The sequence below is a fragment of the Falco biarmicus genome, chromosome 14 (assembly GCF_023638135.1).
Source record: "Falco biarmicus isolate bFalBia1 chromosome 14, bFalBia1.pri, whole genome shotgun sequence".
Taxonomy (NCBI): Eukaryota; Metazoa; Chordata; class Aves; order Falconiformes; family Falconidae; genus Falco; species Falco biarmicus.
The window spans coordinates 18,922,955-19,498,764 of NC_079301.1; the positions used below are offsets into that span (position 1 = coordinate 18,922,955).

At 42.8% G+C, this 575,810-nt stretch overlaps 11 protein-coding genes and 2 long non-coding RNA genes across 39 annotated transcripts; 7 read left to right on the forward strand and 6 right to left on the reverse strand.

Annotated features, from left to right (window-relative positions):
* The first annotated feature begins 244 nt into the window (after nt 1–244).
* On the forward strand, nt 245–69,480 carry GAB3 (GRB2 associated binding protein 3). Of its 6 annotated transcripts, none has more exons than XM_056359563.1 (11): nt 245–667; nt 46,779–47,082; nt 53,917–53,988; nt 54,226–54,439; nt 54,889–55,367; nt 57,902–57,957; nt 59,096–59,351; nt 60,521–60,602; nt 62,320–62,422; nt 63,675–63,788; nt 64,789–69,480. In XM_056359563.1, exons 1-11 carry the CDS (start codon nt 596–598, stop codon nt 64,903–64,905), a joined length of 1,869 nt encoding a protein of 622 aa, XP_056215538.1. In that variant the 5' UTR covers nt 245–595; the 3' UTR covers nt 64,906–69,480. The 6 variants fall into 6 exon arrangements, with proteins under 6 accessions (XP_056215538.1, XP_056215540.1, XP_056215534.1 ...); XM_056359559.1 differs by lacking the exon at nt 245–667 and adding an exon at nt 16,058–19,638; XM_056359560.1 differs by lacking the exon at nt 245–667 and adding an exon at nt 16,058–19,638 and having other exon boundaries at nt 57,905–57,957.
* Nucleotides 69,481–90,823: 21,343 nt separating this feature from the next.
* LOC130158624 (phosphatidylinositol-binding clathrin assembly protein-like) lies at nt 90,824–124,827 on the forward strand. Of its 7 annotated transcripts, none has more exons than XM_056359400.1 (22): nt 90,826–91,306; nt 99,298–99,440; nt 102,180–102,255; nt 103,094–103,196; nt 103,383–103,476; nt 103,579–103,690; nt 104,774–104,880; nt 105,494–105,535; nt 109,941–110,026; nt 111,067–111,190; nt 113,070–113,206; nt 113,506–113,609; nt 114,473–114,619; nt 115,083–115,142; nt 115,236–115,346; nt 116,251–116,367; nt 116,492–116,522; nt 117,010–117,130; nt 119,224–119,280; nt 119,613–119,720; nt 120,310–120,364; nt 120,563–124,827. In XM_056359400.1, the coding sequence occupies exons 1-21, from the start codon at nt 91,177–91,179 to the stop codon at nt 120,322–120,324; spliced, it is 2,025 nt and encodes a 674-aa protein (XP_056215375.1). In that variant the 5' UTR covers nt 90,826–91,176; the 3' UTR covers nt 120,325–120,364; nt 120,563–124,827. The 7 variants fall into 7 exon arrangements, with proteins under 7 accessions (XP_056215380.1, XP_056215375.1, XP_056215376.1 ...); XM_056359401.1 differs by having other exon boundaries at nt 120,566–124,827; XM_056359399.1 differs by having other exon boundaries at nt 120,310–124,827.
* Nucleotides 124,828–125,588: 761 nt separating this feature from the next.
* On the forward strand, nt 125,589–136,402 carry VBP1 (VHL binding protein 1). The gene is made up of 6 exons (XM_056359598.1): nt 125,589–125,744; nt 130,451–130,575; nt 131,664–131,730; nt 132,202–132,300; nt 134,050–134,188; nt 135,181–136,402. Exons 1-6 carry the CDS (start codon nt 125,652–125,654, stop codon nt 135,249–135,251), a joined length of 594 nt encoding a protein of 197 aa, XP_056215573.1. The 5' UTR covers nt 125,589–125,651; the 3' UTR covers nt 135,252–136,402.
* Nucleotides 136,403–137,529: 1,127 nt separating this feature from the next.
* Nucleotides 137,530–146,405, reverse strand: RAB39B (RAB39B, member RAS oncogene family). 12 transcript variants are annotated; one of them, XR_008825457.1, is made up of 5 exons: nt 145,483–146,404; nt 141,095–141,315; nt 140,366–140,449; nt 140,137–140,231; nt 137,530–138,799 (listed from the first exon to the last, which is right to left on the reverse strand). XR_008825457.1 is itself a non-coding variant. In XM_056359597.1 (4 exons), the coding sequence occupies exons 1-3, from the start codon at nt 145,695–145,697 to the stop codon at nt 140,370–140,372; spliced, it is 516 nt and encodes a 171-aa protein (XP_056215572.1). In that variant the 5' UTR covers nt 145,698–146,405; the 3' UTR covers nt 137,530–138,799; nt 140,366–140,369. The 12 variants fall into 12 exon arrangements, 3 of the variants coding, with proteins under 3 accessions (XP_056215572.1, XP_056215571.1, XP_056215570.1); XR_008825456.1 differs by having other exon boundaries at nt 137,530–139,745; XR_008825452.1 differs by having other exon boundaries at nt 137,530–137,628; nt 137,978–138,028; nt 138,333–141,315; nt 145,483–146,401.
* Nucleotides 146,406–146,947: 542 nt separating this feature from the next.
* LOC130158689 (uncharacterized) lies at nt 146,948–156,148 on the forward strand. 2 transcript variants are annotated; one of them, XR_008825448.1, is made up of 3 exons: nt 146,948–148,615; nt 152,861–153,772; nt 155,070–156,148. It is a non-coding gene; the product is annotated as an uncharacterized LOC130158689 (long non-coding RNA). The 2 variants fall into 2 exon arrangements; XR_008825447.1 differs by lacking the exon at nt 155,070–156,148 and having other exon boundaries at nt 152,861–153,908.
* A 409-nt stretch (nt 156,149–156,557) lies between these two features.
* LOC130158686 (synaptotagmin-like protein 2) lies at nt 156,558–181,135 on the reverse strand. 2 transcript variants are annotated; one of them, XM_056359566.1, is made up of 16 exons: nt 181,002–181,135; nt 178,582–178,733; nt 173,707–173,800; nt 172,073–172,166; nt 171,812–171,905; nt 170,092–171,213; nt 168,659–168,757; nt 166,546–166,637; nt 165,982–166,083; nt 163,915–164,084; nt 162,997–163,099; nt 162,208–162,369; nt 161,404–161,482; nt 160,718–160,817; nt 159,560–159,765; nt 156,558–157,965 (listed from the first exon to the last, which is right to left on the reverse strand). In XM_056359566.1, exons 1-16 carry the CDS (start codon nt 181,100–181,102, stop codon nt 157,820–157,822), a joined length of 2,916 nt encoding a protein of 971 aa, XP_056215541.1. In that variant the 5' UTR covers nt 181,103–181,135; the 3' UTR covers nt 156,558–157,819. The 2 variants fall into 2 exon arrangements, with proteins under 2 accessions (XP_056215541.1, XP_056215542.1); XM_056359567.1 differs by lacking the exons at nt 178,582–178,733; nt 181,002–181,135 and having other exon boundaries at nt 172,073–172,186; nt 173,707–173,724.
* A 307-nt stretch (nt 181,136–181,442) lies between these two features.
* Nucleotides 181,443–241,652, reverse strand: PSMD10 (proteasome 26S subunit, non-ATPase 10). 3 transcript variants are annotated; one of them, XR_008825446.1, is made up of 6 exons: nt 241,502–241,652; nt 241,272–241,370; nt 240,099–240,245; nt 239,825–239,991; nt 238,949–239,077; nt 238,658–238,795 (listed from the first exon to the last, which is right to left on the reverse strand). XR_008825446.1 is itself a non-coding variant. In XM_056359570.1 (5 exons), exons 1-5 carry the CDS (start codon nt 241,613–241,615, stop codon nt 181,571–181,573), a joined length of 537 nt encoding a protein of 178 aa, XP_056215545.1. In that variant the 5' UTR covers nt 241,616–241,652; the 3' UTR covers nt 181,443–181,570. The 3 variants fall into 3 exon arrangements, 2 of the variants coding, with proteins under 2 accessions (XP_056215545.1, XP_056215544.1); XM_056359570.1 differs by lacking the exons at nt 238,658–238,795; nt 238,949–239,077 and adding an exon at nt 181,443–181,580; XM_056359569.1 differs by lacking the exon at nt 238,949–239,077 and having other exon boundaries at nt 238,441–238,795.
* Nucleotides 211,715–235,485, forward strand: VSIG1 (V-set and immunoglobulin domain containing 1). The gene is made up of 7 exons (XM_056359568.1): nt 211,715–212,320; nt 215,671–215,831; nt 228,459–228,657; nt 230,151–230,306; nt 231,003–231,122; nt 232,148–232,274; nt 233,755–235,485. The coding sequence occupies exons 1-7, from the start codon at nt 212,272–212,274 to the stop codon at nt 233,936–233,938; spliced, it is 996 nt and encodes a 331-aa protein (XP_056215543.1). The 5' UTR covers nt 211,715–212,271; the 3' UTR covers nt 233,939–235,485.
* Nucleotides 241,653–241,803: 151 nt separating the features above from the next.
* Nucleotides 241,804–254,639, forward strand: ATG4A (autophagy related 4A cysteine peptidase). Its single transcript, XM_056359747.1, has 13 exons — nt 241,804–241,902; nt 243,474–243,584; nt 244,768–244,839; nt 245,201–245,299; nt 246,531–246,632; nt 247,158–247,230; nt 248,572–248,651; nt 249,662–249,849; nt 249,960–250,038; nt 250,927–251,072; nt 251,650–251,706; nt 252,857–252,968; nt 253,345–254,639. The coding sequence occupies exons 1-13, from the start codon at nt 241,893–241,895 to the stop codon at nt 253,407–253,409; spliced, it is 1,194 nt and encodes a 397-aa protein (XP_056215722.1). The 5' UTR covers nt 241,804–241,892; the 3' UTR covers nt 253,410–254,639.
* Nucleotides 254,640–256,083: 1,444 nt separating this feature from the next.
* Nucleotides 256,084–395,826, reverse strand: COL4A6 (collagen type IV alpha 6 chain). Its single transcript, XM_056359746.1, has 45 exons — nt 395,218–395,826; nt 395,089–395,137; nt 344,304–344,387; nt 307,620–307,754; nt 305,476–305,520; nt 299,614–299,730; nt 297,034–297,102; nt 295,526–295,561; nt 295,034–295,096; nt 294,531–294,566; nt 294,350–294,391; nt 293,393–293,485; nt 292,300–292,353; nt 290,834–290,893; nt 289,863–289,907; nt 288,585–288,638; nt 287,229–287,298; nt 286,376–286,486; nt 285,420–285,569; nt 283,740–283,844; nt 282,923–283,083; nt 281,721–281,900; nt 280,944–281,127; nt 275,663–275,734; nt 275,150–275,257; nt 273,776–273,997; nt 273,377–273,538; nt 271,230–271,400; nt 270,392–270,535; nt 269,994–270,119; nt 269,524–269,705; nt 269,194–269,257; nt 268,593–268,667; nt 268,079–268,186; nt 267,203–267,310; nt 266,706–266,777; nt 265,310–265,435; nt 264,827–264,943; nt 263,820–263,981; nt 262,778–262,876; nt 262,348–262,494; nt 260,512–260,628; nt 258,782–258,973; nt 258,264–258,550; nt 256,084–257,493 (listed from the first exon to the last, which is right to left on the reverse strand). The coding sequence occupies exons 1-45, from the start codon at nt 395,262–395,264 to the stop codon at nt 257,233–257,235; spliced, it is 5,112 nt and encodes a 1,703-aa protein (XP_056215721.1). The 5' UTR covers nt 395,265–395,826; the 3' UTR covers nt 256,084–257,232.
* A 195-nt stretch (nt 395,827–396,021) lies between these two features.
* Nucleotides 396,022–482,177, forward strand: COL4A5 (collagen type IV alpha 5 chain). Its single transcript, XM_056360123.1, has 51 exons — nt 396,022–396,234; nt 421,578–421,637; nt 432,940–433,029; nt 434,302–434,346; nt 435,115–435,159; nt 435,266–435,328; nt 436,178–436,231; nt 436,949–436,975; nt 438,258–438,338; nt 439,384–439,446; nt 440,025–440,060; nt 440,159–440,200; nt 440,306–440,398; nt 442,586–442,639; nt 442,747–442,803; nt 444,971–445,015; nt 445,110–445,163; nt 445,341–445,382; nt 445,842–445,974; nt 446,772–446,945; nt 448,144–448,227; nt 449,488–449,580; nt 450,157–450,227; nt 450,429–450,620; nt 451,073–451,241; nt 451,910–452,002; nt 452,093–452,197; nt 452,748–452,845; nt 453,113–453,263; nt 453,902–454,015; nt 458,211–458,378; nt 459,268–459,357; nt 460,182–460,331; nt 461,657–461,755; nt 462,729–462,818; nt 463,551–463,690; nt 464,613–464,739; nt 466,006–466,086; nt 466,675–466,773; nt 467,342–467,392; nt 468,204–468,389; nt 474,925–475,058; nt 475,457–475,529; nt 475,674–475,745; nt 476,118–476,246; nt 476,514–476,612; nt 477,939–478,151; nt 478,488–478,665; nt 479,245–479,359; nt 479,677–479,849; nt 481,237–482,177. The coding sequence occupies exons 1-51, from the start codon at nt 396,145–396,147 to the stop codon at nt 481,316–481,318; spliced, it is 5,067 nt and encodes a 1,688-aa protein (XP_056216098.1). The 5' UTR covers nt 396,022–396,144; the 3' UTR covers nt 481,319–482,177.
* Nucleotides 482,178–487,226: 5,049 nt separating this feature from the next.
* On the reverse strand, nt 487,227–510,732 carry IRS4 (insulin receptor substrate 4). The gene is given in 3 exon segments (XM_056360124.1): nt 487,227–489,700; nt 507,055–510,247; nt 510,249–510,732. Coding segments are annotated over 3 exon segments (3,513 nt in total). The 5' UTR covers nt 510,564–510,732; the 3' UTR covers nt 487,227–489,695.
* A 13,489-nt stretch (nt 510,733–524,221) lies between these two features.
* Nucleotides 524,222–536,347, reverse strand: LOC130158982 (uncharacterized). Its single transcript, XR_008825576.1, has 4 exons — nt 536,271–536,347; nt 528,227–528,318; nt 526,552–527,427; nt 524,222–525,398 (listed from the first exon to the last, which is right to left on the reverse strand). It is a non-coding gene; the product is annotated as an uncharacterized LOC130158982 (long non-coding RNA).
* Nucleotides 536,348–575,810: the final 39,463 nt, after the last annotated feature.

The window sequence follows — 575,810 nt, forward strand, 5'->3', positions numbered from 1 at the left end:
AGTGAAGAAGTTGGGACATAGCGGACCGGGCAGACGGTGGAGGCTGGGACGGGCACCCCAGCAGCGTGCAGGGCCGGGCGGGCGCCCCGCCGGCCGTGCCCCCCCCAGCCAGGCCGAAGCCCCCCTGCCGTCCCCCCAGCCCCCCCGGGACACTGCGCTGCGGCGGGGCCACGGCCCCGCTGCTCTCGGCATCCCCGCGGCGCCGGGCTCCCCCCGGGGCGCGGAGCGGGGCTCCCCGGGGCGATGCGGCGGCCCCGCCGGGAGCCGGTGCCGGTGCCGGTGCCGATGCCGGTGCCGGTGGGTGTCGCAGCCGCCGGCTGCGTGGCGGCGAGCCCCGGCCGCCCATCACGTGCTCGGTGTGTTGCATTGTGTTTGCGGCGGAGGGAGGGCTGGCCGTGTCAGTGATCAATGTCATGACTTCCTCCTCGGGCTGGAGCAGTATCAGAGCACAGCTGAAGGAAGCTGATTACTGCTGGTTTCAAATTGGCTGGGAACAATACACACACACGCGCGCGCGGAGCCGCACCCCCCCGCACCCCCGCACCCGCAGCCCGCACCCTGGCTCCCGCGCCGCCGCTCCGCGCCGGGGGGGAAGATGAGCTCGGGGGACGTCGTTTGCACTGGATGGCTCATTAAATCACCCCCCGAGAAGAAGCTCAAGAGATACGTAAGTGCAGAGGCTCTGCTGATATTTTTTTCCTCGCTAAAGGGATTTTGGCATGTGCTCGGTGTCTCGCTCCTCCTTTGAAATGTCTCGGCTTCGCCTTGGACCAAAACAAAAAGGTTTACAAGTCCATGCGCTTATGGAGTATTTTAGTTTTCACCGATATTCTTGTGCCCTTTGGAATTAACCTTTCCCGGCTCGTAAGATTATAATACTTCTGTTGTTATGCAATATATCTTAGGTTAAAAACCACATTTCGGTTTCAGTTAATGTTGCTGTAACTAACAGAATTGTTGTAACCGGATTTCAGATGTCACTTTTCCAGGGAAGGGCAAGAACCTGAAAAAAACCCTAATACTTTAGATTCTGAGGCTCTGCTTTGTTAAGATGCTCCGTAATTTCTATGACACTTGCTACAGGCAACATCTGCAATAGTTTTATTGACCAATTTAATATGCCAGATGCGGTTGCTAGCAGAAAGCTTTACTTTTTGTCTGTGATAAAAGAGGTGCTGGAAGATGCCGTGCTGTAAAGTTGCTGATAGCTGAAAGGTGAAGGGGGTGGTGAGAAGCAGCGAGCAGTGCATGCATGGAGAGCTGCAACTGCATTATGTGTAAAGGGGCCCCCTTGTTTCGTTCTGTATCTGCCTGTTTTTCTGAAAAGAAAAAAACAAAAAGGGAAAAAAAAAAAGGGTGTGTGTTGCAAACATAGGAAACTGTATCATTGCAGGGCTGCGCGGAAGGCTCTCCGGGTAGAAATAAATGACCCTTAAAAAATTGCTTGGGACAGCATTACAAACGTAAGCCCATCGTGGGCCATTTTGCATACTTATTTGTGATGGTTCTTCATCAGGAATGTTGTTACTGTTGTTACACTTTTGGAATCGGTAATACCCGTTTGAGTCATGCGCTTCTAACCTAACTTACCCCAGAGCACTGCACTGTACTAGAAGGATGCCACCATATGTGTCTGTCACACTCCTGAGCCACATACATAGCTTACATCATTTGTCATATTCCCTTCTGTTTATCAGCATTTTTTCTGGGCTGCTGATGTTAGCTTTTTCTAGTAATATGAGGAATAACTGTCTTGTGAAGAATGTGGCAGATAGCATTTGGCAGTGTATTGTTTGTTTGCACTGAAAACTAGGAGAAAGGATAATTTACTGACGATAGAATTTACTTTTAACTTCTTCTAAGCCAGAGTTTCTTCTTTTGGATTGCAGTATTGCATTGAAATGGCTGAGTATTTGCTTTGTTCGGTTAGCATTTTCCAATTCTAAAATAACCACTGTGATGTGTCCCAAGGGAGCTGCAAATAAAATGTGGATATCTAATTTTTGTTATATTTTGTAACGACCGTACTAATAGCACTGTATAGGAGGCACTAGACAGTGTCAGAGCCACTGATTCACCCAGCTGGTATCATTAGTTACTCTGTCAGTGAAGCTATTTTTGATTACTCAATATTCATAAAAGGGCAAAGTAGAGAAAACAGAATGTGATAAAGCTGGGATTTGAAAGCTCCCATTATACAGTCAAGATAATAGTCACAACAGGGGCTCTGATCAGCTCACAAGGCTAGTTGCAGTCTGCTCTGCTCAGATTTTGCACTACAAAACCTAGGGAAATTGGGTCTATGTTATTCTTCAAACATCACCCGCCAGATTAGCCAGGTCTCTGCAGATTAGGCTTTGTTTTCTGGTTAGGAGGATAAACTACTCCTTTGTCCATAATAAAGCAGAAAGAAATCTGCTGCAAGTACAGCAAAGATTAATGTCCTTTCTTGTATGACTGGTTACAAAGTGGATGTTACAAACCAAATGGAAATTGTCTCTTACCCACTGTAAACCAATTTTTTTGCATTTTTTATGTAGTTTCCTCAGCATGGTAGCTTGTGCGCCTTGCACTGGGGTGGTAGATAGGCTGAACAACAGTGACTGCTTAAAAACAACACAAGCTTTAAAACAATGACTGTTTAAACTGACTTCAGTAGGTGTCAAGTGTCAACCGCTTACAGGAGAATGGTGTTGGCTCTGGGTCTGAACTGACAACAGACATAAATCCCTAAGCTTTACGCCACTTGTGTTCAGCTGGCAAAACCCATGGTCCGAGCTGCAGCTTCCAGGGAGCTTCACGTGCGGGCTTGGTCTGCTGTTCCTTGGGACCTCTCTGCACACTGGAGTGACTCAGTTGCTCTCACGGGGTTGTCTCCCAGTTTACATTTTCCTGAGTTCAGCATCCGGCCTTTGTAAGGTCTGGCCTGAGGGTCTCTTGTTTTACACACAGCTAAATTCTTAATCCTCAATCTATTACAATCACTGAGAAAATAATTCCAGTGGCATCTGTATTTAAGAGACCAGACAAAGCAATGAATTCAGGTTGTGAGAGTGGGAAATGCAGATAGTCCCACCGAAGCCACTGAGAATATGTATAGTGTTTGTAAAATTAAACAAATACATCTTTGTGAGATTAGATCCTAAAGACCAAAGTATACCTTCATTTATGCTTCTTCTCTGATGAAAGCAACAAGGTTTTCTGTGCGTAAACAAGTCAGAATTTGGCTCTAGGTAAGCAGAACGTTAGTTGTGAAACTTTGAAAAGCAAAAAGCAGGTGTTAAGAGTCTGTATTTTTCCTGTAATATCTTACAAAGCTGATGCTCTTAGTAGCACTATTCTTAGAAGTGTCTTATCATTCCCTAACAAAGGCTGCTCTCTTTACATGTGCAGGAAACGAACATGAGATTAATTACCCAAGTGTAACTTTCTGTAAAAACAGAGAGCTTAATGCTAAATGCAGAGAATTCATTAGAAAGCACAGGGAGCTTCACTTCAGCAGGCAAATACTCTAATAGTGGTTTAATAGCATGTACAATGCTTTTCCCTCTCTCTGATACTTGAACCATGAATCTACCGCGTCAGCTTGTCTAAAGAGGCAGTTGTGCAAGGAGTCTCCTGGGAGAGCATTTGGTGTGTGTTGCAGTTCTTTGTCCCCTAAGTGTGACCTGAAAGCTGTGCTGCTCTCATTTCCCCCCTTGGTTCTAGCTTTTCTCACCAGTCAGGGCTGTGTGGGCCTGAGGGGTGCCAGGAAACCCCCAAAGCTCCAGGGGAGCTGGCTATGGGGCAAGGGCAAGAGAGGAAGAAGCTGCGACCAACACCTAGGAAGTGGTGGTGGTGGAGGTGAAGTCCATCATGCTCTAGACCAAAAATACTAAGTTGTGGGCACAGCTTGACACTCAGTCCCGTGGAAGGAAAGGTTTTCCCAGGAGGAAAACCTGGCCCCACTGGGGATTTTGAGTATTGATATTAGTGGATCGTGAGTACCAGCCTCTGTAGGAAATTAGATGTCATGGGAGAATCTGCTTCAGGTTTGATGGGTTTCGCAGTGCCTTATACTAGTGCTGAATACATCCAACCAGGGAGTTAGATGAGGCATTCGAAAAAAAAAGTTTGTTTGTTAAAAAAAAATGAAAAAAATCAGAAGGCTCAGGGTGGTGTTGTTCTTGTATCCCGATTCTGTAATGTCAGCCTTGAATAGCAGGCTTTTTGAAACTTTTCATATGGAAATATATCTGCTCACTAACTGGTAATATTTTTCTGTTTATTGGAGGGGGGGGGGAGGAGAATGGTTTCATGGCCTAGCAAGCAAAAAAATTACTACAGCCAGTGCAAAATGTCACTGTGAGGGGGGGAAAAGACATGGAAGAAGGCACAGAGGATGTCTAATGAAATAAGAGACTTGTGCCATTGAAAAGACACATTGTTCATGTGCTGCTAAGGAGAGAGAGATGGGGATTTTTAACAGGCAGCTAATTTCAACCTGTCTTCAAATCACTGTTCTGTAGTTTTTCACACCTGTGGGGAGGAGCAGTGGCGGTGCTCTGGTGAATGCCATGCCAGCATTTACTTACTGTTAGTGTTAAATTACGTGGTTTGCAATAGTAAAGGGCTATATACAGATGCTCGCTTGTTGTGAGTCAGTGCAGCTCCATTTAAGTCAATGCTGCACAGCTGTACCCCAGCTGAAGAGCTATTCTTAATCTTCAGTACTATACAAATTGATGAGGAAAGACCACTTGCTCAAAAAAAAAAGCCAAGTTTCCCACTATGAGTGACTGGTTTCTTCAAACATTATTGAAAATCAAAATTCCTTGTCAGCATCTCTATAACAAGAGTCCAAAATGGACCCTGTGTTAGGAAAATTAGGCTTGCACCTCTTAGCACACTTCTTGGAGTTTCTGGTCTGGGAAGACAAATAGAGGTGTAAATTAAGGTACCAGATGCAAAAAGCTAGTAAGGCAGTGTCCGTTCCTGCTGTCTTTGTGTGAGGGGCAGTAAGTGCTGTCAGAAGGGCACAGCAGCAAGTAGCAGCAGATGGACGTCTCTGACTGTTGGGGGGATCTGCCAGAGCTCGCCCACAGCACACCATTGCTAGGGTTTTACAAGATAAGAGAATCTAGACGACTTCTCCATTTTTAGCTGAAGTTCTGGTATTTATCAGGGGAGCAAACGGGAAGTTACTGGCCACTAAGAAGAAAAAGTAAAGAACTATGGAAGAGTTTGCTCAAGTAATAGGAACAAGAGTTCCACAGCCCTGCTAAGGGTGGGTACGACGCAGAGCATCTGCTCTCTGATCTAGCGCTGGCCTAGCGTCAGCAGAGGACACTGCCACCCTCGCCTAAAAGAAATCCCCAACTGTTGTGTGAGGTCAAGTACTACTTCTGCTGGTTTGGGATTTGGGGGAAGTTTCAGAAAAATGACTGTCAAAGAGAAATATGAACCTAATTTTTGCCCATAAGCCTTTTTATTTCCAAACCTTTCCTACAAAGCCTCACCTCTTGAACCCTGTCCCCTCTAAATATAAAGTTACAGCCACCTTTCATTTCCTGCTGTAATTAACATCCCAAACTCTCATTGAAATAACTGAGGTTTTTTTAACCAATTTGTGCAGGTTTTGTAACGCTAGCTTATAGGCTGCGTGGGAATAGGAGTCCCATGTGATGGAGGAAGTTGACAGGGTCTTTTAGCTGGTTATAGTTGTAGGTTTTGTACTTATGTTTTTCCTGCTGTTATTTAATTGTAAAATTCACCATATCTTCTGTCTGGTTTGCATATTAAGGAAGAACCCAATTTTGAGAGAATGAAGGCTCTCATACAGAAGCTCCTGTGCTGCAGACTACGTGTTCCCATCTCTGTGCAATCCTGAACAAATTGATCTCACTGGTAAAATAACAGCAGAATATTTATTTTAGGGAGGAGTTTCCATCATTGGAGTTAAAAATTTGTAATTAGCTAAGTGCAAATCAGACCATTTTCCACCACTTAACCTTGTTTTGGTAGGTTAAGTGTGATGTTTATTGTAGACCATGTTCATCGATTTTAACCATGTTTTGGTAGTTTACATGCAATGTTTAATGAGATAGGCTGACTTCTAAGAAAAAAATAATTCCTAAAAACCACTGCTGTTCTTGGCAATTTGTGTATCAGAATGTTAAGCAGAATAATTTCCCTTGGACTATTTATTTGGGTGGAGCCATAATAGCCCTGAAGCCTCAGCTTAATCTTTGACTACATGTTTTCAGTGCACAAGAATGTCCAGCTATTGGTTTCTATTCAAAACAGACCCGCAAGTTATCAGGTCTTTGCATTCAAAAACAGAGACTTAAAAAAAACCATGCTAGTTTGAAATAGAGAAGGAAATGTTAACTGGAGTGGTAATTAAACTAGTGATGCAACAAAACATGTCTTAGAGGAAAAAGCATTACAAGTAGTGCTTTGGTGAACTCTTTGTTATAGCATGAAAACTGTAAAATGGATAAATACTTTGCTTCTACCAATAATGCATTAAAATGCTATGAATATGTATTAAGGCTAATTCGATAGGTTTTTAGGGAAAGGGACAAGTTTACTCCTATAATGTTACTCAGTAGAAAAACAGTCATTTTATTTCTTGTCCTTTTCATTTGAGTTGGAAATGAACTAGTAATGTGGTAAGACAAAGAAAAAATGGCATCTTTGAAATTAAATTTGCATGTCAAAACTTTATATCCAACCAGATAAAACAGATTTTCTTCTCTCACATTTAGTTGTTGAATAAAATGCAATACTTCAACTTTGGGGTTTTTTTCTGCTTTACAATAATATCCTCAACTCATTTCAGTTTATATTGCATCAGGAAAAAAAAACACAAAACCAAACCAACAAGCATATGCTATGCAAAACTCGGTTTTAAAATCTGCTGCAACTTGGTATTTGTTAAAAATAAACCAAAACTGATGTCTAGTCTTCATGGCAGAATAATACTCCCTTTCTGAGGCTAACTCATTTGTAGCTTTGTATTTGTTAGAATGAGACAACTGTTCTTAGAGATTTTGTTATTCCCTTCCCTTCTGATGCCAGAAACCCCACCTGACCTCTGCAGTCACAACTGCCTTGTAGCTTTCCACACAAGCCTTGAACAGCACATTTCGGTTATTCAATGTCCTTTCCCATACAGAGAGGCAGTAAAATATCATCATTAGTATGAATTTAAAATTACTTAAATGAAGGTGTTAATTTAAATGGAACTTGGATTGTCCTCTGAAAGTTTTTGACTCATTTTTGACAATGCTTTTTAAAAGACATTGGTTTCTGTAAGTTCTGTTAGTGACAAATATTATTGACCCAGGGACTGTGGGTTATATGTATTCATATTTCTGTTGGACAGAATAATAGCCATAGCAAGACCCTTTCTCTATTTGCAACTGTTGTAATCTCAGCAGAGTGCATAGTTTGCAAACAATCTGGTTTTACATGCCAGACTTGCAAACTCTTTGTAGAAGTTCAAGGATTTTACAGTTGTGAAGCCATTTTTTCAAGCTGACATGAACTGGTCGTGCCAAGGAGAAGCTAATAGTTCAGAACAAGCATGTACTATGTTTTACTTGCAGACTTTACAAACTGTGCGGTGAAGCCACTGAGTTTACAGAAGTATTGAGTTTGTAAACACTGGGAAAGCTGAACGTGTATAAAGCTGCACTTCCAAGATCTGTTGCCAGTTCCACAGAAAAGCCACCAGCATTCAAAGGTGACTGTGTGCTGATTAAATCACTATGAGATGAGAAAAAGCATCTGAAGAGATACCAGCTGAGTTTACCGTAGCAATGAAGAAACAGTTTCATGAGAAGTCATACACTGCTTCATGAAGTGCTCACTGCTATTCCAGCTACTACATCTGTATTATTTACTAATATTTGTAGTGGAAGCTTTGCAAGCTTAAGAAGTTTTATTTTTGATAAGTTCACCATCCTAAGAAAATTCTTGAGTTCTCACCGAGGTCTTAGGTTTAAAAATAAGAAACACTTAAGTAGCTCAGGGAATTGCTTTTTTAGGGTTCTTAAGCACTTTGCTCCCACTGAAATAGGATTTGCAAAATGTTTTCACTGGATACTCCTCTGACTCTAGGGCTGTTTTTGCAGGTCTTTACTGGCTAAATTTCCCTGTAAAACAGTGGGATTTGGACCATCAGCTGAAAATGAGGCTGTTACTCCAACTCTCCAACTTCACTTTGTGCTTTTTCAAATGTTCCTTTTCGACAGCTAACTAAGCGTCATATCACCCTTGAGCTATGGCTTATAAAATAATGGTGAAGTGTTTCTGAAAAGTGAGGGGAAAACACCAGATGAATCCCGTCATTATTTCAGGATCTTCCCCAAACTCCAGCTTTTCCTCTGTGCTGAGCCTGAGAAATAACTCAAGCTGAAATATCATTGAAACAAACAAACAAAAAGGTTAGGGCACAGTCTGATTGGCATAGGAAGAACAGGCTTCATGACTGTGACACTGCTTTGGTTCCCCTGCATTGGGTTTGCAGACTGGAAACCTAATAATACTGGCTTGTAAAGGGAAAAATAGAAGCATTTATTGAAGTGTTACTAGACTGCAATGCTTTAACAGTTTTCTTACAAGAAATATGTTCTTTTTTTTTTCCTTTTCTTTTCTTTTTTTTAATTCACAACTGAAAGTACTGTTGCTATGTTACTGTAATGGTGTGTAGGCTGCTAAATAAATAGAGGGAGTTTAGTCCATGCCAGAAATAGAAAGCCAGGTCAGAGGTGACATTTGGGACATGTTGAGAAAAAAGAGAATATATAATTATTTCTTTCCTTCCTATCATTCTCTTCAGTCTCATTAACCCCAGACTACTCAGGAGGAAATTACAACAGAATTTCTGGACACGTAGAGTACTAAAAATTGAGTAATTTACTCTCACTAAAATGAGAGTACTAAATTCTGGAGTCACACTAAGTCTTTTGGTTTTGTTTTTTGCAAGGTCAAATTTGCAAGGGAAACTGCTACAACTGTGGCACCTCACACACTTGTGCATTATAGCTTCTTTGAGATATCGAAGGACATTAGGAACTGCTGAAAATTCACTTTGCAAAGGTGTGCTTAGGAGGGAAAATCTGTCAGGGAGAACAAGCTTTGAGAAAACGTGCTCCTGTGAAGCCAGAAACAGGAAATTTGAGTCCATTGTCCTTTTTGGGATAGTCTGGCAGGTTACCAAGGATCAGAGAGACAAAAATGTGCTTAGGTTCTTATGCGAGTAGCCCTAGGTACCTGCTTGCAACTTCAGCTGCCTAAACTTCTTTGTAAACCTGGCTTGTGAACGTGCATGAGTGCCGTGTTGGTACAGCACAGTCATTTTTACCCTTCCTCTGCCGCCTGCATATGCACCTCAGGTACAGACCTTAGTACAATGAGCTCTCATTTAAGCTCCAGCAGCTGATTCAGTAAATGGTGGGAACTGCAAGTTGCTAATGTGAAAACTAAAGCCCAGTCGTCCTTCTGTGCCAGTCGGATCAGAAGCAGCCCTTATACCAGAAGTGAGCATTGCAGCCTTGTCACATGCAGACAGCGGCCTCTGACTTTATCTCAAAAATGTTATTGCAGATGCTGGATGCTCTGGGCTGTGTTTGCTAGCCACAAAGCACCCCAGCCCTCTCCCAGCCCCTTGCAGGCATCGCTGCAGGCATGCACAGCACCCGATGCTCTGGTCCTGCCTTGCCCTTGGCCCCACTGCTCCTGCCTGAGCATCAGCAGCCCTGGGCCCACAGCAGGGCAGCTGTGAGCGGTCAGACCATCCTGCCAGCAGGAGGTGGGACACTGAAAGGCACACCCAGCTTGCTCATGTGTGAGTTAATTTAGCAGATTCGTAATTAATCTGGAATATTTTATATTTAAATATATATGTTTACTTATAAATTAATTATTAAAGTGACACAATATGAGGCATCTGATTTCTTTGTGAGTTAGGGAAGAAGACCACAACCATAACCTAAACCAGTTCAGTGGGTGCAAGCCATTAGAGATTTTTTTGTGTTACTCTTGTAGCGCCACAAATCTGTTACTTTCCTACAAAGAAACAATGTAAATGTGCCCCCTACCCAAGATACCTTTGGATCTGAGGCATTCCAGAAAATCCCACATTTGCCATAAAGATTATAGAGGAGCGTTAAATTACAGGGTACAACAGAGCCAATGGTGCCAAGTACAGTTATTCTTGTTCCTAATTTGCAGGGTTTTTTTTTAAATTTTTTTTTTTATGTGTTAACGCTCCTTGAATGGGGGTTGGACTTTCAATGGCTAGGAGTATTTCCTAGCATGATGGACAGGAATAGCTGGTTTAATATGAAACTTTCGTAATTTTCAGCCCCAAGCCAACTCCCAATGCCTTAGACCATTTGACATATCTGCAGCATGTCTGAGGTTCTGTGTCAGAAAATGAATGTGTAGTTTAGGATCCATCAGAGCTGTTTATTTACTGACATTAGGAGTTTGCTGCTGCTGCTGCTGCTGCAATTAGAGACATTTCTTGTTTTCTAGCACAACCTGTATTCAGCCTCAGACTGAAGGAGAGTGTTAGAGGCTTTGTTGTCCCCTGTGGAGCTCAAACCCTTGTTTGGGCTCTGACAAATCCTTTACCCTTGCCAGAAACTGCATTTATCTCAGACCCTAAAGAGCAATTATTATGATTTATCCGTCTTTGGAGTGCATAAGATTTTACCAGGCATTTTCTACACAGAAATCTCCAGCCAGGAGAAGTCCAACCTACAGCCTGTCCTTTCCAGGGCTCTGTTGCCTGTGCTCAGCAGATTGCCCAGTTTAACCATCTGCAGCAGCATTGCTAAATGGAAAGGGGGATGCATTATACGTTCTGCAGTTCTGTTACGTTATCCTCCTAAAGGACCTATTTGTCCTTCATTATATTTCCAGGTCCTTTGTGCTTGAAATGATCTTTTAAACTTTATAAGTAAACTTCGTTTGCTGGCTGGTAAATTAAAGCTGTTTACCCATTAGGGTATTCCAAGTGGGCTGCAATGACGTTTGCTTGTATTCTTCATTGGGGCAAACAGCTAAATTGTTAAAACTGATTGAAATTACATCAGGGCAGAAGATGGCAGACATGGCCAGGTTTCAGATAGGCTATAGTTAGCTAGGTGAAGATTAAGTTATCTTTACACTGCTCCTTTAAATCCCTAAGGACTCCCCTCACTGTGGCACTTACCTTGTTGAGGGTTCAGAGGTGCTTTAGTCAAACTTGCCATTCCAGAATGGGTGACCCGAGTTTGGGAGGTGAAGAGCCAGAGTGAAGCAGTAGCTGTGCAGTCCTTTCCAGAATATAGTGACAGAGAGAAATAGTCACAGAGATGCACACAGTGATATGTCTCAGGAACATTTCCAAGCAAATGATCTGCCTGTAGTTTAGTAACCTGAGCTATGTGAAGATTTCAGCAGTGGTGGCCCTAATTCTCATATGCTCAGAACCTACTGTGCACCCACAGGCAAGTTTCAGTTTGACTCATTCCTCGGGTTTACTGGATTTGGAAATGGAACTGGGATCTCTATATGAGCATTTTGTTGTAGATTTTAGTTCAGAGATTGCGCTTTTTTAAAAAGAAAGCAACTGTTTTGTTGTGCCATCTATGCATAGGAATAAAAGATAAGGAGCAGAGGAAAGCACTCAGATACAAGACCTCGTACAATTAATGGTCATAAGGCCTAGGATGATTTTGTTGCAGGGGAGATGGTCACTTCTGACTTGCACCTAGGCTTGCTGCAGTCCAGGTACCTGCTCTGAGTAGAAACATGGTCATGCAGAATCACTCCAGATCTAGTTCATGGTGCCAGTTTAGGGCAGGATCTTCATGGTTCCTTGCTGGAACTGACAAGAAAAGGCATATGGCCCTATACAGCAACATCAGCAAGTAAGTGTGGTGATGTAGCACAGCTGATTCTATACCATCAAGCAGGAAGCTTTTCCCTTCCAAAATAAAATGCATTCATAATGGACAGAAAGGCCAAGTCAACATCGGGTTTAATAGGCTGCTGGAATTGGGCAGGTGGGCTGTCAAACTCGAAAGTTAGATCTGAAGCTTTCATTTGCATTTATGAGTTTACACAAATCTGCTTGGAAAATACCACTTTGTCATCTCCAAAAAGGTTTCAGATATAAAGGACTCAGACTCATCAGAAAAAAAATGTCCTGAAATAGAAATGGCACCTCATGTTCTTTAGCAATATAGGATCTTAAGGAGAATACAGGAGCCAAAAAAATGCAGCCTCAAATTCTGACCCATTATGACCATATTTATGGGGAACATTTAAATAATCTGAACTGTTTTCCCTACATTACTACTAATGACTGTACCTTATGACTGGTGATATCTCATCTTCATTAAACACTGAACTTGAATATTAGAGTTGGGCTTGAGGCTTTTCTTTTTAGCTTTTGTATCAATTGGCCAGATGCAGATCAAGCACAGAGCCATCGCCCGCAGCAACAAGGGAATGGGGAAAAAAAAGCTGATAGGAGGATTTTGCCTCCCAGTGGAAAGCCACAGATCTGCCATTTTCAGAGCTCCTGGTAACTGGTGTAACTGGGAGAGGTGGCATGTGGTATGGGAACTGCAGCATTTACCAGCTTGTCATTGGAAACTGAAGACGATGAATGGATAAGAATGATAAAATGCACAATTTCACTTTATTTTGTGTAACATCTTTCACACAAAACTTTCCACTCAGAGCGATAACAGCCAGATAGAATTATGGTGAAAAATAAAAGCAGAGTTGCAGAGAAATTATGACTTCTTAAAAAGAGTAAACTGTCACTGAAAAATCTCACTTTCTATTTGAGAGATAAAATCTCTGCATGGTGCAGCCATTTTTGCTTCTTCTGGCATAAGATTTGCGTGACTCACAGGCAGCAGCATGTTGAGGACCTAGAAATACATAATACAAGAGCAGATGCTGGATGCTGGCCGCTGGCTGGGGAATTCCCATACCATCTTTGAAATGATGATCCTGTTTGATGGGGCAACACACAGAGCACGAGGCAAGTGCGCATGATGTTGCTCCCCTAGGTGAGGTTATTAATTTGAAGGGTGAGAGACAGTGTGAAGGCTGCTAAACACCTACTATTGTAGCAGTCAATCCCAGCTGGTGAGGATGAGTGATGTAATGGATCAAGCAGGAGGAGAAAGTTTTCAAATGGGAGGGTGTAAAATTTGAAAGGCTGCACGTAGGAATGAAGAGTAGCAGTCCTAATTCGAGTACGCAGGCAGCTCAGCAGATGGCCCAGCAGATGAGTTGCTATGCACCATGGTATGTGTGAGAACAGGGGAGTAATGGTGAGGCTCCACGCAGAAACGTAGCCCTGCCCTTTGCACAGTATGCGGTAAGATCAGATGCCATCTTCTGTACCCCAACTGGGCCTTCCGCCCCCCATCAGGGCACTTTGTTGGCTTGCACACTGAGCTTTCCACAACAGTATTTCATACTGCTGTTCTGCATTACAGCAATTTCCTCCCCGGTGCTTTGCCTTCCACCTCCAAACAGAGCAAGAGCCATGCCCAGAAGTGCAGGTCCTTGCCAGTCGCACTAACAGTGACGTTACATTGCTAACTTCTCCTCCTGCCTTGGGCTGCAGCTCTCAGGCTGAGCTGGCATGTCTCTCAGGGTGGAAAATATCCCACTTTGGGCCATAGAACAGTCTCACTGGGATGTTTTGGGGTTATTTCCTACAACTCCAGTTCCTCCAGCAGTGAAGCACAGTGGCTGGAGAGAATTCATCTGCATCCTATGTGACTTCCACCTTCTCTAATTGCAGCTCTTTGGGAATTTTAGAGGAAAAGTTCAGAAAATCTCTAAAACTCCATTCTTTGTTTAAGAACTGACCAGTTTGCATCCGACTTTCTCCAGCGGATCTGTTTTCGCTGCTTACTGTTTGTGAGACTTTGGGGCTCCGTTTGCAAATCATCTATGCACTTATAGCTAGATCCTGCAAAAAGCATCTTTGCCACGAATAGCAGCCATTGCCACCTCACAGTCACATTGCACTGCCACTCAACATAACAGTGTTAGGAGCTTTGTTTGTTCTAGTGGTTTTCTAACAAACCTCTGCTAATCCAGAGCAATGTATTCATATGGGAAATTCCAATAATCCGTGTTTTGTGATACAGCAAAAATCTGTCTCACTAACCAGTTTACGTGTAACATTGATGAAATGAGTACCACTACGTTGTTTCAAGAAGCTCCATTTCCAACGCAATCTAAGGAAAATGACATAGGTGTATAATGATGCATGAAATAAAATCACTATAATTCTGATAAACATCTCAGATGCTCTTGGGATGTGTGATATCTTTTTCCTTTACCTTGAACTGCTTCTGAAGCAACGTAAGCTAAACTGGGACCAATGTTCTTTTTTCCAGTACCAGTGTGTTCCCGTGGCATCCTTATGCCAGCAGATCCACAGCAGCTCAGCTACGCTAGTAAAACTGTGGACAAGCCCTTAGATTCAAGCAGCAAAGACATGAGCAGTGGTAATCCCTGCTTTCCCACATGCTATCCTGTCAGATTCCATTTACCATCTTGCAGTCTTAAGAGCACAGTTCAGGTTTTGTGTCTCCTTCACCCTTAGTATATTTACTTGAATTGCAAAAAGAGATTCTTTAATCCCTGCTGGTTTTGTTGTGGTCCCCTGGAGCCAGCACCAAGACTACCGAACGCACCGAGCTCATCCAAGGGTAAATTCTCATTTCCGTTGTGGGTTGGCTAGTCTTTGGGATGGCAGTAATTCTGTGAGCCCCCAGTGAAGGTTATTTGGACCACGTGGTGAACTAGGATACATGGTTGAGGATATTTCACTATTGGACTTTTAAAGTGTGTTTAGCAAGGAGAATGTTCTGATCTTCCATAATTAAATTCTGCGTGTCCAGCAGCCAAACAACAACAAAAAATCCAGGTCTATATTCACTGTAAAATAAAACTCTCTGGAGTGTCCCTCAGCATAAGGAATACGAGTCAAAGTGGAAGGTTTTATGTTAGTAAAGGAAAAATTAAACATCATCATCTGTCTTTTTGTAAAGAAGCAGAAGGATGTTAAAAACTTATGTTATGCTGGCTCACATTTTTTCTACATAAATGAATTTTTGAGGCATCATACATGGTTACAGTAAAACAGTTAAATAGGAAATAGTGAAATCCACTATGATTTCTACATAACTTTTTATTTCATAACATATTTGTGCAATAGAGTAGTCAGAATGCAATAATCAAACTATGTTTTTTCCATGCTTGAACATTAGTGGCCATCTGGAAAATTACACGCTACCTGTATTCAGTGAATTGGCTGAGCAAGGGTGTTACCTGCAAGGAAAATAAAATTAGTTTTATGTGTTTGGGTAAGTTAGCTTTTTCCAGGAAGAAACATAAAGAGAACCAAACAAATTTGTCACCATTCCTCTTTGGAAATGGGGTCAGTTGGCACCAGGGTGCTAGCGCTGCCCACGGACCCAGGCCGCAGCCACCTGACTTGTTGGGGGACTGTCCTCACACAGGAGTCATGACAACAGTCCTGATGTGTTTCTGGTAAAGTCACTGGAGGAGCCTCCAGAGCAACAAAGAAAAATGCCAAAGTGTCAGAAAAAAACTTAACCTTTTGTAGGAAGATCCTGTAGGAAGCATTGACCACTTCTGGCAAGGACTCTGCCATTGCTAATATCCTTTCTGCCTGCAGCACCTACTATTGTAGCATGGCAATTTATTTGAAAAACTTTGGCTGAAACGGCTAGTTATCACTCTGCTCGTGCAGGGTGTTGCCTCTTCTCTTCCTGGTAAAAACACTGAGCTGCAGACAGGGTCTGTTCTGGGAATGGGCTACAGGCGCTCTCCTTAGTCAGCAAATACCAGAGCCCCGGGGCAGGGAGCCCATAACAGGGAACGGGGGGGGGGGGGGGGGGGGGGGGGGGGGGGGGCAGGGACACACACATCCAGTGCCCGTTGGTAATCCAGTTATTAAAGATAAGTGTTGACTTGATGAACTTCTGACCAAAACCTGTTATGTCAGAGGGGGACTCTTCTAATACTCAGCTCCTAAGGTTGAGGTATAACTGTGATAGGGCTGGGGACATCTCACCTGAGTGGAAAGAAGAGCTGAGTTATCCAGACAGTCATCTAACTACACGAGGTCTTGGCAGCTTTGACCTGTTCTTTTGAAACTCATGTCTGTCTATGCTATATATTTGGCTTACTATTATTCCTGGATTTGCTTAGCTTTTTGGTGAAAATGTCATTAATTACTGATTTATTTCAGTGGAATAAGAAGGAGTCCAACTGTGTATGCATAGTGTATTTAGGGGTTTCAATGCTTAGCTTATAATTGCTCTTCCCTGAATAAGATGCTGTTGGGAAAATTCTTAGTTTCACAGTGTCAAGCCATTAATTAATCAAGGACCAAACCAGAAGCACAGCACTGTGGAGAAGATTCTTAGGTATCGAAAGTCACTGATAGTAAAGCTCTGTGGAAGCAGTGCCTGGCTGCGGTTGGGGAACTTGTCTCCCAGTTACACATTCCCCTGGCTGCGAATCCAATGCTGCTACTTTTTCCCTGTGCAAAGACGAGGCACAGCCACTGGATGAGTCATGGATCTGTGCTCAGCTGTGTCTGACACATGGAACTCTGGAGCAGGACAGAGGTAGCAGCTTTGTAGTGTGGGACTGCAAGGCACACACACATAAAAAAAAAGTCTTACACTCAGTGCAGCCCAAACCTTGAAGGTCTCTTTAGAGGCCTTTGGCTGTGCTGCTTTTGACTCTACCCAGCCAGCCCCACCTCTCCCATATTCTTCCTTCTGGTGTTTTTAATGGCTAACCCTCATCATCCATACAGGTGCTTCCCTGACCTCTTTGGGTGGCTGTGACCTGTGCTAGCCCACCTAAAAGCAAAGTAGCCACAGGCACTGGGAGTGGCAAACAAACAGAAGGATCTCTCATTGCTGTTTCTCTTCCTTGAACTGCAGGTTGTTTAATCACATGTTGCAAAACAGATTGTGGAGTGGGGTCGTTTTGCCTTTCAGCAGGGCTGTGGTGCTGGAACTGTAGAGGAGCAGAGCTGCTTGTCTCAGAAGGTGTTTCTAACACAGAGCATGTGACATCTATCACATAACACCATGACAAAACCGTGCTTCTAACACAGAGCTCAAGCAATTTGTGAAGTGAAATTAGTCAGAGGTATATGTAATGCTCTTTGATTTAAATGTGGATTAGAAAGTATGTACAGTAACAGTCCATTTCTAAAGACATTGATTCTTTACAGCAAAAGAATGAAAGTGAAAATATCCTGAAGAACAATAAAACAAAGAGTACTGTAGTTCGGCTCTGAAAAAATACCAAAGTTTTGCATTGGGTGCAAGAAGCGCTATGGGGAAGGTGCATGGGATTATTTTAGTGCTTCATTCATCTTCTGTTGTATGTTATGGGTCTGATTTGCACCTGATTTTGCACTCAAGAAAATCCTGAGTTCCTCTTTTAGCTGTCAAATAGGAATGAACATAGAATCAGCCATGGAGAAGGAGTCTTAGATTAAGCAAATGTGAGGTCCTAATCTAGCTCTCTTTCAAGGCAGTTAGATTATTCTGCTTGATTTTTAGTAAGGATTGAAATAAACTATAATGGAGAGGAGACTCAGGTTACAGGGGCAAAATTAGCATTCAGAGAGATGGAAAAAGATGTCCTATGGCATATTTAAAATACCAGCAGGATAGTCTTCTACTGGATTTATTGAAAGATGAGTACCCAAATATCCCCAAATTCCTAGATAGGCTTAAAACTGTCTTCATTTTTTTCAGTAAATCATTGTGTAAATTATGTATATTGTAACTTCATGACAGTAGCAGTGTAATAATATTAGTAACTACTGTCATTCTCAACTTTTGTTAAGTAATAAGAAAGTCACAGAATAAAATATAAACATATGTGATGGGCTTAAAAAAATAAATTCAAACAATCAGTAAGACCAGAAGCTCTGTAAGTGCCAAATTATTGTTGCAGAAGTATTCTTTTTATCTATGGGTCATGATTTCCAAGAAATGAGTGAAAAATGTAAACACTTCCAAGCATTTGTCCCTTTGGGCACAGAGTGTATTAAACAACAACAACAAAAAATACTTCATGGACAGAAAAGAATTGTTGGCCAGAGCATTTTAGTCAGATGCCAACAACGCCTGACTTGATGAACAAGCAAGAGAAAAACTTGGAAATGTTTTTATCACCTGATTCATGGAAATTCTCCATTCACCTGAGTTTTAAAATGAAGCCTCCTTCAAGTTCAAGGAAACAAACTGGAAATGTTTTTCTGTAGTAGAATTCAAAGCAGGAGGTGGTTGTGGTAATTACTGGCAAGCAAATAGTAAATACTCTCAGAGGTGAAAACCACAGAGCTGGAAATCATGCCTCTGCTAAGCTGGGTCAGATTCCATGCTTGATTACACTGCATGAATAAATTCTTGAAAATTATTATTTCAGAAGTGAAAGAATAATCTGAATTCTTACTTTTGCAAAGCGGGGCAGAAATATGTGGAAGAGCATGGCATCATTAGTTTGCTGCATTATTGGTTTAGAGGTGCCCTTTTGAGTCATACAGGTACAAATATCCCATTGCTCCCAGGCTAATTGTAAGATTTCTAAGATCATACAAGTTATTTAAGCATCTAAATCCATTTTGTTTCCTGTGTCAGCTCTTTGTTGTTGGTTTGATCCCACAATAAAAAGTCAATCAGTATATTAAGTATAGGCTGAGAATCCATGCTGATGGGGTGAATGAAAATTGGCAGCACCCAAGTCTTTTGTTGATCTGAACATTAAATAACGGCATTAGGACTGTTTCATCTAGAACAAGAATCACATTGGTATCCCATAAAAATCACTACGGTTGCTCTTTCTCTTTCAAATCTCTCTAAACCCAGCTGAGCAAATATTGTAACTTTTGGAGCTGCCGGCTGGCAATAGCAATGCTTTGTGTTTCACCTCAAGTCTTCATCAGTCCAACTTCTGCTCTGCACACAGCTATGGCTGTGCCACAGGAAGGATCAAAATCAGAGCAAAATTCTTCGAGTTGTATCTGGTATAGACCAAGACCATCAGAAACCACAAATTTCAGGCAGTGTAAAGTGCAAGACCAGAAAGTGGCCAAGGCATTTCTGTCTGTTGCAATCCTTCAAATTTCCCCAACCAAATACAGTTTGCTGGGCAAGGGGTTGTGTTGTAAAAATCTCCTTTGTCTTCTTTGGAAGCTTTTTCAGTTTTCCTCCACATCTTACAGTCAATCCATCAGCTCTCTGGAAAGACTAGTTTTCAGCCTACTTCCATGGTCTGAGACCTTACATTGTATTGCTTATCTTTATCGTGCACAGTATGCATGGTTTTTGTATGTGTCTGATTATTCTTGTAACCTGCTGAAATCAGAAAAGGAATTTTTCCCCTTGTTTCACTAAGGCCAGGATGCCATTCATCGTCTTCCTGTGTGATACTGTTTTCTCTGTTTATTGTCTTCCCTCTAAAACAAAGTCTTTAGGAACAGAAGAGGCACTTCCCTTGGCATACCCCTGGGAAACAGCTCCCTGGTATTTTGTGATGGCTTCTAACAAAAACATCAAGGTACAGCATCACTGTATGATTCTTCCTTGGCTTTGTAACCTATTAAAAAAAAAAAATCTACTTAGGAAAGGCTTTTCTATCTGCAGAAGGATTAGATCAATCATTATACTTTCTCATGGGTTCATGCGTATGTTCGTCTTTTCCCGTATCTCTCAGCCTGTCTTTTAAAAGCCTCCTAAAAACATCAGCACCACATTCATGTGCCCTTGAACGGCCCACACCTATGCTACAGCCACGCTTACTCTTTGGCTCAAAAACATCCATAAACTTATATTTTAGAATCCACTTACTTCTGGCCTATTTAGCAATGTGTGCTTTTGTAACACAAATCTTTGTCCTGACCAGGGGGTGTTTTACCTCCCAATTGGCTTCATTTGAATCTAGCAGTTAGAGTTAACATTTTAGTAACTGCATCAGCAACACAAAACCCGGTTGGGTTACTGACTGTGCCATACATGTTACTTTTTACACTGCATCCTAACGAGTCACATTTACAAACTGCTTCTCTGAAAAACATGGTAAGAAAGAGTCATAAGTGAAGGAGAAGAGTAGGAGTAATTCCGCATTCAGATCTAAATTTGTTTCAAGTGTGGGATGAAGCTTAAAATAAGAAAAGATAATAGTTGGGGTTCTGTTGTTTCTTTCCACCTTTTTGAAAAGTCATTTTTGATCATACTCTTTACCTCTTTAAAAATGTAAACTCAAGTGATGGACCTTTGCTAAAGTGTTTCATGAGTTAAAATTAACCTTGAAAGTTGGCAGGAGGTGTTACTTGCTTGGCATTTATTTCTACTAATGTTTTTCATATCTGACCAGAAATAGGTAGCATGCAAATGTCTCTCTGTGGTTTAAACAAATAAGCCATGAAGTCTAAAAAAGGAAAGCAGTTACTGCTTTCTGTGTACAACTACTGCTTTCAGATGTCTTTTTTGTAGCTGCTAATGCTTGTGACTATGGCCCCATTTTTACTCAAAAAATATTCTGTGTTGTTCGGGTAGGAGGGATCAGAGGAAGGGATTTTACTAGTTTGGTTTTCTCCTGTGAGGGAACGCAGGCAGTATCCCTCCCTGGAATTCAGCTAGGACCTGGGGGGGTGGCATGACGATGAACCGTGTCTTTCCCTACAGAATGTGAAAGTTTTGTTAATCAAAATGTTAGTTAATCTACAGTAGAAAGCTGTAAAAGTTCCAGACGCGGTGCCCATCCCCAGATGCCCCTGACAATACCCATGGTTTTACACACATCCTCTCAATGCGCTGTTCTCTGCACTGCTGTGTGTAACACCCAGACACCAAGGGCAACACCTTAAAAGAAAAACTGTCCTCTCATTCAGGGCCACCCTTTTGGGGTATCATTTGCAAGAATTATTTCAGCCTTTGCAGGACAGAATTTCTCTCCTCCTTGCAACTCTGGCTTCAAGTCTGTAGGCAGCATTTTGCATTGGTATGTTTTAATGAAAGCCAGAAGAAAACAATAACTTCATTATGTTTTGCGTTTTCCTCTTTAGTGTATTAGTTTATTTTTGTCAACTTTGAGCTTTTGGATTTAATTTAGCTTAGATCATTTTTAGTTAAGATGAGGCACATGGCTTTAGTGAGCTGTGAGCTCTCACCAAGTTAGCTTTGCTGCTCCTGTTAGACATTTTCTTGGTCCTCGCTCTGCTGGAAGGTTTGATGCTTCCAGACTGGTGTTTTACTCTCATGGTTTATTAGTGAATATTAGTGAATATCTACTGTATTTTGATCTATTTTATTTACTGATACATACTTCATAGACCTCTAGTTTAGCAAAATTGGGTTTATAGAGAATAAGTAAAAGAGAAACACAACTGAAGGATCAATGACCATTGTCTTTGTTTAAAGTATATATTATCCTCTATATTCAGAATTGTTAGGCATTCTTTGCACTTCTACAGGTCGCCAGAGATTGGGCCAGTCATTTGTATAATTAAGAGTTAAGCATTCTAAAGTTCAAAGCACTTTGTTCTTCATTTGTGATTAATCCGGTTTCTCACATTGCACTTCAGCCTTCAGTTTACATACTTGGAAAGTGTTTGGTTGCTGAGCTGCCTTTCTTTATAGTATTGTAAAAAAATCAAAAATCTAAATGTGACTTTTTTTAGAGAGGGAGAAAAGTTGGAGAAACCCATTGTGCTGAAGCAGCAACACAATGCAATCTTGCATATGCAAATGTATTTTGGTTAAAGTTTTTCAGTCACAAGGTAATTAATCCAACTGCATTCTGGCATCTTCTAGAAGAGCCTACCCCTTCCAACTCGAAGTTTCTACTTACTGACACAGCCGATACTGAACTGACTGCTGCTGCTGGCATAGGAAGACTGAAAGTGTAAAGGAGATCTAGAGCTTGAAAAAATCTTTCTCGTAACTTAAGAAAATAATAGTAAGAAACTCTATAAAGAGCCGGCTGAAACATATGGATTGTGAATGAACAGAAGAAGAAAGATCAGTTCACAACATTCATACAGTCCATTAGCCTCAAGTGGATGTACAAAGCCTATCTGAGCTTATCCTGGTTGGGGGCTCCCTAATTTCAAGGGAGCCATGCAGAGCCCACCCCTCAGCTAGCATCTTCTATGAAAGGGGTGAGCACCTAACCGCACCTGTGCTGAGCTTGTTTGCTGGAGCATCTTATAGATAGCTGGGAAATATACTGCCTTGTTGTCCAGACCTAAATTCCGTTTCATCAGTATAGGTAAAAAATGAGTGTGTGATTCAGAGTTTGGCTTCAGCTGACCCATGGGTTGAGTTCTTGCTGTTTGTTGTTGTAATTTCTATAGTTACACTGGAAGCACTCTGGGCATTTAGGTATTTTGGCTGCCGAAACTCAGAAATAACTAGTTGGAATAAAAGTGTTAATAGTCTGATGGCTGTGTGTGAGTCATAGACACAGTGGCCTTTGAGACAAAAGAGAGATTGCTCCGAGTACAGCAGTGGAGAAAGCCCTTCCTCTGTGCAGCCTTACATGCTCAGTGCAGGTCAAACTTAAACTTCCTTACTCAGAGCACAAACAGCTCTTCTATTTATACAGTCCGAGCTCCCGTATCCCAAGATCCCTGTGTCACAGAATCATAGAATCGCAGAACCATTTAGGCTGGAGAGGACCTTTAAGATGATCCAACTGTTAACCTAACGCTGCCAAGTCCACCATTAAATCATGTCCCTAAATACCACATCTACACATCTTTTGAATACCTCCAGGAATGGTGACTCAGCCACTTCCACAGAAATATTTAAGGGATCGTTGCGAGGCTTGCAGAAGCAAAGCCTGCCTGGCTCTCACTGCTGAACCCCAGGGAGACTTCTTCCCGGGCAGCTCCTGGACAGGGAGAGGTTAATTGTGCCTGCTGGTTTTGCATGGCTCACTTGCAAATCAAAATTAATGTACATCCAACGTTCAACACCCAAGAAGATTTACACGTACCTCTCATGCACACGTTTACTTATGGTACTTACTTGTCCCTCCATGGCGCATGGCTTTTGCATTAGAAGAGGAAGTGTCCTCTCAGTTTCATACTATACACAATGTGTATGTTTCAAATTTATACTGTGAAATGGCATTTTTCAGAAAGAAAACCTTCACTGTCTTTGAACTGAGAAGATGTTAGATAGAAGCACATCACTTAGTTGGAGTCAAGACTCTCACTTCATCTTGCCAGGCACTGCTCAGACTTCGGGCAGCGAAAATGGCAGGGAAAACTTGGACCGTAGGCCCCAAAAATGCAGGCTCAATTCCTTTAAGTATTTTACTTTAAATGAGGTTAAGGATTATTCCTGAGCTTGCTGTGAAGCGTGTGCGTGAGTACATTCTTGAACGGGGATCTAAACTTGAAGGGCAAATGATTTGGTTGTAAATTATTTGGCTTTTTTTGGTACCCTCGGGAAACAGCCTGCAACAGCAGAGTTTCTGTCAGGTTGAATTTTGGAGGTTAAATACCGCACTTTATCCTTTTGGACTAGAGAGCCTGGGTCTTTCCTAATTGTGCTAACCATGCTGAAGTCTCAGGATCAAAGTGCTCTAAGGTGTTCCGTTTGCTCTGTGCTCTAACAGCCCTTATCTCACATCACTTTTTGTGGGATTCAGTTAGCAAAACCAGTGACTGTGAACTTCACACTTCTGCTTACAGCTCCTGCCACGATCATTGCTCTGTAGACAGAGCAGATCATGTTGAGTTTCATTGTCAGTGTGAAGACACAATACCAGGGGCTGTGGCATTACAGCGGCACGGCTTCCTGCTCTGCGGGCAAGCCTGGAACTAGGTCAAACAACAAAAGCAAGTTCTAGTTGAAGTATAAGAAGACACATATCTTCAGGAATGGGGCAGGGGGCTCTCAGCCCTGTCACCAACCTGCAGGCCATTTTTTGCAAAGAATTCCAGGAACTTCATGAGAATGCACATAGAAATTCAGGATAATCTAATCTTTTTGCTGACATGAAATTTGTCTGTTACCATGAAAGCATCTTGATGCAGAAGGACTGCACAGTGCCATGGTGTGGGATACCTGTCTAGGTTTGTGTCAGAGGCCCAAGAGCTCTGGACGGAAAAATAAACAAACCCTGGGGTGCTTTGTGATGAGGAGCAAAACCATGCAGAAAAAGGACTGAAGCCTTAAGCGAGTCTCTGTGTTTTTCTGTTATAGCAGAGAAACAGCCTGAGTCTACAGGGAGCTTAGCTGCAGTGTTTTGCATCTTTTTTTGGTGGTGTTTATTTTAGGGATTTGTTGTTGGTTGTGGTACGGTAAGACTGCTTTCACACCTACACACTGAATTATGGTATGCCTAGATAGACACCTTCATTGCTGGCCTGCTTTACACTTGCTCACTGAAGTGTGAACTGTTACATATATACCATGGCCTGGTCTTTTTAATGCTAAAGCGATATCAGGCATATTTGCATATTTGTTCTTAAAAAAAATTTCTAGGTATGTCCGAATTGTAACTGTAGTCACTAGCTTAGAGTCTGCTAACAGTGAGAGCAGGGGGAAAACCCATGTGCATGAGAAGCTCAAAAGAATCTGTTAACATGCTTTATTCTCATGATCTTTGTGGAGTTGTATGGTGGCTTTCTTACTGTACAGCAAGCAAAATCGTTTGGTTGAATTGTTGGAATGAAGGAGCAGTGAGAAAGATTCGGATATCTTTTAAACCGTGGGTGAGCAGATGCTCCATGCTGTGATGGTCCAGCACTGCGTTTTTGATGCATGTGATTGAGGGTAGAAAAAAAGCATTGCATGCAACACCATTGATTGTATGCTACAAGTTTTTTTTCAATCTGGGAGTGCTAGTAGTTTTATTTTTAATTTCAACAGAGTACTAATAGTTTTGTTTTTAATTTCAGTGGCTCCCCTTATGATACTTCTCCAAACTAGTCTGATCACCTTGAGGAAGTTTTCCTATATAGAGCATTAATTCACACAGAGCAGTGATATCACTGATTTTTATAATAATTTAAATGACAAGGTAGAAATCTTTGAATTAAATTATAATTTCTTAATCTCATTTTTTTCCACAGATGCTTTTTCATTTATGTCCTTGAAATACACTTTTACTAGTTGCTATGTAATGAATTACCACTAAATGGCGTTTTTAGAATAAAAGTGACACTTATTTTTGCTAACGGGGATACTGTATATCCATCCATAAATATCTAGGCATTTGTGTAGCTTAATATACAATTACTCATGTTCTTTATGTTAAAATTTTTCAGTTAAAGAGATACCATTCTGGAAAGCTTTCTTTCCCCAGCAGGGATTATTTTATGTGATTTGAAACAAGCTGCATTTGAATGGAACTGGAATTCAGTAAAAATGCACAAAAACATTTTTAAAGTTTTTTAAAAGATTTAGAATTAATAAATTATGTGAAATTACCTACATATAAACTACGTGGGTTTTTCTGTTAAATTTTTGACCCTATTTTGATTGCAGTTCTTTTTTAAAAAAAAACATATTCAAACACAAAATTCCAGTTTCTTTGGCAGTACCTGTTTAGAAAGCAGTAAGTGAGATTTAATTAGAAGTCAGAACTTTAATACAAACTGATAAATTGCACAGTCCAGTACCAATTCCTTTGGCTGTTTGAGAACTGCTGTGCACTGAAGCTCAAAGGTGTGATGGTACCCTTCTTACCATATTATACAATTTTAAAACTGTATATTTTATACATTATTATAATGTATAATGTATAAATCATATATATATATAATTTAAATATATAGACCATATTATAAATCACGTATGCTGATACATATCAATAACACGCCTGGATTCCCTTGAAGCTGAAAACCTGTGAAGAGTGTCTGTGCATAGAAGTGTTAAGTATGTTGAACTTGGGTGTTATTTACAGCAGAAATGTGACTTGGCTTTGGGACAGCTTTGCTTTTGCTGGGCAGGAAGAGCTGAATCGTTTATTTCTTAGCCACTATGAAACACACTCACGATCAGAAACAGCACAGACAGAACCACCAGCTGCAGAGGTGGAGAAAGCTGTTGTCCTGGTCCTGTCCGAGCAGGGCAAGCTGATACCAGCAGCAAATACCTGCTGATAGCCAAGCAGGGAGGAGGCAGGGCTTGTAGCTGGGCTGGCCTGGACACCCCCTGAGTATCCCCCAGTGCCAGGGGATCGCCAGCTGGCACTGCTTGAAGTTTGGTGTCCAGAAGAGTACAAAATTACCTTTTTCAGCCAAGGGTCCTGCCCACCAGGTGATACATGTTCAGTTGTTCAAAGCGGTGTTAGTAAAGGCCAAGATCATTCCTACTCCAAATTTTAAGTCAGAAGCAGCCAGTCTGTGGGTGAGTCACACAGGAATACACCAGCACACATGACTTCTATGTAGTGACTTTGCCTACTGGTGAGTAAAATACAAGAAACAATTAAAAGCTTGCTTTGAAAAGTCTTTGTTTGAAGTACGTTTCCTTAATTCTTTGGGAGCTCCCAACAGATCTGCCGAATGGCAAGGGACCATCTAGGTTGGGTCTTAGCTTGCCTTTACCAGCAGTGGCACCGTGTGTCAGAGCTGGTGTGTGGAAGGACAGTAATGACAGCTCAAGTGCCAAACCATCATGTAAAAGCTTTATCTAGGGCTTAAGATGGAGCCTGTCCCGGTTGCGCAGGCTGGCGCTTATTTACCTGGGAGCAACTGGAACCATTGCAAGTGCCATTACAAATTCCAGTGTACTAGCTGTGATTGTAAACTCCTTGGATCAAAACCCATCTTTTTGGGGGTTTAATATTTTTGTCTAGTGCAACAGAGTCATCGATGAAGGCCATCAAGGAGTATTACAACATCGTGTCTGCATCTAACCCTTTTTTGGATTCCCAGGGATGCACAGGTTTGTCAGACTGTAGGTATTATCTTCTTTCATGGTTGGCAAGAGTGCAATCCAGTGCCTTTCTCCAGGTGTCCTCCCACCCCAGCCAGTGCCAGAGCTATCAGCTTAGCAAAGGTGATGCGGCTTCTTCTGTCTTCAGCCACTTGTGCTGAAAACATCTGACCTGGCAATGTCACTTTTAAAGGCTGCTAAAGTCAGCTAAAGATGTAACGAAAAAGATACAGAAGACTGTTAAAGATGCAGGGAAAGCAGAGCAGTCCTCCCTCACCTCAGCCTCAGCGTCTGCCCAGCATCACTGACTGTGGTGGCTGCAGAGGCAGAGGAAAGCTGGAGGAGGAGGAGGAGGGGGAAGCTTACACAACTATTACTTGCTCTCATCATCCCAAAGGACCAATTTTCAGACCATTACCTACTTTCCCACACATGCAGACACACACACTTCACTGATCTGGAGAGGACTTATAAGTTAGCATCTGAGAAATAATTATCAGTATGCAGACACCATTTGCTTTAGGGGTTGCTAGTTGTTCTCCAGGAATGGCTAATGCCGAAACCCAGAAGCAGCCTGGGCCCAGTTGTCCTACTGGAGAAAATGTATGGTGCTATCAGCTTATTTTTCTCTAAGGCACATGTGGTGTCTCTGGGATCTTTTAAATCTGTCTTCGGATTAGTCACAGAGCAGAGGCTTTCTCCGTTCTTAGGCCAGCCCGACAGACACAGCTATCTAGCGAGCCAGACTAGCCCTCTCCAGCACAATCGCAGGAAGTTATTCCAAGCCTCAGACAAATCCCATTTCTATCTCTGGAAGAGTAAAAGGTCAAAAAACACCAGGCTGTAGCTCTGCCAGCAATAGCAGCCCCAGCGGTTGCAGCATCGTGGCGGGGCTGTGCGGAGTGGAGCACAGGCGCAGGGCTGCCTCCCGCCATGGCTCTGCCCTCCTGCAGACATGGTGGCTCCTGCCCACGCGTCTCCAGGAGGAGGTGGAGGTGCATGCGGCTCAGAAAGGCCTTCACAGGCCACGTCATTCCACAGGCAACCCTGGGAGAGGGGCAAAGGAAAGCGTAACTACCAGGTTACCAAAGCAGACTTTCCCTGCGAGTCAGCGGAGCCCTCTGGTCCCGGCTACCGTATTACTGTTGGCATCCAGCCACATCCCCATCCTCTCCCAGCCATAGGCAGCTTAATTAGCACAAGTCTTGATTAGCTCTTGCCCTCTGCTTGCAGTGTACTAGCAAAACAGGAGCCTTCAAGGGCTCTCTGCAGTTCTTTAGCAGCAACCAGGTGCCTCCAAGGGCCAGCTCTCCGAGCTGCCCTGGCCTGGCCATGCCTGCCACGCAGTGCTTTGGACGCTTTGCTGTTGCAGTGGCAGTGCCTGCAATCAAAGCAGGGACATGAGGCATTCCCTTTCATCATTCCTCGCTGTTCTCTTAGGATTTCAGTAATGGCCTCTTCCCTCCTGTTGCTTTGCTGACTTTTCTGTTTGGCTATAGCAAAGAAGATACCTCATAACAACGCATACAATGGCCAGCCCACGGCCTGATGATTCAGAGCGTGATGGGGCTACTCCACCCACAGTAAAAACTTCGGTGTGATTTGGAGAAACCCTTGCCTGAGGTGCTGGGAGGACTGCCATACCAGCCATGCCTCCCTCATCCCAGGGCAGGGGTTTGCTTTCAGCACTCTGCCAGTTGTGGTGACGTGAAACACTGCAGATGGAGCTGCTCCTCACCGAGGTTTTTCCTGCTGAGCTGAAAAGTCCAGTCCTTTGCATGATCTCTGCAGTTCGTTTTTTATTTGTCCTTCCTTCAGCTTTCCTGCTCCTCCCATTACTGCCCTTCCAATTTTCTTGCCCATTTGGGGGTCCCCTACTCTCTCTTTGTAGCTCTCACTTTACTTCATGTTGCTCTACTTTTGCTTTGCTCCTAGGACATAAACACCCTTGAAATGACTCCTGTTTAAACACAGCCTTCATCCCTCCTCCCATCACTACCTACAAGCACCAACAGGACTGTGATACCCACATGCTGTCACTCCTAAATTAACCAGGCAGGAATCTAAATGGCAGAACCAGGGGGGGCAAAACATTGCCTGCCAAAACAGAAGTGCATTTGAGACCTTTTAATAAAAGAGACCTAGAGCTCCTGTATGCATGTGCAGGACTACAGAGAACAGCACTTAGAAAGAGCGGTGGCTAAGGGCTGCATTGGTGCCGATACAGGTGTCAGCTGCGCTGTCCCCGCTGCTGGGGCACCTGCTGGCACCCAGGTACCTCGGCTGCCTTGGAAATATGTTTGAGTCACTTGCTGAAAAACCTTGCAGCCCTATTCCCCACCAGTGCCAGACAGCTTACTCTCCTCCAGGAATCTGTATTCTTTGTAAATAGGGCTGAACTGACCCACACGGCTCCCAACCGCCACATTTCAACTGAGGGCAGCAACAGGGAAAGTCCTATTTGTTTTTCTCTAATAGACTGAACACTGTGGGTTCAGCCCAGAGCCAAGGATGTTTCATACAGTTTCTTTGTTGTAAATCTGTCTGCCTCCACACCCTCCCTAAGACAAATGCTCTGAGCAGCAGTTTCTTTGCCAGTGCGAAGGCACTGACTGTCAAGGATCTTCACTCTTTGAAGCAAGCTGAAAGCGAATCGTTGGGCACAAACCTTCAGTTATTTAACCGTTCTGCAGCTAGGGCATCGCTGCTGGGAGGACAAGGACAATTCGGTGTTGACTGCAGTGGGAGTGCAGTGCCCTCGGCACAGGCAGGAGGGCCCTGTGGATTAACTCTGCTCACACATTCAGCTGATCAGGGAATGGTTATAGCTGTGGTTTATAGTGTATATAGTTTTTATGTGCCTGCTTTGTGGTTTGAGTAGATCTCAGTGTATAAGGCTGTCATGGCATTTCTCTTTCTCTGTCTTCACAGATCTATCCCATGGGATTAGAAACAATAAGACCCACTTAAAAACTGAAAATGAGATTACATGATTTCAAAAATCAGCAAAGGAACTCCAAGTCAGCCTGAATTTCACTTCAGCTCCTGTTCTGCAGTTCAGGTTGACAGCGTCATGTTAGCATTAGCATTAGCCACGCTTACATTCACTTCCTTCTGAAGCATATGCAAGCACTGCAGACTACGTAGTGGCCTGTATGCTTCCAGTTTTGAGGATTTATAAAGTTTGCGCTGGGTGAGCTATGGTTTTCAGACCAATTGACAAACTCTTGCTGCCAGAGGAAAGCAGAACACAGACTTTTCATGATCATTACCAGGGTCAACAAGGGGCCCTTCACCCTGACACAGCACGTGGCCTCACCAGCTGGTTGGAGTTGCATCATCCTGGGGAGCCCTGCAGCCTCACCAGGGCTAGAGCCAGATGTGCTTCAGGTGTTCCAGATGTGCCTCAGATGCTCCCTCCATTTCAGGGTGCAGGGGGAGCAAATGTACAGATATTTACCCCAGGGCAGAAGGTGTGTAGGTGACTGTTGCACAGGGCTGGTGGCACTGCCCTGCTGTGTGCAGGGGGCTGTGACGGCATCGTCACTCACAGGCACTGAGGTGAGGTGGGGTAACAGGGAGGAAAGGGGATGGCCAAGGAGCTAGTGGAGCTCGTCATATTCCCCACTTTCTTACAGCCTTGACATAGGAGAAGGCAGCTGGATGGAGGCGTGACAGGCCCCGCCAGCCTCGTGCTTGTGGGACACAGCAGCCTGGGTCTGAAGGATCCCTCATTTCTTTAGCTGCAGGCACCAGAAGGGCGCGGGGAGGCACCTTTCCCTGCAGCAGCATCCCATTTACCTCTGGGGAGCATGATGCCATGGGTTTCTCCAGTGCCAGTTCATTCAGCACCAGCAGCAGGGGGGATGGGACTTCCCCACACAGCAGCAGTCTGGTCTCGATGCCTTCTCCTCCTCCCCAGTCCTTGATGCCTCCAGGGAGCCCTGGTGGTCCCGCCCTGACTGGGGTGTGCAGTGGGGAGGCAGCCAGCAGCCCCACGCAGAAAATGATGCAGTCACAGACTGCATCCATGTCCTTACTGCTCCTTGGTGACCTCATTTTCTGGGTGTAGCTCAGAGTGCAAAAAACACAAAAAAAAGGGGATAGGGAAGGGAGGAGAAGAGATAGAGAAGAAGTTGCAGAAAAGCAGAAATAAATGCTGTAGTTTTGAAAATGACTGTGGAAAAACCCAGCTGGCTCATTGTCCTCACTTTTGTAACAGTAACATTGATCCTATTTCACCATCCCACAAGCACATACTCTTCTGATAGTTTTACAGTTTTAGAAAGATTAAGATCCGGATAAGCTGCACAACGCCACTGCCTTCAACTGCGTTTACCAGTTTACATTTACTAAGAATCTGGCTTTTGGTGTTTCGTAGATTAGTGTGCTGACAGTTTGAAAAATGATAGAAAGGGAGCTATTACCCTTCTCCCACATTGCTCATATTTAAGATATTGCTGAGCACATTAATTGCACGTTGTTCCCAATAGATCAAGCTGAACTTTCATTTCTGAAATCTGTTTTTACTCCCAAACTGTTTCACTATTTGTGGAGTTTGGCAGAGAGTTTGACTCCTGCTGTACTTGCAAAAAATCTGCATTAGAACATACTGACAACTGGCTGAACATAACCCCAAAGAGAAGGCACCTGCTCAGGAAAGCTGGCCCATCCTTTTGCAAGCTGCAGCTGCACAGAGGAACCGGCACATTTTGGCCGTGCCTGAGGAGCCAGACAGTGTGTGGGGACAGGCTTACCAGTTCCCTCCAGCCTGGGCTGCTCTGGGGCAAGCCCCACCACTTGCATCTGTCATGACGCAGATATCACAGAAGTGTCACCATGCCATCAGTCACCCCACAGCGATGAACCACTCTGGCTGTGAAATCCGTGGGGTTCTGCAGAAATGAGCTCTTTCTTCCTCTCTTTCTCTCCATCCCATCTGGTGAGCCCTCACTGCCCTCCCTGGCACCCAGCAGCCCTCCCACGATTTTACATGCGTGGGACCTGGCCCTTCATGGCACAGGGAGGACCGTCTGGTGAGGAGCGGCCCCGCTCCTGCCCTTCCCATTCCCCGTGGCCGGCGTGGGGAAGTTTAGATATTGCACTGGCACAGGGTCAGGGTGGGCAGCAGGGAGGCCGATGTGGATGCACAGCCAGGCAGGGCAGTGCAGTGCATCACACCTTGTTGTAATGCTGCATCGAACTTGGGCTTTGTACACCACAGAGACAGCAGGACACTACCCAGTACTAGATTAGGCACATTCCTGAGCAACACCCATCTGCTGCCCACAGGCCAGCAAGTAGGAAGCTCATTTGGGGCATCCTGAACCTGCTGCCTGGGTTGTGCACTGCTATAGCCACCTGAAAACCCAAGCTGTCCAGGCAAAGCTGGCGTTTGGCAAGTCCAGGGGATTTCCTAGGAAATAAATCATGGTGCACAGTTGTTTTTAGTGCTGCTGTGATCAGAGTACGAGCCTGTAAATATGAGGACATACCAGAATTTGGAGTGTTAATGATAAAGTGTGCAATGTGCCAAATGTAATTGTTTTCCTTTTGCAGCCTGTTATATTCAGATGTTGAGGAAATGATTTAATATTTCTGAATATGTTGTGATTTCATCGTTTGATTCAGCAAGGGAAGTTTGAGAAGGCATGCAAATTAAGATAAACATTAAATATGCTGTTAGTACTTTATTTGCCATGCTAAGTTTTTTCTTATAGCAGTGCTCTACAGGGTATGACAGCCCAGGGCACATAGATGTCTTCACGTCCAGACAGAAGTTGCAGCAGTAACAGGGGCCTGAAAAAACTTAACCAGTATGTGACTTGCAATTGGAAGGACCAGTCTCAGGAGGTGAGAATAGAAAGGGCTGAGGATGAGTGATACAGCTGAAGACCCAGGCGCAGTCTTGAGGCCACTGGGTTCGTGCCCTGGTGCTCATTCCCAGCTCTGTCAGAGCGCTGAGCTCCACGGGCTGGTGTGAAGTAGGCAGAGAACAAAACAATACACTGAGAAAAAAAGCGCAGGTCTGCAGAATTTCACAGGCAGCATTGCCTTCACACAGCAGAGCGGTGAAATGCGCAATTATCTCCTAAGCATGGGAAGTTTACATGATGAATGTTTGGATACATGAGCTGACTTTAACCAGCTGACTTTGTGAAATGCACCTAAAACGTGAAGGAAAGCGGAGCTCGCACGGTGTTATTTCTTCAAACCTTTAGCCCTAAACCCCCTGTTTTCTTGGATGAGACGCGGGGCACAATGGCAACAAAAAACAATTCTGAAAATTCAAGAGAGAATTCTTAAGCAAACAAAAGAAGACCTGGCACAGGGAGCATTGTTTATAGTTTTCGTAACATTTATGTATTTTAAAATAAAAAATGACAGGCAGTGGATGCTGTATATTATGACCCATATGAGTGATGACCACTTTTCCACAAACTAAGGAGAATGAAAAAATAATTCAAAAAATGTTTAAAAAACAGCTCAGCCTCCTGTGAAGTGTAAAGCACAGATTAATTTAGGACAGCTTTTAAAGAAGAAAACCCAGTTTTGGAAACGTAATACTGCCTAGCAGAATACTTAAGGGTAAAGCAACACAATTTAGTTGATGAGAAGACAAGCTGAAAACAGCAGAACTGCAATCAAAATAGATTTTAAAATTCCTTAGTGTAGCTCATTTTCTAATATTGTACTTTGAAATGAGAAAATGGATGCAAAACCAGCTATTGAGCTCTTCCAGCCTCCTTCAGTGTTGTTGAGGTTTAGCTCAACCCCCTCGAGGGGTAGCATGGGGCACCCAATATACACCCCCCCAAAACACATTGGTGCTTGTGTACATGCAATATAGGAACAGACTTCACCCAACACATTTCACCATGTGTTTTGATTTGTGTCTTACCCACACTCTTTAATGCAATTATGATATTTACTAAATAGGTCTTACAAATAAATTCTAGTTTATAATCTGGTTTGTTTTCTGTAAATATTCAGTGGGGGAATCTGGCCAGTGATGTCTGGCTTAGGCTGAGCATCTGAATCACACAGCACTGTTTCCAGTTTGAGAGTAGAGAGACCCAATTTCTTGAATCACAGTTCTGTGACAAATACAGACCTTTCCAAATTCCAGCTTATTTCATAAGCCTGCCTAGCCCCCAGACAGAGTCTTTAACCATGCCTGAAGCCACCAGTAGGTGTTTGCTCTCTGGCTGGAGAAAATGCAGTGTTGAGGGCAGCCTGTGCGTAAGCCACAAAACCCAGGCTAGACCCATGAAGGGAGAGTTAATCTTCTGATGTGGCTGACAGAAAAGCTCCTCGTCAGTCCAGAGGCAGATTTGCTTTATTCAGATAATTTCTTCATACCGTGTTTCCATTTTTGGGAATTGCATTTCTCAGATCTTCCTGTCAAAAGGAGGACCTGGCCCCCTCAGAGCATATGGGAGCTTTGCCATTTGCATCAGTGGAGTTTAAATGTCACCGCAAAGGCCGGGAGGTTCCCATGGGACTGATTTCAAGCCAATCTGTAGATCCCAGTGGAGATCTTCAGAGCCTGTATAGCTAGGAGCATGCAGTGAAATCCATGCCCCCCTCCACATGTCTAAATCCAGAGGTCATCTGGATGCTAGATAGTGGTTGTTACAGTAGTGGACCTATTTCTTTTTTCTTTCTATGTTTGTACGTATGTCCAGAAAGAATGGTTCTTATTTCGAGCAAATGTGACCTGCTTTCTAAGACAAGTTCTCCCACACACATGCGCCTCCTCCCTGTTTTTCTGCTTGCCTCCTGCACACTTCCTTTCTCTGGGCAATTTTAGGAGTGAAATGCAGTGCAGAGGTCAAAGACTTTGCGGCGTGTAGCTGTGAATTCAATAAGAACGTAAAAAAAAACTGTCCAGATTTGGATGTGGAGAATACATCTGATTACTCCTGTGCGCCCGAGCTGGGAGATCAGCTGAGCTGCTGAGCAAAACCCTGAAGGCGGGTTCATTTCCCTACACCGAACCACATTGTTATGATCAGGCAGAAGTGTTACAGCGTAAACATCTGTGGCTTTTATTCTGATCCTGCTGCTACTCTGGTTTGCTTCATTACATCTGACAGCGTGTTGTTGAAGGGTTTAGTTTAAAAAAAAAAAAAAAGCCCGCGGTGTTGTGGTCCCTTACTAAAAGAGTCCTTTTGCCCCGTTTCCTGTTTATGTCGGAGCCGTCACATCATGTGAGCACAGACAGTTGTAGATAGGCTGCGTGACTGTTGCTGACCTCACACCACATGTTCAGTTAACAAGGTGAAACAGCAAAATTTGTTCTGTTTGTGTAAAGAATACTGAGAAAACTGCCAGTTCCAAGTAAAATAGGAGAGGGACTCCCGATAGCCCGAGGCAGGGGGCAATCTCCAGGCAGTTCTTTCTGGTCTTTAACTGCTTTGCACATCTGTATTTATGTCATGCTTGTGAGTTACAAGAAAGGGGATTAGCCCCAACTCCATTTCTTTCCTTAGTGAAGCAGTTTTGGAGTCCTTCCATAAAAGCTATTAGTTTAGCAAATTTGCTCAAGATTTTTCCAAACTTCAGTCCCTTTGGTATATATGTTTTCCTATACTTGCTTCCAAAAATGACTGAAAATTCCTGTGACTTAGCTAGCTTCAGTTATCCACCAGATGATTATGCCCAGCATTTGTATTTCAGAACTGTTGTTCTTTGAACAGTCTGGGAGCAACCTAATTTTGATTAAGATCCCAAGGATCTGTGCAGAGCCTTCTAAAAAACCTTTACGATTATGCAAGACACTTGGATTAAAGCCATTCTAAGAAACTGAAATTTACCTCTATTCAAGGTTATATCTTACTACTATTATGATATTAAATAATTTATTTTGAACAAGTCGGAGAGATCTTAAGGTTTTCCAGGCCATTTTACAGAAGTAGTTTCCATTTAACAGTAGGAATCCCTATTGTGCCGCGTGAGGTTTCAGTGGTACTTTTCCCACTAACAGAAAACAAAGTTATGTTCTTCAATCCAGGAAGGCCTGTATCAGTGTCTTGGTTCCTCCTTTCTCCCTGTTTTCAACTTGTTTCTGTCAAAAGCCCAATCCTGCATCCTGAAAATCAGAATTTTATTTTCTAACTAAACCAGGGGAGTGGCACCAAGCCAGACCGGCGGTTTTCTGTCTGTTGACCTCTGCTACCTTGAACAGGTCAATAAGGATTTCAGATGGAAAATTTGCACCATAAACTGGTTGAAGCCAAACACACAGGTGTGAGTGCGTACCTGTGGGTGTACAGGTAAGCATCCCTATTATCAGGAACACAGAGGCAGGTGTATCCCTGTGACAGGTGAACAAATCACAGCATATGTGGTATGTAATGACCATGTACCAGTTGGCAAGTGCTTTAGCATTTAAAGGTGAAAAAAAAACACTCTAGAAATTTAAGCTGCGTTCAGGATGATAATAATGTCATTTTAGATACTACACATAAACATGCTGTGAGGGAATATGGAACTAAAACTCTTGGCTAGCTGATGAGGCTGTAAACATCCTCATGTAAAGAGTCCTGCCTGTAAGTCTTCACTGTCAGGGATCTTAAATGCCTGCAAAAATGTAGCAGCAGTCAGAAGGTGTCATTTGGGGGGCAGCTTAAAAGAATTAATGTTTCACTGTGCCTGCCCTCAGGAAGGAGAAAATGTGCCAGAGGAGAGGAGGGTGTGGGAGGAGACCCTTGAATGGCTTTAATCACTTAAGCCCTGTCTTCTGCTGCTGGGACCTCTGCTCTGAGCTGTGACCTACTTTACATCTTCATTAAAAGTGAAAAAACAGACAAAATGAAACAGAAAGGAGAGTATAAGGATGCTCATGATGTGAATCATGTCCACCCCTGGCTACCCCAGCAGTTCAGTACCTCCCACCTGGCATCACGGATGCTTGGGCTGCAGCATGCGGGGATCCAGGGGGACGGGGTCCACCTGCCTGCCCAGGGCAGGGGCAAGGCCAGCTGGCCAAAATCAGCTTCCCTCCAGCCAGGACTTTGGCTCACCCATCACAGCATCATTTTGAGGAGGGCTGGTGGCCTGTGGAAGCGCTGGCACGCCAGGCGGTGGGTGGCCAACCCCGTGCTGAGGCTGTACCAAGAGCCTTGTGGCTACCTGGGCTCTGCCGCACCTGGAGGCTTCCCGAGCTTGCGTGGATCTCACACCGCAGCTGGCTTTCTTTTCTTCAGCTTGATTTTTCATCAGTTGTCCAGATCCCTTCGGGTGCTGCTTTATAACGACACTGAGTCACAAAAATTTCAGTTGCTTCCTGAAAACATGTGAGATTGTCTTTACCGTCTTGTTAGTCCCAATGAAACATGGCCAAGCACAGGGTGGGAGTTACTTTATGTTTTTATTAATACCAACTGTGTCTTTTTAGTGGCGCCCTGCAGATGCTGTCGAGATTGCTGGCTGGCTCTGGTCTGTTGGTGCTCCTTGAGAAACCCCACTTGGCCACCAGCCTCTCCCTGGGAGGTACAAGCCTCCAGGACACGGCTGGGTTTCTGCCCTGTGGTGGCAGTTAGCTGTAATTTCATAATGACTGATCCTTAAGCTTTCTATAAATGAGCTCAAAGGGGCCTGCACGTATTGCAGGGCAGCTGTTAACAAGAAAAACTCCAAGCTTTCAGCACCACTGCTGTCAAAATAGGAGGAAGAATAGAGAAGTCATGCCCTGGGCTGATGGGGGGGGAGGGTAGCTTATTTACTTCATGCTTGTCTCAAGATTTCACTGTTAAATGAATCCACTGAAATAGGATTGCCATCCTGCCACCCTTTCTTGGGTGTTTTGTTGCATGGATTTCACAGGTAAGGCTTTATCGGCCCGGAGGCATTTCCATAGGTGGGGGACAGGAGGGAGCAGCGAGCTGGGGGAAGCCTTGGCCGGGATGGTTCGATCCTGCCCCAGGGCAGGGCAGGCAGGCAGCGCTCTGAAGCCATTTGACACATGGCAGTCCCCCCAAGCAACGTGGGAGCCATGGTGTTTTTCTGGTGTGGCAGGGTTTGTTGTAGCTGGGATCAAAGCCGGTGAATTCTTCCCCATAGGAAGATCTTGTGGGATGAGATGCCCTGTCAGCATCTTCCCCTGCAAAGCTCAGGGACCCGTCTGGGTGGCATGACCACAGCGGCAGCATTTCTTTTCTGCTGGAGAGCCCCTCGAGACCCACCTGGCAGGAGGCATGGGGACAGCAAGGACAGAGAGGACAGCAGTGCTGTTCCCCTTCAGCCAGCAGCGTCATGTCAAGCAATTCCTACTTGCATGAGCAGCATGGGGATGCTCTGTCACATTGCCAGTGTCCTCAGACGAAACCTTTAATCATAATGTTTGTGAGCAGCACAGTTCCCGTTTCTTTACTGCTCTTATCAAAGGACAGGGGACATGAGTGAAATGACATTTCTTCATCCAAGCATCTGCCTCCTTCCTCCTGCCCCAAAATGCAGTGGTGTTATTATTAATTTTACTGATAGAACTTGTTTTCTTATCTTCCATAAGGTTTTTAAGAACTTAGAACTCCCAGGTTTTTGGGTCACTATGACTTTGACCCTTCATGCCCAAATGAACCCATTAGCTTCACAAAGAATCTGCATGTTTATTAAAAAGGAGTGACTCATTCTGTTGCAGATGTTTGTATATGTAAAGCACCATAAATATTATGGATTATGATGTAGACCAGGCAACAGGAATGTGTGTAGGTTAGCAGGCAACGTATGACTCTAGGACTTTTTCTCCTTTTCATAGTGCGTGTGATTTTTTCTTCACAAACCACAGGTTTCTTTTTTTGAGAAACAGAAACAAAGGAAACCTCTCTGCTACAGGACGTCTTCTTAGATGCTTTATTACAAAGCTTTCATCACACTTACATCGCAGGAAATTTTTTGGTTAGTGTTTTTAGTCAATTAATGTATCTGTATCACCTTGAAAGGAAGACGGTATTTCCCCTTCTACTATGCACCCATTGCATCTCCTCTGAGGAAGACTCACGCTGGCTTTCCTGAAACAAGGTTTATTTAGAGTCATAATGAAGCTACCACAATCAGAAAGACGAGTGACTCAATAAAGGATTCGCGACTTAGCAGATGGAAATAGTGTTGGGCTGTAGTCCGTCCTGAACTCATTGTATGATGGTCCTTTGTACAGGATGAGCCAGACCCTTTGTGCTAGTCTTGTATTGGAAGTTATTTTGTGTGGGAACACTGGTTAGCTCAGAGCTTTTTCCCACCATAGCTGAGCTCTAACCTTGAGAAAACAGAGCTGTAGTGGGCATGAACAGGCAGCAGAGGGGAGAGCTCATGCCTTTCCAGTACCCATGGGAATGCACCTCAGCTTCCGGGCACCCAAGCAAAGGGAGAAAAAAACTCCTGCAGAAAACTTCTCCTTCTGTTCTCTAGGTTAAATAGAAATACACACCTGTGGAGGCAGAGGAAGGTCCTAAGGGAGGAGTATTCCTCTCTGAATTTGAGTATTTATTGTTTTTTCTTTCCCAGCCATAAAGCATGAGTTTCAGCCTCTCTGTGCTGAAGAAGTTTGTGAGATGTGAGTAGAAAATAAGGGAAACCAGACAGCAAGGGAGAAAAAAATCTAACAGAAGCGTTAAACCAGTGGGTGATGGGCAATGAGCTCAGCTGCTCCCAGAGCGCTGCATGGAGACACACTGGAAGGGACAAGCAGGCAGCCTCATTAGGGAGAGATTTATTATGCAGAGCTGATGGGAGCTGCAGACCGACAGCCACAACTGAAATAGCAAAACCATAACTCCAGCTGGGGGACAGACTGGGTGGTTTAAGAGGTCTTTCTCATCTCAGATTTCTGCAAGGGAGTTAATCGAGTGCTATTACTGAGCAACGCAGGCTACCAAGCAGAAGGGGTGAGCCCTTCTGCAGGGGTCTCGTGGGCTGAGAAGTGTGAGCTGTGCAGGGCTGGCTCTTTTCTCTTGAAAGAGTGGCACAAATAGCACCCAACAATGTCCTCAGCTCTTTGAACGCAAGAACGCAAGGGAGCTGGTCCTGACGCCTTCTCTCTTGCAGCAACCTTACTCTGCAGTCCCAACACCTCCTGCTCCGTGCAGGCAGGGGAAACTCTTAACTTACATAGTCATAATGGGCTTAGGCATCAGCTGCTTGAAAACCTGTCTACATATGAATTTTAACTTCCTCTTTTAAGTCATTTATAGGAAATGCTATAAAGTTCCGCCTAATTTTTTTGCCCAAGAATATGTTTTTAAATTGTTCTTTAAAAAAAAATACAAGCTTTTAAAACTTGTGTCTCAAGTGCTGGCACTCCTGTAGGACTATTATCCTGCAGATCTGCTAGTCTTCTTGCCCCGAGGATGCCTTGCGGCTCAGGGTGGCAGAACCGCAGTGAGTAGCAGGAGGAGCACTGTGCACACAGGCACTCCCAGTCCTCGGCCAGACCCTTCTCTGGTGGGACTTGCTGCTTTCTCATTCCAAGGGAGTTTGCAGGGTCAGAGCAATCCCAAATAGTCAAACCTTTCACGGTCCTCCCCATCACTGAGCGCTCAAACTCTTCTTTCAGCGCCACAGCTCCCCGCAGCAGGCTGGGGCTGAGCACATGTCCTTTGCCCAGGAACCAGTACTCATCCGCTGTTCGTCCTGCTTCCCCATGCCATCCCCTTTGCTGCGTTCTGTAAAATGAAGATTATCCTCATGGGGGAGTCATGAGCATTAATTTAGCTGGTAAAGAATTTCAAGTTTGTTGGCTATTCCGCATTTTGTTATTAAAACCAGAAAAAAACAACCCCCCCCAGACAAATTATATTTTAGGCCAGTTTACCTCATTTAGCTTGTGTGTGCTCTAATTAATGATTTAGATCTCAGATACTGGATAGTTTGTACATAGAAAAGAGAATGGTGGTCCTCAGACAGAAGACAAGTGATGAAGGTCCTTGGCTAAACCTTCCCAGCGCAGGCGCTCAGCTCTCATTCTGGCCTTGTTTACCAGCTAGCTGGTTTTCCAGCACATAATAGGTTTGCTTGTGGCCTGTTTTATCTGACATTGCCATGGCGGAGCAAACATTCCCATGTAATAGCAGCCCTTTTTAAACCTCACACCACTTACGCAGCAGAAGCAGAGACATCAGATCGTGGAAGCAGTGATTGCTTTCTTAGAAACCCTGCTGAAATGGAAACACAGCTATTCCTTTTCCCTTGAGAAGCGGCTCTGGAATTCCCAAAGTGAAAAATTCAGGAGTGAGACGAAAACACTGATAGCTTGTGTTGCACAAAGCAACATGCTGGCATCCGACCAACACTGCTGCAAATTCTTTCTTCCTTTTGGCACTGAACTATTCCACTTACGAAGGGCAGATGAAAATTGTTCTAGATTTATGTTGGCTTTTGTTTGATTGTAGTTGTGCTTTTCTGATAAAGCCTTCTCTCTAATGCCAATAAAGCTTTGGAGGACATGTAAACATATCATCATCGTATCATGCCTTCATCAAAAAGGAACACATTTCAAGAGGCCCCCAAATAAATGTAGTATTTCTTCTGGATGCATAGATCCTTTCCATAGTGTGAGTAAGGAGCCTAGGCTGAATCCCAGGAATTGGTTCCTATTTAAGTATATAGGTTACTTCATCTCAACCATGGGAGTGCAATCTTTCACCCTTAAATAGATCCAAATTCTCTCATAAATTTGGCAGTGTGTGCAGCTCCAGACTAAATATTGTCAGATATTATTGGCTCTGATCAGCTGAAATAAATCCCTCCTCACCACAGCTCCACCGCCCTGGCCCTGCTGGCTCCTCAGCTGCCCCCACCAGCCTCAAGCTGCTGCAGGGGCTCGAAGATGCTCTCTAGCCTGACACCGGCACCCTGCAGCAAACGCAGGAACTGGTCCTCTGGGCAAAGGCTCGCAGTGGTAGCGACTGTGCCGTACAAACCACGAGGAGGAAGGTATTGCAGCAGTACAAGGGTGCAGGGTGAGCATGCACACAGTGCCACCCGGGACTGGAGGGAGCGGGGAGCAGAGCTCCTTGCTCTACCACAGGGTACTGGCACAGCGCATCCTTCCCCAGCAAGGGGTCTGTGAGCTGTGGGGACCCCCATCCAGCCCCGGGCAGGCGCCCAGCACCTTTCATCGTGGTGCTGGCATAGGTGCAGCTTCTGGGTTGGGTGAGGGATGGGGAAGGGGAGGAAGGCACATGCTGTACCATACAGCGTCCTGGTCTGTGGGCGAAGGTCACACTGCAAAGACAGAAAACCGGGGATGGTGGGAAGAACCAGAAGAGGGGAAGGAAGAGGCAGCCTTGTGACTGGTAAATGGAAAACGAAAACTACCTAGAGCATATCACTATGTAAAACCCCACCATGCCCTGCCATGGGGCTGGGGTGGGCACTGGAGAGGGGCTGCTGTGCGGCGTGCCTGCCTGCCTCGCAGGGCAGGGCTGGGGGGTGCCAGGCACCCTCTGTGCCCCTGGCCCAGGGCTGAGGAGCCCTGGCCCCAGCTCCAGCAGAGTGGACTGCATAGTACTTGAGCTGCCGGGGTCCCTGTGAGCTACAAGCTGCTGCTGACATCTTGTCTGGCCAAGGCCTGCCACAGCTGGGCTCCCAGCGACTCCAGCGTACTGCGTCCCCTTCCTCTGGGGAGAAGAGACACATAGCTCGTTGCAGGCAAATGGCAGGAAAATGAAGAGAGGATATTTGACTCTGGGAGATAAAAGCCTCATGCTGAAAGGTGTGCCAAAACCCCCTGCTTTGCCTACACTGTAGAGCAGGGTGAGTCCTTTTTATTGGTGATGGCAAACCTGCCTTCGTCGGTTTGCAGGCAAGCTGCAAGTGTCTCAGAAGCTTAGCACATCGTACACTCAGCATTGTAGGATAAGCAAAAATGGTTTGGAGCACATTTTGTGAGTAAAGGCACGCATTGATGAAAGTTTCAGAATGGAAATGAGCCACTGGGGGGAGACAGTGATGGGACTGGATGTGTCAGATGGGAGCAGAGGTGCAAAAGATTGTCTTCAACCCCACTCGCCGGTAGCTATGTTGGTAGCCAATGCCACTTCCCAGAGAGTGGAGGGGAAAAAAAGCCCAGAGAGCTGAGGTGCAACTGCACTCTGTGTATGTGTGTGTGTCGATGCTGTTTGATGGTACAACAAAGCTGATGTTAAGAGCAAGCACCCAGGGGTGAGCTGGTCCCATTCCCCTCCCACCCTCCTACCCCCTTCCTGGTGCTTGGCCCAGGCAAGGCTGGGTGCTGGGGTGCCTGGCTTGCAGCACTCTCCATTTCCCAGCGTGGGATGAGGTGGTTTCTGCTGGGTTTGCTCCCATGAGAGAACTCCCTTTGGTGGCAGGCAAGGAGCAGCCCTGGCACAGGGCAGTGGGCAAGCTTGTTGGGTGGTGCTGGCGAACTGCCCATCACCCTCGGCCACTGCCACCCTGCCGTGGCACCTGCACTGATTTCAAGAGGGGTTGAGTGCTTAAGCATCTTTAAAGACCTGCGCCTGCAAGTGCTGATTCACCCACGCTGCTGACTCAGGCTGTGCCTATATAAAGGCTGTCATCCCTCGGCGCCTCTGCCTGCCCTCAGCTCCAGGTCCAACAGCCAGCCGGTGGCACAGGCAGGGTATTTGCTCTGGTTCCTGTAGCTCACAGTGAGATACCACCATCGGTTTCAGAGCACATTAATGTTTGGGGCAATGTACAGCAGCAGCCAAGGGCTGTTAGCTTGTCCAAGCCTATGGTATCACCAAAGGGCAGTTCTTCGGTTCCTCTCCACCTCCCACCTTCTTGTGTGTTTCCTACAGCTCATGTGTTACCCTCACTTGAAAAAAACTACTCACTTTTCAGCCGTACAGGGAGCTGGCTGGCTGCATGGGCCCCGCTGCCAGCCTGGGGAAGGGAAGGCGAGGGTGGCCATGTGGGAGATGGAGAGGGCATGCCCCCTATTCCCCAGGGCAGTGCAGATCTGGGCAGCTATCTGGCATTATTTCCCCTCAGCTCCGTTGTCACGGCTGCCCAGCTATGACAGCCAGTGTTTTCTCACACAGCCTCAGCCCTGCTCTCCTCTCCCATCATAGGGCGCACTGACTGGGCACCTCTCCATCTCTTGCACCACCAGCCAGACAATAAGCCTGATCAAATTGTGTAGCTGCAGGTACAAAACCAAACCCAGCGGAGCCACAGCCACTCACACCATGCCAGAGCCAGCCCTCGCCTCCAAACGGAGGGACCGCGAGCCTTTCCACGAAGCACAGCTGCAGCTTGCTCCTTCCTCTCACCAGCTGCCCGGGTTGCACTGAAACTACAGACCCATTTAGACTCGTGAAAATTAAAATGCTAAGGAAATGAGGGCAGCTACTGGACCGTCCTACCTAACAGTGTTGGACTGGCCACTGGCAGGTAGCCCGGAGCTAGCCCCAGCCCTGGGGCTGAGCTCCCACCTCCCCATAGCTAGTGGGTGCCAGCTAGGCAGGGTGTCCCCAGCTGCTCCCCCATCCCCTCCCGTCTCCTCCCATCCCTCCTCAGCTTGCTCATCTGCAGGTGATTTCCATCTGATTTCCATCCAGTTTCCATCAGAAGGAGACAGGTGTATTCAAGCTGCAGGGCTGGCAGTCTTGGGGAAGGAGTAAGAAGTGGTTTTGCAGTTTGGGGGGGGAGATGGGAGATTTAATGCCCAAGCAGCCTGTGTCTCTGGGAGGCAGAGGAACACGTCTTGTTTAGCTTACACTTCCTGAAGCATTTCCTTTTTGTTGTTTAGGGGTGTGAGGGGACCTTTCTGTTCTGATGCATCTGCAGGGTGTGCATTAATCCAGTATGGCACTTGGGTTGCAGGTGGTGGAGATGTGGACTCTTTCCGGGACTATACATGCCAGATACCTGCTGGGCTGTATTCTGCTGCTGGAGCTTGCTAGTTAGGAAGGTGTTTTCTCCATTAAATATTTTTTCTTTGTTCCTGTTTCCTTTGGTGGGGGTGGGATGGGGTTTTTTTTCCAGGCTGCCACAAAATTAGACTTGTCTTAAATACCTCAGTAACCTATTATCTCTAGCTATTTTCAACTGAGACCAAATCGCTTTTGAGCCGCAACAAGTCATGAGGGCAAGAGTTAATTTTCTTTGTGCAATACACTTTGCATCTCACCTCTGCTCCCTGTTTATTCCTGATGTGACCACTCCTCCCTGCAAACCTCTCCTTTACATAGGCTGGTGGATGCTTGTTCAGCCTTGCAAGAGCTCCCTCTGTGATAGCTCATTCTCCAGTCCCTGTGTGTTGTTTTTGAAGGATCTTTTGCTTTCAAAATAGATTAAGGTACTGCCAAACTGAACAGACTTACTTCTAGATAAGTCTTTGGAAGAGTATTGACAGGCTGTGAAAAGCTTGCTGCACTGCAAGGAAGACTTTTTTCAGTAAAAAAAAAGAAAAAGCCTTTTCTTGACAAATGATTGTTGCTATTTTTTGTTGATCATTTTAACTATCACCATGCCAATGGGAGCTCAGTGTCAGCAAAATCTGTAGTACCTGTATTGATCCTAAGCTGTAGCCAGTAAGGACTCTTGCATCTTAGTGAAAACATCCTGAACTCAAGTTATTTTGCCTTAAGGCCGAATGGTTGGCTGTCGTCAAACCAACAGACAGGTCCACTCTTTGCAAAATTACCTGAGTTTTGACTAGAACACAAGCTATCACCCAGATTGACATCCTTGTGACAAGTAAGTTTGCAAAGAGCATTTGAATAAGGCTCAAGTAGGGAGGTTGTGGTTCAGATGTTTCTTTAACGAGATTTTAACTCTTACAAAGGCAACTAAAGCAGCCAGTGGCTGCAGGGTTATTGCAGGCACCTGGGCAGCTCCTGCACCTTGGTGGGCTGCCAGCTGAGCGGGGGCAGCTGCAGCTTTGGCTTCAGCTGCTCCCTGGCAGCCACCTGGACCTTGATGGCTTAGGCATGACTTTATCCAACAGTTTTTGTGGAGTTACATAAAGGGGAAGGTCCTAATGTCTTATTTCTTGTGGAACAGAGCTTGGGGTGGATTTCTTCTAGCCCTCAGAGCAGGCACATTTGTGATAGCTGTAATCAACACAGAGGCACTTGTGTTGTAGGTGAACAAAAACAGCTGCTGGAAAAGAGAAAATACGTTATTTTGCTCCTAGAAACTTGCATATAGCTTTTTAAAGTGTAGTCCTATGAGGACTTCATTTAAGCCTGTATGGGACCCATACCTTCAGTCAAGAGGGTCTAAAGACATCAGTGCTTACCAGGTTTGATTAGGGATGACTTCACTTGAAGCAGTACCTGTCTAAACAGGTGCCCTTCTGTAAGCTTTGTAAGTTTTCTGTTTAATTTTTTAGCACTACAATTCCCTTAAGTCCCCAGAGTAACTCCCCTTTGTTCTGGGCTTGAGGGAAGCTGCACAGGTCATCTGAAGCCCTTGGCTTTGCTGGGCAAAAGATATTTGTTGCCAGATATTAGCTTATGTACTGCAACACAGGGTGCAGTCCTAGATGTTTTCATTTCGCAAGGAAAAATGTGTTATAATCTCCCAGCAGATGAGGCGGTGCAGTATCAGATTGTTTGGGTCACAGCATGCTGGGAGGCTGAGGGGGAGAGGAGGGGAGAGGGCTTGCTCTTCTCAACCTCAAAAGGGACAACCCTCTGCCTTTTTTCCTATTGCAAATGCAAGCTGATAGCAAGCACTTCAAATCAAAGTCACGATTTGGCTGGCTTACCAAAACAACTGTAAAACCGAAAAGAAAATAAGTGTGTGTGGACTGATTGATGTACGATGTGGTTGGTGCTAAAAGGGCCCTGTCTGTGCCATTTGCAGGCATGGCGGAAGCGCTGGTTCGTGCTGCGCAGAGGCCGCATGAGCGGGAACCCAGATGTGCTGGAGTACTACAGGAACAACCACTCCAAAAAGCCCATTCGGATCATCGACCTCAACGAGTGCGAAGTGCTGAAGCACTCGGGACCCAACTTCATCAAGAAGGAATTTCAGAACAACTTTGTCTTCATTGTGAGAACCACCTACCGCACCTTCTACCTGGTAGCCAAAACCGAGGAGGAGATGCAGATCTGGGTGCACAACATCAGCCAGATCTGTAACTTTGGACATCTAGAAGATGGTACAGGTAGGATCATGCTCATGCTTGTCTTGGGGGTTGGGAGAATGACCAGTGTCTGGGCTCCTCCACCGCAGCAGCCAGGGTGAGAGGAAGCAGGGACCTTGCTGGCTGCTTGGGCTGAGCGGGTGGTGTGGCACTTTGTTTCCTTTAGCTCCACACAGCACTGGGATGCTGCTAAACCCTGATTTGAAAGTTGTCAGGGATCTCGCTGCTGGGTAGGAATGTTTGCTGGCTGCTTGGTCTCACTTTGATGAAACAATTCCTGTTAGAACAAACAGCATGTCCTTAACAAGACAAGGTACTGTTTATGTGAAAAGCTGACTGAGTGTTATCTTCTGGGGCCATTTTTTTCAGTGCATGTCCCCTATTTATTTAGTTTGGCTTAATGTAAGACACCTGTTCCAGGGAAGTGTCATGCAAAACTCACATTTTCTCAGGCTTTGCTGGATGTGGAATGTGCACAGGCTTGGGTGTATATACATCTACATAAATCACTGGCAAAACTGGGCTGTCTTAGTCCATTAATGAGAAGAAAAATAAAAAAAAGGCAGAGGATAGGGAAGTGTTAGAAGCGTGTGTCTAGACTTAAGAGATGGTCCTGCCAGTGAAACATAAGGTCAGCCTGTTTTGCAAGGACCTACACTTGTATATATTCAGTAGGGTGAATTTCTTGGAAAGCTTCCAAGAATTAACCACTCCAAGATGGATGTAGCCAGTAATTAAAGTCGGGACCTGTATCATCATTAACTTACCTTTCAAATGAGACAATCAGGCTCAGATAACAGCAATCTGTCTTTCCCTTGACATTTCCAAGGGGCAGATACAGCAGCAATTTGAGACCTTTGTTGGAAGTGAGTCAGAACAAAGTCCTTCTCTGTGATAAAAGGCAGTGCAAGATCAGAAAAAGGGTGGTGATGGAGGGACCTGATGCCAAGCGCAGTAATGTGTTTGGGGGTATCACAGTATGGCCAGGCAGATTACCCTGCCATGGTTCCTGTGCTGCTGCGCTCAGGCTGCTACTGGTGTCTGCAACCACCACGTAGTCATACTGGTACCTTGTAACTTGAAACAAAAGGCTACAGTGAGATGTTTTATTTTGATCTCTCCTGGTTCCTCGTCTTCTTTAATCTTCCCTTCTGTAGTTTATTTTGAGGGGAAATGGGAGTGGAAAGAGCACTGCAGTGGTCCTGTTACAAATGTGATGTCTGCTTTTTTTCTGCATTTACTTAAGAAACCACCAGGAAAACATGCTGACATATTTTTATGTGCCAGTACAAACTGCCCATGAATGCAACTTGTGAACTAGAACTGGCAGCTTTGGGGGATCGGGGTCAATAACCCTTTGGCACTTGAATGTGATTAGGGATGTTCAGTAACCCTCTTCCTACCCATCTCCCCTTGTTGACACTGAGATGTTGCTCTAGCGTTGCTCCTGGTGCAGTGTTATTTTAGGTATAATTTTACCAATTACTCTGAAATGAAGGTAACTCTTTCCATGCAAAACAGAAACGAGGAAATTTATTTTTTGTTCTCTCAGGTGTGTATACAGACTTCTCCTAGCACTGTGTTGAGGATGTGCGTAGGGAGATGTGATCAGTGGCAGAGGAGCCAAGGCAGCAACTGTCCCAGGATAGGTGCATTGATACTGGGAAATATCTGTTCTGTTACACTGGTAACACAGTGTTGCTTGTGAGACTTACACATGGGCAGCATTCAGAGTGTTACACAGTGGTGTTTCTCTCCCAGCAAAGATTGCTGGTGCAGACACTGACGGATGAGAAGTGACAGCTCTTGCTGCAGCAGTTGGGAAAGCTGACATCCCAGCTTTCCACTCCGTTCAAGGCGGATATTGTCCCTCAAGAAGTTCAGCAGTGCAGAGCATTTGCCTTGGTTCCGATAAAGTCTGGCACCTGAACGTAGCGCCCTCATCACAGATGGCGTGAGCTAAGCTTCCAGACATGCACTTACTGTATCTCTAATGGCTAATAGCTCAGAAGATCTTCTATTTATCCCGCAGTTTGTGGCAGTGAGGTCAGCTCTGGGATGTATTCTTGTCAGGCTGCAGGGCATGTTCAGTTCCTCTGATTTAAATCTGCACAGTTCCACAGGTTGCACATCACGCTTCAAACAGTTGCTAATTGCTTCAGCTTTTTGGAAGCACCTAAATCCCCCAAGAGCCTGTAGGTTTAAACAAATTACCCTTAAAAATTAACATAAGAAGAGGAAAGCTCTGTTAAATGCCACATGCTTTTTTAACTTAAATGTTACAGTGTTAAAAAAATAATAGTCCCTGAAATGAATCATCAAAGGAAAGACACATCAATTGCAGGAAATTTTAATAAGCTGTTCTGTGTATTAAAATTAATCTCAAAGCCAATATTATATTGTGAAATCACTCACTCTTAATCCTTGCATCTCTGAAAATTTGCTGTGACTTTGAGGCCAAAACCAAATCTGCTGCTTTCTCCACTGAATGCCCAGAAAGTGCAGCCACAGGCTTACGCAGTGACTCAGCTTTAAATACCGTCCCATCGTTCCCAGTTAGTCCCTTCCAGTGGCAAAGAAGCTGTGTGAACAGCCAGGTCCTGGTCATCAGAGGCCTCCAGTCTGACACATCAGCAGCCAGGTGCAGAGCGAAGTGAGCAAACCGTGGCTGGCCCTGCGAGGACAGCTTTTAAGTCAACAAGAGAGGGGATGGCTGAGAGACGGAGGCGACATGCAAGCTCCAGGCAGATGTCAGGAAGCACCTGGCAGGGTGGCTGTCGGGAAGGGATGCCAGCAGCAATCAGCATGCTGCAGCGCTCACTGCCACAAGGAACTGTGCCGCCGCCTGCGCTGAAAATGATGGGGGAGCTGGCACCTTCAGGGGAGTCAGCTGGAGGAGAGAGGAAGAGGCCTCCCTCCCTGTTTTCCGACCATTTCTATGTAAAATCTTGTTTCTACCTCTTCCCAATAGAGCGGTCGTTCCCCAACTGCATGGGACCCGTGGCCACACAGGGAATCAAGAGGACGCCTCAGCCAAGTGGCTGGGCAGGGGCAGGATGAAATGAGGTGGCTGTGGGACATCATGGGCACACTTTAGCCCATATGCAAGCTGAAACCATGATTGTCACAATGCAATATAGCAGCTTTTCATTGGAGAAACTGCTGTGAAAGTTGTTTAGCCTTTTTCATTAGGAAACCTTACTTTAAAGATTGTAGCTGTGCATTGAATATTCCCTTGGCAGGGAGCTCCTCAGCCCAAGAGGGACCTTTTGTCTTGGGTGACGTCTTCACTTCTTCCATAGCCTCTGGGTACTGTTCCACATCCTGGTTGAACACCTTGCTCCTCCTGGGTGCAGCCCTTACCTGAAGGTCCCTGCTGATCTCCCTCTCTTCCCTGTTGCTCTACTCTCTCCCACAGCGCTCAGGGCCACAGTGGAGCCTGATGTCCCTGGGAGGCCCCCTCACTGGTGCCTTCCCTGCACAGTGCATGGATCAGGATGTTGGCAGGGGCACCCTAAGTGGCAGTTACCCTTGGGTTCTTCTTGGCTGCTGGCAGTTGGATTAGAGCATTTCTGTTCCTCCACCTCTCCTCACCTCTGGTGTTCACACCCATCCTTGCCCATTGCTGGGACCTTCTTCCTTTCTGCCTGCACCTCTGATAGTTTCTTTGCCTCCTTAAATGTCTCTCTGTTGTTGTGGGCTTTCTTCTTTTGCCAGTGTGCACAGACTGTGCCATGGCATGGGGGTAGTTCGATTCCCCAGCACTTTGCTGCAGCCACACTGGGGAGCATCTCCCCCAGCCAGGGCAGTGTGCTGGGAGCAAAGGGGAGCTGGGATCACCGCACTGAGGGGTTACCTGGAGTGTCTGTGCTCTCCTTGCAGAGGCACTTTCTCCCGAGCATCTTCATTTCATTTCCCCCTCTGTTCCCATACAAAGTGGGGCAGGCAGCATCCCAGCAGCTTGCTCATGGCAGCACCTGGCCCTTGCACAGGAGTTCAGGGGAGGTGTGACAGTTCCTCCCAGCCCATGCTGGAGGCCAGGTGCTGGGGCTACTCCCTCCCCACTCCCCTCTCAGCGGGAGGAAATCCCTTCTCACTGCACAGCCTCAAGGCTGCTCTTTAATGCCAGGCTCTGGCCCCTGGCCAGGAGGGGTGTGTGGCATTTTTGCCTTCTTAGTATGGCCATGCAGCCTGGTCAGGGGTTGCTGTGAGCAGGACCCCCCTATTCTACTGTGTTCCCGCAGTGCTGTTGTACTGTAACAATTTTTGGGGAGTGGGCTGGGGTCTAGCAAGAGGGAGAAGCCTTCTGTTTCTCCAAGCAATGGCCCTGCATTGATGGGGAAAGTCACGGCGGCCACAGTGACTTTCCCCATCAATGCAGGGCAGAGATTTTTTGGGGGGTTAGTACTCGCCAAAGCAGTTACTTTGGCAGCCGAAGCTTCCCTCTGTCTCTCTGGCAAAGGGGGGGGCAGGCACCAAACCTATTCTCTGCCTTCTCACTGTTGAAAGTGGCCATGCATAATTTATTGTACCCAGCTGCTGTCATGGTACAGCTGTAATGCACACTGATTCAGTTACCAGCAGAGCTGGCAGGGACAGGGACAGTCTGCATGTCCCTGAGCCCCTGAAGGTTAGAAAAGGGCAGGTCTGCACTGTTCCTATACCTCCCTCCTGCTAACAACAGTTGCCATGTGGTCTGCAGCTCGCAGCCTTTCCTGATGGGATAATCCATGGCTAAACCCTGTGAGTACCAGATGGAGTTCAGGCCTGTTCGTTCTCTGTGTTAATAATCCAGAATGTCATTAATTTCTTGTCTTATGCACTGTGGCAGTTTGTAGTTGTGTTTTTGTTGTTGTTGTTTTTTTAAAAAAATAATTTGGTCAGATGGTGACATGAACATGCTTTTCTGAGATCCCTATTGAGTTGGCCCAGTACATATTTGATCATCTTCAGCTTCCAAGACAGCTCTCAGGGTCCCTGCTCTGAAAGCAGAGTTACCGTCTGAGCCAGCACAATGAACGAGAGAGAAGTGATTTTTCAGATGGGAAGAAAGCAGCCTTAAAGCTCTGCTTTGCAAATGTGAAACCCTGTAAAAGCCATTCCTTCCAGATGTTCACTGCTGAAATCCTGCTGCTCTAAGTACCTGCTCAAAATGAAACGAATGCTTTGCTTAAGCTTGAATTTAAGTATGTGCTGAAGTGCTTTGCTGACCTGGAGCCCACCACTGCACCAGACCCTCAAAGCTAATGGGAGGAAGCAGTGGTGGGTCAGTACTGGTAGATGGGAAGGAAAGAGGCAGCTCCCTCCCCAGTTATAAAGGGATGAGGTGTGGGGTAGTGCAGGGAGAGAAGATCAGTTCTGCTGACTGAGATCAGAAGCCCACTGCGACTGATGGGGAAGTCTGGATCTCTACGGGATTTTGTTTGTGTTTAGTGACGTTGCTAACCACCCAAGTCTTGGCAGCCCTCACCATCCTTCCTGACCTGCTTGCACATATACCTAGCACCCCCCAGGGCTGAGCAGTGACTACAACAACCCAGCACAGTGCCAAGGCTTGTTGCTGCGTTGAGCTGAGGACTAGGTATGACCTGTCAGAAGATCTCAGGACCTCACCACGCAGTGCAGGATCTGGCCTACAGCACGCGCACAGATGGTCAGGGGCTGGTTCCCAGCATTTCCAGCAAATTCTGGATATCAGCATTCAAGAAATCTGCCTTCTTGCTCCATTTTGAAGGTGTGTTTATGCTTGGTCTGGTTTTACCAGCAGTAGCTGCTTTCTTGTGTTTGTTTTTGCTGTGGGTTTTTTTCTTTTGAAGAAGGGGTTTGCAGTTTTGAATCAGGCTGTGTTTGCACTTTGGCCAGAGAGATGGGTATCCCACTGCTGAGCCTCACAGGTGTCAGGGACAGCTGGGGCACCCAGCGAGCAGCCTGGTCCTTGTACAGCCCCGGTAAGGGAGCTGCCACACAGCAACCTGAAACTTCATTAGAAAAATCATATTCTCTCATTGATGGCATATGCTCCTGGTGCCACTGTTAGAGCTTGCTGCCAGCAGATGCCTTTGGGGAGCTGCTCTGCAAAGACATCCTTCCCACCCCACAGCTGCCCATGGGGATAGGTCTGACTTGGGCTGAGGACTCTATTTTTGAGTTGAAATGCCCCGAAAGCTGAGCCAGAGGCGGTGCTTAGCCTTAAGTGTGGCTAAGCCATCGCTCATCCATCCCTCCTGCCCTGCATCCCCAGCTCTCTAGCAGGGATGGAGCCTGGGAGGGCAACAGAACCAGACTTGCCTCTGCTGCTGGGCACGGGATCAGATGGGCGTGAGTGCCACGCTGGCAGGGAAGGGTGGCCGTGGTGGCTGGAGGTGGACCTGGAGTCAAGCAGGTGGCTAACTCTGTGCAGTCTGGGCCAGCCCTGCTGCCTGCAGCCCAGACCTGCTCCTCACCCCACCACCACCCTTGTCTGCGCTGGGGAGTATTGGGAAGGAGGGAGCAGGGAAGGGGGCACTGAGTACAGGCTCCACTGTGCCTTTTGGCCTCCAGAAAAGTAGTATCCCTTTTCTCAGCAGAGCCAACAAGTCTCCAGCTGGGCGATAACAGCTACACCACAGCTCTCATGGTGCCCAGCCTAGAGAGGCATAAGGAGTTTGCAGATAAATTCAGAGGTGCAACAAATCCAGCTGCTCCATGAGCTGCAAAGCTCTGGTTTGTCCACTGACATCTAGAAAGTGGGGAGAAATCAATCCCTTTCCTTGTTGCCATTAATTTGAAGTGTTAGAGATTAATAATTAATTATTTACGTTAGATCCTAAACAATACTTGATAAAACAGACCGCTCTGCCTCGGTACTTTCCTCAGCAGAGGCTGTCTTCATCACTGTCTGCAGGAGAGATGCTGCAGCCCTGCAGGAGCGGGGAACCCCAAAGCAAGGTGGGTCTGCACCTCCTGCAGCTCCTCGATTTGGCAGCTGGCTTACCCAGCCCAGACAGGGGGATCAGCTGCAAAACCAGCATCCCCTCTCCCCAGAATCAGTGTTTGCCTTGACCCATTGCTGCTCTGGGGTAGAACATCCCTGGTGCAAAGGCAAGCTGGTGGTGGCCAGGAGAGGCAGTGGGCCAGGGTGAGTCAGAGCCATCCCTCAGCCAGGGCCATCCGTTCCAATTGCAGGTTCAGTGGAGAGCCTGTCTCACACGACCTCGTCCCCACAGCCATCACCGGCTGCCTCCACCCATGCCTCCCGCATTGCTGATCCCTCCTCGGTCGACCATGCTGCTGCTGACGCGTCTGCTGCGGAAGAGACCCCCAGCGAGTCAGAGTCGGTCTTCCTCCCTGACTACCTCTTCCTCTCCAACTGCGAGTCGGGCAAGCTCAGCCACAACAGGTAGGTCTGGGATCTGTCAGATGCATCAGGCTGCAGCCACCCTCTGCCTGCCCAGTGATGGCCTAGGAAACTGGAGTAAACTGGTCCTTGAGCCCTGCCACTCAGGGTAGGCTCTCGAGCACAACAGGGACCAGCAGCCTAATCCAATTTACACAGGGTTTTTCATAGCATAGATTAGCAGTCGAGCATGTTGGCCCGGTCTCCTTCCAGGGTGGGTGGCTGGGGACCTCACATACAGCCCCCCTCCAGATGCCCTTTCTGCCTGCTGCTGCCCAAGGTGCTCCACAGAGTGCCTCAGCCCAGCTCAGGGGGACCTTCCACAGCCATAGGGAAGGAACAGATTTTGTGCCGAGCTGTGGGGTGGGTTTGGGTTTTTTTTTGCTGTGTGTTTGCTTGGTTGCAACCAGGAGAAAAGGAAGGCGTAGGTCCTGACCTCTGTCTCTCTGCAGGTGTGACAGCTGGTCGAATTCAGACAGATCTCTGGAGCAAACCTCATCGGATGATGTTTTTGTCGACTCCTTGCAGTCCCAGCCCTCCTTGTACCTTGTACAGCCATCCAGCGCTGGCACTGTGCACCAGGATGGGGCCCCACTGGCAAATCCCAGCACTGTGTCCAGGAACATAGACATTAGTGGGCCACCCAGTGACTTTTCCTCCTCTTCTCCACTGTTGGGGACACCGCTGACACCAACCTTTCAGATTGACAAGAGCCAAAACGCACTGCCCTACGGTGTAACCCAGCTGGACGTCCTGTCCAACACCCCCCCACCACGGCCACCCAAGCCAACCCACTTCTCAGACAGGAGAGGGGACGAGGTGGGTGGTGGAGCCCTCCAGAATGGGCACGCAGGGATCTGCCGGGCTCAGGTTGCTCTGGTGCCCAGGAGGATCTCCTTGTCCAGCTTGGACAACGTGAGGAACTGGAAAGGTGAGTGTATTTCCAAGAGCCAACAAAGCAGTACTGGTGTGAGGGATGGAGCTGCCCATGAGTGCAGAGTAGGCTCCCACCTCCCGTTGTGCCTTCCTGTCCTCCCCCCCTGCAAAATCATACACCACCCAAAGCAACCTGAAGTGCTTGTTTCAAATTAGTTAGCAGGCAGGATTCAGACCTGTCCCTCACATTCAGCTCCTGCTCTGTAAAACCCCCTCAGTGTGTACACACGGGCAGCGATCTGGTTGTGATCTCTTCAGGGTGACGACTTGCTAGTTTTCCATGTCCCCTCCCTCTCCACAAAAGAAAGCAGCAGAGAAATCAAAATGAAAAGCCAACCACTGAATCAGACCATGCCAAACTCTCTATTTATGCAGGTCCAAATGTGGGCTTGCACGTGGGAAATGCCTTTGTAGCTGCGCTGCTTCGCCGCATCCAGTCCTTTCTGTAACAGCAGCCTGACTTTGCAGCTTAGAGTAAAGAACGGGAAGCCAGGGAGACACTGGGGATGGGATGTAATCCAGGTTGAACCAGGGACTCTGTGAGTCCTTGAGCAAATCCCACTCTGTCCTTGCAGGGTAGCCTGAAAACCCACTGCGGAGCCAGGCTGTGCTGCAAAGCAAGCTCTGCTCTGAGCTGAGCTGATTTTTCCACTTGTTCTTGAAACATCGTCATCACAAACAGAAATAACAGTCAAAAACCAGTACATGCAGTATGGGAAAGTTTTATTTTGTGGAGCCACAGAACAGAGGGAGGCAGCTGGAATACCTGGCTGGAAATCATCAAGTATTTTGCAGTGATGTGTCATTTTTGATGGAGACAACGTAGGTTTCTAAGGACAAGTGACCTTTAGACTCTTGTAGTTTGAATGACCAACTGGTGTTTGGGGCTGTTAGATCTTGTTCTTAAAGCTCAGAAGTGAAAGCAAGGAGACCTCTGTCCAGCCTGTTTATCAGTGTACAAACAATTCTTGGAAGGTTTGTGGAGAAACACCCATCAATGGAATTGGTATTCTTAATTATCAGTTCCATTTGGTTGCTCCCTGAAAGGTGCTGCTCTTGCTTCTGCACATGTGCCGCTCTAATGCTGCCAGCCCACTTGAGACAGTTAATGTTCTTCCAACCCAATTTATGCCAAAATGTTTTTAAGAGGATTAAGTGGCCAAATGTCATGTTCTGCTACCGTGCTGCAAGGTTATCTCTGCCTGACAGGGGGCAGCAATGAATTAATTAGTGCTGCTATTTTTTCTTACCCTAAGTGCAGCTGAAACTATTTGAAAGGTTAAACTCTGTATTAAAATGTGTTTAACAAGACCAGAAAAGGAAACACAGAGAAAGCACCTGTCCTTCACCAGCTCCCAGAGTGAGCCCACTCGAGTTATTTACTTTATTATTTGCCCATGGCAACATGTAAAAGCTGAACAGATTTAATTAACCCAGTGCAAAGGCAGCGTACGCTGGTGGCGGCGCCACGAAGGGGAACAAGCTGTACATGTGTAAGGCACCTATATCCTGGCACCTGCCACAGCATTGTGCCTGAATGTCTCTTTACCAAAGTAAAAAATAAACATAGCTGCCCCAGGATAGTGGCTGCACCTATCTGAATGTGTATCCACACTAATAGTATCACTTTGTTCTTGTTTAGCACTTTTCCTTTTATGCTGATACCACTGCAAAGACCCTCAGTTGCAGCACAGTATTGACATCTCCACCGTGAGAGCAGGGGCTGGATTAACATGGTTGCAGGGTTTTAGGGTATTCCCACAGAAAAGCCATTTTCTGCACAGAAAATAATTTTCCAGAAAAGGAGGGTAGCTGTAAACATCATCCCAACTGAATGCTGGATTTCAGGTTTTTTGCCTTTTTCTTCAAAAGTAAAATTGACCTACACCAAGACAAAGGTCAGGCTGCACAAGGGGACGCTGTGACCGGTGACCTTTTCTCTGGCTGTTTGTTCTCCATCAGCTTCAGCCACTTGCACCACAGCAGCATTTCTGGGTGACAGAAGAATATTTCTCCTGCCGTTAAGTTCCCCCATGCACCCTCTCGACAATAACATGTACTTCCCTGGCACCTTACATACAGGGCTCCTAATAACTTTCCAAGCAATAATGAATTAAGATTTCCTACAGTCCATTTTCATGTAATTTCCCCAGTTTGACAGATGGGAAAACAGAGTGGGATTAGAGCAGGAGCTGGGTTTAAATTTTTGCTTGGTTGCTTGCTCTCCACACCACACCAGTCTTTCTCAGCAACTGCTTGTGCTACAGGAAGCGTAAGTTACAGCTGGATTGTACATGAACGTGTTTCTTGGTTTCATCAAACTTAAAATAGATGCAATAGCTCTTGAAATGCTGCTGAGTTGGTTCTGGTCTAAAGTGTCATTGGATTTCCTCATTTAGGATAAATACTAGGAGCTACGGAATCTTTATAAAGCTCTAGTTATTTTAGAGCCATATGCTTTACTCCAGAATGATCTCCGTAAGGTTGCACTGCCTTATCACATTTTTAATCACTTTTTTTATCTTGCAGCAGACATGGAAGGCAGTTCCTTAAGAAGTCGGGATAAGAGGCTTAGCTTGAATTTGGTAAGTACTCTGCTTGCATAAATTTTAAAGACTGGCACATTATGAACTTCAGAAAGTGAATCATTTCACATCCTGATATTCAGTCTTTTCTGTATTCAGCAGAAGAATTAAAAAAATGGACACAGTTGGCATTGGGCAACTTCTGCACTGCTGCTTCACAGCCACCAGAAGCCTTTGAGGGAAGGAGAGGCCACAACACTGAGCACCCTGGTTTTAGAACAGACTAATCCAGGTCTGTTGTGAAAAAGGGTGCTGGTAGCCTCAAGAATTAAACTGTTAACCAAGAGCACCTGAGAAAACTGCTTATCTCTTGAAAGAAAGGGTCTAAAGGAGCCTATCACTTCATGATCCTGAGGGATATCTTCTCTTTAGGATGTAGGAAAGTCCTCTGCTCTCAAAGTTCCTGTGATTCAGGGCTCTGTCACACCAAAGCCTCCTGATTCAGCCTTTGGCAGACGTGGCTGTATGTAGCACCATCACACAGCCGGTCTTCTGCCTGGCACTGGGTATTGTCCTCTGTGTAGGAGCTCCTTTGCTGCTTGTAAGTAAGCTCTGCTGGTGGGCAACTTAGATTTTTCTCCCCTTTGAACGCTTGTAAGGTTTAAGGTTTGTAATCAAGCTCTCTCACCACACAGCCAGCACTAACTTCACAAAATGAACGTCTAGTGTTTATTCCCAGCTATCAGGAGTAACTTGTAGGTCTGCGTGTCTGCTTTCTCAGCTTCCACATTTGCAAAAATCTAGTTCATCAGATGTTCTCCTTTCGTATGCCTTTTTGTACGAAGGAGCCTCCTTCATTTTATAGGTCAGAATTACTGCTGGGAGAGGCAAGTGCAGCCTCACTGAAGTTGGAGGATTTAACCTACTTAAGTCATCAATAAGTTTGGTTCTAGTTTCCGGCAATGACTTGCAAAGCTCAGAAGTGGACATCTCCAAAGCTGGAGTGTGCATCTGAACTCATGTGTTTGTCTCGTGTCTTTCCAGCTTCTGCCTCTCTGAAAGGTCACGTCGGGACTCTCCTGGCCTGGGGCTCAGCTCAGATCTGTTGCCAGCTCACAGCACCTCCTGGCTTGCAGGGGGTTAGCTATTCATTTATCAACCCATTTCTCTGTTTTTTTCCCCTCCTTTGCTTCTGAAGCCCTGTCGGTTCTCCCCGCTCTACTCGACCGCTTCAGACAGCACGGAGGACAGCTATGTGCCCATGCGCCCCAGCACCTCTCCCTCCGCGCCTGGCTCCGACTGTTCACCCGACGGCTACATCCCCATGAGCCCCGGCTCAGCCACGTTTACCTTCCCTGTCGTCAGCACTGAAAAACTCACCAGCCCATTACCTGAGCTTCCCTCGGACCTGGAGCCCCCTCCAGTGAACCGAGACCTCAAGCCTCGTAGGAAATGTAAGCCCAGACCTTAGGTGCAATTGGCAGCCAGGGGGTTCTGATAGTGGGGACATGGGTGACCTCCTTTGACAGTGTCCTCGGCACATTTTAAAGTGCTTCGTGTTCTAGAAGAGGGATTGAATGGCTGTGTAAGTGGCTTATAGTACTGTAACATATGAGGCGTCCGCAGGGTCATTTGTGAGCCGAGGAGGAGCATGCATATGCCCACTTGCACAGGCTGGGTGGCTGCGTTAGCACGGTGCCTGGCTTCAGATCCCCTCTGACTGCAAATGACCAAATGGATGTATCCTTGGAGAGACAGCAGACTAAATCCTGCAGCTCTGAAGTACGTGTACTGCTGTCTCACCAGCTCCCTGACCTTCCAGGAACAGGACATCCAAACATTCAAATACTCAAACTTGATGTGTGGGCTGTTGGTTAAACCTCTGTTGGGTAGGCGCAGCTGTCTTGGTTTAATTAGGAATTTCCTGCAGATGCTTTTACTGATGGTAATTTTCCACTCCTGCTTTTCATGGCATCTCCAAAATCCGGGTTGCACTTCCAGAGGGATATACTGGGGACAAAATTCAGCTTTGCAGTGGAGAAATTGCCTAAACCTAGCCTACATTAAAGCTCTTTGGGCTGCAGAGCCACAAGGCTGCTCAGAAAATGGTTCAAGAAATGCTACTAGAAAGTGGGGACAGAAATTTAGACCATTGCCAGGAAGCAAAGCAAGTTCAGGTCATTTCTTAGAAGGTTTTGAGAATGGAGTGGGAAATGTACATCAGCTGGTGAGAGGAATGATCTTCATGTCCACGTGTAGGAGCTTTTTGTTTAGAGGAGATCCCAAACCCTGTTTTGACCTGTAAGGCTGAACTGGCCTCTCCTCTCGAAAGCAGCGTATGCAGAGCAGATTTAAGGCAAGCACGTGGATCTCGTGGAGCATTTGCTCTCCTTATGTCGATTGTATTTATTCTGTTATTTTAGGGTAAATGGGGAACTTTGCTTTCCAGTGCTGACTGAAATGGTCATTTGTTACTGATTTCTGTCTTGGTTATATCAGTTATGTTCTGTGAAATACTCTGTTAGTTTCTTGCTGTTAATATAGAACTGCATTTCTCTAAACAGTCTGTACTTTTGATTAGCTCTGCTACTGGAAATGTAGTTTCTTTTGTATCTACTTGCAGCGCGGCCACCCCCTCTGGACTTGAGGAACCTCTCCACAATCCGGGAGCATGCTGCCGTGACCAGGATGTGGACTGTGCCTTAGTAAGTCAACAAGAAACCTGCCATTCCAATCTTCTAAGCATTAACATTGTGGAATGGAGTTAAAAATAACTTATCACATCCCACAAGAAACAGTTTCCTGGCAAAGTCCACAAACAAAAATTCCCCAGGGCTCCTTCCAGCATCCCTCAGGCTCTGGCTGTCTCTGAAAAGCCAGGCTCCCTTTCACAACAGGCAGCTCCAGTGTGTTCAGCATCACGCAGTGATGCTCAGTCTGTTTTGAAGATTCCTTTTGAAAAGGTGGGAGCTGGTCTGCACTCTGGTGTGGCTGCTGAGATGGTTAAAAGCTTCGCATGCCTTATTTATTTTTTCCAAGGTGATAGAGCCATTTTTGTTCCCGAAAATTAACATAGCAAAAGAGAACCAGGTAAGATAAAGACCTGCCTGACTTGTAGCCTCAGTGTAGACTTCTGCATACTGCAATTCTGCCACACTGCAATTCAGACTTGATCTGTTGGCGTGACCTTTTGTCACTGGAAATTAGTTGTGGGGTAAACACAAGTGCTTTTCGTCCCAAAGCCCAGGTAGTATGAACAGATGATACTGTGGGGCTCCAAGGGCAGCAAAGGACTTATCTTCAGGGAGCTCCTGAGCAGGGGAGGACTGCAGCCTGCTGGCTGGGGGGATCTTGGCACTGCGGGGAAGAGCTGACAGGAGAGCCAGCTGTGCTGAAGTGTCTGTGCAAACGCCGAGAATTCCCACCAACCTCCTCTGCATGCCCCAAACACTCCGGAAAATGGGGTTTTTTGCTAGGATTAGTGCCAGACAGGGCGCTTGCACTCCCCTACCTCAGGTAGTCATTTGGAGGGCAAAAGGGACACGAGCCAGGCATTTTCCCAGTTGCAGACCCCTCCCTCAGCCATGCAGTGCAAAGCCGGTTAAGCCCTTTGGCACTGCCTGCCGCATGCTGCCTGTTAGGGAAACCCAGTAGCCTGCCTTCCAAGCATCCCTGCCAGAGTGCTGTGGTTAATTAGTGCTGACACAGTGCAGAGTCCTGAAGGATAACGAGCTCGGAGGGAGTTTGCACGTTTTACATTAACAAAACTAAAAAAGAAGTATGGCCGGAACTAATAAAGCAAAAGGAATTATACTGTTCATGCTGCACAAAGTGGCCATCTAATTTCCTAATAACTAACCCCATTGTGCTAGCCCGCAATAATTTACTCACGATATACCTCTGACAGTTATGTTAGTGGAAGACATTTCCTTGTACAAGGGCTGAGTCACAGCCAGCCCCATAGCTCAGGCAGCACGTGTTTACGCTGCGTTCAAAGCCAGACAAGTTCCTCTGCATGCACCTCCAGTGGCTGATTAACTCACATCGACCTCCAAAATGTAGATACCCACGCAACTCAGTAGCTGCCCCTTTGGCACATATTACCCAAATGAATGATATCCATCTCTGTGCCCCTTGTTGGAGAATTCCTCCAATGTTTTATGCTTTCTGTCAAACCAGAGATGGCAAACTTTCATAAATCCCAGTTAAAAAAAAAAAAACAACACACAAAAGCCAACAGAACCACTCATAAGCAATATAGCATACTTTTTCTAGAACTAAGGAGTGGGTTTGGACATCCTCTCCATAAAGTCTGCAGCGTTAGTGTGAGTTTATTCACCATATGGACTGTGTCAGGCTTTGGCTTCATTTCAGAGCATCTGTAAGATGCTTCCTTAACCTCTCCTGTGTTTTTCTTCATAGCAATCGAATGAGCTTTATCTCACCAGAAAGAGACGGTATTAATTCAGCAAGAATATTTGCCAATTCAGTTTCCGGAGAAGAGGAAGAAAGTTACATTCATATGGTAATCTTCATTTTCACACAGCCATCCTTTGCTTTATTCTGCTCTGTCACATTGATGGAGAATGCAGAAGTTTGTTTTCTAAGAAAAAATGTTGAGGAGGTTTGTCCTTTGCCTTCTGTTTTTTTTTTAAAAATGATGAAACGTTTTTAAACCAAAGACACTGGGGCCAATTTACGGAGAGATAAGGGAAGCCCTTCTTCTGCTCTGCAGAACTCAGCTGTTCACCCACGAATGTTGCTGAGCAGTTCCAAGAGATCACAGGGATCAGCCATATTTACATGAGAACTCATTAAGGCAAAGGAAAATTAAATCTTTTCACCTTTTAAAAGTGTGCCCCTGCAAAATCTCCTAGGAAATGACAGAAAGCCGTTAGTGCACTTCCTAAAGAAACACACCAAATATTGTGCAGAAACAGAACTCCCATTAAAGTCTCTTATTGCTTCTGCTTTGGCTGGTGGCACTAACCCCACTTCCCATCCCATGAAAGAAGAACATCTGGCTTTGTGGCTTCCTTTTCTTCATTCACTCTTTAGCCATATCTTGCAAGAGACCAGAATCTCAGTTTCCTTTGAATTTTAGGTGGAAATGGATCTCAAATCCCTTAATCTGAGCCAATGTCTGCAGATTTGGCTCCATAGCCAGCGCCCAGTGGCAACGGCTATAGAAATATATTGCAAAACTGACGACAATTCCCATGAACCATAGTCTCAAATTTTAACCCACACCTCTACTAGATCAAAATCTGCTCAGCAGGGCAGTTCCAGCTGCAGCTACTCCCCATTTGATTCTTCTAGTCAAATAAAACCTCCCATACATTTGTGGTTATCCGTGATTTTTCTGAAATTAATTTTCAGTTGCTAGATTTGAACAGAATTATCACCATTTCTTCAAACGCGTAGTATGCTGATGGTTAAGAGGGCACCCCTGTGAATCTGAGCCTTCCGAGGGCTTGGGTTGAGAAGCTGGGCGTAAGTCCTCCTTGATAACATGGAATGAAAATCAGTCTGGTTTGCTTGTTTTGCTATAATTACCAGGAGAAAAAGACGCTCCCCGTTTCTTTATGCCATCCTGCAATTATTCGGTGCTATCCTGTGGTCAGTCAACAGATGTACCCTTGGCATAAAAAATGACATGGGTGCTGACCCTCCTCCCTTGTGTTCTGCCAGCCGAGTCTCCAACCTGCGGTTGTGGTCCTGCTTCCTTTTAGCATCATGTTTTAAGAGCATTAAAAGTTTCTTTTCTTTCCCGACAGGAACACAGACAGGCAACATCTCCATACAGTGGTGCTTTTCCATGGACAAGGAAATCTAACCTTGATTACTTAGCATTGGATTTTAATTCTGCTTCCCCATCCCCTGTACAGAAGGTATGAGTCATCTGAAAACCCCCACAGCCTCCTATCTTTCTGTCCGTTGGGAGGAAAACAGGACTGAGGGTCACACTCTGCTAGGTGCCCGAAGCATCGTAGTGAAGCCAGTCGTGTTGCCAGCTGACTGCATTTGTGGCAGGCCCAAGATTAATATAATAAAAGCACTATTAGGGTGATGGCCAAGTGTCCTTAGCGTGACTCATAGGGATGCCATTAACGCGAGCTCGGCAGAGGGCACGAGACTGCGCTGGGATGTGCAGCCACGAGGGCTCGTGGGCAAGTTTGTTGGTGCTTACAGGGTCTCTGCCTGCTCTTCCATTTTCATCAAGTCTCCACAAAACCTTTCCTGCTAGTTTTTCCCCAATTCTCTTTGCAATAACAAGTTTACAGCCCATGATAAATTCACGGGGTAAAACTGTACCATCTCTTGTAACACAGCAAAATGTGCATCTTTATTCTCACATCACCAAAAGCATTTCAATTTCCTTAGCAATGCTCAGAAAATAGATTCCTTGCTCCAAAGAGTTTATGACCTGCCTAGGTGGTGGGTAGGTACCACTGCAAAGCGACAAACTGTTGGTGGTTTGGGCCATTTTGTCTCCTGTGTGTAGTTTCCCGCATCAGCTAGTACTCCTGCATGCAAAAGACTCAAGACTCCTAAGCTTTCTTATTTAAACCCTCCTTGTAGTTAAAATGCAGTTAGGTCATCCCTGCAGCAGGATCACTCAGATGAGAAGAGAATGATTATCTGGAAATAGCCAGAACAGCACGTTTTCCCCACTCACTGTGCTGGACTGAGTGACAGGGTGACAGATGGATAATTATAGCTAAAGCAGGCTGTAAAGCAATGCTTTTGTCAGCTGATGACACTGTGAGCTTCAAGGTGAAGCAATCAAGGAACAAGGGAAAGGGAAAACAGAAAGTCAAGCCAAGTTTCACTAGCATCCCTTTTCAACCCTAAAATTAATACATCGTTTTTTTCCTTTCTCTCATGCAGAAACCTTTTCTCTCAGAGGAGCAGAGAGTGGACTATGTCCAGGTGGATGAACAGAAGACTCAAGCTTTACAGAACACTAAGCAGGAATGGACAGATGAGAGACAATCAAAAGTCTAAAGGAAGAAGCTTTGGGATCTGGAGGATATATATATATTTTTTTTTGCACTGGAACCACAATGTTAATGAAGCAGCTATCACAGTAGAGTTCAAAGGCAGAGAGTTGTAAGTGGCTTACAGTCCGTAGAGGAATGGCCTTTTTAATGGAAACCTTTGATTTCAGCTGGAAATAGTATGTTGAATGAGTGAGTGGTTCACTGATGATTAAAGTAATGCATTACCCTTTTTACTGCCCTTACCAGTAAGCTACATGGTACCATTTTTTGGCATGATTCTGCGACGAGTCATACATTTAACGTTAACAAATCCACTACAAGTTGCATTAATCTAGTTAGTCCTGCCTTCTCCTGTGTTGCATAATTCCTAGTTGCTAAAGCTATTTTTTTATATTCCTACAAATACTGCGGGTGCTCAGAGTGCTTTTATGGCAGCGAGCATCTGACAGGTATTGGTGACTAATCAACTAAGGGCTAAAATACTGAAACAATAAAAAGAACTTTTTAAATACTTAGTGCTTAAGCGAAGAGGATTTTGGAAAATATTTTTCCCCTGGGTTTAAAAGTCTGACTCTGAGCTGATGCTGTCAGAAAACTCCAAACAGCACTACGTACTGAGGGGACTGGAATGCTGGTCTTTGACCCTCTGGGCGACGGTCATTGTGTTAAGCTTCTTCCCTCCGTTGTGGCTCATACTTGTCGCCTTTCTGTCTGATGTTTTCTCCCCTGTCTTGAGGAGCGTCGTCGCACAGCGCAGCGCAGCACAGCTGCTCCTCTAGCAGGAGGCTGCAGGCACACAGCTCTTGGCTGGCCAAAAAATAGAAAGGGAAGCTGTGAGCCTGTTTCGGCAAGTCTTGGGAGAACTGGCGAAGGATCAAGAATGCTTTCATCTGAACTGCAGAAGAAATGCCATTGGAACTGCTGGTAGCAGTCGTCAAACTGATTGTTTCACTAGACCCACCCCCCCAAAAAAAAAAGAGAATTAGGAAGTGCAGTGTGCTCTGAGAGAGGCGAGCAGGCCTGCCAAAATAAAACAACAATGAGCTTATGCGGCATGAGGACCTCTGTGTTCAGGAAGCTTATCTACCTTGGGACTTGTTGCAGGCACTATCTCAGGATCGCATATGTGTATAGTTTATAACATATTTAACTTGAAAAGCTTGGCCGCAATCTTTATTTTAAGGTGGCACACAGCCACTTGAATGGTGGAAGTATGCAGTACCGCTGAGCGACCCACACTGGATTTGATCCTGGCAGGCTTCGCTCGCATAGGTAAGTCCTGCTGGCTGTGAGAGGTCCGATCCTCTCGGCGAGGATGGGCGGAAAGCTTTCCTCTTTGACGGTGCCAAGTCACCGGCCTCCCTTCGCGTGCCTGTTGCTACCACACTGTATTACTGTAATGTGACATCCCAAAAATGCTGATTTACCAAACAGAGGTCGTAGAAATGTCACTGCAGAACCCACTGGCATTTCCAGGCTCCTACTTGCTGTCCTCTGTGCACCCACTCTGCTTCAGCCATTTGGGCACTCCGGGAGGCCGAGAGACACGGCCGAGCCACACGTCCTGCTGGAGAGGCGGCGTAGCTGACGGAAACACCATTTTCCTCCTACCTCAAGACAGCTGAAGTGCTTGCAAGCCTCACTGCTGCTTTAGCACACATACAAAGCTGGGGATCCGTGGTGACCAGGCTCTAATTAGCTTACCCTGCAAGACCGACGAGGTTCACCGGCGCCTTTATTGACTCTGGGGCAAACTGGGCACCCAGGCTTGCGGGCGTCAAGTGTCCTGGACCAGAGCTGCTTGGAAAACCGGGGTTTGTACTGCAGATAGCTGACCTGCTGTCTCCTCCTACGCTCTCCCTGCCCACCAAAGCTCTAAACCGAAAGTTGGTGTTGGTAAAAGTTTTGCAAAGAATTCAGACTTTTCCATAGAAATCCTGTCTGTCTGGTGTGAAATTTAGTTTTGTTAAAACCTACTTGTTTTGTCCTAAAACTGCTGTAGGAGAGGCCTGAGCAGCCATGCCCTGGGTGTGGTGCTGCTAAAGGGGAAGTGGGTTTGGGGAGAGGCGGTGGAGATCGGCGCCGCCACGGAGGTGTTTGAGATGTTCGAGAGACGTAAGCAAGGAAGGGCCACAGTTAGAGTCGTGTGCCTTTCTGCTCAAAAGAGCTGCCTTTCTTTCAGGGTGTACAAATAACACTTGTCACGGAAAGCTTTTGGTGTGTGCTGCAGTGCTAAAAGAGCAGCTAAGGCGCGTGTCACAGCAGGGGACAGGGAACATCCCCACGGGCAGGTGAAACTGCTGTGCTGCTGCAGATCCCAAATCGCAGGGTGACGGCACAGCGGCCTCCGAGGCGGCCTGCGATAGCGGACAGATCAGCTCGTGTTTGACCGGAGCAGTTCTTTTCATGCTGTCAGAAAATCTGAAGTAGAAAAACACCAAGTTATTGGAGACAACTGAGTCACTTGTTATTCTAGTTTATTGTAAAAATATTTAAACTTTGAGAAACCTGGTTAAGGGAGCATTCAGAAGGTTAGAAAAGAAAGAGCTCTTTTGGTATTTTTTCCCCCCCTAAAAGGACATAAACATATAGCTTGGCAGGGACTGTCCTTAGATCAGAACGGCCCCCTTTCAACTTCCATGTGTCCCCTGCTAGCCCCCACCGCTCTCTTACGTTGATCATATGCTGGTCATTGGTTTCTAACTTCCACTTTTTAACTAAAAGCTAAGTTTGGGGGTTTATTCAGATTTTTCATTTAAGGTCTGGCTTTGCTTTCGGCTCCAGGCTCTGTGATACGCATTCTTGCGTAAGCACCACACGTAAACCAGGAACAATTAAAACAAAATTAAAAAAACAGTTTTAAAGGCAGAGAGGTCCTCCCCCAAGGCTTTTATTTTTTTGTTTTAGTCAAATTCAACAATACTCGGAAGAGGGTAAGGAGGAGGGGGATCGGGGGAGGATGGCAAAGGCTGGACCTGCTGTGGCCACCCCATCATTAGGGATGCTGGCGGTCAGGGAGCTGCTGCAGCCCCTGCTGTAGCGCCCTACGGGTGCTACATAGCAGAAAGGAGTCCCTGGTTGAAGTCTGTTCTTAACTACTCATCCCTTGGCCAAAGAGGAAAGAAAACCCATGAAAGCACCTGAAAATTGAGTCAGCTTTTGACAGCATCACGTCTGACAGCGTAGCCCAGGCAAGAGCCCATGGCTGGCACTGGCTCTGGGGTCAGCCAGGAACACTGCTGGTAGTGTCTTCCTTTTGCTGGGGGTCGGTTCTGGTGTTATTTGTGTGTATTTCTTTAAAAAGTATCATGAGAGCTGATGCAGAGAGAGGCTGTGCACCTAAATGAGAGTGGGACAGCCAGTGGTTCCTTAGGAAACTCCCATCTCCTGGGAGGACGGGCATTGCCTGGCTCAGCACTTGCTGTGCCTTCTCCAGCACCACCAGTGTTCCTGGTTTAAAAGGGAGAGGAGCGCTCAAGGAGCAGCATGGTTCTCGCTTGATGGGAAAGGTCACGCTGTGGGGTTGCCAGCTGAAGCTGGGTTGCAGGACGATGTAGGACACAAACAAGCGAAATGGTTTCAGACCTGTGGTTGGTGTTGGGGTGATCAGCTGGGATCCCCCTGCGGCTGGCACGGCCGGTGAGCGGGCCAGCGTGCCGGCACCCAGGCACGGGAGGGAGGAGACCAGCGATGAGATGGAGCTCTTGTACTGAAATCTGTGGCCACTGTATAACAAAATAGCCTGCGACAAACACCTGCTTGAAATACTTCCTAAAGAATCGTAATGAAATCAATTCGATCAGTTCCTTCCTGGAGCGATTTCAGTGCTGAACTGGGAGTTACACACATTCCCAACGTCTTTATTCCGCTCGGGTTTAACAGGGCCTTATTCTGCAGTCTTGCCATGATCACGCGTTTAAGCAAGGCGTAGCAGGATGCAAAGTTTGTTTGCTTTTAGGTCTAAGCTGTTTTTTCCGTTTATAATGCCTTTATTACAGGAGGCAGCATTAAATTCTTTACTGGCAGATAGGAACACTTTACCTGAGAAAAGTCAACAGCCATTTAGCTGGAGCCAGGTGCTTTCGGCCAGCTCACTTTTGCCAGCAGTAGCGCCTGCTCGCTTCCATGTCGCTAATTACATCGTAAGTGTAGATTTTGGAGTTGCATTCACTTGAAGTGATTCAGTGGTTTAGTAATTCAAAGACCATCAGATGCTGTGATGAGAATGAAGCACAGGGCAATGCCTTTTCTTTGTTCCCGTTCCGCAAAACTTGCTCAGGTCTTAAAAAAAAAAAATAAATAAAAAAGCCACCAAAATAGCAGACTTTTGCCATGTCAAAGCCAGAATATTTTTTGTTCAAATAAAAATAAACTTTTGTCTTGTGCAAATGAAGCATTATACGTTTTTTGTATTTGTAAATCTGTGGGGAAGCATTAAACAATCATCTCTGTTACGAAGGAGTAAGTCATTGATAGAGGGAAGGGGCTCACCTTCCTGATGTTTCATTGTAACGTTTGTTGTATATATTTGCACATTAAACTGTATATCTTTTTTCTAATAAATTAATATAAAATATAACTGTGATTTTTCATTATTTTGATAAGCAAAGGTGCCTATGGGGAAAACTTCCACATTTTTCATTTAACGCTTTTTCCATTCTCAAGATACTTTTAATTTTTAATTGTAATTAATTTAATTTTAAAATTAGACTGTGACTTGGTCATATAAATTATTTAGAGGAAAATTCAGACAAATTAGCAAACAGATTTCTTACACAGGTATATCAGGAAGATTATTTGCAGGTGACTTGAGAAACAAATAACCAAATTACAACCTGGGCTCATGTCAGGATCCTCCATGGACCTGGGTAAGTTGCAGTGCCCCTGACCCTGCCCCTGACCCTGCCCCATCCCCTGCCCCAGCCCCTGCCCCAGCCCCTGGCCCTGACCCTGACCCTGACCCTGACCCTGCCCCAGCCCCTGCCCCAGCCCCTGCCCCTGCCCCTGCCCCGCTGCTGCCACTGCCGTGGCCAAGGGGCAGGAAGGGGCCGCGCTTGCTGACCGAAGACGAAGGCCACAAGCACAAATTTGTTCTGCATATGCTCTGGGCTTGGATACAAAGAGTGGTTGTTATTTAACCTGATCCTTTAATTGCTCTGTGCTGAGGAGCGTCGTGGCTGTTAATGTAATTTCCACACGCAGCGAGCTGGGGACACGGGATCCTTTCAACATGCGTGTCTCGGGATTTTGCGGATGAAAGGAGGCACTCCTTGGGAGCAGAGCTGAGCAAGCCTAGCTGCTAAGAAGCAAGGTAGTTTGGGAGCCAGTTTATTTATTGCTTCAGGCAAGTGTCACTTTTGGATCTGCGTGCTTTGTGCTGCTGGCTGGATACCGCTGCGGTGAATCGAGGGACTTGTTGCGCTTAGAGAGCAAATTGATGGAAACTTGGCTGCAGGAGCCAGCACAGGCACGGGTAATTCAGATAAGCCTGTGCCCGGGGGCTTGATACAAGGGAACTGCATGACATTTTGTGTTCAGGCTTACAGGGAGGGCAGGTCGGATAAAAGGTCAGATAAAGTCTGACTGCCGGTTTACGTTTATGGGCTGCTTCCACGTCCTCTCTCCAGCGGAGATGGGGACGGCCCTGTCGGCAGGGAGTGCTTCCCAGAAAAGTGACCTCCCTCTCCTGCACCAGCTTCCACACCCTGGGAGGGAAGCAAGCCGTGCCAAAGCCACCCATGGGCTACTTCCCAGAGCAGCAGAGCTGGTTGCCACGGAGGGTCCCAGCACCCGGAGCATCCCTGCAGGCAGGGACACGGGAGCCAACAGCCTCTGAGCTCGCGGTCAGGAGACTGGGCTCTGCCCGTAAACGGTGCTGAAACAAAGCAGCAGGAGGCTGCACAAAACTCAGGAAGCTCTCAGACGTCTCGCGCCTCTCTGCAAAATACTCTGGTGATTAGATAATAAGAGTAAGGAGAGAAAACTGATAGCAAAAAGTATGACTGTGTAAGCACTTGGTAGAGGTTAGCCCCTCTAATCGCATCCGCAGCTTCAGACCGTGTCAAACACTTCCCTGAAGCAACAAGCCTCGGAGCAGCCAGCCGGTTCCCAAACCCAGGTCATCTTCACGGGGCACGAAGCACAAGCCCTTCCAAAAAGGCAGTAATTCCCTGTTGCCCCAGTGCTTTTTGTCTCTTTAACTCCTTGGGTTAACAATTTGCTTTATTTTTTGCCAAAGTGCAATTGCTTTGGTCTTTTTTAGCCTGAGATGCTTACTAGGGCGCCGCCTTAAAAACGGGCATCCCTGCGTAATCGCGCCCACGCTGGGGGCTGTACCAACACAGGGCTGAAGGTCTTGGGCCACAGAGGTGATAGCTCATTTCTCTCCAGTAGATCTTCAAGAGCTTTGGTAAAGGCACTTGCACTTTATTTCTAATTTTTCATGTGCACTTTGAGAGGCAGTGACTGCCTCAGGGCCAGCGGCAGAGACACCTGGGTCTGCGGAGTCCTGCCCTTTTGCCAGCAGCTAATGCAGGCTGCACGCTGTGTTTTCACAGGTCTTAAGATCTGTGCTTCCCCATCAAACAGCATCTAAAGCTCCTCTTCCAGTTGTTTAGGGCAGAAGGGCTTTGCTCTATGCGTTATACATATTAAAGGAGCGCGCTGGGTGCTGGCAGCACCACAGCCAGCCCTTAAACACAAAGATTGCGCCTGGCGGAGGCTCAGCCCCTTCCCACCTGGGGAGCTGATCCCGGGCCCTGTTGTAATGCAGGAGTGAGCAGGGAGAGCCCCAACCTTTCATTCACTGTCTTGTTTTGTTCTACTTTGATAATTGATTTTCCTTTCACATCCGATTTTAGCATAAGCGCATTGTTATACAGCTCCAACACGCCCTGCTCTGACAGCTCGGGGATCGTGGCGCCAGCAAATTCAGCGCTGTGTGACAGCCTGAAAAGCCCGTGCCCTGCTGGGTGGGCTCTCATTGAGGGCTTCAAAGCTTAACGTGGTTTTGGGGTATTCTCCTTGCATGTGTTTGTGGCGACTGTTGCAGTTTGGTTTGCCTCGTCATTCAAAAATGTTCCGCACTTTGTCCGGGAGCTCAGCTACTTGCAAGTGCCTCTGACTATGCCGCTACCTACAGACACTTGGGTTTCTACTGCTACTGTTGTTTCTTAGGCTCCTTCCCCACTTGAACAGTACAGGGGAAAGACCTGCTCTGTATTTATCACCAGAAGGAAAGGAAAAAACCACAGAGCCCTGACACGCAGGCAGCAGTTCAGCTGCCCATCCCAGGGGAACATCGCTCTGCAGGCGCCTCAGCTTTCCCCGGGAAGGCACGGAGCATTTTGTAGGGTCACAGGATGATGGAAGAGGCAAAACATCAAATGAAGGCAGTGCTGGCAGGTGTCTGCCAGCGCTGGAGGAGATGCCAGAAGGCAAACACAGCTTTTGCCTTTAGGTTTCCAGATCAAAATGCAGGATGAGCTTTCAGCATGACCTTTTGTACAGCTTGAGAGAGACAGACAGTTCCTCTACAGAAAGAGATGGAGGACTGAGCAATAAAGGGATTCATAAAATCTCTGAGGTCTCGGTAACTCTTTGGTCTCTCTGGTTTGTATCAACATCACTTCTAGGAAGCAGCCAGGCTTGCCAGGCAAAGGGAGCCAAGGTTCCACACAGGGTGCTGCTGGAGCTTGGGTTCCTCCAGCACCAGGGCTGAGGGGTTTGCCCCCAGCCACGGGAGCAGGCAGCCCTCCATCATTCATGGCTTAGGGCGTGTTCTTTCAGACTACGAACTATTTATTTCAAAGCACTGAGCAAGCCTGACATACTGACGCTGGCAAATGGAGCTCCCCAAAAAGGGCCAGGGCTTCCCAGCAGAAGGTGTATCTGGCCTTGGTGTGTATGTTATACACGAAGATGCGGTGCTCAGCAGGGTAGCAGGCAGGCTGTTTACAGTTCAAAAATAAAAGATGTTGTTCTTAAAGTGTTGGGTTTTTTTTAAATAAAAAAATGGAAGATTCATCATTTCTTTGCTCTGACTTCCTCCACAGTTAGTCAGAAATCATCAGGAAATGCCACCGAAGGAAATCCGTCCTGTTCTGCCTGGTCAGCACAAGGAATGTGCGCACGCAGAGGAGGAGGGGGGCTCTGGCTCTTCCCAGGCAGAGCTGAGTGATGCAGCACAGACAGCTCAAGAGCAAACTTGTATGATGTGTAAAGTAAACGTGACAAGGAGACAACATAAAGATGCATTTCCATAATCAACACATCCAGAATCTTTGTTATTTACCTCCAGCCTCTCTGGATGGAGTTGGGAGGAAGGGATGTTTTGGTGTTATTCCATCAGATATGGTAGCTTATAGTCTTATGGATGCAAAAATAGAGACATCTAAGTGAAAGCACCATTTTTTTTCCTATTGGCAGCGTAACGTTAATCCTCCTAACAAGCTCTTGCTAACTCTGCTGACCACAGCTGTTCACTGGAAGTGCAGAGGGGGGAGCGTGCGGAGCAGCTGGTCTGTATTGGGAGGAGGTGTGGGACAGAGATGCGGAGTTTGGAGCAAAGGGAAGAGCAGCTGTATCCAGGTTTGTTACAATCCTCTAGATGAGACACTGCCCAGGAAAGGTTACGTAGACGAACAACCCAAACCTCAGTGTTACAGGCTAGCACAAAGGCTGTATCTTTTCTAGGCACAGATGTTCTTACTCAGAGCAGGTTACCTGTATTGCGTTATTCTACAGCAGTGAGCAAACCCTGCCAGGTATGGCAGTGAAGCACCGTTCGTTCGCTCTTTGCACCCCTCTTTAGCTCTCTGTGTGTCTGGCAGGAGGCAGAGGCAGGCAGGCTTGTCCTCAGGGCCTCTTCAGCATCCCAGAGAGCAGGTCCCCATGCCGCTGCAAGACAGATAAGGGAAACAACCTCTGCAGGCAGAAGAGCAGGTGTGTCCCGGCGCTGCAGGCACTGTATCCAAAGAGTCTACACACAGCAAAAGGAAATGGCTCTGAGTCACAGCTCATGTTTATGGGGGTTATTTTTCCTACGGGCGCCTTTGATCCCGCTTCCCAGGGAAGCAAGCGGCAGGTTCAAGGGGCTCAGTGGCGTAAGGAAACCCCTGAGGTCCTTCTGCTGGGGAAAGGCTCAGCAGGTCCGGCCGTGCTGTGGCATGGAGCTCGTGCCTGGCCGTGGGAACGGCTCTGTGTGCCCACCAGCTTTGGTACAGGGGCACTGGCTTTGTCTGACAAGTAAGCAAGTTGTCACTTCAGTTTGGCAGCCCTGTGCAAGCCTCTTTGGCTGCGTGGATCAGGATGAAAACACACCCAGCTGCTTGCGCCTTCTCCCTTCCGAAGCACCCAAGGGAGAGTCTCAGCCGTGTTCCTGGGGGAGGGGAACCTGCAGCCTCAGGAGGAGGCACACAAAATGGCACTCAGCTCTAAGTCTTGCCTACAAATACCGTACCTGAGCAGCAGCTGGGGTGTGCTTCCTCAGTATCCCCCATGCAAATCTGAACAACCAGAAAAGACTTAAAAATCAGGTTTCCCTGATAACTCTGACACTTGCACTGCAGCCACGCCAGGTCCTCTGCCTGGCAAACACTGATGCAAAGGCTTCACAGTGCTGCGGAGCAGCGGTCAGCGTGAGAGGGGATCAGTAACTCCAACCCAAGGTTGAGCAACCTGTTTGTCAAACAGCGATCCGGCCGCTGCCGGGGCGGTGCTCACTTCCCCTCCACGCCAGCCGGCACAGTACGAAGGGCCAAGGGCAGGGCAGGCGGTGAGAAACTCAGTGAGAAAAACTACTAGGCACAAGGCAAGACGGTGCCGGGCGAAAGTGAGCCATACCCTGCTGTGCCCAGCACCGCGCTGCTACTGCCCCAGCGAAATCAGCCCAGGAGCCTCCAGCACGTTCCATCACCTTCGCAGGAGGATGGCAGAAGCTTTAGGATGTGTACAAGGTGTCCGAAGACATCTGTAGCTGAGTGGGTGGGAGCTCAGGGGAATGCAACTTCCACATCCCAAAACATTACCTTTTATTTAGGCTTGGAAAGCATGCAAATAGCTGCCCTTCGGAAGGTCTGCACCTTCTCCCTCTCTGCTGTCAGCATCGTGTGTGCCCCGTGGCATCACCCCAAACAGGAAGGGAGGAAAAGAGAAATTTTTGGGGAAAGAAGGTGCTCGGTGTAGTGGATGGTCCCCGTAAAGATTTTCAGTTTTCCTGGAATCTGCTTTGTGCCGTGATTGTTCCTTTTTTTAATAACCATCCTCAGGAAATATCACAAGGCAGAACCAGAGGGGAGAGCCAGTGCCAAGATCTGGGGGCCACAGGTAACCTCGAAATAAATCTGATCAGTGCCTACTGATCTGATCAGAGTGTCAAGAGGATGGGGCCGGGCTCTCCCCAGTGGAGCCCAGCGACAGGACGAGAAGCAGTGGGCACAAACCGCAGCACAGGCGGTTCCAGCTGAACGGGAGGAAGGAGTTCTTCACCCCGAGGGTGGCAGAGCCCTGGGACAGGCTGCCCAGAGAGGGTCTGGGGGCTCCTGCTCTGGAGACGTTCCCAGCCCGCCTGGCCGTGACTGTGCAACCTGCTGTAGGTGACCCTGCTGTAGCAGGGGGCTGCACTGGGTGGTCTCCAGGGGTCCCTCCCAACCCTGACCGTCCTGTGATTCTGTGAATCCCTGCTGCTGCCAAGGCAGAGGAGAGGAACTGCTGCTGCTGCCTCCTTAAAGGTTGATCTTCCATCCTGACTTGTGAAACCTTGCGGGGGGAAGTGGTTGATCTCTAGCTCTTGTTTGGAGTTATTTTCATGGAAGTCTCCAGACAGATGTTATGCCTCAGTGCTGAAGAGGGCATTTTTTAGAAAAGTAAACAAAATGCTGTTGCCACAGATCACGTTGTGTGGAGGATGGTACTGAAAGTGGGTGAAGCTCGGTTGTATTCCTCTCGCTCCCTTTCTGCTCACCGCGGTGTGTGCCTGCAGCAGAGGGAAAGGAGCCCGGCAGGGACTCGTGCAGCCTATTGTGGAGCAGAGGGGAAATCCAGCCCTTAGACCCTCAAGTAAAAGCAATTCCCCTGGTTTTCTTTTCGCAAAAGGGCGTTTTTCATCAACTCATTGGTAATGAAATCGGTCCAAGTGCTGTTTTGGCTGGTGCTGAATTGACTGAAGAAGTCGCTGCCGGCGGTTGCATATTCCCGACCCCAGCAGGTCCACGAGGTCCAACCTGCTTCTGCCAACACCAAATCACCCAACTCTTGGATTCACCAAAGCAAGCCAGGATTTCTGATGTGTGCTGTTCACCGAGTTAGACATGTAGGAGAGAGCTCAAGGACAGCCAGCAAGCAGGGCTTGCCTCCTCCCCCAGGATGCTGCCCTATGCCTCGTGCTGCCAGCACCTTCCCCACCTCCTTGTTCTTCACTTCCCAACCCATCTGGCATCCCATGGGGATTCCCAACCCCAAGGGGCTGCCGATGAAATAGTATGTACTGGAACAGAACACCAAACACACCTGTATCTGTAGAAAAACTATTTGTATAGTGTGTGTGTGTGTATATATATATAGCTTGAGGACATATATATGCGTATGTATATATTCTTGAGAAGCACAAGACATCTGTCTGTCATGCTGGCGCTCGGAGGCGTGCGGGGGCCGGCAGGCAGCCATGCTGTTCCTGCGGGGAGCCCAGAGTTGCTATTTTGGTTTCTCCCTTGCTGCCCGGTGCCGGTTGTGCCGTGCCGGTGTGCACCAAAGCCGGGGAGACGGTGCAGGCAGCAGCAGCTCTCCATGCTGACAGCACGGGTGGGCTGGGGAAAGGGAGAGCAAAAGGCAGCTGTGACCACCACGGGCAGCGCAGGCTGTGACGGGGATGCTGCAAAACACACCCATCCCTGGTGACCTCTGTTTTCACGGGGGGAGAGAGAAAACAGCTTTCTGTTTTGATATTTTTATGTTACGGCTTTTGGAAACGTGCTTTCTCATGCTCTCAATATCTTGCAGGTCTGAGCCCACGTTATGGCTCCTGATGTTGGGGTTTAATGGTCCATTAAGGTGAAGCTGGCAGAAGCATCCTGCTTCCAGCCGCGTGATACAGCGCTGCCAGAATCCCCAGGGCTACAGGTGGGGCACCAAGGGCAGAATTGGCCCTGCTTTCCACATACCCTCCGTGTAGACCCATATCACTGTCTTCTTTGGAAGGCGAAGGTGAGCTGTGGGTTACACAAGCCAGCAGCCATGCCACCTGTAGTGATATTGCCTCTGGTCCCTAATCAGGTCAGTAGATGATAGTGGCCAGACCTCACCCGTTCACACGTTGCCTCTGGGATTTATTGTGCTACTGGTGATTGGGTTTGGTTTGCCAGAAGTGGGTACCAATGTCCTGGTCGTGGCTGCACTGGGATGGGAGTGGTGGCACCGGCCCTGTAGCTCCTTACCATGAGCAGCGCTCACGCTGCTGTCCCAGTGTTCAGGCATGCAGCAAGACAGAGGTGGGAGCTCTGGATGAGCTGGGAAGGCAAGGGTGGCCTCGGTACAAATATCTGCCCTCCAGTGCCTGGACCTCCTTGTGCTGGGGAGATAACAGCTGAGGCAGCCAGCACTATCTGGCTGTGCCCAGGCGCAGGGCTGGTCTGCCCTTGGGTGCAGGAGCCACAGGGTGGGAACCTGCCAACACCCAGCGGCTTCAAGGTGGGGGGGCTCTGAGCCACGCTGCAGCCGCCCGCGCCGGGGCTGCTTCCCAGCGCTAGCGGTTCTGCATGCAAGAGGCTTTGCGGTGCCTGTTTTGGTTACCGCTTGTTACCTTCTGAAGCAGGCAGACAACGCAGTTAATACCATGTTAATGCAACTCTTCTCACCCCGTGGCACATGGACGTTTGTGGTCGCAGGAGGGCTCCCCAGGCATGCCGCGGAGGGTGGTGTGCCCGGGCACCAGGCACGGCGATACCCATCGCCCCGGGAACACGGCGCCCGTTGCAGCTAATCCTGGGCTGAGCTTGGTCGCTTGCCCTGTGACCCGCCACGTTGTGTGCCAGCCCTCAACTCCCCCCGGTGCAGTGGCAGGCAGCGCCGCTGTGAAGGACGGCTCAACTGATAGTGCCCACTTATAAGCACCCACCCGCATCCGTGCGGCAGCCTCTGCAGCCCTCCCACAGCCCCTGGCCTTCTCAGCTGCCATCCCGGAGGAGAAAAGGATGCCAGTTCCTTCTCATGAATCACATGAACTTCAATTCCCACATAACCTTGCTGTGGCCGTGCCCGCACTGGCTGCTCTCAAGTGGGGTTTCACTGCTCCCCTCACTCAGGGACACTGTGGCTCTCCCAGGCATGAAGGAGGGGACTCGGGGACGTGTGACTCTTGTCATTTGGGCCAAATTGGCCAGAGCTTTCCATCACCTTCTCTGGCCCATCTTCTGCTGGCCACAGGGACGCCTGCAGATGAGGACCCCCCTTGCACAGCACTGCAGAGCCCCGTTCAATGCCTGTGAGTGCATCGCCCTCTAATAACAACCATACTGCTGTGTGAGGAACAGAAACTTCGTCCATCAGTAAGGAAGTGTGTGTGCTTGAGGATTAAATCGCACACCCGCATTCAGCAGATAAAAATGCTGCCAGAAGTGAGATGCATTAGGGGTTTTACCAGTACTCACTTTTCATTGCTGCTGATCAATTTTGTAAAGAGAAGGGGAACCCTTGCAAAAGGACTGCAGTTGTGGCATGGCGTTTAGGGTTGTAGGGATGGTGAGACCTATAGTAAGAGGTGATATTGTTGAATAGGCATGATGGTGTAGCTGGAGAAAACAGCAAGTGGCTTTTTGGCACACAAATGTCTCTGTCATTGCCTGCACACTCGTTCAGCCCATGCAACTATAATACTTCAAAATAAAACAGAGCTCAGGTGACTGAATGTAATGCAAAAGCCAATCCATAACTGGCCGTATCTAAGAGGTAAAGTAATAACGTCACAAACAGCTAATGAAAGATTTAGTTTTACCTTATCACAATGAAAGGTAAAATAAAACCACGCTTGCTGAGGGTGAGACATGTACACGGGCCCATGCTGTTACCATGTATGTGTTTCACACTTTGCAAATGTACATAAAAACCAGCCACGGGGCTTTCAGCAGCCACAGCAACCTTGTGCTGGCGTCCCTGGGAGCACGGGGTGCTGCCCTGCACCCAGCACTGCCCTAAAAAAGAAAACAGATGTGATGGAAGAAGCGTTGCGCTGTAGCCCCTTACAGAGGAGTAAACAGCTGCTCTTCCCCCTGAGCTGGCCCTGAAGCCTTGCCATCATTAGCTAATTAATTTGTTGTTGCTCTCCTTGGCTTTTCCCCAGGGCAATCAAAAGCAGGACCCGGCTTCCTGAGCCCAGGCCCGCCCGACGCCGCTATGGCCCCGCGGGGTGACACACCGAGGCTGACAGCACATGCTTCCCAGTGACCTCACCTCGTCTCCAGCATGCAGACAAGTGGCAACACCCCTCTGGTCTGCACGGCCACACACCCCAGGCAGCCACCAGCACCCCCACTGCAACAGGCACCCCAAAAAAAAACAGCCCAGGGGGAACGGTGCAGGTTGTTTGCAATTTTTTTTCCTCCCAAGCAATGGAGTGCATAGCAAAACATCACCTGCGCAGCGATGCTAGCTAGTGAAACCAGCTATTTTATTGCTGATACTTCGCACACCCATCCTGACCTCTAGGATGACGACAGCTTGTGTGAAAAGAAGGCAAGAGCCCAGAAAGGAAGGTGGCACTCCTGCTTGGCCGACTTTCTAAAAATACCATGCACGGCTGTCCACGCAGTGGGCACGGCAGCTTCACCTGTCCCTGCCGGGCTGATGGGATCAGATTTTCAACCTGTTTTCCTGTAAGGTTGCACTTCATCCGTCCCCTCCCCAGCAATTCTTGAACCTGCTGCCCACTTTTACTCTCAAAGGAGTGAAAGTCTGGAAGATATTAGAGTCTTGCAAATGTTGTGAGAACAGGTGATCAGTCTGAGAAAAGAGAGGCAACAGAATAAATTAAACCCTGGGAAAAACCTTAATGGGAGTCTGTGCCTCATTAGACACCAGAAAATCCACTCTTCAGTCAAGGTTTCTCTCTCATGTGGATTCTCTGGTGTTTAATGAAGCGTGAACTCCCATTACAGCTTTTCCTGTGGTTAGGACAGTCACAATCTGTGGCTTCTCTGATGTCTTATAACCAACAGAGTTGTGCTGCAGCCTTGGAGAACTCAGTGCATCGGTCTCCCAGCACAAACCCATATAAAGTTATTTACTAGTTTGTTTATTAGTTCGGTGGCACATGGAGCTGCTTGTTAGCATTATGCCATAAAAGCAGACGAAAGGATAAGAAGGAATGGCAGGCTGTGTACAGCAGGAGCCGCCCCATCCCACCCCACCCCATGCCATGCTATGCCACCCCGCAGCACCTGCTGCAGCAGCTCCTTCCCCCCCTGTGGCCAGCCTCTCATCTGTCCCTAGGTGTTCCCAGCCACCTCCATGAACACCCTGGTTTTGGTTAAATTCTTAGTGTTGCCAGTATCTTGACTGGGTTTATTTTAACTTGTATAAAAAAATTAGTCTTTTATGAAATAATCCATCTCCTGGATGATTTTAAATCCACTGTGTTTCAATGGCATTGACTTAGTGCTTGTGCCATTAGCAATGACAAGTAATTCAAATAAGTATTTTGTTTTCAAAACACTTGCAACTCTTTACTGTTTGCATCTACTTCCATTTCTCCCTTTCAGAATCAGCTTTTCAGAGGTTTGTGAGCACCTAGTAACACAGCGAGATGCCTGAGGGCATTTCACAAGTGCCTCAGCTGGTTGGTCCATGTCTTTTTCTATTCTTTTTTTTTTTTTCTTTGCAAGTCTAGATAAAAGGTATGTGCTGGTTTGCCCTTATTTTCTCTTTCACTGACACACTCAAAGAATTTTATATGCTTTGAGATAGAAGATTTTCTTTTATTGACTTCTGCAGCTTTGTCCTTATTTATCCATGCTTAGCCAAATGTCTCATGTTTATTGCCATTTTTTGTTTCTATGCATTTATTTGTATGAAACTGATGCCCACTGGGCTGTAATTTCCAGGACTGCTTTAAGCTGATTTTAATACAGGATTGTTTTTATTGGCAGTGTTATATGTTTTTGGAGGCTGTGTGGCTGGCTCCTTCCTCCGTTGCCATGGCACAGCCCAGTCAGCGCCCTCACCCCAATCCTTCTTCCCAAAAGCAGGTACGCTCCTCTTCCTTGTCGGGGACAGAAACATGGGGGATCCTCTTCGGTCCATAGTTTGTATAATTTTATGAGGCTGATGATTTTAGCTTTCTTGTTTCTCCAGGGTTATTGAGTCTGTGCTTAAAAAGATCAGTGTTAGAGCAGGGAATAGTTCTCCTGGTCCTGAGCAAGGGTCCTCCAAGCTTCAAATCCTACCTCTAAGCACAGCCAGAAAGCAAACAGGCACCCAAAATGCTGACATCTCTGGCCAAAATAAAAACCCTCCATCTACAGATTGTTTTAAAGCACAAATTGCATTTCTGCCCCTTTCTCTCCTGCTCTGAGGGGCAGCATGGATTGCTCTGTTCTGAAGACTGGACTTTTTCAAACTGGCAGTGCCCAGCTTGCTGCTGGTGGCCAGAAGTGGGTTTTGCATGCCACAACAAACCAGGCTCTGCTCTCCTGCTTGGAAAGGTTTTCGAAACATCACTGGTGACGGCCAGCACAGGCAAATCAGCCCCAGGCATACGGCTGCAGCACCTGCATGGCACCCATGTCCTAGCACCCCAAACAGCCTCTGGCAGAGAGGTGCCCGAAATGAATGCCAAGGTGATGAAAACAGAATGGATTAATACATGGGTCAGGTGCCAACCCAAACCCTCTGAAATGTTTGGAGCAGGGCCAGCCACGCCGTTTTCTCAGATGGTGATTATGTTTAATCAGGTGTCTGCTAAGGCTGGCAGCAACTGTCTGTATCAGAACTGCTCACGTGTACATACACACACACACACGGCTCTGGCAAATAAACAAGGCTTGTCCTGGGACAGTCCCAAAGCCAAAACAGAGTCCTGCCCTCCCCCTCGTCCTTAAACCAAGACTAATCTCCCAAACCTAACCTTTGGATCCTGAATTTGCATGGGATTCCTCACTCAGCTCCTGCTTTTCAAAACCCTTCTCATAAACCTGCCCATAAAGTAACAGACCAAACCAGAACAGGTTATGGGAATTATATTACACCAATTACGTCATATTGTACTATTTATTTTCCTTCCTCTTTCAAAAAAATACTGAATTGTAATGTCAAGCAGAGAAGTCAAAGAAAGGGGACTTTCATGAACTCTGGTTAAATGCTCAGCGGTAAGAATCAGAACAGTTTCACCAAACAGAAACCCTTTTACAGCTAAGTACTTCAGAAATAATACAGAAATCTTCCCAAATATGTCATTATTGACAGCAATACACCTGCAGGGAATATGATTAATCTAAGGGCAGCTGCTCGCAGCAGGAGCCGTGGGACTCCTGCCTTTCTGCCTCCCAGCACTTTTGCAACTGTGCCATAACTCCAGATTGTTTTTTCCTTCCCCTGCTTTCCTTTCCTCTTTCTTTTCTCCTTTCTCTATACAAAGTCAGCAACTTAAAAGTTCAAACTTCCCCAGCAGTCGGAGAGGCAGAAGTGGGAGAGGGCTGAGAGGCAAAGGGCTGGGGACACCCAACCCTGCCCCCGGCACTTGCTCCTCCACAGGAGCGGGATGGAAGGAAGGGGCAGAGGAAGTGTGACTTACCCGCATGTGACAGGAGATGAGAAAACGGACATGTGACTTTTACCAGCCATATACTGTGGAGCACGGATTTCACGTCTGCAGGGCACTTGGAAAAGGGCTTAAAGGCCCCGAGGATCGTGTCTGGTTTTGTGCATCTTGCAGGCTCCAAAACCAGCTCTGAAGCAAACCTGGTCACAGCTCAGGGCCTCTGGGTGGTCCTGGAGGAAAGGGCTCTGTCTGGGATTGATACGAATTACTCTGACAGGGCTTGTGGTGTTCACAGGCTCTTGCGCTGCAGCCCCGTGCACAGCTGGTTCTCCCTTGGGTGGGGAAGCAGGCTAGGGCAGCAGTTGCTGTGCTGGAAGAGCTCGAGCCCCTCTCAGCACTGCTTCTCCAGCCATGCAGTGTCTTCTGGTGCCAAGCTTCTCAATGGACACGCATTTAGTTTTCTGAGCATTGGCCTGATTTCTGGAAGCAGAAATCCCCCCTCCTTTATTCCAGAAACCATATCAGATATTAGACTACATAGAGAAAATGTAGAAAGAAAGTGCAGATGAAGTTCATTAAATATTTTTACTGTAGACTTTTTTATTCCTGACTTGTTCCTTATGATGCATAAGATCAGTCATAAAACCTTTTGGAAAAACAAAGAGCCTGTTTTTTGCATTAAGCACAATATATAGGCAGGCAGCTGTGGATACAATTTCTTCTAAGAGCAAATTTCCTCCAACCAACTTCTCTCTTGCCATTTTTCAGACAGATTTGTTTGCCACTCTGTATGTTTCAGAAACTTTACTCGTATCAATGAAACCTAAAGGTGAGTGGATCTGTTCTAGATTCACACAAAAATAAGCAAGCTGCAATACCAAAAAGAAGCCTTTACGGTTTACTGTCCTAGCAGACTTCTCTCTTTCCCCCATCTCTTTCATGGCTCCTCTCTGTACATTGCTTCTGTCCTTCTACACAAAACGTGACCCATGAACTCCACTCCTCACACTATCACTGGCTTATCATCTTCCTTTGCATCTTCACTTATTTTCCTTGTTTCATTATTTTTACACTACAGTTTTCTCTTAAATTATTCTTCTGAAGAGCTGCTTTTTCAGACCCATCTCCTCCTGGAATCCTCTCTGATCCTACACTAAAAACCCAACTCAGACACAACACCAAGTCTGAGTTTCAGCCAGGCATTCTCCAACGATCAGATCTTTGGGTATTTTGCAGTTATGCAAGGTTCAGATGAACTTAGCTATAGAGAATCCCAGTTCTGGAGCTAAACTTATCAACATCTACAACTCAGAGAGAGGGAAATGGAGATCTTTAAAAGAGACTGGCAGAACATGGTACCTATAAATCCATTTTGGACAACGGTGTGGGTTGATTTTTTTTTTTCTCTCATGACTCTGCTCAGGTAAGAATTAGTCATCTAGCATTGAAAGTCATTCTGGTTTTAGGCTTTTTAGATGCAGTTCATGTCTCATTTCTCTCCTAGAAACCATGGCATCCCATAGTAGCCAATTTCAACCACATCTGACAGCAGTAAAGATGCCCAGGACACTTTGCTTTGGCAAAACTCATGGAGAACAGGTAGCCAGGACTCTCAGTGCCCCTGTAGGGAGACAGGCTGGGGCAGGTCATCACCTCTTATCAGGTCAGGAAATCAGTCTCAAGCCCCTGCTGCAGCACCCAGGAAACCCAGCTCTGCCACCACCACCGCTGCTTGCAGAGTTGCATTTCCTTCCCTTGCAGGCAGCCGTGGATGCAAGGCATTTCTCAGACACTTCAGTGTCCTAAACTGTATGAGAAGCAACTTCACTTACAGCTCACACTTCTGTGGAGACACCTTCCTGCCCACCAGGAAAGAAGCTAACGACAATAGCTTGATTCTCCCAGGTTTAAACTGGGATTGAACAAATCTGATTAAATTTAGAGTTTTCAAATTTTTTAGATCACAATCACAGTATTTAAAAAAAAAATGTAGTAGTGATTTTTGTCTCACTTCTGGCAAAACAACAGCCACTGGTAAGGTAGGTTCTGCAATATTTTGGACTCGGTGCTGTTAAGCAGATGGTATTTATTGACAAACCTGCTGCTAAACTGTTTGCATTCCCAGGGCTATAGGTGCAGTCAGCCCGAAGCACGTTCACTACTCATTACTAAAATACTCATTTCCCTAGAAAACCATCTGTGTCATTCAGACACGGCAGAAGCCCAGAAACATCCCATTCCCCCCCCACCATCACCTCCCCAGCACTATTTATACACATCCACGCCTGGACTATGTTTCCTGTCTCCTTTCTGAAGCCCTCAACACCTGCTCTACAGTAAACACAGGGCAGCAAGATGAATGAGGCGTAAATTGTACATATCATTTCCATTTTTCATCCTTACAAATACGAACTGAAGTCCATAGGTGCAGGAGAGCGGCTAAGAGCAAGACTTGCTAATTGAGCAACTTAAACTGCATTGTATAATGTACTGCTTTCACATGAAGGGGATGAAGGAGAGAGAGATAGGCAAGGACCATTACAAAGAGTGGTGTGAACACGAGAACTGCCAGCTACCCGGTGTAAATGTGCTGTCGTTTTGGCTGTAAAAGAACCACAGAGGCAGTGACCAGTGGACGGGCTTGTACAGCTCCTGCCAGAAACACGCGAAACCTCAGCTCACTCTGCCGTGCTGCAGGGGTAAGGTGAGGGAGAAACCTCAGCCCTAAAAACAAAAACATCGATGCTTCCTTCTCTCCTTGGGACCAGTGATGCGTTTTGCCATTGGGGAGCTGACGGAGAGGTGGGTAAGGTATCGTTCCATCACTCCCTTGGAGCTATTTGCATACCTCTCAATTAAAATTCTATGCAACAATTTGAGTAGCTAATTGTGCATCCTTCATGGTGTCACGGCACAAGACTCATAAATACATCTTTAATTTAGGGTGAGGAATGCACCTTGCCACTCCACCCTAAGGGGTAGTACCTTCTACATTTTTGTCCTTATCTGATTCAAAAGGTGTAGAATTTCACCCAGACACCCTCTCTTTCAAAAAACCATAAAGCTATGCATGCATGGGAAATGTAGATGTGTCTCTTAAGGTGGATGATGATGGCCCAGACTGGCTTATCACTGATTTCCTCCTCTCTATACTGACAAGAATTCCTTTTCCTTCACTGACAGATTCATAAGGCATCAGATGTCTCAATAGTCTTGTATCTGCTTACATCTTGAAAAATGTGAATACCAGGTTGAGGTTGTATACGGACACAGAGGTTGCCCAGAGTAGTTGGGGAATCCCCTGTCTTGGAGCTCTCCAGTGCTGTTCTGAACAGGGACCTGAGCAGCCTGCTGCACCCTCGAGGCTAGCCCTGCTTTGAGGTCCAGCTGCACTGCATGGCCTCCAGTGGTCCTTCCCATCCTATGCCTCTATGACCATGGGCAATGTGTCCGTGGTACATTCTCTGATTTGGAATAATCCTTTCCCAGCATAATTTGTTGTCTGAAATAGGAATTACACGGATACTCTAGTTAATTAACGCAATCAAAAGAAGGCATATCTATAGAGCGCCCCACTGAGATGGCCTGCACGCCAAAAAAACCCAAACTTGCCTTTCCCACCGGCTGGCTTTCTGGCTTTACAGCCTGTGCTCAGTTTGTTGCGTTGGCCTGGGCAGACATCAGCGCTGAAAGGCACGATCTGCAGCCATCCACTCTGCACACAGGATGGCTTGAACCTGGAGCAAGTCAACGGGCTGGCTGAAGAGGGACATTTGAACTCCTATTTGGGCCTGAATAGCATGTTGGGTAAAACCAGAGCGGTAGCAATGGGAAACAATCAAGTCAGGCGCTTTTATGTGAACTTTAGGCTTTCTGAAACAGAATAAAATAAAAAGAGTCCCTGCTGGGGGTGGAGGTAGCACAGAATTGCTGCTGTGCTTCAGCGCACACCCTCAGTTATTGCAAAATAGCTTCCCTGTTTAGACAAGCCCTAAGAGATGTAGACATTTATAATGCCTATTTAATCTTTCCATCTCTCCTTTTCTTACTGTTTTGATGTTTCCTCAGGCTTTGAAGATCCAAGATCATTTTTTCCCCAGAAACTACAAGTCTCAAGGCAAAAACAAGGCAGCTAGAAATTGCCTGCTGCCAGTCAGACTAAAGAGTTTGAAACTTTTTCCGGCATAGGAAATGTTCAATATTTTAATAGCAGTGACCATGTTTTAATGCATTTATGCCCTTAGGGTTATAGAAATCCTTCATTCACAACATTACCTACCCTGGATCATAGGACTGCTAATATTTGTACAGTGCCATCCTGCTGTTCAACGGTATTGAAAGACAGACAGCTCCACTCGGGAGCCGCCCCTGCTCACCTCTTGTTCTATTTAAACCTGTATCAGGTCTGGCTGGGATGGAGTTAATTTCCCCCCTGGCAGCCCTCACAGCACTGTACTTGGTAGCTAGAAAGGTGTTAATAACACAGCAGTGTTTTGGCTGCTGCTGTGCAGTGCTCCACAGCATCAAGGCATCTCGCCAGCCTTCCCCCCTCACCCCTGGGCTGGGGTGGGCAAGATCTTGGAAGGCAGAGTGATAGAGCGGCTTGGTGGGCACGTGGTGCCCAGCCAAGGTCAACCCATCACAGTCCCTTGGCACCCAACATAAGGCCCAAGACAGCAGCAGTTTTGTGTTAAGTATGTTATAGTTGCAGTAGTTATTAAGTGGCAAGCTTCTGTGTGGATCACGGAGTCTGGTGGCTGCACTGCTTTATCTCTTTTGCTGAGCTTGGGAATGAGCTCAGCTGGGGAACCCAGCTGCCCAGGAACAGATCATGGACTGGCCAGGAGGCGGAGATTTTGGAGAACTGCCTGAGGAGGCAGCTCGTACCCAAAAGGCACAACCATATAACGAGTTATCGGAAGATAAAAGGCATTATGCTTTGTTCACTGATGGATCCTGTCATGTTGTAGGAAACCATCAGAAGTGGAAAGCTGCTGTGTGGAGGCACACACAAGTCATTGAAGCCACTGAAGTAGAAGATGAGTCAAGTCAGTTTGCAGAAGTGAAAGCCATCCAACTAGCCCAACAAAGTCCCCATGCCACTGAGTGCATGTATCACATCCCCCATCACCCACAAGCCTCTGGAAAAATACAATGGACTGTTAAAGACTATTTTTAGAGCATTGGACAATAGGGCATGGAAGCACTGGGATACAAATTCAGCAGAAGCCACTTGGCTGCTTAGCACCAGAGGATCTGCTAAGCAGTTTTCTCTGGTCCTGCTCAGAGAAAACCCCTACATACTGTGGGAGGAAATAAGGTCCCTGTAGTGCACATAGGGAGGTGGCTGGGGAAGGTGGTGTGGGTTGCTCCTCCCATGGGAAAAAGCAAACCCATTTGTGGGACTGTTCTTCCTTAAGGACCTGGGTATACTTGGTGGGTAACGTGGATGGATGGAGAGACCTGGTGTGTGCCTCAAGGAGATTTAACCTTGGGGATAAAATAATCTGTGATGTGAGTTGTTATGTTGTAGGATGTAGCAGGAACAACCTGAACCAATGAAGACTGAGTTTTTTCGAGGAACCGGGCAAGTACAATGATGACCCAAACCAAGCTGGTGTTGGTGCCCAACAATCAAATACGCTGTTTCTCCTGTCCTGAGCACTCATCTTTGACAGATGGGGCTCAAGTCACAGCCTGATCTTATGAACATCTGGAGGAGTGGCGGAAGCCCATGGAATGGAAGAAGAATATCTATCAGTTAAAGGACAGGGGGTAGTAGTTAATGAGAATGTATAAATCTCTATGTTGGGTATAAAGATGGTTTACGTATGCAGTACAAGTTTTAAGTGTTGCTAGGAAGCTGTATCAGTAGCCCTCATTCCCTGTGGTCACCCAGTTGCCGGTAAGGAATATGCTGAGACACTTAATAATGCCCTCTGTGTTGTACAAATATTATGAAAAGACAGGAAATTTTTATGTATTAGTGAAATATACAGTACTGTGGATGCAAATGTTTCCTGCTTTATTGCTTTTATACATGTAATGCAATAACAGACGGTTGGGTGTTTGGCAGTCTAGCACACATATTTATGGAGCATCTCACTTTAGGGATAATGTAAGCAATAAAGCTTTAATCAGCACCCTGAAATATGAATTGACTGTCAGAAGCTGCTAGATTTTTGTTTGTAACACTCGTACGTAACTGCCTCCTTATTACTCTCCTTACTTTTTGTGGTTTTACTTCAAAGTTGTAACCTAAAATAACTATTGCTGCATTCACAGATCTTCTATTTGTGTGAGTGTTGACACTTATATTAATGCACTGTACACGGAGAAGTTTAAAAAAATACTCTTCCATGAAATGGCATGGAAAAACTGAGCGTTCCAATCAAATAGTAGTGATGCTGTGGTTTTTTCCTCACTGTATCGGGTCTGGCTGGGATGGAGTTAATTTTCCCCCTGGCAGCCCTCACAGCCTGTGCATTGGTAGCTACAGAGGTGTTGACAACACAGCAGTGTTTTGGCTGCTGCTGAGCAGTGCTCCACAGCATCAAGGCATCTCTCCAGCCTCCCCCCTCACCCCTGGGCTGGGGTGGGCGAGATCTTGGGAGGGATCAGCCCGGACAGCGCCAGCCCAAACTGACCAAGAGGATATTCCATACCGTATGATGTCTGCTCAGACACAAAAGCTAAGAGAAAGGAGCAGGGGGAGAGCATTCCTCATTATGACATTTGTCTTCCAGAGCAACCAGTATGCCTGCCGAAGTCCTGCTTCCCGGGAAGTGGCCAGACATCACCTGCTGATGGGAAATAGAGGATCAAATCTTTTGGTTTCTTTTGCTTCCACACATGGCCTTTGCTTTTGCTTTATTAAACTGCTTTTATCTTGACCCAGGATTTTTTTCCATCTTACTTTCTCCATCCTGCTGAGGGAGTGAAAAAGCGGCTTGGTGGGCACCTGACGTCCAGCCAAGATCAACCCACTACAAAACACATTTTGTATTTTTAGCTGAGTAAAAAGCTGGTGTGAAGACAGCTGGGCTACGAGGACTGGGCAAGTTGCAGAGCCCGTCATTTCTAGGCTGTTTAACCCTGCTTGCACGATACCATTAACATGGGATTGATGGTGGTTTGAAACACTTTCCTGGTAACAGTCCAGCTGCGATGGGCCAGTGTCCATATCAGAGGAAGCAGTGTCGCACCTGGCAAAAGCTGTGCCCGCCTCCTGTTTGTTCTCTGATAAATGGCAAACAGGAGAATGCGCGTACAGTGAACCACCACTCCTCCCCGCCATTTTTGGCCGGACCCATGACCCAGTTCCTTGTCCCGTCAGCTCTTTGGTGTAACTTTGAACATAAAAGAGCCATCTCTGCCAAACCAGGTCAATGCCAGGCTGTTGCCGCTATGGTTTAATAGGTTTTCAGCTGCCTGGATGCAGGCTGTTCCCTTTTGGAGGAGCTTCACAGCCTCATGGAGGAGTGGGTACATGTGTGGCGCAGCCCAAGAAGGGTTCCATTTCGTAAGGAGAACAGGCTCAGCGAGGGAGGTTGGGCTCTTTGTATGGATGTTGCTTCTGCAAATAAAGTGAAAAGTTTTCCAAGGAGCTTTTATTCTTTCTCCACAACCTGCGAGAGCAGGAGGCTGCCTGCAGCGGGGCCCCCCTGCACCCATGCGCCTGCCGGTTGCAGGGGGCTCTGCCCACCACAGCCTGACACGGGCCCTGTTCAGATCGCGTCCTCCACTGCTCCACACAGCTCCTCCGGCCATACTTCTCCTACCACAGGAATTTTATTTTTTTCCACCAGTTTATTTTTACCACAAGTTTTTGCCTTTTTTTTTTCATGGAAATCTGCCCAAACCACTGCCGGAGGAAGGGGCTGGGGCCGTGTGGCACAGCTCTCTGCGTGGCCGCGGGGGCGTTGGCTCCCACGGGCAGCGGGGGCACCTGACGGCCCGGCGGGAGGGCAGGCGGCCGCCCCCGGCCCCCCGCCGCCTCAGGGATGTCGCCCGTGGCGGAGGGAGCCCCCGGGGCACGCGGGCGGCGCGAGCGCGGCTTTCCCGCCACAGGGCGCGCGCCCCCGGCCGGGGCCGGCAGCACGCGCCGCACGGCGCCGCCTCGACCCTCCGGAGCGGGGCGGGCGCGCGGTCACCTGACGCCGCTGCCGCCGCGGCCGCCGCCATTTTGTCTGGGAGGGTAAATGTGAAAGGGAAAGCCGAAGCGCAGGCTGCGGGAGGCGGCAGAGCGGAGCGGGGCCGGGCGCGGCCGGCAGCAGAGGGGTTCGTGGCCGCCGCCCCGCAGAGCAGCGGGCAGGGCCCCCCGCGTCGCGGCGGCGGTCGAGGGGAGCCGGCGAGGCGGAGCCCGGCGAGGACTCCCCCGGTCGCCCCCGGCGGAGCGGAGAGAGCTGCCGGCGTCCTTCCTCTGGGGAGGCTGCGCTCGGCCCCCGGCCGCGGGGAAGCCGCCGCCCCGGCCTTGCCGCCCGCCGCGGCGGGTCCGCGGGGGAAGCCGCCGCCAGGGCCGCGCCGACGATGTCGGGACAGTCGATCACCGACCGCATCACGGCGGCGCAGCACAGTGTCACCGGCTCGGCCGTCGCCAAGGCTGTCTGCAAGGCGACGACCCACGAGGTGATGGGCCCCAAGAAGAAGCACCTGGACTGTGAGTAGGACCCCGCGGGGGCCGCCTGCGGCCTGCGCCCCGCGGCGGGGGGCCGGGGCGGGCGCGCCGTGCCCCGCCGGGCAGCGGCTCGGGCAGCCGGGGCGGCCGCGCTCCCCTCCGCGGCGGAGAGGCCGGAGCCCTGCGCGGTCGCTCGCCCCGGGGAGCTGGGGCGGGGGGCGGGGGGTGCCCCGTAGAGCTGGGCGAACCGGAGCGGCGTGCTCTGCAAAACTTGTGTTACACGTGGAGGGAGCGAGCCTTGTAGCACCCTGTGCGCCCGGGAAAGGGGAATATCCCAGCCGGTGGACCCTTCCCCGCGAGAGCCGCTTAGCTCCTGCCTCTGGGTACAGCGGCGCTTGTTAATCCGCAGCTGGGGAAAGGGTGGGTTACACGGTGTGGTGGCACGGGTGTGGGTGAGGAGGTAAGTTTTTCAGCACTTTTCCGTCCTTATGTGCATCTGGTGAGCTGCAGACGTCTCAGTGTTTCTAACGCTTCCCGAAATACCGTAGATTTCTATCTTAAGGCTCTTGAAATGAGGTAAAAAGACGTGAAGTGAGGGAAAGGGAAGGGCGAAGGTGGACCAGTGCACCTCTCCAGAATGAGAGTATGTTGCCACTGATATATTTACCCTTAATATGTTACAGCTGCTTTCTGTATACCAAAACATGCAGAAAGCTATCCTTGATAAGCTACAAAAGTATCGGTGGTGTTGCTTTGCTTCCGGTTTTGGTGACTGGATAGCAGTTGAAGTTACTGTTTGAGTGCTCTAAAGTGTGCTGAGTGCTTCAAACCTTGTACGTTGTGCAGCGTACCTGCTCACCATCAGTTAAAACCGAAGTGTGTGTGTGTGTGTGTGTGTGTGTTTCCATTAGGGAGAGGAAAGAAGACACAAAGCTTTATGCTGGTTTCTTCAAAGTCAGTAGAGCAGGCTGGTAGTTCTGCAGGACTTGTTCAAGTTGATGGTGCTAAGGGGACTCTGCTGTTCAAGCTCTCAGAAGCAGCGTACTTGATTGTATTTGACGGTAGTTTGGCTCTCTGATGCCATGTCACTCATCTGTTAATACAGAGTTGTGTGAGGGCTTCTGATGTGGATGAAATAGTTAAAGCCAACCAAATAGATCTCTCATTTGTTATTGATCTGAATGAGTGGAATCCAGCTACGTAGTGAATATTGCAGCTACTGTGTTGAAAACAAAAGCCTTAAAACTGGGTAATGGAAAATTTCTTTTTTTTAAAGATACCTTTTTAAAGTTACCTTTTTTTATCTTGTCTTGTGTTCTGCCTGTGGTAGAACAACTTGGTGAGGTAACCCTTGAGTCCAGAAATGGCAACATAACAGGAAGCAGAAAGTGGTGACAGTTTGCTCAATAGTTTGAAAGCTTCTGAAGCTTAAAAGACGAAGGATGTTGTTTGACAATATCCTTAAAATAATGTCATCTGCTTTAAGTTACCATCACAAAATAAGAAAATGGAAACCTGGAAAACCTCTTGAGAATAGCATAAACTGAGATTGCCTTTTGACGATCAAATTCCTTTGAATACCTTTTCATACAAACCTGTTCAGAGCTGTCAGTCTCTTGAAGGTCCCCTGCTCTGTCAGATGAGTTCTGTGTTTTGGTGTAATTCACTTTCTCAGACTTTGGGCAAGACAAACAAAAAGCTTGTGCTGACCTGGTATCTGAAATAGAGGAATGCTTTGGTGGGGTAGGGAGAAAAAAAAAGATGTGAAATATGGTGCCACAAATATCTCTGTGAGGGGTTAAAAAAAAATCCTGATGATCATTCTCCATTGAGCATACCCAGGTGCTGCTTTTCAACCATCTGCAAGCCTTCGCGTGGCACTTCTTATTTTTTCACCTGTACGCAACAATTACTTGTATTATATGTAAGTGGGTAAGATACTAGTTTAAATACTGTAATCTCTGGAAAAATTACACAATGTATTTTCAAAGATACAGTGCAAGTACTTTCCAATTTAAGTAAATTATGAAGGAAAACATAGCTTGGATTTAATGATAGTTGTACCTTGGTTGCTACATGTGTGTGTCATTCAAAATGCTACACCATCTGGTATTACTTGTAATCGCTGCTCAAGAAACGGCTTCACCAAGAACATGTTTTTGAGAGTTGCTGTAGTTGTATTGGGGATTGTGGAGGAGTATCAGTGTGCGCATTCTATTCGGATTAATTCTTAAAACCTCCTTATTGCCAAGTTTCCTCAGCGAGAAAAGCTACAATATTGCAGTATGGGTTTTTACAGGAAGATGTTACACATGCAGTGTGTAAGCTAGTAGTTAAAAGAGTCTTGGGTTTTGTCTGGCTACTAACTTGAAGAGTGAAACACACACACCCTCCAACAAAACAAAAGAAAAAAACCAACCCACCAAAAAACCCAAAACCTAAGCAATATCAATGGGAATACTTGGGGTTTTTTTCCTTTTAAAGTAGGTCACAGTGTCCTAAATAAGTCAGCAAATCTATTTCTGTGGTATTTTGTAATATTTCAGAATAACATAAAATGTTATACAGAGGCTGATCTTTCCTTGTAGGGGAGCACCTGAAGGTCTTGTCTTTTCTTCCCCAGTGCGCGTCCTCTCACTTCCCCTCAGCCTTCTGAGTTTGGGTTGCAGTGGAGTGGGGCTAGATTATGCTTTTGGTGACACATCTCTTGGCTAACCTCTGAAAAGCCATAACAAAACCCAATAAATTAAAGCTGTAGCCAAGTTGGTGACTGGCAGAGTAGACTTGTGTGTAGACCAAAATTTAGAAAAATAGAAATGCCTGTATTAATTGCATCTTAAACTTTTTAAATGAACACTGTAATAAAGGAAAGAGCAACTCCTGTTCAACTTGTATACAGCCCCCTTGGGGGTGGTGCTGGGGAAGCAGTAAATGTTACTCATCAAAACTCCTATATGTATACAGTCTTTGGAAATCTTGTAAGAAGTGATAATTCAGGTACTGTAAAACTGTATTATGTACCAGAATTAGGCTCTGAAGTCTTTTGCTTTAGAAGAAAGTTTGGATTTCCACCAAATAATCACAAACTTTAATTTTTGCCAATAATATCACATTGTGACTGTCACAGTTTAGGGTGGTTTTTGTATCAGCCCATTCTTACTTTTGGCAGTTAAAGCTCATGACTGTCAGGTGAATATTGATGTAGTGTCGTTCTTGCAGAGATAGGTAAGTTGCAATACAGTACAAAGAAATACTCTTGAACTTTTCTACAGGCAGTAAGGTGGTTGTCTTTAATTTGAGGCTCTTTCGTAATCTGTGAAGCTTTTCAATACAGTAATTGAGGAAATTTAACTTGGAAAAAAAGTTAATGTTGGAAATTACAAGCGTGGCTTTTGCTTAAAGCTTTTTAAAAAACGTTACGGGCCATCATGTATCCTTGTTTAGTGGGGGAGTGGGACAGAGTAGCTGAATGTTTTGCTTCTGGTAAAGTAACTAAGTTTAGATTTAGCTATGATATAAATGAAACTTGAAGATTGCTATCAAATCTGCACTATAAGAGCAGGTCGACATAAAAACATTTGTATCAGGCAAGTGCTATCTTTTAATTAGGTCTTCCAGCAAGAATTGTTGCATTCCTTAGGCTACATTGAGAAAGTTTGCTGAAGTGGCTCTTCTGTTTTAGGTTTTTGTAATCTCTAGTTTATGATACAACAAGAAAATTTAATTCTTTTTTCAAGACTGTCAGGATTAAGGATAGTGGTCTTAATTCTTATATCTGTCTTAGGGCAGTTTCAGTCCTGTGACAAAATGGAAGAATTATGGGAATATTAAACAATTATGGTTGTCTTTAACTTAGGTATTTACAGTTCTCTTGAGAGAGATATTCCCGAATCAAGAAAATGATGGCTTTCTTCTTACTTGAAAGTTGAAAAGCATGTCAGTTTTTGCTGGTGTCTGGATGAGAATTTTCCAAAACTTTTTTTTTTTCCTAATATCTGTATTTATGTGTGCAGTTCTCTGAAAAGCTGTATGGTTTTATAGATGATGTGCCAGTACTTCAGATGAGCTGTGGAAGAGAAATTCTCAGTATTCTACTAGGCAGTAAGATTTCCTCAGCTTTTCCAGACTGCTTGAAAACCCCTATGATACTCTTCTGGTTTAAAGCTGTTTGTGTTTTGTGTTTGGTTTTTGGTTGTTTTTTTTTTTCTGCTTTTTCTTTCCAGTGTGATGTTAACATGTTTCTAAATTCCATTCTAGAAATAGCACCACAGTTGCACTTGAAATGATTCCTCTGGGTAATTGGCAAAATGCTTTCAGTTGTAAAGTGTTTATAGAAGTAGTACGATAAGAAAATGAACATCACTTGCCTTACACATTTTATTCCAGTTTTTGCTACCAATATCCATATTACAGTTGCCCAGCTGTCAGTCTCTCAGGTGCATATGTTCCTTTATACTTCCAGGTTTGTGGTGTTAATAGCCTTTTCCTCCTTTGCTGCCAGCTGTAACAGATCCATACGGTTGTTTCTATGTAGATATTCCTATTGCAAACTTAGAAGAATCATATTAGAGAAATGACGCTTGCTTTTTTTTTTTGTATCTCAATTGCTAGAATTGAAGTGATACTAGCTCTTTTATTACTAGCTGTAAAGTAATAATAAAAAAATTGCCTTGAGTAGCCTTATTAAAGGGTCTTTTTAAACTCATGTTTTTGCAATACACTCTTAGGGAAGTCCAGTTTTGGCCTATAAAACGCACTGAAATGGGGTTTTATTTTCTTCCACTATTCATTCTTATTTTGGTATTTTAGCAAAGCTTCGTTTGCCTAAGCATGTGTTCTTCAGTACTGGCAACTGTGGCTTATGTGTTTGTGCATTCAAGGAGATTTTGAAACCGAAGACCACAGTTGTGCTAAGTGTCCTCAATAAAAATTTTCTTCAGGGGAGCCAGTATCTGTTGTCTTCAGCACGTGTCTGAAGTGCGTGGGACTGGCAGTTCACTCCGGTCCTCTAATCTCAAGCACAGCTAGAATTAGACTGAGTAGCCCTACCTATGTGAAATATTTCGTTATGGTTGCTTTTAAAATGGTCAGGCTCACATCTTATAGAAGCAAGTAGCATAATGTGGAAAACCTTACCAGTACTTTTACAGAATTCCTGAACCTGCGCTTCTCAGTCACGCAGAACAACACTTGTGGAATGAAACAGTAATGTAATGAGCTTCTCAAATGTACCAGAGGTCTATCAACTTCCCCGCTGTTACTGTCACTTGACAAAAGACTTTTTAGTCTTGTGTATCAAAGGAGAGGGCAGTTGCTCCCTTCTGAAAGTAGGCATCTGGATAGCTTTTGTGGTAGTGAACCTTTATGATGGCATGATAATCCAAAGTAATGTTGTGTGGTTGGCTGGATTTTTTAATGTGTACGTGGCTTAAGGAGAGGTGATCAGTTACAGCTTTCGATGTAGTTGCTCACAGTAGAATTCCTGTCATGTGCCTGAGCAGCACTATAAGAACACATTTTATATCAGTCTTAGACACAAATATATGGAGGGAATCTCCCAGGTATTCAGCATCAGCTTAGGGATTACTGGAACATCTGCTGGTAGACCTTAGCTTAAGGGAAGGTGACAAGATTGAAATCTCTGTGGAGAGTGCTGGCAAAATATGAATGAATGTAGCTTGGCTGATTTGACTTGAGAGCAGGAAGGGTTTTGTTTTTAACTTGTATCTTCCTTCCCAGTTTCATCTGTTATTTAATAAACGCTCTTAATGTGCTGCTTACAACCTTCAGTGAAAAAATGTGACTTGCTCAGTGGTCATGTGAAGAAAAAGGACTTTGTGCAGAAATACTGTTTTCAGTAGGCTGTCTGTGCGGTGTTTGACCTCAGCAGATCAATGGAATTTCTTCAGCTGTTACCTAGTAGTAATGTTGTAGGTATTTCTCTATATAGAGTTTGTGGGGGTTTTGTGTTGTTTTCTTGTTTAGTTGGTTTTTATAAACAGTGAATGGGAGTTGTAACAGTTCTGTAATGTTTCTGTACTGGTTACAGACACATCAGTTACATGAGAAATACTGAGCAAGATGTAACAGCAGCGTCTTTATAATGCATGCTTATGACATTTCTAAGTAATTCTCTCGGAACACATTAAGGCAAATAAGTCTTCCTAATCCAATCAGTTTATAACAAGTTCTCATTCAGGAGGTGAGGCTCGTGGGTTAAAATTCAAGTTTTGTTAGTGTAAAAATTCTGGAATTGGGACTTCTCATTATATGAGGCAATAATTGTCTATGGGCTGTTTGGACTTCCAGAAATTTTAAAGTACTTCTTAATTTGACACAACATCTGATGATATTACGGCCATGAGTGGTGGGCAGTGTCTATCAAATGACTTGGTTTTTTTGAGAATATTTGTAAATATTGAAATATTTTAATACTACTAAACAGTAAGGTTTTGATGCATAGCTTGCTTAAAACTTATTTTCAGGGCTCTTCTTTTTGTGAAGTTATTTCAGCGTTTTTGTGTTACCAATAAGGATGAAAATTTTCATCTCAACTTGCATGTTTTGTACGTATTTGGAAATGTTTGACATCAGAATGAAATTAGTAGCTTATTAGAATTGGCATTTTATAGCTTTCTACCTTGGCGAGACACTATCTGAAACTCTACTTTGTTAAAATTACTCTGGTTATTAAATTATTCCAAACAGTGCTCCTTAACCAAAGGACTTTATATTCTTAATAAACAGGTCTATAATTAAATTACATCAGTAATATTTTATGTTCACTGGAACAGAGAGAAATTCAAAATGCAATATTTCTATGAAGCGTTTTGTCCAAAACTATCAATGTATGATCTCTAAGTCCATGTTTAAATGGCGTGCGATGATGCAGTCTGGCCTCTGTGTGCTGCTAATAAGACAAGTAAGTTGGCCGTTTCAGCGGAGCTGACAGCTTGGTGTTGAGTTGTTGCCCAGCCTCCTGAGCACCTACCCTGCTTTGAGTACTTACACAGACAAACCACATAAGCAGCAATGCTGCTCTGCAGCCAACAGGCTGCTCACAGGCTTGGCTTAAATAAGAGGCCACAAAGGAAGCTTTTCAAACTAATGTTTGTTTTACGTGCCTTGCCCAGTCCTTAAGGTGTACTTTGATCACACCCGAATCAAATTTAGCTCAGTGAGAGAATAAATGTCTCATGTGCATGTCTTGAGGGGTTTAGAATAGTCCTGGATTCAGTTCTTTGCTCTCTTCTCAGCAAGTGCCTTCACCAGAATTCCCAGGCAGGCTTTTTTCCTCATGTTATCTGCTGTGACCTATTCTGGTTTTGCACCAATACTGAGACAGAGACTTGAACTCCCAAGTTAATGTTCTACTGCTGAGTTTATAATCAGTCTTGAACACAAAGAGGTTTTTTTATATATATACTAAAGCCTGAGACCAGCTATGATCCACCGCAAAATACTCAGTATGTTGGCAATTAGGTTATTTTAGTTAAGTGCAAAAGTGTGTAGATGCAAATTATTGCTCTTAATTCTTACAGAAAAGAGGCTTGTTACAGGTTTGTAGCATCTCATTTGCTGTCATGTGTGTCTGTACTTGAGCTTAAATCAGAGTTGCAGGATACTTGCTGCCTGTTGATCTCATGAGGTATAGAAGTCTCAGCTTTTCCTTGTTTCTATGGTTTTCATTTTTTGTTGGTCTTTTTTGTTAGACTGAGTGACTTCAGGCACTGGGCATCCAGAAGGTCTACACTGGCTTCCAGACCATAACTTGGGCATAGAGTTTCTAGTGGAGCAGGTTATTTATTGATGAGATATTTGGACTCCAAAGGCATTTCAATAATTCTGTAAAGTTCACAATTGGAGTCTTTCAGTAAAATGCAAGGAATGTAAAATTGCTTAGTTATTTCTTAAAGAACTGAAGGTAATGCTTCCAGTATGAATTCTCAATGTAAAAACACAAAATAACGTGATGATCTTCTCTGAGTGTATAACTCATTGTAATACTTTGATTTTTTTTCTCTTTAATTTAGATCTAATACAGTGCACAAATGAAATGAATGTGAATATTCCACAGCTGGCGGACACACTCTTTGAGAGAACTGCAAACAGTAGCTGGGTTGTAGTGTTCAAAGCTCTAATTACAACACACCACCTCATGATGTATGGAAATGAGGTAAGACATGATTAGTTCTGTTAAAGCCTCCTTGACAGCATTTTTAAAAAGTTATCTCAATCTATGAGGCATTAGTTACGTACTTCAGTTTTTCAAAGGTCTTTGTTTTTCCTCTGCTGATGACTGTAAAGTACTTCTCCAGAGAAGAAAATACTCCTTCATTGTTTCAATACCAAAATATATCAGTGTTTGCAATTTACCTGCAGGTATCTGGGTTGGGCTGTGAGGGAATAATGAGTGACCTTTCTAGAATAAAGGCTTGAAAAACTTCTGATGGGCTTTACTTCATTAGGCTAGTACTTATCAGTAAGAGCACAGCAAAAGTCTTGTTATCACTCCATAAATGTGCAGCCAACTCATTAACAGATAAGAATACTTACTAATGGGGGGAGGAATATGGTGGCTAGAATATTTCATCTTTCAAATAATCATCTAATGGGCTAAATCTTGATATGTTGTTGCCATTAACATTCCTCCAAAACAGGTTTCTATTGCGTTTAGTTCACTTAAATTATTTCATCACTGTTCATGAAAAGCTTCCCAGGCAATAACATTGCATTAGAAATGCAGCTTCTCTTACATGGTCCTTCTCTTAAAAACTAAACTTTGTCTTGGTCAGGTGACAGTTTAGTCCTGAACTTGTGTGTAGTCATTTTCCTAATAAATGACTGTTGGCTACTGGTAACGTTGAGATGATAATTCTTAAAGGTACTGCTTCCAGCCATTAAACTGCTCTGAAAACTTAGTGTTGCCTCCTCTCTCCAAAGCTCTGTGAACTTAATTGAAATTACTTGTAAAACGTAGTGTGCTCTTTGTTAACACTTACCCAAGTTATTTATGTGCTTAAATTGTAGTTTCAACAGATAATAGGCTGAAATTAGAGGATAATATGAAGTAGAATTCACTGCTTGTTCCAAGTATAAAGCTAAACTGGATGGTGTAAGTCAGTTTGTATATTTCATTCTCTCTACCAATACAGTTCATATCTACACACTGAAACTCGCAAGAAAAAAAAAAAGACAACTGAACCATAGAAAGAAAATCAAAACCTAGAGTTGTGGGCTACCAGTCGGTATCTTTGCCCATACAGCGTTTTGTAGTGGTAGAAGAGTTGAGTTTCTATGTCTGTACCTAAACTGCTGCTCAGCTTTGAATGGGTGCATTTGAAACTTGAAAAATTTCAGGTTGCTTTGTATCTGCTGATAGAATGTGTCTGGACTACTAGTTCTGTAATCTCAGGTGCAACATGAGTGTACTTCTCACTCTTCTAATACATTAAAAGAGGCCTTTTTCTTAAACAGAAAAAATTACCAGGTGTTGAACTTCTGTTTTAAGTACAAGTAAATCTAACAAAGTCAAAATGTTGTCTGAGCAATCAGCCATCTTGCAGTTTCTTGTTTAACCTAACTGCCTGTGTCTTGTGATGAACTCCTCTCACCTGTACGTTGTGCAATGCAAGACCCCTGTATCTGGAGAGTGAGAGTTAGCCTTGGCCCTTTTAAAACAAGATTCAGAACAGTAGCTAATTTTGAAATATGTATAGACACCTTTTGAATATCACTGTTCTGTTCCTGATCGTGTTCCAACTGTTTTTCTTCTTCTGTATCTCTTTGAATGCAGTATTAAGATGTACAAAGACCAGATAAATCGACTGGAAAGCAGAATAAGAAGTTAAAACAGTGCCAGAGCTGTTGGTAGGCAAGCTGCGTGTTGTAGACTTGTGTGAACTCCGTAGCTATAGGCTGAGAACACATATGGAGTTACTGATGAGGTGGTACGTGACAAGTTGGGGAATCATTTGGGCCCCTTGAAAGGTGAAAGCACTGCTTTCAGTTTAAATAGCAATTGTGAGAAGAATTTTCTTGTTGCTGTGCTAAGCCTTCATTACAGTTCCCAAAGAGCAGGTGCTATACCGGGCCTGACTGAAAAAAATGCTGTTTTGCAGAGCACGATAGTCCAGACTGGGCAGGCAGGTGGATTTTCCACCATGAGGGGTGCTGTGGCAGCAGAAGGATTCAGACCGAAGTTTTAACAAGTCCCTTAAACCATACTGATCACAATCCTCTTTTATGGACTAAAACACATACAAAGAAACAAAAAGTCAATACATCGCAATCACAGGAGTCTGTGTGGAACAGTGGCAGAGAAACTTTTAGAACTACCTTGCTATCTGGATGTGTTTGTCTCTTACTCTTGTGTTATTTATGGAGCCAGCTATTATTTGTCAAAACTTAAATTTTATTTAGTCAGTTCACTACATTTTATATACGTATATAGTGCTGCTGCTCACCACAGTTCCAGAAGCATTATTGTTACAAATTACTTCTAAACTTTCTAACTAAGCCTGCTTCCCACTTCTACAGCACCAGTAGATCTATGCAAACCTTGGGAGCTTGGATAATGCAAGTGGTATTTTTGTGTTTTCCAGCTTGTCTGTTCTAAACTAACAAAGTTAACCTAAGCAGCTTCCTTTAGGATTGTTAATCTCTTATTCATGGACAGTGATGTCTTTTTTTTCTAGTTTAAATTTATGATTTTGCCAAATAGAATATTGGATTTCAGAGGCTTTGCTAATCAGCAGCTTCAAGTTTTGCTTTAAATTTTTCCCTTTTGACTGATTTCTGTTCTTGATAGAAGTTATTTAGAAACAGTTACACGGTAAGTGTAGTTTTCTTGTAATATGCTTAAATGTTTTGACTGTCACAACAATGATATTCTCAACTTTTTCTTCACCAACAGCGCTTTATCCAGTATCTTGCATCCCGAAACACTTTGTTCAATTTAAATAACTACCTGGACAAAAGTGCCATGCAGGGTAAGGCTCTTTCACCGAAGGAAATAACTGTACTGATTTTTTGCTTTGTGATAATGCCTGTTGTGTGCTCTAGGAGACAAATGACATTTAAGTGAAAGGGTATTGTGACTTAAATTGCACAAGACACCAAAGGGTGTCCAACCAAGAATGTAGACACAAGGAAAGTGAGATTTTGAGTTGCCTAGCTGGGTGCGGGAAATTTCTGTAACGTATGTATAATGCATACGCAGCTGTGAATTTAAAAAAGTGAATTCTTAACACTGACTGATGTTAAGATAATAAGCCTGATGAATATTAGCACAACAATCTATTCTTGCTGTTGCATTTTAGTGCATTTAGTGCATTTTAGTGTCTCAGGAGTACATATTTACTGTGAAGGTGCACGGAATGGTGGCTAGAATATGCTGTATATTGAGAACTCCCTCAAATCTTTGAGAAGTCTTTTAATTGCTTGCCAATGGTAGAGAACATTTTTTGGTCTTTATGTGGTTTTTGAGGCATTGAGATAAGTTACCAAAGCCTCCAGCATTTTATGAGGAATACATTTTTAGTCTAATTTCAAGAACATCTTAATAACAGCTGCTTGGTTCTTGTCTAATATTTTAATATGTTTATTCTAATAATTGCAATGAATGCTTTGCTGATCTCAGGTGGTTAGGAAGAAAGTGTAACATTACATCTCAAGGTGAAAAATAGTGGATCTCGTGACTTTGGAAAGTGCCTATGAAGAGCTTTTTATGCCAGTTGATACAAAATGGGCTAGTAGGAGAATAGTTCTTGAAAACAAAAGAGACTGTACCCCTTCAAAATGTCTAACTTAAGAATGCTTAACTTCTAGGCTATGATATGTCTACCTTCATTAGGCGATATAGCAGATACTTGAATGAAAAAGCACTTTCATATAGACTTGTAGCAGTTGACTTCACCAAAATGAAAAGAGGGTAAGACTGTTACTGCTTCATTTATTTGGTCTTTCATACTCTGGGGGGAGGGAAATGCCAGTTGTTCTTGACCTTATCATGGATTGCTATTCCTTTTGGCCCTGTGAAGCAACATAGTATTGCTGAAACAGAGTAGTATGTTGAGTTTTCTTCGTAACTTGTAAATGTGTCTTCTACTCTGTGTAGGATAGATGGAGTGATGAGAACCATGAATGCTGAAAAGCTGCTGAAAACCCTTCCAATCATACAGAACCAGCTTGATGCACTCCTTGATTTTGATGTAAGTACTGTAAGCTCAGTGTTAGGTAGCGCTCTCGTTTTGAGGTGCGAGTTTCATTATTCTGTTAAATACTAATTTACTTTTTCCTTGCTCTCTACACAGGCAAATCCAAATGAACTAACAAACGGTGTTATAAATGCTGCCTTTATGCTCCTCTTTAAAGATTCCATTAGACTTTTTGCAGCATACAATGAGGGGATTGTTAATCTTTTAGGTATGTGAGAATTTTTTTTGCTTTTGAACTTTTGTGAAAGATATTGAGAGAACTAAAGAATACAGACTACTTCTGACTGCAGTTTCCTAATAAATTCTCTGCTTTGTTATCATTAAATTAAGCCTGTCTTACTTTCAGTTAAGTTCACTTTAAGCCAACTAGCATAGGCTTAAACATACACTTTACCTAGAAAAATACATCTTGAGACAGAAATTGAAACGAGAGGGAGACTGGTGAGAATAAAAAAAAGATACCATAAATGTGCAGTGGATAATCTTTGCAATTGTACTGTACAAGTATTAGTGAGATACCTGGTATTTTGAGTATTTGGTTTAGTCTCTGTATGACTGACTTCTGGTTTCCCATACTTTTTATGGCTTGACTGTTCACCTTTACCTGGTACCTGAATCTACATGAGCCTAGCAGATGACATGTAGGGGTTTTTTGTGCAAGAGTGATAAGCTCTTAGCAAAGCCTTATAATGACTATTCAAGCAAATTTCTGAATGAAAACTGCTGATCAGTTTGCTCTGTTAATCCATTAGTTTTTACTCAGTGAAATATCTATAAATATATAAGGCAAGACCATAAAAAGTGAAGGATGTTGTTGATAATCCTTTTGATAGGTCAGTTCAGTATATGTACCACTTCAGTAGCTGTTCTGGTGTCTTTTGGATATTGAGCCCATTTACAAACATCAAAACGTATTGATACAGTGTCTAAAAATGTAAATATATACCAGGAATATTTTCAAATGATAAAATATGTCTCATTGCCAGCTAATAAGCTGACTTCTTGAAAAAAATCATAATAGCTAATTTAACAATTGGTGATTCATGTCTATGCTTAATAAAGCTTTGCGTTATATTCTAATATACTGAAATAGGAAAAAAAATGCTATTTTTCTTCGTCGACTTACATGAACACTTGACACCTTTTGTAGTAAATTTAAAAATCTGCATAGCTTTGAGTTACTCTTGTCTGTTCTTTCCCTGAAGCTTGTCTCAAATTAGCTTGTAGAATACCATGTCAGCTTTTTGCTGGGAGGGTGTTAATCTTACAAGAATTTTATTTGCATCCTCAGAAAGATATTTTGATATGAAGAAGAACCAGTGCAAAGAAGGCTTGGATATTTACAAAAAATTTCTAGCCAGAATGACCAAATTGTCAGAATTCCTCAAAGTAGCAGAGGTAAATAAATCTACATTTACAGAAAGGATATAATTTAGCTGTCTATACTGGTACAGTAGTCTGCATTCATAAAAACAGCATCACAAACAGGTGAATGTTTGCTTAACTTTGCTATACAAGGAAGTATTGTACAGGTTAGGTATTTTAATGATTGTATATGTTTATTAACATGAAGTGAGACTTTTGGATATCCTTTTTATTAGCCAGACAATGTAGTAAAGTTTCTGAAGTTTTGTTATAAATTTAATGAATGGTCCAAAATGTATGAACTGAATGTTACAGCCTGTTTACAGTGCTCTCCTTTACTGTAACTGCTAAAAATGGAGAAGTAGTTCCAGTAAGCAATGTGGGTGTGTTTCTAATGCTCCCAGTAAGCTTTTCTACATGAAAGTTAGGCTGAATTAAAAGCTGGGTTTGTTTTGAGATGTAATTCAACGCACTTGGGATTTCTAAGGTGTATTCCTAGTGAAACTTGTACCAGTTCAGAAAGTTATGAATATCCCTTTTTTAATATGTTAGTCTTCATGTAACATGCAGACATCACTGTTTTTTATTTGTGCTGCCACTGCATGTAGCAATTAACTTTTTTTTCTTCTTTTTTTTGTAAACCCAGCAAGTTGGAATTGATCACGGTGACATTCCAGATCTTACTCAGGTCAGTGTAAAATATCATATTGATTAACCCAATTATTTTGTTCTTGACATTTTAAATGGTTTGTGTATCATAGTAATAATTCATCTTGAGAATGTATTCTCTTCTATGTATTTATATACGGGAAATGTGTGGTGACTTTCCCACACTTTAAATGCACTCAGTACTTTGCAGTTCTTCATAAGATTTTTTGATTGTTTAAAGCAATAAAACTCACAGAAAATACTTTTCAAGAACTTCTGTTTTTTATCACAGAGGTAAGCCACGAGCATCTTGCCATGCCCTGAATAAAACTTTCCATTTCAGTGTAACTTGATGTCTTCCAACACACTTAAAGATTACAGTTAGTTCAGTCAAAATTTTTTTCTTTCCCCTGAGATCTGAATAGATTTGATGTTTCTATGTTAGCACTTAACGCTGGCTTTGATATTACTCAGTAATACAAAGGACATGCACAATACAGGATGTGCACTGGAAAATTTTAGTCTAAAAGGTGGAATGCAGGGGAACACCTTCTAGTGAGGATAAACTGAGGGGCAGAAAGGAGGTGAGAAAGAGTTTGGGCTTAAGAACAGGAAACACTGACAGTCCACAGAAGTGCGCAAAGTTGTTATTTGCAAGTTTCTTCAGTCAATAGGGATGTTGTATTTCTAACGTAGAACCAAGCCAACAGGACAGGGGTATTTGTCATTCTTTCTGTAGCACAGAGTAACCTGGTGGGTAGAATAAATGGCAGTCTGTCAGACTCGGGCAGTAAGTGAAGTGCCTTAGCGGTCTACAGTACTCAAGCTGTTTAAGTGAAGTCAGTGTGAAACATTTGAAATCTAATGTGTAAACTCTGAACAGTCACATGAGGTCTTAAATTCCCTTTATGATGTAACTTTCATGGACTAATCATGCAAAAATATATCTACTCTGAAGCCTGAATATCATCAGTGTCTTTTTAATATTTTTAATTTTTTAAAATCTAAACCATAAACTTCCATCATCAGTGTTGTTCGTTACTGCTTACAGTATGATTTCCAATTAAAATCATACATGTTTCAAAGTACAGATGTCTAATATTTGCTCCTAGGAAATTAATATTAACCCCTGTAAGAACTTCTAGGCCTTTGTGGTAGGAAAGAACTGTGACACTAATGAGCAAGGTAAGAGCAGGTAATGAGTAGTTTGAAGTTTTCTGTTGGTGTTTGATCTTAGCATCTTACTCTCTTTTGATTAGTACTGCAGTATTCAGCTGGTCTGTATTATGCTAATCAAATTATACTCAAGTCTAAAGTTATACTTCACTGGGCTTGTGTGCACTTGTCTGGTTAATTGGGTCATTATAAGACTCCTCAAAGCAGGGTTTGTTTTATTTACTGAGAGAGATTATTTAACTTCATCGTTTTGCTGCTTTCTGTATCTGAAACTTTCAGTGAGCAAAACCCTTTATATCTGCTGTTCTCACAACATGTTTTTCTCATAGCTCAGCTATTTTGTTGTAAGTGCACTTGGCTGTGAAAGGCAACTCTCTGAGCTGTGGTGGTAGGTGTCCGCACCCTGTGTATCTTGGCCATTTTGGTGCCACTGTTAAGCGTTTCGCTTCCATAGTAAATTTCATGGTGTTTAGTAAGAGTTGTATAATTGTACATCCATTTAGTGTCACATTAAAAAAATTTGCCAAAATTTCTTAATACTAGGCTTTCACAAAAATTTAATTTTCAGTGTGCTTATGTTTCTGAAATAAGTTCAGACACGGTCATGTCTTTTCTTTCTATTCTGGTTTACCATGATTGGGTGTCCTTCGTCCCCCCACCCCCATACTTTGGTTACGTTTCTGGTATATATTCTCTCTGTGCTATGCACATTTCAGAGTTTCCTTAAACCGTTCCTGACAACAATGATTTTATGTTTTTTAGGGGTTTATTATTACTGCTGCTGTATAACCATTTTTCTTCCTTGATTCTAACATTCACGCTACTGCCCCTTTTGCCAGTTCCTATTAAAAAAATATTTTACTTTGTAGGTGCCCTGTTCCACAGTGGTATTGCTTACAGTTACAGCTATAAACAGAAAGAATTTCATGAATGTAACTGGGTCATTTTCCTCTGTACGGATGTCAGTCTGTCAGATGTCTTTGGGTGGGGGAAGGGAGGCTGAGTCATAAAATAATGGGTTTTTTCAAGTCATAATGTCTATATTAGCTCAGATGTCTTTTCTGACATGAAACTGCTAAGATCTGTTCACTCAGTTTCATTCTGATGTTTTGTTGGATGTCTGCAGCACTGAGGAAGTTCAGAGAAGTCACTGGTTTGGTTTTAGGTTTTATGGTTGAGGGGGTTGTTTAGCAGGTTTTCGAAACAGTAAGTATAGAATATGCTTTTTCCATACAGTTAAGTTTTTAGAGTGGCCTTAAACAAAAAAAACCCAAACCACAAAAAAGGCCAATGAGGAAACACTTTCTGGGATTAGGGTATAGTCCTCTTCTATTAAGGTTATCTATCTAGCTGTGTCATGCAAAGCATTTTGCAAACTACTGTTCCTCCTGGAAGGTAAATGTATGGGGTTATTTTGGTGGTTTGTGGGGTTTGGTTTTTTGGTTTTGTGGGGGTTTCCCCGCCCCCCCCCCCCCCCCCCATAACTTTCCAGAAAGGTATTTCAGGATGTTCCCCCTTGGGTTTTAGCTGTCCAGTTTGAACACTGAATTTACTCATGACCAGTTGTTGAGGTAACTACACTGTCTTAGCTTACCTAGCTCTATTTATAGAAAGAAACATCAACTCAGGCTTAACTTTAAGACAAGCAGTTTTATAGGATTATTCTAATTGCTTTTCTTTGCATCTCTTGTAGCTTGAACTGGCCTCTGCTGAATGTGGGAAGCAAGAATTGTGTTCAATATTTCAGAGGGGAGCTTGCCAAAGCCTTGTGTGATTAGTATTTTTCCTCTTTCAGGAAATACTTTGGTGTAGCTTTTGGTACAGAAGGGCTAGCAAGGGCAAGCTGGTTTCTCTTCTAAACCGTACCCATCAAATCTGTTGTACCCAGTGCAAGTTCACAAGTGGTAAGAGAGGCTTAATGTCTCTGAAAGCCTGCCAGGTGAGGAGGACTGAGCTGGCAAGTAGATTAAAACTTTGGATGTCTATTCCCTTCATCTGCATCTGCAGTAGGATTTGTTTCACTTGTTTTATCGAGTATGGGCTATGTAGTCAAAAGCCACAAGAGCAGTGTGGCTAGAATAGCCAGGCAGTGAACTCTTCCAAAAGTGCCAGCCTAATTATTTTGCTCAATGGTGGTTGTTTTTATAGGGTGACTTGGAGAAATCTTGCTTCTTACTAAGACTGTGTAATCCATATGAGGTTAGAATTTATTCTGAGCTTTGAAGCTGTTCCCTTTGGTATAGAAGAAATATTTCTGTATGGATACAATTACGTGGCAGAAAGAAAACAGGTTATGATTGGCACTTATTTCTTGTTCTCTGTAGGGACCAAAGCAGCTCTGGTGTGCTTTAGTTCTGTATGTTTTACAATTGCTCTTTTCTGTTGACGGCCAGTTAAAATCTTTGTCTTGGGTGCTGAGTAATGTCATGGCTTGGCTCTCAAAAGTCTTGGTAAGCTTATGAGTATTGGTTGCCTAAAAGTCACTGAGGTTGTCAACTTTTAGCTGAGGTGTTTAGTGCCTGACTTCCTGCTAGATTTAGGTGGTGAGAAGCCTGTTTATTGGCATCTTCTTCATTGCTTTAATAACAGCTTAATGTTTCAAAACTTCTCACAGGTAATGCTTTCGGGGGGGGGCATGAGATTCACCAAAAGACAACTTCATTTGAAGTGATGTTGCTAGTTTCTAATGAGTCAGGCTACCAAAGGCTTTGGAGTAATTGAGTTGGTTTATTGTGTGGTCATGTGTTGAATAGCTACTCACTCTGCAGTGTGTTGTTGGGATCAGCTGCAATTTGATTGCATTTTTATCAAACCTAACATCCTGTTGTAGTCAAGTGTTCCTAATGCAAGCCTTTGTAAATTTTTGAAGGGAAAGTGATTGGCTTTTCATTGTTATGGGGGAAAGGGGATCACAAATGCAAAGGCTTCATTTTGGTACTTCTGTAAGTTTAAGGGAGTGCTGCTTAATCATCTGTGATGATTGGATTAATCTTAAGATAGCAAATGCTGTTGCCAAAAGCAAGAACACAGTTTGTGTACACAGAAGCAGACCTACTCTGGGGGAATCTTTACTTTATGGCTCTGGTGCCAATCCTTTTAAAGAACCACAACTGCGTAGACAGAATCAAAGTGTGCAGGATGGCAGCAAAACCCAAAAGCACAATTATTGGTGTGTGCAGTTTGGTTTTAGTAGGTGAGGAAACTAATCTGTGTACTGAACTATGACGTGTTGTCTAGAAGCGCTGTTTTATAAATACTTTTAACTTCAGGCACCCAGCAGCTTGCTTGAAGCACTGGAACAGCATTTGGCTTCTGTGGAGGGAAAGAAAACAAAAGAAGTCTCCGCTGCCAGCAGGTGAGCACCCAATGAATTATAACAATACTTATGCTTAGGATTTGTTATCTTCATACTAAGAATTTTCAGGATTCAGTCATTTGGCATTCTCCTTGAATTTTATTTTCTTCCAAACATATCTTCCTAGAAGTATAAATGAAGAGTCTAGTGAGTAATAGCTCAGTCAAATCTAGGTATGTCTGCCTGTGTCTCTGACAGACTTTTCTTATTATGCTTTATTAAACCGCTGAGATGAGACTCAGTTCTTTTTAGTTTTTTCTTGGTTGAAGTCCTTTGGCTTATAAGACTTCTGAGGTATTTGGATTTTGAAGCTTTTTCTACACAAGATAGAATGGTATTTATCTTTATTTTTTCATTTAAGATAATGGAATTTATCTTAACCTGCTTATAGAAGTTCTTCAGTCCCTTTTCAGGTGCTTTGTGCTAGCAGGAATTATGTTATTCTTTCTGTCAAGTACAGTATCTATATATGAACAGAACTTCTGACTGAAGAGTGAGGGATCTCTTTTGGTGTAGGCATTCTACCACAAAAACTTGATAAATCTTCTTAAATGTATCAGTGTAAGCTACATTCCTGAGTTGTTACCTTGCTCTTCAGATTTTTACTTTATTTGCAAGTACCTGAGGGTTCACTGCCATAGTATTCTGCAAAAAAGTATACTATGTAGAGAATAACTTCACTGCTTTGTTTACTGTTGTATGTATAATACATACAAACATGCTTTCTGTCCTCATGCTACTTGAACGGAATAGAATTCCAGTCTAGTTTATATGACCTTGAAGAAAAAAGACAATGCGTACGTTCTGCACTTTCCAGTTCATACCTACTGAAGCCTGAAGGAGTAATCCTGTATTGTTACACCGCTTATTCACCAAACTCGTCATTATTGGGGTGTCTGCTTTTCTCTGCCAGAGAGTAAGGGAAGACTGGAGTGAAGAGGGAATGATACACAACTAGATAAGGCCCTTGATGATTGAACTGAGTGATGTATACCTGATGGTTTATCTTAATGAAACTTATTAATTATTACTGTTTTTAGAGCTAGTGCCCTTTCCAGTGCTGTTTCTACACTTGCCAATACAGGAATGTCACTTAGCAGGATGGATGAGAAGGAAAAGCAGCAAGCATTGGAGGAAGAACAAGCTAGACTGCAGGCACTTAAGGTACTATGTTTTACAAGTTTGTATTCAGAGTTGGTTTTTTTTTTTTCTTTAACTAGATATAGGTGATAACCAAGATTTGGCTTAAAATAGTGTATGGTGGGGGAACTCTCATCTTGAGAGGGCAAGGCATGGTTCTGTGAGATGCACGTGTGATGGCTGCCAGTATTGGGTGACCCTTCTACCTGGAGTATGGTCTGAATGGCACGCAGCTGATACAAATAATTTATTTTCTTCCTTACAAGAGACTTTTATTTATCTCAAAGATTCACAGAATGAGTATACAACATTTCTAGGTTATGTCTCAGCAGCTGAACATACAGAATTGCTATTGTAAGACTGATTATTGGTAGGAGGGAATTATTTTTCCCCATCACGTATAGATTATGGCTTTATTGTGATTTTTCAGTCATGTTATTGATAACGAGAATGTATGCTATACTTCTGCCCATGTTTAACTGCTCTTATTTATTAAAATTAATTTGTGATTTAATTTGAAAAACTGTTTGAAATTATATGTATTTAGGTATAACTTATGGACTTTGATTTTCTTTCAAATGTATTATTTAGCGTATTCTCTGGATTCCTTAACTTTCCTTTGCTCATTGGTACTTGTTGAGTAGTCCTTGGTAACATCCCTCTCAAGGCCTGAATCCTGGCCTTTCAGGTCCTTTTAACCCCTTTATAACACTGTTTCCTGAGAACATAGTATAAAATCTTGAACGAGGCAAGGTGCTTCTCTTGCTGAAAGCTGAATCTGTGGTTCTGTCATGTCCCAGGCACATGGAAGTGGGGCAGTTGGAAATTTTTCTTGTGTTGCTTTAACATCTCTAGACCCACAAAACCAACGTAGCAACTCTGCTCATGTCATCTGGAGGCCACACTGAGAACCTTAAAACTATTTGGAGTGTGAAAGTAAAATTTGATGGTAATGCAGAGTTGAGTTTCATCTTTGGGATTATAGAGGTTTATTGAAGATTCTCTACTTTCCTGACTTGGTGTAAGGCATATTTTTTAAATCGGTGTGAAGCAGGTATTTTGCTATTAGACTAGCCTTAGCGTGCCTTGCTGCCTACTGCTGAACTGTTTCGCTTACTTTCAGCAAGCGTTGTGATGTTATTTGTTCGGGGGTTTTTGGGTGGGGTTGGCTTTTTTTTGTTTTCAGGAGTTGGATCAGATGTCTCCCTCTTTGCTGTCCCACTTCTACTGTAGTAGGACTTGTAGCTGCTGTAACTGAATAATTAAATTGGTTGATACAGATTTTCATTTGGGGGGTGGGGAAGCTTACAAGCTCATTCGGTGTTTTACTTGAGGAATGTAAGCAGTGTAAAACATACACCTGTGCTTTGACCTGTGCTGTATAAATGCAGTGGGCATATCTAGAAGTAACAAAGTATGTAAACCTAAAGTTAACAAGGTAAACTAGACTTTTCTTTTGCTAAATAGAAGCACCACCATATGGATATTGTTAGGATGCACGTTCTCAGTCTGATTTCTGAACATCTGAATTGAACTATAAAGAGATCATAACAGCAGAGGGAGATGGGTGTTCCTGAACAAAGGTCCGTTGACCTGTTTCTCTAAGTGACGATGAAAGCAGCCTAGAATATGTAGCTTGACTAGAAGTGTTTTACGTCTAAGCAGTTACAAGTAATTTGAAAAAATAATTACTGAAATCATCAAGTACCACATTGACTTTAAAAGGTTTTGTTAAAATAAATACTCTTAATTTCAATCATCTTTCTGCTTTCAGGACATTACAGAAGACTGTTTTATTTATTAAGACCATAATTAAAATTTCTTCTTGCAAAAGGGGTTTTCAGGACTGAGGGGTTAATAAATTAATTAAACTAAAATGCAAACTGTGTATCTCATCTTTCAGGAGCAGCGATTAAGAGAGATTTCTGTAGTATCAAATTCCACTTCCACATCAGCATCTCCAAGCACCTTATCAGGAAAGAGTGTGAATACCACTGTAGCTGTTGACTTCTTTGCAGTACCAGCACCCACAACAAATAGGTGAGAGAGACTTTGCTTTCTGAAGCAAGCAGAAATTACTGCATTGGCCTGTAGCTCTGCAATCAACTGCAAAGCACTGATCCTAGCTACTTCTCAAGGATTTTTCAATAATAACCTTTTGCTGTTGTGTTCACAGGAATTTTGGTATCAGTCAAGAAGTGCTTAATTACTAGTTTTGTACTACTATTATTGATGGGCTGGTAGTGAACAAGAGGAAGTGAGATTGGTATGAGTGTTCGTATAACACAAGAATACAATGCCTATTATGTATCTTCATGTTTCTCTGTTTTCTTATTCAGCATGCCCAACCTTTCTAGTGATCTTTTTGATCTTCAGCCTGCATTTGTTCCAACTGTGCAGAGTACTCCAGCTATATCAACATCAGCAAGCAGTGCTTGGGGAGGTGAGCTGATACAGTGTCTAAATGATGGGTGAATTCTTAGAATACAAGAATAAAATACAGAGTCATACTTCATTGAATCTATATCTTAAACCTTAATTACTTTGCATTCAAACACTTCTATCCTTGACAGAATATACAGTAAGTTCTCTGAAAGCTCTGGCAAACTGTTACAGAGAAGTTACTTTTGTTTAACACATAGCAGTAGTGTCAATATGCAGTAGATGGAATGAAGGAGCTATTCAATAAAGGGGACAGGTAGATGAACTGTAACTAAAAATCAAACTTTAAAAATGCTGGGAAATGTAAACTAAGCAGATGTAACTGAAAATATGCTGGACTAGTGTTTCCATTCCATTAGTAATGTTTAATATCCTTTTCATTTAAAAGGTGTTGGTGACTTCAGAGTTCTTATAACAAAGCTGCTGTTCCCTGGGCACAGCATTCTCTGTACCCTCATCCATCCTTCTAAAGAATAGTCAGGATAGGTGTCAAAGAAATGTCTTAAATGTTGAAATAAGGCCTAAGTGTTGGTATTTTAACAGGTGGAATTGATGCCCTTGTGTGCTATTTAAAAGGTAGATTCTTGAAGCCAAAAATGTAATATTTAACTTTTTTGATTGATAAATGTTCTGTCATTCTCCCCCTCCCATGCAATGGCAATATCAGAATTATTTTCCCTGAATAGAGTGAGCTGTTAGGATTTTTATCGTAACTAAGAATTTGTACCTGTAATGGGCTGCTCGCTAGGTGGAATGTTTACAGTTTGACTTTGTCTAGAGATTCTCATATTCAATCATTTCAGACTGCTTTTCTTTTCCATTATTTGTCCTTTGTATTCTTTCCTTCACTTCTGCATCTGAAAGGTCCTTTCTCGTCCTCAAATGGTTGTGTTGGTTCTCCACCTCATCTGGACATCTTTGACATGAAGCCTGTTGAAGAAGCTGTAAAATCTACCACCCCTTTCATCAATTCTACTTTTTCCTCCAAACAAACGGTGGAACTGTTTAGTGGTAAAGCAAACAAACCCCATGTAATTTCTATGCAGCTGGAGATGATAATGCTAATAAATTGGGCCATGTAATCTTTCTTGTGGTTTGGACCAAACTTCACTTTTTATTAACAAGTGAAGATGGTGCATTAATTCCAGATGTATTAAACTATATGTTTCCTTAAAGTTTTATTCCTACAGTTGAAATAACTCATTGTTTTGTTCAGTTTGTACACCCTAGACATCCTAAGACTTGCAATGCTGCTGGAATTTTTGCTGCTTTCTTTCAAACTGCAGCCTCCTTTCTATTTTGTAATGGGGAATGCAGGAGTTACTTGAGCTTTTCAAATTTGTTAAATAAATTTTAAAAGCTTCCTTTTTTATTACTTAAATTCTTATTTTTTAATGGCAGACTTAATTCTTGGGTCCCTCTTCCTTTTTCTCTTTTTAACTGATCTTATTTTCTTCTCTTTCTTTTTATGAAGATGACTTTAGTGGTCATAAACCTACATACGCTTCTCTGTATCATCCTCTGACTGTTGATGGTAATTTTCTTTTCTTTTAGTAAACATTCTGGTTTCATTGTAATAAGTTATATTGCTCCATGGGTTTAATTGCTCTAAACTTTTTTTCCCTAGGTTTTCCTCTTCATTCAGCTCCTCCAAGTACCACCTCTTCAACAATTAATGTGGACTTTGATGCTGTTTTTGGAGGAAAATCTACAGCACCAGAGTACAGGACTACAAGTGGTAAAAACTACCTTATGACTAATTTACACCCTACAGGCAACAGTTGCTTAACAATTTAGCATAATTGCTATTGCAGTTCAAAATCTAATAATGTAATACATTTGCAAGCTGATTATAGGGCTGATAAGATAACAGGCAATCAACTGAATTGTAGTTATTTACTTTAAAATTAGCTTTGACTAATCTCATATACTGTGTAATAACTGTTTCCTCTCTTTTTGGGGGAATGAACTTTGAATGTGGCCCACTGGATACCTCTTAACGGGTAAGCTTACATTATTCTGTTTTCAGTGGGTATGACTTCAGTGCTTTCTCTTGATACATATAGATACATAGAGTTCCCTCTAACTTCATTGAGTGGAGTTGTACTTAGAAAAATGCGAAACTGGTTGCATGTATTTGTTGCTTGAAGAGTAGCTGAGTTATGATCTTTCTCTTGCTTGGTGCTGTTTTGCTATGTGAATGTATTGCTGTATGTCCTTAGGAACGTATAGCAAAGGAACTCTTGTGTACATTCAGGGTGCTAGCAGTATCATGAAATTACTGCTATATTGTTTCCAAGTGCTCTTGTAACACTATCTTTAACAACCGTTCTTCAGTTTTAGGGGAGATTCATCTTAATTCAAAAATACCATCAGTCACTGCTGAAGTAAAATTAAAGATTGTACTAGATTAATAGCTACAATATAGTATTCCATAAAAAAGAAAGAGGCTAAGCTATGCTTCTGTCTGAGCCTTAAACACTTCCAGCATGTTGAAACTTTGCATATAGATACTCAAACTATTTAGCGTTCTATAAAGAAAATACCTCCCTGGCATATGGATGTGTTTTTCTATTAAATGCAATATAACTGATTTGTCAACAGTTGCTTTTATGTTCTTTGTTTAGTTTTTAACTTTCTAGATGATGTATTGCAACCCACAGTACCACCACAAAATCAAAAAGCCGCTTTAGCCAGCCAGCAAAGTGGAAAAATTTTTGCAAATGACCTTGATTCTTCACTGGCTAATCTAGTGGGAAGTAAGTGTGAAGCTTTAACTATCCCATTTGCTACTGAAAACAAAACAAGCTTCCCCCCCTGCCCCCCCCCCCCTAAATAAATTAAAAATACTTAGGGATTTTGTCGGTTTCTCCTTCCCCCCAGATCTTGGCTTTGGAGGAACTCCATCCAAAAAGTAAGTGCAAATATGTATTTATAATATTGTCACATGATTATTTGGTAGCCTCTGGCACAGTTTACCAGTACTAACATGGCAAGAGTCTCAACTCTTGAAAGTAATGAAGTACCAAGAACAGCATTGAAACAGTGAGTTTGCGGTCAGTCACCATAACACAGTCAACCTTAACTTTTGAAGTAATTCACTTCAGTTTCTCAATTGCTGTATTTTTATGAAGCACCATAAAAAAACTTGCAGTTACATAAAACTGTAGTTAATCATCATGCTGTACAGTGCTGTAATGATAGTTTACTTTTAACACAAAACAGAACCCCCAGACTTCATATTTACTGGAACAGATATAGAAGTAGTTACTGAAATCCTGAGTGTTTCTTGCAACCATAGATTTCAGCTGTGTATTAAGGCATGTTTTGATTTTCTGTTATGTTGTTGTTACTCTAGCTGTTGACTCTCTGTGAAAACTAACACCACATTTTCATTTCAGATCAGATATGCAGTGGACCCAGCCCACAGAGAAAAAACTTACTGGTGGAACAAACTGGCAAGCAAAAACAAGCACATCAACCACGTGGAACCCTACTCCCTTACCCACTATTCCACATATGGTAATTTCTGTACTACTTGAATCATGTTTCATTTTCATAAATGCTAATTCCTTGCTTGAAGTAACTTAAGCATTAGCAAAGGCTGTTTGGGACAAGACTTGGGGGCAGGGGGGAATGCGTGTAGGATCACCTCTCAAGCTGGATGAGGTAGGGGTTTTAGTGTGTGTTATTTCCCCTAACTGTAAAATTTGTCCATGAAAGACTTAAATAACCAGCCTTTCACTTGAGACATATCTCATCTCATAAGTTCTTTTTGAATTGAAGCAAATGACCCCAAACCTGAAAATTTGATGTGCATGTTTGAGATCCTCTCACATCCATACACGCACCAGAATGTGTTTCAAGGGCAAAACTGCTGTTCCTTCCAGTTTTCACTCCTTTTTCAGTTTTATCACATGAAACACTGCTACAGCTCCTGCAAGGCATCCTAATTATTAGGCCAGGCAGCACTTTGGAATTTTGAAAATGCTCAGCAGCAACTTTGTATTTTTAACACAGTATAAAATACTAAGTGGAAGTTTTATCGTTATTTAAATGAAGAATTTTCATTCCTTGGGCGGATATTTGTAGGCAACTGAGTTTTCCTATGCTTATAGAAGAGATTTTTTTTTTCAAGTATCTTCTATTCATACATATTCATACAAATATGAACCACTTCTGAAATAAAGCTGCCTTAGAGGGAAGTAGAATGTTCATGTTGGTTATACGTACATACAACTAGGGTAATTACCACATTTGCTTTGAATTTTTGGACTGCTGTCTGACTTTATTTTACAATATTTATAGTTTTGCCTGTAATGCCCATTTTCCTCATCTTATGTGAGTATGTTCATTCAGAATTACCAAAGTTGAACAGAATATTAAATTCAGTAGTGGACTCGAAACCAAAACTCAAAAATTCTGTATGAGAGGATCTCTCAGTTGTATAGCACTTTTATGTGAGATTTCTGAGACCATAAAATCTATTTATCCCCTCCTGGTGCTCTAGAACATGCTGTTGGTGCTGATGCATTTTTATTTCGGAAAGATAGAGGGCACCTTGGCACACTGATCGCTGTGGATTTGGGTTTTGTGTTTCTATTTCATGTGTTCATGTTTAATACTTTCTGGTCTAAGCCTTTTATGCCAGGTATCTGCTCACTCATTTACTTGGAATTCTGACAAACTATGATGCAAATGACTAGCTCAGTTATGAGTGTCTTTAAAATCAGTGCTCCAGTATTGAAAAGGTCTAACTGTCCTGGCTTGATCTGTGGCATTCAGGGTACTAACCCTCCAGTTCATGTGTAGTCTGCATAGTCTTTCATAGTGAAGTACTCTAATTAGCACTCCATTTTTAATATCACTAGCATTACTTAACAATGCATGGCCATATGAAGTGCATGCATCACTGTGCCTGTGAACATAACCTGATATAAGTTATTGCTGGCATAGGATGCTCCTTTTTTTTTTTTTTTCTTATTGTGATATGTTGCAGACATCAGAAGTTAGTATGTGAGCAACATTTACCTGACTAAACATATTTTGCTATTAGTTTCTTAAGCTGAATGGTCACTGGCTTGGGTTTTTTCTATGCCCTTCTCACGTGTAGTGGGAGGACAAAGGCGTATTGCATGCCATGCCATCTAAAAGCTTCTCACACCATGTTTATGCGAGCAATATACTCAAATCTGTCTAGATTTGGTAAAATTTCGATTTTTGCTTTAAGTAGTATTATTGATAGATTTCTAGGCAGGGAACCTATCTTAAATTAACAGGCATAGTTGCTGATGTTATTGCCGTTGCACTTTTTTCCTCCCATTCTAATTGTTTTAATAAATCGGTTGAGTATAATTACAGACAGTTATGGTACTGGACTTGAATCCATCCCTTGGTTAGAATTTCCAGTTTGAATACCTCCTTAAATAATTTTCTGTCCTTACTCCTTTTGCTGTGCCAGAATGGAGTACACTATCCTGGATATGTAAGTCCATTTCTTGTAAATACATTGGTTATTTAAAGCAATGAAAAATACATATTTGTCATGGTTTTATATATATATTACTAGTATGTCTGAGCTTATCTAAAATACGTGAAAATTGTCTTCATTGAAGGTACCTGCTCCTATCACATACCCATTGACCACGCCTCAAGTGCCTGTATATGGAATGGTAAGAAATGTGATTGTCTTATATTCCTGAAAAACCTAGTTGTGTCCTCTAGTGAGTTGCATGGCAGGCACTGTTGTGCTCAAATCACCCTGCAACTTACATGTACTGTTTCATAAGGTCAATAGCGTGTGAAATCTGATAGCTTTTTTACACTGCATTGGATGAGATTACTTTAAATTTAATACAGTGAGTTTTTTTAAAAGTTTTAACTTTACTACATGTGTGTGTCTATAGGCTTTTTTTCTACTAACTTAGAATGCAAAAAGTTGTGTCTTCTAGAAGTAGTTTGAATTTTATATATGTGTTTTGTGGGGGTTTTGTTTTTCTAACAGGTACCTCCTCAGGTTGGAGCTGCTCCTTTGATGGCACCTCAGTCAATGATGTATACGCAGCCGGGTTTAAGGCCAACAAATCCTTTTGCACCTGTTTCTGAAACTCAGGTGAACTGTTTTCTTTAATCTTGAGACCGTACTGAAACTTTAGTCTTGGTAAAAGCAACCAAATGCTTCCTGAAGGGCTTAGAATATATTTCTGCTTTTGAAAGTGAAGGATTCCTCAGTTAAAGGCAACAGCTTTTGCTGGCAAGGAGGCAAATTCAGATGGTGTGAGCATGCATATGTAGGAAGCAAGGAAGAAAGTAAAATTTAAATATTTAGTGGCTAACTTTTTTCTCTGTGTCAATATTAAGAAAATGGGAGTGGTGAAGACACATAGAATTTAAACTTCTTATGACATTAGCTGGATACTTGGTTTAGTCATACTGACTAGAGCAGTGGTGAAAGCTTTCTGAAGGATCAGCTGGTAAGGCAATAAAAAAGGCATGGACAAGAGCTCACTTAAGTTGAAGAAACTGTGTACTCCTGTCATCCAGATATGTTGGTCTTTATGTTCTTCAGGGATGTTTTGAAATGCCAAAGCCAATAGTCTTAACTTGCAAGTAACAAGGCAGTTGAGTAAATTCATAATTCTAAAACACTGAGAAATCATGTGTTATGTAAGTGGCATTAATATGTAATCTCTGCTTCACAGATACAGTTTATGTAGAGCCGCCAAAGCAGCAAGATGTGAGAACAACCAAATACTGGTAAAAAAAAGAAAAGACTGCATTTCAATCTTCCCATGATGTATTCCTGAGCAGGGCAACTGTTTCTTGCCTGTGTAATACAATACTATTTTGAATTGCAATGCTTTAGAGATTCTTGTTTATAATAGTCACTGCAGTGTGAAGTAATGTTTGTTCACTGATTTATTTTTTTTTTTTTTACCTTTTTTAACTGCTCAGCAGAAAACTGTATTTTGAGGTTGACTCGGAAGGTGCAAGATGGATTATGTATCATCTCCAATAATGAGAAGAGGGGTTACGTGATTGCTCTACAACCTTACTCATCAGTGGATTACCTTAGGAAGTTACCTGAGGATGTCAAAGCTATTTATTTTTTCCATAAATTTTGTGGCTGTTGTAACCAAGACACAAGACAGATGAAGTTGAGCAATAAAATTTTTATGTGCTCTAATAAATACTCTGATAGAGCAATGCTTGCATTATCATAAGGAAAATATTGTGTGAAATCAGACAGCTTTTTCAAATTAGAATAGCTTATAGTAATTTGCAAACTTTATAATGTGAGTTTGAAATGCTGTGAATCAACAAGATATATACATATTATATATATACATATATATATTAAAAAAAATAAATTGCTCCATTGGTATGTCAGTGTTACATGGCTAGTTTAAAGAGCCAGGCTCTGATACAGGCTGAAAGTCTGTGGTGGAGTAGGGGAAACAAGTGTGTTACGGAACAGCATGTGCAGCCTCCAACAGGTGTCTGTAGCTGCACTTCCATCGAGTATCTTCTCTGCAGTTAGCATTTTTCATAGCTCAAGGGAGAGTAGCTTTGGTGGCCAGTGAGTGAAGGTATCCTTAAGAACAGCAAATGGAAGCAGTTAGAAAATCATGTTGCTAACTGCGAAAGAGGCAAGAGATCCAATTACATTTTTTTTTTAATCCATGAGGTCAAAAGAAGCAAACTTTGCAATAGTGCTGACACTTGCGAACTGGCAACTATACTGAAATTATCCAGCTGTAGAGAATAGCTTGTGCTGCTTTTCTGAAATACAAACCTAGCTGTAAACCATATAAAAGTAATTATTTTTAAATGTGTAAATATGTGCAGACTTTTAGATAAACTTTTCTTTAATGCTGCAGTAATCTTTTTCATCTGTAGTAATGTCAAGGTAAAAATGCTATGTTAAGAAATCCGGACTCCTTTTGAGAGGAAAATCTTTTACATCAGCTAATTTATGAAGTACGCTATTCATGATGGGTCAGATGTATAGAGACTTCTGGCACATCTTTTGTATTTTACAATCTTCCTCCAAATCTGAAATCGGCTTTGAAAATGCCTTATCTTGTATTTTTCAGTGTCTGGTAAAACCTGATAGCATTAAAAAACAACAACTACAAATAATAAATGGAATTGGGAGCAACCTTTCTTCCAGAAGTTTTGTGGCAGAACACAGCGAAAAGCTCTCCTGTAAAATGACTTTACTAATGATAATATTAAAGCTGAATTTTCAAAAAATGAATAGTTTTCTATTGTTAAAATAAACAGACCTCCAGAGTAGCATGTCTTTTATCTTCTGGAGAGTCTGTAAGTGCAGAAATATCTCTGACTCTCACTGTAAATGCAAATAGGCCTGAGAATCTTGTCAAACTGTCCTGTAGAGAATTTCTAAAATACAGCATCTTCTTCACAGTGGGAACAAGCCTTTTTCTAAACGCTTAATTCTGCCCAAAGAGTGCAAAAGTAGTATTTCTTAACCCTATGGAAATATTTTTGCCAAGTGAAACGGCTCAAAAGAAACAAAATTAAAAATCCACCTCCCAACCTTTGGAATCTGTAACCACTAACTTCCTGGGAAATGTAACCTTGTAGAAATCTAAAACTCTTTGAGTTTCTGAATGTGTATTGATTTTGATTTTGATTTTTTTAAAAAAAGAATTTGGACCATTATATAGCAATGTGATGTTCAAGTCTGAATTACAAAGGGCTTCAAGCTTTAATCCACCTTTATTGGGTTGAACAATTGTACAATTTTAAGCCAATGAGTTATTCAGTGCCTATAGTTACCCTCCACGTGATGAGGGAATAGATGCCATTTAGAATGGGTCATTGTGTTGAGGGGACTGTTTGTTTTGGAAATAGTGAATTCCATTGATTTATTCAGCATTGAAAAGTCTTGAGTTCAAATTAGACCAGTACCTGTAGTAATAAATGTCTGGGCATTAATGACAGAGCTGAGGGCGCTACAAGCAGGCAGTTTCTGGCACTGTAAGCTGTTAGGTCTCTTTCTCATACTGAGTTGTATTAAGTAATAATCCATTATTTTAATAAAATATGCAAATAAATGCCTGGCAAACAGTATATATTTGTTAAACTTTATTGCAGAGCATTCTGAATATCTGGAGTGTACTTCGCTCAGAAATGGATTTAGTACTAGGTATAGTTTGCACTACTTCTGATTTGCTCTGGATTTTTTAATGCTGCTTTGGTATGCTTTCTTGTAGCAAAGCTGTCTGATACCAATTCATTTAGTATTAAAAAAGGAGAAACAGCCACAAAGTACATCCTAAAAACTTTATAAGCTACCTTCTTTTTAGTCTCGTTCAGAATGTTTGGTACATTGAAACACAGCTTTCAGATGGATCCTTATGAAGAAAAAAAACTGATTTACTTGCTTCTTGCTGCACGAAAGGGCACAGGGCTCCTTCTTGCCAGTCCCTTCCTTGTGCACATGTTGGAACGCATAAAATGGCAGAGTGCTGTCTTTTAAATAATGTAGTTCATACATAAGTTTTAAAAAAAACCCCACCAACAACTTGGGCTGCCGTCAGAGCTTTTATTTGCTCAGAAAACAAGTTCTCCAGAAAACCACTTTGAAGACGAAGGTTGTTGCTGAGGCTAACTGTGGTAGCTCACAAGAGCTGCAAATAGTAGTTGTGATGAGTAAAACACTGAAGAGAGATGTATATAAATGTGACTTTCCCTTTTGTTTCCTTCCAACTGGTTTGATCAGAATCCTGTTCTGAATACTTCAGAAAGCAGATAACTAAGATTTCCTCCTTGTTCGGACAAGCATGGAGTGACGACTTTAAAGTATGCTGTGCGCTTGGCATTGTTGTACTCTAGCGGGTCACTCGAGCCTAACTGTTGGGACTTGGTGCTGCTACAGGGAGGCTGTCTTTCATGGGATATACCATAAGATAACTTCTGGGGGGATTTGGAAAGGCTGATTGTGTTAGGCCTGTTGGACTTGAAAGTGTACCTCTTTTGAAATAACTGGGGTTTTCTAATGTTCTCTAGGTATAGTTTGACTTCACCTCCAAGAAGTTACTGATTTATTTTTTATTTTTTTTTTAATTTTGGACACGTACTAGAGAAATCTCAGTTCTGTGCACATAGTGGTGGGATACTTGTAGGTAAACAAATAACAAATGGACTTCTGTTTATAAAACAAAACCAAACACACACAAAGAAACCCCAATTAAAAACCCTTCTGACTACAAGACTGAATACAGGGTGTATCCCCATCTGGGTTTTTTGATGTGTGGCAGGGAGGGTGGGGTTACAATTAGAATAGTATGCACTGTGGATCGGTGCTTGTGCTTAATTTGTACATAAAAAGGAAAACTTTGTTTTGAGTAGTTTGTATTGTAAGGACAACATCTAAAGGCACTGTGTATCAGTCATTTATTTCCATTTAAAAGATTATATTTTTGAGCAATGGAAACTACGTTATCATTTATACATTACTGATAGCTAGGAATATAGAAAACCTGTTGCTATTACTCTGAAGATGTATCTGACTTGTCATTAATCTATATAAATCACTGCATCGCTACTTTTATGCAGATTCTCATGATCGTTTATTTAAAGAGATTGTAGTAGCTGGTACAGTTACAGCAGGAATTGTAACATCAGATCTTTCAGTAGATCTCAAACATGTATCCTTGTGATCGAGTTGAATACTTTACCAAATGTTTGGCTGGAATGTCATCTCGGAGCAATGACAAAATAGGTGCTGGAACAGATTTCCCTCACCCCCAGCCCCACTTTACATTATTTATTTAATAGGTCTCGTTTTGTATGTTATGTTTTTCCCCATAACAGGTTTGTGCCTTTTATTGGATATTTATTTAAAAGGAGCTACTATAATTTAGGTTGTTCAGGCATTTTTTCAGATGTATTCTTGTACAGCTCTTCCTTTACGTGAGTTCCTTCATTTTATAAGAATACAGAATGTGCGGAAAATATACTAGCCACAAACTGGAAAAAAATTTTTGAGGGTTTATGTTCTGTGAATTAATTTTTTTTTAAAAAAAAAAAAAAGCCTAAGCACAAGACTGGCTGTGTCGGTATTTTAATTGCGGAACTTCACAATTTGTTAATACACAAACTGTTTGTTTTTTAAAAACTGCTCATATCCAATTATTTGATGAAACAAGTTTTGGAAAAAAAAAATAAACTTTGGCACATGCAAGGTGTGTGCGTGTCTGTGCTCGTTCTTTAGGCGGTGCTCGGGCTTAGGGCTCCGTGTGATGCTCACGGCAACGGCTGCGGGGCTGCCGAAGCAATTACTCCGCTCCCTTGGGATTTACGCGGGGGTGCGCCTGGTTTCGGTGATCGGTGGGGCTCGGTCACCGGGCCCCAACGCCGCCGTGTCCGGCTCCCCGGGCCCGGTGGGGGGCGCGGAGGCTGCCGCCGCGCCGCCCGTGGCCGTGTAAGCCCTCCGCATCAAGGAGCGGCGGCGCGGAACGTTCTCCCCGCGGAGCCTTTACTCCCGGTAGCTGCGGCTCCTCCTCCCCGACGGGGCCGCCTCGGCCACCGCCTTTCGAACAGCTGCTTTTGGGTTTCGTGGCGGTGGTAGGTCGGGTGCCAGCGTGGGGGCAGCACCGTGGCCGCCCTTTCTCCCGCGGGCCCTGCGCCCCCCGGGGCGGCGCCGGGGACACGGCGCGTACCGCCCGGGCAGACGCTGCCGCTCAGCCTCCGCAGCGGCGCACCGCACAGAACGTACGGAGTAACGAGGCGGCGGCGGCGGGCTCGGCTTGTTCTACCCGAGCGGTGCCGGGCGCGGGGACGGCAGGCGCAGGCACACGCGTGCTATGGGGCGCAGCCGCGCCTCGCCGCAGGCAGCGGGCACCGCCTCGTGCCGGCCACCGCCCCGCCTACCGCCCTCATTCCCGCCTGCGCCTCGGCGCGTCACTCAAAGCCCGACAGCCAATGGGTGGGGCCGCGCTCGGCGCTGGCGTGATGACGTACCGCGGCGGCGTCCCGGCGAAGGCCGCGCGCGCACCATCGGTTCCCCAAGATGGCGGCGGCCACCAGCGGCGAGACGGGGTGCGGCGAGGCGGCGGCGGGCGAGAAGCGCGGCCCCCTCGGCATCCCCGAGGCGGTCTTCGTGGTGAGCGGCGGCTCCGCGCCCCGGCGGCGGGTTGGCGGGGGGGAGGGGGGAGATGGGGGCCGCGTTCCGGCGGCTGGGCCCGGCCCCTGCGAGGCGGTACCTGCGGCGGGGCCGCGGCCTGGCGAGCGGGCGGCGCCTGAGGGAGCGCGACCGGCGGGGCTGCCCCTCACGGCCCGTCCCGCTGCGGGGCCGAGTGGGAGCTGCCAGCCCGGGCCGCCCCGCCGCTCCCCCCGGCTGCCCCGCGGGCCCGGCCCGTTCTGCCGCGCTCCCCTCCGAACCGGGCGAGCGCCTCAGCGCCGGGGGCGGGCGGTGCCTCGGCCCTGAGGGATTCCATGGGGTGGATCCGCTTTGTATAGAGTCTGCCTTGGCGTTATTAAGGATTAAGGCACTTTACAGTGAGCTCAAATCCCCCTTTGAAGCGTTACCGTGCTATTTCCCTGGCCAGCTCGCACACCAGCGAGGAGCGTGTGGCGAGTGAGCCCCCGTCACCCTGCCGAGCCACGGCTCCTCCCGGTGCCTGCCTGGGTCACCTCGGGCCGAGCCACGGCTCCTCCCGGTGCCTGCCTGGGTCACCTCGGGCCGAGCCACGGCTCCTCCCGGTGCCTGCCTGCATCACCTCGGGCCGAGCCACGGCTCCTCCCGGTGCCTGCCTGCATCACCTCGGGCCGAGCCACGGCTCCTCCCGGTGCCTGCCTGCATCACCTCGGGCCGAGCCACGGCTCCTCCCGGTGCCTGCCTGCATCACCTCGGGCCGAGCCACGGCTCCTCCCGGTGCCTGCCTGCATCACCTCGGGCCGAGCCACGGCTTCTCCCGGTGCCTGCCTGCATCACCTCGGGCCGAGCCACGGCTCCTCCCGGTGCCTGCCTGCATCACCTCGGGCAGCGCCGTCCCGCGCTCCTGGCGCCCTTCCCTGCGCCTTCCTCGCGTCGGCTTGTTCTTGACTGCTGAGCGGCATCGCTCTTCGGAAGCCACCGCGGTGTCCAGCCAGGTTTCCTGACTCCTCAAAAACCGACAGATGTGTGTCTTTTGGGAAACAGGCAGAACGTCTTTATCTGACTTTAAAAAGGTCATTTACCAGGCATCTAATAATTCTGTTGACTGGTTGAAAAGAAGAATTCATCGACTTACAGAATGACATGATGTTGAAATTATCTGTTGTTCGCTTTCTGCTATAAGCTAGCTTGCCTTGATTGCTACTTTATGTTGTTTGATCAATATGTATCGATCCAAGTGGCTATACCTGCCTGCCTCGGTGTCATCTTGAAACAGCAGATATCTGCCCTGAATGCTCTTTATTGTACTGCTTTATTACTGGGATTTTCTTGGACTTTGAAGATCTGTATTTCTCAGATCTGTCTTGTTATCTTTACCAGAGCTACTTGGACCGATTAGGTGTGGTTGCTTTTATAGAAATAAATGGATTTGACTTGCATTTTGGTATGTCTAGGTGTAGTGCAGTGCTTGTATTACCTGTGTCTTACTAGGGCATAGGCCCTGAACAAAGGGGTACAGCACACTTGTTTTCAGTGCATCCAGGTCCTGCTTTTCTTTATATTCTCTAACAATTATTGTGGTCTGGCAAATCTTATTGGGATTAAAGCTGTTGCTACTGGCAGCTACCTTCTTTCCACCTCCTTATGGGAGACTAATGTAGATGCAAGCGAAAGGAAAGGGCCATGACTTCAGCTGCCCTGCAAGACCTCATGATCGTCATGATAGAGGAGAACCTGTGGTACTGTGCTGACTCCACAGTGGAGGTGACCACCCTGGCAGGGAGCAGGAGATACCCTCACAGTGTTTGTTGAGGCTGGTTATTTGTCACATCCCTCATTTTCATGCCAGTAGCTGTCAATGCAGTTCATGTTCAGTTCCACCTTGTTCCCTTCTGACACTTGTGTCTGAAGTATCTCATATGCTGTACCGTGCGACCTGGGCGAGTTCTGTTCTCGTTCTGTGCCTCTGTTCAGTTCTTTGTAATCTGGTGTCTGGATCTAAACCCCATTGCTAAAACCCTAGCTCTCGGTTTTGAGGTGCTCTAATCAAATACACATGTCTCTTCATAAGAGATCCTTGATGATGGATCTTGGAGTACTTGGATGTAGATGTTAAAATAGACCTCTTTTATTCAAAATCAGCATATGCTGATTTTAATGGTATTCTGCTCCATAAAGTGAAATTACTAGTGTCTAGAGAGTTGTTTTCACTACAGGTAGTTTCTTCAGAAAATAGGTCTCTGTTTCAAAAACATTGTGTACTGTCGTGATGATAAAGACTTGCTGATCACTTGCTTGAGACACCACACTCCCCACCTCCTCCCCATGCTATGTGGGGCAGTCTTTCAGTGAAACTTATTTTCAAAGATGTTTTCTTTGAGTGTCTTGATTCAGTAGAGGCTTTTCAAACACTTTATGGCAGATACCTTTTCTTAGGCATTGCTCTGTAGCTTCTTGTACCTCTCCAGATTGTAAGTGACATTAAGCACTAACTCGGGCTTTTACTGGAGTTTAAAACCCACTCCAAATAATACTTCCAACTCTGTTTTCTTTTGAGCCATTGTCCACATGTTTCCAGATAAAATGCCTTCCTTATTCTGCCTTCCTTGGCATGTGTGGGAGTGGGAGAACAGGGAATGCAAATCTGTCCCTTTTGTCTTGTTCTCTGCATGTGCCCATAGGTGATGATAGCTCTCCGCAGAAGCAGAGTGAGTGGCTGCAGCTCTTTTTTTGGATCATCACTCAGAAGATAAACATCAGGCCACATGAAAATGTGCTATTCTGCTGTATTTCAGGGCTTCTACAGAGTGTTCCTCTGGCTTTGCTTGAAGTTTGCAGACTGTGTTACCTTTACGGTATGCAACAATGGTGTTTTGCCAGTGAATTTTCTTCCTGAAAAGATAAAGATGAGTTTGGGCAGGTCCTTGCAGAGCCCATAAGGTCATTCTGCAGGTGAGGTGTGGTGTGACACACCATGAAGCATGGGTCCTAATGGCATTGACACCCAGCTCTGCTTCGGAGCTGTTTGGTTCGAGCTGAGAACAGTGACCGTGTCCCAGCCTTGCAGTTGGGTAAGGCAAGCCAAAAGCCCACCCAGCGGGGCTTGGAAGTTGCAGTTGGAAAACCTGGGTGGTAAATCTGAGCCCGCCTGGGGCACTATGTAGTGGTAGGAGATCACCAGTATACAGAGGGCCTGGGTTCACTTCTCAGCATCTTCGTTTCAGGAGGGGCTTGGGTTCTGTCTTGTCTCTCTGTACAAGCAGACGTTATCTGAGGAAGAGGTGGGGTGCTGGGCAGTGTGTGGGGTGAGTTGTTGCCCACCTGCTTTTTCTTTCTGTCTTGGGTGATTTACGTGAGCAGAACAGCTTCCACAAGAGGGAGTTTCATTTCAGAACATCCTCAGGCCTCACTTCTACAACAATTGCCCGAATCTAATCCTTGGGTTTTTTGCTTAGAGCTTCTCCAGGGGCTTCATCAGGAGGCAGGAATGCTGCTCATTCTGTTGTTGGGAGGTAGCTTAAGGCATTCCTCAGGCTAGTTAGTCTGACGTGTTCTCGAGTTCTGTTGTACCACCTAGGTCTTGCTGCCTGCTGAAGTCTGTTGTCGAGTCTGTATTTCTGCTGCAGACTTCCTTAATGATAAGGAAGGTGGGTGACTTCTTACCAGGTTCAGTAATTTCATGGTAAGTTTCTTTAGCCAAGGGAACTTAGGAGTCGTAATGAGGGGAACCAGCTGTATGTCTGATGTTACTTTAGTAACGTATCAGAGTCTTTTTCTGACGTGAAGCTATGGAATGGAAACGCCTGGTTGAAAAGGAGAGGCTGAAGAGGCCTATAGTAGACTTCCATCAGATTTTACAGAGCTATATAGACAAATAAGGACAGAATTACCGCAGCGGACAAGTGTGGCCCTTTTTGAATTATGCGTAGGTAAATGCTGTCAAGGACAGAACCGTGTGGTTGATCTCTGGCCCCACGTGCCTTTCAGGAGGCTGAGAACATTGCCCCCAGGCAGATGAACTGCTTCCTGGGAGTTTGCCAGAGGCACTTGTGGAGGTCAGCATCCTTGCCTGCTCAGGCCTGTCTTCTCCAGCTACTTTTCCAGTCGATGGTGGGACTGGCTGGAATTGTTTTCTAGAGGTTTCTTTGGCTTCCTGCTGACTCTAGAAGGAGCTTTGGAAGAGAAGCTGTTTACTACCATAAAGCCTGCCTGAGCAGACACTGCCGTTTCCCCCCCTCGCTTTGCCTCTTTCTCTGCTACACCATGCTTGATCAGGCCATGATTCTTTTCCTTCATCGCTCTTATGTGAAATAGTTTGCAACGTGGTTAGCCACAGGGAAGCATTATCCCTGCTTTACAGGTAGGGAAGCAAGGTTTAGCCATGGTCTGAGGAAATCCATCCCCGTTTGGTGTTACTTGACAATGGCCAGGGCTGAAAGTGCCACTAACAAGGTGCTAGCAGATATGGTTATGAAATAATCCTTGCACCTATTCTGTAGTTTCCTACCCAAAAAAGGGGGGAGGGGGAAGTGAAAAGGTGGCTAAGTAAGAAAGGAAACAAAACGATTTTGTGCTTCACTACAGAAAAAACAAAGTTTGTTTCATGTAGAAACCCCTCTAGACTTAGCAGCTGCAGTGGGATGATAGCATGTCTGTATCTAGGATTTGTGTAAAACTCTTCTAACACTGAGGGTTTCTTTCTCCCCTTAAAGGAAGATGTAGATTCTTTTATGAAACAGCCTGGAAATGAGACAGCAGATGTAGTTCTTAAGAAGTTGGATGAGCAGTATCAGAAGTATAAATTTTTGGAACTTAATCTTGCTCAAAAGAAAAGGAGGTAAGTCATAATTTTTGCAGAATTGGGAAATGTTTAGCACAGTTCTATTTTTTTAAAAATGTAAGTCTAGTGTTTTTTTTCATATCCCAAGAAGTAAAAAGTGGACATTAGGAGACCTAGTATTTGCGGTGCTTTCAGGAAAGCCCAGGGTTTTTTTCTTTCCTCTTCCTGAGAATTACATGCAAAAGGATTTACAATATTGCTGAATTGGTCCTTAGCCTTTAAAGGCCAAAACCTACTGCGATAGTCTCTTAATTTTGTTAGCCTAGTATAAATACTTTTTTTTGTCAAAAGATTACTGTATCAAGCCTGTAACTTCGGGTTTAGTAATCTCATCTGTCTTCAGTGGCTTCAGTCCTGATGTGAAGCTAGGCAAGAAGCAAAATTTTCAAAGCTTCAAGTAATGTTTTATTTAGATTAAACTTCTTTCATGGACAAATAGTCCTCGCAGTTTCTGTCTGGAGGCCGCTTTGGCAGCCGCTGCTGTCTGAGCCTGCTGGCTGCAGGGGAGGGTGGCCTGGAAGGGCCTGGGGACCTCAGCGTCCTCGCTATGGGAGGGCCTGGGGACCCCAGCGTCTGTGCTAGGCTGTCAAGGAGAAGGGGTGCCCTGGACTCTGGAGAGAGCTTGTGTTTTAACAGTGTCAAGTCTCGTAGTGCTAAACTGTTGGTCAGAATAGTTTGTGGACCTCGGAAGAAACACACTTGTTTTGTTTGACCTACAGTGGTTTTTATCTGTATTTCTACTGAGGTTTCCCTCTCCTCCAGGGAGATCAGAAATAGGCAAAAATAGACCGTTTTAGCAAACAGCTGTCTGTTACCGTGAGTATGTGTTTGTTCCAGTTTGAAAGCTGTGTGTATTGCTGCGCTTCAGAAACCCAGTGAGCCACAGAATGGGAAGAGGCAGGTGAAGCTGTAGCTGAGGTGCCTTTATATGCCATATCTTTCAAATCTGCATTTGTAAGCCTGGAAAGATGTTAAGCATTTCAAGTTTTAAAATGGAGGTTGGATTGTATAATAAAACTGATCACTTGTTTAGGAAACTTTGTGTCTCTGTAAAATAATAAATTATGACTGTTGTTAATTCACAGGCTAAAAAGTCAGATTCCTGAAATTAAACAGACATTAGAAATTTTAAAACACATGCAGAAGAAAAAGGTAAACTATTTTGAATATCTAATGAGTATAAGAAAAGCTAACTACCTTTCCACCCTAACAGAACACATTGCAAGAAATGTTTTGGAGAGCACACTTAATATGCCTTTATAAATAACAGAATTGTTTTTAAAGGTATGTAGTACTTTTTGAAAGCTAGTTCAAAAAACATTAATGTTTGGAATGCAAACTTCACTTTTAATAGCGTGTAGATTGCAGCTAAGCTTTGACCTCACCTGTATTCTTTATGGAGATTTCTGCATTGTGTGTATATATATATATCTCTCTTTTTAAAATGCGTTATTCTTGGAGCTCTAACTTTAATGTTGAAGTAAAATTACATAGAGTTCCACCAAAGTTAATAAGGTATTGATGGCAAAAAGCAGAAAAGTGTGCTCTGTACTGTAAGTTTTGTGTCTTTGACAGAAGTTTCCAGTGAAAATAGCAATTTTAAGTTTTATCATTTGTCTTAAGGATTCCACAAATCCAATGGAAACCAGATTTTTATTGGCAGATAATCTCTACTGCAAAGCTTCAGTTCCTCCTACAGATAAAGTTTGTTTGTGGTTGGGGGTAAGTAAAATGGAACTTTCTCTGAAACTGTTTAACTAACTTTAAAAGGGCTTATAAAAGACAGTGTTCGTTGCTGTCTCATCTGTACTTGTGGCTATGGGCATAACTGTTCATGTGTGCATAGCAGAGCCGTGCCCTGTCAGCAGGGCAAATCTAGCGAGACAATTTCAATGCGCTGGTGAAGGCTTCACGTTCAGTTTTATTTGGTGCCTGAACAGTAAGACTTCAGGAAACTGTGATTTTGCTGGATTGTTCTTTCCAAAAAGCATTTTCATGAATGTTTTCTTTATCACTTCTATCACTCTGTCATTCAAATTACCATCCAGCGTTGCCTGGGATAGGAGTGGGCCCAGCAAAATAACTTAGTTTGGCAAGTAGCTTCCCATCTTCTCTGTTATTTGTATTTAGCATCTTGCTTTCCCTTTTCATGCACGTTTTTAGGGAAAGATGGGATTTCTGTTACTCACAGGTACCTGCCAGCATTTAGAGTGGAATTTGTGCTAGACTGGTGGGATCTGAGCTCAAAACACAGATCCCGAAGTCCTTAAGCAGTATTAGGTTGAGATACTTTGTATCAGAAGCTTCCTTATATGTGGAGATCACCTGCTAATGTTTATTGTGAGACTTCTAAATCCGGGATGTTCCCAGATCCCTGGGTTGGCTGCCAAACAAAACTGCTTGGCTAGGACAGAAACATTGTTGACATGTGCAGCATCCGAACTCACTGGGCAGCGACTCCCAACCTCTCCCACTTCTTTCCTATCCTAAAAGGATTTGTCCGATACCTGTGGCTTGTAGGAGACTGTTTTCAGAATTCACAACCGGTGACTTTCATGGAGCATCCCAGGTTTATTTTGTAACACAGGAAGTTCATCCTATTGCTGGTTTATACAGAAAAGCTATAACGAAATGCCATGAGCGGTTTATTATATGTAGGTGTTCTTGGCCTTCTGCCTTTATCCTCCTTGTTGCTTACAGTCTGCATGTGGGGCTGTGCATATTATTATTATTGGGGAAACTATGTCTTCTAGCTATTTTAAAAGAAGAATGGCTTCTCTCTCTTGCAGCTCTGTTTAGTGCTCCTGGGAGCCTGTCTAGTTAGTGGTATGTGGCTGTGGCTCTGCTCACTGCACAGTTCTTGAGTGGCACAGAGCTTCACTGGGGCATCTTCACTCGATACTGCTCTTTTTATCTCTTCATGTGGTAGCTTCTTACTGAAATCAAGAGTTGTAGATTAAAAAACCACCATGATATAGGGTAGGGCTTTTGTACTCGGTGTATCTTTAAATACCTGTAAAACTTCTTGCTAATGACCAATGCCATTAGGCTGTGTGCCAGTGTTCCACACAGAGATCCTAAGGTTAATCTTGAACACAATAAAAATTGTTTCTAGAGTTGTGTGGCACTTGAAAGGTGCTGCTAAGAAAAGTGAAGTTTCTCGCTTTTCCAATATGTTGGAGATACTGATACCTGACAGGCTAAATGCAGTACACGGGGAGAGAAATCCCATATTGCTTAGCTATAGGAAGAGAGCTTAAGTCACTAGGGGGGTTTATTACTCGGTTACTGAGGTGGTGGGGGCCTCAGGTGGATGCTGGTGTTGCTTGTCTTCAGTCTCGTTGTCTTGGCCTGTCAGGACAGCCTTTTGTTAATGTGATAAGTTATAAACAACAGCCCGAAATGAGCCTGCTACGGCTTATTCCTTACGATGCAAGAGTAAAAGTGTTTATCGATCTTTCTTTTTCTTAGGCCAATGTGATGCTTGAATACGATATTGATGAAGCTCAGGCTCTGTTAGAGAAGAATTTGTCAACAGCCACAAGAAACCTTGATCTTCTAGAGGAAGACCTGGATTTTCTTAGAGATCAGTTCACCACTACAGAAGTCAGTATCCTTTTTTTTTAATCTGTGGGTGAAGGGGTGTGTACCAAAGGTAACGTACAGCTAATAACCCATTTCCGGAGTTGCGTTTATCTGAGGCTAGCTGCCCTTAAAATTCTGTAGCACTCCAGGAACCTGACCTTTCCCAGCAGCAGAAGGGGATACTGTGTTTCCAGTGCGGAGCTTAGGGTTGGTGTTTGATGTCACAAAGCTTGTGTTTGTCACTGGGTCCCCCAAAACCTGCTGCGGTGGTTGCACACCTGGACTGGGAGCGAGTTGGAAGTGTGGATGGGTGCTGTGGATTGATCGCCAGGGGACCATTTCAAAGCAAAGGGGACTCTTCCTTCCCCTCTAAAGCGTATGAATATTGTTCTTCAGGCTATTGCTGATCACACCCGATTGAGCCACTATTGCGGTGTTCTGCAGGCAACCCAAGGTGCTGCAGCAAGCCTGGCGCTAGCTGAGGCGTTGCTCAACTTGGGGGGGGGGGGGGGGGGTATTATCACGAACCACCTCCAGGGGTGTGGGATTTTCTTTTACACTTGCTACTTAAAAACTATTTTAATGATGAGCGTAGCCGTCAACTGAGGCATTAAGCTTAGTAAATGAAAGCACAACTACCTGTTTGTTCAGGTTGATGCTTAAGCTGCCATAGTGCTGTGGGAAGTTACGCATGCCCGAAATAGGCAAATACACCTGATAGGGGCAGGTTGACTGAAACCAGAAAAGAATGGCTGTGAGTAAAACTGAGAGTGTCTTTCTCTGTTATATCCTTTTGGAGGTTTTAGAGTAAATGGTATAAATGTTGCAGTTATTAGTGTTCCTGTGTGTTAAGGCTTTACATGAAGTCGGCTCTTTCATTAAATCGTTTCTGTATTGACTGGTAAAGTGATTGAAGTGTGGCCAACTGTATACCCTGCTTTTTCCCTTTTCTTTCTTTTTTTTTTTTCCTCCCCTTTGCTGAATGCATGAATTATTTCCTTAATTACACACCCTCAGATATGGCTAGAGTTTATAATTGGGATGTAAAGAGAAGAAACAAGCAAGACCCTTCAAAAAACAAAGCATAGTTTTGCCAATTTTAAATGTGGTTTCAATTTCCAAATACTTTTTATTTAAACACCCCCAAAGTTCATTCTTAAGGGACTGAGTTACTTTAAGCATTTCAGTTGATGGTAAAATATATAAAAACTAATGGTGAGCACCATTTTATTTATTTGTAAACTCAAAATTTAGTTTCGTGCATGCTTCATGAAATGAATTATTTGAAAAGGCACCACACAGTCCAGCAAAGGCCATTAGTATTTTGATCAGGCCAGTCTGTCGTAAGTAGGTTTCTACCTGAGCACTTGTCTGAAAAGTCGAGAGGGGCATGTATGAAATGGAGTGTGACATTTTAGCGGGTTAAGGTAACGCAGGGGTTTCCTTTTGCATCTCTGCGTACAGCAGATGAAGTCAGAAGTCGATTTGGGCTGGGAAGACATGCAGCTGTAATGTTCTAGGAAACAGAAAATACAGTGAAGTCTTGGATTTTGTTTCAGTCAGTTAATTGGCAGCACCAATCTGCAAGCATTCCTGGATATCCACTTCGGATAAACTTGTTTTTAATAATTATTGGTTAGTTAACTGCCTGTTACTGAACTCTCAGCACTTTACATACAAGAGTTTGTGACTTGTCTTCAGAGAAGCGTGGTAAATGGAGTAAACAGCACAAGCCTGGGTCAAGACCGCAGGCGATCTCGCCCTGTTCTTTTTCATACATGTGCACACGTTGCTTATTTTTGCAAATGCATTGATCAAGGACCCCAAAATGCTGATAGCCTGTAATCATGAACCCCCCTATTTATGATCCCTCAGACAAGAAGTCCAGTTCAAAAAATGTCTTAATGCTCTCAGTCTCCCAGGTGGTGAAACCTGTATTAGGTGAGGATGGCTTACTGAAGCATGACTTCTGGTGTTTACAGTTGGAATATTTTTTTGGTTCTTACCAAGCCTTGCAAGATTGTTGCCTTTTACCTCTGCAGTCTCTTTCCAAAATGAAATGCTCAGTGGTGATGTCAGTGGCTAATATTCACATTCTGTGACTGAGAATACAGGTTTCGCTGCGAAATAAATGCAAATGTTAACTGTTCAATCTTCATGTAAGAAACAATATACCTGTAAATTTTTTGTACTTTTATTTCATGATATTAAAATAGTAAAACTAAACAGTTGTGGCAAACAGCTGTTTTTGTGCATCTTTCTTGGTGGGAGAAGGTCATGAATCTGATGTTGATCTCTTGTTTCCTTCCTTTAACTGGGGGCAGGGGGGTGAAAAAATTCAGTTGAAGCAGCAAAGTGACAAGTGTAGCTGCCAAATACGGGCTTGATTGAGATGGGCAGCGTGAGTCAGCACATCCCAGCTTGTGAATACGAGCAACGGCTGTGACAGCACTGTGGCTGTAAAAGAGGGTGAGCTGCAGGAATGGGCGTAAGCCAGGTGAATCCTTAACTGCTGCTCACAGGTAAGTACCTGGGCTCGGCTCGGGCAATGCCGTTTGTTCCAGTGCTTTGGCTGCAGCAGGGAAGCGTTTACATCTCAAGCGTTACGTGACTGAACAGGTACCTGCCCGCTGCCACGCGGGGCTGAGCGTGGGGCTGCTCAGGCTGCAGGCTGCTTCTCTCCCTCTTGTTTTAAGAGCATCAGCAATGATGGGAAAGGCAGCTGCAAACGCGTCCTGATTTCTCTTGCAATTTTCTCTTCAATTTGGATTAATGAGATCCCAACAGGCTAAAGCGTGCTCCCCCTCCCCCTGGCTGGTCCTAGGGCGGCAGGCGCCTGCCTTTGTTGCGCACAATGAAATGACGAGTTAAGCATTTCTGCACCGGCAAAACAAGTGCTGCGTGCAGCTGCCAGCGACGCGACGGGGGTGCGACGGGGGTGGCAGCACTAGAGCTGGAAGCGCTCAGCAGGTTTCAAAGGTAGCTGGCTGGGGGGAAGGGGGATGGGAGGTGGCTGTGGCCATCCTAAAGCTCGTTGTGGGGTGGTGGTACAAAGTAGATTAAAAAACCCAAAGCTCATAGACAAGAAAAACTTTTCTGTGACTGACCCCGCGTTGCTCTGTCCTTTGTTGTGAAGTGGGTTTGCAGAAGCTGCTGTAGCCACTGTGACACCAGTCCTGCCTGCTGCTGCCAAAGTCCGCCCGGCAGGACCAAGGCTGGATTTGGCCGCTGCTGCAGGGAGCTGGGGTTTTGTTTTGGGCTTTTTTGTTTCATTTTAGGAGGGCCAGTGCTTCTATAGTTGCACTGAGTAGTTGGCTGGTCCCGAAGACGCAAGCAACGGGCCTTCAGAGAAAAATGTATAGTGGATACTGTTGCCAAGAGTGCCTGTTTATTGTTGAGCCAGTCCACGTTAAGACTTTCAGTTAGGGCTGCGGTATAGAAGTGGTACAGGTAGTCCACAGCTTACTGATAGAGAATGGGGAGGGGGAAAGGAAAAAAAAAAAAAAAACCACCAAAGTTTCTTTACAAGTTTTGAATTTCACATTATCACATAGTAACCATTTTGCTAAATACAAGCATATTTTCAGTCACATACAGACAGCTAAATACAGCATTATTTTCACATTTCGTTAACAGTGCATAACAGAAAGCAAGGAAAGTGTATAGTATGCTTTTATTCTGCAGGTTCTGAGCAATTTCAATCTAACATGCAGATTGTTTTTAACATGTGGTAGCGACCACAGAAAGTTAGCTTTTTCCTTTTTTTTTTTTTTTTTTTTTTGAATTTTTGTCCTAGAGTAAAAGAGCTCCTGACCTTTATCCCATGAAAGGTATCACCTTCTGATTTCTCTAAGTCCCTCTTGCACTAGAAGTCAAAGCATTAAAACCAGTTGTTAGAAAAGAATTCTTAGCATATCCTATAAGTTCTTTATCTTAGAAAAAACATTCCAAATTTTGTACAGATGAATCTACATTTCCTATATTTTAATAAGCTGTCTAGAAAATGCAAGGAATTAGAAAAAGATGTAGATAATGATTTCTCTATCATTTAATATAACCATTTATTACCTCTAAGTAGTTAGACTGCATACATTTTCTTCTATACTGTTCCTTTTTAGAACTATGACACTTGTATTTTTAAACTGAAGATTTACTCTGAATGCACTTACTGATTTAGGCTTTCTGGGAGCAGTAAAGGGGAATGTCCAACCCCCATTAAATAAGATAGTGGTTGTCTCATGAAAAGGGATCTTTCCCCTGCTGGCCAGGTTCCTGCACAAAGAATTAGAGAATTTTACTATTGCTAAAAGGCCGTTTGATCCCACTCTTAACTGCTGTGGCTGTAGCACCCTGGTTCTGCCCTCAAGGACAGCTGCTACCCTCAGCTGGGCAGCCCAAGACACACCTCATGATCAGGGGGACCCCAGAGAGCCACAGCAGCTGCCTGAGGGACTTTCCATTCAGAGAACGAAGAAACTGACCCCTCTCTACTGGTTCGTCCTTGCCTTTGGGAACACACAACTAACAGACCTGGTGCGAGCAAACCTTGCGCTCTCCACTGGTGTCAGCCCACGAGAGCCCATGGCAGCCAAGCTCCTGTGGCGCTCTCTGCATCATCTTCGCCAGCTTTGCTTACCTAGAAAGAGATTTTGTAAAGGGATATTTTTTTTTTTTTGTAAATTTTTCTTGATCTTCAGGGCTTTCAACTCAACCACAACTGAACCTGCTGGGAATTCACGGGGCTTAGCACAAGGTTTTTGAGACGGTGATAGCCTACTCAAGAGCAACCAGGGGTTAGCAGTGACAAGCTTACGGAAAGGCGCCAGACCATTGCCACCCCTCCCTTCCTCCAGGTTGCTTCCAGCACCTGCTGCTGCCCTGCAGAGCCCAGGAACCAAAAATGTTCCTAGGACACAGAAAATAAAAACGTTACTCATTTGCAAGGTTTTGGCTGTTGGGTTGGGTTTGTTGTTTGGAGTTTTTTACAGCTTTAATACGTAAACCACAGGGTTTTTTCTTTATACAGACCTGCCCCATGTGCTGCAAACAGTGAGAACAGGTTTAAAGGGAGAAACAGTCTGAACTCATGGCATAGCTTAAAAAGCTGTAACAAATATTTTACTCTTCTCTACTTAGAGGCCTGAAATCAAACACTAGATGCTTCCTGGGGTTTTTCCCTAATCCCTCCCTCCTGCCCATTAGCAGTTTGGTGTATAAAGCTTGCAACTTGAGTACAAAAAAAAATAATTCACTATAGTTCTGTTTGTTTGCTTTTAATAGGCTGAACTTCCCTGGTTTGCTACAGGAGCACAGTTACCCTGCTGCACTTCAAAAGCTTCAGTTAAAACTTAGCGGAAGCAAAGCTTCTAAGTGGTGAACGGCCTTCCCACAAAACGGCCACCTACTTACAGCTTTTGTAACACGGCTACCATCCCATGATGACCAACCTGAGATGGAACCTCTTTTGTCAAATTAAAACGTGGTGGAAAACAAATTTACTCTTGAGCTTGTCTTGTGGCTTTCCTTTCCACCTGCCCAGACACTCCTTTTGTGTGCTCCTTCTCCCCAGCGCTAGTTCTCTCCTTCCACAGATGCCAAGAAAGAAAATGACGCTTTAACAGCAGAAAGTACTGATGGAAGCTGTTGCTTTCCATGCTATGTAACTTACTTAAAAGCAAATCTCACCTTTTAGGATGTCTGATGCACCTGAGTTAAGCTTTTCAAGTTTTTTTTTTATTCTGTGGGGGTTTTTCCCCCCGCCCCTCCCTTCCATTCCTCCTCGTGCCCTGGCTGGTAAGACACCCAAAAGGTCAGCACAGTGCTGTCAGCAGGACAGAGGTGGTGGTGTGTCCCACCTGGCTGCAACACCCCAGCCTTTGAGGTGTAAAAGATGAGGACATGGTTCTCTCTACGCTCTTGATCACTGAATTCTGTTGGAAAGCCCTGAACTCAGGGTACTTTCAAGGTACTCACCTAGGCAGTAAATGCGCAAAAATGCACTGAATAATTAGTACTGGAGCAGGAGTTGCCACTTAGAATCCCAGTTCAGCGCAGCAAGGAAAGCACTACTGGGGAGGGGAATAATTTAAGTTTTAATTACCAATCAAAGAACTGCTGTTTTCCTCTTTAAATTCCACAGAATATTCTTTGCTATCGAACTAGGTTCAAGAACATAAGAAAGAAAATTCAGAAGTGTGCATACCATGTCAGTAAACTTTTCCTGTGGAGTTGGCCTCATGAGGAAACGGTATCTGTGCTGCCTTTACACCTTCCTGGAAAAAAACAGCTGACACAAAGAAAGACGTCCTCTTTCTTTCTCTCTGTCTGCCCATTTGTCACACTACTGAAGTATCCATACTGCAGCTTCAATACCCAGCATGGAGCTATGGATTTACTTAAAAGAGAACACGCACAGTGCCCTGGCATGTGCCAGCCTGTTCAGCTCTCTGTATACTCTCTCCTGTCTCCTGCAGCCCCTCATTTCTGATTCCTCTCTCCTTACAACATCTACATGCACCCTCACTCACTCTCCTTTAGGTTTGTAGCCCCCCAGTTCTGAAAGGTTATTTGGAACAGAACATTTCTTTCCAGGGTCTGTTCTGGTGTCCAAAACAACGGGGGAGGCTGTTCACAACGGGAGTATTGCTCTCCCTTCTGTCACACTGAGTTCACTTAGTAAAGTACATTTGGTTAGTAGAGTTCATCACCTGCCTCACTAGAAGAGCTCAGCACAAGCATCGCCTATCTGATTTCACCACTTCCTCTGAAGAGTGCACTACATTTGGGACAAACCCGCTCTTTACCCCTTCCCATCCCTCCTGGATTGAAATTTCCCCTCTTTTAACAAGCTCATATATATCTCGAGTCAGATCAGTGAAGGCCTTCTCCACGTTAATGGCATCCCGAGCTGAGGTCTCAATGTACTTCATACCATATGCAGCAGCCAGTTTCTCAGCCTCGTGCCTGGTGACTTGCCGCTGGGTGTCAAGGTCACACTTGTGACCTACCAAAACAAAGACGATCTGGTATGGCTGGACGTGCACCTTGGTCTCCTCTAGCCACTCATGGACGTTCTGGAAGGACCTGCGGTTTGTAATGTCAAAGAGCAGGAGTCCGCCAACCGAGTTCCTGTAGTAGGCTCTGGTGATGGACCTGGAAACGAACCAGCCACAAGAACAGTATAAGCTACAGTTGTTTGGGAAGAAGGGCAGAGCCAGTTTCATGTGGGTTTTGTTTGGTTTTGTCTTCCGATTTATTTTCTTCTTAAGCCAAACGCAGCCCTTCTGAACAGACCTCTGCTTAAGAAAGCACGTTACCACCACCCAGTCCGCCCTGCAGAACACAGGGCAGAGGAGGCCATTCAGGCAATGCCTTACCACTTTTACCTTGGGCTCTGTAGAGCTTGTAATTCAAAAAAAGACAACTGGCCTTGGCATAAAGATTTCATCCTTGGGTAACTGTCCCACTGACTGATTTAGTACAGCTCTGTTCAAAACCCCCACCACCATTTTTGGTCTCTATTTTCTGTCACGGATTTCTGTATGCCCTTTGCTGTCAATCTAGAGAGTCCTGTCCCCCACCCCACGTAAGTTCTCTGAACACCCCATCTAACCCATCGGTTTAGAAGCACTCGTACAAATTAAGAGATTTCACTTGGAAAGCAAATACCTACTCTTTGACAGACACATAAAAGAAGGAGGCTACAGACTCGGAGGGCAGACCGTGGGGCTGTAGCTCCCCCCATACACCCAGGGCCTGGGCACGGGGACATCCACCAACCCGTACACTCTCTCCCGCTACACCAACTGCTCAAAATGACATTAGAGGTAACAGGACACGGCTAGTGACACTAACCGGACAGCCAGTCTGACCTCCTGAGCAACAGCAAAAGGATACACCAGCTTCCTAGGGGAACGTGCGTTACTGGCGGTCTTGTTCCTGCCAAGTACCAACAACACCCAGCAGTAACCAAAAAGACCCCCGAACCACGGGCTGCGAAATGGAGCGCGTCTTCCACAGCTCTTCCAATGGCGCAGCCAGAAGCAGCACACGAAACTGGCTAACACAGGGCAATGATGGGGTGAAGCTGAGACCACGAGGCTGAGCTGAGCTACAGTTCAAAGAGTACTATGTATGGAAAACCCAAGAAGTGATAAAACGGGTGTTTCTGCAGTCATGGATTCGTTTTAAATCCAGAAGCAATGATCAATTTCAGTCCCTGGAGGCATTCACACTTGGGCCTGAACTTCACTTGCTGGGAACATGGAAGCACTGCTGCATTTTTACCTTGGGTTGAGTCCTTTTTTGGACATGCAAGACTGTTGTTAGGTGGTCCTGTAGTGTGTCTAATCTAGTGAAACTGTCCCAAGAAAGGACGAGCTGGAGTTTTCAAGGATTGCTGGATCAACAGACACGCAGTGATGGGTAAAAACCCTCAGCCAAAACTGAAGAAAGCCGGAGCGGAGATAGTTGCCTGTATTTGGATAATTTCTCCTCTCCCAGTTATCTGGCTGAGGGACAACAGTAGCTCTGCACATTTGGCACTGAGGGAATCAGATCTGCCTTTTGCTCCCTAGCCAGCTGCAAACAGATATCAGTGCTCTGAATTTACCCCCGCACTGTCACATGCATTTCTGCTTCTCCTTTGTGTTCCGAGCCATCAGCCCTGGCTCCTGCCAACATCAACAATGCCTCAGGTACTTCTGAAAGACATGACAGGATCGAAGTTGAATACTGCTTTGAGGTAAAACTAGGTGAAGGTCTCAGCATCTTTCCTTAAAGCCTTTTCCACAGACCTTTTCCCTTACTGATCCACAGGAAGCAAGCTACATTGCCGTCACGCTGCATGGCACTCCCCAGCTCCCTTCCAGGGCTCCTACCAACCCTCCTCCCGCCATGCTCATACATGCTCATGCAGAGCAGCATGAGGATTCGCACCTATCCTGACCAAGTTATAACATAAAGGTATTGCCTCTGTCAGGGAACTCACCCCTGCTCTGTACCCACGGTGGGGACTCTCGCGCCCAGGGTCCGTGCCTGTTTGGCTGGGTCTTTCCCTCCCAGCCGAGGGAGAGCCGGCAGCTGGATGGAAACAGCTTCTTCTGTAGGTGGAGGCACACAGTTCCAGGGACTGAGGGCTGCACATGCTTTTGCTAGCATTACACAACACTGGGTTTCAGACAAGGAAATCACAGTATCTGAGCAACCAGAGATGGGCAAAACCTGACAGATTCTGGAAGAACTGGACCCTGCTCTTCTACAGCTCCAAAGCAGCCTCAACACTGCCCCAGGCAGCGTGTTTTGGGGTCTGATCTGGCAAAACAGAACGGCACACGCTTAGCTGTAATTTAAGCCTTGACTGCACGGAAATTGCTTCTGATTTATGAAGAGGGAAGAAGCTCACAACGGGGGTCAGGAAGAACAGAAATGTAGCACAGCTGCAGAGCAGAGAATGTCAACAAGGTGTCTTCAAAATAACTACAGTGGTTTCTTCCTTGTGGGGTGGCTGTCAAAACCAGGCAAAGCAGACTGGAAATGCTCAAATGAGAGAACTCTGTGAGAAAGTGGAGCTCATTCTTATGTATTTCCTTCTTAAGAATTTCCCTATGGATGACAAAGAAGTTTTAAGGGTTCTGAAGAGCACCTGCACCATTGTGCTTCTTTCCTGTGCCCGCAAGTCTGAGAGGCTTCAGCTTACTCCAGTAATAGCTACACCTTGCCTTTTGCCAAGAAAAATAGCTTGCAGGAGAAGCCCAGGAGCTGCTGTCTTTATGGGGCACAATTTGTCACCGGGCTAACAGTGATTTGAAAGGGATAAACACAAAACAGATTTTTTTGCCGGATTTATTTCATACTTCAGAGTGCACCATAAGGGCACCTGGGTTGGCTCACTTCCCTCTAGCTTTTCACACGGGGAATTTAAGTTTGCACTTTGGCAAGGGTATTTCAAAGCTGCACGATGTGGGTTTTTCATGTCACTCACTGTTCCTGCCCTTTACACTCTTCCTGCCTTTGAATGCTGCTGCCCATCGCAGCAGCGCAGCCTGCCCTTGTGCTGAAGGTCGCCTGCTCATCATGCTTACAACCCGAGCGCCGTGCCGGGTCAACCACCAGCGCGAAGGGTAAGCAGCCTCCAGGGCCCCAAACTTCCCAATGTGTAAAAGAAAGGACACTGAAGCCATCCAACAGCTTTTGCTCTTCACAGCATGGCACCCAGGCGTGTTTTCTCCAGACCTCAGCCCTGAGACCCGAAGCTGGAAGCTGATGCAACTGCAAGCTAAAGCACCTCCTCTCTCAGCAGAATAAAGCACCAGCTCCTCACCCCGAGGGGCTGCAAGGTAGTTGGGAAAAAAACACCCTGTCACTGGCTAAGGACCGACTACTGCACATGCTGGGCCAGATGCCAACACCACAGACGCGAAGGAAGGTGGGGAGAGGGGCAGGCAAGTTCTCATGTATTCAATGAAACCAAAACATTCCTCAGGCCAGTCGTTGCAGCACAGAAGTGGCAGCTCCGTGAAGCTGTGCAGAGATGCGGAGCAAGGGAAGTGCGGAAGGATGGAAGAGCAGACAAAAGTTAAAGCCGCGTGAAAAACAGAAGCAAAGAGGAGGCCGGGAGCTGCGCATACGCTCGCACCCCATCCGAATGAGCAGCGCATCCCGGGACACCACCAGCACACTGCTTAGCTGGGGCCCAGCCTGGCCCAGCGGCTTGTACCATACATTCCCGTGGGCCTCCCATGCCGCCCTACGTTTTCCGCACCGAGCCTTGGTTACTATTGCCTGACCTCTCAGACCGTCAGTGGCTGGGCTCGGCCTGCCACCTCCAGAAGGCACCGGGCACCGCGCACAGCCACGGCCGGGGGTCTGTGCCGGCCCCTCCCCGCCCGGGGACCACCCGCAGGGGGTCACCCCGCGCACCACACCGCATGCAGCGAGCCCGAACACGCGTGTCCAGCTGCCCGGCCACTGCCCCTGGGCACCAGCGGCGAGCAGGAGCCCTCCCTGCCGAGCGGCGCCCGGTGATGCTCCCCGCTCCCCGCTGGAAACACGGCCAAGGGCCAGCGCTGCCTGCGGGCCCCGGCCCCGGCACGGCCGCCATCGGGGCTGGGCACGGGCCCCGCGCCGCGCTACGCTCCCCCGGGCGAAAGCAAAAGGAAACATGAAAAGAAGAAAGCGAAAAACGAAAAGGGGGGGGAGCACTAGGGGCAGTTTGTCTCCGCTTTGTCTGGGCCGGCCCCCGGGGGACGCCGGCCCCAGCCCCGCAGCGCCCGGCCCCGCGGGAAGGGCCGCCCCGCCCGCCCCCGCCGCCGTCCTCACCGGAACCGCTCCTGCCCGGCCGTGTCCCAGATCTGCAGCTTGATCCGCTTGCCCGGCTCGATCTCCACCAGCCTGGAGAAGAAATCCACGCCCACCGTGGGGTCGGAGATCTGGGCGAAGCGCCCCTCGGTGAAGCGGCGGATGAGGCAGGACTTGCCCACGGTGGAGTCGCCGATGACGATCAGGCGGAACTGGTAGAGCCAGATGGCCTCCATGCTGCCGCCGCCCGCCTCAGCGCCCGCCCGCCGCCGCGCCGCCCATGCCCGGCCCGCGGGCCCGGGGGCGGCCGCCGCCGCCGCGCCGCTCGCCCGCCCGCAGGGGGCGCGCCGCCCGGGAGGCCCCGCGCTAGGCCGGGACCGCGGCGCCTCGGCGGCCGGCGGCGGCCCGGGCCTGGCCCCCGCAGCCGGGAGGCAGGCGGGCCGGCCCGGCTGTCTGCGCCGCGGCCGCGCCGCTCAGGCGGGCCCCATGGCGGCCGGCGCAGGCCCCTGCCCGTCACCCCCACTGGCCCGTCACCGTCGGCGCATCCCGCCGGGCCCCGGCCCCGCCGCCGGGGTGCTGCGCGGACCGCGGGGCCGGGAGGGCGCCGGCTGCCGCCTCAAGCCCTGCCGGCGCTGGGGCCCGGCCGGGGGTCGCTCCCCCCGCCGGTGCCGCGGAGCCCGCTCTCCCCGCAGCGCAGCGCAGCGCAGCGCAGCGCCGCGGCGGCCGTTCGCTGCCGCTGCACCCGCGCCGCCCCCCCGCTGGGGCCGGGGCTGGTGCCGGGACCGGGGCCGGAGCTGGGGCCGGGGCCGGGGCCGGGCTGCGGGATGGAGGCGCGGCCGAGCGCGGGGCGCGCCGTGATGCAATGGCGGCCGCGCTCTACCGCACTGCCGGGAGGAGCCGCCACCCCCAAAACGCGGCCGCTGCGGGAGCCGTGCGGGGGCGGGGCGGGGCGGGACCGTGCGGGGCGGCGGGGGGCGGCCGGGGGGAGCCCGCGGCTGAGGGGGACGCGGGGCTGAGGGAAGCCCGTGGCTGAGGGGGAGCCGGGGCTGAGGGAGGGACATGGCACTGAGGGGAGCCCGGGGCTGAGGGGAGACGCAGGGCTGAGGGGGACGCGGGGCTGAGGGAAGCCCGTGGCTGAGCAGGACGCAGGGCTGAGCGGGAGCTGGGGCTGAGGGGGGACAGTGCTGAGGGGGATGCGGGGCCGAGGGGAGCCGGGGCTGAGGGGAGACGTGGGGCTGAGCGGAGATGCAGGGATGAGCAGGACATGGCGCCAAGGGGAGCCCGGGGCTGAAGTGAGACGCGGGGCTGAGGGGAGACGCAGGGCTGAGGGGAGACGCAGGGCTGAGAGGAGACACGGGGCTGAGGGGAGACACGGGGCTGAGGGGAGACACGGGGCTGAGGGGAGACACGGGGCTGAGGGGAGACGCAGGGCTGAGGGGAGACACGGGGCTGAGGGGAGACACGGGGCTGAGGGGGGACACGGGGCTGAGGGGAGACGCAGGGCTGAGCGGGACACGGGGCTGAGGGAGGGATATGGCACTGATGGGAGCCCAGGGCTGAGGGGAGACAGGGCCGAGCCCAGGGCCAAGGGGGAGCTGGGGGCCGGGCAGCCCCCAGAGCTACGGGGCACAGGCCAAGGCTGACCTTTCTCAGCACTTCCCCAGAGCGAGGGGTGTCAAGCAGGGTGCACAACACCTTCCCACGTTTTAAATGCGAGTCTTGTTTCTGGAGAGGTTCAGGCTCCTCACTGCTGCATCAGGGCTTCCTTCCCACTGAAACCTAACGGGGGGAGCCTGAGCGCAGCTGGAGAGCCCCTGCACCGCTGCCCTGGGCACTGGGTCACCTGTGCCCTTCGAGCCTGCCCTGGAGGGGGACAGTGGTGACAGCAAGGTATCTTACTGACAGACTCATGAATCCCAGCATAGCCACACACACACACATATGCGTGGGCGTGTATATATAGTATGTGTATATATATATATGTGATGTGTGTACAGCCTCAGAAATGAATAGTTACAGACATTAAATACCCAGCAACTTAAATACCACCAATCTTAACAAATCCATTCTCCCTCGCTCCGCTCGAGTGGGTTCTTGGCTCCACAGGGTGAAGCGCGGTGTTCAGGAACACAAGCAGCAGCAAACGTGGCACAGCTTACACACAGATACCGCGGAATGTAAATCCCGATTTTACCCGGCTGTCCCAAAGGCGGCCTGTCCCAGGCAGGTAGCACTGCGTACCACCACGGCAGTGTGAGCCGCACTCGCGTGGCTCCGTCAGATACGGCTGAGCTCGAGCAGCTGCTTGTTCTGCACTTGCCAGGGCAGAGTTGTGATCTCTGGAAGGGAAAACAAGCATGTACGTTATTAGAAACAGTGACTTAAATGTGTGTATTAAGTCAAACACAAAAAAAGAGGACTACTGATGCTTTTTCTTTTTTTAAATTTATGAAAGCATTGGTGTTTTTTTTCCTTAATAAAGACGGTTTCATTAAGAGCTCCTCCTGCATGACAGCTATTGAAACAAACACATCCACAGTGGCTGTTATTTTCATTAGATCCTCAAAAAAAGGACATTTGTATAGGTATGAGATAGTTAGCCAGCTTGCAAATTGGACTAGGACATTAGACCATTTCAAGTCTTGAGGAATAAATGTCAAGGAATTCTTTCAATATCCTTTAATATATTTATTCAAAAATAACAACCTCAAAAGATCCTATTTTAATGTACCTCAGGACAGGAAAGCAAACTGATGAAGCAGTCTGCACAGTAACAGAAACGGTGCAACAGGAAAATATTAAACCTATAAATCTGAGTTAACAGTACATTAACCAGTGACTCATTGCCGGCGATGATTTGTGGGGATCTGTCGCACTTTACCGTATGATTTCTGAGTATTCGATGCCCATTAGTTCAAGCCCACAACAAATTGTGGTTTCTCTTCACTGTTTTTCCCTCCTCCCCGTGCACTCGCCCTATTCCTTTTCTTCCACAGGTCTGGCTGTGCTCCAGCAGGCACAGGGCACTCGGCAACACACCCTGCAAGCCAGGCGTTGGTGGCATCTCCAGGAGGTATCTGAAGGCAGAGGTGCCGATGAACCTGGTGCTGGTGCACGCTGATGGCACCTCACGGCAGCAGCGCGAGCTACGGCAGTGAGTAGCTGAAGCTCCCTGATGTGCGGGGCCGTGAGGAGCTGGGGGAGCACCGAGGGGTGGGCTGATGCCCAGCAGATGCTGTCATAGCTAGAGGAGTTCCTGGAGCAGCCGGGACCTGTTTTCCCCAGCAAATAAACCTGCAGGATCCCATGATGCAGATATCATTTTCATCTTCTCTGAACACATGCATATAGATGAACACACGCTGTGTGACTAAGCAGCCACGGTATTAATTAGCAGCAACTGAGAAGGCAGGAGAAAATGAGATCCTGGGAGAGCCTTTGTTCTGGTACTGTTTTAGAAAATGGAAAATCTGGTGTCTGAAAGAAAACAAGAGACAGTAACCTAGATCTGATGCAAAAGCAGGTTTGTTGGCTGGGGATGGGACAGCAGGTGCTGGTGAGAAGCTGTGGGAGCGTGTGTTCTGATGGCAGCGCTCGGAGCAGCTTCCGCGGGCTGGTGGCAGCACCGAACTAGGGGCAACTCTTCAGTGCTCTTCCCCATGGGTCCTTTTCTCCTCACGGCTGCTAGCGCTGGAGGAGAGCTGCTGGAAAATGACCTCAGCAGAGGTGAGGGCACGGCTGAAGCCATGCGGGCACACCGGGGCTGAGCTCTTGCATCGGCTGGCAGCACCCACGGGACTCCACAGCCCGGGTCCGAGCCAGCTGCCCCGGAGGCAAAGGGGAGCTCCCCGTGCAGGCAGCACCGCCGCACAGCCAAACGCGGGTTAAAGCGCTTCCCAAGGGCCGCCTGTGCTCACCTGTGTGCGCAGCTCCTGCGCAAGGGGAAAAACATCCACGCATCAGCCACTGGAGCGGGTATTTATTTAGTACGCTCATTTTAAGGCAGGAAAGCTGGGGCAAAAAGGTGCGAGGGCTGGAGAATGACTCCCTTGCAACCCTGCGCTGCCTGTAGTCTCTATCCCAGAGCAATTCTCTTCCTTTCAGCGTTAGATGATGAAGCCCCAAGCAGATACTCAGGAGGGGCTTTTGCGAGCCCAGTCCCAACCCATTTCAGGCAGGTGGGTGCTGAGCGCCCTGTGTGTGGCTGTGCTGAGCGTGGCGCCAGCCTCAGCAGTGCCTGTGCTGGGGCAGGATGGTTTCCAGGCAGGCAGCTCCACTCGGGCAGGAGCTCTGCCGTGAGGCCCAGGGGCACTGTGGCTAGGCCACCAACAGAGGTGGCCAGGAGTCAGCCACTGCCCAACACCGGTACACAGAAGTCCTTCCCTCCAGTTTGCCGCCCAGTTGTAGTTCAGCTTTTCCCCAAAACCAGCCACTGCCCGTTACCCCGGTCACTGGCAGCTGGGGGCTGAAGCCACTTCCAAGCCCACGGCAGCCCTACGAGGAGCAGAGCGCATCAGCGCTGCACGCACCATGCAATTTTAATGCCCTTTCAGTTTCCAAGGATACAAAAAACAATCAATCGGGCACAATCCCTCGCTGTGGGGCTGGCTGCACAGGAGCTGCCCGAGACGGCCCGTGCCTGCGCCCTGGCCTGGGAAAGTGCAGCGACTGCAACACACTGGTGAACCAGAGCACCCAGCCCCACGGGCAGCCCCACAGGCTGAGGGCCACGACCCCGCAGGCTTTGTAGCCCAGCCCCACTGGCAGTGGAGCTGCACATCACTGCAGAGACAACCTGCCTCCATGCGGAGCCCTGCGAGTGTACACTACCCAAGAGGCCAGAGACCAGCTCCAGACTGAAAACAGCTACAGGCCACGCAGCAGGGTGATGGGAGTGCTGAGACTGGGGCTGGTTAACCACATAGCAAACAATTTATTAGCTAGATTCAAAAAACAACCCTGTTAAATTAGGCCTGTCCAGGAGATGTGACACAGAGACAGATTACACTGTGACAGGAACATGATTGCACCCATGATGTGCTAGCTGATGTGTGCCGCTGTCAAACCTGGGACAGAAGGAAGGTATTCAGCAAATTAATGTTTATTATTTATACGATGCCCACACTTAGGCGGGGCAGTGCAGACAAGCGTAAAGCCAAGGGCACCACATGGTGCTCAGGAACTGACAGCCCAGCTGACAGCAGGCACTGGGAGCGTAATTTAGGAGTTTGTGGCAAGGTGACAGCCTTAGAGCCTCCAACAGCAGTAGCAGGAGGGAAGCACAGGCAGGGCTGAATGCCAGGAGGCATGTGGTGAAGCTTCTGTCCCGCCTTGGCTTTTGGCTGGGCTAAAGTGCCTTGTGGTGGACTTCTGTGGCAGACTGGCAGCCTCTGTCCCCAGGAAACTTGTCTAACCTCCCTCCCCAAATGCCAGCCTGTCAGCAGAATGCTTCTAGTGAGTAAAGGTGTACCGCACACCAAGGCGGCTCCAAGGATGCTGGCTGGGGTTCCAGGGGTGGTATCCTGCAAAGGTACAACTCGTCCCCCAGTGTCACACTGGGATCAAATCAAAAGCAGCAGAGCAGACGCAGGCTCGATAAATATAGTCATGGCTGAGTGATGCTGGGTGTCCCATTAATGGTCCCCCATTAATATAGGAACACATTACCTAAATGTGCCCTATATTAGGTGTCCAGGCTCCTCCTGTACCCAAAAAAGAGAGGCAGGAGCATCCTGAGAGCTAGTTATCCCACTCAGCTTGATGGGATGAACTGTCCTCCTCCACCACTGCTCTCTCCCTTGGGTGTAGAGGAGCAAAGCACAGAGGGCCCAGCACAGAGCAGCTGCCAGACATCAGACAGCTTGAATTGCCCCATCCCCTGAGCAGGAGGCTCTGCCTCCTCTCAAGGAGCTTAACAACGCCACAGAGATGGGGCTGCAAAGCCAGCCAGGGTCTGTGCCCATGGGAGAATGTGGGAGAGATACAAACGCAGAGAAACTTCAGAAATAACCAGACAAGCCTCTTGAGTCCGTAGCAGTGCTCCAGGGCAGCGTTAGCATTTGCTTTGCAACGTGAACGGACAGGGAAGATGAAACTCTTGTTCAGTGTGATGCACACGGGTGGGTGTGCACAGAGGAGAAGCTTGTCCCTGCAAGTGGCAGAGCCACCCTCTGGTGCCGCACAGCACCCACATGATGCAGCCTCCAGCCCCAACAGCTTGCACGTGCGAGCAAGTCAGCTGGGTTTTTGAAGAGACTTAAACTATTTGCAAAACGTTTCCCTGTGACAATAAATTAAACATCAGCTCATTACTATGGGATGGCTTACTCCAGATGCAGCTCCCGGTGTCTTATTTCAGATTATGATCACATTAAAATGGTCATGTGTTGGCCGATCTAAAAAGGGGGACTCCCATCAAGAGATCATTGTATCTGCCTGAGTGTGCCTGAATCCAAGAGCAGATCCTCCACTGGGAATATCATGTCCTTATAGCTGTTCAAGTCTTCCCAGGAAGGGAACAGGATCTGCTTAGAGCAAAAGAGAAGCCATTACAATCAGGATAAATTAGTAATGGTGAGTGGGAGAGAGAGAAGAGGAAAAGAGGTTATTGTGATTTTTCCTTCTACAGAGTGGGTGTCTGAGCTACTGACATTGCCAAAACAGCCCCCCAGCTTCCCCTCTGAGCACAGAGCTCAGCCTGTTTGATTACAGCTCGAGTGCTGCTTTGGGTTGTTAACAACTAGCAGGATGGCATTACGGGTTTTAGATGCATGAAATCTGATTTCTGTTCCTGCTGGTAGCATCTCAAGTTTAGCGGCAGCACAGGCAGGTGTGCAGAGTGAGAAAAGGCAAAATATACCTGTGTTTGCTCTGCTCCACACCGCTGAACACAGGCCTTTTCATCAGAAGCTGCAACACCTGTTGAGGACTAATTGTGGGGGTCTTTAAGGTGCTGCAGGGGGTAGAACTGTGGCTCTGTGGTGCTGTATATTTTCCCTTTTATAAAATACAGGATGCCAAGGAATACACTAAACCCTGACTGCAGTCCTGGAAAAAAATGGAACAATATCCAGCAGAAATACACATGACTCCTTCTTCTCCTTCTAACACAATCTATTAAAGCAGGGCTGGTTTAGCCAGCTCGGGTCTACAATGGAGGCTGGATTGCCACAGCCCAGAGGCAAGTCCCACCATAATATGATCTTACAGCATTTTAAAAAGCAAGTATCTGCTGCTAAGAGAGCACCTATTTCAGGCTACTCACAGGGAAATGACTGTCCCAGCACGGCCCCTCTCCAGCAGGAACGCTAGCTGGAGCCCTGGGGCGTGAACCTGGTGTGACCAGCAAACCTGGCAAGCTCAGACCTTGCTCCTCATTGTGTTTTTCCACTCTTCCTAGGATGCTGCTTGCCTGCTGACATCTTCACCCAACCTCACTCAGATTTTACCACCTGACATGAGACATTTCAGCTGAGTGAATGGGAAATCAATGCAAAACCAAAAGGAGCTTGGTCTAGGGCTGCTAAACTGTAGGGTGGGCCCCTGCGGGAGCCACTTCCAGCCCTCCACCATGCCCACCCCTCTCTCAGGGGAAAGAGAACCCACACAAGCCATTAACAGTAATTTCTCCATGGACCTCCTGCCGGCTGATGCTTAGTCTTTGTGCCGCTGTGAGCTGACTCAGCACCTTCCAACCAATGTGTACAGAAGGGTGGGAGAAGCTGGCAAATGCCCCAAAAGTGGGAATGGCCATCCATCCTGGAGCTTCCCGCTCTTGCTCAAACCTCATTGCTACAAATCAGCCATCTGCTCACACCAGGCCAGGAGCTGGTACTGCAGTACCCAAACATGCCAAGTCTTGTGGCCCCACAAACTTCCCCTTGACCCTCACTGGGAGGGCTGCTCTTCATGGCAAAGCCACCAGTACAAGGAGCCTCCCAAAAAGTGCAGCCCATGGGAAAACGTGGCTGCTCCTGGCCGACCCCATGGGAAGGGACTTCTGTTTCAAGAGCTTTCCACAGGTCAGTAGAATCCTGCGCAGCAGTGATGCCGCGGAGAGCAGCACGGCTCCGGTAACACATACCTTACAGTGTCTGCAAATACGCTTTTGCACGGTGCTTTACAGTGAGCTTCTGACAACCTTTGCGACAGCGCTCAGAGGGACATCTCTTCCCAAGTATCCGTTTTAACAGTAACAGCAGATGACCAGGACACCTGAGGGGTGGAAAGCAAGCCGGTGGAAAAGAAAAAGGATTAAGCCATGAAAGATTTAAAGTCCAGAACAGCCAACTGGAACAAACCATCAAGCCTGGTACTGAATATGCTCACTTTTAGTTATCAGGAACTGAAGTGTATTTATTCAGGTTTTGATACACCAGTCTATTTGAAACATTTTTTTACTTAATTTAACAAGCCTGCAAAAATACAGCATTTCATATTTCAGCAGATCACATTAGTACATGGGTTTATTTAGCCAGCGTAATTTTCTCCTCGAATCTCCACAGTACTTCAATTTTTTTTCCCCTGTCTTGGTGAGGGATAAAGCTGAGCAAATATTTAGTAATGGATAATTAATTCAACCACTTCTTTTCCATCTCCTCTGAGACACTCATTCACTGCATGTTGATCCAGATTCAACAATTCTTTCTTTTTTGGGGTGGTTCAGCCTGGAGAGAAGGCGGCTCTGGGGAGACCTTGTAGTGGCCTTCCAGTACCTACCAGGGGCTTGTAAGGAAGATGGGGACAGGCTTTTTAGTACGGCCTGTAGCAACACAACAAGGGGTAATGGTTTTAAATTGAAAGAGGGTAGATTTAGATTAGATATTAGGAGGAAATTCTTTACCATGAGGGTGGTGAGACACTGGCCCAGGCTGCCCAGAGCAGCTGTGGATGCCCCATCCCTGGCAGTGCCCAAGGCCAGGCTGGACGGGGCTCTGGGCAACCTGGTCTGGTGGAAGGTGTCCCTGCAGGGGGGTGCAACTAGATGGGCTTTAAGGTCCCTTCCAACCCAAACCATTCTATGGTTCTATGATTTTTTTAGATAGCTTCTAAACTATTTTCAACAGTTTCTGGTACCTGTAATATGAATAGCTTCAAATGGACAAAGGCCACAGATCCTATTTGCCAGATGGAGCATAAATACCTTCTAGACTCTTGCTTTCTATTCTTTTTTTTTTTTCTTTTCTTTTTTTTTTCTTGGAAGGTTCCCGAGAAAAAGTTATATAAGTGATAAACTCAATGGAAGCACATTCATTCTCAATGCAGAGCACTCATGGGAAGCACTTGCCCAGCTCTACCGTAGATAGTGAGGTTTGCATTTTATATTAAGAGGATAGTGCCTCAGGGTCCCAGCATGGAATCTGGCATTTCACGGGCTCGCTCCGTCCCTGGGGTCACCCTGTACCCGGCAATGACTACAGTCAGCTCCCGCTGCATCACTGGTACCTGCATGCTTGTATTCAGGGAAATGAAGGGCATAAACCACATTTACTATATGCATCATCTTACCTTCTTATGGAACTTTGCTTAACCCATTCCACAATGAACTACTAAAACAGTCAGAAAACTTTCCATCCGTTTTTTCTTTTTTTTTTTTTTTTTTTTACCAGGTCCTACCCAACTCACCTTATCGTCAGCGCACACCTAAGGGCCCGAGTCTGCTACACGCAGCATCGTAAGCCACCACGTACAAAGAGGCTGTTAACCTTATGCTCACAAGCTCCCCCACTCCTCCATATGACACTGACAACAAAAGTGCCTTAACTCTTTTTGTGATCAAGTGCTTTCTGCGCAGTAAGTAAAACAGATACAGCACAGCAAACCTGCCTCCTCAGCTACGGCTGTGTTACAAATACGCATGCGGTTTGGCAGCGTAATCTTTTACTCCGATAAACTATTAAATGCCAAAGAAAGCTTCTTAAGTTAATCAGGGCTTGATTTAAATAAACAAGCCACCAAAAGATTAACAAAAATCCTTAATGGAATCTGAATGCAAACCCAGTCTGTTCACAAGTTCATAACAGCAATTGGAACCGGCCCACTGACCCCCTTTTTCTCCCCTTACTGGCACCACCAGTGAAAAAGAATTTTCTGGAACACCCAACACAACCATTTCCAGCTCCATTGACGCCAGCAGCAGTTTTGGCAACTTCGTCACAAGCACATGTGCTAATACTGCACGTCAGGGGGAGGAGGAAGAGGAGGAGGAGGCAGGATGACTTCATTCTCGTGACAGAGGGGAGTCAGCTGAACCCTCCAGGAAGAAACTTGGAGCTGCTTGCGCCGAAGCCCCGGCGTTACCGACCGCTTTCACAGCCACAGCAGGAACTGCCCCCCTGGGAAGCGCTTGGGCAGAGCGCAGCAGTCCTGAGGGCAGCTTCGCCGCAACAAGCCACCACTCCGATGAGCAGGACTCCTCGGTGTAGGTACGTTATATGTATGCATCAACGCTCACACGTTCAGTACCTAAACATGTAAGGATAGTAATTTAAAACTCCTGTCTTAGGTACAGTACTTAATTTTATCCCACAAAGGTAATAAATGACCAAACATTGGTGAACAAAATGTGCCAGGCTGGAGCCCATACAAAGTATCTGTGGGCTGACATGCTATATATATCTCAGGTCCTTCATTAGACAGTTGTTATTTAATTCTGCTGCTCTACAGACTCTTTCTCGGTGCTTTCAGTACTATGACTGGTACATATCCACGTATTATTTTTTTCCCGTTGCAGAACCATCTTCTTTCCTTATTTTTTCCCATAAAACCTGCTGATTATTTCCCAAATGCCTTCATTTCATGAAAAAGTCTTGTTATTTTAAGTGTAGATTTTTCCATTAATTTATTTACAACCATCTTTGCTAAGCTGAAAATTTACGCTGAGCTTGAGTTACATAAAATCAATACATCAAGAAGAATATCAAAATATTCACAGAGCTAAAATCTAGAGTAGTGTAGTTACAAAAAACGTTTTCTCCATGACATTTCACTTGCCCTTGGGCAAAAATGATTCATTTTGACATGACAAAATTTAACACCTCTTTTCCTTGCTTTTGTGTTACTCGAGACCATGATAAAAATAGGTACAAGGAGACTAGTTGATGAGGAAAGAAAAACATTCTATTTAATCACAATATATACATCCAAAATAGAAACTACAAAGCTGCATTTCAAAATACATTCACAATGCCACTCTGCCACGGTTAATGTGCCAGATGCAAAGTTCTTGCAAGCTACTGGCAAAAAGGAAATGCCGGCCACGGACAACTTGCTGAGAGGCCTCTGGTGAGAGGAAGACTAGAAGGGCAGCAGGGTATGCAGAGGCAGGAGACCACCCCAGGCAGCTGGAGCTCTGCAGCTACCCTTCACATTCCTTCACTCCCTACTTACTCTCCCACCGGCTCCCAACATCTCCTGTGCTCCAGTCTGATTTTGACCTTTCTTTCCTGACCCGCGGTGCCAGGCTAACGTGAGACTGTTTCCTATGTCATTATTTCATATTGAAGTGTTTTGCACGCAAGGCATTTCAAAGGTGCGATTCGGCTCGTTAGCAAGGCAACCATATCTTACATTTGGGCAAGCACTTTAGTTTATATTGCACTGAAACTGCCCTTTCACAGAGAAACTTGCCTGAGGTCACTGAGGAAGCCTGTGGGAAAGCTAGGAAAACAGCCCCTGGTTGCAAAATCTCACTAGCTGTAGGACCATCACTTCTCTCTTTCACCTTAAAGCAGAAAGAAATTAATACATTGAATTCCTCATTGTTATCCTCCTCAGGTTGCTTCATTTTCTGCTTCAAATACTCCTGTCTTTCTTTAGACTTGCCTTGGATCTCCATTTTCCTTATGTTAGAGATGTGTTATCACCAGTGTCACCAGAGTAAAGCTCTCATTCTGGGACTGTGCTGCCGGTGACTTGGAGCAATTCTACATCAAGTACAAAGTGTACCACTTGCAGGGGAATATGAATAATACCATGCTGCTGCTTTAGTACAACTACATCTCTGCACAGAAAAAAAAAATGGCACAAGAAACAGTAAAAAAAATAAAAATATCTCCTTTTCCTTCTGTCAGCGTTCCCAGAACTTAATGGAATTCAAGGATACCGAATATAAATGATTAAATAAAAAGGCAAATGAAGTTTCTTCTTAGTCAAAATCAAATATAGCATCAGTTTGGGATCTTCCATGTCCTCTGTTAGGGAATTAGTACTTAACATTTACCACCTCCAAAGTGCTGTCCGTCAGTTGCCTTATTACCCTGACACTTGCCAGCCCTGTGGATGGTCTCCATCACCTTGGTGCAGGAAGTTTCCTAATTCTAATGGACACATTCAGCCTTTCAATGGCACAAACAGTAGGTTATTTCAGTTTTTTCCTCCCTGCCAGTGAGCGCAGCGGCAGCAATCCTTCAATCCATTCATTGGCAGCCGACATCATCTCCTGCCAAAAAGCCACCTCCTCTTGTGTGGAATCCATCCAGTCCACAGAGATCCCATAACTCAAACCTGAAAAGAACAAGAGAACTACAATTTTGGAAGCTACACAAAGAGTTTCTACTCCATGCAAAAATACTCAATGGGATGTAACTGTTGCAGGCAGTGGCTTAACATAAAAGGTGCTGACTTCCCCCCAGCAAGTTGCCCCCTGAACACCTCCCGTTCTTCTGCTCATGCCCTCCATTTTACAGCAGACTTCAGAATGAAGTCAACGTAAAAGCCACAAAATGCAAGAACCCTAAACATAACCTGTCAAGGAAAATAATATCGGGCTCAAGCTCTTTCTGCATCTTTCAGAATGGTAAAGAAGGTCTAAAAGGCTTGGGTTTCCCCTTAAAAAGATTTTCTTGTGGACAAGGTGGGATATTTGTCAAAATTCTCTTACTCTGCAATTCACTTGTACAGGAATCAAACTGATAGTGGACAACGTGTGCATTAATTCCAAGTCGATTATCCAACCAAATTTTCATGTGGCAACTACTTGTCATCGAGATAAAATTTGGATCTAAATTTGGATTGCAGCTTATCTTGGGGTTGGTGTTTTTATATCTTGCTTATAGGCTTGTTCTTGTTGCCCCTTCCAACCGGATAGTTCGCAACCCTCCTGGTGACACGTTACAGATTGAAAACAGAGAACACACAAGCAAATCCAATCAGCATGGGTGCACCTGCAAGGCAGACCTTCCAGCTGCTACGAGCCTCTTCCCAATACCCTCAAGGAACAGTTATCATTTATCGCAACATTCTGAAGTCCTCCGTTTGCCTTTCATCTCTCAGAGATCTCTCTTGCTTAACAATAAATAGTTTAGAAAACTTTATAGATATCCCACCCACAAAACCACCCAGATGAAGACATTATCTGTCAAAGCCTAGGCATGGGGTACACTGAAAGCCAGGACAGGATGTTTAGAGAGGGACAAACCTCAACTCTGGACAGCTGGACAATGGGAGATGGTCCCATCTGCACTTTACAACTTGGCTGAAAAACACTGGAATTTTCCTGACTTCAAGGATGAGTAACCCCATTGAAGTAAAACACTTCCAGCTAAGCACAGGGCTAAAGTCCTTCTCTGAACAGGAACCTTATGCCATCAGCTCCCAGGGACAGTAGTCTCAGTACCGATAACCTACCAGATCAACGAGCGTAGCTCGCCCTGTTTTTCAAGCATTAATTACTCCCGCTACTGAAGCATTTGAAGGGAGGAGGTGATTGGACAGAATCACTGGGTGGTGCTGTCCCACATGGCATTCAGGTTCAGCTATGAGCACTCTTCCCTGGGAGGAGTAGCAACATATGTTGACTTTTAAGGCAGCCAGTTTTCCTGGAACAGCAGGAAAGCTCCTTGATGGACCCAAGGAGCTTCTTGAATTTTGCCAGACCTCACAACCAATGCTGGCAGAAAATGTGGGAATAGAGGGTTGCTATCATGGTACCAGGGCCCCCTCCACACAAGACACAGTGCAAGTACCCAGACTGCCACCAGTTACTGAGACTCTCCATCCTTGGTTTCTACCTGAGAGGAAAATGCTCTGCAACTTCCCATTGTATCTGGTGGCTCAGCAATACCGTAACTATTCATCCAATGGAAAGGAAATCACGCACCTGTCCCAAGGCCTAGCCTGATTCCTCCAAGGAAATGGTTGGTAAGCTTTTCATGATCCCACACAGTCAGTTCAACACAAGCATCCTTTAGATCCTCGGTATGAAAGCCATCGTACACAATGGTGTGATTGAAAACAGGGTTTGTGTCTCGTTTTATGACTCTGGTCTTCTGGTAACTCTTCTTACTGGTGTCTGGAAGCACATAGCTTTGAGAGGAGAAAAAATACAGCATGTAGTATCGAGTATCACCTGAGATTTGAATTGTTCCACAAAGTTCCTCAGTCTAAACAAGCTTCAGTTCTGAAGGAGGAATTGGATAAGAGATCTCAGTAGATCTAATGGGGAATGTTCATAATTCCTGGATGAAACTTTTTCTGGCCAAGAAAATCCATTTTAATAGCAAACATTTTCAGAAAGGAGGGTACTTGCTTAAAATCTGCTGCTTTTGGCAATGTTTTTGCAAACTGACATTTTACACTGAAAAAAGGACATTATTTTCACATATTTCTGTTTTCATAAATTTTCATTATTTAAACGACTAAGAGGGCATTTCAAAATGGTCAGTTAGGCTTCTGAACAGTGAACCTTTCTGCAGGATAACTCTGTAAGGATTCAGAAATGTACCAAAAACATGGTGAGCACTTCAAAGGGCTGAAAAAAAATCTTAAAATACTCTTAAAAGATTTTTAATGTTCTGAAAAATTTGCAGCACTGTCTCCCATATAACAGGCAAAACCGATGTTGCAGGCTGCAGAAAATGCACATACTAAATTCTGGAGAAGAGCAAAGAGGATCCAACCATCTGTATATCAGTTCTGGCAAGTCCCTAACAAATTCCCAAACTTTGCATGCAAACCCATATCAAGGCAAAATTCACAACTCCGCGTGAACACGCTGGGCTGAGGTATTCATCTCACTCAGATGTTATTGAGGCAAATCACTGAGTGAGTCACAGGCACTGATTGACCAAGAGCTTTATCACAGCAAGGGTTTTCTTAATTTGGCCACAAGTGAGTAACAAGGGCAATTTTCTCCTGCAGAGCCCAGTGCAACATGAAGGCTTTACAGCATGGCGGCACAGCTAGGTGAGTCTGAGAAGAGGGAAGAAAACCTACTGCTTTGCGGCGGCACAGCCCCAGGATCAAAGCCAACACTTACCATTTCACAAATGAGTCAACTCCAGAAGGACGCAACTGCAGCAGGTCCTTGACGTCTTTGACCCAAATGTGAACTTCGCCAGAGGGAGGATTCTTGGGACCTGCCATTTAGGAGAAGAGAAAAACTGTCACGCTAGTCTTTACAACAGCTAGCAAAATGACAGGCTTCTCCTCCAGGGACCTGAGGGAGCAGCGCCATGACTTCTCTGCGTACTCACTCCTGCTGCCCTGCACCCCTCTGCCTGGCTGCCCCAGCACCACCAGCCCCGTCACACTCGCAGCTGCAGAGAGCTCCTGACACAGTGCGCTGGTGTTGCTTTGAAACAGGGAAGGAGAAGGAACTGCCGGGCAAACCCAGCCTTGTGCCGCCCCTCAGTAAGAAGGGCTGCGTGTTGCTGCTGCTACACTGCAGCACCCTACAGTGCCCACAGTGCTCGTACCCGCTGATGAGTTTGAGGCCGCTGAGCCCTTCTTCTTTCCCCAACACTTTCCCAACAAATGCAGATGTGAACATCAGACGCAGGCTGAGGATAGTGCTACCAAGCACTGCTCGTTGTGCCTTTGTGCTGATCTCTACCATCCTGCTCTAATGACTTTACTCTTTACCCAGCCCTTAAACAGATGAGGCATCGCAAGCTGCATGTCTACATATGGGCAATACTTCTTAATGCACGGAACACATTTTACCTAGGCTTCCCGGAGGGACATACTTAATAGACAAACTCATCACTCCTCGATGATCCACACCGTTAACAGCAGAAAGGCTCTGAAACAGAAAGTTATGACTGACTAAACGAGGGATTGTGTAAATATGGCAAGGCAAACAGCTTTTGAGTTCAATGGAGGGGCACAAATGGACAAACTCTGGTTTTGCATGGCTGGGGCAGCCCATTCTCAGGGCAGCTCCTTTCTTTGTGGCTTTCTTCTCAAACTCAGTCTGTCGGAACCAAAACTTGAGGATTCAGAGCAAGGCTGCCCTTCCAGACGTGTTCAGCTGGACATAATCAAGCATCTTAGTTTTGAAAGACAAATGTCCTTTCTTTTTTGAAAAGGGATCTCAAATTAGACCTCTGAACCCAGAAGCATGCAGGAAGCTGTACAGGCTTTACAAAAAGTGGCACCCGAATATTCACCTCTCAAGGTATGTTCAACTGCATCACCTAGGACTCTGCTGCCTGTTTTTAAGGGGTGTCTTTATGTGAGCAGAGAAAGAGGCAAAATCACATCAGAGTTTTTACTGATTAGTGTCAGATCACATTTATGAAAGCATCCCTACAGATCAGTCACCAAGTAACGCCCCAGAAGGCCTGTGTTCAGAGCACTGAACAAGCCCAGGGCTTGTGGGTGTTTTATCACTCTACCCTAGGTAAAATGCAGGTTGTTCTGCTCCACTACACCCAAAGACCTCAGAGGAGTCAGGAAGGACTTCTGCCACCCCTGAAGGCTTCAAGGCTGGGCTAGGAAGCAGGATAGCAGCTGAGATACACTTACTCGGGGCTTCAGTGGGTACCAGTTGAGTTTCCTGTTGCTCCAGTCCCAGCTGGCCAAGTCTATTTCGATCTCTCCTAAGAAACTGTTACGTCCCAGCGGATCATTGTGCCAAACAGAGAGATTTAATTTTTGGATCAGCAATACCATTTTCTCTATTTTATACTAGAGGAAGAAAGAGAAGTCAGGTTGTTCACATTGTGTTTCTGTTTCTTTCACAACTGCAAATAAACTACTCAAAAGCTTGAATAAGCTCTGAGACACTCACACCCCCTCGACACACACACTAATGGACTGGCCTCACTCTGAACATCTATTTTTTTGCCCTGCAGCAATAGTACTATGCTGACAAAGCTTTTCCGCTGAGCACAAGGAAACCTAGACTCCATTCATCACAGGGCAAAACCAATATTCTTTCAAGAATTATTAACACAGGCCGAGGCACGGTTAAATAATCCTCTAGGCTTTGATGAGTATGGAGACCCCATGCCTCGTGACTGTGTGCCAGGGAAGGGAAGAACCCCCCTCGCTCTGGCTGAAGGCAGGACATGCTGCAGGTCCCTCTCACCTGAAGATCACTGTGTGGTTTTGACGAAGAAATCTTGGGTGCCACATGGATGGGTGCAGCGAAACCTTTAACACCCCTGCCCTCACAAACCCAAGGGAAGAGCAGTGCAGTGTTGGTGGGAGGCAGGCGAAGAAGCCTGGCCAAGAAGGCAGGATCTTTCCAGACCTGACCTGGTACAGGTGCCTACTACAACATGGGTTTTCAGAGCATGTATTTATTCTTACCCGTAACACCTCATTGTAAATGGGATTCACTGTCCTCTTCTTCACTGAAGTTTTCCTCTTACCCATTCTAGCTTTGTCGGGAAGCAGGTAAGTTTTAACATACCTAGAAAAGAAAACAAACTCCAGCGGGATGTTGTTGCATATCACCAAGCTCTAATAAGCAGGCAACACCTGTGAATGGTGGCGTGGAACTATAGAGATGGAGTTGACTCTTTGAGGACAAAACTAACTAAGAGACCTGCTAGGATATTGACTTGCATGTGAAGTTATAAATCTCACCGGAGATGGGTGGATGCTACCAACACTCAGAACAGGCAGCTGTCTAGGCGGTATGGGAAGCCAGCAAGGCCATAAACCCATTTTCCGAGATGCCCACAACTATAGCATCTCTGTGCATTCAAGATCAAGATGAAATTAGAGAAGAGGAAAGAGGTAGAATGTCTTTAACTCTCTCTCTCAGGGTTCAAATCCAAGCTGCTTTTCATAATTTCTTAAACTAGAGATCACTAACCTCTGCACAACCACCATTGTGCCCCTAAAAGCACTTCGTTAGAGACCTCCTTTTCATACAGGCATGTGTATGCATCACCAGAGTTATTACCAAAGTGTGTCCACCATGGGGAGATCAAGGTTCACACAGATGCAAAGAGAACATATTCCAGTGATAACAGGAATTGTCTTTGTATTGATCAAAGCTTCCTCAGTCTTTTCAAATTTAAGTCTGGCAACATATTTACTGATGCCAGTGGCTCCAGAACCATCAGCTAGGAAAGTCCAGCAGTAAGCATGCACCGGAAGTCTGAAGGAAGGAAGGAACCATGACATTTAAAAACAGAAAATATAAGGAAAAAAAAAAGCAGCCTCCAGGACACAAAATTCAGCAACGTAGAAGTCTGAAGGCACCAAAGTGTCACTCACGGGTCAGATCTGCCTTTCTTCTCATCCACAATAGCCAAGTCCTTGCACTGGGACACATGAACCTGGAACTCCCGGTTCTTCTCATCATAGTCTAGAGCAAACTCCACGGTACCTTGGGCATCCACACTCCCAAAATCGCCACTGTAGACACTGAGCACACTACCACTCACCTGCAAGGGGGAAAAGTAAGGTCAGTGCCACTGAAATAGGCACCCACCCACCTGACTTGGTTTCTGGACAAAGACAACAGTCTGGGAAGCGCATTGCCAGAGAAATAATCTGCCATTTCTGTCCCTGTATCATGTTGTGTCCTTGACACAGAAATGGTCCACATCTGCAGCTCTGCTCAAACAAGCAAGGGTTGGGGAACCTAAACAAGCGTCTCACAAGGACGTGTTATCCTAGACCAGGAGGTAGAAGTGCTCTTCTCCTGCATGCTCCAGAAATGCAGAAGATACTTCACCCCTGAATCCCAAAACTTTGGGAAATAGATACTGGGGGAATCATACAAGTCTCTTCCCTTTCTCTATGCTTACAGCTGCCATCCTGACCCAGTCTCATCACTAAGAAAGAAATACATTAACAGAACGTGAACTATCCATATATGACCTTATTATTTCAGGCAGATATAATCACACAATTGTCAATCAATTTTTAAAACAGGCCAGTAAGAACCATATCAGACTAGAAATATAGGAAAACCTATTACCATCTTGTTCCTTTCTCACACTGTGCATGGAGCTGTACAAAACAGAAATAGATATAACCCCTGTCCTGAGGAGCCACTGTCCCACTGGAGACAGCCTGTGTGCACCTACCTGCACAGGAAAACAAGGGTTCTACAGATATAAATCAGGAGCGAGGCACCCAAGAGTCACTTGCTTTGCCAGAACAAACTGCCTTTGCCCACATGCCTTGGGCTTCTTTTTTCAAGGCTTTGTCTTTCACTGGTAGAAAGTGATGAAGCAGAAACAAAACACAGCTCCAGAAAAGTGAGAATTTTCTATTGCACCAATCACTCATGATTCCTGACAGGATAACATAAAAGCAAATGTTGTTTACAAAGCAAATAATTAACCCTCTTGGTACTTTTCTGTGGTACAGCCATGAACAATTATCAAAAAACCTTCCTAGTAATTAACCTAATTCTTCTCTTTCTGCCCCTACTTCCTTTGGCTCTGATTTTCCCTCTATTACAACCTACAGAAACCTGCTAAACATCTCCTCTTAGTCTCTGGAGCTGCATTTACCATCCATCCCATCAGGATACTCGCCCCAGCAGAGAATCCTGAACAAAATTTTTCAAGAATACCTGTGTGACTTGGGCACAAAAGGCTCATTCATAGCTCCCAGACTCTCCAGATAGAAGGACTCATATGCCCCAAAGTTCAAGGTGTTTTTTTAACATGTTTGTTACATTCATGACCTCTCCCTGTCAGCTTTACCTCACATATATTCTTTAAATCTCACATATACACCTTGGAGATACCTGTAACAGTAACACAGCAAATTCAAGCCTCCTCCCAAAACACTGTCTCTAAGGAATCTTCAAAAAACGCTCAACTACACACAATCAGCTCTTTTCAGCTTTCCTTAGAAGTTGAAGCTCTAAATCACGCTTTTGCTGTCCAGCTCCGAGTTCCCTTGAATTTGCCGATGAAGTGAAGGATGAGCTTGCAGAGGGCACCCGTCTGCAGTCCTGGCTCTTTTGCAGCTGGACCACAAACGTGTCACTTAACAACTGTGTGCATTTCCCCACCTAGAAAAAGTCCCCCCCCGTCTCCTGCATGCTGCCTGGCTTCAGAGCATCCGCACTTTGGAGTGGGGGCTGTCGCTGACTGTGAATTTATCTAACAATGATGCACTGGGTCTTTAATTTGAAACGGTACCTGGAAACACTCCTTTAACCCGAGTAAGTAATTAACTATCGCTGTTCTTTTAATAATGTACCATACAGAAACCAAAAGGATACTCTGGAGGCCACATCATCAGTATCAGCCTAAATGCAGTGTCACTGCATCCGGATGAGAAACCCTGTCTAGCGAGATGTACGCGTTAAATACCTACCGAGGAGACAGATGCCATGTCGGACGAGTGGCTGCCAATGCTAGGCGTCTTTTTGTGCTTGTTAAACTGGAAGCTGATTTCTGAAGCCGTGTCTGATTCAGTCTGCTCAGAAAATAACAAGCATCTTTAAGCTCTGCCTGAGCACTTTGCAACACTACAGAAAAAAACCCAATAGCTCAGCAGAGTCCCATTAAGCGGCGATCAGGTTAGGAGAGTGGAGGAGAGCGCAGGGAGTCTCCCCAGAGGCATTCCCTCCGATCGGCAGTGAACGTCATCATTAACTGCCTCCAAACAGAGCTGCATGCAGCTGCTGGGCTCTTGGAAAGGGCACAGAAGAGTGTGGTTTGAGACAGAGGGAAATACGAAACCTCCTCCAAAACAGAAGGGCTGGGCTGGATTACCGGGAGCTTTTTTCTTAAGGCTTTTCTCATTTATTTACGACAGAACCAAGGCGTGCTCTAAAGCAAGTGCTGTCAGTGTCCAGGAGAAACATTCCTATGAAACCAACTGCCATTCAGGGGATGCTATGAACATTATTCCAGCCATTTCTGGCATCTAGCCTACCTCAGACAACAGGAGAGGAGACGATCTGCTCAGCTCTTTGACTCTTTCAGGTTCAAGAAACTGATGGGGTATCAAATGAGGTTTATTGTACGCTGTAGGCACAAACACAAAAAGGCATCAAGACATCTTGTCAGAGTCAGGAAAATATAAGTCACATTTTTGTTTAAGGGCACAAAACAGGAGGAAAAGCGTGTAGGAGACACTGGACCACCACCTATATGCCCTGTTGCTGTCGTCTTGCCATTGAAGCTGACCCTCCCCAAGACAAAAACTGCTAACTAATATCTTAAAGCTATTTTCAATGTGGTTTTTGTTCAGTGTGTGGGAGTGTGCACACCCCCTCTAGTGGCTAATGTAATTCATTATTAGCCGAAGGACATGTATCTTTGCACCACTTTCTTTGTGTAGATTTAATTTAGACTAAAGCCATACAGATCTCCCTCCTTGTCAAAGAAACCAAACATGCTCACGTTTTCATCTCATAGCACACTGGCCTGTACAAAACAGCTGTAAAATATTTATACCTACAATTTTCACCATTGCACACACCTCTCCAATACCGTGCTAGACAAAGAGGTGGTCAATAGCAAGATATCTAAAAGAAAAAAGTCAAAAAAAGCTTTTGATCAGCTTAGAAAGATGGTTATTGGACTGCTTAAATGTCTAAATAAAACCTATTTGTTCTATCTTTATCTTTTATAAATAACTCCCTTGAATATGACTACCTCCATCCCAGAAGAACTTGTTTTTACAAGATACATGTGCATAAACATGCATGCACATATACATGCACATGTTTAGCATGTTATCCATGATGATACATTCTTCAGTGCTCAAAATGTCCAAAAGGTTCTTTAGCATTTTTTATAAGGTTTACCTTTTGTATGATTTACCTTTTATATGATGTACGATTAATTTGATAATTACTATTTTTATTTCCAAACACGAGCAAAGCATCAAGTCTAGCCTGCTCCACAGACTACTTGTTATACTGCCAACAAGTAAGTGTAACCCTGCGGAGGAGGGTTTCCAAGGGTGAAGTTTGTGGCTCTAAACGAGCTTTAATAAGGGGAGGCTAACATCTTGGTTGTCTGTGTGACAACCCCGTCACTGGACAGCAATGCACGTGGGACCTGAAGCTTCGAGCCACCATGCCGTGTGACACGCTGCTGCACCATGCGACGCAGCACGCACGTGGCATGAGGCTACCGGAGGGGTGGGCACAGCCACGGAGTGATGCAGCGTGTCCCAACCCAAGTTGCCCTCCATGTGCCCCGAAGGGGACTCTCCTCCCTCCCGTGACCAGGTGTCAGCTTGATCGTTTCCTCTGAGCGGCTTTACCCCTCCTCGGGCACTGCCTTCCCAGCCTTCTCACCTCGGTGCTGGCAGCCGCGGCCTCACTACTTTGCTTTTAGGCAAGCTCTTAGCTGTCTTCTTGGGCTTGCCAGTTGTCACCTTTTGGGGACTGAACCTGACTTTTTTGGCCGCAGAGGCTGCTTGTTGCCTTCCTTCAGCCTCCATCCTTGGCTGCAGCTTTCCTGGGCTTCTTGGTAGCACAGACAGGTTTCTTGGCCATGGGCTTCTTCAGGTTTGCTGCTGCTTTCTTGGTTGCCTTCTCCTTAGCTTTTGGTTTCCCAGGGAGAAACCGTCACCATAAAGCACGTCCCACCTGGTAGCTGGGGAGATCAGCCCAACGAACAGGGCCTGTGCTGGGCGAGGTGAGTGGCCCAGGCTGGGCACTGCACGCCCCGTGAGCGTGTGACACGAGTCTGCAGCACCGAGGTCTGGCACCTCCGATTAACCCACCGTGCAGGCTGCAGCTCCCACAGTACTCGGTGGGGGAAGAGGAGAGACAAGTACAAGCTTCTTGCCAACCCTTTGAAGCCACTGCTTTTTTTGCTGGAGACACTGAGTAACACGCCATCAATCTAGCTGCAATTTCCTGGCTCTGAATTTAATTTTAGGCACTATAAACTCTCTAATTTGATGATGAAGCAATATGTCATTTTCCTTGCCTGGTACATGCACAGAAGCACCAGGGATGCAGAATCCGGCATAATATATTACCTTCAGGGAACGTAAAAGAAAAAGGAGAAAGAAAAATGTTACTCACTCTCTGTGGTTGTGTAAATGTTCACCATGCTCTTTGCAAGATTAATGCTATTTGCTCGGGCCAATGCCTGAGCGGCGGGAGAATGATCCCCATCTTCCTCTGGAATACATGAAAAGCCAAATCAACACGGTAAATAAATAAACACAAATGGGCAGTGTGTCAACAAGCACGCGTGTGTGTGTGTCTCTCCTGGCTTGTTCGCTCTGTTTAGAGGACACTGCAGTTACATTACACAGGGCTGCTTTCAAATCATTAGTGCACTTTAATGTCTCTCCCTGAGAAAAACTCTTCACACTGTGATGGGAAATGTAAACACTGGATTAATCTGGTCCCTAAAACAGACCAGCACTTGCAAAGAGCTTCCAGTGAAACACAGCCATCTGCTAATATCATCCTGAAATGAATATAATAATAAGTCCAAAAACCTGAGAAATATAGGAATGATCTGGTATATAAAGGGAATATTTGCGTTAACCTGAAGTGCAACTCAGGATTTTCATAGAAATGTTATATGAGGTAGGAAATAAGGCAAAAAATGACACGGTTAAAAATCAGATGAGTCTATGCAAAATCCTCTCAAAGAGGTCTTACCCAGGTGCATGAGCACAGGAAATCTGGAAAAAGGAGAGAAGCAGCTCTCTCTTCCTAGGTCTTGGCATGGCAGAGGGCAGAGCTGTGGGCAGTTGGAGCCCACACGTAAAATGAATGCAACTAACAATAACTTTTGCTCACAGTAACGGTCACTACAAGAGCCCATCAAACCCAGAGGAAAAGGCTGCTAAAGTGGTGAAACTATTGACACCGTCATGGTTGAGAACATGGTATCAGAACCCAGAAAGATCAGACTCCTTGTTCAGTCCACTTTGGTCACAGTTTAATATCCAAATTCACTTGTGCATTCCCAAAAGACCCGAAATGTCATTTAAGCACTGACACCAGCAGCTATATCAAGACAGCCTAACGGCCAATGTATTTATTAAATGCTTTGCTTCACATTTTATTTCTTCTCTTTGTGTCAGACTTATCTCTACCACCACAAAGAATTCCCCCAGCCCCACATCTGAAGAAAGTACAGTCTTCCCAGTGAGTGAAATGAAGTAAGTTCCTATGACCTGCTGTAGGTAGCACTAAAGAAATAGAGGGATGTCCCGAGCTGGGGTGTTTGCAGGCAAGGCCTAGGGGCTGGTGGCAGGGAGGAAGGCAAGGGAACACGGCACTGCCCTCTTTTACACTTCGTACCACGCTACACAAGATTTGTTTCCAGAGCTGTTCACTAAACACATTCCACACATGCTAACTCTGCACAGACTGCACTATAGAATAAATGGACAAATGAAGAAAATATGCAAAATGCAGAAGGGTTAGGGAAGAAAACAGGCTTAGGGATGACACTCTACTGTGATTTCACAGGGTGCAGTTACAGCCCTCAGTACCTGAGTAAACAGCTGAGTCCATTCCCTGAACGACTTCTCTCTCTCTGGCTGGTTCACCGGGTGTTGGCTTGTCTGAAGACTCACACGTTTTTTCCGCAGGTAGCTCTCCATTTATTTCCATGTTGTCATGAGTGCCCAAATCAGATCTTTCCTCTTTCTCATCATCGTTTTCACCATCTGTAAGCACAGGCTCGATCAGTATCTGCACCCTGCTTGCCAGGGAAGTCGCTGTGTACTTGCGCTCTCCTGCCACGATAAACCTGTCTGTAGGCGTCTCTGGCTCAAACGTGCTGCCAGACACTTCTTCGGTAGGCGACTCGATTTTGACGGAAGGCGCTCGCACAGGCAATCTGGATTTCTTGGAGCAGCGCTGTGCCGCCTTCTCTTCCTCAGGCACCGGCAGCTTCCCGTTGCTTTCACTCAGTGAGTTATTTCTTGTAGCCAGGCTGCCTTTGCTCTTAGCATATGTGGATCGAGGAACGACAGAAAGTGAGCCCTTCCTCACAGGGGCTACGTAGCTTGGTTCTTCCTCGCTGGAAGACAAGGTTATTGTCCTTTTGTAAGGGGTTCTTGTTTTGGTGAGGACACCAGGTTTTTCTTCACTGTTCTGGCCTTGTCCAGACTGCACAGAGGGCGAGCGGCACAGCTTGAACTGCCGACCCTCTGCCTCCGCCCAGCTTGGGTCCTCCAGCACATTTCTCACTGTCGCAGAGTCTGCGCCCTTCTCCCAGAAGTTCTTCAAGTTTTTGAAGTGTTCACGATTGAGGCCGATATCCTCCTCTTTGTGGCTCATCGATGAGATGGTATAGTTCACACCTTGCTTCACAGCCTGACTGCTTTCTCCCTCTGCGGTCAGAGGCTTGGGGCTCACCAGCAGCTCCCTCTTTGCAAGGCTGTTCTCTGCCAGCCCCATGTGATTCACAAACTGCTCGGATCTGGGGAAAGTTCTGCTTGGTTTCCTCTTAACTGGTAACTTGCTGGGCGCATAATTATCTTCGGGTGGAGTTTTTGGCCCCACTGTGGTGCCAGTGGCTCCATGAACAGCTTCTCCTCCAGCTGTACTGCTGGGCTGAGGCACAGCATCCTCTGAAAGCTTGGGGGGCAGTGGAGATGCTCCGTGACCTACAACAACAACAGATGCTCACAGCCTGGGCCATCACATCATATCGTATTTCCCTGGAAGACTGGGCTGCAGCTTCTCAAAGAGAAACCAGGGGCAGTTTCCAGAAACCATCCGTGTGTTCCTGATTCTTCCCCATTTCCATCTGAAGCAAGCCCTGAAAACCCCAGCCTGAAAACCTGAAAACGGGAAAAATCCACTGAGCTCTAAACTGCGGCTGTGAGCTGGGGATTTGTTTGCAGCTTTGCTTTCAGTTTGACAGCTTTCCTACTGGCTATTTGCTACGTACCAAAAATACACTATATATTCAAGGCAGGACAGAGGAGGTAACTTGGATCTATGGATTAAGGAGCTGTGAGCCAAGTACTCAGTTCAAGTCATACTAAGAGCCAGGAGACATTTCAAGTCATTGGATTTGTTTTTTCTTGGTCCCTGCTACCTTGGGCGTAATTCATACAAATGTTGGCAGCCCGTTTTCGCATGCCAAGGTAAGAAATACTGTTTGTTATTCATTTGTACACACACAAAATAGCATCTTGTCTCTTGGTGTTTGATGTTGAAAAACAAAACCACCAATGGCTCACTGAACAAAACCCTTACCTTTTCTAGACAAATGCAAGCTGTTTGTTGCAGCCACAAATGGACTTGTTCCAGTGTCACTCTCTGAAGAAGAGACATCATGTATACTGGATCTCTGAATGGAAAACAAACACTATCAGTGTATATAAACTGAAAAGACTGGAAAAATCTATTTTATTCAAGCACAGACACCAGGGCAGGCAGTCTGTGGAGCCCCTGCCAGCAGGTACAGACTATGTGAAGGTCCAAGGAATAAAGGTGCAGAGGCTGTGCCTGTACTACCTTGTGTGACGCAGACAGCGGGGCAGGAAGTCTTGGCTTCAGTTTTGGCAAGATTTTACGCTCCTCTGTGGTATCAAGAGCAGATGTGCTGGATCTGGGGGGGAGGAGAAACAGCTGAGGGAGATCAGTGGTAGTGATGTACCTGGTAGGGTGATCATGCAGTCTTCAGCACCATCTCAGCTCTGCTCATCTACTTTGCTACTTTGATCTACTGACCCAGCCCAATATAAGGCTGCCCAGAGCTGCTGCCTTCATTTATTTTCCCCATTACTGCTTGCAGGGAAGGGAAACATGTTAAATGACCAGAACATGGAGTAAGGATGAGTCTCCCACTGCAGCCAGCACAGAACTTGCTCAGTAAAAATAATAGTGCCAACTTCTAGGTTTAGTCAGACTTTCCCCTTCTGGGAGAAAACCATAAGGGGAAAGCACAGGAACCAGCAGTGCCAGAAGAGCCCAAGAGCCTTGCAGGAGGGAGATGCAGTGCCAGGCTATGGCCCAGGAAGGAACCGGCCACACCTCCCAGTTCAGGCCAAAGGCAAAACCAGATTGATGTAGGATTTAGAAACTACAGGAATGACTATGACAACAATAGTTAAGGCAAAACTATAGTAGAGGATATAAATCTTTATGCTTGGAATAGAAGTTAATTAATAATTGCCTGGTAAATAAATGGAAGAAACACATATCTCAGGTGGTTTACTTGACTGTTTCTACCATCTTTGGGAGTGGAGTGTCTAGTGGTGGCTGCTCTCCAGATGGAGAGCAGCAGTCAAGCTGGTAAGATTTCATATGGGAATGCTTTGTGCTTAGAGCTGAATGAGGAAAACAAAGCAAGGTTTTCAGGATTTAATCAACCCCCAGAAAAACCATTAAGACCATTGCTGTGCCAGTAAAGCAGGAGCATCTCAGGCTTGTTGACTCTGGATCCTTCATTAAGCAACACCCAGTGACCAGCTGTAAGAGATGTGGAAGTGTTGTCAAGGCCCATATTTAATATTTAACTGGAGCAATCACCACCTGTGAAGAATAATTCCTCATTCTGCTGACAAAATAAAATGCAAATGAGATGGGCGCAACAATAAATGAATATGTGAATATTTTAACGGCTTCTCCATAGTCCACGAATATGGAGTGAGGTCACTGATTTGCTCGTTGGAGCGCTTTTAGTGGGTGTTTCTGCTCAGTCAGCACAACGTGAAAACCTACCAAGCCTTGATGGAGAGTGCTGAGCACTGGACATAGAGGTTGGCACCAGCAGGAAATGAGCGGTTTCCTCAAACAGTTCATTTTGTTAACATTGCTCCATGGCAAAAATTAAACAAATACAACCATAATTGCCTTGAAAAACTAACCAGAATATCCTGACATTACAGACAGCTTCCATTTTACTGACCTCTTATCAAATCATGCAGGAAAAGACCTTTCTGGGATAAGCACATTAGCACTTAGCTATTAGGGGAGGATTGATACTCTGACAATTCCTGGAAAAAAGATTTTAAAAATATCCTATACAACCTATTACTTATACAGCCTTGGAAACTCAGTTAAAAACCAGGATTTAATGGGTAGCATTCAATTTTCATTAGAAGTAAGAGCAGCAGCCAGAGCATTGCGCAAGCAGTGGTGGTTACCTCTCCTCTCCCGCGCCAGCAGCGTGCTCAGGGAAGGGAGGACTCGGGGCAGCTCTGCTTCCCAGACCCGTTCGGATGTGCTCGTTGGCCTCATCTGTAATATAGCAAAGACAATTGAGAAATGACATTTCATTAAACTTGTCATGATCGGTGTGTTTTGTTTGGGGAAAGAAAAGGCCCATGGGTCCAAGAGGCCAAAGCGAACTGCCTAATGTCTGGCTCATGCCAGGAGCTGTCACATCACTGGAAACCTTTGCAGGACACTGCCACAGCTGTCAATAAAGTTAATCCGTTCCAGGATTTAAATTCAGCCGTTTCCTGTTTTGACTCAAGTCATTGGATCTTGGCAAACAAAGGAGGAGGCCAATACAGTTAATTAAGAGATCCCTGTTATTTTTACTGGCACAAGGCTCAGCTATGTCTTTTAAGCTCTCAAAGACCCTAAAGAAAAAACAATAGAAGACGGTAACCTTTAGAGCAGCGTGCCAGGGTGTAAAGTTGCATTAGACATTTGCTGGCAAACAGGCTCTCTTGCTTCTGCAAAACCAAAACGATTAAACTCTCCAACAGCAACAAAAAACGAAGCGTAGTCTCGTCTGCAGTTTCTGCACACACTTATGCAATGCAGCTAGGTCTGTTTTAAAGAGTAAATCTACCCGTTCCAAAACCCGCCAAATCTCTTTAGGATATATTTCATTACACAACATAATAGAATCAGAGGTTCAGAGGATTCAGCTGTGACATTAAATAGTATAGCCTCACTTAAAACGGCACTAAACCCCAGAGCACAGCAGTCCTACAGCAGGCCTTGGTATCAGTGTCACACCAACGTTGCCCCTGTGGTACCATCCAGCAGCAGGTGATGGGGATGGAGCTTCATTCCCCCTTGCCTGTGCATCCCCATGGAGACAAATGCTGCAGTCCCAACAATTCCTGCTGGCGAAGCGCCTGGCCCTGTGGTGCAGAGGACCACGGCAGGCGCTGCTTGGGGCTGTCTGCGTCAGGACCATGTGCTTGGCACACACACGGGATGGCAGCTGGGTGGCCCCGTGGTTCCCACAGCAGCGGGAAGCAGCGGACTCGCTCCTGGCGGAAGACAGGACCCTGGCTGTGTAAGAACAAGCCGGTTTTAGAGAGCAAGTTTCTGAGAGAGTGACTGCGTTTTGCCCATGCAAACGTTCATGTGCAAAAAGCATCACTGAACATTGTTTCGGGAGAGACAAGCTGTGACACGTGGGCCACATCACATGCAGGCATGCGAAGGCACGCTGAGGAGCATTTATACAGTGAGCCACGTCCTCCTGCCCCAGACCCCGGGGAGGGAGGTGCCAGCAGGTAGCTGCTCTGGAAGCAGAGGAACCAAACACACAGCTCCCACATGTTCCCTCTGCCTGTCATGGTTGAAAAGACCTTGACAGCCGAAGACCGCACTTCTTTCTCACCTCACTTCCAAAGGCACTGTGTCAGGCTTGCCTTTCACTGACACGTCCCCCTCAGGGACAGCTCCCCGCGCCCGGCTGGCAGAGGCAGCGGGAGCTGTTTGCTTCCTCCCATCCGAATCACTGCCCTTCAAAACGGCTCAGCCCACTGACACAGCTATACCTGGCTTCTATAACCACAAACAAATAGGCTATTAGTATGTTATAATCCATCAAGACAAGAAAAATGCTTTTGCTAACTTCAGGATGAGACAGAATAAGAAGCAAATTCCAACAAAAATTAGTAGTGGCCTGACCAGTTTAACTTGTCCATACATATATTTGTACACATATGTATACGGCCACTCCTGCTCTAACACTTCAGTTGCTTTACTCATTTCCTATCACTCTAAACCAAAGACACCGCACGCTCGGGGAAAGCATGGCCAACCGTGCCATTGGGGCTGACTTGCCTCAGCAGGTAGATAAAATGGTCCCTTTCCCACCCAATTGTTAGCTTTCATCCACTGCACACAAGCTCAAGAAGAAGTTATCACCAAATTTATCCACCTGCACTGCCCTGTGGGCTGTAGTTTCAATATAGGGTATCTATCCATTTTATAGATTTACATTACTGCTGGTTACTAACGTTTTCTACTATAATCAATACCAACTGTGAAGACCCTTAGGGATCCACACAGCTCTCCCTTCTGAAGGTGAAAACCCTCCTCCAGAAAAGGTCACTGGGCATTTTCCTGTGCAGGCACCGATTTCCACCCCTCCTCAGCCCGTTTACCATGCAACGGGAATGCCAGCAATTATCTCAGCAGGGATTTTCCATGCAGGAATTTTCTTATTTCACTCCCCAACGCAGTCATCAAAGACTTAAATCAGGATTACCAGCCCTGGACTCACAAACACATCACACTGATTTGGCTAAAAGAACATGCACCCCTTCACCGCCTTGAATGCCAGGAGAAGGTGAACGACTACGATCTTTTCAGGAGAAGAAAAAAAGGTGTCACGGTGGCAAGTAAAGGCCCTTATCTCACCTACTGCAGACTGAACGTGAGCTGCACGGCCAAACTGTTCATAAAGGGGCCTTATCCTTGTTCCCTGATGGGCCAAGCGCTGCTCTCACCAGTGCAATACTCTTGCTGACAAGTCCATCATGTGAAGGGGGAAATCTATATGGTAACCACTGCAGGAGCTGAGTGTGCAACAGGCAACAGCAAGAAGAAAATGTTAGCTGCAGAATCCTGATCCTCAACCAGTGCTGTAAAATGGCAGTGGGAAAAATAAGAGGAAGGACTAGTCATGTGTTATACTTGTGCTTTATCAAAATGAGTCTGAGAATAGAAAAAGAGAAAGGAAAGAAAAAAGTTGAAAAAGAAACAGAGGGCTAAATCTAAACGTAATTACTATAGTAATTTAATAACATTTGCTTCTTCCTTCTTAAAACAGCATTAGTCAAGTAATGCACATGCAAAGACATAACTTACATATTACTACTATATTAATAAGGAGGTTATTTTAGATGATAATGTGAGACCACATCTCATACATGCACATCAGCAAAGTTAAATCTAAAACCAACAGTACTTCAAATCTTGCTTTCCTGAAATGGGCAGCAAGCTAAGGGTGCTGATGCCTGTGGCAAGGCAAAAGGCAGACGAATCCAATTCACTGCTGGCTGCTAACGGGGCTGCAGACAACAGAGCATTTGTCTGACCTGGGCCCTAGCAGAGGGGCTGCTGAAGCGTCTGTCTCTTCACCCAAAGAGGGTGTAAGCACAAATGCATGTCCTCAAAGAGCAGAATATGCTCTGCAGAAATGGATATACTCTGCAGAAATGGCCATGCAACTCTATCGAGCTGGAAAAGGTTTCATATGTTTTAGCATTCTGGAGGGATGATAAAATAGTAAATTCAATGACATCATGAATCCTTAATACCAAGGATAAAAGCAACTTCATATGAAATATGATGGGTCGGTTCTGCATCAGAGGCTCCAATGAATCTATGCTAAGTTATGAGAGCTGTCAGGGGTAAGTAAAAAGCAAAAAGAAAATGAGGCTCTGGGTTAGCGAAGTCCCTAGCCAGCGTTTAGCTTTGAGAACGTGTCTATGTAATGTGGAGCTAAGAGGGGTACACTAAACCCAGGCAATTAACGTTACAGAGATAGCCTGGCCCGCGAGGCCCACCAAGCACAGGAGTGATCTATAGCGCTGCTACCCCACGGCAGGAATGGGTAGCTGGGCCCAGGAAAGAGCTGAACTGAACTGGTGGAGATGACATTGGAGTTTTGGACAGATGGAAGACAACCCTTTAACGGACAGTAGTCTTTGCTCCAAAAGAACACAGCCGTTATAGGGTCCTTATATTAGGGACCATGGTAGAGTGTGCCCAGAGCTGTGGATCAGGGCCATGGCTGCCCCAGAGCAGCAGCAGCAGCCAGTCCCTCACCAGCCATGTCTGGGTATCTGTGATTACCCACCCTGACAAATAATCAAGGAGGAGACTGAGCTGCAGTTCCGCGGTCCTGCTGTGGAGTGGTTGGCCTGTCTTCATGTTGAGGACTGGATATGAATCATCCCCGGTTCTGCTTTGCACAAATGTTCAGCACAAAGTGCCAGCTCCAGGCTGGTTACATTTGGACTCAAAGCACAGCCCTGCTCATTTCACACGGGGCTGATCACTTCTCTTCGCTGAACTGAGCCGACAGATCTGATTTGATCTGTTTTACATACCACCGTGAGAGTTCATCTGCACTCCAAACAACACACAAAACATCTGCCTTGAACTAGCACACGGTCCCAGAAACACCCTTGCTAAGGCACAGCAGCCTGGGTATCGTTCAGACTTGGCCCCAAAGCCCTTTTTACTTTGAAAACCACATCGGGCCTTGGCATTATACCCATGTAAAAAGCTAGGCATGGACTCTCTCAAGTGAGCAAATATTTGCTCTCCCTTTACAGAGATGTGACAGAGCCTACCACCCCAGAGGCCTGCAAGAGCAGCTGCCCGGCTGGTTCTGTCAGACCACTCTAGGAATCAGGGCAGGGGGGGTGCCTGACCCACACATAGCAGTTTGATGCCAAAGATTGCCGCACATCATCCCCTTCCCTTTTTTGCTTCTATGACAAGAAATGCTGCCAGTGACCTCTGACAAATGGATGTTTCGGAAGAAAGAAGCTGAAGCGGGGAAAAGGCATTTACTGCACACAGCCGGTAAACAGCTTTTGCCTTGGTCCTCTGCCACACTGTAGTATTTTCTTGGGCCCTGATTTTGGTAATTGTGTATTTTCTTCTAGTACTGAAAGATTAGCTAAGAATCCCCTTATCACAACACACTGGCTGGCCCCCAACAGACTCCCAGTACAGGGAGCCCCCCATACCTGACCACTTTTTTCTGGTCCATCAACTTGTTTTCTTGAGACGCACACCAACATACTTACTTTCTAGTTTGCCTTTTTTCCTTCTAATCGATGCCCGAAGTAGATCCGGCCCCTCTAAGTCTTCCTGAAATCGCTTTGCCTTCACTTCAGAAAACCATTCACCTGTCACAAACTTCTTCTTCTTTTCATCCTTGATGGAGCCTTGTATCCGCCTGAAAATCAGTGAGAACATTACAGACCAAAAAGATCTCGCAGGTTTTGACATCCCCTGAGCTACCTTCATAACAACTGTCCGTACAGTTCACACGTCTTATATTATGAAGGATCCAGAGATTATTCTCTGCAATCCCAAGGGCCAAAAGGGCATTAAAACAAAAGCTGATTTATTCTTTATCTGAAATGGGAACAGCACCTTGTAAACACGTGCTTTCAACTCTTCCGAATTTTCCAAATCCAAATCAGTCACCTGGCAATGAGATTTGTCTATTTGCTTTGCAGCCCTGAGCGTTCAGGAAGGGATGGGGCTGTTTGCAGGTGTTGCACTTCTCCATTTTATTTGTCTATTAATCTCTTTACGAGCGGCAAAGCCTTTTGGATCAAATCTGATGCAAACCATGGAAATAAATCATGTTATTTAGGTGAGCAACACGACCCTACAGCCTTCTCCTTGGACACTGCTCCTCTCCCTGCTCCTCCTGCCATGCCAATTTTGGCACTCAAACAGTTAGTTCTCCTTCCTGAGCACAGCTTCTCCTACTGTAACTCACTTGGGCACACCCAGGGCTGGTTTCTGGCACCTAAACCTGTCAGCGCTCTGTCTGCCAGCCTGTACTTTTAACCCTCCTCTGGTTATTTTGGTTTTATACCAAGGCTTGCTGCATTAGCTGCCTTTCAGCTGGCACTGCCTCCCACACCTCACCGCAGTTCAGGGTTCCTAAAAGAGCTGAGAGGCCAGAAGAAACTCCCACCACTGTCCAGTTCTCAGCAAGAAGAGGGGGCAAAACCCCAGATAACTACTGGAGCCCATAAGGGTCAAGCTGGGGGGCCCAGCAGGACTGACAGCCAGGGAGCTGGCAGATCCCATCTACATCAGGGCTGCATCTGCCCCTGTGAGGGTCTTGAGGTGCTGGGCCAGAGGAGATGTAGGAACATATTTTAGTCTTTTTGAGACCGTATCAGTGTGCTGCCATTGCCCTCATTTCACCCCGCAGGCAGGTTGTGCTGGAGCCATACATCCACACTTGCACCAAAGGTCTTTCCACATATAGCCATATCGACAGCAAGGGGCAACGGCACCCCCCTAGTCAGGATCTAACTCACTTTGCTCCCAAACGAAAGCCTTCTGTGCAACAGCTTTTGAAGAGAAGTGAAACAAAACTGAAATAATCCAAACCAAAATCTTTTCCCCAAACCTCCGCTGCAGAGCAGAAATTTTACAGCATTTCAGAAACAGAAAAGAAAAAAAAAAAGATAAAACCTTTTCAAAACCTTGTTTCAATTTAGAGGAGATGTAAGAGCATGCAGGCACATATGCCCCAGGTCCATGCTGCTTGCATGCCACCGCCAGTTCTGTTTCCCCAGCTCCCACCCCTGAGCAGAGGCCAGGGCACGTAGGCTTCCCAGAGCCTGCTGCAAAGCTGCCCACCCCCCCTTCAAGCCTTGAGTATCCCTTCTACACGGGGCTTACTCTTTTTTGGCTCAACGGCAAGTCAAAGACTCACATCCTTAACAGGGGTAAACTCACACAGTGCCATCCACGCTCACTGAACTACTAATTTCTTGCCATGGAGAGCTCAGTGCCAGCTTCCTGAGCCTGGTGCATACTGTCAGCCCAGATGGTCTAATGGCTGGCATTTAAAAAGTGACAGCAGCAACAAGCAATCCCGATCAACCAGAGCTGAGCTCCAGGATGGCCAGTGGCAAGTCAGCTGAACTGAGAGTGGTTTCCTGGCTCTGAAACGGCTTCCCGCAAACCTTTGGCACATCACATAGCATCTCACTGCCCCTCTCTGCCTGCACGACGGATGCTGCACACACACCCCACCTCAAAGAGCACCGGAGGGATACAAAACAGAGACAGGGATGAAAGTCTCATTTTAAAACACTCTATGGGATTTTTGAGCTACTGCGTGAGGAAAACAAGGTAGAAGCTACTCCCTTGCTTGAACCTCTGACACTGAGAAATCGGCACCTTCCTCCATAGAGCAGGAAAGGGATGATTTCCCTTGGCGTCTCTGAGGGCTGCTGATTAAGAGTCCAGCCCTGCAACCCTGCAGAGGGGACAGCAGCGACAACAGGATGGCTGAGAAAGCAGGAGGTGAAATGAAAAGATCTGTCAGGATCTGAGCAAGAAGGGACAACACTGCTACAGCCTGCATCTCTCCTTGCTGCACACACACACACACACTCTCCTCTCTAAAAGAAGCAAAAAAAAAATCTCCCCCAGGGGAAGCTCCTGCTGTCATTGCACACTCCCTCACCTGATGCGATCCCCATCTTTCTTCTTCAGCTCTGCATCTCTCTGCAGAACCTTCATCAGCTTTTCATACTCCTCCTCAGTCAGGAAGCTCAAGTCCAACATCTTCCCTGCAACCTTCTTCAGTTCTTCAGACAGCTGAAGCAGTGACACACCAGGAACTAATCCAGCCCAGGCTGCGGCAATGCCATGGGCAGCCCCTGTGCAGCTCGCTCTGGTGCGCTGAGCAAGACGCGACTGGAGAAAAAGGACTTCACAACAGCATGGCTTGGGTGGAAGTTGCGCTAGCACCTGGACTTGCACTTCCAGGCTCTTCGCTGGCACGTTTCTCTGCACTGCACGCCTTCCCCTGCCAGAAAAATTCTCTCAGCAAAATTATGCTCCTTTGCTTTTCTTCAGGCACAGCCGCAGCAATTTAGAAGCCAATGTCAATCAAACAGGCAAGCACGGGAAGGAGCAAGCTCGCCGTCCGCCTTAGCTGCCTCAACAGGCACGAAAGCTCTTCTCACCACCAGCAACCCCAGCACCTCTGGCATGCGCTTTCTTCAACAGGGAAGTCTGCCTCCGTGGAGTTCAAGCATCCCTGCAAAGAAATAACACCAAGATGCCTTTTATGATAAGCGCGACATATGGTAACCGAATGTGTACATTGGGGGTTTTTATTTGTTCTTCAGCACAAGTTCCAAAACAAGCTGCCCTACTTTCCTCCCCGTCCTACAGCTCCTCATGTGGTATTAACCTAACCGAGACAGTATTTTATTTTAGCCGCTTTCCTACTAACAGGTAAACAGTTGACTCAGCATGCTACAAGCAAAGTATGCATATAAATCACCAAATCGCTTGCTTGCTCTTTACCTCCATTCTTCTTTTCCTCACTTCTTTCTGCCCTAAATGAGATGGAGAATAAGCAGCCAACCTTCATAAAGCAATTGGAAAGTGACAGAACAACCACCTGCAAGTGTTATTGCTGCACGTTATGCTATAGAATGCCAGAGGCTGCTCATTTTCTAGTATGGGTGCACTTTGCTTTATGCTGCACTGGTATTTGCTATTCAAACAATACAGGTGCAGATCACTTAGTGTTCCAGAAGACAATGAAAAAAGCCAGAGGCTGCAGGGTATGGAAGAAGAGTAAACCACGTGTTGCTTTGCTACTTTATTCCTTCTTCTCCATCCTGGTCAACGTGAGGGCAGTCAGGCACATGTCTGAGGGAGCAGAAGTTCTGCTCATGTCCATGAAGGCAGTTTCTAGCTCACCAGATGGGATTTTTCCATTGTTTCCAAGCCTGACAGGTGACCATGGGTTTCATCATACTTGGCATTTTCTCCCAGAACCACAGCCTTGGGAGTCAGGTCATTAAAAATTAATAAATCCCAGCTTTCAGGGCAAATGTGATCTGAAGGCCTTCCTTAACCTCACGGCCTGTATCGTGCCTACTCTGTCTAACCTGTCCCTTTAAGGACAGCTACCACAGCCCTCCCAGGCAACCTATTTCTGTGCTTAGCTGACTGGTAGCAAGCAACTTGTTCCTATTGCCTAGCCCAGATCTCCCTGATCGATGCCGGCCTGTCCCAGCCACCACGGAGGTGCTCCCTTTGCAGCCATCCTCACAGGGTTTTACACTTCAGCCTCCACCAACCCCAACTCCATCAGATTCCTCAGAGCTGGGGTTTTCATCATTTTTGTCATTTCTTTGGACTGTGTCCACATGGTGCACCTCCTCCATCAACGAGCATATCCAAAGTCAAGCACAAGTATTTCAGTTGAACTTTGCTCATTTTACATGATTTCACTGATTTCTGTTATTTTATGCATGATACATTCCCAAACGTTTGCCTTTTTCAAAATGGTGCAACAACATGTCAGAAGAAAGAATAGACATCTGCCCTTAATGCTTACAAAGAAATACCAAAGGACACCACATAAAAAGGCTTGTAAAAGGAATGGGCATTGTCATAAAAACTCTCTAATTATTGAAGAAAAATTTTGGAGGAAACATTTCATATTTCTTTGAGGCAAGCAAGGCTGTGCTTGTCACACTACAATTATAGTCTTTATCATCTGAGAAACTGTCAATACCACTCTAAACAGCTAAACCAGAAACAGTAATAAAAAGCCCTGATGAATCTCCATTGTTTAAACCTACATTTCATCCAGCTTGGCATGGCTCTTCCACACCCTGTTCTAACCATCTCTGGCTCTCAGGCACAATTCTACTTCTACAAAGACATTTACAGAATTTTCTGGGACAGATTTTATTTTTAAAGAAGTATCTAGGGACACAGTTTTCACAATATTTGCTTCTCTAGAACTTCTATTTATTTTTAACAAACCCATGACATGTGGGCTGAAAGTACTTCAGAAAACATTTTCAGCAAAGACTTATTCATCAGTATGGTTAGTCAATTAGAAAAAGAATAAAGGTCACCTCTTTGTAAACAGCCTTCCCCCCCCACCCCCCACCCCGAGAATGTTTTATCTTACTGGAGTGGTTACATTAGAAAGAAAAGGTTAAGGGAAACCGAACATCCAACTCCTTTAATTTTAAATAGTTAAAAATCAAACCACTTCATGCACTCACTGTGGGAAAGTGAGCCGGTCCAGAAGACCGCTCCACCTGGAAGTCTTGCTGGCCATCTCAGGAGCTGCAAAGCTGTCGACCAAGGCCAGCAAGAATAAACGAGGCTGGGAAATGACCTCCATATGTGGCAGGGCCACGGGGCTGGCCCCGTGGAGACCTGAGCTTTTGCAGCCTCGGATGGGTGCACTGTGCTGCCCTGCCTTGGACCCTGCAGATACAGGAGAACCCCACCGCTAACCACTCCGGTACACCGTGACAAGGGAGAGCGTGTTGTTCGTTTACTTGGGTCTGCAAGCACAATAGATGAAAGGCAAAAATCAACTGACATGTACGGTACGTTATCAGGCAGGCACACCGCACTGTGGCTAGCCATCGCCTGCTCCCCCAGATCGCTTAATCCCAGACTTCACACGCTGCTTAAGCAGCACCACACAGCTTTGAATTGCTTTGTTAGATTGCACATAATCCTCTCCTGCCTCAAAGCCTTGTTAATAAACAGTTTGGAGACCACAGGGATGATGCAGTACGAACACCTAAATCAACAGAGCTATAAGAAAGCCAAGACCCCGTGGGTCTCACATGGATGGGGCCACTTTCTGTGCGTCCTGCCCAGCCCTCGCCTCGCCACCTCTGCAAACAGCGGGGAAGGGAAACACAAAAGCCTTGCAAATTTGTACGGCAGTGATGGGAGTCATCGGGCAGCACTGGGGCATGCTTTACCCTAGACTGGGGCCTCTTAAGTGCAAGCACCTTTGTTAGCCTGCTGATGTAAACTGGTTTTGGACAAACCATGACAAGCAAAATGAAAATTGCACTCTCCTTCCTTCCTGCTGGTGGGAGACCCCTCCTAGGTCAGGACTGCTCTCTGGCAACAAGAGCAAAACGGAGAGTCATGAAAGAGCGAATTGTGTCCGGATTAGCAGTGTCTGCTTAAAGACTGATGCACACTGTGCAGAGCAAACTCAGGCTGCTCTCAGGCGCTGCACCACCACCATGCCCCAGTGCAGGGGGAGCAGCCCTGCTGCGTCCTGCCACTGGGCACGACAAAGCAGATGGGCAATATGGATTATCATGGCTACAGGGAAGACTGTAAATCTGAGAGGAGGAGCACGCTGGATGCCCAAAGGACTTTCTTCCCTCTAACTGCTTTTCTGGGGAAGAGAACATGAGATTGACTCGCACACCCACCCGTGTTGACAAACGCTGGGTGTGGAGGGGGTGTGGAGACAGGCAGAAGCATGACCTATCATGTGGCATAACTGGCTGCATCTTCTACTGTGATAGCTTTCGATTTCTTGCAGCTGCCTCCCCAAGCAGCAGCCAATGCTCCAGTCACCAGAGCAGATCCGCGATGGCACGTCATGCCGCTGAGCAGCTTGTCAAACCCGGAGCCCGAGAAACATGGGTGGAGAAACAAGGCCTGTTCCGTTAAAACATCATACCGGGATGTATACATCTTATCTCCCAACAGATTTTCAGTGTCCAGTTTAGAACTACAGGAAAGGCTACGGCTAGGCTGAAGGTCCCTGTAATGCACCAGTTTATCTTCACCAAGGGCTAACGGCATATGGCTAGGGAGGGTACAGCGAGCCATCCTGCGCGCCAGCTCCCGCAAGGTACAGGGCAGGGACTCTCCGAAACAGGAGCAACATCTCTGCATTTCACAGAATTTTCTAATTACTTTCCGAACTCACATGAATTTTAAGCATTTGCAATATCCTCAAAGCCCTGCAGCCCCACAGGCTCACACCGCTTGAAGTGCACAAGTATCTGCCGATGTTTTGTTTTGACCCACCGCTTCCTTGCTTCATTCGATATCCCCAAGCATTTTATTAGAAAACCCAGTAAGGATTATTCTGCATTCACCTGCTCCATGCTGCTCACTTCACAGACCTGTGTCACAGCCAGGATTTCTCTTCCAGAGAAAGGAAGTTTGGTGTTTGCTCATTCCGGGCATTACTCAGGGAGTTTTGATCATTCCTCACACCCTCCTCTGCCCCCCATCTAACCTACTACAGAACTGTTTAGCAGTGTTTAGGTGCAAAAAGGCTTTTTCCAACAGCTGCAGCCCCTGGTATCTTCACCTGCGAGACTGGTTTTACAGTGCCCAGAGAGGTGGTGTAAGCCATGCCCGCCTGCAGCTCTGCAGCCAGGAGGAATCCAGACAATGCCAGCCTTCGCATGGGGCACCGCTGACAGCTCTGCCAGCAGAAAAGCTAAGAAGGATACTAATAAAAGGAATAAATCTTCCCTTTGTCAGCTGCTTGGAATGTGCAAAGAGTGCAAAGAGCACTGTGACTCGGGAAGAACAGCAGTCCCACACGCTTTGGAGCTGACAGCCCAGGAAAGGCCAGGTGCTAAGCACAGATGCGGGGAGACTCCCGTTTATGCCAGCTGAGACATAGAAATCTGTGACCTGTCCCAAACCGCCCCTTTCTCCCTTCAGCAAAGCATCAAGTGGCGGTGTGACATGCATTCCCCTAGCACCAACCCAATACCCAACCCCTAAAAGTGAAGGGGTAAACAAACACCAACCTTTCTTCAGCAGAGCGCATCATCCTCTTGCAGGGAGCATCCCCGCACTGAGGCACAGCGAGCGACCGCCTGCAGCCTGGACCATGCTCATTTCCTTGTTCCTTGGCGCTTTGCTGTGCGTCCTCACACATGTGACCAAACCCAACCGAATTACCTGTGCTGTTGGTCCTGCCTCCTCTCAGAGCCTGCTGGCCGCAGAGGTCACGGGCATGCAGCTGTGCCCTCAAGGAAAAGCTCGAGAAGGCGTAGTTCTCGAGCACTTTCCAAAATAAATAGACTAATCCCATGTAGAGTTTCTGCAGCTGTAAGAGCTATTTATGAAATAAGGTACGTTACAGACCTCTCGTCTGAATTAATATAGCCTCTCTCTTCAAGGTTTTCCTTTTTATTACAGTGCAGAAGGGTGCTGTTCAAGGAGTAGCTTGGTTTTTTTAAGTAACTCTCTTTCAAATAGTTTTATCAGGTGACATTTAAATGCTTGCTTAGCCTAGTAGGCATGAAACATAGCCCCTTTTGGAAAGGCAGATGGCTGAAGGTGCTGTCACCGCCTTTAATCTGCATTTTCATTTTAGTTCTGGGAGGTTTAACTGAGCTCCAGCTCAAAACAGAACTATCTTAATGCTCTTCGTAACTAACCTGAGCGCAAACTGCTCAGATGTGCAGCACCAGCTCAGTGCTCTTGCTGTCACCTGCCCACAGACACAAATTACCTATAGACCATCAGCAGGACACTCCAGTCTCAGTTCTGATTTCTCAGTGCACACCGTTCCTTCCCAATGCTGCACATCTTCCTCAGCACTGGGATGTGCACAAATTAATAATATACACCACGGGCCAAGCAGATTTCATTGAGCAGAAGCTGCATTGCGTGCAAAGGAAGAGGATGAATTTAGGAACTGTAACCTGCCAATTTGGTAGTCAGGACCCAAAAATGGTGACAGTATTTAACACCCCAATTTCATCACCTAGGTCACCACAGAACCATCCAAACCCACCTCACCCTTTGAGACCTGGAGCTGCACACAGGTCCATGTAATAAAGATGTAAGAACATTCCCACCCAAAACATAACAGAACCCAGAATAGATAATACTGACCTCACAAGACTATTCATAGCCAGATGAAAATAGCAGCAAGCTGGAGAGGCTGCTTGCCTCTGTCCATACCTCTTTATCACATATTCCATCACAATGTAAGGAAATAACCTCCTTTTGCTTTACAATGTGTGGACACTTCCCAATACCCTTCATAGTTGAGACAGCTCTTGTAGGGCAGGTCAAAACCAAGAGTAACATTGTATTAAGAATGATGGATGTGGTCCTGGCACCCACAGTCACACTGCAGTCCTCAATACACGCTGTAGCTAACAATACCAGAAAGACTCAGCGCCAAAACTGCCATATCTGTACAGAGTCCACGGTCAGCTTTGTGCTGTGTCTCATGCTGGAGGATCCAGCCCCACTCATCCTCCCAACTGATCTCTTCTGCTGTCAGTACCATGACCTATGCAGAGGTATTGCCATCACTATTTTTACAGGCAAAACACTGACAGCCGTTATAATGCTCACAGGCTAGTACTATGACATTTGATTGATGACCTTCACCAGCAGAGAAGACATAAAAAGCAAACTATAGGATGGTCTTTCTGAAAACCAGCATAAAACTTCCTGTGCCTGGGGGCTGGACTGTGCCTCTCTGCCCTGAGTCTGGTGCTGCGGCTGCAGCCAGAAGGGGAGTGGAGCAGCCCCAGTGCCTCCCAGTGCTACCCAGCACAGGAGCCTGCAGCTGGCTGCAGCCTGCACCAGCCACGGCCGCCGCCAGCAATGGCAGTCCTGGGCTGGGAAGCGGCGAGCCCGTGGGGCTGCAGCAGCAGAAGGGAGCCAGATGTGTGAGTCTCACTTAGACCTGTGGCAGCCTGACTGGTTTAAGTGCTCCCTTTTAGACACAGACAAGCCCTCAAGGTGCAATAATACGGATGGGAACGGTATTGCACCATTTCCTCATAATTTGCAATATGCCACTTGTGGCTATGAACTGTCTAGTCCTTCACAGACCAAGAGCAGCTGCGAGCTATGAGAACAGAGAATATATTTAATGTAATTGGTTTCTGAAAAGCTATTCCACTAAAAATGCTGTGGCTGCACTGTCTGCAATGACATTTTGTCTGACTTGTCCCAGTAAAGAGGTCTACTGTTCCTACCCAAAAAACTCCCAAGTCATGCAGAAATGGCCTTCGGATGAGAGACAGCTGATAAGATAAAGAGTAATTTCAAACGAAGCAGGTAGTTGCGGTCTCCCAGAGCAGTCCATGTACAAATGCATCTGTTACCATCACACAGGGAATGTCAAGGCCAAATTCTGGCAGTGCCAGGCTGGTTTGGTCTCACCTACCTCCAAATGTCAACATTACTCAAACTCAATTAATCCCAGATGTTATACAGATTTTTTTCTATTTGGTGGGGGCTGTACGTGACACAATGTGCCATTCCCTCCTCAGACACGATGAAGAGCAGCTGGTGCTGAGGGCAGCTTCAGCAGGCCCCAAGAAGCAGGCTGGAAGACACCAGCTCTGACCCTAGCCATGGCTCTTCACTCCCATGTGCATGCCAGAACAAAAACCACTGCTCAGCTCACTGTCAGCACAGCCTTGGGTGGTTTCTCTCCATTTCAGTCATTGTCTCACATTACACTTTCCAATAACGTCCCCACAATCTCAGCTGTTTTATTAAAATCTTTTTCCTCCTCCTCCCCCTGGGCAGCTTTAGTGAAGGACATCCATTGATCAAGAATAGCCCTGAGATGTTCTTACAAGCATAAGAGTTGCTGGAGTTTATCAGAGCAGGAAGGTCTCTAGCCCAGCCCCTTGAGAGCAGCTGGCAGCAGGTATTTTAGAACAACAATACAATGCTAAGCCAAAAAACCAAGTAAACTCCCCTATTCAGTGCATGTGGGGAATGCACAATTGAAGAAATGCTCCACTGGCCACATTAGAAGCTGGTGAACTCTGCTTATTTGCACTCAGTCTCAGAAATATCACTGCTTCCGAAGAAGGTATGAGACCCACAGTTTTACAGAAGGTTTTGTTAAGGCTTCAGTTTCCATTTCTACCTAATACAATGCAACCGTCACACGAGTAATTATCTACACTGAACTCTACGCATCTCCTTCTAGCAAGGAACTGCATGGGTGGAATTTGCATTACATACAATTTACTTCCTTTTATCCATTTTTAATTAAATAAGCCATCCTACAGTTACCACCTAGGGTAAACAAAAGACTGAGCTTCTCAGTCCTAACCATTATTTTCTAGAGCCAGCACTGCAAAAAAAAAAATAAAGCCCATCAGAGGAGAAGTGTGACTCAGACTCCTCAAGGTCGATAAGGCCTTTTACTGGTAATAAACTGATAATCTAATGCTTTAGCTTAAATATTTGAGACTTCTGTTTATTTCATAGGTGGGGAACTATTTGCAGATCTTGCAGGATGTAGTTCATTGTAATTCTGCAGATTGCCAGAACACAAATAAACAAGCACAGCTGCCTGGGACACGGAGAAATCTTCTAATATCCCACTGAACAAGGATGGCCGTGTCCCAGCTGCAAGAGAATGCCAGTATTTCAGAGGCCTGGCTATGCCGTCACCCTGCCAGCCCCACTCTGCCTCCGGCCAGCCCAGCACAGGCAGGGGGTTTGGCAGCAGCGCGAGGGAAGCGCTCCCACACCACCACTAAATGCATTTGGTTTTGGGGTGGGGGGCAGAGGCCTGTGCTGAGGTTTGTGCTAAATCTGCACTTCCACCCTTAAGATAATGGAGTTTTAAAAGAATCTGCAATTCCCCATTTATTAGTTTGTAACAAATCTTCATTCCCGCCCCCCCCCCCCCAGCTTAGCTGTGAGCCAGTTTAGAGCTCCTCATGCAAGTTGTGCTGCATTTCTGCTGCACTGACATTTCCACCCCAAAAATATCCTGGTGTCTAGGCTTCCCTCTCAGCCAACGGAGAAAAGAGATGTATCAGCTTTAAAGAGCCCAGCTGCGCTGCTAGCAGTGTTTTTAGATGTCACATGGTATGAAGGTTACTCCTAAAAGCATCTTCTCAGCTGTTATACTCGAAAAGGTAACAACTAACAAATGTATGGTAGCTAAAAGTGAGATAAATCAGCAGCTTAAAGCTAGACCACTGCAGGTGAAGGTTATATATTTAGAATAATCATCTCCCTGTCCCCATTTGTAACTCATTCAATCCTCAGAACCCAGATATCTTCAATATGAAAAAGGGAGACAGAAGGTAAGTTTTGCTGAGTTCAACCAAAGAAACTGCAGGACTGGAAGGTGAAGAAAAAAGCAACCACCTATGAGAATTTCTAGCTTTTATTTTTGACCCTGAAAAAATCTTTACTGACCTCAACCTTGCTTCCTTCCAACCATAATTTCTCCATGTTTGCCTCCAGTGGTGACATGTCATAAATTGCTTTCCTGACCCTGCTTGTTATGCCCCAGTAATACTGAACTTGCAACACCTGCTGAGCCATCTGGAGCTGGCTAGGAGCCCTCAGAATCAGAGGCCATTTTGTTGGAAAAAAAACCCCAACAACCGCTGGTTTTGTAACACAGTGGGAGCTCAGAAGTCCAAAATACAGGGGGCCCAATTCCTTTGTACTCCTCTGCCTGCTGAGCTTGATGGCACAAGGCAGAGTACGGCGCTAAAACCCACGGGAAACCAGTGCTGTTTGTTGAGGAAACAAACCAAGGAATCTTTTGCATACTGAGGGATCCTTCCTTCTGGTCAACTATTATTTTTAAGCCTCAGCCCCACCTGGATGATTCTGAAATAGCTCAAAAATGGAATGAAGGTAACTGCAAAACAGCAGGGTGCATCTCGTAATTGCTTAAAATGAGGTATATTTGGAAGGTATAATTCCCTCCAGCATCTGGGAAAAGGAAAGTCTTGGAAACAACATTCTAAGACGTATCCTGATCTGCAGTTTCTAGCTTGTGACGCCAAAACACAGAGGGGCTACATCCACAGTCTGGGGTCAGCCCTGACATTATGAACGGGGAGAACAATGAAGCTCAAGTCCATACCTGATTTGGGATCCCTACCTTCTCTTCTAATTTCCAAACATGTGCTGAGGCCTGGATTGGTCTGTGCTGCGCCTGGTTTGAGTACAGAAATGCATTATGCTACAATTTTAAATAAAACTGTTTTGTCACTCCAAGATACAGTACAAGTAAACTCCAGGGACAGTAATCCCATTACTGAAGCTGTGACTTCACCTTCTGTCACAGATCTTGTTCCATGAGAAAACAAATTCATACATGGAAATATTTTTTAATAAACCAGGCCACTTTCCTTCCAAGAGTAATGCAACTCTCCAATGCAAACACAGGCTCAGTCATTAATTCGCTTACTGGAACCATGTATGTGCTGTAGGAGCTAGATGACTTGAGTAGGACAGGAGGTATCTCTGGCAGCACTTGTTACCTACAATAAGAAAAAAAAAAAGCACCTGCTTCCACTATCTGTCCCCGGCAGTGCTCAGAGTTCAGTGAAAGATCTTGCATTTAAGTCTTCCCAGCTAAGGGTGATGTACAACACCCACAGATGTGAGGAGGCTAATACTACCAGAGATCGGGAATCCAGATTCACAAGGAAATTAATTACTTGACTAAATAAATCAGATGCCATACTAATTTCACCACAAAGGCACAGTTCTCATGTTAGGTTTTCTCTATAGGACAAAGTTACAGTAGGTTAATTAACTACAGGCATGGCTATAAAAAACAGATGTGCTTAACTGGCACAAATCTGCACATGGACAGACTGTCATTTAGTTTAGCTCAAGATATAGTTTAGGTAAACTCAAGTGCAAAATCCAAACACAGACTGCACCAATTTAATTAAATGCCTAAAAATAAAATCAGTTTCAGATGATCATCTGGTATCATTTTCTTGCACAGACAAGGTGTTTCTTCCATCTGTGCAGCTCCATGAATACTTAGCAAATCTTGCAGGGAGGGAGGGAAGACAGAGTTTTTGGATAAGACAATCACCCGTACTGCCGAACAATGTAGTTTTATTTCTAGGTGCTCAAACTGATTAAGATTTGGAGCTTTTATATAAACAGTGACAACTATAATTCTGCCCAGACATGACTATATGACGATACTGTTGTGTAAAACAGACATATACTGCAGAGGGCAAGCTGTCTGCCGGGCAGCGCTGCACGTCACTGACTGCTGTGCTTTGCAGCGCTACGTTCAGCCCAGCGACCTGTACGGCTGCAAGAAGGCAACAGCTTGGGCTGAACCTGCTGAAGCAATGCGAGCTTATTCAAAACAGTTGCGGGCAGCACCCAACATCCTCCATGGCTGAGCTCCTCTGAACTGCTGTCCCAATCCGCCTGTGCTGTTCCCTCCAAGATGAACTACACCATTAGGTTTAACTTGCAAAAAAGTAACTGTATTTGATTCAAGAGTCACTAAATAGGCACTTAGTTGTCTCAGGCTTTGCTGCCTGTTGATACCTCAAGCACAGGTGCCTACTCCTTTCATCTTTGTTGCAAATATTTAGGATTGTTCTTTCTTCCTCCCTACATCTCTGAAGCGTAGATAACAATATTGATTTACATGCAGTCTAAGTGAGCCTGCTATACAATGAATGCTTTGTCCACTTTGTGCCATCCTGTGGCAAGGGCTGCCTTTTTCCCAGTGATGGAGGCCCATTAGAAGGGACACGATTTATGAGTTCAGAAGGAAAACCCCCAAGTTTGCGCTTCAATTACAGAACCGTGCAGGAGAGCAGAAACTTGGGTCCCCATGTGGAGCTTCTCAGATACTCTGCCAAAGGTGGAACAGGAAGGGAGAGAGAGGAGAGGAGGGCGAGAGAGATGGGTTCAGCTCTCATAACAACTGATCCTTGCCTGCTGACACCCTCACAGAAGTTTCACAGCGGCAGGGCTGTAGATCTCCACTGTCCTGGCCATACCCTGAGGTCTGTCCTGGAGGCAGAGATGCAGGGGGCACAGAAGGGTCCGTAACATTGCTGGGGAGGACAACCTCCATTGCAAAATACTTCATTTAAAAATTATTCGCTGCCAAAGAAACCCAAGAAAGACATAACAAACCAAGTACCAGTGGCCACAGGTTACCATCGCTTATGTAACAGCATCAATCACACCTGAGAGCTGGCTGCAAAGGGAGCAGAAATTAATAAATGCCACTCTTGTTGCCACATCAACTATTTACAACAATGAAGCATAAATAAGGAAGTAAATAAAACGGGGGGGCAGCTATGGAAATATGGACAAAACAGCAGAAGTCACAGGGAAGTGACACTTCAGGCTCCAGGTTTCTAAAAGTAGCTTAGAATATGAAGTGTGGAAGGAAGAACACAAAGTAAGCTATAAAGCATCAGAAGCGCCCTTTATTTTGTAGGAGTTTCTCCATTTCTCAAAAGTTTTTCCTGTCAGATTTTCTCAACAACACAGCTGCACCTTGGCTCTGACACCTCTCCTCCGAAAACCAGCAGCCACCTCGCAAACCCATTGTAAACAGAGGCCACAAAACCTTCCCACGACTAACTGCAGTGCGCCCTGATAACACAACTCACCAGCGCAAGACAAAACACCTTTATTTCGGTAATGCCACACAGGGGCCCTGGAGCACGACGCCCCCGCTGAGGCAGTGCTGGAGCCCGGCGGGGCACAGGCCCTGGGGCCAGGCCGAGCCCCCGGCTGGGGCAGCACAGGCCGGGCACCCCCTGCTCCCCGCGGGCCGAGGCCGGGGGTGCTGTGCGAGGTGCCTGCCCCACACGGAGGGCCGGGCACGCTGCAGCCATAGCCATGCTCCCCGCCCGCACCGAGCGTCGAGGCAGCGAGGCCGGCCCGTGCCACCTGGCGCTGCCCCCACTGCCGCGGCCTCAGAGCCCACCGGAGGGGCAGCCCAGCAGCAGCCCCGGCAACCGGGGGCACTCGGGGCACAGCGGCCGCTCCCTGGGGGCACAGCCCCGCGGCTCCCCCCGCCGGCCGCCGCGGCGGGAGGTAGCGGTACCTCAGCCGCGCTCGGAGCGCTGCCGCTCCCCCCGCCCTGCGCAGCCGGAGAGGTCCGGCCGGTGCCGCCGGCGGGCACCGGTACGCCCCGTCCCGCCGCCGACCCCGGGGCACGCCGAGCTCCCGCGCACAGCCCCGAGGCGCCCGCTCCCGCCGCCGCCCGTGCCTGTGCCGGGCCCGCACGGGGCTGCACCCCGGCCCCCAGCACACGCCGCGCCCCGCGCAGCCCCGGCGCCCCTTACCTGCCCTCGGCGGCGCGGGGCGGGGGGCCATGCCCGGGGGCGGGGCCAGCTCCGCGGGGGCGGGGCCGCGGCAGGGCGGGGCGGGGCGGGGCCGTGCCCACCCCGGGCGGCGGCAGCACGGAAAACCCGGTCCGGAGTCAGGAGCGGCGAGCGCGGGAGTCGGGGCGGGCGGGGCAGGCCGGTTAGCGGGGACTGGGGGCAGGTGCGACGGGGCCAGCTTGGATGAGGGGGCAGGCCGGGGGCCCTTTCCATTTCCCTGATGTTACATTTCGGTTTGTAAAGTCGAGGGAACTAGTGCCACCCTCGGCGCAGCCAGGACAGGACCAGCCCCAGAAAGGGGAGGTGTAAGGCGTTACAGCAGGTGTAAGCTGTTAGGAGAGCAGGTGTAGGCAGCAGCGCTGCCCGCCCTGGCCCCAGCTGTGGGGCAGCCCCATGGCAGCCCCACAGCTGCAGCACGCAGAGCAGTGCGGTGGCACCGCCGGTGGCTCCCGCCGGCTCCCCTTGGGATGGCAGGGTCACCGGCTGCTGGAACAAAACCTGTCCCTCTGCCCCCGGTCCGCGCCTGCGGGGTAACGGGGAGGGGTGCTGGGGCTGTCCAGTCTCCACCTGGGGTAGTTAACAACGAGCGAACCCCCCCCAAGCCCCCGTTCAAATCTGAGCCAGCAAAAATTAAGCTGTGAGTTAGGATTTGAAGGTACATTCCCACCAATTCCAGTTTGCTGGGATTCCGACATCCCTGCTGTATTCCTTTTCAAGGCAGTCTAGAGCCGCGATGCCCCTCAGGCAGATACCAGGGCTCAAGGCACAGCCACCAAGGAGGGAGGCAGAAGGTACAGACACAGATCTTCGGCAGGGAGGAGAAATCGGGAGGCTCCAGGAGACCTGGGCAATGCCTTTACCTTGCTTGTTGGGGTTGGGATGGTCTACAATGCGCCGGTGCCACGTTAGGAGAACAAGCAGTGCAGCCACAAGAGAATTTAGCACCCAGGTGAGACAATGGCACCAAGAGCAGGGTGCAGCTACTCGCAGGACGCGCTGTCCTGACCGGCTGCAGACATGCAACTCCCACAGTTTTCATCTTCTACAACAGATAAGGCTAAAGCAAGACTAGTCACGCTCTCCCACAGGCACTCAGTTCCTAAGAGTTTGCCTGCTACACACAAACTCTTTTCCATGTCTGTCCCTGCTTTAAAACCAGGGAGATGCAGGATGCCAGGTGACACACCTCGCCCCCAGTCCAGGTTGTCCCCAGCAGCACAACAGCCCTGTTCACAGGTCCTGGCCCTGAGACAAAACCTGCTGGTCTGCCCAACGACATGCTGCTCCTGGGTGATCCTCAAGTGCCTCTGCAATGGGATTATGGTACTTTTTTGAAAAGAAGGACGTTAAAAGTTCAGGACATGGGAATATTTGCACTGGAGTATTTGCTTTGCTGCTGTAAGTGCTGGTTTCCAGCTGCAGCAAACCAGAATCGCTCTGATGATCTCAGCTGAGATAAGTTTAGTGCCAGCTGTGCATTTCCTCCAGCTCTGGTACGCTGAGAACGGAGGGAACGGAGACAGCGCTGCCAATCACCTTCAGCTCCTCCGCTGACTCTTTTCAATGGTGCCTCTGAGCTATAAAACGGAGCACTGGCTTTGAAGGCAAATAACCCGTCTTACTCCTGACCCTACCATCAACTTTACGTTGTGCCATAGAAATTACTTAACTTTTCTATATCTCAGCTCCAGTCAATGGCAATAACACTAAAGCCTTCCGAGATCAGTAAGAGCACCGTGTTATTACTGTAACTTGGCTCGGATGCTCAGAATCCATCTTGGGGTTTCAGCATCAAATTAATCAGTGCACACTGGATTCTGCAACTGCAGCAAGAATTCTGATATAATGATTCAATAGGTACAATATTGCTTGGATTTACAGCCTGTGCTTTCACATCTTAATCTCGGTACCTTAAACCCAGGCCATTATAGCCTATGCCTAATAACGAGTGTAAAATAACCACCCTACAGCATGCAGCAAACTTCAGAAGTGACAGACATACAAAGTGTCCAAACATCACTATGAGTCTGAATTTCTGGGTGCTGAAGAATCACTGCTTCTGCATCAGGTGCAGGAAGGAACAACAGCTTAATTAAGGTTTTATTTCTGGCCAGTCCTGTTCAGTGATAGAGAAAAATGTGACTTGGAAGTAAATACAGTCATATGGGGACAATTTTACAAAAGCCTTTAAAATCAGCAAAGAAATGCATTTCATTACTGCAGCCAGCTACTCCTATGCTTTTCTCAACTTTCAGTCTTTTAATGTCTTCATGAGAACAACTGGCAGAAGCCACGTAAAACACTGAAATAGTAGGCAGAGGTGGGAAAAAAATTGGATATACTTGCTGATCTCTATTTAAGCTTTTATGGTCTGTATCCTAAAATGAACTGCTGATTCAAGTCTAAGGTTTGGGCTATTAAGCTTAAAATACTGGGAAGTGTTTTGAGTCTGGCAGATGCTGATCGCTGCCTGCCCTTACAAGTCACTGAGCATCTCTTGCCATCAGCTGGCACTTTGCTAATGGCCCACATGCAGGCCTGATGATGTGCATTAAGGATGCTACTGCCCAAGTACATAAACCTCTGTGCCTGGGAAAGGAGACCAGACATCCTTGAGCTGGACCAGTGTTTCTGGCTCTGTGAGTAAGGTCAAGGATTCCACATTGCCCTGGAGTGGCCAGCCCAGACAGGAAAGCAGGGAGGAGTGACTTGGAGCCGCTTAAGCCCTCAGTAGATTTTAAAACAGCCTTGGGCTTGCCCCAAGACACCAGTGCTTCTGCAATAACCCTTAGGCTTTACTGCTCTGCCAGGGACCTGTCTCTGGGGGCATTTCCTCCCCTTGCACCATGGTTGAAGTGACAAAGTGTATTGGGTCTGGCTGGGATGGAGTTAATTTTCCCCCTGGCAGCCCTCACAGCCTGTGCATTGGTAGCTACAGAGGTGTTGACAACACAGCAGTGTTTTGGCTGCTGCTGAGCAGTGCTCCACAGCATCAAGGCATCTCTCCAGCCTCCCCCCCTCACCCCTGGGCTGGGGTGGGCGAGATCTCAGGAGGGGACACAGCCAGGACAGTTGACCCAAGGTGATCAAAGGGATATTCCATACCATATGATGTCTGCTTAGCAGTAAAAGCTAAGAGAAAGGAGGAGGCAGGGAAGGCGGGGAGCATTCATTATTACATTTGTTTTCCAGAGCCACCAGTACACGTACTGAAGCCCCGCTTCCTGGGAAGTGGCCAAACATCACCTGCTGATGGGAAGTAGCGAATTAAATCTTTTGTTTTCCTTTGCTTCCACACGTGGCCCTTGCTTTTGCTTTGTTAGACTGCCTCTGTCTTGGCTCATGAGTTTTTTTCCACCTTATATTCTCTCTCCCCCCACCCCACCCCACTGCATCCTGCTGAGGAAGAGGAGTGAAAGAGCGGCTTGGTGGGCACCTGGTCTCCAGCCAAGCTCAACCCACCACATTTTTTTCATTCATACTTGTTTGTTCATTCATATTCCAGTAATGCAGAAAATTCCCTCAAAACCTACACACCTTTTCAGAGTGCCATCAGTGACTCCTCCTTAGATCAGGTGCGCCTTTAGCTTGGATGAACAGCCCTTTTGTTATCTTGCCTATGTTGGGACCTCAATAAGTACAGCCGTAACACAACTCGTTGTTCTCAGCCTTTTTCCTTCCCTGATATCCTTTTTTCTCTTAACTCAAATCCCATTAAGGCTACAGTGTTTTCAGTATTTTTAGCTGTGACTTTCAAAAGGCTGCCAAAAGATAGCTGAAACGTATATAGCAGTGTGATTAATGCTCTTGGCGTTTCTTCACGATTCGGCGCAGTGTTAAAGGAACCTAAATGTGGAAGAATGACAAAATCACCAGCAACTGTTTCACTGGGGGTTTCATTCAAATTTTTGCTGCCCCAGTGGGTCTCCCTCTCTAACTTTCCTCCCCACCTACATAACTGAGTGCTAAAACTACTGGGAGCACCAAGAGAAGAACATGGTGCTTGTAGACGACATTTACTTCCCACTGTCTTGTCACAAAAATATACTGAGAACAAACTGCCTCTCAGTTTTGTTTGCTGGGCGTTAAGATTTTAGTTTACAGCATGCCAGAATAAAGAAACAGATAAAAATCCCCTGTCCATTACTGCAAATGCTCCACTAGCAAGCCATAAACACAGACTCCAAATGACAAAAAATCCCAATAAATCTGCATATGAGCAGGATCCTACTCACATCTGCAGAAACTGTGAATCTAGGACTGAACAGATGCAGAATAGCAATCTGTCTTTAGACACGTCCCTTGCAAGCCTGCTCTATGTCTTGCTTGGTTAGAGAAGGAAAGTCATCTAACAGCCAAAATCCAGTAAGTAAAATTCAGTGCAGGTCAACTGAAGCTACATGGAGCTCGTGCAGTTTAAACCAGCTAAGGACCTGGCCTTGTTTTATTTGGCACTGTGGACCTCAGTTTTTACTGGTAAAAAGCTGAGCTGTTTTAATCAAAAACCGAGGCTGTGTGTCTTTTCCACTGTAAGGTATAAATCTGTATTGGTTGGCAGTGAGAACTATGAAAGATTTTTGATACTAGCTTGCTCAGCACTGCTAGCATTGTAAGATATTTTTTTTTTCAATGTAATAACAGTTTTAAAAGAGAAATTGGCTCCTGTTTCAGAGAACTTTCTGAGGCTTACAAATCATGTGGCCCAAGTCATGGGAAAGATGTTACTAACTGCTTACAGCAAAGCCAACAGCTTTCACAGGGCTACATTCATCCTGGCTACCAGTGACAGAGTGGGATGGCAAAGCACACGCAGCCACCCATGGCTCGAGCATCAGCAGGGGCTTGAGTCTGCACCCAGTTACGGGGCCATGGTCCAGACTCCTATCTGTAGTGGGAAGAGCTGGTTCCTAGAGGTGAGGTTTCCCTGGAGAACTGGGGGAACACAGGTACCTGTAGAGATGAATCACTCCATCCTACAGCAGGTGAGGAAGAGTGTGGACCTCCTTCCTGAGATGTCTCATCTTCTTTCACCAACTACAAAAGGAACTGAGACAACATGGCCAGGAGTCCTGCTTCGAAATGAGGAGAGTGGAGTCTGATCCCAAACCAGAATCCTCTGAGACCACCGGTGGGTTTTAAGGCTTACTTCATGCTAGTGGCCAGAAAGCCAAGTACCCATGCAAAACCTGTCTGGCACAGGGAAAATCCTTCTGGAAAACTGACCTACAAGCGTGAAATTTCCAAACATGTGTCAAGACTTGCATTGATCAGTGTTAGTATAGGAAACAAGTGAGAGTTTACACGTGCATGAGATAAAACAGCATTGATTGTATACTGATACATACTGCTCTGGTTGCAATACATATATTTGTGGCCATATGTGTTTAGGTTGAGGGCAGCGCTACAACAGAGTGAAACCATCACAGAGAAGGAAATGCTATGCAGCTTCTCTGCCCACCACTGTCGTTCCAGGTTTGCTGTGCTGAACTGAAGGTTCAGGCTAGACATATGGTGCCTATGGCAAAAAGCATCCTGAGCGCGCTGTTCTCTGGCTTCCAAGAGATGCAGTAACCTAGCTTACAGCAGCTGACAACACGCAGCAGAAGGTGACTTCTCAAAGAGAGACAATTCGCAAAGGTTTACCATTTTCAGACAGAAAAGTGCTGTTGATGGTTAAATGACCTGATACCCTTCCCGCACACTGTCCAACCCCTGCCCTCTGCATGCTCCCTTCACATCAGCAGGAAACCCTCAGAAATACATGTTCACTGCTAACTGGTTTTACAAATGCACTATGTTGTAAAAGGAAATAATACACTCTCTCCTGTTGGAAACACATCCTGGCATGCTTTTAAAAGCAAGCAAACAATAATTCTTCTTTCATATTATTGAGTTTACTGCCCTCTTGCAGTCCATAACACATTTTAAAACTGGATTTCTCTTTGGTTCTGACAGGGTGTAAGTAAAGGCTACCCTGTGGTGAGGTACCACACAACGGAAGATAACACAGAGGTGAAGCTGTACGCCAGACACAAAAACAGGAGCAAATGTTTCTCCACTTAATGAGAATGTCTGCAGCTACATTAGCCTGCAAGCAAACAAACTCCAGTGAACAAAAGGACAGAATCACCTACAGTGGCACAACCTTCCCCCCAGATGCTGCTTTACCAGCAGCACTGCACAGCCTGTCGCCATGCCTCTGGGGGAAAGCTCAGCCAGGGCAGCATCCCAGAGAGCCAGGCCGCTCCGACCCACGCTCCGACCTGCCAGAGAAGCAGAGGCCGGGTTTGTTCATGGATCTGTCATGTAAAATAGGAAATCTACGCAGAAGTGCTGCTTAGCAGTATGGAACTGTGCTCTGCTCCAGCGCAAGACTCGGCACACAAACATTTCAGGTGCACAAAACTCCTTGTCCCGATCAGCACTGCACATGGTCAGCTCTGGAATTTCTTTTTTTTGACCCCTATAACATGCATATGTAACATAGCCTATTCAGAATAAATATACCGCAGGCAAAACTCAAAATTTCAGCTATGCCTGTGCATCATCTCCAGTTTGATCTTACACACCACATCCTAAGGACTAACTGTCCCCAAAATGGGCACAGACTTGGGATGTTGTGAAAGCTGGTATGTTCAAGATGGGTTCTTTACCAGTATCCATGCTTTCAGCTAGTCTCTCACTTAGGGCCATTTCTATGGATTGTACAGGGCTTTGCATCAGACCCTTACTGACATACTCCTTTTGAACTAAAAGTCCATATTTTCTCAGTAGATTTTAAGTACTGTAAGTAAACGCCTGCCTTGAAAGAAGTCCCACTGAACCGCCAGACGTCAGCACAAGAACTCCTACTCAAAGCAACTGGGTTTCAAAACTGCTTATAGCTAGAATTTTAAAGGGCAAAACACATTTGGTATTTAGTGCCTTGATAAGCAGTCAGAACAAAAGGGAGAATTGTTAAGTATCATTTTAAAAAGGAAAAAGGAACATTAGCTTGAAGATGATTTCTCATTACCAGAAATCACGAGAACTTTTTTCATGTCCCCTTAGGACAGAACACGTATCGCTTCCTCTCCTCCCTTGCTCCCTCCACCAGTTCAAGCAAGGCTGAAACGCTCACCTGCCTGCATTCCCATCTCAAAAGGGCACAACGAGGTTTTAAGTCACTAATGTACACAAAGCTTTTGAATTGAAAAAAAAAAAAGATATCAAAAGAGGCCGTTTATTTAATGTGCATGGAATAAACCAGGACTCTGCCAGAATTTTGCATTATTAACATATAAGAAAAAGTTTAAATGCATTGTGCTGGTATTTGCTTAAAGGAAGTATTGCTTTTGCTATATTTGCCTTGAGGGACTACTGCACAAAATGAGTTTGCTTACAGGAATGAGATCGCAAAAATAGCATTTTCTAAGGAAACAGGAAAGATTTGCTGATGTTTTTTGGAAGAGCAAATTAAGCTGCTACAACAAGGGATAACACAGTTAAGGCATATAAAACATGTCACGTGGATTTGTGCTCAATCACAATTAAACAAGTCTTTTTAATCGTCAAGATTCAGCCCTTGTGATGAACTCCTACACTATTTATGCTTATCCCTTTGTTCAGTTTGAGTTCTACAAAAGGAAACATTTGCAAAAATGCAAGTAGCCTGTGAATGGCGTTTGAACTGCAGGAGAGATTATATTATTCAAATAAATGTCTTTCTAGAAATTATCAGCTATATTACTACTACTATTATTATTGTTAATACAATGTCAAAGTAGAAAAATCAGGAAGAGCCATTGTCTTTAAAGCCTGGCTTTAAAGTCTAAACTGCAAGAAGCTGCTAATAGTTTTTAATCCCTTCTAAAGTCATACAATGACATATTCACTGTAACTGTGTGCTTCGGTAGGGCCATACTTTTTTAAAAATGTAAAGATTATGTATGTAATTGATCTGCTTTATGGTTTTTGCTCTTTTAGGGTATATTTAGAACAATTTAAAGATTTTTCCATGCAACCAAAAGGATAGAAACAGCCTTTCCTTAAACAAAGAGCAAATATAAACTGACCTTTCATGTCATTGTTCACCACCACCACACCCAGAGGTAGGGATTTAGGGGAAAACACTCATTATTACATGGTTTGTGATAAATTTGACAATCCTGGTGCACCTTAGGTCAACATCTCCCCTATGCGACTTATTATCATGATGAAACACAGAGGATAAACAGCAGCTTGCTACAGCACGTGTGCTCAGCGCCGTCCTCCTCTCTCCCAGTCCTCAGCCCCGCTTCCACAGCCACGTGCATGTGGCTGACTTCAACGCCCCAGCAGTCTCACTGACGCCACCGGACGAAAATCAAGGCTGCAAATGATCATTTGCAAGGTCAGGGTCTTGCTGTCCCAGGAAGGCACTTTAATTACATGTAATTACTAGTAGCAATATACAACCACTCTAATCCATCTGCTACAGGTCAGTTGTCAACCAAAATCACAGTGAACTGAAAGCAACTTTTTCTACAGATGCAAAGATAGTGACCGTGACGGATGCTGAATGGAACAGTCCCAGATGGACACATGACATTAACCTGCAGAATGAAAAAGGGCAGAATGAAAAGCTAACACTAATTCAATACCAGTGACATCAGTGGTGCCGATAGAGAAGTCCCTTAACTGGGTTTTAAGCCATTATTTCTTTCTGGGGGCTGCCTGCTTATAGAATTGGAAGAGTTTCAGCACTTCGTACAGGCTCCAAGAACGTATCACTTTACTTACTGAACATGATAGGAAAGGCCACCCAGTTGGAGTTTTACATCATCTCTGGCACAGAAGCAATACTCAGCGTTTGGGGAGGAAAAGAGCAAAGAGCCCCACTTCTGGTAATTTTACAAAGCAGTTTGATTCTTTGGGGATGTCCATACAAGCCTGCGGCTTTTTCCTTTTTCCCTGTGAGAACCTGGGAATTACAGAGTAGTTTATAAATCAAGATCGTTGCAGCAAGCCGAGCGCTCTGAAGCTGCACAGGTGAGGAGGAGCCCAGGCAGCGAGCGGAGATGCCTGCTGGAGTGGGGCTGGTGTACAGCACCCTGGGTGCCCACGGGCACAGGACCTCACGTGTTGGCACCACACGGTGCCCAGGGCTCTGCAGCACCCATCAGCCCGGCTCAGGGGAAGCCAGCCGCGACGTGGGAGCAAGGACATGGCCACGCACAGCAAATGTGCAGGATGCAGCCTAGTTGTAGGCGGCATGAACCAAGCATGCTCCTCCCCAAGGGAGCCGGACTGTGGGGAAGGGCTGGTGTGCAGCGTGCCACTGCTACTGGCCACAGATCAGCGGTTTCTCCACCAACGGGACATGTTTGTACAGCTGCGAAACCCTGCTGCTGCGAGTGAAGGCATGACAGGGATGTAACCGTGCCAGGCCAGGCTGCCCCACTGCTTTTATCAGCTCATTTGAATCAAATTGCTGTGTACAACTGGATTAGACAGTTGTTCTTCAAAGGTTACACCCTACACACTATTAAGATTCATGTGTTTTTCAGATGAAGTCATCTGAGTGATTGCTTTCCCAGCTGCTCCCATGATGTACGGTCTGCTGACAGTTTTCATTTCCATTACTTTCCTCCAGCTTGCAAGCTCAGTGCCTACTTGATCACCGAAGGATAACAAGCGCTTCCAAAGAATTCGAACTGCTAATACACGGTGTGCAACAAAACTGCTGGGCTTGAGGATCTGAGTCCCGCTAAGCTGACGAATAACCCTGGTTGCCTGCCACAAGCAAATCGAAGGCATGACAAAAAAACGTGTGGGGGTTTGTCTCAGCTGGTCTTCTGCACTGTTTTTTATTCAGGATAGCTGATCCTTTGCTCAACAACTTCATCACATCCCACCATTACACTGCCAGACTCAGTGAAATTAAAATAATTAAGATAACTCTAATGATATTATTAACAAAGGAGGATAGGAAGCGCCATATCACTCTTCCTAAAAATTAAAAGTCACTAAACAAGTAAACTTCTCTCAGTACTAAACTCCTGGGAATCAGTAGGAAAAGTCTCATCAAAACCAGGCACTAAGCAAGCAGTCACTCAGTTCACTTTGCATTCGCTTGCTCACCTTAATGTACCGCAGGATTTCCCAAGCATTTCCCAGCTTCGTGGAATCCAGAGTCTCCCAAGGAAAACACCCCACCGCACCCCACCGCGAGGACCGGTGCCGGAGCAGCAGTGGGAAGCTGGATGCTGGCGGGCACAGCCAGGCTGCAGCCACCACCAGGGACCCCGCAGCACACACACCAGGAGAAGGGCAGCTGAGGGAAAGCGAGCTATATAACCATTAATTAACAGCATATACAATTATTATTCCACCTCCACAAGAAAAAGGGCATGCAGTCTCACGGAATTTAGGCTACTTCAGAGGGAGCCAAGTTGCAGAGCCTGGACGTGGGAACAGCTTTTCCCAGAGACTTCAATTCCCTCTGGGGACCAGTTATGTGAAGTAAAACGAAAAAGATTAGGACCCAGGTGAAAGTCAGGCAGGCAAAGCAATGCTCAGACACCACAGGCTGCTTTAGTCTCTCTCCTAAACTGGAGCATGTCAAAAGCAAAGAGAATTTTAGCAATTCCTCCCTACTTGGAGGAGACAGATGCTGAGGTCTCTATGTCCAAGCTTTCCTTGAAACAGCGCGAATTAAAAACTAGCTGTTTTTTAAAATGAAGAATGAGATTGCCTTGTATTCATTTGACAGCATGAATTGGGTGTGTCTGAAAAGCACCAAACACTAACATTGTTTTAACATCTATTCAGCTAAACCCTCCATTTCAGAGATGTAGAAGCAGGTGGAAAGCACAGAGTTCAGTGCAATTGCATGAATGCTATGCCAGGTTTTAATTTGGCACAGTAATCCTAAAATTACATTATCATACCTGTTAAGGCAAGAACACACCATATAAATTATACTTATATACATATATATATAAATGCACCCTTAAGCTGAAAGCATTTTTCATTTTAGACAAGTACAAAAAAGGCCGCCAAACTCAAGGCACAATATCACTTAACAGTTTCAGAAATTGTTAAACTATGAAAATGATGATCAGAAAAAGGACCTTTCCCTCCAATAAGGTTGACAGTTTAATTCCCAGATCCTCACTGTGAATTTTCCTCCCCCCTGCCTCGCTTTCGATTCTGAAACTACATGAAAAAGAACAACGGGGAAAAAGAGACATAACAACAAGAGTTAATCATAAGCCATGAAAAGGTTACGCAGCCAATGCAAATTCAGGGGAACAGCAACTGTACACAGATAGAACCATTTTACTGTGATTTATCATGCAGCAAAGAGCTTGCTTTGGTTTTGACACCTGAGCCAGAGTGCATAAATGGATTCTTTGATGGTTGCACTTTTTGTTAGAAAGTCATTCTTCAGCCTGTATCAGCCAGGACACTCGTGGTGCACAGCTCATCTGCTAAACGAGGAGAGGGGGGGAAACCATTTATACTACCACCACAACTGTTGCTAAAGCATCACTCTGCTTCTGCAAAAAAACTCTCTCCAGCACTCACATCATCCTAGGCCAGTACAATCCAAGGCTGCCCAGTCCCAGGGTTATACAGATGCTACACCAGCATCCCCAGGAGGCCTGAGGCAGCATCATGAGCAGCTGCTTCTCTGCTTTTTATGCTTTCCTCAGGAGAGAAAGCAGGGAGGACAGGGGGAGTGTCACCATCAACCCAAAAGGCCACAGATTTATCCAGGTGCTTACACTTGCACTGATTTCACATGGGACTTGGATGACTAAACACCGCTGTGGGTACAGGTGTTGGAGTTCCATTGCAATGTGTTGCACACAAACCAATGCCTTCAGCTGCAACAGGCATCAGCTTCCTACAGGTGATACAGGATAAGAAAACTCCCTACAGCGTTGTCTGCAAACAGGCCAGATCAGATGGCAGAGGTCTAGCGTTTTGCATGCCTTTAACAAAATCCCACTGAACTTGTGGCATTGCCACGTTTTTGAGCAACCTAAAAAGTCCAAGCTACCCCAACTGTAGTAGTCCAGAAATATGGGAAATATTAAAATAACAGCTCAGACATTGCCAGCCCCACAGGCGGGCATTTCAAACGTGCACTGACTGCTGGCCCGAAGCCACCCTCTGCACCAGATTTGCCATCCCTCTTCGGCGAGCAGCATCGCTGGGATCAGTGCGTAGGGGGAAAAGTTCTTTGCTCTCCCACATCCTGCTCCCGTCAGGTGTGATTTTCCTCGCACCAGCGGAAATATTGTGGGCAGACTGGCACAGTGAGTCACCCACCTGGAACAATGTTGGGCGATAAAGATCATTTAGGTGCCTACTAGGGTGTCTGGCAGGGGGCTGCGCTTTCGTGGCTGGGTAGTATTTATCCTCTGTAGCTTTTACAGGGAGAGAAAATTCTCTTAGATTCCACAGTTATCACCTGGGATGGGGACATTTCCTTAGCGTTCCTGAGGCAGCCTTTCTCTCTGCATCATTAAGCCCCCAGCCTACTGGAAGCCTGTTTGTTTATTTCCATTTCCAAGCTTTTCTTATGACTGTTTTTCAGTTACAGCTCCTTTTCTTGTGCTCCCTTTTGAAGAGGAACAGTTGTATGCACAGGGGAAGTTCTGTGTCTGCCAACACCGCTGTTTTCCTTCGATGAAAAGACAGGTTTGATTTGGGTTTGTGTCTGGCTCAGCTACCTGCTTGTTCACAGTGGACTCCAAAACATGCTCAAAGTTTGCAGCCTGCTGCCTCTCCTTGGTTGGGAAGAGGAGAAATGTGGAAGGGTACCTTGCATCTGATATTTCCTGAATACTTCCAGACTCTATCTGCACAAAGGGCTCTTTACAAACGCTCCTCCACAGACAGCTGAGGCCAGGAGGTGATGGTGTGAAGGCGCCCTTCTCTGGAGAGCTGTGTAATTTTACAGTAACCCCTGCCATAAGCCAAATGAGCCATTATGCGCAGTATCAGTGAAGCAAGAACAGTGATGAAGGCAGCCTGGGTGTTAGGGGGTGAGTTACATGACACGGATGGGTCCGGTCCCCAGGACATTGTGCTGGGGGAGGAGTTCAGTCCCCTTCCTCTCCACTGAAGTCCTCCAGCCTCCAGCTGACTTGCACAGCCCACTGCTTCTCTGAGGAGTGAGACAGAAATCGTGGGGTTGAGCTGGAAATGCCAGTGGGGTAGTACCGAAACAGGGAAACAGGGAGCACAAGGCTGTGGTGGGAAGAATGTGGGAAGGGAGTCAGGGTACCTTCAAATTACAGAGCAGCCTAGGGTCATGTCACAGCCACCAACTGGGAGAGAGCAGTGCTGATCAACCTGGGCTTACTAGCGGTCATGTATAAAATAAAAATTCATACACAGTCGAAGTGCTCCCCAGGTGTTACTCCTGAGCATGCCAGTGAGGATGCAGAGTGCAGCGAGCTTTGGAGTGATGCCTGTCTGCACCCAACAACACAGCTGTCCCTGACAGGCAGTGAAAAGTGCTTACGTCCTCCCAAAACTGCCACGGGCTTGTCAAGGACAGACTGACTCTCCCCAGCCAGGACAGGCCCCCCAGAACACTGCAATCCACACTTACTCTGACAACGATGCTGCTGCACGCTTGAATGGCTTTCTCTATACATTGCCGCTGGGTTTCACTCAGTTGAAGGGAAAAACTACAAACCCCAGCACTGATGAGCATCCCTAGCTGCACCCTGGGTGACCGACTTCGGCACAGACTCACCTATTGAATTGCCAACGCTTGCCTTGACAGATCACTTGTCAAAACAGGAGCTATTCCAAACCACGTGGAGAATGGGAGACCTAGCTGGAATTCAAGCATAATGTGATATGACTACTTAACAGTAAGGGCAAGTTTATCTCTGGGGATAAAGCTGCTAACTGGTTAGCAGGACAGAAAGGAAGTGTGTATAGGGCTGCCAAACCCACTGAAGATACAGCCACAACACCGACCCAACAGTTTTTGTGCCATTCTCAGGACGCAGACTTGTGGAGGCAGTACAGCCAGATGTGACACGTGAGTCCGCGCTGCTCTGCCAAGCCCAGGAAGCCCACTCCAAGCCACTGGCTAGCAGAGAGCCCAGGTACAAGCCCACCAAACCCAGCCCAAGGCGCTGGTGCCTAGCCAGGCAGCCCCCTGATCTCCTGGCAAACACTGAGCTGGTGTATCCCATTTCAGTACTCCCCCTCACCCCCAACAGCGGAAAATGATAAAGTTTGCTCTAGGGGACCCTGGTTTTTGAATGGTTAAAATGAAAAACATACTTCTTCCTGGAGTGAGACAAGGGACAATATAAAGCAGACCCATCCAGCACCTTTACAAGGAAATGGTATTGTGATTTTTAATAATAAGCTGTATTTGTTCTAGGAATTGGACACAGAGGATTAGCTGTATTTCTGAGCAAGTTATTTTGAGGTGACAAGCCACGGTGTTCTCCTCAGAAGATTTTATATTATTGGTACCTTTACAGACTTTCACTCTTTGTGAGCTTGAAAGTAACAGTGAGTTCATGAATTAACTTTTAGGCAGCAAACGCTCCAGCAAAAGCTTATAAATATTTTTCAGACAACAAATGAGGCTAGGCAATAAGCAAGCAAACCGTAAAGTGCATTTGAAAGTCAACCTAATGATGGATTTAGAGCCTTAAAGCAGTTCTTTTACTGTACTTGTTTGAATCTTTAATTACACTTCTTTTTATCCCTAGCAATCAGATGTGATACCGAACTAGAGCGTTTTATAAATCACATTACACTGGGTTTGGTGTCTTTGAACAATCACATATTTAGCATATTTCAGGAACACAAAGCAGTTGATGTGTTGCTGAGCTTTGTCAAGTTAAACAGGGAATTCTACAGGAAGTTTTTTAATTAGGTTTCAGGCCAACAGAAGCAACCCCTAAACATCACGGCAGTGCGTGGCTGGGCAATGCTGCCTTGCTCTGGGTGTGCCTCTGGGCTTCGTTCTGTTAATGACTGACACTTCTATTTATAGACTGAATACAAGGGAGTTGCTTGGAAGGGAACATTTCTGAATATGTTTCAGTGTACACAGATTTGAGTCACAAAGTCTGTGAACATACAGTTCCTGGTACTGGCTCCTTCCATTTTATCTTGAGATAAGAGTCTTTGCTCCACCTATGGCAAAGTAAGTGCTGCCGTTGCAGCGCTCTGGGCTGTTCTTGCCTCTTAGCCAAAGGCCAGTGGTGCAAGAAGCAAGAGCTTCCTTGTCATCCCACTGTAAGTTAAGCTTGGCCATCATCGGACCGAACCGGATTTTGTTTTCTGTGTTCCGTTCTTTTCCTAAGGTGACATTTGAACAGGCAGTGCTGCTCTCTAGTAGCAGCGAGCTAGAAGCAAACCCAGCAGCGGACAGGTACCATCTCTTACCTTCACAGGAGAATAACCCAGCACAGCTTGGAAGATTAGCGTTAGGGTCACGCTTCTGGTTTGACCGTGTGAAATGAGCCCCAGGCTGGTAATAGTCCAAAGTGAACGTTACTGGTGTTCAGCATCCTTTCCGAAACAGGACTGATGGTTGTAGTCATTTGCTATGAGACATACCCGCTCTGTAATTGGGAATCTCAGCCCTGTGTCCCAAGCTTAAATGGGCACAATATTAGTGCCGAAGCTGTGGTATTGGCTCCTGTTCTCTGGTCAGACTGAGCATTTCACCCTCCAGAATGTAGTTCTGTCATCTTTCAGGGGCTTAATTGACAAAAAGTAAATATAACAGGGAGAAAATATATCTTAGCTGAGGGTGCCTCAAGTGCCAGAGAAAGGACTTTCCTGTTAATAAATGAGAGGGAATTAGAAGACACGCTGATATTGCGGTAGAGACACAGGATCACGCGGTTGCATGCTGACTTGCAGTGCAGGGCAGCAACATTTTTTGCATATTCCTGAAAATTGTTGTCGTTTGCAAAGGACTGGTCAGACTCCTCCTGCGTATTATGGAGCTGCCACAGGCGATCACTGAAATAGGTCTGTAGATTGTGCTCATGTTCAGAACGGGCTCATCCACAGCTAAATGACTGGAAAACAGAAGCAGCTCCCATTTTAGGCTGACCTGGGGAAGGACAGTGAGAACTTCCCATGTGCATCTGAGATCCCTCCATGCTTCTTTAGTGAAGCTGAATCTAAATTCTTTTTGCATGTTTGAAGAAACCTGAATTTGAATTTCAGCCTTTCGATGTACATATTCCTTTTTGGACTCTGGGCCACCCATGCATCCTTGGATGAGCCATTTAACAGTTCAAAGCCTTGTTCTCCCCATCACTAAAAGACAAGCATTGCCTACCCTGTGGGAATGCTGTAGGAAGCACTGAAGTCAGAACTAAGGAAAAGACATCCTTTATAAAACTTTTGAAGATGGCTTATATAAGAATATAATCAAACCCCAACATCTGCCCGGAGATTATTTAGGCATCTGCCATGCACAGACATATCTGGCAGAATAAAATCCACTGAAGTCCATAAACCTGATCCCAACAGTAACAGACGCAACCAGTAACTCACCACTTCTACACTCAAGAATCTACCACCACATCACACCAGAGAAGAGGGAAGCCTGGACACACTCTCCCCTCCAGCCACACACTGCCAGATGCTGAGCCACACCTGCCAGAAGGGCTTCCCCAGTGGCGGCACAGCCCCTGCCATGGAAAGGCTGGCCACCCTTGCCGGCCACGAGAAAGACGGGTTCGTCAGGATGAACTAGACCCATGTTTTCCACAAACAGGGGAAAAAAAAAAGTCATCGGCCATTTTGATTGTCTTGGTCCCAGGTACAGGCAACGTCTAAGAAGCAATGCTGCCCTCTGTTACGTCTTCAGCTACTCACTCGTGCATGGCTGGGGACGTAGGTCCAGCTACTCCATCGCAGCTCGGGGCTTTGGATTAGCCTCAGTCAAATGACACAGAACAACGCAAGCAAAGCCGGCTCCTGCAAGAAGCTGAGCACCTTTAGTTCCTAACGAGCTTCAGAGACTTAGAGAAGGTGTTTTGCATCCAGTAAGGACAAAGAAATCTACTGTAAGTTATTGTAATTAGTTCTTCAAGTCCTAACCTTCATCCACTGCTTTTTCACTATATAAATCAGGTATTAAAATTTTAATACAAATCAATATATTCACCTCATCATTTTGTATTAGTAGCATCCAATTTCATGGTCAAAAACTAGATGAAACAGATTTTATTATCAGTTTAGAAGATAACCTTTATCTTTATTTCAGTGTGTTACCTTATTGATGAGTTCAATACAGAAATTTCAAGGCAATCATGAGTGCAATGTAATCATTCTGTATAAAACTGTATGAGAAATAGGTTTTAAAATGAAAACGTACTAACAACACACTATCTCTACATGCCCATTTTGAAAAAGAAATTATATCATTAACAGGAAATAAAGATTATTACTTATTCATATTAGGCCTGACTCCAACACGGGTAATCGGATTGACTGCGAAATAGCTCTACAAACACTTTTCTCGTACTCAGAGGAAGTATTTACGTAGGCAAATACTGCTGGGCTCTGGCAAAAGTGGGAGAATTTGGGCTTCTCTGATTCAAAGATTTATTATTGACAAAACCGTCAGTTGCTCAAACCCCACAAAATGGTTTCAACTGAACAGTCACACCACTAGCTGGAGAAAGGCACGCATGTGATAAGGAAGGAGAATGAAAAAGCTTATTGACGTGCTGACACACAGCTGATAAGGAAAACAAAAACCCACTTAAAAAAAAAAAAACCAACAGTTGAGTATTAGTCGAAGTCAAGAGCAGCATCTGGTTTCCTTTCTCTCCCAATGTCAAGAAGATGTTGGCAATGATGCTGAAGCTATTTCCAGTTCTAGCCATCCTTACAGGTAAGAATAAAAAGCTGATCAAAATAGCACTGGGATAAAGGAACTTGTTGAAATAAGAGAGCAGGTGAACCTGACTGGCAAACTAGGAGAATATTCAAGATTTATTTCAGGATGGAGTGAAAATCGTGGCTATAATGCTATGTCATTTGGTGGAATTGGCAAGCTGACTGCTGACTGGTAAGAGTTCTTTGCTCAAGGCCAGAATTTTAGCTTTGGTAGATTAATGCTTTGTTCTAAAGCCAGGAAGAGGCAAGGAGCTCTCGCATGGAGCGTTACAGTCTTTCGAGCATTTCAGGGTTGGGTTTTCTCATGTTTGGCTTTTGTCTCCCCTTGATAATGGCTCTGGGAAATGCTGCCTCCATCCCACCCCAGCCAAAAGATTTTTGGGGATGCTTAACTTTAAGCATGCAAATAATCCTTTGGATTTCCCCTCAAGTTAAGTGAGGATGTAATACTTTGTGGAATCTAGGAATTATATGGTATTAATATGGTATATTAAAGATTATGTATTATTCATGTTTCAAGGACATTTCATTGTGCTAAGCTTTATTTTTAATATATACAGAAGCAGACATTTTAAGTCTAATGCTCCACACTGATGAACAGCCTCTGTATCCACTAAAGAAAGTGGAAGTTAGTTTCCACATTTGCTTTTCAAGATGGAATTATCTCATTTGGATGCCAGAGAAATATTTTAAATAGTTGCTCCTGGCATTTCAATGTTATCTCTCTCACACACACATAAACCCCACAGATTTTTGCCTTAGAAATGAAGAGTAATTCAGAGTTAGTGCCAATACTTTTCAAAACAATGTCCTCTAATTTTAAAGTTCTGGCTTTAAGACTAGCAGTGTGTCCATACTGATGGGTGCCATGGACTGCAGGTTTCTGTAGTGGCTAGGAAAAGGTCAGCAAACTTGGATTTACTTTGTGAGCATTACAAACTGCATGGGACTTAGTGCAGGTGGGTGAGTCCCAATTAACTGCAATGACTTTCTCTACAGCGAGGCAATGGTCTTATGCAATATCAATGAGTAAAAGACATGGATCAACTATTTTAAACAAGTTACGGTCCTGTTCACACTAGCTTTTTTCAATGAGATACTCTGTACTCATACGCTTTTTTTTAATTTAAACCAAAAGGCTACATTTAAGCCAATGTATGAAATGGAATTATGAGTTTGAAATGTAAACAGTGAACTAAATGCAAAGCAAAACTTCCATGAACTTCCGTGATGAGGGAACAGGCTCTGTGAGTCCAGTTCACTTTCAGTCAAAAGCTCCATCTTGCAATTAGTGATGGCTTTTAATAGCCTTGCTAGACAATGGAAGTTTGATAGGGTTTGGCTTTATATTTTTACTAGCCTGAAGCCTATTTAAACTAAATGTATTTCTTCAAAATATACAGCTTGATGGAAACTAGAATGCTTTGTGGAGTAATTTCTGCTAAAATTAACTTATTCTGGAAAACCTTATAACAATCAGGATCTGTGGCACTCCTGACTCCAAAACCAGAGAATAATAAAGGAAGTATGTGGCGCAGATGACTGGAAAATGGGTGTTTTCAGTAGAATGACATTGTGTTGAAAGACGGTAGATTTAACCCTTCTGTGAGCAGAAAATAAATACATGTAAACCTGGAAAAATTATTGTGGCAAGAAACTGTCATCCTCTGGTTAACTCTAACTCTTACAGCTGAGAACAGTGACCTGAGATATCTAAAATAACATTACATGACTTTCATATTAGATCTCAGTAAGGATTAAGCTACTGTGCACTCACGGGACAAGCAGGACCTGGGATCCCCTCTTGCCCCAAGGCAGGTTTGACATATTTAGGTCAGTCTCCAGCCATTCCTGTGAGACTGTCTTCACATGTAATGTAAATTTGCTGTAGTTTAAATCCGCTAGTTCTCATCTTAGCCACCAGCAACACAGAAAGTAGATGACTCCCTTCTTCCTCGCAGTGACCTTTTACTATTGAAGCCATCAGTCAAGGAAAACAGACCCCGAAGACTTCAGACTCTAGGTTCAGATAGGTTTGCATATTGTGGCAACTGACAAATCTACAATATTTACATGGTTAAAAAATGTCAAAATAAATTAAATTTCTTTTTTAAACAATGTTTTCTCTCATAGAGCTAATAATGTGAGTAAAATGCTCTTTGGTATTACTAGAGGTTCTGCTTAAATTCTCAAAAGCAGCACCTGAACATAAGATGCATGATATTTCATTAAGAAGAATATTTTTTATGTTTTGCCTCTATCATTCGTATATGCCCAAATGAAAATTACTATTATTATAACATGAAGTTCTCACCTTGCTTGTTTTGCATAGAAAGCTCTGAAAGACTTGTATTTTCCATCGCATTCAAAAGAAATATATTCTCCCTCAGAATCTTTAGTTTTAAAACTGGACTCAGTGATCTAGCAAAACCCTGGAAAGCCCCTTTTTTTTCTGGCAGCTGTAGCTTTCTTTGTTGCTGTATGTCACCACTGCTAGTAGCTTATATATGGAGGACAGAATCATAAATACTGTAAGATGGTGCTTGATGCCTTTCATTAATATGACTGCGTAGCCAAGTCTGATCAGAACATCACGGGAAAGGGCTCACAAGTTATGTTTGCTCCCTTTCAGCTTTGAGAACAGAAAGGGTTGATCACAGGATTTCTCACAACCCACATAATAAAAGCAGTCCCAAAAAGCTTTGTTTGATGTTTCCAATATAAAAGCACTGGGAAAGAACAGCTTCTGCATGTGAGCCCTAAGAAACCTAAACAAAAGCAAAGTAATTAGCAAAAGCAGAGAAAGGCTGCTGGGCTCCAGCCTGGGGGAACCTGGCAGTGCCACCAAGTCCGAATCAGAACATGAGAATGTCAGGAGAGGTGACAGTGCAGGAGATGGTGAGCCAAGGTAAAGGAGAGCAGACATCTAAACAAAAAACTGGGGGAAAAAAAGGGCTAGAAGGGTGTAAAAGGGGGCTAGACCCAGCGGTGCAGGGGAGCGCTGCAAGGGCAGAAGGGCTCAGCTTGGCCACAGGCTCTTTGCAAGAAGACAAGTCTCGGCAAGTGAGAACAAGTATGTTTTTAGAAACCCTGCTTTCTCAGAGTATTATTTGTTGTAAGGTCACAGGTATTCTGTGGGATTTAATTCACTCGTTAGCTTTTACCCACTCCCAGGTTGTTATCACTAAAATTTTCCACACAAAGTCCAAGGGAAACTGTACTGAAAAGGAGAACGACTAGACACGTCCTGTGGGTTTCTTCGATACCGCTGGGAGCAAAGCACCATCACACAGCTCCCGGGGCCGGCCCCGTCTGACCTCTCCTCCCCACACTTACTGCCCGCAGGCCCCGTCAGCGGCGTTGTGGTGACCGTCCCTGAGAAGGCAGTGAATGTCACTACAGGTGGAAACGTAACCCTCCTCTGTACCTACAAGGATTCTGGACCGCTGGGAAATTTCTTTATTCAGTGGAGCTTTTATAGTGCCAAAGAGAGCCAACTCCATACCGTAAGATATTTATTTATTTATTATTACTATAAAGTTATATTCAAGATATCCTTAAGTCCTCAAAGAATCTCGTTACATTTGATAGTGTTATCACGTTATCCTCAGTACAGGCAAAGGAGGCAGGTTGGTGTTGGTGTTCTCACCCTGAAGACATGAGATGGAGATGCAATGAAATTTAGGGCCAGATGCACAAAGTTATCTAGGCTCCTAGTTCCTACTGGCATGCCTGAACTCCTTTAGAAACTTCTGAGAAGGAACAAAAGCGATTCAGATGCTCAAAGGACTTGCTCTAAGTCACACAGGAAGCGTGAAGCAAGGACCAGGTGTCCAAAAATCACACAAGCGCTCCAGCCCCTGGACCAGCTCCCTTTTCTCTTCTCTGGCAGATATTTCCTGCCATTGTGAAGGCAGCTTTCCTGGCGAGACACCCTTGCCTACAACAATGTATCCCCCACTTAAGGGTCAAATGAATGCTCCTTGTCTCAACTGCTATCATTTCTACAAGGCGGCTCAACAATAAGCTGTCAGTGCAAAGTGAGCTGCGAGTATTTTGGCAGGACTCCGTAGAAAGTTGTCACAGCAGGAAATCTGCCACAGCAAACTCGCATCGGTATTTTGTGGCATCCCACGGGTGTCATTGTGCTAGCAGAACAATTACAGATCAAAGGCAAATGCTCCTTGCCCTTCCTGAGACCCTGAGAGGCACCAGAGCCAAACAGCATCTCTCCCCAGGGGTATAATGGGACCGCAGGGTAGGCTGGAGCATCAGCACAGGGACAGCATTGGGACTGTGCAGGACACCAAGTATTGAACAGCTACGTGCTGTAAGCACTGCCCGAGGCTCTCACGGGGCTGTGAAGACCTTGCAGAGCAGCCTGGCCTGCCTGGAAGGAGTCGGGATGGGATGTGTAACTCCCTGTATGTCCTCACACTACTGCCCAGGCTTCAAGAGCTATCCATTAATCTTGTTTTTGGGGGAAAATGAATCCATAAACCTCACCCCCAGCATAACACACAGGGTATGAGTTGCCACCAGCTCAGTCCTGACAGGTGCTGAGCAACCAGCAACACCTTCCTTTAGAAGATGAAAAGCTGATTAGAAGTGTTACTGCATCCTTGAGGATGACTGTGATTTTTTTTTCCATGCCCCGGTGTCAGGCTTATGCCTGTTAGGCAGTCAGTCCCTTTTCTTTCACACTGGTTTTATCCCATTGCCAACATTCTCTTTCGAAAAGTTCATTCCTCCTGCCTGGTGTTACACCTGAGAGTTGGAGTAAAGAGATTTGACTTTGAAAAGAGTCACGGTCCACTCGGATGATATTCTTGTAATGTTCGCCGGCTTCCTAACAACGTTACGTTGGGAGGTTTGCCCCTGCCGACAGAGTTACAGCTTCTGTTCGGTTTATCGATGAGAGCAGCATTAGGCTGTCTGTAGTTTGCAGAATGTACAGAATGTGCCATCTGGCATCGAACAGCAATAGTCAGTAGGTAAGAAATAGCAATTTAACGTTAAGACACCACCGCTCACCCTCCTGCAGTGTATCACTGCCACTGTGCCAGTGCCAAGTACAAACACTGGGCCCATCCCAAACCCCGGCTCTAGCTGAACGCCACACCAACGTGTACACACCTTGCCTGACTAATTGTATGAATAATTGTTACTCACTATTTGCTTTTTTTCAAGTTGAAACTATTCTATTAAATGAAGAATTATTCATGAAAGGGTGGTAGCTGCAGGCTTCCAAAGTAAGCTGTTTATAGTACAATATACTATAGTTTTGATCCAGTATGTTACATCATAAATTTTAATCACTCATTCAGGTGGGAAGTACAGCACTGAGCCAGGATCAAGCCCATCCTCTCCAGATTTGGTTAGAGTCTCTCTGTTTTACTTGTGTCAAATATTCCATATTGCAGGACAATAAATGCAATGCATTTTCTGCTCACAACCAAAAGCAATAAGCAGACTGTAGTTGCAAGTATTTTAGAGGGAGAATCAGACAGTTTCAAGAGATCCAGGAGGGGAAAACCATTTGTAAACTGTGACCAATGATGAGAAAACACCCTCTGAGGATTGTAATCTTAAAATACTGTCAGTGGTTCAGAATATGCTCAACAAGAACTAACCGATGTGAGGCTACCAAATGTCAGGGGGACCTTCTAGATCAATCCCTTCAGCACTCCCTCCCGGCTTTGCAGCTCTAATCCCGTTCCCCTCGAACACGGAGGTAAGATTTCCTCTCGCGGCAGCGCCCGTCACCCTTGGCTCACACACCCACGACGCTGGGAGGGTACCCTGCGTCCTCCGAGTCTGCCGGGGGACCGTGGCACTACTCTTCTTAAAACGCTTTTAGCATCCCATTCAGTCCTGTATTCCTTGACCCTGTGTCCTTTTACCACAACACGGCAATTCCTTACCATTTTGAACCTACTCACAATAAAATGAATCACGTTAATGCAAACACTAGGAAGAAAGGGCTGTGCCTGCTGGTGAAAAGTACGGTTTAAGAAGTTACACAGCACAGCTGAACACGAAATTGGATTTTCAGCCTCTCTCTGAACTCACAGCAAGACGTTCCTGGTGACTTTTCTGAGTTTCATGAAGGACTGAGTGCCTGAAAGCATGAAAGTTTTTCTCCTACAAGTTTAAACAAAAAATAATCTCTTTTGACAAACCTGGCTTTGCCCTTGTTGCTTGGCACGTAGCTGATGTTAAGTTTCACATTTTGTTCCAAGTAGGAAATATATGCATGGCAATGGGGGAGATTGCCAGCTTTGGATTTCATTGTTTAGATTGAAGAACACTAAAATGCAAGTCAAAAATGTGTTTAATATGCTGATACGATGACAAAACCAACTGAATTGAAGAAACTGGCACCATACCTTACTGAATACCAGAACAGTGGCTTGCATTTTAAGTGGGATATAATTACTGAATTCTATGAGATACTTAGATTCTTCTAAAACGTTAGTAATAAGCAAACACATGCTTCCTTATAATTAGCATATATTTTCCCTGAAAAAGATTGTGGAAAATTCTGGCACCAGTCAAAATTTGCTGTTTTATCAGCAACTAAATGGGTAACATTTTCAAATTCCATTTTTTAAAGTTGAAAACTTCTGCCAAATATTTCGAAGACAGGAGACTCAAAATTTCTCCAAAAACCCAGAGAAAATACATCTTCTTATCCCACCTGCTACAATTTTAAATAATTCTGACATTTTACTAAATGCTAGATGTCTTGATGACCATGTTATTCACATGGGTCATATAATCACAACAGTAAGATTAAGCAGATAGGATGTTCTCCATAACAAATGGGGTGTGTGTGTGATATTGATTTTAATGAATAATGTTTATTTACATATTTGAGAATATGGCCCTTTCTGTCTATAGTGGCAGCAAATAATAGCACAAACTGTGGAATGTTAGAATTAATTAAGGCAAATTTATGTCATTAAGATGCTATTGGCTTGAAGCATGAATGTGAGCTTTAAACGACTAGATTTTAGGACATAATACATAATAAGCATAGAGGCCGTCAGTACCCTGTTTAATAAGAATGTCAATATTTTACACTGCTATTTATGTTACAGATTTTGCAGTTTTTTGAGATACGTAACCTTGGGTACAGTCCTGTCTGGAGCAAAATCAGTAAGATCAGCATCAGAACTAGTGCCAGTGTTCATGTAATGCCCCAGAGCATTCAGCAACAGATTTTACCTTGCCTCAAGGTGAGGCAGAGCGGTTCATTACTTGCAGACCTGGTGCCGATCCGCCCCCCAGCACCGCCTTTGTGAAGCTGGCTGGTGCCTTTTGCTGTTTGCTCGGGTGTTTTCATACCCTGTGCCACGCTGCCCACCTTCCACACTGCTGGCGCAGGTGCTCGACAGTTGTCACGGCAGTTACAGCGCAGAGGACGACAAACCACAAACAGGCTGTTCAGAGAGAGAGATGATGGTGCTGAAAAGGGGGGCAGCAAACAGCGGAACGGCAGGTGTGCGCAATGCTGTTTTGGAGACAGTGTGGCTATATATAGAGTGTGAATATAGAACTTTTTAATTGGAGCCTAACTCTGCTGTTCTCCTGAGAAGTTTCCCCAGTGGAAATAATTCCCCTCATTTGAACTAAATAATGTAAATATCAGTTCATGGAAAACAGGATGCCATGTGTATTTTTAACTTTTCCTTCTTGCCATTCACCCCTTAGCAACATGTCTTTTTAATGATAAACTTAATTTTTAAATAATAACTCCCAGCCAAGGATCTTGAGAATTTTCCAATACTGAACTATCTCTATTTTACGTATAGACAAACTGAGGCAAAACCACTACTTTTTCAGCTCACCCAGGCTAACACAGTACATCACAGCCTGGCCTGGGTCATAAGGTAAAGTCTCGACTCCTGCTCAGATCTGCATCTGTGCTTCATTTCATGCTCTGAGTCACTCGGCTGGCCTCGGTGTAAAGCACCCAAGTAAATGTTCGAAAGGTTGAAGCCTGCTGGTGACTCCACACAGGCGAGGCTGCAGCCTTGCAAAGCTAAATACAACTCCTGAACCTGACCAGGGACACACCTTGAGCCTCTGGCCCAGCCCACCCGCAGCGAAAGTAAGTGAAATTACCAGAGATGCTGCATGCTTACCCAAGATATGCCCAGGGCAGAATTCTTCATTGAAATTTTGAATTCACTAGATGAGTAAAGGTCATGCATGACTATTGTAAGAGAAACTGAATTGTTGATAGACTTCTTATGAATATGTTTTTCTCCCAGAAAAAGTGAGCCTGAAATATTTGCAGACGGTGACATAGACGCTGCTTTGGTAAAGCTACTGACGGGCACTTGAGAGGGAAAGAGCTTTAGCGGCCTGTAACAGCAAGAATATCTTCCATTTATTTTATATATTGGCTTTCACCCTCCCAGAACCTGCATTTCTCTTGTACCTGTACTACCAAGAAAGTATTATCTAGTGGATAGGGGCAAGGAGGGTCTCACTGCGAGTCACAGAGAAGAGGAAGATGGCACCATGCCCCTACGAGAAGTCTAGTCATGTCCTTATGTGATTCACTCTGCAAAACTTTCACAGGTTGTGTCACGTTGTTCAGGAACAGGGGACAGGGTGGCAGAGCCCAAGGCAGGAAAGAGATGCAAGAAGAGCAATCCAAGCGCAGCTGTCTCTGCTCCTTTCATCCCAAGACCCCAAATGCAGATTACCAGCAGTCCCAATGCCGGCACAGTGCTGCTGCCCAGCGCAGAGCAAGGCACAGGCACTGGGCTGCCATGTGAGAGCCAGGGGCCAGCCACCCCTCTAAGTGTGGGGCTCCTATAAAAACTTTTGAAAGAACAAATTCCTCCCCATGTAGTACGAGTAGTTCTTGAGACCCCATCGCATGCTTTCAGCCACAGGCAACCGAGATCGTGTGTTGCAGAGGCTGTCAGTGCTGCAAGGGCCACTGGACTGGCAGCAGAGCAGTTCCAGCCCATGAACAAAGATGAGCTGGTGCCAAGCACCTCCTGAAGCAGTATAGGAAAGCTTCCTGGAAAGGGCCTCTCTTATACACGAACATATTTTTTTTACTTAGAGGCGAGTGTTTTAAACCAGAGTTTTATCTAGCACTTAGATGACTGAGTAGATGTTTAAAAGGAACAGCTTCATGGAAAGCAGAGGCAACACCTCCAATTCGAAGGCACGGAGATGCTGTTGTCATGCCATTGCAGAGCGACTCCCTGGATGTCAGTGGGATTATACTGTCTGTCTGTGGTTCTCTCTGGCACTAGGGTAACAGTCTGCAGAGAGATGAAATAAACTGACACACTGAAGCAGACAACAGTGAGAACACAAAGGAAAGTGGAGATAAGTAGATAACGATCAGGTTACAACTGGTGCATTTGGAACAAAGATTAGACTTCAAACTTAGTGTGCCTAATTTTAGGTAAAACTCAGAAATAAGATTCTCTTGCACCTCACTGCTGACAAGGCTTGAGAAATCTGCAAAATCTGCTGAACACAAGGCACCCTGCCCTTGTGAGCAGCACTGATGGTACTGATGGGGTGCTGTGCAGGGAAGAGGCTCTTTGATTTTGGGGGAACATTTAAAGTCTCATTTAACTCTCAGATCAGCACATTTTTACTCAAATACAGCATTCCCCGTGTCATGGTATTCTGAGTATGGATGAAAAGTCAGTCAGTCATTGTCAAAAGATGGTGTATGTGACAGATGCACGGGGAAGATGTAGCTGGAGACACAAGGTAAGAAAAAAATCACCCCAATCTTAACAGCAAAAAAGACCTAAACAGCTTCTACTATGTTTATGCTACTGCTAGACCTGTAATTATGTTCTGGATTAAAATCTTAAAACCAGCACAACTAAGATAAACTGAATCAGATGCATCATTCCAAATTTTTAACTAACCTTATTTGTTATTGCATTTTTCTCCATCAAAATTACTTTGGATGTAGCTGTTGTTTTTTCCCACAGCTATTCTAGGTGGCTGAACTAACACCTTCAGGAATATTCTACTCAAAGGGTATCTGAAGGGCAAATCCACATACCAAGAGCCTCTGGGCTGCATGTGAGCAAGTCTGGATAGCCCAAATTTGGGGCTACATGCTTACATTGAAAAAATAAGATAGTCATCCTGGGTCTTCTTTCTAGAATATAACAACATTGTGAGATGTGGTGGATACAGAAGGACACTAAGCTGCCTGCTGAACTGGCTCCCTCTCAGCTGTCAGCAAAATGTCCCAGCCATAATCCACTCCAAACTCTTCTTGACTGCAGCGGGCTTCCTGCCTTACCCTGAAGTCCAGGGTACAACCCAACGTACATTGAGATCTAATAATAACTGCTGAAGAGCAGTTACACCAAATGCACTACGAAAACATGTTTCTGCTTGATGCACCAATGGTTCAGCCACAGGAATGATACTGTGAGAACATGAAAGAGCTGCTCCTCAAAAGCGTTTTGCACCCGTTAAAGCTGCTGAATGATTAATCCTCTAAAGGCTTTTGACTTCATCCCTTTCTTCTTCTACCAATGCACAATTGTGACAAGATGCTTCTAGTCATTATTAACATCCTCAATTACCCATGCAAAAATCCCAGTAATGCAGGACATGATATCCCTACTACAGACTGGCAGATGAGGGTTTTGACAAAAATGTGTGAAATGAAGCTGTGGTTGAAAAAGGCATTTAGGGCCAGACTCAGTCACGTGACACATGTCAAAGAAACCAATGCACACGCTGAGCATTTGCTTTTTTATCTAGACGAGTTCAGAATCTGAGCCTCAGGCTTTAATTAACACTTTTGAGCGTGCTACATTTGTTCCCGAATTAGATGGTAAGATGCTTAAGGGAGTGATGAACATTTTTCCCCCTTGTTGTTATTTTATAAATTCTGTCTGTACTCATAATTCAAAAAGAGATCATGATCTCAAACCAGTAAAGTTAATACCCTCCTTTGCATTTATCAGTGAGAAAGAGGCTTTAACAGTTCTTTTTCTAGTAGCTTGAGAAAATATCAAACAGAAAATGATAAAACAAGCCAATGATGGGGCCCTCTGAATGCCTGAGCTTTACAGCTCTCCAGGCAAAGACTGTGAATCAGATGCTGAATACATCAGCCTAGAGAAATGTCATCGAACAAGATGCTAGAGCTTTGCCTCTGCTGGGGGGGAAAAGTGAGAAGGGGCTGGTGGAGGGAAGACACAGGTACTGGGAAGGAAGCCATGCCCTGAAACTGCCCCCAGTCAGGAAATCAAGACTTCTGTGGAGATTAAGTGGGACATTTTGTAACACATCTTCAAGTACATCTCATCTTAACAATTTTGATATCCAGATGTACTAGACATGTACAGCAATGTGATGCAATAACATCAGGAGATGGGGGGTGGGAGGAATATTGACCTGGAAATTGTGAATGAGTCCATCCAAAGACATTTGAAAGACACACTTATGCAAATTCTAGTATGTATTTATCCTGCCCCAAGAAGAAAGGAAGCAGATGGAGGCATATTTCTTCTAATTTACTGCCTGCTTTTTCCTGCACCCCTGCCACACCCTAAGGAGGAAGATCTTTCTGTAGAAGTTCTATAAAGAAAACCTGTAGGTGGGTTCCTCACTCTCTGCCAAACATCTGGCAGCCTTTGAAAATCCTCAACTCAGCATCAGCTTTGCCAACTGCTTCCTCTGCAGGCAAATACTTTCCTCACGATCACACTAGAAGAGGAGCAGCCTTCCCACAAGTCAGGCTAAAGGAGAAGAAAAGGACATGTGATTTCATGTACCAGATCCTTCAGAACTGGGGATACAAATAATCTTGTCTCCATCATCTCAAGTGCCTTGAGATTAACGAGATTTTCTTCCAAACGAGTACGATCATTCCCAGTTTCTCTGTTCTGTTTGTAACCCAGCTCCCCCAGAGAAGAACACCAATTATTGACTCAACTGCCATGGAGCTCTGTGAGCCCAAATCCTTTTCTTGGTTGCAGCAGAAACTGTGCCTGGCAATGCAGAGTAGCGATACCACTGCCTTAGAAAGTCAGGAAGGATGGCTGCTGACGTGAGCGGCTTTAGGCACTGCCTGGCCCACGCGCTGAATAACCAGCGAAGCTGCAATCCTTTCTAAGGTCAGGGAGACGTCTTCTAGGCAGCTTAGCTGTTTTGCAGAAACTGGTGTTTCAGATTGTGGAGTTATTAGGGACAACATTTTCAGGAGTGATAATCTCCGCTCTTTTTTCTGTCAGTTGTTTGATTAGTCATCGCAGGCAGCTGCTCCCATGAAATGTGAAAAGGCACCATTATATAAAAACTTGTGTGAGCAAACTAGCTGGTAAGGAGAAGCAGCAGCCATTACTGGATTGTTTTTCCACTGGTAAATCATCGACTTCACCAGAGCTGCTCATGATTTGCCTGAGGATATAAAAAGCTTATTTTTTTTCATGAGAAGCACAGCAGATTTCTTTCGTATTTTTTTACATTCAAGACGTTGCACTTTAAATATATTTATCACATCAAATTAAAAAGGCTTCCAGGAAAAGTTTACCATTGACTAAATTTACATTTTTCCCATACAGACATTTTAGGGACATTTTAGGTAAAATGGAAAGAAATGTCAATGAGATGTGTGTCTGTAGGAGGGAACATTAGCTGTCAGTTGCCCCAAAATAAAAAGACTCCTGTATCTTCAACAGAAAACAAGTTGTTTTACTTTTGAAACAGAAAAAAAGATTTTTGCAAAGATTTTCATTTCAGCTTTTTGAAAGCTACAAACGTGAGCTTTTCAAGGACAGCATAAACCCACTTTGAACAAGGGTTTAAAATACCCATTTTGAGTGTATTGCTTAAAGTGGGCTACGAATTCACAGCCAGTTAACTGAAACATGTTCCTCTTAAATGAAATTTCCTTCAATCCACCCATACCTCTGGGACAAGATACACACTCAGTAATTACTCACAACATTACTCAGCCTTTTTGGTGTTTACCACCTTCCTTCAGGGAACAGACTCCAGAGCTAGTGAGATAAGCATCATACAGCAGTAGAAGAACAGAGGACAGGCAGGACCCTGCAGAGGAACCGAATGCGTTTCCTTAAGATCTTCCACTACCTTTATGTTCATAGCTGAAAAAAACAACCCAGAAAGCTTCTGTTTAAATCCGTGAGAAGAACAAATATTCCCTGTTGAGTTGACACCTGTCTCAGATTTAACAGTGTATACAAAATATTTTCTCTGCATGCATTCAGACAGGAAGAGAGAACACAGGGGATTAATTTTTCAGTGTATTGTATGAGGGCTTAGACAAGTAATGCACTCTAACTTCACATCAAATACACCGAGGGGCACTCGCTCCTCTATAATGTTTACTGGTATGCCCTGGCTGCATTTAAGGCTTGTAGTGCCAGTCCTATTGCCCATAACACGTGCTATAGCTAAGCTGGCACTCAGCGGGCAGCTTGTGCCAGCCCAGATCACTCTGAGGGAGACTGAGTAGAATTTAGCCCCGTTTTTTCCGTAACCAGGCCTTTTAGCAGGATATAATGGGCCCGCCTCTCCTCTCATGCTGCTGCAAGTCACGCATTACTTCATTTAAGTCATTGTACAGCTTAATTTCACATTAGTGTGAAAAGCTGATGGAAGCTCTTTCCCTGCCCTACTCGGACAGTTGCAACTGATTGACGGAAGATGCAAATCCAGCCCAACACTGCCAAGATCTATGTAGGAACATAGCTCAACGAGGAGCCTGAAGTCACAAGTCACAGTTCTTGTAACCTTGGAGTCTTGCAAGGACCAGTGTGTAACACTCTTGTTGCTCATACCCAGACAAATGTAGAATGAGGCAAGTGTGACCAATGTTTTTGTAACGACAGGTAGAGCTGGTTTTTGACGAGTGAGTTGCTTAAACCGAACTCCCTATTGTGGACGCTCTCCTTCCTTGGGGAATACAAGGGTGCGCGCCCAGACTCTAGTTACGCCACAGAGCTCCATCCCTAGACATCCGCAAAGCATAAAATCAGTTTTAAAACTGATAGTATTGCACGCCAACAATGAAAACTGGAAAACTGGAGAGCCTGTCCGGCTGTTCAGCAGACTGTCTAACCTAGTCCACCACTGTGCTAACGACTGAGCCTCTGATGCTTCCTCCCTGCAACACCAGTTTTCCACACGCTGGCAATGCAGTAGTGTAGGTTTGGTATTCAGAGCCCTGCATCAGTTGTACCTGGTGTTTGCAACCCTGGGGCAGGGAAAGATAGTCTGGCTGGCAAGTAGGCAGAATTGCACCTGAGGTGGGGCCAAGCTGCAGTACCAGAGCTGCTGGTGCTGTGCAGGCTGCGTTCTGACCTTCATTTCAAAGCCTTATCATTGCATAAACCAGCTGCGCTCTGGCAGTTTTGGGGTGTAGCTTGCCTTAAGCTAACACAGGTTTTCAGATAACATTGCTTAAAGACTTCAGTCAACACTGTACCAGGGTGGATAAATGGAATTAAGAATAAATATTCTTAATTCAAAATGCAATCAGTTGATCTGCAAAGTAAAGCAAATTATACTTCTTGCCTGGGGACCTGCAGCGTCCCTGAAGGCAGGGAACTTTGACCAAAAGGAAATTTTGATACTAGTCAAGTGCGAATGGCATTTCACAGGAGTCTGTGAAGCTTTCTTCTACAAGCATTTTCCAGCTATTCCCATTAAAAACCATGCTGTTAGTCCAACTTCAATAAATACATTTACACTGCTGATTCTGGAATACTGTCAGTAGGAACGATGTTAGATCTATTTGGGTCCCAACCTGTAATTCTATATGGTTACCTCTCACCAGTCTAAAAAAATGACTGAGTATGCTGGAACTGTTCACTTTGCCTAATTAATGGAGTTTGCATGTAGACACTGGGGCATGTACTGCCTATCCCGACTACTATCACTTTTACACAACTGAGAAAAATAATTAATGTTTCACAGTTTTCCACATTAGCTTTGCTCTTTCAGATCTTGGTTTCACAGCACAGCTAGACTGGACAGTGCATTGTACTCCTTGAAAACTATCACATTTACCCCAGAGCTGATGAGACGCTGCAGTTCCTAAACAGATTCGAGGTCCAAGCCCCAGACTACCAAGCAAGCTCCACAATGAACACAATTGTAGCTCTCCTTTCACTCAACAAACAACAGGTTTGGTCTTATAAGCTTATGAGGTCAAATTTACTCCTGCAGTGCTGTTAAGTACAATCAATGCTACTGAAATCAGTGAAATAGGTCAATGTTAAACAGCAAATTTTTATCTGGGAGGAAATGTTGCATTCCTTAGGGACATTTATCCTTAGTAGGTCTATAATTCTGCAAAACTTTTTTTCCCTGTTTAGTAAAAGGGTAACTTCTTGGTCCCAAATAGGTGCCCGTCCAAGCACCGAGGCCAACAGATATTCTTGATTCCACCTATGGTATGAAAACAAAGTCCATGATACTGTCTCTGACCCTGATTACACAAACAAGGAGAACAACACAGTTGCTCTAACTGCATGTGTGATGATTCTGCTGGTGTTCTTGTACTGCATTTTTATTGCTTCCAAATTTACTGCCAACAGATCAGGTGCCTTGTTTGCTTAGACCTATGCCTTGTGGATTCATTTCAGTTCTCTGTTCACGAGCTTCTGTATTTGGAAAGCTCTGCAGCCATCTACCTTTTGCAATGACAGGTCCATTCTTGTCACAATCTTCTTCTACTGAACTGCTTATTAATATCACAAATTATCAGTGCTTCAATTAGTACCACTATTCACTGCGCATGACTTGGCATTTTTTCTCACAGAATTGTCATATAATGGTTTATGGTTTCACCTTTGTTTTCGCAAATGCATCAGTCTGTGACTGGAGTGTCCATAAAGAACTAGCTACTGTCCCTTTATACAATTGAAAAATCCCATTTCTGAAAAGCTTGTCTTTTGAGAACCACTAGAAATATATATTCAAATGTACCATGTTTTTACCTATGCTTTCTCAGAGGAAGGGACAAGAAAGGGGGTGACATTGCTTGGCTTAATCAGAAATTGACTATATTCCAAATATGAGTACCAAACAAAGCGACAGGAAGATCTCTTGTTATTAAACTAACAATCGATTCTTTATCACAGATCTATTATTGTTCAGAAGGCCAGTCTTACTCCTATGGACAGTTTAAGAACAGGATAACAGCCGCAACAGGTCCAGGGAACGCATCGATCACCATCTCCAACATGCAGCCCTCTGACACTGGTGCCTACACCTGTGAAGTTTTCAGCCCACTGGGTGACACCGGCCAGAGTCAGAAAACCGTGATTGTCAGTGTGCTGGGTAAGCGCCTTTCCTCTCTATTGCCGTATTGTAGTTTTCCCCTCTTATTATGAAACACTGAATTCACAGCTCAAACTACGTAGGACCAGGGGGTATAATAGGACTGTGATAAACAAGGCCCATGACGCAGAGAAAGGGCTCACTGATGCGCTGACCCACGGGATTTTTCCACGGGCAGAGCCGGGGTGCCCTCTGCCTTCCACACAAAGCAGACCTGGTGCCACTCCACAGCTGCCCCTGCCCCACCTGCAGTAAAACCCATGAGTGGCCTTTAGAGTCACTTTGTGCTCTCAAAAAGCGACCTCATGTTAGCAGGTAAGCGAGCAGCTGCAATTACCCAACCTCATTACACTTTTCATGCTAGAAAACCAAGCGGTATCATCTTTGATTAAAAATAAATCCAGCCCCAAAGACCAACATTTTTCTAATTTTACCTAATGTTGGCCAAGGTGACCTGTGTGAATCTAGGGACAGGCAGCAGTACAGCCCAAGGGGTCTGGCTCACTCCAGTTCCCAGAAACTCTAGAACCTTAGCATGTGTTGAATGGAAGCGGTACAAAGCCTTACTTTGGATAGAAGCAAGCCATCGTTTAACAACGAACAGGCAGGACAGAAAGGATGAAAAGTGGTGGAATGAGATGGTTTACTTCCTAATAAGACAAAAGCTTGTGCTAACCCATCTAATTGCTTTTATACTGAGAGTTCATACCTCCTCAGAGTGACAAATCAAAAGTCACATGCGAACATGATAACCAACATCATTTGCCTGTCTCCCAGGGATAAGAGAAAGACCTATGTAAACTCAGTCCCTGAAAAATCAAAGTACTGCTGTCATTACTCATCTAAAACTCCCCCCCAAAATAGTAATGCTGGAGCACTAGAGTAAGAGAATTTACTTTTCACACAAAGACCAAGAAACATTTTTTCATTTATGCACACAAAACTGGGCTGTGTTCATTGCTGGTCTAGTCGGTACTCTACAGAATCACAACCTATCCATAGGTAGGAAATGAAAAATAATAGGTGTAAGTGAAGACAGAACCTTCTCCTGTGTGCAAAGTGAGGAAATGCTATCAAAACGGATATATTTTTTAACAGAACTGTAGTTAATTTATTTCCTCCACCACTGCAATATACTGAAAAAATCCCTCTCCCTTTATGTGGAAAAGCTCCTGCTGCGTCCCTAAAGAAAACGATGCTGCTAGGTGGCAGAATGGCGTATGAGGAATAGTGACTGGCCCATTATAATTGAAGTAGTAGGTAGTCTTCATCTCAACACCTCCATAGTAATATTTAGTATGCAAATGGAAGGCAAGATAATAAAAATGTATCCTAGGCCATGTACATATATTTAATATTACTCTGCACTCCGATGGAAATGTGTAGATGGGGGTCAGTTCTTTACGTACAGCAGCACAGTACCAGAACTCGAGGTGGATGCTTGCAGCCCTGGCTATGTACTCACGATGTCTGTTCTCATTGTTATTTTACAGTCAAACCATCAAAGCCTTTCTGCAAAATAGAAGGGACGCCTGAAAAAGGCCACCTAACCTACCTCTCATGCAAATGTGAAGAAGGATTGCCTCACCCTACCTACCACTGGTACAAAGTAGACGAGAATACCCTCACGCCTGTGACCGAAAAATTTAGTACGTAACTACAAGACCACCATATTGTGTTCAAGATCCGCAGTTCCTTAGTACCAGCCATTTCACACACTGTGTATCACCACATAGGGTAGTTAAAACTTATCCTCCTCTTCTGACAGTCAATGTCACAAAATCGTATTTTTCACTTATTCAAATTGACTGATCGCTGTCACAAAACAGGACTTTTTTTTCTGTTCGTTTTAATAAAAATTCTGTGGCATGTTGAAGTCTTGTCTATGCCATTACTTTAGGTTGTTAAAATGGGAGATAGATTTATGCCTTTGCATCTCCCTTCCCTCTGAATTTTGAGTGAACTTAGAATAAATTAAATCAATTTGTCATTCAGATGCTAAGACCTCCATCCCCAAAATCTTCAGTACCTGTTATATTTTAATTTCTGAAGTTACACTGACAACACTGGTATCAATGCGGGTAAAACATCAGACAGGCAGGCTGATTTGTAGAGTAGTCACCTACTTCTCATGTTCTACTACACTCCTGCCAGATCCATTGTAGTAACTTCCTAGGAAGGTAAACGTTTTTTATTTAAAGAATATAAAAAAACCCAAATGAGTGAATAATCAAGAGAACCCCATTTCTAATCTCTTAATAGCTCTCAGTATTACCAACTAAAGGAAACCGTTTGCCTTCACAGTACACGAACAGTAACCTGTACCTGCTCTCTGTTTGTCACAGATCCAAACACTGGCATTCTTTACATCGGCAATCTCACCACCTTTGAAACTGGGCACTACCGGTGCGTAGCCAGCAACATCCTGGGCAACAGTACCTGTGAGCTTGACCTAACCACACACTGTAAGTTTAATGCATGAAAGTAATCACGTACTTGATGTATGACATGCACAGTTTGCAGGAAAATGCTGTAGCAACTTTAAAGCATAGAATTTTTTTGAGTAAGAACGGAACAGCCTTTGAAGAGCTCCAGAGTTTTCCTCCAGGCATGCCCAGAATTTACATTGACCAAGACAGCTGATTTAACATCTCCAGCTTCATTTCCCGCTGGGATCTGGAGCTGAATCCGGCTCTGAGTGCTGAGTCTTTACTGAGAACTGACAGATGTGGAGTTTAGAGCAATTTTTTTCAGCCCACAGTCTCACTGAGGTCCCCCCGCCCCAGAATTTACAATCATCACTGAAATGTGGTAGTATAAGGACTGGGGGATTGTAGATGTCACCCCTAGCTAAAAATACTGTCATCATGGAAAAATACCTTACCCTGACTGCTCTCAAGCAGTGGTCAACCGCATCTGCATGCAGATTTTTCAGCTAACCAGTACCATTTAACAAGAACCAAGCATGTGTTGTACAACCAGCCACCACAGATGTTCCTGCAATGGTCACTCAACTACTCAGCGGTCTAGAAAATGAAAAGCGCAGGTCAGAGCCAGAAGCTGCAATGCAGTGGAAATGGAAGGTTTTGGGGGCTCACAAACGATGAGAGCATACATTTTACATCTCAGCTGAAAGACAGAGATAAAGGCAACCTGAACTTCAGCATTTGTTTGCAAGGACTGAAGAGCAAAGGCTTTCAACTACTGCCAGTGTTAACAGCCTCATGTTTCCCTTAGCCAGGCATAAACACAGGGTTTGTTGGGGTCGGGAGCTAACCAACAAAAAGGGAGGCAGCAAAGGTCATAAAGCACAGTCCTCTGGTTCCTACAGAATCTTTGGCCTCCCTCCTGGAAATACAGCTGTCAGTCATTTTTTTAGTTCTTTGAACCCAATGCTTTCTTTCTGCTAAAGGCTCCTCCACTAAATTTACATGGGATTTTGCTGTAATAATACTTTTTAGAAAGTCAAGTAATCTCTTTTTCTTTCCAGATTCAGACAGTGCTATTGTTGCTGGAGCACTAATTGGAGCAATCCTGGCAGCTGTTATCATTTGTGTTATCGTCTGGATTTTAACCAAGAAAGCAAAGACTAAGAAGTTGTCAACTAATGAGATGCGGTAAGAGTTTGCTTCATTTTAAGATGATTATTTCTGCGAAACACTGCTGATAATCCAGCACTAAAGTAAAATGTAATTACTCTAAACATTTTTTTAGGGTAAATAATACAGGTTTTGAGAAAACTTCCAGAGTGACAATATTTGCTTTTGTACAACTTTAAAGCTGCTGTTCTTGTAACAGAACTTGCCATTACTCTCTTGCCTTTGTTTACAGGTAGCTACCACTTGGCAGTACCCAAAATAGTAGAGTAAATGTTTTTTTAAACAACACAAAATAAAAGTGGCAAGTTGGAAAAACAGGTTTTAGTATTTAAAAGTTAATGGTGACTGTTTAAGGCAGGTGGAAGAAGTAAAAGAAAAAGAATAGCAGCTAAGGGTTGCCTCAGCAAATTTATTGGGATTGGACGTTACTGGATTTAAACAGAGGGCTCGGTTCAGTGCTATTTGAAATTACAGGACACATGCTTGGGATACTTTAAGGCATCTCAACTGACAGGAGACACAAGGTTCAGGCAACAGAATAGAGCCCAGAATGTTCATTTTGATCCTGCTCTGGAAATGTCTTTTCCTCTGTGCTTCGGTTGCTCATTTTTCCCTTAAATTGCCAAATCTTCAGAATAGGGACAGCCTCATAAACTATACAGACTGTGTTCAGCCCCATGATGTTAAATGCTAAATGAATACATGCAGCTGAGGCCACAAAAAATATTATGTCATCTGGATACTTCCCATTGCACAGGTCTAAGACTTCCTGATAAAGAATTCTACTAATCCAGACCAGTGGTTGGTCACTCACGCACTGGACTTTTGCTTTCAATGCATGTAGCATTAACATCTAAATTTGTGCTCAGATCCTAATAAATCTTAGTACATTGAATTAATTCACCAGAGTCTGATATTTTTCACATGTGAAAGTACTTAAATGTTGGGAGTTGGTTTATTATTTTGATAAGATAAATGGAATTCATACCTGTTACTAAAAATATTTTCCTGAATGTCAGCCTTTTCTAAAATACTAAATATATTTTAAAATATTTTTCTAGATTTCAGCCTTTTCATAGCTCTTTTCTGGCTGCACTCTGTTTTTGATGCACTTGAATGGGACACCAGGTCTGCATGGAATTTCCCAGAAAGCTCACACCAAGCAGCGTGTTCTGCTACCCCTCCTCAGACGCTGTTTGCCAGCACTCAGTTTCCCATTCTGCTTTCCTGGTGTAGCATTTAAACACAGCAAAATCCATTTTATTCTAATGGGATCACTTAAACCAGTGATGCAGACCTGTCTTAATAGCTTACACTGTCACTCTTTCTGTCTGAGCCACAGAGACGTAGCTTTTTCATGTGCTCTTGGAAAAGTCTTAATAATACGGGGGGTTACTGCTTAGACAACAGAACTACAAAGACTCATTCTTTTGAAAAGCTCTAGTGTAGATGGGTTTTTAACATGTGAAATCACAATCCTCATCCTGTCTTCCTGCAGTGAAACGGCTCAGAAACAACCCAATGCAGAGTACACTGAGGTACCTAATGAAGAAAATGTTCCCATGACCACTGTTCCACCAAGCAATGCAACAAATGAATACCCTAGTGTTGATGAAACAGCAGCCTCTGTAATCCCTGAAAATGATGAGAAGCAAGAAGCGGGAAAAGAAGAAATAGCCTAGAGTTTTCCTTGTCAGCTTTGGACCCCTTTATACAAAAATTGTTGTCACTGAATTAACATAGAAGCATGACTAAAGCTTAAAGGGGCATGTGTACGGTGAACCACTGGGCTGGAGATTGAAAAGGGTCTATACACACGCACTTTGTGAATAGCAGAAGATTTGGCCTTTAAAGTTAACCCAATTTCATTTATTATCTAGTTGTAATTGTATATAAGGATAAAAAGACTATCATCCACACTTATCCAACCTATTTTGCAAAACGAATTAGGAAATGGGCTGAAGCATTTGACAAAGTAAGAGCTTTCCGGTCACCGATCAGTAATGCTGTATGTAGCCATACAGTTCTGAACCACCCCAGTCTTCTCCAGAAACAGCGTCGGCCAACCTCATGCTTCCCGTGCCCCATGGACAATCATCACGGCCAATACATTGCAGTGATTAAAGGATCTGATTTTGCACGTCAGAAGTAAAAAGAAGTTTCATCAATGTCATCAGAGTGCAGAAACAGATATTAAGACCTGGACCAGTGAAATCTTGTGTGTCTGAATTCCACCTAAAGCTAAAAAAAAAAATATCCCAGAAACTGTTGCGCTGCTGCTGCCTGATGTGGAATACATTTTGTTAACAGTGACCTCGGCTTTAAAGTTCCCAAGGCACCAGCATTCCAGAGTTGTACATTTCAGCAGCTCTGGTTTTCAATCTAATGTAACTAAAACTCAAGTTCAGACATTGATTGACTGGTTTCCAGACAACAGGAGCTGGAAATCTAACCCCCTCACAAGGCTGGTTATAATAGGCACACACAGGATCAGATTCCTCATGACACGCAGATACAGCTGCTTTCAAAACTTAGAAGTGAATAATGCCTACTACGCGACACGCTAGTTTTGATTGATTCCTCTGCCTGAGACGATTTAAATCTATTTCCAGGCAACTGCCCTACCCACTAAGCAACAAACTCGTGCTACTTTCCTTCTGGTGTCTTTAGCCCAGCGTAACTGTGACTATTGTCTGTAGGTGAAAGCATCAAGCAGAAAGGTAAGTAGTGCACATACACCAATAGCCAACAGCTGAGAAACGAGCACTCTCTTGGAAGGAGAAAAGGGAATTGAACCACATACGCTCTGATCACTAGACACCTCTTCTCTGTGGGCCTCGTTTCTAAGGTTAAAACACAGCACTTCTAAAGGGCAAAGACCTACTTTCAGAAGAGCTCAAGGACCACGAGGCTCAAATGAATACAGACACACAGCCTCAGCAGCTCCCATCTGAACTACATGAGGTAGATATTCACTGACACAAGGAGACATTGGTTTCAGTCTCATGCACTGCAGAAAAATGTACATGGCTCAGGGATCTGGAAATTTTTGGCATGTAAGTCCTTCATAGGATCTCATGTTCATAAATCCTAATATCATGAAACAGTTAAATGCAACAGTCATCTTTAAAATAGATAAAATCATACATCTGTGCTAACATTTTCAGTTCCCACACCTGTAAGTATTTCTATCAAGAAAGTGACCACACACAAAAAAAAGGGGGGGGGGGGGAGGGGGAAAAAAAAAAAAAAAAAAAGATGTAAGGCATGAGGTCCTAAGTAAGATTCAATTTGGATCACTATGCATAACTATTCATTACCCTTTCTATGCAGTTTTCTGGCTTTCAGATACTTGCCCTTGATACGTGTGTCCATTGTTTAGCCTTATTTCAGAGTAAAAGAACATTTACAGTCTTCTTATAATATTGTTTTAGCTAAAAACTGCTCGTACCAGATTGTGAGGGTCAAACCCTTACTAATACCAACACTGCCATATTCTATGAGTGGATCCTCACACCCCTTGCTCCTCAAAATATCCAGGGAAAAACTTAAGTCATGACCTGTACGGAAGTCTCTTCTTGACCAGGCATCTCTCTTACTGACCCTTGTGGCAGTAGCACTAAGCCAAATCTGCAAACTCACAGCCTTCAATCTAGGTTTAGCAGCTTCCTGAAAACTTCTGATATTCACACCCAAAATTTTGTTAAGCATGCAAAACGACAAAGTTAAGCATGTTCAGTAACAGCAGAAGTATCAGTACTACCTGCTCCTGTTTGGGTGCCATTTTTTACCAAAGGTGTCTCCTAATAAGATAATTCAAATCAATTACTGGTCCAAGGGAGCCCACGACTTGGATGACAGTGGCATTAACTTTAAATAATTTCTTCCCTGACATTTCTAGGCATTCTTTTACTCTTGCCCTTTGCAGAAAAATATAAACAACTTTCTTCACGACGCTGCTGCAGCTGTACTAGTTCTTCTAAAGTCATCTCCTGTATGTATGTCTTAGTTACATTTTCCTTACTGCAATAGCTTTCTAACTTTCACATCTCTGCAACAGCACTACTGTGATTGAAGAAGGGAACATATCATGTGGTCATTATGTGATTTTTTAATCTTTCCTTACTCTCACCTCCACAAATTTCTCTGCTTGTATTCCTTATATAACTTGCTACAGTAAAATAGGAGCTTATGCTGGTGACATTATAATTACCTTCTATAGCTAATACAATCTTACAGGTCTTACCTTTGCTAAAAAAAGTAGAAATTGCTCATTTTGTTAATGTTTTTAGATAAAAAGTAAGAAAACTTGAACACAAGTTCTAGACTAATAATTCCTCTCATACTTGTAACCACTGGTGTGCAATGGACAGAATTAAAAAAAAACCCAAAAGGAAAAACAAGAAGCAAAGTGATTGCTGGGGGTGAGGAGGAAGGCAAGAAAAAGAACATTTCTTTGGAGTTTCTTAACAATACTGAGATATTTTTGTAAGCCTTCTGGCAGATGTTTTTTCTCATTATGAAGCTTCTCTCATGTAAAATAGTTTATTAAAAAGGATGGGGCACTGTTCCTAGTTTTCCGCTGATGCTCTTGGCAAAGCACAAGCCAAATTAGGTATTGATCCATGGTCTGTAGCTCAAAAGCCCTGCAGAGCTATGCAGGATGGAGAAACATTTTTCAGAATTTGCCTCAGATGTTCCAACAGTCTTTGCTGCATGGCCCATTTATCTTCTCCTGAGGGAGTAGGGATCATTAATATGGAAACCAGATATTAAGCCAATATTCAAGCCACCATCTCCTAGGGAAGTGGATTTACAAAGCTACAGAACTGTGGCAGAGTTTTTTGCTATACAAAGATCAAGGATGAACACTGAATTCTAACTTTTTCTCCGTTCAAGTTTTCAACAGTGCCTGCACAGTACAGAAGAAACATTTACTCAGTCAGGTTCCGCCTTCAAGCAAGGTATGCATGGCCAGAGCTTACTGTCCAGGCAAGTTACACCTCCTGCTCTCAACAGGTGCTCTCAGTGAAATTCAACCTGCATTTTGCATTCCAGGATAGACTTAAGGTACTTGGTGAAGATATTGGTTTGGTTGGAAGCTTCTGTCTTGCTTATTGAAATAAATGGTGTTACCTTAATCCCTACAAGTCAAGCTGTAGAAACTGTCATCTTCTATTTCAACCTCTCCTTGCAGCTGAAGAACAAACACGCTCTACTTCCATACTGTGTAACCGATGGCAGGGTTTCATCTGACTTGTCCACATCCCAAGCATACAAGCTATGTAGAAAATATTGGGTTTGTTACGTGAAAGTTTAATAAAGTTTTATAACACCAAAGACTGCTTTTTAGGAAAGTTCTTTATTTCACAGAATTTCATCAGCATCAATTGTTCAGAAAGGGGAAATCTATCCTACTAGTGTGAGAAGTGATCTTACCAACAGCAGAACAGAAGGTCACTTTTCAGACTCTGTCTCATTAGCTCTGCCTTCTAATAACTCGATAGCAGGATTTGCTATGAGTCAATAGATTAAACCAGTCTTCTGTTATAAAATAAGATGGTAAACTGCAAGTGTCAGTGCTACATAATGGAAGCCAAACAGAACAGAGAAAGAAGTCTACAGAAGGAGCAAGAGGAAATAAAATTAGATACAAAGTACATCTCAGAGAAGTATGCAGAACCATCCATTATATAAGGTGTATTTGCTGAGGTAACCCTGACACTGCACCTGCGTTCTGCAAGCAGTCCAGTGCACTTCGTCAAATACGGATATTTAAAGATTCAAAGAAACAAGGTAACAATAGATAACAACAGAAAAGCTTTAAACACTCAAGAGCTCACTTGGAACAGACTAAGAAGAACAGAAGTGGGTACCATCATCTACGTAACTGAGCAAACTGCATTCCACAAAGGGAGAGGTGTAGCTTAGAATCACCTGAAGGACAAGAATCAGTACCCACAAAAAGACCAAACAAAAATCCACACACAAATCACAAAGGCTAAAGGAAAAAACAAAGACTCTAGAATAAGCTTCTGAAAGAAAAATGACTTTAAATGGTTAAAGCATTTTTTGGTCCTGTTGCTTGAAAGAAATAATCCTAAACTAGGTTCTGAAATCGAGGGAACGACCACATTTATACAGCTCATAGTGTAAACTGAAAGAACTGCAAGATATTGAAAAATACTTTAAAGTCAGTGAACTGTTTAATTAACAAGAAGTACAAACAGTTGTTTTGGCACTGTACTTGAAGGAAAACTAGATACACACATTTTATTACCATGCTGATGTCCACATATGACATCCTAGTTGAACTATCAAAATATGAAGTTTGCAGTCTTAAATACAAGTGCAACAGGAAAGAGACTCAAATCAGAAGTCCCCACTAGCCTTCCACCATTCTTTTAAGCATGGCTCCCAGGCCCCCCTTTGCCACTTTCAGTGGGGTCAGTTCTTCTTTATTCTCAATGTGAATACTTGCACCGTGAGACACCAGCAGCTTTGCCTCCTCCACTCTCTCTTCATCGCAGGCTAAGTGACTGTAATAAGAACAAGAAACCCACAGCCACCATTGAACAGTCCAAGCCTATAAAGAGCAGTACTTATGCCTTGCCAAAATGACAGCATGAATGCTGGGGAGGGGGAGAAGATGCATCCTAGAACAACAAAACCACACGCAAGCAACTACCTACACAGATTCCAAAGCTTGTTGTCCAGTCACTCTGTTGTTGTTAAGCACCTCAAGAACGTTCTTCCTGCTATTATCCTCGCAACATTTAGATGCTTCTTTAGATTAGGATTTGGCTCTGCAGTCAGCAAAGCTAAGAAGCACATAATCCACAGTGAAATGGGAAAATGGTCATCTCTATTTGAATTGGAAGCGATAAACTAAATCGTACAATGCTTAAAAATAATCTGATGTAAAGAGTTACTGCAAATGCAGCAAGTGCTTTTCTCCATTTGGCACTGTATCTTAGAAAATAAACATATCTGTTCCAGGGCAATGTACAGCTAAAACATACTGCCTGATCTTATTCACAGCACAATCTTGATTCCACAGTAGACAAGGCAGAGTTTTGTCACCAACTTCAAAGCAGTTAAGGTTTTACCCTTACAGATTCAAACTGATCTCTAAGGTAATACCAAACACTGGACGGACTGGACTTAAACTGCAACTTATTTTCCTTAGAGAGGTGAAGAGAAACTTCCAAAATTAGCTTTTGCTTGGCATCACAGAGTAGGCCAGCCTGCAAGACCAGTTTCCTCCGACTTTGAAGTCATTAGCTCACTTTCTACCCTCTAGTGGCAATGGAACATATTCCAAATTATTACAAAAGGTGTTCTACACTTTTTAAGTAGATGTAGTAACACAAATTAGAGTATGTACATACAGACACAGGCAAAATATTGAGACTGATTTTCTCAAATCCTTTTAAATTACATAGGGGTGTGAAGCAAGGGAGTATTTTGAGGCAATGAGAAATAAAAAAAAAGAAACTGAAGTAATGGAGTTTCATTTCACAGAGATTATGCTATATTAAGCAAAGTAAAAATGAAAAATTACTTACAGAGGAGTATTCCCTTCAGAGTCCCGTATATTAACAGACGCATTGTGCTGCAGAAGGATCTGTACCATTTTGAGGTTTCCTTTGGCAGCTGCTCTGTGTAATGGGGTGGATTCAAAATGATCTCTTGCATCCGGATCAGCTCCGTTTTCTAAAAGCATGATCGCAATCTGAATATGTAGAAAGCAAAAGGAGCGGGGAAGGAGGAGGTAAAGTTAATATAACTACATACTTCTTCCAAGAGCAACACCACCTTCAGTAGCTTAGGCAAACATACCTCTTGCTTGTTTTTGGAGGCTGCATAATGCAGGGGCGTACAGCCGTTCTGATTGACAGCATTTACATGAGCACCCTTGGCAATGAGGGCTTTCACAATTTCATCACGGCCTGCCGAAGCAGCAATATGTAAGGGAGTCCAACCAGCCTACAGAGGCAAGAAAAAACCCCACACATCATTCGAACCAGGAGCTTCAGGCAAAAAACATGACAAAACAACCCAACACAGACTTGGCTACTCATACTGCACATGTTTTTGTAACTGTAAAGCTAAACATTATTGATTATCACCAGAGAGCCAAGTCTTACATCCTCTGACATGCCTGCATTCAGTACTTTATGAAAGCTGCCAGTTAAATGCCAGAAATCACTTCTGTTATGCACAGTATCTTGCAGGGCACTTTGACCCTGTTAATTGCAGAATTAACAGTAGTGCCTTTTTAAGAACAAGCAAGACTGGAGGAAAAAAAGGGTCTCCAAAAGTTTGCACCATCTTTTCTATATCCTAATGTCTAATTAAACTGATGGTAATTAAACTGATGGGACAACATTTCCTTCTTTAAGGATGCTTTATAATGGATATAATTATTTCAGCCCTTCCTCCAGAACCGTAACAAACCATCTCTTTTCCAACTGTGAATGCACCGAACCTGTCACCTACTCAGTAATGCCTTCCCCAATAATGAGAAATCCTCAGAGCACTCCATGATTTGGCACAACGTATTTAACAGGATCACACCGAGATAACAGGAACGTGAAGCCCCCCCAACCACCACCCGCACACCCCCGGTTTTGCAACTTTGTTCAGAACAGTTCTCCTACAATTCCTTGACAATAAGCGAGGCTCACCAAGGCTCACTACCCCCTCGGTCCACACGGCCAGTGGGATAACTTCAGCTCCTTTCCTTGCGCACACACAGCCCTGTGGGCTTCCCACAGCCTCCCAGGCACGGCCCGGGACACACGGAGCGCCGGGCGGAGGAGGAGGAAAAGGCAGGCTGCGACCAGCGCCCGCCGCCGGGGCACTGCAGCGGCTCCAGCCGTGACGGCCAAAGGGTCCGCAGAGAAACTGCGCGGCGCAGCTCCCCGCGCACAGGGGCGCACAGTCCGGCCCCGGCCCCCCAGCACCCCGGGCCGGCCCGCGGCGGGACGCCGGCGGGGCTGCCACACTCACATCGTCCTTGTCGTTCACGGGCACGCCGAAGCCCAGGAGGAGGTCGGCGACGTCCGTGTGTCCCGCTGAGCAGGCCCAGTGCAGCGCAGTCCGGTTGTCCTGAGGGAAGGAGGGAGGGGGGCGGTGAGCGGCCGGCGGGAAGGCGGCTGACAGGAGCCGCCCCGCGGGGCCTGGCCCCGCAGGCCGCCCGCCCTCGCCCCGGCGGGCAGGGAGGGCCGCGCCCGGCTGACCTGGTCGGCCTTGGTGGCCAGGGCCCTGTCGCGCAGCAGCTGGGCCCGCAGCTCCTCCAGGCGCCCGGCGTAGGCCAGGTTGCAGACCCCCACGTCGGACACCGCGGCCTCCATGCTACCCGCGGGCTCGCCACCTCCCCTGCCGGCGGGGGCGGGGCACGGCCAAGCGCCGGCCAATCAGAGGGGCGCCGGCGCCACCCCAGCCAATGGCTCCTAGCGGGCCGCCCCTCCCGCCCCTGGCGCCGCGGGGGCTGCTGGGGTTTGTAGTCCGACGGGCGGCAGGCGGCGCGCCTTGGCGGGCCGGCGGGACTACAGCTCCCGGGGCGCCCCGCGGCGCGGCCGTGTTGTGTCTCCGTGTCGGGGCGAGGAGGAGGATGGTGACAGCGGGAGGATGGAGTCAGGTGAGGGGCGGCGGCGTGAGGCCGCGACCGGGGAGAGGGGCGAGCGGGGGCTGCGGGCCCGGCCGTTGCGGCGGTCGGCGAGGGGGGGGGCGGCCGGCGCGCCTCAGGGGCCGCCAGCGGGGCCGCGGCGCCGCGGGAGGCGGCCGCGGGCTGAGGGGCGAGCGGGGGCCGGTGCCTTCCGCCGTGAGGGGTTCGCCTGGCGGGAGGGACGGGGCCCCGCGGGCTCCCCCGGCGCAGAGAGGGGACTTCTGGCGGGGGGCGGCGGGGTGGGGGCGGCCGGGGGGCGCCGCCAGCCCTGGGGCGGCGGGTGGGGGCTGCGTGGCGCTGTGAGGGGGCTGGGGCCGGGGCTCCGCCAGCGGGGGGAGGGGGCCCTTTCCCGGGGGCTGCCATGGCGCACAGCAGCGGGGGCGGGCGGGGGGAGCCCGGGGACCCCCGGTTCCCTCCCCTGGGCTCTGCGGGATGGGGGTCTGCAGCCCCTGGGCTCAGCCGGGCAGCCTGCCCCCAGTGCGGCGAGTCTCCCGGCGGAGGGGGCACAGCACCCTGCAGGCAGCTCTTTCGCTTCTTTGTTTTTTCTACTTTTTTTTCTGCAGGCAGGTAGGCTGAGAGAAGTTTATGGTGTTTTTTAGCTGGTGCCCGCGCTGACATGCGGGGGTTTATCCTCAGAGCTTGGTAGCACCGGCCTGGGTGCTCGAATCAGGGGGGTGTAGCTCAGCTCCACTTCTGGTTGCTGTAATGTCGATTTTTACATGAAATGGTGGTTTTGTATATTTACCTGCTGATTACTCATTCTTTATGCTGTATATATACATGTGCAGTTACTCGAAGAGTAAAAGATAATTGTGTTTACTTTCACTTTAAATTTCTGCTTTTTTTTAGCTTATTCCTAAAGGTTCTTAACTAAAAGGCATTATTTTACATTAGGTTTTACAATTGAAGGCCCGTTTCTCTCATCCCAAAACCCCTGCTTTAATCATCTAAAAAAATGAATGAACTGTCATCTTTTAGTAGCATTAATTATCATTTGTTATTTGACACTGAACAGATGTAGCATTGGATAATAACATTAACACACCACTTTTTCCCCAAAGTGTTTACAATCTCCACGTAGGAAAGTAAAACCCAGCCTTGCTAACACTTTTCACATGCTCCCCATTAAGCACGAGGCCGTAATCGTTCTGAGTGGCGGTATTTGCACATTTAAGATCAAGCAAGTGCACGTATGCTGTGATGTCTGAATTGGTTTTTTTCCTTTCCTCATTTCCTTGAATCAAATCTTACTCTCGCTGCAGTCATCCTGAACTTCAGTCAGGCTGAGTGGCTTCAGTCAGGCGGCGTGTCAGCCATGTTATTTTCTCTTGGCAGTCACTGAGGATCAAAATAAGAACCAGCCAAGACATTGGGTATTTCACTGTCGGAACATCTTGTTAAAAGGAAAACAGTAAATGCAGCTGGCAGCGCTGTTCAGAAGACCCAAAGACTAACCGCAGCTAGTTCAGTCTAAGAACTCAAGAGTTGAGCATAAAAGAGCAAAGGGCTAAAATGGAGTTTGAATTTTTTGTATTCCTGTTCAGTTTTATCTAGGTATGAAAACCAGATCACTATTTTGTCAGACTACTTAGAAGAATTTCCAGAAACGCACGAGCCAGTGTGGATTCTAGGAAGGCAACACCACCTAAACACAGGTATCTTTAGAATAAAAATGATCTATAAATTCTGTAGAGCGTTCATATATTCGCATGCAGCAGCAGCTTCCGATTTCCTTAGGTTCTCTAAACGTCTCACGAGAGAGGTTTATATTTCTCCATCAGCAAGAAACCAACTACAGGCAGTAGTATTCTCATCCTACAATGAAACGAGAAGTTCACCAATGTACTTTGTACCGTAATTCATGCAACAGCTTGTAGTTGTAGCAAAGGCTGGTCAAGTATGAGGCTTCTCAACATCAAATGACTCAGAAATAGATAAATAAATAGTGTGGGGGGGAATTTTTTGGTTCAGTAATACCAATGTTATTTTCCCTTATGGGATGCTGTCTGCAGCCTGTTATTCACAACTAAAATGGTATTTCCAGAGAAGAAGAAGAAGAAATTCCATCTACAGCACATACTATATTTTGATGAAAATAAATATATGACCTAGAAGTCATAGCAGTGATGTATTCATATATCATATAAAAATGAGATTTCAAAAATTAGTTTTGTTCCGTGGGGAGAAGACAAGGGCATCTTCCCGTGTTACATGTCAAAAGCAGCAGCCACCAGTGCAGGCATGGTGTTCAGGACAGCCGAGGGTACTGCACGCAGCCTTGATCACTCAAGGATCCCTTGAAAAGCCCAGCCAGTCTGATGGCTCAGAGAAAATGCAGCAAATAAGATTCCTAGGACTTCTTCAGAGCCTTTGGGAGAATTCTGTACATACATGAATTTCAAAAAACAAAAAAAGATATATTAGTATTAGTAACCTTTTCTTAAAATGACTTTGTGTTGGGTTTGGAGGTAATGTATAGTTCCATCTTGGTTTGCATGCAGAAATTCTTTACCTTTCTTAACTTGCTTTACCAGTTCTTTCCTGAGGACATAGTTCTCCCTAGTTGTTTCATTCAAGCTGGGCATAGCCATTCCAAACATCTTGTAAAACTTCGTTGGCTAATAATTATTTCATCCTTAATAAGTTAACTTAATTAGCAGTCTACAAAACCTCTCTGTGTTTAAACAGCTAAAAATGTTGTAAGTATTAAGGGTCTTACATGTAAAAGCTAGTAAGAGTCTTCCATGCACTCTATATGTTGACTGTACAGGGAAAACCAGGATTTTTCACTTTTAAAAGTCCGTTTTAATAATTTCTTTCCTTCTAAAAATATTCCAGACAAATCCAAGTTATTGTTGGATATAAGTGCTCGTCTCTGGTTTACATATAGAAGAAAGTTTTCACCAATTGGTGAGTATGCAGCAGACCAGCTGCCTTGTTATAAATTAAATAGCAGGATTAGTGATGTTATCATGGACTGGAAAATGATCTTTCCAGTATTAGAACATTTTGAGCATCATTTTAACTGTTTATGCAAACAAAATATTAAAGCTAATAAAAACTGTGTTGAATTATACCTGCACATAATCAGGTCTTCATATTTGTAGAGCGAAGTTAGTAAGTGAATTTAGGTTGGCAGTATGGAAAGAAAAGGTCTTGCTCAGTGTGTTTTATCCCTAAGGCAGTTGTTAGAGATTTTAACTTTGACATTTTCTCTGTGGTGCTCCACTGTTTTAAAGCCCATATTCATTGTAATGAACTTTTTTAACAGGAGGCACTGGTCCTTCGTCTGACGCTGGCTGGGGCTGTATGCTGCGATGTGGGCAGATGATGCTGGCCCAAGCACTGATCTGCAGACATTTAGGAAGAGGTGAGTATTGTTGCTGAGTGAACTTTTGTGTGGTTTGGAGACAGTTCAATTTTTGTTGTAGTTTTTCATAAAAGCGCAAAGCCTAAATTTATTAATGAACCTTTTTTATGCCCTGATAGAAGGTACTAGTGAATTACTGTTGTGTGACAGGGTGAAATCATGCCAGCCTTAAGCAGAGAAACAGAAATAGAGGGAGGACAAGTAGGGAATCCTACTGTCGTTATTCTATACATCTTTTTGAGGAATACCCATGTTGACATCAAGGGAAAACCTGGGTCTGAGTTCTTACCGTTCTCTTCATTGCTTATGTAGCCACCAAATGTTTGCACACAGTGACTGTGCGAGTAGTGACATGGTATAGACATCATACAAAGTGCTTCACAGACCACTCACCGGCCACCAGCCTGAGGTCCAAACCCCACAGCAGAACCCATTAGTGCAAGCTCTTAAGCCTCACACCCCAGGACGACAGGTAAGTATCAGAGGTCTGGTCGGTGTGGAGCTGCAGTATCAATTAAAGTCTTACGGTCAGGTCTGTAATCCTTGTGCTGTTGTGCTGTGGTTTCTATGGCAGCACGCTTTGTGGTTTCGTCTACTCGGATAACAGAATCCACAGAACAGAGCTGCAAAGATTTAACTGGAGGAGTAGGCAAACAAATTACCTGAGAAGAACTAGACTATGAACTTGTAGTATGTAGCTGCTTTATAATATCAGCCCTGTATGTATGTGCTTCTCTGTCAGCGGATGCAGGGTAACTACCTTACATTAGAAGCAAGAGCATACATGGCAACGCTGCATTTTGGATTGTGCTGGGGGAGAGGGCCAGCCTTGTGTTTGGACTTTGCTTTATGGATCTTCCATCATTATCTTACAAATGCCTACCGATCTAGACAATCTAAGCAGAGCATATAGATTTAAACAATCTTGGAAGCTCACACAGAGCAGTAGCTATCAGTTCTCAGCAGTGATCATTCAGCATGTATTTGCACTTGACTCTTTTATTTCATTTTCTCAGTTTTCACAGTCTAGCCTGCAGTGATAAAGGACAGCTTGACAATGACAAGCTGTGACTTAGAGGAACTCTAAACGAAATGTAAATATTAGAGATTAATTGTACATTAGTCTTTTAGCATCTCATTGTATTGCTTTCACCTGTCTAGAATGGAAACCTTTTTTTTAATCTTTGTAACTCTTTCTTTTTTTGTTTGCTTGTTTGTTTTGTTTTGTAAGATTGGCAATGGGAAAAACACAAAAAACAACCAGAAGAATATCATAGAATCTTACGGTGCTTTCTAGATAGAAAAGATTGCTGTTATTCCATCCACCAAATGGGTAAGAACAGACATCAACTTTTTTTTTCTACTGAAACTCCTACAGCGTTAAAACTTTCTAATGTAAAATTTTGAATTAATGTATTTCATATTCAATATGAAGACAATGTATACATTTACATGTAATTAAAAATGCATGCAAATGGGTACAAAGTATAATAGTTCAGAAATGTTGTTCACTGAGACCTAAATAAATCTGTATACTAGAATCTGGTTCTTGATGAAGTATGTGAGCTGTGGGTACCAGAGCTGATAGCATAGACAGTTGTGAAGCTTATTGCTGTAATTTGTCATAAAGAACACCAATATTTGTAATCCTTGTAAGAGTTTAGAAACTTTTTGTAAAGGAGCTAGTGGTTGTTAAGATTTGAAGAGCATAGATGGAGAAAATAATTGTTGTTGCTAAATACAGTTTGCAATTGCTCTAGAACGTATGCCAAAATACTAGTAGGTCGTGCTATTTAACATATATTATGACCAGACTCTCTGTGGTCTCTTTTTTCTGTGTGTTTTCTCATAAAAACAGCGCAGATGGGGGTTGGAGAGGGGAAATCGATTGGAGAATGGTTTGGACCAAATACGGTTGCTCAAGTACTGAAGTAAGTCACATCCCACTGGCTCATTCAGAATGTGCTCCTCTGGGGCAGCCAAGCTCAGAGACCAAGATAATAAGGCCCAAGATAAGAGTTTTAAAGGTCCGTCTCCCTCTCAGCATCAGGAGCATGTGTGCCGTCTGTCTGCAGTTGCAGTGCGGACCATGACGCTGTGGCCTGGTGGGCAGGTACTGGGTCAGGATTAGGCGAGTTCTGCATTTTAATGTGCCAAGAGCCTGGGGAAGACCTGCAAAAAGGTCTCTCCAGCCACGTGTATTCCTTTCCACTAAGTGGCTCGGCTTTGATGGGTCAAGAGTGCCACCACGCAGGTGGTGAACAAGGTGGCCTGAAACATCGAGTGCAGGCGTCCAGGCCAAGGAGGGAACCGAACTGCAAATCCCCACTGTCGGAGCTGCAGCTTTGCCTGAAGGCTGCTGTATAAAACGTGGGCAGCTCGTCGTAGTCTAGAAGCCACGCTTAAAAGAGTTGGCTTTGCTCTGTTTCTGAGGGACGGGGCCAAAATCTCAAGTGGAGGCTAAATTCTTTGCAGTCCCGGGACAGACGTGTGTTCTGGAGAGAGAGAGAGAGAGAGAGAGAGAGAGAGAGGAGCTGAAGCATGCCCTGGCCTCCAGCTCTTTTCACTTACAAATTCTCCATGGCTTAGTGCTCTCACACAGGTTTTTCTGGCTTATTTGAGACAGCTGACTCTGCCTGTGCAGTGTAAGGGTGTAGCTCCTTTCCCCAGAGATTTGGATTTCACAGCAGTGGGCAGAAACTTGTGTGCTGTAATGCCTTTCTCCTCACTTTTGGGTGCCAAAAACCTTTAGCTTTTAAATTTAAATTAAAAATTTAGCTTTTAACGCCTTGAGTCTGCTGGCTGCATGTGCACAGAAATCGTTCCGCTGAATTTAGTGGAACTTCTTAAGCCAAAAGCAACGTGCAAAACTGGCGCAGGAGTTTCTTCCTTCTGTGGCTAATGCCAGACACAGTGGTCGGGATCCCATTGTGGAGGCTGCTAAATGCAATACAAAGTAATAAACCTAATGACGTGGTTGCGCTGTTGCTATCACTGCATTTGGCAAAAGGACAAAACTGTTTTCACATGGTACAGTGTGTGTGCTTTTCCTGGTACCACTCAGTATTTATTCTTCTAAAAGTATTAAATATTAAATATTCAAAGAGTTATCTTTTTATTACATGGAGACTTAAAAAAAAAAAAAAAAGATGTTTTTCTAAAGAAAAAATTTAATTTTTTAATTCTGGAACCATCTAATTGTCCTGAATGAAAAGCCACGCTCATGGTCCTAATTAGTTTATATTAATTTTTATTACCTTAATGTTTTCTAGGAAGCTTGCTTTATTTGATGAATGGAATTCATTAGCAGTTTATGTATCTATGGACAATACGGTGGTCATTGAAGACATCAGTAAGTGAAACAAAAGTCTTTCCAGGAATTCTTTACCATTTTAGTGAATGTTCAAGGAGAGGAATAGCTCAAACTGACAGCAGATTTGATCGTTTTGGGAAATTTTCCATTTTGGCAGTGTTAGGTTTACGGTTGGACTCAGTGATTTTAAAGGTCTTTTCCAACTTAAACAATTCTACGATTAGTTCTTTGGTTACAGTTTTTGATTTGACTCCACTTTCCTGAATGTATCCAAACACGAACACAATACTTCTGGGCCGTCCCTGCTTGTTCCCAGGGTAAGAAAAGGAATAAAGGAAATGGAGACTCAGCTTTTGGGTGTCTAAAACTTTAGCTAACCCAGAACGACGTAGGTGACCCTTTCTGGTGACCCACTTGCATACCGTGCCAGTCGGGAGAAGATGGGAGTTTGTTCTGTGCTATCTAAAGTCCTGCCCCAGAAATGGAATGAAGCTGCAGTACACAGAAATACAGGGAATTGTTTTTAATACAGTTTGCCATAGAGATGTGCTTTTGTCAGGCAAAAGAGAAAGCAGGGGCAGATCCTAGAGAAACACATGGCCAGGCTTCATTTTTAGCTGTGAGAAAGGTGGGTTTACAAGTGGTATTTAGCCACAGCCTGTTTCGACTTTAGTCCCTACTTCTGCTTGTTTTAAGTTTACATCACGAGAAGTGAAGAGTTCACTGAACAGTTTCTAATGCTGTCATCTCTGCCATTTAATTTCCCAGGGAAAGCCTGACAGAATTAATAATGCTAGTAGGAAATGTAACTTCAGTCTTAAATTTTCATCCCCCACTTGTTTATCTCACGTCTCGCTAATGCGCCAGCACATGCTCTGTCTGCTGGAGTTACTTCTACTAAATAGTTACGATTTCCACGCCCTGCTCCTCTTGTCTTAAAACAGGAGCTCCATGAAGACATCTGGCAAAGTAGTGTGATTCGTGATGGAGAGGAAGGTCTGCTCCGTGTCCCTTTGTGCATTCACTGATCCCTGTTTTTATTCCCGCAGAGAAGATGTGTTGGTCCCCTCCCCAGAGCAGCAGCGCGGCCCACAGCAGCGCGCATTTGCACAGAAGCGCTCTTGGCCGAAATAAAAATGCAGCAGGATTCTGCACAGGCTGGAAGCCCCTCTTGCTTATTATACCTCTAAGGCTAGGGATAAATCACATAAATCCAGTATATATTGATGCATTTAAAGTAAGTGGTTTTTTCAGCGAATTGTTTGTTATTGTGCACTAAGTTCAGGTATCTGTGACATCAATAAACAAATCAACTTCCATTTTGTTTTTCTCCCTGTGAACTCCTAGGAATGCTTTAAGATGCCACAGTCTTTGGGAGCATTAGGAGGGAAACCAAATAATGCCTACTATTTCATAGGATTTCTAGGTAAGGAAAAAAGAAACATTCTAAAAATGCCTATGATTTAAAGAGAAAGGAGGGTGGTTTTTTGGAAGGGGAAATGGTAAGCAGTTTAAGAATGAGAATAGAATAGAAGAAGAAACACACATCATGTATTTCGGCAACAGTATGGGATCATCCTTACAGGAATGGAAAAATAGCAAAGCTTGACATAAAGATAAGTAATGATACAAGCAAGAAAGGCGCACTAAGGAAAGTCGGTAGCATTTGACAAGTTGCAAATGTCGCTAGTGCTAAAATACCGGATTTTTCCCAATCATTAATACTTCCTAATGAAGGGTGTCTTGTTTGATTCATCAAAAGTGCTTCATCATTTTCTTAAATTATTTTCTCATACTTCAAACTTCTGATAGCAGTTTTTCACCTTCTTCCATGTCTTCCTTTATTAATTAAAGGAATAGTTAGCACTAGATTCAGTCTTTCAGATTTCACCTGTTTGCTCCATACTTATTTTGTTCTTCCTTTTGTAAAACCTGAGCTGTTTTAGTCAGTTGACTTCATTCCAATTTCTGAATGAATGCCTAGTGGGATTACAGATTGCATTTCTGGTCATCCTGTACTTTTTGATCTGTGGAATGTTAGGGATTACAACAGCTGAGATTTTTAAAAAATATATTGGACCTTACATAGAAAAAAAATCTACAGTAATAGGTCACAATATAAAATGACACTAAATACCCTAGTATAGTGGGGAACTATTGTGTCTAAATAACTGTTTTTCTTAAAGACTCTCTAGCTAGAAAGTCTAGCTGGGGACTGTGATGATCCTTTAATTTCTGTTTTACAAGTCTAGATGGAACAAGTTCTTATTAAAGTCTCTTGCTTATTAACAAGATATGGATTTTACCCGTACAGGCAACGAGCTGATCTATTTGGATCCTCACACCACTCAAAGCTTTGTAGATTCAGAAGAAAACGGCACAGTCGATGACCAGAGCTTCCACTGCCAGCAAGCCCCACACAGAATGAAGATCATGAATTTGGACCCTTCAGTAGCTTTAGTAGGTGTTGGGAAATCATAGATGCATGTACTTTATTTCGGGGTAATACCTCTGTATATCGGTAAGGCCAGTAATGCTTTTCCTTGAGCAGAATCGAGATCACAGGGCAGTCTTCAGTGATCTAAAATGCAACACGTGGTAGTTTGTACATTAACTGCGTAGGGCAGATTAATCTTGGGTCAAGCTAATTGTTTGCTTTAGCGAGCAGCATTTACCTTTTGCAAGAAGTATTTTGAGAGTCAAAGCAAGGCACTGAATCAGGTTTCCTTATTTTATTCCATCACTGCCATATAAGCACGGCTGCTCTGGACCAGCTACTTACCTGAGCTTAACTTACTTTATATAACTTACAATTCTTTAAATGGCATTACTTGTAAAGTCATCCAGTGTAAGTCACAGGAATACCATGGCAGCTGAAGAAATAAATGTGATCCCATGCCAGTACCCTTTGGTTGGGTGACGGGTGAGCTGGAGACATGTTTCTAAAGCTTTAAACTATGCATAAAGATACCGCAGCATCCTTCGCTCATTGACCTGTTGTGATTAATACTACTACTGTCTTGTGTTTCTTCTTTAGGGCTTCTTTTGCAAAGAAGAATGTGATTTTGATAACTGGTGTAGTCTTGTGCAAAAGGTAATGATACTATCTTTATTTGCTCTGTATGAAATAATGCTTTTTTTTTTTTTATTAAAAAAAAGAAACTCCTATCACATCTTTCTCTGCATGCAAATTAAATGAGCCATAGAGAAGAATGCACTAATGCAGCAGGGTAAGCCAGTACTACTGAATTGCTAATTGGAGCTTGTTCAGCATTTTGACAGCCATCAACCCCGCTGCTTGGAAAGTGAGTCTAAATATACACCCTCCAGAATTTTTTCTTTTTTTAGCACTGCTATGTCAGTGGCTGAAACTTACCCTCATTTACTGAGAAATAAATGTTAAAAGTAAGTTTTAACTGCCGTATTGTAGCAATTTATTTATTTATTTGCTTCCTGATCCATTTTTATTGTTTTATACATTATTATGTGTTCTAATTATGACTGTTAGTCTGTGGTACCACAAAAGGCCTGATTCTGTAAGTGCTGAATCCCTCCGGCTCCTGCTGAACTGCCTTTTGACACACGAAGGCGCTTGCTGCCACAGAAAAAGGACTTTAGGCAGTTTCTCCATGTAGTTGGTGTACTAAGCAGCAGCAGTATGGACGTGGAGTAACACCAGTCTCTAAAAGCAGTTATTAAAGAAAAAAAAAAAAAAAGGCTAAGGAAAGCAGTTTGTAAATAACTGAAATGCAGGTTATGATGCAGCATACCTGATGGAAGAGGAGTGGAATTTGGCTTCAATAATAACTTATCTTTCCTGATCAAAACATTAGGGTTTTTAGAGCTGACAGATCTTTTGTTCCCGTTGATCAACAGGAAACGTGAACACAGAGAGGTCCATGCAAGAAATTTTCATTTAAAAGGCGGAAAATACTGTATGTTCTTGGTGTCAAAATTACAGATGAGTGTAGGTCAAAGTTAATTATAACGCAGTGATAACTTGTAGGACAGCTCGAGATCTGTCTTCCTGGTGTGTTTTCAGCTAGGACAGCGTTACAGAGATCGGTGAAGCAGTGATTCTTAATGGCAGGTACTGGAAACAACAGGTTTCACTGTATGTCTGCATAAAGTCTTTGGTTTTTGATAAACATACGTAAATAAAAATGATTTTAATTAAGCAGGCATTTTTTGTGTTTGAAGGTTGTCTTGAAGCCTCTTTTAAAATGCAAGTCTTCTGTCCTCAGGAGATTCTAAAGCAGCAAAGCCTACGGATGTTTGAGCTGGTCCAGAAGCATCCGCCACACTGGCCTCCTTTCATACCTCCAACGAAGCCAGAAGTGACAACTACAGGAGCAGGTGTGGTACCCGCTGAACGCTCTGTCGTGCAGGGGGATGGTCCTCGGTAACAAATAGAAGAACGATCACAGGTGGAACAAGCGAGTGTCAACCAGTCGCCACGTGATTAAATGCCTTATTCTTACAGAGTAGCAGACAGTTACCCAGACAGGCCACGTACAGTTGCTAACACACACACACACACACATATATATATATATATGTGTGTGTGTGTGTATATATATATTAAAAAAATTATTAATATTTTTACATCTTAAAAAAATACTTTGAAGGACACATTCCAGAAGAGTGGGTATTTTCGGTTTGTTTTCTGAAGTAAACAAAGTCATGCATGGCTTCAGATTCTAAATTGTTTAATTTTTTATTTTTTTTTCAGAACTCATCGAATCTACCGACAAGCTATTTGAATTGGAAGAAGAATTTGAAATCCTGAGTGTATGAAGGAAACTGTGGTGACCCTTCTGAGCACTGAACATCCTGCTAATATTATTGCATTGACTTAAACAGCCATCTTAGCCCCAAAGTGCCTGAAATTACCGATAACAGAGCACAAAAACCTAGTAGCATCCAAAACTCCAACCGTGACAGTTCCTTCTGTCCAAGAGCTTCCCCACATGGAAAGGCAGTCAGAGACCGTACAAGCAAAGGCCTGTAAAGGGCGCCTCTCTTTAACGTGCGTCTTTCCCGAAGACAAATGGACCTTTGAGATTAAGGCAAAACTAAGTCTTACCAGTGGGCTGTATGTTTGGAGAAAGGGATAATGCAAAATGGCTATTTCTTGCTCTCACGTAATGCAATAGTTTAGTTCTTAAAGCAACAGTCTTCAGTTAAGGAGGATGTTTACTTCTGTTCCCTCCTGTGGGCTGCATCGTAGAAAAAAAATACATTGTCTTGTTTAAAAGATCGACTGGATCAGAAGAAAATTGTTTCCTTGTTAAATATTTTAACATGTATTTGAGCAACCACACTTTATTACAAAAATGTTTCTGTAAAAGGAACTATGTCTAATGTATACGTTTTGCAATAGCCTTCCTGTTTCTGGGAAACCTCGAGAGGAACAGGAGACTCAAATAGTCGATATAGATCACAACCACTGTTACGATATATTTCACCTTGACCTTAAAATTCAAATCATTAAAATTTAGCTCCACAAAAAACATCAGCCTAAATGAGTCAAAGGTGGTTTAACTGTACCTTATTTATTTTTTAAAAAGATTTACACAAGTGTCTCTGTTACAGCACTTTATCTGTGCATCTAATAAATTTCTTAAGCTTTTCATAGGTTGTATGCTGCTATATTTTGTTAATTTGTTTGTGTGAACTAAATATAAACCAGGTTATCTTAAAACTTAATATATAGGCATATGCAAATTGCTTAATTGTTGGGTTTTGACTTGTTGCCTTTTGAAATCTGTTTTGGTAAAAGTGCCTTAATTCTACAGGTTTATCAGAACAGCCTGTGAGGTTTTGTTTCTAAGGCGGAGTATCTCTTTAGCAGCCATAAGAAAACCAGCTCAGAATAATTAAAGGCAAAGATCTTTGAATCCATTATAAAGTTCCTTTTTACTATCAGACAGTCCCCGTTATGGTTTTTTTTTGTCATGATAGTGTAATGCACATGAATCGCAGTTTCATCTTCACCAATAAATGAGAACGTAGAGAAATTGTGAATGCTGTCTCCTCTCACTTGCACGTCCCCATCAGGCCAGGGTGCTTCCCAAGAAAATAGTTAACCAGATCGTATTTCATCTTGTTTGCTTTCAAAGTTTATTACAGTTTGGAACCTATACACGTCGAAAAAAATACAATTTTCTTCCCCTTTCCATGGATTAGCGGCGTGGTTGGTTGGTTTTAAATTGAAGTGTTACTTCTTCACTGTCCATGTAACAGCAATTATAGCCCTTTCCTCCCCATAGACAACAATGAAGTCCTGGCTCTGAAATGATCCATCTTGAGCAGTAACTGCCAAAAAAACCCCCCCAAAAAACCACCACCCTAAAAACCCACATCCCCAAAAGGAAGCACCTAGATTATTGTATTATTTTTATTTTTTTAAATATATCAGTGGGGTACAGTATACTTGTTCCCCATGTAGCTGTCAGGTAAATGCTCTCCAGCGAGGATGCCCTGGCCCTGCAGCCCTCGTGAGGAAGCACTCTGGGCGCAGGCAGACGGATTTCTGAGACCGGGGCCCCGGAAGGGTGGCGGGGGGGTGCCACCCCTGCCCCACGCACCGGGGGCTGCTGTGGGGGGCGGCTGGGCGGGGGGAGCTTGGCTGTGGAGCCAGGCTACCACAGCAGAAGCGGTTCCCTTAAAATGCGTAAGGCGCTGATCCTGGAAAACTAATTGTATTTGGATGTGCCCGTGTTCCAAAATCAAACTGAGTCCCTGTAGCTACAACCTGATCGACCCCCTTTTTATAGCACCGTGGGAGCCCGACAGCTGAAAAACTCGTTTGCCAGCTGTTTGCACAAATCTTCACAAAGTACGGGCTTCACTGTGGGCACGCAGCGCTCTAAGGGGTGCTGGCGTAACCCAAGATGTAGCTACAACAGGTTCCTCTGTGCTGGGACAGCTAAGAAGTAGGCTGGCTACTCTGCGCAGCGGGATTGCCACCCAGCAGCGTTACAGTGCCCTAAGGATACTGGCAAAATAAACCCCAAGCAGTTGCTGATCTTTCACAATTAGGAGTAAGTTAAATGAAACACTTAAATTGTTCTTCACAAATTCCCTGCTCATCTCCAGTGTGGTTCAACTCAGAACATCCACAGCGGTCTGACCCCGGTCTAGGAAGGCAATATTACATTACGCATGTAAATAATCATACAGATAAAAATATTATCTGCTTAGAAGTAAGCATGTTCTTAAAAGAACTATTTTGCTGGACAGAGCTAGAGCCTAGAACCTAGTAAAGAAATAACACTAAAACAATGTCTCAGTCTTGCATTAATAATAATTTTCTGAACAATTCTGTCTTTAAGATTTTTAAGCCAAGGGGTATTTGCAAGGCACTTCTTCCAAACACCTAAGGATTTCATATGCTTCACTCTAGGGAGGTCGATGATAATAACTTTAGCCCAACTAAATGACTTCCTTTTATATATATATATATATATATATATATATATATATTAGCATACCTTTTTTCATGGCTTTCCCTCAAAATATACAAGGATAATACAATTAGTGGCACTTTAATTATGCCCTAAAGGAAAGCATGACTGGTTAACAGTGCATACACTGGAAATACCGTTCCTTAAACTCGTGGGAGTAATGCCCAGGGGAAGAAGTGTACTACACATCGTGACTGGAGTGAAAAATGCACATCCCATAACTGCTGGCTTCTGTGTTTGCACAAGCTTGCGTGCTGCCTAGTGAAGCCTCTGCTTTTCAACTATGCACAGCTCGGAGAATTACAAGTGTGCCAAGGCTACCTCAGAAAGGAAACGTACGTTCTGAGTAACGAAACGTTCCTGGTGGCTGCTCATCACCTGCCTGCCAGAAGATAAGCACAGGCCTTCAAGTCGACATTTTACCTGCAATATATTTCAGTAGAAAGCTATGAAAAACGCTAGAGGTGGTTTGAACTCATCTTCACATCAAAAATTGAATTTTTCTCCGGGGTAGCTCTTTAAAGCTAACCGTGGATGAAAGTTTGGATTAGAATTGATTACCTGTCACTGGAGGAAAGAACGTCCCATCTGTTTAATAAGCAAAGCGAACCAAATTATGAGTCTTCCTAAGGAAGGCAGTTATCAACCATTAATACTTAAGTGTTTCTACGTCACCTACACTACACTGATAAACTTTAGCTAGCTCTGTATTTCATGTGAGAACGAGTCTTCATTCCCTTATGCTAGACCAAATACTGTTTGCAAAGACACTGGTAAAGCTTAACTTGTGAAAAGTCTCTCCTGTTGTGTGTGCCATGGCCAGAGGAGCGGCGTAATGTCAGACACCCGTTACTCTTCGGTCTGAATAAGGAACTTGCAGAGACTTTCTGAGGTAGCCATAAATGAGGGGAAAAAGCCCCCACTGAAGTAAAAGCATAGCACCGTGTTCCATAAAAAAAAGGGGTCTCAGAGCACCGGTGTCTCCCTCCTCTGTGCGCAGTCAAACTCCCGGACTTGACACTCAATTTTTGTCGAATTTTGGCTGCCTCAATTCACCCACACACCAAGAGGTTTATGAACTCATCCTTCTTCACAACAGCGACGTCTAGCCTTAGGTAACAAAGACTGTTACTGTGACTGCGTTTTTGTTCCTACAGGTTCTTCATGCACACTTGGCAGCGGCTGACCCTCGTTCGAAGCTGTCCTGCTTTCAGAGTTTCTGAGGGAGGAGCACTGACAAACTGCTGCGACTGCTCAACCGTCGTCAGCCAGAAGCTGTATTTGTTTGCGAAGTAATGGCAGGTGCCCCGAGCGCCGTTGCATTCAATGAACGGAGTAGCGCGGAAATCCTCCAGGCAGGACCCAGGCGAGACCAGGGACTGCCCGCCACCTTCCGCACCGGCCGCGGTATGCTGAAATAAAGATGGCAGGTTCAATGAGTCCAGAGGAACAGAACGGGAGGTGAACAGGGGACTCCTCCAGTTCCGTTGTTAAAAGGAGTAAAACGGGCCACCAAAATTATGTGCTGGCTACTTCTTATCTTATTATTTTTATTACATATTACATTTTATTTATTTTATATATATATATAAATATTTATTATATATATAATATAAATTTATTCTATTATATAAGTATCTGTCTTCTGAGCCAGAGCTACAGGCGAAGCAGCACAGGAACATCCTCAGGCTGAATACGCAGGTCTGGTATAACAGAAAACCAGCTCCTCACTTGCAAGCTGGGAAAACTTGGTAACTTCATATGCTGGCTTCAGATTTTTCTAACAATCTTATACTAATGAGCTTCTAGGAGAGTGCAACAGAAAATGCTTTTTCCACTGGGAGAGGAGATTAAGACAACCCAGTCGTTTAATTAGTGTTTTCCACATTTAAAGGTTTGAAGAACAAAGTATCTGTTTTATATATTGTATGTAGCAATACAGAACTACTGCGTCAGTGCTACCGCTGAGCGCCAGCAGCAGGGGCGAGGTGGCCAGCTAAATGGGAACGGACTCGGGAAGCCCACAGCGGGCCAGCTGATAAAGCACCAGTGCGCTGGGGTGAAAAGCGACAGGGCTCCAGTTCCCTGTAAGCAACTCACAGAACACAGTCCCAGGCATCTAATCAGAGAGGAGATCCAGAAGCGTTTAAAGCTGCATTTGCATTAGCAATAGCATCCTTACCATAAGGAAGGAGTATCCTATCCATAGGCTGCGCCAGCCGAGGGGACACTGTGGGATGGTGATGTCCTGGCTGTGCACAGCCACCGCCTGGGAAGGTGCTTCACACACTGAGCAACGACTGATGTACTGCGGGATCTGAGCGCTGTCCACGGGCATCATGGGGATAGGGGCAGTGGTGGAGAGCCAGTAGGACTTGTCGTTTCGGCTGGCGTAGTAGCACACTTCATTGATGTTGCAGTAAATAAAAGGCATGGTACTGAAGCGAGGCAAACATGAGCCAGCAAAACCTGTAAAAATCGGAGAAGTGGTTACATCAAGCATCTGCCAGTCGCTCCAGCTCATACACACCAGGCACGAGTGGTGGAGGATGGCACAAGTGACCCTGCTCCCAGCACAGATTCTGGCCAAGCAGCCTTCTGTCACCTCTACTACAACACCAGCGGTACCAACGAAGAATGCTCATTTGAAATGGGATTTGGGCCTACATCGTTCATGCCCGAGGGAATTCGTCAACTCACCGAGATCCTGGTTGTGTGACTTTTCCTGCCCCTCCACATACAATAAGCTGTAGCCATCCCAGAGCTTATTCATTCCTATGGGACAAGGCGGGATTTGGTCCGACTGACTGTGCTTCACTAAAGTGTATCCAACACCCACGCTCCGACCAGGCATTCCCGGCAAACCAAGCGAGCCCGGCTTTCCAGCAACACCTAGAAGACAGAAAAGGAGTCACTATTACCAACACTCAGCGTGGACACCAGCTGGCTCTATACCCAGTTCTGGCATTGCTGTCATTGTCTTTGCATCGGCCTTGTACAATGATGTCCTGGTTTCAGCGGGGACAGGGTTAATTTTCTTCTTAGTAGCCGGTGCAGGGCTGTGTTTTGGATTTGGCGTGAGAACAGTGTTGACAGCACAGTGATGGTTTTAGTTGTTGCTGGGTTTGTTTACACTAGATCAAGGACCCTTTGGTTCCTTGTGCCCTGCCAGCCAGAGGGCTGGGGGGGCACAGGGAATTGGGAGGGGACACAGCCAGGACAGGTGACCCAAGCTAGCCAAAGAGGTATTCCATACCGTATGGCGTCACGCTGAGTATATAAACCGGGGGAAGAAGGAGGAAGGGGGGACACTTGGCATGATGGCGTTTGTCTTCCCGAGTAGCCGTTACGCGTGATGGAGCCCGGCTGCCCTGGGGATGGCTGAGCCCCCGCCTGCCCGTGGGAAGTGGGGAATGAACACCTTGCTTTGCTTTGCTTTGCTTGTGTGCGTGGCTTCTGCTTTACCTGTTAAATTGCTTTTATCTCAACCCTTGAGTTTTACATTCCTTTCCGATCCTCCTCCCCATCCCTCTGGGTGGCAGGGAGTGAGCAAAACTTTTTTAAAATTGGAAAAAGATTGTTGTTACACTGCTTAAATTCTGTAAACTTTTGTTCCAAAATTTGGGGTCTTACGTCAGCACTCAATATTTTCAGCTTCTATGCCACAAAAGGGATCAATCTCTACAACTTCTTTAAGCAGATAAATCCCACAGGGATATTCACGCAAGCGGCTGCGTGGGGCTGGGTTGCCGGCCGGGGTTAAACCACGACAAACAAGGCGCCCAAGCTCTGACCGTGGTTATAGAAATGACCACTTGCCAGTTCCAGAGGCAGTCATTTCACAGTGCCACACCCCCATTTCCTAACTCACGCAATTTTCTTTCTTTGCCCAACAACTCTGGTGCCAACCTGTTAGAACATATCTCACAGTACAGTAATTCTGAGGATCTCAAAGCACCAACCAAAGGCTAGTAAATTATTTCTTGCTATAGCTCTCTACATGGTGATATTCCTTTGACACGAAAGGCCAAAAGTTCTACAACAAATCTGTGGCAGAATCCAGACCTTCTCTCTCTCACTCTGCATTTCCTCTGCTATCCAGCCCTCACAGCTGTGTTCGCTGTGAACACTGTGTTGCTCTTTTAGATCTTCAAGACAAGTCCCACATCCACAAAACATGAAAACCAAAAGATGTTCAGAACTGTACCCAGGGAAACACCAGCAGTGATACACAACAATGACATGTGACATAACCTTCCTCGCTGAAGGTTCAATTTACTTCCTTGCAGATACAAGACACAAGACCATGTCCATCCCCTGGTCTTCCTAAGGTGGCTGGGTGTTGGGGAGGGTCTCTGCAGGACCTGTAGGTAAATGGAATTCTACCGATTGCTTCTTACTGATCTGTGCTCCCCAAATCATAACATTACCTTCAAATCCCTGTGGTCCTGGGGCACCCAAAGGCCCTGGATCCCCAACTATGCCAGGTGATCCAGGCAAACCATCACGTCCTTTCAAACCAGATCTTCCTGGCAGACCTTTTGCACCTGAAATGAAATACAATTATTATTATTATTTTAATCATCATTATTTCCTCATACTAAAGCCTTCACTCCTGCAATCGTATTCCAGAAGAGAAATACGTTGTCAGCAGCCACGCTGAGAACTCACTCTTCAACAGCTGTGGCTGCAACCAACTAACTCCGCACAAGGACTCCACACGACCTGACTGTCTGTTAAAGGATCAAGAGGTGGAGCTGAACGTTATACAAGGCTTAAAATGCAGCACTGAGATCTGGGATAAGCTACAGATTTAAGTCTGAAGCCGCATCCCATACTAAGACTCAGGTTCCCATTTGATGTGGAAGTCTGTGAGCTCTTCTCATGTCTGTCTGAGATTCCTGCACTGTGAAAACAAGAATCCTCTGGTATAACGGCCCAGCTGTTGTAAGCTGAAGAAAGTTGAGCTACCTTGCTGAAATTTTGCTTAAGACTTGAAGTCACATCTTTTGCTTGATTTCACCCTTTTTTCAAACCAGAAAATTGGCCTTGATGTTCAGCCTAAATATGTAAAATTTGAGCCACTGACTTGAACTAAACTCACTTTTCCCCTCCTCCCTCCGATATCTGATGGTGAGCATCTGACGGACAAATTTTTAAAAAGTCCCAGGGCAGCGAAGGGGGCTCAAAATACAAAGGCTTAGAATTCAGTGGGATATAAGAGGAGGTGCCTGGTCTTGGGGACCTTTAGAATCCATTCAGGACTGTCCTGACCCCAAACCAGAAAGGTCTGGCATGGATTGGATAAATCAACAATAAAATAAGTGTTCAGGATGTTACGAGTTAAAGTATTACAAAACAGTGTAAAGAGACAGAAGGTGTTATGCAACTGCACAGGACCAGATACCGAGCAGCTGAGCAGTAATGTGGAAGGTAAACATTAGTGTAAAGAAACATGTGACTGGGAAACAGACGGGTGTATATTTGCACAACTTTTGTAAAGGTCAGGTATTAGAAAGAGTATAAACAGGGGTAATCTCCCAATGAACTTCCCAGTGCTCTGCAGCGCCTGTTACCCCAGTGCCTGACCAGTATTAATCAAAGCTCGCTCAGCTTTTATTCCCTGCACATTTACTCACGTTAGGAACTGTCAACGGGGAGCCAGGAACTAACGCAGCTCTGCTCCCATCAGCTCCTATTATTAATGGGATTCAGGATAGCATCCAGGGGGAAGGACCGGTGCTAAGTGATGCTCCTGCTCTAGGAGTTTTCGTGAATAAAAGGGAATACTAACACCTAAAAATCACCTAACGGCAGCGCTGGGAAAGGAATCATGGGGACGTGCTGGGCCTAGGAGAGCCAGCTGGTACAGGACCCACTGAAGCTGCTTTCCCAAACAATATGAACCGCAGTGGTGCTGGCTGAAGTTCCCAGCGCTTCTCCAGCTACAGTATCTCATCGACAATTCCAGTCTCAGTGGTGAATCATTTTCATGACCATTCCACCTGCTATACCAAAGCTGGTACCATATCAGCTACATCACAGGCTGCTGCACCTAATTCTGGAAATCTAATTTAAAAACACTGCAAAAGTGCATGAAGAGAATTCATCAAATACATTCTAGTAATAATAAAACACGATATTGGTATCCATTTTGCTGGAATTATTTCCTTTATTAGAAAAAACATGTAAACCTTCCTAATGCATTTGAGAAAGCAGTGTTGTTCTTCCAGAAGGCCACTCAGTGATCCGAGCGTGCTTTTTACCTGGTTTTCCAGCTGGGCCCTGGAATCCAGGCTCTCCATCAAAGCCGGGGACACCATCAATTCCTGGCAGACCAGGCAGGCCTGCAGGGGCTGTGACTTCTTCTGGCTGTGGGGTTATACCGGGAGCCCCTTGTCGGCCAGGGAGACCTGCACATGGTGCAAATGGAAGGGTAAGTTACCCACAAAAAGTTTACGGTTTTGATGATAATACTGACACAAAGGAGAGGTACACTAAATTAAGACTGCCTTAGTACATCAGCACTGGCTGTCTTTGTAAGAAGTGGTACATCAAGCTCTTTCTAAGTTATTTCAATCTCTAAGAAACTAAAGAGTCCCTCAAATAAGCCCAGGAAGGGAGCTCTGAAATTTCCCCCCTGCCCAAACCACGTGCAATAAAGTATTACAGCTTTTCAATTCCTCCAGCACTCACCTCGACGGCCCATTTCACCTTTCAGCCCAGGGTAACCAGGATCCCCCACTGGCCCATCTTTACCTGGCATCCCCATAAGGCCAGGCTCACCTCTTATACCTGCAAAGACACACAGCTGAAGACCTCAGGGGCTAAGCATAGGGTCCTGATGGTGACCCACACCTGGGACACTGAGAAACACACCGATGGCAGCAATGGCAACAGCATTTCAGCTCTGAGATGGAGGGGACCGCAACCCTTAAGGAACTCTGTGCCATTCTGACATTCAGACTGGCTGCAGAACCTCAAGACAAGAACTCCCACGGCTACATAATTACATTTTATTGAAAGTTTTCTTCCCCTTCCCTGGGTAACCCAGGGAAGGTGTTTGAGGAGTACACATTTTTCTGTGTGGAATCCACCTCTATGCACAGCATAGAGAGATGGGGATATGCCAGCCTACAAAGACAGCAAACAGCTCTTCAACTGGCAGCACTTCTCCATCCTTTCCTGGCTTCTGAGCTGTGTGGTTTGTTTGAAACCTTGCTACTGGAGTTCTTGTTTGCAGCTGCCCTCTAGTCTCCTTTGGCACAGACCAAAGAGAGAGCAACCTTCTCCCTGCCTTAGCCCAGAACAAGATCTCTTCATTCCTACAGTCCTCTTAGCCTCTTGTGGAGGCCTAAATCCACCACACTATGCCTCTGAGCATACACCATAGGTGGGATGAAACAGTGTCTGCAGCCTTCGCCTTTACAGCATATGCAAGTGGGCAACCGTAGCCAACCAGCAGAGCACCACTGCATGTGGACATCACCCACTCAGAAAAAAAAAACAGAAAGAGAAAAAAGTCATTAGGGACACACTGAAGAGCACCTGGAGCTGGCCTCACTTTGCTGCTTTTGGAGTCAGTAGATAAAACCTGCGTGGGCCAAGGGGGAAGATGTAGGCAACAAACTCAGCTGTGCTTACACCTGAGTGAGGTCACACTAACCACACATAGCTGTTCATACTGTCCGGGTGACAGTGGCCAAACCACACCTAGATCCTTTCAAGGCAAGATTACCTTTGAATCCAGATGCTCCAGGGAGTCCGATTGGACCAGTGGGTCCCACATCACCCTTAATGCCTCGCAAGCCAAGAACACCAGGGAAACCTGGATTGCCTGTGTCACCTTGGTCAGAAGCTGGGCCAGGGGGCCCTCGTGGGCCTGGAGGACCTGGAAGACCTAGAGACAACAGCGGTAATTAGCACAGTCTGCTCCTGGGGCAAAGTAGATGCTGGGGCTATCCCCAGTGTGTCTTTCTAGAGGCCAGTCATCATTTGGGTGTCTGTATTTCCAGGGGTGTCCTCCTCCTGAAGGAAAAGAACCAGACCCCACCTGCTTATATCCACTTAGGTCTCATAAGCTTTTAAATCCTTTTAACCACGGTAATTTAGCTTCAAACTGTGGGCCTGAGCACAGCCCTTGCCCCACTTGCTGGCTAGCCTGGTGACCCGGGCATTCCCTAGGGGAATGAGAGCACTGGCTTCAGATCCTTGGCCAGGGAATTGCCTAGACTCTCAGCCTCTCCGACAAGGCTGTGAGACACTGAACGGGTACCAACGCTGTCGCGACAAATCTTTCACACTACACTTACTGTCGACCCTATGGCAAGTGCCTGTAGGTAGCAGTGGAGCTTTGCTGTCTCCCAACTCACACAGCATACTTCTAAACTTCACACAGAGCCTATCATTACAGCTGTGGAAGCCACATACCAAAACGGAGCTGGTGTCCCAATTAAGACACGCTACACTCGATTTAAGTACCCACCTCAGTGCCCAAGTCTGTCTTCAGTACTATAACAGGTGAATGGGACTAGAGAGCTTTAATAACAGGCTGAATCAAATCAGGATTCATTAGTAGGAATTGAAAACAGATCTCCTCGTTCTCGATCCCTGATCTAAACCCCAGGTTGTTAAATGTCAGTACTCATCCAAGTCATTTCCCTTCTGAGCTCTTCAAAGGGAGCACATAAAGAAACAGAAATCCCCTTAGCTAGGCCACTCTCCTTAAGAGGCCTCGCTTCATACCTGAGCTCCCATCAGCTCCTGGATGGCCAGCATCCCCAGGTCTCCCACGTATATCAGAAGGAAGAGAAGCTCCAGGTGTTCCTGGCAAGCCAGGCAGTCCCACAGGACCAGGGGGACCTAGAATAAGAGATACAAAATGAGAGAGTGTACCCAAAGCTCTTCAGTGATCTTCACAGAAATGTCTGTGAAAGACCAGGACAGAAGCAGTGGCTGAATAGCGTTTATATTGAGAAGAACAGAAAGACATCGCTCTACATGAGGGGAAAAAATACATATTCTGCTGCTTAGGAGATGTATAGACACTGTAGCAACTGTGTAGCCAACTGTTTTTCAAATATATAGCCACATCACAGATTTAACATTTACCTGTCAAATTACTAACCACCTTTGTGGCTTCAGTTCTCTTTGGTAACTGCTGACCATGCGGCCCACTAACATGAGCTGCAATACATCCTGCTGGGCCTCCAGAACATCAATATTTACCCATGTCTCCAGCTGAGCCTTTTGGTCCAGGGAATCCTAGAGCTCCTCTACCCAAGCCTGGAGACCCTTCTTCACCCTTTGGACCTGGGAGGCCTGCAGGGCCTTTAAGTCCAGCTTCACTTAGACCTAATCAAATGTGATTAACAAAGATTAAGAGAGCCTATTCACACAAATAGCAGTTAAATTATTACACAAACAGTTGTAATAAAAACCCAGCCATTTACTACTCTCTGCTGTTTTCAGTAGAGCAACAGAAAGAGATCTGGTGCCTCATGTGCTACGCTGCTTGTGCAGAGTGAATTTAAACCATCTGCAAGGTGCTGAGAGAGGAACATATGACTGTTTTAGTCTTTCCACAAGCTCTTGCACAAGGGTATGAACATAGCGCTCCTGTAACAGGATTTGCCTGCCAGCCCGTATGCTGTGTCTCTCAAGAAGACACAACACAGACTCAACTTTCTGGTCTTTAAATAATCTAGTGGGCTTCACACTCCGACACGGAGAGGTCAGTTCGCACAGACTACTGCAGAAGACACACTGAGGCACAAGTGGTGCAGGGCAGAGGCTCCAGGAAAAGCTGCCGGGAGATGTTCAGCATGTCACTCTGGTAAAAGTAAATACTAAGCAGCTTGCTCAGATGAAAAACTGTGGAGGATCTATATGCTGTAAATCATTACCTTCTAACAGAGAACGTTTCAAACAAGTATTGTTTGAATTGTACACATGAAGACTTGTGTTGTCCTATTTCATGCATAAAATGTCTGCCACAGATTTTAAGCGCTCCTTTACCTGATGACTGTAACTAAACAAGTCTCTCTGGTAAAGTCTTTCTCCACCGCTCTGCATTTAGTAAAACAGTTTGCAGAACAGAACCACATTCCGTTTCATATGGTTAAAAACATGAAAAAATCCAGAACAAGCTTCCCAAAAGCAGAATCCAGAACCTAATCAAATAAATCAGCTTCTGATTTAATGATTCTAATGCCTTTCTTGAGCTCCATATAATGGAGGGATATGAGCAGTAAGGAAACATGTCATCGCTAAGCCTAACTCAAAGCAAGCCTTTGGTGTTGCCCTGCTGAAATCAAACATCCATTAGAAATGGAAGAGTTTTGATTTTATTCCATCAGCTTTCCAGCAGTGACACAGTCCTTCAGGAATTCAAGGAGAACCATCACCAGAAAAGCCTCTTCAGCTCCACAGGCTGCATCCTATTCTTACTAGCATTTAAGAAGAATTTATTCATACACATTCAGTATCCTGTGGTTTTTATGTGGGTTATAATTGAATCCAGAACTGGGTGAAACAGTGGGATTTTGTGGGAAACACTGCTCTCATGATAGACCAGTGTATGCATTTCCCCAGCTGTGATACTTCTACGACACGTTTCCTTTACCTGGTGTTCCAGGAGATCCTTTTGTGCCTGGCAAGCCATTCAGACCATTTAAACCCGGAAATCCATGAAATCCTGGAGACATTGGAAACACGTATGTGAGCAAATAAGCAAATAATCCAGTTAGGTGGAAATGCACAAGATGTTTCATGGAGACTACAACGTGCCCCAGAAACCTGACACACAGGGGGACACAGTATGAAAAATCTTCCTTCACACAGGCCCCCCTTCATGGAAATTCTTCCCACTGCTCTCACCACTTTTACCCTCAGTGAACACCCATCAGTGAACCAAATCAAGTGAGAGCCTCTCCCTTTCCAACCACTCCTCTGCTCATTTCTAGCAGCTGGTGCCTGCGCTAACATTGCCAAGAAATGAGCTGATTTCCCACGCACAGCTGGCCCACACATAAGAGTGCTGCCTGCCTGCTGTGATGTACTTGGCTGAAACACTGGTTTTCTGACCCAATTTCTCCTCCCATGTGCAGGCTCCACATATACCTTTAGGTCCTGCTGTTCCACGAGCTCCAGGGAATCCAACAGATCCTGGCTGCCCTGGAGGTCCTGGTGGTCCAGGGGTTCCTCTCAGCCCAGCATTTCCAGGGATTCCTAAAAACAAGCAGAAAAATGTTCCTGTACTACACTGGGCTGGAACAGCTCATGGCTCCACCTTACAGCTTCTCCTCCTGCACTTAACTTGTAAGAATAAACTACTATTTAGATAAAGCAAAACCAGATCCAAATCTCTCCTCACTACCACTACTAGCATAGCATTTATCAAACTACTTATTTGGTAGCTTTTTTTTTTTTTTTAAATCATAGCAATGACATTCTTCATCATCCATCAAGGGACACACTAGAACCGTTCACATACTGAATAACTAATTAAATTGTTTTCCAAATAAAATATTCCAATAACAACTTTCACTGTTTTCCCACCTTTAATCTTGATAACAGCTTGAGAATCTACCTGCTAGTTGCAACACGACCCAAAGACACTAGTAGCCATCCTTCTGGGTAGGTTTGGCTCTACAGAAGGAAAGGACAGAAATGTTGCAATGGAAGATTGTAGAGCAGTCTTGGCCACAAGCAGCTGCAAAGAAGCTGCTACTGCTTGTATCTAACTGAGGTCTTCCCTGTTTGTTAAAGGAATTCCTTTAGATTGTGCAGGATTCACCACAGGGTTGGTCCACAGGGTCAGTCACAAGAGGACAAGGTAACACCTTACACTAGTGTCAAAGAAAATTCCCATCTTCTTGTCAACCCTCTTGTTTAAGCCTCAGCTGAGACGGGCCATCGAGGGCTAAGGGAACAACAAGGTGAGGCTGTTCCACAGTCACACCATGAACTGCAGAACTTGGATGCCTAGTCCAGTACCTGCTGGTCCTTCTTGGCCAAGATCTCCTGGGCCTCCTTTGAGTCCATTTACTCCAGTGTTTCCTGCGTAGCCTGGTTCACCCTTGAATCCATCTCGCCCCCTCTCTCCTGAAAGGATGAAAACATACCACGTGCTAGAGTGCAAGTCAAACTGGAGGAAGGCATGAAGGGAATAAGAAACATGTTATGTTGAGGCTGTAGCACTTGTGTCTGCTTAGACATGTTCTGGGTCCTGGCCTGGACTCCCTGGATGCCAAATACCAGTGCAAGTTCACAAGCTCCTCCGCAAGAAGTGAAGTGGGACCCAGCGTTAGAATCGGTCTGTTCTCAAACATGTTCATTATCATCCGGATTTGTGTCCTGCCTGGATTAAAGACTCCTCAAACCTCACTTCCAGGACAGGGCTAAAGTATTCAACTTTATAGGTTACAAAAATACCCAAACTGGGCAAAGCCATCCTGCTTAATCTCTAGAATTTTGTGTTCTTGAAGTCAGCAGTCAAGGGCTGCTTCACCTGGGAATCCCGGGTCCCCTCGCTCTCCTTTTGGTCCAGCAATGCCAGGAATGCCAACAGACTCTCCCTGGTCACCTGGAAAAGAAAGGCAAAGTGGGAAGGCCATTCTGTAAGTGACTGTGGAGAGCAGTTTTCAGGGCTGCTTAATAGCCTTGTTCATTAAATAAACCTTGTCTATACTTCAAATCCATGGAGCAAACAAACACAGTAAGCGATGTACCCAAGTCTGAAAATGCTTATAAACAGCAATGGATGCAAATCCACTCATGCAAATGCATGATAAGACAAACATTTAAGGGTAATTCCATAACATCCTGCCCTTTATACTTTTGACACAAGGAGATGAGAGAAAAGGGTGCCTCTTGTACAGTCCAACACACTTCACACAGTGCTGTGGCCAAACTTTCAAAGGATCATAAAGTATTTAAGCTTTAGACAAGACTGGTCTTGTCTGAATTAAGTCCCTTACAAGGGGATGTGTACTTCGGCACCAGTCACTGGAGAGCAACAGACATTTCTAGAACACAGCTCATTCATTTTGGTCATGAATATTAGGACTGTGTATACTGAAAGACTATGGACACTATGAAAGATTCCTTACCCTTTGGACCAGGGAGGCCAATAGGTCCTGGGAATCCGAGTGTTCCTGTGACACCATCTGAACCCTGAAAAAACAACCCCAAAGATAGCCTTTGCTTTTATTCTTGCTGTTCCAAGCTTGGGTCATGTGGGATAACAGACCACAGAGACGTAGGAAGAAACATTATCCAAAGTGCAATTCAACAGTATGAGCCAAACAAAAACAATCTGGAAGTTTTGTAAGGAAAAATCCTGCCAGCTTCTCCTGCTTTGCTACAGAAGTAACAATTAGAACACAGGATTTTCCTAAGAGCACTTGGAGAAGATGAAGATATTTTAAGAAGGTATTTACCCTCTCTCCTGGCATTCCTGGAAATCCTATGATACCATGTGCACCCTTCTGTCCTGGCAGCCCAGGCCGTCCAGGTGGGCCAGGGAAGCCTGGGTCACCATGAAGACCCCTCTCTTTGCTTGCTGACCCAACTGGCCCAGGGAGACCAGGCTGTCCACGGCTTCCTGGGATTCCTTTATCACCTGGATTATACGAAAGAATGTAATTTAATTTCATAATACAAGCAGTCAGCTCATTTGGGCCAATTGACCTGTTACCCAAAGCTTCCTTTCGAGAGTTAGAATGGATGGCATTAGCTCTGCAGAACAGATCTTAAAAGGAAAACTGTTTTCTCAAAATACAGAACTGCCATATGCATATCCTGCTCAAATGTGAATGGCAGAACAGAAAACGGTAATACTGCAGGCGCTGTCAAAAGGACAGACCATGCTCCACTGTTACTGAACATCTGTCACAAGGCTGTGAAATACCTCTAGGTCCAGGGAATCCCCCAAGTCCAGCTAATCCAGGATCTCCTTTGTCTCCTTTGAATTGCAGTGCCTGTTCTGGAGGCCCAAGAACGGGAAGGCCAGGTGGACCTACATCACCTCTGTCACCTGAAGAAATAAGAAGGAAATCATCTTGCAAAATAATCTAACAGAGAAAGTGTGTAACATTAGAAGCTAGCAGACAAAACCAGAACTTCCATGTCTCCTGATGTGAATTCATCAGTAAGTGCTCAGCACCTTTCACAACCGGGCCAAAGTATTTCACAAGGAAGAAAAGAACACGGTATTTAGCAGAAAACATTAAATATGCAGACAGCTCAGAAGGGCCTCCCAAGTCCCTCTGCTGCACAGCCAGCAAAAGCCTTTCAGCTGTTTCTCACCTTTTTGACCTTGGAGTCCCACAGCTCCAGGGCTCCCTTTTCCTCCAGCTGTGCCAGGAGCTCCTTTAAACCCATTGACCCCAGGGACACCGGGCAGCCCTGGCATGCCAGGGAAACCAAGCAGGCCAGAAGACCCTTTCTCACCTGTATAGAAAAGTTGAGAAATAAAAAGGAAAAATTAGTCTCTTCTGGTACACTGCATATCCACCTAACCAGCAGGCAAAGGCAGCGTGGGTCTGGTCGATCACCCAAATCTACGTAGTAAAACTTTACAGCACAAGCATAGCATGGGCACTTCTCTCATGGGTCTCGACTCAGGATACTTTCAACCAGCACTTTTCAGTTCACCTTTCAGAGCCTGGTCCTGCTTTCACTGGAGAGCAAAACCCCATCAAATTCCAAGACTGCATCATGCAGTTACATGGCTCTATCGGTCTCCACATAAAGTAACACACAACTCTCCAAGTAACCAGCTATTGTATTGGTGCTTAATGACCACACAAATGGTAAATTTTTACTTCCCATTTGGTTTGTGCTTCATTCTCTCCCTTCTATAAATCTCATTCGCTGTTCGTCATTTCTTCAGTTTTCTTGTCTTTCTATCTTGATTTACACAACCTTTTGTCCCTAAAGGCCCAAGTCCTTTAAGATGGATCTCTTTATAACCATGATTTGATAATTAAATCCACCATTCATAACTCAGCAGCAAAACAAATGCATTCCAACACTAGTTGGCAATTCATTCTCTTCTGACAAGTTGGGCCTAAAATCAGTATTGAGAAGTTAATTTTTTTGTGGGCACAGTAATCTCAGGCTATTCCCTTAGTGGAACACGTACCTTTTGGCCCAGAGAAACCTGGACGTCCATCTTGACCAAAAGGCCCTGGTGGCCCTAGGAATCCTCTTTCCCCAGGAGATCCTGGAGCACCATCAGGACCTGGGAAGCCTTTCATGCCAGCAGGGCCTTGTGGACCTACGTCCCCAGCCAAGCCTTTGGCTCCAGGAAGACCTGAATCGATACAAGAAAGAACTGAGTAGATTATATCACACAAACCCTAGGACAATTTGTGGACAGCTTTGCAAAGTCTTTAAACACAGCATTGTTTTTAATGACAAATGGACCTTATGGCACATGCAGCCTACTAGAAGGCATAAAGCTTAGAACTGCAAAAGCATTAGTTGTCTAATAATAAAATACCTATGAAGAGGGTTACTGCCTACGTCACTACACAACTGGCAAGAGTGAAACCCCTTATGATGTATCCATTTTTGTCTCCTTTACCAGCCACTAAACTGTAGTGCACCAGTCTTACCTTTATCATCAAGGCAACCAAACCAGAATGGGGAGCATCATTAATGCCGGCTTCTGCATCCCACCCCATCCTCTGGGTGAACCAGAGATCATTTGGAGAGGCTTGTTTTAACAAGTTCCGTTTCCACCTCGGTAGTTAAAGTGTACTTCTCAAAAGCAAATAGCTCACTAAAGGAACAAGCCTCTGATTGTGCTGTCACAAAACGTACTGTTTTGCCTCTAAATGTTTCGGAATGTTTCTAGCTGAAGCTTTGTAACGGTTTACAATTTTAAATAAAGGCTCAAACCATTGAAAACCGAATGCTCAGATGCAAAAGGAGGAAGAGAAGCAAAAATCTGGTGGCTTCTGAAAAATGGCATTTGCAGCAGTAGCACCCAATAAATGAGCTTTGTTATACTTGGGGCTTAAACATTTTAAGCTACAGCTTGGTATTTTTTAAAGCAGAAGATGAAATGGTTGCTTTAATTAAGATGACAAAGAAAACACACACACTTAAAATCTGTACATATTCAGGATTTCCTGATAGGCTTCAGGCTTTGTTACTGTCTGAGCATTCTCACTGCAATGGTTCTTTGCCTTCTGATTTGATTAGCAATAATAAGGGGTATCACCTATAGTCAATGCAATTCTTGTAGCATTAAAAGCTAGGTTGTTAGTCCATGAGCTTTTATGCTACACTGCATTTTCTCACCTTGACAGCCTATGTGAAGAACCCATAACCAAACAGTGTGACATCAGAAATGGAGAGTTGATGATAAATGGAATAGAAACATGGTGAAGGAAAAAACAGACAAAATATGTAAACAGAAAGAACAAGGGTACAAAAGAAATTAATGATTTAGAGAGACAATAGCTGCAAAAAAAAAAATCATTTGGAGCTTATCAACCTAGCAATGGGAGGTTTTTAAAAACAGTCGAAGGAAAGTCATATATGGCATACAGTCCAAAAATATAAAACAATAGAGAGGCAAAGGGAATGTTAACATTAAAATGAAAAAACCTAAATCTCTGTGATTTTCATTTCAAATGGCATTACTGCTTTCATTCACTTGTTGTCACTGTGCTCCAGCACTGTCATTCTGTGTGTCAGAACAGAGAGGTTATGTCACAGGCCATGACCCACTAATTCTGAGGTCCCTCTTTGCTTGGTTCTCAAGTCTTGCACATACCGCCATCATGAAACACTGTAGTCAGTGCAGCTTGAGAGAAACTACTCTACTCAAGTGGTGGGGTTTTTTCCCCTTGAACAGGAGGGAAATAAATTTCTTTTCTGCCCCAGGGAAGAGAAAGCCAGGGAAAACAAGCACTTGTTCTGAGAAAGCCAACAATTTTTCGATCTATCAAAATCACATTTCAAGCAACCTCATACATTAGAAATTAATCATCATGAAAATGGGAAATGAAGATTAGTCAATGATACAGCCAGCATGTAAGAGCAGAGATGTTAAAAATATCAAGACATTTAAGATGCTTTCTCCTATCTTTCTGCTGCACCTCTTACAGCCTTGGGGCAACATTTCTAGGCAGGAGTCGTCCAGCAGTCAGAGGCAAAAGGCTCAAATTCCACACTCTATTACCCCTAACCAGAGGTAGGATCTCACTCCTACTCACACCTCCTCAGCACTGCAGCCTTCAGCTTAGCTACTTGTCTTCACCTGAAGACATTACGTACCTGGTGCTCCTGCAAGGCCAACTGACCCCAAGGGTCCCGGTTTTCCCTTAATGCCAAAAGGACCTCCGGGACCAGGAGGTCCCCGCAGTCCAGGGATGCCTGAATATCCTGGGTTACCCTGTTCGCCTTTAATACCTAGGAGGCCTGGTCTTCCATCTAACCCTGGGAACAGAGAGGTGGGTGGTTACAGGACAAATAAAATTCACACTTCTAATTAAAATGTGAGTTTTAATAAAAGTCTTTGAGTTGCATTAGATACTGAAAGAAAACCAGCAGATCACTACCTGTGAGAAGCTTAGAGGACTGCTAACACAGTACCTTAAAGGGATTGGAAAGAGGAAAGATTTTTGAAAGAGAAACAGTTTGATATTCCCAGATACGAGCAGTATCAGTCCTTACCTTTTGGTCCTGGAAATCCAAGATCACCTGTAAGCCCTTTATCACCTGGGAGTCCAGGTCTGCCACGCTCTCCCAGGGCTCCGCTCTCAGCACCAAACACATCTCCAGGAGCTCCTTTTGCTCCAGCTAAGCCTGAAGCACCCATTTTCCCAGGCAAACCATCTGTTCCATCCAGTCCTGGAAGTCCTGGTGACCCTTGCTCTCCTCGAGGCCCAGGGAAGCCTTAAACGGAAAAACAGTAAATGTCACGCAGCAGAAGAACAGATTGGCAGTGCTGTGTTAATGGTTGGACTTGATGATCTTAAAGGTCTTTTCCAACCTAAACGATTCTATGATTCTGTGATACTACAATATTTGCTTCCAATAGCATCTTTAACAAAATAAATATTTAAAAAATTTCCATGCTAGAAAAAGTTGTTTGGAAAGTTCAAAACCATTCAAATATCCTTTCACTTTTTTTTTTTTTTTAAAAGAATACTTTAGGAGTATCTGGGAGCTGCAGCTAGTTGCAGCTTTACAAGCTTGGTTTCACTAGATGGCAGATTAGGCAAAAAGGACAAAAAAAAAAAAAAGGAGTAAAATGGCCATTTCGGGCTACAGACAGGTAATTATCTCACTACCACTACCACCCCCCCAAGCTGCAAAGATGTTATACTCATCACACCTTTCTTACTCTGCCTCTATGACAGCCAACTTCTGGCACGGTGCAGTAGAAGACACTGGCAGCCTTGGTACAAGGACTGGAAAGTACTCTCCCTGTATCAAGCAGACACTAAACTGCACTGCTATGTGGATGTGTCACACTGCTCTGGGGTTATGTCATGAAACCAGCGACTCCATAAAGGTGACATGCCCCCTTAACGTAGCGAAAGGATAACAGATTTCGTCAGTCATATCCAGAGAAACCTGATGGATACACAGCAACCTAACTTTAGGCATCTTCTCTCACGACCTCTGTTTCATGTTCTTTATTTATACAACCATCAGAAATTCCCACAGCTAAAATGCCTTTACCAGAGTACCACATGGCTTAAAACAAGTTTTACACTAAACTTGTAGTTAACCCAAACTGTAACAGAGCACATGGTGACAGTCTCTGGAGAAACAAATTGCGTTGGTTGTCCTCTTTTCTTCCAGCAGTGCCATAATATTATAGGCAGCTAACACATATCTTGAGCATTTTTTTTTGTTTTCTTCCAAGCTGCAACCACTTGCTTGCAGAGATTGCATTTGGAAGGAGCCCAGTGGAGCAAACAATGGAGCATTATGAATGTACCAGACAGATAAGTGGCTAGAAGGTCAGACAACTCTTTTGATAAAATACTGTACACATTAATCAGACAATAAAAAGAACTCCAGTAACTTCCTTCTTACCAGGTTCCCCTTGCAAGCCTATTATTCCTGGAAATCCTGGCTGTCCTTTTGACCCATGTAGTCCAGGTTGGCCTGGAATGCCAGGAAAGCCCTTGCTGCCTTTGGGACCTAAGGGTAAAAATGTATTAATGATTGAATAGTGGAAGACAAAAACACAGCACAAAAATACAGCATCAGATCTTTCCTGCAAAGCTTGTGCTACGAACACTCACTGGATATGCAATTTAAGCTACATAAAGTCTCAAAGCTATGCAAGTTTCATCAGCTGCATAAACTTAGAAGGAGAGGGCTTGTGTTCAGAGGCTACATGAAAGCAAAAAAATGGTGCAGTTATTAAGATCCTACATGGGATTTAAGCTTAGACTCTTTGAAAAAGAAAAAAGAACATTGCTCTGACAGTTAACTCTCTGCAACAACTATCACTCGGAGATTAATTAGCAGGTATTATCTTCCTTGAGGAATAACTGCTTCTTGGTAGTCAGCCAGTGCATTACAATAAATTTGTCTCCCTACCTGGCAATCCTGGAAAGCCGGGAGTCCCTGGGGGCCCATACGCTCCAGGAACTATGCAGGGCAAGGTGATACCTAAAACAAAGAGACACTGAGGTTGCACACAGCCTTTTTCAGAAAGACAGGTCAGAAGAGGAACATTTAGCATTCAGATGCTTTTTACAGGATATATCGTAAAGTGGCTGTGAGTGAACTTACACACATCAGACACCGCTGACATCTCAAATATGGGATGTTAAAGAAAAGAGAAAGCATTCAGAGCCTGGTGGTTGTTTAATCTCATCCCTACTACTGGCTTACTGCATGACCAGTAAAAGGCAGCAGCTATTGCTGCGGACTACTTGTACCATGATATCCACAGCTTACGCTCAGCAACTGGTCCTCCCTATCGCAGGGGCTATGCAACAGGCACTGAAAAGGCAGTCTCTGACTCAGAGAGCTTAAGGTTGAGGCTAAAAGCTTTTAAAAGTCAGTGGGAGCCAACAGGTGCTCCTGACTTTTAAAAATTGAGCATGTTTCTAAGCTGTATACAAACTGTACACTACAGTGCAGATGTAAGATAAAATGCATTACCTAGGAAATACTGACAGGTGTTTAAAAAAAACCCTGTATCCCAAGAGTCTAGGCCAGAGAGATGCATGCATGGAGGGTGAAACAGCAAGGATTTTTTTTATTTCAGCCTTAATCTCCAACTCTTTCTTCTACAGTCTGTCAGACTAAGAAATAACCACATGGCTTGAAAGTTTATTAGCAGCAAACAAGACTCAGCAATTGCAAAGCTCTTTGAAAGACTTTTACTTCTCAAAAATAGGGTCTGTTTGTAATAGCAATCCCTCTTCAGTGGAAAATAAAATGCATGTGGCACTATCAGTTGCCAGCACATCAGATTTACCTGAAAGATCTCAAACACTTCCAACATGCCTCCTTGTAGGTCACTGGCGATCTTAAGTCACATTCACACTGTCACAGAAATGACCATCACAAAAACTAATTCTAGACTTTCCAACTCCAGAAACACTTCCAGTTATTTTAAGTGGAGTCTGTGCTAGAACTATAGCATTAGCTCCTACACTGTGATAGCTGGCTTAGCCTTAAACTATCATAGATATACTTTCTATAAATTAAAGTCTAAAGGATTTTAAAAGCTATTTAGTCAGAGAGATTACATACAAAAAATGACTAAATGCAACTGGGGGAAGAGAGCTGGGTTTTTTTCATTACTCTGAAAACTTCTACATGCACAGAGGAACAGCTGCCTACCTGCACTGGAGCCCAATACTTATTAATTCAAATCTGTCATCAACTACAAGGCCAATTAAGGATGAGGTAATTGGGTATCACATTGTTTCTCATTTCCTTACAAGTTTCTATACAGGATGCTTCTATTGGAGTTCCATTCCCAGACTGACAAGCCATTCAAGAGCTCTTAGTTCCTTAGTTCCAAGGAGGTAAGCTGGTCTAAATCAGGCATCTCTTCCAGCACAGCAATGTAAATTAAACACTTTCCTTCCAGAAAATATTATCATTTTCAGATGACTAACAAGTTTGATTGACAAAAGACACAGAGTCATACTATTTCCTGGATAAATCAGATCAAATCAGTGGATTCATATGGATAATAAATATGGGTCTTTGCTTCCAACACTGACACTGAGAGCAGGGATCTCAAAATGACCTAACCCAGCACCCAGTATGTCTCTTCTGGTGCAGAAACTCTAAAGATCCCTAAGAATGTTTTGGTTGAAACAGTGCTAAGAACTGGTTCAGCCACATTCTTTTTGGGTTCTTCTCAATAGATTTCAACTCTGTTCACAAAAGACTACGTGAAAATATTTTGATGCCTACCTCCAACCAGCGACAGAAAGTTAAGCTTTCGGTTTAGGGTCCAACCCGAAATCCAGTCAGGGCAAGCAGATTTGAGCATCCCTCTCTCCTGTTGCCAAATGTCAGAGAGTGATTCTGGTTTGACCTCCCATTTCTACCCTCTTTCATTCCACCCTCAACCCTAATTTTCATTACATCGTTATTCTGATCTGAGTGATTGATTTCATTATTCAGACTTGTGAGAAGAAAGAACAATCCTAATCCCAAATTCTAGCTAGTCAGGGCTGCTAACAGGTGTAAGTTCTAGTATAAAGAAAGAAGCAAAGCTCATGTGAAAAGCAGGATGTAGTAGGGAATGAGACGGAACATCCAGGGTGTCTAATGTACTGACATACTGGGATGCTAGCAAATTCGGAAGGGAAATCAGTACATTTTCTAATTTGATGTGAGAGAACATAAGGTCAGTTCTCAATTAATTACTTTTATCTTGATGTAATGCATTCACTGATACCAAAATTTGTTTAAACATTATTATATTCATGACAACATATCTACAGGGAGTTGCAATAACACTTCCATTCCTACACAAAGCCAAAGAGTGCTCTGTTTTCATCTGTGACAGCAATTCATAGAATCACAGACTGTTTTGGGTTGGAAGGGACCTTAAAGACCATTTGGTTCCAGCCCGTGCCACAGGCAGGGACACCTTCCACCAGACCAGGTTGCCCAGAGCCCCGTCCAGCCTGGCCTTGGGCACTGCCAGGGATGGGGCACCCACAGCTGCTCTGGGCAGCCTGGGCCGGTGTCTCACCACCCTCACGGTGAGGAATTTCTTCCTAATAGCTCATCTAAATCTCCCCTCTTTCAGTTTAAAGCCATTGCCCCTTGTCCTATCACTACTTGCCCTTGTGAAAGCTCCCTCCAGCTTTCCTGCAGCCCCCGTCAGGCACTGGCAGGCTGTGCAGGGTCTCCCTGGAGCCTTCTCCTCTCCAGGCTGAACCACCCCAACTCTCCCAGCCTGTCTGCACAGCAGAGCTGCTCCAGCCTCTGAGCATCTTCATGGCCCCTCCGGCCTCCCTCCGACAGGTCCGTGTCCTTCCTGTGCTGGGCCCCAGAGCTGCACGCAGCGCTGCAGGGGGCTCAGGAGAGCAGAGAGGCACAATCACCTGCCTCGACCTGCTGGCCACGCTGCTTTTGGTGCAGCCCAGGATACCGTTGGCTGGCTGGGCTGACAGCGCACATCGACAGCTCATAGTCAGTTTTTCACCCACTAATACCCCCAAGTCCTTCTCCTCAGGACAGCTCTCAATCCACTCGATCCATTGCCCAGCCTGTACCTGTGCTTGGGATTGCCCCAGCCCACGTGCAGGACCTTGCACTTGGCCTTGCTGAACTTCATGAGGTTCGCACAGGCCCACTGCTCAGGCCTGTCACAGTCCCTCTGGGTGGCACCCCTGCCCTCCAGCGTGCTGACCACCCCACACAGCTTGGTGTCACAGCAAACTTGCTGAGGGTGCACTCAGTCCCACTGTCCATGTCACCAACAACAATGTTAAACATCACTGGTCCCAGTTCCAACCCCTGAGGAACGCCACTCGTCACTGATCTCCACTTGGACATTGGGCCACTGACTGCAACTCTTAGAGTGTGGCCACCCAGCCAATTCCTTATCCACCAAGTGGTTCATCTGTCATATCCACGTCTCTCCAACCTAGAGACAAGGATGTCATGTGAGACAGTGTCAAATGCTTTGCATAAGCCCCCTTTATAGTCAGCATTAGCTTTGAGAACAGAGGTTCAAAACTAAGATACCCATGATCCATTTTATGCTTTGAATGAATATGGGCACCCGGTACCACGACTGCAACACACACACTGCCGCCTGCACTTGGGTACACTTTGACAGAGCATTCTTTTGATAAAGTAAAAGTGAAATGGTAGGGACACAAAATAAAAATTCCATTTCTGGTCTTCTGCAATCTTATGTGAGCCTGATGCTGAATGCTTTATAAAATAAAAAGTTGAGGTCCATCTCTAAGACATTTCCTCTACAGATACAAAACAACAAAAAATGACATTTTTCAAAAAGCAAGCATTCGGGACAGCAACTGGCATGGAAAATGACATTTAATTAATACTGTTGCATTCACATCACATGGCTTGAAGGACTGTCTTATGTGAATTTTCCAAAAACAACTCTGTACAATAGCATATGCTGTATTTTACAGTATTAGCTGGCAATAGAATACTTGAACAATGGATTTTTCATGTGAGGATAGCTGAAATGCAAATAAGACTGTTCCCTTGTGTGCTTTGCGAAATGATATAAGCAAGGCTTAGTGTAAAAATTATATAAGTGAAACTTAATGTTCCCCAGCTACTTAATACCCTACATTATCATGGTTTACACAGTAAGTTCCCAGTATCAAGGAAAATAATTATGAAACCATCATGTCAGGCATAAAAGTGAAATATGGGCAATTCCAACATTTTAGAGTAATCTCATAATACCACATAAAATCAGCCGAGCTTTTTATAAAATACCGAGTCAGACTTTTCCAAAGCAAGACCGTTTCACCCTGTTTTACTGCATGAACTTGAGCAATACTCCTCAGTGGTGTCTTTGACATGGTAACTTCAGTAGGTCACAGACTCTTTTTAAATGTCTTTCCTCATTTTCACCATAAGGTCTTTCAGTCTGGGCAGTATACGAAATGATTATTTCTTCCACCCACCCACATTTCTTTAATATTAGATGAAACGTACTATATCAAAGGGTCTTTTAATGTATGCAAATTATTTCCTAGTTATGGAGGGAATGATGCATTCACAAGTTTTCTTACACATCTCTATGGAGGTGCAAACTAAATTAGCTAATGACTTATTCACACTTTCCCACATATTTTGACTATAGATACTCTTCTACAAAGGACCGTTCATTGTTAGCAAAGCTTTGATGTAGCATTCATAATAAACTGGCTTCTGATGTGCTCCACAGAATATCTAGTGTTCACATCATGCACAGAGCATTTTACTTATCTTACAATGCAAATTTAATTTAGTGGATTTTGTGAGAGACAATCTACCAAACAAAGATGTAAGCATTCATAGCTATGAATTAGTAAAGCTTTTAGCATTTAGCATGTGACTTGAATTGGAAAAAAAGCTTAGGCAGACTGTTCCAGGGGGACATTAATGCTAGCTGTCTCCTCACCCCATAACAACAACCCAGCATGAACTGATGTGAGGTAACATGCCATCCGGCATGTCTGTGCAACCTTCCCAGCGCTATTCTGGCCTAGCTCTCACCGCCCGCTGGGTTTAAGATTCCTCCACCAACACCTCATACTGCAGTGGTCTTACCACCAGGGTTTCTGAACTCAGAACATCAGTTTAGCAGTGCAGAAACCTAGGCAACAATGCACCTTTTCAAAATAAGAGCAGACTCAGCAACACCTACCTGGAGGGCCTGGAAGACCTGCTTGTCCTGGAAACCCATCCATTCCTGGGTCACCTGGTGGTCCACGAACTCCACTAGGACCTGGATATCCAACGCCAGGAGAACCAGTTTCTCCACGATGGCCCTTGGAGCCAGGCAATCCTGGCAGTCCTTTTTCACCTGGGAAACCTAGCCCACCATCACCCTGCGCACAGCAAAGACAATCACAGCTGAAAATAAGAGAGATGTAGAAAGAATATACACCACTAATATTTTAACAAGTGTGTAAGAGTTTGGTCAGTTCTGTGCAAGGTTCAGACGAGCGTGGGAAGGTACACGGAAACCACTATAAGTTTTCCTGCATTTTGAAATAATGATGGATAAGTCAGTGACTATTACAAATAATATTTCATGCTATATTTGCCAAAATGTAAACATTATACAGGCTGAAAGTCATTCACTTTCTTTTTAATTCAAAAAGCCTGGTGTGATTTTGCTATTCCAAGATCTGACTCATAATTATGCCTACAATGTCTTTTATCTTTTAGGACACAACATAAAACAGCATTAGGGTCTACCCAGCTACTGGAAGTTTATCTTTTGACTGGGTAGCCAGAGGCATGATGAGTGCCAATTATTAATCCTGACCAAGACAAATTTGTGCTCAGGGACTATGAGCTTTTTATATATTTGGAGGCTTACTACAGGGCTAATGAGGAGTAGTAAGCCAGTCCTTTCTATTAGCTCTGCTCCTTATTCCAGTTCTGAAGCACTGCTGCTCAGTTCATCTGAACTTACTGGAGGGCCTGGTGGGCCAGGCAAGCCTGGAAGTCCATCCCTGCCAGGGGTTCCTGGGATGCCTGAAGGTCCTCTGGGTGCTGTCGCACCACGGTCCCCACGAGCACCTCTGCCTGTTGCAAAGGACGAATCCCCTTTTTCTCCCTTAGGGCCTGGAAAACCTTGCTGACCAGCCAAAGCCTACAGACCAAAAGATAAAAACCCAGGAATATGAACATGCAGAGAAAAGGCTTTGCTTCTTAAAAATGTCGTATGAGGAATGGACACAACGTCTGGAGCTAGAAAGAATCTCCAAAAGGTTTCCTATAGTATACATTACACTAGGAAAAAAAAAAAAAAAAAGAAAAAAAAAAAGAGGAGGTTTGATTATTTCCAAATGTTTCTATCAAGTCACTACAGCTTTACAGTGGCAAGCCAAGCCCTGGTATATAAAATGATGGTGACAGCAATCTTAGATGGCAGCTGGGAACATGACATCACTCATGGTATAACAGTGCCCAGGTATTGAATCTTCTTCCCTATTACCTGGTGTGCTGCATTTACTGACACTGATAAAGATACTCGGAAGACAAAAGACCTGCATCTCTACGGACTACAATTTTCAAAAGTAAATACTGCCAATGAGCAATGCTCAGCACTTTGGAAAATCCTGTTTGTTATAGTTGCTGTTTCATAAAAAAAACAGCTCAACTCTCACTAATGTATTTAGCATGCAGCAGTTGAGAAGGAGACTGTACCTAAGGCATACAGGTTTTATAGCTATGAGCGATGATGTGGAAAGATGTCACCATTCAATTTTTCAGATTTTCTCTCCATGCAGATGTCTATCTGCTCCCCCAGCCACCCCTCACTTTAGAAGAGCCTTGGGTTTAATCCATGTACACCTATGGCCAAGAAGCCCTGGCATGAATATTTTTTAACTGTTTTTCACTTCACTGCTAAATGTGCAGTTCTCAGAACTTAAGAACCATTTATTTTCCCATTTTTTATAGGTGATAATTTCTCTACTTTCAGCTTCTTTCCACAGATCAGTTTCTGGATTGGTTTTTTTTTGGTTTTGTTTTTTTTTTTTTAATCCAAAAGGTAGAAGAAAATATGCAAAAAATGTATTCTGCTTTCACTACAATCAACATCAGCAATTGCACACGGGCACTTTTTCTCCTTTAATTAATGACAACCAATATAAACTCTTCCTGCCTTACCGGAGGGCCTCGCAGTCCTGGTGCACCCACAGTGCCTGGGTCTCCACCAACGCCCTTAATCCCAGGCACACCAGGGCTTCCCGACGGACCTGGTGGACCTGAGATGCCTTTTAGACCAGCTCTTGTAACTCCTCCATCACAAGCACAATCACCTGCCTCTCCTGGAAAACACAGTCAACACTCAAAACCAGATGGCTTTAGGAGAGTTTTAGGACAGAAGTCCTGTGATTTTTTAAAGAGATAGTTATACGTCAGAGCAAGCAAATCCATACTCCCACTCACAGTAGGTTACAATGACCCTCAGCTGGATATCTTTGTATCTCCCTGAATCATAACTGGCCATGGATCCAAACAACCACAAAGCACAGTGATGTCTGCATCATCATGGCTTTTGCTGCTGGTTCTGTCACACACTAAGACCCAAATTCTCACCATTTTTATCAGAGAGAAGAATAAAATTAAGTTCCTCTGTCATTTCCAGCCTATACTGCAAGAAGCAGTGAACAAGATTTTATGTCTAAGTCTCATTATTATGGCTTTAAAGTATAACTTACTTAGCCAACTTTCTGCCTATGAGATGTTTATCTGCCTATTTGCCTGAGCAGAGTAGGAAGTAGGAAATAGGATTTTGCTGGCAGTGCTGTGCACAACTCTCTCTTAAATTGTAAAGGCTGTTGGCTCCTTTAATCCATCTCAGCCTCCCATGATCTGGCATAAAGACACTTCGACCTCATCTCTGAGGATATTAACCACATGTAAGTATCTTTCTGAGGCCCAATGACTGCTAAAATGCTCTCCTAAAACAGAAGTTAGTTACCTTTGTACCCCTTTGGACCCAAAGCTCCTGGCAGCCCTCTTTGACCAGGCTCCCCTGGGGCCCCAGTCCTTCCATTCAGGATTGTGTCCGGGGGGAACGAAGGGCCTATATGTGAAAAGACAGCAAGCAAAAGCCATGAGAAGGCTAGATTTCCAGCTCATCAATTATTCACTACTTCAGTTATGCAACAGACAGAAACGGCACCAGATTAAACTGCAGCTGTGGAAGCTCCACAAGGAGATGGAACTCAGTTGGTATCACAGGCTGCAGTCCTCTGCCAGATGTTTGGTTCTAGCTTATTTCATACAGAAACATGTGTTCATACAGGACAGCAAAAGCTCTCACATGTGGATGCAGCAGAGTTTCTTTCCTCTCCTGCTCTACCTCTGCACTTTTTCGAAGACTTAGGAGTTGGCCGAAGAACCAGCCAAGCTGTGAACAGGTTGTATAAAGAAGGGCAAATGACTTGGGTCATGGCAGATACGTCTTTACAGCTCCAGGAGAAGCTGAGATAGAAGCTGAAGGGGCAAATCAATGTATTGGTGACTGTGATGACTGGCTATTGCTCTCTTCGTTGACACAGAAGCTATCATTCACGAGCAGTGTCACTGCTGCTGCTGGCATGGTAGAGTCATGCCCAGAGTTACCTGCCTCCTGTGTAGCTTCTTCTCATTAAGTTGCTGCAGCTTGACTAAATGGCAAAAAAGGTTAAGGGGACCTTCCCTGTCCCTCACTTTATAAATGCAGGATTATTTTCTGCATCTCTATATGCTGAAGAGAATGAAACATGAGCTGACAGAAACAGCAGTGGAAAGTGATCTAACATAACCTAAAACGAGTGTGTCCAAAAAACCCTTCCCCTCAGTGACAACAGTAAGTCTGACGTTACATGGAAACAAACTGCAACCATCAGCTGAAAACAGTTACAAGAGCTTTACAGACTCTGCAGAAAAATGAGCTGGATTTGACTAGCAAACAGTTATTGATAAGAGAGCACTTATTTCTTCCTCACAGAAAATCATTGCATCAGACCACGCTCATTGGCTCCATCACTGGAGTATGTCCTGTTTTAAAAGCTTGGCTCTCAAAAATAAAACAGGTTGTTTGAACTCGGCTTATGGCAGAACAGCAAAATACAAGGTTTGTGTACAATCAACTCTCTTAATGTAATACTCAATTTCTGAGGAAAACAATGCATAATTAATCCAATCAGGGCACCCATACAAATAAACATGTAGAAATAAAATCACATTTCCTTAGGTCTGAAAACTGTCTCTTCAGGCATGCTATCTGGCTCCTGGTACCTCAAAATACTGACAAGACTAGACATTTACTCCAGGTGCTCATAAAATTGTGGTCTATTCTTCATCTAAGCTAGCAGAAAACTAGCCTAGAACCTCAAAGTCCTCAAAGTGTTGTAAATGGTGTCTACACAACCTTGTGCTTCAGTCTCTCAGGCTACCACTCCAACAACAATTAGCTGTATTTTCTTACTTCAGAGGCATGTCTGCTGATAAATACATATAAGATTGTGAGTTACAGACACAATGAAGTGTCAATCAAACATTTAAGATTTACAGATGAATAATCCTCACTGGCACAGAAATAAATATATACATGCTTATTGGTCTTTTTTCATTCTGAATCCAATATAAAAATAGATGTTAAAAATATACATACGTGGTGAACCAGGCAATCCTGGTGCTCCTGCCAGACCTGGTAAACCAGCTCTGCCAGGAGTGCCTGGGAATCCAATTGTTGCTCTTCCTGGTTCTCCCACTTCACCCTTCACACCTGGAACACCTGGAGACCCTCCAAGGCCCATTCCATCTAGACAACAGTGACACAATGAGCAGCTCTGCAGCAGCAAACACATTCTAGTATTTTTAATGTTATGAAAATTACTGCTGTGCCCTGAACTGCAACCAGGTTAGCAGTTTGTATTTGCACACAAAGGAAAACTTACTAATGGGAGGCACCAACTGGCTCCCATTTACACACGCCTTTGGTCATCCAAAAAACTTCAAAGGGCTGCATTTCAGTCCCACTGATCAGTTAGACAATTAACTATGTAAGTCTGTGGTTTATTTATTTCCTTTGAGTGAGATAATTTCCTTAGTACCTAGTCTCTAGATCATGGCAGTCCAGGACTTCACAGATGACGTTCAAGTGAAACAGAAACTTTCAAGTGAGAACTTTGATGGGATGAATGGGTTCCACCTACAGTGGGTTTATCTAGTCAATCCGTTAGCTCTCTATTGCAAATATGAAAAGTCATTAAAAAAATAATTTGCTATGATTTAAAAAGTAGGAAAGGTTCTGCCAATCAACCAATTCAAAATGGAAATCATCCAACCAACCTCCTGTGTACACGGCTACACCAAATATTCACACCTGAAGACTTGGCTGGGCAGTAATAATTGTGGGATTAATTCTGCTCCCACCCAGGTCAACCTGTTTGGTTTCCCTGTGTGTCATCCCTGACCCTGCATCTCATACAGCGGTCTGCAAATCAGCCAGCTGGAGATCAAGTCCGGGAGAGGCTTGCTCCAATACCTTCACCATCTCCAGGCCACTACCCAGAGCAACAAACACAGAAAACAGCCTGCTAAGTGCAGTGCGAGCAGCTGCTTTACCTCTCTCCAGGCCTGGAAACCCTGGAGCTCCTGGAAGGCCTGGTAAACCCCCGAACCCTTCATCTCCTGGAGGACCAGGTATTCCTGGGTTTCCAGGGTCACCTGGGGCACCTATTAGACAAATACAGGAAAACAAGGGGGGAAATCTATGTGAATTTCTGCTGAAAGATTCTGTTCAGTCAACTACCCTGGTGGCCAGTTATCTCATTGACAACAAAGGTTGCAAAGCCGTTAAGAGTAAACCTGTTAGTCAACATTAAAAATAATGGGAAAAATTCCTCCTGACCTGTCAAGAGGTTGTTTCAAACTTGACTGCACGTGAAGGAGGAAAAATAGGCAAAATCACACAATTTGTCCCCTTACCTTCACAGCTTCAGAGACTGTTCCCATCCAGGTCCCATTCAGCTGTGGTGTTAACGGAGTTCATTTTCTCAACAATATTCTTACCACATTGAATGACAAACAATAGCAGAACAACATTCAGAGTACCCATTTCCAAGAAACCCAAAGAAGCCATTTTTCCTCAGTACACTGAAGACAGACACACAGGTAGACACCAGCACTTCCCCGTGCTCACACAGTCAGCCTCCCAGGCACTAAATTCCACTCTGCTTTGAAACATATCATTCTGCAATGAGGGTATGAAAGGTTTATTGCAAACTCTAAAGTTATAAAGTTATATGGGACGACCAAAAGTATCTGTATGCTATCAATACAGAAATTAAAGGAAAAATAACAAGGGATGGGTTAGACCTAATACACAATGTGGAAAAGTGGTAAAATATAGTAAGAAGGGAAGCTGGATCAGAAAAAGTGCTTTAGACGAGTTCCAAAACAAAATGGAAATGTGTACCTGAAATGACTACACCTTCCCTGTCAATAACAATAGGAGGGCCTGGGGGACCGACGTCACCTAATTCACCCTGTAGAAGAAAACAGATTCACGCCACATTCAGATGGGTGATGGAGGGCAAGACTGCTTGTCAGGAAACAGACTGTATTATGGTAGCAATGCCTGCGGTCATTCACTGACTAACCATCATTCTTTCTCTTGGTGAAGAATTCACTTTGCTCTTCTGCTACTGCCTGATGAAACTGATGGCTGCTTCAGATAAAGTGTTTGCTGCTATCCAACTGTCCTCTGAAGGCATCCCGTTACCTCAGCGGGAAGCACAGACACATATATACCATGTCTGCTGCAGATGTTATCATGTCAGCATATTGACCAATATCAAGTAAATATTCTTTGTTCACCTTGTGGTAAAAGTGAAAGGGCTGCTATGAACATACCCACCTTTAAAAGCGTTCATCGCTGCAGCTATCTGTTGCCTTGGAATTCTGAACTTCCAGTAATAGGAACTTCCAGGAAAATGGATTCCTCCATAAAATCACCCAAGTAGAACAAGCAAGTTGTGACAAACTGCAGAATCACTCCTTCCTCTCACTCTAACACAGGATCAAATTCCCTTTGAAATAGGAAGTGCAATACCTGACCGTTGTCCAAACTGCCATCACACTCAAAGTATAAACACCATGCAGAGAGCCAAGGCAGCGCACGCTTTGTTGCTTTTTCCAGTAATACTCCTCTGTGCATAAACCTGTACTACTACTTCTCCCATGTGCTCTGCACAAAAATGCCCTGCATTACTCGCATTTCACACCTGCCAACCATATAACAATCTTGGTGGTGGATAAGCGTTTTTCACAGCAAACTATTACCCAACCATTTCCCACTCAGTTTCCTGATGCCTGGCTGCCCAAGTTGTGATATACCCAGAAAACGTCTGCTGCGCATTGCCCATTTCCAGTATGAGAAATCGAACACATTCTTTTCAGGCTTGTCAATATGTGTAGATCTGTCACCTAAGACTTCTGATAGCCTTGGTAACCATCTTAACATCCACTTCCATCTAATCTTGTCCCAGTTGTCCAGTAACTATGGCATTGGTGCAAGGATAAAAGAGACCAGAGAGACTACACCTACAGTTCTAAGTTAGATGAATGAACATTGTAAAGGTATTAAAATAGGTGACTGTTCATAGTTCAGCGACCATTCATTTTTACCCCTAACAATAAAGTAAATGACGAACTGAAACACTGAATTATAGTGATGCAGAGGTAAATAAGGGACCTGATTGGGGAAATGCTAAGTATTTACGCAAATATCTTTAAAAAACCAATGCTTAAGTATTTTGATGTGAGAAGTTACCTTCATGCCTTCGACTCCATCCAGTCCTGGATAGCCTGGAATACCCGGATGACCCTGCAAAGTCACACAAGGGCACGTTGTTACACAGTGAGACAATAAGACAGTGGCGTTATTTGTTAGCTGAGACATCTGCAGTGCCTGGACCTGAATCACAAACCAAATTCATTTTCCTACCAAACATTTGCAGAAGAAATAAAGAGAAAACTGATAGCATCAATTTCTCAGCGCTCACAAAATACCAGAGATCCTTCAGGCCTCCTTGTGCTGTAAAGATGGTGAGAACTTGTGAGCAGGCATGAGGGTAACCAAATCAGGAGGACACCTTGAAGTTCTCACTGAACTGTAGAAATGCTTGTGGAGTGAGGAGTCTAGAACATTGTTTTCCTTGTCCTCCACACGTTCCCCTCCAACAAATTACTGGCACCAAAGCATGTAAAGTGACACTGGGAGATCCAGCTGTGCAGCTATCCATTTCCTGGCAGCATTCACAGGGACACCAAAATTCCCTGTCTGGGTGTGTGACTGGAAATCTACACAGAAGTGATCTTCTGTTCTCTATTGGGTAACATATTCCACCTGGCCCAGTATGGATTGCAAACCCACTGCCACTGCAGACAAAATGGGATATTCCAAGAGCTCTGGAGCAGGGAGCCTTAACTTTAAACCTTGCCCATGATTCTGAAGTCTTGGACAGTTGTAGACCCTAATATAGCCCATACACGGTATTGCTGAGAAACTTGCCCTTTAGGGCTTGTTTTTAATCGTATAATGTTAACAAACCAATAAGAATTAGATTATATTGGATATACCATCACCTTCAGTATATCTTGAAAAGGACATACATAAAACAAAATACACAAGAAAGTGACTGAATTCTAGGCTGAAAAATGAAAATTGTATTTCTGAAAGTTGCTTTCTCAAACAGTTTCCACTGCTGAATCTGCAAGTGGAAGTGCTTTAACACATTTTCAGTCCCTTGATCATCTGGTCATTTCCACCCCAAAAGGAGAAAAGTAGGAGAGTTGATCGTTCTAGGAGGGAATGTGCAATTTCCAATCTGTGGAGGTGGTCCTCTGAGCAGGTAGGGGTAACCAGAGAGACAACTAAAGGGATCTAGAATTTTACATGGACTTTCCAGTTAGCTCTCACTAGTTCAATAAGGCAGGTGCATTCATCTATCAGTGAACTTGGAGCCACTAGATAAGGAAGTCAGTAGATCCTAAGAAGTTCAATGGCTTCTGTAATTGTAAGTTCAGTAGAAAATGAAATAAACTTCACCTTTCTCCCTGGGATCCCATCAGATCCATCCAGTCCCAGAAGACCCTAGGAACAGCAAAAAAACATTAACTTTCAGACGCTCCATCTCAGTCTGTTTGTCTTCTATCAGGCTCCAAATATCTCAGCAGGAGAGTGAAAAGATAAAACTTTCAAAAGGAGAAGCTACCACTGATTTTCCACATCTCCCAAATAATAACTATCATCATTGAAAGAATTCAGCCAAATAACAGATAAAAGAAGTCTCATCTTCTTTAGCCTTTGTCTTTCTCATCAGTGGTTCAAGTTAAATAAGTCATAGTGTCTCAGCTTACTAGGAAGTTAGGTAGGTACTTTGTAATTATAAAGACATGAAACAATGCAATCAAGACTTTTTGCCTTGACAATGTATTCTGCACATGCAGAACAGAATGTCTTGGTCTTCCTGCTGTGTATAACCACACCTACAAGATCATCATGGTTTGAAGAATCTATGGCTGGCACGTGATGGAGCATGCTGTTAACTCCCACATCCACTGACCAATTAGACCAACGTCTATTGCCTGCTTGCCCATTGCTTCCCCAAATATTTATCTGTGTTCTCTCATGGCTGGTTCTGGCACTGGTTAAGGGCTCCTTAAAGCCCCTGTAAGGCCTCTTTATTATCTTCATTATGACCTCCTGCAAGCTTCCTTTTCTGTGAAGTTTTCAAAATATGGAAAAACACAGGCCCAGCATTATCAAGACCTCCACTAAATACTTCCGTATTATTTTCTTGGACTGCCTTGTCTGCATACACCTTTCATCTCACCTTTAAGCTGAGACTTTACTGAGATAAGAACCATCTGTCCATTCTGTTGGTGTATGGTGCTGGCTACTGTGGGATCCAGTCCCATGTCTGAGACTCCTACATGCTTTGGGAATGCTTCTGTTGATGAAAGGTCCACTTCATGTGTTTGGGAACAGGCATTTAAGGACTTTGTAAAGTTACGTACCCTGCCACCTGGTAAGCCAGGCACACCTTTTTCTCCTTTTTCTCCAGCACCTCCAAAGCCCTGAGGAAAAATGTCAGCATTAAATCTGTGATCTGTTTGGAATTGAATAGCACAGCCCTAAGACAAAATAAGCACAAACCCATCTATTAATATAAACGGTACAACCGAGAGACAAGGGGAACTGACTGTTTCTGCTGAGACCCTTTTCCCCAAGAAAGCAAACCTGTATCAACTAGACCTGGCAGCACATGCCGTACATCACCTTCTCCATTCCCCATGACTACCATCCATTTAAACCGTGGCACAACTCCCAGTAACAAATGCAAGTAACCCTATGCTATAAACAGCAAAGTCCTGCCACTGCTACTCTGTATGTTATTCTACATTTCAAAATTATTTCAAATCTCATTTCTTAACAGCAGCAGCTCAAGGGAGAGTACACTTTTTTTATTTCTAAAGCCTAAGAATGACACAAAACTAGAATTTTCACGCTCAACATTTGGAAATATTTGGTGGTTTTCCCAGTCAGCAAGAAGTATCAAATCCAGAGACAGAACACCAGGATTTAATTCCAGCGAGAGTTACAGTAGTTAAGCAATTTTCAGGCTTCAGTCTTGAAATATCTTATGGTTGTGGTTAAGTTCACACATATGTTCAATCCCACCAGCTTCAATGGGCCTCTTGTGATGCATAAAGCTAAACATGCACATAATGGAACATGTCCAGAAAGGCTAATAACAAACCGTGCTTCATGTACAGGTTTTTCTTGCGTCTTTCTACTAAGAACATCTGTACATTGAAGAAGCTGGCAAACAATTTATCTTATTAGTCAGAAGTTCCACAAAATATTTATTCCCTAAAATTATAAAAATAACATGTGTTTACAAAGGGTTATAAGCTGGGAAATAGTTCTCTGGAATCCAGGAATAAATTGTTGTCCTTGATTCATACAGAGAAGATGCTACACATTCCTGAGTTTATGAGCACTAATGTTAAACAGCCCATTTTAAAACTGGCTATATAGAGACAGACAGAAAGATCTGCATGTGCTTTACAACTTTAAAGCAAAATAACAAAAAAAAAAAAATGATTAAACATAGTTAAAAGGAAAAAAAAAACCCCAAGGGATTTTTTAAAAATATGTCTAGCTGTCTGTGGGACATCAAGAAACATTGCCATCAAGTGGCCATGCAAGGGGTACGTCTGCTTGAAGGCATCCTGGGCAAACCGCAGTTCCAGGCACTGAAATGATGGCTGCTTTGTAAACCTCTGTAGTAGGACAGCGTTCTCTTCTCTACAAAATCCATTCAGATTACAGTTACACTCTTCAAAAAGTCTTGTGGATGTTTTTATCAGATTTTCAAAGTGTTTTCTAGAAATTCCTGTAGAGACCTTGTGAGCTATTCCGAGTGTGTTGAACCATCTAACTCATTAGGCCCACATTAAAAACTCTCCTCTGCCCTTACCGGTATGCCAGGCAATCCTTTGGCTCCAGGGAATCCTTGGGGGCCTGGCTCACCCTGACAAGGGGAAGAGATAAACACAATAAATCATTGTGCCTGTGAAAGCAAGACTTTTCCCAATCTACCCATCATGCTTCTGACTCCTAAAATAAGGCCTTGTAATTTGTCAGCAAGTATACTTGATTTGTGTCATCACGTGCCAGATATAGTGTCTCTCAGCACAGTGCCAGTGCATGCAACAGATTGTGACCACTTCCCATGGCTTCAAATCCCACCACCTGGGAACTGCTGTTCTACTGCCCTCCATTGCTAGAAGTCAAACTAGAAGCATTTCATATCTTCAGGGAATTGGAGCATGCACAGTACTTCATGGAAAGCAGCAAACACATGATGAGATATCATAATGTCTTCACAATCCCGCTTACAAATTCAAGAGTGAGCCAAAAGGAATGGTGTTTGTTTGAATCTCACCTCCCACTAATACAACTCCACCAAGTAAGACTGTATCTCTCATGACTTATGCAGGGGCTTAGGCAAGCTCAGACTGGGCTCCCAAACCAGCCTGTATAGGTCCCGGATTAATTCAGTATGCCTAAATTTCAGATGTGTAGGGAATCTTTAACTCAAGATCCATACAGCTTTCATAAAAACACTGATGAGTATGTGTCTCAGTAAATGCCAGGATAACAAAGTAAAGGAGACAAATCCAGTTATTTCAGAGTAGTGTGCATCGTAGCCAAAGGAAAAGAACTGGAGCTTTTTATTTATTTTTCTAAATGGATTTGGGTTTTTTGCTTCAGTTGACACAATTTCACAGGTCCAACAGAAATGAACTACAGTTCATTTATTTTTAGGATTAATGATGAAAACCTTTAAAAAGCTTTCAGATTTCTCCTTCTGAGAGTATGCATTCTCCAGTGGTCCACAATGCTTGGAACCAAGAATATTTTCATTCAATAGCCATCTGGCAGATTAAACCAGTTCAGAAAATCATTTTGATTTGGAAATACAACAGCTCTCACTGTCCAGTGATTTCATTCAGCCCTGAATGAAGGAGCATGGGGAGGGGGTGGGTTTGTAGACTGAATTTACAGACCTTTTCTCCTTGCTTCCCTTTTGGAAATCCCATGAATTCCAGTATTCCAGTGGATGGTGGGGGACCTGGAGGGCCTGGCAGCCCAACATCACCCTATTGGCAGAAGAGGAAGCCATTAACATAGGCAGAACATGTTTGATATCCTAAGAAAATGGCTTGTGAATCAGAAAAGAGCCACTCTAATTATATCCCACATACATAATATCTGTGTGCCTGAATGCTGGCGCAGGACTTCAGTTATGGAAGTCCAAAGATCAGACTGAAAATTAAGATTAATAAAATGCATTAAATCTGTTTCAGAAGAGTTGTGGATATAAAACATGGCAAGGGGGAAAAAATAAAGGTACAGCTTTTGAATCAACAGGAAAACACTCCAGAAAAACTTTGGGAAGAAATATGAAAGAAGACAATAAACAATTAGAAATGTAGAATGCTGAGAACCAATTTTAACAGCAGCAGGATCAAGTCCCACACTGAGAACTTTGAGAAGAAGCTCCATTATGCCAATGTAAATTCTCACAAAGACTGCAGGACACCCATTTAGGATAGTGAGACTATAAATTACACATCAGTTGTCCCAAAGAATATTATGAAAGCCAAAAAAGAATGAAGTTGGCACAACAATTCAATACATGACCTGAGGGTCCAAAGAAACTGAAAGACAGAGATTTAAAGATGTCTAATAACCTCATGTCTCAATAACCATGAAAATGCTGTGCTAATTGAGATTTTCCCTTTTCCTCATCTGGAGAAAGCTCCCATCCTTTTCTTGTGTACCAGCAGACAAGAAACCAGCAAGACTCTTCAGTATTTGGACTGTCAATCAGTCCAAGAGAAAAAAAGAAAAAGGAAAAGAAGAAAATGCTAGAATCTAGTAACTTTCTAGAGGATCAAGCTATGATGGAACACTAGAGTATTATCTCATGCTCTTTCCATAACAGAATAAGTTTCACTTACCTTTTCTCCCTTTTCTCCTTGAAAGCCTAGTCCCATGTTACCCTAGGAGAGAAAAAAAAAACAATGATGAATGAATAATAAACCAACCACAACAGCAGCATCACTATCATCTAGGCCCACAGCACTGTTAAAAAAGCCAACAAGCAGGTGTAGAAGGAAGACAGGAGAGGTAGGTACTTACTTTTGGACCTGGTGGCCCAGGGGGACCCATTGGACCCTAAAAGTGAACAAGAGCAAGATTTTATTTCTTTTGACTTAATTAGGATACACACAATTGGAGCAATGCTGGGATCTGCAGTGGTACCTGAATTTTCATCTCTTGCCTCCAAAGCAAAATTAACTGATACACATGATCTTCAAGTCTTCACATCTATAACAGCGTATTCTTTCTGAGGAAGTGCTCAGAATAGTATGATGTAGGGTCTGTAGACAGCACTTTAGGGCTTTGCTGGAACCCTCGTTGATGACTGCTGCTCCGCACACTGCTCCAGAGAGGAGCCTTCCCTTTTGGGATTAGATTAAACTACCAAAGTTCAAGTACCCTACGCCTGAAGTCAGCTGTGCTACTCCTTTTAGATGCACACACGCTTTTGCTCATTGTCATGATGCAAATACAAACAAGGAAGGAAAACTGCCAACATTTGAACTTTTCTGTCAACAAGTGCAACAGTTGAGGTCTCTTACCTGAAAACCTGGTAATCCTATAGGGCCTGCAGAACCTACAGGACCTGGAAAACCTTTTGGGCCCTATAAGAACAACACAGGAAAAATACAGAATGTGTAGCACTTACCCCATCAAACCCCAACCAAAGACAAAGTGAGTCTCAGGAAACATTAAGTAATATCCCCTGATTAAGTATGTTGATTTAAATACTGTAACAATCCATTTCATATTATCAAATGCATCTTGAAAATTAAAGTTACAGAGTTCAAAGGTAGAAGACAGTTTGATTTGAAAAATGAAAAATGGAGCAGATAACAGCAAAAAATCTGACTTCCCCTGCCAATAAGTGGATCCACTCCTACCATTACAAAGCTGGAATTGCTCATGCTACTGGGGTCACACATATAAATACATGGCCCACTAATTTGAAAAGCATCCCTGAGAACCAATACAAGAAAAAATAACTAGTTAATATTCTTTAAAATCATAATTCTCCAAACTAAATGACTTACAGAAATTCCATCCAATCCAGGAAGACCATTTTCTCCCTAAAAATTATAAATGCATAAGTAAAAATTACACTATTTTATTGCAACAAACTATAAGGAACATTAAGTTTTGTAAAAATAGCAATATTTGCTGTTAGTTAATATTAGCTCAAGCGTAAATGGGAAAATATTTTGACACCTGTGCTTCCATGTTTCAATTGGGTAATGGAAAGATTCCAAACCTCCAGGGAAATTACAACCAGTTTATTTATGGGTAACGAGAGAAACTAAAGTGGCATGAAAAAAAATTGTATTAATTGTAAAAAACTGGAAAGTACACTATAAAAACTTCCAGTACAAAACCACTATAAAAATACATAAAAGTATATCATTAGTATATCAAATTATCTGTACTTCCCATAAATACTGAAGAAATAAAGATCTATTGAACTTTTACCACTTTATGAGTGTTTATGATGTGGGTAGAATTTTAGAAAAGTTCTTCATTTCAACCAATAAAGTCAGTGTGAGGCAGCTTACGTGACAGAATAAAATATTTTCAGTATTTAATGAAGCATGAGGCTGCTAAACATTGCTGAATTCAGTACCACAAGAGGTACTGAATCCTTTGTAAATTTATTCCAAACCTAGTACTCCTGGCAAAAATCAAAACCATGGTAAGGCGGTGGGTGTTTGTTTCAAGGCAACAAAGAACCAAATCTTTTATATAAGCATATTCAAGAACGCATTCGCTGTTCTGAACAATAAACTGAAATTGTCTCTCCGTCGTTTGTATTTTCTGTATAGGAAAGAAAATTACAGACTTGATACAGACATTTCAGGGTGAGGTTCTTATTAGAGAGAGAGTAAAATCCTGACTTCACAGCAGCAAAGGATGCAATACTCTAAGTGGGATATGATATTCATGTATTTAAACCGAGAATGTGACTGATTGCTTACTGGTACCTCCCAGTACAAAAAAAGCTAGGAGGCAGCTGGGATCTCACAGCAGAAATATTAACAAGCACATGTGAGTTTCCTGAGATGTTATCTCAACAAACTTGGCACATGGAAATACATCAGTTACGTGAAAGTTCAAGGCGTAGGTCAAGGGCCCTTTGCTACATCTGCATCTAGAAACACACATGCTACCTCACATAAGTCAAGACAAGCTTACAAGAAATTCCTCACATCCATGGTTCGACACCACAAACAAATGGTGCTGGCTCTCCAGAGACAAGTGATGGACCAGCAACTACACTGAACAGTAACAGGATGAGCAATGTCCCAGCATTCCAGTATGGGATGAACAAGAACTCTGCAAAGACCAAGCAATTCCAAGTTCTGAGACTATTCTGTGTGGTCATTACTGAAGTTCTCATAAGGCCTTTTTCACAGCTCTGCGTTCATATATACCCAGCATACCCACGTCTAGCATCATGAGCAATCTAACCTGCAGCATCAGTGCTGCAGTCTGTAGGACATAAGTGTTTCTTGTACTGCATTTTTGCCTATGGGATGACAAGTCTTACCTTCATTCCTTTAAGGCTGCCTTGAGCAAAAACAGGTTCTCCTTTAAGGCCTTTTGGGCCAGGACGACCCTGATTTTAAAAAAAAAAAAAAAAAGAAGTGTCAGAAATAAATTTCTGGAAAAAATATTTAGTTTTGAAAGAATTTACATTCAGCATAATGAACAAGGCAAATACCTGGCTCCACTAAACTGCAAAAGTATCACTGCAGCTTTGTCAAGGGAGCTGTGGTATTATAAGAACTTAAGACTTCCTGCGGCTTTAGAAAAACAAGGTTCTGCAAACATTTTCTCTGGTATTTTCCTGTTTATATTAGATTTCCCTTTTATCTTAGGCCTTCAACAACTTTTAAGATCCTATTTGAATCTGTTTGACATGGTGTAACTCTCCTGGTCATATACACATCAATGCCACCCAGAGGGACTGTGACAGGCCTGAGCAGTGGGCCTGTGCGAACCTCATGAAGTTCAGCAAGGCCAAGTGCAAGGTCCTGCACGTGGGTTGGGGCAATCCCAAGCACAGGTACAGGCTGGGCAATGGATCGAGTGGATTGAGAGCTGTCCTGAGGAGAAGGACTTGGGGGTATTAGTGGGTGAAAAACTGACTATGAGCTGTCGATGTGCGCTGTCAGCCCAGCCAGCCAACGGTATCCTGGGCTGCACCAAAAGCAGCGTGGCCAGCAGGTCGAGGCAGGTGATTGTGCCTCTCTGCTCTCCTGAGCCCCCTGCAGCGCTGCGTGCAGCTCTGGGGCCCAGCACAGGAAGGACACGGACCTGTCGGAGGGAGGCCGGAGGGGCCATGAAGATGCTCAGAGGCTGGAGCAGCTCTGCTGTGCAGACAGGCTGGGAGAGTTGGGGTGGTTCAGCCTGGAGAGGAGAAGGCTCCAGGGAGACCCTGCACAGCCTGCCAGTGCCTGACGGGGGCTGCAGGAAAGCTGGAGGGAGCTTTCACAAGGGCAAGTAGTGATAGGACAAGGGGCAATGGCTTTAAACTGAAAGAGGGGAGATTTAGATGAGCTATTAGGAAGAAATTCCTCACCGTGAGGGTGGTGAGACACCGGCCCAGGCTGCCCAGAGCAGCTGTGGGTGCCCCATCCCTGGCAGTGCCCAAGGCCAGGCTGGACGGGGCTCTGGGCAACCTGGTCCAGGGGAAGGTGTCCCTGCCTGTGGCAGGGGGTTGGAACTAGATGGGCTTTCAGGTCCCTTCCAACCCAAACCAGTCTGTGATTCTATCTCTTGTTAACACATTAAATCACCAAATTTTGTTTAGAATTAATGAGAGAAAAAACTGATAGACTGCATGAATCTGAAAGAGCTGCCCTTATAATTCTAGATTTACCCAATTCATTCTAATCTGATCATCTCATCCAACTTATCTGACATGATTTCACTTAATTGCCAAATTAATTTGAGAGGGGTTGGCTGATCCAAGCAGCTTTCTTGATAAAATGTAATCCTAGAAGCATTACAAAATAGAAATGTGAGCAGCAGTTACAAGTAAATCAGTTACTTTAGAAAACAGTACTTTAATTTGACCTTACTGTTTCTGTATTTTTCAGCATCATATTAATTTCAGGTCTGGAGAACTTGTAAAGATGTCTTAGCACAGTTTAGAAATGTTGAAATAAATGGCATCATTTACACCCGCCAGCTGTGCTTTCTTCTTCTTCTTCATGTATACGTGCAAAGGAATTCCATTACATGTACAATTAGTCACATGACCTGTGTTTGTAAGATCAGGCTTTGAATGTGAACAAATATTCAAAAATTTGTCAAATGATTTAACACCAAGTCAAATACTTTTTGCTTACACTTCAAAAATAACCACACACTCCTATAAAAGACTATAAGTCCCAAAAGCATCTAAGCGTAGAGTTCTTTAAACTAATCCTATCCATTCTTAAACTCAACCCTATCCACTTAAAACATGACCCAGCTACCTCCCCTTCCTCTGCAGTCAATGCAGAAAAATGGGTATCTCCAAAGACATTTCACCCTGAGAAGTAGATGGGGAGAAGCGCTCTTACAAGTACCATTCTCTGTAAGAGGGGAGATGAATAGATAAGATACTTAACTTCAAGATGTCTAATGCAGCCTAGATAAAACTCCAATCTGATAGAAAAGTGTTTTCAAAAGTAAAACATGTACCCTGGAAAAGTAAATCCTATTGTCACTCAGTGAGAGTGAAGCTTTTGACTATCTTCAGACCTGAAAGAAGGCATCCAATATTTGATACATAGACTTGAACATGTGGTAAGATCCTTTCCTGAAGCAGCATCCACTAACTTGAAACATGCCAGGTGGAAGATGTTTGACACTGTGTTTCTTAAAACTTCATCATGGTTTCTTCCGTGTTAGCTTAAATACTGCCACTGACAATGGTATAACTTGGTGTGGGAGCATACTGAATTCACAGGATCATCCCCAGAGTGGAATTTCAGTAAGAAAATGATACTGAGCTCTAACAGTGCTTATGGTTATTAGGGTTCTTCCCAAGTACTTGGGAGTTACTATTCCAACAATGGCAGGAAAAGCAAATCCTAGCTTAGTGACTACAGAACACCACATTCAAGTTGGGACGTACAGGCAACCCAGGCAGGCCAGGAAACCCATCTGATCCAGAAACGCCGGGACTCCCAGTGGTACCATTGCAGCCATCGAGGCCAGGCAGACCTCTAGGTCCAGATTGCCCAGGGTGACCCTGTGTAAACGGGAAAAAGAGAGAATGACTGACAGGATACATTATCTCATTAGTAATACTGTCCCCAGAAAATTGATATCTTCCAAATGGCAACACAAAACAAAACACACAACTCCCACTCAAGTCCAGCGTATGGCAGACTGCAACAGAACTACCTTCTTCGGCCAGCATTGTTTATCCTCCCCAAAGCTTCAATCCTAGAACATTGGCTGCATTCATTTAATTACCTTTTTCTCCAAGGGATAATTTCCTGAAGTACATAACTTGTGCATGAGTAGGTCCCAAAAGGGCAATACTCATCCCACCGCAGTCTGAAACATATGGCACGTAACACAGTGTAGAACAGCACGCGAGGGTGCACCTGACACCAGGATGGGAGTTGCTCATGTAAAAACAAGGGCAGAGGCAGACTTGACAATACTCAGCATTTATAACTGCAGTCTGCTTAAAGTTTCAGTGACTTCTCTTCCTCTCCAGCGTGGATTCTTTGCTTTAATAGTTCAACAGATGTTACAGCTCCAACATCGGGCATTCAGGCAAAACAGCTTTTCTTGTTATATTAAACTTAAAATCTTAGGCAAAGCAACTGGGAGAAAGACTCAATTAAACTAACAGCATTTAAAAGACTGAATTTGTAATGGTCCATTATTAATCAAGCAGAGTAGAATGTAAGTGTACCTAATTCTGATTTCACACATATTTAGCCCTAGTATAGCTCTGTTAATTTGACTGGAGTTATTCAGCATGGTACCGGTGCAAAGGAGATCAAAGTTTGAGACTATAGTTACTTATTCTTCAGTGTCATACAGCTATGTGTAGGCAAAACACGGAAAGGCAGAACTGTCAGCCACACTGCCCAGGTTTCAAGCAGCTCCTTATTCTACCCTTCTCATAGAAATGAGTTCTGTGGCACTCAAAGGTGGCATTTTGTGGCAGGAATTAAAATGAAACTTATGGAGATAGTATCAGTAACTGACAGTTCTCCCCCTCCCCTCTGTACACCCTGATCTTGACTCATCCCAACAGTACGTTTGTTTGATCCCAAAGATTCATCCTTAAGATATGGCATTAAACAAGTTATGACTCACACTAGGAAAGTAAAAAAAATAAACATGGATAAAACGGAGATAAAGCAGAACATTAACAATTCTTCATGCCTGACACTTAAAACAAAACACATGTGTGATGCAAAAGGTCTTCCCAGTCCAAGCCAAGAGCATATGCTCTGACCAAACCCAATAAGAACTTTGCAGTAACGTAAAGCCTTTTATCTAAGGATCTTAAAATGCCTTGCAAAAATGTGGGAATGCTATAATTTTCATTTTACGGATATGAAGCTGGAGCACACAGTAGCAGTGACTTTCCCAAGGATGCAGAGCAACTTAGGCCGTAATTACGTAAATACTCAAGCTGATCACCGGTCTCAGCTGTTGCCAGGAGGGCCATTGCACACTCCTGCTTACTCACACCTACCTTTTCCCTGTGTTGGCACAGACACAGGCAGAATAGGCGAGTTGGAGCAGGAAACCAATACAGCAGAGAAATAACTGTGCTGTTTCTTAATGAGGTTAATTTTCAGCCAGATGAGTTCCTTGGTCCAGCTCATTTGGCAACTGCTTTGCAATTTGTGCCAACAAAATGGAGAGAAGGGGAGAAAGCCCAGATCTGCTCTCTGTCAGTCAGTAAGGTGCAAAGTGAATGAATGTGAAGTGTGTCTCCACTACAGGATCACGGCAGCTCACCCAGACAAGTATAAATTTGAGATTAAACAAGGCCTCAGGACATGGAATGAAGTCATCTTAAACCATTAGCATCAGGCATCACTGCATACATAGCACCAGTTGCCCTGACGATTTGTCAAAACACTCACATGGTGTTCAAGCAGGGACTTGCCAGGCCCTAGTAAAGTGACAGGAGAAGGCTGAAGCACCAATTAAGTGCCACTTAGGTTTGTCTCTTAGAAACTATTTCATTTGGTTCCCGAAGCTGGAACAAATCAGTGGCAGCCCACCTCCTCCGTTCATGTGGAACGTCATAGCCAAGAGCAGCAAGTTTCTGACAGGACAGGCTGTAACAGCAGAGGGAGGCCAGAGTGGCCAGTGTCTACCAGGTCTTTCACTTTGTTCACAGCACCAACGAAACCAGAAGCTACGTGGGACAAGTGCACATGTATCTGGTTACAACATAAGGTGACCAGCTGCAAGATTTAGTGAAGCTGAATGGCCAACATCTGCCCCTCAGAGCCGGACAACAGGGAGCCAAGCGCTAAGCCTTTAGTGCTGGCCAACAGCCAGCCCATGGCAGGCAGCTGACTGGTGGCCTCATGTCTTGGGAAACACTTTGGGTGAGATCTCCTAACTCTTGGACCAACACAGCCTGCAAGTGGCCCAAAGGATTTTGGTATCTTCTTAATATGTGAGAAGGGCTCACAAGGAGAGGACATAAAGTTTGCTGACCACAGTGATTTCTTATGTGTATGAAATAAATCTGTGTTCCCGTCACTTAGTCCCACGGCATCCATGTCTGTGTTTCTGAGCCAAAGCATGACACAGACACACACCCCTCCGCTGTCTCTTTTGCTTTAGGGAAAAACATCCACAGGATTTCCTACTTTCTAGCTATCCTGCTATCACAGTTTGCAATGTTTTGTTTTAAGAACCTTACTTGAGGAGATACTGAGCACCCACAACTGACTTCCTTGAGAGCTGTAACGTTCTGGCTTAAATGAACCTTTCCCCCAGGGATTTAAAATACTGATTTAAAGAGCAGTTTTGACCTGAAACCTGGTGGTTAATAGTTTCACTGCTCTCACCTCCTCCCATTCCTGTTTGGCGGATGTGCCAATTCAGCACGAGCACCTCAGTTGACTAAGGCAGAAGGCTTTTACAGGCTTTACTTATACATGGCAGGGTGAGTTGTTCACAGACCTGAGCTAAAACACAGGCTGGAGAGATTGCTTGTGCTCTCTGCTCTCACAAAAGGAGACATTCCCTCTGAGACAGATAAAGAAACTTGAACTGTTCATCCAGGCACTTGCTTTATCTGACTCTTGCTCATATACTAACACTGTGATTCCAGGGGGCCTCTTTTCTAAATCAAACAGCACAAAGGTGATCCCAACAGGAGAGCTCAACAAATACTTAAAAACAGGGAAACAAATGCAATTAAAAGTGAACACAAAACTAATTGATTACGCAGTTTCATGGATTGCTATGGCAAAGCGGTCTTTTTACAGCCATCACCAAGTGCTTATGTTTTGTCTAGAAGGGTCACAGAATAGAGAACTCTGTCTCTCCATGTAGCTCTAGCTTTCATGGTACAGACAAGGGCTCACTTTTCATAGAAGTATTTCCTTGGATAGTTCACGAAAGGCTATATACATCTCCCATCTCCAGTTCCAGCCTTTGCCAGGTGTCCTTGAATCTTGTCCTACAGGAAAAAATAAACTTCCCGAGCAGGGCCAAGGATTTGAGAGTTTCTTCTACAGTGTGACGTGAAAGGCTAGCAATAAACACATGTAGCTGCTGTATTTACTAGGTTAAAGGGATTAGGCAGGCCAGCTGCAACAACATGATTCACTTGCCACCAGCATTGGCCCAGGGAAGGAACTCTGTGGAACACCACTTCCCTTAAGGTCAATAGTGGGATTCCCCTCTGAATCACAGCCTTACAGTCCTTTGGTCATGACTAAAATACCTGCCCATGTTAGCATGAAGAATCCCTCTTCGTATTTACATGTTAATTCTTGTGCAGAGATAGCAATACATTTTTACTTCTCTTTTACACGCATCAGCACACACGTGCTCTCTCTCCTTTGCTCTGCATTTCATCCATCCATATGATGTACATATGTTCATAAAAATTTCACAACAAACCTAAGCTACTCCCTTATCCTGAAATGCAACTGGCAAAAGCATAAATATTTTCTCAAGCAGTGAGGGATGCTATTTTCACCCTAGAATAGAAGTATTTATCACAATGGCTAGAACATAAACAGTACAAACTAGCTGCCCTTCCCCCTTATTCTGTCCTGCAACGGTCGCACAGAAGACTCACAGTAGTGAGCACTTTGCTGTTTATGACCAGCAAAACCTGCCTCTTTCCCATGAGCCCACCTGCAGAACACTGTAAAGCAGAGAGAGGTCTGCATATGCTGGAGGCTTTGAATCCTCTCATTTACCTCCCCTACTCCTTGGAATGCCTGTTGCTGCCAACTACCTGGCAATGGCTGTTGCTGTATCTCTGCCTCCCCTCACTGTTGGGAATCCCCTTTCTCCAGAGCCTCATCTGAAAAAGTATCCCGAGAACAGCATGTTCCCACAGTGTGTTCAATTAAATTAAGTATTATGGGAACAGCTTGTTCTCTTCAGAGCTAGAGAGTTGGCTGGTGGGAAAAGAAAAAAAACAGCAGCAAGGGAGTAGAGCAGGAGAGAAAACAGGCAAGGATGAGCAGAGGGGGAGAGAAGGACAAGGGCCAGGAAGGAACTGGAATCAAACAGGCTCATTTACAGGGCCAAATGTGCATTTTCAGCCAATACCTCAAAACAATTCAGTTTTTGATAGGAAGTAAGAAAACATGGCTCAACTGTTGAAGCTCTTGGCCAGCTGAGGAAATAGAGAAGATGAGAAAGAGCATGAGTATAGTCTGAAGACACAAGGATACAGAAGATGGAAAAATGTCATCAAGAAAAGAAAAAGAATTCTAATACCAGAAGGAGAAAGCAGGATGAGCTGAATAGTTTAGAGTGAGCAAGGAAGTCTGCAGCAACTTCTAAAGCTGGCCCAGCTAAAACTCCCCTGAGGTAAATTGTACAACATCTTCGGGGAACACCAAAGCAGAAGAAAGCTGGTCAAAACACTCTAGGCACATCATTTGTTGAAAGGAAACAACTGTCACTAGAATGTTAAAGATCCAAAGAATGAAACAAACAAACAAAAAAAATCCTGATGGCCAGGGAAAATGGCCACCTACACCTACCACCTGGAAAATGCAGCAATTTCTCTTTCCTGTCTTACGTTTCTGAAAGGCTTAGACCTAAACCAGAACTAGCACCTAGTGGAGAAAGAAGCAAGGATTCTCTGGAGGGCCTCAGCTCTAATCACTGTTTTCATTCACATCATAGCAAAAGAAGATTAAGGGAGACCTAATAACAGTTATCACATGCAAGAAGGCTACTACAAAGTAAAAGGGAACAATCTGCTCTCTGTGTCCATGACGAGTAAGATGTGAACTAAGAGGTTTAAGAGAAAGCAGAAAGAAAGACTGAAGCTAGACATTAGCAAAGCTTTTCTAACAAAGAAGTCAGTCTCCATCATCAGCAGGTTTTAAGAATTGGCTAGGAAACACCTAATGGCCTGAAGCACAGCTGACCATGCCCATTTGACTGTCTGAGGTCCCTTTCAAGTCCTCAAATCTATGATTTTATGATACAGTGTTTTCTAGACATGGTGCTGACAGAACACTGTGCTGAAAGAAAAGCTTACCAATGATGCAGTGGATCCCTGTGTAACTCAGGCTCCCTTCCTGAGATTTATCAACCTCCTATCTTTCCATAACAGGATCCAAACCTCTTACAAAACAGAACGGAATCACCATGTGGACTAACAAACATGGCCATTTCTCTCCAGGGAGAAGTGAGCACTTGTGAGATACACCATTCATGTGCTAGGACAGTCTCACTGTGCTTACGTGCTTCTGATTGTGACAAACATTCTGGTGATTTATATTTACATACGCAAACTTACCGGGATCCCATTGATGCCTTGAAATCCTGGAACTCCCATTGGGCCCTGAAGAAAAAGAGTATATGTTATATTTCACTTCATCAATCTGTATATTTCAGTTACCTGTGAGATGCTTCTTGCTCCAACACTTCTGGTGATGGACTTTAGCTTTCAAAACCAAAAGGAGCAAACTATTTAATGCAGATCCTCTCTGATCGCAGGGGTCAGTGAAGACAGGAACTTGAGCATCTGAGCTTGACTAGATGCCAAATGAGTGTTTCAGGAACGTTTTAATCAGGCAATTTAAAGTTAAAATATAGTCTCCTACTGCACATCTGGGGAAAACAAGATGCCAGGAAAATAAACAATCCAGTATATGCTTAATTCTCAGTATCACACCTGACCTTCCAAGAGCTTCAACAGGACTTAGGAGTTTTTCTGTCTACACTTGGATAGCACCACCCAGGGATGTGCAGACCACAGTATTAACATCAGACCACCCCTGGCTAAGTTGCAAGTAATTACCACTCTCTTGGTTCTGCTGCTCTGCTCTGGATAGTAGCAAAACAGACTGTGTAAGCAGAATATCCAGATTAAACTGCTCTTCCTTTGGAAAGGTAAAGTATATTGCTTCCGTGAAGGATAAAGAGATAGAATGCACGTTGGTATTGCATATGTATCCATTTAAATGGATAGAAACAGCAGTGCAAGGAAATTGTTTCCAATCATTAAAGGGCAGTTCCTATCCTGGGTTTCTGTGCCTTCCAGAATCTGGGTTTAAGGATTTCAGTGTTATCTGCTACAATTATGAAAATGCCATCACTCATATTGGCACTCAGTCCTTGTTTTGAATCTTCCATTGCCTTTTAGGTGAATGCAACACCAAAGCAATGACTTTCGTTGCCATCATGTTCAGTTTACTTGGTTCTTTGTCTTATGAGAAGGGGGTGTAACTACAGCATATGAAAGTACAATTGAGCTAGTTTTCATTTAACTAGCTCACCTATCAGTAGCTGGGAAAACATGGAAGAAACTCTGCTCTGCATGTCCTGGTACCCAAACTATCTGTCTTTTTCTTAATTGTGCACATTACTTTTGCTTTTCTAGATACCAACTCAGGATCTTCTACACAGGAACCAGTTCCAGGTCTCTCTGAACACAGAGAGCCATGGTGTTCCCCAGGGCTCAGTACTGGGGCCAGTTCTGTCTAGTATCATTATCGATGACCTGGATGAGGGCACTGAGCGCACCCCCAGCCGGTCTGCGGAGGACACCAGGCTGGGGCAGTGCTGCCCTGCGGGGGGGCAGGAGGCCCTGCCGGGGGTCTGGGCAGGCCGGGCGAGGGGCCCAGGCCGGTTGTGTGAGGTTCAACCCGGCTCCGTGCCGGGCCCTGCCCGTGGGGCACAGCAGCCCCAGGCAGCGCTGCAGGCTGGGGCAGGGGGCTGGGAAGGTGCCCGGCGGGAAAGGGGCTGGGGGGGCTGGCTGGGCCGGCTGGGCAGGAGCCAGCCCTGTGCCCAGGTGGCCACGGGGGCCAGCAGCAGCCTGGCTGGTGTCAGGAACAGCGTGGCCAGCAGGACATGGAAAGTGCTTGTCCCCCTGCACTTGGCACTGGTGAGACCGCACCTCCAACACCATGTTCAGTCTTGGGCTCCTCGCTTCAACAGGGACACAGAGGTGCTGGAGCAGGAAGGCAATGAAGCTGGTGAAGGGTCTAGAGCACAAGTCTTGTGAGCTGCTGCTGAGGGAACTGGGAGTGTTCCCACACAGATGCAGTGCTTAAGGACATGTTTTAGTGATGGACTTGGCACTGTTAGGTTAACGGTTGGACTTGATGATCTCAAAGGTCTTCTCCAACTTAAATGATTCTATGATTCTGTAGTGCGAGTAAACCCCATTTATCCCATGGCACGCGAACTGAAAGACTGCTTGCAACAGCAATACTCATTTGACTATGGTTCATGCACCAGGATGGCTACAATGTTCAGCAGCTTTAGGAACTGTATTCTCAATCAAAAATAAAAGTAGGGGATTCTCTAAAGACACTGATGAAATGCTGTTGTGTTCTTACCCCTGGGCAGATAGTCCAAGATTATCTTTATTCATTCAAAAATATAGGCAAGGCCACAGATCTATTGGAGGGACAGAAAAGTCACCATTGAGCCTACCTTGTCGCCCTTCTGTCCAGCTGGTCCAGGGGGGCCCACTGCTCCTCTCTCACCTTTTGCTCCTGGCAGACCTTCTGGGCCAGTGAATCCAGGTGCACCTATTGGTCCTTGAAGCCCAATAGGTCCTGGTCGACCCTAAAATACAATAAAAAATAAGTAGATGCATCATGTTCACAAACTCCTTTGTAATTACTCTATCCAACTCAATCTTTAATGCAATTTGATATCTCTCAGGGTAGCTAGGACATCCTAAAGTTTTCCCTGTACATTCTCAGATTAAGAATCTTCAGAGGTTATTTCAGCTAAGTCGTGAGTAATACCAAGAAATCTCCTCTTTTTCCTGAAAGATTTATTACTACCTATATTGCTGTAGGAAGGAACAGGGGAAAGCAAGTGTTTTGAGATCAAACTGGCTGCTGCTTCTTGAGTTTGCACCTCTATTTCCAAGCTGCAAAGTGCAAAAAGGTTTTGTTTATGCATTAAATGAAGCACAACAAAAAGATAAGGCAAAATGCAAGAAGTGCATGGGTCACATGCAGTCAGAAGGCACAGTTTATTGAGTATTTGAGACTAGTACAATGGTTGGCTCAACGTTGGGATCGACTGCACTGTGCTTTCCTGGTTAGCTTATAGTCAGGGCTGTGGATTTTGATTTCTGGAGCACAGAAAGAAGGGTGCAATGAGTGAGCAGTGCCCGAAGATGGCAGCGTTTTCTACAACTGCAGAGATTCACGTCGGACTGATGAACTTCCATTGTTCTAGCGCTGCGTGGATGTGCAGAGTAGCCTGGTACTGCCTTCTGAAACAAGCCAATGTTTAAAAAAATTTGCTGTAGGTGCTTTGATTTTTTTATTAACCTCAGAAGCTGCCTCTTGGCAGCTGAACGCTTAACGCAGAGTTTTGTGTTAACATTTTTCAACTTTTCATTTGGATTGTTTAGAAAGAATTGGAGAGAGATCAACAGTCTCAGGTCCCAAAGTATCAGTAGAAAATGGCAGGTTTAGGGCTATGCTTTCTACTAGCAAGACAGGCTGGATTCCATGAAGTTATCCACGCAAAGAATCAAGCCTTACATTAAAAGATATAGAATGCAGGAGGAAGTTAAAAAAACCCAAACAAACCCACCCTCCTTTCAGTTCTCCTCTACACTCATGTCCATGGCAGTGTGTTTCCCTTCTATTCCCTAACTCCTTAAAACAGAAGGAATGCAGCTCCCTGCTGCAAGTGTTTTAGTAATCTCAGCTGGAGACATACAAAGTCCTGACTCCATGGCTTGGCAGGTAAAAGACTTTAGAGTTAATTTAAAAATGCATTTTTACACGTTAATCATCAAAGTGAAACAACCTGTAACTGATTTTGAAACTTCTTTTTCCAGGATCAGTTTTAGTACCCGTTTAGGCTAAAACATCTCCTCCCATAGTCTATGTTTCTTCTGTGCTGGAGCAGTTTTCTTTTAAAGCACAGCAATGCCCCTGTGTCGCTCTTTCTGTTGTGATTGTTTCAACCTGGCCTTTCAACTGAGGTCAAGTGCATGTTTTCTATTTCATACCTTTTCTGTCTAGACACTGTCCATACCGTGCACTTCCAGAGGTACAGACTCCCATCTGAAAAGGCTTTTCTGTTTATTATTTTTAGCTTTCTTCACTCTGGGCTAATTATCAATGGAATCCTTTATATTGGGAAACCATATGATCATAACATTAATCCCCAAATCTTCAGTGGTCCTTGGCAACCGTACAAAACAAGTAATGTTACGAAAATCACATGCTTTGCTCTCACTTGCAGCCCCAGCTTTACTTTTTTAACTTCCCTTAGTCACAAGCTATTCAGAGTCTTTCAGACAACATCTCAAAAGACATGGGTTGTGGACTGTTTACCTCAAGGCAACACAGCAGTGGAGACAAACCCTCAAAACTGGCACGTTACTGTTAGAGCCAGCCACCACCCACAAAGCCACGGCATCCAAGAGTCCACCAAGGTTTCTAGAGAAAACCCACTGTGAATTCTTCACTTGTTCGAATTGCTAACACTTCTGTATTCAATTACTTTGATTGTCTGGTTAATGACAGTGTTTCACAATGACTGGAACTGATAGGAATTACAATTTTAGGAGGCTTTTGTTTTGCTTTGCTGCAGGTCACTTGGAGAGAAATACATCTAGATGAGACAGTAAAGACCAGTAACTACACATTCTGCTTGTGTTCAGTTTTGCAGCTCTCTGACAGAAGAATCAAACATGTTCTTTCCCTTTTGCATTAGTGCCTTACAAGAAAGATTTTAACAGCACTTAAAGATTTTTTCAGTGCCTTAGAGTGTCACTAAACCATAAAGACACAGTAAAGTGCTTCTAATCTCTCTGATAATGTGATTATGCCATGATAATCAGGCTCTCAAGAATCCCTACTGTTTCTTTTGAAGTCTATGTGGATGGAAATCATGTTTTCTATGCTGAAACAAAGGACTTGCCTCCACTGCTAAAAAAGCAGCATTTTTCGTCACTCAGTAGCACTCCCATGAACTGTCCCAAGACAAAAGCATTATAAAGAGCAGTGCTGTGGTTTGCAGGAGCAATTCCCGGATAAAAGCACAATGAAGGCTCAGGTTTTACCACAAGGTAAACTTCCAGGGTTCAGCCCCAGGTGGAACTACTGTTTGACCTCAATGAGTTTACCTTGCGGTAAAAAGTTAAGTGCCTTGTCTTTACCATGCTTTGGCATCAGGTTGCTCTTACTTATCCAAAAGATAAAAAGAATAAAGCATCTCTCAGCGGGGAGGACAAACTTACACATAAAATGTGGATTACATCAAACTGAAACCACAGTGAATCAACAGAGCTCCCTATTTTTAATCTTTATTCTTTAATATATGTAGTCCAGTAGTCTGTAGAAAAGCCATGAGTAATTAACACAAATGGTATCATTTTGTTTTCCTGGCCGCATTACAACCGTTTTTAAAAAGGGGGAAAGTAAAGAACGCTCATAACACCAAGCAAGGGTAAAGTCTATGAAATTACTGTGACTGGTGAATGTTTTCTCAAAGGCCCGTTAGAATTTCATATATTTCAAAACCATGACCTGCATTCTCAAACTTACTCGTGCACCAGGCCTTTACTACACAAGCAGCACTAAATGAGATGCCCATGTCTCTGTAATGAATACAACGCTGGTAAAAAAATGGCATTATTTCTTGATACACCATGGCATTTCCATAGATAATTTCAGGATTCTGACCAAGTTTATGCCACAAATTCAGGATGAGTCATATGCACCTCTGTTAGGTGCTCAGCCATTGTAATCTGCTAAAAATACAGAGATGTCCCAGACATTCAGGTTTCCATTCTGAGTGTGTGGTAACCAAGAGGAAAAAATGGCTGGGATAGGAACCTCCCATTCCTTCTGAATCGCCCCACTGTAGAAGGCAGTAAACCAAAATGGCCTGAAAATGCAATTTGATGGCAGTGTGTTTCAAGATGGAAAAGGTTCAGCAACATGTGCCTTCTTCCCTTCACCCTTTTCAATGCATCTGCATCCCAGGGTGTCACGAGGAAAGGCCGGTATGGTGGGTAACGATGGGGCCTCTCTACTGCTACACAATCAAATACATTACAGTTTCTCTATTGTCCATACCCCTTTTGCCAACTAATACCCCACATAAATTTTCGCCCACTGAAGCAGAGCTGCTACACGTAGCACTGCAAATTCCAAACATTCTTTTTTTTTTTTTCCCCCCCATTGCCTCTGTGAGCTTGGAGAATAAAGTGTAAATCTATTTGATTTGTCGCTGTGCAAAGGAACACACGTAGCAGTGGTATGGAACCACCGAACATGCCCCTTATTTCAGGGACAAAAAGGAAAAAAAAAAGCGTGCTTGCTTACTTGGGGGACTGTTCTACTAGTCCCACTCACTACTAAATACTAGCTCAGTGATTCATCACCAAAAAAGGATACTGGAACTCACAAATGTGAGGTAAGTTTAGCAGGGCTAGTAACTAAGCAGAATACTACTAATCAGGTAGGGCAGAATTGATCCCTACTTCAGTTAGTAAATTCATAGACTGCCGTATTTCAAGCAGCAAAGCATTATTATTTTTCTAAGCAAAATTAAGGTCCGGTGTATGAAAAGACCAATTGAATTTAAGGATATTCATGTTTTCTCAAACTAACACATAGTTCCCTCTTTATGAGAATTCAGCAACCACATTTTATAAAAAGGGTCTTATGTTTTCTACTTCTTCATCCGTTATTTCCCCCATAAAAAATGCTCTCTTGACACAAAATATTGCTAGTGACAAAGATTTACTTCATAAGCAAATGATTTGTAGTCTGAAGCATCTTATAACTGGTTGATTACATTAAGGCAAATCAAAAAGCCAATCATTAAATCATTATAGCCCTAAAAATGTATCTCCTCATTTACTGCACACACTGAGCAGAACGTAGCCTGAAACTTTCAAGGAAGACCTGTGTACCTGGATCCCAGGTTGTACAGGATAGCTTGTACAATGGACTGATCCTTTGAGATGCTCTTTCACACAGGCAAACGGCATTACTCATGTCAATCAGGGCCATGGGATGCCACATTATAAAAAGCGATACACGACTCAACTCACGCTGAATGAAGGAAGCATCTACAGGAGATTTATCGGTGCAAGGCAGCATTGTCCCGTAGTGAGCACCATGACCTTGGCTAACCACTTCTACTTTCTACCTCCTTTTCCTCCCTTCTCCTCTTCGGTCTGCTCTGCCTTTGCTGCAAGATTCCTGCGGCAGTGGTTATCTCTGGCTAGATACACAGTGCCTAGCACAAGAGAGTCCTGGTCTCAACTGGGGCCCCACAGTTCTACTGTAATAATAATAATTACTGATGAAAAACCCTTCACTATTTTCCTAAATTACAGGTCAGGTATCCAGTGCCCTGCTCACATTCCAGAGTAAGTAATTATTTTCCCTACTGAAAAATGCTTTGTACTTTAAAATTATTCTTCAGGTTTTCTTCTAAAAACTTAAGAGAAATTCTTGTTCAAAATGGCTTCTTTATTTCTGTCATATGATTTACTGTTCCTCTACACAGCTTTTTACCCACACAGCATGAGATGAATACACCAAACTGTATATACACACAGAAATAAAGGACCAGAAAAAAATATTCTTGCAACAATCCTATTTCATTCATCGCCTTCCCAAAATTCTTGTAGGTTGTTTTTTTGTTGTTGTCTGTCTTTTTAGGAAGGGTATCAGGGTATTAATTTTTTAAAATTCTTAAGAAAAGAGACAAATTATTCCTGTACCATGTTAAATTTTTAGTATCATAATTCATTTTAGAAGTTTTCTGTTTATGGAAAGCAGCACTTCGCATGCCCACACTGCAGACTGTCAAGGCTGCTCTGGTCATCTCAGGAGCAATCTTTTAATGTAATAATGAGCAACTGCAGGCTATTTCTCATAATAATTAGTTCATGTGATAAACTCCATTGTCAAAAAATACTTCTGTTATTTCCACTATGTCTGACTAGACATCATCACAAGTACAAAACGTAGGCGATTAAAAAAATGTGTGTGTGCATTTTTATATATGTATATACATACATATATATATATGTGGGTTTACACCCTATTTTTAAAGTGCTTTAATAAAATTGATGACATTTGACTCCATAAATCATTTGCTTCCTGAATCCTCTGCTTCAGTAACTTAATTAAAGTAGCAATGGAAGCTTTACCACATTATAAATATAAAAAGGCATACAAACCCTAGACTTTTTTTAAAAAAATCTTTATTTTTAAATTGGATATTTAAACCTCTGAAACCTTTCTTTTCTAGAATGCTCAATTTCCGGTTAAAAACTTTCTTGGAACATCCCGATTCAATCAATTCCCCATATTTGCTACTTCTATTTGTAGCATACAAAGAGACCATATACTTTTTCCCCACCACGGACAATGCCAGAAGGGATTTAGTGTTAAATTTAAGTAACTATTCCATTTTATACGTCATAACTACTTTAAAAGAAAGTGTGAGAGAGTTAAAGGATGACCTTAACTCAGATTGCTTTTTTGCTTTGATGTACTGAAATGTCCAAGTTAGAGATAAGAAAGTAAGAGCATGTGGGAAGGCTCCAGGCCACAGAGAACACAGATAACATGAAAGTAAGCGAAAGTCACTTGTGGGTTATAACATCTGTGTGAGAGATGCACTGGCTAGGAGACAGCTTTCCTGCACTGCACCCTAGAGAGAAGGGGATCCACATCTAACACTGAGCATCATACAGCAAGACTGGCACTACAGAAATAAAAAGATATTAATCACAGGGATTTTTTAAAATAAAGAACAAGCAGCAGGATTTACAAACCATAGTGATGTCCTACCTTGCATTTCAATTAAATGAATAACTGTTGTATGAAAATGAGTTAAAGCTTATTTTTAAGGAGCTATGGTGTATATTTGAATGACATTTTCTTGCCCGTTTCATGACCATCACTCAGAATTATGCCTTTATTTCAGCAAAAAACTGCATGAAACCGTTATCACAGTTTTCAGAGACTAGATACTGATGAATTGCATCCCAGAGCATCATCTCAGTAGAGGCGATCACCCTGAATCCCCATTTACCCACTGTTTGTTTAAGCTAATTGGCCATGAGGCTCAGGTGCTACATCCTCATCAGAGATGAGTTTTTCACCACTTGCCACAGGCAAAGGATTTTCTTCTAGCTTGACTGACATCTTTAGGGCCTTTTTGTGTTTTAAACTGGAAGGGAAACGCTCAGTTCCTACACAAATGGACAGGAATTCATGTAGACAGCATATGAGACTGACAACTGGCTCTACTCTGAAATCATGCACGTGTTTAAACCTGACTTAGAGGCAACTGAGGAAATGAGGCACGAATGAGGAGGTGAGTTACAGTAGGCAGGAACCGCTCCCACACCTCACGGAGCTCTGGCATTACATTACACTCATCACCATTCCAAAAAAATAGGGTTTATATTGAAAGGATGGATTGCACGATTGTGAAATCTTAGCAAAAATGCTGCAGCAAGTGAGGTCTAACTGACTTCAATTTACTTATGAACTAAGCATTTTTTTTATTTAACAAAAGAGCATAGCACAGCCAAAGATTTGAGTGGTTTATGAGATTTTATGGTCTTTTGCAACCTCAGTTCATCTTCTCTCCTTCAAGTCTTTGGTGCCTAATCTCTAAAAAATGTTTTAGAAAGCCTTTACAGTTCCCCGACCTGTTCACATAGGACAGCAGCTGTCATAACATTTTCTTGCCCTCAACTGAGGGAAGGGCACTTCTGAATACTGTGTACATCTCTTGATAGCAGCACGAGTCCTAAGCTGAATTTTAATATGAAAGAATTAGTTATTTCAGAAGAAAACACAGGGTTTCTCTAGGACTTCTTTCTATTTTCCTGATGGTTGCACAGGGAAGTAGACAAGGTAACATATGTAAAGCAATTTTTTTTGCCCCAGAATGCACACATCACCTCTGGTGACAGCGCGGCAGTAGAAAATGACCAAATGACAGCTCCTCAGCAGTCAGTCCCCAAAACAGAAGATGGGTAAAGCCTTGATACAGACCAGCAGGTATCTAAATCACTACTGCTCTAGCAAAATATCAGCTAACCGGTTCTAATTAGTTTTCATGTTTACTGAAAACTGCGTGAATGAAAAGAATAATTAAAATTGCTTCCTTCTGGAGTAACCCATAACGTTACACTACAGACAAGTGATGTGCAAAGAAGGGCAGCCCACAATTACTGCTGGCTTTGCTTCTTCAGCCTTACTGTCCTTACTTCTGGCAGTACTTTCATTGTCCTCAGAAATACTTTGCAGTCTGCTTTTACCTTTTGTGTTTACAGTTGTCTCTTACTCAATAACTTACTTGTTTCAATCAGATAACCAAACGGGATCACTTAGTTTCATCTCATATTTTAATTGTTTCTCTCTGTTGCTTTTCACAGGACAAACGATATGGATGAACTTTCTTGGACTTTCTAAAGGGCCTCATGCTAGAGACAAAAAACATGGGTGCACTTCAGACACACACTGGTGTTTATTAAATGAGATTATTCCATTTCCAACACCTGGCTACAGGCCTTCCAGTATGTGCTATGTGTGTGTATATATCTGTATATACAATATATATGTGTGTGTGTATATAGTCTCTCCAACAAATTTGGTAAGATCAAGCATTCTATTTTTCACAAACCATTTGAAGGAGTCATACCTAGCCCATACTGAGGAAGATACCACACTAATAACAGATATTAGTCAAGTCCCTTGGGGAAAACTGATACTGAATCATAGTGACTTCACCAGCAGTCACATCAGGTGTGCTGCCCACGAAGCCACAGCTTCTGACTCTCCTTAAGATACACCCTACAACACGCAAGTTTTTCAGGGATCTGCTACGGGTTTATGAGGAGAGAAGAACATGCAGCAGTGTGCTGTTTTCCCTTCCACTTAGCCCCAGAACCCTACAGAACAAACCAAAAAAGCCTGATGTGTTTCTAAAGAACTGTTTAACTGCACAGCTACAGTGAACTTTTTTGCGACCTCCCCCCTCTGGCTGGCATTTCCAAGCTGCCTTCTTCATGGACTCAAGTGACAGAAGATTCATTGTTGCAAAAAAATGTTGTCAGTAGAAAATTAGCTGTATTAAGTAGTGTACTGAACAAGTGAAATCTTGCCAGTGTCAGGCCTGTTAAGACCATTAAAGGGACATTGTATCTAGAAAGGCAGGGACGGTTCAGCCACATGCTGAAGCCGAACAGACTCCAAACTTCCTCAGGGTCCGCTGTGTCCAGATCTGTTAATTTGCTTCGGGCTCCTCTCCAGTCCTTTTTTTTTTTTTTTTTTAAACAACAAACCCAATTTTTAAACATCTAATTCCCCTTGCAAGCAAAGGCTGTGAAAAGTTAGTGTTTTCTTGAGACAGAGCAGGGATGTGGGCAAGGAGTAGATCTGGCAGGAGGAGACTGCCCCTACCAGCATTTTCCCAGTGGAACTATTCCTGAGCAGATGGGATGGTTTGGTCTTCCCTGTTGCACTGAGGGGTAGAGACGCTGACTTTCCTGCATCCCACGAAAGCACTGGCTATGAGAGCCCAGGCTATGCACTCAGAAAGCAGCAGCCAAGCTCTCCAAGAAGCAAACAAGCAGGATGAACTGCACATCTCGGGACAACTCACCCTTCCACACACAGAATTCTCTGTCTGTAAGCCTCTACAGTACCCATCCAGAGCTGAGGGATGTTGAAAATGGAAGACTGAACCAGGAAGGAAGGAAACAGGGACCTGGTAACGAAAAGGTCAACAGTACCTCTCCGCTAGTTCACAGTTTCTAATACTACGTTATACCTACATTTGACCACTTTTGTCTTGCTGCCTGGGAACTGGAAATCAAGACACGTCCTGCTCCCCCAGTAACAGAGATAAGGAGATATCTCAGAGATAAGAAATAGACCCAGAAGGGTGAGGCAAAGAGAGGGAAAAGGAGTTAAGGAAGCCCCTTCTGCTCGGTGGATGATACAGACAATTTTCCATTTCCCTCATGCTGTGGGAACAGAGGGTGTCCTCTAGCACCAGAACTTCCCCAAACATGACATTCAACCAGTCACGAAAGGAACGAGGATGAAGAAACCAGTAATGAACAAAAAGAAAACCCTTGAGGTTTGCATGCATGGAAAACAGTTACAGAGCTCTAGCGATCACTTACATGACACCTTCTTGGCCTTTCTAAAGGGCCTCATGCTGGAGACAAAAAATACTTTACAAAACTTTTAGAGAAGCTTCACTCACTGGAGCTCTTTATTGCAGTTTCAGCTACAGATAAGCTACTTCCAGCTTTTTTCTGATAGTTTCTACCAGCAGCTAAACCAAGTTCCCAGATGGCTGCAATGCCAAATTAAACCCATTTTTAAATTACAGTAAAAGGCTGGAGGGGTTTGGTTATTCAAAGAAAATTTACTCGAAGTACTTGTTTACTTTGCATAGATTCAAAAACCTCCAAAATGTTTCCCGCCAGGCAAAGACTTTCACTCTGAATGGGATATCTGGATAGCTCAGGAACACTCCATCCATCACAGCCACAGAAAAGTCTTGTCTTTGACTCCAAAGACTTTATTAGTTTCCATCAGATTTACTACTTCTACTTTGAAGGTGGTGATCAATGAATTGTAGGAGTGAGCCGATAACAGGAAATGTCATTGGACTGCAGTTTATCTGAACAGATGACAATAAAAAAATGGCTAGATGTAATCTGAGAAAAAGTGATAGTGTATGACACACCTGAAGGGAGACTGATCATTTATTTTCCATGGTAATTACTCTAGAGCAGCAACTTCTCTCAAAAGGACCACAACTGAGGACCATTTTAATGAAGATACTGTAACTTAGTACCATATTAATTTGTTAATTAGCAGCTGTAGCTCTACTGAGGCTATTACTCCCCTAGTTTTCACACTTCTTATGGAAGTTTCCTGTGTGGATGTCAACCTTTTCACTGCATTCCAGCTAAAGCAGAAAAACTTACCTTGGCTTGGATGCTGCAAAACTAAGAACAACCTTCATATTTCAAAGCTTGCCTTTGAATCTTCATAAAAAGTGCTCAATCTTTTCTTATTACTCTCTCAGCAGGTATTCTAGCTACTAATGTAGCTGTTTGTATTAAGAGTGGTATTAGTTTCTTACTGCATTTTGTCGTAATTTATATATTGAAGTGAGTTAATTGCAGAAACCACTTAATACTAACTAAAATAGCTCAGATTTATTTAATATTTGGAATAAAATATAGCTGTGGTTTTTCAGGTGGTAATTAACATGATAAACAAAATAAAAGATTACTTTTTAATGTTTGTCATTGTGTCGTCTGTTTCGGCAGAATGTAAAGTGAACCACTAGAATATGAATGACAGAGATTCGGATCACAAGCGTAACATTGGTATTTTAACAGCAGACTTACATGCCTGTATCCATTCTTGCCTTTAGGAGTTTCTCTCAATTTGTCTCACGTTCCTGAGAGAACAAGCTTGTGAGATGCCGAGATAGCTCAATTAAAAATCTGAACTTTTCCTCTATCTTAACTTGCAATACAAGTCACAGCCTAACCTATTCTGGACCACGATCTTAAGACTGCTTTTTTGGCTCACTTTTATCATACTGGATTGTTCTATTATTTTTCTAATCTAATTATTCTACTAAACTTCAGTTACACAGAAAATGTGTATCTATGAATTGCTACAAGTAAAGCAATGTTCCAGAAAAACAATCTTGTATTTTTTTCCTTTGTTCTTACTGATGGATTACTTATGTCCCTTTCTCCTGCCAATATCCAGTCTTCGTGCTATTACAACCAAATTTTAGCACTTAGTAGAATGTAATTCTGAAACCAAGTCTGAAACTGACATCTGATCTATGCAGCATGGAGCAATCTCTAAACCCTACTACTGTATCATGTATTAACATTATTAATCTGGTGAATAAAGTAACCTTTTTTGGAAAAAGAAAAAAAAAAAACCAACCGAAACACAACAAAAACCCACACAACCACTTAAAAAAATATCCATTTTAGTCACCAGACCATGTTCCACATGCTAAACATTCTGTTTACAAGAGAGAAACACAGCAAAAGTTCTCATTATCCACTAAGGTCATTCAGCCCCAAAGGATGCTTCTAGTTAGAAAGGCAGGCGGTGAAAGTAGGCCATTCACAGATCTGTCCAGTAAGGGGTCAGTGTCGAACAATAGATTCTCTGCAAGCAGTTTCCCCTACATTTTGCCTCCCATAGCCTTCCCAGCATGTTCCTGGCACTTCAGAAAGGTCTGAGCGGCTTTCCCTGCACAGGGCTCTGCTAAAAACAAAATTATCTGTTGGAACAGATAATATTAGTCAAGATTTAAAACTCAGATGGGAACCATTTGCTTATTCAAGATAGCAGATTTAGAATAAAAACTCTTCCCAGAAACCTGTTACAGAGCAGAGCCGAGGGGAGTTTTGCAAACACGTAAACAATTAACTTTAAAGGGAATAAATGGAGCCTGCAGACTCCCACCTATACGCTGCTTGGAAATAAACAGACCGAAGCAGGAGTGGTGGGTAGTAGAGACCTGCAAATCTACAAACATAACATTTGGCAAGATTCCAGTTATCTCTAGAGGCTTAAGCAGAGCAGGTCCAGGCAAAATTTTACTGCAGTGCCTGATAACAAGAAGCGCCAGTCAGTCAGTGGCTGGTTTACCAGGCAGTGTCAGAGAATAAATTGCAATTAGTAAGAATAACTTCAAACCAAAGTAGGGGAGAGAAGAAAATAGAGGATTTTTCATTTCTCCTAACAAGTGTTGCATATTGAATCAAGATAAGAATGGAAATGAACTCTTCACCTACTTGAATTCCCACTGGCTAAGGTATATAGAATAAATGATTAATTCCAATGTTGCTTGTCATCACATAAATTGTATGTTTAAGTCCTTGGACATTTACTACGTGGCTGTATTAACACTCCAAAAAGCTTCATTCATTTGTTGGTATAAACCACACTTCCAGTCTGCTTAATCTTTGACAGACAGGTCTCATTGTCCCCAAAATCCCTTGCCACACAATACAACAAAGGCTTGAATGACTCTGTGGGCCTGCTCCGCTACCCACACTGCTCCACGCTTCCTGCCCATATATCCCTGGAATTCATGACCATGCAGATTACTAAATTACACACTAGGCCAGGGATTAAGCGTGGCTCTTTGTATGGGAGCATCTGAGGTCTGGAAGAAGATTTTACCTGTCACGGTCTGTGCTCATTGGGCCTTGATGAGAGACAGAAGGAAGCAGTGCTGCAGAAGATCACAAACGCTGGTGCGTGATAATCAGCGATCTGTATATGATGACAGGATAACCTGACTGGTGCTGTCCTGCACACAGGTCTAGGGAGCTTTAGACAGACAAAAACCAGCCCACTACTTCCAAAGCCGCTCAGCAGCTTCTTCCCTCTTAAAATAAAAGGACCAAACGTGCCCTGTTCTGACAGACCGCAACCCAGATAACGGCCCTCACTGTACCCAACCAGAACTGAAATGTCTAAGGGCAAGGAATGTATCCTGCAGTTAAGCAAACATACCAACAAGCCAAAGGGAGGGGTATGGTAGCTCCTCAGTTGTTTTACATTAGTTGCTAATCAAAGCTGGAATAGCTTCTGATTACTTTCAGAACGCTTAAAGTTACATATCCAAAAAAAACCCCAAGAAAAAAAGCTTGAAATAATGGCATAAATTTAAACACCTCAAGGATATCAAATGCCGTTTATCCATATGTACATACAAAATTCACATTGCTCGTCACTCAAAAAATCAGAAGTCTTTAGTGGGCTTTAATCTTGCTGTCCAGATAGGACAGAAGAGAGTGGTCTTTACCCAGTTACAGTTAGCTAACCATCTGTAAATTAGCTGCTTAAAGATGGCTGGCAACTCCAAGCTTTGGCTAAATCTGTTTAGAAGTTCCATAGTTGAAGATTTACTGTAGCCACGACACTATAATGATGAAAATAAGCATATTTTACAGAAAAAAGTTGTCCTTTTTTTTTCTTTTTTAAAAGATAGTAGGTGTTACCACCTTGTTTGGTTTCCTTCTTTTTGTATGCATATTCTTAATTTCAAACACCAAATACTGACATCTTCCATTTTTTATTAGTTACGTTGATGTGGCCATACTGGTCTGAAAGATGATACTGCATTTCTCATTGTATTTTGAACTCACTTGGGAGCTCAGTGAATGACAGGAATTATCTAAAGCCTGTGAGATACAAAGTTCACAGCATAGTCACTTTTATGGGTTTGTTTCAGACCGCAAACTCTGCTAACAAAATACACCGAATGGGGACCAGTACAGCACAATGTAGTGATGCTTTGGTTCAGCATCATCCTATTACATCAAAGAGTAGTGTTGCTACATGCCAACATGATGACATGTCATTTTAGAGGAACCAAAAATTGCCTCAGATCTGGAAATAGCCTCCTAGCAGCTCACAAAAAGTTGCCAACCCCCAGAAACCCTGGGACGACAAGCACTGGAAGCGGATCTGGTCTGCACAGACTCAGCAGGACTCTTTGGAAGTTGCTGCCAGCGCTCCTTTTGCAGCCAGAACAGCCACTGTTGAGCTACACAAACTACTCTAAGCCCTTTCCCTAGAGCCATCAGCTAGGGAACAATCATTAGACTGCTGTTTGAGAAAAATAAGCAAAGCATAATTTAAATGAATAGAGAAAACTGGCTTTGTATGTCCCTTGTTCATGAAGTGACTCCAATTTCAGTTAAACCACAGCTATCTGCAGCAATGTGTTTCCATAGGGTATTTTTGTTAAAACTTCACACCATGCTGTGCTTGCATAGTGTGTAATAAACTGTGCTATCAGCCACACATACATGCTGGCCCCCTTCAGACACCAGATTAAGCTGTTCATAAACCCTATAGGTATTTATAATGGCCTAATTTCTACCAGCAAGAGCAGCAAACCAGTGAAAATTAATTAATGCATTTGTATCTGGATGTCTGAATAAGTGTTCACTTCTATGGAGTTGCAGATCATACGAGGACCCCAGTGTCTTCTCACTGGCATCAATATAGGCAAATAATGACTTCAGTGAAGTACAGCCCTAATGTCAGAGACAGAAGAAACAGGCCCAGTATGCATCACCCCTCCACTGCCATCGCTCTTGCCAACACAGCTGATCTTTGCTTGGCTGAATCAGCATCAGCACAGCTATGCAAGCGTCTGCTGACCAAAGCCTGAGGAAGGCTAAAGGGCCAAGGCTTAAAAGCAGAACAAAGGAAAAAGAATCTGAGAAATAAAAGAAAGGAGAAAATGGTAAGAAATACAGAGGAGGCACCATTATACTGTCCACCTTCAGTCTGCAGCCCAAACCGTACACACAAGGGAAGCCCATAAAAGTCAACACACACTTCTACGTGTAGGTTAAGGTGAAGTGTCTCAACTTGTGGTAAGGAAACAGACTCTGTCCTTGTTCCCATCGTGAACCTAAGCACGGAGGATGCACATGGAAGACTCTAGCTAGCTGGCTTTTATGTGAATCTGGCGGCCACCTCCCTGCTTTTACTATTGCTCCGAACAATAAAGCCAAGAAACAAAGAGGCACACAAATACCGAATGGCAGTTTCACAGGTGGTAATCGTAGAGGCAGGCTGTGAGCCTGGGTTTCACCTTCCTAGCTCTCACAGAGGATGTGCCCAAGCACAAGACGTATGTCCTGAACACTGGGGTTTTACCTGTGTCTCAAAAGCTGCATCATCTTCTCTTTCTTTTCCAGAAACAAAATTTTTCTATCGACACACATACGGCTGCACTGTGACAGCTCTTATCTGTCAGCTGGGATAACAGCCATTTTATCCTGGGGAAGTGAAATTTAACAGTCTAGAAACTTTGTCTTTGCTGAATAAATAAAAGAAAAATAAGTTTTCCTTGTCTTCATGTTACAAGCAAGTGGGGAAGAAATCTGGGACCTCTATTCTTCAGATTGTGATTTATCAGTAGTAAATCGGTATTACATAGTTTGATAGCAGTGTTTTTTCTATCACTACACAACTCTGGTGTTAACAGCTCATACTGTATTTGTTAAAGAAACAGCAAACTATTAACATTGACTATTTTCTTTTCCTCTCCACTGAAGCAATATGTGAAGTGCATATCCCTTTCAAAATATCAACAGTTTCAAAGACTTTTTTTGTAAGAATCTCCAAGTCCAGTAGCCTTCCATGAAAACAAGAGAGATCAGATACCCACCTGTATTTAGCACTTAGAAGGCCTGCACTCCAAAGGACAATATGAAGATCTCTCGCACCACTGACTGTAAGTGTATACAAATTATGTGATCTACATACATTCAGCCATCCAATAAGGGTCAAATTAGCGATCTACCTTGACATTAAACAAAAGAATGCTAAAACTTGACCCACGCTCTAATGATTAGAAATACGAGATGCCACAGCTTCTTGTGGTGTTTTTATGGCTCCTTAATTCTGTTGAGAGCCTGCATACCCTGAGAGCACCTTCACCTGGTCACGTATGGACACTGCTCGCTCCACTCCAAGTCTGGAGTCAGCTCCAGGGCAGAGGTCACTTAAACTTACACGCTTGCCTGAATCAGACTGCACCAACACACTCTCAGGCTCTTTCTCCGGCTCATTGTCCTCGAGTGTCTTATCCTTCAACATTGCTTGTGTGTATACTGGGGATCATTTTATTTTAATTATATTGTGGATCCGTTAAATGGATCTTTAAACATCCCTATTATGTCTGCAGTGAATACTAAGTCCAAATGCTCCGCAGCTGAAAACAGATGGAACAAAATTCAGATCTGCCCTTGTGTCCAGCTACAGTTTGGGAAAGTTCCATGGTTTTGTCCCAGCTGTGTGCTTTTCTTCAAAAATCAGTAAATTTAGTGCTTAGAAGAAAAGTTCTTTAGTGCAGGGCTTTTTCTGTTGTTTATACAAAGCACAACTGATCCTGATGTGAAACTGAGGCCTCAGGCCCTGCTGTACTATAAATATTGAAAACAATCATCAGACCACAGAAACTACAGTCCTTGCACACATGCTCCTTTTAAAATATGAACTGTTTGGATGGTGTCTTCCAATTCTTCTGGAAACAGTGTTTTATCTCCCACATTAATAGAGCTGTTACAGGACAGATATACTTCTAATTTACTGGAATAATGTGATTCTTCTACAGAGATCATGTAAGAAATCTCTAGTACTTGTAGTAATATGAAAGTTCAATGTGAGGAAAAAGGACTCAAGTGATAAATAAGTAGAAAGTAATTGATTAAAACAAAATCTCTTCCACCATTAAAATTTCTGGTTAGGTGTCAACACAAAAGTATTGGGAAATTCTGGTATTTTTACACTGATATATCAAGAGGATAGTACCTCAAATAGTGTGTTGTGTGGCAAGGACCATAATAATTAAACTAAGCAGACAATTTGTAAATATACTTTTTGTTTAGACTGGAATGCAAATTTTATACAGCACATGCAACTCTTAAATCCTATCCAAACAAATCCAGGGACAAAGCAGATTTTAAGAGCACATACCTAGAACTGTAGGTTTTGTTTACTTCCAAAACTTGTGCAAAATATTTGGAAATTAATTTAAACATAGGAAGCATTAGCTCAGAACGACTGACCAGAAAAAAGCAAAGCACATTATTAGTCATAACTACATTTCATTCTTCACCTTGCAAGAACAAGGCTCTTTCGCTCTTGGAATACAGTGGTTAAAACGTTAACTCTGTAAAGCTAAAATCAGAACAAATGGTATACGTTTAGCAAAAAACCATAAACCGTACTAGTTATGACAAGCAAGTGGTGCTTGCTACAGTTTCGGAAACCCTCCAAAGTTTGTAACTTGAATAGCTAGTTGTGCTTAGAAAAAATTAGGATAGGGAGTTTCTGATAGGCAGTGGTATTTAGGAGCAAGCAAAAGACACTAGATCTTAGGAACCTGGGTAAATTTGTTCAGAGGCCATTCACATTCAAAGCTGCCAAAGACCTTAGGCCACTGTACTCCAGAGAAACAGTTAGTGTTCTTTTATGTTCCTATCTCATGGTGAAGTGAGCAGATACTTGCTGGAGGTGAGTGCTAATCACAGAAGCTCTTAGATTTGAAAAATGACTGGACAGCAGCAACTCTTCCAGTGTAGTACAGACTGAGCAAGATTAGAGAGCACACTAAAAAACCACTGGCCATGGCTTAAAGCTAGGGCTCTCCAGGCTCCCTAATGCACAGCCGAGCATGACTACACGTAAATAACTAGCTTTCACTTTGAATAGCTATAGCTTTTGTTCTACAGATCAGAGAAGCTTTTCACTCAGGCTTCCGTAGTTTAAAGAACATTAAGGTTTTTGCATGTTTCTTCAAGTGGTACAACTGTTTAACATACAGGCAATCTATTTTTCAACACCAAGAAACCAGATTATTCCCTGTAATACAAATTCAGGCTTTTTTCTGTTTTCTGCCTAGTCAGTGAAACTGTTCTCACACTAGTCTCTACTTCTGGACATCAGATTACATATGTATAGTTAGCCAAAAGATGGAAAGGAAGACTTCTCTTAAAAAAAGAAAATAATGCTTTACATAGCCAGCACACCTGTCACACTGTGGTCCAGGAACACATTCATTAACTTTTTTTACATAAATCTAGAGTAGCATCACTGAAGTCAACATGTGACTTCTTCATGCTAGCAACTGGTTTTCACTAGTGTAAAGAAGAGACCTCCAACAAAGCTAAACCAGGGCAAACTGGTATTTCTCTGACATTTCTGATACTTCTCTGAGAAGTGTAGGAATGCAGCAGAACCAGAGTGAAATCAAGATCTGATTTTGTTAATCACAATTTTAGAAATTTTCTTCTAGAACTGATACTTCTCCATTTAAAACTCTTCTGTCATACACTCAGTGAGCTCTTAATCTTTAATTTGGAAAGCTGAAGCAAACTTTCCTTAAGACCTCACTAAATCCCAGGTGTTCTGGATCTTCCCAATACAACTATACTATGAGGTGCAAAGTAAACAGTCTAGTCCACGTATAAATATTTAGTAAGACACTCGCCTCTGCAGCAAAATGGAGCTAACTTAGTGTTCCCTATTTATAATGTAAACAGATTAGTTGCATGACACACTGTTAGTACAAACTTTCCTTGACTATAAACATTTGCTGATGTATTTCACCAATAACGTAATGTATAGGAACAGAGGAAGGATATGCTCTGAAGAGCTCATGTGGATAGGGTCCAATTCTGCAACCTCCTCTCACCTGACAGTGCCTTTTCCCGAAGGCTCTTGAGACAAGTTTCCTGTGCAACATGTTTCTTTCTATTGGCAAAAAAGAAAATGACCCCAGCTAAAAATCACTGGCAGACACCAAGAGAAGATGCTGCTGTGCTTCACATATCCCCACACAAAACAGATGCTACCACACTCACGATGTTCTGCTTGCTGAAGGACTGGCTCACCAGCCACTTCTAAGAGGAACCTGCAAACTAAACAACTTCAAACATGTTCACTAGCTGCTTGAGGAAAAGTTTGTTCTGAAGCCCTAATCCTGCAATGTCCTGACTGCCCTCAGCTGTTGTTCATGCTTCTGTGTCTTCAGCCAGGCTGTCCATGGTATTACTGGATCTGGGTCTGACAATGACAACTAGTGCTGATGATGACAGAAGCCACGGCAGGAAAAGCAGGCCAGTTTAGCTTCCTTCTCTCAGTCTCCCTCTCTTTGTATTAACATTGCAAGCGTCAGTGCCTCCCTACAGCTGTTGTTATTGTTTACAAGAACTCACATTCTCAGAGACTCTCATTCCAGTACCTGAGTCAGAGTGCAAGGTAACTTGGTACCAACAGTGCTGGAAAGCTTCCCCTGGGCAACCTGGCTGTGCCCAGCCATCAGTGTGGACTCAACGCCATCCAGCTGAACCAGGTCCCCTCTTTGCACAAGGGGTGACCACAGACTCCCTTGTCCTCAGTGCTGTAGGGAATAGAAAGAAAAGGCTCCATAGTAACAGGGAGAGTGACAGCAGAGGCACACACTGAATTGGCAGGTACATTCAACTGGGAGATCATGTCAGAATGCAAGGAGTGACGAGTCCTTCCCACTCCCTGGAGGTGACCAGCACAACAGGCACTGCCTGGTCACTGATCCAGCAGAAGAAATAAAAGAGCTATGCCTACCACAACAGGTCAGCAGGAGACCGATGATACCGAGATCCAAATCCCATTAGTATTGGAAACAAGGAACTCTATTCAATTTCAGAACCCTTCTTAGAGGGTTCTGAAAAACCTCAGCCTAAAGCCACAAGAAGGATTTGCTAAGGACAATTCACACAGGACCAAGAGCAGCCAAAAATTTTGAGGTATTAAAAAATGTACTATTTCCTTCCAGAAGGTACTTCTCATTCCTGTGTCACTCTCCTTCAGGCAGAGATCACTGAAAGGTGGGCGGCAATACATTTCCTCTCCCATCTCTTGTATTAATTCTATTAATCTTCAACAAAATCAGACCATTTTTGTGTGGCCTTGTGATCTGAGATGGGATGAAAAGACAGCAGGTCTGTCAGAGCTTTTTCACATGCAAATTTTCAAATGCTGGAAACCGTAACACAGTAGAACCACACTGGCCGCAGTGCTCCTTAACTGATCAAACACGGAAGAGAGGCAGCTTCTTCACAGGGGATATGTCCATTGCTGATCTGCTGAGGGGATGGAAAAGCAGCTACGAATCCTGAAGCATAAGTCTCATAATCCCCCTGTTTGCAGTTTACTTTACATCTATTCTTAGACAAACATTTCCACACGTAAAATAAGTACATGCAAAAATATTTAAATATTTTGTTGAAGTGAATCAACTTACATTTAATATCCCAGAGGATTATTTTAAGAAATAACAAGCAGGACAGGCAGAACCTAAATTATTTACACTGCCATGTATCTTGAACAGGCCTAGTCAGCCTCCTGGGGATGGTCATTTGCCATTCAAAAAGCCAATTTTTCATTGTGTGTGCCCATGATTCAATTTAGTTTCTGAAGTCAGGCCAGAAACAGAAATTATACACTTATCAGGAACCGCAGCTCCCTTTTTATTAACAGAATTTCCATCCTCAAAAAAGGACTTGGCTCTTCTCTGAACTAACCTCTTTATTTCAAGTGCCAAACACATAAGATAGATCAACACCATATTTTGAGTGTAGACCTGACTCCAAGCTGAAGCCCGCACTTAGCCAGCATCCAAGCAGGCAGATGCATGTGTCTGCCTAGTTGTAGGCTTTGGTTAAGTTTGGGTATGCATCAAAGGAAAATACCATGCTCACTCCCATGCAACTTGGAAAAGACAGGTCCAAACTCCTAGCCTGAACCATAAAACTCAGCATTCCTTGCTGTTACATAGCATAACTGGCGTGGAAATTAGAAGCAGTTGCAGGTCCTCTCTAAAAGACACCACTTGCATGAAATGAGCACTGATGGGACTTGTGAGCTACCTGTACTCTTGGCAACCTTATCGTAGGTGTGCCAAGCCACACAATGCTGCCTTATGCAGCTTCTGACCTATGCTCCTGAAGGCAGTCCACTCAGCCCTAGGATGAACAGCCGAGACCAGCAATAAATGGAAATAGGGTCAGAGAAACATGAAACAACATTTCCAAGGTAACTTTGCCAGGTCCTCTAAGAATTTTATGGCTACAGTCTGAAGCACTGTAAGCAATCCCTATTAACACAGCTGGCTACCAAGGTAACAACTGCAGCTGTACTATTAACAATGTGGAAACTGGTCATTGTTTTCTTTTCAGTACCTTCACAATTACCAAATACGGAAGGAACTGTGATACTTGTTTGTGCTCATGTACTTACTAGGCAGAAGCCAGTTGTACCATATGCTTTCTAATATATAACAAAAAAAGTGATTAAAAAAAAATTCCCACAAACTGGGATTCAGGCTTCAAGTCAAATATTTTTAATCTAGTAGGCTTTACTTATAAGTACAAAGTACAAAGAGGAAATATGAACCAAATGCTGAGTTTGTTAGTAAAGCATAAGTGAACAAAAAGTAATTATGTATACTCCAGACAATTCTTATCAGAGGTAAGTCAGTATTCCTCAAGAATCTTTATTTTTGTTTGTCAGAGTTATTTGTTTCTATGTCCAGCTAAAACAGAGGAAATTTAATTAAGTGCAGGATTATTTGAGGAGGATGTTATTTTTTTAAATGAAACACACTCCTGCTTCAATTTCCCATGTGCCAAGAGATGCATTTACTGAAAAAGTGTAAGACAGAAGAAAAGAAAAAAAATTAAAGACTCTGTAAACTGCATTTTCCTCGGCAGGTCTTTAAACACTGAAACATCATTGAAACAGATACAAGCACCACCACAATTGCTCAGAAGTCATTAAGACATTTTATGAAATAACAATAAAAATCCCAAACCCATTTTGCAAGGGCAAGGAAACCACTTTTAAACACTTCTCCTGATGTGGCACGGCAAGTCACAGCCTGGGAACACAGCAGGACTGTGCTGCTCGAAGAGGAGGTCTGGAAAAGATCACATATCTGGAGGTTTCAAAGAAGCCTATTGCACAAGATGGAAGGACCACTCCAGCTTCACCACCCTTGAGGGACACATAGCTTGTTTTTTTCCTCCAGGGCAAACTACACCATGATACAGTAAGATAGGAAAAAAATCCAATGCTCCTTCTTTCTCCCTGCCCGTTCCTATTTTTTTCATCTGCTGAAGAGAAAACCTTTAGCTCTCTGAAGTCACTGAACTAATCAAAAGTTCATCAGGAACTTGTGCATGTTTCTAGTAGCCAGCTCACAGAGCTGCTCCTGAAACCTCCTCCGAGAGTAATGCCCTGCACTGGAGCTCAGTGAAGTATGATGGACACTGTTCTGAAACGCCACATCTACCCAGCATGGTCACAAATAAGTATCATTTGCAACAGAAATTAAGTCTTCATTTTGCAAAGGAGATTGGGTTTACAGAAATGCACTTCCTTCAGCTATAACATGCTGCCAACACTACATGTAGCATTCACACAGCTTCTTTTAAACAAGTGTGAAGAAAAATACAATGGGAGATATTTCTCTTGAAACCACGTCCCTTATGCAGAATTCACATAAAATGGCCCACATAAATGGTTGTTTGAGGAGCCATTCTTAGAAGTCTTAAAGCAATTTGTTTTAAAGGTTTGAAAATTGAAATCTTGGCTTCCTTACAGCTGATGGGAAATCCCTCACCAACACCCGTGGAACCCAGCTTTCCCCTTCAGCACAGACTGAAGAGTTCATAATTCTGGTAACAACAAAGCATGTGACAAAGACAAGGCACTGCTTACAGCAGACACTGTCTTATCAAAATAAATAAATCTAAAGACATCTAAATGTGGTACACCTGATGTGCTCGTGCAAGAAAAAATAACGCACAATATGCAGCTCCATTAACACTGTGAAGGAAATCCTGACTGCTTTCTGTCACCCAGTGCACAAAATAAAGCTGCCGTAAGCAGAACTGTTATTCACCCAAACGTTCTCAGGAGTTAACGCACATTCCGGCTGATAAAAAAGAAGGGAATGGTTAGAATAGATTAGTTCAGGTTTTAGTCCTGATGTTAGAAAAACAAGCGAAGTTTAATTACTTCACTGCTCTGGAAAAAGTCTGGAGATAACACTTATGTCATTTATTGTTTCAAGAGAAAACACTAAATCTTAGGAAAATTTCATTTAATGTCCCAGCAATACACATCCAAGCCTACAAGGAACCACTGGGTATCCCACTGCTAGTTTTGTAATGCTTTTGGATTTACAGCTCAAGTGCAGCTGGAGTGATACAGGGAATGACCACCTGCTGCTTTGATTTTGCATGCAGACTTTATTTATTTATTTTGAATTACTGTGAGACAGGCTGGGCTATATTTCCACTGCTAAGGATATTCCAAATGTTGATATCCTCCAAAAACATTTTGTACTCTTAGGAAGACATGCCCTAATTAAAATGAGACAAGAATAAGTTCTTCTGCTATCTTTTCTTTGACATGTCTAAGTTTGGAGAGAAAATATACTCCAGAAGAACTAATTAACTATTTTCAGAAGTCTCTTATTAAGGAGTACAGAGTGCTAAGTTTTCAGTGTTTATTTCAAAAGATTTTCTATTAAGCCACCTACTTTCCTGAAAATACAGTTGAGTAAGTAACAGATTTCTTAACTAGAACTTGAGAAAACGTATAACTAAAGTAATTCTCGTGGAGTGAAAGCCCTCTGCAGCACCAGCTGTCGCCTACTGTATGCCTGTAACTGCCCTGCGCTGCAGGACTTCCCCCGTCTCAGCTGGGATCCTCAGTCATTAGTCATCATAATAAAAGAAATGCCACAACAACGTCATGTAGGTATTCAGAATGGCCAACACAGTCAGTATCAAGGGAAATCAAGCTTCACAAAGAAGAAACAAAACCTGTTTAAAAAAATTGCTGAAAAGTACCCATTACCTATATTTCTCACATAAGAATATCCCGATTTACATTCCAGCTGTTCACAAAGAGTGATTCACAACGACAGGGTAAGCAGTCCTCAATTTATTTGTAGAAGTACATTAAACAGTGTTCCCAGTGAAAAGATTACTGATAAGTGTGCACTGATTCACAGGAAGGGCTGAGGGTAAGCATTACTGCACCACTCCAAAAAATTGGGAGCTAGTATGCTGTACGTCTCCCGGGAAGTATCTGCCAAAGTATACAAGCTATAACTTCTTCACTCTAGAGTGACATCACTGCTCATCAATCCAAACCAGTCATCACTACAGTTAAGGGTTCAAGTTACAAATAATAAATCCATTATAAACATAAACCCCCAACTTTTACTGAAAAGGATTATTTATGAATCTTGCAACTGCAGAAGGACAGGATGCCCAGATCCAAGACACCGCTTTGGTTCTATGACCTACGTTCATTATGTCTAACGCACAGGTACACTCTGAAAATAGGCTACATACGGTGACTTTGCCTTGCACAGCATGGGCTCTGCATGTATCCTGCAAGAGCTTACAGGTCTTTTACACCAGAATCTATTCCCTAAGTCTAGCAGTTCCCAGAAAATGTTGCTATCCAAGAATATCCTGGCTGATGCTTTTCTTATTTTTTTCCACGTTTAGAAATGTTGATTGTATTTTCGGAACCTGACAGGAAATGGAAATACCCAGACACAGAAGCAGGCAGATGTTGCTGGTCTGGCAATAGAGATGTGAGCAGAACAAATCCCGTGCTGAAGTGGATTTGCTGCTGGGCTAATACACAGGCCAGCTTCAGAGCAGGTGGACAGAACACAGCTCAACTAAACAGCAGAACAAGTTCTGCTATACTGTTCCCGCAGAATATTGTGGATGTGAACACAAATCTAACAGGTCTATCTTCAAAGGTAACAGCTTTATACAACTTTGAAAGACAAAATTAAGCGCAGCATTGCATCACCCTTAGGGCTAACACTAGGTACTAAAAAATTCTTCAGTTACTGTACACTGAGAATTTAGCACATGCCGAGTCATTTTATTACAGAGCTTTCTTTGATCTTTTTTTAAAAAGTACAAGAAGCTTTAAGAGACAACCAGAGATTTCTTTTTTTATAGTCCTTCAAAAGTTGTGCATTGTTTGTACTGTATTTATTATGGATTAAAACCATACACCTTTAAATTAGCGTGACTTTCTGTTTATTAGTTTCGGCAATGCCGCTGTTTTGAGAAAAAGAACAAAAAAAACCTTTCAAAAATTATCCATTATTAAGGACATTTGTTCTAAGCTACTTTTCAGACTACTAAAACATTCCTTTTTCCAAATCAAGTAACTAGACAAGATACGAGATACAACTCAGGTTTCTCTTTCTTGTTGCAGTTCACACCTTTCCTCCAAGTTTTCTATGTTGGTAATCCAGAAGTTCAATGAAATATGTCACCCATAAAATCAGCTTAACATCAGATAGCTGTGAAAATATGCTTGTTCTGTCTAATGGATTTATGACTTATTGGAGAGCAGCAGCGAAAACACCCCCAGTCAACAGCTTAAAAGGAGACTGGCAAACACCTGAGTTTTCCTCCTATTTTTGCAGAGTTAGGTCGAGGGAAAGGTTAATACTCTTCTTTATCTTGTTTTACCAGCACCTCTCTTTTTCCACGCTTAAGAAACCTGGGAGTCCTTCATACAGGATCTTTTAGAAACTGCTATTTTCCCCTCAGCCATGCTGCACTCTCATTCCTACACACAAGGTCAGAATGTACCATTCCTGCCCACTGTTCCCTCATCTTTCTTAAGGGCTATGTGCCCCATCATGTTAAAGCTATTTTTAGTACGATTTATACTTACACCAGATTCTCAGCCAGACTGTTCTGTATCATGAATGCTATTTGTTCATCCCTTATTCCTACTATGTTCTGTTATTTGGATGTTCCTTTATTTGTCCAAATTAAAGCTATCATTCCTTTTTCTTCCTAGTCAGATCTCTTACATGAGACGCCTATTGCAATAACAATCCCTGGGTTTCGTTCCTTTCATTTTCTTCATCATCAGATGTTCAGAAAGTCAGTCCTGATGTTCTCCTCGACACCAGCAAGCACACACGTTCCGCATTCACAAGGAGATGGCTTCTTCCCGTTTTCCTAGCCTATCATTCACGAACAAGCTATAGCCTATTTGTACCAATCTTGCGTTTATTCTGATAACCTTTGTAATGCTGATGAAGCTTGGTCATAGACTAAGCTTTTCAGTTCTTTTTCATTTCCTAAAATCACTGACTTTTTTTTACTTCTTGGATGATCAAACTGTTCCCTCTCATTATTTCATGCCCCTAGAGTAATTCCCACCTACTCACAAAATAGCCCATTGACAAGTCATCTTTTGTTTTAAACTTGCCAGACACTGCCATACAGAGGGATCAGGTAACACACTCCAGAATCCTCCAGATGATTCTAAGGAATAAAAACTAATTTTGAAATAAACTGTATCGCACCAATAATGCATACATGGCATTGTAATTCAGACTCCCTTTCTTATTTTTCTTCTTGTATTACCTTTGCCAAATTCAAATAATGACTAGTTATTTCCATTACAGGTACAAGAGGTGTTATATACCAGAGTCAAAAAGAAGCATTAACCTACAGTTACTTCATAGGTCTTACTCTTTTGCTGTAGGTATACAGGTCCTTTTCTCTTCTGAAGCAGAGAAACTGTCTCCAAACAGCTTTTCAACCTCACTTACCATGGAAAGCTGAGAAATTTCAGGATGTTCTCCTGTCTTCTGAAATGTATGATCTTCTATCAAGAAAAGCTGTGATTCGCACTGAAAATACTGCACATTTTTCCCAGAAAACAGGGATTGACAGCTAGCCTGGGGGACCCATGCACTTGGCTTTGCTTCCAACTAATTGGCACTACAGCCTCTTTTACCACTACAAACACACTTTTGCCTGGTTAACCATCTTCATTGTGTGCTCTATCTGGCTGCAGGCTCCATGACTGGCGTACTTCCTGCCTATCTGTTGCCTAATTAAGTTTGCTTTGTAGTAATCCCTGCTGTCGGCTGTTTTCATGGCTCCTAACCTGTCGGCCAAATCTCTTAGAACTGGGCCTTACTCATAGATCGGTTCTCTGATCCTTCTGCTTCCAAGAGGCTGACCTACTCAAGAGATCACACTGAAAATCTGTCACACCTTTCAGCCACTGCCAATGGAAACTCTTTAAAAAAAACTCGTTTCCACAAAAGGTATCTCTACTCATTTTAAGAAGCTTTAAAAAAAAAAAATATTACCAGGAACACTCTGAAACAATCACACTGAATTAGAAGATGGCCAGGTTTTGGGATGGGGTGAGAGGAGACAGGTATGAAGAAAATGAAGTATTAAAGAGAACTTAACCTGGAGAAAAAGGCTACTAAGACACGGTCTAGGTGGCAAATCCCATACACGAATTATGTAGAACGTGATGGAAGAAAATGCCGATCGGGTAATTTCAAGGCATGATATAAGTTACCTCTTCTTGTCTGTTAACTGCTTGGGGAGGAAAGGGCAAAGTCCTGTGCCACTTTTCACATGTAAGAGGGCTTTAACCACTTCCTTTTAACCGAGACATCATTGCAGGACTCATCAGAAAAAATCCTACAGCTGTGTTTCATGTGTTTCAAAGACTCATGTTAACATTTGCTTTTCCTGTCCTGGGCAGGACACCACAGAGAGTTTTCTTTCCACAGGAATTCTTAGTTGTCTTTCTGACTGCACGGTGAAGTGGCTGACAGAAAACAACTTTAAGGACATTTACAACTCTTCACCTATTCTGAATAAACGAATGAACATGAGAAACTTAAGGGCAGATGTTAGTCCTGGTCTAAGGAGTCACATGGCAAGTAAACATCACAGATTTGTCAAGCACTCCATTCTAAAGCCAAGAAAGGCTTAACAACTTAAGAAAAGATTTAAAAAAAAAAAAATGGATATGGGGATGTTTTTACTCTCCAGTATTTAGGAAGCAGGGGGGTTACTACGAAACTGCTGTTGAACTCTTTGGTTTGTCCATATGGATCAAATCTGCAACACAACTCGTCGTTTTGGGTCTTTGAGAAAGTGCCACAGATACAAAGCTGGAACAGAAGGCCAGTCATGGCAGTGCTGCAAAGAAGGAGGGAGAAGGCTGGTCTGGTTTTGTCCTCCCATCTGTCTACACACATAAAATGAAATCAGTGGGAGTGATGGCATTGGCTTCAAAGGGAACAGTACTTTACTCACCCGTATTACTAATGGTAGCTGTGGCAGCTTGTATAAGCAGGAAATTAGAAAGTCTCTATTCCAGGGCAACATGCCTGCACACTCAGCTCACAATGCCACCATCAGAACAGAGAGAAGCCTGGTTTACTGCGTCTTCAGATGAGGAGGGCATATCACAGTACACGGGCAGGGCAATCTGACTCTACCACCAGCTGACCACGTGGCTTTCAGTAGCCATCTCAGCTTAAGTCCATACCAATAAACACCTCACATTTGAGAAGCACAATTTGAGAAAATCAGAGACTTTTTTTTTCAGGCTAGAAAGGAGAAACGGAAAAGACATTCACTGTATAGCAAGACTACAGAACTTCTTCTCAAGCTAAGACAATTCACAGCATTGCAGGATGCAGCAAGGAGCTTTTTAAATGCTCCATTTGCTCCCAAAACACTGGAAAGACTTTAAAATCCTGATTTACAACTCACATGAAGCACAATCACTTGAACAGTGAAGGATACTCCTTTGCTGGGCTTTTCCAAGCCATCTGGAAGTGCTCTATGGAACACAGTCTGAGGACCCACGTTCTGGTTGATTTCAAAAGTAAACACAGGTCCCCACTGCAATTACAAAATATGCTGCCCTTGCAGGCAGATTTAGAAACAGTTTCAGGTCACAGAGTCACCTCAGGCACCCTGGGGATACAGCAATGCTACGGTTTCTGGTTCGTTTTCAAAGCTGTGGAAATCTTCTTAATGGGATACGTTTCCTAGAATATATTTAGCCTCATTTAGTGCACACGTCCTTTTGGCCAAAGTGCAAAATAAATCATGGAAACATGATCTGCTACCAGAGACTCCTTGGTTAGCCTGCTTGAACACAGTTGATCACCATTACTGAATGCTACGACGTCTGTAAGATAAGATGGGTGCCTGTCCCCTTGAGAAGTCTTCACAAATGTACTCAAGATTATGAAGGATGATTTAAGACTGTACATATGAACAGGTTTAGTCTTGATACCCATTGCATAAGGGACACTTTCAAATGCAACGAGATCGGTTTTGTTTATGTTGTTTTAGTTAGTACATGATGTGGTTCTCATTAGAGGGCCAGACTCAAATGTATTTAGGTTGGGTCAGGAGGACACGTACAATAATTGCTTAACGCCACATTGGCAAAGTTAGTAATAATCTTGGCAGTTGTTAAAAAAGCAGCTGGCACATAAGTTGTTTGAATTAACTATTACCTCATTTTCTCTCCAAATATTGCCAAAACTTTTTAATGACAGTGAACAGATTGTCAAAATTTTTCAACATTATAGATAATCCTCTTCCCAAATCAAATGATGGCATTTTATTTGTTTAACCAGAAGGGGATTTGAACACAAATTAGACATAATTTACATATGTTCCATGACCATTATTGACTAAGGGTGAAAGTACTGCAATATTGTCAAAATTGCAACACATCAAAATAATTTAAAACAAGCTCTTACATTGACATTTGGAGGGGAAGGGTCTAGTTGCTGGCTGATTGCTAGTGTGCAGAAGCCTCGGTACACAGCAGCCTGCCTGCCTTCCTAAGCTGCTGTGCACGCTCAGTTACGCTGCAGTCAGTCCACTTTAGAGTTCAACCCAAGATATCAGACAATCAGCTGGTATAGAAAGAATGATGAGGAAAGGAGAGAAATCCGACAGGCTGATCAAGTCTCTTACATGAGGTAGACATCACACAAAAGTCCAAGACTTTCATCTTCAGATACAACTAAAAACAACTAAAAGATACAGAGAGATAAACCACAGAAAAGCAGGTCAGGACAATAGTTTATGAGCAGTGTTTCCAGACACCAGTCAGAGAGGAGACTGTAGCTTCTTCTGCTCTAGACAGAAGAAATGTGAATTGTTGATGTGTAGACAGGAAAGAAACTGAATTAGACATATTTTAGAGACTGTCAGAAATTGATCATAACATGTCATGAAGAGACAAGTCAAGGATGGCATCTAAGACAGCTCATTGACTGAAAAGATGCTGGTGTTGACACAGCAAAGAGAAGAGGAGGAAAAGCAGGACTTCATTAGAAACAGGACATTGGCTTCCAGCACAGTGAGACATTTGTAAGGACACTCGTGCAGGTCTGATGGGACATATAGCTGATGGCAGAGGGAGACAAAAGAAAAACAGCTCACTATACTGAGACAATGAATGAATAAATAGAAAAACAGAAGAGAGGAATTGTGAAAGCTACCAGATCCAAGCCCTTGAGGTTTGGATACAAAATTTTAACGAAGTATTTTCAGGGACTGCGGCACAGCAATTGGACTGGAGGTTGCCTATAAAGCAAGGGGAAAGAAGAACCTACAATAAATCAGAAATTATGACAAAACATACATGTAGCCTCATCCAAAGTTTTGGGTTCTTTGGCAACAGCAAAAAATAATCTGCTATACCTATTTCTAAGAGGAAGGATCCTATACACAAATCTTTGGGTGAAGGTAACAAGGAAAGAAAGCCAGAAAGCATGGCTTCACAGATCGTTTTAAACTGGATGATGAACTCACTGCAGAATTAAGCAAAATTTTGTCCCTACCTGAATTATCTAACCTCCTTTTCTAAGCTCACACTAACTAGAGAACTTGATTCCATGTTCCTGTACATGAAATTCAGTGGCATTTGCTACCGCATGCTGTCTTGCTTGACCAAGCTGAAAGATACTACAGGAACCAGCAATTACGACCACTGTTAAATGGCCAACATTTCTCAAGAACTGCGATAATGCAATAATCCTTCATTCTCTTGGATGTGAAAAGATCTTTATAAAAATACCTACATAGTTTTCTCAGTATTACCTCTACCAGACTGATTATTTGTGGTTAGGTGAACTAAGACAACATTTAGAACTGGTCATATCTTGGCACTGTCCGTTTGAAGGAAATGTCAACATCTCATAGTCTGGCTTGATTTTAATTGATATGGCAGGCCAGCCTGCAGGCCACAGACATTGAAATGGCATCACTATGTCCTGCAGTGCTTGTCAAGCCAGGTGGTAGGAAGTCACATAGAAACAGAGAGAAGTTTGAACCAACAGCTTAACAGAATTTTGTCTCCAGCAAATATGTTTGTGTAAAACACTTCTGCAAAAAAAATTCATTTTGTTGAGTCAAGACCTCCAAAGAAATTGTGTTTCATCAGGAAATCCCTAAACTGTTCCAATTAGTGTTTAACCAGCCAAAGCAGAATTCAGCAAACATTAAAAAATACACGTTGTAATTATTACAATTTCACAGCAAAGAAATGTCAACCAATCTTCAACTAATTATCACAAGAGAGGCACTTTGTACACCCAGTATTAAGTTGAGGGGATTAGTTCCAGACAAAAGTTAAACTAAGATCTCTTGCCAATGCAACATCAGTTTATGCTAGATAACAATTAGATTAAATCATCCAAAATTCTGACCTCACGTTACACTGTTCAGTGCATGGATATTGGGGATCCGTCTATCTTTTCTAGCTTGTTTGATTTGCAGTAATTCTATCAAAAACTCTTTTGATTGCCCACAGATAATTCACACTACATTTACTGTTATCATTTCAAGCTCAGAGAAAACCTGTCGAATATCATATATCACTGGGTACACTAGCCTTTATTTCAGATAGTGACTGCATTTTTGAGCAAAATCTCCCAATCTTACTCAATCCCTCCTACTTACTGTGCTCTCCTTCACAATGCAGTGTAGCCTTGAAGTACATAGGATTTCTTTTGAGTAAGGCTAGGTCAGGAGATGGGGTCCACAGCATACCTGATGCACCCCAGTGGTCCTTCACTTCATGGGACCAGACTCTGTTTAGTGTAAAGTGTCCCACCATGTCCTCAGAACCCTGACTCATTCTACAGACACACTCCTGTCCAAAACCAACAGTTGGCCGAAATAGCCTGTGTGGATTTTTTCTGAGACAGGAAAGAGGTTCTATAATGCCATCAATAGTTTTCTAACTGATCATACCATCATATTTTAATGAGCTTTAAAGAATACATGATGCATAAGATATATACACATTATTTGACATGATCACATATCATAGGAAAAAATAAAATATAATTGGTAACATCTAGCTCTCCCAATTTACAGCAATTCTAAGCTGTAAAAGCTGCCTGGGACAAGGCAAGCTTGTCTCTGCCAAGTACTTTGTGGAGCCTTTGAAACAATTTCTGAATTTTTTCCCTTGAAAATCTTTTGGTGGGGGAGGTAAGGACAAGACTTAAACAGAATGGAAAAATGAAAGATTAGTATCAGCTGAAGAGCTCCAGCACATGTTGAGCAAAGTTTAAAACAAACGCTAATGTTGTTATAAATTCCAAGATAAGTGAACAGGCATCAGGAGAAGATATACATGCAACAAGGACTGTGTCTGCTAGTTTATCTTTGTAAGTGTTTGAAAGCAGATGACAGTATATAAAAACAAAAAAGCTAACACTATCATAAACAAATGTAAATGAGCTGCAAAGATGAAATGGTGCAGTATGGCTACTATATAGTGCTTCTTGAAACACTGCAAATAAGAGAAAATGCTGGCCCGGTCACTGCTGACTTATCTGCAGTGCATTTCCTAGCAAGACAGCCAGCAACACAGCATGAAAGTTTCAAAGGGCATCATGCCTGCCTATAAAATGTGGATCAAACGGGAGAAAGGGGAGTGAAAAACTATTGTTTTTTTTTAAACACAATAACTTCTGACAGTCCCAAAAATATTCTAGCTGCAGATCACTCACCTACACAGGAACTATACACCTTAGAAATCCAATCTTTCACTAGATAGAAACTAGCATCAGAATTTGCATTCACTTCCTCATTTACATCATAATTTAATATGGTTGCTTTTTCCACCTTCCCTCTTGTGCTTCAGTTTAATACAAAGCACTTTTTCTACCTATCAGTTCTTGTTCTGGAAGAGGACTGTGTATAAGACTTGTATGCAGAAGTGGGTTCAATAAGTTTAAGTTTGTGCTCGTGCTGTCTCCCCCAGAAGATTGCATGCACCAGGGTACATTTGGGTAGCTCAGCTACAACACAGCAGACTTCCCTTTGAAATTGCCTTGTTGTACTAGTTTGATAGTTGGTATCTCAGCTGGTCAGAAGAACTGGAGCATGGACACAGAGATTTAGAAGTCCAAAACATTTACCTAGAAACGTCAGCTGTAGGTAGGGGCTCTCACATTCTCCGTGATGCTACCTGGCATTTTCTTTGCACAGCATTATATTAGATTTCATATTAAAGTCAGTATAAGCTCTTAACAATGCAGTTTAGGGAAACTGAACAACCATATCCAAATTTCCTAGATTTAGAACTGGCCAAAATCAGTTTGGTGGGCTTATCTTGCCATTACATTTACTCTAAAACTGTCATATGACATGTAAACTTAACTAGATATCTTCCTAAGCACTTTAGTAAGAGCCATAAACTCAGTTTAATCTTCTATTTGACCTCTAAGAAAACCTCCAGAAAAGGTCCCAGCTGGGATCTTCAGTGATGGTAACACTCCACTAAGAACTGGCCTTCTGTACAAATCCCTGGACTGTTGTTACCCATGAGTTTTTATAAGGTAAGAACTGATAAAGCGGGGAGAATGGCTGAAATGTGGCCCAGGAGTTTTGCCATTGAATTACAGAGAACCAAGCTTTTCATTAATTTATCATTAGGTACAAGGACCAATTCTGAATCACTGGCTAAGATGAAGGATGTTTCCATAAGAGATTTCTCTTTGTGCAGACTTCACAGTAAACTGGACCATGTTAAACTTCACTGAACACCCTAAAATGGGTATCAGCTAGCATTACAGCTTTTAGAAGTTAATGCAAGCCATTGGGACAACCAACAGAAATGAAATTTTGCTCTTGTAGGAGATATGCCTTACCACAACCCTAGAAAAGCTCTCTAAGTGGCCACTAGACACTGCACCACCCTTCCTTCTAAAAATCTATCTCACAAAACACTGACTCATTTTATAGAGATAAGTTTTCTACCAAGCTCCATCTTAAAGATAAGGAGGTTATACTTTGTGATGGTTTGATGGGGTTAGGGAAGTTTTTTTGTTTGGTTTTTTTGGGGTTTTGTTTTTTTAATACCTTGCATATGCACTAAAAAGTGCAAAAAAAGAACACGGGACATAGGCGTTCTACATGCCTACTTCCTATTTCTAGAAATATCTTTCACTAATCAGACAGTGAGTCTTTGGCACTTCTGACATTTTTATTGCCTAAATATATTAAGTATCTGGTCAGAAACAAGTGCATCATAGCTGGATCTGATCAGAAGTGCACCCAGGGAGGAGGACATTTAAGGACATTGTCTATATTATTTTCATTGAGCTGTCAGTTTATTGTCACTTTTATTGTGTTTTTTAGCTATTTCTTTTAAAAAGAAAGCTTAGCTTTATTCTGATGTGGTTAATTGTGCAAAATTGACAGCTGCAACTTTTTTTAAAAAAAATAAATATGGATACAGGGCATTGGCAAAGTCCTGTCTCCTATTTGCCTGTTCTGAACTTAAAAGTTTTTGCAGCAATGGAGGAGAAGCTAGGCAGGAAGCCAAGGAATTAGCCTCAGGCTGTACAGTCTCCTCCAAGAAACAAGCTGTGCTGTAGGACACATAATCACACCATTCCCTTTCCCAGTTCAGCCAGTCACCTCCTTATCCTCTGGCAGGACTCAAGTAGCTGCCTGCAGATGTCCAAGAAGGTGTCAGCAGTGCTCAGCATGGCTTGATGGAAGTAGTGTTGTAAAAGGAGAAGATTACCACTTCTAGCAGACAGTTTACTCCATGGACAGGTCTCGGTAAGATGGAACACGTGTTTGAAGGACTGAAAATGCCTACCGACACAGGTCATGTAAGAAAGAAGCTAAAAGCCAAATGAGTTCTCAGGTCAGCAATGAAAACAGCCTAAAATCTTTGTGACATCTTAACAAAAGAGATGCCAAGAGCTCAAACTGCAAGGTCAACAGTGTTGTGGCCAGTTCAAACAATCAAGTTGGACCCCGGGAATGTAAAGAGACAGAAGAATGATGCTCATTGCCATCTAAAGGTCAAAGTATTTACAGGATATTGTGTTCCAGAACCAAACTAGGTCTGTCCCTTACTGTAACTAATCACAAAAGGTATTAAGCAATTAGCTTTAGCTCATATTCTAGGTCATGATGAGAACTTCCTTGCAAAGTTCTTCCGCTTATCTGTTTAGACATGTTTTCACTCTGCCACACGATGACTTGAAAGAAGTTTTGTACTTTCAGAGCAAACATATCATCAGTTATCAATTAAGAATTCATGCTCAAGTCTGTCTGCAATTAGGGAAACATTTAAGCCCATGCTGACACTGATTTCTAAATAGCAACATTTTCCTAAGTTCAGTCCTAGAAAGTGATGCCTTGAATTTACCCATACTGTGTCACTGAAACACACAGGGGAAAAAATTAGGATTGCCAGTGTTTAAATATAACTTAATTTCTTTTGTTTTGCCTTAGAGAATGACTTTTCAATATGATTGCAGCAAGAATAACTGCTTTATTAAACAAGAAAACTCGTATTATCTCCATTCTCCTTAAGCCCTTCCAAGTTAATTCAAGCACCTACAATGCAGCTCTTTCCTCCTTTCATCTCTGTAAGCAAAATCTGTAAGATTCGTTTTGATATATGCTAAAATACCTCAGAGACCTTAAGAGAAAATATTAAGTAGATTGTGCCTGGACAAAAATTAACATTATGATTGAAAGCACAGTGAAGTCGATAGCTCTGCATTATCTTGATGCAGCTGGTTGTTTCCTGTCTTAAGGTAAGAGTTATAACCTTTTCATACAATAAAAACAAATTAAATTTTTTTTACAGAAAACCTGCTTAAATGTTTGGTTGCTTCAGATGCAGACTTCCAAGAGAGAGGCTTCAGTTAAACAGAAGACTTTCTCCAAGGGAAATGCATAAATTCATTCAGAGTTATTGTTCCTTCATAAGCAAACACCAAGTCAAAACCATTGCCACAAACAAACAGAAGCTATTACAGTAAGGACTGGGCAAAATCTGTACTGGAAGCCCACAGTACTTTGATTTTCCTTTGTAACTGTTCTAATCTACTTAAAAAACATCTGACTTTTTAAACTAAGGCTTAGATCACATAAAGAAATGAGATTCCATTCAAGACTCATTGCAAAGCTAGCAATTTGTAAACCTTTAGAACAGCTTTTGAAATCTTGGCCATGGACATTTGAAATGCAGCTGGTCTTCATTATTTCTCTTGTTTCATGAAGTCATTAGATTGAGAAATACACATGTTAACCTGGGGTTTGTTTATTTATTTATTTATTAAAAGACTGATAAGAGATACAAGGACAAGATGTCTTAGTGAAAACAAACTTACCCGCGCACCCTTCTCTGGAAAACATTTGCATCCAGCGGTGCAATCACGACCTCCACATGGCCCACTGTAAGACTTCTTTCCACCCTATTAAGAAAAAAAAGAAAGTAGAAAATTTAATTTTGTAACTATTTGTCGGCTGAAGAACTTCTTCAATTAAAACGCTTAACTAAAATGCATTTGTCATCTGAGTTTGCTGGGAAATAAGTCACAAAATATAGTTACATTTTAATTTCTCCACAATCGGGTCATCTTCAGAATCACCAAACAGACAGGAAAAGTTGGCTTAGAGATCCTTTGAGTACAGTTGGTGCTATTCTGCAAGGTGAAGAGTGCTTTCTAGAGCTACGAAACCCCACAAAACTAGCCGATGTTTTGAGATGCTCAGTATACTATTGGACTAGGATCACAATCAATAATTACAACTTGTGCCTCAGCCATCCTGCATACCCAAATATCTCTACACCAATGAGAACTACCAAGAGAAATTTAACTTCGTGATCCTTGCACATTTCTAAGACCAAGTAGCTGCACCCCCTGAGCCACAAGAACAGAGAAACTCTTGGATAAAAGAAGGTGGTATTTTTAACTAAGAATAGATATATAAGGAAGGCAGTAGGAAACCACCATGGATTTGGAATTAATCTGAAAATACATATTCTGAATTTGCTGCACTACCATTAGTTATTTCAAGGATAATTACAATATTTATGTAAATCTGAAGTCCCTATATGAGGAACTGATTTCCCAGCTAATACAGATTGTGACAGTACGTGCAAGTCAATTACATGAGTTTAGTTCAGAGTTTGACCCACTCCCTCCCATGCTCAACAGGCTTGAAATACTCGACTGCCAAAAGCCTGCAACACTACTGACAACAGCGTAACAGTCATAGAAAAAAGTTAAGAAACTTCACCATTCAATTTAGCACACTTAGCCACCGATTAAGAACACCCCTCTCTAAGGAAATTTTCACAGTCAAGTGTGCTCAGGTACAGTCCTTATGTTTTAGAACTATGAAAGGAATAAACATTTAAGGTCTCCGTATCAAGATGACCAAACTAAGTGCTGAAACAAGTTCAGACTAGCACTGAACATTTCCTTAGTAAAAGCATTCACAGAAAATATTTTTAAAGCCTTTAAAATTTCCTGACATCTGTCAGCAAGGAACGTGAAAAATGAAAGGCGATTCATGCAAGTTTCTCATGTACTTTTGAACTTCTTCACATCAGCTTTCTCAAAGAAAGTAACTACTTTGACATCACTTGGTAAGTTTTCTGCTAAAGATAAATCACAACCCCTCTATACACACTGATATTCACACAATTTTGCAAAATTAAACACCTCTGGTTTTAAGGCAGCATCAAATGAACAGATACTAACAAAAAACCTTAAATCCAGCCTCCCATACTTCCCTAGCCTGAAGGGAGCATTATCTCTTGCAGCAAAATAGTCATAAAAAACTTCAAGCAATTCTAAGAGGCATCACATATTTAAAAAAAAACAAACCAAAACTATTTTTGCAGAGTTTTTGACAGTTTTGTTCAGATGAGATCCCATTAAATATGGGGCTTTTGGACTACTGATTAACATCCTAAGGTAGGACCTAACACAATACTTGAGCAGAACAGAGAAAGCACAATACATTGCAAGAGAGGCATCGTAACAGGAAACACAATGTAAGCAATGCTGACTCTTGGCAGCAGGAAATAAAAGGAAGCTTAATGCAGTGAAGGTAAAACCAAAAAAAACCCCAAAAAAACACAAAACCTCCAAAACCCCAAAGATGAGCAGAAAAACAGTATCTAGAGGTTATATAATAGACTGTAAGAGTATCTCCAAACTATCTGCTCAGAACAGGAATGATCAGCACAAACTTGAGTCTGCAATCATAGAATCATTTAGTTTGGAAAAGACCTTTGAGATCAAGTCCAACCATTAACCCAGCACTGCCAAGGCCACTACTAAACCACATCCCTAAGCACCACATCTACGGGTCTTCTGAACACTTCCACGGATGGTGATTCCACCACCTCCCTGGGCAGCCTGTTCCAATACTTGACCACCCTTTCAGTGAAGACATTTTTCCTAACATCTAATCTAAACCTCCCCTGACATAACTTGAGGCTGTTTCCTCTGGTCCTCTTGCTCGTTATCTGGGAGAAGAGACCAACCCCACCTGCAATAAGGTCCCCCTAAGCCTCCTCTTCTCCTGACTAAACAACCCCAGTTCCCTCAGCTGATCCTCACGGGACTTGCTCTCTAGACCCTTCCCCAGCTCCGCTGCCCATCTCCGGACAGGCTCCAGCACCTCCACACCCCTGTTATAGCAAGGGGCCCAAACCTGCCCCCAGCGCTCGAGGGGCGGCCGCACCAGTGCCCAGCACAGGGGGACGGGCACCGCCCTGGCCCTGCTGGCCACACTGTTCCTGACACCAGCCAGGCTGCTGCTGGCCCCCGTGGCCACCTGGGCACAGGGCTGGCTCCTGCCCAGCCGGCCCAGCCAGCCCCCCCAGGGGCTGAAGTCAGGCTGACAGGCCTGGAGTCCCCGGATCCTCCTTTCTGCACTTCTTGTAGACAGGCATCACACTGGCTAACCTCCAGTCTGTTGGGACCTCACCAGTTAGCCAGGGATGTTGGCAAATGATGGAGAGCAGCTTGGTGAGCTCCTCCGCCAGCTCCCTCAGTACCCTTGGGTGGATCCCATCTGGCCTCATAGACTTGTGCATGTCTAAGTGGAGCAGCAGGTAACTGACCATTTCCTCCTGGACTGTGGGGACTTCATTCTGCTCCTCCTCGTCCCTGGCTTCCAGCTCAGGGGCTGAGTACCCAGAGAGAAGCTGGTCTGGCTATAGAAGGCTGAGGCAAAGAAAGCATTAAGCACCTCAGCCTTTTCCTCATCCTTTGTGGCAATGTTCCCTGCCGCATCAAATGAGGATGCAGATCATCCTCTGTCCTCCTTTTGTTTCTGGTTTATTTGTAAAAACATTTTTTGTTATCGTTCACGGCAGTGGCTAGCCCAAGTTCTAGCTGGGCTTTTGCCTCTCTGATCTTCACCCAGCATAACCTTGTGACATCCTTATAACCCTCCAGAGCTGCCTGCCCCTTCTTCCAAAGGTGGCAAACTCTCCTTTTTTTCCTGAACTCCCGCCAAAGCTCTCTGTTCAGCCAGGCTAGTCTTCTCTCCTGCCAGTTCATCTTTTAGCACATGGGGACAGCCCACTCCTGTGCCATTAAGACCACCTTCTTGAGGAATGTCCAGCCTTCCTGGAGCCCTTGGCCTTTCAGAACTATCTCCCAAGGGACTCTGTCAACTAAGCTCTTAAACAGGCCAAAGTCAGACCTCTGGAAGTCCAAGGCAGCGGTTCTGCTGACCCCACTCCTTACTTTTCCAAAAATCAAGAACTCCAACATCTCATGATCGCTATGCCCAAGTCATCCTCCAACCACATCATCACCCACCACTCCTTCCCTGTTTGTAAATAGCAGGTCCAGCAGTCCATCTCCCCTGGTTGGCTCCAGCTGTGTCAAGGAAGGTCTCTTCCACACAATCCAGGAACCTCCTAGACTGTTTTCTCTCCGCTGCATTATATTTCCAGTAGACACCCGGTAGGTTGAAGTCCCCCACAAGAACAAGGGCTAGCAATTCTAAGTTGGCAAGGGCTCAGCACATAAAAACTGGTCCCATCTTAACAAACACACTGCTGAGAGGTCATTTCTGGCCATAAGTATTATTAAGACTTTAGGATCTGGTTCAAAGAAATTACATGTGAAGTGCACCAAGACACCTTTTGCCATGATTACATGCATATTTTGCAGCATAAATCTGGATTCATTTCTGGCCAACATATACCTCTATTTCTGACAATTAAGCTTACATTTACATTCTCAGCAGATAGCTTTATGCCTCCAGGGAATGACACCATGCCTTTCCCAGACATTTATTCAACCTTAAATTCTTCAAAGATTTCAACTTTCAATAAATTTTTCCCCCAGATTATACTTTGTTACAACAGTCGTTTGCATGAGCCTTTGGGTCCTACCGTTCTGCCAGTTCCAGTTGCCTCCTAAGAGTGAGTACTGGTAACAAAACTGTGTTTCATCACAGGTCTGGATTCCTCTAAGGTCACTGCCTTGCAACAGTTGCTGTCTCACAGCACTGAGGCGCACCTCATCAGAAATCCCCCATCTCTGGTGGTAATCAGGTCCTTCCCAGTGGCAGAGGACTGGGCAAAATGAAGTGATTCTTTCCATCCCCACCGCTAGTGCTGCTCCCCCACAGTGCTGTTGTTTGCCAATATGGTTCTAGTCAAAATCCCACTGAAGTCAAAAGAAATCTTTCCACTGAATATATTGGGAGCTGGATGAAACTCTCACTGAGGTTTACAAAACACTGAAAATATGTCCCTATTTTGTGTAAAATTGCATTCGCAATGTATTTCTACATCCCTTTTCACAGCACGAGGAGTCATTTTGCTCACTTGTGAATGAGAGTGTTTGGAAGGGAAGCAAACCAAAGCCAGTTGGCTCAAATCAGGTGTTACATGTCCTAAGCATTTTATTTAGGGGAAGTAGCTGACATCAGACACTCCCAAAGCTACTTAAATAGCAAACAGCCATGTGAATAATATTTATGAATACAAATCTAAAGGCTGCATATAAGATACTAGGCCACCATTTTCTCTTCTGAAAAGGTTTAATACATTTTTCCATTCAAATGAATGCATGCATAGGTCATTCGAACATTTATAGATGGTAATTGAACGGGTAAACATGGGCCGTTCAATGTATTCAGGGAAGAGATTTTTTCAACTGCTCTGATATATATTTCAGATCAATGAATATGGCTCCTCAGAAACAAAAGGAATTAAAGAAATAAGGGTACTAGTTATAGCGGTAAGCCACCATTATAACTGAAATGAATTAAGCTGTTTTAATTTCATTGGCTAGAAACAGACCAAGGTTTTCAAAACAGAAAACAAACATAAAAGAGCAGCAGTGTTAAAAAAATACATTCTCTGAGCTTTAAATACCTGTAAAATAAACCGAGTAACATACATACTGATTTTAATTGAGTTATTTTGGGCTTACATAAGAATCACTAGTATTTCAATGTAGGAAAATCCATTTTATTGAAGAAGTATTGATTTGAGCAAGAAACTATTTTAAAAAGACATTCAAAAACAAGAGTCAGTGCAAGAATGAGTTTCTTCTCCTGCTTCTGGTGCACCTCCATCAAGCATTTATACACAGTTGATTCATACAGATGGAGTGTCATTCAAATCTTTCCACTGACATCAGCTTGTTCTGGAGTGGAGCCAAAGACAGTAAAGAAACCTAACAGCTGTGATGCCGTAAGAGGTGTCCCAGACACGTTCATTCCAGCTTCTCTAGAGCAACACACAAGACCACAGGATAGCTGCAAATGATCTTAAAGGCCTTGCCTGCAAATCCACAGAAAATGGTACCTGCAGCACAGACAGGAGTAAACCAGCACAGGACTTCAGTGGGAGATTTCCAGGAGGCACAGCTCAAATGCATGAACTGGGACTTAACTCTGCACCAAAAATTCTGCATCTTAATTCTGTATCAAAGGATCAACTGCAGAAGACTTGAAATCTATTGGCTGAAGACAATGATTTCAGTCAGCTAGAAGTCTGAACCCACAGGCAGCAGAGGAATGAGATGAGGGCACATTTTGTGAAAGGACAGCTGAGAGGTTAAAACCATCACCTTTAACATGAGCAAGTTAAAGTAGAAGTGGCAGCAGTGGGAAAATAAATCGGAAACTGTTAGAAAATTATAGATTCTAAGAAATGCCAGCATGCAAAATTGGAGGATGCAAAAGTACACTGAAAAAAGAGCATGCCCATGATAAAAGAGGAAAAAATATGATTGGGGAAAAAAAAAAAAAAAAGGTTGAAGATGACAAAACAGAAAGCAGAAGGTTTTCAGACTTGCATAAAGAGATATGGCAGGGATGAAAATTTTTCCCCTAAGACTTATTTCTAGTAACTTCCCAACTCCAGTTAAGGACTGCTCCAGTCCAGAGCAAAATCCTAGCAAGAAACTTCATAATCAAAAGCTGGAAATGGAGCGTAATGAAAACTTCTGGAGTCTTCAAATAAACACCTTTCAAACAGTTCAGGATCCTACTATCTGCTGATGACTAATAAGGAAATTATATTTACAGTACCAGACATTCAGACACCCTTGTAAAATTTCACAGTGAAAAAACTAGTGAAACATAATATCTCTGTTTACTTCATGAGCTACATAATGCTGCTGTGTTAACTGTACTCTTTTTAGCCTTCATGGCTTTTAGTAATTAAATTCATTGTAATATTTCCTTTGTCTATTATTCTCTTAGTTGCTGTATTACAGAAATTTAGAGCCCAATTCTGAAAACACTTATGCACATGTTCAACTCCTCCCTCTGAAAACAGCAGATTCTACTTTGCTATGCATGTGTTAATATGTAGTTGCCTTACTGACATGAAAGAACTTCCTCAAGGCTAAAAATCCTTGAAAAAAAAATCATAAACCCGCAACCACAGCAATCTCTGCACTCAGAAATAGCAGTGTGACCCATCAAAGATAGCATAACATGATACAGCAAATGGATTCAGTAATTCTTCCTAACACGAGGTGTCACAGAGCAGAAATAAACTGACAGTCTTGCCAGTTAGACTGTATGAAAACAGTTGCTGGGATTTGTTTGACAGTGAAATATTGAACAGGTGAGAATAAAATTAATGTCAGCCAAACATCAGATAAAATTAAAATACACATTTTTCCCATGAAGAATATCAAGTGCCCCAACTTTTTTCTGAGTGAAGTTCCCCAAACCTTGACTTACGCTGTCTGCTGAGGGTTTTTTAACAGTATTAAGAGCTGAGGCAAGTCTAGAAATTAACAATAGGAATCTTTTTTTATCAACTGGGGGGTGGGTAATCAATGGGAACCAGCAGATGAAAATAAAGTCCCAAGTAACTACCGAACAGAAAGATGATACAAGCCTCTGAGCAAACTGCCTCCCCTATTACGTCCCAGAAACTTATATTTTTCAGGCCATGACATCATACTACCTCATAGCTGTACATCAATTCAAGAGAAAAAGTTACTACAGAGATATTAATGACATACAAGCATGAGTAGAATTTTAGCTGGAATACAGTGCACAGTTTTTGTCACTTTCAAGAAAGATGAACTCTGCAGAGGCACAGAGCTTGAAAATCCCTCTGGTTATAAATGTGCATTTTAAAAGCCTTCCTGCTACAGAGCATGATTTATTTGGACCAGTAAAATGAAGACTTGGAGGTGATACAATGGCCATCTATACATTCATCAGAAAGGTAAATACCAGAGAAGTGAACAAACTTTATTTAAGCAACGTTCTATATACCAGTCTGCTGATTAGGAGCATTTTACACCTCTGTCAGTAACTGAGAAAGTACATCAACAGGAAGATCTCTTTGTGTTAAGAGTATATAAACCAGCGCTATGGGTGACCATCAGGGATAGAACACTGGGTTGTCTCACACTAACTATTTAGAGGAAAGGACAATGCTGCACAAGAGCAAGCATGTATACGCTTCCATAAATATATGCAGGAGAAATTATGGTTTTAAGCAGATGGCAACATCCTCCCAAGTTATAAAGGCAAGAGACTTAATTTTGATGAACTGGTAATCCCTTTCAATGGAGATTGATATGACACAGTGGCCAGGCACAGTATGAGACGGGACTCGTGACTGCCACTTTTCCTTTGTTGCTGGAGCATTTCGTGCTGAAGTATCACCTTCCCATCCAGTCCAGTTCCAGCCATTAGCACCAAAATTGGGTAGAAGGCAAAGCACTGGGGAAAAAAAAATAATAACTGACCTCAGGACATAAAAATTGCTGAAAACTGTCCTTAAGGTCTCCACTTTCTACACCTACAAATTTCTCCTGTGATTTGCTACATTGAAATCCACTGTACAATTGTGACAAGCCTGGAAAAGCATTTTTCATTGACTCTAGTAGGATTAGAGTGTAAAAAACACACATTCGAAAGTAAGAATCTGGAGAGTTTCAATACTAACTCATAAACCACATGTAAAGCCAGACTTTAGGTCCTGCTCTTGTCCCAAGTACCACCTTATTCTTCTTACAGTCACACGGAAATGACTGGCGTCCAAATACTACAGCAGTAGGAAGGCCACATACTGGTTATTCGATGTTAAGAGATTTGAACCTGGCTCTGAACAGCTCTGTCTTCTGATATTTTTGAGTTTTGTTGATAGGATTACACAAACTCGTAGATAATTTTTTCTGAATAGCCTATCAGTCAATGAACATGTAGTTAAAACCAGACAGTTTAGTTACAGCTTACATGAGCAAGCACACAACACAAAACCACAAGCTTATCTTCTACTACACAAAAGGTCTTTCAAATGGAGCTATTAAATGTGAATTTGTAGCTAAGATACTAATTCATTTTAGGGTTCACCGACTTCTTCGGTTAACCAGTGTCCTCAAATATTTTCATTCATTTCATGGAACTGGCAAACATCTTAACTGGCAGCTGAGACTGAATGATAGTTACTAACAGAAACCAACTCTCCTCGAATTCAAATGACACATGAGGTTACAAAACTTGAAGGAAATCCTGGCCTAGAGAAACTAGTGGCAAATTCCAACTGAAGCAGATTCCATCCCATACCCACTCCTTGGTTGCATTCTTGCTAGTGAGACAGAAACGCTGTTGCTTTGAAAAATAGATTTTAAACAAAACAAAATAAATGTTAAAGGTCAATTCTTCCACTTAATACACACAGCAAAAATGAACTGATGTCTTTCAAACTATGGAAGGATTATCTGACTTATCTTTTTTGAAGAAACATGCATTTCTTCTGCATTGGGTGGAATCTGGAGATAAAGCTTGCAGATGTTTTTTTCACTGAAGTATTTTTCACTCATACTAATAACATCATCAATTTCTGTGAAGAGAAACACGCTCCCAGTCAAGGACTTCCAGAGTACAAATTTGCCTGTAACAGCTACCAAGTAAACCATCTATTATTATATTTGGAGCACAGAAATGGCTACAGACCTCATTACACATGTTAGTAGGTTTAAAAATTCGTGAGCAGAGAACGTTTGATTACCTGGTCTAAAAACATGAGCAATCAAACTCCAAATAGCTCCTCATTGTTTAGAAAATCAAAAGCTGTATCTTTGCAGCCTGCAGCCTCACAGAAGGAACGCTCCTTTCGCCATGTCTGCCAGTGTCTATCACTAGTAGCTGGAAAGTCATCAGCATCAGCCTCACCTATGCTTCAAACTGGTCTCCAGCAACCACCTGAGTGGCCAGTGCACTGCACCAGCCATTTTATATTTGAGTAATAAGCAATCAATTTTAAAATACCCAGTATTACGACAAGAATTATAAAACACTACACTACCTTAATTTAAGGACTTTATCTACTCCGAGAAAGATTCCTGATCTTTATGATCCTGTCAGAGATCCCTGTTCTTCTAAAGTAGCAACTCCATAGCCAGATCCTATTAGAGCATTTATAACCTTTAATACATAACAATATCAATTTGTGTAAGAGCTTTTGTTATTTTTGTTCCTTCTGCTTGTCGAAATTCACAAGGTATTTCTTAACAGATTAAATTTAGCCAGGCGTGAAGTAGGTGTACATGGCTGTAGGCACTACCCAAATGCAGCCATGAAACTGAGCTCTTGGTAGGTGTGAGCTCCTCTGTTAGAGACGGTACTCTGGATGGGAGTGCTGAAGTGCCCTGGGAATGAGGTTTTCATTCCCTGCACCCCAGTCGAGTGGGAGGAAGTTCTCTACATCAACTTCACAGTATGCCAGTGCATAGGCAGCAGAGAGATAGCCATGAGATCCATTATCATGCAAATATGGCAACGCTAACAACAGGGAACAGCAGAATTGCTGCACACATTTGTAGGGAAAAATACTTGCAGAGAACACAGCGTCATCTCAGGGAATAAGAAATGCACGGTCAGTTTGTTTAAATTTAAGAAGAAACTGCCATTGGTGGCATTTATTCATCCCCAAATAGGTCAATTTGTATGGAAAGCAACAACATGGAACAAACATAAAAGTGAATTTTAAGACCACATTCACATATTGTTGCAGCACACAACACTGAGAAACACTAAGGATACTGACAAAGAATCTTCTTTCTTTACATTATTTTATCACAGCTGGGTATATGCCAAAGGAAGAACAAAAACCATCATCCTAGTTCTGCAGCCACACGGAGCTATAAGCTACAGAACCTAAAGTAGTGATTCCAAAATCAGAGATAACTATGTTATTTATACCACTAAGCACAACTATTTACCAAGTTTGTACCTGCCCAACAGCTTTACAAGCCTCACACAACTCTCTACCTCAACCCTTTGGCTAAATCCAACACGCATTGCCAACTAGTGCAGATATTTACTGTACCAAAGTTGCTGAACAGATTAATATTTAGGATATCAAAACCTATGCTACCAGGTAGTTAGATATGATAAAAAGTATCAATGATGTAGTTGTAGGAGGCAGGCCTTACGATCAATACACATGGAGCAGTGCATGTCTATGATATATAAATACCATGAACCAACCCAAGCCTTTATAAACACCACAAATAAATAAGCTAAAAGTCAGTCTTAAAAAACTAAAATAACTCAGAACAGATGACATGCACTCTTTTCATCAAACAACATGCTTTTAGACAGCTTCTCACTTTGTTCTTGAATGTCCCTGTGATATATATAAGATTTCACACAACCATAAAGGTACTACATAGCTTGGAAACAAATTTTCATGAACAGCTCCAATCATTCACTGACTGAAAGAACAACACGATTCCAGCTACCCTTCTTCTGACAGTACCTTACAAAAAGCTGTGTAACAGATGAACCATGACTTAGGGTTTTTTTCCCCAAAATGTCTCATTAGGTTTTCTTCTCCAAACAGCTGAAATCTGCAGTACTGCAGTAGGCAACTTTCAAGTCCAATTATACATATTACCCTCTCATATTAGCATGGATCTTTTAGAGCCGTCTTTAAAACCACCTCATTTTTTTCTAACTGGTTGCCAAAATGGGAGCACAAACGTAAAGAACCGTAAAGCATTTGCAAGCAATATGATGTTTCACTTTCAAAAAGAAACCCCAGACAAATGGAGTCCTGTAGAAGGCTCTTTTGCAAATTCACTATGAAAGTAACCATTTCCCTGTCAAACATAATCCAGAGATTTTCATATAAGGGGGAAAGCTCTTGCATTCAGCATTTTTTATAAGGGCATTGCTTTCCAACTACAACTGAGATTTTCAAGCCTGCTTTTCTATACTTAACATCTATAGAGTTCTGTTGCGTGAGCAGTCACTCATTAGAAGACATTTATTCTAAATGGTATAAAGTAAGGTTTTGATTTCAAATACATAAGCTTTTCATTCAACTGCAACAGAAATCAAAAAAATAGTTAACTTGAGTAACTTCATCCATTTCAACTAAAATGTTTGTCCAGAGGCTTATATAACTGAGGTGAATCCCACAGCTCCTTTATATATAATTTTATCTACAGTTTTGCATCCATTCCAGATACAACTGGGCCAGTGGGCAAGCATCGGCCCTGAATGTGATTCAGCCCTTTCATCTTGTAAACAGTTCTAACAATTAAAAATACTAGAGAAGGAAAATCTTCACCAAAAGTCAAGGGAATGCTCATAGTACTTATCAGCAACACATGTCCCAGAAGGTAAACTGGAATGCGTCCACAGTGATTCATCCCCCAATTTCATAGACAACACAGACCACCAACTTTGAAAATAGGGCAGCAATTTATTTGCATCTTACTTTCAAATGCATCATTCTCTAAAGCCATCTGTTAAAAAACATTTTTTGAAATGAAAGTTCCAGAGCTGACAATCAAATGGTAAAATCCAAGGTAAACATTGGTAGAAATCAGCTGTGCTTTTAGTGATTCCCTTGGCAAAATGCTGACGGACTAAGTAGTGAGGGAAAGAGCTGCATCTGACCTTCCACTCCAAAGCTAACTACTAATCTCGCTCTCTGCATCTTTTGGATTTGAGTCGGGGAGGGGGAAAAAATCTGATGTAACTGCTTACTCTAATGGAGTTACACTAGGGGTCAACATAGCCTTACGTGTGGGAGACAGCTGGTGCAGGGATGCTCCATCTGTCTTCTGGGGAGACAGTGAAGAGCAGGAAGCGCACAAGGAAATGCATAGCTATGAACATCAGCAGAGCCTCTTAACAGAAGTCGCTTTTGAGCCATTTTTGTACTCAGACAATTTGGTCTGCAGGCTCAGCTGACTCAGCCAGCACCAAACACTGTCTGAAACTGAGCTGGAAGTTGTAAACTAGGAGCTACAGCCAGTTAACCATGGTTGAACTTGAATAAACAACACTTGCACTCATTCTAGTCAGGTTCCTTTTCCTTTGCTATTCTGTTTGCAACCTTCAAGGTACTGTCAAAGAAGTAAAACTTGTGTAACCATCCCTTCCTGAAGACTTCACCAACCCTGTGCAAAAGATAACTGTTGGTTTCAATTATTTCCATGCCAGTTATTCCATTAAATCCTCCCTTGAACAAAGTAAATCAACTAGTGGCAAAAGTAGCCAAAATTCCCCTAGTTCTGGTTTGTCTCAATTATGTGCACATACAGTACATGTATCACCAGTATTCTGAATCTCTTTATTAACTATTATTTTATTTCCCTAACAAAAACATGACCTTTCCAACAGCAAGGCTCCACATTGCTACACACCGTTAAACATATATTTAGTGAAAAGACATTGAAAGACTCAATTCCACAATGCATATAGATCCATGCTTACTTCTGATGACTTCAGTGAGACCAAAGAGCACAGCTGAACATCTTGCTGAACAGAAATTAAGTTAGGTACATGCTGCCTTTGGTCAATGAAGGTCTCAGAAACAGCCCTCAGGATATCTACCTGACCGTAGAGCAATCCTGCAAAAAAATATGAGTACACATTACCCCTCTTCTTACACAAATGTTGAGAGCCTCCTTGATTTGCCTCGGTTTCCACAAAGGCTGCCCTCTGACCAAAGCAGTACAATTGCCTGCCTTCCCTGTTTGCCTCTTCTATCCCTCCCCATGAGATGGTACATGACAAAAATGCCTAGGACTACTTCGACAACCACATGATTTTGACAAATAATTCTTATACAAAAATCCGTATCTTGTGGAGGGAATGCAAGCAGTTCTGTTAATAACTGCAGTAGGGATTCTGAATTTGCACTAAATAGCCTCACACAATGCCTTGCACTCAAATTCCTTGTCACATTATCAGTAGACACTGATTAATAAACTCTGATGTCCCACCCTTAATTACCAGGGGACTACAGTTTTGAAAACTAGAGTGAGTGATTAAGAACTGGGTTTACTTTAAAAAGATGTTCCTGTAGCAAGAAATCATGGCTGCTGGGAGTCTGTCATAAATAATGGAAATTATACACAGATGGGTTGGGCATTTCCATTTTTCACATAAACAATTAGCTCTGCCTGTGTCCGAGATTAATGGTTACAGCTGTGGCATTAGTCTGTTCAGGTTACTAATGTACCCACCCCAGATTAAATTTCTAAAATAGGATGGCAAACGTCAGCTGCAGACAGGGTGGAACCAACTAAGAACCACTCCCATGCGCAGAAATGGTTTACTTTAGCGAAGTATTATGGCCCACAGGCATAAAGTTTACCCAGCATTTTCAGTTTACCTACAATTACCTAAACCAAGGTCACTCCTTTTTGGGATGGGACACAGAAACAACATGGCCAAATCATTTTCTCTCACTTAACCTTTCATCCTATTTTTTAAAAAGATCTACATCACAAGTTACAAAAGCATCAAAATGCCCTAACAGCTGAAAGTCTATATAATTATAGTTTATCTAAATAAAAACATATGCAGCCATCTCCTGGTACTGTCAGGACTACCTGTTATAGTACCAGCATGATTAACTCTTTAACTTCTATCTCTATAGCTTCACTGGTTTGCTTTCTTTCCCCATTTAGTCATTTAATCTCTATTCACCTTGTAATCCGTGATCTTGCAAGTATGAGCTAGCTTGTACCTGGATAACTCATCACTAATATCCCTGGTTTTGTCATTGACTGAAGCAAGAACAGACTGAACCCATTGCAAGCAGCACAGTGAGGCATCCCACTCTGTCGTGTTCATCAAATCTTCTACATCAAGTCTGGAAAGTATCAAGCACACTGTGTATTCTGGATGACAAAAAACGCAAAAAAAAAAAAAAGAACACTCTGCATTCCACCCACAAAATACTTCAAAGAGTAGATTCATTAAGAAACTGCTTTCCTTGGGGTAGGGGGTGGGGGGAAGATGTCTGCTACTCTTATGTTTGTTTTGGACACTGTACAATGGGTCCTTCTCGTTAACCAACATTTGGGCATCATAGTATTAATTAAGAAAAATGTGTTTTTTCAAACTTCTTTGGAGCTGTTCCTCTAACCTCTATGCTATTTCTAGTATACTATTTCAACGTAGAGCTGTTCCTCTAACCTCTATGCTATCTCTAGTATACTATTTCAATTTTCAGGGAGTGGACTTACCAAGTCAGAACATGTTTTTCTCCCAGGAATGTACAACTGTTGACTCTTGGCTGGTAACTACTTTGTAATATTGATTAGTGATTCACCCTTTATCAGAAATGTCAGCTGTACCATCTACAAAATGTATTGCACAAGTGTAAACTTCAGGAAAAATCAGTCCCTTTATGTTAAAATGAAAAATAATGAATGATGTATGTAGTACACCCTTAAAATTGTATATACTTCGGCGCGCACCTTAAACTGAGCAAACAAATTAATAAGAGTAAAATCAGACATGTTGTTCTTCTGTAGCCCTACAACTCTGCAAAAGAAAAATTTCCTAAGAGACCCACCCAACCAGCAAATGCAGTCTAAACGCCTTTGAAATCCAAAGACTTCCCATTTAGCCCCTAACAGGGGATATATCAGTTGACAATTAAAAATTCTCCAATACTATAAAATATCAGAATTACAAAGAGTACGCAAAGGCAGAAAATAAAGAAAAGTAAATTATGTTAAAAAAATAAACAGTATGCATTTGAGGTATTATACTACCGTGCAAGCAAGCTTACATAACTAAACATGGATTTATTAAAGGAATCCCCTTTTCTAGCCACACCTGTAGACAAGGTGACTTTGATGAGTCCTTCTATCATACTGATGATAATAATCATATGTTTCTAAACACAGCTTATCTATAAGCACATTTATCTCAAAAGTCCTCTACAAACACAGTGTGGTCCTGCAAAGCATTTTTCAAACAAGCCATCTCTGGGAGGAGACAGGGTGGGCAAAAATCCTATGTACTGGAAATACTACATTTCAGACATTTTTTTCATTCCATATGGAAGAAAGGTTAGAGGAAAAAAATCCTGAAGAAATAGTATTTTCAGGATAAAATAAAATGGGTGTTTGTAACATTGGATAATTAATTCTGGGCACACTTTTCATACTCTGTAGCAAGCCTCAGAAGCTTGGGTTGCAGATGCATGTGAAACTAAAAGCCGGGAAGCCTAGGCTGCTGGGCAGACAGAGACCAAACAGGTTTTCTATAGAGAAAACTTTCTTCCCGGCATCCATCTACATCAACAGATTCCTTGTGGTCTTTTAAGTTTTACCTAAGCAGCATTCCCAGTGAAAAGGAGCTTTTTCTAACTCATGGGGGCAAATAAAACAACTGTCCATCACTTGGAAGCAAGCAAAAGCAAGTAACATCCCAAAATGCAGATACAAACGGCAAGGCTGAAAGGGTGCGAGAAAGACAGAACAGCTCCAGAACAGGCAGTGAAGAATAACAAGGGGTTGGAGGACACATGGCTGGGAATTCAAGATATTAAATAACAGAAACAAAACCCTTTACAAATCCTACCCACCCCATAGAAACAGAGCTACGGCCAAGTTTACTTCCTCCCTGTCCCACAGTCGAGTACTTCTGGGTTGCTTTGAGACAGTCAGAGCCTGCCTTCTTCTCAGTTACCCTATTCTTGCTTTGTTTTCACCCAACAGCCCTGTGAGGACCTGATCCTGGGCCGCAGAAATTCATAGAAGTGGGCGAGCCACACTGGCAGAGGAACTTGTAAATGAAAGTGTATTTTTCTGCACTTTTCTGCTCTGCCCCTGGAAAAGGTTCCGGGACCCTGTCATTCAGCCTGATTGGATGCATGTGCAAAATGAACATAGCACCACAATCCACAATTTAAGATGATCACTTAAAACTTTGAGGACTGTGATGTATCTAATGAAACCCAGACCAGCAATTAAAGCAACCAGCAATTTTATTACTACAGAATAACTCAATTTTCACCATACTTACATATAGCATGTAATGTGCACAACAGGATGTTGAGTTCAGCATTACAGCTGTTAGTTCAGACTGCTTTTCTGGGCTGCCCTTCTCATTTCTCTGAGGCTTTGTCTTTGCAAGAGAAGGCAAGCAAACTGTCCTTTCAAGGGAAAACAACCCTTCAGGGTAATTCAGCCAGTCAAGCCCTTTCCTGCAGGGCAGAAGTGATTTGCTTTAGGACTTCTCTCCTGTCTGCCCAGCAAGTACATTACTACACGATTAAGCCAGATGTAAATTAGACAGCAACCTGAGAAACCAAAAAAGGATGTGTCTGTCCCCATGTTAGAGAAGACACCATGGCTATCATGCTAACTTCCTCTTCCTAGTGACACTGATAAAAGTGAGAAAGGAAGAAAAATATAAACGGAGGTAAAGAACTATAAAATGTGAAAGGAAATTTAAGTAGTTCCATTATGTACCTATAATATTTAATTTACTGTTTGGCCTACTTAATTACAAGTAACACTTCTAAGCAGAGTGGATGTCTGTTCATCAACTGTGGATGTTGCAAACTTCTGCCAAGACAAAATGTACAATCTCCGTTACGGATAATCTTACCTGTTTGGAACAGGAAAAGACAAAATGCCTTTATAACATTTATCTAGATTAAACAGATCAGAAGAGGTATAGCTTGACGCAGTATTTTGACAGGATGAGAGTATGTTTGGTGAGGAATAGGTACTGATTAAATCTGAGACAACGTGTGGCACTAAGGAAACCAAAAAAGGACAAAACAGAACGACAGAATAAATGTATCATTTTATTTACAAATATCCTATTTCTTAGCGTGTATCTAGGTTACTAAGCAGACCAAACCAAATGTCATGGTTAGTTAGTGCTGGATAAAGGAAGGAAAAACTGAAACAAAAGGAAACTATTTTTAGCAACAGCTAAGAAAAACATGAAGATGTGTCTTTAGATACATCATTATCAAAAATCCACAAATTGAAAACAATGTAAAGGATTAATCTTTTTTCTTTTTTTGCCTATATATGTAACACATGGGGTTTAGAATTTTTTGTTTCCTGTATTATTTTGGATAGATGCATTCCTGTATTAGTTGCAGATAGAAAACAGGGGTTTTGTCTTCATCTTGACTTACAGACAAGAAAAGAGATATAGGAAGCATATGCAACTTTCAGGTGTCTAGCTCATCACAGAACCCGTTAAGAAATTTGAAGAAGTATTTTTTTTCCAGTCTTTACTAAACCATGCAAAGGAAAATCTGTCATCAGAAAGACTAAAACTATCTACCAAAATTAGATTGTGGAGTCTGATGCAATTTAGAATCTAAATGCCTACTTAATATAATCTCCAGAACTCTTCTTTTGCCAAAGGCATAGATCCTTATCAATAGGTGTGTGCCCTTGCAAGCAACTGTTTGAAATGGTGACTTGTTAAAATGCTTAACCCTCTAATCCCCATATACCTACTGGATACAGTGCTGTCTAACTAAAGGCGTACTGCCTGGACTTCTCACATGGGTGGGTGACAAAAAGCAGCTCAGGAAGTAAAAGCAGCTATACTGAAGTCTCAACCAATTAACATAAAGAAATGGACAAGGTTAAACAATTATTTGATTCTGAAAGTTCAAGCAAATAAGTATGTTTACAGAAGCTGGTTTGTAAAATGACAAAGTTATCCTGTAAGAACACATTCGTTCTGTTTAAGGTATTACCTTCCCTGAAACCCACTAAAGCTAATAATGGACAGATGTCACCTAAACAGGGAAAAACAACATGGTGGTGATAAAAATCACAAAAATTTACTAAAATCAACATCTTATGACCCGCTTTTATAAATCCTTTCTCTCAAGCAGTCCCTCAGGAGTGACTGCATTATTGTGAAGAGTTAGAATTGCTCCGACATGGAGGACTGTGAGGGTAAGGCTTTTCATTTAAGAAGCAGTTGCCACCATGGTCAAAGTAAGTTCTGCCACAAAATAAGTTAATGCTCAGAATAGACGCTGTCATAGTGCACTATCTTAAGGAATCAGTATCACCAAAAAACTCACCTAAAGCTTTCAAAACATCCTGAACTGTTCTTAATTTGAGTGCACTTACTTGTTCTTAGCTGCCAGGCATAACATGATAATGGATGATTTACATTACACATGCAGCACCTCCCATGAGACTGAGGTGCTGTATATGCAATGTAGAAAGCAATGCTAGAATATTCTTGGTAATTTAATATCCAACCTGAACATTATTGGCCAGAACAGCAAACCCGACAATTCATGAAAAAACACAGGGGGGATGAAGATCAGTGCTATGAGCAAAAAATTTACTGCCTAGTTGTGCAACATGCTAGCTAAGCACAGATGTGTCTCCGGAGAAATTAACACCCACACTATTCCAAACAACTTTTGTCAAGGACTTTGCCAACTTAAGAAGCATTTTTTTAAATTTTTTTTTGGCTACAAGCATCATTATAACACAATAAACATAAGTAGAAAGTCTAATGGAAGAACAAACAATTTTTCTCTATATTGGTTACTAATCTCTCCTATGTGGTTTTGTACAGCCTGCCTCATTGTCTCATGTTCTATTACTGTGAAAATTTTGGACATAAAAATGGAATAGACTACAGAATTTGAACTGTAAAGTGAGTAAAAAACCCCATGACCACAGACATGAAAGGACCAAACTTTCATGTGCACACTACTTCAAGTTGTACTGTTTTAGGAAGAGACTACTTCATTTTTTTCCTTAATTGGTAAACTGGATTCTAACTTTTACACTGGCTCCCGTTGAAAAATGCCATGGTTTATGACATGAAACAACAGATATTCTTAAAATAACAGACTCAGATATTTCCAACTGATATCACTCACAGAGAAATGCCAGGCAGAGAAAGGAACTGTTCTTATTGACGCTGGGCCCACCAGGGACTAGTCCTACAAAGTGCTGAGCAACCTGCAGAGTTTCAATGAGATGACAGCACACTCAGCAATTCAAGGGCTATCTCAGAAGCAACAGAAAATGTGTTTACCACAATATTGTTGAAAAAACACCATGTTTTACCAAGTACCAAATTGATACACAGCTGTATCACTCACCCTGACAGCCCAAGCCTGTCATTCCCAGCACTGCCCTGGACATGGGCAGCACTGCTGGACTTAAGCAGATTCATTCATGGTGATGCTACATGTCTTTCCCCAGCAGGACAGTTTACTGACGTGGTGCTGGCACCCAGTCTTCAAATCACACCACCCCATCTCTAAATTCTCTCCTAGGAACTGTCAGGGAACGTGGCACGAAGACTCGTGAGCAGCATCACAGGAGCCAGTCTGGGCTCAAGCAAAGTTCGTTTGAGCCCTGGCTCAAAGTTGGCCATACCAGACCAACATGCCCCTTCAATCCAGAATGAACCTCCCAGCTCAAAAGTCAGACAGACATTTTTCAAGTGCTACACAATCAGAAGGTCTTCTGCAATCATTTTGTAGCATCTCCCAATTTAATTCCTGTCGAATGACAACGTATCTTTTAGGAAATCATCCAATCTTCATTTGAATAGCTAAACATGAAAATTCTGTGACAGGACTAGTTGCAAAGTGTTTTGATTTTATCGAAATGTTTATAATTTCCTGTACAAAAGGTCAACAAAAATTGGTCCATTGCCTCAAATTCCTCGAGTTCATTGAATAAGCATTTTTTGGCAGAAAAACTACTCCACCTAAACTTTTTAACACAGTTGTATTAGACAGTATGCTGATATGTATTAACAAAAATATGTAGATGCATGCATAGCTTTTATTAAACAAGTTAGCATCATCTTGCTTTTAAATGTGTGGGCCATTAATTGCTATCAAAAGTACCTCTTCCTTTTTCATCTAGGTAAATCCATAGTATTGCTGTGGATTTTACATTCTAAGTTGTAACAGAGCTTTACTGGCTTTACTTGTATTTAAGCCTACCAGCATGTAAATCCAACATCTGTCTTTCTGTGTTACATAGAATAGAAACTGGGAGTTAACAGCATTTCTGGTTATCTGCTGTACCGCTTTAAACCAAGGCTTATCCCAGGACTTTATTTTTACTCCTTACATTTCTTCATCTGGTTCATCAAACAGGTCCTTCAGCGGCCTTTAGTCCAACCAAGGCCACTTGCAAATTACCTGCGTTGATTTGTTGAAAAAGCTTCTGAGATTACAAGCAAGTATCACTCAGGAAGGAAAACACGCTGGTTCCATGGCAACATGTAAGTCAATGAGCCCACCTTGAAAGCTGGAAACAATGGTCCCTTTCAGAACACAGAGCGGAGGGGAGGCACCATGCTTTATTGAGATGTTGGGTTCTTTCAGATTACTTGCCAGTAAGCCTTTTTTTTTTTTTTTTTTTTTTTTTAAGGAGAAAAGGCACGCTAAATTTCCCTTGCACAAGTTCATTTGATTTTGGAGCCTATTACCAAGATACTAAGACACCGTTGACTTCCCCACCACCAACCCTGCCCCAAAAAGCAGCATCACACAGCACAATGAAAGCCACCCTTCTCGCAGCCCTGACACTTGGATTCAAGGAATTCACATTTGTAACATGACACACTTAAAAATTCTGATCCTACAAGCGTGAAGAAAAAAGGATAGCATATTATCCTGGAAGCCATCCCGAAGAAGAAAATCTGGAGAATTTTTTTGAAAAATCAGGAAATTTTAGCATGAAAGAAGAAACCCTACCCATCTGAACCCTGCGCTGAAATTTCCCAAAGCTATCTCTGCCCTAGCCATCAGAACAGGCTTAGCAATATTTACATGCATTGCAATTTAGGAGAATATTTCCAGACTATGGCTGGTCATGGCAGCCTGCCTTTTGATTTTGATTTTAGGTTCATATCACTGTTTTTCCAAAGAGATTTTTTGTATTATCTTTATTTTTCTTGGGAAATCCAGTCTAGGAATAACCCAAGCATTTCTATCAGCATGCTGTTTAACGAGCTCAAAAACAGTCACATAATAACGGGTTTAGAATCACTGATAAGTAGAACACTGCGCTCCACACTGAATCATTCATGGTTACTTTTTAGCTCCTGTTTCTCCTGCTTATACAGGGAAGACATAGTGGAGGGGGCTGCTGCCCTCAGCCAATTTGAGCAGAAGGGACCTCAGTCTCACCACTTGGGATGGGAAGTCTTGGCACTGGCACCTAGTACAGGCAGAAGAATAAACGTTTGTGCAAGATCCCACAACTACCTTGCCAGTCCCCACTGTAGCCTCATGTAAGTAGTTTACTGACTGTGGGCCCCAGGAAGCATCCATGGCGCTAAGGTCCATGAGGCCAGATCTTCCACAATGTGGTAGCACTGCTCCTTCACCTCCTGTTTTGCCTCCTTATAGGGCTGCTCCAGCAATTCTTTCCTTTCTGGTTGTTCTTAGGTTTCTCAGGTACCCTGGTGACAGTGGAGCTGAGCTGCTGGGTGACAGCCAGAGCACCATGTTAGGAAGAGATGGCTAATGTTACTTGTCGCACAGCCCTTAGCAGAGATAAGGACCATAGCTTTTGTTTGCTTGTTCTGTCAGCACCAGCCACTGGGAGCCCCCAGGCCATGTGTAAAGATTCCTCCCCCCACCCAGGTGAAGGGCTGCCCCACTAGCATGGCACAGCCTTTCGGAAGGGTTACACTAGGGAGCAACACTGCGAGAGTTCAGATCTGGACAAGAGATACACTGAAATTTAAGTTTCTTATTCCCTGGAACTTCTGAAATGCAGGAGTTGAAAGAATTTATACTTTGTACTGTCCAGTAAGAATGATTCTTCTTGCCACAGTTGTTAAACACATTTGCTTTTTAGAAGATGATTTTACTCATCAGCTCTCAACAGGTGTGCCTCCCAGTGCTGCAAGTTTACAGCAGTCATGTACCCACAGAAGGACCTGGCCATTACCTTGGAGGTTATAATTACAGACCACAGCTACCTCACCCACATTTTAAAGAGACCAGGTGTGTTCCGCCAACGAACACATTTTAGTTAAACTCCCCAGCCTCCTTTCTTCTCTAGCTCCTTTATTTCAGGTATGGATGGATAGGGAGACAGTAAACACATACAAGGCAGACACCACCTTCCTGGGCTTGCAGTACACAAAGGTCCAAGAAACTTACAAGAGCTCTAGGAAATATTCTCTACTATAATGGTAATAATTAAAATCCCCAAAACCAGTCACAAATTCTGGTTCAGATTCTTGAAGATGTCAAAGCCATATCAAATCAAATTTCAGAAAAAAAGCTATGTCCTGAAAGCCCTGTTTGTAACTCTTACTACAATTGTTGTCTGCATAGAGAAAAAACAGCAGAAAAAGCTGAAAAGCTTTAATCTAGTGAGGAAAATTAAAACAGCGTTAGAATTACAGACCAACAAATCAAATAAAAGGCATTCTAGTGGAGAAAGTCAGTATGTAAAAGTGAGAATGCCTCACACTGCACGCCATGATAACTGCACTTTGTGTACCATTATTGACGCATGCAGAAATCGAGAGTACGGATCAGTACATCAGCCAGACTACTTCAGCAGGACAGCCGATTAAAATATGCACAGGATAATTCTAGGTAAAAATCAAGAATATTCAACTCTATTCAAGTTAATGGTAGTGAATAACTGGAATATATAAAAGGAAGAGCAGATAATTTTCTTTGAAAGAACTGACCATCAGAACCTACAACACAATGAAGCTGAGAAAAAATTTCAGAACAACTAATTGAATAAAAAATTACTAATATATCTACACAATTTTTTTCTTTAAAAGCCCCATATAAGAAAAAATTAAAAAGCCCTTCATAACAGATTATATGCACTATCACACGCCCTTAATTACTTGTACACACAAATATATTTCTCTCTCAGCATGCTTACCACGCACCTGCAGTGGCAGACGAGCGTAACTGTCTAGGCCAGCAACCTTCCAGTTATTCCCTAGAGTCAACGGCTTAGAAGTGGACTGTGAGTGCAACACCTATCTATAGAGATCTTTCCCTTTTAAAAGATCCAAAAAAAGTTTATAAAGTTCAGAGGCATCCTCCAGAAATAAAACAGACCTAAGTCTGGAGCAGAACACAATAATTATGAAGAATTTCTTTGAGCAGTTACTATGGAGAAAAAAAAGTGAACAAAACTTCCATCTGAAACAATTTTAAATACAATAAAATATAACTTAGAAAACTATGTTTTTTTCCAGCATACACAATCAAGCATCCTTGCTTCAGTGAGCAGTCACGTCTTTTACTACCATTGACAAATGACATGAGTAAGAACCTTCACAGCAGCCTTGCTTCTTAAGGTATCCAGTGCTCCTCCACCTTCTTGCCAACATTGCATCTCAACAGTCAGCCTGAGTCCCCAGGACCTAGTCTGAAAACATCTACAATGCAATATAGGCACTGCATTATGCTCCAGAGGTGGCATATCAAGTAACAGTGACAAAGAGCTGTACATTCTTCAGTCCCTGAAAGCATCCTGCTAGTAGCAATCTCCACGACACGTATTTCTGCCGCAGCATCACCTATGACACAAAGACACACAGCACTATCCAGTTTCAGTGGCACTAGACAGAAAAAGCATGTTTGAGACAACTTTATTTGTACAGTACTCTGAGGTTAAAGTTTCTGCATCTTACTCACTTGCTTTAGGAAAATGATTAATATAGCCTCCATTGAAATCATCATGTATTTGTCCTGACATGAAGGGACTGGAAAATCAGTATCATTCAAAAAAAAAAGAAAAAAAAAAAAAAAAAGAAAATAGAATGTACCTTGAACTATTCTTTCCATCTTTCCCACCCAAACTACATCAATATGTATTGCTATAATTCTTCTTTTCTCTATCTGAAATTTAAGCAATGAGGTCAATGAAAAGATTCTGAAAGGGTGGAATGTTTTTTAGTAGATAATTTAGAGCAGTGTTTAAACAGCTATGACACCTTCCTTGAAGAAGGAAACACATGCTTAGGCTTGTCTCAGCCTGACGCAACTAGAAACTGGTCCTGTGTTAGCCCTTAAACATAAGGGACAAAACATGTCTGCTGCAATAACATTAAGAGTATCTTCACTGCCACAATTCCAGCAGACTTGGTCCCTTCACTCTGCTCAGTCAATAAAAATCTGAGTAAGTTTTTGGTACCTGAACAGGCCAGACCGAGGGTTTGATTTGGTAACTTTTACTCACACAATTATCCTTAGTTTCACATTAACCCCACAGGACTGCAGGCTGCTGCCCCAAGTCTCATTTCCACTCACATAGATTCCTCTCTCCCTCTTTTGTCACTCCCCATTCCCACCTCTTCAGAGCTAGCAATCATGTGAGTCTGCTGGTAACAGCAGGTCAGATGATCAGCAGGGACTAGTTTTCTGTCAAAACAATAAACTGATCCAACTTCACCCTGTAATCAATTGATCCAACACCAGGGAGGCAGGAAACCATAATCAGGACTGGGTAGCCCACCCTTAGAGCGGATTAAATGCAATATAGGACTGCACTTCATAGAAGATGGGATACAAGGTTTGAATTTAAGTATTCAATTGTATTTAGTTCCCTCACTTTGATGGGCTCAGCTCTTTGCAGGATTAGTCTTTTTCTTTGCTGGGTGCACTGGCATGAGGGGCAAAGAATCTGACCTCACTAAAGATTTGCAAGTACTTGTGAATCCTGCATTCAGTGAAGTCAATGGAAACTTCTAGCTGACTCCAACAGAGGCAAGATTGAGCTTGTTATCAAAATGTCCTTCTCAGGCAAGTCCAAATGCCATTTTATTTGGTGACTGAGTATAGGCTGTGTCTTGGGGGAGTATTTTGTACTTTGTGCCCAATCCTATGTTGATATTTAGACAAAGCACCTTTTGCATGCACCAGAAATTGTGTTTTTATATGTATACAAATATATATATACACACATACAAATATTATATATAAAACTATTAAAAGAATTTCCATACAGCCCACATTTTAAAGCTATGTATAGGGAATGGCCATGAACAATATTTAAATGTCTTTTTGTGGGTATCTTCATGTTTACCAGCAGGTAAGGACTATGGATCTTAAATGCTAGACCTATTAAAAGAGGACCTATGGATCTTAATGCTAGACCTCTGCAAACATACTCCATTATAGGAAAGAAGAAGTTTCTTTACTCAGCTCCTTGTGATTAGTGATCACAAAACAAAAATAATTTTCCATCTCTTACACTTGTTACACTGCTGCTTCCTGGCATTTGGGATTTCCTCCCAGTCATCTCCTGCCTAAGCAATGGAAAAGTCCACAGCTATTCAGCTCTCAAGATCAGGTATTTTTAACCATATTCAGGGTCACTTTCTTCCCATGCCATGAAAGATTTTACATTTCATTTCAATCCATACCAAAAGCTATGTAAAGAAGGGAGCAGCGGGTGAAGCTGACACAAAAGACGACTGGACAAACATGCCAAGGAAAGAGTTGCTGTGCTAACCCTGCGGCATGCTGGCAAGGGCTCAATGACATGTTACGCAGGGCAGCAGTCACTGTGTGTATGTACTCCAATCCAGTGGTTTCACAAGACTGAACTGTGGTGTGGAGGAACTACCAATGCTGTTCCTGACTGGAACCACTAGACGGCTTATGCTGTTCTTTCCTACACAGAATTTTAATATAAAGATTACATATGGTGGAAGAGCATTTTTCCCAGCAATGTATTAGCTACTATATCATCAAATTCATCATCATGAGACAGTAAATAATTACACTGAGATTGATAAACTTCCTTGCCTCAGCTGTTGGAAGTTAAGCCAAGACTAAACACTTTTGTACAGCACTAGTAAACTTTTACCATTTGAATAGCTTTCCTGTTATTGTCAAATCTATAAGCAAATAATCCCTCTGACCAAGCACATGGCAGGAGTACAGCAGCCCAGAGAAGCAGCAGCATGGGAGAGGAATTTAACGTGTCAGTACAGTTTTGTAGAGGAGGCCTCTCTCAAAGCAAGGAACAGACAGTCCTTGTAATGAAAGTTCCAAAAATGTCATTTTAAGAACAAAGTGCTCTGGCCTATAGTCCTGCCTAACACCCTTTCTTTATAAGCAGATGTTTTAAAGGTCACATCAGGTCCTTTCACAAACTAAATTACAATAGCAATGTTCATTCATTTCGCAACCACATTTGCAAAGCCAACATTTTAGCCCCTTACTGAATCTTAACCTGTTTGCTGATCCAGTATCTTTTAGATACTGGTGGCAGTCTGTTCAGACTTATCCTTGCTGGGAACATTTAAACAAACTGGACAAGCACAAGTTCTTGGACCTGTCAAATGGACCCATGACCTCTGAAAAGTCACAGCAATCAGGAGAGGTTCCCAAGGTCTGGAAGAAAGCAAATGTCACTCCTATCTTCAAGAAAGGCCAGAAGGACAACCCAGTGAACTACAAGCCACTCAGCCACACCTCAGTCCCTGGGCAGCTAGTGGAGAAAATCCTTCTGGAAACAAATTCCAAACACATGAAGGACAACAAGAACAGTCAGTACAGATTTGTGAAGGGGAAATCATGCTTATTATGCTGATAGCCTTCTACGATGAGATGACAGGCTTGATGGATGAGGGGAGAAGAGTGGATGTTGTTTATCTTGACTTTAGTGAGGCATTCAACACTGACTGTCCTAACATCCTCACAGAGAAACTGGTGGAGTGCAGGCCAGACAAGCGGACAGCAAGATGCATTGAAATCTGGCCCTATTGCCGTTCAAATGGCACTTCCAAAATAGAGTGAAATTTTACTATTTATCTACATGAGAACATGTGAATGAAGTCATCATGATCAAAGAAGCCAAATATCATAAAAGATGGGGCCTTCTGCTTCAGTCTGGGATGAAGGTACCAAATACGCTTGGCATCCAGGTCTCAGATGTCTTTCCTTATGAGCTAGCCTAGACATTTCAGTTCCTTGTCATCTGAAGGCTAGTAAATAATTAGTTTTACTAAACAGAGAAGCAATGGACTAACAAAAGCCAACAAAAGTGACTGGCTTAAAAGTGGACAGCAGGGTGAAAGAAACACTGGTCCTAATTCTGATTTCGTATCACTTCAAAAGTGACAATTTACCACTATGTCAGAAAGTAAAGGTAGTTCAGCAGAGAATCTACCATCCCAGATTTCTTGGCAGCTTCCACTAGTTTACGACAAAGCATAATTTATCCTGAACATAATTTTAGAGTACTAAGTAATCTCAAAGACATGATACTTAAATGCTTCTGACAAACATTATCTAAATTACACTTCTGTAAAAAAACTCCCGACCAAAAGCGAGTACACTCTCCAAACACACTGCTGGAGCATCATCAGAAATACATCTCTCTCTTCATGGTTTTTGCAATTATGCTGTACTGCTTTATGTTGTAGAAGATAAGCTTTGACACCCTGTCCAAGTCCTTGGGCTACATTAAAAGCTCTTCTCTACCTGCTGCACAAAAATATTTTAGGCAAGTAATTTACCTAGCTAGAATCCTTCCTCTCCTCTGCAAATGCCTTTTCTAATGGGTGATTTTTAAAATGCCAGCAGAAATAGTATTGCAGAAATCAGAGACTGCCACTGTAAAATCAGTGTGCAGACGCAACGTAAGACTTGACGACAAACTATGTCAGTGTCAGCACAGTTAGATGCTGTAAACTTGTTTTCCTGGCAAAATGTTTCTCCATACATAACATCTGCTGATATTTAGAGCTTAAAAGTATGTTGGAAATACTATATACTTCAGCAATGATGGCCAACAGCTTTTTATCATCTGTATCACTATTCCCATGACAGCTGCAGAACGAAATGCAGAGGAGAGTTAGAAAAACAACTCATGGTCACACAGCACTTCCACAATCAAAACTTTGACTTTTTAGATTCCAGCTTGGCACTTTCATTATGACTCAAGGCTGTGTCTCTTACAGCAGACTATCTTCAAAGACCTCTTTTATGTCAGCAATAAGAAGCAAACAATTGTTTTTAGAAAACAGGAACTAATAAGATGCAAACAATGATGAGAACACATCTAGGAGGCTATCATCTAAAGAGAGCATACTACAGTAATTTACATCCAGTCACAGAATAAGGTTATTCACTTTCCACCCACCCACATTTTGATTAGGCCAATTCTGTCTTCATTTGTGCATATATCTTTTCCGTCTTAAAACAAATATATGGTGTCACTATTAAAGCAAAGTAAACAGAGTTCTGTCAGGGGTATCTTTTAGGATTGCTTTTTGTTTCTCCAGTGAGGAATTTGAACAGCATGTTTAAATAAGACAGCTCAAGGACAGTTTTACAAACACAAACATTTTAAACAGTGAAGATGCTCCAGGGCCTCTTAAATCATAAAATCTCCCCATTCAGCTCAATAGCTGGACTACAGGAAGAACTGGATGTTCTGCGAGTTCGACCCAGCTTGAATGCAGCAGAAGAATCCAAGTAGCTAAAACCAGAAGCATAAGAATACAGGTAAATGCTCAGGCTTTATTATCTTTAAGGTATTCCTGACCACAGATTGAACGACTGCATACCAGCAGATTAAATGTGATTATTTTAGATCTTTTTAACACAAAACCCCCACAAACCCTGGGGTCTTTTAAATACAGTTCCTTTGAATTGAAAACAGCATCTCTTCTAAGAATAACCAAACTCAAACATTTCTGATAGTCTCGGTAATACACACAGGTTCCCACCTCCCTGCCACTCTTCAAGAACTCATGCTCCTCCCTTTTACATTCTTTCTTTCTTTGCTCAGCATATGAAATAAAATATAGGGAGCAAAATCTGTCAATAACAACACTAAGTATCAATGCCTATCATAAGTACCAATGCATTTAGAGCTACTTGCCACATACACATTTAACTCTGATCTGACTAGGACAGCTGAAAAGTCTTCCTGGCTAATAATTTCCACGCTTTCTTATACGAATATTATACATTCCCCCCCAATATTCAGGTCATTCTCAGATTTTTTTTCAAAAACTTTCAGAAACACAAGAGTCAGGGAAGGCAAGGGAGAGAGAAAGTACACACACTTCACCTGGCCTCCTTATTTTGTCTCTAAGAAAGATACGTATTTGCATGAAGTCTTGGATCCAAATTCACAACTGATACAAGCAGAGACTTTGCAGTCAACGCAACCAAGAATAATTTGGCTCATTTTTGCTACTTCTGCCTCGTGTTTGTTTTGACTTGTTTGACACTGACATGCTTAGAATAGAATACATAAAATTAAGAGTATCCTTGCATACCTTGACATTGTAAATTATAGTACCAATATTGTCCAGTATATAGCAGAAAGGAACGGTCTCCATATTTTTTTATATAGGACCACTGTTCTTACTTCTCCTTACAAAACACATTACCATGATGTAATGGGTCACCTAAAGCCATTCAAAGCCAAATGATATCTCAGTACCTCAAAGACTGACCTCTTTTTTCATCGGAGCAACTTCCCAGAGCTATACCTAGACCCTTTAAATTCACTAACTACAAACAGACACAAATGTGTCTCTTAACACATCCAACTAACATAGCAAATGTATGAGCCTGGCATTAGTATAGGTCAGCAAAACCTCAAAACAGACAAAGAGGTAGCCACCTCACAGCTTAGACACTGTAAACCATCCCTCCCTGCTTTTGTGCTTCATAAAAACCTATTAGAATAGTACATACAGAAAGAGTAAGAGCCAGAATACAAAGAATGTTCAGCTTTTCACATACCTTTGCTAACTTATATTTCTGAGCAAACCCCATGATCTATTAACTGTGCATTAGATACATGCATTAATTTGTAACAAAGGAAAAATTCTGCTTGAATACTCCCATCATATAAATTTAACCCTGAAGTATTCTGAGCATTCAGCAGTAACAAAACATCTTTTGGAGTAAGTGCCTCCTACATCAGAACTTTCCAGCTTTGCTGGGGATCAGAATATTTTTCACCTTCGAAACACCTACTTTTCAGGCTCAAACGGCTTTACAAACAGTGCATGCAATTCCAGTATCAACATCTCACAACTACAAACATTTCTGTGAGGCAAACAGATTTCAGATTTTGAAGATTTCAGTTACGACTGACTAAAGACCTCTGCTGGATATAAAGCAATTATAAGGAGGAACCAATCTTAAGATTCTTCATACTCCCAACTCTCCCAAATCTCAAGCCTTCAGAGTTCCAGTTCCCATATAAAAAAAGGAGCCATATTCAAGCCTTTGAAGCTTTTATGGTACAAGTTAGATTTTTCCTGTTCCTATACCTAAGATTTTCACATCTAACAAGGGCCTACAGGCCACGTCTTCAGTGTGCTGTGAGGAAAGTAGTATTGTGAATGTGTTGGGCAGGAGGGATCAACAAACCTCAAGACTTTCCATTAATATCTAAAATGTTTAAACAAATACCCATTTCTCATGTTGTTTAAACCAGAACTTTGAATAGAGGAAATACATTTCTTCAGTCATTCTGTACTACCTTGACCAGCAACCTATGGCTCACGTATGCTGAACTGGATTCATAAGACCTAATTGAATATATAACTATCAGTTTCACTTGTTTCAGCTTCAGAAGTCTTTTTAAAAAGCTGCAGTTCCCTATCTTCACTCCCTCTTTAAGGGTCAGAATGGAAAGGAAGAAGAGATCATTAATTTTGAAATGAAAAAATAAATTACATACTGTTTGGAAGAAGGAACATGTAGGTCTTGATCTTGGCAGATTCCCTCGAGTACGAATGTAGCCTACACCGTCTAAAGCATTTTCGTGTCAGATTAGAGGAGCTGCGTGAGCAATTATATTTTGACATCAGCAGTCCTGTCTTCTGGATGGAACTATCAAAAATGGAACTGTTTAAATCACTCTCTGCTTTTAGTACTTTGGTTCCAAAAATGTAAGCAGAAGTACCCACCTATACCTGGATTTTAAGGAAAAAAAAAATGTACAGAAATAACAAGAGCTCAATATTGGCAGTAATATTTTGATGCTAATGTTTTTATAATATCCAAGTATCAAGGCTTTAAGACATGATAGACTGGCTTGAATGTACATCCTGAATTCTCACTGGATTTTGCTCTTGTTCAGGAAGAACTCTTGCTGCAGGGAGGAGACTGACAAGACTTCTGACCCCTGCCCTGGCCCTCTCTCTCTAGCACTTGCTTAAAGGGAGGGCAAAGGTCACATAGAAGGAAAAAAGCTTTTAAGCTTTCAGTGGAAGGGCAGATGCAGGCTGGAATTTAGCTGGAGGGAGGGAAAGGAGAGGGGAATGAAAAAGAAAACAGAAGAAAAATTCAATCTGGTCACAGTTCTTCCACAAATGCTGAGGTATATCAAACTCATTTGCAAGGCTTTAAGGATTAAAGAAGTTCTTGTTAAAGTACAGTACCGGCACTTGCAGGAAAAACAGATAAAGTAACATTTCCATCCCCATAAACAGATATTGCACCTCCCCATACATCCACTGTAAGGTCAGCCTTGCTCTCATGTTCATCCACTGTAAATTCAACCTTACCCTCAACTGCCACGAGTGCTGTGCGGTTTCCACTGCATTCCCCAGGACACAGACTTTTCTTGTGTGCTTCAGACCTGCACAGTCAAGCTCATCTTTTATCATTCTTCCTCTCCAGGATCAGTAGATGGATATCCCTAAGCAATTTGACTCTTCCCCCACCCCCCATTTCCCCCTGTAAATGGGACCACTAGAAACCTTGCTGCTCTAGTTTGCAGCTATCGCTGAACTCTGGTACTTTTAAAAAGGAGTAACAGAAGATGTCCAGTAGTCATACATGCAGGACCAGAAAACTTTCCCTAGGGTTTGTTTGAAAAAGGACCACCATGACTGAAAGGTTCCTCTTTCTATTCTGGTCTGAGTTTATGTGAATCATTCACTGCTTACAGTGTGCAGGAGCTGGGTGCAAAACCCTGTAGTGCAGCAGGTGGTAAGATGACTCTTCACAGACTCATTACTGTCGCACAATACCAGTAGCTTTTTCTGCATATCTAGTCCCACTCACCACTAAAGAGAAGGGAGATAACAGACACTGCTTTTGGCATGACTCTCCAAGCCTGATTAGCAAAGATGCATGGCACAGCATATGGAATTTAAGGTGGTACTTCAAAATAGTAGTCGAAGAGAAAGTTTCTACTTACTCACCTGGAAGATAGGTGGTCAGTTCCTGTATTTATAGGTAATTGTGATGGCTGAAAACATGAACCAGCTGTTTGAGGGCTCAGTAAGGGAACTACAGTTGCTGTCCATCCTCCTTTTGAACACTAGCTAGCATCCAAACTTTCAGGGTCTGCAAGACTTACGTTTCTGGCTACACAATATACAAGGAAAGTTCAGAAGATTTGTTTTCTTTATAATCAAAGGCAGTTTGATTATAAAGTCAAAGCCAGCACAACATTTCTTAACAAATATAACACGACAGAAGTTATTTAATGTGTCTGAAGTGTGTCTGGTTATGTATTTTACATGTCTCTAGATAGCTAAAGAAATACAGAAAGCAAAAACAATGCACTGTGGTTCTCTTTCTGACAAATGACTGTATTGACCGTATTAAAGAAATGTTACATGTTCTCTAATTCACTAACAATATTGTTTGCATCCTCTTGCTTGCCACGTAACGCAATATAATCACTATTGAACCCAAGAGGCAAGGGAAATTAACATATTTAGTAATATTAAAGCATTAAAATATCTTTACTGACTGTAAGTCTGGAAAAGTATTTTACAGCCTATTGATCCTCAAGTTCCTGGGTGAAGGTGTCACACAACAATGTGACAGCATCATTCAGACTGAAGAAGGAACATCATTGTTTGTATATTTTCCCTACAAGGCCAACAAATACACAGAGATTTGCAAAATATCCCAGAAGGAAGCCTTCTGAAGAAAACTTCCTGAAACACTTACTTTCTTGCACATGGTCAAGTATTTGATTGCTTTCTTCATGGTTAAAACAAACAAAACAAAACAAACAAACAAACAAAAGCACAAAAGAGAAGGCTCAGGGAAACAAGACAACTAGTAGTGAAAGGTCACCCACTAAATCCCTCCTTGAAATTATAAGCAGTAAGCTGGTTTCTAATTTGGCTCGAAATCTACTCCTGAATTCATCACTGAGCACAAATCCTCATTTTAAAGACTGACCGTTAAGTTATTCCTCAGGGAAAGATGAAATATTTAAAAAGTATTTTAGGGAAGTGTGTTTAGATGTATTTTGTCTTTGTTATGACAATAATCACCATAACCCTTGCCTTGACATGAAGGAATGTGTATATCTCACAGGAAAGCGGCAACCTTTTGCACCTAACCCCATCAAAAACTCCCAATCTCAGCACAACCATGTTGTCATAAGAAGCTTCACCAGAAACATGAGTGATAGAACAGGCAGGGCTGGGAATTAGCAGGAAGCATTTATATCTCAGTATATCCTGAGCTATCAGGGGTTCTTGATGACTTAGCCTTTCTTTCAGATGAGATAAAAACCAGAGGTCCCAGCATCTGGTGGCCATTAGGAAACCAGAGATATTGGAGTTATTAGACATTGCATCCTGGTCATATTCCAAGACAAACAATTATATTCTGCCTTCTTAAAATTCCTTACCATTTCATAGAAAAATCATATAGTCTTCTCCCCATTCAAAGGTGATGCACAATGTTTATTGGTATGCTGCAAAACAAAACACTAACACAGCAGCAATCTAATACACCGCACTCCACATTGACATAACACTTGCTTCATGTCTTTTGTTTATTATCTGAAAATGACTATAGTAGGTTTTGCTATCTGCATAATTATCCTGACTCTTTATTCCCCACAGTGACAGAATGTGGACAGGCTGCGCACCCTGCAATGAGACTTACAGAAATAGCTTACAAGGATGAAATCCTTTAGAGTTTCCTGAGCATCACTGCAAGGAAAGAGTAAGTGAACAGCTGTACTGTGTACCATCCTTGCTCCCTTTTCTGTTGATCTCTTGTGTACTGCCCATCCACATGCCAGTTTACAAGAGTTTTTCATAGCACGTGGGATCTTTGTATCAGAGGTAATAATTTACATTCCCTATGCCAGAGAGTCATCTGACGTTGGTGCACCAAATTACTCTCCCACCACCATCCTTCTTTGGCCACAGAAGGGCTCAGGTTGTTGATGATCATTCTCTGAGTCACACCTCAGTTAAATGGATAAATTAGTTCAAAACTAGATTGGCTAAATATCCTCTCCTCCTTTAACCTTCTTCTAGAAATCAAAAAAGTTAGTGAGATACTGAACAACTAATCCGGACATGACACCAAATTTACCCTGAAAAACCTTTCCACCTGCTGTTACTGCCCTTTGAGATTTCAAAGGGGTCAAAACTAAGCAATAGCTGTATATAAACATACACCCACACACATTTTTACTTGAATCAAGTATAACAGCTTTGGATACTCTAATATTAATCTTATTCAAGGACTACAGCCCTGATTAATTTCTCTATTTGTAAGAGTCATGTGTATTGTTCCTAGAGTGAACACTGAGATATATTTTCTGGCTCGATCAGGTTTCCTGTATTTTTTTGGCTTTAGAGTGACAGATTTTTCCTGAGTATATGAAAAAATTTGATATTTTCTGGAAGTATAACACTTCTGTTGTTACAAGGAAGAGAATGATCCCTTTGGATCACTAATCATTGACTCAAAGATTTATGATCTGAGCTATCACATCAACAATCAGCTTAACAATAACACACTGTTGCAGAAAGGTCCCTTCTTTATGGTCCCTATTTACACGCCAGCAGCAGCACAGCTGTGCACTGAGCTCACCATCCTGCCACTACTTTGTTGGAAGACTGAGGAGAAATTACAATTGTTTCCAATTACCAACACCTTCTTACTGCAGTAAGTGATTTTAAATTAAAGTCAGGCTTGGAGCTCCACATCTATACACAGGACAAACATTTTAGGTCAGGCATTTTCTGTGTTTTAAGAGGCAGAGGAGCTGCCGTCATTAAACAGAACGAATACCAGAGAAAGCTCCGTGTGCACAGTTTCTTCAACAGCAGCAGTACAATTCTGTGGTTGGTGTGATGAGACTGCCCCTTGCCGAGCAGTATTTTCCCATGATTTCTTTAGATTTTTCATGTATTTGGCAGGTTCCAAATCTTTTTGAGTAGGGATTGTATTTCAATTCTGACTTTTCATGCCCAAGACTACAGTAGGGTCAGAGACAGTGACCTGAGTTCACAGGTGCGAGCATTACAAAAGCAATAATAAAAATGTGAGAAAGATCACAACTTGACAAAGTGACATTTCAGAAAAAAATATTCCTTTCTGTGTACGTGGGGATCCTTAAACCTCAAGGGTTTTTAACAAAGTTGATGTAAGTACTATCTGAAGAGTATTTTCAAAATGCAAAATCCGAAAACAATTGCATGTTCTGGACTTCTGAAAATTGCTACGTTTCCGTCCTTTAACCACAAGAAAAAAATTCACAGCTATCTATACTCCCACATTCATCACACAGGCTAACTTCTGCCGTGAGGGTACAAGACCTAGAACTGCAGTGGGAGAAATAAAACCAGAGCTAAAAGTTTGACCTATGAGCTGATCCAAACATTAACTTCCTAACTCCCCCCCAGAGGCAAACAGCAACTTCAAACTGAAGAGCAGGGTTTGTACACTGTACACCCTGACACCTTGCAGATTCCTTTGTGGTACAGAATACATTAATAAGGGCAAAAGGTTATTTTCCAGCAAAGTTTGTAGATTAAATTCTACAGAAAACCAAACAAAAGGTTACATGAGTGTTCACTTATCTATGAGCAGTGAACTCAAAAGAAAATATCTCATTTCAGATTTTGCAAAGGTGCCCTAATAATGGCAGCTTATACACCATGGGTACTTGACAAACAAGGCTACATTAATTAACATCAAATTTCAGTCAAATGTACTGACCTGAGAAAGGTTTCAAATTACATTTTTTTGCCAACTGAATGTAGGTTTTAAGACCTTTGCCAACAAATAGTACAGAAAGAGTAACTGAAATAACACCACTTTTTATTTGATTAATTTTAAAGCACATAGACTTGCAGAGTGCTACAAATGGGAAATAAAGGATGGACCAGGAAGTTACCTAATGTATTTAGTTAGATAAGTTATCTTACCTCAAGGTATAAGTTGTCTAGCTTCTTTGAATTTAAACAAACTACAGAAATATTCCTTGCCTCACATTGATCAAAACACCTTGCATTTGCTGTGCTGGAGGTATAAAAGTCTGCACTTAATTATACATTAAACTGCAAAAACGGACATAACTGAGGCTTGCTGCAGAACAGTCATTAAAAGCTGCCCTCCTTCCACCCCTGCATACACACGCACCCATACACAGGGCACAGGCACAGCCTCCTGCCAGATAATGGCAACGACAAACAGGATTCCTGGCACCTGCACTGCAGGCTTCTCTGTTGGAGTTTCTCGCTCCATTTAACTGCCTTTCTCCTCCCACAAACTCCAGCTCATCCAAAGACACCGAAATTTCAAAAAATATTTAGAGAGTGCACAATGAATTAATGTCTTTTAAAAGCTAAACTTTGTTCTGAACACTTAACTGTGTCCAGTGTGCATCAAACATGACATAACCAACACAGCAGATCCTGCAGGCCAGAAAAGTATGATTTTTAATTTTTTTTTTTTAATGCTCTTCAATCCAGCCGTATCTAAACGGACCTCCAGCCAGCTTGTCGGAGGTCCTAGCTCCAACAGCACTGGGTGCCAATTGTTTCATACAAAGATGCAAGAAACCCCACAGCTGACAGGACTGAGAAAATTCAGTCCCCGGGAAACCTTCTCCTATTTTCCTCAACCCTGCTGAAGTCAAACATCCAGATGTCACAAAACAGGCCCCTACGGCCAAGCACTTGTCTTAAAACCTATGGAAGAAAACCTGATACTTTCAGGATCATTTTATTTTCTCCTGTTTTCCTCAATTTTTGGCTAAGATTTAGGGATAGAAACCGAGATTTTATTGTAAAAAGAATGGATGTTCTCATCTTCACATGATTCCAACATCTGTAAGATTTAAAAAAAAAAAAAAAATTCCTTGCAATAAAAATCAAATCTAGAAATCTTGTGGGACTGTTAATGATTGGGATGATTTTTTTAAATAAAAAATAAAGCAGGTACTACTGTTAAAACAACAGCATTCTAAGGCTAGTATAATTAAAACTTGTGAAATCCTTAGTGCTCTTAAAAAAAATCTGGCATCACCTGTACCCCTAGACAATATACTATATTACTTATGGGTTTATTTACATTATGCCTTTATAACTTGAATAACACAAAATACCACCAACATTGTTCAGTTGCTTTACACAGATGCTATTTTTTTGGTCCATTCTAGGCTTTTACGTAAACCTAATTTCTAACCAGCCTCATGGGACCTCAGTGGAATATACGTAAAGAAAAGTATAAGATTTAGGTAAATTCTTTAGTTTTGTGCAATTATAACTCAAAGTCAAAGCTCAATTCAGATCATTTTTTATAAAATACATATTTTGTATGTTATTACTATGATTCTTTATTCATACATATTAGAAGAGCTGATAGATTACTTATGAAAATGAAGAAAGCTAAATACTTGTATCACCTTAGGAAATTTAAGCAAAACACAAATAAGCACACATATAACTCCCTGCCTCCAAATTTCTTTCAGTGTTACCAATAGTTACCTGTCTTAACACATACCTTCCTCTCTGAGAGCAGCCCTCCCTACTACTATGACTTGAAAGAAAAATTAAACTTACTTCTTTCCATGATAAACAGACATACAGACCACCACAATCAGCATATGCCTGATAATTTTACAGATAGCTACAAACATGATAAGGAGCATTTAAGAAAGTTACATGAAGTCATTCATCAAGCTATGTTGAGAATACAATCTAGGTTTCCTTATTCCTTATGCCACAAACAGCTCCTCAGGTTTTATCTGCCAAATACTATCTTCTTGCCCTAACCATAAAGTATCTGGTAGAAGTCAATATCCTGCTACAGTTTCTTGATACCATCAGGCAGGAATTAGTGATTTCAGGCTTATCAATAGCAGAGGCTGCAGTGGATATAAACTGAGCAAGTACAGGGAATTTCACAACTCTGCCAAGTAACTGAATGAACTGTAGTGGTTTCAACTTACAGAGAAAACCTGGTTTCAAATAGAATTTGAATTACTTTTCCATAGTAGTTTTATGATAGGCTTATTTAATGGAAGCATTTTAGTTCTCTTCTGCAACTTGTTCAAGATACATGTTGATACTAGGGTTACTTTGATACAGTCTGAGGTAACATCTAAATAATCAGGCATAGGATGCCAGTGACATTCAATACCTAAGGAAAAATAAGGTTTACTGATGCCAGACACTAAATAAAGTTTCAAAAGAAATTGAGTGTAATTGGCTCAATGAGGCCCCAGATGACATACAATGTTAGGTGCAGGCTAAATTCTCACTGACCTCAGTTAAACAGAATAGCATAGACTACATCTGACAGCGGAGCAAGTGTTTTTTAATTGTCTCTACCTTTCTTCACGACTATCACATCCACAACTTTAAAGGTTCTTACAATATAATTTTACTGCCTACCTAATAAAAGGGGAATGAAGAAAGAAACAATATTCATTATTTGAAAATTAAAGAAAACTCAGAACATTCTTCATAAAGATTAATCCCAGTGTCTCTTCTGTTTTTGAAACAAAAACATGCAGATAAAGAACTGTTGTAAATCTGAGATCTGTAAGCTGCTGGGTTGCAAAGGGCCCCTCTAAACAAGTATGTCGTGGAGCTAGCCTGTACCTGTGTCTCACTGCACATTCCTCTGGCAAAGGAATTTAGGCTCAAAACCTGGTACCCCTCTGCCCTCCTCCGAGTGAGCTCATAATACCAGAATGAAGAGGAGGGAAATAACTTTCTCACTGGAATTTCTTTAATGGAACTTATAAGCATACATCTTGATGAAATGGTTGCTGGAAGTATTTTGCCTTGCTATTCTTATACGTACAGAACACCTGCTATTATATATAGAAAACCTTAGCAAAATTCATTTATGGTAAATTCAATGGTATCATATAATCCAAACAAAATCTGTAACCAGTATCACTGCACAAAGATGACTGGTCTGACAGTCTTCCATTCAGGGAAACTTGTAAATGAGATCATTCCAGATCTGGACAGTAGCTTATTTAAAAAAAAAACAAACGGGGGGGGGGGGGGGGGAGGGGATGGGACAAGACAGGGGGACAACAGGAACAAAAAAAAAAAAAAAAAGACACAAAACCCCAAAAAACACACCAACCAAAAACAGCCCCAAAGCTTCTTTTTCCTTTGAGAGAGCTGACAGATAAGAAGGAAGTAAGAAATGAATCTGGAGAGCTACATCCAGCTGCAGAACACTTCTATTAATTGTATCTCCAAACAAAAATTATTAAATTCCTATTACTGAGTTTTGAAATGAAAAAATCCAAACCACCCATTTCGTGAAATTTGCTCAATAGCTATTGTTTCATGAATCAGATTTGTTTGAAAAAAAAAAAACACCCACAAATTATTCAAAATCACAACTCACACACAGCATTTTTGTTTGGTTGGTTTTAGTGCAGCATTAGTTTACTTCTGTCCAAAATGCTTGGTAAACATTTTGGTTCACTGTTTATAAAGTATCCTTGAATAGAGATGAAAAGTTATAGTAGCACTGGAGATCCGATATAAACATTAGTTAGTTCTACTCTACCACTGTCGGACTGCAGTTGAGACTAGCAGGTTTTTAAACCTTGCCACTCCTCTCTGAAACGTGCAGAACTTGGCTGGATAGCGTGAAGCTGAAACATAAAAAACAATCAGATTCTTTGGAAACTTCACAGTATCATACTGGCACAATTGAATGGAGAGTCTTTAAATAGCCATAATCAACTTTTTACAGTTCAGTGCCTTATTGGTCAGAGGTTCAACCCTTCCAGATCTCCAAAAGTAGATTGTACAGGTGATCTCATTTATAGAAGAGCCTTAGGACATACAAAGCACTACCAATTATGGTGCCACAGTTCAAAGAAGTAAAGCTACATAATAGACCTAAGATCATTATGCAAAGTGATATTTTGCATCTCTCCTGGCTGTAATGTCTGTTTTCATCCAGCGGCTAGAGCAGAGAACTAGGAGTCACAATACAACCCTACTGTTAGCTTGCCAGAAGACTTGGAGCAAAGCTTGCTTCATGCTAGCTGGACGGTAATACTAGTATTTGGCCCACCACAACGTGACATGGCCAGGCACGGCTGAAGGACATCTGCAAATCACTCAGACCCTGGGCTGAAAGACAATACAGTAATGCAACCAGTGATCATGTACTTTAAAGTTAAAATTGAAACACATTACTTTGCCTTTATGTAAGGAAACAGTGTGAAATGCATGATAAATGAACCCTAGAAAAGGAACAAACCAGACCAAATATTGTTGCTGTAACTTTAACAGGCATGTTCATTTCAGGATTCAACCTGTCCTACAGCTCTTAGCACTCTGGAGGGTCTGCAAACACACATTTCACCTGCAACAGAAAACATGCTCTGTGACATTAAAAGATGTTCTGACCCAGACCTCAGTTTGTATGGTTTCAGAAGAGCAATCTTTGCTAGGCCTCCGAGGCAATTTTCTGCAGATTACTTGAGGTACAGGAGGCCCTCAAGTTCCTGAGACTCTGCTGAGGGCTCTCAACACTCCACATGCTCCAGGATTCACATGGAAATTGTACCACTAAGAGATATTAGGTCAAACCACAGTCTGGAGCATCACTCTAATTATCTACTCAGATTTCACTTTAATCCTAACAAGATTATAGATTCACAGAGATTAAGGTTGTTAAAAGTACCACAGAGCAAACTATATGATCACTACCTTGAAGACACCATCTAAAGTGTTCTGTTTATGGTCACCACCTCACTCAATTTTAAAACCTCTGTGAAGTTTAGGGTATTTCCTACATCTATTTCTGGTAAAAATACACTAAGGATCTGACATTTACTGTGGTGACTAGAATACTTAACCTTTGTTACAGGAGTTGTTTGAAATCTTCTTCCCTTCACCACCATATAAACATCTTTTCCTCTATATTTTGCTTAAGCTTATCCCTTACACCTTTCCAAGTTACAGCAAAAAGCCAAGTACCATCTGTAGAAGATTTCATGGGCAGTTCCCAATTTAAGCCAAAACTGCCTTATTAAGTTAAAAATGCTCTACTCCTTTCTAAAAATAATCATACAAAGCCTACAAGAGAGCACTGTTAAAAACTGTTTCAGATGAAAACAAATAAAACCCCCTTTTGCTAAAAAGCAAGCAGCGCATTTGTATTACACCTATTCCCCTGGGGGGGTGGGGGTGGAAAGCTGCATATGTATGTCGAAAGTACAGTGAAATAAAGCACCTTACTTTTGGCACCCAGGGCTAATTGCAGACCACCTCAGTCATGCCCACAAGACCACAACTCACCACTCTTCAACCCCTTCTGGTAATGAAGAGTCAGCATGTTCTACGCAAAACGCTACACACTGAGCAACGCAACACAGGAGCTGCCAACCTCACCTTCCAGCCAAATCCACACTCCGCATTTGCTGCAGTTCATGTAGAAGGTATTTAAACAGATATGTTAATTTTATAGATAATGCTCCAACTTTTCAACCCCTTCACACACACTTTGATGATAGTCTAATATCTCACAAGGAGGGCTGAAGCTGAAAGCCTACAGGCTCCTTTTATGGAAAACTCTGAAGACTACTATAAATTCTTAATCTTCCAAGCTTGCTTTTTGCCAAATGTTTTTGCTCCTGCAGGCTATGTTCTTCCAGTTCAGTTACACCCTGCTTTGTGGATAGGTTTAATCATCAAAGTACAATACAGTGATTCACCTTCCTATTGTTTTGATGTGTTTCCACTATAGCAGTAGTAATAATTCCAAACTGCTTTAAAAAAAAATACAATATATACATATATATTCTACAGAGCAAGTGACATCTGCACACTCCACAGCAAAAGTTTGACTGATATGAAGAGAACTATTCCAGCTTCAAAAAGATCCCGCTCCTCTTCGGAAAAGTCAAGCAATTGTTCATTGTGTCAATTAATCTATTTAACTTTGTTACAGTAAGAGATGTGTTTACATATGCATTTCTGGAAAACTGACTTGCCACCTTACGAATTCTAAGCAGACTTTAACTTAAAAGGCAAGTATTCAGAGTAACAGATTCATCACTCCTTTTCTAATTGTATAATTTTCTAAGGAAACCCTTCTTGGTTTAAGACTCCTTTTTACAGCTAGATGTTATTTCATGTCTAGAGAGAGACAGCCTTACTACTTGTGAGGGCATGGTCTCCATTAATAGAAAATAGTATCTTCAATGATTCAAACAAGAAGATAAAGAACATAAAGAGCTGATTTGAAAACTCTCTCATGCAATGTAAACAGGTAAAGTACATGCAGTAATTTTAAAAGTTGGGAAAAGACAAAGCACTAACTAGTTGCTATTCAGAGCTTTAAAACGATACTACTACCAAAAAAAGAAAAAGTAGGAAGATTATTTTCAATTTCAATTTTAAGAAGCACAGGAGCATTTGTAAGTCCATTCCTTGTTTAACTGCACTTTCATTTTCCTCTCCTCTGCTTCTTAGATCAAAACCAACCCCTCCTAACAGTGCTATAAATTCATTTATACAGTTGGCTTGCAGCTTACTCTGTACAAACATTTTATTCCTATCTCAGGGAAGTTGCAGGTCTTTACCTCTGCCAGCCAAACAAATTGCTGAAGACACAATTAATGTTGATGTGGCTACCTTGCTTCCAACCTCTTTCCCCTTCAATGGAAATGTAAAAATGAAAAATATGTAAAACCAAGGGAAAAGGAAATATTACTCCCATTTCTTACAGAAACCTTGAATTACTGCCTTTTTAGCTAACTCCCAATTAGTCCAGATACAACACCTAGATGATGTTTAGCTTCTACCTGTGTCATACATCACACTGACATCCTGCCAAATGCTTGTGTCAAGGATGGAATCGTTTGTTCCTATTAGTAATGGGAAAAGCAACGAACACTAGGTGCAACCCTCTCAAACAGATTTGTGCAACAGAGATTCCTAGGTAACAGGCATTGACACGTCCTCACTGCTGCTGAGAGCGAGGCATCAGAAAAAGCACTACAGGATTAACCGCCAGGAGTCATACTGGCAAGCCTCCCTGACTCCTAAACAAAAAGGAGAGCTAGAAAGGCAGATGAGCTTAAGAGCACGTTGAGGCAAGGGCTGGAGGCTGTACAAAGTACAGTAGGTTCCAGCCAAATAGGAGAAAAGAGACCAGGGAGTGAATAAGGCAAACTCAGAATACAGTAGCTATTGACATCTCAGCGGACTGAAGTAAATCGGTCCAATTTTGTTCACGGTGTCGATTCTCTCAATATTAAGGTAACCAAGTGAGCAGAGACTATGCAAACTGGTGATGCTGATTTAGTGGCCCAATGAGGCTGACACAACCAAAGCTAATAAAAATCCTGCAGAAACAACAAGAAGGAAAGCTAGCACAGACCATAGGGATCTCTACAGCTTTGTATCCTTTTGGGTAAAAGTACAATCAGAGGGACAGCAAAGTCACTTCCAAGTTGCAAGTGTGGCAAAAAAGCCAGAGAAGAAGCAGATCCATGGAACAAGTTCCTTTGACTTCGTATTAATTCCACCTCTTTGTATTTCCTCAGACCTGAGAGAAGAGGAAGCCATTCTGAAAAGAAAAGATTACTTTGAACACAATTAGTAAGATTAACGTCAACACGTTTTGAAAAGTGGAAAGTTAAATACAGCTACTGGAGACTACAGCAACAAGACTTCCACATATATCCCATCATCAGAGAAGGGGAAGTTGTATGGAAAAACCCAAGGCAGGCTAAACTGCAGGAAAGCTGTACAAAAAGCACAGGAATAAATCACTTGCTTTCTCCAACTATTTTTAGATTTATTGCCTACACTTCCAAATTCCCTTTTTGCAAGGGACAGGTAGCAAGAACTGCATGATTCCACTCTAACTGCTCTTTCTTCTCAGACACATAAAGTGAAAGGAGTGTATCAAGCTCAGTTAGGTTTTATAGCCTTCTCAGGAGAGTGAGAGCCTTCTTGGGTTTATAACAGTATTTTGAAAGCAAAAACAACTAAGGAAACTAAGTTCATAATGACTGGTCTCCCTTCCCACTGATCCTTCTCCTCCAATAATACTTAACATTGCAGTCACTATCAAGACTGCATTTCGCAGATACCCTCTAACAAGTAACTCTGCCTCCTACCAATCCCTTTCAAAACACAGACTGACCTTGCTAGAACAACCCCTTCCACAGGTAACAGCAGAAGTGCTTTCATTTTACTTCATTTCATGTTACTGCCCAGAGGAACAAAGAAAGCAGTCCTTTATTTTGAGACTGGATTTTCACAGAGCTTGAAAAATTATCTACCAATCAAAGCTTAAAAATCTTGGTTTTTTTCTTCGTCATCACTATAACATTTAAGCTAAGACACAGGTGTTACCGAAGTCCCTTCTTTTTTGACCTGCCAATACAATTTGATACTGGTATCTAGGCTGTAATTTAATTTTAAATTGTCATCCATAGAGGGGCACACAAGCCCACTTTGGAAGGAAGAGAGGGGGTCAAGTACATCTAGAATTCGGGCAGCAAAGATTTTTCCATCTGTATCCACCATGACTTCACCACTCTACAGTATGAGAATAGCCGCCCCCAACCCCGAGAAATACCTTAAGCTCATTATTTTGAAGTACCTAAAGGATTGCTCTAAAAGAATTGGTAATCCCATAAAAGGAACTGACAAAAGGTTAAAATTGGCCACCATATCTGAAACACGTATCTGTTTCCTCAGCAGTGTTTAATACAGAATCATTAGCTTTGCACTGTTTTGTAGCGCTGCCTTCCAAGTTAACCTTAAAAGAAGTTCAAAAACCAGGTGGGTCATATTTTCTGATACATAACCAAAACTGTCTGACAAGAGGCTAGTTGGATATCTAATCTTAATGCTCCAGTCAGTACTCAGTTGTTAGCAGCAAAAGTACTTGCAGAAATAACGCAGAGTATCTGCATAGACAGGAATTAGCTTCTGGATCAATTACACTCTTTTCAAAAAAGATCACAGCTTCCTATGGATCAAAAAAATTGTCTGATTAAACACCAACAGCTGGCAATAGTTTGACAACTTTGCCTGAACAGATGCTCCGTCTCTGGGGATATGGGAGAATGAGAAATTCTTTTCTTGAACATGGAGAATTCTTTTCTCCCTGTACAAGTCAGGGAGTACCAGCTCTCCTCCTGGAGCAGTTCTATGCCTACACATGGAGCATGACTATTATACAAAAACTAAACAAGAAAGAAGCAGACTTAAGACTTCGTGGAGTTGGGGATTTGCAAGCCAGAGCCATTTTACTATCACAACTTTTGGCAGTCTGTAGCATTCTCACAATATCTCTAAGCATCAGCATGTTACTGCAGTTACCTCAGGAGGAAGAGTAAGGAGTAAAGTACCAGAACACTACTCATGTACAGAGCATCTCTACTACAACAATGGACAAAGAAGAGAGAAGTGCCACCATGAAATGCCCCCTTTATGGACACCAGCATGACTTACTAAATAGCAGTTCTTAAGTTAGGGGAACATGGTGGCTGGCAATAAAGCTGCCTTGTCCAGAAAGTGAAATGAAATGTTTCTTGTTTCTTCAGGTCACACAAAACCTCTCACACATATGCAAAAGGCAGCCACAACCAGAAATGGGTAATGATATTTAAAAAGCTCTTCGGGACACAACCACTGCGTTATTTCATTCCATAGCTGCTGTGACCTAACATCATATCCAAATGCCAAATAAAATGCCACATTTTATGTTCAATTACCTTTAGCACCCAGAAAATATTTAGCAATTATTTGTTCAGATGGGAGAGAAAGGGATATTCAGCTTAAATTGCAAGTCTTCCATAAAATTCAACATGTCTTTGCAAGGGCTAGATAATTAGCACTGTTATGAACTGTCTGCATCTTACAATTTTTATTAAAAGTAATTCTCATTATTTTGCTACAGAACTAGGTAGTAATTCTCATTACTTTGCAACAGACATTACTATCCAAACTTGATCTCTGCAGAATGACCATTCTCAATGTAGTATGTGAATCTTTACTAAACAAGTGTCTCTACACCCATGCATTCTTAGAGATTAGAAGCTGCCTTATCCAGTAAACAAAACCTGAGATTTACAAGACCAGGTCTGCTGCATTTTACATTATCTCTTAAATTCTATAGGCTCCTTCCTTAGACAATTAACTTTACTACAGATACTACTTCTTTCCCAACAAAGCTCACTGCTATGTAGATATAGCTGTAAAAGTCAAACTACAGAAGGACTGCATACTTGTAAATACTGATTAAAATGGCAAATAAACAGCAAAAAAACATTTAAATAGCTCTTAATGGATAAGATGGTATTTGCAGAAACAAAACTGGAATGATGAGAGTTACAACCTTAATTTTAAATATTAGTAACTAAACAGCTATTTTTTCCCTCTGACAGAGCTGTGGAACAAAATTTATTTTTGACATAAGGCCACCAAAAACAATGAGCTTGGTTCAATTAAAAAAGACATTGTGAAATATTTTATGGTAGATATATATAGAAAAAAAAAAATCACACCAAATACCTTGGGATATGTTAAGAGAAGAGAAAAGATCACTTGGGCTAGCTTGTCATAAACTACTAAAGCTTCAGTTACAATACAGCAGACTGCCCAGAACTGCTTTTGGCATGTAGTTTTTATTTGCCTTACTTGGATACTGTAGAAGTTCTGTTGACCAAGATACTAAGCACTAGAAAAAGAAAGTATCTCTAATTAATCTGCCCATTTATTAGCAAAAAAAAGAAAAAAAACAACAAACACCAGAAGATTTGGAAGAGTTGCAATAGTATATGAAGTCCAGAATCATAAAATAAAAGCTAACAGAACTCTTATCTGAAATCTCAGCTGTTCCAAGAGAACATGTCTAACAGTAAGTCCTTACAGTAGTTCCTTAGGATATAACATCAAGAACTAGCACGTATTCCAGGTGTGCTCAACTAGCTCAACAACAGCAGCAGAAAGAACACAGATGAGAAGTTATCATCTCACCTGTATGTCAGATATGCTCTCAAGTGGGCACAAAATGACTGATAGGACTACAATGCAGCTCAGCTGAGAGCTTTGTAAAGAGATGACAATCTCAAATTCCATTGCAAGAGGCTGTCTCTAGACTTTGTGACCATTTTCATTGCATGCTTCACCTCATATTTATGAGAGCACATCCCAGAAACATCACCAAAACTCTTGAGTATCCTTTTAAAAGTCCCTCTTCTAAAACCCGTATTTTGCCCTGTAGACAAGAAAAGCCTCAGGGGTGAGCACTGATTAGCCAAGGCAAACATCTGCCTCTCTAGCACTTTTCCAGTATTTTATCTTATTCCCCCAGCTCCAGACCAACTTTTGTCATTTGTCTTACAGTGTAATGAATGTCTTGAAGATAGTACTACGTTGTTGTTTTATGCTTGCACAGCATCTTGTACTAACATTCCTGGTCCATTATTAATGCAAATTACTGATAATAAAAGATCGAAAACATGAATGAAGCAGAGCTGCTGGAGTGACTTCAGATGAAAGCTGTTAGAAGAAACTCTTAGGTCACTCCCAGCAATTGGTCTACAAACGAGGTAACAATCTCTCTGCAAAGTAACCCCATGTGTAACAGCAAGTCATCCATGTTTTCAACATTTGGCTCAAAACACAGACTACATTACAAGACTAATTTTGTACTGCCATTCAAAATAGATCATTATTTTTATCCAGGTAAAATAAATACATGCTGAGAAATTAAATCTGATGCACTTTAAAATCCTATTCTTACAGAGGGAGGGATGACTACACCTTTTAATTGAGACCTCTGAGTCAAAGCCATCTCTGATACAACTTTATTCAAGATGCTGGCCTGACGTGCCAGCCACTGCCTACCAGTCATATCCACAGTAACATGACTGTGGAACGCTCAACAACTTGGTACAATATTTTATGATGTTTCTCTTACAATACATAATTTATTGAAAGCGGAATATCTGAAAGAAAGAGATGAACCATGTTATAAATAACATCATCTTCAGGAACAGGTGCTTTAATAGTTGACTGTCCCTGTGGATAGTCTTCTAGATGTTATTATTCCTTATTAAACGTAAGTTTTTATTTCATTTTATTAACATTGTACTTCACTATGCTCAGTCACTTCAAACTATATAGCACAAGACTATTAAGAAATGCTTCAGAGATCCTGCTTTTCCTAAAAAAGTTCTGCTTACTGCAAAACCAATTTCAATCACTAGCAATTTCTCTTAACAACTGACTTCATGATGGAAGGTGCTAGTGTGTGTTCTTAATTCAGTGATACCAGAATGTCATTTACCTACTACTGTATCTGAAGTTGACAAAAACACAGTTGTACATCTTTCCTGTTGGGTGTGTTTGATGGCATTTTTAGTAAGAATAATTAAATGCATTAACTCCTTAGACATATAAAGCACTAAAACTAAATATTTTAAGGACCCGTTTCTGATTCTTTTTCATACTTTTAGACTGATAACACAACAAAGGTGTTGCTTGTTTTCCAACCCTGAAGAAAACTGGCAGGAAGACTTAGAAGTGGCATGCAGATACTAAGCTTACTGAACTCATTGCAATAGACATAAATTGACAAAGTGCCTTTACGGGTAATGAAACATGTCAAGGAACTAACGAAAATCTGACTGCTTGAGAAATGCACTTTCCAACAGGTATGAAGAGTTGGAGCAAACAATTTAAAAAACCTGCTGTCATTTACACCTGCATCAACCAGGAATAATTTCATTGACCTGTTGCATGAATTTATAATAAAAACAACTGCAAAATGTGGTAAATTTGTTTCAAAAGGCTTTGAAAATATTTGCTTTATGAAAGTCATTTCCACACAGAGATTCCACTGCAGCAAGAACACTTGGAAGAACAGTTCCTGGTTTTGTTGAAGAAAACTGTCTAATCTTTTAATCTTTGAGAAGATTAGAGCTTGTAACTACCACCTGATCAGGATGATGAAATTCTACTAGTGCAATTGATTATAAAGAGTACAAAGCAGAATCAAGCCTTTCATACATATGAGAAGCATAAACCCCTCTGCTGTTAAAGCCATTTCAAAAGATTTCTTCTAAGTTGCACAAGAAGGTTCTAAATTGTTAAAATTTTAATCGAAAGAGTAGCATAAGCAGCAGAAAAACATTGGCTGACAAATCAAGAACCCATGTTTTAGCTGTTTTTGTTAGAAGTCTGTTAGAAGTTAAATTAAGATAAACATGCTTAAAACATGTTATACTAACTACTTCCATTAATTCATTACTGCATGCGCTATAAAACCCGGACCACAAAGATTGGAGTATTGTACTATCTTAATTTACATCATAATATAACAAAGAGATTTTTTTTGAACTGCCGGCTGTACACCAGTTGGACACTTAATTTAGGATACAGACTTTCCAAAGGACTCCTTTATTCACTGCAGTTGAGTGGGCCAACAATTACAGCATCCCAGTTGCAGAAAATCTATTACAACGCCAAAAAAAATGAAAAATTACGAACATTTAAAGAGCCTGTGATCCCTTACTAATCTGTTCAAATGTTAATTAGGAACAGCAAGAGAAAATCTGTGTTTATGTCATAAAATTGTCAGACTGACAGATCATAGTCATTGCTTCTGTACGTCGACTAGGAATTTAAAACATGTTTACTAATTCATACTCGTGAACCTTGATAGAACACTTAACAGCTTAATCCTTTAATTTCTCACATCGCTCTTCCTTAGTTATGAGGTGTTCTGGGTCGGATCCCTTGCGAGCAAGGATCTAAAGGGTCAGCTTTTAACAGAAAGGTTTGAAAGAGGCTAAAAAAGAATGAAGGCAGTCAGTTGCAGAGAGAATTGGTCATCCCTTCAGGCGCAGAAAGCTGCTACACCGAACGCAGGTGGGCTGTCACCCCAGCGCACTGGGCAGAAACTAATGAAGGTTGAGTGGAGGAAAGGCACAATAGAACTTCGATGCAGAGGTGTATGGTAATTAAAAATAATAATAATAATAAAAAAAAACCAACAAACAAAGCAAAACATCTTTCTGAAGGGGGTGGGGAGACGCCTGCTTCCCGCCGGAGGATGCCCAGAGCCCGACGGGTCGGAGCGGCACGTCCCCCCCCAGCGAAGCGGGGCACAGGCGCGGCCGGGACCCGCACACTTACCCCGCTCGCCAGCTCGGCGCCCAGCGAGAGCAGCAGCAGCAGCAGCAGCCTGCAGGGAGCAAAGGGCCAGGTCACTCGCGGGGCCGGCGGGCGGCCGGGAGGGAAGGGGCCCGGCGCCTCGGCACTCACCCTGCGCGCCCCGCGGCCGGCGGGGCGGGCGCGCAGCCGCGGCCCATGCCTCAGGCAGCCCGCGGGGGAGGCGGCGGGGACGCAGCCCGGTTACGCGCCACTGCGCCCGCCGGCTCCGCGCCGCCGGAGGAAGAGGAGGGCCCGCCGCCGTCACTCAGGGCGGGCGGGCACGGCGGGGGCCGCCGCCGCCGCCGCTCACCTTCCCGCGGCACCGAGGGTGCCTCGCCCCAGGGGAAGCGGCCGGGCCCGCCTCGGCGGCGCTGCCCCTTCGGGGTCGGTCCCCGCCGGCTGCCCACCGCTGCTCCGCGGCCCCCTCAGGGCGTCCGCCGCCTTCCGCTCCCCGCGCCGTGCCACAGCGTGCCCGGGCAGAAAGTTTGCGCGGTCTCCGCTGAGGCGTCGCACCTGGGCGGAGCCGGGCGGGACGGGAGCGAGCGGAGCGGAGCAGAGCCGAGCCGAGCCGCAGCCGGGCGCCCCCGGCAGCCCCGCACCCCGCCGCCCGCCCCTCCTGAGGTGCGACCGGCACTGCCAACAGCTCCCCCTGCCCTCGCACACTGGGATGCTTCCGCTAGAGAAAATAGTCCGGGATCTAGCGGCTGGCTTTCTGCCCGGTGGAGGTGCGGGGCGAGGCGAGGCAGGTGCCCGCCCTTCGAGCCCATAAAGCCCCGGCGCCCGCGGGAAGAGCGGCGGTGGGGATTCGCGGTTCCGTCACGGTGGGGTATGCCGCCCGCCCTCCCGCCCACGGTGCGGATGAATACTATGGGGCAAGTAGTCCCGGGAGGACTTGAGCCGGGAGAAGCGGGCGAGTGCGGCAGAGGGGCGGGCGCTGGCGTCGGGGCGGCCGGTAGGAGCCGCCTGCAGGGAGCCGCGCTGCCCCGCCGGGCTATGCCCGCTCCGCTGGGCCAGCCCCGGAGCTGTTGAGCGGGCAGGATGGAGTCGCGGTGGCGGAGCCGTAGCTTGGCTGCCGGCTGCCTGGTGCTGCTGCTGGGGTGCTGGGGGCCGGAGGAGGCGGTGGCGGCGGTGAGTGCGGGGCGCTCTCCTTGTTCTCAGGCGCTATCCCCGCCGGGCGCGGCGGCAGCGCGGAGCCTTGGGGAGGGGGGCGCTTTTGGAGCACTCTTCAGAAATGGGGGGGCTGAGAGGGGGCTTCCCGGGGGGGCCGCCGGCCGCGCTGGGGCAGAGGGGGCTGCAGCGGGCCGCGGCCCCTGACAGGAGCCCGGCGACGCGAGGCCGGGCCGCGCGCGGGAGGGTCCCTCGCCGCTCTCAGGTGTCGGGGCTCCGGCCCCGGCCCTGCCTGTCCCCGGACAAAGGCTACCGGCGTCGGAGCGGCTCGGCGCGGTCCCCCCGTGCCCTTGGCACGTCTGGGATCGACGGCGACTGCGGGAAGGCAGGAGGGAGCGTGAGTGCGAGGCGGGGGAAGCCCGGGCGAGCTTTGTGTGTGCTCTGAACCCGCTGCTCCTCCGGGACAAAGGCGGACAGAGCTTCCCCCCCCCCCCCCGCCTTTCCCCCGCGAAGGACCTTCGTGGAGAGGTGCTGAGCTCCGCCAGCGAGCCTTCACCTGCAGCTGTTCAGGAGCGCCCGGCGGTGGTGGGGAGCTGGAGGCTCCTGGGCACGGTTTGCCGGAGGACTGTGGCTTGGTTTTCCTCAGGGTTGTGGTTCTGCTTTCTTACACCCCGGCTGGGATGCTAGCGGAGAGGGTGCATGGGTGCAGTGTTGCAGAGGGTGCGCGGTAGGTGGCCCGGAGAAGAATTTTGTTTTCTCTCTTTGGGAGAGGGATGCTATCCCAGCTTCCCTGGAGCGGCTGGGCCTTGAAACTGAGAGGGGGCAGAGGTGATTGCTAGCTTCCCCTTTCAAGGCACTTGACGAAGAACTTCAGCTGTTAACAAGTGGTGAAATTAACTGAAAGGCCCATGCTTTGACATTGCTTAATTTCAGACTTCTACAATCCCTTCCTCTGGCTGTTAACTTTTTCTAAGCTTACTTGGAAGGTAATGCAAACCCAGATTTCTGTTGTTTAGGATTAATCTCGAGTTGATAAATCAGTATGTGTTACAGTAATAGGTATAGAATACCTTTCTGCTACAATCCCCCCCTGCCCGATTTTGTAGTTAGAGCTGACAAGATCTTATTTGTCTTGAACTCTCCTTTGAAGTGCATTCCTTTACAGTGAAACTTTGTAGACCTTTCATCTGCCCTTCCAAAAAGCAAAGCAGCAGCCATAATATAATCCCTTCTTCTTTTACTCTTCCTTCTTACGGTGCCCAGGTGTGTATCCGAGTGTAAGTGATACTAGTGTGCCACCAGTGCTTACTGGTTCGGAGAACTACAGTCTCCAGCTGTCTGTAATACCAGTTCTGTTGCTCTGTTAAGTACCGCCTCACCCCAGGCTACTTCCCATCACTTTCACCCCTAAAGAAGGATCTGGTGGGTCCCACCTACAGGACTTACCTGTTCTAGCAGATGGGGGTTGAAGGTGGGGAGGTCTGCATACATAACTGTGGCCCCTTTCTTCAGGAAAGTGCCCAAGCAGAGTTTTGTGTATGTGTGATTGGTGAGAATCTGTGGGGTCTGGGAAGGGGACTGTGCTGAGCCTGTTGCCAGTCCACTGCCTTGGAAGAAATGAAGAAAGGAGAAAAGACAATGGTGGAGTTCCTGGTTCTTAACACCACCTTGTGCTACAGCCTCTCTGTAGGGTGGGTCCCTTGGGGGATTTACTACCCCACATCGAGATAAGATTAACTGAAGACCCAAGGGCTGGGGCCTGGGGGGGGGGGAAGGGGAGAGACCTCTGTTCCAACCTGTGTAAGTCCCACTGACACTTCGCTTTGGTGTTCTGATGTCCTTGAATCTTCAATGATGGTAACACTAAATGATGCCGATCCTTATTAATGAGGACCAGCGTTTTATTTTTCTCATTGTCGGAAAGGGTTGAGTTAACACTCTTAACAGTATGCTTAACACACGCTGTCTCATCTATTAATTTTGTCTTGTCAGAATCTTCTCTTCCCCCCAACAAGATAAATCTGGTGGGTTGAGTTCAGGTCATTCTGGTATACTTATTAAAATAATATCTGAAATTGTTATTCAGCTTTGCAATACACATTTCAAATGCAGAATTCATACCTTGTTCGCTCCAGATTCTTCAAATATTGTATATGGCTATGTGGTTAGTTATAGGGTGGCAGAATGTAGTTGAGAGCCCTCTGCGAATTGGACATAATAGGAAAATCCCAATGACTTTTTAAAAAACCAAACCTGCTGAAACATCGCACTCAAAATCTGAACAGTGAAATCCATCTCTACTGCTGGGTTTTCATAGCCCATCGTCTAAACTTGGCGAGTAGAATATGAATCTTGCTATGCGCTCCTGTGCAGGCTCACTGTTGGTGTAGAATGAAGGGTGTAACTGCTGGTGAACAGTGGGGAGAGGAAAAAGAAAAAAAAAAAAAACCACCACGACCAGCAGGGACTCTGAGAACAGTCTTAATTTAGACAAGGAGAATGAATGAGGTGGGAGATGGTGTCATCAGTGCATGAAGTGATTTCAAGTTACACTATTTAAAAAGTGCTTATTTGTTGTATGGTTTCATCAGAGGCTACAAGTGCTTATAATGAATGTTAAGGGGCAATATTACTAAGTGCTCTGCTGGTTTTAATATAAATCTACATACATGTGTACAAGCCAATTAGCTCTTCCTATAAGGAGATTTTTCTCCTCTCCTAGCAAGTTTACACTTGCATTGTGTTGTAGAAAAGTGATTATAAGTTGTGACTGGGAAATCTGTTTAGTTAAAGAACATAGATGGGCTAGATTCTTGAATTGTGGTAATCTGTGAAACTCACTTGAAGTTAGTGATGGTCCATTGGTTTATATTTTAAAAACTTTCCCTCATAGTTAAGGCCCATGTTTTTAGAGTGTAAATGGACTTTGTCAGCCCAAAAGTTATTAAGAATGAAGTAATTTCTGCAATGTCTTTTTTTTTTTTTCTTTGCCTTCTATTATAACTCCAGTTTGACTGGAAGTGTGGGGATGAAAACAGCTGTTCAAATATGGTAAGGCAAGATAGGTATTATCTGTGTTAAAGTAATGTAGTATTCAAGTAAGTTTAGTTGATTATATATGGTTACCTCTGAAAGGAAAAAATATAAATACATGCTACCATGTAATTAATTACTATGTACTTGATTAATATGGTTAACCTGTAAATGATGGTCATCTGTGCTTCTCTTTTTTTGTCATAACTATTTTATCATGGTAATAGTGGTTGTTATTATTTCCCATTTCATAACTGACTGGCTCTTTCTAGTTATGAAAGCTAGGTTAGTAAAAGCAGAAAGAAATGGATGCTGGCTTTTAGGATTCAAAAAATATTTCATCCTGAAATTCCGTGGATATGTCTTGATTAGTCATGCACAAGACTTTCTCAGTTTCATAACATCGAGGCTCAAGCCCTCCTGCTTGTGACTTGTCATTTGTCATGTGTATTACTTTTGACCTTTCATGGCTCTTAAAGATGTAGTAAAAGTTGTATCTCAAGGTGTGTTCTGGCACATATTAAAATACAAACAAATTGAAAGAATCCTGAATGAAACTTAATGCAGAAACCATTTGAACCATAATATGATCTTTTGCAGCTATGCACACAAAATTTTTATGCATCTTATTCAGTTTTTCCACATGATGGAAATAGACTGATAGTTCAGTGGAAACTCCTAGGCTTTAATTTTCCTGATCATGAATTAAATAATTGCTTTCAGCAAGTAGATTATCTTATTTTAAAGTAGAAAAAGAAATTTTCCTGGGACAAAAATATTAAGTTATTTAACAGCAAATGTAAATTTACATAGTGATCTTTTTCTACTATGAGTAAGCAATAATACTTATCATAATGCAATCAGTTGCTGTTGGTTTTACTAGAACATGTAGAAACTTTTCTTACTGATTTCAGTTGTTTTGTAATATATAACATCCCAACAAATCTAATATGCATATTTCCTATCTGGGCTAAAGTGCAGTAAGGCATCTGTTCCACACATACAGCAAAGATGTATTGTGCGTTTTTACCTTTCATTCACTTAGATTAAAATGCTTCCTTCTCTGACTGTATGGATTGTGTAAACTCTCCACTGATATCACCACATAACAAGATATCTAGATAACACTCACTTATACGTTCTAGGAATAGTATTACGCAAGCATACTGAATGGAAAGCAGCCTCTGCCAGTAATGATAATACCAGACAAACTGCTTTTTAAGATGCTTTTTGCTTATCTGTTTCATAAGGCTGTATGGACTTAGTAATGTTTAAAACCACTGGGGTGCTTTTAGGTTCTTGCTGTATGCAGTGTTTGGCTGTCAGGCATTGGCTGCAGACCTTTCTGTGCTGTAAATAATCTCTTCTCAAGAGTATCTAAAATAAAACCTGTTCAAAAGATACAGTGGTGGTACAGATTTTAAGGATCCTTAAGCAACATCCTTTACCCTCTTGTGAAAGGTTAGCAATGCAATTAAACCTTATCACTGGTACAGTGCAGCTTCTGAAAAGGGAAGCGTGCTAAGCATCCTGGTTATGTAATTGCTAAGTGTGTGGTATGTGGAGGAAAAGCTTCAATGTAATGTGAGTTTGTCAACAGAATAAACATAGCTGAGCTGAAGAGGAGAGGGTCCCGTTAAAAAAAGAATCCTAATGCTTATTTGAAGAAAATTGCTTTGCAATTGTCTCAAGTCTTTCTTGGAGAACTGTTGTGAGGAGATGCAAGGAGTGAAGAGGATGTGATCTTAATTTTAGGAGATGGATATTGGGCAACTATATAATTGCAAAGCTGTATTGCAAATGAAACATTTTAGCTTAAACTTGTTAATGCTTTAGTCTCTCTCCCTCTAAAAATGATAATTAAACTATAAGGTATTGATGGACAATATCAAAGTCTTTTTTCCAGGCAGCCTAAAGATATAGGTGCCTTTCACTTGCAAAACTGCTTCTCTGTTGCTGTGATTTGAGAGTGAGTCTGGACTCAACTTCCTGAGGCCCCTTCCAGCCTGAATTATCCTATAAGTTTAAAATTATGCAAGCGTACAGTTGTGCACCTAGATGTACTTTAAGATAACTTGCATATCCTGTAGTCAAAAGTTAATCCTAATTAGAATCATAGAATCATTTCAGTTGGAAAAGACCTCAAGATAATAGAGTCCAGCTGTTAATTGTGTAGTTAAATTGTGGGCTGGAATATTCATGTTTACTTAAATGCTTTTTTAAAGTTGCATCTAATCAAGAAGCCAACTCCTAAGCTGTCAGCACAGCATCATTCAGAACTTAAATTTTGTATTCTCCTTTTGTGGCAGATATCTTATGCAGTGTGTGTTTATGTATTATTCTGTTATAATGTAACAAAATAAAAATAAATTGTCATGGCAGTATTGACAATGCGTGTGTTTTGTCCACCTGAAGTGTGTGTGTTAGGAATCAGAAAAAGGAACTTTAAAGCTATGGATTTTAGCTGACTTTGACAGTGGTAGCCTTCAAGGCTCTTGGTTGGACTTGTCCCCTCCAGATTGGAGGGGAACAAAAATAGTTTGGTCTCATCTGTATTTTGTTTCTTTTACCTAATATCTACAGAGAATTAAAATGTCAGAATCTAATTTCAATCTGTTCTCTCTCCTGGCACTGTAAAAAGCATCTGTGTGCAATGCACTTAAACTACAACCAGAAGTAAAATAGCTATTCTCTACAAAATGATTCTTTTTATTGAGGCATATAGCTAGACCTGCAAAACTGTCCTACTGTAGTCTAATATGACCCCACCGTATGCTAGGTAAGCTTTGCTACTGCAGCTCTGCTGAAACCCCTGCTTTCCCTCCTTTTAACTTTCCCTGAGATGAGCAAAGCTGTATTCACTTTCCAGGCTGAACACTGGCTAGTAAGTCTTTTTGCCAGTGTCTGTGTATCATCCAGGACTTTCTGCTGAAATATATTAAATGTGTTGGAAGGCATGTTTATTCTAGGACTGACTTTAGTTGTTGTCAAGGTGAATCTTGGTTTTAAACCACACCATTAATTTAAGGCAATATTTATGCTGTACTGATTCCTAGGGAATTTGGATGCCCTTAGAAATCAGAACTAAATAACCCTTGGTTGTAGCTGAGGTGTAAGTATGTGGTAGATACCCCTTCTCTAGAAACAGTGAGCATGCAGGAAATCTTTGATTTGTATGGAAATGTTTCACTGGTATGAAACTAAGACTCTTAACTTCTTTCTCCACTGTAATAGTTGTGTGTCTCACCTCCTTGTGTTATATTTGGACGTGTAGTTATGGTACGTAACATCACCTTATTGGCTTGGTAGAAGAACTTGAAGGCTGACTGGTCTGTTTGAGCCTCTTGTGCGAGGCTGAGGTAAGATGCTGCCAATTGCATCACAAACTCACTTGAGAGCCATGGCAAATAACCAGCAGAGCTGTGTTGGTATGGCTTCGTCCAAGAGCCTGAGACTGCAGAGCAGTTCATGAGAAAGGTAAAGCTTGATATAGGGGCCTTTCAGCTCAGAGTGTTTTAGGAACCACTGCTGTAAGTGACATAAGCTATAATAACTTTTTAGTACTTTTGTATAGAAAATTAAGCAGAACTACACTTTTTCTTTCTAGATTAATTTTCTGTTCGACTAACTGCCTTTTTGTGGTGTTACTGGACTAGACAAAAATACAAAACCTTAATGCGCTAAACAAAATCTGGCTTTATTTGGCAACCATAGTGGTAAAGTGAAGCAAGTTGCCAGCATCTGTACTGAGAGACAGGCTGTAAGCTTTGAATATCAACACTGTGTGTGGGTGTGTTGTTTTCTTTTTGACAGACTCCTTTTTCTACCTAAAGTCTTTCAGGAACTTCAGGTACCTTAGAGGGTTGGCAGCATTGAGTGGAAGAAGGGCAGAAGCTTGTAGGTGGTGTCAGATGTTGCACTTTACATTTTGTAACTTGAGTTACCCATATACCATCCATAACTGGTATTTGTATGGCTGAGAAGTCAAAGCCTTCTGTTCATCTTGTAGCACCTTCTCAAATACAAATTAGGTCTCACATACATAAACACGTGCACTAAGAGGCATTGGTATGTTGTATTTAATGTAGTAGAGTGCAATTTGGATTCTTCTGTGAACAAGAGGAAATAAGGTAACTGAGTTTCTCTTGCAACTCAAAAAATAAGAAAAATCCCAGAGCACTTGATAACAACGATGGGGTTTGAATGATGTTTCAAGTCTGTAGTGAGGTGCTTGGAATTAATCGGTTGCCTGAGTTTTGTTCCGAACTTCTGATATAGGAAGGCCATGCCTTTCTACCCTATTACTTTGTGTGCTTTTGCCTCTGAAACCCTTGCAAGAAGGGTGCTGGGGCTTTTTTTTGCTTGTCTATGATGCTATAGGCTGGCAATCTTTTTTTTCCCCTTTCATCAACTCCTTCATGCTGTTCTTACAGTAGGAGTTTTCTACTTTTCTGTCTTAATATAGAAAGATGTCACTTAACTTGTATACTAGTATAAACAGCGTGATATGAAAAGGGTGACTTGGAATCCAGGACTACTTAAAAGATCAATGCCAGATCAGGTTATTTTTCATTAAACTGGACTTATGGGTCCTTCTATTTTAATAACTACCTGTTGCTAAACAAATTATATTAAATGCTTTCTGGCAGTATTTTTCATCTCCATGTGCAGAAAAAAGTTCTGTGTCCATGTATTTAACTTCTATCCTGACCACTCCTTTCTCTGCCAGTTTCCTGGTAGTCATACTCTCATCCTTTCCCTTTTTTTTTTTTTTAATCAAGCTAGGAAAATTGATTTTGATTATATATACTGGACTTCTGGGTATTTCTTCAGTACTCTGAAAAATGTCGAGAGTTTACAGTGTATTCAGAATAGTTAATTTTATTACTGTCCCCTCTGGTTCCCAGCCTTTAATTCCTGCATTCTGGGTGAAAATATAACAAGCATTAATTCTTAACTACGTAAAGCTGTTGAGCTTAAGCAAGCATTAATTCAACACTTGCATTTGATTATTTTTTGGCTTCACCTTGTTAGTAATGAAGACTAATGTTCCTTCATTAAGAGATATGTTGATAAATCATGAAAAAGACTATCTGCAGTCAATGTATCTACTAAACAGTGTTGATTCTTCAGAGGCAAACCTTTCTCTTTATGCACGTAAATCCTGCAGGTGTCTGATAGAGAGGAAGAAAATGACCACCTTGGGCCATGAACTGCACTCTTTCTGCACCTTGAATTAAAGTAGCAGTTATTAAAACCACAATTAAATGGCTTTACTTAAAGCAATGAAAACTAACATGACCTGCAGGCAAGGCTAGACAGGCCTTCAGCTCCCAGAAAACTTGATTTCCTGACAAGAAATGTCACTGCAAAACAATGTTTGGGTGAAGGAGCTTATGAACTCAGTTTAAAAACATTTTAAAAATAATCCTTTTTATGGGGCAGTGATTTTTTTTCTTCGGTCAACTTACTTTGAACCAACCTGTCATACAGAATGACAGCAGAAGCCATAGTCTCTGAAAGGCAAAAGTAACTTCTAGCTGTCATTCAGACAATGTGAACTTACTTAATCAGCAAAAATACTTATTCTGAATTAAAGAACATGTCTCTTGTATATTTAACCTTAAAAGGCAAAGGTATTCAGAAGGAAAAGTAGGCTGCTTCACTGGACTGAAAAATTGAGGATTTGTTTGACTTCTCCTATCTCTTTTCATCTGGTCGCTGTGTAGTCAGACATGAGGACAAAACCTTGAGGCTTCTGCAAAACCATTACTTTTTCTTAAGTCATTTAAATATTTAAAACAACAAGGAGAAAATACAGAGAGGATGACAAAACTTGTAAGGCTTGAGTGTCTTCTGTTTTGGCAGTCAGCTTAACTTCAAATATTCATTCAGCCCTTTCTTAATGAGGAAAGTAGTGCCATGAAAATCACTGGAAGCCTGTGCCCAGAGCCTGCCCAGGCAAACAGTAAACACATCGATACAGAAGCTGGTATCTGTGTTGGTGAGATTTTTTTGTATTTTTGACTGAGGGGAAAGTGTATATGTAATGTCGTTTACTTTCTTATCCAGAATGATTATGGAAACTTCTTGGCAATAGAATTGGTGACACTCCTCCACACATGCTTGCACACACACAAAAGTCTTGAAAGTATCTTTTTCTGTTCTAAGAAGCTTTCAGACTCTTAAAGTAATAGTAGTAACAAAGTGTTAAGACATTTGTCTAAAGTATGAATTTTTGTATCCTAAGTGAACCTAGAAAATTCCTTAACTTTAGACTTGAATGAGAAAATGCTTGTTGACAGGTCTAGTCATGCTCAGAAAATGTGTATTTTTAGAACATCAGCATACTGTACCTAAGTGAGACTAATCAAACAGGTCTCTTTAAAGAACCTTAACTTGCTTGTATACTACAGAAGTAGCTGTGGAGGAACAGCACAGCCAGTCATGGCAGTAATGGAAATAGGACTTTATGGTTTTTTCTTCTTTTTGAACAGCCAGGCGAAGTATATGTGTTTAACATCAAGAAGATGGTGGATCACTGTGAATGTATTGCCCTAAACTTCACTGTAAGCTTTCCATTGTCTTTCTTGGTCTTAATGGCAGAAAGGATTATGTTGATAATTTTGGTAGAAGACTATTTAGAATAATAAGGAAGCCCTTAAGCTTTTTGGTAGTGTTTGGGAGTGTACCAGAGACCAACTTTCATCAAACACTGATCCTGAAAAAAATACTGTATTATCATCAGTAGCTAAAAGGATTCAGAGGACAAATACAGAAGGTGGATTTTTAAAGTATAAAGATGAATTTCTGAATGCTAATCATTATGAATTAGTAATGAAGTCTGGAAAAATTCAGTCATGAAAGATTTTGCTGCACTTGAACAGCAATTTTATTGATCATCTTAAATATGCTGCCTAAGAAGCTTTGGTTACTTGCTTCAAAACACTGTCATGTCTCCTGGAAGAAAACTCCTGTTCAGATCAGTGTGTGTATTCATAATGCAGTAATCTTTGGACAAACTTCTCTGGCTTTTTTGGCCTTTGCTTCAGACAGAGCACTTAATTTCATGTTTTGTACTGTGATAGAAGACACTGATAAAATGTTTGACATACCTGAGATCTGAAATGTGAGCTACAGTTGTACCTTGGTAGTTGTTTCAGTACTGATTCTGTATTCCATTCAGCTTTGAAGAGCTGGAGAATTTTAATAAGTTTACAGTCTTGCCCTATGCTTGATGGGAGAGCATAAGCGTAGAAAACTGTATTGGGTTTGTGTTGCAAGGCTTTGGTAGCAGGGGGGCTGCAGCGGTGGCCTCTGTGAGAAGCTGCCAGAAGCTTCCCCCATGTTCAATGCCAGCGGGCTCCAAGGACACATCACTGGCTGAGGCTGAGCCCATCAGTGATGGTGGTAGCACCTCTGGCATAACTTATTTAAGAAGGTGGGGAGGAAAACAGCTGTGCAACAGCAGTTGAGAAAGATGCATGAGAAACAACTCTGCAGACACCAAGGTCAGTGAAGGAGGGAGAGGAGGTGTTCCAGTCACTGAAGCAGAGTTTCCCCTGCAGCCTGTGATGAGGCAGGATGTGTCCCTCAGCCCATGAAGGCCCACGGTGGAGCAGATACCCACCTGCAGTAATGGAGGACACCACGCTGGAGCAAGCGGATGCCTGAAGGATGCTGTGACCCCATGGGAACCCTGTGCTGGAGCAGGCTCCTGGCAGGACCTGAGACCCTGTGGAGAGAGGACCAGGCTGGAGCAGGTTTGCTGGCCGGGCTTGTGACCCTGCTGGAGCAGGCTGTTCCTGAAGGACTGCACCCCGTGGGAGGGACCCACGCTGGAGCAGTTCGTGGCAGACTGTCTCCCATGGAAGGGACCCCACACTGGAGGAGGGGAAGAGAGTGAGGAGGAAGGAGCAGCAGAGGACGTGTGATGAACTGACTACAGCCCCCATTCCCCATCCCCCTCCACCGCTTGGGGGGAGGAAGCAGAGAAGTTGGGGGTGAAGTTGAGCCTGTAAAGAAGGGAGGGGTGGGAAGAAGGTGTATTTAAGATATGGGCTTTATTTCTCATTACCCTATTTTGACTTTTGGCAATAAATTAAGTTAATTTCTTTGAGTCTGTTTTGCTTGTGATGGTAATTGCTGAGTGGTCTCCCTGTCCTTGTCTCAACCCACAAGCCTTTTGCTGTATTTCTCTTCCCTGTCCAGCTGAGGGGGGGAGTAGTAGAGTGGCTTGGTGGGCACCTGGCATCCAGCCAAAGTCAACCCACACCACAAAAGCATTGTTGGACTTAACACTGAATACTTCACGGAAATGTAGATAACAATTAAAAAGTGCTAAAATTCCAAGCTTGTCGTTCATTGTAGAATCACAGGAAAACTTTGGCTGGAAGTTTAATCCTCCTGCTCCCAAGGCTGGATCAGGTAACCTTTTGCTCAAAGCAGAGAGCTACTGTCTTCAAAGTTCTCTATTTGTTCTTCTTATAGTTGCAGACTAAAAGGACATTGCAAGAGTATCCTCTATTCCAAACTTTGCTTGCTGTAGGAATACAGTGAAAACTTTGTGGAAATGCTCCTCATACTGAGTGCTTGTAATTAACCTACCGGTTACTGCAGGATGCAGAACATATATCACAAACTTGCAGGAGGTTATTTTCTTGGCATGTGTTCCGCTCCAAATAGCACTTGTGGGAGTTGGTATATTCCCTGAAATGGGGTGCCTCGGGGAATACTTTCCCTTAGAGAAAGTGACTTTGTTTTGGAATGTGTACAAATGCCAGGGGCTGTGTCTCGCTTCTGCCAAGCTTAAAACTGAACTGCATCTCAAGCTTTCATAGTACTTGAAGGCAATTTCCTATGAATGGATCTCCTCACTTTAATAATTATGGAACCATGTGTGCTCTCCTTGCCTACTCCTACTTTTATAAACTGACAGTATCTTTGTGTGATGTTGCAAGGAAGACAGCTTACTGACATCCTCAGACTTGGTCAGAGATTCTTGGGCTAGATGTTGTTAACTTGCTGCTGAGTAGCCTGCAGAGAGTGATTGTGAGTAAAATAAATTGCTGGAGAAAACCATTACTATATATGTGTCAAAGGAAGGAGAAGGTTAAGGCTATTGCTGAAGATTTCTTCCCTTCCCAAAACAATTAGTACTCTACTATTTACGCAGCATCTGATGAAAGTGACACTGTGCTCACAAGTTTTACGTGGATGGTATCCCTCTAAATATTTTGAAAAAGGAATATTTGGGTTACACATTTTAATTGGTGCTTTAATAAAGAGACAATCTTGTGCATGTATTTTTTTATGTATTCATATTCTACTGAAATATTTTTTATTATTGAACTTGGGACAAATACTGCATTGTGACTGTCTTAAATGCCTTTTTGTGGTATGGAGGGCAATAGAAACAAAATACAGAAAAAATTGTAGAGGCTTAGACATCAGCTTTTGTTTAAAACAAATATAAAGTGCATTTCCTTTCCCTCTGCTGCCTTTTCTCTAGCACTGATCAGATTTATTTTGCTTTTCCTACTACCGATACAATGTTAATACTTTAAAAAACAGTTTTTCAGTGCTTTTTGTAAAGATCTTATCTATGGTTCTTTTAGCTAGTTCTTTGGCATGGGTTCAAATTTTTTTGAAATGTAGCATGTCTCTGTCAAGTGTGACTTAATTCCTAGGGCATGCTTTCTGTTAAGTGATGATCAGTGCAAACCAAATGTAGTGATTCTCAGGATAGTGTAATGTATAGCCTCTAGATGTAATCTCTGTAGTGTAAGGGCATGAAATCTGTTTCTTCTAATCGAGGTTGAGTGTCTAATTCCAAGATCTGTGTGTGCTAGATAGAATGATCTATTGGTGCTAGCCTGCAGCTGTCTTTTCCAGCATTTTAAAGGCAATAAAATACATTCAGGCCCCCTTTTTCTTTGCCCCAGTGAAATAGTCTGTGGGAAATTAACTGTTGTGATCCTCCATGTCACACTAAGGTTATTTTTCATAGTAAGGTGCACCTTGCTATGAAGCACCTCGCTTGGTGACAGGTGCTCTAAGGAGGCCCTGAGCTATCGCTGGTATATAGCCAGTGTGTTAGTAAATGAACTCAGGAGGCTAACACTGAGGGCTGCTCTATCTGCTGAAGTTAAGCATGTGAGCTCCTCAAAAGGCATCTGAGAGCTCCCACTAAATATCCAACTTCTATCAGCTTTAGGAACTTTTGAGCCCATGTAGATAAAAGAAGAAAAGGGCCTCCCAACTCATCAAGCCCTGATGTTCCGTTCTTTTGGAAGTGCCTCTAGCTTGTGGGGTTAGGACAATTGCTTTGTCTTCCTTCCTTGTTTAGCCTGGCCCTCTTCAGTGCCACTTACTTTTTCAGCTTTGATTACCTGAGGCTGGAGAGTAGCTTTTCTGTTAGTATTGAGCAATACAGAGCGCTGCCCACAGTGCTATCTTCAGGTATTAAAATGATCACACAGAGTATGCTGATGCTACAGGCATAAACAAATGATAAAACAGCTTTCACTAGGAGAACCTTGGAGCTATGATACTTGGTCCAAGAACTGAGGGAGAATGGAGTTGATAATCACCTCCACCACAAAAAAAAATCCCCCAGATACCCACCCAGCCCTAAGTGAGTTAGGTCTTGTTCTAACAGTTAAGAGGGTGTGTACGACTTCAGATAACATCTCAATGCAATATCACTGTGCACAGCCTCTATTCTTTTTAGCGTGTATACTCGCTTAATCTTTGGTATTACTTTAGTGCTTTCAGTAGTTTCAAAATAGACCACAGCAGGGTTGGATTAATCTGCAATGCTATTCTATTTTGCCTCTCCTTTCTCAGAGGAAGAAGCGGATTTCTGTTCTTGTGTGGTCTGCTTCATGCACTTGACCCATGAAGGTGCACTTGTCAGTGACAAATGATTGATGTCCATTAACAGCACTCGGGAACTGAAGCTTCCTCTGTTGCATGTTATATGGCTGAAGGTGAAAAACAGGACATTTCCTAAGGAGTTAGTTTGGAGCCTGTATCTTTATTCCATTTCTTTAACCAGGAAAGGATTAAAACCAGAAAGACTGGTGTTATGACTATAATATTTGACTTGCAAGCATATCTGAGGCTTACAAGCCTAGCTGACAGGTCTAAGTTTCTGTTACATTTGGACATGGTTATAGCAAGTGGCAACATCTAACACCTGTCATTTGGGAAAGGTCCTAAATGACTAGTAAATCTTAACCTGTAATGAGTACCATATGGCACTTCTTATTTGCAGCTGGAAAAAATCAGGAAGCCTCAAGAGGCTAGTGATTAGAGTTGTGTGTAAAATTCAAGTAAAACTGAGACTTCCTGAAAAGCAGAGTGGCATGGTGTAAACTGCTACTGACTCAGTGTCAGGTACTTAATGCTTGTGTCTCAGTGCTGGTGTTGGTTGCAGAAATATGTAACTGGATAGGTAAAAATGGAAGCATGCTTAAAACAAACCATTACTCTAATTTGCTATATACTTAAGAGTTTGCTTATGGTCTGTGTAAAAGCTAGAGGATGGCTTGCGTTCTGAGTTCAGCATTTAGAACTGAAATGGGGAGTTGTGAAGTGTAGACTGCCTACAGAGGTGATACGAAACTTGTCGATCCCCAAAGCCTCCCATTCCAAAAGAGAAAAGCCAACCAGAGTTACTTTGTTTAGGGTGTTTCTCTATTAACACTGTCTAGAGGTTCCTGCAGGTGCTGCATTGCCTGCTGAGGAGGGAAATGTGGTGTTTAGCATCTGTCAGTTCATGAAGATTTACTTGGAGATAAAGTGGGATGAGAAGACCACCTGGTAGTTTACATTCTGGTTTTAGTGCTCTTTGCTTTCACTGTTTACCAGGAGGTGTACTTGCTGTAAATCTAAATATACGTGCTTTTTAAGGTGCTGCCTTTGGATGGCAGCATAAAGGTAGTACTTAACCTGAGTTGCTATTAAAGGAAATCATTGCAAATTTATAGAGCATGATGTGGAGCTGTTTGGAAATGTGTATTCGTTAGGACAGGAGTGCAAGTGCTTGGCTTCTTAGGTCTGTTCAGTTTTAGCTGTGAAAGGTTTATGACAAGGGCAGTGGATCTTGATATGACTATTTGCTTTCTGTGTGTCTCATCCAGTAAAATATACTACACTGAAGCCCATTCTTTGTCTTGTAATACTTAACAGACCACAGAAATGTATGAGTTTTCAGAAGTGGTGAGAACTGTCCATGTTCTTTTCCTTGCTTACAGTTAAGTGCAAGGCTGGCAGCACTCATTAAAGCAGAGTGGCAACCATCGTTTCTGAAGATGGAAGCTTTGTAGAAATACTGTGAGTTGCAAGGACTAACTCTGTTCCTTGTGCTGCATGCTTAAATTTTCTTCATGTCCTGAAGAGTTTTCAGTCTTCCCCCTCTTAAAGCCAAGTATGGAAAAAGGGAGCAAGGTCTGGGACTGCAGGGAAGTTGACTGGATGCCCAGCTGGGCTCATGCACTTTCTGTCCTCTTGTCTGGTTCAGGGATCAGATACAGAAAGATCCTGTCAGGCTGCAACACCTGCTGTTCCAGGGGAATAACTTCTGTGCATGTTTGCTTGTTGCTTTTACCTTAACTGTTAAAAAAGGGAGTTCGGAATTCCTAACTCCTGGGAGGTTAAAAACTCTTTCTGTTTAAGCTTCTTCCAGCTGACTTGCAGCCTCTCTGGAGCTTGTTAGGGATGAGTCCTTCCCATTTTTTTCTGTTTCTAGAAAGTCTGATCAGCAGTTTAGGCATTTGAATAGCCTGCCCTTCTACTCCCCTTGTTTGCCAGCTGAGTCTTTTGTGCAGCAGTAGCAGCTGCTTCATGGCAGGTCACTCGACCTGTCAAAATCTGTAGGTGAATGCTTCTGTAGATCTTGTCTCTGAACCTTTCTTAGGAGCTTCCAGGAAAAAAGAGAGAAACTGTTCCCTGTGTTGCTCTCAGATTTATAGGGAGAAAGCTTTATGGGCTGATCAGTGCAGTTTGGGGATGAATAAACAAGCTTTTGGGTGTTAATTCAGTAAAGAGACTGAGTCCGAAAGTTTTCTGTGGTCAGTCTATGCCAGCTGGTCAAGGAAAAGTATATTGCTACAGATATTGCCTTTATTTTAACTAGAAACTGCTGTGGAAGATAACCTTTACAGAGAACTGTGTGTTAAAAACCTGTAATTAGTTTGGTTTAAAGCAGTAAAATTCTGTATCGTTTTAGTACAAAGTACAGGCAGAAAAATTCAATCTTCTTTAGGAAAGAGCTCACCTCTATTTCTTGTGGTTTAGTGTTTTTAATATACACGTACTTGCTTAAAATTTTTGATAGTCTAAAGGTAGTTATGCCAAGGTTTCTCTTGCTAATGTTTTTGGTTTTTTGAATGTTTGAAGAAGTAGCCATTTAATTCCAACCAAATCATAGTAGCTGTATTCCAAGATAAAATTAATGGATCTGTAAACTTTCTGTGTAATCAGAACATTTGTGGTCTGGTAGATTTACAGCGTCTCTTCCAGTTATATTTCATGTTATTACTATAATATAAGCTATTCAGTTGTCTAGATAGCAAACAACCTAGTGCTGCTGCTTAAGAGGAAAAAGAAGGGTTGGTTAGCCATCAGGTGTCTCAGAATCTGTTTTTAATCTGTCTCTGTTGTGTTCACAGTGGTCAGAACTGTGGCTACTACAGCTAAGAGCTTACTCTGCAAGTCTGAACAGATCTTGTATTGTGCAGACTTCAAAGAAAGATAGTGCCTCAAGGTGTAACAGGTTAAATTACATGTCAGAAGTTTCCTTACTTAGGAGAGAAAAAAAAGAAAAGGAAAAAAAAAAAAGGAGGCTGGTCAACTGGTCAAGAACTTATGAAACATGTTTTGACTCAAATTTTAGAGCATGAAACTTATTCTCATACTATCTTTAGCTAGGTAAATTGAGGGAAGCGATTACTTAACAGGGTATGTAATAATATTTTAATTCAGATTCTGCTTTAGAAATGTTACTGCTCATAAATACAATACTTCAGTGAGATAAGAATTATATGGATTATCAAGCTATGATGACTTTGGTGCCATAGTTGACTTCACACAGTTATTTGAGTGATAAACTGCAGACTTGTACTCTTGCTAAGCCTAATGATTTCACATACATGCTAAGCCTAAAGAGCATGTATGTGAAATCATAATTAGAACTCACAATAGCAGCTTTAACTCGCTTGTCAAATCCTCACAAAACCTTTTCTTTCTTGGTTATATTTGTGTCCAGGCAAGTGAAAGGAAACTCAACTTGCTGAAGATAGATGGTGAAATCTTTGACCTGGATGAGTAGTAAATCCTTAGCTAGATAACTGTGCAGGTGTTTTGTTACACAGATCTTGGCAAGCTAATAAATGTGTGTTCTTTAGGACCACCATCAAAATAAAGCTTAATCTTTGTCTGTTTGGGACTGAAGGCTGAATTTCTTTTCTGTTGTGGCTGAATTTCTTTTCTGTTGTGAATAGAAGGATGAATAACTGAGTTTAAGACTTTTGCATGGTTACAGTAGAAAGAGTACTATAGTCTTCTTCCTAGGGCAAAGGCGTTTGTAACTGATACTTTTTTGTATTTGAACTCACTGATTTTAATAAAAATGAATTTATAACAACACAACCAGTCTTTATATTGATAGAATTATCCAATATTTATGCTCCCTTTTTCTCCAATGTTAGAATATTCTTATGTTTCCTGACTGGGAAGCTGTCATATTTGAGGGTCATATGCAGAGGGTGATGTTAGTAGCATTTAGGCAACTCCTGTAGCAGCTAGAATAACTATGTGAGGTGCAGGATTTGTCCACTCTGTATAAGCTTCATTCTAGAAATAGGTCTTCGACCATTGTCCAACAAATAGCTGCAGTATCTACTGTGAAAATTCGGTTCTACCAACCTTAAATCGTGAACAAGAGCAAATGATGAGATGTTGCAATTCTGCTTGGGACTGCAGCTTCTACAGTTTCGTGAACTACGAAACACTGTTTTACTGATTCTCAGCATCAAAGTTGCATGTATTTGAGTTAATCTAGATATTATAGGAGTTCTAGCAAATAAGTTTATGTTACCAAATATGTGGTCTAGAGACAGACTTGGTGATTTGTGAAGTCCTATTTCATTGTTTTCTGGACTAGAAGACTTCAAAAGCATGGATTTTGGCTTAATTAACACTTCCATTGTTTCTAACCCCTCTCCCCCTTCATCTTTGGCAATCAAACCCCAGTGGGGGTGATGCTTGCAGTGTAAGAATTTGAAGGGTTTGATATACTAGTAGTTCTTTTGATACTGGGCTTTGTGGTTTGGTGTGATTCTATCAGAATGTAAGACTCAGTATGTCATTCAGCTTTTTTCTTTGCTTTCCAAAGAAAGTATTACTGTGTAAATTTCATTACCTGCTTAGCTTGCTAACAAGAAAACTGGTCCTGTGATGCTGGTAAATACTGAAGGGAGAGACCTGAGATGCTTGATAATGTGTCTAAAACTTACAAATAGCACTTGCTCCTAATAGTATTAGCTTTTATAACATTTGGAAGGAAAGGGGGAAAAAAAAAAAAAAAAGCCTGAGGTATTTAGTCTCTGTGTCCATCCTGAAGTTGAGATTATACCTTTGAATACCAGTAATTCATTACCTGAGTAGCTGCAGTTAAACCTGCTGCAGATAGTAGCATGAGTCATGAGCACATCAGCTTTGCAGAAGCACTTTTCTTACTCTTATCTGCAAAAAAGTATACCGGATTGAATTGCAAGTTTCAGGTTCAAGAACTCTTAGGGGACACAGACTATGTACTATATGGAAGCCCTCAAAGATGAATTGCTTTTGAATGAGTTTCATTACCGGTTCTTCCTTTGACCATTCTAGTAAATGGGAGTCTTAATAAAACCAAACTATCAAAAGGCTTGATTATATGTGTTCAAATAAATCCTAGTGAAGTCATTAGAAAAAAGTATGGGAACATACAAATGCAGGACACAAACAGCAATTGCTGCAGCGTGACTTGTGTGCTTATTAACATTTTTTTCTAGCCTTTGCTGCTTACTGTCTGCTCTTCCCTCACAAGCTGTGGAGTATTGTTCCACAGTTCAGTTGCTTCTGCGATCAGAGCATGTTGCAGAGTTTAAAATTTGCTTTAAAATTCTGGCCAACTTCTCCTAGGCAGGATTTATTTTAGCAATTTCTGTGCATCTTTTCCCTCCTGGAGGGAACTTTTCTCACCTGAGGAGGTAGCGTACAATATTGTGGTGTCAAATAACTGTCTGATTCCTTTCAGGACAACATCTGTTTATGAAGCTGGTGTGTGCATGTTAATCCCAACAGATGTTGCATGCTGAAGCTTGGTGGTCATTTAAATCTCTGCGGGAGTCTTAATACATTACAGGCCACACCAGCATTTAAAACCAGTGACTGTACACAATCAGGTTTTGATTCTTACTTGACCTCTTGATGCCACCCAAACAGAACTGTCAAGAAAAGCGTGTAGTCTGTCAGTACAAACTGCATTGCTGGGTAGGTTCAGTAATGTCACTATGCTCTCTAGAAATGAGAGGGGTTTATCAAACAGGAAATTCAGGATTCATGATAAAATAATACGTAAGGAGGATGTTGGAATAAATTGCTCGGTCTGTAAATGTTCAGACTCTTTCTTGTTTCTTTCTTTATCAAACAGTTGGATGTCTGCATTGAGTGTTCATTTGTGAGCAACTTGGGTCATGTCAGAACTCTCCTGATAGCTTACAAAGGCACCTTATTGATTCATCTACTGTGCTTCTGTAAGAAGTTGCACCCCTTTCTCTTGATTATAAGTTTCTAATTGGTAAATTTTAAACCCTGTAAATGACTGGCTTCCCTCCCCATACCTGTAATCTTTCCCATGGAAAGAGTATTAAAATATTGTTAAACTCCTGTATGTTCAAGTACCTATACATTATTTAAGTACTAGTGCATACTTTAGTTCGGGGTTTTAGATATTCCCTACACCTCTCCTTACATGCACACAACTGTTTAGTTTCCCTGTAGTTGTGTGTATGTAATGGTAAATCACTTCTGAAGCAGGACTAAACTCCCTATCTAAATCTTTTAGTTAGGCAGCTAACGTATTGCTTAAATTTTGCTGTGTTGCTTTGATTCTGACAGACTAAGGTATCAAGTCGGGCTAACCTACCTGAAGCCATTAACCAGTCCTCTATAACTTTTATTAGCTTGCTCTTAGTAATCAATAAAAGACATTCTCTTTCTCCCTTCACAGTTTCAGGAAGTCCTAAGTTGCTGTTCTCTCTAGGAATAGCATTCAAATACCTGGTGGGTTTTGGAAGTATTTTGTCCAGTGCTGTTGTGAATGGCAGCTGGGAGGTGGGGAGGGAGTGGAATATGCTGAAATTGCCTTGTAACTGACATCTCTAGGCCTGATGAGAAAGGAGGGGAATGTGCCCAATACTTAAGACAGGCTTTTAGCCAAAACAAATTTTGAGAATAATTTAGGATTATTCATTTCACTGAACTGACTGTAACAAACCTGTGGTCAAGAGTAAGAAGTGACTTTGATTTCAAATGTGTTTCAAAATTTTTTCTTCAAACTGAAAAACAAATAAAAAACCCCCATTCTGTTAGTGGCATAAAGCAGTTTTCCTCAGTCCATGTAAGACACAAAAGACTGAGCTTGTTCTTGAAGAATTATCCTTTGACCAGTAAACCAATACCATCCCTCCCTTTATATACTAATGAAAAGAACTTGCTCTCCACACATGGATTCAATGGGGTAGAAGCTGTCAGGAAAATCCAATGAAAGGATTAGCTAAACTCAAATAGATTAATTAGAGCCCTTGATTGTGTCTTGCTATGCAAAAGTCACAGCAAAGGGAATGGCAATGATAGTGAGTTCATCTTTACAGGTACGTGGTGGGGAGTGGGGTGAGGAAACACAAATGCAGTAGGTAAGAAGAAAAATTGAGCAGTTTCAGTCTTGTTCTTAAAAGATGCCTCGATTCCTTATCCATCTTTGTGTAGTTGAAAATGGAAACATTATAATAGGCATGGAGATTGTGGCCAGCTCCTTATGATCAAGCCACAACTCACTATTACATCCATTTTTTATCATCTTCCCTGTCACATAAGGCAACATGTCCTAGTGGCCACGGCTAGGAATTGGACTACTACTGAAGGCTTCTGGCTACCTAATACAAGGCAGGTGACTTGTTCAGTTCCCCAAACCGTAACAAACATAGCAAGTGTAACTTTGACTCTAGACCTCAGTGGAACTCTTCATTTTCCCTGTCTGAAAACCCAGTAAAGTCACCTGATTTTCAGAACTAGTGGCATTTAAGCTGTTACTAAGGGCAAACTACTGATTGTAACCATCCAAATCTTGTTCCTGATGTAGATTTTTCTATGCTTGAATTGCTAGTCATTGTATCTGCTTTCTTTGTTTGATTGAGGTATAAATAATTTGCTGTTCACGTGGAGGTGAAATTCCAAGAGTTGCTACGCACAGTGTGGAGCCTGGATTTTCTTTGCATTCATATGAGATGCAGAATTAAATCTGTGACATCAGAAATCTCTAGCCTGTGGCTGCTGAGTGGCTTTCAAACTTGTACTAGCTTGTTTTGTAGTATGCAGTCTCCTGTAGCACAATTTTTGTCCCTGCCTTCCCAAGTAAAAAAGGCCTTGACATTATTGAAAGTCTAAACAAGAAGAAAGTTTTCACTTAGAATAGGTGATTAAGCTTTTTTTTTTTGCTGTGCCAACATGTTTTACTTTATGTTGTTTTTTTATGCTGTACTGCAATATGACTTCTAAACAGAGTGATCTTGATATAGTACAAATTCTCAGGGCTTTTCAAACTTTTTAGTTAAAAAAACCCTTAATTTGGTGGGGATACAAGCTAATGCAAATAAGAAACACAATCTGCCAAATACAGCTTTTGTACAGGAAGATAAGTGACTGCTGAGGGAATATTTCTTGATAAGCTTGTGGGTGAATAGCTCTTCCCAGGATTTAAGCCAGAAATTGCTACCATTTGATTACAGTGGGAATTTGAAGAGTTTTTTGATTACAGACTTCTTTTAGCTTCCCTTCATTGCTGTCTGGGAAAGACCATGTTCCCTTCCCGCAAGTAATGCGTCTGAACAGGATATTCAAAACCATCTGTCAAAAAGTGTTCAGTGAGTACACCTGACTCTTCAAGAAAAGCTAATAGTATATGTTAAGAGGCTGCTCAAAGTGTGAGGAATCCAGTCTGAATATATAAATTACTTTGGGAGGCAGCCACTGGTCTAAAAAAACTCCCACTATATTGACCAAATTAAAGCACTTTTTTTCTTCAACAACTTTATAGAGAAAGATGTTGACTCATCTTAGAAGCTTTTTTTTTTTTTTTAATGCCACAGAATTGGGAAGGATACACTTTACCATCCAGCATCATATTCACCATTATTTATTGCCAGCATATACAGCAAGGGCCTTCTTTGTCAGTTCTTTCAAAATCAGCAAAAGTCAATCCCTGATTCTAAACAAGCTGACTTAAAGATCACTTCTCTCTGCTTTATTTTGGGACATGCAGAGTTGGGAGGCTGGGTATATGGGGAAGTGCTGGGATCTGAGGGGGAAAAAGACTTCAGGGGAGGGAGTGAATCTTACAACTGTCTTCCTGCTGCTTAGGAGGGTGTAGCAAAAATGGAGCCAGGCTCCGCTCATCCTGCATAGGTTAAGAGGCAACAGATAGAAGTTGCAACATAGGGAATTCTAGTGAGATTTTTTTGAGGGGGAAAGCTTCACCATGAAGGCAGACAAGGAGATTGAGGGCCTAGAGAGGCTGTGGAATCTCTACCACTGTATTCAACAACAACAATAACCACAAGTTATTCAACATGCACCTGGACAAGGGCCTGTGCAACCTGCTCCAGTGCAACCTGCTCCAGTTGCCCTGCTTTGAGTGATTCCTTCCATACCCAATTATTCCATGATTCCATTTTCTTTATTAATTGGATCTATTTTGTGTAGTCTTGATGCTGACAGGATCACTGTTGAAGATGTGTTAACACTAACAATGTAATTTTCTGCAGTGCTACTGTAAAGACAGAGTAGCAGAGGGTAGAGACTCTGAGTTTCACTGTCCAAAAACTCACCTTCACAAAATCGTGTACATCTAACTTGTTTTGTGAAGGGACAACATAATCCCAAACCAGCTTTTTCCCTTTCAGCTTCCTTTTCTCCCTGTTCATCCCAACAGTTCCCTTGTACATGAAAATTCAGGAAATCTCTATTGAAAACATTCTCTGGAAGCTGTGAAGAAGACTAAATGAGTTTCTTCTGTCTGTAACATAAATAAATCCCTCTTATGCGGTGTAGGGTCTTGATGATGCTTTCTATGTGTGTTATTTTCGACTATGTGTGTTTCACTACTGTACAGCTTTTGGTGGTTTTTAATGAGTGCTGATTTACTTTATTTTTCCTCCCCCTGCCTCTTGGAGGCAGCAAAGATTTTCATGTAGCTGCCACTGTGCTATACTTGCGATGAGAAACCAGCACTGCTGGTTAACGAGCTAGGTTAGTTAACGAGCTAGGTAACTTGCTTTTGCTTTGTGTTAGGCTTGTCCTGTGAGGCAAGGGAATATTGCATGTAACTACGGTTAATCCCTTTTAAATGAAGCTTTGTTAACGAGATTAATCCTAAAACTGGTTCACAAGAAACTTGCTTTTTTAAAATCCACTCTTAAAAGTGAAAAGGATCTGATAGCAAATTCACAGGATAACTTGTATGGGAGGGGGACACATCGGAAGGTCATCTAGCCAAAACTCCCTGCTCCAAACAGGGTCAGCTATGAGGTCAGGCCAGGTTACTCATTTTGTCCAGTCTGATGTTTGAAAACCTGAACTGTAAATTTCACTTTAGGAAATGCCTCAATGAACTGCTGTTAACTAAGAATTCTGAGTTTTCATAAACATCAAATCAAGAAACTGATTACAAAAGCCAGATGGAAGATTTTGAGAGATGCCCTAGTCCTGTCATTTAGCATTACTGCTGGACTTAAAACTCAAAGCTGTCTTTTGCTACAAGATGCTTTAGTTGGTCCTGGGTTTGGGTAGCTCCAGGTGAATCAAGCTACTTCTGTGGTTTCAGTCTGACGCTTGGTAGTGTGTTTAGGCTAAGAGCCAGGACATTCCTATTGCCAGGTAGGTGATGGGTCATGTCTCTAAATGCTTCTGTGATAACGAAGACTAGAATTCAAGTGTGGACGTACTTTAGATCTGACACACCAACTGGTTTCCTGCTTGATTGAAACTTTGTACATAATGTTCTCTGTAGATTACTGGGGGGGACCCCAAATGTTCAGCTCTTCAAACTTTCAAAGTATGTGCTGAATGTTTTTAGTACAATGCTGCACCTGTTCTCAGAACAAGTTAAACTCTGAAGTATTTCAGGTAGTGTATCTTCCAATGTGGCTCATCGTTTTTAACTATTAAGAGGTTTGAAAATTGATGACTACATGTATTATGTAGAGACATTCTACAAAAAATTCATTTGTTCTAGAAATCTCACTTTTGTAAACACACGTGCTCATCTCTGAAAAATGAACACAGAGCTCTAATCAGTATCCCATGCTGGGGCTGAGGTGAAAGAAAATGAGCTAAGCAAATGTGGTGTGGAAAGGGTTACCTACCTTAGATCTTTGTGAATCAAGCTTCCACATCCCCCTCCTCTGACCCCTTAATATCTGGCTCTCACTACCCTTATGTTAGAGGCTGTTGTAGCTGACTTGTCGTGCTTTGTAATGGAGCATGAATGCAGCTAGATGAAATCTATGGTTTTTTGAAAAAACTTTTTTCTGCGGTGTGGAGGGAAGAATTAATCGTGTGTTAAGTATTTTTCCAATAACTATCACAAATACGCTCATAAGCTTCAGGCTTGGCTAAACTTTTGTGCAAAACCTGACATCTACTGGTGGGAAGCATAATTGGACTCTTAGTGTGGAGGCAAGTGCTGAAGAACCTGTTTTATTGAAGTTCTGGCCTCTTTGGCCATAGGTGTTGCATTGTGCCTTGCCCTAGAGCAAATGGCGTTTAAGCATAAATTTAAAAGTCGAAGAATTCCAGGGAAACTGTAACTGTAATATACTTACGTACAAGCATAGGTATTAATGAAGGTGATTGAACTTTGTTAACTGTATCTGCTTTGAACACATGTATAACAGCCAGATGACAAACTTCATAGGCTGTTTCAGACTAAGTTTTGTAATAGAATTAAAGACTTCATGTAGTCTCATGCTTTAAAAAAATCTAATTTTTTTCTTGTGTCTTTAAAGGCTTGCCACGGATGTACACCTTTATCCAAATGTGATTGCAGCGGAGTAAAAGGTGAAAAGGTAAATAACTTCTTTTCTTTTTTTTTTACTGGCAGACCAACACACAAACCACTGAGCCATATGCCAACTTCAGATAACTGAAACTTAAGGGTGATAGCTTTTTGTTTCTTGCTCATATGTTACTTTGATCGTAGTGTGGGCATGCACCAAAAAGCATAGCTGTTATAACAACTTCAGGTACTGGGTTGGACCAAATGGACCATCTGATGATGGTATGAAATTCTGTATGCCATTTTCTTAAGATTGGGGAGCGATGACACAAATTTCTCCAGTTATGTGGGAATGAAAAGCAGAAAAGACACAAATTCTAGCAAAATAGAAAGAATTCCGTTGTAGTGCCAAGGCCTGCCTACACTAACCAGTTAGTGTGGATGAGCTAAGGTGTGGATTGTACAATAATGGCTATGCTAGTAATGCTTCAGCAGGAATTTAAAACCAGAGTGTGGCTTGCTTTCCCACTTTTCTTGCATTACCTGCTCATAGGTAGTTGACACTCAGTAATGTGCTCTGAACTTGCGCTGTTTCTTACCTCATAACTTGTATAGCTGCATATGAAGATGATTGCTGTTGCTGGCTAGATGCTCAGCTCGACTGTGGAAGTGACACTATTCAGATACAGCTTCCCTAACATACACAGCTGCCAACCAAGTAAGCAGCTAGTAAATGGACAAACGTGTATTCTTGGATCAAGTCAAGTGAAAACCATCCCCAATCCAAAAAACAACCCTGTGTGGTTCACTCAGTGCAACAGGCTATTTTGGGCTGCCCAGACAACATCTGAAGGCCAAGAGATGCATGTTGATGTCTCGGAGCTTTCCTGCTTCCATGCATCTTTGACTTCCAGTCTCACTGCCTGAGCTCAATACATCAGTGCAGTACTTTGTGTTTCTATCACCATTATTTCTTAATGTTTTACAATTTTTTCCTTTGAGGAACAAGCAGGTACCCAACATTTCTTTTAGTTACAATGCAATATAGATACACAGCTCAGTACTTACCTGAATTGAGCCTTCTCAAGTGTGGGAGCCTTGTTGTAAGTAAATTGTGGTTAAATAGTTCCCATGTAACTGCTGCTGTCACAGGTAATGAATGTGATGTGATCACTGCAAGGAGGAGAGACTGCCTGAAATGCTTCCACTCTTAGTCTTGTAAACAGTTTGCTCAGTTTGCTTAAGATACAATGGAGTCGTCTTAAAGATGTGAACTGATAACCAAGAGTTTGATAAGCCTGTCTTATCAAACCACTTACCCTGTGTTAGCAAGGTTCTAGAAGGGCTTCAGTGCTCTAGATTACTTTCTGACACATTTCAAAGGTGATTTTTGACATAGCGTAAACAAGCGTAACCTCAAATGCATGAAACGCAATGCAGTGCCTGACGATTTTGGCACTATAATGTGCTGGCACAGAATTTTACTATTGGCCAAGGTTAAACAAGGCAGATGTCCTTCAGAGTAATTCATGGTGCCACACCTTCCATCCAGATGAGGTCAGTCCTTGCCATTCACTTGCTTTTAGTTCATCAAGTATATTCCAAATTTACATACCTAATTAAGAACAGCATACCCTTGATAGCGGGGTTTCTGAGTTAATTTGGTTAGCCAAAACATGAACCTGGTGGGGTTGGTGCATTCCTACAGGATCTTCAAATGCAGGTGGCCAAACCAGATGTATCCTAACACTAGTCACAGGGCTATTTCAGGCTTCGTTTGAAGACACTTAAGCATTAGGCTTACATTCCCAATACAATCGCAGCAGGTACAGCTTTGGAGAACCTTCCTATAATTCTAAGTTGGCCTGTTTCTGTACTAGTCACAGCTATTTTGTGAATTCAGTGAGCAAATGGGTGTTGGCTGGCTAGCATGGATAAGGAAAACCTACAAGTAAATCTGGGTTTCTAAGTAAAATAAAGTAATTATTTTCTCCTAGTGATTCAGCTTTCTCTTTATACTACTGTTGCACATGCAGGGACCATGACCCACTCGATTCATTCCAGTCCTTCAGTGTCATTTAATGACATACCTAGTCACCTTCCTCTGGAAAGAATATTTTGGGACTGTTTGTTTGGAGTCAGAGGGAGCTTTTTGTCCAGAGACAGTCAACAACTGGAGCATATGTGCCTTGTTCAAGATCCAGCTCTTAAGTGTCGCTATGTATTGTGGGTTTTGTTTCTACACCTTCAGACTGTCCTAGCCAATTGTTAAGAACTGCACTGGTGAAACTCTTCCACATTTAGTTTCCAATCTCTGTTGGCCTTTTCTGGAGTGAATTATAGCAAGTCCTGAGCAGAAGAGTGAGAAGCTTGATAACCTTTTGTGAAAAGGATTTGGGGAAGGAAAAAAAGTCTCCAGTAAAACAAGTATAACATCAGACCAAGTATTTATACAACAGTTATGCATCTTCCTGGAAAATTCCTGGGGGGCTGCAAACTGATCGGTGTAATCTTTTAGTGAAAGTTAAAAAAAACAACAAACCACCACCACCAAAACATATAAAGGAAAGCAGAGTTTCACCTATGGTAAGACTGCTTTCTCTGTCTTTTGTCTTTTTTTTTTTTTTGGTATGTCTGAGTCCTCATAGGAATTGGCGGGGGGGAGGTGTCCGAGACTCCCACTTGTTAAACTGATAGATATAATGTAAGTTTCCATCCTTAGAATGGAAGATTCACTTTGAAATCTGGGAACTGTGATTAATTTTCCACCTAAATCAAGGTAAACAGAACGTAATCCTGAGGCATGCCAGAGGGGGGTTTTGTGCATATTTTTTTTTAAACAGCCCTTCTGAAGCTTGCAAACCATTGTGTGCGTACATTATGTAAAGGAACAACGAAAAGCAAAGCCCATATTTCTTAACTATGATGTGTTGCTAGTGGAACTGGTTTGATCATACATGCACACACATTTAGTTGCCCTATAATTACAAAGCCCAAAGTATTTGATGTATTGATGGATTCAGCAGTTCAGCTCTGGGGAGAACCACAAGAGTTCTCTGCCACTGACATCCATCATGCTTTCTCTTACAAATTTTTGTTTGTTTTTTTTTACAGCCTTAAACTTTTTCTAGAGTCTTTTTCTACTACAAGACATCAAGGGCTATCTTAAGATGATTAGGTTTCCATCACATTGTACCACTTACTTAAACATTTGATGTAAGTTTCTAAACCTGATACTATCTTCAGCCTAGTTTTCTTGCAAATATTATCTTTATTCCAGCTGAATGTAAACTGCTGCAACAACAAGAAGTTTCAGGCTTTCACTTTGTATTTGACACGTGACATTTTGTGTTTCTGCTTACTTCTCCAGTGACCTCTGAACCAGGAGTCAAACTCTATAGTTTTTTGCCTCATTGGTGTATGAAGAGCATTAGACAAGGAGCTGTTTAAATAATCGGGAGATTCTGTCATTGACAATGCAACAGTGTACTTGCAGAACTACTGAAAGTCAGGCATGTACAGAACCTGGTTCTGTACTGGGAAGATGGGAAAAGCCTTGGCAAATGCACTCAGCTGAGCCCCATGCTTCTGTTCCACTGTGTTTAACTTCTGGCCCAAAACCAGCTTCTGTATCCAAGCTGCTGTCCACTTGCATTAAGTCAGCTAAGAAGCGCTGCTTTGTTCAGCTTAGCAGAGCCTGATGCATTCCTTTGGAGATTCAGAAGTAGCCTTCTTCCTAAACCTTCAGGATATCCAAATTTTAACAGATCAGGTAAAGTAATACAAACTGAACTATAACAGGAAAATTATTTTGTCTTGCCTTGGGGAGCCACAGCTCTTACTTAACTGCTTCCATGCTGCAAGTGATTCTTGTTTAACTATGCCATGAGCCCTTGTAGCATCAGTAGCATGTTATCTGTTGGAGAATCAAAGCAGAGTAAGCTTTCTTTTTTTTTTTTTTTTTCGGAAGCCCATAGTACAACAGCTGATCAAAATCAGTGCACTGAAATTTTCTTCCTCTGCTCAGGCCCACCTTACTCAAATATAAAATGGGTAGTGTAAAATTCAAACATGTCTAAAATGATATCGTAAAGAGAGGAATTTACTGGAGAGAAGTCAGTAAAAATTGATTGCAGCTGGGAGCCAGTGTGCTATTACTCACAGTAAGCTGCTCAGTAGTGAACTGGACCTGGCAAGAGTATTAAAACTGAAGTAAATGATTAAGCTGCTACATACAGGTGCTTATAGGAATTGTTCTCACTTTCCAACTGGAAGAGAAGTGTATAATTGCTTTTCAGTTAACTGGATGATGATTGGGTTTTAAATAAATATTGCTGGGCACTTTTGAGATTAACCTGCTTTAATGCTTAAAAGCTAGTTCATGGGTGAAAGCTAGCTAAAGAAATAAACACAATAGGCACTGCGTATGTGCCAGTTTCTAAGACAAACCAGTAAGACTTGCAGATTATTGGGTTGGTTTTACCCCCACTGAAAACAGGATCCAAAGATGCTGATAAGATCAGCTTTACAGAGACAGGGGAGGAGAGGGGTGGTACTGAATCTCAGCTGCTCCAGCTGATAAAGACAGAGAGCCGAGGGCTATACCAAGCAAGCTGCATGCATCTTAGTCACGAAGAGGGCACGTACCCCAAGACTGCTGTGGGTTTGCTTTGAAGTGGTAGTGCGTGCTGCTGCTGAAATAGGCTTTCATACCTTCCCTTAGCTAGGTATTCTGGTTTTTCCTCTGGGGCTTGTGTGGCCATGTTCAGAGCTGTCAGTGAACTGATCTCACTGAACACAGGTTTCTTTGTGAACTGGGTTAGTTTTCAGCCCGATCAGTTCCTTCGTGCAAGTTATGTTGCAGCACAACTATTTGTGTAGCTGTGATAGAAACACATGGCTTAAGGTGGGAGGAACCATGTTTTTCACAGCACCTAAGGCACAGTTCCCCCTCAAAATAACTGCAAATACATGATGCTATTTTTGATGAGAAGGACTATTGGGTTCTACCCATTCAAATTCAGTTAAATTGATCAAGAAGCTGTTCTTTAGTTATTACATACAGTTAGCCCGTGGCCTTTTAAAGAACTTCAGAGGGTGTTGAGTTTACTGGGTTTGTTGATCACAATATGAGTGCAACTCCAAAGACTCAGCAGAGTCGCCATTTCCTAATATATGATCTCATACAAACCTGGTACCTGGGGCTCTGGCAAGAGCAGCTTGTATCTGAACTCTGAAGACATTTCAGATACTTTGACTTTGTATCCAGGTACAAGAAATCCATACCACTTACAAAGGAAGATTTATCTTATTCTTGGACTCTTTAGATGTCTATTCCTGGAGCTCTGAGTCTCAGAAGAAAAATACCAGTATATGTCCCCAAGATTCCTGTTTTCTTCTGCCTTTATCATGGTAAAATTGAGTACAGATGTGACCCAAGCTCAGCTTTTCTTTGCACTGTTGTATGCAAATTGCTAAGGAATAGTTAAATTCTCAGGTTTTAATCACTTCATCAAGAATTATTATTGGTGTCTGTGCTTCATAAATGTTGACCTGAACTGCGTTAACATGGCCCCTATGAAAGTTTTGCCACCCCAGCAAGTGACCGCTGACAATTAACCTCGACTGTTTCATCTTACAAAAGTCACAGATGATATTCTGAAGAAATCTGATGTATTTTGAAGAAGACAGGTCATGTCAGAGGGGATTTCTTTATTTTATTAAACTATATCTTTAACACTACTATTTGTGGCTGGTTGGTGTGTTTGTTTTGAGTGAAGTCTTAATTAGATACTATAGTTCTAATTCTGTTAAGTTTGTGTTCTTTGAGTTGAAGAAGAGTTTATGTTGACAAGTATTAGAATCTGAGGCAGCTCTTATTTTCACCCTGTCATTTAGAAAGGGAGAGAGGAATATGGCTGTTGTATCACTTCTGTACTGTAAATCTTAATGTTACTACAGACATTAGTATGTGAGTCTGGTTTTAAGTAGCCACCCGTAGTTAACTGTCTTTAGACTCTTTCTGATGTTGACTGTCTCATAGCAAGGGTGGGAAGCAATTACGTGCCTCTTGCCAAATGTTACAGCCAGCCTCTTACATGTATTTAGGCATTGAAGTGGGCTGTCCAGCTACTGCTTTCCTGAATATTTTTTTGCTCCTTTTTTTTAAGTCATCTTTTTTCCACAGGTATACCACATCTCTGTAAATATTCTGGGTTTTCTCCCTGTAATATCTATTTATAAATATTTAGGTTTCAGGAAGAAATTCTAGAAATGTAAATTACTTGTGCATGCTTTGGAACTGCATCTATCTCCAATTTCTTAATTACTTGTGACCTGTTATTAGAGTACTTGGAACTATGTCAAATTTTTCTGTATCCCTGTTTAATTGGTTATACCTTTCTGCAGCTTAAAGCATAATTTTAGGGTGTTTCCCAACTATTTTTTTTTTTCCTCTTCCTATCCCCTTAGCAGCAGTCATGTTCAAGCTTATACGCTGACAGTTTTGCCACATCTTTGAGGCTGTTTGAGGGCAGTTGCTTTGCCAGCTACTCTGGAATTATCACTAAATGAGAACAGAATCTGACTCCTCACTCATTCCCCAAGGAACTGATGGTTATAGCTGATGCATCTTTATTCTGCTATGGAAAGAATCCTGTACTTTTAGGACTGAAAGATGAGATCTGAGTTGACCTAAACCTTTCCTATTTATGTTTCTCTTTATCTTCTAGTCTGAAACAAAAAGAATCCAAACTTCCTCAGTTCTTTCTGTGCAAGCAAAACTGGCTAGTGACTGTTAGTTCTTGCATCTATAAGAAGATACATTGCACGCTACCCAGGGACTTCAGTCTCATCACATCCCCAATGATATAATGTCCTTTTTTTTTGGTGTTGACTTTTTGGGAAATACTTTTCCAATGTCTCTCCAGTTTCAGTATGTTCTTGCAAGGCAGCAGGCAGTTTTTCCTGGCAAATTTGTAGCATCTTGAATCTTCATGAGAAGAGTACAGTATATATAAGGTGTGCAATAGGAAAAGTCTGGAGGCAGAAGCAATATCTGAAAACGGCTCTCACAGAATCCTTCTATATGCTATTCATGTAGAAGACAATTAAAAAAAAAATCCTCCCAACATCATCTTTATTCCAGAGAGCTGGATCAGCTTGGTTTCTCCCCCACATTTCTTTCTCCAACCAATTTTTTGATCAAAAATAGTGATTATAGTGCAGCTATTTCCTCTGTAATGAGTTTGGTACAGTTCCCTTGGGAAGCATCTGGTGCAATCCCTCAGCTGTCCCCAAGCATAGTCCTTCAAATCATCTGTTCACCCTTGGGGGTAATTTGCTGGTAAACTCCACAGGAGTTGCCCTGGGAACAGTTTCCTCATGCAAGGCTCTCATTGTTGCTGCTCACTTTCAAAGTGGGCTTGCAAAATACTCATTTCATAGTTTCAATAATGCAGCTTACTAGCATCATCTGTTGCCTCCTGTATTTCTCTTGCTTAACTCTTTGGCTTCATATGTTCCTCTTTTATTTTAAATGCCATGGCTTCCCAGTTCTGTGACTACTTAGACCGGAGACCTCGGAGTAGTTGCATTTTAGAGAACAGTTTTTCAGCCTTAAACAAGGCCAAACCTCTGCAAGAAGTCTGTTCTAGTAACCATTTGCAGATGTTACTTTCTCTAACAAAAATGTGAAGTGTGACCAAGTTGAGATTAGTAGGCATTGTGCAGCCTAGCTAGCACCTGACACCTCTGACGTGCCTCTTGTACGCAGGTGTGTTTCCTTAGTGTGCAAACACAGTTCTTGCCAGAGCTTGCTCCAAAGTCTGGCTCTGTCTAATGTTTTCCTTATCTGGCACTCCCAAATTCCTCATTCTCTCTCCTGCAGGGACACACTAACCCTTTCATATCCTGGCCTGAGATAGTAACACTCCTCCACAGTCTTGTTTTTCAGAGGGGGTAGCACACCAGCTGTATAGCTGCGAAAGTGCAGCCTGGCGCTTTGTGTGCAAAAAGTCAGTCTGGACCCTGACTGTCAGACTTAAGCCTTGATTTATGATGCAATTCAGCATTTCTACCGGGAGAAAGGATGTCTATCCTGTATAAGGGAGCAATATGAGACCTATGGTAAAAAAGGAGTATGTTTACACTTCCATGAATAGAAAACCAGCTTTAGCAGACCAGTTCATGAGCTGCCCATTCCTATCCAAGGAATCCTTCTGAGTCTTACTGTGTAGGTAGGACTAAGTTCAGCATAGTTGTTTCCTCTGGAAGGCTGCAGCTCTTGCTTGCACACAGCCTTTAATATCTCATCCAAAAGGTTTTCCTCTTGTATTTCCAAGGAAGCAGTTTAGCAAGTACTAGAAAAGAAGACAGGAAAAGAAATCCTGTTTACTTTCTCTGATTTTTTTTTTTTGTGAGATCTCAGCATCTTTTAAATGTTTGAATACAACTTCTAAGTTCCTGATTCCCACAGTGGAATGCAGAGCACCTACCTAAGCAGTACAGTGAAAAAATTAGGATTTAAGAATGAGACTTAACACTGCTGTCATGCTTAGCGTATAGCTGCTTATGGAAAATAAAGGGGAGATGAGCAAGCCTTAATATTGCCTTTTGCACCTTGTGCTCAAGGCTGCAGTTAAATGCTTCTGTCTGCTTGCAATCCTCTGTCTTCAGTTCTCTGCTACTTTCTTCTTGAAGATGGGAGATTGCTGGTTTGGTTCTTTCATCTGGCTGAGGAAAGCTAGGCAGGACCTCCCAAGATCCTAGAGAGTGCCATAGCTGGTAGGCTGCCAGATAATAGATGTGGGAACTACTACTCCCATTCTTGCTGAAGCAGTGCAAGAAAATAAAAATTTAGGATGGATTGGTTTAAAGAGAATGTGCAAAAGCCTGCACAACTCTAACCCAGTGATTAAGATGCTCGTTAGGATGGAGCATTTCTTTGGCAGTTCCTGTAGCTGTCATGAAAAAATAATTGGGGTAAATGATCAGGCAGTTTTTTGCAGGTAGGAAGCAGACCTACCAACCGAACCCAACCTATCTGTAGAGTAATAAGGAATAATGCTGAATAACTGCCTGTTTCGTAAGCAGTTACCTATACTGGTTGATGTAACAGAGCTGTAGGAAATACCTGTTTATGCAGTTGAAAAGTGTACAATAATGTATATATGCACAAAAACGTGTATTAATTCTGGTATTTCTTAACTTTTCTGTACCAATTGAAACCTAGATATTTACTGATTTTTGTGAATCTATGACATGCAATGAATAAAATATTTTATGAGTATGCAGCTATGCATATTCTGAAACTAGGTAAGTGACATTCTCAACTTACACTGACAAGTTAGGGGGCAGTATATGATGGTATATGGTATTTGTTACGTTACTGATTGGCTTTCATGGCTAATCATTGCACAAATATTTAGCAAAATGTGGTTGTTGCTTGAGAGTTTATGGTTTTAGCAGGAGGTGACAGATAAAAAGAGTAAGAAACATTATTTTTTGCTGTCTTGTGACTGTCTCACTTGATTTTGATTGAAAGCACCTTGGGCTGGAACCCTGTTTATGTTCAGTATTTCTAAAGTGTTTAGCCTTTAGTGCATGGCCAGTCTCTTAGTTGTTTTTATATTATCACAGACTGGTTTGGGTTGGGAGGGGCCTTAAAGACCATCTGGCTCCAGCCCGTGCCACAGGCAGGGACACCTTCCACCAGACCAGGTTGCCCAGAGCCCCGTCCAGCCTGGCCTTGGGCACTGCCAGGGATGGGGCACCCACAGCTGCTCTGGGCAGCCTGGGCCGGTGTCTCACCACCCCCACAGTGAAGGATTTCTTCCTAATAGCTCATCTAAATCTCCCCTCTTTCAATTTAAAGCTGTTGCCCCTTGTCCTATCACTACATGCCCTTGTGAAAGCTCCCTCCAGCTTTCCTGCAGCCCCCGTCAGGCACTGGCAGGCTGTGCAGGGTCTCCCTGGAGCCTTCTCCTCTCCAGGCTGAACCACCCCAACTCTCCCAGCCTGTCTGCACAGCAGAGCTGCTCCAGCCTCTGAGCATCTTCATGGCCCCTCCGGCCTCCCTCCGACAGGTCCGTGTCCTTCGTGTGCTGGGGCCCAGAACTGCACGCAGCGCTGCAGGGGGATGTTAGGACAGCACGAAGCAGAGGGGGAGAATCACCTGCCTTGACCTGCTGGTCACACTTCTTTTGGTGCAGCCCATGATACAGTTGGCTTTCTGCTCTGTGAGCACATGTTGATGGCTCATAGTTGATTTTTAATCCACCAATGCTCCCAAGTCCTTCTCCTCAGGGCTGCTCTCCATCCGTTCTCCACCCAGCCTGTACCTCAACCCATGTGCAGGACCTTGCACTTGGCCTTGTTGAACTTCATGAGGTTTGCAGGGGTCCACCTCTCAAGCCTGTCACAGTCCCTCTGGGTGGCACCCCTGCCCTCCAGCATGTCGACCACCCCACACAGCTTGGGGTCGCAGCAAACTTGCTGAGGGTGCACTCAGTCCCACTGTCCGTGTTGCCAACAAAGATGTTGAACATTGCCAGTCCTGATTCTGACCCCTGAGGAACACCACTTGTCACTGGTCTCCACTTGGACATTGAGCTGTTGACCACAACTCTTTGGAGTGTGACCACCCAGCCAATTCCTTATCCACCAAGTTGTCCATCTGTCAAATCCATGTCTCTCCGGTTTAGAGACAAGGGTGTCATGCGGGACAATGTCAGATGCTTTGCACAAGTCCAGGCACATGACATCAGCTGCTCTTCCCTTATCCGCCACTGCTGTAACCCTGTTGTAGAAGGCCACCAAATTTGTCAGGCATAATTTGCCCTTAGTGAAGCCATGTTGGCTGTCACCAGTCACCACCTTATTTTCCACATGCCCTAGCATAGTTTCCAGGAGGATCTGCTCCATGATCTTGCAACTGTGAAGACCAAACAACAGTCACCGTATAGCAGCTGGCTATACCCTGCACAGAGTTTTTATAGGTATCGCAGCAGAGGTGAATTTTTGGGAGAGACTTAATAATCAATAAAGCTATGTTTTTGTAGGAAGGGGGAAAGAGTTCTGTGTATTTAAGCAGCACAGGAGAAACAGATGTTTGAATTATTTTGGTAAGTAGGTGGCTTAAATACTGGATAAACTTCCTATGAAACCTGTTTAAGTGAAGCGGTTAAAGGCAATGTATGTGTATTTTCAGGAATTTCTGTAGCTGAGCAGGTGAGATGTTTAATTGTAGTGTTTGCTTCTTTGTCTGACTTCCTACAGAAAACTGGAAAGATAATGTGTTTTATGAATTTTTCAATCATAACTTGTGCTTTTGTCATGTTACACCTCCGCTATGATGTTTTCTCTTTTTGTAGGGTGAAAGGGGATTCCCAGGCTTGGAAGGACAGCCAGGTTTGCCTGGCTTTCCAGGACCAGAGGGACCTCCTGGTCCAAGAGGCTCAAAGGTAAGTCCCAATTCACTTGAATTGGATGAAAATTCTAGGTAGTGTTTGCTTGCTGATAGTGCAGATGCTAAATCATTCCAGAACTCCAGATTATCATTGATTTCATAGTCAAAATCTTCAGATGTTGGGATATGACAGGTTTTCTGTTGGATTGGTTTGAATAGTCAACCAGAGGAAAAAGATTGCTCAAAGTTTCCTGTTCTTCACCTACACACGTGCTTGCAAACACTACATGTGCACTTGTATCCTCTCACTAGGTACTGCAGATTAAGGTTAAAGAACAGGTTTGGCAAGGTGCTGTAATGTAGTTTTATTAGTCCTTGTGATAATGCGCTCCATTGCTTAGTTTACTGGTAAGAGTGGTGCTGGGCTGTCAGCTGCCCGGAGGGGTCCCACCACAGGGGTAAACTGTTGTTTGCACCTGGTGGCATTCCTGGCTTGGTTTTGGGTGAGGCAATGCAAATGAAGGCCTCGCTGAACCCATGCACAGACAACTGAGGAATGCTCCTTGCTTTCCTTGGAGGGTTTTGATTTATTTTTATTTGCTACTGAATTACATCACTATGCTCAGATGATGTAATATAGCATTAAAATGTTGAAAAACCTTCCTCTAAATGCATTTATGTTTAGTATACACAAGATTATCCGGCATCTACCATTTCTTTTGCAAATGCTCACAGTATAAACTAACAGAAGCACAACAAAAAGAAGCAAAGGGAAAAGTAGGTAGGTGGTAAGAAAAAAAAACAAAAGGCGACACTAAAAGAAAAGATAAATTGGATATAATGAGAGTGAAACCACAGGAGGGTCTTGGACTAGAAACGCTGGTTATATTTTTATTTCATAAATGCCTTTTCTTCTCAAGATTTTTATAAGAAGTTCTGCGTTATCCATAATACAAAATAATCCTGGTACGGTGTCCATCACGTTTAGTGTTGTATGTCTCGTGTTGCCCACAAGAGGTCACTGTGGGATATTGGATGACAGCACATGCCCGGTACCTGCGTGTAAGCAATCTTAAATAGCTTTTTAAAAAAACATTTCCTTTGAGTCATGGTTTGTCAGCTGTAACAAATACTTTTCAATTCAAAGTCCAAAGCCCAAAATAAAATAACTTTGAACACTTTTACTCGGGAAATTACAACTAATAAAGCTTTTAGTCCACTTACTACAAACGCATAGAAGAAATTGTATTATGCGTACAGTTTCATTTGATAGAAAGGCAGACTGCAAAACTTGAGTGTGTTTTGTTTGTTTGTTGGTTTCTTTTAGGGTGATGATGGACTTCCAGGGCCTATTGGACCCAAAGGAATCAGAGTAAGTGTTGATGCAGTTTTGGGGGATATATTGGAATTATGGGTAAAGACTGCCAAGCATGGAGTGTGTCCTCACAGAAGTGGTGATTTATGGGATGAAAAAATCAGCTTAAATCTGAAGAATAATTTATCTACCAGCTAGAAAAGATTGTATTACATTTTACGAGTAATATAAGGTTACATAAGTAATACAAAATTCTGTATTGCTTGATTTACATTCTTACCATTACTATAACTCATTAGGGAAAGTGGCCCCAATATTTGTTTGATCTGTTTTACTATACCGAACCTAAACATGTGGCAATAACTTTGCTTCAGTTTATTCTGAAGTAGACACTGTATACATAGGGTCGGTATGGGAGAAGCCGATTTGTCTTGAAATCCTTTAGGTTTTGTGCCTTTGCTTTTTCTTCTTGTCAGACCCCTCAGCTGGTGACAATTGATGTATCTCTGACTTCATTGAGACACATCCATTTTCCATACCATGAGTGTTCATTTGTTTTCTGACTATATCTTCATAGTATTACTTTAGTTGTTCTGCATTGTCTTCTCTATGTTTTTGTGGATATTTCGCTGATAAAAGGGTAAGAACCTTGATGGCTGTCCAGCATGGCATTCTTTTTTTACTGGTGATTCAGATGTTTCTGTTTTTCTTTACTCACATATGCACAAATAGGTTGCATTTACATTTAATAAAATCTTGGTAAATCCTTTTGCACTTCCATTCATACCATACTGTTTAAAACATATGTGGTTAATTTCCTTCTAGGGACCACCAGGGCTTCCAGGATTTCCAGGAACACCAGGGCTTCCTGTGAGTAGGAATGAACTGTATAGATATGAATCTATTCCCTTTTGTCTTTCAGGCCCAGAAGAACATCCTGCAAGCTAATTCTCCTTTCCTTTTTTTCACTTTAAAGGGATTACCAGGGCAAGATGGGCCACCAGGACCTCAGGGTATCCCAGGATGCAATGGAACAAAGGTTGAATCTCTTTAAAATTCTTAATGATGCATCCACAATACAATGGAGTTCTTGTTCTCCTGCCTGTAGCCAATAGGTTTAGTTTCTTATGTGCAGCAGTACTTGTCATTACTGAGTTGTGCAGGTAATTCTAAGACAATGCAGATTTACACATGCATCTGAGAGAAGGGGTCATGGTCTGGTGTGTAAAGCCCAAATTTTGCCAGAAATTGGCAGCACCGAGCCACAACATATATATACAACCAACTTATATACACTGCAACCAGTGTAGTTAAATTCTTTGTTCTAATCCTTAATTTTATAGCTAACAAGTGAGAGGAGTGTCGGATAGTTGGATCATACGCTGTATGTCATTTTTGTAGTAGACTCATGCTGCCAAAGAAAACTCATTACCTAACAGTGGGACTTTTTAATTATCAATTTTTAATAATATTGCATTGAAGATACTGATTCAGTATCCTTCTTGAAAGGAGTCACTTTTATTCTAACGTGTTACTTAGCTTCACATTATGATCGTTCCATAAGAGAAATTGATCTTTTATAGCATTATATCTGTTTTCCATCTCTGTAGTATAGTACTTTGCCTGGAAGTATGTGGAAATATCTAAATATGGAAAGCTCTGTTTCAATCATTTGTGTGATTTAACAAACTATATATAGGCTTTTTATATTTATTGTTTATATATTTAATGTTTGTTTATATTTGTTTGGTTTACTTTATCCTATAGCTTGTTGCAATACAATTTGCTTCTCTGAAGTCATAAGCTAACAATGAAATTGGACTTTTCAGTCAAAATTTGTTTATCTGGTTGTGTTATGTTTTGATTAATTATTTTCTTCATCCCTAAGGGAGAGCGTGGATTCCCAGGCAGTCCAGGTTTTCCTGGTTTACAAGGGCCTCCTGTAAGTAAAAGATTTCCTGATCAGCTCCCTGTAATCCATTGAAAGACTTATACTTAGGTCTGTGAAAGATCAGATAAATATCAGCCTCTTTTTGCAGTTCTTATGTACTTTTAATAAATAAGAATCTATTTTTTTTATGGTTAATCAGAATTCTAGATATCCAATAAAAGTGAGGTTTTCTGCTGCATGCTGTGGTAAAGCTAATAAAAAGCCCTTTGAATTCTCATATGCTGAGATGCTTTGCCACCTGCAGAAAAATACAAATACATGTATATGTGTCAGAGAAGAACGATCTTGATACTGTCATCCTGTACATCTAAAGATTCTTACTGGTGATTAGTGGGGCAAAAAAAGACAGTGTAGGATGTTTTCATTGGAAAACACAAGGTTGTACAGCAGAGTGACTGTCAGAACCAAAGTACAAACAGAAGGAAATGCAGTAGACAGTACAGATAACAGGAGACAATAAAGAAACAAATTGCTAGGAAATGGAAATGTAGTCCCTTTAATGCTCAGCATTCAGTGTGAAAGTACTGTCATTTTTCCACTTGATTCTGAAGATGATAAAAATTTATTTTCTTCTATTTCATATCTTTTTTTAGATTTCTGTCTTTAATGCTTGCCTCATGGTGTAGATCTGATTACCGGTTTGCAAGTGACATACCAAAGATTTATTTCTATTGATCTTTTTTTATTTTTTGTTTCTTTTAAACAAAGGGACCCCCTGGTCTGCCAGGTATGAAGGTAAGTGTTCTGTACTCACACATCACAGTATTAACCAGGCACAGGTGTGCATTGTGATCAGTGCGATCTGACATAAATAACCTACTTGCTTTTATGCAAGACCATGGACTCCACTGGAATCTGGAGTGACGTTCTGCAGAAAGCTTAGTGTTTCTAGGCCACTCCAGTGCAACTAACTGGAAATTCTGCAGTAGCTTTACTCAGTTTTTAGTCAGTAGTTCCAGAAGTAGTAGATTGTTTTCTGAAGCTGGTTTCCTTGCAAGTGTGAGAGACAGTGTCTGTTTGTATTGTGAGGCATCGAGTTAGGAAAATGCCTATGAAAACCCAAATGCACCAGTAGTCTACCGGTCCGTGCTCAAGAACACTACTAGACACTATGCAATAATAACTTACAACATCCAGTGAAGAGAATAGTGCAACAGCTTACATTCCTTTTGAAAACATGCTTTCTACTGTGTAGAAAGTACATAGATGTAGATAGTACATAGATGGCTTTTTCTTCTAATGTAAGTAGTCTCATAGTTTGACTTTGGACCTTAAGGACCTCTCCTATTTTTTAAGGGGTGGGGGGTTTTTTTGTATGCTTGACCTATTTGAGCATGGGCCAAAACATCAGGTTTGATTCAAATCTATTTGAAAGGAAACTTGACCCACAGAATTATTTCAATAAACTCAAGGACAGCATAACACTGGTGCTGGCAAATTGTGACTATTAAGCTGAATTGTTTTTCTCAGTGACTTTTCTTCCAAATTGTTTTAAAGATAATAAAAGGTAAGCTGATCAGAACATACACTTTTAAAAGAAAGATATTCCCTGAAATTAATAAGAAACTGTGCTTCAGTGTAGAACATGAAGCATGACTTTTATAACAGTATACTCAGCATTAATCTCATGAGGTTGGACATTGCAAAAAGCTGAGTGAGCCTTTTTTCTGTTGTGTCCTATCCACAGCTTTCCCATGGAGCTAGAATGTCTCTTTCTTTATTTGTATTTCAATCCCTTAATCTTTTGGAATTTAAATCAATGCTGATACATTTGTACATACAAAAAAAAAGAGCTTTTAATAGTTGGCACTTTAGCCATTTAAAGAATCCTCATCTCTCCTAAAAAGAGCTGTTCTTGGAGAATCTTGTACTACTTATATTAAAGAGTACTGCTAGGGTGTAGCGTAACTCTTAGTCTCTCAGAGTCTTAAGAGCCTTTATGCATCCTTTGGAGTCAGAATGGTGGTAAAGAATTGTAAAATGTACTATTAATTAAAGTTAACTCTTCTTCTTCCAGGGTGAAGCAGGTGAAATAATTACATCCTTCCTGCCAGGACAGAAGGGCGACCCCGGATTTCCAGGTCTTCCAGGGATACCTGTAAGTTGAGTAAAGTACTATTAGGCTGTGTTCTGCCAAAAAGATAAGATGAAAAGCATTTGCATTACAGGACAATTGGAACATTTGGTGCTAGGGGATCCATACGTTTATGTGGAGAAGCAGGGCTCACATTTAATATACCTCTAGTTCATGGCCCGAGGGAAAGTAAGTGCCTCCGTGTTGCTTTTAATAGAGTGATGCACAGAGGCCAGAAGGGTCCCTGGTCAGGAAAGTGGTATCCAGCAGACAGCAGTACTCACAGTTACTGACTTGCTTCTCTGTTCCCTCTGCATTTTTACCCCTTCCTAGACATTCTCTGTATCAGTTCTGGAGTTCCTTTCCCTTCTTCACCCTGAGGTAAAGCCAGAAACATCTGCCTTTCTGGCCTGTAGCCACTATTTTGGGTGGTGAGAAGAGAGGGTTACGTCTCAGCTGTTCTCTTCATGTTGTACCTCCTGAACAGTGTTTCTGTTCTCCCAGCAGTCTTCTGTGAAAACAGCTAGTGACTCCAGGCCCTGTGCTTCCCCACTGAGCCATTCATTGCTTTAGTGGAAGAAAAAGGGGAGCAGAAAATGAGTCTATCGGCCTGGACTGGACAGCAGCCAGACTCCCATTTCCTGGTACAGAGAGGCAAGCCCCAGGCTATTCTGACCAGACTGAGCCTGTTAGCATTTCTGTTCCTCTGATCTGTGCTTCCCTATTGTCTGTTTCTGGCTGGGAGGAATCACAAATACAAAGTGTTTTGTTGTTCTCTCTCAGTGCATGAAGAGAAAGAAAGAGCAAAAGTAGTTCAAAAGAAACAAAAAAGCATTCCCTTATCCAAGCCAAAGACATGTATTGATGTTGAGAGCAGAACACTCCTAACATGATGTACACTTCTTTAGGCCTTTCCACAAGGACAGATTGGTAGGTTAGTGGTCAGCTTCTTTGATTGGACATGTATGGAGTGCCGGCTGTTGAGGTTTTTTTACCTTTTTTACCTCACTGGTTTGGTCTTTTTGATAAAAAGGTGCTTTTCTCATAGCCTCCTCAATTTTCTCAACAGGGCCCACCTGGCGCCATGGGAATACCAGGTCCAATTGGCCCTCCAGGGCCCCCAGGTTTGACAGTAAGTTTCTTTAACCTGTTACCCATAAAGTGTTAAATGGGGCGGTTACTTCTTTGTTTCACATGCTCAAAGGCAGGTCAATAAAGTGCAGAAATCTTGGTAGTCAAGACTTGGTATGAAGACAACAGGAACCGTGCATCCAGTTCACCCTGGAGCTGCTACTGTACACCTTTGAATGCGATATGTTTGAAACAGCCTGTTCCCAGGCCTCTTCTCCTTTAAATCAGGCTGAATTGTGGTGCGGGCTCCTTGTTTGTGTGAAACCTGAGGGACAAAACAGCTTATTTAGACCAGGATCATTCTTCCTTCAAGGTTTAATGCCTATTTAATTTTATGTGACTCTCCACTTAAAGGAAGAACGAGTTTCTCACATATTTGTGAGGTTGAATAGCATGAGGAAGAGTTCTCGCAGGAAAGCAAGGTGCCTTGTCAACATGGGTATAATGCAGAGGAGTCACTGAAATCATTGTTAATGTAGCGACATTGGGTTTTGATGGTTTGTTTCTCCACATACACACAAAAAGGGGCATGCAAAGTGCTTGGAAGTGACTTCTATTTTTTGTTTCCTCTTTTAATAGGGACCTCCTGGTCCACCAGGGCTGCCAGGACCTAAGGTATTTTCTTTCCCTCATTGATGGTGGTGAAGGACTGTTTTGTTTTTCTTTCTGTTCATTTGTGACTTCTAAGGGCTGATGAGTTATACTTTTTGCAGGGTAATATGGGTTTGAATTTCCAAGGACCCAAAGGTGAAAAAGTGAGTAGGTGATCATGATGATATTTTTGCTTATTTTCAAAATATTTATGCATGCCATTTGGGTTTGTATTGCCTGTAGAAAACTGCCGTCTTCTTGCACCTTAGGGTGAACAAGGTCTTCAGGGACCTCCAGGGCCACCAGGACAAATTGGAGAACAGAAGAGACCAAATGACATTGAGTTTCAGAAAGGAGATCAGGTGAGTGGGAAACTATATCCATCTGCAATGAGCATGTGATCAAGCTGTAACCTCTATTGGTTTAGCTTATGTATACTTGCATCCTGCTTACTGCAGAAGTTCTATTATTTTTCTCAAAGAACTGAATATTTTGGGCCTGAGTACTTTTTCTTTAATAGAAGGCATGCCAGTCACATTAGCTCAGTTACTTCCCTTAGTAAAATGACTATTCTTATGAAAATCTCTTAAAGGATTGCATAGCAACAGTAAAAGCAGTTAAAATATTCTCGTTCCATGGAACACCCAGGCTGTGATTTTCAAAGCTGTCTGGGGATTCAGATTCCCATTAATTAACCATCTATGCCATCCATTGTGAGGAAGCCTTTCAAAAATTTTAACTCAATTTTTTTTTCTTTTTACTTTTTTTTTTTTTTCTTCTGGTCTTTAGTGATGCCCCAAGATCTTTCTTCCTTGTGGTCTGAATAAAGTGCTTTCCCTGTTTCTGGCCTCTCAAAAGTAAATATCAAGCCATATTGTGACAGTAAGCTCAAACTTTTGGTTTGATTTGCATGGATCCTTCCCCACCCATAAATGGCAAAAGGTCATTAAGAGAATTGCCGCTTTTATTACATTTTTTCCTTTCTTCACTGGAGAACATTTCACTGTGCCATTTGATTCTGGGTGCCAGTCATAGATAGGCTGAACAGCACCAGCAGGATCACGGGTGCCTGGATTTCATGTTTTCTTTGAAGTTTCTGTGGTATTCTCAAATATCACCCTGAATAATAGAAGAGTTGAGGCAGATGCTTTGAGGCAAGAGTGGTGAGTGATGGGATTTATATCTGGTTATTTTGCAGTTGTCACTGTGTTAACTGAGCTTTAAACTTTAAACTGTTTCTTCCGTTTATATTTGGATCCATTTCTTACTTTCCACCTTGTCATCTTGGGAAATGTGCCAGAGAAGAAAGCTTTGGTATGCAGCAGTATTTTATTTTGGCAGGTGTAGGACAATGCTGCTCTTCATCTTGATCAAAACCCTTTGTTACGCTTCCTTTTAGAATAGGCATTACCTAGAGCGATCCACTGGTGTACATTTGCAATGTGCAGTCACCCTAGAAATCTCAGTCTCTGGTTTTGCCTCTGTTTTACTGGATAGTAGGACAGAAGGTAAAGAGCAGCGGGGGTCTTTATAGTTCTAAGAAAACACAAGGTGACATTTTGACCACACCATTGTTGAAGGAAAAAATCATCTGACTTTATTAGGGTCAGAGTAACTTTCCCCTGTCATCAGGGATCTCTGAAGGACTAATTGTACTGGCATTAAGTTATATAAATGTACAACATAAAAGTATTCTAACGACATTCCTTTTAAAACACTAAGACTTACAAACATAGTCTATGTGTGTTGCCTTTGACCAACATTAATAATAATTTCAAAGTTTAAAAATTTGTTTTCATTTCAACAAAGGTTATGCTTGGTAGTACACAATCAGTAAAAAATTTCAATATTACCCATATTTTTTTGTGAGATATACACAAAGTTCTGGTGTGTACCTCCACCTATGAGCTCTGACTGAAAAATCAAGTGTATAGATGGACTTGTAAAAGAGTGGGAGGCCTCCAAAAAAATAACAGAAACTCTGCACAGAAACCTTTTGTGGATTAAATAGCCTGTAACTTTTCTTTAGGTTGGTGGTGAAGAGACTTAAGAACTTGTATAAAGGTGTAACAAGACAGAATAGAAACCCTAACTTTTTAAAACACTGATCCTGTGACACTTGTCTGAGAAACACTCTACTGATCCTGACGGCCTCACAACTTCAGCAATTACCAGTAATCTAATGACTGTTGCTCCTGTAATTTCAGCAGGATCTGGCATTTGTTCTTTGTGTCTTTCCGTTTTTTTCTTCCTTCTTTTTATTATTGTATAACAGCTGCAGGCCACCAAACCAGCTGCTGCAGTGCACGCAGGAGGCAGTTGTGTCTTAGTGGAGAGAATCTAAATAAACAGGATGAGCAGTTAGTAAAGTTTATAGATGCGCTTGAAGTTCCACACAAAGAAAGAATAAATATGATCCTTCACCATTCATAGTACTTGGAAATCTAAATGACAGGGGAAAAAAAGATTCTTTTTTTAAAAAAAAATCAGCAGAGCTACTAGGAGTTATGAAGGCTTTAATCATCTTTTTCTTTGCCCATGCTTGACAGGGTATTCCAGGTGATCCAGGCCCACCAGGACTTCCTGGGCCACAAGGCCCTCCTGTGAGTAGTCCTCTTTTAGTTCTTTTTTTGTTGCATCTGTATCAGAACTGTAAATTCATTCTACTCTGGCTTGTGGACTCAGTTTAAGATGACGTTTGTGTGTCCAGGGTCTTCCCGGTGGCGTAAAAGGTGAAAAAGGTGAGCAAGGAGAACCAGGCAAAAGAGTAAGTAGTCTGCTTAACCAAACACTTATCTTTCCAATCAGTGTTATCTTTGAGAATTAAGCAAATGTTGAATTCGGGTGGGGCCATCAGCCTCTGGGTAAGAGACTTCTTTTATTTCTCCATAACCTGGCAAACTAGTAGATGACACATCTGGTTCATGAAAGTGCTTCTAGGTGTCGACCTCTCAGTGCTTTCTGGTAGAATTATCTACATGTAGATCTTAGTTTTGGGGGCTAGAGAAAATAATTTGAATGATGTTACCTGATTACATGTGGAAACCTTCTTCAAAGTTGTTGGACTGCTTGACTGAAGCAGCAGTTTTCTGTTTCGTTTTTGAGAGGGTCTTCATTTGGTTTATTATGTACTGGGTTGCCAAGCAGCATGAAATTAGTATATATTTAAACTGGTCTATGTAAACTCATTCTCAGTGAGTTTACTTGTGAGGTGAGTCACAAAACCAAACCTCTGAACGCTGCATTAAGAACAAAAGTCCATTTGTCACTTCCCATGAGACTACTTCAGTTTATCTGTCTGGGGAGGGGACGAGTTCAGGATAGCTGCATCTAGGGATAGCATGAGTCACTTTGTTCCTGTCTAGACTCAAATCCATCCTGGAATTTAAATATACTTGGGTTTCACAGCTCAGGAAAGCTGAGGAAAATCATAAAAGTGCTAAGAAATAGAATGAAAATAGCATGGGCTGAACCAGCAAGGAAAAGACAAGTTGCTACCAGCTCAAAGCATTCTGTATTTTCACTTTCACATCTGCTGAACCCATAGTGTCATCAACATAACAGGCCCCTTTGAAAACAAGACACAAGTATTGCTCAAGTTAATTGGACAATATATAAACACTGTTTAGAAACATGCTGGTAATAGGTTTTCCAATTTCTGAAGGAAATAAATACAGTGGAAACAAATGTTTGGTATTCTAGATGAAATCCTTCTTAGTTGCTGAGATTTACAGGAGGGCTTTGATTTGCCTTCTTTAAGGAACATAACAAATGAGGCAGATTTACAAAGCCAAAATTCTCATTATATTTTAGGTGGTTTTGAATTTTATTTTCTGAGTTGCTTCTCTCTGCAAAAGTAAATGGGAACCACATAAATTTGCAAAGATCTGAAAGGATGAAAGTCTTGAGGGGATATGGCAGATGTCTTTTGCCAAAGGTTGTTCACCAACATTTTTGTTTGGTTTTATTACTCTGAATTTGGGCATGCTGCATGCTTAAACTGCAGTTTTGCTCTGAAATTACTTTAAAGCTGCCTTTTAGGGCCCCATATGATTCTGTGTCGTTCAAACCCATTTCAGATATACTCATAAAATGTCAGTACATGTAATCAAACAGGTAGTTCTGCAAATCCACAGGAAATCTTAAAACCTCATTTTTGAGAATCAGAACTCGTTACTAATAATAAAGAATTCACAAATCACATTATACTCTAATACACTGTGTCTGTCAGGTCTTACTATCAACTTCTCAATGACTGAGAGTTGATCTTGACACTGGTGAAATTTAATGACCTATTCTAGTTATGTTGCAGCAGGTGACCCCTATACATACCGCTTCTGTAATGCTAACAGTAGAGTTCTATTTGTCTCGCCCAGTGAATGGTCTGGAATAAAGTGGAGCTCACTACTTTTATTGCAGCAGTGGCAAATCTGTTCAGCAAGAATATGTGGTTTTTAGAAGTCACTTCTATTTTTGTTGATACTATTCTTCAGGGAATTGCATTTGGTTTAAAGGAGGGTTAAAATTCAAACACAAAAATGTTTTTATTTAATTTTCACTAGTCACATTATACTAATTTCCTAATTAAAAATAATGTTCTAGTGTTTAGGGAGTTAGGATCTGTTTTCCAAATAAAGGATTTCTCTAATGTTAGCATAAAAGGAGTTATTAAACACAATGAATTAGCAGTAGTTAACTGGAGATCATTTTGTGCTCTATTCGCACATTTCTTTGAGACTTGTCATGGTTTTTTGTGCTCTGGTTTTCAAAATGAAAACCTCAGTTTAGATAATTCCATTGACTATACTTGATGGTTTTGACACATGTGTCACAAGGACTGCATTCTTGAAAAATGGGAAATAAGTAACATAATTTCCATAAGAATTCTTCACCACCGAAGCATTTTATTTCAATGCGTGTTTATGTCTTTGAAGGGAAAGCCTGGCAAAGATGGAGAGCCTGGTCAGCCTGGTAGGGATGTGAGTAACTCCTACATTTCTAATCTAAGCAGACTCCTTATAAGCTTTTCTTCAGATATGGAGAAGATCTGAGTGTGATTCTCTTTTCTTGAAGGGTTTACCTGGTGGGCCTGGAATAAACGGTGCTCCAGGAAGAGAGGGTGAAAAGGTATGCCCATTTTTTTTATATTATTGCTATAGTAGCTTAAAGATCTGCCATCACGGAGTTCAGTTCTGATTGAGCAGTGATTGCATTCCCTATGCTATTACAGTGTTGAAAAATATTTGTGATAACTTTCTTTTGTAATAATGCGCACTGTAAAAAATGCTCCTAATTTCATTGTAGGGTGAAAAAGGTGACATCGGTCCCCCTGGTCCTCCTGGAATTGTAAGTTGCTGATCTTTTCTTTCTGCATTTGGTTGGCAGTGTTGTTTTGTCATAGTTCTTGGGCGACTGTGAGTCCTGTCTCTGGGTATAACAATAACAGAACCAGTAAAGATTTCATATGTTCACTAATAGAAATGATTGTTTCCTTCTTTCCAGATAGATTCCATGCTCTAGTATTTGCTAGGTAACAAACACAATGCTAGACTATAACCTCAGACCAGCAGAAATTTAGTCAGCTTCACTGAAGTCTGTTATAACTGGCTGTTGGCTTGGCAGTTGAAGTGCTTCCTATTGGAGTGAGCTCTTTACTGGAATTTTACGTGGTATTTCAGTGGAGCAGGAAAAAGCATCCTGTCATTGGTCTAAGGTTCAAAGTGTGTTGAACTTTTCCGCCCTCACATTTCTTTACCATTCCAGTGACTGCTGGCAAGTTGTTTCACATGAACATGAAATTTACAGGTCATTTCAAGACCAGGCATTGATGCAGCAGTGGGACCAAAAGGCAGCAAAGGATTGCCAGGACTGCCGGGAGCCAAAGGGGAGCGTGGATTCTCTGGTAGGCCAGGCCCACCTGGCTTGCCAGGTTCTCCAGGTAGGACTGCAAACATCAGAATAAGTTATATGCTCAAATGTCTGAATGGATATTTAGGTTCACAGTCTCTCCACGCTCCTTTTGACAGATGGACTGAGCAGAAAGTAAAGGCAGAATTATTCAGAGCTACCTTTGAGCTTGAAGGGTGGTCCTTAGCTTACGGGGATAATATGAGGAATTCTGAATGTTCATTGCCTCCGCTGTGGCAAACACAGGATGCTAATCATCAAGGCTGTCAAACAGATACTAGCTTAATGGTCTTAGGGGTAATCATATCACTTACCTATAGCATACATCATGCACTGCATTACACAGAGAAGGTATTACATATTGGAAGTCTGGTACCTGGCCATCAAACCTAGACTCTGCTGAACATTGGCAGTACTAAAGGAGGAGATGATCTGAGTCTACAATGGGAGTAGGTGGCGACACCTGTATTTGCCTTATACATGCTTAGAGAAGACCATTAGGATTCTAACGTTACAGCTTGTAAATGTTCTTTTTTCCATCAGCACTTCCTTTCATTAGTCCTGTTTTATTTTTTTCCTGCATGAACTTAGTTGTTGAGTCTCAGGTCAATTTTTCAAACAAAAATCTCTGAAAATGTGAAATGTGCATATGTCAAACACTGCACATCGACATGTAGTTTGATTCCATGGAAGAAATGTTACAGAGTACTTACCTGGAAAGACACAGTCTTATCCATAGCATGTTGTTCATCATATATCATTGTCATCCTTGCATGAAAGTGATTTAAGCCTTTGAGCTATCAAGGAACTAAGTTCTTCCCATCATAGGGATCACTACTGTTGGACCTCCTGGCCCACCTGGCTTACCTGGTGAGAGAGGTCAGAAGGGAGATCCAGGTTTACCTGGTGTTTCTATTCCGGGGCAACCAGGACTTGATGGACCACGAGGACCTCCAGGACCACCAGGTCCTCCAGGGCCACCTGCACCATCTGTTCCTCCTGGTAAGTGATGACCACACACACAGCAAGTAGAAGAGACTGAACAGCTTTGACATTCATTCTTTTATTTTCTTCCCCTCCCTCCCGCCCCTTTTTTTTTTTTTCAATTCTACCTCCAAAGATGTAGTTTATCAGCAGCTGAAGTCCATGAGCTATTCATATACATTCTCCAAGTCACTCCCATTGCAAATCAGGACATTTGTAGGGGAGCTCTAGCCTTAAGGACAATTACAGAATTTTGGAATTCAGTGGTGTGAGTTGCAGTCTGGCTTTATCCTGCCTCTTTCTACCTCAGATGAGCTCTGCTGTGACTTATCTGTGACATGCAGCTAGACTGGGCAAGAAGGTATCTTGTCAGACATGAGGGACCTTTGTGCTAACTCACACAGTAATTACAGTCCTCCAAAGCCAAGCAAATTTGGCCCAGATACACAAAAATAGTTTTTTTCCAATTTATGTTACATCCTATTTAATCCACCTATTAGAAAGTTACATTAAAATTTATGCATAAAGCAGGAGGTAACCACTTTGACACTGCCTTGACTAAATTCAGCTTTCATGATACGATCTAATCAATGCTTGGAGGGAGTGTTTCCTTCTAAGAGTTGTGATACCAGGAGAGTCAAAAGAATAATTTTTACAAGATTCCAATTTCATTTCATAGATATTCCAGTGTGTAGACCACAAAAAATTAGCTTGGGAGTGGACACTTTGGATGAAGGCTCTTAGCTCCTTTTTGGTATAAGGGAAGTAGGGATTGGGAGATGGAGTACGAGAACTGGAAAGCCGTAGTGGAGAGGAGCTAACATGATTCAGGGAGCAATAGCTGGCGTTGGCTTTTTAAGCCCCCTAACTCTGATGATACTTCATACACGTGCATTTATGATATGAGGCTGACTAGCAGAATGTAGTGTAGAGATGGAATTCTGTAGGCTGTGGAAAATAGTGGGAGATAGTTGAGGTTATGAAAGAGAACTGATTACTGTTGTGTAATATCCTGAGTGTTTCATTTTGAGTTTGGATTAGACTGGTGGGTTTTCATTATCAGTCCTCTCTCTGAATTGCCAAAATGTCTGGTCTGTGATTGTGTGGGTATATTAAAATATTTGCACAAATACTAGGAAGTACATTTTTGTACATACATTCAACGCTGCTGTTAGTCTAACACAAATTGGTCATTAAACCTCTCAATTTTCCTTAGGTGAAGGGTTATGTGAGCAGGGGCCACCAGGTCCTCCAGGAATTCCAGGACAACAAGGCTTTACAGGGGAGCGAGGCCAAAAAGGTGCAGTGGCATGGCTATCTTGTTTTTTCTCTTTTTGGTAAAACTTGTTAAACAGTATAAACCCTGTATTAAATAAGGATAAACAGTGACTCTTCCTAGGGTGAGTGCAGATATTTTCTGTTTCTGAGTAAGAAAGCTGTTTTGTTTGAGTGTAGGATAGTCCCTCATGTAGTGTTAAAGCACAGGAATCTCAAAGTGACTGAGGGTACAACCAATGCTAGGGCCTAGCATGGATCATGGTGAAATTAAAATGGAATTTCAGGTTTATGAGTATCTCCCAGGTAGACAGCAACTAAATGCTTTGTAACAGCAGTTACCAGTTCTATGTGAAAAAGTTTTACACTTCATGAAAAAAATTGACATTTTTAATGGAAAGCAACACTGAAATTAGAAATGCAAGATTCCTAATTTGAATTGGTCAATCTACAATGAGTTTGTTTGTTTGATAAGCAAAAGAAAGACATCTTTAATGTGTATCCTTGTTTCCAAAAAGACAACCTTGCAATGAGGATGCTGATATGGGTAAGTGAGAATCTTTTCCTAGCTCAACCATGGACATCCTAGATGACTTTGGGCATCTCACTTGATTGTGTACTTCTTTCAAACAGAAGTCTTTTTTTTGTCATGGAGATTATAAGGATTAATTAATTACCCTAAATTAAAGTACTTAAATAGTACATTGATGAATGTCAGAAAAGTCTTTATGTGAAGGAAATTCCTAAACTTCTTGAAACCATTCTTTCTTTGGGGGTTTTGGGGTTTGTTTTTTGTTTATTTGTTTTTTAATGAAATAAGTTCAGTCTATTGTCAAATCAATGAAACATTCCCAGTACTCTTGGACTTGCACTCTTGGAGTTTAATTAAAGTTTGGGATTTTGATATATGTGTTTTAGAGTTGTAATTGAAGGGTCAAGTACTTACTTTAGAAGAAGACTCTTTTACTAAGGAGAAAAAGTCCACAGTTTTATTTTTCATGATTGAAAGCATTTTTCCTGTTTTAATTTATTTTGCATTATCCTAAATAAATTATAATCATATCTGATATTAGTTGTCTGACTCCTAGCAACCAAAAAGCTTCAGTTTGGCTTTTATGGGGGAAGCCTTCTAATATTTAAGCAATCATATAATTACATAAAATAATAATTTTAGACATGGTATTATAGTTCAGTAGCAAGAAAACAATTGCTGTTGTGCTGAATTCTTTTAGTGTTGTCTAAGATCTGATGCTTAAGTATACTTTTTCAATGCAAATCTTTTTAGGTGATCAAGGAGACACATGCTTCAATTGCATAGGAGCTGGTGTAACTGGGCCTCCTGGGGAGAGAGGACCACCAGGACCTCCAGGTAGTCCAGGTAAGCTGAAGTCTTCACTATTCTGCTTATTATATTCCATACAGTCACTTTTGTATCCTATTATCTGTGTATAATGTTAATGATATCTGTCTATTGTGTACAAATCCAGATGCAGTTGCCAGCTCCAGTAAATACTTGGTGCATGTCATATTTAGCACAGCTGGGGAGTGTTAGGAAGAAACAGGCTGGATATGTGTAAAAAAATCACTCATTTTTTGAAAATCTAGTCTTTCTAAAAAAAAAACATCTGATCAAAAACAGACGTCCAAGCATTCTGTGTTTTGAAGGTTTATGATCTGCTATAGATTTAACTGAAAAAGAGAAATTAACTTCTACTACTTGCTATTCCTGAAATGATAGAGGAGCTGGAAGGTGTGACATTTTTTGACACTACTGATTAAACCTAGAGTTTCAGAGTTTGTTCTGCTCAAGTAAAATCAAGCTCTCCAAAAAACCCCAACTAAATCTTGCCTGGTCTTAAAAAAGCTTAGCTACTATCTTATGCAAACAGCATGCTTGATATTTACAGCTTCTACAGTTTTATGTTTTTCTTTTATGTTTTGCTGCACTACTCAGGTTCTCCTGGTTTTCCTGGACCAAAAGGTGAAAAGGGGCTTCCTGGATTAACTGGCCTTGTAGGGCCACCAGTAAGTGGTGGTGTTATGTTCTGGTGGGAAAACAGTGTCTCATTTATCTTGCATGTTTGGTAGATCTGTACACAGCAGACATGAATTCTTGTCTAATATTTTTTTTTCCATAATTAGCTTGAATGCATAATTCTTGTATTGTGCCAAACTCAGAGAGGAAGTGAAAAACTTTTTTTTTTTCTTTTTTTTCTTCCCGTTCAGGGATTCCCAGGGTCCCCAGGTGCTCCTGGGAGACCTGGTCCTAAAGGAGACCCAGGGGATGTCCTGACTTCTCCAAGAATGAAAGGTGACAAAGGAGACCCCGGCTTCCCAGGACCTCCAGGTCTTCCGGGCATAGATGGCACTCCTGGGCGAGATGGACTGCCAGGTCTACCTGGCCCTAAGGGGGAACCTGTGAGTTACATTTTATGCTGTGTTTGGACAGATGTTTTGGGAGGTCCTGGATGTATTTGACGTAGTGCAGATCAAAGGACTGGCAACTGTGCTTTTTTCTGAACGTGACTAACACAGTAATTCTCTTCAGTAGATGTCAATCTAGTGATGATATACAGAGCTACTCTCTGAATCTGTCAGTGCCTCTAAAAATAAGCTGAGACCTCTTGGGTAGTATCAGATGGTCCCTTCTTCCATTGTCTATATTTCACATATGTAGTGTGATGAATTAAGTATACTGCCAGAGTTAGACCTTATCTTGACCATGTTAGTAAGATGTAGGCAGCTAATGGCCTTGAGAGTTAGAAGGATGGAAACTCTCAGAGTTTCAAAAAAAAGAAACAATGAAACACTTTACTCCTTTGCTAGTAAAGATATGTTCCTCTTTCCCATCCTGCTCTTCCTTTTTTCAGGGCAGTGTTGCATTCAAAGGAGAAATGGGTATTCCAGGTGATCCAGGAATACCAGGTCCTCCTGGAGACAAAGGACTTCCTGGACCTCCTGGTTTTGGTCCACAAGGTTCACCTGGTGAAAAGGGCATCCAAGGTGTTTCAGGCCGTCCCGGGCCTCCTGGGGTTCCTGGTGAGTTGTTCTCTGTGTGCTATTGAACAAAAGCTGTAAAATCAAGTTTTGTCCTTTTGCTCCAGATAGTTCTGAGAACATAATGCTGCTTTTAAAGTTTTCTCAAAGGCGTTGTAAGACCTAGTATTTGTAAGCGCCTTTGCTGAAGGTCATCACAGACTCACAAAGTGAGCAGAATTTGTGCCATGTTACTATAGGCACGTGACTCACCCTTCTGCTGTGACTTCTTGAGAAGCTTCTCTTCAGCTGACTATAGTGGAAATATATTGTAACCACCATGTGGCTTACGCTTAATAATACTGCAACTACAGCATTTTTTGAAAACAAGGGTTTGCTTTGAACAAGTCTACTTTTGTTACTTTCTTGTCAACGACACAGATCCTGATCAAGTTGTGTTGGTGTCAGCTATGGAAAGTACTATACACATGATGGTACCTAGAAGGAAGCTAGAAAAAATAACATTTCAAGAAAGCTGTCTTAACATTAAACAATGTTTCAAATCCTCTAAGTGCTATAGGGGGCTCAGGGGCAGATAGCCTATTGGGTAGTCTTGCTGGTATTTAAGCTCTTTGTAAGCTTGGGATGTGGCTAGCATCTTTCTCTGCTCAAAGGAAAACAGAGAAGAAACTCCTACTGAGTGATAAAATATTTCTACTTTTTGGATTTAGGTCCAAAAGGTGACCCTGGCCAGACTATTACAGAACCAGGAGTTCCAGGCCCTCCTGGTCCTCCAGGAAGAAATGGTGACCCAGGTCTTCCAGGTAAAGCAGCAACTAGATATCCGGGGAATTCCAAGAGCTTTTAATTCTGACTGATTCTTGATGACTATGTTGATTTTCTTGTTTTTGCAGGAGATCCTGGTCAGCCAGGTCAGCGTGGCTTATCAGGCATCCCAGGTGCAAAGGGAGAGCCAGGTATTCCTGGCATTGGGCTTCCAGGTCCACCAGGCCCAAAAGGTATGTTTACAGCCATGTTACTGTATTGTACTGGCTGCAAGAGGAGACATAGAGGGTTGTGTCTCTTCACTTTTTCCCGGCGGGTTGATTTCTGTCTCTAGAAACCTTTAAAATATATTTGTCTTTATACATCTTCGTAATAGTTTCAGAAGCACTAGGAAAAAAATCCTGCTGAGCTGTTATTCCTCTGTTCACGGTAAACAGTAAACCAAGGACACAAAAGTAAATGGGTAAAACCCTGGGAAACAATGAATGTTGAGCTTGAATCAATAAATGATCTCCGAATGCTGCCCTAAAATATCAATGTTTCCGATGTGATCTGTGTAATTTTTGTTAAAGCACAAAGCACAGGGAGTCCCAGAGATCCTCTGTGCAAAGACTGTGTGCTCAAAAGATAATCTCAACCAAACAGGTACCCTCAAGTGTGCTTGAGGAAGCACAGAACCTGTTTTCAGATACCACTTTTCATGGGTCGAAAGCATTTCTGGAAGTGTTCTAATGGTCTCCGGTGTCCTCTATTCTGCTGCTCTGACCTCCATGTCATGTGTAGGTTTCCCAGGGACTCCAGGCCCCCCCGGAGCTCCAGGAACTCCAGGTCGCCCTGGTCTAGATGGACCTCCTGGACCACCTGGTTTCCCAGGACAGAAGGTCTGTGTTTGCTTGTCTAATATAAAACTTCACTTTCATAGAGGTTCTTCTGCATCAGTGGGAAGTTGGTGGGGAGGATTTCACCTGTTGTTGTCAGCTTTTGATGGTGGGGAAGTTCTCTACTTGAGGTTTGAGTGAGCATAGGAAAAAAAGGAAAAAAGAAACTGAACTCTAAGATGATGGGCATTTTTTTCTTTTTACTTTAACATTTTTAGGAGAGGCTGAACTTAGAAAACTTCCTTTCAAAAAATAGTTTGTTTGTTATAGGGGGATCGTGGATTTGGAGTTCCAGGACCACCTGGACCCCCAGGACCACCAGGCACAAAGGGAGTTCAAGGGCCCAAAGGTGATCCTGGCTTCCCAGGAAACCCTGGTCTCCCAGGACGGGCAGGTTTTGATGGAACTCCAGGGCCCAAAGGTATGGAGAACTCTCCCCTTTTCTGTTCCCTGTTGAACTTTTAAAAATGTAGATGTGCTGGCAGCCATATGGCAGTTAAATACAAGCAGTGCTGACTTCAGAGCAATTACTTCAGGGCCCGTTTTCCCAAATCAGACACACCTGTGTAAATGGAAGCTTGTGTTCTCAAAAGGCAAGCATGCAAGGGAGTAAATACCAACCTGTGGGTCAGTATCTGAAAGTGTATTCTTAAGACAAATCATGTTAACGTTGGGGTAAAACTTCTTCAAGAGAATAACTGTCATTTAGATGCGCTGTGCTTCAGTATGCAGAGGGTTAGCAATTCATGAATTCCTGCTGTTAATCATTGTCTGTATTGAACTGCAGAGCATGCCTGGTTTGCTGGAGAGCATCTGTTGAGTTTGATGTGGATTATGATGCAATAACATTTCTCTGTGTAGCCCTGAAATGTAAACTGCATGCATTCCACACAGAGTGAGGACAAATCACTGGTTTTCAGAAATACCCTCTGAAGTATGGTGGGTTTTTTCCCTTTGTTTGCATACAAGGATGAAATTTTGAGTACAACTTCTCTACTTCTGACAGCAAGTATCTCTGAACTGAGTTCACTGTTTAACTAAACAAGAGCATTCTTTTAGGTGAACCTGGACCAAGTGGACCACCAGGACTCCCAGGCCCACCAGGCATCCCTGGCATTGGTGGTCAAGGTCCACCTGGATCTCCAGGACCTCCAGGTCCTGTTGGCCCCCCAGGTAAAACTCGCATGAATTGTACACTTAGGTTATCTCTGGCATACACCAAGCAGGTATACAGCATGCTGAAGGCCCCACTGAACAGGTAGGCAAGGAAAGGTGGAGACTTCCTATCTATTAGCTTGGCTGCTTTGCCAGTCACGCAGGCAAAACTTGGTACATCATGTTTTTTGCTGAAATGGGAAGTGGAATTACATTCAGCCTTGCCATTTGTACAACTTGGGGAGGTGTCAAGGGTGTAAAAGCTCACTTTGGAGAAGGCTTGGAGCCTCAGCAGATAGCCTAGAAAGTGTTGTGAGCAGATAGTGACAAAATCTCTGTGAAGTTTATCACAGAACTGTTCAGGACAAGACAGAAGGGAGCACAATGTCAGTGCAGAGGGTTTGGGGATACAGAAGAGGATGGAAGCCACCTTCAGCTGCCTGTACTGCGCTGTCGTTACATTGCTTTCAAATAGGAAGATGGTTCTTAAATTCCAGAGCAGTTTTCTAGTTTACCAAAGTATGTTCCAAATTTACTGAGTGACAGGCATTTTTAAATAAATTTTACATTATTATCTCAAAAATTAATTTCTGACTTGGAAAAAAAGCAGACAAACTCAATCCCCTATACAGTGCTATTTGTCCTCCCTCTACTTACATGGTGAGTGCAAAATCATGGGAGTAATTCAGATTCAAGTTTTCCCTTATGTGGCTAGGCACTTTTATTTTTTTTCCAAGATGGAAGCTGAAGCACAATTTAACTCTGTTAATGTGGAAAGGAAGAAAGCATGAGTATTCCAAACTAGCTGGTTCATTATTTTGTAGAGGAGAAAATGTTCTCCAAGTAACGATATGATAATGTTTTAACGAAAGCCTGTTAGTAAAAAAGGCTGTACATGTTCATCTTGTCGTAACACACCTGGAAAAGAAGTTTAGCATTCCTGTTACAGAAACCTCTGAGTTCTGGGGTTCCTGATTCCCTCACACACACTTGTTTTGTGAGTCCTGATAGGTTTGAAGTAGGTTGACAAAGTAGAATCTAAAGATATTGGTACTTAGGAATACATCTCTGAAGGGAGTTTGATTGTCTTTTGTCTAAAATGACTGTGACTGATGAAGATACAAACTTGTTTCATCTCTGTGCAGAAAGGGTACATGTGCATACGTGCACATCATTCTATTCACAAAGTTTGTTTAGGGAAGTTTGTTTTCTCCTTCATTCGGTGGATGGGCTTGCTGTGCACCAACACCTGGTGTTGCAAATGTGTGGCAGTCACCACAGTGAGAACATCCTCTGTGGACTTGAGCATGCCTGCTGCTGAAACACTTCAAACCCCATCTGGTTCTTGCCATGCCTGTGTGACTGTTTACATTGCATGTCCATGAGCTACACATTTTGAATGTGTTTGTATGCCAGCACTCGGATTGGCGTTGTTCACAATGCATGCTGAAAACTTCATGGCCAACTGTGAGGCCGTCAGTCAAGATTGGTTGTTCATATTTAGATCTTTATGAACTGTGAGATTCAGCAAAGTGCTTAACTTGAAGGCAGGCATGCATTTCAGTAAGTAGGCCCATGGAGTTTGAGTTCTACTCACAGACATGAAGTGCGGGTCCTGTTTAAGTATACTTCTTCACAAGTTTCCCAGCGGCGAAAGGAATATGTGGTCGCTGCATCAGCAAGCCTTGAATGTGTCCAGTATTAAGAGCTAGGGACAGGTGTCTGGACAATGTGCACAGAAGTTCCCTGAGCTAGCAGGTGGGTCCTCTGCCTGGTTTACAGTGTTTACTATACTGTCCTGAACCTATGGTTGCACCTGAGGCTGAGCTGAAACAGAAGGCAACACAAGTGTGTATTTGGGTGTGTGTATGTGTGTGCAATATATTAGTATGTGTCTGAATGTTTCATCCAACGCATGTTCTTTTGTCTTCCTGTAACATCTCTTCTGGTGCTAGCCAGAATTTGATTTCATGTGATCACTGATTTATTCTGCAAAATACCAGTTTTGACAAATGTGCAATTATTACTAGCATTTGTGGATTTGAAATGCTTACAGTTTCGCTCTTCATGTCTGTACTGACTAATCACTGGCTACTAACAGCGTGGTGACTCTGAAATCCAGTGCATGGTTGAAGGTCCCACTTGAGAAGTCCTTGTGATTTCCCTTGGCACTTCTCTTTCTCTGTTTTGTGCAGAATGCCTTACCTTCCTGTCTCCCATCCCTTCTTTGTTTTACTAGGCTGTTTTGATTCTCTTCCTTTATGCAACATTAGGGTAAAGTTTCTGGGGCTCTGTTTTTCACATAATTTGGAAAATTCTTTAAAGGATTTCCTTGTTCAGAATTCCATTTCTCTGCACCACCACTTCTTCAAATAGTTTGCAGTTATTCTTTTTTTTGAGTATGTAACAAATCACTTTAGAATTTATTGTCGTCTCTATTGTGATATGGCTACATTTTTGAGAACCAGAAATTCAATTTGAAAGAATTTATATTTGAAAAAGTATCTTTATCATTCTAGATATGGAGTTTGTCCTATTACTGGGTTAAATATCATTTTCTTACTAATTTTTTTGCCACCTGCTTGTGGAGACCCCTTAAACAGAGCATGGTGCAGTCCCTATCCATCCTCTGGTACTGTTTTTCTCTGCAAAGTAAGCAGTTTCAGGCACACGACACCATAGTTTAATGCAGTGATAAGCTGCTGCCAGAGGGCAATATGCTTATCATTAAATAAGTGGAAATCTATAGCCTATGCTGTCAAGAAAACTTAATCTGCCTTTTTAGTGTGCAAAGAACACATCATGACATCACTCCTAAACTTGTTCCTGTAGTCAGAAGTGGGGGTCACCATTACAGAGTTATAATACCGCCTTGTAGTAATTTATGAGGTTTTGGCATGGTGTTGTCATAATCTCAGTAGACTGTGCTAGGGTATGTAACGTGCAATATACAATTTCTGTAGGTGTAGCAATGTAAATTTGCATAATAGAACTAAAAGAATGGGGAGAAATTGTTTTGAGGGTTTTTGTGTTATAAAGAAGCAGTATCTTTTGAAAATCCCTATTCAAGGGGGATGTACCAGAACGTGATGCAGATCAACAAGAAGTAGGTTGGTAGGGTGTATTCTCATGTTCAGGAGGTGTCCAAGCCAGTCTCTACTAATGACAGTTTTGTATAAGAAACAGTTCAGAAAAACCTTGTTCCCCAGTTGCGAAGAGAATACTCAACAAGGAGAGAGGGGGAAATAATATATTTTTTAAAAAAATGTACCATCAGTATTTGAAAATATCTCACAGAGTTTCTTGTTTCTGCATAAAGTGGTGGCTGCACTTTGAAAAAGACCTCAGGTTTCCTTGCAGTCTGGCTTCCCTTAACTGCATTAATGTTGTATTCTTTGTACTTGGATGTGGTTTTGGTAACTTCAGGGTAGATTTTTTTTTCTTTGTCCTAATTGTGTGTGCTTTATTTTGTTTCCTAACTTAATGCCTGTTACAACTCCTTACTGCTACCTGTCTCAACTTCCTGATGAGCTCTAACTCGTTGGCTTTTGAACCTCAGGTTCCCCAGGTACTGTGGTTTCTTTACCAAAGCCTTTTCTTAACTTCAGATTTAAGATTAATCCTTTTTTGACAGCTACATTTCCAGAGTGAGCATCCTCACTGATACAGTGCACTGGAGGGAAGCAAGCTGTCTGCTTGCTTCAGCAGTGCCTCGAGCTCAATATCATTAGCATTAAACAATCTTAAGTGTATTTTGACAATTCACATTTTTCATTCGACAAAATGTAATGCAATGCAGAATTTTCTTATCCTTCAAAAATATTCAGCTGATGTTATATTGTTATACTTGTAAGAATCTCAATGATAAAATACGAATCAGTCTAATCAATCTTGGCTTTTTGTTTTATTAATCAAACTTAAATGATTGTTGAAGAGAGTTGTTGTTTTCCTTTTGAGATTATTTTTTTAATTGCATTCGTTACAACTTGGTACAATTTTAGTAATGCTTCTCTTCAGGAGAATATGGCTTTTTAACACCTGGAAGCCATTCAAACATAAACAGCTTTAGAAGAATTGTAGGGTTTTCATATGTGCTAGGAATGGACTGCAGATAAAACTTAGCTATTCCTACAGTACGACACCCAGAGACACATAAATCTCAGCCTTGCCTTACTTTTTGCTAAAAGATTTTGTCTTTAACAACATTGTCTAGGGTTGCAGGGCATTCCAGGGGAGAAAGGGGATCCAGGTCCTCCAGGCTTCGACGTTCCTGGTCCCCCAGGTGACCAAGGAGCCCCAGGATATCCAGGACCCCCTGGTCTCCCAGGGCCTCAGGGTTCACCTGGACCACCTGGCCGGGATGGCGTACCTGGATTTCCAGGTAAGTTCAATTTTTTACCTGTGGACAAAGACCAAAGTGTGGTTACAGGTGGATACTCTTTCTCTTGCACATGCTAGCTTAATGAGCTTCAGTGTTTATCCTAGCTATTTAAAATTGGGTACATGTAACCATTACATCCAATACTTTTTGAAAAAAAATTGTAACAAAATCTGTTTTGTTAAAAACCTTGTCACCTCTCCACTCTTCCCTGTAACTTGATTCAAATATTTTCTGTGTTACTTTCAAACATTGATTTGATCATCATTGCTAGTACACTTTTCTGATTTGTTTTGTGATTGATTTTTTCTAGTCACTGCTGCAGTTTAGAAAGAGAATTTGTTTAAAGGAAATAGTTACAAATGCTATCAAGTGTATCCAACACATAGTTTTAAATATTACTTTCCTTATTCTGTGTGTTAGACTATTCATTTAGTATATCTGTTTTGCCCTCTGAAATATAAATCTCAAAAGTGAATATTAAGAATCTCTGTCTTTGGATAGAGGGGGTGATAGAAAAGATCCTAGAAGTAGTGTATTCCTATATTGTCTTTTTGGCTTTCAACAAATTCAGGTTTGCTTTCAAAGTATTTGTGTTTCAAACCAGGGAACTGAATTTATTGGAGCTATAAATATGCTTTCTACCATAACGAACAGTGCATTGCAAATTGTCTTCCCAGGACTTAACTGTGGAAAATTTGCCACAATTTTCAAGTGTCATTTCATCTGATTTAGACCTATACAAGAACTGAGTGCTTGCAGACCCCTTAAAACAGGCTTTGTATGCGAGTGCTTGTTAGTAAATACCATGGAGATGCAGGGAAGTAAAAGTTAGGTACTGACAGGTTTTGAGTTTTTACTCAGAATGACAATGGTGATTCAATGCATTTAGGTGCCAAAGGTGAGATGGGCGTCATGGGAACTCCTGGTCCTCCAGGGCCTCCAGGAACTCCTGGAAGAAATGGCCTGCCTGGCTTGAAAGGTAATATTTGTTTTATCCACCCCTTAAGAGAATGCAGAATGCTGTTTTCAATGTCCTGTGTGGAAAGAGGCTTTGTAATACTAACATCTAGATCTTCATTACCAGAATCTGCTTAGGTTATCTTCTTTTGACAGTGCTGTGATGTTCAGAATTGCTTTGCAATTTTAAGCCATAGCATTCAGTCACTCTTTTTTTAATTGATGTCATGAAATGTTAACGATATTTAAAAAACTACCTTTGGACTGATAGCATTTGAAGCAGGGCAATATTTCCAGAGTATGTTGTAAAGTCTGCTTTAGGTAGCAGAAAGAAGAATATCAGTAGCTTTGGGTTATGGAGTCATCCCAAATCAGCTCTATAGGTATCACAGAGAAACTATTCTATCTACATTTTCCCAACCCCCTTGTTGGAGATGAAATTTGAAAGAGTTTGGCAGAAGAAAAACTCACTCACCTCTGCAGAGCAAGGAAGCTGTGAATCCAAAGCTGCTTTAGCTGTTGCAACTCCTTTGTGCTAGTGGCACGGTGTGGTGGGGCTCCAGGAGCTCTCTCGGTGTGGGTCTTACACATATCTGCGTTTTCTGACCTGGGCTGGCCAGAGCTGACAGACTGCAGACTGCAGCCATCCCTATGCAGTCCATTCACACGGCTTTGTTCCAGGGCATAAGAAGCTGTGGAGAATCTTGCATTAACTGAATGATCATTTAGAGAATTCCACCTTCATCAGTAAACCATGGACTCCCTGTGTAAGAAAAATCATTACAAATATTTTAGCTTACGTTAAGGACTCTATTTTTCCCCTTTTGTTGTCTGTAACTACTGTAGGTAATAATGGATTACCTGGTCCGCCAGGGCCTCCTGGACCAGTAGGACAGAAAGGCATCAAAGGTGAAGCAGGCCTGCCAGGTCCACCTGGAAAACTTGATCCGAAACAGCTAGGAGCTAAAGGAGAAAAAGGCGAGCCAGGTGTTCCAGGTACAGAACTTTGCATGTGGGTCTGAGAAGGCGGTTTGTCCTCTACAGATAGCAGTGACCTGTAACTGAATCCACTGCAGTTCATTTTTTCTTACAGAAAAAAACTCAGAACGTAAAGGTGGCTTAAGGTTCTCTTATTTTAGGCGCTTTTTTTAAGTGGTTCTATGGCTAAGTTACTCTGTATGGTTGGTTTGCAGTGTCCTTGCTCATTGACTGTTACTATTATTTGGCATATGGCAGTATTGTAATAGCACTAAGGTGCTTTCAGCAGGATTACGATTCAATCTTCTAGGTGTTACTCCTAAACATGATGCGAGATAGTTGCCATGGCTGCTCTGCTGGCTGCATTCCTGCTGTCTTGAAGGCCCTTGGGCCTTTGCCTTGTAGGATGGAATTGCACAAGTCATCTGCTCATGCATCACCTCCAGATTCTCCCTTTTGGGTACCTCTGTAAGCTTACCTTCTCCTGAGTTAAATGTCATTTCTGTATGTTTCTACTTGGCAAGATGGTAGCCTGGAAGGTTTTCTCAATTCATTCAAGTCTCTTCTCTCTCTTTTGCTTCACCCTCCTCCCCCAGACAACCAGAACCAAGGGTTCTGATGTCTCCTTTGAACTCTTAATTTAGTCTGGAGAAGAGTAAAAATATTCTGCGCTAGAGAGAACCATCATGCCTTTCTCTAATATTGGCCCAGCCATTATTGTGCTAATTTATCTATTGTATTAGTTTCTGTGAAGCCTAGATAGGATCCTAAGGCATTTGTCTTGTTTTTTTTTTTTTTTTTTTTTACCTTTTTCTTTTCTTCTCTCTGTTAAGTAAAAGCTGTAGAGGGCAGATTCAACTATGCCTGCAGGGCGGCACAAAGATATTGTATGGGATGATAAGCACATACAATTTGTAAAAATCTGCTAAAATACCTTCATTACTTTTTATAGTAATCAGTCCCAAAATGTTTCTGGCATAGCTATGTAATTAAACATGTATATAAATAATCTGGATGAATACAGAGAGGTTAGCATGGAGCCTGATCATGTGTAAAGGCAATCCCTTCTGAATGAAGTATAGTAGCATTGGTCATAAAGTTATATTTTCCTCTACTTACTCATATTGTTCCTGTTCTGTAGTTATTTTAAACTTTCCAGAAGTAATATTTTCTGTTCTATGATACTTCTTTTTGCCGAACTAGGTGGAATTACATTTACTGAAGAAAAATCCCTATTTGGATTTTTATTCACCTATAGCTACAGCTGATCTCTTAAGGTAAACAAAAACATACAGTAATAGTAGTAACAGTAATAATAATAAAAGGTATCTTTTTGCTTTGAGGTATTCCTGGTTTATCAGGACAGAAGGGTTATCAAGGTCTCCCAGGTGACCCAGGCCCACCAGGACTTAGTGGCCCACCAGGTGTGCCAGGATTGCCAGGTAAGTAAACAAGGCCTCACACAGTTTTGATGTATAAACATTTACCTGTGTTTTTATCACATGGGATTGGGATGTTAATCCAGGTATATCTAAGCAAAGCCTAGGGATTCACACTTAAAGCTGCAGCACAGTTTTGGGACATTTAAAATTATTATCCAAACAACATGCTTTGAGCTCTTTCCTTCTAACAGACCCAAAAGCAGTTTTAAGCTGATCCCTTGAAGATTAGGATAGCTTTTAGGATGACCGGAAAAATGGGGCTTGAGCAAGCAATATGACTGCAGGATTGGCCAACAGGACTTGTCGGTTTTGTATGTTTATTTCTTATATTGTTAGTCATTATACTCATACTTCGCAAATGGCTAAATGAATGTGTTGCAGGGGCTGTCTGGATGTCACATCTTTGCTTTAAAGAATTGCAAGAATCAAGAAAACTAACTATTTTTGCACTGCATCTTCCTACAGCTGTAACAATTTATCTGAAATCTCGAATCATTGCTCACTATGTCTAATGTACTTCTTGCTCTAAATACCTTGTTGGGCTTGGGAAATTTTTTTAACTATTTAGGACCCAAACTAATTTGAGCATTGTAGGTCGCATTTAATTTCATAATAGAAGTTACTGGATACCTGTGGCAGATAAGAAAGATATCATGTGTTCATTCTGCAGAACAACTTGTGAGAGACCAAGCCATAGCAGTACTAAATTGTTTCAGATGGTTACTAAATCATGGACTGAGACTGGACCCATTTCATTAGACTAATCTTCAAAACAAAGAAGTTGCCCTGATCAAATCTTGGCGTGGAACAAACTGAAGAGGTTTAATATTTCACTGCAAATAGATGGGAAAAAGCATGTAGGAGCAGTATGAGGCCTTTGTAAATAGACAACAAGCTTATTCATATAAGAATGCATGAATATCAGAAACTTTTAACTATTGCAATTAATTAACTAAAACCACAACTTTCGTAGGTATCAAGGGAGATATGGGGCTTCCTGGGCAGCCAGGACCAACAGGACCTCCAGGGTTAAAAGGTACCATGGGAGAGATGGGCCTACCAGGTTAGTTTCTGTGCTTGTATTTTACTTCATTTTGGCTGGTGTTTTCCTTTTATGTAGTATAAAGATGGATCTGCTTGTGTGCAGTATCTAATAATGTATTTAAACAGCAGTGCAGATGAGGAATACATAAAGCCCTACATACATATTTGATGAAATAGTACAATGTCTTAATTGCAAATATCCATTAAAACAGAACATGCAAATAGCAAATATCTTGTAAATATGTATTATTTTAAAGTGCTTACAGATGTAGAAGCAGAATCATCTACATTTTTTAACTTTCATACTTTTTGCGTTTCTCAGATTCCAATCTGAAAGTTCAGGAAAAAAAGATTATTCTGTAAACCCACCTGTCAGAAGACAGATATCAGACACAAGCAAAAGGGGAAGGAGAAAGTGAATTCCGTTATTTAGAAAGACTGCTGAACAAAAGTTCCAGTTTCTGAAGATTCTAATATTAAATTGTGCCTAGATATTACAATGAGATATTTGGATTTGTGTAAACTAAGGATAAAAAAGGAAAGTTTAGAAGTGTCATGCAAAAAGTCATGAGAGTTTTTAAGATAATTGTTTTTGTTTGTTTTTAAAAATAAAAACACATTAGGTACTCAAAGCCAGCCAGTCCATTTGTTAGTCCTTTCTAGTTCACTTGCTGTAATTGAAGTGATTTCTTTAAGCCACTGCAGAGCTTTTATTTATATTTTTAAAACTTGTATTTTATCTTTTGGACAGGTCCCCCAGGGTTTAAAGGCAGCCAAGGAACAGCAGGACATCCAGGGCAACCTGGGCCTACAGGATTTCCTGGACTGAAAGGGGAGAAAGGTGACCCTGGTCTTTCAAGCATCGGTATTCCTGGTCTCCCTGGACCAAAGGTATATTTCCAAAATTCTTGAATAGAAAAATCCATAAGGAAATTAGATTCTGTATTGATTTTTTTTTAAACTATAACTTAATATATATTATGTATAACTGTAAATATCTATATAAATATACAAATAACAAGCAGGGTTGACTGTGGTTTGTTCTTTTCAGGTGGGAGTAAAAATTTCTAATTGTAAAAATGAAAATATTTATATATAATTTAATCTGGTTAAAGAAGATTGTTTACCAGACCTTTCAAATAGGGTTCAGTTAATGACCTACTCTGCCCTGTGACACCCACTAATGTTTTGGTAGTTGGTAGGGTTTTACACAATTAATATCATTGTTCCCATGTCTAATTATGTAGTTAATTATAAAAAATTAACACAAAATGCATTTAAGAGTAAATTACTAATGACACATCATGATTACTGCTGCTTAAAATTGTTAAATCTATATAAAACATTTGCACTAACGTTTGCCTACCTTATCCTTTGCCACCCACAAAAAAGTGACAAAAAATCCTACAAGTCTGGCTGCCTTCACTGATGCCTTACAAACAATGCCAAGCCAGTAGTTAATTTAGCAAAAACATTGCATTGTTAAAGCTCCACAGGTTTCTTTCTTTCTTCTGTGTTATCATGGGGTAAAAATCTGTCTCTTCTGAAAGAAGAGAACCTTTTTTCTGTAATGTAGGCCAGTTCTGAGGAAAAGCTATGATACTCTAGAAAAAGTTGTAGAGGAAAACTGTTAATAGCTTTACAGTTGTTATTTCCAATTAATTTTCTCTGTGAGATGGTTAACATTAACTGGATATAAGAAGTGCACACAATATAATGGTGACATTTTTGTGGTGGTAAGACTGAGAACATACAAGAAGGGTTTACCCATCTTACAAGGACTGGGCGCTTATTTCTGCTTAATGTTTTCTAGGGTGATCTTGGTTTGCCTGGGTACCCAGGTAGTCCAGGCAGTAAAGGTATTGCTGGAAATCCTGGTTTGCCTGGATTTCCAGGCAGCCCAGGTGCGAAAGGAGAACCAGGCCTTCCTGGATTCCCAGGTAATTCTGAAGAGGATTTTTTTATTTTCTCTTTTCTTATATTGGTATATACATCTAAACACAGTAGGTAATTGCTGGAGGACTGCAGCTTCTTCCAAAGTTTCTAGCAATGTGCTGCTTCTAAGCTTTGTGCTGTTGGAATTGTCACTGCAAGAGTAAGTGTGTGAATGCATCACTTAAGAGTGCCTTCTGAAATTATTCATCTGCTCTGAGGGTATGTAGCACTTGTGATAGCTAATGCTCTCCACTCCCCACAGCAGTCAGACTCTCACCTTTTCTGACCCACAGGATACCTGTGTTTGGCTCCATACTTTTCCTTCATGAATTGATAAAGAAGTGCCATCGGGAAAACTAGGCTTTTTTTAATAGTATTTATTGTCTAAAAATACATTCTAAAGAGAAATCTTTTTCTGAAATATAATGAAATTAGGTTTTGCACTCGCCTTTAAAAAATATTGATAGGGATTGTTTATGGGTATGTGTGTATATATATATATACATTCTCAAGAAACAAGGCTTTTATCTATGCTGCATTTGCAGCAATAAAGGCTGTTCTACAAGCGTGCTTGAGCTGCTTTAATGTAGGAAGTTAGAGAATTTGTAACAGTGTAGTCATGGCAGCAGGAAGCTTAGGAGAGAACAAAACCTGGCCAGGAACCTGACAGATTTCAACCTCTGCTTCGTATCATGCCTGAAGGACTGTGAGCAGGCAAAATGGTGTATGGAGACACTACTTTGATCAGGCTCAGCTACTGTTTGGAGCAGACATACTGTAACGGATTGATTGTTCTTCCTACCTCCCACTGAGCTCATGCTGTAGGGGTGAGAATCCAGTGTAAATTCTAAGACCATTGTTATTAAGATCCTTTTTCAGGAAAAGAGAAGAGAAATGGGGAAGGGCTATCCAACCACAGTTCATAACGCTTTCGGCTTGTTGGCAAGCAGAAACACCTCTCTCTGAAACGGTCATTTGCTAGTAGAGTGCCAGACTCACTGTGTCCCTGGCCGCAGGCACTCAGCAGCTAAGGCGACAGAGGCTGGAGAGTAGCAGTAAGGACAGTTGTGCTAGTATGTTTTGTTTCTGTACGTTCTTTGCTTTATAAGTCATCTCCTTGATCAGCTGTAAATCTGCAAAATGTGCATAAATACAGTATCTTGATACACTTAGCTCATTTGTTACTCAGGACATCTCAGATTATAGCATTTCAAGATCTGCTGAAAAGCCAGTTTTGTGTTTAATTTGATTAAAATGCCCGTACTTTACAGGAACACCCGGAATTCCAGGACCGAAAGGTATCGAGGGGCCTCCAGGTAATCCTGGCCTGCCTGGACCACCTGGGCCAGTAGGTAAGCATGAACAGTGCAGCAAAGGTCAGCTGCTTCTGTGAAAAACATAACACATCAAGCCGCTTCCTTGCTTATCTTTTTAACATCATGAAGATGCATCTGTACGTATATGTATGCTCAAACACCATGGCACACACTTAGTTCACTGAAATTAAACAGAAGAGAACAAAGTTTTAACTTCACGACTTGTGCCTGCTGTCATAGTCATATCATTAGCTATTGAAATAAGAAGTTAACTGTTTCAGTATTGACCAGATTTTTTTTAATATATATATATATAATATGTTAAGTACTCCAGTGGTCTAACCTGCTTTTGTAAGAGCAAAATTCTAATTCATCCTAAAGGGAAGAATTATATTCTTTTTGCAAACACTAACTGCTTAAAAGTTCACAGGCTTAAAAGCCTTTTCTAAATTGTCAAAGGGGAGAGAGAGAAAGGTTTTGGTTTCAAGATTACACCCTTGTGAATTTGTTATTACATTGTCACACCTTCAGATTTAGATGGTGGGGAGGGCAGGGGGGAGATTGCTTCATTTCTTTATTGCGGGTTAGGCACTATTGTGCTAACGTGTTCTATCCCTCTTTTAGGTGAAACTGGTCGTCCTGGCCCTCCTGGTCCTTCAGGGGAGAAGGGACAGCCTGGTCGAGATGGTATCCCTGGACCAGCTGGTCAGAAGGGTGAACCAGGTTAGGTATCCTTCCTGTTTTCTCCTCTTCACTCGGTACTGTGATGTCCTGCTTTGTCTAGTCTGTTTTTCCTATAACTGCCCATACGCCTTCAAAGCTGCTGCTGTGGTTCCCAGTTGCTGAAGGGTTCACAAAGGGTGCTGTCAAGCTGCTAATGAAGCACAGGACAAGAATTCAGTCAGCTCTTAGATTTTTACTATCCAACTTCAACACCAGCCCCTGTTCCTGTATTCCATGTTAGCTCTATTGCTTCAACTCAGTTACAGAATGGATAAACAGTTAATGTCTGCCTTAAAGATAAACTCCCAACCAAAAATGCAAATGTATGAACTCCCAAAATCTGAAAGAGCATCTTGTGAACGGATGAAAATACTTATGAAAGTTACAGATGCATTTTGTAGTAAAACCTCTAGGTTTGGTGTAGACTGGTAGTGAATGAGAATCCTGGTAGTCTCAAGGAATCAGAGATCTAGATGAACTGCACTTTCATCATTCTCAGCCTCATATTCCTGTTTGTGGAGACTTGAAAGCTAAATGTTCATTATTAACTGAATCTGTTTCTTTTCAGGTCTACCAGGTTTTGGGCGCCCAGGACCTCCAGGACTCCCAGGATTGTCAGGTGAAGTTTCTCTGTTCTTTGTTAAAAAGGTTGAGTGTAAATTATTCCTTAACACCAAAAAAAGAAGGGCATGTTGTATGTTCTGCAACAAATGAATGCCATAGCAACAACTAGAATAACAGATTATTTTTTTTCTCAGCAGACTGTTTTCAATTAACCACAGTAATAAAAACACTCATTACTGACTACCAAATTTTGTAAATTAGCAGTTATGCAGACAGAATAAATCCGCACAGGATTATAGTCTGCATTGTGCAGAACTTCGTAAATAAACTCAGTAAATAAAGCATTCATACAACTGATGACAAATGAAGCCGCTTTGAAAGTATAGCTGCTTGCTATATTTTCAAAAGCAACTTCACAACCTAAGTTATATTACTTTCCAGTAGCCTTAAAGCTCCTAAATTCCTCAAGCTTGTTTGAAAATTTTGCAAGTATGTCTTAACTTTTAGCAGTGACTCAAAAAAATGAAGTCTTAATATTGACAGATCTCTTCACAGAAACCGTTGCTTGTAGGCTTACAAACTCAGAGGATGTTTATGAATTGCAGTATCACTGAGTAGTAAAGTGAGTCTTAGTAAGGCCTTTTAATATGTCGGAACCTATAGCACTTCCTCCTGCAAGAATTATTAGCCCTGACTCTTTTCTGAATAGTAGACCAATTTTATACGGTCTCAGTGCACAAATGAGGTGAGTTGTGGTCAGACTTGTACTTTCTGAGAGAGAGAGGAATGGCTCTGCAAATGGATCGTTGGACTCCTTTGTATACCAATTTGTAACAGTATTCCTAAATGGCTCTTTGGTTTTACAGGGCAGAAAGGAGAACTGGGGTTACCTGGCCCACCAGGGCCCCCTGGACTTCCAGGTCTGAAGGGAGAACCAGGTTTCCAGGGATTCCCTGGTCTACAGGGTCCACCAGGTCCACCAGGATTACCAGGGCCACCTCTGGAAGGTCCTAAAGGTAGCCCTGGCCCACCAGGTGTTCCAGGAAGGCCAGGTAAGAGTGTGATCCATATCTATCAACATCTGCCAGTACTTTCATATTTTGCTGGTAGGTTATCAGCCTTTACACTTCCTCCATTTATTTGGATGGATAAGTTTAAGCCTCATGGCGTAGGTCTTAATGTTTGTGGGCAACCAGAGGATTTTGTTGCCAAAAGTAACAGCATCTAAAAATAAAACAGCCTCAGTTTCTATTAATTTCTGATACCTGGCAGCAAAAATCTAATGCGTTGATAAATGGGAGATTCTCCGCATGCTGTCACAGTAATCATCTAGCGAGCACGATATCGACTTTTGAACATCTGATACCTTTGCAGTATTGTCACGTGATCAGCAAACGTCATTGCGCACAAAAACCCAAAAGTAACAAACCCCATCATTTTAAGAGTCATGAAAATCAAATTCACGCTAGCATCACAGCATGATCAAATTGGATAGCTGCCTCTTCATCTTCATGTCACGTAACAAAAGTCATTGCTCCATTGTGTCATGTGGCTTCCATGGACTCAGTGCACCATCATGCCGTGTTCATCTTTCCATTCCATGTTTACATTTTGTTCCTGCACCAACTAATTCTGGGAATGAAAAAATCAGTATTCTGAGTTAACATTGCTGAGCAACTCCCTGGCATGTGTTAGAATTTGATTTGTGTCATCGAATGTTTATTTGCATTTAGGTACCGCTCTTGAAAAATCTAACTTTAATGAACCTGTTACAGCTCTGGCTCAAGCTTTTTGCTGTATCTTGAGTCCAGAAGCACTTTGCCACCAGTAAGACTCATCTCCCTTAAAATGCTTGATATTATCCTTAGAGGAAACTACTTTAAACCAAGCTATTGATTGATTACAGTTTTTTTCTTTGCATATTGATGGAGAAGTAATATTTTTATTTCTTGCCTTCAAACTGTGAGCTCAGATTTTTCTGTTACTCAAAGATTTGTTTGGGGGAAGTTAGTTTTGAATTCGTACATTTGTAAAATAGCTGCTACAGATATATTGTTTATTTTGGGGTGTCAAGGGAGAGTTTAGTTTTGCAGTACACACTTGGAAAGATTTAAGGTTCACTTTTTCCTCATGCTTGTTTCTGATATAGGAGGAGGCATCCCACTGAAAAGTGTTTTTTTAGGATGGCATTGGATCAAAATATTTTCACTAGAACTAGAATTGAGTAATATTTTATTATTCTCAATGGCAGTATGAGCTTTTCTTTTGTGCAGAGTAGGCTATGAACTCATCTGTTCTAGCTGTGCCTTTTAAAAGTGAGTCATTACAAACAACATTTGATTTTAATTTATAACACCTTAAAACTGGGGTGGTGTTTGCCAGTATAATGAGGTTTTCTTTTATTCCTAGCAAAAATACTTGACTTGCGTGGTATCCTAATCCTGCTTTTTATGTGCCTGCTGTGGAAAACCCCTGTGGGTTAATAATTCACAGCCAGTCACAATGTCTTTCTGGTTTCCTATGTGGGTAGCGGGAGGAGGAGGGCATGCCTTCCCCCTTTCTCCTTGAGGCACTTACTCCCTGCTGTGCCCCAGGGGCAATAACCAGTCAGTAAAGCAACCCTGCCACCAGTTGGTAGTCCTGATTTGCTTTCCGCTTTCTGTGTGGCCTTGTTGTTCACTGGCAGGTGGGAGTACGGGACAAGTAATCCCAGCTCTGCTCACAGTTGTTACAAGTTGCAGCTGGGGCAAGTGGGAGAAGGAGTGAAGGGATAAAAGATGGCGGGATGCTGAACTTGGGCTTTGCAATTTAAGTGTGCCCAAAGAAAGACCTAAGACATCCTAGCTGTCAAGATCTTCCAAAGGTATTTTTTCTGTATGTAGAGTGGTACAGCAACTAAAATTTTGGCATGGGAAGCTGACTGCTCCGTAAGAGTATAGGCTTTCATTTTGAAAAGATTCTTATACAGAGGGTATCACCAAACTCTTAAAAAAAAAAAAAAAAAAGTAAACCAGCTAAGCAGTTCCTGCTGTATGATAGAACTGCCAGCTGAGGTTGTGGCACTGCTGTAGCACTGGTGTTTTTATGAAGCTTCTCATCTTGCTCACACTGCTCTGTGTAAGGTGCTTACTGGCTCTGCTCAGCTGGGGAGGCTGAGGAATGGTGGCACTCGTTTTGTGCGGTTTTATGAGCACTGGCAGGGGGCAACCAACCAGTGAGCTTCTGCTCAGCCATGTTTGCTCTCTCTTTCTCTTTCTTTCTCTTATTTCCATTTTTGTTGCATGCAATGTACGATGTGAAGCATTTGTTTTGCTCAGTTATGCGTGAACTAATGTGGATAAACCAAACTATTATTGCAGTTCTGGTACAATCAGCACTCCAGCCTTTTGTTTCAAATGCTAACACAGCCTATTGTTGGAACGCTGCTTTTGTAACATTTCAACATAAGGCAGTTAGTCATAAAAGCAGCTGTGTGGCTGTCAAATTACTCCCCTTCTCGGGACATAAATAAAACCAGAAGCAGTATATGTATACTGTTAGTTGTTGACTTCTGGGTATATTCTGAGATTAGCAAAAGTGGTGAAGTCAAACATGATGTAGCTCTCCGACTTCAGTTGAGCTGCCCCTAAACCAAACATTGTGAGATGGGTTTTGGGATGGATTTATTAATTCATTATCAAATTAAGCCGATTTCCAGGGCAACACAACATTGCTGTTACTCCACATCTATTTTAATTGCTATGAATAATAATAGTTTGGTGGTTTGCATACTGTGTGTAAAGCAATATTGAGCTAAAAAGAAAGGTTTAGTTGAATAAGTTAGCTTGTTGATATTTCTAACAATTTTGATGTTTTTCCCCTTGTTCTAATGATGACCTTGGTGAACTCTGACCCCCTACTCCCAGGTCCCTCAGGTTAGCCCCTTAACTCCAAAATAATAACTTTGCATGAAAATGAATGTATATACTTTTGCAGTTTCTAAATGTAGATATGCTGAGTCATTTTTCAGACATACCTTTTAATTTGTGGTAGAAAAGCAAAGCTCGGAGTTGGCTTTCAGGCTCTTGCATGTTGTTGTAGGGCTGACGCTGGAAGGACACGGTGGTGTTCTCCCCATGGTGGAAGATGATGTGGGTCCAGATTTGCAAGGCTTTGATAAAGTGTCCCCAGCTGTGACACTTGTTTTAGCATATTTATTCTCAGTGCCGTTAAAAACAATATATGCTGGGTTTCATCTTTTTTAAAAAAGCACATTGCACTGTTCTCCCATGTCTTTGCTGTATAATTGTGTTTTCCAACTTGGGCAAGTGATGGTTTTCATTTTTGTAACCCCTGCTAACTGTTCATTTTGGACACTCTCAAGTGACTTAAATAAATTAGGTGCTTCTTTTATACCAAGTGTCTGTAGGAAAATGTATAGAGTTAGTGTGATGCTTTACATCCCCAACTTAGAACATTATAACTTTACAGTGCAGAGAAATCCTTATTTCCATTGTTTTGCTTCACCAGCACATTTAGAGAAAATGAGGAAAGCTTTTCCTTTAACATATATTTAATGAAAATGGAGCATACAGCCCTCCCCTCCCTAATGTAGGGCAGTGGAACAGGATTGGTAAGAACATCACCATTTTCACAAGCTTATCGTGATTTTAGCATACCAGCATGTAGCACGAGCCAGCTCTTGGGAAGATTTTTAACATCTGTGTCTAGATTGAAAATGACTTAGTATATCTATTTAAAAATAACTATGTCTTTAGGTTTTGCTATGATGATTTCAGGAAGCAAGGAACTGTCATGAAAATTCAATAAAGGAATACACTGTAGTTTTTAGTGTGCTGTCCTAAGTACTGTGAGGTAGCAAATGTGGTAGCTCCCGATATCTGAATTCTCGCTTTATGCAGTCATGTAAAAAAAAAATGAATTCAGCTTTACCTTTTCATTAAACTGAGGTCACACAAGCAGTAACCATACTTTCAAAAGGTCATGCGGAGGGGAACTTAACAATTGCTTCATGTTTTGTTCCACATTGTGACTGTGCTCAGCCAGAATTCAATATCAACCAGTACAGGACAGATTTATAAATCATAGCAAAACTTATCTAACAGTGAAATATAGTTTATAAGTACTTAACAGTAACAATCGAATGTCCACGTCATTATTTTTAACAACTGTATTACAGTTAGTATTTAAAATAATTTTCCAAACATGTAAGAAATAGTGCATTGAGGTAGACCCGACATGTATTTATTATAGCTTTTAGCTGCAAATTGCATGGTGATCTGTTGATATATTTAAATCATTTCACTGACATGAGAGATGCAACTGACACAGGAGCCAAAATATGTATTAATTCAGGAGCATGCTAGGGACAACCAGCTTACCTTTTGAAAAAGGGCTTTTAAATGATTTTTCCGAGGAGGTTCTCACATGCCGTTCTCTATAACCTTAAACAGATAAATCAGCATCCTGGGGTATGTTTTTTACAAAAAAAAAATGCCAGCAGTAAAGACAACAAATTCTAAATTTTTAAGTTCTGCTGTCTTTTTGCTTGTGGCATTTGCAGCCCTTTTGATCCGTGTTAATCTTGCTTACCATTGTGCAGAGGGTGTAAGCATACTTTTCAGTCCTAGAATTGTATTCACAGAGAGCTGAGGCTCGTACCTGATGACTGGTGGTAAGTCTTTCTGTTAATCACACTTCCCCCTGCCCAAAGCAGAATTTTGCTCAAGGGTAAGTTGTCATTCACAATTTACCTGCATATTTGTCAACCTCCAGGCCCTGAGATGTTGAATAGTGTCAGTGAAATGGTTACATAGTCTAAGCCCCGCTGTGAGTAGGACTAACCAGTCGCAGGCCTCAGCTGTATTGTTAAAGCAATAACACGTTCTTTAAGTTTGCTGTGAAATGAAGTGTCACATTAGTCTTAGTAGAGCCTAGTCACCAGAATAAGTTGTATCTGAATATACATATTGTCGTGTATTCATGTATGGTTTTATGCATGCATGTGGATTATATTGTAAATACAAAATATGCTGGTGAAATGGGTTGTTGTGTAGTGTATATGCTGTCATCTGTACTATTTCTAACTAGTAATCTTGTTTTGTACTGTGTGATGTCTGACCCTTCTAACATCGATCATTGGGCTTTGGTGAACTCTGATCCTTCCAGGTCCTCCAGGTTAGACTCTTAACTCGGTCAATTTATTTTACTACGTTGCACTTGATGTAAGAGAAACGGATGTTTTCCTGTAATACTGTGATTATCTTTTTAAGGACTATGGTTACCCTGCACATCGTGTTTGATTAGCATGCCTCGGGATGGTAACCTGTTATTACTTTGCATGTGTACAGTACTAGACCAGTATAAAACAGCAAAAGGAACGCCAAAAAAAAATCCTTGCATGATGGGATGTTTTCTGTAGCTGAAACTGCTACAGGGTACGTGTGAAATCTGGTGTACAAAATTGCTGTTGATTTAAAAGGAAAAATATTGGAAGGAGTTCTATACTCAGATTTGCATGCAGAAACACAGCTCATCAAATGTATCCACTGAATGTAGACTATGAAGATGTCAAAGGAGATTGCATGGTGATATGTTGATATATTTAAATCGTGATTTGAGGTTGTAGAGGACTTGAAAATCCAGCACACTGATAAATGTTATTAGATTTGTTGTACTACAGGGGAGAATGTCAAAGCACTGTCCTGCAAAGAGATCCTTTTGTTAAGCCAGTTATGAGATCTAACTTATAAAATGCTATTAGCTGTTGCACTTGCTCATGGTTTGTTTCGCCACACATTAAAATCAGTTACCTTCTATTCAGACAGTGGCTTAAAGGTAGGAGTCTCATCTTCCACTTTTCCAAATGCCCAAGTTTCTTTTAAATCCTCTGCTTTGCTTTGCATTAATGTGGCTGTAGCAAAGGGAAAATATTTGAAGACCAGCCTGGTTCCTCTACTGGGTTTAGACAGCACAATTTTACTAAAGACAGACAAATCAGTTGGAGGGAGGGTCGTTCAACATAAGGAAATTTCTGCAACTCAGATTATTATTTAGGCAAGGCAGAATGATGGGGTTCCTGCTGCCCAGCAGTCAGTAGACAGTATATACCAGGCTCCTCCAGTAGGTATGTCAAATGCTATCAGCAAAAAAGCAGCAGTACTTTACACTGTTGAGACTGGCTTTCAAAAGGAATTCAGTCTGTTTGGGTAGCACTTAGGAGGTGATGAATGTAATGCAGGTCAACAGAGGGGATATTTGTACCATCTGGTTTTGGGTTTCTTGGCTCCTATGAAAGGCACCAGTCTGGTCACTGGTAAGCTTCTAATGCAGCTGAGGTGGTTGCGCTGCCTTCTGGAAGGACCTGCTTCGCTTCGTCAGCTAGATGAGGAGCCTCGGTTCCTGATTTGGGTAGTGCAAATAATCCCTCTATTTGTTTTCCTTTTAGTTTATCCTGAATTCAGCGTTGAAATAGAGCTGGGAAGTCAAGCCAAAATATCTTTTAATTTTATTTGGCGCTGAAGGCACAAACTTGGGGACAATGGTTGATACGTACTGATATATGCGTATCTGTTCTGCAACGTTAAGGTCCACCAGGCCCAGAAGGTCCACGAGGGCCACCAGGCAGTGGAGGACTTAAAGGGGAAAAAGGGAACCCAGGTCCACCTGGCCCACCTGGCCTGACTGGCCAAAAGGGAGACCAAGGACCACCTGGACGCCAGGTAGGACGTGTTTTCCCCCTAGTTTATTTTTAAATGCAGTAAAAATGGAAAATGTTCGTGTGGAGCATGCAGTTTAGCATAGTAAAATGAAAGCCAAAATGCAGTATCTGAGACCCTGTCTTGTTGCAAGTAAAAGGATCTTTTCCATAATTATCCCCCAGAATCTGGGCAGGATGTCCCCGTTATATTCCCATGGGAGCTGGAGCTGTCAATGTGCACTTCACGTTACAGCGTTCTCTGACGGCACCCAGGGCAGTGAGCAAACGCACGGCCTCAGCCCTTCAAAGCACCAGTTCACAGACCCAAAGCGTGCTTATTTGTCCCCCAGCCACCTTTTCTGTGTGTTTTTCTGAAACTCCTGAGGAGCTGAGTGAATAACATGAAGCTGTTCTGTTCAGGGGGATCCTGGCCGTCCAGGTCTGAATGGAATGAAGGGCGACCCCGGGGTTCCAGGCGTTCCAGGATTCCCAGGTATTTGACTGGGGTTTAAAGCGAAAACCTCCAGAGTAACAGCCCCTCAGGGAGGAAAGCAGCCTGATTTTGGCCATTCCTGCAGCAGATACTGTAAGACAGCATGTTCTTCCACCGTGTAACTGTGTGAATTTGATGTTTCAGGTATGAAGGGTCCCAGTGGACCTGCGGGACCCGCTGGCCTCACAGGCAGCCAAGGACTGCCAGGCCCACCAGGTAGGAGCCCTGGGCAGCGTCGCTGTTGCTTTTGCTCCCTGCCAGTAAAATCTGTTACACAGGTGTAAGACTGAGTGGGGCTCAGCCAGCAATGACAGCAGTTAAGTGAGCACCAGCTTAAACACAATTCCAGGCTATACCTTTTAGCCCTTCAAGTAATCCTACCATATTGTATACTCTGTATCCAGTCCACGTGGATTAGCCCCTGCGAGAGGTGTCCAGTTTTGGAGGGGATCACCAAGAGTACTCTTATGCCTTACGTATGCACTTATGCTTTGCATTGATAGAGCTCTTGGCAATAAAGAATAACTGAAACTATTTTAATGCTCTCTTCCACCTTGGTTTATCTAATACTAAGCTGCTTTCTCTCAGGTCCGCCAGGTTTACCCGGTACCATTGGACGAAGCATAGTTGTCAAAGGTGACCCTGGTCCCCCGGGTCCTCCAGGACAGCCTGGGTCGAAAGGGCCACCTGGACTGCCAGGGCCACAGGGATTGCCAGGTAGGATCCTAGGTGGCTGCCGCGAAAATGACTACGTATAGCTGACTGCAGCTGCAATGCGAGTCACTTGGCGTAGGCTGCAGAGACAAGAAGTTAGGGAATTCAGCAAGAGGTAATAGATAAGTGTAGGGTTCTACATTCTGGGTTAACGGTCTGTTCTCGTCTGATCTATCATGAGGAAACAACAGATGAGTCCCAGGCAATTTAAAGATTTCTGTAGTGAGATTTCAAGAGCTTTTATTTCAGTTACGCATCTGTCTACTCTAGGTCCAATTGGTCTTCCTGGTGACCCAGGGCGAGATGGACTACCTGGTTTTGATGGTCCAGCAGGACGTAAAGGAGAGAGAGGTCTTCCAGGCCAGCCAGGTATGGTGTTTATCCTACGAGGACTCGGTGGAAAAAGAGATGCTCCCTGCTCCTTTTTGTGAGTGCAGGCTACTACTGGCAAGTGAGATCTTTGCCTCATGGGGAAAAAATAATAAAATTATAATTTTAGGATTTTCGTAATGCAAAAATAATTACAAGCGGGTGAACGTACTTGGTTTGGAATATTCTTGGAACCAATACTTTGCCAGTCATTGCTGAATAATACGGTAGAGTGCTTTATCTCAAGCCTAATGTCATCCCCTTTGCAGCACAGATGATGCACAGGAGATAAAGAAGATAATAAGAAACAGAAGAGAGAGATTAGTAAAATATTTTTAATTTTGCTTGGAAATCATGAATGAGGATTTCTTTCATAAAGGAAAGCATTTCACCAAAGGCAGAGATCAGGCTACCGTGCAGCTATAGCTTAGAACTACTGAATTACGATTTGAGAAAAGAAATCAGACTAGGCACTGGGACAGTTTTCTAAAGAAGATGGGACATATTACGCAGCTATATATTGCAACTTATGAGAAAACCTATTAGAATTCAAACAGTTAAACCAGCACAGAAATGCAAAATTATTTTTTTTCCCCCCTCTTTCTCTGAGTAACTCTATGGAATCTGTTAGCATTATTTTAGTGAAAAAAAAAATGTAAATAATAATGACTGTGGAATAACATAGTCTAAATATTTGTAGTTATGTTTCCTGATATTTTTGCTGTTCAAGAACAAATGCCTTTTCTGGTACCTTTCTCAGTATGTGACTCATTCTTGCTCTCATTCAAGGTTGTTCTAGTCTTATCTCCACTTTCTGTAACCTACTCCAGAACTGACTGCAGCTGTTCTATCCGTTTTGGTAGGCTTCGGCTCAGGTGGTACCAGAGCATGCCCTACAGCAAGGCTTGCTTCTGTTTCTGGCTCTACCATTTATTTTGTGATCTTGAGCAAGATGTTTCAACGTTACCTTTTTAAGCTGCATACACAGATATGTTTTGGAATTGGGAAGCCGATTTGGATTCATTCCAGTGGCTGTCATGGCCACTGCGGCTGTTACCTTAGCGCCTCTCAGCTCAACGCATTGAACTTCACAATACCCCTAAAACACAGGGAAGTTGCACCGTTGTGACTAGCTGTGACAGCCTCAGCGATTTACCCAAGCTTACATAAAAGAATAATTTGAGGAAGAGTGTTAGTAGATACCAGGTCCCCCAACTCACAAGCACCGTAATCACAAGACCATCTACCTTTCAGAGCTACGTTAGTCCTAAAAGAGCAAGAATTGGTGTTAACGAATACCGTGTTGTGTTTCTCTGGCGTGAACAGGTTCACGAGGAATACAGGGACCTCCTGGTCCTGATGGCTTACAAGGCCCACCTGGACCTCCTGGAACAGCTTCTGTTGCTCATGGATTCCTTATAACTCGGCACAGCCAGACCAGGGATACACCACTGTGTCCGCAAGGAACATCAAGAATATATGATGGATTCTCTCTTCTGTATGTGCAAGGAAATGAGAGAGCACACGGCCAAGATTTGGGTGAGATGCTCTGTATGTTCTGTCTTCAAGGGGAAGAGCTGCTGCTTCAAATGCTCTGGTTCCCTGACGATACGACAGCCTTACAGATTTCTTAGATGAGGGTGGGAATTGCATACTAAAAGCTACTACCTCCTGAGGTCGCACATTGTAAGTCTGGGTGAAAAACGTATGCCAAAACTGAGAGGGTAAGTTTTCCCACATGTGACAATTTGATCGCACGTGCTGTGCACTCACAGGTGGAGAGGAAGAATACACAATTACTGGTCTCAAAGAATTGCTATGAAACACCACAAAGTGAAAACTTTGCTGTCGCATTTTATGTCTCTTGCTCTGTAGGTACTGCTGGGAGCTGTCTCAGACGTTTCAGCACCATGCCCTTCATGTTCTGCAACATCAACAACGTTTGTAATTTTGCATCAAGGAATGACTATTCCTACTGGCTGTCAACTCCGGAGCCAATGCCGATGAGCATGGAGCCACTGACTGGGCAGAGCATCCAGCCATTCATCAGCCGGTGAGACAGAGCAGGCTATCAGGTCTCTTTTTGAATGTCTGGATAAACAGCACATCTTACCCACGTGTTTCCAACGTGCTGGTTGGATATTAGCAGATGAATCTGTCATGTTTTGCTCTGGCAAATACTAGGAAAAGAGCTTGTTTTAAAGTCTCCATTGTCTGAAAAGGTCTGTCTGCATGCAGCAGTGCTAATTAGAGGCTGAAGGGCTCTAAGAGCTCCCCTCGACCGAGGAGGCTGTGCGGTCAGCAGTGCAAGAATCTCCACAGACAGGAAAGAGAACATGTGAGAGCTCTAGGATTAAGGCGTTCACTTGAGGACTTGGAGCTTCCAGCTTTCATTTCAGGAACTGCTTCAGTACTTTACCCGATAGTTGTTAGTGTAAGTGCAGGCAGATTTTGTACTCCACACTGCTGTCTTACTGTAGTTACAAAATACCTGAGAAGTAGAAGTCTGGATTAACAGGACAGCTTCTCAGAGGAGTTTTCCTCCCATTCTCTGTGTCAAGAATTGTTAATAAAACACGCTGCTATTATATTTTAATACCCCATGTTTCTTTGATGCTTCCCCTGTGTCCAGATGCGTTGTGTGCGAAGCTCCTGCGATGGTGATAGCTGTTCACAGTCAGACCATTCAGATTCCCTCCTGTCCGCCAGGCTGGGACTCCCTTTGGATCGGTTACTCTTTCATGATGGTAAGAGCCGCCTCCTGCTCCAAGAAGTGGCCAGTACCCACTAGTGCCCTCAACTAGTTGCTGGAGGACTTTGTTAAAAACTACAATGGTTGTCACTCGAAAGCCTTTACCTTGCATTACTAACCGTAGTAGCCAAGATTAAGTGCGATTTTTTTCAGTGCCCAGAGCCCAGTGTATCTGATATTTATGGAAGTGTCTGACACCACATTATCTCAACCAGGAACGATCAGTGGCTCTTTTGGTAGCTGAACGCTGTGCTATTTAACTTTTAGCACCTACTGTAAGACTCTTGTTTGTGTGTTTCTTTCCTCCACCAGCACACTAGTGCTGGAGCAGAAGGCTCTGGACAGGCCTTGGCATCGCCTGGATCCTGTTTAGAAGAATTCCGCTCGGCTCCGTTTATTGAATGCCATGGTCGTGGCACTTGTAATTACTATGCCAATTCATATAGTTTCTGGCTGGCAACTGTAGAGGTGTCAGAAATGTTCAGGTAAGAAAGCCTGTTTCTTGTATATTACTTTATTCCAGAATGAAAGCTTTGGAAACTGAATTTATTCCAAAGATCAAAAGAGATTTGTTTACAGGAGTATAGAGAAATGGTTTAGCTTGGTTTCCCCCTCACAACCAGTTTTTCAAGTGTTTCCTTGGTAAGCCTTTAATATTATGTAAAAACTTGCTAGGGCACATTCTGTTTTGCAAGGAGTCAGATTCTTTTTGTGGCAGTTCTTATTCACATTTAGTATTACCTTCTCTGAAAGCAGTCCTATTGTAGTTACTGTATTTGGAGCCTAAACTGCCCATTTTGATGGGTTTTTTTCTTCTTACCAGGCTTTTCAATAGACTCAAATATTTGAAAAGGTAGTTCACACACATCCAAGGGACAGGTATGAAGGGCAAGATCCATTCTACTTAAACCTTTTAAGGCAGATGGTCATACAACCTGTTTTTTAAAGGAGGGAGGTTTCACAGCCTCTATGGCAAGCATTTTTTCCAGCACTCTGCAGAATTAGGATGACGTTTGGGCTGCAAGGAAGCCAAGGGACGTTCTGCACTCAGCATTTCAGCTGGAGTCTCAGCTCCTCGAACTTCTTCCCTTTCAATCTGAGTAGCAAAATCCATTTTTTTCTTTGAAAAATCATCTCCTTTCATAGAACAAATTGCTACTATCCTGTTTGTCTACTGATAAAAACCTCATAAATACTCCTGCTGCCGCCTAACTGAAAAACGTGGCTTTGTGGCACAGGGCTGGAATGCACGCTGTGCTACACAGCAGTATCGGCCCTGGAGCTGGTTTTGTCTAACACCTACAACCACGATACTTCAATGTGCATTAAACAGTCATCGCTAAGTTTTCAGGGTCATTGGTTAGCGGTAATAGACTGGTGAAAACGGCCTACTAATAACTGCCGTGCACCTTTGAGCGTTCTACCTGCTATTTGCTCTCTCCCATAAACACAACTTTCGGTTTTATTCTATTTTTTTAAAAGAAACTTTTAAGAATTGGACTTACTCTGTGTACACATAGAGTTAAAGTTCCCTTCAACTGAGAAGCCCAAAGGCTACCTGCAAAGACCTCAGAAACAGTGTCTCAAAAGCACAAACTTCACCTTCCAGGCGGGTTGGTATTTGTGCTACGTCACGTGCTCGCCCGAGCAGTCCAATAGCCTGTCTTGTGTATACTGACACACTGGCCAAACCCGAGCATCTGCCTGTCACTCGGTGCTGAGGACGCAGGGAAAGATCACTCTTAAAGAAAACTAATTCCCCGCTTATGTATTTGTGTTACCTGAAACGGTGAATTAAGTAGAAGTTTAAAGGAAGAGTTCTGTAAACAAAGAAAAATCTAACCTGACCTTACCTTTGTGTCTGTCACCCAGTAAACCTCAGTCAGAGACACTGAAAGCTGGAGACTTGAGGACGCGTATTAGTCGTTGTCAAGTTTGCATGAAGAAGACGTAACGTCTTGGAGAATGTTTTATAAAACAGTTGAAAATTCCTAAGATGCACTGTCTTCCAGCTGCAACAATGGTGCTACTGTGCAGAAAGAAAAGAAAAACCACATCCAAACTGTTTTAACCATGCAAATTCCAGGGTACCTCACTCGTGTGCCAAACTAAGGGTTGTTCGGTACATATTTGACAACAGGACTAAGATGAAAGGATTGACCTCTTGGAAACAGAAAAGAACACCTGAGGTTCACAAAGGATCAGAAGATGAAATTTTTCATTTCTCTCCCTGTACCAAAATGGCACCTTTTTGAATCAACCAAGAGAATAAAGAAAAACATGACGCACTGAGTATGTTTAAAATAACAAGACTGCAGTTTTGAAAAACATTTTTCATGGTGCTACTAACCCTACTGTATCCCAGGTTTTTAATATGAAATTTTAAGCTTATTTCTCTTTGTAAGTAATGAAATGTGTATATTGTGTAAACACCTTTTTAGTTTAAACTTCCAGTTAGAAACAAACCAGACTGATATAAAAATTCTTATGTCTAAAATTGAAAGATACGGCCGTATTTTATTACGAAACTTGTGGTACAGAGAGAATTTACCCCTCTCACGCCAATTTACTCATTTAATATTTCATTTCCTTCCTCAGTTGCCAACCCGATATATTGGGGGAATGCACAATTATTCTGAAGTCATTTTGATCAGGGTTTTAAATGTTGTACACCATGCTATCAGTGGTTTTATTTGTGCTTAGAAATCCCAATCCATTTGAAAAGGGGTTTTTTGTATCTTGTGAAAATATGTGAAATTATTAGCCATATTCTATATCCTTCTTTTCTGAATAAAAGTCACGTTCACATTTTAGTAATCGGTTTGGTTTAAGAAAACCTCTTCCTTGGGAATATCCAGTTACCAAAGCATTTAAGATTATGCTCACCTGAAACCTCTACTAGTGTCATGCATTTTATCCAAAATAGTGTACACGCTAAGAAACCTTCCGAAAAACATAAAGTATAAGCTGGTGGAAGCCTTCATATTTACAAATTAAATACTTTAATCTTATGTGAATTTATACACATCCACAATGCATTTACAGTATGCAGCGACTGTTGTGTACGTATGGTTCACATAAGGCCTTGAAAGATGGTGCCACGCGGTCTTTCCGACGTCGTTTTGTAAGACTCCTACCGGGTATGTCCTAGAGCGTCACTCCTGGTGCAATAGCTGAGAAGTGATCACTTTCTGTACGCGGGGCTGTTCGGCTCCCGCCGTCAGTGCTGTTCCACCCGCCTCCTGTGCAAGCAGAGCTCCCTGACAGGGCAAGAGGATTTGTCAAGTGACGAGACTTTAATATTTTTGTTGTATCAACTACCAGTACAACTTAACTTGTGAATTAACATACTGCTTTATACAGGTGAAGTGTATTTGTTTATCAACTACTGTTAAGTAATTTATCTGCTAATGGCTATTCATTATTACCTTGCAGTTATCGTTGTAAACACGGAGCATCAGAAATCTCCTTGGTTTATGCACATTTGACAAAAGACATAGGACTGGTGACCGACCAGGTGGCAGCGACTTATACAGTGAGATCGGTGCTGATTTCAAAAGCTTTCAACTGAGTATGAAACTGAAGTTCTTTAGTTTTAAAAGTGCAAAACATTAATAGCTTTGTCTTTATTTCAATTAGCTGCAGTTATCCATGTTGGTAGAGAGTGGGCAATTCAGCAACGTGCATCCTTCACCTCATTTCATTTTGGTTTGCCGATGCATACAGAAATAAACTGAACCTGCTGCTACCTCCAAGTCAAGAACTTGTTACCAAAGCTGGAATGCAATAGCAAGGCTCCTCTGGTAAACACAAGCCCGTATCCTAGTGCTGGCTCCTCGGAAGCCTAAAATGAACACGTCAGCCTATCCCCAGCCCCCAAAAGCAGAAGGACGGGTGCTAAGGTCAAGGAGCTCCCACGGGAAAGGGCTCTCCCAGCCCCCCCTCCCACCACCCCCGTCTTGCACTCACCACCACGAGGTGTTCGCACGCGGGGAGACACAGGGAAGGGCAGAGCAGGTTTGTTCTCGTAGCATGCGCCCAGTGCTTCTGTCTAAGGTTCGGGCAGCGCATAAAGCAAAGCCCAGTGAACTGGGAGGACAGGAGCTGCCGGTCCAGGCTAATGGGCATAGCGCCCGGAACAGCTGCTCTTGGGGCAGCTTTAGGTGCCAAATCCACACGATAACCACAGAAAGTGGAAGTGGGCCAAGTAAGTCGCGACACTTCTGCCCGACACTGTCTCTGTTCTGTTCCGGCAGCTCTCGCCCTGGCCTGGAGCGGTCCTGAGCCTTAACCAGCCTCAGGCTGAGATGTCCAAACGGGCTGGGTTTTACTGAGAGAAAAATGGTCTAGAGGGGAAGGAGCCTCTCTTGCCCGAGACGTGCAGCAGAGATTCAGGCGATGGTTTAATTCCCATCATACATCCCGTGCCTTAGAGCAGGTAAATCACTTGGCTGGTGTTGGAGCAGAGTTACTGTCTGTAACAGCGCGTGGTTGTGCTTTTCTCCTCCTTCTTGACTGCTTAGACTGTAAGCTCTTTGGGGCAGAGACATTGAGGGGGCTCAAATCTCAAATGTTGGTTGGGGCCTCTAGGTGCTATCCATCAGTATATAAATATTAAACTACAGGTAAAAGCTTGTGTTTGCAGATTTATTATTTAAAAAAGTAGAAAACTGTTTGGAACATTAGAACCTTAAAAGTCTTTGGTGTAACGGAACCCCGGTCTGGCTCAGAACCCGCTTCGGCGACAGTGAAGGCACCTTTGCCTCACGTCTGATTTGGTTTTAACTAAAAATTTTACTCTCTTATCTAATCCTGTAAAGTTTGTCTGGTTTAGTTAGTCTTGACCAGGAACCTGGAAGATTATTCCAAGTTGCCTGGGGACGAGTTTCACGCTCCGGCCACTCGAGGGCGCCACACAGCTTGGAATGAAGCTGGGACGCGCAGCGGGGACCAAAACACACAGCTTGGGGGGGGCGGGGAGCGCGTTACCTGTCTCTGCTCCCTGCCCAGTTCTTGTTCTCGAAAGCTCGCTGCAGGCGGGGTACTGGCAGCTGCAACTGGGCTGATGAGTGGAAAAAAAAATATGCAACTTTGTAAAGGCATCCTGGTTTGTGAGCCCTAAGCCAGCAACCTTACGCTGAACTTGGAGTTAGAGCCTTCTAGCATGTAAGAACGAAGTTCTGCTTCAGACAGTATTTCAGTATCTCCCTTCCCCCCCGTAAGCCCTACTATAATCCTTGACCAAAAGGAAAAAGCTTCCTTCGACCTTAAATTCATTTATAAGGTGGGATCGGAACTTGTGGAACAGTTCTGCAGCCAGAAGGGCCCCCTGCGCGGCGGAGCGGGTGCGGGGCAGCGCAGCTGCAGTTCCGTACCAGGGACAAGGCCACGCATGACCCTGGTGCTTCAGAAGCTCCTAAGCCCGCAGCATCCATCCTTGTCTAACACTCCATCCCCTCTGGAGCGAGGATTTCTCCCATCAAAGGGCAGAGAAGGGAGCACCTGTTTTGGGGAGCAGGTTTAGAACTTCAAAGAGTGACATATTGATCTTGCAAGCAACAAATGCCCAAGGTCTAAAATCTGATCTTCTGCAATGACTTTCCGTACACTTCAGTGCCTCGCTAAAGCATTTTGCAGTCAGAACGTGGCTGGAACCGTACGAAGTGCCAGCCCAGGGCCAGCACTGAGGGCAGCTCATGGTGCCAGCTTGGGGGCTACACCGCTGCCAGCAGCGTTACGTGTTCTTAACAGGTCCTTCCTGCCCGGAAAAGTCAGGCTGTAGGCCGCCCTGTGCTGTTGCTAGACACATCACACCTCTGCTGCTACGGCTACTGCCACTAGAACAATTCAGTCTTCCCAGGGTACTTTATCGACATAAAGCAGGGCACTCACCAGCGGAAGGCAGGAGCGGCGGTGAGCTCAGGGGAGCTGTAACAGCGGTCTACATTTTCGATGTAGGGTAAGTATCTAGAACGATTCGCTTTTGGACGGAAGATTATTAACCCGACCGCTGTGCAGCAGGCAGGTGACCGCTGCCCAAGAACAGCCTCAGCCGGCAGCGAGGTGAAGAGTAACTGGTTAGTAAAGCAGGCAGACGGCTGCACCAAAGGTACTCGTGACAGCCCTGGGTGCAGCGCAGGGCAGTGGCAGAGGGTGCTGTGCCAACCAGCTCCGGCGCCCCCCGAGCCAGAGATTCCTGACAGCCGCTCCCCCGCAACCCTAATGCTGCTTCCCAAAGTTCTAAATAAACTCAATAACTTGGCCGAAAACAAAAGAAACGAGGCGGGGTGCGTTTCCTTACAGAAGGGGCGCGGGTGGACCCTCACCTCCCAGGGATGTATAGTCCCGCTCCCAACCCTCCATGGAAAAATGAGGAAACGTCTTTGTATCTGAGGGGACACGACTGCTGTAGCCAAGAGGATGCAGGGATGGGGCCGAACACAATACAAGCTGCTCTGCTACCTGGGGACCCCACGAAGGGCCCCCTCCCCCACCACCAGCCCCTCCTGCCCAGTGACCCGACTGTTCCCAGCACCGCATCGCTTGGCCAGGCGCAAGGGCCAGCACAATGGGACAACGTATTTCAAAACCAAGACTTCCAACACGTATCCTAGTGGCTGTCTTCAAATTCCGGGAAGAAATCTACCTTGCCTCCTGGTTTTAATTGCAGGCTTTGCTTTCACCATGCACCGGAGTTCTGTCAAGGATTCACCCAAAGGGGTTTGAAGGATTAGTGCAAAATGATGTCCTCCACCCCCCAAAAAAACCCCTCAAGCAGTCAGCCCGTTTCAGATCCGAGACATTCAGCCAAAGGTCTCTTAAAGCCGTTACTGTGAGACTGTCACAACAGGCTTGACACTGTTCGGATAATTTTTGCTGTTTGTTTCCTGCCGGTGGGGCTGTTCCTGCCACGCAAGAGCAGCACGGTCCCCTTTTGCTCCCCAATACAGGCTACACGCTACGACGCGGCGCCCTGAGCCAGGGGCTGCTTTATTTGAGGAAAACCCTGTTCTTCCAGCACGCTGGACTTTCACAGGGAGTTCTTCCACCGCACTGCTCTGAGGAACAGGGTAAGAATTACAATTAAAGCAAAGGCTAATCCAAGGCATTTCCCAGTAAGCACCCACACTGACACAGATCATCTACGCTCACACCTATAGATAAAAACCTCTCGACAGAATCACTGGCGCAGCCTTCCCGTCAGTGAGGACCCTGACTGGGCACTCCACGTTTTGCTGGTATTTGCCAATGGAACTACCGTTGGTTTTACAAGTGGGAGCATCACCTGAAATAACGTGGTATCTATACAGCTTTTGGTTTTACACACCGAGACCTTATTTAACACATAGTGAACCAAAGCCTTACTACAAAACTTACAACAGCAAGCTGTACGTGTTCCCTTCTACCCTCAGCTCTACAGACAGGAACCTATTTGATCCTACACTGCTAAAAATTCCTCCCAGGACTAGTACTTCTTGATCACAAAACTCCCATACCCAGTCACAGTTACAAACACAACATCGCTACCCGCCTTTTCTGCACTTCAAGCAGAAAAAGCAAGTACCAGGCACTGATTGTTTGGGTTTCCATTCAGAAATCCAGTTGTTTACCAGCACTATGAGTCTATGACAAAGAAAACTCCTGGGTGTTTTGCTGTGTGTTACCTTTCACACTAAGCGGCAGAGAAAATTGGACAGGCTGGGAATCGCTCCCCCAAAAGACGCCAAAAGCTTCTCCAAACCTTCAGGGACAGAGGGTGACAAAACCACTTGAAGCAGCAAGCAGCCGCGGCGGGAGGAAACGCGCTTCTGACAGACAAAAAACCCAAAAGTTTGTTTAAAAATAAAACCCAGACGCAGAGCTACATGAACACGTATTTACTGCAAGTAGCTCTATGGAAAGCCAAGTCAGATAAATATAAACACTATACAGAGCTTCAAGCCAGTCTCCCAAAACCGCAAACGCGATGTGTTTTACAAAGAAAACAACAGAACAATATTTACAATGGAAGACAAAGCCAGATCAATCAGCTCAACTTTAAAACAGATCTGTGAAGCAGAAATAGCAAATATAATGAACAGTTTCAACCATATATGTTTTAGTTTGTACAGACAATAACTGTCCAATATCAAATTAAATTTACAGGACAAACATTGTTCTATCATTGGTATTTTTGTACTATACAGCAGCATAAACGGGTAGCTGGAAGGTAGTATATATAGTGATATGTTTTACATCATCTGAAAATGTTCTTCCAGCACAATACTGAATAAATTAGTTGCTGTAAACTAAGAGATTCAAAAAGATTGCATATTTATTATGCCGTACCTATTAGTATTTGTACCACTATACTTGAGGTTACCCATTTACTTATTTATTCAGCATTTATTAAATCAGTGCTGTATATTGTACAATGGCAGCCTCAGGGATCTAATATGAAATATGTAACAAATTTCTTCAAAACAACCTTTTCCTTTCACATTAAATGTTTAGAACTATCTTCATCCAAATTTTGATTTCTTAGAAAAGATGTAAAGCTTTATAAAAAGCTGTCTACGTATTGCATTATTAATTTATGAGACCAAACAAAAGCTATACGGCGAGACAGTATCGTGGTCTGTAAGAGTGGTCGTATTTTCAATTTGTGTACGTTTAGCAGCAACGAGTAACTGTACCAACTTGAACTTCTCCTCCAGAATCAAAAACAGGTCTGTGCTTTTAAACCCCGTAGCAACAGTTTTTCCTGTCACTAGACACTGAGTAAACTGATTGGTACCATGTTTCCAGGAAAAAAAAAAAAAAAAAAAGAAAAAAAAAGTCTTCATATTTTAGTGACATGTACATTTTAATACTACTTAAAAATAGATTTGGGTACACATCACTGAACAATCCGAGTTGACAGTGTCTAATTTGTTATACAAACTGTACTAGCAATTTAAAGGTTGTATGTTAGAGGTGAGGCAGCCTGACAAATCAGTTGTACAATATACAATGTAGAGGATTACCAGCTGTGTGGTGCAGTACAGCATGAGGATTTGTGTACCACTTCTAAACCCTTGACCAATCGTCAGTGCCTTTTATTATACATCGCATGTACCAACGACTAGTGTCGTGCTCTTTGAAGTTCATAGCAGTGTTAAAAACCTAAACTCATTTCAACCAAAAAAAATAATAATAATCCAGTACAAGAGTGAAGCACTTAAATGGTAGAAAAATCAGGGCTTATTTTTAAAATGTCAAATAGTCATTGTTCACATTTCTGTAAGTGGGATAAAGACAATTGATGAGCCAACATTTTACTTTTTTCCCCATTATGCCAGGAAGAAAGAACAAAAATAGCCCCAAATTAAGAACGGGACTTAGGTTGCCAGTAAGATCAATTAGGGTGGTTTCCCTTTAAAAAGCTACAGCTGACAAGTGTCACGCAGAAGTCACAGACACTGGATACGACTCTGCAGTTCTCCATTTGAATGCATGAACAAAAACCTCATTTTACACAATTTGTATTTATAAACAAGTATCTTGAGGGTAAGAACAAAAACAATCTACAAGACAACCAGCCCATTAATCCTACTTTGTACATACCAAAATTCTGAGCGGAAAAAAATAATTCAGTTTAAGCTCTGACAGACATTTGATTTAAAATACTCTAGCCTATGATCAAGAAATACCTCTTGTACCATAAAAGCAAAACCTTTTAAAAAAAAATTAGGAAAAAAAGGCAGAAGAGGTCTCTTCTCCCCAGACCCGTTGAGTCCCACGGGTTCACCCCTCAAGCTAACGTGCACCTCTCTCTCCCTCCCTCCTTCCACCCCGCCACCCGACAGAAATCCTGAACTGCCAAAATATTCCTAAACAATATGTGTTTTAAGCTAACCACTTGTTAATGTACCAGAGAAGCAAAACCCATGTTAAACAGACAATCAGAAACCAGCTTTGACTTCTCAGAATATAAATTAAAAAAAAAAAATAAAATATATTAACGGGAGAGGCAGGAGGGAGAAAGGGGCATACAGGGATCTCCTATTAGCATTCACACTGCCTCCCAAATAGATAGGACATGAAAGACCAAATTCCATCACCAAAGCACAGCTATGAAAAAAAAAAAATCTCAATTCAAATTAATTCGACTGTAGAGAGCTGATGTCTATGGAAAAAAAAAAAAACAACAAAAAACCCAAACAATTAAAAGGATGTGTGTCTATGTCCGTGCTGGTGGAAATGAAAGTAGCCGGCTGGAGCTGAGCTTTGCTTCCAAAAGCACCACACAGTTTCTGGAGTTACCAGCAGAAAAGTCTTCTCTTCCAACAATGGTTTCCATGGCAATGCAGTCAGTCTGGAAGGGAAGGGGAAAAAAAAGTCAGTGACATTTCAAATGCGAGTTATACTGGAAAAAAAATACGTGTTTTCCAGAGAGATGGAGCTTATCCATCGCAGGAGCGACAGCTGCTGACCGGAGGGCACGGGCCCCGCCAGGGCACCCTGGCCCATGAGGAAGAGCCAGGGAGGCTGGAGCGAGGCCGAAGGGCCACCACAGGCTGACACGTGGCTGCTGGACAGGAGCTGGGGCGGCCGCCAGCACCAGCACCAGCACCACTGCCAGCGCCCGGTGGTGGGAAGGAGCCCAGCTCGCTGTCCGTACTCCGCTGGAGGAGACGGAGCCCCCCGAGGCGCCGGGCGATGCGCAGCACGGAGCCCATGGCTCAGCGCAGGCTGGGTGCGGAGCAGTTCCGTTCACCCAGGTGTACCGAAGGCTGCGGCCAACGCTCCCGCTCACGGCAGGGATGGAACCGCAACAAACGCGCCCGCAACTCCCGTGCCCAACAAGGAGTGGCAAGTCACGACAGCCGCGTGCCCAGTCCTCAACGTTTCAGGAAAAAAACATGATTCCTTCTAATAAGCACCACCTCGGAGGAGCTTTCCCTTTCCGAAGCAAGACTCACCAAAAGGCAACACGGCGCAGAAGCTGCCCCCGCACCACCAGCGGCCTCAGGCTGCCTGGAACAGGCAAGTACAAGGTGCTCGGAGAAACGGGCTGGGGGAATATCCTCTTGTGTTACAGGAGGACCCAGCCTGGCAGCAAGGCACGGATGGACATCCCGGAGAGGGTGAGCCCTGAGCAGCCAGCTCCGCAATTAACCACGCAGGTGCCAAGGTGAGCGACTCAAAAGGCTCCCGACACGGATAAAACTGGTCAAGGGGACACGGACACTCTCTGCAGCAGCATGAACATGAATCGAGGAGCACACAAAAAAATCACATTTTGGCTTGCTGCAGAACCCAACGCTCCCAGTAGAGCCAGCATGAGCACTGGTGTCAGCCGGAGGGGCACCACCAGCCCCATCACTGCGTCGTGCTGCCTCCCCATCCGGACGGGCTGTCCTCGCCCACCCGGGTGGTCCTCCCAGCCAGGACGGAGGGCACTGTCCCCTGCCAGTCAGGTGGCTTTGGTCACCTCCTCTTCAAGGTCTGAGGCACCTGTCTGCGGGACCTGCTTCCCGGCATTACAGGGAGAAGGAAGCAGCAGGCTGATCGCATAGAGAAACAACAGCCCCCTAAAGACACTGAGCCTTCAGAACACACCAGGTACAGAAACGTCTGCTTCCACCCCTGGGAGGTGCTCGGCACAAGCCCTCACTGCCGCCAAGAAGAGCTGCAGGCTGGGGAACGCTTTGTTAGGAGCCCAGCACGGTGCTGGAACGAAAGAGGAGGCTTCAGAGCTTAATCCTGCCCTTCTGCGGGGTCACGAGGAAAGCTGTTACATCTCCTCGCTGAAGAAAGCGCAGGGCTTCACCGCCTCCACCGCAGGAATATGCTGAAGAAAATGCGACCATCTCAAGAACAGGCAAGCATTATGTATAATAATGCAAACCTGTATGTTTACTTACATAACCAATCCTAAAGTATGCACACGCAAACTCCACCCTGAGTTAAAGAAGTTCTGATTTCCATCCAGCTAAAAATACTGTCGCTTCAAAAGAAAAAAGCAAGAAGGCCGAAAGAGCAAAGCTCAGAAGAGCTGCACCGAGCAGCTGCCCCTGCCCTCGGCCAGGGCTGCCCACTGCTCCAGAGACAGGGCAGGACTGGGAGCGGTCAGAAGTAGAGGGGTCCTTCAGTTCCAGGGGAAACTCCCTTTTATCCCTGCACAACCCACACCAAGGTCTGGGTTGCTGGGTTTCATTTTTCAAATACATAGTGATTTTGAAAATCTAGTCACTAGGTTTTCCACAATTCAAGGAGCAGACAGCCAAAGTACACCCGCAACTCCAGGATCCCCATTTGTGTTGTAACGATCGCTACAAAAAGCTATTGCTCGTTCCACACCGAGCGTGGTGTGGTTAGCGATGGCTTTGTTTTCACAAAAGCTCAGTGAAGCTATTCTTTTTTAAATAGTTCTCCTCTTTAGAAAAATATTATTTTGTTGTAGGACCAAAGGATGAAAACACGCACCACAGCTCGCAATGAATCACACCTCAACGAAGCATCCAAGTCACACATTAAACCAGTTCAAGCTTCTATATTAAACTTATATTCAGTAAAAATTAACATTTACCAGCATCCCCCCACCCTTTCCTTGCTGCGGACCCATAAGCTTACATAAAAGGAACTTCAAAAACTGTCTCTGCTTTTGTCAGGACATTTTTCCTCCACGCCTAACACACACGGCACACCTGAAAGCTGCTTGACAAGTTATTCTAATCTCTCCAAGCACATCCCCAAAACATTCCAAAAAGCAAAGGCCCAGCTGTTTGAATCAGAAAATCCCATGTGGCAGAACTCAGGATTTATACATAAAACTTTTTACAAGCTTTCAGAAACTTATGCCAAATTACATTTAAGATACTTGGAAGGGAAGGGGAAGAGGAAGAGCTTAAGAGCAAAAAAAAAAACCCTGCTGAACTCCTAAGTTTGATTCTTTGAACAAGCCTAGCACAACTCAGAAGGCAGCGTTGTAACCAATTCCAAAGCAGGCTCAGCCCTCATCAGAGCCCAGATGAACACAGATTAATTTATAAGAAACCTGAAGAAAAAAACCCTCAAACTAAGCTTCACTACAATTTAAAAATTCCCTGGATGTCCTGGCTCAAATACTGAGTTTTACACCCACATAAAGGCAAGCTCAGGACCTCCCCGCAGCGTCTCCCCTTCCCGAAACTTTGTGTTTGTTAAACAAGATCCCATTAATTTGTCCCCCTCTCTCCCCTTCATCATAAGCTATACTTCAGCATGTTTCCTCTTCATTTTTAAGCTAAAACAGAATTGTGGGAACTGTAAATAAACATAAGGGAGTTTCACGTACACATTACCTACAAGCTGGTAACAGTCTCATAAAGCCTTGAGCCTTCCAGACATGGGGTTACGGGTTGTCACCACTTCTCTAATCCCTTTGTTAAGCTGAAAATTTCAATATTGCAGTTGGAGCAGTACAGCTGGCTGGTGCCCTGAGTCATCAGCTCTTTTTTTGGGATAAAAGCATCAAGCATTTATATAGAGAGAGAGATACAGATCTAAATCGATATATATGTACGTATGTGAAGACATACATCAGTGTCAGATAGAAGAGGCAGAAAAGCAAATTGTGAAACTCGACCACCAAAAAAAAAAAAAAGAAAAAGTAAGACAAGGCTGAGGTCTGTGAGATCCCTCCCACACAGTGCTTGCAGTCCCCACCACTCGTGAGGGTGGCACTCAGCGGTCCATTCCTCCCTACAGCAGGACCACAGCCAGCAAGGGCCACGGGTCACCCCCCACCAACCTCCACGCTCAGAGAAATCCCATCAGGACCAGTGGACCCTGCGCCCAGGGGCGAGCAGGGTGTGCAGCACAGCGAGGGACAGTTTCCGCAGTCCAAGCCCATCATCTTGAGCCATGGAGCCATAGGAACTCCAGCTGATGTACCTTCCCCCAGCACATCCTCCCAGGGAGATGTGTGCTGAACCACCAGCCTAACTGCCTTTCACATTTTGGTGCCACAGCTGCCCACATGGAGCGAGCAGGAACCTTGGTGTCAACAGAGCACTAGAGACTGCCAAGACCCCCCTGCAGCGCTGCGTGCAGCTCTGGGCCCCAGCACACGAAGGACACGGACCTGTCGGAGGGAGGCCGGAGGGGCCATGAAGATGCTCAGAGGCTGGAGCAGCTCTGCTGTGCAGACAGGCTGGGAGAGTTGGGGTGGTTCAGCCTGGAGAGGAGAAGGCTCCAGGGAGACCCTGCACAGCCTGCCAGTGCCTGACGGGGGCTGCAGGAAAGCTGGAGGGAGCTTTCACAAGGGCATGTAGTGATAGGACAAGGGGCAACGGCTTTAAACTGAAAGAGGGGAGATTTAGATGAGCTATTAGGAAGAAATTCCTCACCGTGAGGGTGGTGAGACACCGGCCCAGGCTGCCCAGAGCAGCTGTGGGTGCCCCATCCCTGGCAGTGCCCAAGGCCAGGCTGGACGGGGCTCTGGGCAACCTGGTCCAGGGGAAGGTGTCCCTGCCTGTGGCAGGGGGTTGGAACTAGATTGTCTTTAAGGTCCCTTCCAACCCAAACCGGTCTGTGATTCTGTGAAGTCACATGCATTTATTTAGCAAAGTTGCAAGAGTGCTCATGCATTAAGGTCCTTGGTGGCTCTCGTCTCCCACACCTGATCTTCTACCATTGTACTAGCCAGTAGGTGAAGGTAAACTAATGGAGAACATGAACTGCTCAAAGAAAACGAAAACAATACAGCTTCTGTGAAGCTGGGTGATCTTGTTACGTCAGTCTTCATAATGTAAGATTCATCAGCCAACAGTTTTCTGTGCTACTAGGACAAACACAATCGCTGATCAATAAAAACCAGATTAGCGTTTCATTACAGATAGCACAGAAACGTACCTGGCTCGACACTGACTGATCAGTAAAGGAAGCTGTCAGAGAAATGGATGAAACAAGTAAGGGAAACAAATTACGAGGTGCGAGCTAGCTGGGAAGAGAGGAACAAGCTCACTAAACAGCCCATCAGTCCCTTAGAGTTCCGAAAACACGCATGCCACTAAACAGAACTCAGTGGCCAGATCAGACATGGCAAGTTTGAAGATAACTTTCGCTTGCAGTGTAAACACACGGCTGTTCCTGGATTGTCACCAGCTCTTCCAAGAAAATCTGCTCAGTCTACAAAAACAAACACACAAACAAACAACAACAACAAACCACACCACCACCCTGGGCACAACAAAACAAGCAGCAAAAATCTGAACGCCAAAACCCCTCTGCACTTTTGTAGCAGTCCAGAAATACACTGTTCTAAGTGGTTTTCAGAGCACCCTACACTGGGCTTTTCCGCTTATTCAAACTTCAGCTCCATTAACAGATTCTACACGAAAGCTTCAGCCTTTATGCCAAATCGAGTTCTGCTGCTTCAGAATATCAAGAACAATACAAATTCAACTTCCTATGAACATTTAATATTGAAAAGGAGTCCAGAAAGCATCCACACATTTTCACAGATCACCTCTCAAAATAGATAAGCAAAGTTTAGAAAATTAAGAGTGTTCTCTTCACTACACAATTCTATTTAAATTCATCAGTTTAAGATGGGATCAGATTATAAAACTACACACAGCTGTCCAAATCTTTCTGAGGAACAATGAGAGGGAAAGGATCAGAAGGGCAGAAGAGAAACCAAGAGGGCAAATATTTAAAATGGGATGGCAGCATGCCATTGCTCAAAAACGTTTTGTTGAAAATCAAGGAACACACGGAAAAAGTGCTCTGCAAGTGTTCTATGCAAAAATAATCTATAGTTTTATAAAAGTTAGGGTCAGAGGATTAGATCAGTCTTAATTCATTAGATTGCAAACCCAGCGTGTTCCATTTGAAAATGTATCAGATGAGAATACATCCAATTTACACTTCATTTCCTGCATCTGAATTATTAAGGTCAGGCGAGTCAGGCCACTTTGAAACAAACCAAGAGGTTTTAAGAACATAGCAGACATACCCTAATTCTCTCAAAGAAATCCATCCTAAATAATATCTGTTTTTACAGGAAAGGCTTTTACTGACATAATTCTGCAACCGATTCCTAAAAGGATAAAAGATTTGCTTACAGAAGATATTAATTTAAGATAATTAAATGATTAAAATCTCCATGTCAAAGACTTAGACAGCTTAATGCTTTCTGGAGAACACTACTGAAGTTCTCCATTTCCTGAACTTCAGGTTAGGGGGAAATCAGAATTAATCAGATTTACACAGATCAAAAGCAGCAGAACAGCCCTTGACTTTCTTGCGCGCACGGCCACACAATATTCCTGTTGTTCAGGAAAGCACCAAATCCCAGCACAACCTCAGGACACAACGTGCATGTCCAAAAGCGCTTTGTTCGTGCCACCGGGACAGGGCAGAACTGCCATGAACAGCACGCAGGTCGGGGGGAGGGAGCTAATTTGCCCAAATACATTCTGCACGAGTTAGTGAGAATTTTCTTTTGCCCCAAATCTTACCAAATGCAGTTACTATCCTGCGTCACTGTCCTATTTCTTCGAGTTCTTATTTTAAAGGCATAGCTTTAGACCTTGCTAGAGGCAAGTGGTGTTATTTGAGAAAAGCAGGATCCCTTCTTAATTTGCACACGCAGACACCAAGTCTACAAATACAAATCAGAAAAACGACCACATCGTTCGCCGTGGCCACTCCATATGCAGTTACCGTACCTGGGTAACCCAGACAAGGTCCTGACACAGAAATCCCTTACTTGGGAAATGTGCTAAACTACATGTTCACCATTAAGCACATATTCCACATTCTTCCTTCATTCAACAAAATGATGCTTTAACTGAGCTAATGAATAGATTTCATACCTACAATTTTACCGACCTTCCACAAGCAAAAAAAAAGCGAGATCTGTTTTAAGAAAAACCTGTTACATGACCCACTTTTCATTGGATAAACTATTTAAACACAGCAAGTGGTAACAACACATCCCACTAAATCAGATTCCTCCTCAAGCTGTGTTTCTAAAATTTAGAAGACAAAGTTACTCTTGCAAATAATTTTTATCCACAATTGTTCATTCAAAATGTGGTTCTGCTATTCTTAGTGCTTGGCGATTTCATGAGCTAAAAACCTCTCCCATGCTTTAGGATCGCTTTTATTCACTTTGCAGAAATGCCTTATCTTTTGCAACAGTGGCTTCTTTTTCTGTTTCAAACAGCAGTGTTGTTTCTAGGAAGGTTTTATGCCCACTCCCTAATTTCATCTCTTACTGATACTATTCCTAGAATTAGGAAACTTGCACGCAGTTTTGGCAGGGGCTTAACACCAACTCAAACTGCACTGGACAGCTTGGCGAGCTGTTGGGGAGTTTTGGGGTTGGTTGTTTTGGTTTTTTTAAATAAGTTTCTGTTACAGTATAGCAAGACAATACTAAAAATTCATGTAAACACACACAGAAGTTTAAAATTTCAGATTTTCACATTGCAAAAGAATGAAAAAGGTTCTTTTTTAAAAGCACTGTTACAGCAAGTGACTGACCTCCTAAACTGCAGAAAACAGATAAATTTTAGCCAAAAAAAAAAAGAAGAAAAATCTTGCGTGGCTTCTGACAATACCACCTGCTACAGTTGACTCCGCTCTCCTGACAAAGGTTAGAAGCCCTGAAGGGCCAACAGGGAGGAATAAATTTCCTGCAAACTGGATGTCAAGAGCTGTTAGGGAACAAACAGGGAAGAAAACAGCCAGGTCAAATACCAGTGCTGAACAGCGCACACAGCTCCGGTTCCCTCATTCAAAAAAGACTTGGAATAGCTGGAAGAGTTTCAGGGTAGTGCAGAAAAACTCATGAAAGGTGTGAAACAGCTTCCTAGTGAGGAACAGACAGGTAACAAGAACCCTTCAGCCTGCAGAGAAGTATTAGGACGTATCAGGAAATTAATAATACTATTACACCGCAGGTCCCTGCTGCGCACGGTGCGGGAAGCTGCTGACAGCACGCTGGCGAAGTATATGGCAGAGGAGGATACAGCATCTACACAATCCTAAATAGCATGGAGAGAAAAGATGGGAGAGATAACAACCCCTAATACACAAACCAGGGGCTGCAGTACGCAGCAGGGTCCAAAACAGAGAGGTCTGCATGCAGCGTGTACCGACTGCGACCGCAGGCTGCTGCGGGTACAAGGAGTTTACACAGGATCAAAGGGAGATTGGAAAAGTACTTGGATTAAAGATCCATAAAGGATTATAAAACAGACAAATTACATCAGGCTCAGGAAATCCCCCAAGCTGAAAAAAAAAAAAAAAAAAAAAGAAAGAAAATACCAACCCAGCGGCTGGGTGTAGGTTTGCGGGGATGTGTTATATACGCCTGCTCTGCTCTTCCTCTGCTGGGTGGTGTCTGCTTGCAGGCACAGGCCTTGGGTTTGGGCGAGCCAAACTATTCTCATGAACACAACTAAGAGACACTGTCCTGTCACTCATGACTAATGAAACAGCTCCCCACCTTCCAAATCGCCTTTTCTTGATACTTTGTTTCTACAAGAAGTTTCACCTAATTCACCCCTTTGCTCTTCTCAACCGCTTTAGCCATCACCATTTGAAAGCACTGGGCACTACCTTTTCTTTCACCTCTACTGCCATAAACAACTGTCAAAGGCATGAAGTTGCTACACGGCCACATCCCCAGATAGTTACACCCTCCTCAGCCATACCTTTTGCCCATGCATGCCTGCACAAAAAAAAAAAAATATCTTTGCTATCAGCCACTATCTGCTACCACACACAGCAGCTGCACGCATCAATTTTCTGCATTTTCTAATTACCACATTATTGAGTCTGCATTAACATCAGGACACCCAAAACCCCGGCTCACGCAGGGGAGGAAGAAGAAAAGATCAGACTGCATTGCATGTGTGAAGCAAGATCAAATCACAGCACACGCACAAGAGCCAAGGATAGGGCCTTCAGCTTCCAGGAGGAGCTCGGGAGCACACAAGGACAGAGTTAAACTGTGTCCACACACAGACAAGTTTTAATCAACAGCACGCAGCTCTCCTTCAGTGTTTACCTTGTGGAACACGTCAACATTAGTATTTCAATCGCTTACACCCTCGACAGTGAACCAAGCCTCACTGCTGCCACCACTTCCAGACGCGCCCGCAACCACTGGTGTCTGCTCAACCTGATCTACCGACACAGAAATAACGTAACTTTCTCTGGTCAACGCTCTCATTTTGCACTCCAGCTTCCGCAGGCCACTCTCGAGCAGCTGAAAGCACCCAGCAGCTGCCACCCAGACCTCCCTGCGTGAGCTGGACTCCAAACACTCGCACACACCGGTTACAAATCCTTGTATCTCCCAAGCCATGCTGCTGCCTCCTCCCCAACACTAGGAGGTTGCCTGAAACCACCTAAAATCCCTCCTGCAAAACCATGGAGGAACCAGCAGTAATGCCAAAGCAGCTCCATCACCCTGCTGCTTCTGGAGCAAAGTCACACAAAGAGCAGAGGATGCAGCGATGGTAAGTGCCCAGGGATGCTGCCCCGCGTGATCCTGTGCTCTGGTACGCATTCCTGCACCCCTGCTTGCACTAAATCTATGGCTGCAGGAAAACTAACTTACAGAAAGGAAAAAGGAAAAAAAAAAAAAAAAGAGGAAAAAAATAATCACATTCCACATCTAAAAGGGAGAAGTAAACATCGGGACATGCTCCTAACTCGGAGATACATGTTGGCCCACATTCCTCTTACCAAGATTAATATCCTGGCCAGTGTTCTGACATTTACCTCATCCTTTTCAAGTCATTTAAACCATTACAACCACTGTATTTATAGCTCGCTACCTTCCATCGCTCCCTGCCCTGTTCATACCCTTCCAAGTGCCTCTACCAGCTTCCTCTCTTGCAACCGCTCTCAGGCAGCCTTTTATCTCCCTGCGAGGCTCTTATCTTCACCCTGCCAAAGGCAGCAGCCTTGATCTTTATCTTACTCTCCACCCCAGCACATTAAGTTTCATCCATCGCTTTAGTTTTGTGTTTTAAATTGTAAGCTCCTTAGGACAGGGACCAACACATTTACATTTGCGGCAAGGTACAGGGGACCTCCATCCTGCCTACCTGTTCAGGTTCTACAAGGAGTAGAGATCGTGTCTGGAGCTACAAGCTTTCATTAACAGACTCACTGTTGTAATACTGTCTGAATGACCTCAAGATCAAATCTGTTCATTTTTTTCAACTCATTTCTAACTGATTTCCAGTTCACCACAACCTGCAATTTAAAACAGTCTTCTTCTAAAAACAACCAAACAAAACTCACCCACCCAACCCAAAAAACCATCAGAGTTAATTAATATAAATGGCAAATACCTCCCAAGGTATCTCACATAACAAAAAGCAAATATTCTAGCAGTTTGAACTCAACAGTGGATGTTACTACAGAAAACCCAAACAGCTCACAGATTTTCCTAACAGACTAACTTAAAATACAAAAAAAAAAAAAAAAAAATCCATACAGCAAACAGGATCTATTCAGCCCCTTAACCCATATTGGTTTACACTTAAGAAACTTTATTGGTTTAGACTTACAGGAGTTAAAGGTTGTTCCTTCATCTGTACTGATGGAAGTTTTACCTGCCCCCAACTAGTGCTGAGGAATGCCCCCAGCCAACCCCCCCGCAGGCAGGCTCTGTTACCTAGACCAGGGAAGCAAAGGTGCCCAGGTGTGGGGAGCAGCCTTTCCGTGCCAGTTGCTGGTTCATCTTGGCCATTTCAGCTCAACTGTCGAGAAGCTGCCACAAGTCACAGAAATAGCTTAAACAGGGGGTTTACACTATATATATAAGGTATCACGTGGCTCACATTAATGGCTTTTCTTGGTCTAGTACGCAAGAAGTTCTCATTTATCTAATGATGCATCTGCTTTGCTGCCACTAAGATTGCTCCAAACTCCTAGTAGCCTGAGAGATCTGTGTGAAAAAAGCACTAGTTCCCAAAAAACAATCCAGGCTCAGGCTGAACAGCATCAAAAAAAAGTTATACTGCAAGTTCAGCTGTTCAGCAAGAGCCATAAACAATAAAGCAAGCTGGCTTGGCATGAGCACGGGAACAGAACCGCACTATTCCCTCTGGAAGGAAGGTATCATTCCTTAGTGTCTCAACAGATTTAGAAGCAAATTTTACCAGGTTTCTTGCACACCTTCTGGTATTATTTCCCACGATTTTCTGAAAAAGAAAAATACAGTTTGATATCCTCAGTCATTCCACAAAACCCTGTTCTACTGAAAGGGAAGCTTTTCTCCAAGTAGGTAGCATAACTATAAGCCTTCCATGCCCTAGCAAAAAACTAGCCTATTTTATGCCCTAAATAATAATCCAATATTTATGTAAGTTCATAATATACATATGCTACGCAGTGAACACAAGCACTATTCACCTTTTAGTAGTAATTTAAAAGTTTTCAATTTTGTTGAGTCCCATTAAATTTTATCGCCACCCTGGAATTACAGCCAAATTTTAACTATATTGATTTTAGTATAAGCCATCTCTTTCAAAAACCCTTTCTTCTCTGAAGACTAAAAATTAAGACCTTACACTTAACTCACGTATCACCAGCACACACCACATGTATACACACACCCACAGTCTTGAATCGTTAGCATCCAATCCTGCAGCTAAACCAACAGAAAAACAATGTTTTGAAATCAGCAAACTTTGCCCCTTAAGATACAGCTCATGACTTAACCAGGGCAGAAAATTCTTGCTAACAGTCTGCTACACTGCTGCTCTTGGGATAATGCTACACCTGAAGCAAAATCTCCACAAATCCAAACACTTGTATGTTCAAGATCATTTAGATAAGACACTCAGCAACACCTCTGAAATGCCTTTGATGAGTCAGGCTACTTTACCTTTGTCTTCCCACTGCCCTCAAGTATGTCACAAATCCCTACTGATCAAGGTTCTCAACTAAATTGTAACCCTCCCTAAAGCTGGGTGACCTTTACAGAGATGCAGAGCTTGATTAAAACTAGAACATACTTCTTCCTTTTCCCCATGTCATTGCTTTAACCTGTGAGACAGCAATGCAACTTCATCATTGGATCCTTGTTATTATGCAGAAGCTAAACGTGAAAAAAGCCAAAACAACAAATTTGCAGGGTGGGCCACAGGACCGCTCTCCAGCCAAGTCATTACACACCATTTAGGGTGAGTCATAAGATAATGTTACATTTTTAGGACAAAACAGCAGTAATACAACCCCAGGCTCCAGAAAGCTTGACACATTCTCACCTGCCTTTCAGCTTTATCACTCCGTTTTTATTTGAGTTGAAGAATGACACGTTTGATCACAACAGTACTTAAAACAAGATTGTAGAATTTGTTTCCTGCTTGGGATAGGAAAAACAAACTTGTTAGCGCAATCAACATACTGAACACCATTCAGCATGTTTTTGGGAGCACCACAGATCCCCAAACAGAGCACAAAAACACACACCAAGGTACAACACAGTACTATAAGCTCTTTTTAGTACCATCCAAAACCTCAAGGCATAAACCCTGCCCCCAGCAATCAATATGAAGAAAACTTGTTAAAGATCCTTTCATTAAAAAAGCAGCATATGCAGAGAAAAAAAAAAAAACCTCAAACCCAAATTCTACCTACTGCTAACAAGCCGCTGGACATACAAAAAAACTCAGAGAAAGAACTAGTGACAAACCGCCCCAGTAACCCTGGGCTGGAATACAGCTGCTGGGGAGACTGACTACGTGACTCCAACCTGCCACCCCAAGCCACGGGGGAAACAAGGGGCCCTCAGACATCATGGGAGACGGGGAAAAAGCGAAGTTTTAGAGGGAAAACTAAAAGGGTAGTAGATCTTTTTGTGAAATCTTAAATGCATTAAAAAACAAAAACACCACGCACACACACACACACAAAAAAATGCTGCTTGGACCAGTGCCGGATTACTCCCGAACTCCACAGGTTCTGCAGTGGTGCTTTAACCTGCAAGACAGCTACAGGGAAGAAAATTTAGACTTCCAAAGAAGACACACGTCACCAACAGCTGCAACCATGGATTTCAAGTCTGGAAAGCTGATTTCCAAAAGTATTTCAACAGTGACTACAAGTTCTCTCTCAATGGTAGGGAAACATTCTTGTCTCAGATTTTCTTACCCAAGCAGAAGTAAACCCTAACTGATTCTTGGTCAAATAAGTCATAATTAGCTCACTCCCACACTGCATGGCAAAAAATCTGTTCTGCCATCAGCAGCTTATACACTGCTTGAGAAAGTTACCCTGGGTGGTTTCAAGCATAGCTGTAAGTCACTCAAGACTGTTCAAGTGGCATCTGTTACAGTAAGATTAAAATGCTTTGGGTTTGTTGGGGTTGGGTTTTGGGGTTGGTTTTTTTTTTTTTTTGGGGGGGGGGGGGTGTTGTTGGGTTTTTTTTGTTAAGAATTATTATCCCAGCGTTATTTCAAAGATGCAGGACACACAGCAGCATTCGGATGCGCTTCAGTAGGGTTCTTCAAGTTATTTTTAAACGGGCTTGTGCCTTAAGTATTCTGCCGATACAAAAGAGCCTCAGTTCGAAGTAAACTTTTAAAAACCACTAGCTTGAAACCTAAAAGGGGCAGTTATGTGCTTGGTATCCTGTAAACTGTAATTTACTATATTAGTAATAGCTAAAACATCCAGCTTCTGAATTTCTCAAAGTGTATATTGTTCATTACATTCTTCAAGATTTTGCATCTGAAATATGTAAGTTACCATAAAGGACCTGGACAATTTGGAACACGAGTTTCACTTTACAGCTGTACTTGTTTTCCTTCCTCTCAAGCTCCCCAAAGGGTACACAGCCCTCTCGCCCAGTATAGCACAGGAGATTAAAAAGGTGAGGAACATTGAAATTATAGTCCTGCACTTTAGACAACTTCTGAAATAGTATCTTAGCATAGTGTTAGAATAGCAGGTTAGAGATAAGATTAAAAAGTGGGTGTAAAAAAAAGTGGGTTGATAATAAGCTGAACATTACATTTACTCTGAACAGCCTGTTTTGTTTCTGGAGTCCAGGGTATCTTTGCAGGTTTAATATTTCTAATTAAGACTGAAGAAACTTGTATTATACAGGACACATTATGCAGTTTATTACCGCCCCGTTCTCATTATGCTCCTCAGTTTCTACAAGGTCCAATAACAAGGTATACATTAGCTAAGCCCTGTTTGAAGTAGCTTTAGTGTTCTGTACTCCTAGCACAAAATTTCATGACTCAGATTCATGTAATCAAAACTGCAAACCGCTTGCTTCAATATTGTGTAACGATTTTGTGATGAAACTGTTTTGCTAATGACCTCCTTAAGCTTCAAGCATTAAAAATCAGAACATTATAATCTTTTTATCATCATCATTATCATCATAAAACCGGAGTTCAATTTTGCCTAAACCTAAAATGAAAGTTTACTAACAATTCAGGCTTATTTACCATTTCAAGGTAGTGCCCTCCCCCTCCTCCATCCATGTCATGAATGGAGAAGGGGAAGAAAAAAAAAAAAAAAGTTTGATTCACATCAGTGAACCTGACCCAGAAGTAGTTTGGGAATTACAATGAGGGGGCAGTGATGCATTGGAAATCACTCCACTACCCTCAGCAGTTTGGAGAACGCAGCTGAGTCACAGAACACAATATTCCACTTAAGCAAACAAAAACAAAGCAAAACAGCAAATGATCCGAAGCTGGGAAGTGTTTTCCTTCCAGTAAAACTGCAGTTTACGGAGAAGAGAGCAAAGTTCTCTACCTGATAGAATTTAGCACACGTGGGATAGATCCTTTCTAAGAAGTAAAGGGCAAAAATGCATCTGCTAAATATTTTCCTTAGGAATGGATTTAACCACACAGCATTTTGCAGGCAGAGACCAAAAGAGTGGGACGTAAAAGGAAAGAAAAGACAGCACTGAGTTCTGCTAAAAGACTCCAAGTATTAAAAGTATCAATTACACACAGGCACACTACACGTCTTCAGGACACAGAAGTTTGCAATGAAGCTTCATTTTCACTATTCAAAATGGAACGTGCGATTGTTTTTTCTAGATTACAGAAAAAAAATTTAAGTATTAAAATAGCAGTTTATTGCAGTAGAAATGATACATTGTTTAAAGAATACAGGCTTCTAAAATTATGCTTCCTATAGCTCAGAGACACAATTTCCTACGTGAATGGAAACTGCTATCTTTATAATCAAGAATTTCAAGTCATTACTAAGAAACAGATACACATCACTAATTTACAACACGGTATTCAGGTCTGGCCCCCCTACTTTTTGCCTGGACTATTCTGATATTTGTTCAACCCCTCCACGAGCCACCTACAAGTGAACAATGTCCACACCCCACCTGCCCTCCTACTATACACCAGAAATATTTTATGCTGTCTTTTTAGAAAACTGTCAGGCCTTGTTTTGGAGCAATGTTTTATAATTTTGTTTTTCTTTTTAGGACTAGAAAGAAACCACCAACCTAAGCTCTTACTATTCTCATGCTTCGTTTCCTGCCAAAGCCCATGGTTTTTATGCACAGAGTTTCTTTCACTTCATTTTAACACACATTTCATTTCCAGAAAACTTCAGTCCACAGCATAAACCAGCAGCTCTAAGTCTCTTGCCCCTCTGCAACTCGTAATAGACAAGGGAAAAAACCCCAAGCACAGGGCTGCAGATGCTTTGCTGTGGCAGGAGCAAGCAAAATGTTTAACAGAAATACCATTTCTACACACACACTCTCCCAAAAAATATTTTTAAATGTAATATTTACAGTATGGCTGAAAGGAAATCAACTCTGCTGGGGTTTTTTTCCTCTCCATTTTGTAAGAAGTTTTACTTTAGAGCATGGATTTTAATCATATGAGGGGCATAAAAATCAAGTAGGAATTCTGCTGTCTTTGGGGGTGCTCTTTAAAAAAAATAATATTCAAAACCAGAAACACAGATCAGATGCAGACATCAGTGTACCTTTGACTTAGCAGAGAAATCTTTGAAGTGCTGAAAGACTAACTTTGGAAGAAAGCACTTTCTTGGACTGGCAACTTTCAACGTCTTCTAAATTTGATTCCAACCAACAAAACAAAGCAGAGGAAAAAAACCACTGAGGCAAACCACACATTTCTGAGCAGCCCCAAGCAGTGCTGCCAGACTTCGAATGGCATGCGAGCTGAGTCAGGCTTATACCTTCCACTATGAAAGGCTACACAATTTTAAGCTCCTTCAATACCTTCTGCCTTTAGATACTTAGTTTTAAAGTGAAACTAGAAAAGAAAAAAATTCAGTGTTTAAGATTGTAATTAAAACCAGAAAAGCCTGCAGTAGCCTGCCCCTTCACTGCTTCCTCTGTTGACAGAGAAATAGACAAGTATCAATGTCCAACAGCAATTAAATATTTCCTCTTAGTACTGATCAATTATTGACTACATCTGCATTTTCAAAGACAGGAAAACATTTCCAACACACAGAGTTTTCTATCTGGCTGGGTGAATTACTGTAAGGAGTTCAGTGGGTCACTGACACCAAAACAAGGATTATACTTCCAAAGTTCCAGTGCAATGCAGCGCTTGCACAAACACTGCTGCTCAGCCAGTGGACACGGATAATACCACTAACAGCTAATTACTACTTACTGCTCCCACTGTGAGAGCTTATCATATGAACAGAAGCGTCCCTCCTCTTCCCCATATTCTTCCTTCCCACCCCCAACACCCTTTTTTACGCACACCTCAAACTGCATTACCTTAAGCTGGGCCAAACCACTGATCTCTTGAAAGCTAGCAGCCTTCGCTCCAAAGTTTCAGACCTGGAAAACACCACTCGGAGCCTGCTCATCCTCTATCGCAGGCCCTCCTCATCCGCCATGCAGAAGGCAGGTCGCTGGGTGCAGGCTGTGGCTCAGCTGAGCCCTTGGATCCTACTCAGCGACGAGCAGGGAGGGCATGGGCTGCAGGAGCCCCCCACCACCCTGCCCAGCCACCCAGAGATGGCTTCTCCAGAGGATACAAGGCTCCTGGGGAGAACAGAGCTCAAAAGGGAAAAAACCACCCTGAGTTCTGTTTACATAAGATTCAGCTAAATAAATGTGGGTAGATTTCCCATTAAAGAACACATGCATTTCACCTACATTTGTTGAAAGAAACTGACCTAAACCCCAAAATTTGATATCCAAACGCAATTCAGCAATTTTCAGCTTTCCCTATCCATGAGACAAACTACAAAATATCAAGCTCACAAACACCACCACCACCACAACTAAAAAAAAAAAAAAAAAAAACCACAACAAAAAAAGTGAAGAGTCATCGAGTTATAGGAAGGAAAGAAGAGGAAAACAGGAAGGAAAAAAAAAAAAAAGAGCTACCATAAGCTCAGGACAGGAATTCACAAGATGAAATACAGTTGTTGTTTATACTAGCAAAATTCTTTCCTAAGAAACCAAGGCAGGTAACAGTTCGCTAACACCTCTAACCGCCTAGAAGAGCCACATAAATCCTTTAGGCCAAGGACCACGTCCCCTTGTGCTGCTGTTCAGCGGTTAGGATGCTGCACTACGAGACAGGTTGTGCTAGAGTCATGCAGAAGACTATAAAAAACATTCACCCCACCCCAAAGACCACATTTTAGTATTAAGTAGAGTGCCCCATTCCTACAGTTAAGCAAGCATGAAAGGAAAGTGCTTTTAAAGTTACAAACCTTTTCTCGCAGCGTTACACTTCAGACCATCGGATCTGCTGAAATCTATGCTCACGTAAGCTCCACTGTCCAAACCTGAAGTACCATTTTGGAGATGGCAAGTTGGTGCTGCAGTACTTGCCTCACAGCTTATAGGATCATCGCGTAAATTCAGAGCGATGTAGTTTAAGCCATTCTGAAATCCAGTTGAGGTATCCCTGGACATTTTGCTTTCCTGACCATCAGCAATGTTTTCATCCGGTTTTAACCAAACATTGTCAAATGAGGCAGAGCTGTGTCTTTTGCTACTGTCAGTAAAGAAAGAAGAGGAGGTTGTCACAGTCCCAGCAGAAGAGAACGTTTCGGAACTGTGTCTCCTCCTGCCTTGAGGATCGGCTCGGATCACTTTCGGTCCCAGAGGAGGTTCAGAGCTAGGAACTGAGAAGCTACTGCTACCAGCATATCGATCGACAATGCACAGCCTATTCACGATGGAAGAAGGGCTATCAACCTTTACACCGTTGTCAGATTCGGCGGCAAATGGCCGAGGCGGTGTCGCTGCCATGTTGAACGTCATCTCTGTGTAGTCATCAGTCCTGCTGCTTGCGGTGCTAACACAAGCGGTACCAAACGAAAGCCTAGCATAGTCAGGATTTGGTTGGTTTCTAGGAATACTGGAACTTGCATAAATTGAAATATCCGTTAGAGAGTTAGACAGCTCCTTCGCTACTTTCGGCGACTGTACATCCAAGTCAACGCTCATGTAATCAGAAAGCGGGGACTGTCTGTGGTCACTGCTCGAGCCTAGGGACGATGGTGATCCTTCTGCAGATAAGGAATATGGTGTATTACTCGCCTTTTCATTAAAATCAATATTTATGTATTCACCGGGACTCGCTGGCTCAGGTGGAACTGTGCGATCATACATTCTTGGGATAGTATTGCTCCCTCGCGTACCTAGGGGCAGTCTCGTGGGCCTAGTAGCCCTGTTCTGCACAAGTCCTTCATCCGAACCTTTCACCGCCGACAGTTTAGAGATGCCGTTAGCCAGAGCCTCGCTGCTGACCCCTTTTACATTTTCTGGTCCACCATACAAGAGTTTTCCAGGTGAAGACATCGGAACATATTCACTGTGGTCACCGTTTTGTCCTGACAATGCCTTAAAGCTTCGGGGCAAAGAAAAATACGAACTAAAACCTTTGGAAACAGAAGTGGTGTGAACATAATTCGAATCACCGGGGTGCTTTGGAGCTGAATTACCAGGTGACATATCCATATACTCATTGTTTATGATCTTCTCATTACTTCCTTTAGAAACAAATCCAGTTAAAGGACTTCGCACAGGTGAAGAGCTAGCCTTTGGAAACATCATCATATACCCTTTGGAGTCAACCTGAGAGGGTGACCACGAATTGTTAATCTGTTTCGGAACAGACATACTTTTAGGAGTCATCGGCAGATAGTCGCTGTTGCTGGCTAGAGAAGATGCCACTCCTGGCATCATTGGCATGTACCCATCATCCCTGGCTTTACTCCTACTTTGGTTACATACAGAATCAAGGTTAGTGTCATTGTACTCCGATTCATGGTTATCTCTCAATTTTGGTGTGTCAGAGTAAAGTAATCGCCCGTGACTTCCCACAGAATCTTCATCTAATGAAGCCGTAGTTTGTGTCGTCTTCTGCTGCACCGACACAGACGTTGGCTTTGTTAGAGAGTAAGTTCTTTTCCTGAAACACTTTTCAGCCTCCATATAATCATCTCTGGAGCTATCATCTGCCTGTTGCTTACTCATGGACATGTACTCACTCAGACAGTTCTCCTCTCTGATAGGCGGTGTGTTTCCCAGGGAATCTGGCGTGTTACTCCTGACCCGAAAGTACCTGAAATCTCCAGGGCTGGAGCCATATTCATCAGAAGAGATAAATCCCCCATCGCTTGGGGAACCACAGACGGATGAGCTAGAAGGCCTGGTCAACATGTCCGAAGCAGAACCATGGCCGCTGCTGGAAGAAACACTGATGGGACTTGTAGTGGAGGGAAAATGAGACACGGGCAGCGAAGCAGACCTGGTGTGGTAAGATGAGCTGAATGCGGCTCTCACATACCTTCCACTTCCTTCTTGCCGGCCCAAATTCATCCTCGCAGTGTTCAGGTGGATCAGACTCCCAGTCACTGACCTAAAAGGTCTAGTCATGGTTCCTTCTCCTTCGCTGGATGTTCTGAAGCGATAGGAGCTGCTGCTTTTGGTGGTAGGAGGCGTTCCTCCAGCAACACTCTCAGTTCTAGATCTTCTCTGCAAGCCCGTCTGGCTGGGGGGCAGGTTGCCCAAGTGCCTCCTAGTGGTGATGAAGGAGATGGGGTTGGTGCCACTGCCACCACCAGAAGACTGACTCTTGCTCCGGGGCCTGAACTCCGCAAAGGCCTTTAGCGCTTTCATGGTCTCCAGAAAAGTCTCGTGCATGTTCTGGGCAACCACTGAATCGTCCACTTGCATCCAGAGCTCTCCGGGCCCAATGGAGGCGGATCGGCCCACTTCAATGAAGAAGAAGTTTTCCGAGTGCCCACAGCGGCGAATGTTCATGAGCTGCAGGTGGACGGAGGGCACCTCCGAATTGAGCTTGACAAGGTGGATGGCCTTGCTGGAGAGGCACAACCTGTACACTCCGGTGAGGTTTTTCGTCTGCCCCAGCCCTTTGGGCTTGACGTTGACCTGCCACACCTCCTTGAAGACGGTGCCAGGTCTCAGGGCGGCCCCATAGTGCTCGTCGTCCTCGTCCACCTGCTGCTCGGCGTGGTCCTCCTGCTCCAGGAAGCCCCTCTTGCTCTGGCTCATGAGCTCGCTGATGGCCTGGTACCAGGCCTCCTGCTCGCCCTCGTTCTCGGCCAGCATGGCGAAGTACTCGTCCTTGGTGTACAGGGCGATGATGTGCTTGTGCTTGGCGTCCGCCCGCCGGCTGACGGTGAAGCACTGGTACAGGGGGATGACCCGCTTGGGCGGGGGGCAGCAGAGCGCGGCCGGCCCGCCGGCCCCCGCCGCCCGCAGGCTGCTCTTGAACTTCTTCTCGCTGTCGTAGTACTCCAGCCGGGCGGGGGCCAGGTGGCTCTCGGCCCGCAGGACGAAGTAGCGCTTGTGCCCGTGCTTCTGCTTCCGCAGGTAGCCGCACTTCCTCACGTCCTCGCCGGCGGCGGGCGGGGGAGCGGCGCGGCCCGGCGCGGGGGGGGGGCGGCCCGGCGCGGCCCGGCGCGGGCACGGTGCGGGCCGCCGCGGGGGCGGCCTCGGGCGCCGGGCAGAGCGAGGCGCTGGGCGAGCGCCGCAGCAGCTGCAGCAGGTGGTGGGGCTGCGGGGACGGGCAGCGCCCGCCCTCGCCCGCCGCCGGGTCCCCCTCGCCCGCCGCCGCGCCGAGCACGCCGGGCTCCAGCTGAGGCGCGGCTCCGCCTCCCGTGTGGCGGGCGCCCGGCTCCTCCTCGCCGCCCCCGGCCGCCGCGCCGCCGCCGCCGCCGCCCGGGCCATTCATCCCGCTCGCCATCTTAGGGGCCAGGCAGGGTCCGGAGCGCCGGGGAAGGGGCACGGGGCGGGCAGCGGGAATCCGCCCTCACCGGGGAAGCGCCCCCCGCGGCGGGCCGTGCATGGGGAGCGGGCGGTGCCTGGCGGTGCCTGCCTGCGCGCCCACCCGCCGCCCCCGTCCGCGCCCTCCGGCCGCGCCGCACCGCGTCCGGCTACTCGCACTCACGCAGGCAGCCGCGGCGGCACCACGGCGAAAACATCACGTGACCGCGCGGAGGGCGGGGGCGCGCGCCGGGAGGGAGGCGGGGGCGGGGCCCCCGGCGCCGAGGCGTGCGGGACGAGGAGGGCAGCGGGGAGCCGGCCGGGCGGCTCGCCGGAGCGGCAGGGAGAGAGCGAATAGGGAGCGCCGGCCCTTCTCCAGCGGCCCAATCAGCGGGCGGAGCTGGGGGCAGGGGGCGGGCCTCCCCGAGCGCTGCCCGGTGGAGGCGGGGCTCCGGCAGATGGGCAGCACAGTAGACCACTGGAAGGCGGCGGCAGCCCCGTGCTGGCCGCGATCTGGCGGGGCGTTTCCTGCGCTGGAGACGGGTGAGCGGCGAAAGAGGCGGGGCCGGCGCTGACTGGCGAGGGGGCGGTGAGCCGCCGGGCCGTTAGCCAATCCGCGCCTCACACACACAGATAGGGGAGGCGGGGGCGAGAGCGGCGTGTACTTGGCGGCGCGAGTAAAACGGAAGGCGGGGGCTGAGGAAGACGGGCAGCCCTCTTGGCCAATGAGCGCCAACACCTTGGCCCCAACGGGAGATGGCCGGCTGACGTTGCCTTCACCCAGCTCCCTTTCGGAGGAGCCCGCCCCCCCCCACCCCCCCGCCCGCGCGCGGCCGGGGCCGGCCCCGATTGGCCGGCGGGGAGCTGAGGCGGGGCGCGCGGGGCGGTGGCGGGGCGCGGGGAGGGAGGGGTGAGGGGGCGCGCGCCGCGGAGGAAGTAAACAACCCGTCAGCGCGCGAGCGACCGTTGGGGCCGAGTGCAAAGGCGGCCGGGGTGCGCGGGGCCCGCGCGTGGCGGTCACGGCCCGGCCCAGCCCCGCCCCGTAGGGCCGCTGCCCCGCGGCTCCCCGCACCCTGCGTCCCCGCAGCTCCGTGAGGCTTCGCCGTGCCGGCTGGGCTGCGCGGCGGCTGGGCAGCTGCGGCGGGGCCGAGGCAGTCCCGGGCCGGCCGGTCCCCTGCGCCGCTGTCAGGCTGCTCGGCACGGCCAGCGATCCTCACCCGGCGGTATCCATGCGGGCCGTAGGCATAATCCCAGAATTTTAGATTAAAATCTGATGAGCGAGGAGCGAAACCCCTCTGGTTTGTAGTGACACTGAATGGGCACAAAATTCCTTCTCATCCAGATGAATTGTTGCCCGGTTACAGGAACACGGTGCAGCCAGATGCACGGATGCACCACCATTCCTTTCTAGCCCTTTACCCACCTCCACAATGCTTTCTTCTGCTCTTAATTAACGCTTCCCTTTGCCAGCTCACCAAGCGCCCTACTAGAGGCGTTTAATTGGCGCAGAAGCGCAGCGGCTCTGACCCTACCCGCCAGGCGTCACGGCCAAGGACGAGCACCTTTCCCACCTCGTGCTGCGCTGCGGTGTGGCAGGTGCTGCGGTGTGGCAGGCGGCAGAGGCCGGGGTGTTGCCCACCAATGCAGTCCCTGGTGCCTTCGTGGGTTTACTACAAGCGCCCCTGCCAAAGGTATATGTAATTTGAGTTAGGTGTTTGTGCATATCAGTTGTGTCGGTGTAAAAATAACCTTTTTTCCATAATATGCCTGCAAAGATCATTTCCCTGCCAATAATTTTGACCATATGCCTGTCTCTTTACTAGCTCCCCCTTCTCTGTCAGTCACACCTAATGTACTTGATCTGCTTTCAAGGTCATTCTTTGTCTACATCACCTGTGATTCACTATTGAGATGACAAGGCTCGACAATTCCTCACACCAACTTCTACCACCCACTTGTTAAATTTTGGGATAAATGGCTCTGTGTTTTCTCTTACTGTGCCTCTCTGCTGCGGGAAAAGATATTTTTTGGAGTCTCCAGTAACTCAGTTTGGAAGCTGGCACGCCAAGTCTTGTACTTGCCATATTGATTGTTAATGCCTCATTATTTCTTTGTACTTCACCATTCTCTATCTGTTCACTGCCTGCTCATCATGTGTTTAAACAGCAATCTTTTTCTGTTTTGTGTTTTTACAGCATCTAACACAATATGTTCTTGTCCGTGATTATAGCTCCTGTTATGGCAATACAGTGTATAAGTTGTAACTACAAAAATGTAATCGTTCCCAAAACAAGTATTATAAACACGAGGAAACCGAGATTAAATTTAGTTTTTAAATAAATTCCAACATGTTAGTATGAAAATACACAACTAAACACCACAGAAACATTGATTCTGCCCTGCAATGCTGTCAGGCAAAAGCTATACAATTATATTGCATGATATTGTTGATAGCCCCTGGTAGAATTAAACTGGTTTTTGAAGATGTGTTCCTTTCATTTTTCATTCTTTTCTATCTGGTCCATCAGTTGGGTGGAGATGTGATTGCTTGCGCATTTCCATATATCGTTTGGATATCTTTCTATACTTTTACATGAAAATTTAAAGTGGTGTTAAAGTTTTATCATAGAATGTGATATATTAAAGCCCTAAAACTTCAGAGCAAGGTGAACTGTGTTCACTGCGTCCTTATTCCAGCTGGTTGCTGAAGGGTACCTGTGGGAGGAAGAAAGGAAACGATTTGAAAGAAAGGGGTTGGGTTTTCTATTTTGTTTATGTTTCTTTTTAGTCATCAACCTCTGGGCTTGCTTGACAGTAACTATGAATAAGCTGTCTCTGTATGTAAGAAGAAATGTATCAGTGTTTCTGGTCTCTTTTAAAGTCTTTTGCTATTGCATTCCACTTGCCATGTTTTCACTAGGGAGTTGAGAAAGCAAAGTATGCATAAATCAGTCACGTAGAATTTTGGGGTAATGGACGCACATGATCAGACGCACTGTGCTAACAGAAATAGATTTTTCTGATGGGCCCTCTCTGGCTTAAAAAGAGTGCTTAGCCTTCCTGAAAATTTAAATTTTTGTATATTTCTGTATGACTATTAGGAAATACTTCCCCAAACTGCAAACTAATCTTTAATTTGCATACGCTTTCTCAACTTTCATTACTAGGAAGAGTAACTGGTTTGTTTTATCTCTCTTCAATTAAATGTTGGTTAGAGTCTTTGATGCAGTTATTGAATCAAAATTATCGACTTTCTGTAGTAATGATTTTTTATTTTTATAGCTCATATAAAATATGTAAGACTACCTGTTAGTGTGGTATATCCTTCCATTACTGAAATAATTGTCTAGATATGGGATGGGATCTAATTTTACAATCTTTTATGTCACAAATTATTGTAACTTCCACAGACTTTTGTAGGTTGTCTCAGGGTTTCTCTGGCTACTGCTCTAGCACGTAGCCGTAGTGTACTCTGTAAAGTCAGCGCCCCACTGTGACAAAGAGTCAGGTTTATATTCTTCTGTTTTACTTGCAGAAACCAGCATAGCCTGACTAAGAAATGCTTCCTTAACTGTGGTTGAATTGTCTTCCAGCTACTGTAAAAAGGAAATCAAGATCCCCTCTTTATGTCTCTTGATCTTCACCAGACTTGAAGAACCTGTAGTTCTTACAGCTGGAGGTATGTTTGCTTTGTGTTTCATTTATTTGCTCTTTCTACCCTACCAAGTGTCAGCATGAGCCAGGCACTGTAAAAGACCAGAAATTTGAAACAATTTCTTTCATTATAGTTTCCACAAGTGGCTATAATATTTATAATACGAAGTAACTAAGCAGTTGGTAGTCATACTGTTGGGCCAAATGAAGGGCCGTATATGTCACCTGCTGCAGAAGTATTGAGGGACAAGTAATGTGTTCCTGTAGGTGTCCATGAAATCCCACAAAGAGCAATATTATTAATTCAGTTTAAGATATAAGAGGTAAATGGTTTTGGACACAATGTCACATGATTTATTGCTCATTTCTTTTAGTTTCACCAGCCTATATTATGCCCAGCCTCAGTTGCATCTACAGGAGTAATTAGCCAATAAAAGACCCCAAAAAATCAGTTTTGTTGAGTAGTAAAATACAATGCTAGCTCTTACACATGACACATTCATAAAAAGGAAAGGAACTCCAGATTAACTCACTGTAGAAATTTAGGATAGGAATATCCTAGGAGTGTTTAGCAATCCAAGGAAGTTGAGTGAAAGGTAAGCTTCATAGTTCTTAATTTTATGTGTTACACTGTTTCACTAATTATAGATTTGTATATGTGCCTAACATTTTATTAACTATTTTAGCTTAGTATGCAAAATAATATAATTCTTCATAATGTTTATTTATGGCCCAAACTCTTCCCCTAGAAGTCTCATTTTATCTTTACACCTCTGAAGTGGCCTGCTCTCAGTATCATCTTAGCAGTTCTGCTCTCAGTACGGACATATTGTGATTTTTACAAGAGGCAAAGTATGTCCATACTGAGAGCAGAACTGCTAAGATGTTATCAAATAGATCAAATAATCAAATAGAATAGTGGTATTAAATTAATCTGTTATAGCTAGGTTATTCTGCAAATGGTGAGACTTCCCTATTCATTCTTTGTCAGTGGAATAAGAAAATGAAATGATTGTGACATTTCTTATCCAAGATCTAGAAGACAAAAATGCCTTCTGTTAAGGCACAGATCAGGAATTCTAAGCTGTTGCTTCAGTTTGTGGCAGATTTGCCCTACATCCTTGGGCAAATCTCTCAGTCTATCTTGTTCTTCAATTCCTTAGTCATTAAATGAAAACAATAATTCCTCCTTTTCTCAAAAGTGTTTTTGGAGATAAAATCTGTTAATGACTGAGAACCTCAGGTATTGTGGTATCAAGGGTTATGTAAAAATCATTGTAAAAGCCAACCCAAGGGCTTCCTTTATCCCTCCAGCTGCACAGAATTCACCCTGTCAAAGAGAGTCCCCTAAATGTGCATTTTCCAGGCGTGAGCTACATGATCTCTTATTTCCCTCATCCATGCTTTCCTTGCTGTGTTGAAATAAGATACCAGAACCTTCCCAGCATTTATTATGATGCTTATTTATGAAAATTTATAGATTTGAATTTAAGATTTTTAGACACAAAGATTAAAGGCAGACATTTTAAATAGCTGCCCAATTTACTTTTGAGGGAGCTGCGGGTGCTCAGCATCTCTCTGATAATGAAGATCTGGTTGTTTACTTGTTCCATTATAGTCCTTTCACCATCTATCTAATCCTATCACATAATTGTCTACAGAAAATACTCAGACGCTTGGTTTCTTTACTGTTTTGTATAATTGGGGATAGTGTCACCATGCAGTGAAAAGAACCATAGAATGCTGTTTTTCAAAGGCATATGCTCAAATTTGCGAAATGTTTTCTCACTGGATCAGGAAAGAATAGTAAGATTATTCTGATTATTCTGCCTATTTTTTTCCTATTAATGGATAGGTGCTATTTGGGTTATATAGCTTTGGGATTATGTGAAATACTGTGCAATTACTTCAGTGAAAGAAAAATGTGCCCTGTTGCGATACAGAGGTTTTGGCCGTATGTCCAGGTCGATAAGATAGGGAAACTACTAAAGCAACCAGACTTTTATTCACTAGATTGTCTTTGGAGAATAGCAGGGTGGAATGGAAATGAAATATACCCATTTATATAACTTGAAATAAAAAGTGGTGTAGTTAGTGTCAGTTTTCAAGTATTAATGGTAGCGAGCAGGCAGGACTGTTTTCATAAAGGAAAAACATTTTTTCTCCAAATTGGATGCAAATGAACCTTTCCTATTACCTTTTTTGTTAGTACATCATATCTACCAAAAAAGGCGTTCTATATCAATTAGCCAGCATGTCTTTGTTTTTAGAAAATTATTATGGAAGTTAAAGTAAATGCCCTCTAGACAGATTATAAATGAGAAGTTTCAGCTTTACACTGAATGATACAGCTTCTGTAATTATTATCTCCATCCTTGCTTTAAGTTATGCCTTAAGTTAAAAAAATAATTTCTTTGCCTTTCGGATTTTTTGACTTGGGAAGTTGCAAGTGATTTGTTTCCTGCTTTCCTGACGAAGCTTTCTTTAGCAGTAAAGGTAGCAAACACAAGTTTGCAAACCACATTTGTGTGATGTACTTGCTTTTTCTCACAACACCTTCAGTCTTAAAGAGTGTCAACACTTGATACCAGTGGAGGTCAGGTTGTTTTTAACCTGAATTTCTACAGCAGTATCTGTTTCAAGGAATGAGTGTGCATGTGCTTGCCTTAACCACAGCCACAATGAATGAACTGAGTATTGCTTACACGGTTTTGTGCGGCGTTATTTTCATTTAGCCTCTGTATTTTCTTTTATTGTGTAATTGACAGAAATTGTCCTTTCTTTTTGGTGTAAGAGAAAGGACTTTATCTCATCTGAACAGCAAGATATCTTGATTTTTTTATCTAGTTATGGGCAACAAAATAATTTTCTTAAAATAATTCCTGTGGACTTTCCTGTGTCTGATTTATCATTCTTTGTTATATAAGGGCATCTATTTTAAATGTTTATGAACAGCTGAATTAGGAAAATTAGAATTAGAAAAAAAAATTGGAATGTACAGTTGTTAATTGACTAACTCTTTATTTAGATTTCTTGTACTTTCTGATACAAGACCATGGAGTAGAGTTAGGTTTTGTTAGAATTGTGGTGTTGTGTAATGGAAAAACAGATGATCACCTGAGCATAAGAAAAGTATTTGTTCAGAAGAGAAGAGATCATCTAACTTAAGGGAAAATATTTGAAAGAAGGAATCCTGGCATATAGAATCCTTTTTCACACAGAAGGTCGTATTCCCACATGTTGTTTTCTTTTTCAGCTGAGTCTGAGCTTTCTGTTGGAAAAGTTGGGCTGGTATTTTTGCTGTACAGTGTCTTTGACTGAAGGCTCAGAAATGCCTCCATTTGTCATATAGAAGCAGCATAATCCATTTGTGAGGATACCAGACCTTCTGTCAGTAAGAAATAATATTGCAACTGAACTATTACTTTTTTTAAAATAACACAAATGTGGCCAATTTCCATTGCAGAGTAAGTGCCAGCTTAGGATAATGTTTCAATCTTCTTCAAACAGTAAGCATCTGTGGTAACTGCAGTAGTCAGTGCATGGAAAAGGCAGGGTGAAGTCTTTGCTCCTCACTGTACGGAGCCGTTTTTAGACATTTGCACATTTCTGTTACTTACTTACACGCTATTATCTAAATACAGGTAGCCCATGCAAGATAGTAAAGGGTGTTTTATGTCTCTTTATGGAACTAGGAATGATACAGGTTATAGTAAATGGCACTACTCAAAAAAACTTCCCACTGAAGCACAAGTGCCTACAAAGTAGTAAACTAAGTGTGTAGAGTTCTGCAAGAAAGCATAGGGTGAAGCAAAGAATAGAGCTCCTTTCTGCCTGGGTTGCAAAGGGGATGTCTGCATCAGGCACCTCATTTTAGGTTTATATAATAATAAAACCTCATTTTAGCTTTAAGAGTTCACTTTTGAAGAGGACAGTCTCGGAGCAAGCAAACTGAATTCCTGTTTGATTAATCTAAACCAAAAGATGCATTCCAGGAGTACAATCACGATATATCTACATTAGTGTTTTAGTTTGGAGTAGAAGTTAAACTTTTGAAATTCATTTTTCATTTGTCCCTACTAACCTGCTTTGATTTGCAATGTGTAGCAGTCTTGGAGTGCACAAATAGAATTCCTTTCAAATAAAAGTAAACCAAAAGCTGTGGTACAGCAGCATGATAATGGATTATCTGTTCATTGGACCAGCCTAGAACTACTGTCAGGTAAACTGCAAAATGGTTATAGAGTGGACATCGAGTTTTCAACACCAACGTTTTGCCCCCAGATCTGCTCTAGTGCACTCCTGCTGCTAATGAACAGTCAATGTACTGGACCAAATTCAAGTTAGTATAAAGTAAAACCCTGGAAATCTGTGTCACGTGGACTTTGTGTTCTCAGCACTGTATCTTTTCATGTTGTACTGCACTGCCTGATAAGGAAGATAACTAGCAGTAGAACATTGCAGGCTAGCAGGTAGACTCCAAGGCAGAAATAAGGAATAAACAAGACAAACCAAAGTTTTGTTTTGTCTTTTCTGTGATCCATTGAAAAAAATCTTTGCTGTGGACAAGCTGAAACCTTTGCTCTGTAATGTCTCTTGTCAGAGTAATGTAAACATTCAGTTTGTCAATTGGATTAACTTTAGCAATCCACGAACTATCATGTGGGTTTGGTATCTCAAGAAACAGCTTTGTCAAGGTTGTTTTTATAAGGTCATCTGAAAATGTAGAAGATTTTGTTAGTATTTCAGGGTATTACTGGATTTCAGGGATTGTATGTGTGAAACAACTATGCAGACACCAAGGCGAGTGAAGGGAGGAGGAAGAAAAGCAAGAGTTTGATCAAGAAGCCAGTCCTTCAGCAAAGAAATGAGAGAAAGGAGTGAGAGAAATTGGACAGGAAGCAGAAACTACCCAGTCCCTGTACCTTGTCAGAACTTCAAAACAAGCAGAAGAATTACAGCTGCCAGCCAGGTGAGCAGATTTCTGGCTGGCTGCTCTGATGCTGGGATAACAGGGCCAACAGTCAGCAGTTAGAAGGTAAGGAAGCTAAACATCTGGGATCCCTGGCTAGAAACCAAGGAACTGAGAGAGGAATTGGAAAAGAGGCAGTGATTTGCAGCCTCTGGAGACAGCTCCTCTCAAGTGAGCGCAAGATATCCATTCAAGGAAGATCTTGTGAATGACCCGGGAAAGTGGACAACTGAGGACAAAGGCATCCACTGCTTGAGAGAATTAGCAGTGCTGGAAGTCACCTACAGTGATCTAGACAATGATAAGGTCTCCAGAGATCCAGAGGACATCCTGTGCACATGGGCCATGTGGAGGAAGGTGGTTCAGAATGCCCATATTCTTCACCAAGCATGGCACAGTGAGAAAAGACCTTCCATAACCATTAGGAAAAGTCATAATATAGTGTTCGTCACACTCTAGGCATGTGACTGTATTGGGTTTGTGTGGCAGGGGTTTGGTAGCAGGGGGCTACCCATGAGCCTTTTGCTATCTTTTTCTCTTCCCTGTCCAGCTAAGGGGGAGCGACAGAGCAGCTTGGTGGGTGCCTTTTGTCCAGCCAAGGTCAACCCACCACATAATCCAAGAAATACTTGAATAATATAAGTGACCTTCACTATCTATTAATTTCTTGACATGCAGGGCAGCCCCTCCAGCCCTCCTTCCTTGCCTGTCCCTTCTAAACAGCCTGTAGCTGTCAATAGCCGCACTCCAGTCATAGAGTTTGTCCCACCAAGTTTCAGCAAGGGCAACTAGGTTGTAGCTTTCTAGCAGCACGGTGGCTTTCAGTTCCCCGTTTGTTGCCCATGCTGCGTGCATTGGTTTAGAGGTACTTCAGGTGGGCTGTTGGCCATGTCACCCTTGTAGAGGAACATCCCTTAGTTCCTTTGAGGTATTTCACTGGAGTTCCCATTTGCTGCAATTACCTTAGGAGCTCCTGGCTTATTTCTGTAAGACTTCAAGTGTACCTAGCAGTGTACCTAGCAAGTCTCACAGCAACAGGTCGAGGGCCCTCACTAGCACCCCGTCCCTTTAACCTTGGCATGTCGCCCCACAACTTTTCATGAGCAAGCCCGATATTATCCCTCTCCCCCTTCAAGTCTAGTTTAAAGCTCTGTCAATGAGCCCCGCTAGCTTGTAAGCAAAGACCCTCTCTCCCCTCTTCCCACAACGCCAGCAGGCCTGGTGCCGTGTAGGCCATCCCATTACCAGAAAACCTGAAATTGTCGTGGTGACACCAGCCACAGAGCCATGTATTAACAGACTGGGTCTGTCCATTTCTTCCTATGTCACTGCCCACAACTGGAAGACAGAAGGAAAAATAACCTATGCTCTGGATTCTCTCACCAGCTATCACAAGGCCCTGATGTCTCTTTTGATTGCCCTTGGACTACGTGCTGCAGCTTCATCACCACCCACCTAGAAGCACAGTAATGGGTAATGGTCTGAGGGCCGTAATGGGCTAGGAAGTTTCCTAGTGATGCCCTTAACCAGGACACCAGGGAGGCAGCAGACTTCCCTGAGAGGAGGGTCTATGTGGCATATTGAACCCTCTGCTCCCCTCAGAAAGAAGTCATCTATAACTAGAACCCATCCTTTCTTGCTTTGGAGGTGGTCGTGACATGGGGTAGGCCTTTCTGACTTCGGCAACACCTCTGGTGTAGATGAACCATCATCCACATCATCCGTTGACTGGCCTTCCAAATCCAGAGCCTCATACCTGTTGTACAGAGGCACCTGGGAAGGTGGGGAGGGTGTTCAACTGCATCCCCGAGTGTGGACTTGCCTCTGTTCACACCTTTCCTTGAAGCTACTGCTTTCTGCCTGGCAGGGAGAGAGAGGATGATCTTTCTCCTGGTGGCTGTTCCTGTTTCTGTCTCCGGGCAGGCAGAGCATAGTTCCACCAGTCCTTCTCTTTCTCTGACACCCTAATGCTCCTTGACCTTTCTGCATCCTCTGGTATCTGTGCCCCCAGGCTGAGCAGGCCATCCGCCGGGTCACACCTCACACAGCTGGTTGTCCGTGCTGCACAGCCCCTCCCTCCCCCCCCCCCCCCCCCCCCCCCCCGTTCCCAGTGTCCCAGGCATGCCCTGCAGCCCCACACACTGCGCGTTGTTGTAGGCGCTGCCTGGGTTGCCACATCCATCCTGGCGAGCGCCGAGGACGGAGCTTTCAGCCGGGTGGGTGCCTCCTGGGGGGCTGTGGGCCGCCGGCTGCCCCGACCCCCGTGGCCGGCCGGGTGGCGACGCCCTGCCCTTCCCGCGCAAACTGCCGGGGTGCGGCGGGGGCCGCGGTTGCTCCGGCAACGGGCCGGTCTCGCCAGCGCCTCTCGCGAGAGCGGCGGGCGGCGGGCGGGCTCGCTCCGCGCTGCCGGCGCTTCCCCCGCCTGAGGAGATCCCTGCGCGCCGCCCCTGCGCCCGCCCGCCGTCCGCTGGTGTAGGATTTCTGTAAGCTTTAGGTAATGAACGCTTCCCCTTTCCATACGTATGATGGATATATCCTCTATATATATGAGATATGTATTATCTTAAACGTGTAGCAGCACAATACGGGCATTTTAGAAAACACAGATACCGAATATGCTGTTTTACTGTTCAAAGTCATAAGCAGTTGCTTTTCTGTTAATACAAAACTTGTTAGCCTCGTTTAATCATTGCAGAGTGGAGTAACTCTCAGTAGAAAATAACGCGTGTTGGTGCCCCTCGCAAAGTTTGTGCTTTCAAACTCCTTGACACCTCTCAAAATGTAGGGTAAGATTGAATCTTTGCTTGTAGTTCCAAGTATGGGACAAAACGTAGCCGTACCAGTTCAGAAGGAGCTTGAAAAGAAATTATGACTCAGAGGCAGTCCTCTGAATCATATTTCCCCTGAGCTGCAGCATTGCACAAGTGGGGAGTATGCCATCAGCCCTGCCAGATGAAGCATGTTCCCTCACTCGTGTCCAGTCAGCTCTCCTTGCTGACACAGAAGGGAGCAAAACGACGATTATGTTTACTTCCGACCCTATCTGCCCCAACTTCTTTACTTGCTCATGGAAGGAAATAATGCCTCATCGAGGTTTGCTTATTAATACAGTGCCCTTAGTACAGCTTTCAGGAAAGATGGTGTGGTGACACAGTAGAATGCGAGAGTGCCATGCAACTTACTTATAGAACATTGTGACCATCAGGTGTCTGGTGTATTATGTTTTACTGCTCATTTCTAGGTAGATCGGACACTACTCGTCAGGTCTGGAACTAATGGTTGTTCCTGGGGCACTCACTTTTCATCCTATAGGAAGCAAATCTGTCACAGTAAGAGGCTTTATCAGCGACACCTATGTGGCTTGCAAAGAACCGTTTGTGTTTGATTCCAGGTAGATTTGGCAAGACTAATAATCACCAAATAAAATATGAGTTCTTGGTAACTTTCTTCAAAAAGTGAGTGGTACTCACACGCAAACAAACAGAAATAAATGTTTCCTGTGTGTTAAATTTAAGACTTTAAGAACAGCATAAGCAAATAATCAGCTTATCAGCTAATTAAGCTCTGTAATGACTTTTAACAGATTCAGTCAGCAGATTTTACAGATGAACAGTGATTTACCTGTGAATAATTGAGATTAAAGTATTCATTTGTTAGTATTAGAACAGCTAGCGATGCAAAGGTCCATTGTTCTTAATGGTTAAAGAGGTTAATGATTCTGGTAACCTACAAAATCAAGCATTTAGAATTCGTAATTTGGTAGCAACAGTAATTCTGGGTGAGGCCTGACAGTGAATCGTATTTATTTTATTTCCTGGTTTATGAAGGTGGAAAATCTGGAGTAGATAGGATAGTATATGTTGAAATCAGTCATTTCAGTGAAATTTAAAGAAAATTTTTACCTGAACCATGTACTTAAGGGACAAATTATGCATCTATCAATACATGAGGAAATATCAATTTGTTCAGTTTAGCCTGTAGGACTGCTTGGGTAGGTAGCTGCTCATCAACACAAATACAGATTGTGCAATCTAATTTTAACTTGAAATTCCATTCTGTATGATCCTTACACCTACGTTTGTTCTTCAAAGAGCTTCCACAGATTCACGAGTAGTTTTCACAACATCTAAACATTTTATAATAGAAGATAAACTATAATAAAGCCAGGGGGAAAAAATATGTTGCAATAAATTGAAACAACAGATTGTCACTGAAAATTTGCTTTGTCTCCTGTTATTCAATTATCAGGGCTGTTCTGTTATTCTTGATAATCTTTTATGCTTGCCAAGCTTGACTTCCCATCATTTTACAAAAAATGAGGAATAGACTGAGTAATAAATTATCATAATTATAAAAATTGTGATGTGCCTGTGTTTTTTAGGAACCTAACAGTCAGAACCTAACATCTACACCCTTATGGTGTAGAAGGTAAAACTGATAAACCTTATCTAGACTGTCTCTGTGACTGGCATACCATGTGGCCAGTGAACAAATGTTAGTCTGCTTCCATAGTATTCACAGTTTTATGAAGTTCTGAGAAGAAGTGTTATATATAGTGCCTTTTTAGGTAATTGTGACATAATTTATATGATTTGTTTTATATTGTACTTATTTTTAATACATCAGTATAGATTAACTTAGCACTTCCAGGTACTGATGTATCTTGGAGAATAGGGTAATTTTCCCCTATATGCGTGGCTTGATGTGAATGGGAGTAGAGGAGGGGAAAGAGTGTGTGTAAATATGTTCTATCAGTGCAAAGTCAATCACTTCATGCCTTTCAGGGCTTCCCTTACTACTGTGCTTTCAGTAATAGAATATTCTGTTACTTAGTGTCATCGGCAGTTCAGTGTTATTTCTATGTATTTGTACAATATGCAGCATAATGACCTTTACCATAATATGAAGAATAAATAATAATACAGGGGCAGTGGATGTCTCATATTTCATGCTGGATTAGAACAGTCTTACTGCTCTTTTTTCATAAAAGCATTTGGTATGTTTTGAAATTAAGTACTACTACTACTTTTTTTCTTAAAATCTTCTCCCAAATTTCTATCTTAAAACTCCTGAAGATGGAATGTACAAGGTATGTATTTGTATCACTGCATTTCATAGCAATGTATTTCTCATCTCCAGACAGTTTATAAAGGAATAGCATTCAGAAGATTTCAGAATTTTGCCTAACATTCTGCTGTTGGATCTTAAATCAGATTTGGAAGTGTTCGTGTTCCAAATCTCAATTATTTTTGAATCTTGCAAAGTGAACATGGTATTGGATGCTAATCTCTTCAACATAAAAGCACTCTATGATGTAATGAAACTATTTCATACAGTCTTAGTAATAAGTTTATACAAGTCATTACTATTTTTGTTTGTCATTCAGATGGGTAGTTACAGAACAAAATCAAGGGTATACATGTAAATTACATAAATAAGTTTAAAGAATGAATAAGTGCAATAGATAAACCCCCTATGTTTATTCTTATTTACATATTTAAATACCTATTGTTAGTTTGATAATAAGGATTTAATAGTTGTTAAATAAGTCAGAATATAAACAGGTGGCAAGGAATTATGCAGAAAAAGTCATATTTGATGTGAGTCCTTTATACAGTGATTACTCATTTCAGGAGTCTTGGCCATAATACTTTCTCTAGAAAAATAAATTAAATAGCTACAGTATTTTTATTGAAAATAATTTAGTGACATTAATATTTTAGTTTGAATCAAGACATGAACATTTGCTTGTTCTTTAATATGCTATGATTAGAAGGCATGCTAAGCCTTCTGAATACCTAGTAAAACAGCAAGATGTGTCAAATGGTCTGAAGAAAACAAAAACAAGTAAAGATGGCTGTTATGGAAAGGTAATTAACATACTGTTAGGAGAGGGGAGCAAATACAGGCCTCATTATGGAATGGTAATTAACATAGTGTTAGGAGAGGGGAGCAAATACAGGCCTCATACAGGTGGCAATAGCTCAAAATGGCCTTGGAGCAACACTAATTTGTCATAACTGACAAGTGGATTGGGTCATCTTTCTTCTTCCTTCTCTAAAGTCCCAGGTTATTTTCACATACTTCTATGTGGACCCGCATAAAAGCTGTGTGACTGGGAGAAATCTGAGTTTCTTCTAAGGTGGGTCTTCTGTATTTTTTCCCCAGAAATAAGGAAGATACTGTTAGCTAGAAAGAAAATTTGGGTTAGTGTGTTTTCCTATTGAGTTTATAGAGTTTACAGCTATAGACATAAAAATATTTATACAATAGTAATATACTGCGTTTCCACACTCTTATGTTGCAAATACACTACTGAGTTTTGATATACAGTGTAAATGGTATGAATTGTAATTAGATGGTATACAGTGTATAGACTAAAGAAAATACCACATCAACTCCAGTCATTATAAAATTAACAATACAGATTCACACCCACATGCATTCACACATATATACACACTATGAATATGTGCACATCTGGTAAAAGAAAAGATATAGCCCAGCCAATCAATAAAAAACAGTCTATTCCAAGTGAGTCACTTGTTTAGGGTCATGGTGAACTTAGGATCACTGTGTACAGTCAAGTAAAGCTGCTGGCCTAAATGTGTGAACCTAGTTCTCAGTTTTGCTAAAATTAAAAAGCAGAAGAAATATTGCCAACGACTGAAAGGACAAAAACCTTTTGGTGTCTAAATTTTTTTAATTCCTGAATAGTAAATAATAGTTAAGAGCACAGCTCAACCAATTGTTCAGTATACTGAAGAGTTTATCAGACTGGGGCTGCTCGCCTTAAAGTTTCTCCTTGGCTAAGGGAAAACATGTAAATCAGCATTCACACTGTAATAATTTCTTTCATTCTAAACCCCAGTTCTTATTTGGCATTATTGAGAAGGTAGGCCTAGTCAATTATTTGCTCAGATAGAGAGACTGCTTTTCTTTCAGAAATGTGCACTAAAGTTACCTGCACCACTTGAGGATGTACCTAGGTACTCTGTGTGCAATAATTTGAAGCTGACTCAGAGCAGCTCAGTGCAAAAAAACAAAGTGACTAATCTCTTTGTAGAACTGAGACTTTGCAACTTTGCTCTGAGTCATCATGACAACTCAAAGTGCCTAGACTTAGTACAGAAATAAACAAATTTAAACAGAGCACTCAGTTTGAAAACAAACATTATTTCTGGTCCTTCTGTCAGAATGACCTTTGTAACACTATTTAACATCAAAGTGTCGCTGATATGCAGGGTCGTTTAAAATGTCTAGAATACTATTAGTGGAATCTGTGAAGTTCAGGGAAAATAAAGTAAGAAAGAATGAAAAGAAGGCAAAAATATTTTCTTACCCGTTATGTGCCACACATAAAAACAGTGGGAGCAATCGCTTGTCTAGTAGCAAGATTGGAACTGAAAGAGTAAAACTGAAATTGGTGGCGTTAGGATGTGTCGGGGAGAGCTATGGGAGATCTTTAATAGTTTGCCTGCTCTTGACATATTCTAGCCACCCTTAGTCCTTCACATTCTGAGGTCAAATAAATAACTAAACAGTAACATTATTCCTACCTTATTCAGCAAATCTCTCTCTGTGTTTAAAAATTATGGTCCTCTGTGCTGCTATCTTAAGGGTAAATATTGATACAAGTTGGGCTGGAATCTCTTCTGAAATGGGTGAGTGGTTGCTTCTGCCACTCCAAGTTAGAGGAGCAGATCTTTCGGTGGAGCTAGTGCAGTTTTGGAGAAGCAGACCTGAAGTTCATGATCTGCAAATTAAATATGGAAATTATGAGTTACTCCTGATTTACTCTTGTGTAAGTAAGAGTAGTATTTGGCCCTCTATATATATATTTCAAGATCATAAAATAAATTATAACTATTTTGAAATCCTTACTAGAATGGGTCTGGGCATGTCTGTGCAAACAGACCCAAGTTTTAATGCCTGTAGTCCAAGATAGCCAGCCACGATCTAGCTCTGACTCAGAAGCATTAACTCTGTGCTGTCGCAGAGCTAAGAAACCCTATGTGGCATCCAAAAGCCATACAGGTATGTTAGCGTGATGGTGTGCCCGAACGAAGAAGTCCAACCATGCACCAGGGTTGGTTAACCTGTGCGCATTTTTTGTCCAAACTTGGTTTACCTCAGCGTAACAGACAAGCAGTGTGAGTTCAGGTCCGCCAGCATCTCTGTTTAGTAATGCCCAGTATCCACGTGCAAGGCATCTTTGCTAGGGAACAGGTATTCCAGAAGAGAACATAAACTTAATACAGAACTTATAAACATAAATTGTGGGTATCTAAATTAATAGATTTAGTGATTAGATAATCAGCAGTAGCACTGAGTATATTATAGGGCTTGAGGTAATAATTTGGTTTATCACACATATACTACTACATCTCTGTAATTAATATATTTAGGTTTTGAAAAAGATTTTTATAGAAATGGTGTCTCATTTAGTGTCTCATTTCATATAGGCTGAAATTGCTGCACTAGTGAAAAAAGTAAATAAATAAAAAAAAACCTCCAGAAATGAGCAATGCCAAATGTCTTGTTCTTTGAGTCACAAAATTAGCAAGAGGTAACATGTTAATCACTTTAAGAAGGCTAATAAGCATGTTAGTTTAAGTGCTTATGTGCTTGAGGTAAGACCATGTAATATCTCACAAACTAAGCAGAGTTGGTCCTCGCCTGTACTTGAATGAGGGATGTGTAAGAAAAATTCATCGTGTTACGAGAAAGGATGTTAGTGGTTTAATGGGTTTCATCATTGTAGCTGAGTCAGTGCTGAAACCATGCCTGCTGTGGTGTTCAGGAAACATTCTGCTGTTAGAACTGGATCCCAGATTCATTCAGTGGTTAGGTTTCAATTTGGATCCACAGTCTATGGCAGTTCATTTAGGAAAGCTTTTTGTCTTGATTTTACATCAGTGCGCTCTTGGCGATAGAAAGCATGTGCAAAGTTTGACAATGGGATATAGTACTAAAGCAGTATACATATACCGTATTTATTATTAATTGCTTGATACCTTTTCTTTTGTCTTCACCATAAGTCAGTAGGAGGATATGGTCATCACTGCAGTTTCTTTGGCTTACTTCTTTGTTGCTTCCAAATTTTTTACTTGTAAAAAAATTAAGATTGATGAAAGGAAAGTGAAAAAAAAAGTAAGTAAATGTTCATTGTATCATAGATACAATACAAATACAAACCCCAGAAATAACACTTCAAATGACCTGAAAATTAGGAATTGTAGAAAACTGAAATGGGAAAATAAAAATAAAAGGACGAAGTCTGTTAATGGCAGAGCTAAAGAAAATGTGATGGCATTTGAACAAAATCAGTCCAAATATTTTTTGAAGTCTGTTAGTATATCAGTCAATAATAATACAAGAAAGACAGACCTTTCTGTGGAGAGTATAGTCATTGCACTTTTGAATTTGCATGTTTTCTGAAATAGAATTTGCTCCAAGTCTAAGACTTGGAATGTGATGTAAAATTTACCTTTGTCAATATGCAGTTTCAGAACCATGTTGTAGTCCTGAAATGGTTCTTGTTTTTATTATATTGAATTTGATTTTTCTTGTTTTTCTAAAGCTGCTTTGAAATCCAGAGGATTTAATTTCTATTGATGGTTAGCTGTGTCATTGATGTAGCTCTCAACCTAATCTTTCAAACAAAATGAGACAGAGACAAATCTGGGACATAAATACCTTCAAGTAACATTGAGATTACTGAAGATAAAAGGGAGAGTAAATTTCTGAAGCTCTGGAAAATAAAAATTGCATGGAGATTTTCAATATAAATTATTTTCCTCTTTTCCCGTTTATTTTGGTCTGTTGATTAAGTCAAAACCTCTTTATCTTCATCCAGGAAACTCCTGTTCCTACTCTGTTGAGAAACATACCCTGCACTGTTTCGTCACATTTCTCTGTCTTGAACTATCATTCCCTTTATGGGAAATCAAGGCAGATGCCTGAAAGAAGTCATTAATATTTCTTTAAAGATAATAGCTTTTACATCCTCTGCACAGTGTTTGCTATATTATCTTCCATATTTCCTGTTGATGTGAGTTACTATGCATGTAATACAGTGTATAATTAACCATTTCTGGAGTTGTTATATTTTTACTCCTTTGTAGTGGGATAATGAAACCCCTTTTACAGTTGTTGCCAGAGCAAATGCCATATTATTGGATCCAAGAGACATTCTGCCATCCCAGTGTTTCTAGGTCTAAAAAGCACCCACTTCAGAGGAATTTCATCTTTTAATTATCCAAGACTCAGAATGTCTGTGATCCGGCAAAGTCACGGTCTCTGGAAATCAGCCACATTAATGAACCAGTATTACACTTCTTAACAGAAAAGCTAAAAGAAACTATACTGTATAGTTACAAGGTCTGCAAACTGGTTTGTAGGTGGCACTAAGATGTAAATGTCATTAATGAAGTAATTAACATTATTATTGATTGTAAATCTGAACATTTAAAAACCAGAACAATGTCTCATAATAACTTTTGGGAATAGTATGATAAATATACCTGTAATCAGGTATCATTTCCTGACTCCTTAGGTGCTTTCTGGAAAGATAGTGTAATATAATGTTTATAATGGGTTGTTGGATTATATTCACACTTAAATCACTTAAAGTATCTTCACCTCTGCTTACTTACGTGGAAAAAGAAATGCAGTATTTTTAGAGAGGTTTTGAATTGTTTCCAAATTTTTGAAGTGAAGGAAGTTGCTGTATATTAGAAGAAATGTTACTTTGATTGGGTGGAGTTTGTTTGTAGAAAATCTAAGTTCTTCTGTTTCATGGGAGAGCTGACAGAGATTAGTTTTCAAATGATTACCAGATAATATTCTGCAACATCATGTAATTGTGATATTTTTAAAATAATTATGTGTTGCAGTAATGAATAAGTACAGATAACAAGATTGCTGAAGGCTGCTCACATTTGCATGGGCAAAGCTAAAATACGTGTTTAATTGTATTCATTCTCAAACTTCTTGTAAGCAAATGTTAATTTCTTAAGTAAACATGCTTCTTTTTTTTATCCAATTGTAAATTAAAATTCATATTTTTACTGTTCACACAGTTAATAAAATACTCTCCTCCTTGTGTCTACAGTCCTTCATAAAAATTCATCTACTAGAGCTGCTGCTGAGGGAGCTGACATGGAGTGGCCCAAGCACTGCTATTTTGGGAGTGGATGCAGCCTAAAATGGGAGGCTAGGGTGGAGTCACGTGCTTGCACATGCTAGTTAATTTTCCTTCTGCAAGCTATGGAAAGAGAATTCTATCTTACAGTTTTAAGAGCAAAAAGGGAAGCAAAGTTGTGCTTTCATTGCAAAGTTACTTCCAGTGTGTCAGAGAATGAGTGTACTTCATTCCCCTTTCTCTGAAACTAATTCTGGTTTTAGCTGCATAATAAATCTAAAGCAGCTGCATAGAAAGTAAGACCACTTAATAAAAATATGAGAGGTTTTACAATTTATGTTTATACTAAATTACAGTTTTTGTATCTTGAAATTTGGTGTTTCTGTCAGTTTGTCACCTGCCTTATCTCTGAACTTTGGTGCCTTCACACAAATAACGATACTGCATGCTTTTTCTAGGATCATATTTGTGAAATGATTAATGTTACAGGAAATATTTCTGAATATTGTTCAACAAGCTACAACTGGTTAGAATATCAAAGAATTGAAAGCTGGTGATGTCTAAAGTTGCTTTACTAAAACTCAGATATAAATTTGCTCAAGACTGAAGAACAGGTGACAAAGACTGTAACTTTTTGATTCCAAATAGGGAAAGCCTACCCTGTTGCACTTCTGATAAGAACCGTATTTTTCACAAGCATCTTCTACAAGTTTTTACGCCCATGGATGTTTATATGTATGCAGTCTGATTTTGATTGTCTAAATTCTGATGCAAAAAATTGGTGTACTTTATTTCCATAGTTGTTGATAAATTCTTGGGCTTGCTGCTGACAATAGAATGCTATTAATAATTGGTCACGATCTCTCTGTACAAACTGAAATGGTTTTGCATTCTAACCAGCAATGCATGAAAAATATTAAGATGAAATTAGTGAAAGTAACATTTTTAAGATGACTTGGATATTTAGAATTATAAAAAGGAAAGATAGTAGCGTTTTTGGTAAGTGGCCTTCATTTTCCTGTGTTTCCATTTGTTTAGGATTTCATTTGAAGGGGGTAAAGGGTGCTGGAGCCTGCCTGCACAAGCAGAAGCAAGTAAGAGTGCCAAAGATTTAATACATTTCTCTAAATTTTAAAGCATCTAATAGACCTATTCATCTGGATTGCCAGAATGGGAAAAAATTTGGCCCTTTGGCAGTGTCTTTAATGAGAGAGACCCCTCTTGGGCACATTACCTGACCAAAAGGTGGTATAGAGCACTGCTGAGTCAACACAACTGCTCTGGCTTGTTTTTTACATATTTGCAGGGAGTTCACAGATGATTAGCTGACAATCAAGAGTGAGACTCTAGAAATTTATTGTTTAATAGAATTCTAAACTTTTGCCTCATGCACAAGGACAAGGTTTTATAAGAATAACAGAGGGGCACTGAGTTTGTGAGTGGAATGCAGCCAGCTGTAGTTACAGAACAACAGTACTGAGCTCCAGAATTTGAATGGCTTTTGTGACTTTGTAAAATATTTTAGAATTTTCAAGAGCAATTGAATCTAGAAGCACAATTTCTTAAAAAGAGAGAGAGTGTGTGTCATTTTTTTATTAACTAAAAACTGGAGATTTACACCAAGGCAGCTTTTGTATATTAATACTTGTATCTATCTACATATGGCCCATCTCCACTAGCTGGATAACAGAGATAAAGCCATAAGATGCTCCAGAGAAGGGAAATAACAACAGCTGTTACAGGTTATATTGGTTCACAGTTGGACAGAGCTGAGTTAAGTACGCAGTGCGCTCCCAAGACAGTCTAGAAGTCCCTTTAGCAGAGCATTTTGAAATACCTACATTTTTGTTGCCAATCCAGTGATGTAGATTTGATATGGAGTCACACTTAAACTGTTCACCAGCCATGTGGGACTCAAGAGCTATATATAAGTTGGTAATAATCTCTTAGAAACACAGACTTAAAATGGTCATGACTGTAGTGGATGAGAGCAAAAGGCAAATGGATTCATTTGTTGTTGTTATCTCATTCCTTTTAGGGTCAAATCCTGCCCAGGCATTTTAAATCCTAGTTAAAGGTCCATAGTACACAGTCTAGTGTTAGTGATGCATATACTCCTAGACATAAATAATTATATAAAAGTTTGGAAAAAAGTTTTGAATTGTGAGAATATGTTAACAATATGTAAGAATGCCATTGTAAGCTTTCTGGGATAGTTTTTTTTCAGACAAATCTGCAACTGAATGGTTTTCTAATCTCCTGTAGACAATAAATATGAATAGTTAAAAGATCAACTAAAATCAATGTAAACTAAGACCAATTTAGATAATTAAACTAGGCAGATAAAGAATCTTGTCAACAAACCTATTTTTGAGGGAGTATGCATGTGTCCTGTCAGGGAGATCCAATTTCATCTACTGTGGGCATATAGAGAACGTGGTACTTTCACCTTATGAAGTGAGCTTAATTCACAAAGATGCGATGCTTAGCTCAGACATGCTGATAGGGTCGGTCCCTCCAAAATCTTTAAATGCATTTTATAACCAATTACTTTTCCAACAGTCTGTCAGCTATATGAAAGCACTATTTGCCTAATAATGAACTGAACAAGTAATTTTATGTCAATGGATAGAATGGATTGGTATTTTAAATGCTGTATTTATCTTGCATCCAGTCACTGGAATGAAAAATTTTCTATACTGCTGTGTTTATAATTGATAAAATACAAAATATCCATATCTACCCTAAGGGAAAAAACAGACTTGTTTTTGCAGAAAGAGGATTCAGGTCCCTAATTGCAATAATATACCATTGTCCCTCTTCCGTCCTGTTGGCAAGTAATGATCATTTGCCTTTTCATATAAGTTAGTTATTTAAAGATGTTATTTATCCTGTTACAGAGGCAAATGTTGGTTACAATGAGAACCTTTAAGCTAAATTCAGTTGCAGATGTTTTTATTTGTATTTTAATAGACTATTTTTTGTAATTAACTGTAAATAGCACTGGTTTAGGTTAAGAAAATGTTACAATGTTTCCTGAAATACTTTTTTCTTTTTTCTTTGCTGAAGGTGTATTATTACTTGTAACTAAACTAAAATGTATATTTTCAATTTTGAAAACTAAAATAGTTTATAAATTTAGTCATCATGAGCTGAAATCACAAAGGCAGAAAGAAGGGATCTGATAATTTTTATTTTCTTGCCTGTCTTTTCTAGAAATGGAAAATAACACATCTGTGAAATAATTGCATTTCTAGAGCATAGATATTCATCATTCTTGTTTTCTTTTACTTCTACGTCATTGTAGCAGCAACAGTAGGACTAAATAAAGTCAATCTTTTGATGTACGAGGCCTAAAATTGAATAGTCAGTCACAATTCTTTGTTCTACATCAGCTGTGATTCCGGATTTTATGATCTCTCATCTAAATGTCAGACAGGGTTAGTAATGTTTAGGTTCCAAGATCAAACACGATTGAGTGCTTTAAGTCTGTGTGGGCAGACTACCAGGAGAACAAAAGGTATATACACCCGGTAGTACTAGATTGATTGTGTTGCTTACAGTGATTTTGTTTCTATCAGTGTTTACAGAATGGAATATGTATTCACAAAGTAAGGTAGTTATAAATTCCAGAAGGAGAATGTGTCTATGGCTGAAATACTTAAGAGGAGTGTTTTAGTGAAGTTACTACACATCTGGATGAATAATACTTGTACCTACAGTGTGCTGGAGTACTGCATAGAGCAAACAATGATTCATTCTCTTCTAATACACCTTTTCTTAAATAGGATGATTCATATCAATACTTCCCTAGAGGAACACACTGTATTTTTATTTGTTACCGAAACCAGACTGCAAGACCTAGCAGAAGATCTTTTCAGTTTCTCCTAAGACAGAGCTCTGTAGGAGTTGTTGTTGTTTTTGAATAGAATACACAAATGAAAACTGACAAAATTTAGGTGGAGGTCTGAAATGCCATTTGCTTTTTTCCAGTAAAGACATACTACTGAATCAAACATAACAGATTCTGTGAATTAGGCTTGAGAGAATGAAAAAAAACCCAAACTGACCATCTTACAAGTGCAGGCTGGTATTTAAGGAACAGAAGCACTAAGAACCTTTTGTTTGTCTGTAAATGTCCTACCACAGTTAAAGTAACAATCAAATTGCTCAGTGCCTCATCACCAGCTGGTACAAGACAAAAATGCAGTGCACTCCAAGGGCTAGATGAGGCAGTGGGTCTATAAGTCCTTTCATTTTTAATCTAGAAATATGGTTTATGGGATAAAACATACCTTGTATTCAGTTCTGGATCTAGATTTGAACATCACCATGTCCATAATCATAGTTCATAGTGTACTTTTTTTTTTAAATGTTCATCTTGCAGCCTTTTGGCAAAGTGTAATGCTCTTTTCAGTTACCTTTCCCAACCTGAGAGTAATTTTTGCTTTGAGCTGTTACTGGTGATTCTGCCCAGTAAGCAAATCTTTCTTCTACAAATAATAAACTGTTGTAACAACAACAAAAAAAACCCATGAGATCATTCTAAAAATGAAGAACTAAAACTTATTTGAAAATACTGTTTTGCTGAATATGCACTTTGTCTCCTGTTTATACCCTCAACTTTTCCCTATACAATTCTCTACGTATAAGAATGGTGTAATACCAACCTTGGAAAGATGTAGGTGTTATGAGAAAGGAATCAGGAACAGAGGGCTGAGAGTGAATGATTAGAAAAAGCATTTTTTCACAAAAGAAACCGCTGTGCTATCTGGGGGAAAAAAAAAAAAGTGTTTGTAAAGCTCGGCTAGCCAGAAGGTCCTCTGTTGGTATAGCAGCAGAGATTGAGCGAAACCTTCTACGCTGTAAATACTAGAGTTGGAAGACACAAACAGTTTAATTTCTGTAACAGGAATTTGGAGGTAGGATGCAAAAATTTTTAGGCTGTCCATGACACAAAAAGGATTGGGAATGTGGGGTCAGGAACTGATGGGCAAGGACACTAACATTTTTTGGCACAAGGTAACAGAAAGTAAATTTAGCTGCGACATTAGGCTTCCCCTCAGCTGCTACACATCACAGCTTTGCTTTTCTTAAAAAAGCAGTTGGTAGTCTTAAGTGGAGAAGCCTAATACTGGATGGATTTAAAGCCTTGGTCTGCCTTCTTGCCTACAGAAACATTTCCTCTGAAGGCCCTTAGGGTATATTAGAAAGGTGATCTGAGAAGCTAACATGGTTATGCTTGCTGTGCCTGATCTGTGAATAAACAGAGGATCTCAAGGATGTTTACATGGTGCTATGCAGTACAGAGAGCGCTCAGCTCCTGAAAGCAGTTTAGCTACATTAACAGAGCACTCAGACTTACTAGGTCAACAGCCTTTGCAAAATAGCTATACAGCTACTTTGCCCAACATTATGCTGTGTAAACATTCCCTATAACCTCTAGTTCAAGTGTAGCATAGGTAGTGGCAGGTATTTCTGCAGTGCCCTACATTGTACTGTGGGCAAATCTTTGGTTTCAGAAAATTGTAATTAAGTATTAATATGTTGTTATTAGATAAAAGAGCATGATAGTTCCATTGTAAACTGCCCAGCATTCCTGAGTTATTGTTATAATGGATGATTTGAGTCATCTTAAACAAGGGTAGGGTTCTATCTGGTAAATTGCCTAACTGAATTCCCTGACACCCCAGCTAGACTGCTAACCCTGTAAGACAGGTCTGAGTATTTCTGTGATACATTTCAGCCTGCAGGTCAGAGATACCCTATTCATTTTACTCTCCTCTGATTTCATTAAACTACATGTGTTGTAACTGAGAAAAACAGTATAATAAAACATACAGGAAATATTCTGATTAACTTACATATGTTCATGTTAAGATTTTTGGAAGATTTTTTTTTTTAAATCCTTTTACCTTGAATGATTTCCTGCACTCTGTCTTCAGTAGCTAGAACTACTTTTTGTAAACTAAGACAGCATTTTGGAAATTCTCTGATCAGCCACCTAACGTTAAGTGCAATGTACTGACTTATGCAAGATCCCAGCTGCTGACTGATGTGCAATAGATATGGCTAAATGAATGTCTGTCTTGGAAACCTGTCTTTGTGATATGCAAGAGAAAGTAATGTTTCCCTCTCTTAGGATGATAATCCTACTATGTTGAAAACTACCAGGCAAATTAATAGAAACTATTTAGAGAGTGGAGTAAGTTCACACAGTAATAATACTATATATTCAGGAAAAGTCAACTCAACTTTTGTCACAGATCTATTTTAATCTTTAAAGAAGTCACTGAGCAGGTGAGTGAGAATAAAACAGTTGATACAGTCTTCTTAAAAGCCAATTAAAAAAACTACACATGTCAAAGGCTCCCATAGAAATTCAACTATCAGAGGTTAAGAGGGAAGATCCTTGCTTGGGTCAATAAGTGGTTAAAGGATAGAGGAAGAATCAGCAATCAGTTTTCACAGTGGGTTTTGTAGCTGTAAGAGTATGTAGCTCAGTACAATCTAGCCACCTGATTATTTATGCAGTTTTATGAGTAGGTTTCACATATTTTGAAAGACAAGGCCTTTCTGAGATTTCAGTTTCTCAGACTTGGGGGGAATTAGACTAGAATTTGGAAAAGAAGTACTGCTCAAAGTTTCCATCCTTAGATCCACAAAGGAAAACTGGCTCAAGCTGTTACAGTAGTAGTAATTAAAGTATAATAAATGAGATCAGTTAATCCTATACTTTTTCTTCATGTCTAATGCTTCATGTTTATGAAGCATGTTAGGTCAGGCTAATATAGTAGGAGATTCAAAAGTTCAGCAACAGAAAAGCAACTGAGAGTCAAATTTTAGCCTTACTATAACTGTGATTTAAGAACATAGAAAAACGTGAATATAAATTTGAGTTGTGATTTGAATCAGTGTACTAGACCACTTTTTCACAGAAACAGGATAAAGAACTGCAAGTACAGGAGAAGACTGTATTCTTTATTTGTACTACAATGGTAAAAATCTCATTGAATATTATATAGTATAATATGGAAAGAATAAAAATTAATAATACCTTTATTAAACAATATTTGAGATTAAAAGAAAGCCATAAGATTTTTAAGACCAACATTCCATTAAAAATAGATGATACAAGTTTCTGTTACTGATTCGAAAATAAAAATTATAGTGATTACATATTGATAGGTTTGGAATCCTACTTCCACAATAGGAGAAATTTTGACTAACTAAATTCCTAAATTTACTGCAAGGTTTCAAAAAAACCTCTAGTTTTATGGTAATATTAAGTTGCCTTAGGGCTTCAGAAAATGTATCAAAATAGATTAGATAATCCATGGAGATAGGGAAATCGTTAAGCAGCCAGCTCCAGTACTAATACAAGTGGGTACAGACAGACAAACTTTGCAGGCGGTAAGCAGTAAGGCAGCTTATGCTGGTGCCATACAACTAGACTACAGAAACGTGACATAAATGCAATTTTTAAAAAATTCAAAAAGCTGGCTGACTGACAAGTGTATGTTCTCTGTCCTGTGTTTTCTAACATCTTTTCATGGTTCATTTACTCATTAATATAAAATAATAAATATAATTTATTTTTATAAAATAAAATATAAATATAAATAATATAAAATATAAAAAATGGGATCTAGAAGATGGTGCATGATTAAAATATTGTTGGCATTTCTATGGTGGTGTTGCTTCACTGAGTGGCCTACAAGTTTTTGCTGTTTCAAAAGTCTCTTTAGGAAGTGAAACCATCCTGATTTCAATCTTTATTCTTTCCTGGATACTGTGGATTATACCTGCAATTGTGTGAATTTATCTAGTTTTCTGATTATTTTTAAGAATTTACTCTCCTTGGTATGAACACAGCACATCTTTAGGAGGGAAATCTAGATAGCTGTAAGCCTGCTAGAGCCAGATCAGTAGTCCCCTGTGTATTTTGGCATACCCTCTTCTGAAGCATAGTATGTAACATACCAATAGCAATACTGATGGATTACTTTCCAAAGCATTTTAACAATTTCATCTTCCATTGTATAGTTTTGTGATCACATCTGCAAACACTAAAAACTAGTTTATTTTTGCAGGTTAATAGTTTATTTGCATGCCATGGTACTCAGTCACACTTAGTATTCAGACTTCAAGTACTGGTTTTGCTTGTGTGATCTGCAAGCAACACTGAAATTAATCTGATCTGAAAAGAGAAAAAACATTTCTCCAACATTCACTTAAGTATCTTTAAGTGTATTAGTAAACCAAATGGGTGAGATTCAGGCATTTCCTACTGTACAAGAACTCACAAGACAATCCATGCAGTACTAATTTACAGCCAAAATACTACTTTACATTTCTTGAGTATTTTACAGGAAAAAGATACCCTTCAAATGTACAGTATGTTACAAAAGGTGTTTTCACTGATAAGAAGGCTGAGAGAAACACCTGAAGCACATGTTGCCAGATGTTTGTGTGTTCCTGATCCAGTACCACAGGTGGAGTTAGGTTATCCCTGGCAGCAGGGCAATATAGCATTTGGCATTCAACCATGATCTTCCTAAAGCTAGACCTGTGTTTGTTAAAAATTATTCAGATTCATTATTTTATGGCCATTCTTTTTAGACTCCAGCCAGCCGTTCGGCATGGTAGCATGTCTGTGTGTGGGAGAGGTGAAGTCAGGAGGGGGAAGAAGGAGTTACGTGATTTCCCTTTAACTTTGGAGTTGTAAACAGAGCTTGGTTCTGCATACTGATTTCAGCAGGCAGCCAATGTCAACACTGACATTCTCAATCTCTTTCTTTTATGTCACATTAGTGGAAAGTGACCTGTTGTGTTTGTGGAAGCTCTGGAATCCTGCAGGAGAAGGATCACTCAGCACCGTGGCAGTCTGCCAAGTACAACTTGTTCTGAAACACAGGGGTGCTGAGAAGTTGCATTATCAACTGAAACACAATGTCAGCTTAGCGGGAGATAGGTAGACTGTTGATTAGCTGAGTTGTTGTGACCAGCTTATCCTCCAGGGTACATTGCACCTCGGATGTCTGGCTCTTCCCTTTCTCTTCTCCTCTCTACTTAGGTGCTCTCTTGTATTCTTTGTGGAGGTGGCCACTACAGAGTTCAAAATTACATCCTGTTCTAGCGCTGTACTGTGTTCGGCATCTATTGTGTATGCTGGGAATGGAGGGCCTTAATTTATGAGGAACAGTTTCTTAAACTGCTACATTGTTCAGAAGTCATGTGTTTTGTTCCAGTGATAACAAATGCTAAAGTGTGAAAGTTACTCATTTAAGTGTTAGTTTTATTTTAGCTCTCCTATTGCTTTGGCCTGTTTTGTGAAGGCAGAAGTCCTAAACTAATCTCATACTCTAATAAGAATATGATAATATATCAGTCTAATCAATCAAGAATAGTAAAATAGTTTAGCCAGTAGGAAAAGGAAGTAGCTTAAATAAGCATCTTGCAGACGGAAAAGACATACAGTGTACTAGAAATACAAATGTGTTTGTATTGTTCCAAGAATTCCTTATTAACAAGAACAAATTGAGAGCAGACTAGAATTTACCTTAGGAGGTCTGGACTTGAGTACTAGTAGAAAAGGACATACTTCAGCCCACAAAAAAAAGGAAGTGCTTACTATATAAAACAAATTGTTGGGCAGATCAGAGTCATCTGATCTTTGTCCAAAGCTCCTAAAGTCTAAAATCCGTCATGGATTTACTTTTATCTTCAGTCCTCAAGTCTGTGACTATACTTTGTAGAAAAAAACTGGACTGTATATGCAGAACATAGACTTTTATTACAGGGTGGGCAGTGAGACTCTTGCACCCTGTACTTTCCAGCTGCATGGAAACTGCAGGAAATGGTGGCAAATCATTTGTAAAAGTGTAAACCCTCTGTATATGATTGCACCTGGTGTCTGAGCTATACAGAGCTTGGCAGGTTTCACTGGCAGGGCAGTGGAGCTTACCCTGCTTTCCCCTGTCCCTCCTGGGGAGAGTTTGTGACTTACAAAACCCACCCTCAGGGCCCTTGTCATCCTCTGTGGTTTCTGGTGCTGCAAGAACAGGGCTCCAGTAAGCTGAGTACACAGAAGGGAAAAATGGCAGCTGTGGAGGAGGGCAGCAGCAAAGGGTCGAGTGTATGTTGATATAGTGTCTGCATCTAAAATAAATATTGAGTACATACACTAGAATAAATCGGGTAAGGTAAGCAGATGGCTAAAAAATCTGGAGTTGAACAAATTATATTAAAAGTCAATATAAAATACAAGTACTGAACATGTGGAGTAGACTTTCAGAGGAAACAGAATGAGTATTTTTGTAATTTGCAAATAAATGTGGTTTATAGACATTTATGCATAATGTAACCTTCAGGGCCCAGACAGAAGAGAGGAAAAGCCTAATCTGAAAAGAATGAGGCAGATTGGTATGCCATTTTAAGGAAGAACTGATGGCCTCAGAATTGCTTGAAACAGTTTTCAGTTTTTGGTTAAATCGCTGACTTCAAGCTTATGGAAATTCTCATGAGTTTTTTCACAGATTAAGCTAAGCATTATATAGTACTGTTTGTTCACATTAATGGCACATACTAGATCATGAGCTATAAGTTTCAGTTTAAAAAATACCTTTGCATTGTTCAATTCTTTACTGCTTTCTTGAATGAGGCAGTAAGAATGATGAAAAAAAAGCAGTAAGCTTTAAGCAATGTTAGCATATTTTTCATACTGCCATTTGCGTGCAGTCTCTGTATGTCATTACATTATTATGTGGATACAGTGTATTCTCTACAGGAGATATCTTTTTGAAGATGAACATGGCTTGTTAATACAAGGAATATTTTCAATGAGAGAAAGAATATAAAAATAATAATTTTAAAGATTATTGTAATTGTTGCATCCTGGTCTGAGTCCTAAGTATTTACTGTTATCTGCACATTACTTTATAAAGGCAGGTAATTTTCAGTGCTGAAAACTTTAAAAAATGCTAAAGAAGAAAGATGACAATAGACATTTTTAGAAAGAAATGAGCAGCAGAGCGAATGCAGCTGTCAAAGGCTGCAGGATTACAAAATTTGTTTAAATTCCAGGACATCAGGTGCAATAAGGAAACAAACATATAGAACACTTGAAATAGTTAAAATGTTACACTTCATTATTTTTGACCTATTGTGCAGTTTTTAACAGGCCACTTAAAGTCTGCAGAGCCTGCAGCACTAAAGACCATTTTGTAGTACACATTGTAAATGGTCAAACTTTGATTTTTCACAGGACCTGTGGCTAGGTTTTGTTAAAATCTCAAGCAAAGGCATTGTATTCATTAGATATTGTAAGGGTACATTTATTTTGTAGCTTTAAAATGTTGGCCTAATGTGCCCTGCTGAAAATTGAAAGCACTGAACACTTCTTTTGCAAGTGCTTTGTTCCACACTTACCAGAAATCTTCTAACAACAGTGCTGTGATTTTGTATGTTTAAACACAATGGAAAATGCAATATTAATAAAGAACCATTTCAATTTAAATTTTTTAAGAATACATTAAGAAATGCAATGTGGACTAAATGAGAATGCAAATTCTAATATATCTCAGAATTCTTTTTTTTTTTCATTATAGTGATTAAAATCAAACAATAAAGTACAAAACTAAATCTAGCAATCACAAATCCATTGTGTCTGCAGAAAGTGTGAGCTAATTCTGACAAAGTTTTAGTGAAGAATGGAATGTACAGAGAACCTTGGATTCTTTAATTTCATTTAGTTTCATTTGGCAGTGTCATGGATTTACTTCATTAATTGTAGTCTTCTTAAATGACTGGAATGAGAATTCCTCTCAGTCTTCCATAAAGTGTAATACACTCCACTTTGGGGTGTTGAGGGAGTGTCTGTAGCTCAAACGCATGTGCCCAGGACTATGTGCACAGAATCAGACCAGCCGAGGGGTTTCTGGAAAATGAAGTTTGAGCAAAGAGCACTTAATCAGATCTGATTCTGCAGCCACACCCGGCATGGAACTTTCCTTGAAGTCACACAAATTTTTATGAGATTTCTTGCCCTACTTTTTTTTGTAGACTCCAGAGACGTAGAGAAGCATCCAAACTTGCAGTGTTTGTATGAACTAAACTGTTTGAGTTCTTAAGGACTCAAACTAGAGGAATTGGTTATTTCTGAATTATGGGAGGCTTAGGTCTAAATTCAGATGCTTATATATCATTGAGTTGTATTGTGTGTGAATTTAAAAATGCCATAGTAGTGTCCTTAAAGCTGAATTCCCTCATGATCTTAAATTTTGATTGCTTGGGGAGTCACAAAGACACACTGTTGGTAAACTAAGGGAAGCCTGCAGAAACACCCAGAGTTACGGAGTCCTCCAATATGTCCTTGCAGACTTCCATGGTGATGATCAGCGATGTTTCTGCTGCCTGTATCACATATTCCACAGAGCAGCCTGCATTATCACACTATCTTGCCAAAACCCCTTGCATTGTACTGTGTACTGTCTGGCAGTTACTGAGGTGACATTTGGAAACAATGTTGATATAATCCAAGAGTCTAGCCAAAGCCCATAGAAATCATTATTATATTTTGGGTTAAGCTTGAAACCATTTTGTGCTTTAGTTTCCAACCTGTAAAATGGAAAGAATACCATCTTTCTTCCAGATTTCCTTCTATCCTTTTCAGATTGTATGTTTTCTTGGGCAGATATATTTGTCAAATATAATCTGGTATATTAACTACATAGCACCTGTGAAGATTTGAATTCCAGTCTCAATTAGGTCTAGACTCTATGGTAGTAAAAAAATATTTTACTAGAAGCAAGCTGTAATGTATTTACAAGCTTTGTGTCTCTGTTAGTCAGATACCAAGCTTCTACCCAAACTTTGAGAGTGGTCATAACTGTACTGTGTGATTACTACACCCACTGTGATGTGCTTATCAGCAATCTTCATTGCAGTTATGTGTACTTGCTTTATTTTTTAACTGTCTCTTTGATCTATCTCCCAATATTGCAGTCCTGTGACCATTTTTGGTTTCATACCCAAGAGCAAAAGCTAAACAGGAGGAATATGATTAAGGATTTAGCATAAACCTATTAGATACTGTGTCATTAAAAGCAAAAAGCAATTCCTGTGAATTAGAACATTTATGCTATTAAAATGGATATAAGTACAATAGAATTCACAGATTTACTTAACATTTTAAAGAGAAAAATAATCCAGTTCTCTGTAGAGATAATGCCATGGGAACTAAAAAGGCATTTTGTCTTGTTAATCTCAGATGTTAACTATACAAATTCTTGTCTCTAATCTACTTGGTACAAAACTGTATTATAATGATTAAATGCTAAAAGCTTTGTTTAAATAACAATAGGGTCATCTTGCAAGCTGATACTCTCCCACCTTAGAGATGAAAAAGGCAGAAACTGTAGTGTAGAAGCATAGTTTCTCTTTGCTAAAAGGGTAAATTTTCAAAACTAATTAAACATATAAGACCCCATCAGCATCGTGTTCCTCCGGCTTCCTGCCACTGATACTATGATCTATCATGGCATTACTCCAGTTTCATTGGGAATCCCCTCTGTTGAGATCTTGACCTATTAACTGTGCTATGCTGGCTTCATGCTGATAGTCATTCATGAATCCAAATCTTTCCACCTTGCTTGTATGTGTATATGGATGTAATATACGAAAACATAAATGTAAACAAAACCATACATATATATGTAAAATAATGTTTAATTCATTATGGCCACACTGATACAGTGGAGGTACCAGTCTTCTTATATATGTACATCTTCATAGCTAGGCTTATTTTGTAAATTAGTGATTAAACTTAGTTAAATTTCTGAATGATCAACCCTTCAAAATTCAGCCTCTAACTACCTGTAGTTGCTCTTATTTCAGAATGTTGTCATGTAAATTTAGACGTCTCTCTCACCATTTTTTTTCTAAGAATACATTGCCATAAATCACTTTACACATCTGTCAAAGGAAGGACTAGAATACTTAACTTTTTTCAGCCTAAGCATAATTTGGGATGCTTAACTAACACTCCACAGTGTTCTTTGTATGACAGGTTTTTATTAGAGGTAAAAGCCCAAAGAAAGAGTTAAGGATTCAACTCCTGAGTGATTAAAAAAGCACCTTCATGTGGAAAGGACTGTAAATAAAGTGAGGGCATAAATGAACTTAGTCTCATTCCAGTCTTTTAGCTGCAAGGGACCTCAAGCATACCACATGCTTTTTCACTTTTAGAGGCCCTCTACGTAATACAAATTAAAACCAGGGCATGCCTTTTCTTAGAACTTCTGCCAGGTATTTTATTTTCATAGTTGTCAACTGTAAAATCATGCTTTCCTCTGTTTTGATGGAGGTGGAAGAAAGGAGTGTGCAAGTGAACTCTGGTTGCTTGAATGAAAAGTGTTAAGTCATTTGGACCATTTTCTTTCTGTCTTGCAGGTTCCTGGCTGACCCTTTTACATGTAGGTGGGGTGGGGAACAGCATCAGTCTAGACAGAAGAGGCCAACAACTAGTTGTCCACTCAGGTTTCAGATTATAAATGAATAGTGTTCAATTTCTCACAGATGTTTGGCAGCCGCTGTGCTTTCGCTCTAATCACAAGCAGGATTTCTTCTGCCTGAAGAATGCAGTGACCAACAGACATACATAGACTCACAGAATAATGATTCCATCTGCTATGGTTTAGATTTATCAACCAGAAAGCAATAAGGTTTTAGAGGTGAAATCACTAGGATTATAGTCTTACTAAATAAATTATTCAGACCTGGCACATCTTCTTTTAAAGTTTGGGGAGGTTGAATGTTTGTTTTATGTAGAATGATACTTGACAGTAGATTTGGTCCAGGGATTAATTTAGTCCTTTAAATCTAAAGTCAGACTGTATCTGTAAAAGCTTTTCAAGGATTAAGAAAACCATAGAGTTAAAAACTATGTGTATGCCCAGCCTACAAATAAGGGAATGCTTTAGTTTTCCCTGTGCTACCTAATTTGAAAAACTGTAATCTAAAAACTGAGGCATTAAATACAATACTCTCAGTTTCTCTTCAGACACTGAGAGCTTCACAGTTGCCAATTACCATGTCACATCACCAAAAATGTTGTAACTCAAGTTTGAAAGCACATCTCGTTTTTTCCCCCCTGTATTAAAGAAGGATCTTACTTAACATCTAGGTGTTTAAATGCTTTGATCTAGTCTGAACACCAGCAAAGGTCCAGGTTGTCTCCATCTTCTCCCAAATTGTAAAACAAAAATAAATTCACTTGATATTAACTAAAGTGAAAAAAATGGCAGATAATACAGGCTAAATATTTTTGACCAAGTATCATGGATTTTGCACAGTAGAATGGTCAAGATGCAAGAATGATGACAGCAAAAGCAGTCCACTGGCAAACAGGATAGTATATAAAGAAAATACTACAGATTAAGCCTAGGGTAAAGAAGTTTTACTCTCTATGTAACTACAAGGCGATACTCTTCTGTTACTGAGCATCCTGATGGCTTGTTATAGTTGTTTACTTAGTTTATACTTCAAAATATACAATGAGAAAATTATGAGAATCAAATTACTTTCTGTAAAGTTATCCCAAATGTGAAAGAACCCAACCATCAAAACCCCATTGTGGCCCTTACCAGGGATTCTGTTCTAAGAGATATATTGGGCAATACAAGCAGAAACATTGTGCTTTAAAAAGGAAACAGAAAATGTGGGCTGAATGTCAGGAAGAACTTTGTGGCAGAGAGACCTATTAGGTTGTGAAATAGTCTCCCTGAGTAAGTGCTGGAAACAGTATCACTTGGGAACGTTCAGGACCTGATGAACAAAGTCTACTGGAAATAAAAGGAAGGGGGCCATCATGCTTTAGAGCAAATGACTGCTTCTTTCTTAAATTATCAAGGACTATCATTTATTACTTTGCACTGGATATATCACAGTATGTATATCTGAAGTTTCTAGATACTACACAATTCAAATACATTAAAATAATACTGTCTCAATAACATTTGGAAATGAAAACTAGTGTAAGTTATTCAAACTAAAAAACCTGCTGTTTACAGTCAGGGTATAAAGATAAGAGCAGGTCAACAAGGCTTAAAACCAAGTAAATGTCTTAGCCTAACTTCTCTCTATCCATCATTGTTTGAAAATATTTGCCTTGTAACAGAAAAGAGGAGAGACTGATTTAAAGCAGGATGATTGTGTTACTTTGAATTACTTTTTAGATTTTAGAGGATATTCTGAAAGGACAGAAACACCTGAGGATGTGGAGGAGTGGATGCAAAGAACTGATTGGAATTGGAAGAATACTTAAAAAAAAAAACCAAACAACCAGCACTTATAAAATCATTTTTCCATACTTACATACTGTAATTACCTATATGTGATTTGTCAGCAAAGGAACAAAAGCTTGTCTGCTGACCTAAGTTTCTGGGAACATCACTCAAAATACACATTTGGAATGGCAAATGCTTAAAGAATTATTCAAACAACAGTCTAAGAATTACTGTGCTGGAAATTTGTACATTTTCTTCATAATTTTCAATCATTTAAGTCAAGGAAGATCACAGCCTCCACAGGTTTTCAAGCTGCATACAGACAAAAATCATATAAATAAGCAACTTCTGATGTATATGGTTCTTCTGTTTCCAACTTTTACATTTATGCTCCTGAGACTGGGAATGCCATAGATTCCTAGCCAACATGTGGCTCAAAGACAACATGTTCAGTTCTTTTGGAGCTGTGTGGGTCTTCTGTAGCTTTCAGCTCTACGCAGGACTTCCAGAAATGAGAATGGTATACAAAGTTAAGTTTTGGAAGAGAATAAAATTATCAAGATGTTTCTAGCAAAGAGGCAAATGATACAGGGGCATCTAGGGGTCCATTTACAATTTTAGGTGCTGTTTGAGATAAGGCATAAGTTACATCAAAAAATAAGACGAGGAATGAGGATGTATTTTGAGGAAAGAAACCCCCAGGTTCAGGGAATCTTGTGAACTTGCTTTTGAGCTAAGTTTCTTCAGTTTCATAACTTTTATCAGAGCTCTGATCCCATTCCTATACAGTACAATACAATGTTAAAATGCTGGCTAACTTCATAAAGGCAGAGGCAATCTTATGGTTTTGATTTAATGTTAGATTCAGTAAATATGGCAGAATATATACTTTAAAAAGTGGTATAAAGTTAACTTTCTAAATCTGTAGTTTTGAAATTATATAAATTTGCATTTATCCAGCTGCAGTCTGCATTATCCTTCTGCCACTGAATTCACACAGCTATGACTTGTATGGAGACTGCCTCTGATGCCCACACGCAGGTGTTCATGAATATGAGCCAGCCCTGTGCCCAGGTGGCCACGGGGGCCAGCAGCAGTCTGGCTGGTGTCAGGAACAGTGTGGCCAGCAGGGCCAGGGCAGTGCCCGTCCCCCTGTGCTGGGCCCTGGTGCGGCCGCCCCTCGAGCCCCGGGGGCAGGTTTGGGCCCCTCAGCCCCAGGCAGACCCTGAGGGGCTGGAGCGTGTCCAGAGCCGGGCAGGGGCTGGGGCACAAGGCTCAGGGGGGGGGCGGTGCGGCTGGGGGAGCTCAGCCTGGAGAAAAGGAGGCTCAGGGGGCACCTGATTGCTCTGGGCAACTACCTGAAAGGAGGCTGTAGCGAGGCAGGGGTCAGTCTCTTCTCCCAAGGAATAACCAATAAGACAAGGTGAAATGGCTTCAAGTTGTACCAGGGGAGGTTTAGGTTGGATATTGGGAGAAATCTCTTCACTACAGGGGTTGTCCAGTACTGGAACAGACTGCCCAGGGAAGTGATAGAGTCGCCATCCATGGAGGGATTTAAAAGACTTGTAGATGTGGTGCTTAGGGACATGGTTTAGTGGTGGCCTTGGCAGTGCAGGGTTAACGGCTGGACTGGATAATCTTAAAGGTCTTTTCCAGTATAAATCATTCTGTGACTAGTTTCTATGAGCAGATACTACGTGGAGTTGTAGGGAGCAGAGAATGCTACATCATCTTTCTGAGCAGTGCTGACTGTTGGGGTTGTGCATACTTTTAGAACTGATGTCAAAGTAACATCCTGTGAAGTGGCAACTTTGTAATACAGGAGCAAAACAAAAACAAAAAAGCATCTCCTAATGCTGTAAGACCAGGAGTCAGTTTCAGACGTGCAGTGATGTTGATTCATCTTCTATAATTATATGTTTACTGTATGTTGTATTTAAGTTGCCAAGTACAAAAGCGAAGGCAAAGAACTTCCTAGGTAAAATTTTACTGTAAAGTCTAAACAAGAAACATACAGCTTCAGGCATGGAAGTTTGATTCTTTAAAGGATGTCTTTCCAGTTCTAATAGAAAATTACAAGCTAACTATACATATGAGATCATAATAATTATAATCATAATCAATACAGACAGAAATTGATACTTCCATAAACTTCTAAAATTTGAAAAGAAAGGCTCTGATTCTCTAGAAAATTATATAGTATTTTTAGACAAGTAACATTCCTATAGAACATTTTTCTGTCTCTGTAGAACCTGTTGGTTTTTTAGTCTATGCTACACTTTTTAGGCCTTTTCCACAAGACTCCAACTTCTGCTATCCACAAGACAAGCATATTTTATTCCTTACTCTCTTGGTATTATTCCTTAAGGACCAGTTTGGGGAAATCTTTCTGTCCCATTTGAAAGTTACAGATCTCTTCCTTTGTAGTAAAAATTTAATTATATTATTATCATTGCTTCTTACTGAACTTTCTCCACACTGAAAAACTAAGGCAGATAGGTCAACAGAGCTTTCTTAAGGCCATTGATTCATCCAGGCAGGATTGGAAATACGAAATTCCTGCCTTTTGCTACTGTACCCAGACCACTAGACCACATATTTTTATGTCACAGAAAATTAAACCAAATTACTTTGCAAGATTTCTTGATTTGTTGCTTCTCCCACCCTGTTTGCATTGCTTTTTGCTGTGGCAAAGATACAAGATTCCAATTTTGGAATTAAAACTCAGTTTTCAATGAATCAAAACTAAAATATTTTGAAGAATAATAGCTTTAATACCCCCAATATTCAGGTTACTGCCAGATCAATCAGCATTTCAGCATGGGATGATATTGTTTTCTTCTGGCAGTAAGTAGCCCACATTATGACTTCACCTCTTAAATTTCCTCAAGAGGTTGGTTTTCACTAGAAGTGCAGTTTTTCCAAGCCATATTCAATTTAACCATATCATAATTTAGGAATTTAATTTGTTCCATATTCTTGCAACTGCCGCTCTCAGCAGTTGAATGGATGGCATGATTTTTCTGAGGCTTGGGAGCATAGAAATTGTTTGCTTAGGCTTTTACAGAACTTAAGAAATTAAAAAACCACAAATAACGAATCCACTTCTATATAAGTGCTTATGTATACGTGTGTAAGTACATACATGCATATGTATATATATATATATAAAAGTACTTATATATGTGTATGTTTTTCCTTTGAAAGTAACCTGGTTAATGTTTTATGTTGTATTTGTATTAGCATGCAGATGCTGCCCCTAAGAAAAAGCCATTGCATGAAAATAATCTCTTGTGTAATATGACATAGTCATAGGCAGCCTATTCCACACTTCCCATAATAGTTTTCTGGGCAGGAAACTTGTCACAGGTTTTCTAAGACAATCATAGATATGCCCAGAGTTCTGCAATATCTCAGTATTTGTTGGAGCAGGGATGGTGAGTAACCGCAAAGGATACAATGGTAGTTCTAGTACAGCCTCATAAGGAATGCATCTGAAGTGTCTGCATACACTGTGCTTTGATCCAGATGTAGCTAAGAAAAAATTCAGAGGATGGGCAGATGGGGCCATGAAGTATCTGGGGAGAGGAAAAGAGGAGCAGAGGACTGGGAAATGGTAAGAACAAGGAGGCTGGAGACCGGGGTACAGAAATGTAAGAGAACGTAGATGAGAAAGGGGGGAATGTATGAGCAGGAAGGTCGGAGGGGCTGGACAGGGACCTCAGGGTTATTTCGTCCTGAGGAAGGTGCGCAGTGAGCTGCACAAAGTAGCTGCTGAGTTGGGCACGTGTCACAGGGTGGGTAGCCAGCACCAGCTAATGGCTTCACTGATGCTGCTGGAGCTGCAGCTGGGAGCTCCAAAAGGGAAAGGCGGTGAAAAACCCCTGTTGGATCACCCTTGTGTTCCAGGCTGATGAACTGCCATGCAGTAACAGGCTGTGTCATGTCCATGTGAAGAGGCATCACTCCTCAATGAAATACATCCATTTCTGGAGAGGAAACGTGAAATTCAGGTTGCATTAAGTGCTACAGAAGGTGGTTTTGGCAAAGAAATGATAATATTACATCAGACTGAGCCTGATTACATTAGAAGACTGTCTCACAAATTAAATATGGCTCAAACTGACAAAAAATAAGCTACGGGAACTTTATTTATATTAATTGATGGGGGTCTTTTTTATTTAGAGCAATATGTAGCAGTTGAGGACTGATTCTTTCTTTTAGGTCCAGGCGGATGTGATATTTTTTATCTTGTAAAAACAGCTGCTGCCTTTGTGCTTGTGTTCAGGAAACTGATAACTTTAATGATTCACACCTCTTTACATTTAAATACGAGAGCTGTGTCAAGCTCTCTGTAGCTGCTGCACTCACTCACATGTTGGGCTGAAGTCCAATATGGGATGCAAGAGCATGTGTGATAAATACTGAAGGTTCTGTTAAGTCCAAAATTCTTCTTGCTGTGGGGATGGAAGTAGGAAGGAAAAGAGCTTTCCCATTATGCCACAGAAGTGCAGAATCACTTTTGGCTGCAGCCCTAGAAATTCTCCTTTGTAGGAGAGGTACAGTGCAGGATTAGATGAGGTCATGCTTTCATCTCCCTCACACCTACTTCATTCTGGTGCACAAAGGACTGATAATAGAGCTCTGTATCAAAAGCGTGTAATGGGGAAAAGAAAGAGTGGAATAATGAGGTAGAGGCAGGAGAGTTTAGGACCCTTACCACCTCCCTCATGAAGGGAGTTCACAGTCAGGCAATCTGAGAAGAGATTTGCTCCATGGTACTCTTGCAATTGTCCTTATAGCAGTAGGTTATTGGAGGTGCAGTGGCTGAGAATTTGAGTAGCTCAAGTGCAAACCTGTCTCTCAGTTTGATTTTCTGTTGCTTACGTTAATCTTCCAGCTACATTTTATGAATGAAGCTAGTTGCCTACCACTTGTTGCTTCTACACAGGACAGGAAAGCAAATGTGTTGCTTTTCAAGACGGGATGGCAGAAGTCCAAACGTATCTAACAGAGGAAGGAAGCAATCTTATCAGCCTTTCTGGCCCATTGATAAAACCATAGAAGGAAATCATTCAGCTTTAAATGAGGAAAAGGAAATCTTAGATAAAATTTAGAAGTTGCCTTGGGAGTTTTCATATCACATCAGTGAAAAAGTCACATACAATGAACCAAGCATTCTGGTCTGTATGAAGTGCTTTATTTGTGGTACCAAAGCAGAACTATTTACAGCTTCTTTACAGTGGATCAGCTGATGCTTTTCTGGCCTGTCTGCTTGAACATATACCTTTTGTCTAAGCTTTTCTTTATGGAAAAATACTGCAGCAGCCATCCTGAAACATGTTTTTTTGCTCCATTCACATCATAGAATCTAATTTTTAGTCATTGTTACACACTGAATATTTTGGCATCTTGGTTTTATTTTTAATTTTAAAAAATCTAATTATTTGCATTGAAAGCAAACAATAAACACATTTACTTGGGTTTTGTACCTAAGCTGCTATCTCTGCTGGCAGTGTGTCATGGCATATAAAAATACTAGTTCAAAGTAGCAGTAGCTCATGAATCTCTCTGCAGTGTACCTTATTTCACAAAATAGACATATCCAGTGTCTCATGTTTTTTCTAGCAATCTTATCACACTGTGATTGTTGTGATAATGGAAAACAAACATAATCACAATCTAAGTAGTTGGGTTTAGCACTTTTGAGATTGTTACTGTGGCTCAAAGAAGTTGGGGAACAAAGGGATTCTGACATTGTTTCTTTAGGCCTATAGTCTGCAATAATTTGAGGTACAGTAAGTTAATTTCAGGCTAAAGCTTGAGAGAAAGAACAAAACATACATTCAGTCAAAACAAAAACATTATAGTACTTCAATCATGAGTAGTTAGGATTATAGCATGGGTTGTTTGATAAGCAGATGTTATTCTTTAAATAAAGAGATCCTGGTTAATGCTGAATACCTGTATCTTCTTGTTAAATTAATTATAATGAAGAGTATCCAGTATTTAGAATTGTTTTAAAATAGTGGTATAAAAATAAAATTAACCTAAATAAAACAGAATGCTCCACAAAGGCAGGACTTTCAATATATGGGCTGTATTTTTTAAATGAAACTCTTATGTTTGAGCTGAGGTAAGAAGCTTGAAAATTTGAGCAAGCCCTTGTGGATGCAGTATGTTCCTTTATGACCTCTGAGGCAAACAAGCAAACAGAGTATGCACATAAAGCTGCATTATATAAATTAAGTGTGAGTCTATGCATGCTTAAAATACACAGAAAACAATAATCAACAACATTATACTTAATTTAATGTATCTTGAGAGTAACACTTGTTTATTGGCTCTCTGTGAAAGCCAGCAGCATATTCTTGCCAAACTCTCTCACTTGCAAACTTGGTCGTCTATCAAACATTGCTTTGTAATTCCAGAAGATCTGGTATTTTAAATTTTATTTGAATGTATTTGATCTCATCATTCTATTTTCAGTCTTATAATAGGTGACAACTGCTGTTACCAGTATAGGCAGGAAGTTTGAAGCATAATTTCTTTTTAGGAATTTATGTTTTTCCCTGGAGAACTGAGCAGATTGTCTGCATGTATCTAGTAGTATGTGGGATAGAGGACTGTATGAGATTCCTTCCCTCCTGGAATTAATACTGTGATGGGCACCTAGAAAATGCCCCGGATGGCTGAAAATGTGCTGCTTTCCTACTTAGGCTTTTTCTATTCTAATCAGGCTAAAGTAAAATTCTGGCTGTTCTACCTACTTTATTGTTTACTTATTTTAGAGCTTCTTGTTTTGTTATCATGGACCCACTGTGTGGTTGTCAAGCCTAATTTATCAGAGCCCTGTTCACTGTGACCTTTAAAGTACAGCATGTACTGTGGCAAAGTCAGTTTTCCAGTAACAGAGAAATGAATCAGTTGACATAGCCATGGCCTTTTACAACTTGTAGAATTTATGGGGTCATGGGCTCTCTTTGTACAGTTCTTTGTACAATTAGGCTGTAGGTCAGTAGTACGTGAGCTAAGTCAAATCTCAAAATGTCTCTCTTCTGTCTTTCTCATCCTACCCATTCCAACATGAAGGACACTATGTACAGCAGAGGTGGAAGTGTATCATTGAGCATCCACTAAAACAAAAAGAAAACTGTAAGTTCTTACAGAATCAGCTGAACAGTTGTTTTCCATCTCTTAAAACATGATAATCCTGGTTGCTGGTCATTTTTCAGACTAAAGAGATAGAAACCAAAATATTCAATAATCCCAGTCTCCAGCATAGTCAGAACAAGCTCTACCAGAATGACAAATGCCACAGATATTGGTCCAGTCAAGTGATTTCTTCTGCTCTAACAAGCTACTGCAAAATATTTATAATTTATATTTTTTTTGCAAATACTCAGACTACCTCCCACTTCTAGTTGTCTGTAATTGAGGGCAGGACTCTTAAAATAGGAAGGAACACATCTGGGCAGTCTCCAAATAAGCTCAAATACATAATAGGTGTAGTATAGAAAAGATCTTTGAATTGTTTATCAGTGTAACATTTTGTCATATGTGTGTATATATATATATATAAATATATATATATATATATATACACATATATGTATGTCCCAATTATTCAGCTTAAATGCTGAACAAGCTGTGTCTTTAAAAAGAAAGGATTTTTTAAATACTTCTTTAAAGTACTTTAAAGTAAACAAATTACACGCTGAATTTCTGATTATATGATTTACCCTAGACTGAAAAAAAAGGGATGAACTATGTAACATTGAATTCCTGGTCACATTATTTCAGTTCACAGGAACATCTAGTTGCATTCCAAATATGTTTCTGTGTTTTCATGATAGAGAGTGATAAACAAAAATGGTAGAAAGAGCAAGACGTATATGTTAGTGCAGTTGCCTGAAACCCTTAGAAATCAGTAGATTTCAAGCTATTAAAATACAGCTTCTGTCTGTGTTTCCTTCAGATTCTGCATCATTCCTTAAAATCAGATGACTCGTTTCACTTGGAACTAATACTTACATATATCTGGAGTAATTCCATTGACAGTTACCCAGAGAGAAGTTAGAAGACACCCATTCTGTGCATACTGAAAGCAACAGAACATCTCTTTACCTCCTGGAAATACTTAGCCTCCAAAACACTTACCCAAAAGCATTGCAGCCCCTCATTTGAGTTTAATTTCTCTGTGCACAGCCTATTCCAGCTGTGATATTTTTCAGGCTCAATACAAAAGGGTAATTCGGACAGGTGTAGCACAGGTTTTAGTCTTCAATTAGGTCAAATTACAATTAAATCTGACACTAAGAAATAGGTTAATTGCTTTAGACCCAATTTTACAAGACTTAGCCATTGTATAAAAACAATTCTCTTATAGAAAAAAATAGCATTTTTCTATCTAGGTGAAGGAAGAGGGAAACTTTGCTTTATTTGTAATACCACAATAAGGAAACTTTTATTTTTAATCTTTATAAGGAGACATTCATAAGGTATTAAACAGCCAATATAAACCCTAGATCAAACCTGACAGGGCAGAATCTTTTACAACTAACAAAAGACTTCTTTCTGAGCCATTCTTAGGAGCAGCCCAAGTGATCTATGGAAGAAACAACGGTGCTTTGCTCTCTTTCAAAGACTGCAGATTAGAAAAAAATGCATTTATTTCACATTTTACTTGGGCTCACACAGTCTCACTAATGTTCTAGTCATGAGTAAAACCAAGGATTGACCTGCTCTCTGCTTCTCTGCACGTTTTGTTTGATTGGGGAATAAGAAGGAGTACAGCAGATAGTTCTTGCTCCCCCATGAATGTGGCTAAGCCACTGCACTCCACATTACTCCACGCTGTTACTCCACATTAGTTCATGCTTTGTGCAATGTGACTTTCACCAGGACTTAGAGTCTTAGTAATCAAGTATGCCCAATAACACACCCCAAAACTTGTTATATAGGCAATTTAATCTTCCATATAAATCCTGAAGTGAATTGAATTGTAAAAAAAAGGAACATCTTAATAATCCTGATAATTTCCTGTTGGACCTCATCTTGCTATTAATGATCTCAGTTGTTTATAAGGCCTGCTTCACTTGTTGGTTTTATTTCAGAGGAACCTATGCAGTCTTTATATGTTGCTAACTTAAATAAAATCAATAGGGAAAAATGAAAACATCTAATGTATCTTCTTGTGGACTTGCACATAAGACATTTTATAATAGGTGTTTCCCAATTTATTGCTTCCCTGCAATCATTACTGGAATAGCTCTGCCAAAACATTGGTGGGACATATGTTATAAAGTATGTGCAGCTTCAAGAGCTAAAGGGAGGGTCATTTTCCTCTGGCTGGTTGTATATCTGTTATAGAGGAGAATGTGGCTCTCTTCTCTGAGAAAGCTAAAGCTTTGTTTCCCATCCAAGACCATATCTAGGTACCAGAAAACATTTGTAATAACATCTGAGATTAAGACCATGTAAAAAAGGAAAAAGAATGAGAAAAGGTTGATGGGGGGAAGAAAAGGGTAGTTTGCTTCCTTTGGCATGGAATTACATGTCTGGACTTTATCTAGCAAGCAGGTTTGACATTTATACTGCATTTATCTCAGTGTGGCATCAGAGATCTGGATTTCTGTCTGTGTGACTATAGGAAAGTCACCCTGCTCCTCTGTGCCTCCATTTCCACCACAACCTCTTATTTGTCTTCATTTAGAATTTCAGTTCTGTGCAGTTGGAAAGTGTGTTCGTTTGTGCAACCCCTGAGGCATAAATCTCAGATGCAGCCTCTGCATATTGCTTAAATACAAACATCACTATTGCTGCTGTGACTCTAAAGAAGCCTTTGATCTCTTTGCTTTTATTTCCTCAACTTTAAAATGGGACAGTAACTCGCAAGTGGGTTATGAAGATTAACTGATTAATGCTAATGAAATATTTTTACTTTCTCAGAAGGCTTTTAAGGACGGCAAAATATTGTTGAGGAAATTACAAATGTATTCCATTTTTTTTTCATTGAATATGCTATATGGTTGACTCAAAAAAATGCACTTTTGATCAATTACGTAGAATAGCCCATCTCATGGGCAGAAGTTTAAGTGTTGTAGCTGGCTTTTTACAGCTTTGTGTAAGGGAAGTGGAAAGAGGAAGGAACTGTGCATAAGTTTGCTTCAGGAATACCAGGAATTTTAATGATTTCCTGTGTCAAGTCTGAGGGTCCTCCTCTACCATTCAGGAGTGACACTGTGTAAACAACAGTAGAGTAACCTCAAAAGAATAGTGAGCTCTCTAAGAATTAAAACCAAACTAGTATGTGACTTTTTTCAAAGTATACTGGACAAGCATACCAGAAGCCTGTTCAAAGTTCAATTAAGAAAGTGAAACGATAGAGGTTCATATCAAAAGCTGATTCATTTTAGCATTATGAGATACTGAGAGCTGGGCTAGCAGTCTAGTGGCAATACCACCACAAATGCACAAGGAACCATTCAGCCTTTTGTTCTCTCAAGTAACGAAGAATTAAGGAACCTTGCTATATATGCTGTAAAGAACACAGAATTTCAGTGCAGGGAATTGTATGGCAAGGCCAATATGAAAGGGTCAGAAAAGCCTGTTTTTCTCAGGGATCCATGAAATAAAAAGTGAGAGAATAAATAAGAGGAGAACCTGCAAGCCTTTAACACAGATGGAGGATAAAAAACCTTTTTCCCAAAACATTTTTCCAAGGGAATGGTAATAAGCTCAAATTGTGGATAGAAAGCTTCCTCAGAGATGTTAGTGAATGGCTAGGTGACTTAGTTGATAGTGGGAATATATAAGGGAGAAAATAGCTGGATAGTTTTTAATTTTAGAAATTTTAATTTTCATATCTTTACAAGATTTAAGGTCTGGCTGAAAAGATACTCTTTTTGTTACTGGAATTGCTTAGCAATTCATATGACTGTTGACTTCAGGTATGTATGTATTAGAACCAATAGCTTTTCAGTGATAGAATGCTTCATAAAGGCTTTTTAAATCAGAAGTATTCTGTATTTGTTTCCTATTTGCATGGCGACAGGCAGCTATCATGATATATTGGCATGTGTATGCTTACATGTGCATATAGGGAATTTAGAAATACAGTAAGCCTGGAGGGATGCTGAAAATGTTCAGGCTGCAAAAGAGAGAGACAGGCTGCCTGATAACTTAAGAAACAGTTCATTTTATTCTGTGCAGGCAGGCAGGAAAGGGAGTGCAACATAAGCAAGACATTTCATTTGTGGTTGAATCCACAGATGAGCTATTGTAGAAAGTATTCTCCAAAACATGCTTACATGGGAGATGGGGCACGTGGTACTGATTAGATTTAGTACCAGCAGGGCAGTTTTATTACACAGAAACATTACAGTTTGAAAACTGCAAACGTGTTTCAGTGTCAGAAGGCTGTCCCTTTATTGTTACACTGTCTTAATGGGAATTAATGAAGCTCTGCACCTTCTCAGAAAGCGCTCAGCACCTTTTAGCTTTGGCCATTGTTATAGCTGCAAAGATTCAAAGCTAGAGACAATGTTTTCTTTTAATAGTCAATCATGATGGAAAACAAAGGAGAAAGCATGCCTCACATTCCACTGAAGTCAGTGGTTTCTGTCTCTTTTTGCACTTCAGATCACTTCCAGTCCCCATTGGCAGGAAAGGAAGAGCCTGTGTTTGAGTCTGCATTGTCTGCTCCCATACAGGGATACCGAGCTTACACGTATCAGACAGGGAGCGATGCACCCCCTGTGTTACCGTGCTGGTGCTGCTGTGTCCTGTCACTAAATGCCTTCTTGCCTATTAGCTGATAGATTAGAAGTAAGAAAATAAGAGATTTTAAAACCCAAATGTACAGCCTTTTTTTTTATTCGGTCTTCTGGCATGCCACTGATTTGATCTACACTCCTTTTATCTAGATGATACCTAGAAGTTTATTCAGTGAAAAGTTTAGTTGAATTTGTTCAGATAAATTAGATCTAAAAAAACACGAGAAGGAAAAATTTTGAGCATTCATTTATCTGAAAATGTCAGCTATTAAATACGAGCTTGGGAAACACAATGCCCAGTTGTACGGTATTGTTATTCTCAGAGCATCTTCTGAGCCTTGATATAACAACCAGTCTGAAAAATGTTGAGTGCCATTCTTTGGAATTATTTTTCTGGTAGAAACAGGTTTACACAGCAAATCAAAATGATTTTAGAATCAGTTTAACCAAATTAAGAAGGTTAAGAAAATGTATATGTTGGATTTAACACAACATTTCAGCCTTTATTTGCCTGTTCTCTGCTTTTCTCCTTCTCTCTTTTTTCTAGACTGTAAATCAATGGCAGGCTAAATTTTCAGGTCTAGACTTTGTTTCAATGACTATTTTTCCAAACCAGGGAGAACAGGAATAATATTAAACAGAAAACAGTAAAAAACACAGAAGACTCCACTAAGCATATAATCATTCCTCCAGTGCCAGTAATTCCTGATTGGATTCATGGTGATGAATGGAAGAATCCCTAACTAATTTCACTTTTTGATATAATTGCTCTTTCAGATTTCCCTTTATCCTTGAACTATTGCTCACGAGAGCATTCTACAAGATAGACAGTACCAAATCAGCATTTCATATATAACATTTTAGTTGTTTTCTAATTGTTTATTTTTACATACGGATTTAATTTGTTCATCTAACAAAAGTCAGGGAAACATAAACACATATGATTTAGCAAATATGCAAGATTGTATTAAAAAACCCACACAACTACTGTGCTTGCTGGAAGGAAGTGCCAGGGGGCCCTCCCAACATGAATTGTTAATTACTTTCCTCTTCAGCTGCCATAAAGAACTCATTAAATGCCAAATTATTTCCCTAAACAATGAGTAGCGCTGGTTCCTCTCTGGCCTCTGTGCTTATTTGTTAAGAATTACAACTTCCTTAATTGATACATACATTCAAAGGAAAAGGAAATCCAACAGTGAAGCTATTTTTGAGTCAGTTGTGGTCAAGGAAAACATCAAAAATACTCATTAATGATGAAAAAACAATTTAGTTTCCAGGCCCCCAAATCTAAAAAAGCAGCAATATGAAACTTTTCCAAATGTCCTTACATTTTATTTTACCCTTAGTCTAAGGACATAGGAAACATCAGGCTGATGTGTTGGTTCCTTCTTAAAGTTCTAAATGCTTTATGACAGAAGAGGCAAGTTATAGCTCTTCCTCCACTTGAACAAAAGCAGTGCTTGAACAGCATTATAGTATGCCAAAGCACTTGTGTTTGTGAATAAAGAGAAATTTGAAAAGACATTATTTGGGAAAGGTGAACTGAAAATGGCATTATAGGAAGCGTTTCAAAAGATGTAGTAGATTTTGGGAAATCACAGAAACTCAGAAGTTAAATAGAAAGAAAAGTAGAGTAGAAAAGAAAGGAAAACAAAAAAGGAAAACTTTAAAAATAATTCTGTTAAAGTTTTTGCAATCAAAGTGTACACCTGGAATGTCTAAAGAAGAGCACATCCTGACAGTGTAACAACTTAAATTCATTGAGGGTGCAGGTGCAAAGCCTATGCAAATTTAATGGGTCTGTCCCACCTAGTGCTGACATCTTTATGCCCCACAGAAGCCAATGGGAATTGAAAGTTCTCAGTGTTTTCCAAAATCAAACCCTTGAAAAGTCCAAGAGAAGTAATGCATGCTGGGGAAAAAAAAAAAAGAAGAAGAAGAAGAAACAGTCTTGATAGTAAGAAGACAGTGAGACACAATACTGTGATAAAACAAAAGTACATAATGCTGACTCCTGAGCACAGCTGAAGGCAGCTGGAAGGTGGTGGGAGGGCTTTGTCGAAGCTGACTGGAGAGCAAGAGGAGCAAAGGCCATGAAAGGCCTGTAAGACAAAATATCTGCAATGTGAAAAGCTAAGCAAAGACTGATACTTAGCTCAGTGCCACACAAATAAGGTGAATAAAATACATAATGAATGAATGTTAGGTTTTCTAACAGCTGGGACAGTGCTGAGGTCAGATGACAGACAGTGGAGATCGCAGGATGGCTTTAGACCCAACAGGCTCCTGCAGTAATCAGTGGCAACTTTATTAATAGGATGATATCCTGCTTCTGGGGTTTGTCGGGACTGACCCTTGCCGTGATCTTTTACAACCCCAAACAGTACTAGTTGACAGGAACTGCTAAATGGTAGTTACTGTTTTTAGCAGAACTTCTCTATGTTATACTGACAAATGTGCATTCGCTTACCATGCAGAAAAATTTATTAAAGTGCAAAATAACAAACCATGTGATTGTCAACATCATCATTTCATACTAGATGTCGTTCTGGCCACACCTCTGTTTTCCCTAGTCACACCAATTTTCTGGGTGTTGCTGTCGGGAAGTACCAAGACTGAATGCTTTGCTCTCACAATAACAGGGCTCAGGACACTGTTACTATTTTGATTTGTATTGCGCTACTTTTATAAGTACATTCAGTAACTTCCAACGTGTACAGAATGTACAGCACAATCTGGGCCTGAATTTCATGAGCCTTCATTGCTAGTAGACAATAGGATATGGTAGATTTCATCTGACATGTTGTTATATTTTCCTATACTAACCTTTTTGGGGAGGAAAAAATAAAGAACTGTTTAACACACACACAAGGAATGTTGGTCTGCAACCCAGGTCAATGTAAGCCTACAAAATTCCTCTTGGTTTTATTGCTGGCATTGTCATTAACAGTGTTCTGTGCCTGTTATCTGGTCAGATGAATTCTTTTTCTGTTATTTCAAGACATTCCAGTACATTAAGCTTAAAGTTGTCATTCATCTGTATGCAGTTTATAAAATAGTTACCATTACCTCACCATTTCACTTTGCAATGAGATATCCTCCCTCCTAGCGTTCTGCCCCACAGTATGACAATGTCATGTACTCCTCCCAGTGATTTTTCCTTAGTAAAATCTATGACTGTGGTTTTCATAGTAATTGAATTACTGTACTGAAACAGTTGTTGCTGATTTCACATTTCAGCCAAGGACTGGTGTGAAAGGTTATTCGGTGTTGGGTGCTGTCTGACTTAAAACAACTGAATCTGTACCCAGTCATTTGCTATCTGCTTCAGTTCAAAAGCACCCTAAAAACCATTGCTGTCTTCACCGTCTGGGCCTCTATAGCAAAATTTTGTCCCACACTGGTGATCTTAGCAGCCAGACTCCATACCAGCAAACACTGCCAAGGGCTGGAGTGTAGGAGCTTCCTCTTGCTGATGTTGACAACACAAAGATTATGTTGTTTGTGGCTGCTCCTACCCCTGTTCTGACCTGCTTGCTTTCCATGTATTCCAGCAGTGGTCTGTGTAGCTCTTAACACATCCTCAGCCATCCATGTACCCAGGCATGGATGATCTTTTTTATTTTCCATAATTCTCATACTGCAGTCATCAATGAAGCCAGGAGCATGGTTGGCATGGGTGCGCTACAACATCACCTCACCAAGCTGCTGTCCTCAATTCCAGAGGTGAAGAGTTCAAGCACAATCTCTCTGCCAGTTGGAGAGCACAAGAATTCCGTAGTTTTCTTCCTTCTGAAGATCTTACCTGTTCTGTTGTCGTGTGAACATCTGACATGGTGGATCTTTGGAGCAACCGTTTTCATTTTTAACTGGCAATGCTCTGTGTTCTGATCAAACCCAACAGCAGCCAGCAGTCACCCATCAGCTCCCAAGAATCCTTACAGCCAAAAAGCCTTTGTCTGTCTCCTAACACAGTGTAACCAAATTGTTTGGCTCCTGGGATGTACCTTTGGGGAACTGTGGCTGGGATACTAGCAAAGACATGTTGAAAAGAAGGAAGAAGTGTAAATGAAATTGAGAAATAAATGTGTGAATGAAGCGCCGGGGGGGGGGGGGGGGGGGGGGGGGGGGAGCGGTGCTGAAAAGAAGAGAGTGGTTTAAGGCATGACATTTCTATGAGAAGGCAGGCTGAGAAGGACAAGGCACAAAAAAAGCACCAAATCTAAGGAAGAAAGTGAAAAGAATCAACAAAGAGATGTATAGCCCACTTCTGACAGACAAACTATCAAGACAAATAAAGAGCTGGCAGAAGAAGATTACATCTCATGTTTTGTACTATGCTGCTAAGAGGTCTTTGCGAAGTGGAGAAGCTTGTATGCCCACATGGTGTGCTGGGTCACTGCTGGGAGGAATCCCACTTGGATCAGTGTGAAAAGGGTGTACCTACTTTTTTGTATGGCTTTTACCTGGAAAAAACCCCTATATTTCTGTTCCAAAAATGCCTCAAGAGTTGAAATACCATGAGGTAAGTAGAAACAATTGTGGCAGGAAAGACAAATACCTGGGCAAATCACCAGTGCAGACATAGAAAGCAGGTTGGTCCTCATCATTACTGTTACCATCTTCCTTCCAAGTTCATCATGAAACTTAATCATTGTACAAAGTCTACTAATTTTAATCTTCATTAGGGAATAAATAAAAATAGACTGTACTCCAGGAGCTAGATTCACAGCTCAGTGAGTACTTAACTTTGATTTCGGGATTTACAACAATGGTAACTGCTCAGAATGCTTTCTCTCTTTCCTGTGTCCAAATTGCTTGGTCTATGCAAGCTTCCATGTTTGGACTTCTAAGTACAAAGGCATATTTTATTAATGGATGCAAATTAAAATTTTCTCCTGTTATACATGCCTGCTTTCAAGGCACTCACACCCTGTCATCTGTTAGGAAGCAGCCACATTGCCTGAGTTTTCAGGGACTGGGTGTCCACCAGTGCAGACAAGAGGTGAGCATCAGTTTATTTGGAATAGCTGCCAGTGTTGTGGCAAGTAAACCTGTGCCATTTCAGGGCCCCTGCAATGACAGATGTCACACATCTGTTGCAGAGAGGTAATGCCAGCTTGAGGACACAGATACAGGCTTAAGTTCAAGCATGGGAAATTTATTAATGTTCAAGGGGTTATGTTATTTCACAACTCTTTATCACAGTTCAGTTTTTCCTAAATTAAGCCTATCCTTATGTGCATGACATTAGTATAAGGCACATAAAAAAATAGTATACAGACTTGGGGTTATCGGTTGAAAACTTAAAGAAAATTATTTACTTTGAAGTATCCCATGACATCTTGTTTTTTTGTAGGACTAGTGAATTCTTTTCTAATAAAATGGGTAGATGGAGGGGGTAGTCGGCAGAATTCATTGCTCCTGTAGTACCTGTTCAGAGCTTGACTGTTGTTACATCTACATCCTGAAAAATCATGCAGGAAGATAGAACTGTTGCTCATGTTAATAAATTACATTTTATCTATAAACTACCATTCTCAAATAAGTAGACATTTTACATGCACCTACTCTGAGCCTAAAATCCTTAATCATTTAATTTGTTTTAAATTGTACTGTGGATCCATAAAACTTCCACACTGGTACACCACTGTAAGTCAGTTAACTTTGGGTCTATCACTGCAAAATTCACAGAAATTTCTCTGGAAGCTGATGTAGTCTGTGTCAGACTTTTTGAAGCTTATTGCCATTTTATACAAGCATCTAATTTCTGCAAAGTATGCCAACAAGCTGCTATAAGAAAACAACTTAAGGTAACCTGAGAGAATCGACAAGAACATTGCTCTTTCTAGAATCTTATCCTCTAAACCTTCCTTCATGTAAACCAGCATGTTATCTCTATAGTTAAGTCTTCACTGGGATCTAAGTTAAGTTATAATTCTCATTGACTGTTTTAGGATGCTGTAATATTTCTGACCTGCATAAGTATGGTCTCAAAAGTCAGACAGACATGTCAAGCACCTGACACTAAGATTTTTCACAGTGGTAGCCAGTTGGTACCTACAGGCAGGTATATGGCTACAGGAGTCAGACTCTGACAATACAGAAATGGAACTGGGGAAGCCCCATGCATTTTACTTCACAGACCCTCTGCAGTCTCCTGACCCTGCTGTCTGAATTAGAATTGCCTTAGAATTTCTAGTTCAGAGTTTGTTTACAGCACTGGCTTCTTTTTCTTGATAGTTGTTCAAGGTTGTAAAGATCTGTCTAAAAATAAAAATTAGAACATGTCCCTCGTGCACATTTCAGTCTCCTTTCTCAAATGAGACCAGCCAGAAAGCAACTGACTCCGATACTCCCAGTCTTGGTTGAATATAGAACATTGCTGAATACACCAATGAGTGCTGCTCTCAGCACACAATGGCTGGCAAAAGACTAGCGTTGTAACCTGAGTTAAGCTTCTGGGAAGAGATGTTCTTTTTGCAGAACTCTGATAGGAGAGAGAGAAGCATGTACTCAGTGTGTATAGAAGCCTTCACAGCTCAGTGACAAAATTCCCTTGGTTCTCAACAGTCTTCAATGTCTGGGGCATCTAGTGTAAATACCACCAAAATTGCCTTTCTGTGTTCTGTCAGGCTATTGTATACTCCAGAGCCCACTTGAAATTATTATTATGATTGTGAATTTAAGTGTATTTTGTCCTTTTTCAGCAGATAGGCATGCTAAGATGCGTACCATCATTGTCATTTTGCCTTCTCTTTCTGCTTGAAACTGAAAAAGAACACGGAAGCATTTATTCTCATTCTGTACTCAAGTGCCATATAATCTTATTCCAAATATTTTTGAATATAAAAATAATTCTTTTTAAAATATTTTCCTATACTTTCGCTTTAATTGCTTTTGTGAGACACTCAAAGGTACTGTCTGTGTTTGAAGAGCCTTTATTACAATGTGATTTCCAAATTTCAGTATTCTATTTTATTTTGTTTTCATGGCTAAAATGTTAGACAGAGAACTAAACTACTAAAAAGCTGTAGTTGTGTGTGGGATGTGTGTAGCCTCTCTTAGGTAGCTTAAGAAAACACTTTGATATTCAAGAACATTCCCCCATAATGTTCTTGAAAATATCTAACATTTTGTACAGTCTGCTGAATTCCAAAAGGAAAAAATAGTCTATTATGTTGTCAGACCTCTACATAAATATTTTTCCCTCTCCTTTCACTCCTTCTGTTTCAAGAATGGATGCTTTAATAATGATCAGGAATCTTCACTAAAGACACATCTCTTTCTCCTTCTAGAGGAGTCGATCTGTTTAATTTTTGCATGTCCTCACCATCATTTCATCAAAGATCTACCAGATTGCAACAGACACCCCAGCTGGACTTCATCAGGTTTCTGGTTCTTTTGCTCTCCCAATTATAAAGAGCTGTGCTTGGAATGAAATTATTTCTATTATATTTATATATTGGAAGCAGCCTTCCGATACCTAGAGGGGACCTACAAGAAAGCTGGAGAGGGACTTTTTACAAGAGCATGTAGCGATAGGACAAGAGGTAGTGGTTTTAAGCTGAAAGAGGGGAGATTTAGATGAGATATTAGAAGAAATTCTTCACTGTGGGGGTGGTGAGACACTGGCCCAGGCTGTGGCAGCTGTGGGTGCCCCATCCCTGGCAGTGCCCAATGCCAGGCTGGACAGGGCTCTGGGCAACCTGGTCTGGTGGAAGGTGTCCCTGCCTGTGGCAGGGGGGTGCAACTAGATGATCTTTAAGATCCCTTCCAATCCAAACCATTCTATGATTCTACGATTATTACTGTTAATTGCTATTACTAATTTTGCAGAGGTATGCATTTGGTGTTGGGAAGCCTGAGTACTTGGCTAAGCTGGTGGTTGCCAGTGGTAAATGTAGTTTGTAAGAACAACTTTAGATGAAGTTTTGTCTCAACACTTGAAGCTTTTTTAACTCTTACCAGTGTTCCAGCCCAGTCTGAAAGGTTTTACAAGCTTTTCAAAATAAGAAAGCTTTCAAGTCCCCATCTAAGGGAATAAAGTGCTCTGGTTTTGTGGTTCTGGGACAAGAAATTCTGACACTACCAGCCAGGTTCTTGTTTCATCAGTGTTTTGGTGTGATCAGTACATTAAAAATGAATGCCCAGACAACTGAAAGCCACATTTCTTTCCACAGTTAAATATGGCTGTATGACTCTGGTAGTGAACATTTACAAATATATCTTCCAGTTTTTTTCATTCCTTACTCTTTGAAACCAAAGTTTCTCCACTGGCAGAAAGTAAATACATTGCACCAAATTTTGTTCTTTAGACTTTACTCTGACATGTGATGACTAAATGTTACCCTGATGTTTGACCTCAGTCACAAACCATATACTGCTTGGCAGTCCAGGAATGTTTAGCCCGTGCCTGACCTCATCAATCGTTACTGGAGTGTGGAAACAGGCAGTACCTCCCGCACTGGGAGCGGGCTGCTTTGGGACGAGACGGAGGTGCCATCTGTGGGTGAGAAGAGGAACAATTACGGCAATGAAATTACGACTGGATTTTCTTTATTCAGTGTCTTTTCTATATTCGGTGAATTTAAAGATCAGCATCGGTTAATGTAATTTCAGTAAAAGGCTTATGCCGCTTTTAATAGGATGATGGAGACATAGGTGTCTGCTGTTTGGTTTTGACCGTGTTCCTTTACACCACAGATTGCCCTTTAAAAATCCTTCAGTTTAGGGATGTTTAATCAGATCACGTTTTTGGAGGAATAACATTTTGGGTGACTTATCATAATAAGTCCACATTGTTGATCCAAAAAGAATAATTTTAAAAGTGTCTATATAGTATCCTTTAATCTTTAGCTTAGTCCAAAAAAGTAAGTAAATCTGTTATGAGGCATCAGCAAGTCATGGATGGATACAGCTGAGAGGAAAGCAGGTAATTTTTAAGGAAAGTGCTATTCTGCTTGTGTAGCATACACTCAGTGCCCTGGAGTTCCATAAAACACATGTGTTTCTGATAGTATGTGCTGTTAGTGGAAAGTTTTTTTGAAGATAATTTTCCTGTCAGTTGATTTGTTGTGTGTTGTGAGTTAGTTAACATGCTGAATATTTTCACTCATGCCATATTCTCCTGTGCCACAAACAGTACTTACAAAGAAGTAATTAGGTGGATAATTGTCTGGCAGGTACTATCTCTGCTAACTAGATTTCCCATCCTTTATATGCTTTACTGATTCTATTATTACCCATTGGAATATACTTTACAAGCAGTTTTATCAGGATGCATCTTGATCTACTTTATTCATTGCCTTCACTCCCGGTGTTTATCTCTTACAGTTCATAAAACATCTATTTTGATGGGTGCACTTCTGTTCTCTCAGTTCTTCAGAGATACTACATGACTGTCTTCAATTTCCATATTTTCTTGTTACACACATTTGTATGGTGATTTCATCACCTCTCATCTTCAAAGCTTGTCCATACTTGGAAGTTTTTCAGCTCTACCTCTCCATTTCTAAGTATTCTCCTATCACATAATGTTGCTTCATTTCCTCGAGTATCTTTTTCGCTGGAAATACCACCACAGTCCTCCCTGTTACTCAACCCTGTAATAATGCGCTGCTTCATTCATCTAGTATTCAAATTCCACTGCTTCATACAAAACATTCCCTAATAACGTTTCTGATAAACATATTTGTTCTTTCCCCACAGCTGTGACTCCATAAGGTCACTCCCTAGCCCTGACTGTTGTAACATCTTCCATACTTTCCATGATCTAGAACTTCCCTCTCCCTTCTCCCTCATAGTGAGTATAAATGTATTTGTTAGTCTCATGTTCCTAGCCTGGCAATCTGACCAGATCCTTCCATCTTTGCTACCCCATAATTAATTTGATCCACTAAACACTACTTTCCATCTCCCCTTACTTAGGTGTCCTTAGCTCACAGTGAACCACCCTGAACTTGACCTTTTTGGAGATGCTACAGGACCTCTAATTTTGACTGGAGTTGCACAGCTGCACAAAATCCCAGTCGGGAGCCCTGCACATTATGTAAGAAAAAGTGCTCAGAACCTAAGGACAGGAACAAAATGTAACATTTTCCAGTATTTCAAGCTCCATAGAGAATCACGGATGACAAATTTAACAAGCAATTGTTTGTGTCAGACAATATGACAACTATTGAGCAAACAGCTGTTGCTGCAGATGGAATATGTATGGCAGCCGGTGGGTCCAGGTGCATTGCTCTGGAATAAATCAACAGAGCATTGGCATGTTGGTTTATTCCTGGCTGCTTTGATGGCAGTTCTGCCAGTTTCTTTGATGCTCTGTTCTCAATCTTAAGAAAACATTTTTTGCACAATGGTGTAGTAATGTGTTGAAATTTAAATAATAGGGAGAGGACTTCCAATGATTATTAATAGATAAGGATTTAGGGACACAGCCTGTTATAATTCTGTGTGTATATTCAACTTGATTTTTAAAAATATGATTGCAGGAGATGCTCGCTTTTCCTGTACTTTGTCTTTTAGATACTCTTAAGTTGTTCAGGAGCAGAGAGAGCATTTAACTTATAGATAGCTTATCTGTATCTTCATTTTCCTGATTGGGACACTGTGCCAGGTGCAACAATGGCTGAACCTTTATTGAGGAAATTTTCTACTTTCTGAGAACTGAACTAGGATCAATAACAAATGCCACCTAGGTCCCTGAATAAGTTGAATTGATTTGACTGCAGGTTTAAATGTGTAAGCTTCTACAGCCTGTTACCAGTACCCCGAATCATACTATTATCTGGTCTGGTTTAGTGCCTAAAAGGAAAGAATATCTTTCAGTATCCCTGCAAAATAATCTTGAAATATAAATCCAAAGGTCATCTAGGAAATCCCTTGTTTCTGACCCAGTTTGGTCTTCTTTCTGAAAAGAATCTTCATATCCTTAAACCTTTTCTCAAGAGAACAGCGACATGGAGAAATAGTATTTTTAGACATGCTAATCCCTTTTCTTTCTTTGATCTAAACTCTAAAGGAATGCAGAAAAACAATTTATAAATTGTCTTAGGGCTTGTGCTTTCTGAATATTTACCTTTCTTGCCTGTTTGGTGATAAAATCATAAAGGTTTTTATAAATCACTTACAGCTTGTGTTCCCCCCATACTTACTACTATGATCTTTAAATATATTCCTCATTGGCAGACTCGTACAATCATGGGAGTTCATAATCACATTTAGTGTTCTTTGGTGAATCAGTATGTACACTGCAGCAATGCAGGGTTTGTTATTAATAACTGTAGTGGATATGAGAATTCATCCTCCTGAGTATTTGGTAAATGCAGTAAAGATGTTGTGGGAAGATTCACATGTTCTTTGTTATTCCATAGGTTATAGCTTGTCAACAGAAAAACAGATTAGGCTGTTTGGTTATACACTGACCCAGCTTTGAGTCTCTCTAAATAAAGAGAACCTGTAAAAGAGTAAAGGTAAAAGGGAAGCCTGTGTCTGGGCTTGCTCTTAAGCCCTTCTTCTCATCTTTGGAACCAAACATCACTGTTTTAATGGATATTCCTTAAAATTGTTGGAGGCAGGGGGGGCACTCACAATCAGATCTTACATTTTACTTCTGGTCTGGCTGGGGGGTGAGAATATTTGGGAAAAAGAAGAGTAAATGGTATCCTCCATGCAAGTCTTCACTAGCAAAGATGGTAGACTGACTGTTTTGTCACTGGAGAGCACAGATAAGTGGCAACCTTTGTGTGACGCTGACATCTGCTAGCTTCAGAATCTCCTACGTCTATCCCACGTCTACACTGACAACTTAAAAGGAAGCACAGCAGGGGTTGCCTTCACAGCGTCCTACCAAGGTGAAGAATTCACATGCACAGAAACCCATATGTAACGTATATGGGTTACCTATTTGGAAAAATGTTTATCTTCTCCCCACCAAGTGTAGAAAGTAAGTTATTAATGCACTTTGCTGCCAAAGAGCAAATTGTTATTGTAACCAAAGAGAACTAGGCCACTGGCCAGAAGGGTGACAATGATTTCGTGGAACCAAGACAATTCACTGGAAGTGCTTCTGCATGTCCTATGTCTTACTTCAGTAAATTGATTGGAGGGTATATTTATAGTATAAAGGACAACTTTAATGAGAGTCAGCTCATTTTGTGCAGTTCCTCTTCATTACTGACAACCCTTCCTGTTACAAGACTTGTGAATAAGACACTTTCCTTTTTTGTTCAAGCAGCCGTGTTTTTTTATATTTGTTTCACCGACATGTTTAATGTCTCCTTGAGTCATTTGTAAGTACAAAATAGCACACCCTCTGATGCTAAAATTTGTCCTTTGGGCTCCAAGTTGGGTCTGCTGTTGTTCCTATCTCATTATGTATGTACAGGAATAGGAGTTGGGGGAGAAAAACTGCTTGGGGGGGAAAAAAAAAAACCAACAGAAAAAAATCCAAATATTCAGGTCTATTCAAATTGATATGCTCAGAGGAAGCCTAATGCACAGTTCCAGCTAACAGCTGTTGTAGAACCAACAGGGGAACTCGCACCTGGTTTGTGAGTTTTTCCAAAACAACAGTAATTATTTCAGAAAAGTGATAAATAATTTAATAAAAGCAATGATTTGTTGAAATTGTAACTGGGGGAATATCCTGCCCAAAATAATAGAGTTATTTTAAGTTGCGATACATTTGGTACCTAATCTGCTTGATATTTTAACTTTGTCTGTATTTGTGTTTAATTTGAAATTGCTGTGATGCCTATTGATTAGTTTCATCTGAAACACAAGCATCTGTTACAAAATATTGATTTTTGCATCACCTTTTGGCCAAGTAGGTTAATTGAATGGTGCTTGGGGAAATTATTTCAATTGCAGTCTCTGTCTAATATTTGTCTTCAAAGAGCTGATGGAATTGTTTGACATTTAGCCAAGATATCTGCTAAAACTGGAGCTTGAGCAATGAGGCTGTGTAACTGAGGTAGTTATTAAAGTCACATTTTGAAGAAACTTTGTGTATTCCCTGTTTAGACAAAACAAACAAACCAAAGGCCAGATCTGGCTTCCATTAGAGCTGGTGGGAGTTTTGCCATTTTTTTAACAGTTGACTGTTGGACTACTGATATTTTAGGGAACACTCGGTACCGTTGTCCTTGCAGTTTAAGTTAGCATAGCGTACTGAACTGTCATGCAAACCCACCTATATTTACAGTGGTGTTTTGTATTGTACATACATGTGGTACTCAGGTCACAATAGTTTCTTGTGGTTCCAGGCTTTAGTACAAATTCAAAACCTGGATTTCAGTCAACACTTAGGAGACAGTATGCTTATTTGCCAATTAACAAGTGTTGCCTCATTTTAATGAGGCAACCTATTTCTAACACTTCACCTTCTCAAATATCAAAGGGGAAAAGAAGGAACATTTTGTCGACTATATCCCCCTGAATATTCCTGGTAGTTTCACATTTATTTCTAAAACATTCTGGAAGAAACAATAATGTAATAAAATGTAAAAACTGTAATGTAAAAAAAAATTTTTTAAATAATCCCTTTTCTAAAAAGTACAATGTAAATTGTTGACAACAAACCGTAAAATAATGCATCATTGCTGCAAAATAACAACAGTCTCCCACCATTTGCTGATCTGTATATCTCTCAGGATCAATCAATATTACCAAAGCATTGAAAACAGAGTCAGAAAAAGAGGTGATAAGTGATTTCTGTTTCTCTTTATTGTGGTTTGTGTTTTTGTATCTCTTGTTTAAGTGTTCCACTGACATCAGGTTGCCTTCCAACTATCTTTCTTAAAATATTTGTGAAGCAAAAGGTATATGAGTCAATGTTTTGGGGTGCTAGTGCTTATCTTGTGTTGTATGTCACTTCATGGATTCTTTTTTCAGTTGTCATTATTCTGTGGCAGTTAGGTGGCTCCAGGCATTCATACAGCCAATTTCTCTTTGGGCTTTGTCTTTTCTTTACTCTGGCCATGCACAAGACCATAGAAATAGACGATTAGGTGAGGATGAATCTGTTTCAGTGAAGATTTCTGTTCCTTCCCTAGAGACCTAAGACCTTTCTATAGAATTAATGGGCTCCACTGATTTAGTTTGTTGATTTCATTAAGCTGTAAATGAAAGATATATAGATGAAGCTTATGGAATGTAAGTTAGCAAGCTATTAGGATAAGAGAAGCAGGTTGTAAAATCCAATACAACATTTTTTCCTGTATAATTTAACAAGTAACTCAACAGATAAAAATAGATGTACTGGCTTTGCCAATGGAATTTGACTATTTTCCAATCTATGTGTCATAATCTATGTCATGAAGAGGAATAAAACAGGTTCCAGTTTATATCCCTGAAACAATTTAGTTGTTTATACTTGTGGGGAGAAGCTAATTAATCTCCTTTAGAGTTATCTTTCATCAGTACTCTTTGCTATCCGCGTTCCCAAAGTGAAAACAGTGAGCTTGATTCTTTCCTCACATTAAGATGTACCACATTCCAACTTCATTGCTTGTACTAAATAATTCGTAATTAGTCTGATGTGAGATTAAAATTATCAGGTTAGTGTGTTCAACATTTAGGAGAGACCACCCCAGACTTCAGTGAGTTTACAGGTGCTCTCAGTGTGGATTATTATCTTGTGATGGAAGGGGTTTGTTTAGCAGATGTGCCAAGCAGCATCATGGTCTACAGTGAGTTAATGAGTGTACTTTCACTATATTGAAGTTATCCCATTAAAAGTATATGGTTTTTCAAGTATGGATTTAGAGAAAATTAGGCTTCCAAGCAGTCAGATACATTGTCAAAATAATTTCTGACACATGTAAGTATTGAAAATACCCTCACCTGTCTAACTAGAAAAGCTTCCATTATACAAACTGAAAGATCATTTAATAAAACACTATAACACGGCAACCATTTCTACTGCCTGCTTGATGTTCACAGTTTTGCCAGCTTGACTGAAAACCTCTACAGTCGGTTTTATTTACTCACTTGTTGGCTTGCTGGGTGTGCTTCGGCAGCTGCTGTAAGCTGACCTGAATGCCTGCTGCTGCCTGAAAGGGCAGTCCTGCCCTAAGTGTGCTTCCATCGCCCTCCTTGTGCCAGCATAGATGAGGGAAATGAACAGAAAATCAACCCAACAATCGCATGATTTTCAGTCAAATCAGTCTTGGCAAATATCTACACAAATGAAGGCAGAAGGGAAGTGATGGGAATGCAGAACTGAGGATAGCACAGGAGGAAAAACGGGACCATGTTTTTTTGGCAGTGGGATGCATCCATGTCAAATTCATGTGGCAGCCACAAGGTATCACTTCACAACATGACATGAGTGGCATAACAGTGCATTGCTGCTCTTCTCAGAATCACGGAATGGTCAGGGCTGGAAGGAACCTCTGGAGATCATCTAGTCCAACCCCCTGCTACAGCAGGGTCACCTACGCACAGGTCATGTCCAGGCAGGTTGTGAATGTCTCCAGAGCAGGAGCCCTCACAGCCTCTCTGGGCAGCCTGTCCCAGGGCTCTGCCACCCTCAGGGTAAAGTTTTTCCTCCTGTTCAGGTGGAACCACCTGTGTTGCAGTTTGTGCTTGTTGCCCCTTGTCATGTCACTGGGCACCACTGAAAAGAGCCTGGCCCCGTCCTGACACTCACCTTTAAGAGATTTGTAGGCACTGATAAGATCCCCTCTCAGCCCTCCCTTCTCCAGGCTAAACAGGCCCAGCTCTCTCAACCTCCCCTCACAAGGGAGATGCTCCAGCCCCCTCATCATCATCGTCATAGCGCTCCCCTGGACCCTCTCCAGCAGTTCCCTGGCCCTCTTGAACTGGGGAGCCCAGCACTGGGCCCAGCACTCCAGATGTGGCCTCACCAGGGCAGAGCAGAGGGGGAGGACCACCTCCCTGGACCTGCTGGCCCTGCGCCTCCCAACGTTCCCCAGGATCCCACTGGCCTTCCTGGCCACACAGGCACACTGCTGGCCCATGGGCAACTTGCTGTCCACCGGGACTCCCAGGTCCTTCTCCACAGAGCTGTCCCCAGCAGGTCAGCCCCAGCCTGTACTGGTACAGGGAGTTGTTCCTCCCTAGCGCAGGACCCTACACTTGCCTGTCTGACCTGTCTTCCCTCCCTCCCCTTCTCATCCTGGCCATAAACTGCAGCTACTTACCTTTATTTGCCATCTGTTGCTTGCAAGACCACACTTTGATCCATTTTAGCTTGCTGAGCATACAGTGGGCAAGAAGCTCAACTGATCATAGAACCACAGTTTAGATGCTCAGACGATGCTAAATATTTTACAGTATTCAGGGTATAAAAGTAAAACATTTTCATGTTCTGAAGGCATGTACTCCATTAATAATCATACAAGATTTTCGTAACTCTTCCATTTATAAAAAAAAGCAAGTGACAAAACTCTTTACTTCCAGCTGGAAGTAAGTGGTTCCTCGCTGGAAAATGATTCCTTAAATGGTCACAGGTACATTTGGCCTGGAGAAATATTACTTAGCATTTGATTGTTGTTAAGTCATCCCACTAACCAGTTAATTGCTGTGGCCTACCTACTGATGCCCAGCATTCAAGTCTGAGCCAAATGTAAATTGAGCTCAGAATATGCTACAAGCTGACCTGAAGTAATGATTTCAGACAGCATATAAACCATAATTCTAGCCCTGCAGGCCTTTCTCATCTGAATGAGCTTTGCGCAGTAGTTCTATTAAATCTATAATGTGGAGTGGTTAGTGCTCTATCTATAGCTGATCCAAAAGTTATTCATTAAAAATTATTTTTTATGAAAATTGATTTTAAACTAAATTAGACTATTCTCGAAAGATGTCTCTTTCTTTTTTTGAAGGGGAAAAGATATTGGGGGGGAAAAACAGACACCTGAAAATTGGGAAGAAAAATTGCTTTTGACCAAAAACACAGGAAAAATTTTTCACAAACAAAACTTCATTTTTCTTGTTTGTGTTTCTGACTTTAAAAAAATGCTGGTTTTATTGAAAGTATCAATGCAAAAGGAACTCATCTTCCATCTCCTGTTACCCATAAATATCTGATACTCTGACCTGGACAGAAGGAGAGGACAACAACAGCCATTAAGTCTCACAGGACTTTTTTTTCCAGATTCTGGTGGACACCTAGTGCAATTTAGAACAGGTTGAGAAGTCATGTCGTAGCTCAGATTTTTTCTTCTCATTTTCCATTAGTTTGGGAAGCAAAGTGCTACCGCCATTTGAAATCAAAGTCTTCTTGTTCTGTCTCTTAGCCTGATAAACGTCTCCTAGGGTGAGGTCTAGAATCAGGCTCATTTTACTAGTGCTCCAAAACTGGAGATGCTTCCCGGTATTTCATAGAATTTGTCTTCAGAATGTAATCTCACTATGT

Bases quoted from the DNA above. Each gene is read 5' to 3' on its own strand.
- GAB3 (XM_056359559.1), top strand. From the start codon at position 19,483: ATGCCATTCATCGTCTTCCTGTGTGATACTGTTTTCTCTGTTTATTGT. The intron at 19,639-46,778 runs GTACAGCATCAC...TGCCATTTGCAG, and splicing joins CTTCTAACAAAAACATCAAG to GCATGGCGGAAGCGCTGGTT. The intron at 57,958-59,095 runs GTAAGTACTCTG...TTGCTTCTGAAG, and splicing joins AGAGGCTTAGCTTGAATTTG to CCCTGTCGGTTCTCCCCGCT.
- LOC130158624 (XM_056359399.1), top strand. From the start codon at position 91,177: ATGTCGGGACAGTCGATCACCGACCGCATCACGGCGGCGCAGCACAGT. The intron at 105,536-109,940 runs GTCAGTGTAAAA...TTTTAACTTCAG, and splicing joins ACATTCCAGATCTTACTCAG to GCACCCAGCAGCTTGCTTGA. The intron at 110,027-111,066 runs GTGAGCACCCAA...TACTGTTTTTAG, and splicing joins GAAGTCTCCGCTGCCAGCAG to AGCTAGTGCCCTTTCCAGTG.
- VBP1 (XM_056359598.1), top strand. From the start codon at position 125,652: ATGGCGGCGGCCACCAGCGGCGAGACGGGGTGCGGCGAGGCGGCGGCG. The intron at 130,576-131,663 runs GTAAGTCATAAT...GTTAATTCACAG, and splicing joins CTTGCTCAAAAGAAAAGGAG to GCTAAAAAGTCAGATTCCTG. The intron at 132,301-134,049 runs GTAAGTAAAATG...TCTTTTTCTTAG, and splicing joins AAGTTTGTTTGTGGTTGGGG to GCCAATGTGATGCTTGAATA.
- RAB39B (XM_056359595.1), bottom strand. From the start codon at position 145,697: ATGGAGGCCATCTGGCTCTACCAGTTCCGCCTGATCGTCATCGGCGAC. The intron at 141,316-145,482 runs GTGAGGACGGCG...GTTCGTTTCCAG, and splicing joins GCCGGGCAGGAGCGGTTCCG to GTCCATCACCAGAGCCTACT.
- LOC130158686 (XM_056359566.1), bottom strand. From the start codon at position 181,102: ATGTTGGACTTGAGCTTCCTGACTGAGGAGGAGTATGAAAAGCTGATG. The intron at 166,084-166,545 runs GTAGGCTAGATG...TTTTCTGAGCAG, and splicing joins CTCCTCTCCTGTTGTCTGAG to ACTGAATCAGACACGGCTTC. The intron at 161,483-162,207 runs GTAAGTGTATCT...TTTCTGTTTCAG, and splicing joins GGTACCCACTGAAGCCCCGA to AGCCTTTCTGCTGTTAACGG.
- VSIG1 (XM_056359568.1), top strand. From the start codon at position 212,272: ATGTTGGCAATGATGCTGAAGCTATTTCCAGTTCTAGCCATCCTTACA. The intron at 215,832-228,458 runs GTAAGATATTTA...TCTTTATCACAG, and splicing joins AAGAGAGCCAACTCCATACC to ATCTATTATTGTTCAGAAGG. The intron at 230,307-231,002 runs GTACGTAACTAC...TGTTTGTCACAG, and splicing joins GCCTGTGACCGAAAAATTTA to ATCCAAACACTGGCATTCTT.
- PSMD10 (XM_056359569.1), bottom strand. From the start codon at position 241,615: ATGGAGGCCGCGGTGTCCGACGTGGGGGTCTGCAACCTGGCCTACGCC. The intron at 240,246-241,271 runs GTGAGTGTGGCA...TTGCCTCTGTAG, and splicing joins CCGTGAACGACAAGGACGAT to GCTGGTTGGACTCCCTTACA. The intron at 239,992-240,098 runs GTATGTTTGCCT...CTACATATTCAG, and splicing joins CCTCCAAAAACAAGCAAGAG to ATTGCGATCATGCTTTTAGA.
- ATG4A (XM_056359747.1), top strand. The intron at 249,850-249,959 runs GTAAGTGGTTTT...GTGAACTCCTAG, and splicing joins TATATATTGATGCATTTAAA to GAATGCTTTAAGATGCCACA. The intron at 252,969-253,344 runs GTGTGGTACCCG...TTTTTTTTTCAG, and splicing joins AGTGACAACTACAGGAGCAG to AACTCATCGAATCTACCGAC.
- COL4A6 (XM_056359746.1), bottom strand. From the start codon at position 395,264: ATGGGCCGCGGCTGCGCGCCCGCCCCGCCGGCCGCGGGGCGCGCAGG. The intron at 288,639-289,862 runs GTGAAGTTTATT...GTGACTTTGCAG, and splicing joins ATGGGATCCCAGGGAGAAAG to GGTCATCCGGGTATTCCAGG. The intron at 262,877-263,819 runs GTAATCTTGCCT...GTGTCTTTGCAG, and splicing joins TGGAGCATCTGGATTCAAAG to GTATAAGAGGTGAGCCTGGC.
- COL4A5 (XM_056360123.1), top strand. From the start codon at position 396,145: ATGGAGTCGCGGTGGCGGAGCCGTAGCTTGGCTGCCGGCTGCCTGGTG. The intron at 436,976-438,257 runs GTAAGTGTTCTG...TTCTTCTTCCAG, and splicing joins CTGGTCTGCCAGGTATGAAG to GGTGAAGCAGGTGAAATAAT. The intron at 467,393-468,203 runs GTGAAGTTTCTC...TTGGTTTTACAG, and splicing joins AGGACTCCCAGGATTGTCAG to GGCAGAAAGGAGAACTGGGG.